At 37.9% G+C, this 507,222-nt stretch overlaps 7 protein-coding genes across 21 annotated transcripts; 3 read left to right on the forward strand and 4 right to left on the reverse strand.

Moving 5' to 3' along the window:
- Window positions 1-11,575: 11,575 nt before the first annotated feature.
- On the reverse strand, window positions 11,576-142,207 carry PMS1 (PMS1 homolog 1, mismatch repair system component). 7 transcript variants are annotated; one of them, XM_064286896.1, is made up of 15 exons: window positions 141,959-142,061; window positions 128,917-128,981; window positions 126,680-126,748; window positions 123,006-123,157; window positions 119,318-119,500; window positions 103,602-103,719; window positions 89,156-89,319; window positions 73,170-73,286; window positions 46,959-47,081; window positions 46,260-46,403; window positions 45,197-46,074; window positions 28,697-29,182; window positions 25,635-25,765; window positions 20,845-21,005; window positions 11,580-18,452 (listed from the first exon to the last, which is right to left on the reverse strand). In XM_064286896.1, the coding sequence occupies exons 4-15, from the start codon at window positions 123,135-123,137 to the stop codon at window positions 18,288-18,290; spliced, it is 2,802 nt and encodes a 933-aa protein (XP_064142966.1). In that variant the 5' UTR covers window positions 123,138-123,157; window positions 126,680-126,748; window positions 128,917-128,981; window positions 141,959-142,061; the 3' UTR covers window positions 11,580-18,287. The 7 variants fall into 7 exon arrangements, with proteins under 7 accessions (XP_064142964.1, XP_064142965.1, XP_064142966.1 ...); XM_023542752.2 differs by lacking the exon at window positions 126,680-126,748; XM_023542761.2 differs by lacking the exons at window positions 126,680-126,748; window positions 128,917-128,981 and having other exon boundaries at window positions 11,581-18,452; window positions 141,959-142,207.
- ORMDL1 (ORMDL sphingolipid biosynthesis regulator 1) lies at window positions 142,181-154,013 on the forward strand. 4 transcript variants are annotated; one of them, XM_064286900.1, is made up of 5 exons: window positions 142,181-142,288; window positions 144,052-144,232; window positions 147,776-147,927; window positions 148,691-148,786; window positions 152,698-154,013. In XM_064286900.1, exons 2-5 carry the CDS (start codon window positions 144,059-144,061, stop codon window positions 152,831-152,833), a joined length of 558 nt encoding a protein of 185 aa, XP_064142970.1. In that variant the 5' UTR covers window positions 142,181-142,288; window positions 144,052-144,058; the 3' UTR covers window positions 152,834-154,013. The 4 variants fall into 4 exon arrangements, 3 of the variants coding, with proteins under 3 accessions (XP_064142970.1, XP_064142969.1, XP_003406217.1); XR_010322269.1 differs by lacking the exon at window positions 148,691-148,786 and adding an exon at window positions 150,626-150,753 and having other exon boundaries at window positions 142,191-142,296; window positions 152,698-152,809; XM_064286899.1 differs by having other exon boundaries at window positions 142,191-142,296.
- Window positions 154,014-156,177: 2,164 nt separating this feature from the next.
- OSGEPL1 (O-sialoglycoprotein endopeptidase like 1) lies at window positions 156,178-197,079 on the forward strand. 5 transcript variants are annotated; one of them, XM_010602751.3, is made up of 9 exons: window positions 156,178-157,010; window positions 158,433-158,673; window positions 169,069-169,456; window positions 170,252-170,456; window positions 170,533-170,681; window positions 172,135-172,265; window positions 172,385-172,456; window positions 173,865-173,971; window positions 194,533-197,079. In XM_010602751.3, exons 2-8 carry the CDS (start codon window positions 158,453-158,455, stop codon window positions 173,941-173,943), a joined length of 1,245 nt encoding a protein of 414 aa, XP_010601053.2. In that variant the 5' UTR covers window positions 156,178-157,010; window positions 158,433-158,452; the 3' UTR covers window positions 173,944-173,971; window positions 194,533-197,079. The 5 variants fall into 5 exon arrangements, 4 of the variants coding, with proteins under 4 accessions (XP_010601053.2, XP_023398541.2, XP_023398537.2 ...); XM_023542773.2 differs by lacking the exon at window positions 156,178-157,010 and adding an exon at window positions 158,788-158,999 and having other exon boundaries at window positions 158,560-158,673; XR_002784561.2 differs by lacking the exon at window positions 172,385-172,456.
- ANKAR (ankyrin and armadillo repeat containing) lies at window positions 178,455-286,613 on the reverse strand. Its single transcript, XM_064286901.1, has 23 exons — window positions 286,516-286,613; window positions 284,743-285,378; window positions 280,610-281,047; window positions 266,581-266,744; window positions 265,864-265,967; window positions 261,308-261,488; window positions 259,948-260,167; window positions 253,581-253,782; window positions 247,966-248,174; window positions 245,759-245,863; window positions 236,179-236,420; window positions 226,853-227,021; window positions 215,704-215,945; window positions 215,372-215,525; window positions 215,127-215,288; window positions 212,785-212,891; window positions 210,947-211,069; window positions 199,999-200,157; window positions 199,200-199,317; window positions 197,072-197,181; window positions 195,060-195,256; window positions 181,438-181,484; window positions 178,455-180,172 (listed from the first exon to the last, which is right to left on the reverse strand). The coding sequence occupies exons 2-23, from the start codon at window positions 285,341-285,343 to the stop codon at window positions 179,922-179,924; spliced, it is 4,305 nt and encodes a 1,434-aa protein (XP_064142971.1). The 5' UTR covers window positions 285,344-285,378; window positions 286,516-286,613; the 3' UTR covers window positions 178,455-179,921.
- A 2,260-nt stretch (window positions 286,614-288,873) lies between these two features.
- Window positions 288,874-294,978, reverse strand: ASNSD1 (asparagine synthetase domain containing 1). The gene is made up of 3 exons (XM_064286902.1): window positions 293,512-294,978; window positions 293,038-293,219; window positions 288,874-290,265 (listed from the first exon to the last, which is right to left on the reverse strand). The coding sequence occupies exons 1-3, from the start codon at window positions 294,976-294,978 to the stop codon at window positions 289,980-289,982; spliced, it is 1,935 nt and encodes a 644-aa protein (XP_064142972.1). The 3' UTR covers window positions 288,874-289,979.
- ASDURF (ASNSD1 upstream open reading frame) lies at window positions 294,957-299,158 on the reverse strand. Its single transcript, XM_023542786.2, has 4 exons — window positions 298,975-299,158; window positions 297,078-297,131; window positions 295,784-295,859; window positions 294,957-295,070 (listed from the first exon to the last, which is right to left on the reverse strand). The coding sequence occupies exons 1-4, from the start codon at window positions 299,068-299,070 to the stop codon at window positions 295,000-295,002; spliced, it is 297 nt and encodes a 98-aa protein (XP_023398554.1). The 5' UTR covers window positions 299,071-299,158; the 3' UTR covers window positions 294,957-294,999.
- Window positions 299,159-390,036: 90,878 nt separating this feature from the next.
- Window positions 390,037-416,781, forward strand: SLC40A1 (solute carrier family 40 member 1). 2 transcript variants are annotated; one of them, XM_003406172.4, is made up of 8 exons: window positions 390,038-390,381; window positions 390,873-390,940; window positions 397,657-397,816; window positions 400,285-400,400; window positions 401,540-401,666; window positions 412,040-412,285; window positions 413,146-413,802; window positions 415,152-416,781. In XM_003406172.4, exons 1-8 carry the CDS (start codon window positions 390,339-390,341, stop codon window positions 415,463-415,465), a joined length of 1,731 nt encoding a protein of 576 aa, XP_003406220.1. In that variant the 5' UTR covers window positions 390,038-390,338; the 3' UTR covers window positions 415,466-416,781. The 2 variants fall into 2 exon arrangements, with proteins under 2 accessions (XP_064142974.1, XP_003406220.1); XM_064286904.1 differs by lacking the exon at window positions 397,657-397,816 and having other exon boundaries at window positions 390,037-390,381.
- The last annotated feature ends 90,441 nt before the right edge of the window (window positions 416,782-507,222 follow it).

A 507,222-nucleotide genomic window follows, 5' to 3' on the forward strand; every position in this document is an offset into this window, starting at 1 on the left:
ACTTCTTAACTCTCATATTAAGCCTCTGAAAATGTAAGAATAAATAAAATATTTTACGTATTTTAGAAACCAATACTGGAAGCAAAAATAATAACAAGCAAAAAAAACCAAGCATAAAAAAAAAAAATTTTTTTTCCATACTTAGTAATAATTTATCTCAGAAAAAAAACCAACAGAGAAGATGTTTAAGGACAATATGTAGGATAATATATAAAGCCTCAGGTATCTATATAACCACGTAGAGTATAAACAATAAATAAATAAAGATATGTGAAACAGATGGAGATAAACCTCCTAGGCTTCATAAAGACAAAACATAAAGATGGAAAATTTGTCCCACCAGATATTAAAACAGAGATATAATCATAAAAAGTGTGGTTCTGATAATGGAATAGACACTCATCAATGATTATAATAATAAGAATAACTCAGTTACTACATATATATTATGTCCTAAACATTGTGTTAAATTCTTGACATACTTTCTTTATTCATATTTATATTTTGTTTAATGGCCATATTCAATACTTTAAACAACTTTATGAGATCAGAATTATCTCCATTTTACAGATGAGGAAAGAAAAGCATGGAGATAAGGAACTTAGTCAAGAGCACACAGCTAATATTCCTTGGTGTCCACAATAACTTAGCCTCTAATACAAGTGGCATTTCAAGTAAGTGTGATTTATTTATTAAGTGGTGAGAGATAAGTGGCTAATGTCTTAGAAAAAAATTAAGGTAGATATATATGTCACTTCTTATACTGAATTAATTTCCACAAAAGTTAAAGACATACATAAAAATGAAAAAATACCAGAAGAAAACATAAATACAAACTTACATATCTCATTCCATCAATGACTCCCTCTACTAGACCTTCACCTATTCTTCTCTATGCCTCTTTGCTAGTATATAAGCATCCAAGTTGTTTTTTTTTTAAACAAAAACTCTCACTTGGCTTCATCCCACTTAACACACTATCGTTATCACATCACACTTCATGCACACACTATTCTCTCTTTTCTCATAAACTTCTAACTCACTATAATCAGATACCTGCTCATTTTAACACACTGAAAGTGCTCCTGTTAATGTCACCACTGACCTCTAAATTACCAAAACTAAAGGATATTCTGCAATCTTTGTCTTAATATCTCCTAAGCACTTGAGACTGACTTGTCTCTCCTTATTTAAATTATCATTTCCCTTAGCTTCTGAAATTATTGTTTCTTTTTCTCCCTACCTCAGCAACACTTCATTTCTTTAGCTGCCTCTTCTCAGTAATCTTTATAAAACCCACTGCCATCGAGTCGATTCCGACTCATAGCAACCCTATGGGACAGAGTAGAATCTTTATAGATTCCTCTTATTCCTTAAAATATTCCTGTTGGCTAGCATTTATAGCCTTCTGCTTTTTTCCCTCTCAATATGCTTTTTGAATAACCTAACTACACCTAAGGCTTCACCTACACAGCTGTTATTTCTGAATCCATATTTTTGGCTCTGTCTGCTATTTTAAGCCACAGATGTGTTATAGAGTAAAACTTCTCCATTGGGTTTTCTTGGCTGCAATCTTTACGATGAGATCGCTAAGTGTTTCTTGGTGCTGCTGGGTGGGTCTGAACTACCAATCTTTACGTTAGTAGTCCAGCACAAACCCTTTGTGCCACCCAGGGACTTCCTAAGCCACAGATACATATGGCCTGCTAAACATCTAAATGTGAATGATACCTAGGCACCCTGGGGGTGGGGCAAAACAAATAGAGAGTAACTTTCAAGTAGTAGAGGACCGCCCCCCACCAAAAAGAAAAAAATCTCTCATTGGAATAAGGGAAAGAAACCAAAAACTTCAATCCATAAGAAGGCAAAAAAAGAAAAAGGAGAGAAAAAGAAAGAGAAAAAAAGTAGAATAAATAGAAAGTACAAAAATAAGAGCAGAGAAATAAGACTATATAAACCAAAGCATATCAATATTTACTACAAATATTAATGGGCAAAACTTAAAATTAGATTATCAGACTTAACAACAACAAAACCTGGCTGTATACCTAAAACATGAGGATACAAAAATGGTTGAAAAGATTAAAAAGTCCACAAACATTAACAAAATCACAAAGAAAACTCTTACATTAATATCAAACAAAACAGATGTAAAAGCAAAATTCATTTCTAGAGGTAAAGAGTGTCATTAAATAAGACATTCAATTAATCAGGAAGATATAAAAACTCTAAACTTGTATGTCTCTAATAACAAACTCTCAAAATACTGCAAAAATTGACAGAAAATTGACAAGAAGCAAGAAACAAATCTACAATCATAGTGGAAAGTCTTAACTACCTCAGTACTCAGTAACTAGTAGAATAAAGAAGCAAAAAATTCAAGCATGTTTGGCTTAACAACCATGATTTAAGGGAGGGGTGTGTGTGTGTGTGTGTGTGTGTGTGTGTGTAGAACTCTGGATCCAACTATTGAGAAGTCTTTTCAAGCACAGTTAGAACAGACTTACTTTATCAAGTTATAATAGTTAAAAACTATATATTAACTCTGGGCTAGAAAAACTGTGTGGATCTTAACAGATTCTGGATAACATTACAAAGAATGGGAATTCCAGAACACAATTGTGTTCAAACAAAAGGAACCTGAACATGGATCAAGAGGCAGTCATTTGAACAGAACAAGGGGATACTGTGAGGTTTAAAACTGGAAAACGTGTGGGACAGGGTTATGTCCTTTTCCCTTACTTATTCAATATGTATGCTGAACAAATAACCCAAGAAGCTAGACTAGATGGAGAATGAGGCATCAGGATTAAAGGAACACTTATTAACATCTTTGATACGTAGATGACACAACCTTCACAGCCAAAAATGAAGATGGCTTGAAGCACTTACTGATTAAGGTCAAAGACTACAGTCTTCAGTATGGATTATGCCTGAATGTGGAGAAAACAAAAATCCTCACAACTAAACCAATAAGCGATATCATGAAAAATGGAGAAAATATTGAAGTTGTCAATGATTTCATTCCATTTGGATCAACACTCATACATGGGAGAAGCAGGCAAGAAATCAAACAATTTGGGAAAATCTGCTGCAAAAGACCTCTTTAAAGTTTTAAAAAGCAGAGATATCACTTTGAGGGCTAAGGTGTTTCCTGACCTAAACCCTGGTATGTTCAGTTGCCTCATATGCATGTGAAAGCTGGACAACAAAAAAGGAATATAGAAGAAAGATTCATATATTTGATGTAGTGTTGGCAAAGAATATTGACGGTAACGTGGACTGCCAGAAGAATGAACAAATCAGTCATAGAAGAAATACAACCAGAATGCTCCTTAGAAGCGAGGATGGTGAGATTTTGATTCACTTTCTTTAGACGTGTCATCAAGACCAATGGCTAGAAAAGGACATCATGTTTAGTAAAGCAGAGGGTCAGCAAAAATGAAGGAAATCCTCAACGAGATGGATTGATACAGTAGTCACAACAATGGATACAAATACACCAACGATCATGAAGACAGCACAGAACTGCGTAATGTTTCGTTCTGTTATACATAAGGTTGCCAGGAGTCAGAGCCAACTGTACAGCAACTAACAACAACAGACAAACAGATCAATGAAATAGAATAAAAAATCCAGAAATTGTGGAGGGAGGATGGACATCGAAATAATATTAGGATAACTGAAAACTGACTATCCATATAAAAAAAGAGAAATATTCGATCATACAAGAGATACAAAAATAAATTCTAGATGGATTATGGATTCAATTCTTAAATGTTGACAATGTTGCATTTTATGAGTCCTGTGTTCTCTGAAAGCAGCGAGTGGAGAAATCCCTTCACTCTTTTGAGTTCCCAGAACTGACTGACCACAAAAGACCACTCTGCCATGACCTACCTCCACCCCCTTCCTCAATGACTAAAAACTACTTTAGTTTACTCACTTTTACAAAACTCCAGCCTCTTTCCTTTTCACTGAGATGCTCCTCACTAGTTGCAATAGTGAGAATTATCTCCTTATTGTCTAGTGCATTTGGTCTTTGATGTGAAAATTGTTTTTTTTTTAAAGAAAATCTTCATAACATTGGATTAAGTGAGGGTTTTGCGAATAAGATACCAAAAACACAGATAAACCTTAAAAACAATGAATGAAAAAAGTTGCAGAAAACACCCATACTTACATAAAATTTAAAACCAGCGTGATGTATGTGTGTATGTGTATTTACAGGAATACAAATCTATGTGACAAAAATATAAAAATATGGACAGGAAAGATGCATATCAACTTTAGGATAGCCATTTCCTCAGGGGAGAAACAAACATACAAACAAAAAAACGAACCCATTGCCGTGGATCTGATTTCCACTCTTAGCAACAACAACGGAAGCAGACTGCTCTTTCTTCCACAGACCTTTCGGTTAGCAGCAAGAGGGCTCCCTCCCCTTCAGGAGAGGGAGAGAATAGGATGGTGGAGAGAGAGAATAAGCTGTAACATAACCTTTTCTGTCTTTAAAAAGAAATTTACAGCAAAGCTTCAAATAGCCCGGGGATTTTGTTAAAATACCAATTCCGATTCGATAGAATTGGTGGGGGGAGAGGGAGGAGTTAGGGTGGGGCTCCATGATTTACCATGGGGTTCCTACCACTCTGTCCTAAGTCTGTCTGTTCTGATGTATGCTAAATACCTTTTTTTTTTTTAGTTTTCATTATTATTGCCTTTTATTATCAGTATCTTTATAAATCCGGCAGTGTCTTAAACAGTAAATCATAAAATTTAACATCTGTGAGTGAATATCTGAGAATGATAACATCAGTAAATTCTGTGCTGCAACATAAGATGTACCAAAAAAAAAAAAAAACCCAAAACATGGTCATCCTAACTCGAATACATTCTATGTCGGGGACCACACTTCATGCCCATGCATCTAAAGAAAATACTGCTAAGTTTATAATAGCTGGGCGGTGACTATAAAAATGTCTATTATTTTCTGTATGTTTGAAATACTTTATAATTAAAAATAAATTTCAGGAGAATTTCCAGCAGCTTCCAGAAGGCACTATCAGCCAGTAGTAAATAGTGCTTTCTCTTATTGTATGTACAATGGAGAAAGTGCTTAATGCTGTTCTCACTTTGTGACACATAAAATAATATTTAGAAGTACAAGTAAGTAAAAATAAAAATAAGAAAGATATTTGGCACCTTAAGAAAAATTTCATGACAGTAGACTAAATTCTTACAAAATTGTTTTATAGTGAATTATTAATAAAATTTTTACTTTTTTGTCACTTAATCCCTAAAAACTGACAATTTCTTATTTTAATCCTCACCTCTTTATCTGTCATTGATGAGATACTCCTGAGGTATACTTTTTGAGGCATTCATACACTACAAAAAATGGAATATAGTAGTATTAATTCACATTAAAATTTAAAATGTAATAATATTGATTCAGACTAACAGTGAAAGTATTGTTGTTGTTAGGTGCCATTGAGTCAGTTCCAACTCATAGTGACCCTATGTCCAACAGAACGAAACACTGCCTGGTTCTGCACCATCCTCAAAACCGTTGTTATGTTTGAGCCCATTGTTGTAGCCACGGTGTCAATCCATGACATTGAGGGTCTTCTTTTTTTTTTTTTGTTGACCATCTACTTTATTAAGCATGTTCTTTTACAGGGACTGGTCCCTCCTAATAACATGTCCAAAGTATATGAGACGAAGTCTTGCCATCGATTCTAAGGAGCAATCTGGCTGTATTTTGTATTTCTTCCAAGCGGACTTGTTCACTGTTCTGGTGGTCCATGGGATATTCAATATTCTTTGCCAACACCTTAATTCAAAGGCATCACTTTTTCTTTGGTCTTCCTTATTCATTGTCCAGTTTTTGCGTGCACATGAGGCGATTGAAAATATCATGGCTTGGGTCAGGTATACCTTTGTCCTCAAAGTTATGTTCAGAGTACACATAAACAAATGACTTCACAGAAAAAAGACCAAACTCAGCTTCATAAATGGATATTTTCTGAAGAAGTGAGTTTAGGAAATTTATATTAACATAATCACTAAGAATAAAATGTAAAGTCTGTGAAGGCGAGAACTTTTATGCTTTGTTCTTTCTCAAGCATCTAGAACTGCTCTTGGCACATAGTAAGCCCTGTCAAAATATCTGTCAAATGAATAACTAAATAAGTAAAGTTTCATTTAGTAACTCTAGGGATATGAAGAAAAAAATCAATAGATTGTCTTGACCTTCATGGTCTCAAAATCTAATAGAGAAGATGGAGACATAGAGTTAATTTATGCCCTATACAATATTATTAATAAGTAATATTTACACATTTAGAAATCTTTTATTTATTTTTATATAATAGAAAAGTGTGTGGTCATGTAGAAAAGAGGGAAAATGTATATTTAGAGAGAGGAACTATATATATGGGAGTATATAACGTGTAACTAAATGAAGAGGTGGTTATGCATGGTAAATCTGCATAGGATGCTATGGAAACACACTAAGGAGAGGGTGCACGATTCACTTAGGGAGATCAAGAAAGAATTCTCAGAAAAATTAACATTAATACCAAGTCTTGTAGGATGAGTAAAAGTTTGCTGGGTGGTCCAGGACTGAGGTAGGGTAGAGCAGGAGGGATTGGGTGGGGGGAAATTGGAGAGATATAAAGAAAGGATATGTATAGAAGCAGGAAAGCACAAGGCTTATTTTGGAGAACTTCAAGCAATTCAGCATGTCAAGATTTAAGGGTACAAGAGGAGACATTCTTGAAAATAGGCTGAAAAAGTATAGAGGCCAGATTATGAAGGGCCTGATGTAGCATACTAAGAAATCTAACTATAACAATTAAGGATTATAAGTAAGAAGGGGACCTGATTAGATCTGCATTTGAGAAAGTCTTTTATATCAATTAGAAATATGGATATGAAGTAAGCAGGACTGGAGATAAAGAGGCTAGTTAGAAACTTTTAAAATAGTTGAGGCGAGAAATGATTAGAGTTTGACTAGGCAGTTGCAGTGGAGAGTGAGAATAGGAAAGACACTCAAGAAATTTCTAGGAAGTAGAACTGACGAGATGTGGAAGGAAAGGGAGATGTTACAATGATTCCTATGTTCCCGACATGGGGTATGGAGTAGTTTGTGTAATGGTGATTACCTATATACATGTGTATGCAAAGTATACACACACACACACACACACAGACACACACACTCTGAGAGAAGATATGAGAGCCATGTGGGCATAGAAAAAAATAAGGCTATACTTATTATAAAATTTATATTTATTATATACACTTCAGGAGCCTTGGTGGTGCAGTGGTTAAAGCACTTGGCTGCTAACCGAAAGGTTGGCGATTCAAACCTACCAGCCGTTACATGGGAGAAAGATGTGACAGTTCTACTGTGTCCTACAGGGTCATTATGAGTCAGAATCGACCCAACAACGAGTTTGGTTTTCTGTTATATACACTTTATTTTATATAAAGTTTATATAATTGTATATGAGAGAAAAGATTAAAGTAGATATGAAAATATGTTTGTAGGGATGCCCCTTTTGTTTTGCTTTGGTTTTTTTGGCTGTCATCGTTTTCATTTACGGTCACCTATAAAAAAAAAAAAAATTTTTTTTTTTTTTTTTTAATAAACTGTATTTACAATTTAGGCAATGTCTACCTCTCTCAATGAGTTAATACATCTAACGTGCTTAGGCAAAGATGTCATCTTGAGGACTGTCTAGGTTATCTAGTGCTGCTATAACAGAAATATCATAAGCAGGCGGCATTAACGAAGAGAAATTTATTTTCTCACAATCTAATAGGCTAGAAGTCTGAATTCAGGGTATCAGCTCCAGGGGAAGGCTTTCTCTCTTTGACTATAGAGGAAGGTCATTCTCATCAATCTTCCCCTGGACTAGGAGCTTCTCTGTGCAGGAACCCCAGGTCCAAAGGATGTGCTCTGCTCCCAATGCTGCTTTTTTTGTGGTATGAGGTTCCCCTGTTTCTCTGCTCACCTCTCTTTTATATCTCAAAAGAGATTGCCTCAACCCTGGATAAGTAAAGCACTATTGAAGAAAAAGAATAAAGTAGAACTTGGACTACCTGACCTCAGAACCTACTATACAGCTATGGTAGTCAAAATAGCCTGGTACTGGTACGACGACAGATACATTGACCAATGTGACAGAATTGAGAACCCAGATGTAAATCCATCCACCCATGGTCACCTGATCTTCGACAAGGGCCCAAAGTCCAACAAATGGGGAAAAGTCAGTCTTTTTAACAAATGATGGTGGCAAAACTGGATTTCCATTTGCAAAAAAATGAAACAGGACTCATACCTCACACAATATACAAAAACTAATTCAAAAGAGAAAGACCTAAAAATAAAAACAAAAACTATAAAGATCAGAGAAGAAAAAATAGGATCAATTCTAGAGGCCCTAATACACGGGCATTCACAGGATACAAACCATACCTGACAACACACAAAGTCCAGAGGATAAGCTAGATAACTGAGATCTTCTAAAAATTAACACTGATGCTCATCAAAAGACTTCATCAAAACAGTAGAAAGAACCTACAGACTGGGGAAAACTTTTCAGCTATGACAAATTCCACAAAGGTCTAATCTCTAAAATCTACAGGAAAATTCAACACCTTTATGACAAAAAATCCAGTTAAAAAATGGGGAAAGGAAATGAACAGACACTTCACCAAAGAAGACATTCAAATGGCTAACAGACACATGAGGAAATGCTTGTGATCACAAGCCATTAGAGAAATGCAAATAAAAACTACAATGAGATACCATCTCACCCCAGCATTACTGGCATAAAAAAATAAAAATAAATAAAACAGAAAATAACAAATGTTGGAGAGGCTGCAGAGAGACTGGAAGTCTTATGCACTGCTGGTGGGAATGCAAAATGGTATAATCATTTTGGAAAATGATATGGCACTTACTTAGAAAGTGAGAAATAGAAATACCATACGCTCCAGCAATCCCACTGCTAAGAATATATCCTAGAGAAATAAGAGCCATCACACGAATAGACATATACGCACATCCATGTTCACTGCAGCATTGTTCACTATAGCAAAAAGATGGAAGCAACCTAGATGCCCATCAATAGATGAATGGATAAACAAAGTGTGGTACATATACACAATGGAGTACCACACAATGATAAAGAACAATGATGAATCTGCAAAGCATCTCACAACATAGATGAATCTCAGGGCATTATGCTGAGTGAAATAAGTCAATCACAAAAGGACAAATATCGTATGAGACCACTACTATAAAAACTCATGAAAAGGTTTACTTACAAAAAGAAACAATCTTTGATGATTACAAGGCAGGGGACGGGTGGGGATGGAAAAACACTAAATAGACAATAGATAAGTGGTAACTTTGGTGAAGGGTAAGACAGCATACGATACTGGGGAAGGCAGCACAACTCGTACAAGGAAAAGTCATGGAAGCTCCACAGACACATCCAAACTCCCTGAGGTACCAAATTGCTGGGCTGAGGGCTGTGGACCGTAGACCATTGTCTTGGGGGATATCTAGCTTAACTGGTATAGCACAGTTTATAAAGAAAATGTTCTACATTCTGCTTTGGTGAGTAGGGCCTGGGGTCTTAAAAGCTTGTGAGTGGCCATCTAAGATACTCCACGGACTCACCCCATCGGGAGCAAGGGAGAATGAAAAAAACTAAAGGCACAAAGAAATATTAGTCCAAAGGACTAATAGACCACATCTACCAGGCCTCCACCAGGCTGAACCCAGTACAAATAGATGGTGCCTGGATACCACCACCAACTGCTCTGAAAGGTATCACAATAGGGGGTCCTGGACAGAGCTGGAGAAAAATGTAGAACAAAATTCTAACTCACAAAAAAAGACCACATTTATTGGCCTGACAGAGACTGGAGAAACCCCGAGTATGGCCTGCACATCGTTTTAGCTCAGGAATGAGGTCACTCCTGAGGTTCACCCTTCAGCCAAAGATTAGACAGGCCCATGAAACAAAACGTGACTAAAGGGACACACCAGCCCAGGGGAAAGGATGAGAAGGCACGAGGGGACAGGAAAGCTGGTAATAGGGAACCCAAGGCTAAGAAGGGAGAGTGTTGACATGTCATGGGGTTGGTAGCCAATGTCACAAAACAGTATGTGTACTGCTTAATGAGAAGCTACTTTGTTCTGTAAATCTTCATCTAAAGTACAAAAAAAAAACTGCCTCAAGACACAAATCCAATCTTGTAGACTGAGTCCTGCCTCACTAGCACAACTGCTGCCTATCTCACCTCATTAACATCACAGAGACAGGATTTACAACACACATGAAAATAACACCGGATGACAAAATGGTGGAGAATCATACAAGACTGGGTGGGAATCATGGCCTAGCCAAATTAATACACATATTTTTGGGGACACGATTCAATCCATGACAAGGACTAAGGTATGCCTGATCCAAGCCATGGTATTTTCAATCGCCTCATATGCATGTGAAAGCTAGATGATGAATAAGGGAGATTGAAGAAGAATGGATGCATCTGAATTATGGTGTTGGCAAAGAATACTGAATATACCATGGACTGCCAGAAGAACAAACAAGGCTATCTTGGAAGAAGTATAGCCAGAATGCTCCTTAGAAGCAAAGATAGTGAGATTTCAGCTCACGTACTTTGAACATGTTATCAGGAAGTTACAGTCCTTGGAGAAGGACACCATGCTTGGTAGAGGGTCATCGAAAAAGAGGAAAACCCTCAAGGAGATGAAATGCCACAGTGGCTGCAACAATGGGCTCAAACATATCAACGATTGTGAGGATGGTACAGGACCAGGCAGTGTTTTGTTCTGTTATACACAGGGTAGCTATGAGTCAGAAACGACTTGACAGTACCCAACAACAAAATTAGTTGCTTATTTGCCCCAGGAAATATATATAACTTATCCACCCTATGCAGATATTAAAGTGACAGCAATGTCAGATCTGCCTTAGAAAAGATACTTCGTGTCATCGAGAGTTGATGCAATCTGTTTCCAAAATGGAATGTAAGAATTTAAGGATAGAAAATTTCAATAAATTTCCAGAGTTGCCTCAGTTGGACTTCCAAAACATTCTGTTATTATTTTAAGAATTGTAAATAACCAGGCCAAAAAAATCACACTTATTACCGTCTAGTCAATTCCGACTCATAGCGACCCTAGAGGTCAGAGTAGAACAGCCCTATAGGGTTTCTAAGAAGCTCCTGGTGGATTCAAAATGCCACCTTTTTGGTTAGCAGCCATAACTTTTAACCACCATGCCAGAAGGGTTTCTAAGTACAATGAATGTATATCATTTTGGGTGATTCATCATGACAGTATCTTTGAATTAGATACCACCTTTATGATTAGATGCTGATTATTTTGATACTATAAATTGAGTTAACTTTCTATTCAGCTGAGAGTCCCTATTAGTTCAAAAATTATATTTCTTTGAAGTCTGTTTTATAATATGGATATCTTTTGTCTAAGATATAGGTATACAGAGACAGACTAAGGCATTTTTAAAATGTTTTATAAAAATTCCCTTAAGATACAAGTGAAGTTTTACAAAAATTCCTTTAAGATACAGGTGAAGAGATAAGGCATTTTAAAAATGTTTTACAAAAATTCCTTTAAGATACAGGTGAAGACATAAGGGATACAAACTAATATTCACTGAGTATCTACTATGATCTAGGCTTTACATTTCCTCTCACTAAATCTTGCAAACTCTGTTTATCACCTAATATAGTGCCTCAACCCAGAAGGCGATAACTACTACTTTATTTGAATGATAATGACATTTTATTTACCTCTCCTTACCTTCAATTCCAACTCTTCAGGTATTAACACACCAATACTGGCCTTACTCCCAAGGTTGGAGGGTCATGAGAAATAAGATGCAGATTTCATTTGGGACCAAATCTTGAGGGACCTGGAATATCTGGCTAATGATTTTGAACTCTGGTAAAAGTAGCTAAAAGTTTTTCATCAGGAAAATAACACAATCAGCTGTATACTAGAATATTAATTTAAAACCATATTTAAAAGGAACTGGAATGGGTAAAGAGTAGAGGTGGGAGGTCAGCTGAAAAAACTATAATGCTTAAATTCCATTCATGTTACGTTTAAATGTCTTAGTATCTCATGTTCATTCAGTACAGAAGTTTCTTTAGAAGAACTCAGGAAGTTTTTGACATTCTTAAGGTATGAAAATATATTAGTTCTTCTTATAACTTAGCCCTGGAAGTCATACAGCTATAGTCTAATGGTCAAAATAATCATGTGCTAGCCTTAGCCTAGTCGGAATCGACTCAACAGCAGTGGGTTTGGGTTTGGGTCAGCCTAAATTCAAAGAGATGGCATAAAATAGACTCATAAATCTAATTATGTGGTTTTCTGTATATGTTTGCATTAAAAAAAAAAAAAAAAACTATCTCTACACTCTTGTTAACCCAAATGTGGTCCCTGAACCAGTGGCATTAGCATTACCTAGGAACTTGCCAGAAATGGAGATTAGGCCCTATCCCAACCCTGCTGAATCAGAACACGTATTCAGAAGATTGAATGCTAGGAGATTGATAAGCATGTTAAAATTTGAGAAGTGCTAAATTAGACCATACTCATATCACTTCTCAAATTTTGACATGCTTATCAGTCTCCTGGCATTCAATTAGACCATACTCATATACTAGTGGAAACCCTGGTGGTGTAGTGGTTAAGAGCTATAGCTGCTAATCAAAAGGTGGGCAGTCGAATCCACCAGGCACTCCTTGGAAACCATATGGGGCAGTTCTACCCTGTCCTATAGGGTCACTATGAGTTGGAATCAACTTGATGGCGGCGGTTTGGTTTTTTTTTTTCATTTACTAGTATACACAAGAGTATCCTCAAACTTGTCATCTGAAGAAACCTAGAAAACATGAAATACTCTTCTTTCAACTGTGGGGCAGGAAAGGATTGTACTTTTTTTTTTTTTTTAATGGGCCAAATAGTCAAAACCTTCTTGCTTCTATAAAATCTTTGATGATTTAAAAACTGCATGTGTGGGTGGGAAATCTTGTTTTTATCTGGGGCATCAAGGATCATGAGTATATATGCGGGAAAGCATTTATTTTAAAACAGCCTTTTCTATGACTAAGGAAACAAGAGTAAAGACAAAAAAGTGCAAAGAACTTAGAGTATATACTTTACATACATTTGCAGTTCACATACAGAGACAAATTTTTTTTCACTATTATGATTAACAGATTACTTAAAATTATTATTAGCAGGATTACAACAGTCTTGAAAGTTAACCTGCTGTCATTTACAAACGTCTCTAGATAAAGTGAAAGCAAAATTAAAAAAAAGTCCTTTTAAAAGAAATAGTAAACTAACTTGTGAAAATGTACCATTTTCTTCCAAAAATATGTTCAATCCATTAACAATTTGCCTTTCTTCTTGTCACTCATTTCTATGATCTAAATTATAAAACATAATTAAAATACCTGAGAAAACTCTTAAAAATCAAGTTCAACATTAACAATAATTTTGTTGCCAGCCATTACTTTATTAAGCATCTAGATATGTTACTTTCAAAATATATCTTAATATTTAAGTTCTTTACAAAAATTGTTTTTCATTTAAAGGAACAATTACAAACTTCAGACTGGTTTCTAAAAGGCCCCAGATACAAGCCTAGATTAAAATTTAAATACCTGATATAATAATAATACAAAGATGTTGTATGGTATTCGTATTCTATATGAAACTCAAAAGGATTAGTTGAAATCATACTGACTCCAGTGTAGAAAGGAAAGGCAAATGAGACTCTATTCTATCAGCCATCATGTTGTAAGTTAGCCAAAATGGGAGAGAGCTCTTTTGCACTTCAGTTCTACCATGGCACCATTCCAGAGAATCTAAACAGAAAACCCTGCAAAGCCATGAGGGCCTCAGTAACTACCAAACTAATTTTCTCTATTTGTTACCATAGAGCTTTTCTCTCTTTTTGCTTAAATCATTTAAATTGTTTGAATCTTCAAGTAGCTTGATAACTTGCTCTATGTGCTTTCATAACTTGGCTAAAGTGTTCTAAACCTTATTGATCAGTTCCCTGCTTGGAAATTTTAATCGCTTCCTACTGTCCTTGAGATAAAAATCCCAAATCAGTAAAGATCTATGAGATCAAGGTACTGCCTATCATTCCAATCTCCATTTACTCAAGGTCCAGTAATGCAGAACTCCTTGCAATCACAAACGCGTTGACATATGCTGTTTCCCCTGCCTGACTTTTCTTTCTTCTCCTGGATAACTACATATCAACTTTAGATTCAGCTCACTGGTCCTTCCATAGGTTTCCCTAAGCTGGGAATGGATGTCTCCTTTATGCTTCCCTAGTACATACTACATATCCTTATAACACTCACTGTAATAGTTCATCTCCTCTTAGAAACTCTAGAGAGTAAGGAGAGTCTTCACTTTGTATTTAGCACTGAGTGTGGCACTCAATAATTCATCAAATAAAGAAATGAATACACAACTGAAATGGAGATCAGGGAGTGTGGCGCAGTGATTTCGAGTCCAACTTGAGTAGGGTGGAAAAAGATCTTTTTCTCTGATAGTTCAAAGACTTTTTTGAAAAAGTGGACTAGTTCAGAGGCATTTAAATGTAGTCATTAGTAATGCAAAATTAACTGAAAAGAGGGCGTACCAGCTCATGCTATGGAATATTTAAGACAAAATAGGCAGAAACAAAATAACGGGATTTTACAAATGATTGGGCCCTTGGAGATCAATTCGGCATCTTCATTTCAGATATGAAGAAATGGAGGTTTTAATAGCACAGCCAGTATGAAGTCTTCTAAGTCCTAGTTTTGTGTTTTTTGTTTACTGACATGGTAGATTTTAATAAGAATCAGTAAGAAAAAATATCGGTTAGAAAAAATGGACTTGAGATTGTCACTCTGATATAGGACAGGCAATTGTTCTCCAGCTGTGGTTCCCAGCCAGTAGCATCAACATCACCTAAGAACTTAGAAACAGAAATGCAAATTTTGGGTTCCTATCCCAGATCTATTCAATTAGTAACTCTGGGCACAGCACCTGGCAATCTGTTTTAACAAACCTTCCAGGTGATTCTGATGCCTACTCAAATTTGATAATCACTGGGATATGGTTTTAAAACCTAGAGCAAGGATCTTTACGTTAATCTGTATTGCTTTAAGGAGGAAGAAAAGTGTGGTCAAATATCAAGTAAGCAGAGATGACAACTCAAGGGAGTGGTGGTAAAATTCAAATAGTGTGTTGCTAGTATTACAGGAAACAATGAAAAACACATTGAAGAGTAAAGTGTTAAAGTTTAGCTGAGATCAACCAAGAGATCTAGAATAAGGTAACAGTTAACTTTTGATTATTCATGCTTATGTAGTTTAACATAAGCTTAAGTAGTTGACAATTTCAAGTCATTTAAAAAAATTTTAACTTTACTACTTAGTAATCTTTTTTTTTTCAGTACTTGGTTTTATTTATAGTAATATCAATATTTGAAGTGGAATTAGTATGAGTACTAGATTAGCTCTGTGCACTCAGCCAAATCACTCAATCGCTATGAGCTTCTAATTCTCATCTGTTAATTAGAACCTTCGAAGATTCTAGCAATTATGAATCCATGAATATTGGTTTGTCCGATCAATCCAGAATGCTCCAAGAACAAGTCAAGTTCATTTAAATACTTAATTTTTATTATGGAAATTTTAGTTGCTCGACAACTTTGGCTTTTAAGTTAGTGTGTCAACATTTGGGCACTCCAGCCATACATATTACTTCCAAGACGTGCTGTGGAAGAGTTAACGCATCTTTTATTTTCAACTTAGACCCTAATCCAAGTTTACTTAGCAGCTCCTGTCCCCCTTCCAAAAAAGACTTAAGAAGCTTGCAAAAAGAAAAATAAATAAATAAAAGAGATAAGTCATATGGTTGGAGAGGGAAAAATGGGTCAGATTTTTATCTTAGTTATAAAATGCAGGCCACGATGGGATGGATTGCAATCCCTCCAACTCAAAAAAATCCCTCCAACGAGAGCCACAAAATCGGGATGAAAACAGAGAGTCAGATGCCCAAGGAAAACAACAACAGATACTTATCCATCTGATTTCAGACCCAACATTTTCCAGTACGTTAAATTTCTGAAACCTCACAGGCACTGCTGCCAAGCATGGCTACCATTCCACAAGAGTTCAGTTTGAGATGGGGCTGCAGGCCTCACTCTGCATGGCTTTGGGACTCCCCTGAAGTATAGACAAGGCTGAAATCCTAGGCAAACACCCTTGGGTCTCAAGGGCCCTTTGGGGCTTCCCACCTTTAAGTGGGCCTCTAATACACCCAGCCCAGTGTGGAGCAACCCTACTTAGCTAAAAATGAGCGTTTCCAGGTCGGGCTTTCCTTTCCCTCAGATGTCCCTGCCTTGCCCTCCCAGCCTGCGGCAGCCTTTACCTCCATCCTGTCACTGACGCCTACTACGGTCATTTTGTCCTCCGGCGCTGCTGCTGCAAGGGTGACTGCTTTTGTGTGTGGACAGGGGTGTGGCTAAGGAGGCTGTGGAGGAGGGGAGGGGGTCCTCACCAGCAGGAAGCAGAGCCCAGGAGAGGCTTGAGGCCCCCTCCTGTGCCAAAGGCCCCAGGAGGAAAAGCAATTAATCCACCCACCTCCAAGACTCCAGACTCCTTTTGAAAAATTTTGCAGCCCAAGGTTAAAGAAACCTGCTGTTCAAGTGGCATCACGGAGTTTTATACTTTTCTTTTTCCCCGAAACACATATACTTTATTGACCCAAATGACTCATACGACTATATTTCGCTACAGGCTATATATAACGGTGCTTGCGTACATGAACTCTGGGATTAGTCTAAGTAGTATTTACGATCCTAAATTTGTTGTGAAGACTAGGTGAGAGTATTCAGGGTTGAGTGCTTGCTATCTAGCAAATCCATGGTAAATACTTCTGTCATCACCACTAACCTAATTTGATAGAATTCAGGACTAAAAAGAAAATGAGAACAAAATGAAAAAAAGTTGCTATCTCATCAACTCTACCTCATGGCGACCCCACGTGCATCAGAGTAGAACTGTGCTCCATAGGGTTTTTCGTCAAAGGCCTTTTTTCAAAGACAACTCTGCGTGTTCGAACCTTTCAGTTAGTAGCTGAGCTCCTTGACCATTTGCACCACCCAACACACTATATCAGCTAGAAAATGAGTCTAAAATTTTGCTTAGGGCTGGTGCAAATTTCATCATCTTCTGTCTCCCTATGAGTTTCTCTTCTCTCAATTTACCCAGCTAATTAAAAGGATTTCTCCCAGAAAGGGGCCCTGAATTTATAAAAGCAGTAATGGGGGAAAAAACAGTATTTGGGTCACAAGAAACGGCACTATTGACAGGAGAAAAGGCCAGGCTACAAGTAGAGTTCCAGATATCATAATTTGTAACTCATAACACAAAGATCTTAAGAATTTAAATATTCTCCTTGAGGATTAAGGGAGGGTGGTATGAGTGTGGCGGAGACAGCAGTATCCAGTATAACATACTTTACACAACAAACATATCATTAAAACTCCTGTTTCAACTTTTTGTAAATTAAGCATCCTGTGACTATGGGACTTGTTTTGAAAGGCCTCATGTGTGATGAACAATCATAACCTAAATTTCCTGTTAAAAACCTAGATCTTCCCATGTTCTCTAACAAATTTTGACCTCAAAGCACATTAATTATACTGAGACAACAACAACATATAAGCTGTTACTCCCAAGATGGAGATGGCAAGATTGCTGAAGCGATATTCTCTTATTCCTCTAAACTTAATTTTTTCCCTTTCTCCTACTTCTTTATTCTACTTTAAACAAGATTGACAATTTCTGCTAGATATGCCTGTTGAGTCTGTTGGTGTGATGTGTGATTTCTCCTGAACCAAGCTGACCTAGTAAATCAACCACACAAGAATACTATATATTTTCCAATTTGGAGTCTGCAACTGATAATTATTACAAGGCTGGTTTGTGAGAATCAACTGAATTAATAGTCTATACTAGTTTATTTAATTTTTCTACAATTTTTGAAAAAAAATTTTCATTACACCAACAAGCCAGTGAACCTTCATTTATAAAATAAACTTTAACACATGATGATACAAAAGATGGTTTAAATGACAAAAATGTCTTATGACTGAAGCAATTTCAACTAATTTTCTTCAACATAGTTAATCAGTTTCTGGAAGATGAGTTAAATGATGAAAAAACGGGCGACCATGAACACACCCTTTAATTTCACTTCCAAGTTGGTGCTTTATTCTGTGGACAATGTCTAGGATGTCCTCTTTCGATAAGTACATGGGTAGCTGTCTAGACAGACGCACTGCTTCTCCCTGTGAAGAGAAAGCCACACATTTTACAGTGATATACCCTGAAGCAGAAAACATGCTATCTTGGCAAAGAGGAAAATGGAAAATTGATTATACTCATTCTCTCAGCAAATATTTAAGGAGCGTCAATTATCTGTTAGTCACTATTGTAGGTACCAGGAATACAGTAGAGAATAGGACAAAAAAGATCTCTGCTCTTGTGAAATTACATCCTAGTACAGAGAAAGAGAAAACAAAGAAAACATCAGTGAGTAATAATGCAGAAAATGATACTGACTGCATAGTTGGGAAAGGTTTCCTTGAGGAGGTGACATTTAAATTTCAACTTAAATAAGAAACTGTCATACAAAGATTATGGGAGAAGAAAAGTATTTCAGGTAGAGAAAGAGAAAGAATAGAATGTCCAGTGTGAGTGTAGCATAGTTGTTAAAGGGAAAAAAAGAAGCAAGATAAGGGATTAGGTAGAAGCCAGATCAAATAGGTCCCTCCAGGACTGGATGAGCAATTTGGATTTTAATCTGAACGCAGAGCAAGTAACCAGAGGGTTTTTAAGCAAAGGTCTGACATTCAGTCTGGTGGCTGTCTGAATAATGGTTTGAGGCAGGGCAAAAAGAGAAGCAGGGAATTTGCAGGCAGTCACTGCAGTCCTGGTGAGAGGCTTTGACTAGAGTGATAGTAGAGATGGAGGGAGGTAGAAAGATTCCTGATAGAAGCTGGAGGTAAAATCAGAAAGGCTTGCTGATAGACTGGTTATGAGGCATGCAGAATCAAGGATAATGCCTTTATTTTTGGTACACTAACACAGTTTTCTGAGGTAATAAAGATTAAGGGAAGATCAGATTTGGAGGTAAAATAGTATTTATTAGCAATGTTGGCTTCTTTTAAGATTTGTTTTTTTAAAAACATTTTACTTGAAAGATCTTGAATCCTAACATTTTTCTCTCTAACCACACCCCTCTCCCATTATCATTCTAAACATCCTACTCCTTTATTTTAACTAAATCTGTTCTTTTTCTTCATTTGACCTTTAATCTCTTCAACCCCTCCTTATTCTCCTGGCCCACCAGTACCCTTCTGTCATTTTTCCCTTCCTAGGCTCTGAAGTGAGACATTTCAAAGATAGTATCTTTAGCATGGGCATTTCTTTTGGATTACTAGATTCAAAATACAAAACACTACACTCAACTCCCTCAACCTTTTCCTTTGAAGTCTCCAGAAACTTTCAGTGTTAAATTGCCCCACAATATGCTGGGAATGTCCACAAGACAAAGCTTCTAAAGGACTTAAAAAAATTACTGAACACATTTTTCAGAAAAGGCAAAAAGTGGACTCTCCTGTTGAGGAAGTCTGACCCTAGCAATGCAACAGGCACACCATGATTATATTCTAAACAAAAATGGCTCATTTAAAAAAAGAAAAATTAAATTCTATTAAAGCTCTGGTTTGATCTTAAAATGACAGCAATGGTGACTGCTTCTAAAAATATATTATAGTTTCTGGAAACAATCACTATTGTTTTCCCTCTACTATCCTATACTTGGAAATCCTGGTGGCATAGTGGTTAAGAGCTATGGTTGTTAACCAAAAGGTTGGCAGTTATAATCTACCAGGTGTTACCTGGAAACTCATTGGGGCAGTTCTATTCTGTCCTATAGGGTTGCTAATGAGTTGGAAGTGACTCTACGGCAACGTGTATGGGTTTGTTTGTTTTTTTTGGGGTATCCTATACTTTGACATTTTAAGTCTACAATCTTCCTCCATTGCTATTATTTAATTTAGAATTCGTTTTGAAAAAATCCATTCCTGCAGCTCTCATTTGTGACAGATATTGTTAGAAAATTAAAATCTCCACTTATTCAGTAGTGTAGATCTATTGAGAGATCAATGCTTAGAATTATATTACTATTATTTTTAGACAAGTGTATGGTATTAAGATTATGCAATTCTGAATCCTTTCTATGGGGGCTTATTATGGAAATTAAACACACACACACACACAAAACTACAAAATGTCTCATTCATAAGGTTCTTCCTCAATATGCACCCAAGAAATAATGCTATGGTAAGGATCTGTGATATAGTAGTATATCATAATCAGTCTAGATGTAAAGCTTTTCATGGAGTTTTCTTTTTTTAAACAGTACCACCTGTGTACAAAAAAAAACTTACAGAAATTGTTTAATATTTTGAAATTGCTTACGATAAAAAAAAAAAAGAACCAACCAAACTCACTGCCATCAAGTCAATTCCGACTCACAGTGGTCCTTTAGGACAGAGTAGAACTGCCCCATAGGGTTTCCAAGGAGCTATTGGTGGATTTGAACCACAGCCCTTTTTGTTAGCATCCAAGCTCTTAACCACTGCGCCGTCAGGGTTCCAATCTAATAATACATACCTCTAGATAACTTATCACTTTTCGAGGTCTACATTCGTAAACTTCCTTTGCATTTTTGTTTAATATAGCATTCAGAATTTCTTTTAAATCCATTACTCCATAGAATGGAAGACAATTAGCCATTCCTTCTATTTCTAAGTAGTTTTCAGCAATGGAAACTCCTGAAAGAATAAAAATATACATACAGTCACTATAGTTTAAACTATATTCCAGAACATGTCCATTAAAAACAATATCAATGTTAAAACATTTAGCTAATCTTCATTAGAATTCAAGATAGTCAGGACAAAGTTTTACTTCCTTACTTGGAGAATTATCATCTCCCACAAGATTTCAAATTCATATTAAGTCATAAATGCTCATTGACACCACAGGTGCTTTATGTAATTTAATTTAATCTCAGTTCTGTTGCTTACATTTGTTTAGAACATTTCTTTCTTTGGAGAGAAAATAAAGTCCCAGGATATTTATTAAAATAAAACTGGTTTAAGTGTTTTAACAACTGCTGCTGTTCAAATTCTATCCTATTGGTTTAATATCTAACTTAAAGGCCTCAGTGCTTCTGTGATTATTTTAAGAAATTATAAAATTGTTTTTATAATTAAAAAATTATAGCAATACTTAAACAGTAACTTAATAACATATAAGTAATTTGAAGACACAAAATATTAATGTTTGTTGAAAATATTTTACTAGGCAAAGCTTAAAAATGATATGTTATCCATTATTTTTATTGTTATGCTGTTAGGTGCTGTTGGGTCAATTCTGACTCATAGCGACCCTGTGTACAACAGAACGAAACATGGCATGGTCCTGTAACATCCTCACAATTGCTGCTATTTTGAGCCCATCGTTGTAGCCACCGTGTCAATCCATCTCATCGAGGGTCTTCCTCTTTTTCGCTGACCTTCCACTTTACCAAGTATGATGTTCTTCTCCAGGGGCTGGTCCCTCCTGGCAACATGTTCAAAGTATATGAGACAAAGTCTCGCCATCATCACTTCCAAGGAGCAATCTGCCTGTTTTTCAAGACAGATTTAGTTTGTTCTTCTGGCAGCCCACGTTGCATTCAATATTCTTTGCCAATAGCATAATTCAAAGGTGTTGAGTTCTTCATTGTTCAACTCCTGCATACATTTTTTAGGTGACTGAAAATACCATGGCTTGGGTCTGGCGCACCTTAGCCCTCAAGGTGACACCTTTGCCTTTTAAACTATTATTTAGACTACTTTGAAAAATTTAGTAATTAAAATATAACTAAAAACTTGCTACATTCTTGGATGTATAATTGAGGAGATTATCTCTTAACAGCACACATTCCAAAGCATCAAATTTAGCCTTAATATGCATTTTATGATTTTGGAAAACAGTAGAGATTTGTCTTCTCTGGCTATATCTATGTAATAAAAAAAAAAAAATAGTGATTCTTAAAATTCAAGTCTGCACAGTGCCACTTAGAAGCAAGAAAAAAGGAATAGTTTAATCTGAGGTAAGCAGTAGTTATTATATTAATAAAAGAAGAGGCGAGATGTAAACTGAAGATCTTCAGACCCTGGAAACTTCAATAATCTTATCTCTAACCTGTTCCCAGTTACAGATGTGTTCATGGATGGCAGTTAAGGTGGGAGCAGACTGAACAGAGCACACATGCTGGTATTCTCAGGAAATAACTAGGGAATAATGTAAGAATATACAGTCAAGCATTAAGGTGCAGAGTTCAGTGAAGGGAGGCACAATGAGAGTTTGAATAATCAGGGGACCTTAAATGGGATTTGAAACAGGGATTAGACAAAGAGGAAGTAGAGGAATGTTCTAGCTCACATTTCTTTTTGCATATATATAAAGAAAATCTTGAAAAGTATCACTGTCTTTTTACTACTGCTGGTTCTAAACCTTTTATAGTATGATTAGATTGAAAAGTCTTATACTGACTATATGTGCCCTAGAAAAATACACATTGCACAGAACTACCTGTAGATATGGGCAAAAGGATTTGGCAAGGGATGAGGAAACTGGGCAATATTTTAACCTTTGTGTTTGCAAAATCAGATATGGAAATCTTAAAGAGACATTTGGGACTGCAACAGCTACCTTTCAAGAAGTTTCTATAAAATTCTGTGAAATGCTTCCCAATTTTCAGGGAAAATACTTCAAATGAAAAAGTGGTTTGACAAGTTTCACTTGCTAAAATATGGAATTCATATTGATGCAGAACAGAAAAGTTTTCCTATTAATAAGCAAAGTTGTTAAGGTTACACTCAGAATCTTTCTCTTCAAAGCCAGATGTATTTATTCTTTTCTTTCAAATTCTTTATCCATTGTGACAACCAGCAAACTGTTAATTCATAGTACAATAGTCTCAATAAAAGACAGAGAAATGGTCCTTAAAAAATCTGACTTAAGAAAAACAATGCAGAAAAAAGACTAAAACAAATAAGAAAAAAAAAAATCAATGCATTTAACTTAGTCTGTTAGTAAGAGGAATAGTTCTGATGATAACCTAATTTAAGTCCAATCAAATTAAATTGGTTTGCAGCTGATGGTCTTATTCAGCGTTGCATCTTCAGTGCCAAGCAAAGTACCTGTCATTCGATAGGCTTAAAAAACATTATCTACATGCTAAGAGCTGAAGGCATCTGTCAGGCAGCAAGTTACTGGGTAGTTAAAAAATGAACGTACTCATAAAATAGACAGGACAATTATCCTGACTGCTAAAACCAACTTCTATGATGAGAAAAACTGACATTTAATCTTTCGTTAAAATGGTACCTGCCACCAATGCCACGTAGCTAATTAGAAAATTAGATTAAGTCTAGAATAAAGTATCTTGCTATACACACAAATAACAAAAAACAAAAAACAAAACAAACTTGCCATACTTTAGATAAATTAAAAAGATGTCAGGGACCCCGAAGAAAAAGATTTCTAGGAGCAAAAGAATATCTACAAGTCAGTTCACGCCAGAAACGGGGGTGGGAAGTGAGGAGAAAAGGAAATATTTGAATCTCTACCACTGTCAAGTACTATGTTAAACTGGTATAAGTAAGTTATCTCATTATATCCTCACAACTACTTTATAAAATATATATCCCAATGTTAATACGGAGGCAGTGTAACAAATTAAGAGCTAGGCTCAAAAGGCAGATTGCCTGGGTTCAGATTGTGGTTGTACAAATAACTTGTATACCCTTAAGCGAATTTCTCTGTGCCTTGATTTTTCCATCTGTAAAATGAAGGCATTAAGAGTACCTACTTCATAGGGCTATTAGGAAGATTAAATGAAGACATTTAATACTTAGCTAGTGCCCTGAACATAATTCTTCAATAAATATTAGTTGTTGGTATTGATGAGGAAATAGCAAGGCTAAACTGACTTTTTTAAGGACATATTGCTTTTAAATTGCAGATTTGGACTACTTCTCTCCACCCCAAGTCTCAATATCTTTGGTTACCATTACCCCACCTAGGGTTGAGGTGGGAGGTAAGAAATTTAGGGTAGGTATCCTAAAACTGGAGCTCTCGTGGTGCAGTGGTTAAAAGCTCAGCTGCTAACCAAAAGTCTGAATCCACCAACCACTCCTTGGAAACCCTATGGGGCAATTCTACTCTGTCCTATATGGTTGCTGTGAGTTGGAACAGACTGGACGGCAACGGGTTTGGTTTTTGTCCTAAAACTGCACTAGTAAAGTTAGTTTAAATTTAGAACAGCAAAGCATTTCCTGTATATACATAATTTCATGGTTTCGTATATTGTTTTTGTTTTCTTTTCATGTCCCAGGAAAACATTCCTTTAAAAATCTTCAACACCGTTTTGGTTAAATTTTGTTTTTCTACACTTTGGTCATGACAAGTGTAGGCGTAGAAGGGGGAACAAGGGATTCAGTCCTTTGGTGCCACTGTGCCCCTTAATACCAGAGAAGAGAAAGTAATAGGACAAAACCAGTGTACAAAGCTACGGCAGAAGGCAGTTAAGTGTGGAAACTATGAAAAAATAGAGAAAGGGCCAGCCAGGAAAGTTAAAATCCCCTAGCCAGAAAGCTTTTCGTTTTGTCTCTCTACCTGATGAATTTTCATCAGCCTTGGTAGTGCAGTGGTTAAAATGCTTGGCTGCTAACCGAAAGATTGGCAGTTCAAACCCACCATCCACTCCATGGGAGAAAGGTGTGGCAGTCTGCTTTCGTAAAGATTTACAGCCTTGGAATCCCTTTGGGGCAGTTCTACTCTGTCCTATAGGGTTGTTATGAGTCAAAATCAACTTGACAGCAATGGGTTTGGTTTTTTATTTTTATTTTTTTGATGAATTTTCATATTAAACAAAGAAGGTCACATTACAGTCTTTTGGTGAAGCCATGGAATCAAACCATCTATTCTCCAAATAGCAAGACTGATGATGCTAAAAGTAAACGGTTTAAAAAAAAAAGAAAAGAGATTCCATTTTTGTTAGGCTATTCCAGTATCCTAAATATTGATTTCAGTTTCATCATCTAAAGGGATATTTTAATAATTTTGTTCAACAAAGCAGGCAGTCTGAAGGACAGCAACAATTATGATAAAGCTAGCTGATTAGCTATGAAAATGAAAATGTAAGGCGACTGACTGAAACAGACACCAAACTTGCTTGTCTCATGCAGAGGTGGCCTTTGTAACGTTAGACTGTTTCTTCACAGCTGATGTTTTACCTTTGGTACAGCAAAAATATGCTATGATATCTGTAAATTAAAGAAAATCTAAATGTAACTCTCAGAACAAGATTTATCTAAGTCAGAAGATGTTAAACCACATCATCATACCTGGTATTAATTTTATCTTGAAACCATTTGCTGTAAGACGAGGATCAGACAGGTAGGTTGATCCACTGTATCCTTGGTCATCTGTTGTCATTTTACATAAAACCTCTAAATAATGAGATCCACCAAAAAGACTGAAAAAGAAATTATGGCTCTTTAACTTATTAAATATGTAAAATGAAACAACAGGATTTTGGGGAATGTAATCCAAGGGGTCTTTACAAAGTGTTATTTTACTATCAAAATACAAAGGTATAAGTAGCCCTATGAGAATGTCTTATTTTTTACACTTCTATTTATATTTTATATACAACCTACTGCATATAGTTCACAGAAAAGAGAAGAGGTAAAGATAATAGGCAGTCTCTATCTTTTAGAATATTACAAACTAAATGTGAAATCAAGAAATGTGCTCTAATACAAATGAAAACTTTATAAATAATGCCATTTTATACCTTAAAAACAGACACAATAATATACTGTCGAGTTACCCAAGTCATCCACTCTGACTAATTTTCAATTGCTAGCCAAGGTTACTCAAATAAAATGGTAAGAATATTATCCTTTTGGCTAAAAACTTATAAATTTAACAATTCGGAACTGAGGAGGGCTTCCTTCAGTCTATTGCAGGCATAGCACGTTTGTCAAACTTGACATATGATACGATTTTCAGTGATCTGGGCCCTAAACAAAATTTTGAGGCAACCAAAGATTATCTCTGGCACAAATCGACCTTTCACATTGGTTCCATGCTTGGTTATGCTGCCTCATACTATAAGTCATTGCAAGAAGTTGTGTGTTATGGTTGACATGTGGGTGGTTTCTATTTTCCCATTCATTCAATGAATATTCGAGTGCCTACCAAGTGCTATGCTCTGTCCTAGGTACAAGAAGCAATGTTCCAGTGAAGGATGATGAGGGGCTATTTCTTCATTATAACTCGCTACTCTTTGAAAGAGTGAGTGGATAGATGATATCTTTGCTTACACTCTTAAAGGTTGAGGGCCATCCCCCAGCTGTGAGAAGAGAACTTTGGCTATGTATATGACAAATATACACTGCTGGTCTAACCAATGCTCAGAAAATCAACCTGAAAGCTGCTGGTGGTGGTGATGATGATATAATACAGCAATAAATGGTGTAGGCTCTGGAGTTAGACTGTCTAAATTGGAATCATGGCTCTCTCACTTATTTACTGGCTGTGTAGGCTGAGGTAAGTTACTTAACCATTCTGTTTATGTTTCTTCATCTATAAGATGTGGATTGTAATACCTACCTCATAAGATTGTTATGAAGATAAGATCATGAAAACAAAGTTCCTATCACATAGTAAGTGCTCAATAAATACTAGCCATTGCTACTGTTAATATTTTTAGGCTCTTTTATTTTGTAAATTTCTAAATTACCCCATTCAGAGGTAGTTTTACACAAACTGGGATTAGAACCCTGGTGAGAAAACTGAATCCAACTCATATTAACCCGCCAACACTGTGAGACAATCAGTCTATAACTCAGTTTTGAAAAACTTAACAAATGCAATAGGGATGTCATTATTTCAGAATAAGAGGGGAAAACAATTTTGGATCGAGCTTTGTTGCTGTCCATGTTCAATGAAGAAAGATTTATTTTCAGGCTAGGCTGGGCCCAAAATAATAGTTTACTGTATTTGTTTTTGAATAACAGTATATCACATAGAAAAATATTTTTAAAAACCTAAAATTTAGACAAGCACAAAAAGATTTTTTAGATCTAAATGAACGTTTACAAATACCATTTAGAAAAGGAATCAAGTTTAAAAACTCAGTTGCCTCTTTTTTGAGGGGAGAAAGTAAAAGGTGCTATCAGATTTTTGAACTGTGTATTTTATTCTTCCTTTGACAGTTTCCTAAGCCAATATGCTGGATATTTAGTTAAGTTCACTGAACTTATTAAAGTTAGGGTTACTGTTGCCCTTATTTAAAAAGGCAGCTTTAACAAATCCTTTTCTGTGTCTGGCCATATCTGAAACAGGGTAATCTAATGACGTGTCCTAGGGAACAAATTCTTTTTAATTTCAGGGTTTCCTATCTCCTTTGTCATACATACGTTCTCTTCTACCTGTGTCAGAGTGAAAAAGAAATAAGTATAAAAAGAGAAATGTTAATATGTTACTCATTCTTATAAGCAGTAATAAGCTCATATAGGATATAAAAAGGAAATACCCCATTTTGTAGCTTGTAATAAAATAATTCTGGCAAAAATCATCAATGAATGAAACCACAGATGAAAAGACTGACGGGAAACTTTCAGGTGAAAGAATCAGGCTGTCATCAGCTGAATGCACTGAAAAATGCCTTCTGGACAAGAGGAAATACGAAGCACATAGCATCACCTACTAAGCAATCTTCCAGAAAGTACAATCTATTTAAGCCTTCTGAGCTAAAAAGAGATTTAAGAGACATAAAAACCAGATGTAATGTGCGGACCTTGTTGAGATACCAACTAAATTAAAACATTTTAAAACTATAAGGAAGGACATTTTTGAGACGATGGAGAATAATTCCAAGGAATTATTATTGTGTAAGTTATGAAAAAAGTCATTTTTGACAGATGCACACTGAAAGATGTGGGAATTGCTCTAAAATACTTTTAACAAAGGAAAATAGATAGATAGAGGTAGATATGACAGATGAAGCAAATGCAGCAAAATCTGGATAAGTGTTGATAAACGTGCTTCCTGTATAATTTATCTATTTTGGTATATGTTTGAAAATATTGAAACAAATAGCACACATGAGGAGCACCATGGCAACATAACTTCACCATTACCCTAGAGAAGTCACTAATATATAGGAGAGACTTGAGCTTGATATTTATTAATTACAGAAGTGAGCTATCTAGAATATTCTAAAATTACCCACTTAAAAGCAATTAATTCCACTAGGCTTAGAAATCAAGTTAAATAAAAATCATTTTCTCCTACAAGAAAACACTTTCAACTTTTTACCTTCAATTTCTAAGCTAGTATGGATTAATACATGTTTCTAGATTTAAAAAAATAGAGAATTTACATTACTTCACCATACCTCTCTGTTAGTATAATTGGATTTTCCAGTGGCTCTGCAGGAAGTTTATGATTCTCAAGAAGTCTTTTAAACAGCAGGGCTTCTTCCATTCTATATGGATTTAATAACATTACCTCTTTTTTGGATGCAATTAGCCAGGCATCAGGAAACTTAAGATTGTGGATCAAGCAAAGTTCATCCTTCTCTTCTAAGTCAAACTTCTTATGCTTCTCAAAATTAATTTTCAAGTTTTTCATAGAAAAGGGAACCTGTACTACTTTAATACTTTGGGTCTTTTTTTTTTCAATTTGGGACTGAAAGAGCACATCAAGTTTTGGCTGATGAGATAATGAAGTTTTCAACTTGTCCTTCTGGGCCAAATGCCACACACTGATGGGTTTTGTCTTTTTCCCGCCATCTTTTAATGATATTTGTGACTCCTGTTCAGTGGCTCTCTTCATTTGCCTATTGTATCGCTCCAAGTCCTTAGCAGCCTTCTCTTCGTATCTAAGAATAAAGATAAAATGGAACTAATGAGGTCATAATCAGAAATATATTATCCATCTGAAATTAAAAAAAAAAAAAAGAGCTGATATTATAGTTCCAGTAATGATGGATTAGCTTGTATTGGACTAAGCATTCCACATACAACCATGGTGATAAGCTCTGAACAAAATATAAAATCGACTATTTAAAATAGGTACTGGGGAGCAGCCAAAAGCAGGAGGAAATTGAAAGGAATTCAACCCTTGAAAAAAGAGACATTTATATAGCTTTTACTGAGAAGGCACTCCCCAGCATGAAGTGGGTTGGCCAGAACTGAAGCAGAAAGCTGAAATCTAATTAGCCTGAGTCATCAGAACACAAAGTTTCCTGCTGCCATAAGTGGTAACTGAGGAGAAATCCCATGTGTGAGAGCCAAGAGGAAAACAACAGCTAGAAGGCTGAAAGAGCTGAACAGAGATTTCAGGTGCTGCCAGGTGCTGCCCATTGAGGGAGACAGTTTGGAGTCTGAATTCTACAAAGTTAGTGGCTTGGTAAACACCTGGGGCTTTCCATTAAAACTTGAGAAGGAATTTTACCCACATCATTGGGGTAAAAACTATGCCTAGAACTAAGAAGGATGCTACAGGACTAAGGAAAAAGCTGAAACAATCCCTCCCTAAAAAAGTATAAACAAAGCTTCCACAAGTTCAAGGTGATCCATCGGTAATTCAATGCCTGGCAAAATAAAAATCAACACTTTTCAGAGGAAGAAAACAGAATCTAAAGTCTGCAACATACCACCCACAATGTCCATTATATGATCAAAATTTCAATCAAGCAATAAAGCAGGAGAATGCAATTCATGATCAAGAGAAAAAGTGGGCAATAGAAACCAAAGTCATGATGACCTAAATATTGTAATGAGCAAGAAAGCACTTAAAAATAGCTTTTATAAATGCTTAAGTACTTAAAGGAAAAGATCATAATGAGAGGACAGAATAGGAAATCTCCAGAGAAATGGAAATGGAAAAAATACAATATCTAAAATAAAAATTAACAGGATAGGCTTAAAAGCAGATCAGAGCTGGCAAAACACTGGGTCAATAGAAATTACCCAATCTGAAAAACAGAGAGAAAAAAAGACTGACATTTAGTCAACTTGGAGAAATATAACTACTTACAGATGCAAAAAGTGCAGTAAACTGTAAGGAGGATAAACGCAAAAAAATCCAACCAAAAACCAAACCCACTGCCGTTGACTGGGTTCTGACTCATAGTAACCTCACAGGGTTTCCAAGGCTGTAAATCTCTAGGAAAGCAGACTGCCACATCTTTCTCCCACAGAGCCACTGGTGGTTTCAAACCATTGACCTTTCAGTTAGCAATCAATTGCTTTAACTACTGTACCACCAGGGCTCCTTGTAAAGAAATTCACACACTGGTATATTAGAATCAAACAGCTGAAAACCAAAGGTAACAGAAAATCCTGAAATCAGAGAGAGAGAGAGAAAAAAAAAAAAATTACAAAAAAGGACCACCACCACAAATGATAAATGTTAACTTCTCAGCAAAGCAACATAGAGCCAGATGACAACAAATGACAAAAAATTTATATGAATGACATCTTTTAAGTACCAAAGGAACCCAGAATTCTATATCCAGAAAAATAGCCTAAAAAAATGCAGAAGAAATAGACATTCTCTGATAAAAGAAAGCTGAGAATTTGTTGCCAAGATATTTGCACTATAAGAATTGTTGAAGGGAAATGATACCAGATAGAAACTGGGATCTCCAGGAAGGGATGATAAGCACCAAAAATGGTAATATGTAGGACAACAGAAATAAAAGAATGATCTTCCAAAAAATTCTCTTAAAAAATTTCTTTGAAAGACAGCTGTTTAAAAAAAAAAAAAATCCAGGATTTTAAGGTGGTATTTATATTGTATGTAGATATAAAATATATGACAACAGTTGTACAAACAGCAGGAGTGGTAAATGTATTTATATTTGCAAAGTTTTTACATTTTACATGAAATGGTACACTATTAACTCTAAGTGGATTATAATAAATTAAGGATGCATAATATTTTGTTTTTAATATAATCCTCAAAGCAACCACTAAAAATAATGCAAAATAAAAAGCAAAGCCACAGAAGAATTAAAATTCAATACTAAAATATATCTTGTTAACCCCAAAGAAGGCAAAAACAATAACAAAAAAGGGGAACAGAGGAACAAAACACACATAGAGGAAATGGAAAACAAATAGCAAAATGGTAGACCTAAATCCACACTTATCAATTATTACATTAAATGAATTAAATATTCCCAATAAGAGAAGGAACTTACAAAAAGCAACAATTATATGTATCTACAACAGACATTTTAAATATAAGACACAAATAGCTTGAAAGTAAAAGGAAACAGACACACCATGCAAAGTGTAAGTATAAGAAAGTCGGAATTGCTATAGTAATAAAAGATGAATTTGAAGAAAACAAGTTTTACCAGAGATAGAGTGACACTTAATAATAACCAAAGGAGCTATTAAAAGATATAATAATCAAAAATGTGCATGTATCTAATAATGAAGCTTCAAATTAAATGAATCAAAAACTTACAAATCTAAAGGGAGAAATACAGAATCATAATTGGAGATTTTAATGCCCCTTAAAAATTACAAAAAACTAGAGAAAAAAATAATAAAAATCAGTAAAACTATATTTAAATAATACTATCAACCACCTTAATCGACATCTTTAGAACACTACACCTAACAACTGCAAAATATAGATTCCTTTTAAGTACATATGGAACATTCACCAAGACAGACCATATGCTGGGCGTAATTCACAACAAATTCCAATACATTGAAACCTTACGTAGTATTTTTTCTGGGCACCACAAAATTTAATTAGAAATCAATAATACTAAGACACCTAGGAAAGTCCCAAGTATTTGGAAAATAACACAGTTTTATTCATAGTATCCCCAAATTGAAAACAACTCAAATATTCATCAACTGGAGACTGAACAAACAAATTGTGGTATATTCATACAGTTGAATGCTGCTGTTGTTGTGTGCTATGGTGACAATTCCAACTCACAGCGACCCACTGTGACAGAGCAGAACTGCCCCAGAGGGCATCCTAGGCTGTAATCTTCACAGGAGCAGATCACCACATCTTTTCTCCCACGGAGTGGTTGGTAGTTTCAAACCACTAACCTTTCGGTGAGCAGTGGCGTGCTTAACCACTGCACCACCATACAATTTAATACTGCTCAGCACTTAAAAAGAATGAACTACTGATACATTCAACAACATGCAGGAAACATAAAAATACTTTGTTGAGTGAAAGAAACCAGACATAAAGGCGTACATATCATACGACTTTATATATACGAATTTCAAGTACCAGAAAAACCAACCTAGGGTGCTGCAAATCTGAATGGTAGCTGCTTGTGAGGGTTATCTATGAAAATTGACTGGTAGGTGGCATAAGGGAAACTTTTCGGGATGGAAAAGTTCTCTATTTTGTTTGGGGGGGGTGGTTACATGGCTGTACACATTGATGAAAACACACTGAACTATATAGTTAAGATTTTTGCATTTCACAGTAAGTAAACTTTACTCAGCTTTAAAAATCATTTTAAAAAGTGTTGGGGCACAGTTAAGTAAAAAAAAAAAGAATAAAGAAATAACTATTTAAAAAGAGTTACTTCCAGACCTGAAGAGTTACTTAAACATTTGCTGTGACATCATGAAATATGTGAAGAATTCCTTAAAGAGTAGAAATGACAAATTTACATGCATCAATGAATATTCTATTTAGTTATCATATTACTAGTAATATTACAAAGTTACTATGATAACACGATAAGCAAAAATTATATGATGAAATTTACCATGGTTTCATAGTTAAATGCTAAGTTTTTCAGCTGCTATTTAATTCTCATTTTAAGGTCATCAATGAAAAATAAATTCAAATAAACAGAACAAAGTCAAACCATCCACTTCAATTTCAAAGATACAATAGATGTTTCATAATTATACTGGGTAAAATGTTAAGAGGCCTTTTCTTCAAAAATAACAAGAATAAAAGGAAACTTCTAGAATCAGAGACAGTCTGTACAGTGGTTATGTCAACCTTTTTCTAAAATACTGAGATGCCTGGGTTCCACCCTCAGTTTCTAATTTTCCAGACCTAGGTTAAGGCTGGGAAGTTGTTTTTATAAAGCTCCACAAAACCCGTTACCGTCGAGCGATTTTGACTCATAGTGTCCTATAGACAGAGTAGAACTGCCCCATAGGGTTTCCAAGGAGCTGCTGGTGGATTCAAACTGATGACCTTTTGGTTAGCAGTCGATCTCTTAATCACTGTGCTGCCAGGGCTCCACCGGTAACTACAATGCAATCAGGTTGAAAACTACTGCTATGTTTCAGTAAAGTATAACGGTTAAGAGACACAAAGGTTAAGGCCTGGCCTGGTTATGTCACTTAGTAGCTCTGTAAGCTCTGTACACCTACACAAATTACTCTATTTGTCTGTTGCTCAGTATGCTCATTTGTAATATGCAGATAAGTCATAGCTTTGTTGTGAGGTATAAAATGAGTTACAATGTGTAGAACAGTGCTTTTACATAGTAAATGGTCATAAATGTTTGCTATCATTTTTCCATCAAGAAACATATATAACGAATGGGGCACAAGACTGACTAACAAGTAGCTGGTAATCATTTAAGTAATCTTGCTAAAATAAAAAAAAAAGTTTTAAATTTGAAACTAGAGAATTAATGTTATTTCCAGTACTGAACTCTTAAGAAACTGGCTAAATTTTATTATGTGATATTCATATCACATTTTTAAGGAGAAATCTGAATAGCTATGTAAAAAAAAAAAAAATGACAGTACTGAGAGAATTGTATTAAATGTTGAAAGTGAGACTAGGAGACAAGAGACCACAGCACACATGCTGCTTGTACTCAATACGTGTTTAATGGATAAATGTTAGCCAGGTGAGAATGTATAAAAGACCATATTTCATTGTAACGTAGATGAAAAATGCCTCCTTGGGTTACTTACTATGCCATATTTACAATTTTTAAAGTTATTTTCTCCCATTTCTACTTAGTATCTGAAGTTCTGGTTTAGCTATACAGCACATATGGTTTTCAACACAGTGTATTTTCAACAGGTACTGGCAGTATTTTTAAGCTCTTGGACATTCAAATTCAGGATTTTTCCTGAATGGTGGGAAATAAATGACGGCAAAGGTCACCATTTGTAATTAATTACAATGTGCAAATTTTTCACATATGGTCCTAATCTTTCATTTACTCAAAAATCAATTTAACTAGTTCCTTAGGAAATACATCGAGTTATGTCCAAAATGATATTAAGTAATGTTAAGTAAAAACAGCTGCTACCTTTGTACTTAATACCATTAAGGGATTTAGTAACTTGAATGGGAAATATTAATCCTGAACAATATTGTGGTTTGATTTGACCAGTACATAGCTAATTCAAATAATGTTCTTGTGACTAAAGATTTCATCTAATCATCCAGTTTACTGTCACTTTCATTTTCAAAAATACCCCAACTGTAATACTATTTTTAGTAGAAATGTTTCTAGCTACCGCAAAGGAAGGCTCAAATTACCATTGATTGACTGAGACCTGAGTGACAAGGAGAATCCAGGGTGCACGGCCTAAACTGGGAATTGAATCCACTAGAGAAAAGGAGAGCAAAGCAAGAGGGGAAAAAAAATCCAGAAAGAACCAAAAAATGAATGTACCTCTTACCCAAAACTCTGTCCTACGCTCTCAGCACAGTTGTAACAACTGAACAACCCCGATCCTAGTCCTTATTCAAACTCTATGACACGGCTTAAAGGACCCTGCATGATCTGGCCCATGCTTTCCCCATCTTTCTTTACCACACTCTACTATATTCTATTCCAGTCATATCTTTTAGTTCCTGAACACCATCATGTTCCTTCTAGCTTCTGGGCCTTCTCATATGCAGTTCCTTCTACCTAAAAATTCCCTACACCTTTCTGGTTAATTGCTATTCAGGGAAGCATCTCCTGTCCCACAGAGGAGAGATTAAGCCCAACAGCTATGTGTTTTCTTAATTCTCTATATTTCCTTTATTTTAATACTCATCGCACCTATGATTATTACTTGTTCAACTGTCTTCCTCACTAAACTGTACCATTTATAAGTAGAGAAGAACATATGTTTTATGACTGTATCTTACGGGTCGCTGACTTGAAATTGACTCTAGGCAACAAGTTTGTCTGGTTTGGTTTAGTTTTTGCTGCCTTTAAGGGCCCCAATTTATCTTCTGCAGTATCCCCCTCTACCAAAATTACCAAAATTCATAATTAAGGAATAAATGTTTACATTTCCAGCATTCTATCTTAAAGGGTGAAGGCCAAATTTGAGTTTGCCTCCATCCCCAATTTACTTGCTCTAATTCTTAAAATGTACTTTTGCATAAAACATCCCAGGGCTCGAGTGTTGACTTAATTTGTTCTGAGTTGCTGACAAATGTAACCTCAGGAGCCCACTTCTGGTATAAGCTATTGTATTATTTTCCTAGGGCTGCTGTAACAAATACCACCGACTGGTAACTTAAAACAACAGAAATTTATTCTCACAGTTCTGGAGTCCAAAAGTCTGAAATCAAGGTGTAGGCAGGGTTGGTACCTTCTGAAGGCTCTGAGGGAGAATCTGTCACACCTCTTTGCCAGCTTCTGGTAGTTGTTTCTTTGCTTGTAGATGCATCACTCTATTTCTACCTTCGTGGTCACATGACATTCTCCCTGTGTCTTCTTGTCCCTGTGCCTTCATATGGCCTTTTTTTTTTTTTTTATCAGTAAAAAACCCTCTCCCTCCCTCCCTCCCTCCCTCCCCGTAACCACAAAAGTATGTGTTCTTCTCAGTTTATACTATTTCTCAAGATCTTATAATAGTGGTCTTATACAATATTTGTCCCTTTGCCTCTGACTGATTTCGCTCAGCATAATGCCTTCCAGGTTCCTCCATGTTATGAAATGTTTCACAGATTCGTCACTGTTCTTTATCGATGCGTAGTATTCCATTGTGTGAATATACCACAATTTATTTACCCATTCATCCGTAGATGGACACCTTGGTTGCTTCCAGCTTTTTGCCATTGTAAACAGAGCTGCAATAAACATGGGTGTGCATATATCTGTTTGTGTGAAGGCTCTTATTTCTCTAGGGTATATTCCAAGGAGTGGGATTTCTGGGTTGTATGGTAGTTCTATTTCTAACTGTTTAAGATAACGCCAGATAGATTTCCAAAGTGGTTGTACCATTTTACATTCCCACCAGCAGTGTATAAGAGTTCCAATCTCTCCGCAGCCTCTCCAACATTTATTATTTTGTGTTTTTTGGATTAATGCCAGCCTTGTTGGAGTGAGATGGAATCTCATCGTAGTTTAAATCTGCATTTCTCTAATGGCTAATGATCGAGAGCATTTTCTCATGTATCTGTTAGCTGCCTGAATATCTTCTTTAGTGAAGTGTGTGTTCATATCCTTTGCCCACTTCTTGATTGGGTTGTCTTTTTGTGGTTGAGTTTTGACAGAATCATGTAGATTTTAGAGATCAGGCGCTGGTCGGAGATGTCATAGCTGAAAATTCTTTCCCAGTCTGTAGGTGGTCTTTTTACTCTTTTGGTGAAGTCTTTAGATGAGCACAGGTGTTTGATTTTTAGGAGCTCCCAGTTATCTGGTTTCTCTTCGTCATTTTTGGTAATGTTTTGTATTCTGTTTATGCCTTGTATTAGGGCTCCTAGGGTTGTCCCTATTTTTTCTTCCACGATTTTTATCGTTTTAGTCTTTATGTTTAGGTCTTTGATCCACTTGGAGTTAGTTTTTGTGCATGGTGTGAGGTATGGGTCCTGTTTCATTTTTTTGCAAATGGATATCCAGTTATGCCAGCACCATTTGTTAAAAAGACTACCATTTCCCCAATTAACTGACACTGGGCCTTTGTCAAATATCAGCTGCTCATATGTGGATGGATTTATATCTGGGTTCTCAATTCTGTTCCATTGGTCTATGGGCCTGTTGTTGTACCAGTACCAGGCTGTTTTGACTACTGTGGCTGTATAATAGGTTCTGAAATCAGGTAGAATGAGGCCTCCCACTTTCTTCTTCTTTTTCAGTAATGCTTTGCTTATCCGAGGCTTCTTTCCCTTCCATATGAAATTAGTGATTTGTTTCTCTATCACCTTAAAAAAAGACATTGGAATTTGGATCGGAAGTGCATTGTATGTATAGATGGCTTTTGGTAGAATAGACATTTTTACTATGTTAAGTCTTCCTATCCATGAGCAAGGTATGTTTTTCCACTTAAGTATGTCCTTTTGAATTTCTTGTAGTAGAGCTTTGTAGTTTTCTTTGTATAGGTCTTTTACATCTTTGGTAAGATTTATTCCTAAGTATTTTATCTTCTTGGGGGCTACTGTGAATGGTATTGATTTGGTGATTTCCTCTTCGATGTTCTTTTTGTTGATGTAGAGGAATCCAAGTGATTTTTGTATGTTTATCTTATAACCTGAGACTCTGCCAAACTCTTCTATTAGTTTCAGTAGTTTTCTGGAGGATTCCTTAGGGTTTTCTGTGTATAAGATCATGTCATCTGCAAATAGAGATAATTTTACTTCCTCCTTGCCAATCCAGATGCCCTTTATTTCTTTGTCTAGCCTAATTGCCCTGGCTAGGACTTCTAGCACGATGTTGAATAAGAGCGGTGATAAAGGGCATCCTTGTCTGGTTCCCGTTCTCAAGGGAAATGCTTTCAGGTTCTCTCCATTTAGAGTGATGTTGGCTGTTGGCTTTGCATAAAAAAAAAAATGCCTTTTATTATGTCGAGGAATTTTCCTTCAATTCCTATTTTGGTGAAAGTTTTTATCATAAATGGGTGTTGGACTTTGTCAAATGCCTTTTCTGCATCAATTGATAAGATCATGTGGTTTTTGTCTTTTGGTTTATTTATGTGGTGGATTACATTAATGGTTTTTCTGGTATTAAACCAGCCTTGCATACCTGGTATAAATCCCACTTGATCGTGGTGAATTATTTTTTTGATATGTTGTTGAATTCTATTGGCTAGAATTTTGTTGAGGATTTTTGCATCTATGTTCATGAGGGATATAGGTGTGTAATTTTCTTTTTTTGTAATGTCTTTACCTGGTTTTGGTATCAGGGACATGGTGGCTTCATAGAATGAGTTGGGCAGTATTTCGTCATTTTCTATGCTTTGAAATACCTTTAGTAGTAGTGGTGATAACTCTTCTCTGAAAGTTTGGTAGAACTCTGCAGTGAAGCCGTCCGGGCCAGGGCTTTTTTTTGTTGGGAGTTTTTGGGTTACCGTTTCAATCTCTTTTTTTGTTATGGGTCTATTTAGTTGTTCTACTTCTGAATGTGTTAGTTTAGGTAGGTAGTGTTTTTCCAGGAATTCATCCATTTCTTCTAGGTTTGCAAATTTGTTAGAGTACAATTTTTCGTAATAATCTGATATGATTCTTTTAATTTCAGTTGGGTCTGTTGTGATGTGGCCCTTCTCGTTTCTTATTCAGGTTATTTGTTTCCTTTCCTGTATTTCTTTAGTTAGTCTAGCCAGTGGTTTATCAATTTTGTTAATTTTTTCAAAGAACCAGCTTTTGGCTTTGTTAATTCTTTCAATTGTTTTTCTGTTCTCTAATTCATTTAGTTCAGCTCTAATTTTTATTATTTGTTTTCTTCTGGTGCCTGATGGATTCTTTTGTTGCTCCCTTTCTATTTGTTCAAGTTGTAGGGACAGTTCTCTGATTTTGGCTCTTTCTTCTTTTTGTATGTGTGTATTTATCGATATAAATTGGCCTCTGAGCACTGCTTTTGCTGGTTTTGATAGGAAGTATTTTCATTCTCGTTGCATTCTATGAATTTCCTTATTCCCTCCTTGATGTCTTCTATAACCCAGTCTTTTTTCAGGAGGGTATTGTTCAGTTTCCAAGTATTTGATTTCTTTTCCCTAGTTTTTCTGTTATTGATTTCTAGTTTTATTGCCTTGTGGTCTGAAAAGATGCTTCGTAGTATTTCGATGTTTTGGATTCTGCAAAGGTTTGTTTTACGACCTAGTATGTGGTCTATTCTAGAGAATGTTCCATGTGCGCTAGAAAAAAAAGTATACTTTGCAGCAGTTGGGTGGAGAGTTCTGTATAAGTCAATGAGGTCAAGTTGGTTGATTGTTGTAATTAGGTCTTCCGTGTCTCTATTGAGCTTCTTACTGGATGTCCTGTCCTTCTCTGAAAGTGGTGTGTTGAAGTCTCCTACCATAATTGTGGAGGTGTCTATCTCACTTTTAAATTCTGTTAAAATTTGATTTATGTATCTTGCAGCCCTGTCACTGGGTGCATAAATATTTAATATGGTTATGTCTTCCTGATCAATTGTCCCTTTTATCATTATGTAGTGTCCTTCTTTATCCTTTGTGGTGGATTTAAGTCTAAAGTCTATTTTGTCAGAAATTAATATTGCTACTCCTCTTCTTTTTTGCTTATTGTTTGCTTGATATACTTTTTTCCATCCTTTGAGTTTTAGTTTGTTTGTGTCTCTAAGTCTAAGGTGTGTCTCTTGTAGGCAGCATATAGACGGATCCTGTTTCTTTATCCAGTCCGAGACTCTCTGTCTCTTTATTGGTGCATTTAGTCCATTTACATTCAGCGTAATTATAGATAAGTGTTTAGTGTTGTCATTTTGATGCCTTTTTATGTGTGTTGTTGACAATTTCATTTTTCCACATACTTTTTTGTGCTGAGACGTTTTTCTTAGTAAATTGTGAGATCCTCATTTTCGTAGTGTTTGACTTTATGTTTGTTGAGTCGTTACGTTTTTCTTGGTTTTTATCTTGAGTTATGGAGTTGTTATACCTCTTTGTGGTTACCTTAATATTTACCCCTATTTTTCTAAGTAAAAACCTAACTTGTTCTATATCGCCTTGTATCACTCTCCATATGGCAGTTCTATGCCACCTGTATTTAGTGCCTCTTTTTGATTATTGTGATCTTTTACATATTGACTTCAGTGATTCCCTGTTATGAGCATTTTTTTTTTTAAATTAATCTTAATTTGTTTTTGTGATTTCCCTATTTGAGTTGTTATCAGGATGTTCTGTTTTGTGACCTTGTGTTGTGCTGGTATCTGATATTATTGGTTTTCTGACCAAACAATTTAGTATTTCTTGTAGCTTTGGTTTGGTTTTTGCAAATTCTCTAAACTTGTGTTTATCTGTAAATATCTTAATTTCGCCTTCATATTTCAGAGAGAGTTTTGCTGGATATATGATCCTTGGCTGGCAGTTTTTCTCCTTCAGTGCTCTGTATATGTCATCCCATTCCCTTCTTGCCTGCATGGTTTCTGCTGAGTAGTCTGAACTTATTCTTATTGATTCTCCCTTGAAGGAAACCTTTCTTTTCTCCCTGGCTGCTTTTAAAATTTTCTCTTTATCTTTGGTTTTGGCAAGTTTGATGATAATATGTCTTGGTGTTTTTCTTTTTGGATCAGTCTTAAATGGGGTTCGATGAGCATCTTGGATAGATATCCTTTCGTCTTTCATGATGTTAGGGAAGTTTTCTGTCAGGAGATCTTCAACTATTTTCTCTGTGTTTTCTGTCCTCCCTCCCTGTTCTGGGACTCCAATCACACGCAAGTTATCCTTCTTGATAGAGTCCCACATGATTCTTAGGGTTTCTTCATTTTTTTAAATTCTTTTATCTGATTTTTTTTCAGCTATGTTGGTGTTAATTCCCTGGTCCTCCAGAGTTCCCAGTCTGCATTCTAATTGCTCGAGTCTGCTCCTCTGACTTCCTATTGCATTGTCTAATTCTGTAATTTTATTGTTAATCTTTTGGATTTCTACATGCTCTCTATGGATTCTTGCAACTTATTAATTTTTCTACTATGTTCTTGAATAATCTTTTTGAGTTCTTCAACTGTTTTATCAGTGTGTTCCTTGTTTTTTTCTGCAGTTAGCTTTATTTCATTTCTGATGTCTTGAAGCATTCCGTAAATTAGTTTTTTATACTCTGTATCTGATAATTCCAGGATTGTATCTTCATTTGGGAAAGATTTTGATTCTTTTGTTTCGGGGGTTGGAGAAGCTGTCATGGTCTGCTTCTTTATGTGGTTTGATATGGACTGCTGTCTCCGAGCCATCACTGGGAAACTTGTTTTTCCAGAAAATCCGCTGACTGGGACGCTGGCTCCAGGCTCCGAAAACAGTTGCTGCTTCCCTGTATTTGTTCGTTTTCCGTCTCTAAATCTGTGTTTGTTGTTCAGGGTTCGTAGATTGTTATGTATGTGATCGATTCACTTGTTTTTCCGAGTCTTTGTTGCAAGAGGGATCCGAGGTAGCGTCTACCTAGTCCACCATCTTGGCCCCGCCTCATCATATGGCCTTCTTAATGACACCAGTCATTGGTTTTAGGGCCTACCCTAATCCAATATGATATCATCTTAATTTGATTATATATGCAAAGACCCTATTTTCAAATAAGTTGACATTCACAGGTACCGGGGGTTAAGACTTTAACATATCCTTTTACGGGGACACAATTCAACCCACAACATTCTTCAAGCAATCAGTATTAAATAATTTTAGCAATTTATGCTCTCATCTCTTCAAAACAATTACAGTGTTGCTGGAATGACCAGTTCATTGCAAATAAATTTTAACCTTATCCAGAAAAAACACTCCATTGTCCCCAAATTACCCTCCTTAACATGTTTTATATGTTGCTGCAGGATCCTACTCCTGCTGACCTCTCTAGCTTCGTTTCTCACTAATTCAGCCAGATTAACCTTCTTTTAGGTTGCAGAGAACACTATAGTCTTCCTCACACTATCAGGCCCCATCTCTAGCACCATTTATGCAACAACCCACTCATCCACCACCTCCTTTACACACACACACACTGAGTCTATCTGGCTAACTGCTACTTTTCCTTCAGATTTCAGTTTAGATAGCACTTCTGATTCCTTACTCCCACCAAATGCTCACTCTACTACCCTGTGCTCTCCACTAGATAGGAAACTCCATGAAGATTGGGAACCAGTCCTGTTCATCAACCATTACAGCATCTAGCACGAAAATTCTGAATGAATTAAGATTCTAAGAAATAAAATAACATGTCCAAGGTCACACAGATTGGTTTTCATTTCCGTTCTGTTTACATCATACATGCAATTGCTTGTTTCCCACAAAGAATCTGAGATGGCTATTTCTGTTTATGATTATAGAAAAAAAAATTTCTTTTTAAGTTTAAGAGAACCAAAACTTGTATCTAGTTGATAGTATAATCACATAGCAAGTGGCTTAAAACACCATAATTTGATTATAGATCCCTAGACAACAACAAAGAATTAGGAAAACAAAAAATAGCAATGACAACAACAAAAAACCCTAAGCTGCTTTAAATAATGATAGTGTTGGTGGTAGTGTTGTTATTGTTATTCTGAGACACTGTGTATGTATTATGGATTAAAAAAACGAGTCACTGCATGGTTTTCTAATAGTCATTCCTGGTGTCACTGAAAACTGGATTTTCAGCATGGGAGAAAGGAGCTATAAATAGAAGACCAAGGAGGGTAAGTACAAGCTTTACAGTTCTGAATTTGAAATGAAAGTATCAGTATGAACTAATGATATAAATTTAGAAATTTCTAGTTCTGTCAATGAAAAGGCCAAGAGGCAATGACTATTTTGGCAGAAATAAATACTCCTGGCTCTTAGACTATGTTCCCTAAATACCACTTCCCACTAAAAGGGATAAGATTTCTGGGAAAAATGGTTAATCTAGGTATGGTGTAAGAGTTGTATAAGATGAGCAGGGAAGATCTCAGACCAAGAAGCAAGTAAGCTAGCAAAGTCTGCTAAGGTCGTATCAGAAGGATTCAGGAGCCAACTTGAAAAGGCTTCCACTGGCCAAAGGTAGGACGATTTGAGCATCAACAAGGATAAAAACTGAAATAGACCGAAACTTGTCAAATATATTTAAATCCATGAATTTATAATGACAGTAAAAAAAGAAAAGCCAATTTTTCATTTTTAGAAGGTACTAGTGAACCAAGTCTAACGATTATATTAAAAAAAATAGAAGAAGAAAAAAAAATCAAACCTTTAACCTGCCTTTTCTAAAGAAACCTTGTCACCAGGTAACTATGTATTAGATAGAAGGAAGGTTCTCTTTATAGAAGTATTTTAGCAAATAAATAAAAAAAAGAATGATAAACCATTTTGCTACCTTGAATGAACTAATGAATCTAGGCAGACAGAATCTAGAGAAAGAAAGAGACATAACCAGACAAGATGTGACTTGTGATGGAAAAAAAATACCACATATGAACACTTCTTGCCAAAATAAATAATTAAGTACAATATAAAGAATTCAAATTTGAATCTGATCAAGTCTCTAGCTCCAACTACCACTGGTTTACAGGAAATAGAAGAACAAGTTAGATGGCACTGGACATAAGGAAACTCAAGGGTGTGGAAACTCTACAAAACAAAAAATCCAGTTTCTTCCATAAATAAATTCAAAGAAAAACAAAAAAGGAAAAATAAATATTAAAAAAGGCTTAAGAGACACAGCAGCCAAAACAGTATGTGGATCTATTTGGGTCCTGATTCAAATAAATAAATAAATAATGTAACATTTATGAAACAACTAGAAATGTGAACACTGGGTATTTGATGATATTAAGAGCTTAGTGTGATTTTTTTTTTAAGTTATGACAATGGTATTATAGTTATGTTTAAAGTATAAGCATACCTTTTAAAGGTATACATCAAAATATTTATAAAACAGATGATATTAAGCCTAGGATTTGCTTCAGAATAATAAAGGAGGAGGGGAAGTGAGTTGGAGTATAGATAAAGCAGGACTGATCATGAGATGATGGCTGGTGAAAACAGGTGATGGGTTCACAGTACCGTTTTTTCCTACTTTTGTGTATATTTGAAAAAGAACAAAATACAACCATCACCCTCCCACCACCAAAAACAAGGTGAGGATTTCAGAAAAGTTAATTTATGGAGACTTTCTATATGGATGTTAACAGTAGTCTTTATTACATTGACACTGTCATTATAAGACTAAATTAGCTAGTGAAAAAGTTTTAAAAAATTGGTCAAGTGATGGATTATATTTAAAACTTTCTCTAGGTGTTTGACATTCTATTGAGATGCCTTGAATAACAATACATGACTGACATGACTGTAGGTATGGTTTCACTCTTTGATTTTCTGGTGAGCCAGAAACTCAAAACATAACATTTTGTGTTTATATGAACTTCCCTACGTCAATTGGAAACACCTATCATATTTGGAACATTTATTCAAATTACCTGATCTATATGTGACAAGCAATTTTATAGTTATTTTAATCAAATATAGATCAAATTACATATTTACCTACCAAAAAAACTTCAATATAGTTTAGAAGTTGCCAATGCATAATCAAATTTTAGAAGAAGCCCTGATTTATACTGAATAGGGTCAATATTAACACCACTAAATTGAATCTGCACCAATGGTACAATTTTAGTATTGTGCTATGTGTTTTCTGGATCAGTTTAAGGAAGATAATTGTTAAGGTATTTCTTTAAAACACCTCTATTGTAATTGCTCTAATGCAAAAACTTAAAAAAAAAAAAAAAAATGCCCTGGCAGAGAAAAGTTCTTTAATATAAAATAAAAAATAGGAGGAAATCGTAGTTTTAAATTGAGAAGAATGGTAAACCTTTAACAACAAACTTTACAAATTAGAAAGTGGTTAAGGCTTGTAACAACAACAACAACAAAAAAACATTTCAAAATTAACAAAAAAAGGTACTCTATCTAAGCCAAAAGGCATTTTCCATTAAATAAGAAGTTTTAAATTTTTTTTTAAACCTAGTGAGTCATATAGAATGGAAATAGCTGAGCCTTCGGGTCACATGCAAGCTCTGGAAACTTACTTCAGTTTTTCCTGTTCACTCAATGTCTTCCACAGTTCTTCAATTTGTACTGCTGCATCCTTCAAATTAGTCTTAGAATTTTCTGTGAGAAACCGAGCACGATAATCTTGAATAAAAAGAGCACTTGCTGACATGGGTTTCTTGATTACACGATTGCTAATTAAATCATAAGCTGTAAGCTGTCCAGATTTGTTATCAACCACATTTGACTTTTTGTTACAGGTACCTTCACTGAGATTCTTTGATTCAGGGCTGGGATTATTACTACATGCTAAACTTTCCTGTGGCACTAAAATTTTCACAGGTTCAATGTTTGTTCCCATTGAATTTTTAAGTACATTTCCCTTGCTCCAGTCATCTGCACAAATTTCTAAAGATGTCTCAAGGACTGCTGCTTCCTTGTTTTCCCCACTCTCATTTCTATGGCCTTTATCGCCATTTTCCGATTGGATATGCTTAATAGAACCTACAAAACAAGTTTCATGACATTCATTTTGGGCATCTTCACATGATAAACTATTCACTGGGATCTCTGGAAATGTATTTCTACTGTCCTTATCAATACTAGAATTTTCACTGCTGAAATGACGATCACAATGATCACCAACACATAACTGATGATTTAAACAATTACTAGTGTTTTTTTCAGATTGATCATTCTGTACTTCATTTTGGGAAGGAATGGCTGAAGTATCAACATTTGGATAATTATTTCCAGATGATTCTGTTTCATTAAAAAGTGCATCTGCTTGTGCTGTTCTATTAACAACCGTGCCAGCTGAGGAAACATCTGTTTTGTTATTTTCACAAGAATTTGTACTAAGCAGTGGTCCATAACAAGCCGTCATCAGGTTTTCAAGAGCAATCAAAACAGATTCCTAAAAATACAAATTAACAAATGTTAGGGGAAATTATGAAAATTATAAATAGACAATAAGATTCAAAAACAAAGATAAAAAATAAAAATACAAACAAGTCTTTTTTCATATGAAAATGGTTAGAATTGCATAAGTTTGTAAATAGCAGAAATTAATAGAGAAAAAAATGGTCTGAAAAAAGGTACCTTATTCTGTAGCAATACTTGACTTTTATCTGGTGTTAAATTTACATCGACATCAGCTGTAGGCACATCAATTTTTAGAAAAAAAATGGGATACAAACGAGTGGATTCCTTTAGGCACTTCAGATTGTAATAATGCCGAATTAACTAGAAACATACATAATGAACAAAAGACAAAAATGTCATGTAAATGAAGACAGTATTGCCAAACTTAAACACCACCACAAGGAGCAGATACAGTTGAGAAATGAGTGGAGGTAAATGTGTATTAGGAAAAGCCACATCTAACTAGTAATGCTCATTTAGAGGCCTTGAACCTACATGAAGCATGAGTATTCGTAAGCATAAATATTGAATGCAAGTGGCTTCATGGGTAAAAGATAAAAGAGTGCTGTGGATGCTTGGAAGGCATAGGGTTCAAATCCAAACTCTGCTAACTTCCTGCTATGCAACCTAAGAAAGTCATTTAATATCTTAGTTTCCTCACTACATATGGGGATAATAATGCATAATAAAGACTAAATGAGAAATTACATGTAAAGGTCCTGGCACAATGCTTAATAAATGTTATTCTATCTCCTTTTTTTCTTCTTTTCCTTATTTTAGAGCAGATTGTTGGAAGTAGGTCTTTTAACAATTTGACAAACAACAGCTGGTTTTTACTTCTGATTCAAGTGATACATATTTTTTCTATAAGATTACCTTTAATATGTCTTTTTGATGTACTGGTCGATTATTTATAAAGATGAAACTCCTTTCTGGAGTTGAAAGACTGGTGAGAGAGTGGTCTGCATCATGCTTTGGAAGAAATCCACTGAGATAAATCTATAAAGGCAATACAGAAGAATTAGCTCAATATGCGATGTCACTAATAAATGTGATTCTGTGGGTCTGGCTACACATAATATGTTAAAAGATATAAAAAACTAACAAAGGGATTTTCATCCTAAGGTGTCAAGAGCCATACGCTTAAGCATTAAACCTAAAGAAAATCCTGAAGCATGTTAAAATGATGTCCTTTGCTCTTAATGTTCTCTTTTTGGAACTCCACTTTAAGGAAAAATCAACATTCATAAAATTTTCATGAATAGTCATACTTTCAAATTTTAACTGTCATAGGACATAGAGCATAGATACCAATCTCTGTTCAACTATCTTCTGCCTTTTTAAAGTTTCTTCCTCAAATTATTACTTTTTCCTAGCTGTCTTTTTCTAACTACCTTTTCCTATGAAGATGTGGCTGTTTGTATTTCTAAACAAAGGGATGGGGTTTTTATTTCTCAAAGATTAAAAACAAAACAAAACAAAAAAAACTTTAATTTCCTTAAGGCTAAACACTGGCAACACTGCTGTAGTTTATATTCATTTTTGTTACAGAAACTTTTCCACAAAAATTTTGCTGATTACGTACATTCTATCTTTCTGTATTTTACAGATGTATGAAGAGGAAGAAAATGAAGGAAGATCCTAGAAGACAAGCCCAGAGAGAAGAGAGAGATACAAAAGGACTAGAAGGCAGAAGGAATATTCCTACCTTCTCCTCTAAAGAGAAGACTTGGCACAGGGGTTAAGTGTTTGGCTGCTAACTGAAGGGTCAGCAGTTCGAACCCACTAGCCGCTCGGCAGGAGAGAGATGTGGCAGTCTGCTTCCATAAAGATTTACAGCCTTGGAAACCCCGTGGGGCAGTACTACTCTGTCCTACACAGTTGCTATGAGTCAGGATCAACTCAGTGGCAACGGGTTTTTAAAGGCAATGTAGAGATTTATTAAGAATACAGTGTAAGAGGCAGGGCCAAGGCAGAGTAGTCAGACACTTCCCATGGTCCCTCTCACAACAAAGACCTGAAAAAATAAGTGAGTCAATCATATATGACAATCGAGTAGCCCTGAACATCAAAGACAAGGTTGAGTTGTTGAACTGAGCAGCAGGGGGAGGGACAGACAGTTCAGAAGCAGCGAGGATTTGCCAGACCTGAGCTGGCCGGCACCCTGCAGGCTGGACTGGCTGGCCTCGCAGGCTGAGGCCAGCAGTAGCACTCAGGACACGTTTTCCACACCAGGAGAAATCGAGTGGCAGAGTCTACTCAAGCCCCCAGAACTAAGGAGAAGTGACGCTTAATCAGTGAAAGATAAGTCCGAGTGTCTCACCTACTGTGGGAATTTAAACAAAAAAAAGCATCCCGCCTATGGGAAGTACCTATCTCCCATTTTCCTGCCCCCATTCCGCTCTGCTCCTTCCAGTCTGGCTTCAGCGACTGCTATAGCAGAAGTAGGGCCCTTTGTGCATCCTCCGGACTTTGGAAAGGGAACAAATTAACAAACAAGAAAAAATAATCTGCCAGCTTCCTTAAGTCGGGGCCTCAGGGCAGGCACAGCATCTCTGCCTAGGTGCAGGCATAAGGGGTCCACGGACTTTGACCGCCTTTCACCCCTGCATATAGACCTGTGTGGGCTCAGTTCAACAGTGTAGGTAGGCCCTCATTAGTACAGTACAACAGGGTATACACTTGACGCCTATTTTCAACTGCAACAGCTATAAGAGGGAATGGCAGATTCGTGACATTTGACACTGCCCTGGCCATTAAACAGGGTCTTCACATACCTGTATCAGGGGCCTGAGGACTGGTGGTTGTACCCACGCCACCTAGCCACCCACGACATGAGTACAAGAACAAGTGGTGCCTCCCAGGCCTTACAGCCACCAGCACTGGGTGCCCAAAGTCCGGCTACAAAACCTACCCACCTATGCATTCTAGGGAACAGGGTCACGCTTTCCACCTGGATAGTCAGTGGCAGCTGCCAGCCCCCTGCCTTGCTCAGCACATAGCCCCCCTACTGCAGCCAGATACCTGTACTGACTTCAACCACCCCTGCCCATCTAGGACTGTGGTGAGAGCCTGTACCACACATTCGGTGACCGACGACCTGGACACCTGAGCTGACTCCACACAAGAAAAGTAAACAGACTTCTGTGCTCTCATACCTAGTAACAGCTCAAACCACCCAGTGACAGGATGTGAGAGAGACACAAACACCAATGATCAAACTAGCTCATGTGGGCAAAACAAAACAAAACAAGAAGCTAGGACACAGTAAGCAAACATAAAATAAATAAATAAATATAATAACTTATTGATGCCTCACAGACAGCGGTCAATATCAAATCACATAAGGGGCAGACCATGATGGCCTTAGCAAGCGACCAAAAGAAAAAACCTAGAAACCTCTCGGAGGAAGAGAATTTGTAATTACTAGAGGCAGAATTCAAAACATTAACATACAGAGTGCTTTAAGAGATCAGGAAGAAGATCAGGCAAAACGCAGACCAAGGCAATGAACACAAAGTAACAGAGGAACTTAAGAAGGTTACACAAGAGCATAATGACAAATTCTACAGGCTACAAGAATCCACAGAAAGACAGCAAACAGAAATCCAGAAGACTAAAAATAAAATTTCAGAACTAGACAACTGAATATAAAGTCACAGGCACAGAACTGGGGCAACGGAAGTCAGAATTAGTGGGATGGAATATAAAGCACTTGATGCCAAATTATTTGGGGAAAACTCAGATAAAAGAACTAAAAAAAATGAAGAAACCGTAAGAATTACGTGGGACTCTTATCAAGAGGAATAACCTATGAGTGACTGGAGGACCAGAACAGGGTGGGGTGGGGTAACAGAAAATACAGACAGAATTGTTTAAGATTTGTTGGCAGAAAATGTCCCATGAAAGATGAGAAGATACCTGTCCAAGAAGCTCACTGAACTCTACACAGGGTAGATCCCAAAGGAAAGTCACCAAGACATATTATAATCAAACTTGCCAAAACCAAAGATAAAGACAAAATTTAAGAGTAGCAAGAGATAAATGAAAATTCATCTACAAAAATTAATCATCATATATGATGATATGTCATCTACAAAGGAGGGTCAATAAGACTAAGCTCTGACTATGCTGAATAAACCATGCAGGCAAGAAGGCAATGGGATGACATATATAAAGCCTTGGAGGAAAAAAAACTGCCACCCAAGAATTATATACCCAGTAATACTGTCTCTCAAGCATGATGGCAAAATTAGGGCATTTTCAGATAAAGAAAAGTTAAGTGAATTTGTAAAAACCAAACCAAAATTATAAGAAATATTAAAGCGAGTCCTCTGGTTAGAAAATTGATAACATTTGATAATATCCCAAGCCTAGAAGACAAGATAGTACAACCAGGTATCAACCCAGATAGGGAAGTCACAAAAATAAATCAAAGCTAGAATACTTTTTTAGAACACTGAAAATAGGGAAACAGAGACATCAATACATAAAAGATGACAACATTAAATAAAAAAAGAGGGACTAAATAATGTAGTCATAGAGCTTTCATATGGAGAGGAAGTCAAGGCTGTATTAAGAAATAAAAGATCTGTCTAAATTTAGAAAAGTAGGGGTAAATATTAAGGTAACCACAAAGGAAACTAACAATGAAAAATTGCACGCCAACAAATTTGAAAACCTAGAAAAAATGGACAAATTTCTAGAAACACACTACCTACCTAAACTAACACAAACAGAGGTAGAACAACTAAATTAACCTTTAACAAAAAAAGAGACTGAAGTGATAATTAAAAAAACTCCCAACAATAAAAAAAACCCCGGCCCTGACAACTTCACTGGAGAATTCTACCAAAATTTCAGAGAAGAGTTAACACCAGTATTACTAAAGGTATTTCAGAACACAGAAAAGGATGGAATACTCCTGAATTCGTTTTACGAAGCCAACATAACCCTGATACCAAAACTAGGTGACCAAAAAAAGCAATCCAAACCTGTTGCCGTCAAGTCAAAATTCTAGGCAAGACAATTCAACAACATATCAAAAAAATAATTCATCATGACCAAGCGGGATTCATACCAGGTATGCAGGGATGGTTTAACACTGGAAAAACAATTAATGTAATACATCATAAAAATAAAACAAAAGAACCACATGATTTTATCAATTGATGCAGAAAAGGCATTTGACAAAGTTCAACACCCATTCATGATAAAAACTCTCATGAAAATGGGAATAGAAGGGAAATTCCTCAACATAATAAAGGGCATTTACATAAGGCCAACAGCCAACATTATCCTAAATGGAGACAATCTGAAAGCATTCCCCTTCAGAATGGGAACCAGACAAGGGTGCCCTTTATCACTATTCTTATTCAACATTGTGCTGGAGGTCCTAGCCAGAGCAATTAGGCTAGAAAAAGAAATAAAGGGCATCCAAATTGGTAAGGAAGAAGTAAAAATATTCCTAATTGCAGATGATATGATCTTATACACAGAAAACCCTGAAGAATCCATATGAAAACTGCTGGAACTAATAGAAGATTTCAGCAAAGTATCAGGATACAAGATAAACATACACGATTCAGTTGGATTCCTCTACACCAACAAAGAAAACTTCAAAGAGGCAATCACCAAATTAATAACATTTACAATGGCCCCCAAGAAGATAAAATACTTAGGAATAAATCCAACAAGAGATGTAAAAGACCTATACACGGAAAACTACTACGAGAAACCAAAAGAGACCTTTATCAATAGAAAAACATACCTTACTCATGGATAGAAAGGCTCAACACTGTGAAAATGTCTATTCTACCCAAAGAGATCTACAGATACAATGCAATCCCCATCCAAATTCCAATGACATTTTTTAATGAGATGGAGAAACAAATCATCAACTTCACACGGAAACGGAAGAGGCCTGGGATAAGAAAAGCATTACTGAAGAAGAACAACAAAGTGGGAGGCCTCACACCACCTGATTTTAGAACCTATTATACCGCCATGGTAGTCAAAACAGCCTGGTACTGGTACAACAACAGATACATAGACCGATGAAACAGAATTGAGAATCCAGGCATAAATTGATCTACCTATGAGCAGATGATATTTGACAAAGGCCCAAAGTCCGTTAAATAGGGAAAAATAAGTCTCTTTAACAAATTGTGCTGGCATAAGTGTATATCCATCTGCAAAAATATGACACAAGACCCATACCTCATGCCATGCAAAAAACTAACTCAAAATGGATCAAAGACCTAAATATAAAATCTAAAATGATAAAGATCACGGAAGAAAAAACGGGGACAATGCTAGGAGACCTAATATATGGCATAAACAGAACATAAAACATAACTAACAATGCACAACACGAGAAGAGAAACTAGATAACTGGGAGCTCCTAAAAAATCAAACACTTATGCTCATCCAAAGACTTCACCAAAAGAGTAAAAAGACAACATGCAGACTGGGAAAAAAATTTTGGCTACCGCATATTTGATCAGGGTCTAATCTCTAAAATCTGTAATATAGTGCAAAATCTCAAAAACAAAAAGACAAATAACCCAATTAAAAAATGGACAAAGGTTAAGAACAGGCACTTCACCAGAGAAAACATTCAGGCACCAAACAGATACATTAGGAAGTCCTCACGATCGTTAGCCATTAGAGAAATGCAAATCAAAACCACAATGACATACCACCTCACTCCAACAAGGCTAACATTAATCCAAAACACACAAAATAATAAATGTTGGAGAGGTTGTGGAGAGACTGGAACACTTATACGCTGCTGGTGGGAATGTAAAATGGGACAACCACTTTGGAAACGGATTTGGTGCTTCCTTAAAAAGCTAGAAACAGAAGTATCATATATGATCTAGCAACCCCATTCCTTGGAATATATCTTAGAGAAATAAGAGCCGTCATATGAATAGATATATGAAAACCCATGTTCATTGCAGCACTGTTCACAACAGCAAAAAGATGGAAACAACCTAGGTGCCCATCAACAGATAAATGGATAAACAAATTATGGTATATTCACACAATGGAATACGACACAATGATAAAGAACAACGATGAATCTGCAAAACATTTCATAACATGGATGAAGCTGCAAGGCATTATGCTGAGTGAAATAAGTTAGCTGCAAAAGGACAAATATATAAGACCACTATTACAAGAACTCAAGAAGAGGTTTAAACACGGAAGAAAACATTTACTGATGGTTAAGAGGGTGGAGAGATGAATTAACTAGATAGTAGACAAGAATTATCTCAGGTGAAGGGAAGGACAACATACATGACAGGGAAAGTCAGCACAACTAGACTAAACCAAAAGAAGTTTCCTGAACACGACCAAACACTTCGAGGGACAGAGTGGCAAGGGTGGGGAGGGGTTTGGGGACCATGGTTTCAGGGGACATCTAGTCAACTCTGCAACAAAATTTATTAATAAAATGTTCTGCATCCCACTTTGGTGAGTGGTGTCTGGCGTCTTAAAAGCTAGCGAGCAGCCATGTAAGATGCATCAATTGGTCCCAATGCACCTGGAACAAAGAAGAAGGAAAAACACCAAAGATACAAGGAAAATATTAGCCTAAGAGACAAAAAGGGCCACAAACCAGAGACTCCATCAGCCTGAGACCAGAAGAACTAGATGGTGCCCAGCTACCACCAATGACCACCCTGACAGGGAACACAACAGAGAGTACCTGATGGAAAGGAGAAAAGTGGGGTGCAGAACTCAAATTTACATAAAAAGACCACACTTAAGGGTCTGACTGAGACTGGAGGAACCCTGGAAGACATGGCCCCCAGACTCTCTGTTAACCCAGAACTAAAACCATTCCTGGAGCCAACTCTTCAGACAAAGATCAGACTGGACTATAAGACATAAAATGATACTTATGAAGAGTGTGCTTCTTAGTTCAAGTAGATACAGGAGACTAAATGGGCAGCTCCTGTCCAGAGGCGAGACGAGAAGGTAGAAGGGTATAGGTGCTGGTTGAATGGACATGGGAAATCCAGGGTGGAAAGGCGGAGTGTGCTGTCACATTACAGGGATAGCAGCTAGGGTCACATAACAATGTGTGTTGTATGAGAAACTAACTTGAGCTGTAAACTTTCACCTAAAGTACAGAAAAAAAAAAAAGAATACAGTATAAAAAGCCAGACTGACTTGGTTTGAATCCCAGCTCCACTACTTACTAGCTCAAGTTATTTAAAATGCAGACCTATAATCTCTTGTCTGAAACAACTGGAACGAGATCCGTTATTGTTAAGAAACACTAACAGTAAAAGTTCAGCCTCAGCTAATAAGAAAAGCCACCAAGCAGTCAGGGTGCTATTTTTAGTTAAGAAGAAACCATGAGGCTCCGTACCCACATAACCAGTAGGCTGTCACCTATGTTTATGGTTATCCCTGCCCTTGGAAATAGTGTTTAAGGGGATGCATTACCAATTTTAGAACACTAAGTGCATTATTGTCACAGTGCCAAATTGTGCCAATTTGTAAAAATAAATTAATAAATCCTGATAATCCATTACAAAATGATACTACTTAATTAACTACAAAACTTCCCAGTGGTTATCAACGGTTGTATAATTCACCAGGTAATGTGAGACCCTCTTAAAGCACCTGCTGAGCAGCAGGGAGAGTCTTTGAAATCTCTGCAAGACTTACTGGTTTTGTGGATAAAAAAAATTTAACCTGAATAAATATGAAGAATAAAAGAAAGAAAAATTATATACTATTGCCAGTGCCTTCCTTTTACACCATCTTGATTGGCCACTGAATAATTATTACTACTTCCAAATACTGAACTTTACATATGGCTTAGCATAACCTTAAGAACTAATGAATGATATTCAAGTTATATGGAAAAATAAAGACAGAATCTTATGAGATGCTAATAAAAAGTAAAAATTAACTTGTTGTTAGTTGCCATAGAGTTGATTCAACTCACGGTGACCTCATGTGTGTCAAAATAGAGCTGTGCTCCATGGGATTTTTCAGTGGCTGATTTTTTGAGGTATATAGCCAGGACTTTCTTCTGATGCCCTATGGGCGAACTCAAACCTCCAACTTTTCTGTTAGCAGCTAAGTGTGTTAACCATTTGCACAACTATAAATGATGATGATCCCCTATCATCAAGCTCCTTTTTTCCTGCTTTCTATGTACTCTCCCAGAGTAATTTGATCTGTATCTATAGTCTCAACAACTACATACACACCTGTGATGCTATGATATAGATCTATAGTCTCTATTTCTTTCTGGACTTGTATCCCCAAGTGTTTACTACAGTCAACAGGCTGTCACTAAAAATATCAATTTCACCACGTTCAAAACTTGATATATTATTTTATCCCACTTTTACCTTGCTGTACAATTGCTCCTCCTTGTATATTCCTTTAAAGAGCCCTGGTGGCACAATGGTGAAGTGCTTGGCTGTAACTGAAAAGATCGGTGGTTGGAATCCACCAGCTGCTCCATGGGAGAAAGATATGGTAATCTGTTTCTGTAAAGGTTACAGCCTTGGAAACCCTATGGGGCAGTTCTACTGTGTTTTATAGGGTTGTATTGAGTCAGAATCGACTTGGCTGCAATGGGTATGGTTTTTGTATATTCTTTTACCATGATAAAGACCAATGCCATTAACCCAGGCCCATCCCTCCTCTACTCCAATGCTACTGAAGTAACGCTGACTAGTTTCTAATGTGTCTTTATCTTTCAGTAAACCTTCCTAACACTGGAGTTACGTTCTAAAGTAAACATTTAAGTTCCTCTGGTCAGGATAGTAGAGTAAGCTCATGCAGAAATTTCCTTCTTCCTCATCCCAACAACAAATACTCAGCAGTGACAGATTAAAATAAATTTTAAAAGCATTTCAAAAGACCTAATCACATAAAAATAAGAAAACATTTTTATGGATGTAAACCATATAATGAGGACTGATAGCTGAAGTCAAAATTCCCATGTGCTACAGGATCAGAAACAAGCTGGGAACAGTTGGAAATTAAAACCCAGTATAGGAATAAGAACAGAAACACCCATACAAGGCAGGGGACTGAAATCAGTCTTTCCACTTGAAATACGGGGCTGGGATGAGTCCTTCCCAAAAAACAAAAAGATGCTTAAAAATACTGTGACCACTGTGTGGGCTGCTTGCCAGGGTCCTAAGAAAGAGCAGACACAACTCCTAAGCCACAGTTAGGGCCAAGCCAAAGTAGCTAGGGAATGGAGTCTGTAAAATTCTTGGCAGGATGAGAAGCATGACCTACTAATACAACACCTGGTTTTGAGCTGGGGCTAAGGAGGAAACTGCCAAACTATTATGGGGGAGGGGAAGTGGAGAAAGAAAACACAAAACAAAAAGCACAACCCCCATTCAGGATGACTTTGCAAATTAAAATTTCAAAGTATTTAAAATAGCGGAGAAGGAGAAAATTTTCTCTCAGGAAAATCGAGACGATAAAGCAGTATGAAAAGGACTTTGAAATTAGTATGTGCAACATGCTAAAAAAAGAGAAAACAGCAACCATTAAAAACAAAAACAGAACAAAACCCAGAAAGTAATCAAAACTGGTAGCTCTCAAGTTTAGAAAAGAATTTGAAAACAATTAAATTCTGATCCTGGAAATACACAGTTTTAGGAATGAAAACCAGGTAGCATTGAGGGATTCATCCAGAACTAAGCAGGGAATAAAAAAAAACAAACGAACAAAAAACCCGCTGCCAACAAGTCCATTCTGACTCATATCAACCCCATAGGACAGAGCAGAACTGCCACATAGGGCTTTCAAGGCTGTAATATTTACACCTGGATCACCGGATGGGTTTGAACCACAGGCCTCTCGGTTAGCACCTGAGAGCTTAACCAATGTGCCACCAGGGTTCCTAGCGGGGAAAAATACAGCGATAAAAATATCAAAGATAAAAAAAACTCGAAAAGAAGTTCTTCTGTTGTTGAGATCTGAAAAAAGATGTGAATTCTCAGGTAAAAAGTACACACTGAGAGTTGATGTCATATAAATAAATATAAATCTACACATGTACACATCATAGTGAAACTATACAGTATCAAGCATAAACATAAAATCTTAAAAGCTATTAGAAAAAGACTTCTTACATAAGAATTACATCACTGAAAGACCTCACCAGTAACAAGAGCTAGCAGCAAATAACAGGGTATTTGCTTTAAAATCCTGAGAAAATAACTACCGTCACAGCATTCTACACATAGCTCAACTGCATTTCAAGAATTAGGGAGAAATAAAGACATTTTTGCTAAGAGTTTTAAATGCACACCCTGGCTGAAAGGACCACCAAAAGACATATTCCAACAAGAAAAAAGACGAAATTAAAGGAAAAAATTAGATAGAGTAGCAGTGAGGAAAGATATAAACAAAATAATAAATGTAGTGTTTTGAGTTTAAAAATAAACTTCTAGATAATAGCATAAAAAAAGGAGATGGAAAAAGAAATTCAGAGGGGTATGGAATTATGATAAAATCCTAATCTTTATTAGCAGGAAGCCAGAGATAACAAATGATTATAGAATCGACACAATCTACGTATATTACAAAAAAAAATTAAAGGGTGCCCATTAGAAGAATGTAAGTGGAACCAATAATTTTTAAACTAGTAGAGAAAAAAAAGAGAATAAAGGTAACTTTATCAACGCAACAGAAGAAAAGGAAGCAAATAAAAAATAACATGGTAGAAATAAGTCTAAATATGTAGTAATAAAATAAATGGAATGGATTAAACACATTGTTCCAGTTATTAATTTGTTGCTTTTAACTCCAAATTCAACCTTTACTGCCTAATCTGCAAAAACGGATCTGTGCATTTTGTAAATTTTTCCTTTTCCATCTGACATGGTGTTAGAATTAGGAGCTGGAGAGCCTTTAGAGGGGAAAGGCTTTTGCTTCCTTGTTCCAGGGCTCACTTGGCAGTGCAGACAACTTCCCCAGCTTCTTGCTCCTGCTGCGTACAGGAGTCTTTGCAGCACCCAGATGCTACAGTGTGCACTGCTCTTCTACTACCAGCTTCCTACAGTTCAGGCAGGTTCCCCAGCACCACACTCCTGCAGCACACACATGAAGCTCCTCCAGCACCCACCTTCTGCGGTGCTTGATGGCCACCGGCACATACTGGCCAGCAGCTTGCCCCCAGTACTCCCCTTGAATGGTTTTATCACAGAGTGCACCTGTTATGACACCCCATGAACAGCTTTCCCCAGCACTCTGAGTGTGCGCTTCCAGCAAGTTCTGCCTATATGGCACCACAGCAAATCTCTCTGTCATTTAGTAAGCTAGAGCCAACACTACTGAGTCTCCTACAAGCCTGGATCTCAGCCCTGCATCAGGGAGGGAGGAAGAGCTGGAGGGGAGTGTGCTCTTGCTGGAGTGCTGTCTCTCAGCCCCAGAGGTGTTACACATTTCTGTCAAGAAGATTCTAAATCATGGCAACACCACCTGTTTCAGAGTAGAATTGTGCTCCATGGGGCTTTCAACAGGTGTAATCTTCTGGAAGGAGTCCCTGGATCACGCAAATACTTAAATGATGGGCTGCCAACAGAAAGGCTGGAGGTTTGAGTCCATGCAGAGATGCCTAAGAAAAAAAGTCCTGGCAATCTACTTCCGAAAAATCCCAGCCACTAGTTTGGGTTAATCTCATGGGAGGAGATCACCAGGCTTTTCTTGTACATCAATGCTGGGTAGATACAAATCACCAATCTTTTTGTTTTTTAATTAATGTAAAATTTATAGACAATAAAATTCTCCTTTTCAGTGGATAGTTGTCAGTTTTAACAAATGTATCTAATTCTATATCCATGATCACAATCAAGATATAGAAGAGTTCTATCACCCCCCAAAATTCTCCTATGCCCTTTTATTAACCTCTCCCTGAGACCCCAGGCAGCCACTGATCTATTTTGTCCCCACAGTTTTACCTTTTCCAGAATATCACATAAATACAGGCAGTCTCTAGATTACAAACGAGTTCCTAAGTCTGTCTTTAAGTCAAATTTGTACGTTAACTCTGGACAGTTAGGTATGGTTGGTATCTAATGTCAGTTAGTCAAATGTTTGTCTTAGTACATAGTGTACCTTTCCATGCATAAAAACCATTAAAGAAACATATCCAGATACACTAAAACATCTTTAACATAATAATACAGTAATAATAATAATAATATTTTGATGGCTGCCAAGTATATCATATATACTTCAAATTTTTAATATAATATGCTTCACGGGGGCTGGTTCATAACTACTGGCTATACGTAAGCCAGATGTTTGTAACCCAGGGACTGCTTGCAGAACTAATGGTGTGCTATACTTTTCTATACTTATTTTTTTTCTTTGTATAAAAATAAACAAAATTTAGTCTTCCCACTCCCTCTGCTTGAAAACTTTTGATGTTCCTGACTTACCACCAAATGAGTCATTTGGCTCAGAATTACATTTCCAGTCTCATCACTTAGCATGTGTATCTTCCTTCCTCCAACTCCATGCACCTTATATTCCTCTTATATGAGTGCACATGTGTACTCATACACCCTCCATCCCAACTCTTTGTGACTTCCTTGCTCACCCACATACTGTTCTCTTTGCCTGGAATGCCTTTTGCCAACTTTATTCATAGAAAACAGGACTGAAAGTAAACACACTAAAGGATTTTCCTAAGAAATGGATTGAGGGGGGCAGTAGGAACTTTCACTTCACTTCATGCCCTCATAACCTCTCATGACAGGAACTTCTTGTTCATGGAAAACAACTGTAATTCCCTTCCCCATCACAAATGAGCATGTTAGCACAGGGGTGGTTGGCACATGCTAAGCAATTTGGCAGGCATGCAGTCTTTGGTTACTAAAAATACTGCAGGTTTGCTACTGCTCAATTTTGGAAGGCTGAATTACCTGTTACCTTGAATATTACTTGTCAGTCTTTACAGTCTGTTAGGAGATATCCTATAACTAGTTAGTATGACAGAATCATTAGCAGAATTAGACAAATCATTTCACCAACTAAGAAGGGCCAAATACAATCACCCACAGAAATGAAAAGGTTATTTATCTTATCCATTCATGTTCAAAACAGATGTGGTGTTTCATACCAAATCATTTTTAAGCCATCAAGTTCTTACTCGTAGTACCCTTTAGTCAATTCCTTTTAATTTCAGCTTTGCAACAAAACTCTTCAGAGAAGTGACAGGCTTTCATTTCCCAGGTGCTATCCCCAGAGGTCACGGGAATCACTACCACAAAGCCAAGTGGCATTATTTCTGATCATCTTTAAACCTCCAACTTATTATCTTTTTACCGTACTTTAACGGGAAGTTTACAATTCAAGTCAGTTTCTCAAACAAAAACTTATACATTGTTATGTGACCCCAGATGCTCTCCCTAAAATGTGACGACAGCACACTCCTTCTCTCTACCCTGTATTCCCCGTGTCCATTCAACCAGCTCCTGTCCCCCTCTGCCTTCTCATCTTGCCTTCAGACAGAAGCTGCCCACATAGTCTTATGTGTTTACTTGAGCTAAGAATCCCACTCCCCACCACAATTATTTTATGTCTTATACTCCAGTCTAATCTTTGTCTGAAGAGTTGGCTTCAAAAATGCTTTTAGTTTTGGGCTAACAGAGAGTCTGGGGGCCATGACCTCTGGGGTCCCTCCAGTCTTACTCAGACCATTAAGTCTGGTCTTTTAATTAGAATTTGAGGTCTGCATCCCACTTTTCTCCTGCTCCATCAGGGATTCTCTGTTGTGTTCCCTGTCAGGGCAGTCATTGGTAGTGCGCAGGCACAATCTACTTCTGGTCTCAGATCGACGGAGTCTCTGGTTTATGTGGCCCTTTCTTTCCCTTGGGCTCGTATTTTCCTGGTGTCTTCGGTGTTCATTCTCCTTTGCTTCAGGTGGGCTGAGATCAACTGATGCATCTTAGATGGCCACTTGGTAGCACTTAAGACCCCAGATGCCACTCACCAAAGTGGGATGCAGAACGTTTTCTTAATACACATTGTTATACCAATTGACCGAGATGTTCCCTGAAACCATGGTCCCCAGACCCCCGTCCCTGCTACTCTGTCCCTCGAAGTGTTTGGTTGTATTCAGGCAACTTCTTAGCTTTTGGATTAGTCCAGTTGTATTTACTTCCCCTGTATTGTATACTGTCCCTCCCTTCATCTAAAATAACTCATCTATTACCTAATTAGTGAATACCTCTCTCCCTCCCTCCCCGCCCTCATAAGCATCAAAGAATGTTTTCTTCTGTGTTTAAACCTTGAGTTCTTATAATAATGGTCTCATTCAGTATTTGTCCTTTTGTGACGAACTTCACTCACCATAATGACTTCCAGATTCGTCCATGTCATGAGATGTTTCACAGATTCATTGTTGTTCTTTATTGTTGCATAATACTCCATTGTGTGAATATACCATAATTTGTTTATCCATTCATCTGTCGATGGGCACCTTGGTTGTTTCCATCTTTTTGCTATTGTAAAAAGCGCTGCAGTGAACATGGGTGTGCATATATCTATTCATGTGAGGGCTCTCACTTCTCTAGGATATATTCCAAAGAGTGGGATTGCTGGATCATATGGTAGTTCCATTTTCAGCTTTTCAAGGTAGTGCCAAAATGACTTCAAAATGGTTGTACCATTTTACTTCCCCATCAGCAATGTATAAGTGCTCCAGTCTCACCACAACCTCTCCAACATTTATTAGTGTTTTTTGGATTAATGCTAGCCTTCTTGGGGTGAGATGGTATCTCATTGCAGTTTTGATTTGCATTCCTCTAATGGCTCATGATTGTGAGCATTTCCTCACGTATCTGTTAGGCACCTGAATGTCTTTGATGAAGTCCCCGTTCACATCCTTTGCCCATTTTTTAACTGGGTTATTTGTCTTTTGTTGTTGAGGTGTTGCGGCATCTTACAGATGTTAGAGATAAGATGCTGATCACATTTGTCCTGGCCAATTTTTTTTTCCCAGTCTGTATGCTGTCTTTTTATTCTTTTGGTGAAGTCTTTGGATGAGTGTGTTTGATTTTTAGGAGCTCCCAGTTATCTAGTTTCTCTTCTGGTGTTTGTGCATTGTTTGTAATGGTTTCTATACTGTTTATGCCATGTATTAGGGCTCCTAGCATTGTCCCTGTTTTTTCTTCCATGATCTTTACCATTTTAGATTTTATATATCTGTCTTTGATCCATCTTGAATTAGTTTTTGTGCATGGTGTGAGGTATGGGTCTTGTTTCATATTTTTGCAGATAGATATCCACAGTTATGCCAGCACCATTTGTTAGAGACTTATCTTTTCCCTATTTAATGGACTTTGAGCCTTTGTCAAATATCAGCTGCTCATGGGGAGATGAATTTATGTCTGAATTCTCAATTGTTTCACTGGTCTATGTATCTGTTGTTGTACCAGTACCAAGCTGTTTTGACTAATGTGGCAGTATAACAGGTTCTAAAATCAGGTAGTGTGAGGCCTCCCACTTTGTTCTTCTTTTTCAGCAATGCTTTACTTATCTGGGGCTTCTTCCCTTTCCATATGAAGTTGGTAATTTGTTTCTCCATCTCATTAAAAAATACCTTTGGAATTTGGATCGGGATTATAGATCGCTTTGGGTAGAACAGAAATTTTCACAATGTTGAGTCTTCCTATCCATGAGCAAGTATGTTTTTCCAGTGATGTAGGTCTCTTGGTTTCTTGCAGTAGTGTCTTGTAGTTTTCTCTGTCTAGGTCTTTTATGTCTCCGGTTAGATTTATTCCTAAGTATTTTATTTTCTTGGGGGCTACTGAAATGGTATTGATTCAGAGACTTCCGCTGTGACGTTCTCTTTGTTGGTGTACAGGAATCCAGTTGATTTTTGTATGTTTATCTTGTATCCTGACACTTTGCTGAAATCTTCTATTAGTTCCAGGGGTTTTCTTGTGGATTCTTTTGGGTTTCCTATGTATGAATCATATCTTCTGCAAACAGGGATACTTTTGCTTCTTACCAATTTGAATGCTCCTTCTTTCTTTTTCTAGCCTAAATGCTCTGGCTAGGACCTCCAGCACAATGTTGAATAAAAGTGGTGATAAAGGGCATCCTTGCTGGTTCCCGTTCTCAAGAGGAATGATTTCAGACTCCATTTAGGATGATGTTTGCTGTTGGCTTTGTATAAAGGCCATTTATTACACCGAGAAATTTCCTTCTATTCCTATTTTGCTGAGAGTTTTTGTCATGAATAGGTGTTGGACTTTGTCAAATGCCTTTTCTGCATTAATTGATAAGATCATGTGGTTCCTGTCTTTTTGTTTTATTTGTGTGATGGATTACATTGATTGCTTTTCTAATGTTAAACCATCCCTGCATACCTAGTATGAATCCCACTTGGTCATGAAGAATTACTTTTTGATATGTTGCTGTATTCTACTTACTAGAACTTTGTTGAGGATTTTTGCATCTATGTTCATCAGGGATATTGGTCTATAATTTTCTTTTTTTCTGGTGTCTTTACCTGGTTTTGGTATCAGGGTTACGCTGGGTTCATAGAATGAGTTTGGGAGTATTCTCTCCTTTCCTATGCTTTGAAATATCTTTAGTAGTAGTGGTGTTAACTCTTCTCTGAAAGTTTGGTAGAATTCCCCAGTGAAGCCATCAGGGCTAAGGCTTTTTTTTGTTGGGAGTTTTTAAATTACCTTTTCAATCTCTTCTTTTGTTATATGTTTATTTAGTCTTCTACCTCTGTTTGTGTTAGTTTAATTAGGTAGTGTGTTTCTAGAAATTTGTCCATTTCCTTTAGGTTTTCAAATTTGTTAGAGTACAAGTTTTCATAGTATTCTGTTATGATTCTTTTAATTTCAGTTGGGTCTGTTGTGATATCTCCTATTTCATTTCTCATTGGTTTATCTGCTTCCTCTCCTGTTTTTCTTTTGTCAGTTTGGCCAGTGGTTTACCGATTTTGCTGATCTTTTCAAAGAGCTAGCTTTTGGTCTTTCAAACTCTCCCAATCGTTTTTCTGTTCTCTATTTCATTTAATTCTGTTCTAATTTTTATTATTTGCTTTTTCTGGTATCCATTGGCTTCCTTTGCTGCTCTCTTTCTATTTGTTCGAGTTGTAGGTATAATTCTTTGATTTTGGCCCTTTCTCCTTTTTGGACATGTACATTTATTGCTGTAAAATCGACCTCTGGGCACTGCTTTTGCTGTGTCCCAAATGTACTGCTAGGAAGTGTTTTCATTCTCGTTTGATTCTATAAAATTCTTTATTCCGTCTTTAATTTCTTCTATAACCCAACTGTTTTTCAGCAAGGTGTTGTTCAGTTTCCAAGTGTTAATTTTTTTTTCCTTGCTTTTTCTGTTATTGATTTCTACTTTTATGGCTTTATAGTCAGAAAAGATGATTTGTAATATTTCAATGTTTTGGATTCTGTTAAGGCTTGCTTTATGAATACGTGGTCTATTCTGGAGAATGTTCCATGTACGCTGGAAACAAAGTATACTTGGCTGCTGTTGGGTGGAATGTTCTGTGTATGTCTATGAGGTCAAGTTGGTTGATTTTGGCATTTAGATCTTCCGTGTCTTTATTAAGCTTCTTTCTGGATGTTCTGTCCTTCACCGAAAGTGGTGTGTTGAAGTCTCCTACTATTGTTAGGGAGCTGTCTATCTCTCTTTTCAATGCTGTTAGAGTTTGTTTTATCTATTTTGGAGGACTGTTGCTGGGTGGGTAAATATTTATTATGGTTATATCCCCGTGGTATATCGAGCCTTTAATCATTACACATTCCTTAACCTTTGTGGCAGAATTTAAAGTCTATTTTGTCAGCAATTAACATTGTCACTCTGCTCTTTTTTGATTGTTTGCTTGATATATTTTTTTCAATCCTTTGAGTTTCATTTTGTGTCTTTAAGTCTAAAGTGTGTCTCTCATAGGCAGGAAACAGACGGATCGTGTTTTGTTTTTTTTTTAACCATTCTGTCACTGTTTGCCTCTTTATTGGTACATTTAATCCATTTACATTCAGCGTAATTACTGATAGGTATGAGTCTAGTGCTTTCATTTTGATGTCTTTTTTTTTCTGTTGCTGACAGTTCTTTTGTTCCACTTCATCTTCTGTGCTCAGTCATTTTTCCTTATATGATTTCCTTTTCTTCTTTTTCATTGCTGTTGCTTTTGTATTTACAGAGTCTTTACGTTTTTCTTGTTTTATATTTTGATGTGTAGGATTGTTAGTTTCCTTTGCGGTTGCCTTAATATTTACCCCTATTTTTCTAAGTTTAAGCCAATCTTTTATTTCTTGATATCACCTTGACTTCCTCTCCATAAGAAAGATCTATGACTACATTTTTAGTCCCTCTTTTTGTTTTAATGTTGTCATCTTTTACAGGTTGACATCTCATTTCCCTGTTTTGAGCATTTTAGCTTTAATTTATTTTTGTGATCTCCCTACCTGGGTTGGTATCTGGTTGTTTTGTCCTGTGTTCTAGTCTTGGACTGTTATCTGATGTTACTGATTTTCTAACTGGAGGGCTCCTTTTAGTATTTCTTGTAATTATGGTTTGGTTTTTGCAGATTCCCTAAACTCCTGTTTATCTGGAAATGTCCTAATTTCACCTTTATATTTGAGACAGTTTTGTTGGATATATAATTCTTGGTTGGCAATTGTTTTCCTTCGAGGCTTTATATATGTCATCCCATTGCCTTGTTGCCTGTATGGTTTCTGCTGAGTAGTCTGAGCTGTCTTATTGACCCTCCTTTGTAGGTGACTTTTCGTTTATCCCTAGCTGCTCTTAAAATACTCTCTTCAGCTTTGACTTTGTGAAGTTTGATTATAATATGTCTTGGTGACTTTCTTTTGGGATCTACCTTGTATGGGGTTTGATGAGCATCTTGGATAGATACCTGTTCATCTTTCTCGATACCAGGGAAGTTTTCTGCCAACACATCTTCAATAATTCTTTCTGTATTTTCTGTAATTCTCCCCTGTTCTAGTACTCCAGTCACTCATAGGTTATTCCTCTTGATAGCGTCCCACACAATTCTTGAGGTTTATTTTTTAAAATTCTTTTGTCTGATTTTTCTCAAATGTTGGTGTCAAGTACTTTATCTTCAATCTCACTAATTCTGACTTCCATTGCCTCAATTCTGCTCTCATGACTTTCTATTGCGTTTTCTAATTTTGAAATTTTATTGTTAATCTTTTGGATTTCTGTTTGCTGTCTCTCTATGGATCTTTACAGCCTATTAAATTTGTCATTATGCTCTTCTCTAATTTTTTTAAGTTCCTCTAATGCTTTGTCTGCGTGTTCCTTGGCTTGTTCTGCATTTTGCCTGATCAACTTCTTGATCTCTTGAAGAGTTCTGTATATTAATCTTTTGTATTTTACCTCTGATAATTCCAGGAAGTTCTCTTCATCCAGAAGATTTCTTGATTCTTTGTTTTGGGAGCCTGCTGAAGCCATCATGGTCTGCCTCTTTATGTGATTTGATATTGACTTTTGTCTGTGAGCCATCAATAAGTTATTATATGTATTTATTTTATGTTTGCTTACTGTGTCCTAGCTTCTTGTTTTGTTTTAATATGCCTGAATAGGCTGCTTGAGTGAGCTAGTTTGATTATTGGCACCTTTGAAGCTCTAATGTCTCGTAATCAGGTGGTTAGAGCTGTTACTAGGTATATGAGCCCAGGAGTGTGTTCACTTTTCTTGTATGGATTCAGCTCAGGTGTCCAGGTAGTTGGTCATCAAGGGTGTGGTGTAGGCTCTCATGTATAGTCTTAGATGAGCAGGGGTGATTGGCATAGGCACAAGTATCTGTCTGCAGTAGGGGTCACATGCTGAGCAAGGCAGGGGGCTGACAACCTCCCCTGGCTGTCTGTGGGGAAAGCATGTCCCTGTTCCCTAAAGCACGTAGGTGGGTAGGTTTTACAGCTGGACCATGGGCAGTGTCATGGATTGAATTAAGTCCTCCCAAAAATATATACATTAACTTGGTCCTCTATTTTGTGACTGTAATTTTATGTTAAAGAGGATTAGCGTGGGATTGTAACACCCTTACCAGGTCACATCCCTGATTCAACGTAAAGAGAGTTTCTCTGGGGTGTGGCCTGCACTACCTTTTCTCTCTCAAGAGATAAAAGGAAAGGGAAGCTAGCAGAGGGGGGGACCTCATACCACGAAGAAAGCAGTGCTGGAGCAGAGCATGTTCTCTGGACCTGCGGTCCCTGTGTGAAGAAGTTCTTAGTCTGGGCGGAAGATTAATGAGAAGGCTGACAGACAGGGAAGGCCTTCCCCTGGTGCTGATGCCCTGAATTTGGGCTTTTAGCCTGGTTCACACTGAAGAAATAGATTTCTCTTTGTTAAAGCCATCCACTTGTGGTATTTTTGTTATAGCAGTACTAGGTGACTAAGACATGTACCCAATGCTATTGGTTGCAAGGACTGAGAGGCACGCCTTATCCTTGGACCCCTGTCACAGGTGGCTAGGTGGCATGGGTGGAGCGACCAATTCTAGGGCCCCTGATGTGGGTAGGTGAGCACCCTTCTTAATAGGCAGAGCAGTGTCAAACATCATGGACCTGTCTCTCTACCAAGTAGCTAAAACAGTTGAAGTTAGACTTCAGGTATATACCCTGTTGTACTGTTCTAATGAGGGCCTATGCTGTTGAAATGGGCCCACACAGGTCTATGCAGGGGTGAAAGGCATTCAAAATCCACAGACCCCTTACGCCTGTGCCTAGACAAAGGAGCTGTTTCTGCCCTGAGTTCCCAGCTTAGTGGAGCCGGCAGATTATTTTTTCCATTTGTTGATTTGTTCCTACTCCAAGGCCAGGAGTATGGCTCAGGGCACACGACAGGTCCTTCTTCTGGCCTGGGGAAAGCAGCTATCACTGAAGCCGGCTTGGGGCTCAGGGCAGAGTGGGGAGGTGTCAGGTAAATGGAAGAGAGTTTTTTTCCCAAAGGAGCGTTTTTTTACCTACGCAGTAGATTAGATGCATGTGCTTATGTTTTTCCGATTGAGCTCCGGCTTTCACTGACTTTGGAGGCATGAGCGGACTGTCCGCCACTTGGTCTCTCCCAATGTGAAAAACGTATCCAGAACACCACTGCTTTCCTCACCGTGCTTGGGCCAGTTGACCTGACCTGGGGGGGCACTGGTTCCCACCAGGTAAGGTCTGGCAACTCCTTGCTGCTTCTGAACCATATCTCCCTACCTATGCCGCTCAGTCTGACTCCTCAACTTTGCCCTTGATGTTCAGGGCTCCCAGATTGTCATATATGGTCGATTTGCTTGTTTTTTTTTTTGGTCTTTGTTTTAAGAGTGACCACAGGACTCATTTAACCACTCCACCATCTTGGCCCTGCCTCCTAGAACTGGGTTCTGAACAAAATATTCCAACTTGAAATATCCAAGAAACTCAGATTTGCTTTAAAGAGCAGGGCAAGGACTAAGATCCAACAATGACCTCTTAAACTACAGTAATCAGAACTTTAAAAATACATTCAGGTTAGTACTCCCTTGGTTACTGGCTTTACAAAAGTTGTTGTTAGGTGCTGTCAAATCAGTTCTGACTCTTAGTGACCCTATGTACAAGAGAATGAAATACTGCCTGGTCCTGGACCATCCTCACAATCATTGCTATGTTTGAGCCTATTCTTGCAGCCAGTGTGTCAACCCATCTTGCTGAGGGTCTTCCTCTTTTTTGCTGACCCTCTACTTTACCAAACATGATATCCTTTTCCAGGGACTGTTCCCTCCTGATAACATGTCCAAAGTATGTGAGACATAGTCTCAGCATCCTTGCTTCTAAGGCTGTACTTCTTCCAAGACAGACTTGTTCATTCTTCTGGTAGTCCATGGTATATTCAACATTCTTCGCTAACACCATCATTCAAAGGTGGTAGTTTGCGTGTTGCTGTGATGCTAGAAGCTATGCCACTGGTATTTCAAATACCAGCAGGGTCACCCATGGTAGACAGATTTCAGTGAAGCTTCCAGACTAAGACAGACTAGGAAGAAGGGCCTGGCGATCTATTTCTAAAAAAAATTGGCCAGTGAAAACCTTATGAATCTTCTAAAAGCGCCTCCTTAAAAGATTTAAAGTATATCCATTCCAACTACAGGAACTCAAAAGAGGTCATCCTATTACATTTGATTATTTCCTTCTTTGGTTGAGAGTGAGATATTTACGTGCCTTTTCCAGCCTTCCTTGGATGCTGTAGCTGTCTCTCAGATTCTCACTGTGGAATCAAGCTATAATTCCCTATACCTTTGACTACCATGGAAGTAAAGCATGAAAGCTCAAGATCAGCAGGAGGTTAAATAGAGTAGTGATTTTCAAGTTTTTTGATAGCAACTCACAGTAAGAAATTAATTTTATATCATGCCTCATTATGTACATATATATGTGAATATGTACATATATTAAACAATTTAAAGAGTTTCAGAAAACCTTACCCTTACTATATGTTTTACAGTGCTATTTCCTCCTCCTTTCCATTCTAAACCATTTTTTAAAAAATACTGGTTGCAATTCATTAAACTGATTTCATCACCCACTAGTGGGTCTTGACTGATCTAGAGCTGGGGTCAAGAAACTAAGGCTCACGGAGCAAATTCAGCTACCACCTGTTTTTTGTTAGTAAAATTTTACTGGAACAGAGTCATGCCCATTCATTTATATACTGTCTTTCAGGCTACAACAGCAGAGCTGAGAATTGTGACAGAGATCCAATAGCCTGTAAAGCCTAAAATATTTATTATCTGACACTTTACAGAAAAAGTTTGCCAACCCCTGATCTAGAGCCATCAGGTAACTCCTTTTTCAGCAGGGACCAGATGTACTGTTTGGGATCTAGTAAACCTAAAAATGTACACACCTCTGGAGGGATCTAGACCTTCTTGTTTTCTAAAATTACGTTAGTCACGCAAATGAGAAAACAAATCAAATGCGCTCATTAAATGAGCTATTTGCAATCCCACTGTATGACCCAGTACCCCAACTGTTATAGGCTTAATCTAATATTATGATTAGAATCAACCTGCACAAGAGGGATGGTATAAGAAACTAAGATAAGGAAAAAAGACAGGGTGGCTTAGCAGGGAGGACAAAGGAAGGCTCTGGACTGTTGGAAAAAAGAGTAACATTATGTGCAGAACTCTCTGGGAGCTGCCAATCTCACACTAATCTTGGCTCAGCTAATCTGAAGCCAGAGTCAATCACAGCACCAAAACCCACTAACAAAGACACGCTGGGAAACTCCTAGCAAAAGCCGCCACGGCAGTGGTGCAGCAAGGACCACCATCTATTTTTTATGAGATCTTTCCCACGTGAGGTCCTTGTAGATAACAAAGAGACCTTTAACATTTGGGAAGAGGTATATAAAGATTCTCCATACCCAAGGTTCCCAAGGGCCTATGTATTTGTCTTTCCAATCCAGAAAAAGGGCCTCAGTGGCCAAGCTTTACAACCTGAAGGTACATAATGAAGAAAAAACTGGTGTGAGGGGGGTAATCACTAGCAGTTGGCAAACAACTTAAGGTTGCTTTTGGCCAGGAATGGGAAAGGGTTCAAAGAAACTCTGATGAAGGACAACTCTCCATCTTCAACCAAACAAACCCAGAAAACATGGTGTGGTGACAGACAGCTGGTGATAGATAGCAACAGAAATACATGCAGACACACAGTGCAGGAACAGAGAGGAATTCAGTTAAATAATCACTTTCACCAGAGTGACACTCAAAAGTTTATCATTTTGGCAGCCCACGGAACTGGAATCACTCATCAACACAAGCTTTCCAAATTTCCCCATTCTTCATGCAAGAACAGCCATATGAAAGTGCAGCAAAAACACAGGTTATCTATGATAGACTATCAGTAGCCCTTACATGATTCTATCTTGAGAAAATAAAAAAATCAACGGGCAAGTATAAATCTGGCAATACATCTCAATACAGATCAGAGGTAAAAAATTCCCAAATGTAGGACTACTTCATGTGACAGTACCATCCACACATGGAACCACAGCTTACCAAGGTCTAGATCAGTACTTGGGATCTTGTTTAAAGGCAGATTTTGATTGAGTAGGACTGAGATTGGGCTTGACATTCTTTATTTCTAACAAGCATCCTGGTGCTGCTAGTCTTCAGACCAAACCCTGACAACTAGCATCTCTAGGGCATGCTTCCAGAGATACCATGTCTGGATGTCCTGTCGTAAGCTGCCCAGGTTACCAGTACAGGTAGTAAAGTCCCACAAAGCTACAGGGGACCAAGCCACAGCAGGAATTTAGACAATACCCTTGCTATTCTAAGTTTTAGCCAGCATGACCAGTCTAAGGTGGCATTGGGGTGTGTCAAAACTATTAAACAAGTATTAAGGGAGCTCTGAACAACAGGACCCATGTGAGATCATGGCCACTTTCTAAGCACTGTAGCTGTCCATCAAGGCTGGCCTGACTTGTTCCTCAGGCAGAGAGTGCGCTAGGACTAGGTGTTAATTGAGCACAGGCTCTCATCCAAAACTCTAATAAAATGATAATAATTAAGAACTCAATACTGCAGAGACATTAGGAGGGGAACCAGAAGCAGAAGAAAGATTTCAATACATTATAGAAGAGAGGAAGAGTAGAAAAGAAAATCTGCCTAGCAGAACTCCAGAGAACCTTCAGGCTAAAAGTTAGGAGATGACAACAAAATTCTTCTATAAAGAAACTGAATAAGGACAATGTGTTATAAACCAAAATTGCAATTAATCTAATGTTGTACTAGAAAGAAAAATGAGAGTGAAAGAAAGAGAATGGGAGGAAATGGAGAAGAGGAAAGGGGTAGAATGAATTTCCTGAGAAGAACTAGGGTAAGGAATATGGATGCCAGTGCACAGGGTAAGTTCCCACCTACCCCATATGGAATTTGTGATTCCTCCAGTCTCTGGGCCAGGATCATCAATCCTTAAGTACAGCTTGACAGTTACCAAGTCCAGCCATAAACCCAGAGTTCCAAACAGACTTCCTATTCATGGGAGAAACCTCAAGAAGATGAGAAGCTTAGAGAAAAAAGATCTGATAAGAAAAATAACTGACCTCCTAAGAAACAGAGAGAAGTCAAAGAATAAATGAATTAAAAACCACAATTTAGTATCTTAAGAGATTCGAGATTTTGTACACATAAAACAGTAAGAAGTTATGAAAAAGCAATAAGAACTAAAAAACAAAACAAAAACCTGCTCTTAGAAATTAAATAAAACTTTCAAAATAAAAAAAAAAGCACTCAGTAGGAGGGCTGAAAGATAAAGTCAAAAAAAAAGAGAGGGAAATTTGGACACAGAGACACGGAGAAGACACACAGAAGGAAGATATCTTGTGAAGATGGAGGCAGAAATTAGAAGAACGCAATTATAAGCCAAAGAATGCCAAGGATTGTCATTAATCACCAGAAGCTAGGATGTCAGTAAGAAGGATTCTTCTCTAGAGCCTTCAGGGGGACTATGGCTATGCTGACGTGATGTTTGGACTTTTAACTTCCAATACTATGACAGAATACATTTCTGTTGTTTTAAGCTACAGTTTGTGGTAATTTGTTACAGCAGCTGTAAGAAACTAATACAGATTGATAACATGAAAGTACAGCTGGCAAGACTGAAAGAGGAAAGAACAAATAAAGGGAAGAGCAGAGGTGTTAACCTCACCCAGTTCTAAATCAAGAAGTACTGTGTAAAGCTGACAGATCAAGTCAAGGAAGTTATATTTAGCATGGGAAAGTGAGGAAAAGAGGAAGCAAACTCAATTCTCTTCCTTTCATAGTGAAAAGTAAATAGATAAGATTCTAAATTAAAAATTAATTAAAAAAAAATCAATGTCAGCACAATACTTAAAAACCAAAAAGGTAAAAACAGAAGGAAGGCTCAGGGAGGAAGGATTAATATAAACACTACATGTACTTTCTTTTCAACCTTGTATACACATTTAATGAAAATGTTAAAAGAAAAAACTTATCACCTCAAACCCCAAAAAGGGAAATATCTTAACAGCTTCATTAAAAAATCAGAATAATTAAAAGACATTTTTGTTGTATACCTCAGACTCTTCAGAGTGGTGCTGAAAGGATTCCATATTGCCCATAATGGCAGTTCCCAGAACAGACATAAGAGCCATCTTGTGATCTGATACTCTGGTTTTCTGCCAAATAACTGCCTAGGGACAAAATGACACAGACAACTTTTAACACAACTTAGGTTTACTAAATTCAACTTTTAATAGTATTCATTTAGCATTCATCCCTAGCATATATTTTTAATATCATTTAGAAAAGATTTATGAGCTATAAAGTCTGACAGAACAAACCGTGGTTCTGAATTTTGGTAGTTGTATATGTTACAATGCACAATTTACTTAACTTCCCTGAGTCTCAGCGTTCTCCTTTCTACAAAGTGACTAAGACTATTTCTTTCCTAGAGTTGTTGGAAGATTAAGACATATGTAGGCCAGCACTCAGGCCAGTGCCTGGAATAAAGTTTCTTTAAATATCCTCTCCTCTCCTGAATCCCAAACACCCTCCTCAGAGTATATTTAAATTAAATCTTTACTCCAAATAAGATTTTTTTTGAGGATGGACAGCTATGCTATAGGACTTACGTAAATATTAGTCAAACAGGGAAAAATGTTGTTTAAAATTATCTTTGTAATTCCCTTTTATATACAGAGAATTCACAAAAAGCTAACTGAACTTCAGAGACATTAAAGTTGAATATGAGCTTGGATTCTTTTCATTGCAGGTACACAGTAGTGTAGTTTAAGAGAATCATGATCAGATTTGATATAATATAATTTCTTCAGTTAACAAGCTCCAACTATACTCAGATTCCTCAAGAAATTATCAATGCAGATACAACCAATTCATTCATTCAACAAATATTAACTTAGCACTTCTTAAAAAAAAACCATTGCCGTCGAGTCAATTCCGACTCATAGTGACCCTATAGGACACAGTAGAACTGCCACATAGGGTTTCCAAGGAGTGCCTGGTGGATTTGAACTGCTGATCTTTTGGTTAGCAGCCATAGCTCTAAACCGTTATGCCACCGGGGTTTCCAAGCACTTCTTGGGTAGAGAAAAAAATGTGTGAAGGGCAAAGAAGAGGACATTAAAGATCATCAACATTCAAGGGGCAGGCAGAGGAAGAAGAGGAGACTGAAAAGGAGTCACTAGAGGCAGGAAGAACAGCAGGGGAGTGTGGTGAACAGGACAAGAAAGTATTATAAGAAGAAAAAAGCCATCCTATGTGTCCAACATTGAGAGATCAAAGTAAGAACAGAGATGTGACCACTGAGACCACACACGTGAGAGTAGTTTTAGGAGAAGTGAACAAAGTCAGATTTCAGTGACTTGAATAGTGACTATAAAACCCAGTGCCATCGATAGGAAGGACATTAAAAAGTAAACCTAGACAGCTGTCTTTGAGAAAGTGTGGCATGAAGTACAAGCAGAGATAGAGCAGTAACTGCTGGCAGGTATGGATCACGGGGGAGTCTAAATATGACAGGTTTGAACAGGAGGCAATGAGGTTCAGATGCAAATAGGTTTGTAGATTCAGTGGTTGGAGGCTGAGAAAGTTCCTCTTCATTCTCTTCTATTTTTTGTGAGTATAATGAAAAAGAGAGGTCATTTGTTGAGAGTGAAAAAGACAATGGTTCAGAGATTTAAGAACTGTGGAGAAAGACTGAAATAGCCTTTGTGGGATACTAACAAAAGATAAAGAATTGCCATGTAATACTAAAAGCCCCCTTGAGATGGACTATCTTTAATATTGCTTAGAAGACTCTAGAAAGACACTACCCACATCAAAAAAGTAGTTTTCAATGAACCAAATCTGTAAAAACTGAGGAAAAAGATTCTGCTTCCCTTCCTACACTGTGTATGGTTGCATCGTTTAACCACCTTGACGACCAATGAAATTGGCACACTCTTGGATAGGGGCCCAGGAGATTCTATAGTCATGTTTTAAAGCTTAAAAAAGGCAGAAGTCTATGACTCAGAGAGAGACTGGATCAAAGGATTCTGGCCAAAGGAAGTCCTTAACAATGACCAGGAATAAATGTAGGTAAGTAGTGATGATAACGATATATACTAAAATGAAAGATAAAGTAAATCAACTTATGTTGTTCTCTACTAAATGGCATGTTTTATGGATTAAATTGACTCCCTCTCCCTGCAAAGTAAGTGCTGGAATCCTAACCCCCTATAAGTATGGATGTAATTCTGTTTGCAAGTAGGATTTTCTTTATGTTAATTAGATTATACCCGACTAGGGTGGGTTCTAAATCCAATTACTTCTAAGGTTTAAAAAGAGCAGATCAGACACAGAGGCAGATACATGGGGGAAGACAGATGCCATCTGAGGATCTTCTACAAGCCATGGAACTGTAAGAAAGCAGGGAATGCTCCAGGGCTATCAACAAAGAAGGAATTGACACAGCCAAGACCTTGATTTGAACTTTTAGCCAGCAGAACTATGAGAAAATAAATTTCTGTTCTTTAACGGCACCCACTTGTGGTATTTGTTACAACAGCAGTAGCTAACTAAGATGGCATGTCAGGGGATAGTAGTGAAGCTAACATTTACAGGAATTATTTCTCTGATTTTTTAAGGTAAACCATTTACAAACTTTGGTGCTTTAGCCAAGTACTGTAGCCAAGAATTGCTGGCCTAGAGAATAGAATCAGCACACTGGTAAGAGGGAAACAGAAGATGGGAATAGATTAAGAGATAAAAAATAGACTTGATGTAACTTGGTGACTAACTGCACGTGGAAAGAAAAGGAGAAGAATCACAAATGACTCCTCAGTCTCTGACTTGGGAAAACAGAATGTTATTAGTATTAATTTAAGAAACCCAGAAGAAGAATAGGTTTGGTGGCAGGAGGGAGATGAGTCCAATTTTTTCACTGTTCAATTCCTGGCACAGAGAACAGGGCCAGGTACCCAGTAGTGCTCAATAAACACTTATTTGTTGAAGGTGCGAATGAGCGGATATTTTCCTAGGGAAAAGTAACCTCAGTGGAGCTGAAAACTAGCTCTTTGTTTTTAAAGATTAAGACTGCTGATTGTCACACCACTATACCTGTTAGAATTATAGTCTTTGTCTACTACTTTACTTTATGAAATCTAAAGCAATCTTCGCCTCTTTTTCTTTTCTTCCTTTCCTTTTCTCTTTCACAGTTACATGGACATACAATAATTCCGAAACCATACAATCCACTCAAAGTGTACAATTCAATGGTTTTTAGTATATTTACAGAGCTGTGCAACCACCATCACAATCTAATTTTAGAATAATTTCATCACTCTAAAAAGACCCTCTCCCCAACCCTGTTGTTGTTGTTATTAGGTGCTGTCCAGTCAGTTCTGACTTACAGCAACCCTCTGTACAACAGAACGAAACACTGTCTGGTCCTGCACCATCCTCACAATTGTTATGCTTGAGCCCATTGTTGCAGTCACTGTGTCAGTCCAGCTCACTGAAGGTCCTCCTCTCTTTTGCTGACCCTCAACTTTACCAAGCCTCATGTCCTTCTCCAGGTCCCGGCCCCTCCTAATAACATGTCCAAAATATGTGAGACAAAGTCTCACCATCCTTGCCTCTAAGGGGCATTCCAGCTGCACTTCCTACAAGGCAGATTTGTTTGTTCTTTTGGCAGTCCATGTCCATTCAATATTCTTCGCCAGCACCGTAATTCAAAGGTGTCAATTCTTCTTCAGTCTTTCTTATTCACTGTCCAGCTTTCACATGCATCTGAGGTGACTGAAAACACCAGGGCTTGGGTCAGGCGCACCTTAGTCTTTAAAGTGTCATCTTTGCTTTTTAACACTTTAAAGAGGTCTTTTGCAGCAGATTTTCTCAATGCAATTCATCATTTGATTTCTTGACTGCTGCCTCCAAGGGTGTTGACTGTGGATCCAAGTAAAATTAAATCCTAAAATTTCATCTCTTCTCTGTTTATCATGATGTTGCTTATTGGTCCAATTGTGAGGATTTTTGTTTTCTTTATATTGAGGTGTAATCCATATTGAAGGCTGTAGTCTTTGATCTTCATCAGTGAGTGCTAAAAGTCCTCTTCACTTTCAGCAAGCAAGGTTAGGTTATATCATTTGCATATTTCAGGTTGCTAATGAGTCTTCCCCCAATGCTGATGCCCCGTTCTTCTTTATATAGCCTAACTTCTCGGATTATTTGCTCAGCACACAGATTGAATAAGTACGGCAAAAGAACACAACCCTGACACACATCTTTCCTGACTTTAAACCACGTTGTATCCCCGTGTTCTGTTCGAATGACTGCCACTTGATCCATGTACAGGTTCCACATGAGCACAATTAAGCGTTCTGGAATTCCCATTCTTCACAGTGTTATCCATAATTTGTTATGATCCACAGACTATGCCTTTGCATAGTCAATGAAACACAGGTAAACCCTAACCCCAACCCCCAACCCTAGGCAGTCACTAATCTGCTTTATCTCTAAGAATTTACTGTTTCTATAAATTCACCTATTTTGGGCATTTCATATCAGTGGAATCATACAATATATGGTCTTTGTAACTAGCTCCTTTTACTTAGCATAATGCTTTCAATGTGTATGCATGTTGTAGCACGTATCAGCACTGCATTCCTTCATATGGCTGAATAAATTGCATTGTATGGATCCTTTCATCAGCTGACGGACATCTGAGTTTCTACTTTTTGGCTATTATGAATGATGCTGCTATGAACATTTTTATACAAGTTTTTGTGTGGACATATGTTTTCATTTCTCCTGGGTATATATCTAGGAATAGAACTGTGGGGATAAATGGCAGCTCTATGTTTAATCTTTTAAGGAACTGCCAAACTGTAAGCTTTCCTTGTATGTGTTTCTGTATGTATGTGTACGTGTTTATGTCTCTAAAAAGAGAAAGTGAGGGTTTCTGCCATTATGTCTTTTGTTTTAAGCCAGCTAGTACCTAATGATTTAAGGGGAAATATTAAAAATGACAGAAACTATGAGAGTCTGAATAACCTGCAACTGTATGGGACTGAAATGCTCTCTGCTTCATATGTTACACATCACAAATTACTTGTAACAAGAGTTGAGCAGCAAAAACTTTTCACAAAGTTTATCTCTTTAAGACTATGCCAGCTCTTTGACATTGGAATACTTGTTTAAAATAAAGAAATCAAGAAAATATTTCAAGAAAAGTAAAGCTTGTGATGTTACTAATGTAAACATTATGCTGTTTATTTTAGTTTATATTAGAGTGACGCCTCAGGTACAGATATAAATCTTAGCTGCTGATTAATACAAGGATGCTATTTCACTGCCTGACCTGCTGAATAGCTAGTATACAGGACTGTAAAAAGATCACTTCAGGAAACAGGTCTGGAAAAGTTGTAACATATGAGAATTATTAAATGTGAATTTCAAAAAAAAAGTGAATACTGCTAGCAGTTCGGGAATATTATTTCATAGTAGTCAATTATTGCATCAGGTCAACGGGGCTAATTTAGGAGCATTTTCTAAACTAGTTACAGTTGGGCTAGCAACAGATAATAAAGAGATCAGCCAACAAGTTAAATCTTCAGTATGAGGCAATTTAGATGGATTTTCAAAACAGAATCCATTATTAAACAACCAAACAATAAAATATGATAATTAAAAATTCAGGGATCTAGAAGGAATTAAATTTTTTTAAATACTACATTTTCTATAGTAAATTGTTTTTACTTTGCTTTTTTTATCATTTCCTCAATCGTATATTCTTTTCAAAAATAGAGTTTTCTTTTCATTTCCTGAATTTTTTTTTCACATATTTTACCCTTAGGCTGAAAGCTAAACATGTGCTAAGAATACACACACATCCCCCATATGTTTTCTATCTAGGTCACACAAAGTTGGAGCATCTGAACGTGCCAAGTAAGAATTTGACTCTACTCACTACGATGACAGTGCAAAAACACCTCAATCAAAAATATATTATTACATGCACACCATCTTAGGTTTGATGAAGTTAGTCAAATATATCTTACCCCTGGTTCCTACCTTCACTGACATACACGTTTGAAGGAAATTAAGTTAAATGTAAATAGTATTTAATTAGTAAACCTCAATCGTAAATGCAATTTGTGGCAAATGGGAAAACACAAGTAGATAATGCACAATTAACTAAAAATGTAATGCTAAGACTGTCTAAGCAAAGGTGGTAACTTCTAGAATATGAAATAGAATATACATTTTTGGCATACAGTGCAACCAAATTTTCATGCACAGATTGACATTTGTGTTTCCTGAAAACCAGAAGTTAACCACTTCCAGGGTCTTACAGAGTTAATACAGTTAGATCCATATCTGCTGTTACCTACTCCTAAATACCTCTTTGTACTGACTGTACAGAAAAAGAAGAGGGATGCAAGCACAGTATAAGCAAAAGGCAGTTTTTCCACACTGGCAGTATGACAACAATGTGAGCTGTAACAACTTATCACTATGACATTGCCAAATGTTTTCAATTAAGTATAAAATTATGAATTATCCCATCATAATATCTTCTGTTAAAGAACAATATCTTGTTAATAAAAATATTAACATCATCTGATTCTTGTAAGTAGCCTCAAACTTTCAAAAAGGATTCTTTCTTTGAAGAATTTATTCAGCATATTTCTGAATTTAAAATCTGTCTTTTTTTTACCCTGCTTAAATGTTTCCTTTTTTATTTTATATTCTTTTTTTGGAGGAATAAAACATGCATAATTTTTTTCCCTGAAGGTTACCAAGAAATTAGTAACAATGAAAGACAAAGGTGAGAGAAATGTTTTCATTCTACCTTTTCATACTTCTAGTTTTTGAACCACGTATGATCTATTAAAAAATCTAAATGATAAAATTAAAAAATATAAAATTCTTCTTTGTGTACCTTTTAAAGGAAGATTATAGATACTTCTAACTTTCTGTCTTGAAAAACAAGACAAGATTATTTCCAAATTGTAACCAAATCCCATCCTAGCTATATCAAAAATCTTTTTCTTCTCCAGGTCCTCTTCTCCACACCCTGTGCAACTGCCTGGACAACTGAATAACTTCCTCAACTATACAAAGACTAAACATATTTTGGTCTATCCTCTAAATGACAAAAGAATTATTTTGATAATCTCCTACTGAAACTCCCTATTTGGCTCCCTTTCAGCCACCTGGCAAAAGGAAATCCACATTCCCATATATGGTACACAAGGTCCTTTAGAATCTGAACCCCAGCAACCTCTCCAGCCTCATCGCCTACTTTAAATATGTATTTCACATGGAACTGTAAGGGGCACTGAATAACCCAATCTTGAAAAGGAACAACAAAGTTGGATTCCCGATTTCAAAACTTACTACAAAGCTACAGTTAAAACAGTGTAGTACTGGCATAAGGATACATAATGGAATAGAACTGAGAGTCCAGAAATAAACCTGTACATGTATGGTCAACTGGTTTTCATCAAAGGTGCCAAAATCTTTCAATGGGGGCAAGAACAGTCTCTTCTACAAACGGGGCTGGGACAACTGGATCTCTATGTGCAAAAGAATGTAATTGGCCCCCTATCTGATCCCACACACAAAAATAAACTCCAAAATGGATCAACAACCTAAACACAAGAGCTAAAACTATAAAACTGTTAAAAGAAAACACAGCGGTAAATCTTCAAGATTGGGGATTTGGCAATGGATTCTTAGCTATAACACTAAAAGCACAAGCAACAAAAGAAAAAATAAATTGGGCTAGATCAATATTAACAACTTTTGTGTACCATGTAACATTAAGAAAGTAAAAAGACAGCCTACAGAATGGGAGAAAATATCTGTATTTTTATATAACTGATAAGGCTCTACTATCCAGAATATATCAAGAACTCCTACAACAACAACAACAACAAAAAAAACCAACACAATTAAAAAATGGGCAAAGGACTTGAATAGACATGTTTTCAAAGAAGATACACAAATGACCAAGAAGCACATGAAAAGATGTTCAAAATCATTAGTCATTAAACCCATTGCCATCGAGTCAATTCCGACTCACAGCGACCCTTTAAGACTGAGTAGTCATTAAAAAAAAAAAGTCATTAGGGGAATGCAAATCAAAACCACAATGAAATACCACTTCACACCCACTAGGCGCCTTGATGGCATAGGGGTTAAGAGTTACAGCTGCTAACCAAAAGGTCAGCAGTTTGAATCCACCAAGCTGCTCCTTGGAAACCCTATGGGGCAGTTATACTCTGTCCTACAGGGTTGCTACGAGTTGGAACTGATTTGACAGCAACGGGTTTCAGGATGACTATAATCTAAAAAACAGAAAATAAATGTTGGCGAAGATGTGGGGCAACTGAAACCTGTGTATATTGTTGGTGAGAATGTAAAGTGGTGTAGCTGCTGTAAAAAGCAATTTGGTGGGTCCTTAAACATAGAATTACCATATTACCCAGCAACTTCACTCCTAGGTATATACCCAACAGAACTGAAAACAGGTGCTTCAACAGATCCTTGTGCATGAACAGCAACACTATTACCAACAGCCAAAAGGTAGAAAGAACTCAAAAGTCCACCAGCAGATGAATGAATAAAATGTGATATATACACACTATGGAATGTTATTGAGCCATAAAAAGGAATGAAATACTGATACCGATACATGCTACGTGGATAAACCTTGAAAACATTACGCTAAGTCAAAGAAGCCACACACAAAAGGTCACATACTGCATGATTTCATTTATATGAAATAACCAGGAGAGGAGAATCCAGACAGACAGAGAGCAAATTGGTGGTTTCCAGGAGATGGAGGGAGACGGCAATGGAAACTATCTGCTTAATGGGTATGGGGTTTTCTTTTGAGGAAATGAAAATTTTTTGGAATTACAGGTGACCATTGCACAACACTGGAAATGTAATAATGTCACTGAACTGCATGCTTTAAAATGGTTAATTTTATATTATGTAAATTTTACCTCAATTTAAAAAACAGGTTATTTCCCAATCAATCTATTGCTTCATAAGAATATTTGTATTTAGCCTTTCCTCTTTATTTTTGGTGACCAGAACACCTTATCTATTATATTTTGTTTTTCATGAGACTTTTCTTCTCCAGCCTTGTTCTTACCACTGGATAACTCATTCTAAAGGAAGTTACCCCAACCACCTCTTCTGGCGAGTGGGATTTTGTGAGCAGGAAGAGGTGGAATGGTTTGGAAGTAGCAATGAGGCACTGTGATATGAGGAATAGGAGAGAGAAAATACCTATCACTTGAAACAGTACTGGTTTCCAAGAGAGCAAGAAGGTAACTGGAGTGATCAAAGAAAAGATTAAGGACATGGGAGATTTTACTTATGACTGACCATGAGTCCCACAGCACACGATGGTACACTTCAGGAGATGGGGAAGGGTGAGAGAAAGAGTTGGAAAAATCTAATAAGCCATTAGGAAATCTAAAAAAATGAGCTCCCCAAAAAGGATTCATTGGATGAATAAAATTTTAGAGGAAGATTCGAGAAAGTCCAGTGTTAAAATTTGCACTTTACACATTTATATTTTTTTACTTTGGGATTACTTACTTCATCTAATTCACGCAATGGGTTATGCACTGACTATTACAGAGAATATAGATAAGTAAGGTACAGCCCTCCATCCCACAAAAGACTGTGAGCAGGGGAGACAGGATACAAATAATCCCAACAAAGCAAAAATGACATAATAGATAAATGTAGAAAATCCTACGGGAACTGTTAAGGAGTGTAACTAAGTCTTGCTGGGGATAGAGAAAGACTTCAGGGACTTCTCTAACAGTGTGGTGAAACATCAAAATTAGAAATCAACTGTACTATAAAAGCTGATCTCTATATGTCTTTCCTCTTTTCTACATACTATTTCACAGAACTTAGGTGAAAAGTAAAAGAAATTTAATATAATAAAGAAGAGAATACAAGGACTTTAAAAAAAAATCTATTGCTGTTGTTAGGTGCTGTCGAGTTGGTTCCGACTTATAGCAACCCCATGTACAAGAGAACGAAATACTGCCCAGTCCTGTACCACCCTCACAATCATAACTATGTTTGAGCCCATTGTTGCAGCCACTGTGTCAATCCATCTTGTCAAGGGTCTTCCTCTTTTTCTCTGGCCCTCTACCATCAGACAATGTTCGGCTGCTATTCATAAGGTTTTCACTGGCCAAGCTTTTTAGAAGTAGACTGCCAGGTCCTTCTTCCTAGTCTGTAAGCTTCGCTGAAACCTGCCTACCATGGGTGACCCTGCCAATATCTGAGATACTGGTGGCACAGCTTCCAGCACCACAGCAACAAACTGACAGATGCGTGGTGGTTAAAAAGATTTGGTTATTAATTTACAAGTTTGTTGTTGCTGTGTGTCATCAAGTCGATTCTGACTCATAGCGACCTTATATGACAGGGTTGAACTGCCCCATAGGATTTCCGAGGCTGTGATCTTTACAGGAGCAGAATGCCAGGTCTTTTCTCCCACGGAGCTGCTGTTGGGCTTGAACCACTGACTTTTTGGTTAGCAGCCAAGTGCTTAACCAACATACCGCCAAGACTCTTTGAACTTACAAGTAAAAACAGGAAAAAAAAACTATGATTGAAAATCAGCCCCAAACTAGTGGAGGACTCAAATTCTAGTAAAAAGACCAGACTTAATGGTCTGACTGAGACTGGAGGAACCCCTGAAGACATGGCCCTCGGACTCTCTGTTAACCCACAACTAAAACCATTCCCAAAGCCAACTCTTCAAAGATTAAACTGGACTATAAGACAGGATACTCTTGAAGAGTGCGCTTCTTAATTCAAGAAGATACATGAGACTAAATGGCCAGCTCCTGTCCAGAGGTGAGATTAGAAGGCAGAAAGGGATAGGAGCTGGTTGGATGGACACAGGAAATCTGGGGTGGAAAGGAGGAGTGTGCTGTCACATTATAGGGATAGCACCTAGGGTCACATAACAATGTGTATAAATTTTTGTATGAGAAACTAACTTGAGCTGTAAATTTTCACCTAAAGCACAATAAAAAAAAAAGAGAGAATCAGCCTCGAACTAACTTTAAAATATATCTGCAAGGACTTCCACCTTTTTTAATTAAAAACAAAAATAAAAAACCCAAATTTTCCAGGTTGACACTAGAAGAATAATTTCTTCATAAAGAAGGGACACTTGAGCCAAAGTCCTGAATTGGAATTGTTCTTTGATTACACTGCCTCTGCAACTGTGCCTGAGATTACAGCTGAAGCAGAGGTGACCCTTTAGCACTGGTCCAATTGTGGGCAAAAGATCTTTCCCTGGATTTCCCCATAGCACAGCTGAAACAAGGCTGGACCATTCAAAAATACATGAATAAAGGCTAGAAGGTGTCAAGAAGAATAAAATGAACAAAGAGAACATTACAAATGTAGGGCATTTAGATTTAAGCTATTGCTTATCTTCAGTTTATAATGTAATCAAAGGGTCTCTTCTTCCTCATTCTTGGTTTTCCACCTGCATCTTCAACTACGACCAAAAGGAGTACTCTCCTAGAGACCCTGAAAACTAAGAAGGAACCACACACTCACTGCCAAATCTCCATGACCAGTCTTCTGGGTTTCTGGAGTTAAGGCATTCACTGCCTCTTCTGAGGGACTGAAATTAGAAATATTCAACCTTTCAGAGCTGTATCATCATTCTTCCAGACCTCAAAAACAATAAACTTATCTTAAGAAGCCTTAACATTCATGTGATATGGGGATAGGAGTAGGAGGGAAGATATTCCTTAAACTACTACTACTTCTTTTGTAACTGTCAAGGACTTTGTTTCAATAATATCCAATTCAGCTTTTGTAATACCAGTGGGCCTCTAATTACCAAGACAAAATTCAGTTTGAGACTCTTTTAAAAATCACAAGATAATCACAAAAATCAACAATTATAAAGTATAGAGCTTTTAAATCACACATTTATCATTATATCCTGGAACAGTGATCTATGACATTATTCATGTTTATATGAAATACCTAAGAATACTAAATTGGTTTCAGATACGATAATGAGAAAAACTTCTAATTCTGGGAAATAACTGCCTTATAGAATAAAAATATACACAGCAGGACCTCACAGGAGTTCAGTTAATGCAACCAAAACTGAAAATTGCAATGGTCATCTAAGAAATGGCTCTAGCAAGTCTCAAAAAAAAAACAAAAAACAAAAAAACAAAAACCTACTTTAAATAAACTCACTGAATCTACTTGTAAATTATTTCCCTTTAGCTGTGTCATTATTCAATACGCTTTCAAGGAACATGGTGATGAAAGAAGAAAAATACCTCTTTCTAACATACCCATACTGGCAAGAACATCAACATTATCAGTATTCAAAGAATGTCTTGGCAGGTTAAACCTTCATAAAGAGAAGGAACACTATCTAACCCACGTTGTCAAAATAGCAATAGTACTTCTCATATTATGTGCAATATCATTGTTTGTTTCTTATGCAGAAAAAAAATTTTTCAAAAAAAGAAAAGACACCAGTATTGGTGTCATGTTCAAATTTTAAAAAGAAAAAAATCCTTGAGAAAAGCACATAAAGAATGATGAATGTAAGTACATTTAAAAGAAAAAAGGTTAAGAACAGAGTAGGACCCAACGTTCAAAGAGATTTATGGTAACATGTCAATGGTATGTGGAAGGTTTAATTATATATTTTAACATTTTTGAGGTACAACAGTACTATCAAGAAATGCAAAGTGTAATAATCATCTGTACTAAGAGAAAAAAAAGCTTGAAACTTTCCTAAAAGCTTGTTTGAATTCATTCCATGACTTTCTTATGTAATAATAGCTAGTATTTAATTTTACTATTTAAGATTTTTGATAATCTTATATTACTTTCATGGTATGACACTCTCAGCATACTCTTTATGGTTTGAGCTGCACCTGAAGTTATTGAAGGCCACAGAGAAATCTGTGTTTACTCAGTATAAGTTCAGATAGGGTGTCCTTCAAAAATAGTAAAATGCTGTATGTTATAAAATACTGCTTCCCATTTTCAAAGGAAAATGCCTGGATTCATAATCTTCTAATTGGTTGGGAAAATGATATATTATTTGTTGCTGGTGGTGGTGTGTGCCGTTAAATCAATTCTGACTCACAGCGATGAATGGTTAGAAGATATATATTTAGCTTCATATGAATGAATGAGAACTCATCAAATACTTCTAAAATACTCCTTTTCATTACACGAGGCAATAATCCTTTCTTCTTCTATTATATCTTTTCTTACTCTAAATTGTTCTCTTTAGTTGTATAATCAACCCTCTGTATGGACAGTTTCCTCATCCGTAGATTCAACCAACCATGGATTGATAATACTCAAGAAGGAAAAAAAAAAAGGTTCCAAAAAGCAAAACGTGAATTTTCTGAGCACTGAGCACTAATGTGAATCCACACAAATGAACTGATGTGTAGGCATACCCTGCTGTTTCACAGATCTCCAGTCTCTCTCCAGAACTCATTGTTTGAGCATTGTTTGCCTCGTGCATCTCATTCACTCACTATTTGTGTTATGCGCACACTTAGTTTCTGTGAAAAAATGGCCCCTAAAAAGAATGGAAGCGGTCAAAGAAATCCTTCAAAGTCTAAGTGTGAGGGGATTGAGGAGAGCGAGAGGAGGGAGTTTAAGGCTACTAAGGGACCGTTGGCTAGCTCTGTAAAGCACGACAGCCTCAAGAACTTCATGATCATGGGAGAATAGGCATTGGCTGATGTCCAGGCAGCATCAGTGTTCCCAGAAGAGCTCAAAAAACTCAGAGAAAGACTACCTTCCAGAGCAAGTCTTCAATTGTGATGAATCAACTACTTACATGGCATTTACATTATGTTAGGTATTATGAGTAATCCAGAGATGATTCAAAAAATACAGGAGGATATATGCAAATACTATGCCATTTTATATAAGGGACTTGAGCATCCATGGATTATATGGTATACACAGGGGTCCTGGAACCAGTCCTCCATGGATGCTGAGGATGACTGTATTTTCTTTTACAAACAGGTAATTCTTATTTCTCTTCATACTACTGTTTCTTCTGTTTTTCCCTTCCTGATCATTATGTTTCATTTGTCCTTGAAATCTTCTTAGCTTGGGGACATTCAACTTTTAATTACTAAATATCTTTTGGATCAAGAGGTCATAAGGTTATTTATACTAGCAGGATGAGTCTCTATCCATCAGTATCCCGAGGAATCACAACATGGTAGAGGCTGAAGGGATCTCATGGTATCACTTGGTTGAGCCCTATGCCAGCTTGAATAGGTGGCTGACTATTCTTTTTTTTCTTTTTTTAAGATGACCAAAGATTGTGATGATGAATACTCCACCATGGCTTGGTTTCATAAGTAATATTCTTGATAACAAGAAAACATGGAGTACAGAGAAAAGAGGACCAAAAAAAATCTAAGATCTGGTTTCTGGCTTCACCATTATTACTTACTGTACAATATAAAACAATTACTCTAATTTTCAAGTTCCCCAAATAAGTAGAGATAATGCTGTCTACCTCATGAAGTTATGCAGTTATTACGAGAGCAAAGAAAATTATGAAAATGTTCTGAAACTTGGAAAAGAACTTCATAAATGTAGCATTAAAATGGAAAGACAACATAGTACAGTTTAAAAAACCTGTGCTCCATAGGCTTCAAATCCCATCTCAACAATCTACTAGCTGTGCAACACTAAGCAAAGTATTAAACCTCACTGAATTCAGTTTGGAGGGAGAAACTGATATAATGTCTACTTCATTAGTTTTGCTGTGAGAATTACAGGGGGTTAATGTGTCTAGCATAGGTCCTGGCATTGTGTAGGTCCTCAATAAATGTTAACCCCCTACTCCTGACCAGGCTTCCCTGCTTCAACTGTGTATTTCTGCTCTTCTGTCATTAAATATTTTAAGGTGCCAATGCAGAATTTTACAAAGAACAGAATAATCAGAAAATAAGTGGCTTAGTTATCTAGTGCTGTTATAACAGAAATACCACAAACGAATGGCTTTAACAAACAGAAATTTATTCTCTCACACTCTAGGAAGGTCGAAGTCCAAATTCAGAAGGCAGCTCTAAGGTAATGCTTTCTCTCTTCGTCGCTTCTGGGGGAAGGTCCTTGTCATCAACCTTCCTCTGGTCTAAGAGCTTCTCAGCGCAGGAACCCTGAGTTCAAAGAATGTGCTCTGCTCCCGGCGCTGCTTTCTTGGTGGTATGAGGTCCCCCTGTCTTTCTGCTTGACTCTCGTATATATCTCAAAAGAGACTGACTCAAGATACAACCTAATCTTATAGACTGAGTCCTGCCTCATTAACATAACTGCCTCTAATCCTACCTTATTAACATCCTAGAGGTAGGATTTACAACACATAGGAAAATCACATCAGATGACAAAATGGTAGACACAATACTGGGAATCATGGACTAGCCAAGTTGACACACATTTTTGGGGGATACAACTCAACCCATTAACAATAAGTAAACCTTTAGTCCGCCTAAGATTCATCAAGCAATAAGAGAATTCCTTTTCATGTCAGCCTTGACTTGAAAAATAGCAAGAAGTGAGAAAATTTCTTTTAAAAAAGAAACAACTCTCTCAAGGAAGAAACAGTTTAGAAGAGATGACAAAAGAAATGTCACAAAATCGTGAACTCCTTTAAAGAAAAGAACAAGTCTTACTAATCTTCATATTTTCAGAAGCTATCATAGTACCTGGCAAAAGGAAGCACTCAAACATTTCTTGGGTGAAAAAGTCTGTCGGGAGAATCATTGATCTCAGAAATTAAGAAATAAAAGATGGAATGAGACCTATATATATTTTAGATGACAAATTAAAGATGTTATTTATATAATAAAACCAAATGAATACGAACCAGATTTTTCCCCAAAGACATTTTACATACCTAACTGATTTAGACAAAATATACTGTCTCTTTATTGTATCATGAACAAAAGAAAAAAAATCTTACAATAATGCTTACCTTGTTATGTATAAAAATAATCCTTAAGTCAGGTTTAAGAATACCATAGCTTATGAGGAGATCTTGGACTTTTTTTATTTCATCTTTACATTTTTTAGCAGTTGAATAAAATTGCTTTCTTACAGGTAGGTTCTTAAATAATCTTAAAGCAGTAACAGTTGTACCTGTTGGCAGATAAGATGAAAGCATAGTTAGATTTGGAAGGATGTTCAAATCTATATGTATTTCAGTCACTAACCTCTTCTATCACTGAAGGTCAGTCTTCCTCCAACTCTGGGAACTCAACCCATTGCTGTTGAGTTGATTCCGACTCATGGCAATCTTACTCCCAAAGAGTTCCCAAGGCTGTAATCTCTATGGAAGCAGACTGCCACATCTTTCTCCCAGAGAGTGGCTAGTTGGTTTGAACAACTGACTTTTTGGTTAGTAGCCAAGTGCTTAACCACAGCGCCACCAGACTCCTTGGGAATTCAAAAAGGCTCAACTCTGTAAGCTATTCTGAGCCCCTGCTAGACACTTCTATTTGTAACAAGACTGAACTATTAAATATGATCTCTTCTATATGATTTGAATAAGGCTAATCTTATTTCTACTACTGCAGAGAAACATGGGCTAATCTGTATGCAAGTATTTTAAGAAATCTGTTACATTAAAGCAGCCTGGAGATGATCTTTATTCTGCACTTTAAAATACAATCTATAAGTTGAACAAGGCTACACAGCATATATGATGACCTGAATTATTCCACTAAAAATTTACATATGAAATAATATCTAATAACCTGGTTCACTGTACCTTATCTTTAAAAAAATTTTTTTATTATGCTTTAGGTCAAAGTTTACATCTCAAGTTAGTTTCTCATTCCAAAACTTATACACATATTGTTTTGTGACATTGGTTTAATCCCCACAATGGCACAACACTCTCCCCCTTTCCATCCTGGATTCCTGTGTCCATTCATTCATTTCCTGCCCCTTCCATTCTTCTCTTCTTGCTTTGGGGCAGCAGCTACCCATTTGGTCTCATATATTTGACTGAACTAAGAAGCACATTCCTCATGTGTTATTGTTTGTTTCATAGGCCTGTCTATAAAGTTGACTGTTCTCTACTATGTAGTTAGTGATTTCCCCACCACTCCTCCCCACCCTTGTAACCATCAAAGAGTGTTTTCTGTGTGCAAATCTTTTTTTGAGTTCTTACAATCGTTGTTTCATACAATATTTGTCCTTTTGTGATTAATTTATTTCACTCGGGATAATATCCTCCAGATTCATCCATGTTGTGAGATGTTTCAAGGATTCTTCACTGTTCTTTATCGTTACATAGTATTCCATTGTGTGTATGAACCATAATTTATCAATTCATCTGTTGATGGGGGCTAAGGTTGCTTCCATTATTCTCCAACTGTGACTAGTGCTTCAGTGAACATGGGTGTGCATATGTCTATTCGTGTGACAGCTCTTATTTCTCTAGGACATATTCCTGGGAGTGGGATTGCTGGATCTTAAGGTATTTTCTATTTCTAGCTTTTTAATAAGGTGCCATATTGTTTTCCATAGTGGTTGTACCATTATGCATTCCCACCAGCAGTGTATAAGAGTTCCAACCTCCCTGCAATCTCTCCAACACTTGTTATTTTCTGTTTTTTGATTAGGGCCAGTATTATCGGGGTGAGATGGTATCTCAATGTAGTTCTGATTTGCATTTCTCTAATGGCTAGTGATCGAGAGCATTTCCTCATGTGTCTTTTAGCTACCTGAATGTCTTCTTTGCTGAAGTGTCTGTTAGTATCTATTGCCCATTTTTTAACTGGATTGTGTTTTTGTTGTTGGGGTGTTGAAGTATTTTGCAGATTTTAGAGATTAGACTCTTGTCATATATGTTGTTGTTGTTACGTGCCGTCCAGTCAGTTCTGACTCATAGCAACCCTATGCACAACAGAACGAAACACTGCCCAGTCCTGAGTCATCCTTACAATCGTTGCTATGCTTGAGCTCATTGTTGCAACCACCGTGTCAATCCACCTCGTCGAGGGTCTTCCTCTTTTCCGCTGACCCTGTACTCTGCCAAGCATGATGTCCTTCTCCAGGGACTCATCCCTCCTGACAACATGTCCAAAGTATGTCAGAAGCAGTCTCATCATCCTTGCCTCTAAGGAGCATTCGGGGTGTACTTTTTCTAAGACAGATTTGTTCGTTCTTTTGGCAGTCCATGGTATGTTCGATATTCTTCACCAACACCACAATTCAAAGGTGTCAATTCTTCTGCGGTCTTCCCTACTCATTGTCCAGCTTTCACATGCATATGATGTGATCGAAAATACCATGGCTTGGGTCAGACGCACCTTAGTCTTCAAGGTGACATCTTTGCTCTTCAACACTTTAAAGAGGTCCTTTGCAGCAGATTTACCCAATGCAAAGCGTCTTTTGATTTCTTGACTGCTGCTTCCATGGCTGCTGATTGTGGATCCAAGTAAAATGAAATCCTTGACAACTTCAATGTTTTCTCTGTTTATCATGATGTTGCCCATTGGTCCAGTTGTGAGGATTTTTGTTTTCTTTATGTTGAGGTCCAATCCATACTGAAGGCTGTGGTCTTTGATCTTCATGTCACAGCCAAATTTTTTTTCCCAATCTATAGGTTTTCTTTTTAGTCTTTTGGTAAAGTCTTTTTTTTTTTTTTAATAATTTTTATTGAGCTTTAAGCGAACGTTTACAAGTTTTTTGATGAGCATAAGTGCTTAATTTTTAGGATCTCCCAGTTATCTAGTTTCTCTTCTAGTATTTGCGCATTATTAATTATGGTTTGTATTCCATTTATGCATGTATTAGTGCCCTTATCTCATCTTTTGAATAACAAACATTCAAAAGACAGGATAATGCAACAAAAGGATTTTTTTTTTTTTACTTATGAATTTAACTGAAAAGTTGAATAAAGGTATAAAAATTATACCATTTAACAAACAGTTCTGTTGGGGGAGAAAAAAACTCACATGAAGTTAACCACTGCCATTGAACGGATTCTAACCACAGCAACCCTATAGAACAGAGAAGAACTGCCCCATAGGGTTTCTAGGGTTGTAAATCTTTATGGAAGCAGCCATCCACCTCTTTCTTCCATGGAGCAGCTAGTAGGTTTGAACCACTGATCTTTTGGCAGATTTAACAACTTTGCCACCAGGCTCCTCACCGCACCACTAGGACTCCAAACATGAAATTAGGACTGGATATGCTGTCATGGCCGTATACTACAGGTCAGTGTTATTTATACACTAGGGATCTTTTAAAAGTACCAGTCGCTAGCTAATCCCAGACTTACTAAATCAATCTTGCCATGTGATTCTACAGCCAGAGTTGAGAACCACTGTACAGAGGGGTCATGAAATCAATTTAGAAAAGGGTTTCTCAATTTTGGACCTATTGACATTTTGATAAAGATAATTCTTTGTTGTGGGGAGCTGTCCTGTGTATTGTAGGATGTTTAGCAGCATCCCCTGCCCCTACCCCAGCTGTGCCAATCAAGAATATTTCCAGACATTGCGAGATGTCCCTGGGGAGTAAAATCTTCCCTGGTTGAGAACCACTGATATAATGTATCAAAACTAGAAACTAATTTTTTTTTTTTTTAATAAAATAAAGTAAGACTAGAATGGACTGGAGCCCTGATGACACAGTGGTTAAGAGCTCAGCTGCTAACCAAAAGGGTGACAGTTCCAATTCACTAGCTGCTCCTTACAAACTCTATGGGGCAGTTCTACACTGTCCCATAGGGTGGCTATGAGTTGGAATCGACTCAACAGCAATGGGTTTGGTTTTCTTGTTTGGAATAGACTAAACTAAAATGGAATACCAGAGTACATCCACATAGTAGGGGTATATATTGTTTCATGGATTTTTTGTTTTGATTCAATTTGTGTGAACTGGGTTGTTACATGGAAACCCTGGTGGCGTAGTGGTTAAGTGCTATGGCTGCTAACCAAGAGGTCGGCAGTTCAAATCCACCTGGCGCTCCTTGGAAACTCTATGGGGCAGTTCTACTCTGTCCTATCGGGTCGCTATGAGTCAGAATCGACTCAACGGCAGTGGGTTGGGGTTGGGGTTGTTACATAAAATATATTTTTTACTGTATTTCTCACTGAATCAGTCAAAAAGGCTGAAAGTCACTGCAATAGTCAATCTTTGTCCAATTGCTTATAACAAAAGGGTAGTAATATAAAGAGACAATACTCATGAGGGAAATAAGACTGAGAAACCCTAACACAAAACCAGGAGATACAGTAGAAAAAAAAGATACAAATGGAGATGAAATACATACATGCAGAAAGACAGACACTATGTTCAGTAGAAATCATAAATTCTAAGACAGGTAAAATATTTTTACAAACTTTCAGGCAAAAAGAATAAGTTCCTTACAAGTAAAGGCTAGTGTCAGGCTTCTCATCTGTAACACTAGGAAACAGAATAAAATCTACAAACCATTAAGGTAAAAATGATTGTGAATTAAAAAACTTATGCCCAGCCAAGATATGTATAAGGGCAAAATGAAGACATTTTTGGACTAGCAAGGATTCAGAAGTGTATCATCAAGTATGACAAAAATAATGGAGGGTGAACTCTAACCAAATGACAATTACATCAAAACAGAGATTTCAAGGCAAGAGAAGATGAGAAAATAAACTTGGTGAGCAGAGTCTTAAAAGCTAAATGTAAACAGATTACGGTAATGTGGCTGGAATTTGCAATATAACTTGTAAGGATTCTTGAAATGAAAGAAATACATACTAAGGGAAAGCCTAATAATAGCTTCAAACTCAATATTTCAAACTACTATTATTAACCCTGATTAACTGGAGAAAACGGGTTGGAATAAAGAGGGAAAAAGTGTACAGAGCCCTAGATAACCTGGTTCCTGGCTATTTCCTCTTCTATAACAGTTATTCCTTTTGTCCCTCCAACACATCAGACTTATTTCTACTTCAGGGCCTTTGCACCTGTTTTGTCTGCCTGGCACTCTTCCCCTGACCCTTTGCATGGCTAGTAAGTACCCTTTATCAACCTTCAGATCTCAGCCTGAACATCACCTCTTTAGAGAGTCCACCCGTGAATGCCCTATCGAAAGTTGCTCCTCCCATACACGTTGTTGTTAGCTGCCATCTAGTTGGCCCTCCGACTGATGATGACCCCATACACAATGGGATTGGATTGTTGTGATCCACAGGGTTTTCACTGGCTGATTTTTTGGAAATAGATCACCAGGTCTTTCTTCCTAGTCTGTCCTAGTCTGAAGCTCCACTGAAACATGTTCACCAGCATCATGGTAACACACAAGCCTCCACTGACAGACAGGTAGTAGCTAAACTCCAGGTGTACTGGCCCAGAATAAAACCTGGATCTTCCACCTGGAAGGCAAGACATGTACCACTGAAGCAGCATTGCCCGCTCTTCCAAACATAAAACCACGTTTTTTTTTTCCTTCTTCTAACTTACCACTACCTGAAATTCTTATTTAAAAACATTTTGTCTGCCTCCCCTCTTAGAACGCAAGAAGCATGAGAAAAGAGATTGTCTATCATGCTTGCCAGTATATTTCCCCAGCACCTCAAACGATGACTGGTACCCCATGGGCATTAAATAAAAAACCGGATGAATGAATGAACAAATTGAAGAAAGAAAATAAGAGAAATGAGTTTATAAAAATAGAGGCTTACTGAAAATCACCACCTGGATTTCCCCAGACACCTCAAACCAACCACATCCAGACTGAACTCATTACCTTCCTCCTTGAGTCTGATACTATACTAACTTCCTTTTCTCAGTTAACACTGCCACCCAACAGTTTCCAAAAGCAGAAACTCTAGATTTAATTGATACTTTCCTCTACTTCTTGCTGTCATTATTGCATAAGACGTCTAGGTCTTTCTATTCCACACCAAAAAATCACTTTCAAATCTACGTCAAGTCCCTTGCCTCCCCTCAAACCTTAGTTCAAGGTAATGTCTCTTACGATAAGACATAACTTACGTTAAGAGTTGTATCAGCCTACCAGTTAATTCTGTACATAACATGGTATCGGTCCTCTGCCTAGAAGTTTCAATGGTTCATCACTAGCTGGAAGACAAGGTAAAAAATCCTGAGCATGATATAAATGGACCTGCATGACCTAACACTTGAGCTACCATTCTCTAATGTAATCCTCCTGCTTCCACAATCCTCAAAACCTCACTGAGGTCTGCTGCGTCATTCTTAGTATTCCACTGTATTTGCATTTTTGGCTTGTAAGTATGCTTCTTTTATTGTTTTTAGTGGTTACTCCAAAGATTATAATATGAATTATCACATTCCATCTTGATTTCTTTGAAGTTAATTATACTTCACAATGTAAAAACCTTTCAGCAGTGTAATTCCATTTACTCTCTTATCCTTTATGACATTTTCACCCTGCATTTTACTTCTACATGTTATAAATTGCACAATATCGTTTTTCATACAGGCATACCTCGTTTTATTGCACTTCACTTTATTTTGCTTCGCAGATACTGAATTTTTCACAAACTCAAGGTTTGTGGCAACCCTACATCAAGCAAGTCTATCACTGCCATTTTTCCAATAGCATGTGCTCATTTGTGTCTCTATGTCACATTCTAGTAATTCTCACAATATTTCAAACTTTTTCATTATTATTATACCTGTTATGGTGATCTGTGGTCAGTGATTTTTGATGTTACTATTATGATCATTTTGGGGTGCCACAAACCACGTCCATGTAAGATGGCAAATTTAATCAATAAACGTGTGTATTCTGACTGCTCCACCTACTGGCCATTCTCCCATCTCTCTCCCTGTTATCCCTATAACTTGAGACATGACAATATTGACCAAAAAGCCAAACCAAACCCATTGCAGTCAAGTTGATTTCAACTCATAGCAACACTATGGGATACAGCAGAACTGCCCCATAGAGTTTCCAAGGAGTGCCTGGTGGATTTGAACTGCCAGTCTTTTGGTTAGCAGCCGTAGCACTTAACCACTAGGGTTTCCATTGAAATTAGGCCAGTTAATAACCCTATAATGGCCTCTAAGCGTTCAAGGGAAAGGAAGAGTCCAGTGTCTCTCATTTTAAATCAAAAGCTAGAAATGATTAAGCTTAACGAGGAAGGCATAACGATAGCCGAGATAGGCTGAAAGCTAGGCCTCTTGCACCAGTTAGTCAAGCTGTGAATGCAAAGGAAAAGTTCTTGAAGGAAATTAAAAGTGCTACTCCAGTGAACACACGAATGGTAAGAAAGCAAAACAGTCTTACTGCTGATATGGAGAAAGTTTTAGTGGTCTGGATAGAAGATCAAACCAGATGCAACATTACCTTAAGCCTACTCCAGAGCAAGGCCCTAATTCTCCCCAGTTCTATGAAGGCTGGGAGAGGCGAGGAAGCTGCAGAACAAAAGTGTGAAGCTAGCAGAGGTTGGTTCATGAGGTTTCAGGAAAGAAGCTATCCCCATAACATAAAAGTGCAAGGTGAAGCAGCAAGTGCTCACGCAGAGGCTGTGAGAAGTTATTCAGAAGATATAGTTAAGATAACTGATGAAGGTGGCTACACTAAACAACAGATTTTCAATGTGGACAAAACAGTCTTATGTTGGAAGACGACGCTATCTAGGACTGTCACAGCTAGAGAGGAGAAGTCAACGCCTGGCTTCAAAGGACAGGCTGACTCTCTTGGCAGGGGCTAATGCAACTGGTGACTTTAAGTTGAAGCCAATGCTCACTTACCATTCTGAAAATCCTAAGGCCCTCAAGAATTACACTAAATCAACTCTGCCTCTGCTCTGTAAATGGAACAACAAAGCCTGGATGACAGCACATCTGTTTACAACATGGTTTACTGAATATTTTAAGCCCACTGTGGAGACCTACTGCTCAGAAAAAAAGGTTCCTTTCAAAATATTACTGCTCACTGACAATGCATCTGGTCACCCAAAAACTCTGACAGCAATGTGCAAGGAGGTTAATGTTTTCATGCCTGCTAACACAACATCCATTCTGCAGCCCATGGATCAATGGGTAATTTCAACTTATTTAAGAAATAATTTCATAAGGCTACAGCTGCCATAGATAGTGATTCTTCTGATGGATTTAGGCAAAGTAAACTGAAAACCTTCCGGAAAGGATTCACCATTCTAGATGCTATTAAGAACATTCGTGATTCATGGGAGGAGGTCAAAATATCAACATTAACAGGAGTTTGGAAGAAGTTGATTCCAACCCTCATGGATGACTTTGAGGGGTTCAAGACTTCAGTGGAGGAAGTAACAATAGATGTGGTGGAAAGAGCAAGAGAACAAGAATTAGTTGTGAAGCCTGAAGATGTGACTGAATTGTTGCAATCTCATTATAAAACTTTAACAGATGAGGAGTTGCTTCTTATGGACAAGCAAAGAAAACGGTTTCTTGAGATGGAATCTACTCCTGGTGATGATGCTGAGAATACTGTTGAAAGGACAACAAAGGATTTAGAATATTACATAAACCTAGTTGATTAAGCAGCGGCAGGGTTTGAGAGAACTGACTCCAATTTTGAAAGAAGATCTACTGTTGGTAAGATACTATCAAACAGCATTGCATGCAACAGAGAAATCTTTTGTGAAAGCAAGAGTCAACTGATGTGGCAAACTTCACTGTTGTCTTAGTTTAAAAAATTGCCACAGCTACCCCAGCCTTCAGCAACCACCACCCTGATTGGTCAGCAGCCATGAACACAGAGGCAAGACTCTTCACCAGCAAAAAGATTTCAGCTTGCTGAAGGCTCAGATGATGGTTAGCATTTTTTAGTGATAAAGTATTTTTTAAATAAGGTACGAACACTGTGTTTTTTAGACATATTGCTATTACACACTTAATACACTACAGTGTACTATAAACATAATTTTCATATGCACTGGAAAACCAAAAAATTTGTGTGATTTGCTTCACTGCAATTTTCACTTCATTGCAGTGGTCTGGAACCAAACCTACAATATCTCTGAGGTATGCCTGTATTTGTTTTTTATAAAATAAATATTTAAAAAATTTAGTTTTTTAATTTTTCTACACAATCAACCTTTCCAGTGATGTTCTTTCCTTCCTGCAATTCAAATTGCCATGTGGCATTACATTCCTTCAGCTTAAACAAGTTCCTTTAGTATTTATTTCCAGGAGTACATATCTGCCAGTGACGAATTCTCTTAGTTTTTTATTTGTATTTAAGTGCCTTTATTTTGTCCTCATTTTCTAAAGAGCATTTTTGCCGGCTATAGAATTCTTTTTTTTTTTTTTATAGAATTCTAGTTAACAATTTTTTAAAAACATTTAAAAAGATATTCCACTTTCTTTGGGCTTCCACATATCTATGAGAAGTCAGCTATCATTCTTTTTGTTTTTCCCCTGAATATAATCTATTTTTTCCTCTAGCTGCTTTAAAATTTTCTCTAGTTTTCGGCAGTTTGATTATGATGTGCTTAGCTGAGGTTCTCTATTTATTCCATTTGGAGTTCACTGAGTTTCTTGGATCTGTGGTTTGATGTCTTTCAGCGATTTTGGAAAATTCTGTCACTATCATTACAGATTTTACTTTTGCCCCATTTTCTCTCTCTTCCTTCCTTCCTTCAGTCACATGTGCATTAGACCATTTAATGCTGTCCCACAGATATTTTATGGTCTGTTCTCTTTTTTCACTCTATTTTCTGTTTTTTAGTTTACATAATTTCTACTGACCCGTCTTCAAGTTTACAAATCTTTTCTTCTGCTATATCCAGTCTGCTTTTAATCCCCATCCAGTGAATTTTTCAGACATAGTAATTTAGTTTCAGAATTTCCACTTGGTTCTTTTAACGTTTCCACCTCTGCTGAAATCCCCTATCTTCTTATTGGTTTTCACCATCTTTCTCTCTAAATTCTTTAACGTAACAGTTGTTTTTAAAATTCTTGTCTGTTAGTGCCAATATCTAGGTCATCTGTGAGTTTGCTTACATTGACTATTTTTTTGTCTTGATTATGGATCCCATTCTCCTTTCTTCAGGTTTATTTGCTGGACACTGTACATATAAGAACAACAGATTCTAAAGTAAGTAATATTTTCACCCAGAGAAAGAGCTTCCTTTTTTCTGTAAAGCAGCTAGAGCGAAAAGCAGATCTCTTTGATTTAAGGAGGAGTTTATCTAGGTTAGGGCAGACTTGCCTCTTTACTTTTAGTTCACTTCAAGTTTCAAATGTCTTCAGAATAAAATCAGGCCTCTTCCTCTAAGCAGGACTTTGGGATCTAAGCACTGCAAGACTTTAATATCTTTCTTCCCAGCTTAGTCCCAATGTTCTTCATCACTGCTCATAAAGCCAATGGCTTGATGAGAAAATTTGGCATGTAGGGTAGACTAGCTGTTTCAGGATCCCATGTCAGCTGACATGTGGCTATAAAACATTCAGCTGGTTTCCACTAGTGCCATAAAAAGCTTCCCTGACCACAACGAGCTCACTTCTTTGCACAGATATGCCTCTTAGACATAGTCAATGCTTCTAGGTATGCAAGTGGCCACCAGTCCCTTCTCATATAGGAGGGGGTTGGTCTTTTTCTTAAGTTTAGATGAAAACTTATTTATGACACAGCTTGTGAATAATTTTAAAGAAAAATACAATTTTAAAAAATTATTTGGATTTCTTTTCTCATTGCTACATAGGGAGCAATGGTCACTTGAAATCTATATCCATCATTCTCTTACCTACCATCTTCAAACTCAAATGAAGGAAAAAAAAACCTTTAATAGGCAGTTGGAGACTCCATTTTACTGTCATTTTTATTTACTCGTGTGTTCTCCACAAGTCTGTGAGTTCCTAAATGACAAATACAATGGCATCTACTGTAGCTATGGACAGATGGAAGGAAGGCAGGCAGACAGAAATCAACAGGACAAAATATAAATGTGTTTAAGAAAGGAGAAGATATTTGTTGATTTTTAAATCATGTTATGTATCAAATGCCACACTATACCTAATCTATATGTTACTAAAAATTAATGCTTCAGCAGCTAAAACACTCTCCCAGAGCAAATTGAAAATTACCAATAAGGTGAGACATATATATTTGAATAAAATTTACTGATAGAGCAGACTTTTCTGATAACAAATGAAATGTGTATCCTTAACAAAAAAAGGATCAAGTGTTATTGGCCAATAGGGAGGAGGCCCCTGTATACTATCATATTTTACAAGAGAACTGATCAGCTCTCTAACTTTAGCACATTCTACAAACACCAGAATTAAAACTGCGGTCTTGTAATACGCTCCCTGTTAAATTTTTACATGACCCTAAGCTATGTCATTTTACAAGGCAGCTATTCATATTCCTAATGTAAAGAGGTATAGATGCTTGAATACATCGAAAGTTTTCATAAATTACTGAATAAATAAAAGTTCCATTCTTAAATCAAGATGAAAAGATCTTTCAATACATGCACAATCACACATAGCAGGGATTTAGAAAACACACAACGCTAAACTCTAACAACATAGGGAGTAGGGAAAGGAAATACCTTGATTGATGTACTTTAAATATACTACTTTTGATATCTGAGAAATTCCTAAGGCAGAAGTACTAGGAGATGTTAAAAGAATTTGTGCAGAAGGGTAAATCAATTTAGAAAGCTTGGTACTGATTACCTAGGTAAAGGCAATAGAAGTAATGGAAGAAAAGAGGATGACCAAAACAATAATTTAGTCAGAGTTCTTGGTAAAAGAATGTAAAAGCTGGAGACATTTTTATGTCTTGTCAGTTTTAAAGTATTTTAAAATAAAAATGAACTGAAGGTAAGGACAATTTAAAACGACATACTGTTAACACATAAATAGTTAAATTAATCCATAAAACAAATACCTACACTCAGAAAAAATAGAACTGGAATTCCCAGTAAGCTATTTTTAACATTTTAAAATGTGTCTTCTAAAGCAGTAACAATTTTCCAATGATTAATAAGATTCTGTGGTAAGTTATCCCTGTACCTACAGTTGGCTGTCTACAGGTGTCCTATGAGATGGTTTAAAGAGTAACTGCTAAGCAAGGATGTTCTCACACTACAGTAAAAATGAATCCACAAGAACCCTAAATGCACAGGTATAAATTAGGATGGTTAATATGTAGTTTTATCTTACACAGAAAATATTTAAATGGAAGCTGAATGACAGCTGGTGAAATGTGAGTCTGTGATTCAATCACTCAAAAAATATCAGCACTAAGGCAATATAAATGTTTAAGTCTATTGAAAGTGTTTTGGATTTCTATAATATGTCTACGTAGAGCAATCTGAAATTAAGAGTTTGGCATTTTGTTGTCTTCCTAGTCAGTTAACTATAAAAAAAAAGAAATTTTTTCTTTTTTTATAGTTAACTGACTAGGAGAAAATAAGTTATGAAAGGCAACTATGGTTTTGTAACAACTAACCTCACAAGCATGTTCATTCTTAAGATAAAAGGAATGCACTAAACAAAATAATGTTCATCTACTGACTAAAGAGATTCTCTAGTATGCATACCTGGTCTTATTTACTAAAGGTAGAAGAACGAGGTCAGCAGGAAAAGAAAAATCAACCAGTAAACAGGCAAAGATCAGACGGATTCCTTATTGAAGGATTGTTATTTAATAGTTCTCAAGGAGATGAATACAGAGAAGCACGAGAAGTATGAGTGATGGAGAGCCACTGGCCATCCAGATTAGTCTGGCTACTACTAAGATAAAAATAAATACATTTAAGTTTTATAAGGTAACTAGATTACTTCAAAGTACTTTACTGGATAGCCCCTCAAATACCTCCTAATCGTTTCCTAATGTGAACTTCTAAGTGCTGGGGTCAGAGCATTTCTGGAGAGGGACCATATTAAAAAATGTGTTCTCTTTGTCCTAACCTTCACTATATAGTAAAACAACCACAATCTATAATTTAAAAATGAAAAGTATAAAGTATTACTGCACATCGAATTAAATAGCTATTAAAATTGAGCTCATTTTCATTAACTAAATGAGAAAAAAAAAATTAGTGTGTTTCTTTTCTGAGGAGTTCCTATTAACTTTTTCCCCTATGTGGATAAAATGTGGATACAAAATATTAATTCCTAATGGGCAAAAGTAATCAGTAACCAAGCTGAAGATTTTTAAGAGAAAGAGTGAGAGAATTTGATATCGGTACTAAGACATCCCCTCAAAAAAAAAAAAAAAATCAATGAAGAAAGACAAGAAGCCACGTGAATAAAATAAATCCAATAATTTAACATTAAAACTGAAGGTAAGAAACCACATAAAAAATATAGTATTTTGATAAATTATGAGGGACAAAAAAAATTAAACATGAATTTACAATACAAATTAGAGAAGGGTTAAAAAAAAAAAAAACCAAAAAACAAGGCCCTTTTCAGATCTAACAATGCTTTTGAATATGACTCTGAAGTAGTCATACCTTTAATATTCTCAACATTAATCAACCCATTACCAGAAATTAGCAATATGAAGAAGATTAAAGGAGTTATGTGAAACTCAAGTCTAAAGACATTTTTTTTTTCCTTAGAAGTGGTTGTTGGAAGAATTTAAAAATACAAGATATCAATTAAAATGTAATAAAAATTACATGTAAGTGTATAAACCACTAAAGGTCTATATTAGAGGAAGTAACAATAATTAAGATATTTATTTGCTTCAAAATAATACAGAAAGGAAGAAAGTGGGTGACAGTATTAGATGAAACAACATTAGCAATGAGTTGATAACATGAAATTGAGTGATGCGTACACTACTCTAGCTACTTGTGCTATGTTTAAAGTTTTCCATATGTAAATAAACGTATTTTAAATTACTTAATTCATAACATTTTGATGGTATGGTTTATCACCATGACTACCAAATCAGTAATGTCTGATGTTTCAACAAAATATTATCCTTCATATACAAAGGAGACATTTGTTACTTGCCGTCAAGTCAATTCCGACTCGTGGTGACTCCATGTGTGCAGAGCAGAACTGCTCCATAAGGTTTTCAAGGCTGTGACCCTTAAGAAGCAGATAATCAGGCCTGTTCGCCAAGGCACCTCTGGGTGGGTTTGAACTGTCAAACATTTGGCTAATAGTCTGGCGCTTAACTATTTATACCATCCACGGACTCCAAGTGATCCAATAATAGTAAAATAAGTGCTCTTACAGGTTTTACAGATAGTAACTAATCCATGGAGTTGTTCACAGACTTTCATACAGTTCCCCTTAAGAGCCACTCTAAGTATTTAAGAGATTAATGGCTTGATTAAAGGCTCAATGTTCACTTGGAAATTAACTAGTCTTTATCAGGAAAAAGACGCTAAGCAATACATTTGGATTCAAGCAGTACCAATTCTTTAAACAAATAATTAAGACACAAAAGGTTTACAAGTTACAAGTTACTTTCTTACCTTGACCAAGATGTGAGGGTTTTTGAGAAATTATGTGGCCACTGCCATCTAAAACATACTGGGTGCTAAAATTATCAGCAGCTGTCCTTGTTGTAATTAAAACCTGGAGGGAAAAAAACTAATAAAATTATGGTTTTAGATATGCAAGAGGCTCAAATCAAATTTAAAATAATTATAATTTAACACATTTACTTAAGATTGAAAGTTTTACTTGACAAATTCTTACGATCATCCCTCTTGTAATATTTCTTAGAGTTACACTACTAAGTAACAGGCCAGTTTATATTTTTTATACTGCAAATAACTGATTTTTGAGTACTTTATTTTAAAACACTCATACAAAAACTGGTATTTTCAGGTATCATATATGTTATCTGCCTTACATCTATAAAAATCAAATACTGTATTTTTACATGAATAACAAGTGTAATATGTTTTTGCAAGCTGCGCAATCGCCCGTGCTTACTTTCATAAGTGCATTACACCAACATTTTTTACATGTTGCTGAATTCAATTTCATTTTTTTTTCCCTGTCCAACAGATTTAATGTTACTGGAATAAAACTGATCTCATGGAAACTTCCCTTAAGGTAGGTTTATTCTTCCTAAACCAAGAGCAACCTATAGTGAACTGAACAGGCTCATGATGGAAATGGGCCTCGTGTTGAAACCACAGTCTGAATGTACGAAGAGCTGGAAAACAGTAAGAAATGATTCTAGGCCTAAAACTACAAGACGTTGTTTGTATTTTATTGCTTTCATAAATCTTAAACTGAAACATAATTTTTGGTAATCAAAAGCTTTGAAGTTAATAGGTCACCAGAAGAAAATGTGTTTTCATCTTAAAAGACCATTTTAGTTAATTCGCTCATTATCGTCATCAGTGGTTCTCATTCTCATGGAAAGGCCATTCCTTTTCACGAATTTAGAAATCCAGGTGAAACCCGCCTTGAAATCTGGGATTCTTCTTTCACTGGCCAGCTTTGCTTTGATCTGAATTGTGACAGTAGAGACAGGTTGATTTTGTTTCCTTTGAGAACTAATCCACTCTTTCAAAGTTTTCTCCAACTCAGGCCATTTGTTTTAGGCCCACAATGTGCACGGTTTTTCAGATTCATTTTCTCCAGCTCCTTTTTCTCCTCTCTCCATTTGAAAATGGACAACTCTCCAACCTCAAACTCTCTTGCTGCTGCTCTGTTGCTTGTTTCCTCTACCCCTGCAATGACTTTCATTTGAGGTCAGTAGTATAAGGCTTGCATTTAATTTCTGCGAAGATCCTAAAGGATTCTAAGATTTAGGTTTATAAACTGAAAAAATGTACACAATATAATCTATAACTGGCTGGTTCTAGTAAAGAGACTGCAAATTCAAATGTGAGGTATACAAGAAGCAAGGGTCTTTTTATATGCTCGGAAGTATGACTAAGGTGACTTATGATCATAGATCAAAGGCACTTGCACTAATAAGACATAATTAGATTATGAAATATGCAGACCTAGCATAGCTTAATGGTTTCACTTAAGATCATCTTATAATGTTTTTGAATTAAACTGTTAAGCCAAGAGCAACTGTGTATCCGTTCTGATTACTTCTCCAATTAAAAGCCAGAGTTGGAAGATGACTGCAATAATTATGTCAAAGCAGGCTGAATCGAGATTCCTACTGATAGCTACTGGATGCCATTTATGCCAGCACAGGCTTCCCTTTGTTTACATTTCTAATTAATGGCACGTGATTTGTGGACAGACTTTGGTAGGTTCAAGGTAACAAGTGATGACTCAAAAGCAACAGGGACATAATTATTAAATTAATAGAAACAAATGCAGTTTCAATTATTTATTTTCCAATTACCAGGGTACCACCAAACTTGAACGATGACTTCTCGACCATGACTTATACCTTTATTACAGAAATATGAACAAAAGTAACATTTTTAGACTACTGAATGAGGCTGAAATTCACTTCTGGAGATGTCACAAGACATGCGTGGTATATGCATGGACGCACTATGCCAGACTTTTTTTTACATAACTTTGTCATTTTGGCATGTTATATGTGTGTGCACATTATTTACATGGGTGCACTACTGGTGAAAATATAGTACTTCGACTGCATTACAGAAATTTGTTTTTCAACAGACTATTCCCATAAAAGCGTTGGTAACATGAATAATCCTTTTGTAAGGTGATTACCCCCTCCCCTTTTATATTCCGCATAAAGCTCCACTTCTGTATTTCAAGTTTATGGTTTAAAAGAATAAAAATAAATCATATACATACCTATTTACGGACAATTTTTTCTTAAACTCAAACTTTAAACTTATTGTTTAAATGTAAATATACATTTAGCTTTGGCATAAAAATGAAAGACTCTCATTTAGCATAAAAATATTTTCTAAAATGTTAGTCACAGAAATATAAACTCAAGCAGATCTGTACTCTTTTGAGCCACTCTCACCCTCAGCTTTCTACAGCCACGTCATGGATAAGTAGGAGAATATAACAATGGAAGACATATTACTCATGTTGTGAGACTAGTAAGAGAATATCGCTGTCAGAAAATACCAGAGGTGGAGGTGAGGGTGTTGGCATGGAAAGCAGAGTGGACTGGGAAGAAAACAGCCTCCTCACACTTCTAATGAGCAATGATGACCCAAAATTTCGAGCAATCTTTCTTGGTTATCCTTGAACTCAGCAGAGCTGCACATCTTAAAATAAATTTATATAGTAGTTTAGGAAGAAGCCACAAAGATCCAGCTCCACTGCTGGAACTCATCTGGGTCCACATTTGGTGGTTTGTCACCCTGTTCTAGCGAGGCCCTAATTTATTGTAGGCCATATGGTTCTGTGGAACATTTGGGTACAAATGCGGGGAATACCAGAGTCACCACAAATAAATATGGCTTCTCTAGCTCACAGTACTAGTAGAGTCTATTAGATTCTCTCTGTGAGTGAAGTCCATAAAACCTTTACTAGGAGCACTGCCTCAAACTGCTATTTCCACAACAGACTGTTGTTGTTAGGTCTGTCAAGTCAGTTCTGACTCCTAGCAAATCAATAGGACAGAGTAGAACTGCCCCAAAGGGTTTCCAAGGAGCAGCTGGTAGATTTGAGCTGTCACCTTTTAGTTAGCAGCTGAGCTCTTAACCACTATGCTACCAGGGCTCCAAACTATAAGCCCCAAAGGAGGCATCTAAAACAGATGAAGTTGTAAACCTCTGTGTACTCTTGGGTGACTGTTCTACTTCCTCCAAAAATACATCTCATGGTTCAAAAGATATATAATTTTACATAAAGATTTCTCCAGATAACTACCTTAATATTCCATTTATATTCCAACTCTATTGTGTCCAATAGTGATTTCCTCTAGTAAAGTTTGTTCAAAACAGGACAGAAATTGCTAGAGGTTTTCTTTTTTCCTGCATCTAATGTAATTACTCCATGATTGTCCCTTTAAAAACAATTCTATGTTTAAACAACTGCTTTTCCAAAATGCCAAGGTCAACTGAATTCTATTTCTATTCTCTAAAGAGCTAGCCACCTGGCCTAAAGTTGGTGTCACTGAGAAAAGGCAGCCTTGGAGCTCTGAGTTGTAGTACTAATTCTGCCAATGGCTTGCTAGATGGTCCTGAAAAAATGATTACGCTATCATCTTTAAGGGGAGGATGATGATAAGATGAAGGTGATGCTAATACTTCATAAGATTACGTGGGGTTTTTGTTTTAAGCACTTCAAAGCATTTTACTGATATTAGCTTTTTCATTCCTTAAACAATAATGAATAATAAGTATATTCCAGCCTAAATCAATAAATTAAAGTGCTAAAAGCAAATTGAACCCCAGTGGTCATAATGTAACATTTATATTAAAATAAAAAATAGAACACAATATTGTTTCCAATATCAAATATTTAAAAACTTAGAATTAGTAGAGTACTATGAAAATTTACTTAGATAGGAAATGCTCTATGATTCACTGCTGAAGACAGGGGAGGATAACATGCATAAGCATGTTTCACAAATTCATGGAATACAGTGTGTTCTTCAGAGGAAGGAATAGTATTTCAGGAGTTCATTTCATCATATGACCCTGTGTCCTGGGCAGGAAAACTTTTTTTGGACCAGGCACAGGTTCAGAACACATTAGTTGTCCAGCAGCTAGCATGTGAACCTCCAACAACTCCACCACCAGGGACGTCTCTAACATTACAAACTATTACTGGTGTTTTTTACTACGGACATTGAGGAATTGTGGCAGTGAGTGAATCCAGAGGCGACAAGAGAAGAAGTAAAGAAAATGTATACTTTAAATGTAGAAGTTATGTTAGTTATCAGTTATTAAAAACTGACTCTTCAGTCCAGTTACAAAGTTACAAGAAATTACAAAATTATACAAAGTGAAATTACATAAAAACATTTAAACTTAGATAAGCATAGCTCTTCTCAATGTTTTAGATAAAAAGTAAATTAAAAAATTAGTATAAAAAAATACACACTAGTAATTCAAGCAAAAATTCTCTGCTGACAAAAATTCATTTATGGTCATTATGGTAAAGTCTTTTTTTGTGGCTGACTAATGGATCAAGTATTTTGGCACAGAAACGTGAGTCTGAAAACTAAGGTAAATTGTCCTTATGATTCAAGTGAAATACGGAAATATGAATTTTTGCCTGAATAGCTGAAATGTCTTTTTCTTTCTATGTGTAAGTATGCCTACCCCATGCAGAGTCGAACACCAACACAGGCACTTTGGTTCAGAATCTGTTCCTAGATACTCTACTATGCGGACACCAGAAAAGAAAGATCCTGGCCCTGGCATTTTCTTCAACAGAGCTCTACTGCTTACAAGGAAGCTGCATTTAGGATATTACAACTGCTTCAAAAATTCCTGTGCCTCGATGGAATACTACGCATCGATAAAGAACAGTGACGAATCTGTGAAACACTTCATAACCTGGAGGAACCTGGAAGGCATTATGCTGAGTGAAATTAGTCAGAGGCAAAAGGACAAATATTGTATAAGACCACTATTATAAGATCTTGAGAAATAGTATAAACTGAGAAGAACACATACTTTTGTGGTTATGAGGGGGGAGGGAGGGAAGGGGGAGAGGGTTATTTACTGATTAGTTAGTAGATAAGAACTACTTTAGGTGAAGGGAAGGACAATACTTAATACACGGAAGGTCAGCTCAACTGGACTGGACCAAAAGCAAAGAAGTTTCCGGGATAAACTGAATGCTTCAAAGGTCAGGGGAGCACGGGCAGGGGTTTGGGGACTATGGCTTAAGGGGACTCCTAAGTCGATTGGCAAAATAATTCTATTATGAAAACATTCTGCATCCCACTTTGAAATGTGGCGTCTGGGGTCTTTAATGCTAACAAGCGGCCCTCTAAGATGCATCAATTGGTCTCAACCCACCTGGATCAAAGGAGAATGAAGAACACCAAGGTCACAAGATAACTATGAGCCCAAGAGACAGAAAGGGCCACGTGAACCAGAGACTCACATCATCCTGAGACCAGAAGAACCAGATGGTGCCCAGCCACAACCGATGACTGCCCTGACAGGGAGCACAACAGAGAACCCCTGAGGGAGCAGGAGATCAGAGGGATGCAGACCCCAAATTCTCATAAAAATACCAGACTTAATGGTCTGACTGAGACTAGAGGAATCCCGGCGGTCATGGTCCCCAATCCTTCTGTTGGCCCAGGACAGGAACCATTCCCGAAGACAACTCATCAGGCATGGAAGGGACTGGACAATGGGTAGGAGAAAGATGCTGATGAAGAGTGAGCTACTTGTATCAGGTGGACACTTGAGACTGTGTTGGCATCTCCTGTCTGGAGGGGAGATAGAAGGGTAGAAAGGGTTAGAAACTGGCAAAATTGTCACAAAAGGAGAGACTGGAAGGGCTGACTCATTAGGGGGAGAGTAAGTGGGAGTATGGAGTAAGGTGTATATAAGTTTATATGTGACAGACTGACTTGATTTGTAAACGTTCACTTAAAGCTCAATAAAAATTATTAAAACAAACAAAAAAAATTACCGTGCCTACTCTTAACTAAGTACTACTGCCATGGCTCTAAAGGCCGTACACAGTGGAACAGGATCTAGGAATCACTTGTTTGGCTTAGAACCACAAAAATGATAACACTAGGATGTTCCTCTTGCTGTTTTACAATTCTGTGCGTTCATAAATAAGGGAGCCCCAACTTCCATCTTCAAAACACAATGACTTAGCTTCTCAATTGCTACCGCTGCATCCTACTACTCACATTCAAGTCCAAAGTTGAAATAACTTTCATTTGTGTGGCACATGACAATATTTAAGATGTATGAATACACAGTATTTCATTTGACCATCAAATCATTATTCTCACTTTATAGATGGAAAAAAACAATGACCCTCAGAAAGGTTAACCTGTTTTATGCATCTATCCAAGTCTCTTGTTTAACACTTGGGATGTAGAATTATACTTCTCACTCCTAGTTCAGACTTTGTTCTGATTTTAAGGAAACAAAACAGAACTGTTCTGCATTCTTTCCAAAATTGAGATGCCATTTGGCCTCCATTAAAAATCCAGTTCAAAAATTTAAATGAGTTTCTTAAATATTTCTTTGCAGGGAAAAAAGATGATTTTTAAAGTAAGATTATATAAAACACCAGCCTAAAAAACAATAAATCTTTTATTGTTAGGTTATATTATGTGAAAAAAAGTATACATACAAGTAATCTTCAAAAAAATTCATGAACCAGTCAAAATAGGATTTTCAGTATCTAGCTAATTCTAGTCAGTATGCTTAGCAATTTAACATTGAGAAATGACAAATACAGCAAAATTATTGCTCCACAAAAAAACTATGAATTTCAAGAGAAATTATACTTGCTGGTATGATTTTAAAGAAAACTCTATCAGCCAATTTGTATCAGTCCCTCATATCCTTGCGTTTACGAAAGACTAAGCAAAGGCATTCGACTGTGTGGATCATAACAAGTTACGGGTAACACTCTGAAGAATGGGAATTCCAGAACACTTAACTGTGCTCATGAGGAACCGTACATAGATCAAAAGGCAGTCCTTCAAACAGTACAAGAGGGTACTTCGTGATTTAAAGTCAGGAAAGGTATGTGTCAGGTTTCTATCCTTTTACCATACTTATTCAATCTGTATGCTGAGCAAATAATCCAAGAAGCTGGATTATATGATGAAGAATGGGACACCAGAATTGGAGGAAGACTCATAAACAACCTGTGCTATGCAGATGACACAATCTTGCTTGCTCAAAGTGAAGAAGACTTTTAGCGCTTACTGATAAAGATCAAAGACTACGGCCCTCAGTACCGATTATACGTCAACGTAAAGAAAACAAGAATCTTCACAACTGGATCAATAAGAAACATGATAAATGGAGAAAAGACTGAAGTTGTCAAGGATTTCATTTTCCTTGGATCCACAATCAACACCCATGGAAACAGTAGTCAAGCAATGAAAAGATGCATTGCATGGGGCAAATCTGCCACAAAAGACCTCTTTTAAGTGTTAAGAAGCAAAGATGTAACCTTGATGACTAAGGTGCGCCTGACCCAAGCCATGGGGTCTTCAATCGCCTCATAGGCATGTGAATGCCGGACAATGAATAAGGAAGACAAGAAAAATTTATGCCTTTGAACTATGGAGTTGGTGAAGAGTATTGAACTTACCATAGACTGCCAAAAGAACGAACAAATCTAACCTGCAAGAGGTACAGCCAGAATGCTCCTTAGAAGCAAGGATGGTGATACTATGTCTCACATACATTGGACATGTTATCAGGAGGGCTCAGTCCCTGGAGAAGGACATCATGCTTAGTGAAGCAGGAGGTCAACAAAAAGGAGCAGGACTCTCAATGAGATGGACTGACACAGTTGCAGCAACAATAGGCTGAAGCATAACAAGGATTGTGAGGACAGCACAGGACTGGGCAGTGTTTCGTTCTGTTGTAAACAGGGTCGCTATGAGCCAGAACTGACTCAATGGCACCTAACAACAACAACAACGGAAGTAGTAATTCTATCTTTAAATACCAATAGTTTATTTTCTAGACTTAAAAAGAATGTTTCCTTCTTTGGAATGTTTAATTTTAAGGTTAGAAGTAATTTTATAATTGAAAAAATAGAAAAACTTCTCTTTGTTTTGAAGTGTATAAATAAAGAATACATAATTAGATGTACTAAACTGAAAAAAAATTTCAAGCCTCAAGATGCAATAGTGAAGGATTCAAAGGGGAAAATATTAAACAACACAGGAAGCATCAAAAGAAGATGGAACGAATATAATACACAGAGTCATTATACCAAAAAGAATTGGTCGACGTTCAACCATTTCAAGAGGCAGCATATGGTGCTGAAGGAAGAAGTTCAAGCTGCACTGAAGGCACTGGCAAAAAACAATCCTCCAGGAACTGACGGAATATCAACTGAGATGATTCAACAAATGGATGCAGTGCTGGAAATGCTCACTAGTGTATGCCAAGAAATTCAGAAGACAGCTACCCGCCCAACTGACTGGAAGAGATCCATATTTATGCCTATTCCCAGGAAAGGTGATCCACCAAAGACATCACCAAAACAGTAAAAAAGACAACCTACAGGCTAGGAAAAAATTTTGGGCTACAAGTCCTATCAGTATCTAATCTCTAAAATCTATGAGGTATTGCAAATCCTCAATAATAGCCTAATTAAAAAATGGGTGAAGCATCTGAACAGGCACTTCACCAAAGGAGACATTCAGGCGCCTAACAGATACATGAAGAAACGCTCACAATCATTAACCATTAGAGGAATGAAAATCAAAACTACAATAAGATACCATCTTACTCCAACAAAGCCAGCATTAATCCAAAAAAACACAAAATAAAACATGTTGGAGGGGTTGTGGAGAGGCTGGACCACTTATACACTGCTGGTGGGAATGTAAAATGGTACATTTTACATTTCCACTTTGGAAATCGATTTGGTGCTTTCTTAAAAAGCTAGAAATAGAAGTACCACGATCCAGCAATCCCACTTCTTGGAACATATCCTACAGAAATAAGAGCCCTCAAACGAATAGATACATGCACACCCATTTTCATTGCAGCACTGTTCACAATACCAAAAAGATGGAAACAATTAAAATGCCCATCAATGGATGAATGGATTAACAAATTATGGTATATTCACGCAATGGAATACGATAAAGAACAACGATCAATCTGTGAAACATCTCATAACATCGATGAATCTGGAAGGTATTATGCCCAATGAAATTAGCCACAAAAGGACAAATATTGTATGAGACCACTGTTATAAGAATTCAAGAAAGGATTTAAACACAAAAGAAAATATTCTTTGATGGTTATGAAGGTGGAGAGGGAGAGGGAGTATTTAATAACTAGATAGTAGACATGAATTACCTTAGGTGATGGGAAGGACAACACACAATACAGGGGAAGTCAGCACAACTGGACTAAACCAAAAGCTAAGAAGTTTCCTGAATACAACCAAACACTTCGAGGGACAGAGTAGCAGGGGTGGGGTCTGGTTATAGGCCAACTGGCATAACGAAGTTCATTAAGAAAATGTTCTGAGTGGAGTCTGGGGTCTTAAAAGCTAGCAAGTAGCCACCTAAGATACATCAATTGGTCCCAACCCACCTGGAGCAGAACACCAAAGATACAAGGAAAGAGACAGAAAGGGCTACATAAACCAGAGACTCCATCAACCTGAGACCAGAAGAACTACATGGTGCCCAGCTACCACCAATGACTGCCCTGACGGGGAACACAACAAAGAGGCCTTGACGGAGCAGGAGAAAACTAGGATGCAGAACTCAAGTTCTAGTAAAAAGACCAGACTTAATGGTCTGACTGAGACTAAAGGGACCCCAGAAGACATGGCCCCTAGACCCTCTGTTAGCCCAAAACTAAAACCATTTCTGAAGCCAACTTTTCAGACAAAGATTAGACTGGACTGAAAGACATAAAATGATACTTGTAAAGAGTATGCTTCTGAGCTCAAGTGGATACATGAGACTAAATGGGCAGATCCTCTCCAGAGGTAAGAGAAGAAGACAGAAAGGGACAGGAGCTGAATGGACACAAGAAGTACAGGGTGGAAAGGAGGAGTGCACTGTCACATTACAGGGACAGCAACTAGGGTCACATAACAATGTATAAATTTTTGTATGAGAAACTAATGTGAACTGTAAACTTTCACTTAAAGCACAATTTAAAAAAATAAAAAGAGAAGGAAAAAAAAGAAAGGTGACCCAACTGAACATGGAAATTACAAAACAACACCATTAATATCACATGCAAGCAACATTTTGCTGAAGATATTCAAAAATGGCTGCAGCAGCATATCGACAGGGAACTGCTGGAAATTCAGGCCGGATTCAGAAGAGGATGTAAAACCAGGGCGTCACTGCTGATGTCAGATGGATCCTGGCTGAAAGCAGAGAATACCAGAAGGATGTTTACCTGTGTTTTATTGGCTATCAAAGACATTCGACTGTGTGGATCATAACAAACTACGGATACCACTGCAAAGAATGGGAATTCCATAACACTTAATTGTGCTTATGAGGAAGGTGTACATAGATCAAGAGACAGTTGTTTGGATAGAACAAGGGGATACTGCATGGTTTAAAGTCAGGGAAGGTGTGAGTCAAGGATGTATCCATTCACCACACCTATTCAATGCGTATGCTGAGCAAATAATCCAAGAGAGACCCAATCCAAGAAGCTGGACTATATGAAGAAGAACGGGGCATCAGGATTGGAGGAAGACCCATTATCAACCTGTGTTATGCAGATGACAGAACCCCGCTTGCTGAAAGTGAAGAGGACCTGAAGCACTTACTGAAAAAGATCAAAGACCTCAGCCTCAACATAAAGAAAACAAAAATCCTCACAACTGGACCAACAAGCAACATCATGACAAATGGAGAAAAGACTGAAGTTGTCAAGGATTTCATTTTACTTGGATCCACAATCAACACCCATGGAAGCAGCAGTTAAGAAATCAAAAGACGCACTGCATTGGGCAAATCTGATGCAAAGGATCTCTTTTAAGTGTTGAAAAGCAAAGAGGTCACCTTGAAGACTAAGGTGAGCCTGACCCAAGTTGTGGTATTTTCAATAACATCATATGCATGTGAAAGCTGGACAATGAATAAGGGAGACTGAAGAAGAATTGATGCCTTTAAACTGTGGTGCTGGTGAATAATATTGAATACACCCTGGACTGCCAAAACCAAAACCAAAAACCCAGTGCTATCGAGTCAATTCGGACTCATAGGGACACTATAGGACAGAGCAGAACTGCCCCATAGAGTTTCCAAGGAGTGCCTGTCGGATTTGAACTGCCGACCCTTTGGTTAGCAGCCATAGCACTTAACCACTATGCCACCAGGGTTTCCTGGACTGCCAAATGAACGAATAAATCTGCCTTGGAAGAAATACAACCAGAATGCTCCTTAGAAGCAAGGATGGGGAGGCTGTGTCTTACATACTTTGCACATGTTGTCAGGAGGGATGTCTCTGGAGAATGACATCATCCTTGGTAAAGTACAGGATTGGAGGAAAAGAGGAAGACCCTCAACTAGATGGACGACCCAGTGGCTACAACAATGGTCTCAAGCATAACGATGTGAGCATGGCACAGGACCAGGCAGTGTTTCCTTCTGTGGTACACAGGGTCACTATGAGTCAGAACCAACTCGACAGCACCTAACCACCACCACCACTAGATGTATTTTAAATTTGTCCAGCCAATTTTGCTGAAAGTCTAATTAATGTTCTCTTATAACTAAAATTATTAACATCTTTAAAATAATCTAGCAAAAAATAACTTCAACAATTAGATTTTTGGATGGTTGTTTTAATAGTGTGACAAAACTATACCCCAAATACATATTATCATCTACTAAGTCTGAGATGGTTTACATCTGTATGACTTTAAAATTATATTCATCAGTTTGGTAGATAAAATAACCAAATCATTAATTATAATTCCATAACTGCAATCCCCATTAAAAATTTTCAAAATAAAATATACAATTTCTATTCATAAAACCTCATCCTTTTTGTATTGTTAGGAATATTCATTAAGTTTGAAAAAGTGAACCTTTTCCCAAAAAAGCACTCATTAAGTTTTCCTGAAAATTTATTTTTAAATGAACTGACATTAAACATACACTGATTTCTGTATTTTTCATGTATTATGCAAAGTCCTTCCATATAAAGGTTTCAACTTGGCTACTCCTGATAACCTACTCATTGGGTTTACCACTGCAGGACTGGGTATATTTATTATTTTAATATGGAGGTATTTTTAAGCTTAAAAATACCTCTCTAACCATGCTGGTAAGAAGGCAGCATTACCTACTGTGGAGCATGAAATTGGCACTGAATTCTTGGCTTTTCTATGGACACACTATGTGTCTCTGAATTGGTTACAATGTTCATATTCCATTTATTTCAGTATCCACAGTTTCTCTGAAGTAAACTACCTAGCATGGCACTCTGCAGAGTAGACAATGAAAAATCTGTTTACTGATTATTACAGACTGTGTTTGAAGTTGGGGTGACAAGACCTGACATTTGACTTCACAGGACTTCAGTGTCATCATCAGTAATAGGAGACTGAACTAGAGAAGACACAAGTTGTAGGTTGGCTTCCCTAGGAATCCTACTCCAATACAGAAATAGCGAGGAGGAAATTTGTTGGGGAGGGATTTCCAGATGATCACATGTGGAAGCAGTAAAGAAAGCAGGGCAGAAGTAGAAGTGGAGCTGTGCCACCATTACAACAAAGGCCTCCGCTGACCCCATCAGGGCGCTCTGAAGCTGAGATGGCTCTACAGAGCTGTTCTAAATTGGGACACAGCCTTTAAACCCTACATTAACCAGTTACTGGATGTGGACTGTCCCCAGAAAGGAAGGATGACCTTGGTAAGGTAGCTCTCTTTCTTCAGCCAAGGTGAGGGCAATCTTCAGAGGAAGACTCAGATGTAAGCACTCAGTCATGAATACTCCTGGCAGCTGGGGCAATGAGTGCTTCAGTCCTGAAGGGGGTTATCTGGGCAGTGTGCCAGTGTTCACTACTCACTACTGAATAACAAGGCTCATTCCAGTTCTATGGTATTTCCTTTAGTTTTAAGACACAATCAAGCCTAAACTATCATCGTAAGAGCTGTCCTTGATAAAGTAAAACATACTGTAAGATTCCACCTATATCAAGTTCAAGAACAGGTAGAACTAATCTATACTGATAGAGGTCAGAACAGTGGCTTAATATAGTTACCTCTGAGGGATACTAACTGGGAGGGGGCAGGAGAGAACCCTCGAGATGCTAATAATATTCTTTAAATTGGTCTGGAATGCATGTATATATGTAAAAATTCACTGTGCTGTGTGTGTATGTATCTATTTACATAAACACATATACCTGTGTATGGTTTTCTCAAAGATTTCCCAAAAAAAGGAGATTCCATATAAGTTCTATTAATATTTTCTAAGATAGTCTCAACACTGCAATGTACAAACCAAATGTAATTTTTTTAAAATTTATAGTTTTCTATTATTATTATACTTTAACAATTCCTTTACTATTTTTATAATTTTGATGTGCAAAATTATTTTAAATATTTATAGTCAAGGCATTTGAAAGCCTCAAAAATGAAACAAACAGTAAGAAACCAGGATTTAAGTAATTAAATAAACAAATAGAGAGTGACCACTGCACAAGGACTTGCAAAACTGCCATCTTAAATCAGAAATGCAGTGAAGATCTGGATAAACTGGATGCGAACTGAAAAATGAGCAGTTTGAATCTACTAGCTGCTCCACAGGAGAAAAATGTGGTAGTCTGCTTCTGTGAAGATTACAGCCTTGGATGCTCTGTGGGGCAGTTCTACTCTCTCCTATAGGGTAGCTATGAGTCGGCATCATCTCGACGACGCAAAGGGTCTTGTACATACAACATATTTAAAAAGACCAGGTATAGTGCTGCCATCTAGCAGACAAAGCTGATAATGACCGATTCAACTCTGAAAGGTTATATACATCTTGTAAAAAATAGAGAAACGCAAAATTCTATCTTTTCTAACAATACCCTACCACAATAAAGCTTTAAGGCTACCTGGTATGTTGGACGAGAGTTAAATGTTCAAATACTTATGTTCTCGAAGAAAAATATGAGTTTTAAAGTAGCCACTAAGAACTCAAACAACAGTACTAGTAGAAAGGGCTTCAAAGGTTCCCTGGTGCAAACCCCATCCCGTTTTAAAACAAACTCTTTCCAAAAGGTCCCAGAGCTATAGGCTCCTATATACAGTTTCTGGGGAGAAAGATATGCAATGTTCAGTTGGTCTTCCCAAAATCTATTTGGAGACTCAGTGAACTTTAAATAAATCAAGTGCTGAGAAAGACAGAGAAGCTGGATTTTGGATAAAGGTTTTAAACAGACTGTACTTAAGAAATAACAAGGTCTTTCCTCCTTTACTGATGTCTGAACATCTGGATTCTAATAGGTAAGTGCCCTAGTCTTCTGTGTTCCAAAAGCAAGACCTTTCATCTTAATTCTCACCCACTAAATAAACACATGCACACACACCCCCCTTCCCCAACTTTTGGCCTGCTTGGGCATCATCTTATAGAGCCCTAATGTCAACGAGTAAGAGAATATCCAGCCGGGGTCCTAGTCACGAAAAAATGGAGAAAATCTACATTTGCCAGCACTCCAAGGGCAGGAGAGGAAGACCACAATGAGAATGGTGACTATAACACTGCTGGAGACGCTGAGCTACTAAGTAGATGTCCAGAGACCAGACAAGGAGACAGCAACAACATCTCATGTCCACGCCACTTTTCCCAGACATCAGGTATAAAATCCTATCATTTTACTGCTCCTGAACACTCATATAGGAAGGCTCTAACAGCCTAATCACAAGCGAGGGGTATACTGTTACTGGGAAAACTTAGATAGCTAAAGAGATCCTCAAAATCACCATGGCACTCACTGCCATACAGGTACTGTCACACTGTAACACAGAGCCCAGCACCCACAAAGTAACAATATGGCACAGAGAAACTTGTACAGAGTCATGGAATCAAACATAATGAGATACATGAAAATGAGAAGATCAAAGTTCTAGATGGGCTTAGCAGCAAACTAGTTACGTAATCTTGGCAGAGATAGTGTACTATAATTAGTACTGAGCATGCCAGGCACTGAACTCAGGGGTTTATAGATACTAAAAGTACCTAACCAGCAGAGTAAAATTCTAGTATCCAATCTGGCCCTAGTTTCTAGGATTTTAGGACAAGTCAATCTCATCTGTACTAACTACAGAGGCACTCATAGTATGTGTTTCACAGAACAAGTAACAGTGATACACTTCTCAGTAAAAGGGTTTCATAGTCAAGTAGGTGTAGTGAAATGTAGCCACTATAAACCACCATTAGAGAGTCACAAAGCACTTTAGTATAGAAAAGGTGGCTCCAAGAAATGCTATAGTAAAGTATCAATTAAAATTTATTTTTTCCAAACCACAGGCCACTAAACCACTTTCTCCTCTAACAAATGGTGACATTGCAAAACACAAGTTTGCTAAATAGTGGGTTAGTTTCCTCTTAATTCTAATACTCTGTGATTATAAAATCACTAATAAAGTCAATATAAATGACCTTACCTCTGCTACACAACAAATTGACCCCAAGGCTTCTCCACGAAAACCATAAGTTGTCAAATTTTCAAGATCTTCATGACTATTTATTTTTGAGGTATAGTACTTCATTGCCATTACAGGTGCATCAACGGCCTTGACACCCTCACCATTGTCTCGCACCTCAATTTTATCAAATCCATAGTTCTCCTACAAAAAGTTAAAAAATACTTAGTATATATAAAAACATTAGATTATTATCACATTTAGAAACAGAAAGAAACACAAATGAAAGAATTATGGGATTTATTTCCATTTTATGGAAGGTTAATATTATAGAAGAGTTAAAGTTCTTTAGCTTTATTAATTCCTAATTATTCTACATGGGTAAGTCTTGTTTTCTGTGGACTCAGATTCTGTACAATAAGGGGGTGAGTATGATCTTTGAAGATTACTTTGGATAGTTTCAGTATCACAAGTATTTAACATATATGTTTAAACTAGACTAAAAAAAAAATCTCTGTGAATGACATATGCCTACTGTATATATAATCCCCCCAATAAAACAGATCACCAAAAATAAAAACACTTTGCTCTACTCACAAAAAGTCTAGCAATTATTATATCTCAACCTTATTTTTAATACTTTCTCTCTTGAACTACTGATTGCTTTCATAAGAAACTTATATATTTACATTGTAACTTCCTAAATTTCTTTCTCCAAATAGTTACCAAACAGAAGCTGCTAGAAAATACACCTAATTTGGCAACCTCAATGAATTTTAAATTTGAAAATCAAGAAAATAAAAAAGGATCTCAATTCGTAGCTTAGTTTTTGTATTTTAATACTAAAAATATGCATCCACAACAAAATCAAAATATAAATTTCTATAATGATCACACTTTCTATGAATAACAAGTTGTCTTATCAATCTGGTAGCCAATGTTTACCACAACCTTAACTCCACAAGTTTTATGTGTATGGTCATAGATGCAAGTTATTTAAAAAAAAGTTTCCTACAATCATAGCTCTGGTATTTAAAATAATACATCTTTTAAAAAATCTAAAATTATGTAATACTGCATGTATCAGTACTTTTTAGATACATCGGGTCTGCAAGGAGGGAGAAGTAAGAGATAACTCATATCTCTCCACCTAAAATTAAGTTGACATTTTGGGAATAATTTATCTGCTTCATTTTATAGGAAAATCATTAACTACGGAAATGCAGATCTCCTAACATAAATAAGGACTTCAGGCATCTGAATAAAATTAGAAAAAACAAATAGACAAAGGTCTATTTAAATGTTTAAAATAATATCAAAGTATTTAATTTACTAATTATGAAAATGTTCATATATAGGACAGCTATTATTATATGAAACCATAATGAAACAGGTTTTATTATACAGAACAATACAGCTAAAGTGTTTAGTTTCAAATTCTGTCAAGTAGATACTCCATGTCAGGAGATTAAAATATACAGCCACATAAAACTGTTTAATTTACTTTTACAGGAGAACGTCTATTGTCTTTGTAACACTATTTTAAAAAACAATATTTTTCTTCCAGAGACCTTTAAGAACAAGATATATATTTGCCTGCCTAGTATTCTTAAGTGAAACCTGTATGGAAGTCAAGTTTTAAAGGATAAGGAGTTAACTGTCTAAGCCTATTAACTACTATCAATTGTACTCTGATGAGACTGAACCAACTATAAGAAATGACTAAGAAAAACAATTTTTCTTTGGGTTTAATTTTATAAACTTATTTTCATGTTTACAAAGCCCATAGTATATTATTAAAAAACACAACGCAGGTTTGATATGGTATATAGAACAGTAGTTCTCAAAGTGTGTTCCCTGGACTAGCATCAGTCTCCATTAGGAACTTGATAGAAATGCAAATTCTCAGGCCCGGTCCAGAATCTGAAATTCTAGGAGTGAGATATGGTTATGTTTTAACAAGTCCTCTAAATGATTAATGATTCTATGCACCCAAATGTTTAAGAAGCATTGGTATAAGGAAAAGATCTTGAATGAGTTTGGAGTCAGAGATACCAGGGTTCTAATCTCGACTCCATCATTTCCTAATTATGTGTCTTTGGGCAAGTTTCCAGTACCTTACTTATCTGTAAAATGGGTATACCAAACCAAGAAACCCACTGCCATCGAGTTAATCCCAACTCATAGCAATCCTGTAAGACAGAGGTGAGGTTGCTATGAGTTGGAATTGACTTGACGGTGGTAGGTTTGTTTGTTTGTTTTTTAAAGGGTTTCCAAGGCTATAAATTTTTACGGAAGCACACTGCTGCATCTTTCTCCCATGGAGCAACTGGTGGGTTCAAACTGCCAACCTTTAGGTTAGCAGCCAAGCACTTTAGGCACTGCACCACCAAAAGCCAAAACCAAACCCAGTGCCGTGGAGTTGATTCCGACTCATGGCGACCCTACAGCACAAAGTAGAACTGCCCCATAGTTTTGAAGCAGTGCCTGGCAGATTTGAACTGCCGACCCTTTGGTTTGCAGCCGTAGCACTTAACCACTATGCCACCAGGGTTTCCTAAGAATTTTACCACTGAGCCACTAATGCTCCCTGGCACCACTAGAGCTCCTTAAAACGGATATTTAAAAAAAGAAACAAACCAAACCTGCTGCAGTTGAGTCGATTCCGACTCATAGCGACCCTACAGGACAGAGTAGAACTGCCCCTAGAGTTTCCAAGGAGCACCTGGTAGATCTGAACTGCGGGCCTTTTGGTTAGCAGCTACTTAACGACTACACCACCAGGGTTTCCAAAATGGAAATAGCAGAAGCTAATCCACAGTTTTTGAAGGAGTAACTGATATATAAAATACACAGCACAGAATCTGGTAAATGACAGACATTAAGAAATGTCTGTCCTTTTCCTACAAAGATATCTGTATCAGTATTATTTCTAATGCCATAACAACAAATTACATAAATGTCTGATAGCTAGGAGATATTTTTAAAATTATGTATTCTTACATTCACTCAAACAAAAAGAATTTTTTATCCACCTTCCTAGTATGCCTAGTGTTTCTAGTACTGGTCAGGTATGGAGAACCTTACCTTTATAAGCTACGATTTAAAATAAAGGAGACAGACATGCAAACTAATAGCAAAAAATCGTAACAGAGCAGATGCTGTCCAGTCAATTCCGAATCACAGCAACCCCATGTGTGTCAGAGTACAACTGTGCTCCATATGGTTTTCAACGGCTGATTTTTCAGAAGTAGATCACCAGGCCATGAGTGTTACAAGTCACTACTAACTCAAGTAATTTAATACAACACACTTATGTTTAAAACTGTGAAAACTGTAAAGCAACATAGAAAATGGTTTTGAAATAAGGTAGAAAAAATAAAATGTAATGGGGAGTACGTACTAAACAAGTAAATATAAATAACCAAGGTTAAATATTAGTAAAAAGTAAGACAAATTAAACTGATGTTTCAGATGATGGAGTCCTAAAAAATGTCTTCTTTCATAACCTCCTTCAGTGTTAATACGATGCTGATTTACATTAAAAGTTATTTTTTAAGAATTTACTCTTAAACAAAAGGGTTAAATGTCCTAAGAGTAATTTACTGATACAAAAAAAAAATGGAAAAAATGTAACAGTTGTAGGATGAAAACATCTGCTCAGCCCTTTTTTTGCTTTAAAATCATTTGGCTTCTCAAGGAAACTTACCAGTTTAACATCTATGCTTGTAGCACCAGCATCCAAGGAGTTTTCAATGAGCTCTTTTACAACACTGACCACTGAAGTGATTATCTGAGAACTTGAAAGGAGGCGCACTGTAGCTGCAGGCAACTGTTTCATTCTAGCTTTTAGCAGAGTAGCTAGAAAATAAAAATCTCAGTTATAAAAACAAGATTTGTTGAACATTCCTAACAGAATAAACAAATATAATAACAATAATAATGATAATAATAGCAGATCACATTTATTGAGTGCTTACTGCATGCCAGGCTCTACTGAAAGCACACAGTTTTAAGTAATTTATTTCTCATAAATACCGTTTGAAATAGGTGCCTTTATTATCCCCATTTTATACATGAGAAAAGTAAAGCAGAGAAGTTAAGAAGCTTGTCCAAGGTCCATCCAGTCAGTCAGAGACAGAGCTAATCCTTAATTATAGGCTGTTATGCAATACTTCCTCTGTTGATACATAATCTAATTACTTCTTATTCAAAATAACAGTCACAAACAGGTCCCGAAAATCGAAAATAACACAGGAGTGAGAAAATTACCTTTTTTCTAATTTCTCTCAGGGCTTTTGTGTGACTTTAATTGCTGACTCTTCTCTTAAACTCCAATTACTACCTAAAATTAAACATGTAACAACAGCCAGCTTCCCCCACCCATGATGTTCCTAGCAGAATTAAGTTTACTCATCAGGCACAAATCTAATCAATCCCTAGGTCCCATCAACTATTTTTTCAGTATCTCTCACATCTAGTTTCTCCTTTTCATCCTCCCACCATTACAATAGTTCACGCTCTCAGCATTATATAATTTCCTAATAAATCTCAGTCCTCTTAACCCTCGGTCATCCAGTTTATACTACCCATTAATAATATCGATGATTACAAGAACAGGAACTGTAATTTACTAAATAGCTAGTATGCTAGGCACTGTCCTAAACACTCTGTATATGGGATTGCATTTAATCCTCCAAACAGCCGTGAAAAATAGGTACAAGGTATAAATATTATTACTGTTTATGATGTAAAAAATAAACTGGGAGATTAAATTTACTAGCCTAGGTACTTCTCATGTTAAGAATTTTTTTTCTTCAAATGTACTTCCCTAAACGTCTGTCTCAAGTATATGCCTAGTAGATAATTTATCAAGGCATGTAAACAATGGAATCATCCAAACAAGAGTATACTAAAAAAAAATTTTTTTTAACATTCAGCTTGTAAATCACACTATGGTAATAACTGAAGAACAATAAGAACAGTTGTGCTATGAGTATAATGTAAGATCTGCCTCACTGGGAAATCACCAGTTGGAACTGTCACCTTGAGATGAGGATAATGATGTTCAGGCATGTGTCTTACCACCAGACTCATTTAACCATCATCAGTTATCCATGCATTTTGGTAACAATGTCTTCTTCAATCACGAGCTCCTTTGGATATCTAAACTCTAGAAACATTGTTAATCTGAACTGGTCAGGGAATCTTCCTCCACATTACTATCTATAAAACATCATTCTATAGGAGGAGGATATGGACTGTGTACCTAATTGCCTCCATGAGCAACTGTCTCCTTTGCCATGAGGCTGGGTAGGGCCCAGCTACCATCACTGAACATTATGATCTAAGAATCTCTACAAGAATCCTGATCAAAAGGGGAAAAATGCAGAACAGAATTTCACATTCTCATGGACTCCAGACTTTCTGGAGTCATGGAGGTTGGATGAACTCCTACAACTACTGCCCTGAGATAATCTTTATACCTCAAACCAAAAATATTCCCTGAAGTCTTCTTAAAACCAAACAATAGTTTAGCTTAACTAGTAAAGAATATCTGCCTTGAGCACCGTACTCTTTCAAGATCCATCTAGATGAGATCAAATTGACAAAGGCAACTGAAAAGATTAGATAGGAATCTTAGAGGGCAGTGAGTTTAAGTTAATGAGGGAAGAACAACTCAGAAAAAGAGAGTGATAATGGTTGTACAACTTGAAGAATTAAATCAATGTCACTGAATTGTACAGGTAGAAACTGTTGAACTGTATATGTTTTGCTGTGTATATTCTCAGTAACAACAAAATAAATAAAATTGAAAAAACAAAAACAAAACAATTCTAATCATGTGTCAATTAAGATAAAGCTCAATTTGGTGAAGTGTTAAGACAGTATACAATACTGGGAAAGCCAGCACAATTTGTCCAAGGCAAGGTCATAGAAGCTCCACAGACACATCCAAACTCCTGAGGGACTGAATCGCTGGGCTGAGGGCTGTGGAGACCATGGTCTCCCCCAACATCTAGCTCAACTGGCATTAACACAGTTCATAAAGAAAATGTTCTATATTCTACTTTCGCAAGTAGCACCTGGATTCTTAAAAGCTTGTGAGCAGCCATCCAGGATAACTCCACTGGTCTCACCTCTTTGGGAGCAAGGAAGAATGAAGAAAACTAAAGACATAGGGAAGGATTAGCCCAAAGACTCCACCAGACTGAATCCAGTAAAACTAGACGGTGCCTGGCTACCACCACTGACTGCTCCGACAGGGATCACAATAGAGAGTCCTGGACAGAGCTGGAGAAAAATGTAGAACAAAATTCTAACTCAAAAAGAAAGTCCAGACTTGCTGGCCTGACAGAGACTAGAGCAACCCTGAGAGTATGGCTCCTGGGCACCCTTTCAGCTCAATAATGAAGTCACTCCTGAGGTTCACCCTTCAGCCAAAGATTGGACAAGCCCATAAAACAAAACGAAACTAAAGGGGCACACCAGCCCAGAGGCAGGGACTAGGAGGCATAAGAGAACAGGAAGCTGGTAATACAGAACCCAAGGCTGAGAAGGGACAGTGTTGACACATCATGAGGTTGTTAACAATGTCACTGAACAATGTGTGTACTGTTTAATAAGAAAGTAGTTTGTTTTGTAACCTTCACATAAAGTACAATAAAAAAAAAAAAAAAGACCAGACTTACTGGACTGACAGATACTAGATAAACCCTGAGAGTATGGCCCCAGGATACCCTTTTAGCTCAGCAATGAAGTCACTCCTGAGGTTTACCCTTCAGCCAAAGATTGGGCAGGGCCATAAAACAAAATGAGACTAAAGGGGCACACCAGCCCAGGGGCAAGGACTAGAAGGCTGGAGGGGATAGGAAAGCTAGTAATATGCAACCCAAGGTCAATAAGAGAGAGTGCTAACGTGGTGGGGTTGGTAACCAATGTCACAAAACAATACGTGTACTAATTGTTTAATGAGAAGCTAGTTTGTTCTGTAAATCTTCATCTACAGTACAATAATTAAAAAAAAAAAAAAAGACAAAGCTCAAATCTCTGCACTGACATTCAAGGTCCTGTGCACGCTGTTAGGGATTGAATTCTATGGTTGTCCTCCATTTTGTGATCTGATGGAATTATTCTATGTGTTATAAATTCTAACCTCTATGATGTTAATGAGGCAGGAATTGAGGCAGTGATATTAATGAGGCAGGTCACCATCTACAGGATTAGGTTATATTTTGCCATGTAAAACAAACGTGCACAAGAGGGGAAGGATCTTATTACCACCAAGCAAGAAGAGCCTGGGGCAGAGCACATCCTTTGGACTCAGGGTCCCTGTGCTGAGAAGCTCCTAGACAAGGGGAAGAGTGATGATAAGGACCTTACCCCAGAGGCAACAGAGAAAGCCTTCTCCTGGAGCTGGAGCCCTGAAATTTGGACTTCTAGCCTCCTAAACTGTGAGAGAATAAATTTGTTTGTTAAAACCATCCACTTGTAGTATTTCTGTTACAGCAGCACTAGATAACCAAGATACAGGCTCATGCACCCTGTTCATCCAAAATCTCTATGTTAGTTGTTTTAGCTATGAAACCCTTGGTTTAAACAAAAATCCCATATGGAAATCAGATGCAGGAATGAGAGGTTTTCATTTGCCTTAATGCCTAATTTCAGGAAAAGAAAAAAGCACTACCTTGACAGCATGCAATTCTTCTACAGTCAAGATTTTCTTGTACAAAAAAGCAAAAACACAACACATAAAAAATCTAGGTACTTCCTTAATTTGCCATGAGTAGTTATATGCTTACATGATGAATTGATCCTATAGAACCTAGGTTCAAAGAAAACAGCAGTACCACAAACAAAACAAAACAAAAAGGGGGTTGTCAATTTCGGATTCTTTCTGAGGCAACATAGGACATAAGGCAAGCAAAGTCATATAAAGTAAGACTCAGTAACTGAGCAAGAATGGAACGTAGGTGACAATTACACAGGATTTGAAGGGATGCATTTCTGGGAAGAGGTCAACATACTGAGTTCTGAGTGGTGTTAACTGGACACAATTCATAAATATAGCTGTATTTTGCTTTACTCAAGCTGATTTGCACAGTGGAAAAAACATACCAGAGTCTAAAAACAGGTTTTGAGGTTCGTCTTTACAACACAGAAACTTAACTAAATCATCTATATTCCTCTGTAAAATCGCTTTGTTATCTGTAAAAATGGTGATTAACACCTCACGGGCTCGTTGGGAAGATCAAGTAAGAAAGCATCTGTAAACAATAAGGCCTATAAAATGTTCAGTATTATAATAAGGGAAACCCTGGTGGAGTAGAGGTTAAGTGCTATGGCTTCTAACCAAAGGGTCGGCAGTTGAATCCACCAGGCGCTCCTTGGAAACTCTATGGGGCAGTTCTACTCTGTCCTATAGGGTCACTATGAGTCGGAATTGACTCGTCGGCACTGGGTTTGGTTTTTTGGGTTTTTTATTATAATGAGAGATTATTACATAAAGGAACGCTGGACATTCTTTTCTAGTACTAACAACTACTCTCTAATTACCTAATCCACATATTTAATTTTGGGGGTATCCACTTTTAAGAACAGCAGCTGCAAACAACTACCTCTCAATGGCTATTTGTGGCTCTTGAGGACTGAGAGGTATTCCTAATCAGGGCAGCAGCAGACAGGCCACTCCACTGTAAAATTCATACAAATTAGTGCTGTCACAAACACGAGGCATCCTCAATATTCTCCTCAACTGGCCTCAGATCTAAGGGTAAAGAGCTGTGCTGTCCAATGTGGTACCCACTACCCACATGGGGGTATTGTGCACTGGGAACGTTGCTAGTCCAAATTGAGATGTGCCAATGTACACAAGGTCTCAAAGACTTAGTAGGAAAAAAACGTAAAATCTCATTAATGTTTTATATTGGTTGCATGCTACAATGATACTTTGGATATATCCAATTACTTAAAATATATTATTAAAATTGGAGCCCTGGTAGTCCAGGGGTTAAGTATTAGGCTGCTAACCAAAAGGTCAGCAGTTCTAATCCACTAGCTGCTCCTTGGAAAGCCTATGGGGCAGTTCTACTCTGTCCTCTAGGGTCACTGAGTCAGAATTAACTCGACAACAATGTGTATAATGGGTATTATTAAAATTAATTTCATTTCTTAATCTTTTTTAATGTGACTATTACAAAAATATAAAATAATATATGTGGCTCACATTATAGTTCTATTGGACATCACTGGATACTGCTGTGATTAAAAGAGAAGGCTCTGAAATCACACTACTCTGGTTCTATACAAGCTCCTACACTTAGTAACTATTTAACTCTGGGAAAATTAACTTCTCTAAGCCTTAGTTACCTAGTCTATAAAATGTGGATAATAATGAGATCATGTGGTTGTGGTGAGAAGTAAATAAGATAATGCAAATAAAGAACTTAGAGTGACTGGTACATAAATGCTAAAAGATCCCCAGGTACTTAGACTAAATTGAGTTATTGAGTACCTCTACGAGTCGGAATCAAATTGATGGCAATGTGTTTCGTTTTTTTTTTTAAACTCTAAAATGAACAACTCCCCCATCCAACCCCCACCTCCAGGGGCTAACTTACGGCTGGACATCAGAGTAGGCTTGGGTCCAGGCAGTGTTCCACCTTAGTTTGAAAACCACAAGGATCTAAACAAAAACAGTGATCAATCAAGCTTTGGGGTTTAAGCCTAGCCTCAACTTAATCTTCACTGCTTCTGAGCAATCTTCTTATCAATCTTTTCATTTTTATCTAATTCTTTACAATCCCTTTTCCAAATTTTCTTTTTTCCCCCACATATCCCTAACTCCACCCCCAACTTCCTCATTCTTCTAGTTATCAAGATCAAGGCAATCCATAGCATGAACTCTATCTACACACACACTCTCTCACACACACACGCACGCGCGCGCGCGCACACACACACACACAACTTCCCCCACCCCACTCTGCCCTCCAGTTTCCTAAAATGTCTGCATGTCTACCCATAGTCTTCTCCTTCCCTCCAGTCTCAGGTCAACATCTTTTCTCCTAAGCTAACACTCTCACCTAGCGTCTTGAGCCACTCCCCCAACAGGCATCTGGTCTTGAAAGCATAAAAAATAAACCTTTCCCTCAACCCTACCACCCTAGTGATAATCTTTTTACTCCTTTCTTTAGGAGATCAAACTTAGAAAAGTTTTCTATATTCAGCATTATCAATTTCCTATCAACAACTCACCTTTAAAGCCCTTGCAAAATGGCTTATACCACAACCAATGTCAGGATTCTGTTCACGTAAAGTTTTGCTATAACCTCTTAAATCACAAATCCTTTTCTCAGTACCCATGTTCCTTGATCTCCCTGAAACAGGACCGATGATATTCTCTAATTCTTTATCTTTCCATCTATACTTCTTTGACCTCTTTGTGCCTTCTTCACTCACTTCCCAGAAATGTACCCAGCCTCTCTCCCCTCTTCTTAGATACCTTATCTACTCTCAAAGCTTCAGTTACAGAATAACACTTAAATCTATATCCTTGAGCCTGATCACTCTCTTCCCAAATTAAGACAGGCATTTCTAATAATCGGTGTTACTGATACCTCGAAATAAATATTTGTAAAACAGAACTTATCTTCCTGATCCTCCCCTCATGCCTTCCACTTGATTTTGCTACTTCTCTGAATAATACACTGTTCTCAAACACCAAGGTCAAAATCCTCAATACTCCTTTGCCAGCAATCTGCCCCGTTTGCACTTCTAAAAAACAAAACAATTTACTTCATCCTAATGCAATCGTACTTATCATTCTAGACCCAATTCCATTTGCATTATTCTTTCTGATCACTGAATCCAGGAATGATCCCTCCTCTCCCTACATTCCTAAAGCACTTGGCTTGGGTTACTCACAGGATGCTTATCACACTGTCCTAAATTGTACAACTTTTGAAGGCAGGAGATTATATATTATGGATCTCTGGATGCCACAAAGAACAATCATAGTACTTCATTCCTGGCAAGCACTTATTGAATATTTAATTAATGAATGACCACCAAAAATAATTTTATCAGTACTTTCCTTGTGCTCATGTAAACACTAGGAAAAGTGTCCCCTTCCCAGTAAGTCACCATTGCTGTAAAACTCTTTCCCTTTATTTTACTCTATTTGAAGGCCAAGCTATTGACCACTTTCCATCTAGTCACCCACGACAAAATCAGAAATCTTTTAGTCATCCCAGAAATTCTTTCTCCTTACTCTCTGCATCCTTCCACCTCGAACTGTCTATCCTACTATCCACTCATTTCTCAAACTAGTCATCTTCTCTCTAGACCTACAGTTAATGCCTGTTCAGCCTCCCTTTCTCCCCTGAACTACTGAAATAACCCACTAATTGATATTTGTCTCTAATCTTAACCACCTTTAAGGGTGCTATGCGGTTCTTTCTGAAATTTAAATTTCATCATGTTGCTATCCCACTTAAAATTTTATAAAGATTGCCATCTGCTAACCAAAGTCCAAACTCCCTAACAATTTCTGATCTCATCTCACTATTCCCCACATGCACGCTAGGCCAATCATGCTATATACCTGTCTCTCTTCCTGTGATGGAACTCACTCCTTCCTCAGTTCACACAGTTCTACCTCTCTACAGTGACTTCTAACCATTCCTTCGGATTCAGTTCAAGTATAACCTCTTCCCCCAAGCTTCTTTTCCCTTCTCCAACAGCACCTTTTCCCTATTTCTAACTCATTAAAGGGTATGTTAATTATTTGTTCATCTGTCCCTTCCTCCTGATACTAAGTTCTTTGAGGACAAGGATTTGATATTAATCACCTCTCTCTAGCACAGCCTCTGGCGTATGTTAAAAATTGAACTGTTATGTGTACCAAATGACCTCTTGTGGAGGGAGGATGGATTGATGTCAAGTTTACATGTCACAGCATAGAATGAGGATGTTAGGGTAGTCAGTCTTCCGTATCTGCTGAGAGGGAAACGAACACTCTGGAAACAATGCTCATGACCAGTATGTAAGTCAGTTAAGGATGACAGGTGTACCGAAAAAAGAAGCAGGTATCAAAGAACTCATAGACTTTAGAGAGAACACAAAGAAATCATTTAAAGAAAATAATAACGCCACCCAACTGTACTCATAGAACCAACAGAAGGCAAGATACATGTATATAGATGGCTAACATTTTAAGTTATTTTCTAAATGTTGCTGAAAGTTATTACAGCAATACAAATTTCAGACTTTTTTGTATACTTCCAAAGTAAAAGAAATTCAGTTTCAAAGATGGCTCCAAATAATCTAATCAAGATTTTTCCTCTTCATTTCCAAGTAAGAAGGGCAATTACTGGTATCTACATGGCGAAATGGTGAAGGCTAGCCTGTTAACAAGATCAGTGGTTTGAACTCACCAGCCACTCTGCAGGAGAAAAGACCTAGTGTTCTGCTCCTATAAGATTACCCCATCGCTGCTGAGTTGATACTGACTCACAGCAACTCTGTAAGACACAGTAGGACTGCCCCACAGGGATTCCAAAGCTGTAATCTTTATGGAAGCAGACTGCCACATCTTTATCCCAGAGTGGCTAGTGGGTTAGGAAACCCTATGGGGCAGTTCTACTCTGTCCTATAGGGTCTCTATGAGTCAGAATCCACTCCATGGCACACAACAAAATTTCCTCAGAATGTAATACAGGTACCTGTCTTCAGCTTATGATAAACCCAGAATAACAACAGCAAAAGTTGTGGTTAACTGAGAGCAGTTTACTTGAACACAGGGACAGATTACCCAATAAGCAAGGTAAGCACATGCTTAGGGTATCAATAAAACAGGAGCACCATCTGTCCAAAGCAAAGACCCACAGATGCCAAGCAGGCAGGACACAAGGAAAAGCAAATGCTGCAGTGAAAGGGAACTGGCAGGGCACTAAATGTAATGGATACCAGCTCCAGTGTGTAAAAGTGCTGGCCAGAAATAAAGTTCTCGCAAGGTCACAAAGGTGCCCAGGTGCAAGGTCGTTTAATCTGAGCCCCTACTGCTTCAACGCCTTTGTTGACATCTGTCTCCTACACTCCCCTCCCATGCAACTGGAACTTCTCATCTCGGCTAGTATGCTATTTCTTTCTGATAAACATGAGGTAGGGGTAGGTTGTCAAGTCTTAACTCTTGGTGCATTCATTCACCCAATATGCAACTGTATTCAACATAAGTGGTTACTGGGCAAGGATGGATTACATTAATAGATAACAGGTCTCTGATCCATTTTGAGAGAACAGGCTTGTACATCCACGTCTGCTGATCCAGCAACCCCAGCCAGGAGGGCCAGCAATATTCTTTGCCATGATACAAACACAAGGGTATGCTCTTGCACATGTCCTGGTAAACAACAAATAGGAACTCCAGTTCCAGATGATGCACAAAAGCAAGGGAACTAGAATAAGTCAACCACTGCAATGAATTCAATCAAGTTACTAAGACAGACTAGGAAGAAGGACCTGGCAGTCTACTTCTGAAAAGCATTAGCCAGTGAAAACCTTATGAATAGCAGCAGAACATTGATATAGTGCTGGAAGATGAGCCCCCCAGGTTGGAAGGCACTCAAAAGATAACTGGGGAAGAGCTGCCTCCTCAAAGTAGAGTCGACCTTAATGATATGGATGGAGTAAAGCTTTCGGGACCTTCATTTGCTGATGTGGCACAACTCAAAATGAGAAGAAACAGCTGCAAACATCCATTAATAATTGGAACCTGGAATGTACGAAATATGAATCTAGGAAAATTGGAAATCGTCAAAAATGAAATGGAACGCATAAACATCGATATCCTAGGCATTAGTGAGCTGAAATGGACTGGTATTGGCCATTCTGAATCAGACAACCATATAGTCTACTATGCTGAGAATGACACCTCGAAGAGGAATGGTGTTGCATTCATCGTCAAAAAGAACACTTCAAGATCTATCCTGAAGTACAACGCTGTCAGTGATAGGATAATATCCATACGCCTACAAAGAAGACCAGTTAATACGACTATTATTTAAATTTATGCACCAACCACTAGGGCCAAAGAGGAAGAAATAGAAGATTTTTATCAGCTGCTGCAGCCTGAAATTGATCAAACGTGCAATCAAAATGCATTGATAATTACTGGCGACTGGAATGCGAAAGTGGGAAACAAAGAAGGACCAGTAGTTGGAAAAGATGGCCTTGGTAACAGAAACAATGCTGGTGATCGAATGATAGAATTTTGCAAGACCAACGACTTCTTCATTGCAAATACCTTCTTTCACCAACATAAACGGCGACTATACACATGGTCCTCACCAGATGGAACACACAGAAATCAAACTGATTACATCTGTGGAAAGAGACAATGGAAAAGCTCAATATCATCAGTCAGAACAAGGCCAGGGGCCAACTGTGGAACAGACCATCAATTGCTCATATGCAAGTTCAAGCTGAAACTGAAGAAAATCAGAGCAAGTCCACGAGAACCAAAATATGACTTTGAGTATATCCCACCTGAATTTAGAGACCATCTCAAGAATAGATTTGATGCATTGAACACTAGTGACTGAAGACCAGACGAGTTGTAGAATGACATCAAGGACATCATCCATGAAGAAAGCAAGAGGTCAATGAAAAGACTGGAAAGAAAGAAAAGACCAAGATGGATGTTAGAGTAGACTCTGAAACTTGCTCTTGAGCATCAAGCAGCTAAAGCAAAAGGAAAAATCGATGAAGTAGAAGAACTGGAGATTTCAAAGGGCCTCTAGGGAAGACAAAGTAAAGTATTATAATGACATGTGCAAAGAGCTGGAGATGGAAAACCAAAAGGGAAGAACACGCTCGGCGTTTCTCAAGCTGAAAGAACGGAAGAAAAAATTCAAGCCTCGAGTTGCAATAGTGAAGGATTCCATGGGGAAAATATTAAACGACGCAGGAAGCATCAAAAGAAGATGGAAGGAACACACAGAGTCATTATACCAAAAAGAACTAGTCGATATTCAACCATTTCAAGAGATGGCATATGATCAGGAACCAATGGTACTGAAGGAAGAAGTCCAAGGTGCTCTGAAGGCATTGGTGAAAAACAAGACTCCAGGAATTGATGGAATATCAATTGAGATGTTTCAACAAACAGATGCAGCGCTGGAGGTGCTCACTCGTCTATGCCAAGAAATATGGAAGACAGCTTCCTGGCCAACTGACTGGAAGAGATCCATATTTATGTCTATTCCCAAGAAAGGTGATCCAACTGAATGTGGAAATTATAGAACAATTGCATTAATATCACACACAAGCAAAATTTTGCTGAAGATCATTCAAAAACGGCTGCAGCAGTATATCGCCAGGAACTGCCAGAAATTCAGGCCCGTTTCAGAAGAGGGTGTGGAACCAGGGATATCAATGCTGATATCAGATGGATCCTGGCTGAAAGCAAAGAATACCAGAAGGATGTTTACCTGTTGTTTCATTGACTATGCAAAGGCATTCGACTGTGTGGATCATAACAAACTATGGATAACGTTGCGAAGAATGGGAATTCCAGCACTTAATTGTGCTCATGAGGAACCTTTATATAGATCAAGAGGCAGTTGTTCAGACAGAACAAGGGGATACTGACTGGTTTAAAGTCAGGAGAGGCGTGCGTCAGGGTTATATTCTTTCACCATACCTATTCAATCCGTATGCTGAGATAATACGAGAAGCTGGACTATATGAAGAAGAATGGGGCATCAGGATTGGAGGAAGACTCATTAACAATCTGTGTTATGCAGATGACATAACTTTGCTTGCTGAAAGTGAAGAGGACTTGAAGCACTTACTAATGAAGATCAAAGACCACAGCCTTCAGTATGGATTACACCTCAACATAAAGAAAACAAAAATCCTCACAACTGGACCAATGAGCAACATCATGATAAACGAAGAAAAGACTGAAGTTGTCAAGGACTTCATTTTACTTGGATCCACAATCAACAGCCATGGAAGCAGCAGTCAAGAAATCAAAAGATGCATTGCGTTGGGTAAATCTGCTGCAAAGGACCTCTTCCAAGTGTTGAAGAGCAAAGGTGTCACCTTGAAGACTAAGGTGCGCCTGACCGAAGGCACAGTATTTTCATTCACCTCATATGCATGCGAAAGCTGGACAATGAATAAGGAAGACCGAAGAAGAGTAGACACCTTTGAATTGTGGTGTTGGTGAAGAATATTGAATATACCATGGACTGCCAAAACAACGAACAAATCTGTCTTGGAAGAAGTGTGGCCAGAATGCTCCTTAGAGGCAAGGATGGTGAGACTGGGTCTCACATACTTTGGACACGTTGTCAGGAGGGATCAGTCCCTGGAGAAGGACATCATGCTTGGCAGAGTACAGGGTCAGCAGCAAAGAGGAAGACCCTCAATGAGGTGGACTGACACAGTGGCTGCAACAATGAGCTCAAGCATAATAACTACTATAAGGATGGCTCAGGACTGGGCAGTGTTTCGTTCTACTGTGCAAAGGGTCTCTATGAGTCGGAACCGACTCAATGGCACCCAACAACAACAACAACTTTTTAACTGTACAGCATTTAGGTACAGCGTTACGTCCTAAGTTTTGTAAACAATAATATTTATAACTTTAAAATATGTTTTGTATACACATGGACACAATGCAGCATACATTCAATACAGTACTAACATAGTAAACATTCAAAAAATACTGAAAATATTAATATCTAACACAAAAAATTTGAATTTACATATCAAGTTTTGTTTTATATTGTATTGTGCTTGATATTACTCTACATGCTAATAAACGAGGTATTAGGCATACTAAAGGATGAAAAATTCAGTATTTATTTATTATGCAAAATGTTTCTGTTTTGCAACATAAGTGTGTTTCCAAATTCATCTTCCAAGAAAGGCAACAAAGGGCGTTTATCAGAACATTACATTTATTTTGTTATTTATGTATTGCCATGTAAGGAAACCGAACAATTCAAGGAAATAAATGAATACTTATATAACCAAAATTATGTAAATGTATTATATTTTCTATTTCTCTTCAGACTGACTTTAAGAAACTGACTGACACTGTTATGACTCACAAAACAAACCTGCTCGTTGAGAAGTGGTGCTATTGTTACATCAATTATGTACTTATCTCCAAATATGAGAGTTGAACAATTCCAAAAAGAAATAAAATGCATATTTTATAAATTTGGTATACAATAACAATTATATTTTCCTTTTCATTTCGAACCAATTAGGTATAACCTCACATTCAGTTCTCTCTTGTCAACCTCGTAAGAACATATCAGTGACACTATAGCTACGTGACTCGTGATGTATCTGGTCCTGTCCTGTGCAAAGCAAACCAAAACATGTCTTTAAATTAAAAATACCCTCGTATTTATACCATGCTCTTTGCGATTGCTCTCACACCAACGGGTATTAGCTGTAGTCCAATGAACTGTGAAGAAGCATCAAAGGACAAAAAGTGGGTGCTCAGTTTTTAAGTAATATTTCAAGATGAAAAACACTCCTGGAGATCTGAGAAGGGCCCACCGACAAGCATCGTACAACAAACAAATGAAATTATTTCCGAATTTCCTGTAAGTACTATTTCTTTTTGCCCTTCTCAGACATGAAGAACGAAATTACATGGTCCAAATAAATTTTTTTAATTCCTAATTTTGAAATTTAAATTTTTGTATTAACACCCAAATTTGCATGTAATTTTTTTCTAAATATTACTTGTTTTATAAATTCTACTTATTTTCAACTATTCAAATTTATTTAGTACAGTGAACCAAATTTAAGAAGTGACATAATTTTATATCCCGGTAAAATGAAACAGCAACAACTAAATGGAGTACAAAAATAAAAGCTCAAAAAACATAAAAAAAAAAAAAGGATTCATGAATCCCTAAAGACAATTTCAAAATAAATTTCCGTTTTAAAACGTAATGAATCAGAAGAGACTTCTTCCGTTGAATGCTCGAGTTTAATGGGTGCAAATCATCATACTAGTACTACTAGTGCTGAGATTACTAACAGCAATACGAATATAACAGAATCTGCTCCAAATTCTGTGTCCATTCCTTCCCTGGCGGTATAGTGGTTAAGTGCTACGGCTGCTAACCAAAGGATCAGCAGTTTGAATCTGCCAGGCACTCCTTGGAAATCCTATGGGGCAGTTCTACCGTCCTATAGGGTCACTATAGGGTCGCTAAGAGTCGGAATCAACTTGACAGCACTGGGTTTGGTTTGGTTTTTCCTTGTTCTAGGAAAAAATTTAATAATAGTGTAGAAAGTGAACTACTTTAGAGATTGAAACTGCTGAATCTGCAGACCCCATAAATAACAGAAATACAGATCCTGCTTTGTGGAATAATTTTTCTTCTAATGATGTAAATTATTAGATTGAAACACGGCCAAGTGATTGTCAACATCAGAGTGCACCGTTTGAAAATTTGTGTCGGAAATTTCTGGATGGTAAACAAACAAGGGTCTGTAGCTAGAATATTTTTCTAGGGTGCAAAATGGTGAAATTATAATAAGGAGTGGCTAGTGCATTATCCATCAGTTGGCTCTGTACATTGTTTTGTATACTGCAAACCATTCAGTTCTAAATCACTTAACTCCCAATTTGATATGGATGGATTTTGTAATTGGCACAACTTGAATATGATCGATAAACAAGAGAACAGTTAAATTCACAGAGACTGTATGCTGCCATATTTAAACCAAAAGACATGGTTCTGGTTTAACTCATGAACTGGAAACATAAATTAATGACCAATGTCAACACTGGAAAGCTGTTTTGCAATGCACTGTTGCTGTCCTTATAACAATGGCTGAATGTGGACTATCTTTTCGAGGAAAAAATTAAGTGTCTGAGTCCCCAAAAAATGGAAATTTTTGAGGTTACTTGAACTTGTTGCTCAGTTTGATCTATTTTTAGCATGTAAAATCTCAAAATATGGTAACACAGGAAAGAGCAACCTATCATGTATACCTAAAACAATGTGTGAATAAACTTAATAAGTGATAAACTTCAGTCAACTATTTTCAGTGAAATAAGTACAACTCGATATTTCAGGCTGTCTGCAGATTCCACTCATTACCTTTCTCAGACAGATCAGCTAAATATTGTTTTAAGATATGTATCTCCAACAGATGGAAAACGTGTCAAGCAATTTAACACACTTACTAGCTTAAGAAGCCACATCAGTTAAGAAATTGCAGCTCGAGTACTTCACTATTTGTGAAGTTCCCAAGATAAGATTTTTCTAAAGTGCGGAGGCCAGCTCTACGACAATGCTGCCAATGCTAGGGCATCATAAAGGCATGCAACAGAAATTTTTAGGACGTAATGAATATTCCATTTTCATACCGTGTGCTGCGCATTCACTTAGTCTTGGTAAGACACAGGGCAGTAGACTACTTACTGCCTGAAAGCATTTTTTTTGCTGCCTCTACTCACTGATGACCCAAACCTACTGCCGTCAAGTCGATTCCGACTCACGGCAACCCTACACGACAGTGCAGAAATGCCCCGTAGGGTTTCCAAGGAGCACCTGGCAGATCCGAACTGCCAACTCTTTGGTTAGCAGCCTGAAATCTTTACTGTGCTTCCAGGGCTCCCTACTCACCAATGGGCAATTCTTAAAACATATTTAGGCAATGATCAACTCTTAAATGTCTTTGTAATACATACTGGGAAGTGCATGTTATAGTAACGACTGCAATCCTGGAATTATACATTCAGACTCTAGATGTCCTAGAAAATATTACTGAATACCAAAAGAGAAGCTGAAAACATTGCCAATAAAATGCAAACACTAGAGTATGTATTTATGTTGGTTATGTGGAATAATCACCACTTGTCTGTCAGTTTGTTGTACTGTGGTTGCTTGCACGTTGCTGTGATGCTGGAAGCTATGCCACTGGTATTTCAAATACCAGCAAGGTCAGCCATGGTGGACAGGTTTCAGCAGAAATTCCAAACCAAGACAGACTAAGAAGAAGGACCAGAGACCTACTTCCAAAAAACTGGACTGTGCAAACCTTACAAATAGTCAGTCTTCCTTTATAGGTTTTCCATCTGTTGGAGATACATTACCTTAAAACAATACTTAGCTGATCTGTATAGAAAGATAAGAAGTCTACAGACACACTGAATATTGAGCTATACTTATTTCACTGAAAATAGTTGATCTAACTTTTACCACTTACTAAGATTAATTCTACTAAGTTTTAGACACATATGATAGGTTGCCCTTTTCTGTGTTACCAGGAATAACATATTGCAGGATTTTCATCAGACGGGTCAAGCTCTCTAACATTCAGAAGTAAATTTAAAGATATGCACAGATCTCTACCAGTCATTAAAATTTACATAATTTAAGAGATGATTTTGAAAAATTTGAAAACACAACAGAATATTGCCAAATACTGATTATCATGCAGTTCACTGTCACAGAAGCATTAGAAAGAAACACGTAAATGATGGAAGTACTCCAGAAGTATCCTTCAATGCCAGAGATCAATTTCACATAAACACATACTGACACACTTTTCATTTAATCATTTATAAGTATAGCATTTATTACGAAACTAGCGTCAAAATTGCAGTATGAGCTGTTTAAAGCAAAACTGGTGAAAGTCAGTTTTTTTGTTGTGGAACATCAACAGAATTTAACACTGATTACTGAAATAACAGTTCACTGACTCACTTCCTTCATTGCAGAATATGTGCAATATTCTTTTTTGTAGAAAATGTGGTATATAGTAAAAAATCTTAATACTCTGCATTCGCTAAAAATTTTATAACCCAATTCCTCTCATTCCGCTAAAGTGGCATACACCACTATCGCATTCAATCACTGACAGTCACTCAGGTGCGATGGATTGCTTTTGTGTGACTGGGCATGACTGATTGATAGGGTAACTGTGGCCCAATCAACTGAATGGCTGTGTTTTTTTTTTTGTTTTAAAAGGATTGGTCAGTTTTGCCATCCCACTAGGCTTGAAATGAGTCACCCCAGAGGTGGAAAAGAGAGGATCTCTCCATCACCAAGGAAGAACAGCTAGAAGCCAGCACGTCCTTCGGACCAGTGATCCCTGTGCTGAGAAGCTCCTGGAACCAAGAGACAGAGAGAGAGCTGTAACATTGAAGGCAGCGAGAAGCAGCAGCAGATGCCTGGCAGGAGACAGCATGGTGGGCTTCCTGGCCCATGGAGTGAGAAAGCTGAGTGCCTTTGGGCAGAGGTGCGGGCCAGGGAGAGGCTTTCCTGTGAGCACAGCTGGGAAGAAGCTGTCCTATTGGAAGAACTGTATCCTGAGCCTGAATTGTAACCTGTTACTTCCCTAATAAATCCCATAATCATGAGTATTATCTGTCAGTTCTGTGTGGCCATTGCAATGAATTATCAAACCCTGGAGAAAAGTACAGTGTGCCATGGGAGGGGCAATTAGTGTCAGAATTGATAAAGATGGCTGAGAGAGGAGGCATGTCTGACCTCTGCCTCACAGGAATTCTTGGGCTGTTGCTCTTGATTTTCCTTCCCCCTTGTGAAGTTAATGGAGGTCAGACACCACCCCCAAGTCATTGTTACAGCCGCATTCAAAAAGAAGTTACATCACGGGAAACTAAGACACATACATATATATGTACTCGTTTATACATCGGAGCCCTGGTGGCACAAGGCTTGGCTGTTAACCAAAAGGGCGGCAGTTTAAATCCACCAGCCGCTCCTTGGAAGCCCTATAGAGCAGTTCCATGAGCCGGAACCCACTGGACAGCAACGGGTTTGGTTTCGTATGTATATATGGAGCCCTGGTGACACAGTAGTTGAGAATTTGGCTGCACCCAGTCCGCAGTTCGAATCCACCAGCAGCTCCTCGGAAACCTCATGAGGCAGTTCTACTGTCTTATAGGGTCACTGTGAGGTGGAATCCACTAAACAGTAACGGGTTTGATACACGTATGTATATGTTGTTGTGTGGGGTCCAGTCGGTTCCATCTCATAGCGACCCTGTAGGACAGAGTGGAACGGTCCCATAGGATTTCCAGGGAGCGGCTGGTGTATACGAACTGCCGACTTTTTGGTTAGTGGCCAAGCTCTTAACCACTGCGTCACCTGGACTCCATAGTAAAGGTTTATGTGCACATAACTCACACATCCCGTTGGAATTCGTGAACTGAGGAGAGAGCACCACAGATTACAATTGTTTAGGGCCCTCGCGTGCCTTGGTCGGCCTTGCATACGGTACAGTTAATATAAAACACCACATTCACGCGATGAGTTATGGTGGTCATACGTTAAAATTTAAAACTTCTGCCTGGTAAATAAGAACTTTAACTCTTGAAGCCAGAAGGATCTGGGGAATCGAATGCAGCAAAGGCCTAATACATAATTTAGTCATGAAAGGCCAAAATAGATCATGAAGGAGATCGGACCCGCTCAGAGAACGCGCTCCACGTGTGCGCACCCGCCAGCCCAGCTGGTCTCCTTCCCGCCTCATCGTAAGGCGCCCACAGCGTCCCGCGGCGCTCGCGCTCCAAGCAGAACAAATTAAAGGAAAAGGGCCCTGGAGTCTACGAGAACGTAATAACGCCCGTCAACCACACAACACTACCTTCGCGCTCGCGCGAGTTGCGCAATATCCATCCACTCGCGGCGACAAACCAGCGTCCCGCCCGCAGCCCCGCTGAGCTCAGCGTCGCCCGACCCTGACTCACTAGCAACGCGCGCGCGCGGCGGGGCGGGCACCGGACGCGCGGCATCTAGTCCCGCCTTCTCCGAAGGGACGTCGGATTGGCGCTGCCCGCAGCCAATCCCCTGTCAGCGCGTTTTGTTCGGGAGGCTTCCGCAAGCTGTACTGAGAAGTGGCATTCGGTCTGTGAGGAGACGCCGGCGCCGCTGGGCTATTCCTCCTACATCCCGGCCGCAGGGAGTGGCGCGGCGGGTGAGTAGGTACGAACTCGCGCAAGGGCTGTGGTACTGCTTTGCTCTGGCAGGGAGCTGCTGGCTGGCCCAGGTCGGCCTAAGGGGGAAAAGTGGGCTGTGTCCGCGGCGCCCTGTCTAGCTGGTCTGTGGCAGTGGCGGCCAAGTGGTCCCCTAGGCTCACCATCAGCCCCCCTGTCGTCGTGCCACGGCACTGATGGGCTGTGCAGCTCCGAGGAGAAGGGTGGAGGAGGTGCTGCGGCGGTAGCAACAGCGGTTTTTGCTGAGCTTTCACTGGCCCTGGAGCTCCGACTGCAAAGGGAGTCGCCCTGGGGCTGTCCCGTAGGCGGGGAGCTCCCCAGAGGGGGTCGCTGCTGGAGATTTTTCACTAAAGTCTTTGTTTGCCGGTCCTGAAGTGGCGGGCTGCCTTCTCAAACCAGCACGCAGCGCGGTAGACCTGCTGGGAAAGGTTCTCTGAATTAGGGGAGGAGGGTCCGTATCACACTAGCGTTGAATTCAGGCAGAGATGGGTAGTAGTTAAGTGGTACGGCTGCTACCCAAGAGGTCGGCAGTTCGAATCCGCCAGGTGCTCCTTGGAAACTCTACAGGGCAGTTCTGTTCTGTCCTGTAGGGTCGCTGTGAGTCGGAATCGACTCGACGGCAGTGGGAACACTGTTGAGTGGTGACATGCTCTAAATATATCTTCAAAAAATAATGTGTGATAACAGTAAAATAATGTTTGGTAAATGATGGATGTTTATAAGAAAATATTTACACTTGTAAATTTGAGGCTTTTGTTTCGTTTCAGTGTAACTTTGATTCGTGTTCTTCATGGATTTTTAGAGGAGGGCATTGTACTTAGGAAACACTTGCTGGATGAGGTTATGAGAAATGTCTCTTTGCCAGTTCTGCAATAGAAAGGGTTTATATATTTTAATGCTGGAGCTACCCCAAATATAATATGGCCTGTTTTCCCCCTTTAATCTCACTGGTCAGTTTATACTGGGATGGTAAGTATTCTTCAGGACAGTTTAAAGGGATTCTTAGACCCAACCATCATCATTGAAATAACTGAGATATCAGTTCTTTTTAAGTGTCCATATTGAACTTAAAAAGGGAAGGAAAAAAAAAGTTAAAAAGAATAACTTTAGGGGCATTCAGAAGAAACACTGATTGCTTTGAATACCTAATTGCGTCGCAGAATTGAGAGAAAAGCATTATCTCTTGGCCTTATAAAATTCCCACGGCATTATGTTAACATCATGTCCCTCCTTGGAGATTTAGGTTTTAAAAAAGAATTATTTGAATTCTGACCATTTTATGGACCCAAGATTACATTATAAGAATATGGCTGCTCAGAACAGACTGGCTGGATCTCTTTGCTTTTTTATATTCTGTTGATGGTAAAATTAGCTCCTGGCTTTTCATTATCATGATATAAGAAAATGTAGGTTTTCTCTTACAGTTGGGGTCTTCGTGCCCATTATTTCATTTAGTAAAACCAATGTGCTAGAAGACAAGCTTTAGAAAAGGGATTTTAAGTATTTTTTCAAAGAGAGCTATAAAAAAAGCCTTGTTTGTCTTCTGATCAAAGTCAGATGTTAAGGATTCTTTACTACCTTCATCAGCATCTGCAAGTAGCATATTTTGGAGGGTATGTGTGTTGCATTTCAGAACAACTAGGAAAAAAAAATCCTAGTAACACAATTATTTTTTCAAGTCAGAATTGGGGTATCTAGGTTTGCAGTTATATCAGTGTTGATTTATTTCATTGATTCCCTACAGAGCAAACATGAATGTTGGAGTTGCCCACAGCGAAGTGAATCCAAATACCCGTGTAATGAACAGCCGTGGTATGTGGCTGACGTATGCACTGGGAGTTGGCTTGCTTCATATTGTCTTACTTAGCATTCCTTTCTTCAGTGTTCCTGTTGCTTGGACCTTAACAAATATTATACATAACCTGGTAAGAATTTCATCTTATACTGAACATGTAAAAGCTTAAGATTTTCTTTTGAGAAAGACAAACACCTGACTTAGTTGTTTTTTATTTTTTTTTTTTTTAATTTATTAAGGTACAGGTCACGTACCATAAATTTGCCGACTTAAAGTATACGATTCAGTGGGTTTTAGTGTATATGACTTAATTTTGAAGAATTGTAATCCGAGATAGAATTTTATTTTTTCTATCACTATTCAACACTGGGTCCTTTTTCTGAGTAAAGCATTTTTCTCTCCTCTTCGTTTTATAGAATCCAGAAATAGGAGGTCATTTTAGCAAAAATTAAAGACACTGTAATTCAGGCTACTATAATACATTAGTTAACCAGAATGCTTCAGAAGTGGTAATAAAGTGTTCTGGTTAACTGGAGTTTAATGAAAACCTTTAGTTTCAATCCTTGTTAAGTCTTTCTAAATTGTTTAAGTATGCTTTCCTGTTTCAAAATAGAAAAGTTGAGCTTAATCATATCTTACGTGACCCAGGATATTATAGTACCTTAGCTTTTTGATGCTGAGTATCATTCTCTTGTACTATGTGGTAACTGCAAAATATCAGAGGTTGGATTAACTCTACTGACCTGATTATGCAGCCCTGGAAATTGCCTGTTTTTTTTTTTTTTTTTTTTAATTCCTGGTGGTGCTTTTTCTTGTTATTAACAGCCTATTAAAGTAGAACGAAAGGGGAGAAATTCAGTTAATCAGGAATTTTAATTGAATCTAGATTAATTGTATATTTCTTTAAAGGTATCCAAAGAATGAAGAACTTAATAAAGAAGGAAAATGTAATAGAAGTAGAATTTTTAAAAATTAGTGTTACTTATAGAGAGTATTTGAAGTTGACTGGAAGAGGATAAGGATGGTGTGACGGTGGGAATGATAAGTGAATGTCCATTTAGTCTTCTTTATGTGATAGGCTTTGGTAGAGCAAATACTATTTGTTTTCATATACTGATTTTTCCAAAATATTTGATACTAATTATGTCCCTTTTATTGAAACTTTTCTTTGGCTTTCATGGCATCACTTTCTCCTAGAGATTTCTGATCTTCTCTATTTGCTTTTGCAGGCTCTTCTTTATCTTTTCCTCTCTGAAATGTTGCTGTTCACAAGGTTCTTTTCTTCCTCTCTTCTCATGCTATATATTCTACCGAGATTACTTCTGCCATCCGTATTTTCCATTTCTAGCTTTAGAATTATGATGCCCATGTTTGTATTGCCAGATCACCCTGCGCCCTAAACCAAACGAATACAAATTGAACTCATCTTATTCCTGGTCTGTCTCTTACCAACTCCAGTCTGTTCCTCTGACTTTGTTCCTAATTTTGTCTAAAGGCACCACTGTCAGCCCAGTTAGCCAAGCCAGATAGCTGAATGTTGAGTATAAAGTTACAATGTAATATGTCATCCAAACTAAGACTTTTAAGAGAAAAGGGAGCTCTACTATTAATAAGTATGCAGAGAATAGGTGTAAATCAGAACTGTCCCAGCCAAACTGGGACATATGGCCACTCTAAGGATAACTCCTTCCCTCCTGTATGTTCCATATTCATTTAGTCAAAACCCTGACTTTTATTGATTTACTATCTCAGCTTGATCCCCACTGGCATTGCTATAGTTCATACCCTCATTTTCTTCTCAAGTGGATTACTCCAATAGATCAAATGGTCTCCTTGCTACTCTACCCTCTCCATTCCAACTTGATAGAGTAGTATTTTAAAAATGCATGTCTGTTGAAATCATGCTCTAAGTCCTACAACAACTTCCCATTGCGTATGTGGTAAAATCCAAAGTTTGTGTGGCATACAAAACCAGTTAGTAATATTGTAGAGGCAGAAAAGGAATCAATTATATCTCTACCATCTCCAAACACATACTCTACTTTAACAGTAATGAAAATTAATTTCCTTTCAAACTTTTTGTTTTGGCTTAGCCTTCTTCCACTATTTTAATACCCCTCCCTCCTTTCTGTACTACCTGGCTGATTTCTACTTGTCCAGCAAAGCTATACTCAGCTATTACCTCCTCCAGGAAACCACTAAACTGCTAGGCAACATCTTTTTATCATGTGATTGTCATAGTTCTATAATTAGCAGTTTATCCCCTTTTTATTTTCTTTTTTTTTTTATGTCTAAATACCTATTTAAGTGTTTACTAAATAAATTATTGTTGCCCACTTTCCCCTTTTCCAGTGGCACATGTGGCATTTTAGAAGCCATTCTACTAACCTCCCCTCATGTTTTCAAGCTGATTTACCAGGATTGAGTCACAGTATATGGCCATGAACCAAGGGTAGATAATTGACACCATGTGGGCAAACTTCTGACTTATTTGCCACACTAAAACCTAACTAACCAACTGTAGATGTAGCAATTACATGACTACGGATTAAGTTTCTTGTAAAGATAACCTAAGTTAAACTAATTGAAACCAAAAATGCATGCTGAATGTTTTTAAATATGGGAAAATGTACCTAGTTGTTACCCGTGGTTTGAAAAACTACTGCATGTTTCTGAACCATACAGTAGAAGCCTATAGTAATTTTTTTTATTCAGTGCTACAGTTGGAGGTATTAATGCTTTACAAAATTCTTAGACCAGCTTTTAAAATAAATAAGAATTTTCCTCACTATGAGTAAATATTAAAGGTTAATCATGAGCTGGAGTCCCTGGGTGGTGCAAACAGTTAATGCACTCACTGCTAACCAAAAGGTTGGCTGCTCAAGTCTACCCAAAGGTAGAGCACAGTTCTGCTGTGACATACATGGGGTCACCATGAGTCAGAATTGACTCAACAACTGGTAGTGGTAACCATGAGCTACATACTTTTTTTTTTTCTAATTGTTTTGATGTGGCCAGAAATCATCGCTTTAAAAAAGAAATTTTTTGAACATTTTATTGTGCTTTAGCTGAAAGTTTACATAGTTAATTAGTTTTCCAATCAATGATTCTTACACAAATTGTTTTGTGACGTTGGTTGCAATCCCCACAATGTGTCAACACTCTCCCCATTCCCTCCCTGGATTCCCTGTTTCCGTTATTCCACTTTCCTTGTCCTTCCCTGTCTTCTCCTCTTTGATTTTGGGCAAGTGTTGCCCTTTAGTCTGTATGGTTGATTATTCTAAGGAGCCCATTCTTCATGGGTGTTACTGTTTATTTTATAACCTGAACTATTATTTGGCTGAAAGGTGGCCTCTGGGAGTGTCTTCAGTTTCGAGTTAGAAGGTTGTCTTAGGGCAGTAGTTTCAGGGTGGGGTGGGGGGTTCCTCCAGTCTCTTTCAGATCAGTAAGTCTACTCTTATTATTATTATTTAAATTTTGCTCTAGGGTTTTTTGTTTTTTACCCATTCTGACTAGGGCCTTCTGCTGTGATCCCAGTCAGAGTGGTTGGTAGTGGTTGCTGGGCACCATCTAATTCCCCTCATCTCAGGTTAGAGGAGGCTGTGGTTCATGTGGGCCATAAGTCCTTTGGACTATTTGACATTGATTATATGCCCCCATGCTTGTTTTCCAGGGAATGTATGTATTTTTGCATGCAGTGAAAGGAACACCTTTTGAAACTCCTGACCAGGGTAAAGCAAGACTCCTGACTCATTGGGAACAACTCGACTATGGAGTACAGTTTACATCTTCACGGAAGTTTTTCACAATTTCTCCAATAATTTTGTAAGTGGTATAAGCTTTAGGTGTGAGGAGGATTGGCTGAAAGGAAGACATCTTTTTTATTGATTGAATTTGAATTAGAAACAGTATTTTATTGTAAAACTTCTATCAGTGAGTAGCTACTTCAGAGTGAAAAATACAGGCAAAATTTTCAGTAAGTTGGTAATAAACTAATTTTCGTGCTGATACATACAGAGACATTACGTGCTAGATATTTTGGGATATACAGGTAAAATGTATTCTAGTTCCTGTCCTTAACTTGCTTACAAAAAAACTAAACACGTAATCATGTTCTGTATCCCACTATCAAATTACCCATTGCTATCAAGTCGATTCTGACTCATAGCAACCCTACAGCACAGAGAAGAACTGTCTCATAGAGTTTCCAGGGAGCGCCTGGTGGACTCAAACTGCCAACCTTTTCATTAGCAGCTATAGCTCTTAACCACTATGTCACCAGGGTTTCCACTACCAGGTTAATTTTACTAAATAGGAGAATTTTATTGACCACCCACCCCCTATTGAATGTTCAAAGTCCTTGTGAGAGACAAAAGCTAGCTTGGTTTGTTCCTATATAAAAATTGAGCTGATGATACCTAAGTCAATGCTGATGCTTTGAGAAATAAATGAGTCTCCTGAATAAACTGAACACTTCAAAGGCCAGTGTAGCAGTGGCGGGGGCTAGGGGACCATGATTTCAGGGGACATCTAAGTCAATTGACGTAATAAAATCTAATAAGATAACATTCTGCATCCCACTTTGGAGGGTGGCATCTGGGGTCTTAAACAGTAGCAAGCGGCCATCTACGATGCATCAATTGGTCCTGGAGCAAAGGAGAATGAAGAACACCAAAGACACAAGGTAATTATGAGCCTAAGAGACAGAAAGGGCCATATAAACCAGAGACTACATCAGCCTGAGACCAGAAAAACTAATGGTGCCCAGCTACAACCGATGACTGCTCTGACAGGGAACACAACAGAGAACCCCTGATGGAGCAGGAGAAAAGTGGGATGCAGACCTCAAATTTTCATAAAAAGACCAGTCTTAATGGTCTGACTGAGACTAGAAGGACCCTGGAGGTCATGGTCCCCAGACCTTCTGTTACCCAAGATGGGAACCATTCCCAAAGCCAACTCTTCAGACAGGGATTGAATTGGACAATGGGATAGAAAATGATACTGGTAAAGAGTGGGCTTCTTGGATCAAGTAGACACATGAGACTACGTTGGCATCTCCTGTCTGGAGGGAAGATAGGAGGGCGGACGGGGTCAGCAGCTGGCTGAATGGACACAAGGAAAGAAAGTGGAGGGAAGGACTGTGCTGTCTTATTAGGGGGAGAGCAATTAGGAGTATATACCAAGGTGTGTTTAAATTTTTTGTGAGAGACTGACTTGACTTGTAAATTTTCACTTCAAGCATAATAAAAATGAAAAAAAAGAAAGAAATGAGGTAATACCCATCTGAACGTGCTCGGCTACTAACTGGAATGTTGGTGGTTTGAGTCCACCCAGAGGTATCTTGGGAGAAAGGCCTGGCAATCTACTTTGGAACAATAAGCCATTGAAAACCCTATGGAACACAATTTTGACACACGTGGGGTTGCAATAAGTCAGAATTAACTTGATGGTCACTGGTGGAAAGCATCTAACCTTTTATCTGGCATATTATTTCTTCCTCTTACCTGGTATTCAGGGCCCTCCACAAGATGGTTTCTACCTCATTTTTACTTTATCTGAATATTTTATCTTCACCTGACTCCCACCTGGTCAAGGTCTTCTAAGTAGCATTTCTTGAATACTTCATGTGTAGTACTTTTTCTATACCTTTGTTCATATAATTTCCTCTATCTGAAATGCGTGTCTATTTCTGAATATATTTGTGTTCTACTATTCTTTCAAGATGTAAATAATTCTTTCTCAGTGAGTTCTTTTCCTTAGCACCTATCCTACCCTGCTTTGAACTCTCTTTGTCATTGTTTTATGTACCTCATTTATGCCAGTTTGTATTATTTCTCTATTATTATAAATGTTTCATTTTATCTGTTCAAAGAGTTTATAAGTGCTTAGATTGCTTTGAATCTCACACTCAGTACAGTGAGTGGGATGTAGTAGATGTGTTTCACGTATGTCTTAAACACTCTCTACCACATAGCTTACATGTAATGATATCTCCGTGATAGAATCAGAGCAGTCTAGAGTAGCTAGAAAGGTATCTTGGAAGTGTTAGAATCCTTTAAACAAGGACTTAAGGTGTAGGTTTTAAATAGATGTTGAAGTAATGCATTTTCAAATGGAAGGAAGAAATTAATCATAAAGTAGTAGGCTTTTTCCTTATATTTATAGCACTGTATCACTTTGAGAAAAAATTTAATTTTAAGTTGGTTGGCCCCATGTAAAATTAACTTCAAAGGAAAAATGATCTGTATGGTCTAACAAAGATATATATGGCAACAAGAATAATAGTTATTCAGGCAGCCATAGGTAAGGATTTTGGCTGTACCGCTTTCTAGCTCTATGACTTTTGGCTATTTTCTTGAAAGCCTTAGTTTCCTCATTTATAAAATGTAGAGGATTATATTTAATACATATAAAGCCTGGCATATAGTAAATTTTCAATAAGAGCTAGCACAAAAAAAGTAAACTAAGGTGTACCTGTGTACAACCTTCATATTTCTAAAAATATGTTTTTGACCCACAGGTATGATTTCAAACATTCTGTGATTATATTGCTTACATAACTGAAGAAACAGCATTTAAATCCATCTATATAGCATTGATATTTTTCAGAGTGCTTTCACATTTTCTTATTTGATCATCATTTGTGAGGTAGGTGGGACATGCAATGCTTTCCAGGTTTTTAGATAAACAGACCTAAATGCATGGCCTTGCTCAAGACCTCACAGCTAATTGGAGACAAGAGCCCAGATTAAACCCTAGACTCCTGGCTTCTAATACAGGTGTCTTTATAGTAATTGATATGAAACTGTTTCCCAGTTTGAGTTTTGCATCCTTTCAGAGGGCTCTCTAGGTTTTTGTAAAAGTCAAGTAATTTTCATATGATATGTATACACAATTAGTTTTCGTTAAAAGACAAAAAGAGGACATGTGTTACAGTACTGTAAAGTAAAGCCATTCCAGGAAGATATGTTATTTCCAACTTAAACCAAATTATAAATTAAGCTAGTATTAATGCTAAGAAATCAAATGAGATTACTAAATGGTATAATTTGTTCAGTGAAGGAAGTATAAAAACAGCCTTCAAGTATTTGAAAGCAGGAAAAGAGATTTAAAGTGAAGATTGCGGAATATGGTCTATTCTCAATTTTATGACTCTATAGTTTGTCTAATAGGTAGAAAATTGTTATCTTCTCTTATGAGGAACTAATGATGGTAGTTAGAGGAAAGACTCAGAATACTTACTTTGTTTACTTTCGCTAAAAGTAATTAGACAAACACTCATATGGTAACTAACTTCTTAGTTATGATCAAGTAAGGTATAATATTTTATTCTTTACATCTTGTCTGTTGTCATGGATTGAATTATGTCCCCCAAAAATGTGTATCAACTTGGCTAGTCCATGATTCCCAGTATTGTGTGATTGTCCATCATTTTGTCACCTGATGTGATTTCCCTTTGTGTTGTAAATCTTACCTCAATGACGATGAGGTAGGATTAGTGGCAGTTAGGTTAATGAGGCAGTACTCAATCTATAAGATTAGGTTGTGTCTTAAATCAATCTCTTTTGAGGTATAAAAGAGAAAATCGAGCAGAGAGACATGGGGACCTCATACTACCAAGAAAGTAGTGGCAGGAACAGAGTGTGTCCTTTGGACCTGGGGTCCCTGCATTTAGAAGCTCCTAGACCAGGGGAAGATCGATGATAGGGACCTTCCTCCAGAGCCAACAGAGAGAGAGCTTTCCTCTGAAGCTGGCACCTTGAATTTGGACATCTGTGAGAGAATAAGCTTCTCTTTGTTAAAGCCATCCACTTGTGGTGTTTCTGTAATAGCAGCACTAGATGACTGAGACATCTATATATTAGGAGACTGTTTAGTAGCCAGACGTTGTGTCTGCACTCTGATATATCCTTAAGTAAGACTAGACCAGACATTTTGACTCAGTGATTTGTAGCCTTAAAGGTGGCTTAGGCTTGTTAAAACAAATTCTCAGATGTTGGATGTCTTTAAATATGTTCATGCATTCAGCTATAACAAAACAGCTGGAATTTTACAAGTGTCTTTCAAGTTTCCAATTAAACTGGTTAAGGACCTGTTCAACTACAATACTGAAATGAGACCATCATATGTATTTATTTTCTTTCAAAGATACTGAATTGTAGTAATACACACTAGTGTATTCAAAGTGGTTCTTAAACTTTTTGGTGGATCACAGAACCCTTGAGAATATGATGAATGTTTTGAATCCAGACTGTCCTTTAGAAATATAAATACAGAACTACACTGGAAATTTCAGGGGGCATATGAATCCTAGTTTGAAAGCCTCCTGCTTTAAGAGATCCTAAGTGCATTTAACATAAATGCAGAAATGCAAAATGTGTACATATACCTTCATTAAACAAATTTTAAAATCTCAAATCAAATTAACTTAGACCCAGACTAAAATATTTCCTCTTGTTTTAGTGCTCAAAAACAATTCCGAATTGAGGTATTTATGTGTCAGTGGCCTTTTTTCTACCTTTTGATTTTCTTTGAAACTAAGTAATTTCACATTTGGATGTTACACGTATTCTTAACTTTTTATTTTTACAGATACTTTCTGGCAAGTTTCTATACGAAGTATGATCCAACTCACTTCATCCTAAATACAGCTTCTCTCCTGAGTGTGCTAATTCCCAAAATGCCACAACTGCATGGTGTTCGGATCTTTGGAATTAATAAGTATTGAAATGTTTTGAAACTGAACAAAAATTTTTACAGCTACTCAGTTTCCTGTAAGGAAGGAGTAGTTAGTATACTGCACTGTTTCTGTGATAATGTGAAATGAGAGGTATTTACATTGAAGGGTCGATTGCTGGTTCTTCATATGCCATTTTGAAGTGCAGGTTTTTACTAGAAGATGCCTCTGTTTAATGCATCTGGTATATTTCTGAAGAGAGGCTTTACAGGCAGGCTGGGCAGGCCCAGCTCCTAATTTAAATGGCTATATAGTGCGGGTGTAGTAGATAAATCCAAGGTAAAAAGAGATCTGTGAGAGACTAGCTTAGTTTATAATGAATGGGAATTATGTTAGAAGAAAATTTCCAATCATTCAGTCATGGTCATTATAAGCAGACTTAGGCGTGAACCATAATCATCTCTTTAAAAGTTTATTATAGATTTTTTTTCTTACCATACATACTCCTACCGTCTTGTTTTATACCGATTTCTACCTTATGAGTATATTTTTGTGGTTTTGTTGGCTCAAAATTTTGCGTTGATGGGCAAGGTCATTTTTACATTTATTAAGTTACTGAGCTCAAGAAGGTCACTCTTCATGAGTGATTGGTGATAGAAGATAGCCCGGTGTCTTACAAACAGCCTCTGAGTCAGACTTCTAATTTTGGAACAAACTAAGTTTCGTTGCCTTTCTAGGCATGAGGCTGCTAAATCAGTTAAGAAAATAATTTATTTCAAACATTTAAAGTATATAGTAATTCAAAGTTCTCTGCTTTTTTGGTCGAGCAACTTAATTGTTAAAATCTACCATTCTTTAGAAAAGAAAATACAAAATGAACAGCTGTGTAGCCAACCTGTGGTCTGGCAGAATCTGCTTCTCTAGCATTAGTACCGGAGTAAGTAATGAAGCCTTTTATAGCTGGTCTGCAGTAGAGATGACATCATTTTTTCTAAGTCTCCCTACTTTCAACCCCCATATTTTGCCCATTAATATTTTTGCTTTTCAATAACATGGATCTTAGTATAGATAACCCCAAATAAATAATTTCCAAAGCAGCAACCATACTGAAATTCTTGTGACTTGGGCAAGCTTTCTATAATTGTTGGCTTTAATGGAAAGAAATGATTATATACTACTTTGAGAAGTGAATGTGTCAAAAAAAAAAAGTTATGGGATAAAACTGGAAAACTCAGTAATATTGATAAATAAAATGGAGTACAAAGAGTTCTAGAACAACTTAAAAATCAGCTCATTTCAATAAAATGACTTTTGGGGGGTAATGATCATTGTTTTGTATTTCAGAAGTATTGAGTTTAGAAATCAGTTGTATGATACTGCTTTTTTATGTTTGTCTTTACCCATGTATTTTTAAATAACTGGTAATCTGTACTTTAATAAAAATTTTCCTTGGTGTAACATTATTTCAAAAGCTTTCCAAATTCAGTTATTAAAATTACAGTTACTATTTTCAAGCTATTTTTAAGCAAACGAACTTGTAAAATTAAGGTAAGTAAAAATGTTCCTTCGTTTTTCTTCATTTTAAAGCTTAAATATCTCAGAAGGCATACGTTTTTTGTACCAACTTCAGAGATAGAAATCTTCTCTGATTCCGGCTTCTTTCTCCTATTTTCCCTGCTTTTACCCCTCAGTGTTTTAAAAATATTTAATCAGTAGATACTTGAGGGCCTACACTTTGCTCATGCTGACTCCATATGCGTGTAGTAGAAGTGCTGCATAGGGTTTTCAAGGCTGTGACCTTTCAGAACCAAATCACCAAGCCTTATTTTCGAGGTGCCTCTGGGTAGGTTTGAACTACCAACCTTTTGGTTACTGGTCCAATGCTTAATCATTTGTGCTACCTAGGGAGTCGGAATCAACTCAATGGCAACTAGTAACTGTGCTAAGTATTCTTCTAGGTGTTGTGGATACAGTGTGTAAACTAGACAGACCAAGTCACTCCTCTTATGTTCTTACATTCTAGTTTGGCAACAGATAATGAGTAAGCAAATACATGTTCCACATAGTGATAAATGCTATGGGGAAAAGAATAAGCAGGTGAAAGATAGAGGAACTATTTTAGAAAGGTCTTCCCTGAAGATCCTACCTGAGAAGGTGACATATGAATGTAGACCTTAATGATAAAGGAGCAAGCAGTGCAAAGATCTGGGGAAAGTGCATTCCCAGTAGAGAGAATGACAGATATTAAGTCTCTAAAGCAGGAATGGTGTGTTTGAGAGGGAGAACAAAACCAGCCACTGAGGTTAAAAAGAAGTAAGCAAAGAGGAGGAAAGTGGTAGCAAATGAGGTCAGAGACATAGGCAGGGGCAAGATCATATAGGCCTTTGTAGACAAAGGTAAAGAGGGATTTTGTTCTAAGCATGACAGCCATTGAAGAGTTTATACAGGTAATTAAAGGGTTTTGTTTTTGTTTTTTTGAGCCCTGGTGGTACAGTGGTTAAGCGTTAGCTGCCACCCAGAAGTTTGGCCGTTCAAGTCCACCAGCCACTCCTTGGAAAGGAGTGTATAGGGTCACTGAGTTAGAAATCAACTTCAGGGCACTGGGTTTGGTATCTGTTTTTTTTTTAAGGTCACTGGTTACTGTTGAGAATAAGCTGTAAGGGATTAGGAAGTAGGGAGAATAGGAAACTACTGCAGGGAAGAAATGGTAGTTGGGATTAGGAAAGTAGTGAAGTGGTGGAGAGATGGTCGGATTTGGGATATTTTCCAAGTACGGTCCACAAGATGGTGGCTTGTAAACCACCCAAAGTGATTCAGTTTCTTAATCCATAAAATGAGGACAGTACCTATCTCATAGAGCAATTTATGGTAAGGATAAAATTTACAACAGTGCCTGGACTCATAGTAAGAGCCATTTTATTGTTAGTTGTTAACTGTTACACATAGAATTTTTGAAAAACTAGGTTCCAAAAAAAAAAATCTCTAACAGCATTTTGGTAATTATGAATTTAAAATAGCTTTATCTACCACTATACTATAACTGTGACTTCCGGAGTTGTTATTTACTCATCTTTTATACACAAAGCTTCACACAGTGCAAGGCACTGATGTACATTGATAGCGGAGTCCAACCGTGCATCCCATGGTGCCTGTTTGCTAAAACAGCCTAGCACAGAAGAAAGACTCGGGTTAAATCCATTCAAACAAATGGGAACAAGTTCACATATTAATAAAACCAAAAAAAAAAAAACTAAAGGAGGTGCAGGAATATGAGTACATACTATACTGAAGAGGAGCCCTGGTGGCGCGGTCGTTTAAATAGTTTCTGCGGCTAATCAAAAGGTCAGGAGTTCTTAGTCTTCCAGTCGATCTTTGGAAACCCAATGAAGCAGTTCTACTCTGTCCTGTGGGGCTACTATGAGTCAGAATCTACTCAACGGCAACGAGTTTGTTCTTTACGCTGAAGATTGCACATGTACTTAGTAAGCAAGGACCATATACTGCATTACAAATTATATGTGTGTGTGTGTGTATATATACGTGTGTATATAGAGAGAGAGGTTAAGTGAATTTTTGCCTCTCCGCCCCCCTTTTTTTTCCATTACAAAAAGAAGCCAGCCCCAGACTTTATTCCCAGTGAAGAAGAGGGAGTAACGGTTTAGAGTCTCCCACATGAAGCACTTCCGTTCTTTTGAAACCCGGTATAAGCTCTTGGAGGAGTCCCGCGTTTCCATCCAATTTCTTCGAAAAATATTAGGCATCTCAGGCCACAATTTTTAGATTTGGTTACAATCCCCCTAAAATGGTAAAAACAAATAATTTACCCTATCCTTTCCTCACAGTGGCACCCAAAGTCCAGCCAAAGGGGAGAAAATTTAGTGGAGTGTTTTGAACTTAATGTAGTCAGATAAATCTGTGTTCGGCCTCTGCTGACCACTCACTAGCTGTAGAAGTCTCGTTAACTAAGAATCTGGGAGAAACGCACCAGCGCATGCACGGAGTCTGTGACAATGGAAGCCTCCTCTTTTTATTTACCCTGAGTTAGAGTGCCACCCCCCTCCCCCGCAGGGCAAAAGCAGCCTGTCCCGGCATCCGGGACCCTGGCACCGCGTCGATGACATCACTTCCGGAGCGCCAGGTTCGGGCCTTCCTGGGCACTAGAAAAGTCAGTGAGCAGTGTTCGCTCGGGAGGGAAGGTGAAAACTCGCTTCTGTCGCTTACTAAGAAGGTGGGTGAAATTGCTCATCCCCACCTGACTGATGCTTTCGCACGCTTAGAAAAGCAGTTTCAGTCCGAGCCCATTGCCTTCTTAGAGGGGCAGAGACGTTAGCTGGTCAAATTCTCTGAGTTCGCTCAGGAGATATCTTAGGCCCGAAAGAAAAGTGCTTAGCACAAACCCCTTAAGCCCGCCTAGCTAGTAGTCTTGCTCAGATTTGGTAATGCATATCTAATTCCTCTAGGAAGTGTGTCTGGGCAGCACTCGCCTCGGCTGCCTCTGCAAATAGGTCCCTCGGCTGTAATCCCTGTATGCTTTCTGTCCCCCCGGCTGAAGAATGAAAGGTCCAATTTTATTCATTCTTTTTTCAACCCCCAATGTTTTTCACAGGGTTTCCCGTTGGACCCCCTGCTGAGAAATTGCATTTCTGACAAGTTCCCTGATGAGAATTTGTATTTTTAAGGAGGTACCGGGACCCCAGGTGATGCTCATGTATCACTCCATGTGAATTTATTAGAAATGCAAATTCTCAGCACGGGGTCGAACTGGAATGAACCGGCTTGAAGCCTTGATTTTTCTTTTTTATTGTAGGGGAAAAGACCTATTGAAACATCCAGGCAAGTTCTAAGGGGTGATTTTGAGGGCATGAAATTAGTTATTTAGTAACCTGCAAACATTAGGGTACTTGTGTGATGGGCTGCGTTTAATTACTTTGGAAAAAATGCTTTGGAAAAATCCTTGTGATAAGCTGTAGTAAAAATTGAGATTTAATTGGAAAGATTGTAATTAATGGATAAAAGTCATTAGGTTGCAGTCGTTTTAGTTGACATGTGTTTCTTTAAGACACGTTTTATGAGAATACTTGTTTCTAAACTGCATGACTACATGTTTTGTGTTTTATGTGAACACTCTTGTGTTTGAATCAAATGATTAAATTTTATTTCTAAAGATGTTTCCAGGAAATAGGATGCATTTGTTTCTGCCTGTTCCATTTTGCCTTTATTGTTTGATTTTTTTAAACGCCACAGTTATTATTAATTTTAGCTGTCAAAAAATAAACATTTTTTAGAGGATCGTCCATGCAACAATTATACTATAATAGTAACTTTTATAAGTATAATGAGTAGTATGATAAGAACTGCATGAAAATAACAGTAATAAAAAACTAAAACCTACTTCCCTCTTTGCCTCTGTAAAGAGCATTATATTTACTCATACTGTTAATTATATTTACAGGCATGCTACTTTGAAAAATTTTGCTAATTATGCAAACTTTCTTATAATTTTATAAAACTACATAAACTAAAGATTAAAAAATAAACTAACCTTTCAGAATTTTGCTTACCTGAACGGCTGGCTTGTTGTAAACAGAGTAGTTGTTAGTGTTTATTGTCACTTCCAAATAATAAGTTTGTTTCTGTAATTCTTTTTCAGGAATTATCTGTAAAGTAAATATGCTGATATTGAATAAGACAGTGAGAGTTTTTTCTAAACCATCAAAAAGGAAAATTTATGAATTTTTAGGAAGTTTTACTTTCCATCCTGGAAAACCATTTCTTCATAAACTAGTACTGGGAATTGAAACTAGTTGTGATGATACAGCAGCTGCAGTGGTGGATGAAACTGGAAATGTGTTGGGAGAAGCAATACATTCCCAAACTGAAGTTCATTTAAAGTAGGTATACATTATCATGGTAGTTTCTACTCTTTGGAAAAGTAAAATGAAATCATTATTTTGTATTTGTCTTATATGAAAATTAAAATTTAGAACCATATTTCTCTCATGCAGAGTTTTCTAATAACTGCTATAGAACAACCTGAAACCTCTAAGCCTGACTTTTAAGACCGTCTATAATAAGGTCCCTGTCTGGGTTATCTAGTGCTGCTGTAACAGAAATACCACAGGCGAATGGCATTAACAAACAAAAGTTTATTCTCTCGTACTTCAGGAAGCTGGAAGTCCAAATTCACAGTGCAAGCTCCAGGGAAGGTGCTCTGGGGGTAGGTCCTTGTCATCAGTCTTCCCTGTCCTAGGCTTTGGTGGTACCATCTGCACAGCTCAGCATTTACTGAATACCTACAGTCAGCAGGCAATATTTGAGGCACTGTGGGTACAAAGATGTGTAAGATGTATGATCTTTGCTTCTGAGCAGCTCACTGAATAGAGTGGTTAAGGGTGTAGGTTTATATCCTGGTTCTGCCACTTACTAGCTTTGAGACCTTGAACTTTTTTTTTTTTGGTGCCTCAGTTTCTCATCTATAAAATGGGAATAATGCAACTAGCTCAATATTATTGTTGTGAAGATTAAATGTGAATCCTTTTTAAAGCATTTAGTGCAGTGCTTGACAAATAGCAGGGGATCAATAAAAGCCAGCTATTGTTATAACTTTAGTACTTCTGTTACTGCTACAAATAAGTGAAGAAGGCAGACAGGTAAACAGATATTGTAAAATAGTGTGAAAAGTGCAGTAATAAAGGAGTGCTGTGGGAGAGAGATCCTTCTTCCAAGTGAGAAACCTGAAGGACATCTTTGATTTCCCCCTCTACTTCATATCCAAATTAGTCATCCATTCCTAGTAAATTTATCTCGCAAATATTTCTTGAAACTCTCTTTTTCCTCTCCACTAATTTAGTTCCAAGTTCTTATTATCTCTTGCCCTGGCTTATTGCTACAGCTTTGAGGCTAAATGGCTTCCCCGCCTCTTTATTAGCTTTGCTCTCTAATTATCCACCCTTATAAGTTGTAGTAAGACAAGACTAGATGCTTCAAGAATAAGGCTATGGTCTTAGTCATGTGTTTCATCCCTAGTGCTTAGCATAATCCCTAGAAGAAAAAAGATAAAGAGGCACCATAAGGAAGGGAGGTAGACAAGAGGGAAAAGGAAAAAATAAGTGGGAGGGAAAGAAATTGGACTTAAAAGTTTCCTAAATTTCAAGAAAGTAAGATTTTTGAACAGGAGAGTAATAGGGCCAGCACTGTGCTTAAGGATATTCTCTGGCAATGCAATACAGGGTGGACTCCCAGCATCAGGGATTATAGCTAGGGAAGTACAACTAGAAGGCTATTGAACAGGCTGAGATAGTGAGGGCTCTTTGAATTTGGTGGTGGCAATGGCGATGAATTTAATTAAATGCGAAGAGCGAGGGAAAGACAGGAGGTAAAGATGAACCTTGAAACCCAAGTGATTAGGAGGTTGTTGATGCTATTAATAGATACAGAATATAAGAGAAAAAATAGCTTTGAAGATTTAATGAAAATGGCATTTCAGTATGGATGTGTCAAAGTAAGATATTTTTTATATCTTCCTCATTGCCTGACAAAATATGTATTTTAACTATTAAATATTCAGTGAATGTTCCTGCTGGGGATTATCATTTCTGTGTATAGAACTAGCATATCTTGCAACATCAAATATATGAAGATTCTTTGAGACTAGGGATGCATTTTGTAGACCTTGTATTCTGTTACTCTGCTTGTCAGATAATAAATCAGTCACATGCTGTTGCTAACAAATTTGCCTCTTAATTCCTTACTCTTGACGTTTGGAATGGTCATTCACTGTCCAACATGGACCAAAAATCCAAATCACTGACTCTGAGTACTGTATTCCTAAACTTTATTTCAGGGTTGCAAGCTGTCTACTGTCCTGTGACCTCAAGTGCAGTGTGTTTAAAAATGAACTTCTTTACCATAAAACTGTCTTCATGAGTCACTGTTAGTATTTTTTTTTCCCAGTGTCTTCACCTCAATGTCTGAATCATCTTTGATACCTTTGATCCCTCCTCCCTTTATATGCAGTTATTTCAACTTTCAAAGCTGTGTCCCTTTCTTTTCATTCCCTACCATCACCAAGTTTAAGAAGTCATCACCTTACACAAATGTTTTTACAATAACCTCTTTAAAATCCTCCCTGTCTGCAGGGAGATTAATTTCCCTAAAATATGATTTTACCCTTTCTTTCCCTTTTTCAAGGTGGTAGACCAATTAAAAAAGCCCTTCATTCCCATCCATCATATGGAGGCTCATGCACTTACTCTTAGGTTAACCAGAAATGTAGAATTTCCTTTTTTAGTTCTTTTGAACTAAAATACAATTTTATCCTTTCCCTTTTTTGAGACATTTTTTCCCAGAATACTTTGCAATATTATTTGGTGCTTTCATTCATAAACAAAAAAATCCATAAGAATTTGTTGTGTACAAGTTAGAAAAGTCTGAGAAGACACTGGAGAGACATTATACCCTTAACTGCTACATATTGAATTCTTACTGTATGGGCATTATAAGCCACATGTATTTGAAAATAATATATATATATTTGTGTTTTTTAGGTGAAAGTTTACAGCTCAAGTTAGTTTCTCATACAAAAATTTATACACACATTGTTATGTGACCCTAGTTGCTATCCCTATAAAGTGACAGCACATTCCTCCTTTCCATCTGGGATTTCCCATGTCTTTTGAAGCAGCTTCTATGCCTGTCTGCCTTCTCATCTTGCCTCTACTTAGTCTCATGTATCTACTTGAACTTAGAACCACAGTCTTAACAAGTGTCATGTTATGCCTTATAGTTCAGTCTAATCTTTGTCTGAAGACTTGGCTTCGGGAAGGGTTTTAGTTCAGGGTTAACAGAGAGTCTAGGGGCCATGTCTCCTGCGGTTCCTCCAGTTTCAGTCAGAGCATTAAGTCTGTTCTTTTTATTAGACTTTGGATTCTGTAATCCATTTTTCTCCTGCTCCATCACGGACTCTTTGTTGTGTTTCCTGTCAGGGTAGTCATTGGTGGTAACTGGGCACCATATAGTTCTTCTGATCTCAGGTTGATAAAGTCTCTGGTTTATGTGGCCCTTTTTTGTCTCTTGGGCTAATATTTTCCTTGTGTCATTGGTGTTCTTCATTCTCCTTTGCTCTAGGTGTGTTGGGGCCAATTGATGCATCTTAGATGGCTGCTCCCTAGCTTTTAAGACCCTAGACGCCACTCACCAAAGTGGGATGCAGAACAGTTTCTTAATAAGCTTTGTTATGCCACTTGACCTAGATGTCCCCTGAAACCATGGTCCACATACTACTGCCCCTGTTACTCTGTCCCTCGAAGTGTTTGGTTGTGTTCAGGAAATTTCTTAGCTTTTGGTTTAGTCCATTTGTGCTGACTTCCCCTCTATGGTGTGTTGTCCTTCCCTTCACCTAAGGATAATTCTTGTCTACTATCTAGAGTCGCTATGAATCGGAATCGACTCGACGGCAGTGGGTTTGGTTTTTTTTTTTAATCTAGTAAGTGAATTCCCCTCTCTTTCCTTCCCCACCCTTGTAACCATCGAAGGATGTTTTCTTCTGTGTTTAAACCTTCCCTTGAGTTTTTATAATAGTGGTCTCATATAATATTTGTCCTTTGGTGACTGATTAGTTTCACTCAGCATAATGCCTTCCAGATTCATTCATGTTATGAGATTTATCATTGTTCTGTATCGTTCATAGTATTCCATTGTATGAATATACCATAATTTGTTTATCTATCGTTCTTTGATGGGCACCTAGGTTGTTTCCATCGTTCAGCTATTGTGAACAGCGCTGCAGTGAACATGGCTGTGCATATATCTATTCGTGTGACAGCTCTTATTTCTCTAGGGTAAATTCCAAGGAATGGGCTTGCTGGATCCTATGGTACTTCTATTTCTAGCTTTTTAAGAAAGTGCCAAATTGATTTTCAAAGTGGTTGTACCATTTTACATTCCACCAGCAGTGTGTAAGTGTTCCAGTCTCTCCACAACCTCTCCAACATGTATTATTTTGTGTTTAGATTAATGCTAGCCTTGTTGGGGTGAGATGTTACCTCATTGTAGTTTTGATTTGTGTTTCTCTGATGGCTAATGATTGTGAACATTTCCTTATGTATCCGTTAGCCACCTGAATGTGTTCTTCGGTGAAGTGCCTGTTCATATCCTTTGACATGTTTTAATTGGATTATTTGTCTTTTTGTTGTTGAAGTTTTACAGTATTTTATAGATTTTAGAGATTAGGCCCTTACTAGATACGTCATAGCCCCAATTTTTTTCCCAGTCTGTATGTTTTTTTTACTTTTTTGGCGAAGTCTTTTGATGAGCATAGGTGTTTGATATTTAGGAGCTCCCAGTTACCTAGTTTCTCTTCTGGTGTTTTTGCATTGTTATGTTTTATATTCTGTTTATGCCATGTTCAAGGGCTCTTAGCATTGTCCCTATTTTTTCTTCCATGATTTTTATCATTTTAGATTTTCTATTTAGGTCTTTGATCAGTTTTGAGTTAGTTCTTGTGCATGGTGTTCTTTATCATCTTTATGGGTCTTGTTTCAGTTTTTTGCAGATGGATATCCAGTTATGCCAGTAACGTTTGTTAAAGAGACTGTCTTTTCCTCATTTAATGGACTTTGGGCCTTTGTCAAATGTTAGCTGCTCATAGGTGGATGAATTTGCATCTGGATTCTCAATTCTGTTCCATTGGTCTATGCATCTGTCGTTACTGATACCAGAGTGTTTCGACTACCATGGCAGAATAATAGGTTCTAAAATCAGGCAGTGTGAGGCCTCCCACTTTGTTCTTCTTTTTCAGTAATGCTTTTGTATCCTGGACCTCTTACCTTTCCATAGGAAGTTGGTGATTTATTTCTCCATCTCATTAAAAAATGTCCTTGGAATTTGGATGGGGATTATATTGTATCCGTAGATCGCTTTGGGTAGAATAGACATTTTCACAGTGTTGAGTCTTCCTATCCATGAGAAAGGTATGTGTTTCCAATTACGTAGGTCTCTTCTAGATTCTTACAGTAGCATCTTGTAGTTTTCTTTGTATAGGTCTTTTATGTCTCTGGTTAGATTTATTCCTAAGTATTTTATCTTCTTGGGGGCTATTGTAAATAGTATTGATTTGGTGATTTCCTCTTTGAAGTCCTCTTTGTTGGTGTAGAGGAATCCAGCTGATGTTTGTATGTTTATCTTGTATCCTGATACTTTGCTGAAATCTTCTATTAATTCCAGTAGTTTTCTTGTGGATTCTTTAGGGCTTTTTGCATATGAGATCATATCATTTGCAAATAGGAATACTTCTTTGTTACCAATTTGGATGCCCTTTATTTCTTTTTCTAGCTTAATTGCTCTGACTAGGACCTCCAGCACGATGTTGAATAAGAGTGGTGATAAAGGGCATTCTTGTCTGGTTCCTGTTCTGCATTTAGGATGATGTTGGCTGTTGGCTTTGTATACATGCCCTTTATTAGTTTGAGGAATTTCCCTTCTATTCCTATTTTGCTAGGAGTTTTTGTCATCAATGGGTGTTGAACTTTGTCAAATGCCTTTTCTGCATCAATTGATAATATCATGTGGTTCTTGTCTTTTGTTTTATTTATGTGATGAATTACATTGATTGTTTTTCCAATGTTGTACTATCCCTGCATACCTGGTATGAATCCCACTTGGTCATGAGGAATTATTTTTTTTGATATGTTGTTGAATTCTATTGGCCAGAATTTCGTTAAGGATTTTTGCATCTAAGTTCATGAGGGATATTGGTCTGTTATTTTCTTTTTTGTGGTATTTTTACCTGGTTTTGGCATCAGGGTTATGCTGGCTTCATAGAATGAGTTCGAGAGTATTCCATCCTTTTCTATGGTCTGAAATACCTTCAGTAGTAGTGATGTTAACTCTTCTCTGAAAGTTTAGTAGAATTCTCCAATGAAGCCATCAGGGCCAGGGCTTTTTTTTGGGAGGGGGAGGTTTAATTACCTTCCCAATCTCTTGTTATAGGTTTATTTAGTTGTTCCACCTCTGTTTGTGTTAGTTTAGGTAAGTAGTGTGCTTCTAGAAATTTTTCCATTTGTTCTAGGCTTTCAAGTTTGTTAGAATATAGTTTTTCATAGTATTCTGTTATGATTCTTTTAATTTCAGTTGGGTCTGTTGTGATATCGCCCATCTCATTTCTTATTCAGGTTATTTGCCTCCTCTCCTGTTTTTCTTTTGTTAGTGTGGCCAGTAGTTTATCAATTTTGTTGATCTTTTTAAAGAATCAGCTTTTGGTCTTGTTAACTGAGTTGTTTTTCTATTCTCTATTTCATTTAATTCTGCTCTAATTTTTATCATTTCCTTTCTTCTGGTGCCCGAGGGCTTCTTTCTCTGCTCTCTTTCTATTTCTTTGAGGTATCGAGTTAATATTTTGATTTTGTGCCTTCTTTTTGGATGTGTGCATTTATTGCTATAAATTGACCTCTGAGCACTGCTTTTGCTGTGTCTCAAAGGTTCTAGTGGGGTGTGTTTTCATTCTATGAATTTCTTTATTCCTTCCTTAATTTCATCTGTAACCCAGTAGTTTTTGAATAAGGTGTTGTTCAGTTTCTGTGTATTTGATTTTTTTTTCCCTTGCTTTTTCTGTTACGGATTTCTACTTTTTTGGTGAGAAAATGTGGTTTGTAATATTTTGATGTTTGAATTCTGTTAAGGCTTGCTTTGTGGCCTATCCTAGAGAATGTTCCATGTGTATTGGAAAAGAAAGTATACTTGGATGCTATTGGGTGGAATGTTCTGTATGTGTCTATGAAATCAGGTTGGTTGATTGTGGCAGTTAGATCTTGCGTGTCTTTATTGAGCTTCTTTCTGGATGTTCTGTCCTTCATCTAAAGTGGTGTGTCGAAGTCTCCTGCTATTATTGTGGAGCTGTCTGTTTCTCTTTTCAATGCTATTAGAGTTTGTTTTATATATTTTGGAACCCTGTCGTTGGGTGCATAAATATTTATCCTCCTGGTTATATCCTCCTGGTGTATTGACCCTTTAATTGTTGTATAGTGTCCTCCTTTATCCTTTGTGGTGGATTTTGTTTTAAGTCTACTTTGTCATGAGTTTAATACAGCCACTCCTGCTCTTTTTTGATTGTTGTTTGCTTGATATATTTTTTTCCATCATTTGAGTTTTAGTTTGTTTGTGTTTTTCAGTTTAAGGTGTGTCTCTTGTAGGCAACATATAGATAGATCGTGTTTTTTAAAATCCATTCTTCCACTCTCTACCTCTTTATTGGTGCATTTAGCCGTTAACATTCGGTATAATTATTGTTAGGTATGAGTTCAGTGCCATCATTTTGATGTCTGTTTTTGTGTGTGTTATTGACAGTTTCTTTGTTCCACTTAATTTTCTGTGCTGCATCATTTTTCTGTAGGTTTTTTCTTTTCATCTTTTTCATTGTTGTTGATTTTGTATTTGCTGAGTCTTTAAGTTTTTCTTTTTTTTTATTTTGATGTGTAGGATTATTAGTTTCCTTTGTGGTTGCCTTATTATTTACCTCTATTTTTTTAAGTTTAAACCAAACTTTTATTTCTTGGTATCGCCTTGACTTCCTCTCCATATGAAAAATCTATGACTACATTGTTTAGTCCCTCTTTTTTGTTTTAATGTTCTCGTGTTTTAGGTATTGATGTCTCCGTCTCCCTGTTTTCAGTGTTTTAGCTTTGATTTATTTTTGTGACTTCCTTTGGTTGATATCTGGTTGCTCTGTCCTGTGTTCTAGTCTTGGGTTGTTATCTGATGTTACTGATTTTCTAACTGGAGGACTCCCTTTACTATTTTTTGTAATTTTGGTTTGGTTTTTACAGATCCCCTAAACTTCTGTTTATCTGGAAATGCCCTAATTTCGCCATCATACTTGAGAGACAGTTTTGCTGAATATGTAATTCTTGGCTGGCAATTTTTTTCCTTCAAGGTTTTGTGTATGTCATCCCATTGCCTTGTTGCCTGCATGATTTCTGCTGAGTAGTCTGAGCTTAATCTTGTTGACTGTCATTTGTAGATGTCTTTTTGTTTATTCTTAGCTGCTTTTAAAATTCTGTCTTTATGTTTGGTTTTGGCAAGTTTGATTATAATACGTCTTGGTGACTTCTTTTTGGGATCTACCTTGTGTGGTGTTCGAGGAGTTTCTTAGATAGATATCTTCTAGTTTTTTACCATATCCCGAAAGTTTTCTGCCAACAAATCTTTAACAATTCTCTCTGTATTTTCTGTTGTCCCCTTCTGTTCTGGTACTCCAATCACTTTTGGGGTATTCCTCTTGATAGCATCCTACATAATTCTTAGAGTTTCTTCATTTTTTTAAATTCTTTTATCTGATTTTTCCTCAAACAAGTTTATGTCAAGTGCTTTATCTTCAGTCTCTCTAATTCTGATTTCCATTGCCTCATTTCTGCTCCTATGACTTTCTATTGAGTTGTCTAATTCTGAAATTTTATTGTTCATCTTCTGGATTTCTGTTTGCTATCTCTTTATGGATTCTTGCAGCCTGTTTAATTTGTCATCATGCTTTTGTATAACCTTCCTAAGTTCCTCTGTTGCCTAGTTTGTGTGTTCTTTGGGTTGTTCAGCATTTTGCCTGATCTCCTTCCTGATCTGTGGAAGAGCTCTGTGTATTAATATTTTGAATTCTACCTCTGGTAACTCCAAGAATTTATATTTCTCCGGAAGGTTTCTTGGTTCTTTTTTTTTTTTTTTGGAGGCTTGCTGCAGCCATGATGGTCTGAGTCTTTATGTGATTTGAGATTGACTGTTGTCTCTGAGCCATCAGTAAGTTATTATATTTATTTATTTTGTCTGTGCTTACTGTATCCTAGCTTCTTATTTTGTTTTGATGTGCTCAAATAGGCTAGTCATGTGAGTTACTTTGACTATTGGCATCTTTGAAGCTCTCACTTCTGTCACCAGGTAGTTAGAGCTGTTACTATGTATGTGAGCCCAGGAGTCTGTTACTTTTCTTGTGTGAATTCAGCTCAGTTGTCCATGTCATCGGTCACTGAGTGTGTGGTTCAGGCTTTCACCCACAATTCTAGGTGGGCAGGGGTGATTGGAGTAGGCACAGGTATCTGGCTGTATTAAGGGATCATATACAGAGCAAGGCAGGGGTATGACTGCTGCCCCTGAGTGTCTGGGAGGAACGCATGTCTCTGTTCCCCAGATCACATAGGTGGGTGGGTTTTGCAGCCGGATTATAGGTACCCAGTGCTGTTGACTGTAAGGACTGGGAGTCACCACTTATTCTTGGACACCTGTGGCAGGTAGCTAGGTGAAGTGGATGAAGCCACCAGTTCTCAAGCCCCTGATGTGGGTAGGTGAGAACTCTGCTTAACTGACAGGGCATTGTCAAATGTCACAGATGTGTCACTTCCCCTTATAGCTGATGCAATTGAAAATGGGCTTCAGGTATATAGCTCGTTGTACTGTGTTAATGAGGGCCTACGTTGTTGAAATGGGCCCACACAGGTCTATGTGCAGGAGTGATAGGCATTCAAAGTCTGTGGACCCCTTATGCCTGTGCCTAGACATAGGGGCTGTGCCTGCCTTAAGCTCCTGGCTTAGGGGAGCTGGCAGATTATTTTTTCCTGTTTGTTAATTTTTTCCCTTTCCAAAGCTGGGAGAATGGCTCAGGGTGTGCGACGGGCCCTACATCTGGCATAGGGGGCTCAGCAATCACTGAAACCGGACTAGGACCCAGAGCGGAGCAGAGAGGGGGCAGGTAAATGGGAGAGAGGTACTTTCCGTGGCAGGGGGGAGGTTCAATCTGTGTGGTAAATTAGTTGCTTGTACTTACCTTTCGCCGATTGCGTGCCACTTCTTGCATGTTCTGAAGGCTTGAGCAGACTCTCTACCACTCGGTCTCTCCCGATGTGGAAAACGGGTCCTGAGCACCACTGCTTGCCTCACCCTGCACGCACCAGCCAATCCAGCCTGCAGGGTGCCAGTGCCAGCTAGGTCAGTCTGGCAACTCCTCGCTACTTCTGAACCATCTCTCCCTTCCCTTGCCATTCAGTCTATTTCCTTGACTTGGCCTTTGATGTTCAGGTCTCCTAGATTGTCATATGTAACCAATTCATTTGTTCTTTTGAGCTTTTGTTGTAAAAGGGACCATAGGAAGTATCTGACTACTCTGCCATCTGGGCCCCACCACCTTGAAATGTATTTTTAGCACATAATGATTAGTTTGCAAATATGCCTTCAGCTATAGTATGTATTTTTTTTTTCCTCTATTTTTACAATCTCGAAATTATAAAACAGTTTCTTTTTCTTTCTTTCAGAACAGGTGGGATTATTCCTCCAGTAGCACAACGGCTTCACAGAGAAAATATTCAACAAATAGTGCAGGAAGCTCTTTGTGCCAGCAGAGTCTCTCCGAGTGAACTCTCAGCAATTGCAACTACCATAAAACCAGGACTTGCTTTAAGCTTGGGAGTAGGTTTATCATATAGCTTACAGCTGGTAGACCAATTAAAAAAGCCCTTCATTCCCATCCATCATATGGAGGCCCATGCACTTACTATTAGGTTAACCAATAATGTAGAATTTCCTTTTTTAGTCCTTTTGATCTCTGGAGGTCACTGTCTCTTGGCATTAGTTCAAGGAGTTTCAGATTTTTTGCTCCTTGGAAAGTCTTTGGACATTGCACCAGGTGACATGTTTGACAAGGTAATATATATTTAAGGATTGATTTCTCTATACTTTTGTGTTATGGTGTGTGTTTTAATTGAATAGGGATAGATAAAAATGCTATTATTCATCTACATCTTACTGAATATTTAATTAGACTGAAAAATTTATGCTCAGAAAGAAAAAAAAGTCATAATTTTGTAAAAATATACTCTTACCCATTCCTAATGAAATGGTAGAAAGTTTGCATCAATACACAGAAAAACTCAAGTAGTTTGCAAATATAGGTATGGGATTAGTCAGATAATATACAAGAAAGTGCTTTGTAAACTGTAAAGTGCAAATGTTAAATAAGAGGATATGTGTAAAGATTAACATAGGTGTGGAAAGTTCTGTGATTAAATCACACAGTTCTCGTGATACTGCACACGGATTCCTTCTCCCTTTATTTTAGAATAACACAGCTTGCTGTCGTATATAAAAAACACTGCTGCCAACAGCAAAAACCATTGGATGAAAGAATAGGGCAGGTTCACGTTTTTCAAGTTCATCTTTAAGTAATGACTGCCAACTTCAGACCTCTTTTCCAACTCCCTAAGAAGATCAAAAGTAGATTAGGGAGGCAGCGAAATTGGATACTTTTGCTTAGGTTGTCAGAAGGAACAGCATTGTGTGTACTACCACCAGCTGTAGTCTGTATTGTAAAAGTCTAACATGTTTTGTTCACCTTGGTTTTTTTTTTTAGTAATATTTCATTTCCTTTGCATCTTTTGTTTTCAAAATGTGCAATTTTATGACTCATTAGAGAAATGTATGTTTCTGTTTTATATATAGGTAGCAAGAAGACTTTGTTTAAGAAAACATCCAGAGTGCTCCACCATGAGTGGTGGGAAGGCTATAGAACATTTGGCTAAACAAGGAAATAAATTGCACTTTGATCTCAAACCTCCCATGCAACATGCTAGAAATTGTGATTTTTCTTTTTCTGGACTTCAAAATGTTGCTGACAAAATAATAAAGCAGAAGGAAAAAGAGGAAGGTATATTTCTAATTAGCAAAGCTGGACAGATAAATAACCCTAGATTGTGCCTAAACATACCTGCTGATTTTTGCAGGCACTGAGACGGGACAAATCCTGTCTTCAGCTGCAGACATTGCTGCTGCAGTACAGCACACAACGGCGTGCCACATTGCGAGAAGAACACATCGTGCTGTCCTGTTTTGCCAGCAGAGAGGCTTGTTACCTCAGACTAATGCAGTACTGGTAAGTATTTGTCATCTCCTCTTACAGTAGTAATAACAATTTTATAGCATATTACTTTTATTCCTAGAGCTTGGTTGACCTTGTGCATAGGATGAACAGATCTTTATGACAGTATGAAATTATGCAGAATAGAGAAGACCCACTAACAGCCATTTCTTGTACAGGGATGGCAGCTTAGTGGCACCGCTGTACAGCCTATTTGGCAAAAAAAGCCCAAGGCTGTATCTTTGCATTGAATTTAAAAGAGGGTTTACAGTAAAGAAAGCAAATATAGTAACTCTGTCACTGTTTTTAAACACAAGTTTATTTATGTTTCTTTGATGAAATCCCTTTAAATGTGCCTTGATAAACTTTCTATATAGCTGTATCTGAAACCTTACCTTATGAAAATTATAAACTAAAGTAGGAAAATGTTTAAATGATGGTAGGCTTACAAAGGTGAAAAATTGCATGAATGTTAAACATTAGTTTTTTTTAATTATGTAGTAAAATAAAAAATGCTTATTTTTTTTTATAAGTAAAAGATGCAGAGTCTAAGTTATGGTCATACTATATTTGCAATGATGTTGCTTGCAGTGATGTTGCTTAGCAACATCATGATAAACAGAGAAAGGACTGAAGTCATCAAGGATTTCATTTTACTTGGATCCACGATCAACACCCTTGGAAGCAACAGTCAAGAAATCAAATGATGCATTGCATTGGGCAAATCTGCTGCAAAAGACTACGTTAAAGTGCTAAAAAGCAAAGATGTTACTTTAAGGACCAAGGTATGCCTGACTCAAGCCATGGTGTTTTCAGTCTCCTCATGTGCATGCAGAAGATGGAATAAGGAAGACCGAAGAATTGACACCTTTGAATTGCAGTGCTGGTGAAGAATACTGAACATACCATGGACTACCAGAAGAATGATCAGATCTGTCTTGGAAAAAGTACAACCAGAATGCTCCTTAGAAGCAAGGATGTTGAGACTGTATCTCACATACTTTGGACATGTTATCAGGAGGGACCAGTCCCTAGAGAAGGACATCATGCTTGGTAAAGTACAGGATCAGGGGAAAAGAGGAAGATCCACAACGAGATGGATTGACACAGTGGCTGCAAGAATGGGCTCAAGCATAACAATGATGGTGAGGATGGCACAGGACCTGGCAACATTTCATTCTGTTGTCTATAGGGTCACTGTCAGTGGGAACCGACTCTATTGCAATTATGTTAAAGAAATATTTAGATAAAGATTAGAAGAAAATGTACAGAAATGTTAATGGTGATTGTGGGTTGATATTGGAATTCTTTTCTTCTCCAAATTTATGTCCCTTGCCCATTACTCACCTATCAAAATGTCTTGTTTTCTTATTGCGTAGTGCTGATATTTTCACCCCAGTTATAGCTAACAGTTTGGTTCATATCAGTGTGTGATAGTTGTTAATTGTGGTCTTCTGAAATCCTTCAGGTTGCGTCTGGAGGCGTTGCAAGTAACCTATATATCCGAAAAGCTCTGGAAATTGTAACCAGTGTAACTCAGTGCACTTTGTTATGCCCTCCTCCGAGACTGTGCACTGACAATGGTGTCATGATTGCATGGTAAGCCATGGGATGTATGTGTTTTACTCATAATTATGTAAAAATGTATTGCCATTTCATCATGCTAAATCTCCTTCCTTTAAATCTTGGAGCTATTTATTTTAATAACTTTTATTTAGGAACGGCATTGAAAGATTACGTGCTGGCTTGGGAGTTTTACACAATACAGAAGGCATCCGCTATGAACCAAAGTACGTGATACCATTCATAATCTGTGCAAGTTGCATCATAGAAGTCAAAGCCTGTCATTTGCTTTAACATATGAAAATTTATTTGACATTCTGGTAGTACTCGAAGAAAAGTCAGATGAATTTCTTTCATGAAAATCATATTAATTTCTTTCAAGACAAAAATAAGATTTGTTACCCTTATAAGAAATATATTTACTACAGTATCAAATTATAAAAGTTCTAACAAATCATAAATTAAAAACAGGCTGTGGATATTGGTGATGAATTCTGTCACTTGTGCCCAGAATGGAAACCATGTCCACGGACTTTTCCAACATCAAGAAGCTCTCAGGACCAGCTGGTATGCTGGATAACTTAAGGAAAATGTGCAAAAAGCATTCAGGTGTGAAACTGGGTTGTGATTATGCTTCTCCACCAGCAGCTGAGAAGCAGCCAAAAAAAAAAAATTAGCTATTTTCTGCAAGTTTTTTTTCCACTCTCCAAGTTCCAAAAAATAGCACATTTTTTTCAATTTACTATTAAATTCTAGTCTAACAATTAATTCTGGATTAATGAACAAAGATTATGTTTTGTAATCTAACATAGTTTTATTTTGAACATTGTTTCATCTGATGTTTTAAAACATGGAAGCATTATAGTCCATAACTAGACAGATGTGCTACATGAACCACAGAATATTAAGCCTGGTCATAAATGAACTTGGTAGTGTCAGGTGGAATCCCTTATGTTGACAGCCTAGCCTCATATAGAGTATGTCATCTGATCCAGTTGTGTCCTCCTGGCCAGGGTTGAAGCTAGATATGGTTTTTTCTTGTTTGGAGCCCACTTAAGGCCTTATCTTGGGCAACATTATAGAAAAGCAGAAATCTGAGGCTGAAATTATTTACTAAGATAGAACAGAATAGGGCAGGAGCTAAGACCTCTCTTGCCAGTAGTGTCAAAGGAAGGTACAAAAAAGGGTAAGCCAACTTTCGAAAGCTCAGAGCAGAATTGATAGAAACCTGGAGAATTTCTAAAATATGAATGGCTACAGGTTTGCTTTTGGCTATATAGTAAGATCTTTTGACCCTTTTAACTTTGTTGACAATTATAAGACTTTTATAGTTTTTTTTTTCATTTTGTCTTTAGTATACTTGTTTATAATATTTGAAAGCAATAGAACTATTTCTTTCAAAAAATCTCAATATTTAGATTTCTTCTGAATGAGACTGGCCTTACTTAGCTCATTATCCTGACTTGAGGTTCCACTGTATTTGTATGCGTTCAAGAACCATCACCACATACGGTGAATCATACATTAGATGCTTACACTGTTTGTCAGAATTCTAAGCAAATATAGTCTGCATAACTGGTGACTGAACATGAAGCAAATATTTGAAATAATGTAATTTGTCTGATTATGATGCAGATGTCCTCTTGGAGTAGACATATCAAAAGAAGTTGGAGAAGCTGCCATAAAAGTACCACGATTAAAAATGAAGATTTGATATTTGCTTTACCAAAAAATCTCTAAAGGTAGTATTTTGGCATTAAAATTAAGTCTCCATTTTTTTGTATATGAAATTGTAGAAGATACGTGATTCATCAGGACTTTCTTTTATTATTCCTTTTATGTCTGGTGCTTAACTTGTTCTTCTGAGAGACTATATATATAAATATGTTACAGTCTTATAAAAGTGTATACTTTTTTATTATCCATAAATCAAAGTAGAATATTTTGTAGATAAATGTATTATGTTGGCAGGTAGAAAGAAAACCTTGGAAGAAATACAGTGGTACTGCTAAATCCTGCCTCTATATTATCTAGGCCTAGACCTTTTCTTCCTTTCTCAAAATCAGGATAGTAGAAGCTATTTTTTGACTCCTACTGGAATATGAGCCTGACTTCTATAATGACTTCTGTAATGAGTGAGCAATTTTAGAAAGGTAGTCAGATCAAGGTCATGTCAAATGAGAGAGTTGAAAATCAAGACAAAAGATAATTTCTCTAATAGAATAAAAAAAAAAATTATGTTATTAATTTAAAAATATATTTCTAATTGTCATCTCTGGAGCAAAAGGTATAGTATGTCTATATGTTTCTTAAAATCCTTTTGATTTGAGATTCTAAAAAATTTGACATGCAAGTAATGCTTCAAGTGTATATTGTACTCTTTTTAGTTGACCACATACATTCACATTAATTTTTTTAAAAATTGTGTTTAATCAGATGAAAATAAATGCGTAAAAAGGTGTTCTTTAAAAATAATTTTCTTTGAATCCAAAACTTTGACCTGTTGATATTAATAATTTATCACATTTTTTCTGCTTAGATTAAAACAAAGGAATGTTCTGTAAGGGTGATGTTACTGACTGTTTAATGTCCTTTGAGAGGTTTATATTGTTATCTGCACTGAATCAAGTTGTTACCCTTCTAATCAGTGACTTGCTTTACTAATAAGCTAGGGATTAAGGATGAAAATCTAGAATGAGATTTCTTATTTTAATCATGTGTAAGATGATCTCCCTTTTGGAAAATTCCATCAGTATTCCCTTTTTAGCATTGTGATCACAGAGAATTGCTTTATGATCATCCATTTCATCCTAGAAATAGAAAATACAATTGTATATGAAGGAACATATAGAGATAGCCAAAATTTATAAAGCTTTGCATTCTTTTACATTTTAACAAGTTGCAGTATAGATGTGATAGAATTAGTTTGTGAATGTCATTTAAAAGAAACTATTAGTTTGTGAACTCACATTTTACATTTGTATTTGCATTCTGTATCATGTGAGTCTAAATTCACAGAGAACTATATTTCCTGTGGCTATTACAATCAGAGTCCATATAAATTAAGAAAGAAAATTTATCAAAATTTCCTCCCACTATCACAAATCTGCGGAGCCCTGGTACAGCAGTGGTTAAAAGCTACAGCTGCTAACCAAAAGGTCAGCATTTCAAATCCACCAGCCACTCCCGGAAACCCTATGGGGCAGTTCTACTCTGTCCTGTAGGGTCATTTTGAGTCAGAATCTACTCGACGGCAATGGGTTTATCACAAATATTATAAAATAAGGATATCTATAATCTAAGTTTTAAAATTTCAAAATATAAAAATTTTACCAGTACTGCAATCACAGATGTCAAAACTGAGTTCAAGATACAAGTAAAGAAAACTACAGATTAAGGAAATGGACAAATTCTGCAAGCCTTCCATATCTTTAGACCTTTCAGTACTTGGCCATGAGGAAAGGAAGAAAGAAAGAAGGAAAGGCAAGGAAGAGAGAAAAAAGGAAAGGGAAAGGGAAGAAAAAATACCGAACTTTATATTGGCAATCATATGTGCCAAAATGAGCTTATGGTCCCACTAAGGCAGGCAAATTGCAGAAACCCTCTATAACTTGGGGCCTTTCTCATCTAACACGTGATTTAAAAAAAAAAAAAGTAATAAATGAAACCCTGTGGCTTAGTAGTTAAGTTCTACAGCTTCTAACCAAAAGGTCAGCAGTTTGAATCCACTAGGCACTCCTTGAAAACTCTATGGGGGCAATTCTACTCTGCCCCATAGGGTCACCGTGAGTCGGAATTGACTCATTAGCTTATGGTGCCACTATGGCAGGCAAAGTACTGAAACCCTTTATAACTTGAGGCCTTTCTCGTCTAACACATAATTTTAAAACAAAAAAGGAAACACAGAGTAATACAAAATAATTATTATGGTGAGGAGGAGTGGCTGTACTCGAACTTCAGGAGATATACTAAAAGTTTTAGGAGCAGTAGGATAGTTCTGGCTGTGCCAAGATGCTCAGTTAATGTCTGTTATTGAATGCAAAGAAACCTTGATCCCCATCACTGGATACAGTTTTAAAATACAGTCTTTAGCCCACCTGAAGCCAGATTCAGTTTCAAAGATTGCTATCTAAAGGTTTTTTTTATTTTTTTACATCTGCCATTTTTTTTTTTTTTATTAGGTGCTGTTGAGTAGTTTCTGACTCATAGCAACCCTATGTAAAACAGAACAAAACAATACTTGGTCCTGTGCCATCCTCATGATGATTCTTATGATAGAGCCCCTTGTTGCAGCTGCTGTGTCAGTCCATCTCATTGAGGGTCTTCCATTTTTCACTGACTACTTTACCAAGTATGATGTCTTCCTCCAGGGACCAATTCCTCCTGATAACATATCCAAAGTATGTGAGACGAAGTTTCACCATCCTTGCTTCTAAGGGGGATTATGACTGTACTTCTTGCAAGACAAATTTGTTCATTCTTTTGGTGGTCCGTGCCATATTCAATATTCCTTGCCAACACCATAATTTAAAGACATCAACTCTTCTTCGGTCTTCTTCATTCATTGCCCAGCTTCCGCATGCCTGTGAGGTGATTGAAAACACTTTGGCTTGAGTCAGGCACACCTTAGTCTGTAAAGTGACAACTTTGCTTTTTAACACTTTAAAGAGGTCTTTTGCAGCAGATTTGCCCAGTGCAGTATGTTGTTTGATTTCTTGACTGGTGCTTCCATGGGAGTTTGATTTCTTGACTGGCTGATTGTGCATCCAAGTAAAATGAAATCCTTGACAACTTCAATTTTTTCTCGCTTTATCATAATGTTGCTTATTGCTCCAGTTCTGGGGATTTTTTTCTTTATGTTGAGGTGTAATCCATAGTAAAGGCTGTGGTCTTTGATCTTGATCAGTAAGTACTTCATGTCTTCTTCACTTTCAGCAAGCAAGATTGTATCATCTGTATAACGCTGGTTGTTAATGAGCCATTAAGATAATTTAGAATTAAATGTGAAGAGTAAGGATTTTTCTGCCATTGAGCAGTGGTTAAGAGCACAGGCTTTTGGGTCTAGCACATAAAAAACCTTAAGTACATGCAGCTACCATTGCCATCATCGTTACTGTCAAGGCATGCTAATTAGTGTATCTGTTCAGTGCTTCCTGCAGCCCAGTTAGAGAGTGGTTTATGTAGCCAGACCCTCAGGCTGTGTGGAGATAACTGAGCAAAGTAGACAGAGAAAAAGGGGGGTGACTTTAAAGGACACACTGAAGCCCAGCTTGATTTTTGTATTATATCCATCTGCTCCTGTAAAATGTGAGCAGCAGAGATCACTAAAACTTGTACTTATTGGAAATAGAATACTCTTTGGGCAAAAATATCAAGAATACTGTGTTTCTAAGCCCTAAAGAGTATTACCCAAAACCAAAAACACTGTAAGTATGGAGATAGATAAACAATGGTATCCATATTTCTAGCCATACTTGTGTACTTGATGGTCAATGAATTCAGATATTATTTTTAAATAAAATGCCTTAAAAATATACATTTCAGGTTTTAGACGCCCATGCATTTGTACTATTTCTCTTTAAATATCTCTAGGAATCGTGTGGATCATAACAAATTATGGATAACACTGCAAAGAATAGGAATTCTAGAACACTTGTGCTCAAAAGAAGCCTGTACATAGACTAAGAGGCAGTCATTTGAACAGAACAAAGGGATACTGCATGGGTTAAAGTCAGGAAAGGTGTGCATCAAGTTTGTATCCATATACCACACTTATTCAATCTGTATGCTGAGAAAATAATGCCAGAAGCTGGACTATATGAAGAAGAACATGGCATCAGGATTGAAGGAAGATTCATTAATAATCTGTGATACACAGACGACACAATCTTGCTTGCTGAAAGTGAAGAGAACTTGAAACACTCACTAATGAAGATCAGAGACTACAGCTTTCAGTCTGGATTACACCTCAACATAAAACAATAATTCTCACAACTGGTCCAATAAGCAACATCATGATAAATGAAGAAAATCTTGAAGTTGTCAAGGATTTCATCTTACTTGGATCCACAATCACTGCCCATGGAAGCAGCAGTCAAGGAATCATATGACATATTGCACTTGGCAAATCTGCTGCAGAAGACCTCTTTAAAGTGTTAAAAATCAAAGATGTTACCTTGAGGACTGAGGTGGGCCTGAGCCAAGCCATGGTATTTTCAGTTACCTCATATGCATGCAAAAGCTGGACAAAGAGTAAGGAAGACCGTAGAATTGACTGACGCCTTTGAACTATGGTGTTGCTGAAGAATATTGAATATACCATGGACTGCCAGAAGAATGAACAAATCTTTCTTGAAAGAAGTACTGCCAGAATGCTCCTTAGAAGCAAGGATAGCAAGACTTTGTTTCTTGTACTTTGGACATGTAATCAGGAGCGATCAGTCCCTGGAGAAGGACATTATGCTTGGTAAGATAGAGGGTCAGAGGAAAAATGAGATGGATTGACACAGTGCCCATAACAGTGACCTCAAGCATGACAATTGTGAGGATGGCGCAGGATCAGGCAGTGTTTCATTCTGTTGTACACAGAGTTGCTATAAGTAGGAACTGACTCAATGGCACCTAACAATAACAACAGGCATTACAGTGAGTGTTAAAGTGAATCAGACCTCTTTAGCGCAGCATACCAATTTTAAAGTTTTACTAACACTTGAGGCTCACACACACACACACGTATATTGTTTAATTACTTTCGCGTGTGGCCTTTCTAGCCATGGCCTTGTAATTCTCACGCAGGTGATTGGGTGGGACTATATGATAGGGTAATTGTGGCCTACCAGGAGGACTGGTCAGTATTGCCTTAAGAGAGAGCCAATTCCAGAGGAGGAACAGCCAAGAATGGAGAGTGCATCCTTTGGACCTAGGATCCCTGCACTGGGAAGCGCCTAGAAACAAGAGACCCAGAGAGAAAGAAAGAGAGAAAGCAAGCAAGATGCAACTCTGAAGATGGTGAGAAGTGGTGGCAGGAGAGACCCAGCAGCGAGAGATGGCACAGTAGGCTTCCTGGCCCACGGAGAGAGAAAGCCGAGTGTCTTGGGGCCAAGCAAAGGGCCAGGGAGTGACGTGCCTGTGCACACAGCAGAGGAGAGGCTGTCATGATGGAAGAACTGTATCCTGAGTGTTTCTAAGTCTGAATAGTAACTGATATTTCCCTAGTAAACCCCATAATTGTAAACATGGTCTGAGTTCTGTGTGACTGTTGCAATGAATCATCAAACCCAGTAGAGAGTGCTGTGGGAGGGATGGTTGGTGTCAGACTTAGTAAAGATGGTGGAGAGAGGAGGCTTGTCTGGCCTTCACCTCATAGGAATCAGCCTTGGGTTGTTGATCCTGGTTCTCCTTCCCCCTTGTGGGCTTGGAGGAGGTCAGATACCACTCTCAGACCATTTTTACATATATATTTTAGGAGCCCTGGTGGCACAGTGGTTTAGTTATACCACCCATGTCAGTTAATAAATTTTAGAAGATTTAAGTGTAGTCATTCTATTATAGAAAATTCTACTTAGTTTTTGAAACCATAATCCTGACCAATGTTAAATTCCAGTAGACATGCTAAGGAAAATCTGTTTAGTATCAATATCAAGAGCTTCCATTTAAAAAGACTGCTCAGGAATCCTTTCATATGAAATGCTTTTATAAGCCTTCTGGAGGCTCCGAGTTTCCCTTCTGTACATGTTTCCCAAGTTGGCTCAAAACCACTATTCTTGGTCTTGAAACTTTTATAATATCTGATGATGACGAAGATGAAAAATAAAAAATATTATGAGAAGCAATGGTCTTTTCTGTTGTTCTGAAGAGTCCCATGAAGTTAGTTACAGGTGGTATTAAAGTCAAAGAATCTTTTGGTTGAATTTTAGGTTTTGATTTTCTTTGGTGTTCTTTTCCTAAAAATAAAACAGCCACAATTAAGTTTCTATCTTAAGCTTGAAGACCCTAGCTGTAGTCGCATTACTTATAGTTCTATGTTGTTCCGTTTTCTTTACATTGTTAAAACATACTAAGAGAACAGGTCAGCAGATTTCAGACTTTTAGTTTTCAGAAACTAAAAATTTGTGAGGACCATTATATGGGTGCCAACTTTTTATTATGCCAAATTGGCACAAATAAAAGAACAAATACTAACTACTTTAAACTTCAGTTTGTAAAGAAAGGATACCTAACACCAAAAGAAACTGAAAAAGGCATCATCCCAAAATGATGGACTTTACCAAGTGAAATTAATTTTATCAGAAGCTTGGTATGTTGTCTTTTATTTTTTACAAACCGGTGAAAACTTCATCAGACCATTACTGGTTGTTGTTTAGAAACCAGTATTAAAGTGAAAAAAAAGCAGACTGACTTTGTGTGTGTGTGTGTGTGTGTAAATTACTGTTACACTGAAGAAGCTGTATAAACGGACATTCTCCTACCCATGATACTGAGAAATACAGCCTGCCACACATACCTAGCGTCCCTCGGTTACCCCCTGAGTAAATGAAGTTCTTTCCTTTTACTATTTTCTTACTCCCTCCCTTTCCATTTGTGACTCCAGCAAATTGATTGTTATCTGAGTGATTCTATCCTTTGACTACAGGACAGTATACCAACTGAAACTGATTTTGTTCCTACACTGTGCACACATGAATAAACACTAAGCATATACTTGAAATCAATAAGCAATTTATTTTCCCTCTTTCATGTCTAATAGGAAGGGATGAGTGGTATTATTACATCTAGATACTGATCTTTGCAGGCCTAGATTACTGAGCAGTCATATACAAACTATGTACCAAAGTATACAGGGTATCAGTGGAAAAAATGGGTTCTGCCCAAAGAAGTTTGTAAGATAAGTTGTACGTGAAACACTACAATAGCTAGACCACAATCGCAAGAGCATACATGTTGTTTAAATAATGACTTATTTCTATGCATGGCCTGTGAGAAAAAGTGAAGAAAGGGATCTCTGTCAATGTTAATAGGGAAGGCCTTAAAAGAAATGATTAACATAGGTTTGTAAATGGGAGGTTATTCTAGAGAGAGAGATACAAAAGCAAAAGTTCACAGATTTTTTTTTGGTAGCTTCTATATTTTGAATTTTTAGAAATGGCGTATAGAATGTTAAAATATTAGAACTAGAATGGACCCCAGAAATTAAAGAATGATCAATTACCTTTTTTAAAGACAGGAATTATAGATGGTCCTCCATTTTTCTCCAGACTAAAAGGAAGATATTTTTATCACAAAAACTTGTAACATGTAAAGTCTTATTAGTATCACGTTCATTGCTTAAAGGTCTAATTCATACATATTACCTGTTCAGCATACCCAGCGTAGCCCAATTTTGCCATTACTAAGTTGTGTGATTATACGTTAGAAATCTTCATTTATCTGGCATTCTGTTGACCATATATTTTGATTAACTGAATCACACATTTACTAGTTTTATAGTAATTGATATTCAAATGATGATCAAAGATCATCCTAAAAGGTCTTCTGAACAACCAGAGAATCACATTCTGTCATAAAGAACTGGAATTTTAATTTTTAGTATTCAGCTTATTATAGAAATATTGCTGGTTTTTTTCTAAATAACCACACGTTGTAAAACAGTGGAACTCATAATTAGAGAAATATAAATTAAAGCCCCTGAGATACAATTTGTCACATATCAAACTGGCAAAATGCAAAATCTTGATGACACTGTTGGTGAGGTTGTGGAGTACTCATACATTGCTGCCAGGAGTGCAAAATGTTGCAGCTGCTATGGAGAAGAATTTGGCAATATCTCATGAAACTACATATGCATTTACCCTTTGACTTAGTGATTCAACTTCTGGGAATTTAATCTGAAGATAATACCAGCACACGTGAAACAACATGTATAAAGTTACACATTGTCTCACTTTGTAATAGCAAAATACTAGAAAGGAGGTTAATATACTTCCATAGGAAACTGGCTGAGTAAGATATATTCACAAAATGATTTGCTATCTAGCTATAAAAATGAATGAAGAAGATCTCTATGAACTGACAAAGAGTAATGTTCATAAGTGAAAAAAATTTTCTAACCCTTGCTCTAGGCCTTACAATATGCATCTTTAACTTATCACAGTCTACCCTCAAATATATTATACCACTTTGTGTATAACGTAAGAGCCTTACAACAATATACTTCCTTTGCCTCTCCTTTGTGCTATTGGAGTTACACATTTTACTTCTATATACATAAACCAAACCCATTGCCATCAAGTCTGTTCTGACTCATAGCAACCCTGTAGGACAGAGTAGAACTGCCCCGTAGAGTTTTCAAGGAGCGGCTGGTGGATTCAAACTGCTGACATTTTAGTTAGCAGCCGAGCTCTTAACCATTGCACCACCAGGTCTGCATCCATAGTATATTATTATTTTTGTTTTAAATAATCAACTAGCTTTTAGAGAAATTTTAAAATGAAAAATATTTTTATTTACTCACATATTTAGTATACTAGCATTTTCACTCCCCTGTACAGTTCCCAGTTTTTATTTACTATCATTTTCCATTCACCTGAAAAAATATCCTGTACCATTTCGTATAGTGCAGCTCTGCTCTCAACAAGTTCTCTCTTTGGTTTGTGGGAGAAGTTATGTATGTCACCTTAATTTTTAAAAGATAATTTCACTGGGTATAGAATTCTTAGCTGACACCTTTAAATTTGTCATTCCATTGTTTTCTGGTTTTTGATGAGAAGTCTGTGGACATTCTTTTCTTTGTTCCTCTTTACCTAATATGTCTTCTTTAACCGCTTTTAGGACTTTTGTCTTTATCACTTACAATTTGACTTTGATGTGGTTTTCTTTGTGTTTATCCTGTTTGAGATCCACTGAGCCTCTTGAATCTGTGGTTTTCTACTTTTCATCAAATTTGGAAGTTTTTTCAGCCTTTTTTTTCATCAAATACTTTTTCAGTACCCCATCTCTTCTTTTTCTGTGACTTCTGTTACTTGTATACTACACTGATCAATATTGCCTCAGAGGTCATTGAGAGTGTTCATTTTATTCACTTTTTTCTTTCCATGCTTCATTTTAGATAATGTGTTAGTTTATTCTGTGTCTCCACTTGATTAGGCTGTGGTACCCATTTCTTTTGGTCAAACACTAGTCTAGATGTTGCCATGAAGGTACTTATATGTGATTAACATTTAAATCAGTTTACTTTAGATAAAGCAAGTTAACACTCCATATTATGGGTGGGCCTTATCCAATCGGTAAAAGTCCTTAAAAACAAAAAAACTGAGGTTTTTCAAGGTAGAAAATTTTTGCCTCAAGACTATAAGTAGACATCCTGCTGGAATTCCTCATCTCACTACCTAACTTAGTGATTTTGGGACACAAGACTAGAATTTCCAGCCTGTTGCCTGACCTATGGATTTTGAACTTGCCAGCCCCTACAATCACACTTACTTTAATACCTCTCTCTGTATGTCTGTCTGTCTGTCATCTATGTCTGTCTGTCTATCTATCATCTGTCTATCTAATCTCTCTCTCTCATCTTGTTGGTTCTTTTCCTCTGGAGAACCATAAGACAGATAGTTTCTATTCTTCAAGTTTACAGATCTTCAGTGTTCAATCTGCTGCTAATTCCATCCAATGAAATAAAGGTTTCAGATCTATTTTTTTCTTTTCTAGAAGTTGAATCTATTTTATATCTTTGATTTATATTCTCATTATATTAATCTTTTCCTTTAAATCAAGCATATAAGCAAAAATAAACCCAAAACACTGCTGTGGAGTCATAGTGACCCTGAAGGACAGAGTAGAACCACCCCATAGGGTTTCCAAGGCTGTAATCTTTATGGAAGCAGACTGCCACATCTTTGTCCCATGGAATAGCTGGTGGGTTTTAACTGCTGGCCTTTCAGTTAGTCAAGTATTTCAACCACTGTGCCACCAGGGCTTCTGAAAACAGAATATGAGACATTGCAAATGTCTCCTGGGTGACAAAACCCTCTTCTCTGGTTCCTCTCCCCTTGAGAATCATTGTTTTACATGATCCATAATCTGTCACCCATTATCTCTCCAATCTAGTCTATTCCCACTCCTCCAGCTCTGCCCCAGCCCTGCTAAATTACTTGCTAAGCTCTCTATATCACTTGCTAAACTCTCTTCAGACTTTCTGAAAGTCCTTCTTTATTAATTCCATACTATCATTCCTGGGTCTGTTTTTATGGACTGATTTTTGCCCTGCTTATAAGTCGCATTTCCCTGCTTTTTGGATGCTGGACATTGTGATTATACACTTGAGTGCTAGATTTTGATGTATTTTGCTAAAAATTGTTGGATTTTATTCTGGCAGTGAATTATTTATAGATCAGCATGATCATTTCATGGCTTGCTTTTAACATTTTTAAAGAGGCGGGGAGGTCTAGAGGATTCTTTATGGCTAGTTTAGCTCCATTATTAAGACATTCCTTGATCCTTATGGACAACGCTCCTGAATGGCCTGTGTGCCTGGTGAGGTTTCTCCATTCTGGATGGTAGGAAATTAAATGATTCCCAGTCCTGTGTGAACTCTGGAAATTGAGGGTTTACATATCTTTGGTAATTGTTTTTTTTCCTGTGATTGTTTTTCAAGTTGTTTCTTCTCCAGCCTGGTTGAGGTTCACTTTGCACATGTCCAGATTGGTATTCATTCATAAATTCAAGGGAACCTCTATCTAGATTTCTAAAGCTCCTCTGTTTTTTTCTTCCCTCCTCTCTGATACTCTGCCTTACAAATTCGAAAACTGATCCCTCGAAAACTCTTGTCCCTTGAAAACTCTGATCTTTGTCTCCTCAACTTAGTGAGACCTCAAGGCTCAATATTTGGGTTCTCCCTTCCTCTACCATGGTCCAGAAATACTTCCAAGTAGAAAACTGGAAAAATTATAGGGCTCACCGCATTTGTTGTGTTCCTTCTCTCAGGAGTCCAGTCCTCTACTGTCTGTTGTCCAATGCCTGAAAAACTCTTGCCTAGTTTTCTGTGTGTTTACAGTAGGAGGACAAGTCCCTTAGCAATTACTCCATCATTAATAGACATGAAAGTCCTACAAATCTCACATTTTTAACCATTTATGATTGATAAACTCTTAACACTAAGTTCTACCTGTTCTGTTTTCCTAATACCTCAGATCTGTGTACTTCCCTCTGTGTACACTGTCCCTACTATATCCTCAGGCCACTACTATCTTCTTACTTAGCTACATATTCCTAATTCATCTCTCCAGTCTTACTGTGTTTTAATCCCATTACCAGCCAGAATGAGTATTTAAAAACCTAATCCAGTTATGTTACTTAAAAACTTTCAGTGACTCTTCCTTTGCGTTAGGTTAATTAATCTCAGCGCTACTAACATTTTGGACCAGATGATTCTTTGTCGTGGGAGGCTGTCCTATGCATTGTAGGATGTTTAACAGCATCTCCCTGCCCACTGCCCACTAGGTGCCAGTAGAACTCCTCCAGTTGGGACAACCAAAAAATGTCTCCAGACATTGCAAATGTCTCTTGGGGAACAAAACCTTCATTTCTGGTTTCTTCCCCCTAGAGAATCATTGTTTTACATGATCCATCACCTGTTCCCATCATCTCTCAAGTCCAGTCTATTTCCACTCCTCCAGCTTTCTCTTGACTCCAGCCCTACTGAATTACGTGCTGTCTTCAAGCTTTTGTTACATATTGTTGCCTCTTCTTGAAAAGCTTCCTCTGGCCTTTCTCCACTCCTACTCCTCTGTTAGAACTCAGCTTAGATATGGATTTCTCCAGGAAGCCTCTGAACCTCCAAGATTGATTGGTTAGCTCTCCTGTGTGCCTCTTGAGGATTCCAGGTTTGTTTGTCTTCCTCTGTTGCACTTGCTGGTTTTATTGCTTGTATCCTCTACTAGGCTATGAGATTCCTGAGGGGCAGAGACTGGATCTTGTTTACCATAGTATACCCAGTATCTGCTATTGTATTTATTATATGATTCAATACCCCTATTTCTTTATTCGACACGTTTTTATTGGGTACTTCCATGTCACATACTGTGATATATATACTGGGAATACAGCAGTTAAAAGATAAGAGAAGATTCATTCCCTCATCCTATGAGAGAAATAGGAAATAAATTTTAAATAAATAAACAAGGTAATTACAAATTTCAGTAAATGCTATGAAGAACATAAATATTTTGTTAGAAGCTGTTTTGTTTTGTCAGGTAGCAGGAACTGACTGCTGAAAGTGGCTGAGATAATTTCTGGCACAACTTTAAGCTTCATTGTCAACAAGACCACAAAGTTAAGACAGAGGAAGGATGCCTCGAACTATGAGGATTCATGTATAACAGAGTTTGCTGCCAGCCTCCAAAAGGAACATAAAACCCAGTGATTAATAAAATGCATCCAGTTCATACAGTGGCATTGAGAAGAATGTCAGAAAACAGAAACAGAAAAATTATTATAGATTGGATATTCTACCCCAAAACTTCTGAGAACTATGCACGTTACCTGTAGGTATTTTATATTCATTTACGTATTCACTGAAAAGTTGCTGAGCATTAAATATGCTTGAAGTGATCCAGGAAAGCATGAAAGAAGAGACAACTTTTTATGGGTTTTGAAGAAAATAGGCTTTTAAAATGTTGAGATGGGGAGAGGGTATTTCAGGGAAAGGAAATAGGATATGAAAAATTACAGTACTGTGAAACTGTGGCATGTTCAGAGGACACTAAGTAGTCTGAAATGTTTGAAATACAAGACATCTGAAGACATGATGGGAGGTAAGGTCAGGCAATTTTATATATTAATAATACTAGAAAATTTAAACTTTATTTCCAAATCAATGAGATACGAGTGAAGTGATTCAAGCCAAAGAACATCTAGGTAGAGCTAAGTTAGAACAGTTTGTGTGGAGAGGGAGCTTTAAAAATTAAGATTTTAATCAATCCTGTATATAACATAAATGTACTATTACAAAATTTTTCTGGTAATAAAATGCAAGACTTGATTAAAGTCAGTATATTAAAGGTGGTTATTATAAATTTATTCCTGGCAGTTAGGTAAGGAACATTTTGCAGTTATCAACCTTAATGAAGCACAGGCCTCAATTTACCACCTGTGAGAAGTTTTATAATGAATGTGCAAAGACCTGGAGTTAGAAAACCAAAAGGGAAGAGCACGCTCAGCATTTCGCAAGCTGAAAGAACTGAAGAAGAAATTCAAGCCTCCATTTGCAATTTTGAAGGATTCTATGGGCAAAATGGAAACCCTGCCAAAAGGCCAGCAGTTTGAATTAACCAGGTGTTCGCTGAAAACCCCATGGAGGCAGTTCTACTCTGTCCCATAGGGTTGCTCTGAGTCAGAATCAACTTGTCCGCAACGGATTTTTTTTTTTAAGTGGGGAAAATATTGAATGATACAGGAAGCTTCAAAAGCAGATAAAAGGAGTACACAGAATCATTGTACCAAGAAGAACTGTTCAACCCTTTCAGAAGGTAGCATATGATCACAAACCAATGGCACTGAAGGAAGAAGTCCAAGCTGCACTGGAGGCATTGGCGGAAGCCAACTGAGATGTTTCAACAAACAGGTGCAGCGCTGGAGGTACTCACTCGTTTTAGGTCAAGAAATTTGGAAGACAGCCTCCTGGCCAGCCAACTGGAAGAGATCCATATTACAACCATTCCAGAGAAAGGTGACCCAACAGAATGCAGAAATCAAACAATATCATTAATATCACATATAAGTAAAATTTTGCTAAAGATCATTTAAAAGCGGTTGCAGCAGTACATCGACTGGGAGCTGCCAGAAATTCAAGCGGGATTCAAAATAGGATGTGAAATGAAGGATATTACTACTAATATCAGATGGATCCTGGCTGAAAGCAGAGAATACCTGAAAGATGTTTATCTGTGTTTTTTTGACTATCCAAAGGCGTTCGACTGTGCGGATCATAACAAATCATGAATAACATTGTGAAGAACGGGAATTTTCCTTGCTGAAAGAGAAGAAGACTTGAAGCACTTACTGATGAAGATCAAGCTACATCTTTCAGTACAGATTACACCTCAACCTAAAACAAAAATCCTCACAACTGGTCCAATATGCAACATGATGATAAATGGAAAAAATATTGACGTTGTCAAGGATTTCATTTTTCTTGGATCCACAATCAGTGCCCACAGAATTAGTACTCAAGAGATCAAATGACCTATTGCATTCGGCGAGTCTGCTGCAAAACATCTCTTTAAGTATTAAAAAGTAAAGATGTTACCTTGACTAAGGTGCACCTGAGCCAAGCCATGGTATTTTCAATCACCTTATATGCATATGAAAGCTGGACAGTGAATTAGGAAGACCGAAGAAGAATTGATGCCTTTGAATTATGGTGTTGACGAAGAATATTGAATACACCATGGACTACCAGAAGAACAAACAAATCTGTCTTGGCAGGAGTACCACCAGAATAATGCTCCTTAAAAGTAAGAATGACAAGACTTTGTCTTATGTACTTTGGCATGTTATCAGGAGGGATCAGTCCCTGGAGAAGGACATCATGCTCGGTAAAGCAGAGGGTCAGTGAAAGAGAAGAAGACCCTCAATGAGATGGATTGACACAGTGGCTGCAACGATGGTCTCAAGCATGGCAACGATTATGAGGATGACGCAGGACCAGGCAGTGTCCTGTTCTTTTGTACACGGGGTCACTGTGAGTTGGAACCGACTCGACAGCACCTAACAACAAGATTGCGTACCCTCAATCTGTTCATCCGCCAGTGTCATGGCTGGACAGTAACGTTAAACTAGTAGGTGTTAGGCTTAGATTGTCTTCATGAAGGATAACTTACCACTGGTAAAATTCTGCCTCTTAATATACTTCAAAATTTATACATCTAAAGAAACTTCACTAGCCTGCCATTCTTGGGGTGGGATAGGGCATGGGGGTAGAGAAGCGATGTATATTAAAAAAAAATGCTATCATGATCCCAGCCACATTCTACTTTCTGTTTCCAGTAGTGATAACAAGGAATATTTTGTAGGAGGATATGGTTATCCATCATAAAGACCCAAGCCTTTGCCTGATGGTCTTTTCCATTATTTTGTTTAAACCAAACTCCCTCATAGGATTGTTATGAAGATTACAGAAAATCGTCCATATAAATGCTCTAAGGAAACTGTATAGCACTGTTACTTATAGTAGTAATTTTTTTCTTACCAGTTAAACCTCACTTAGTGACAGTTTGTACAAGTCTACTAACTACTGGGCATTGCTTGTAATTCTGCAAGTTGAATGTTCACTACTCCAGGGATTGCCATTCACCTCAGGTAGTTACTACGACCATTTCCAGCAGATGGCAGTAAAGTGTGCTAAAGAAGGGTCACCTTTTTCTAATTCCCTTAGAGTTGCTTTCTGGGTTAGCCGTGGAAGTGATTGTATAAAATACTACCTCCATTATTTGTCCTAAAATGATTTTTTTCCAAAATGTAAGGAAAGATTATAGCCCATTTTCTAAAAATTTCACTTATGTAACACTTTAAAGTGTGTGCATGTGTATTTTCCTTTTTTTAATTGTAGTAAAATATACATATAAAATTTACCATTTTAACCATTTGAAAGTATACAGTTCAGCAGCATTAATTATATTTACAATGTTGCATAACCATCACCACTATTTATTTTTAAAACTTTGTCATCACCCAAAAAGAAACTCTGTACCCCTTAAGCAATAACTCCTCAATCCCCCTCAAATCTACTTTCTGCCTCTACCCATTTGTCTATTGTAGATACTTCATGTAAGTGGGATTATACAATGGTCGTCCTTTGTATCTGACTTATTTCACTTAGCATAATATTTTCAAGGTTCATCCGTGTTGCAGAATGTAGCAGAACTTCATTTCCCTTCATGGCTGGATAATTCCATTGCATGGATGTACCACATTGTGTTTATCCATTTGTCTTTTCATGAAGATTTTTTGGGTTATTTCCACCTTTTGACTATTCTGAATAATGCTGCAGAGAACATTGATGTATAAGTATGTCTGAGCCCCTGCTTTCAGTTCTTTTGGGTGTATATCTCGGAGTGGAATTGCTGGGTCATATGGCTGAAAAGCATTAGCCAGTGAAAACCTTATGAATAGCAACGGAACATTGTTTGATATAGTGCTGGAAGATGAGCCCCCCAGATTGGAAGGCACTCAAAAGAAGACTGGGGAAGAGCTGCCTCCTCAAAGTAGAGTCGACCTTAATGATGTTGATGGAGTAAAGCTTTCAGGACCTTCATTTGCTGATGTGGCATGACTCAAAATGAGAAGAAACAGCTGCAAATGTCCGTTAATAATGGGAACTTGGAATGTACGAAGTATGAATCTAGGAAAATTGGAAATCGTCAAAAATGAAATCAATTCATAAACATCGATATCCTGAGCATTAGTGAGCTGAAATGGACTGGTATTGGCCATTTTGAATCAGACAATCATATAGTCTATAATGCTGGGAATGATATCTTGAAGAGGAATGGTGTTGCATTCATCATCAAAAAGAACATTTCAAGATCTATCCTGAAGTACAACACTGTCAGTGTTAGGATAATATGCATACGCCTACAAGGAAGACCAGTTAATACGACTATTACTCAAATTAATGCACCAACCACTAGGGCCAAAGAGGAAGAAATAGAAGATTTTTATTTTTGCTGCAGTCTGAAATTGATCGAACCTGCAATCAAAATGCATTGATAATTACTGGTGATTGGAATGTGAAAGTTGGAAACAAAGAAGAAGGATCAGTAGTTGGAAAATATGGCCTTGGTGATAGAAACAATGCCAGAGATTGAATGATAGAATTTTGCAAGACCAACGACTTCTTAATTGCAAATACCTTCTTTCGCCAACATAAATGGCGACTATACACATGAACCTCGCCAGATAGAACACGCAGAAATCAAATTGACTACATCTGTGGAAAGAGATGATGGAAAAGCTCAATATCAGCAGTCAAAACAGGGCCAGGGTCTGACTGTGGAACAGACCATCCATTGTTCATATGCAAGTTCAAGCTGAAACTGAAGAAAATCAGAGCAAGTCCACAAGAGCCAAAATATGACCTTGAGTACATCCCACCTGACTTTAGAGACCATCTGAAGAATAGATTTGACGCGCTGAACGCTAGTGACCGAAGACCAAACGAGTTGTGGAATGAGAAAGCAAGAGGTCATTGAAAAGACAGGAAAGAAAGAAAAGACCAGGATGGATGTCAGAGGAGACTCAGAATCTTGCTCTCGAACATTGAGCAGCTAAAGCAAAAGGAAGAATTGATGAAGTAAAAGAACTGAACAGAAGATTTCAAAGAGCAGCTCGAGAAGACAAAATAAAGTATCATAATGACGTGCAAAGAGCTGGAGATGGAAAATCAAAGGGGAAGAACACGCTTGGCGTTTCTCAAGCTGAAAGAACGGAAGAAAAAATTCAAGCCTCGAGTTGCAATAGTGAAGGATTTTATGGGGAAAATATTAAACGATGCAGGAAGCATCAGAAGAAGATGGAATACACAGAACATTATACCAAAAAGAATTAGTCGATGTTTAACCATTTCAAGAGGTAGCATATGATCAGGAACCGATGGTACTGAAGGAAGAAGTACAAGCTGCTCTGAAGGCATTGGCACTGGAGGTGCTCACTCGTCTATGCCAAGAAATATGGAAGACAGCTTCCTGGCCAACTGACTGGAAGAGATCCATATTTGTGCCTATTCCCAAGAAAGGTGATCCAGCTGAATGTGGAAATTATAGAACAATATCATTAATATCACACACAAGCAAAATTTTGCTGAAGATCATTCAAAAACGGCTCTAGCAGTATATCGACAGGAACTGCCAGAAATTCAGTCCGGTTTCAGAAGAGGACATGGGACAATGGATATCATTGCTGATGTCAGATGGATCCTGGCTGAAAGCAGAGAATACCAGAAGGATGTTTACCTGTGTTTCTTCGACTATGCAAAGGCGCTTGACTGTGTGGATCATAACTAATTATGGATAACATTGCAAAGAATGGGAATTCCAGAACACCTAATTGTGCTCATGGGGAACCTTTGCATAGATCAAGAGGCAGTTGTTCAGACAGAACAAGGGGATACTGATTGGTTTAAAGTCAGGAAAGGTGTGTGTCAGGGTTGTATTCTTTCACCATACCTATTCAATCTGTATGCTGAGCAAATAGTCCAAGAAGCTGAACTATATAAAGAAAAACAGGGCATCAGGATTGGAGGAAGACTCCTTAACGACCTGCGTTATGCAGATGACACAACCTTGCTTGCTGAAAGTGAAAAGGACTTACTAATGAAGATCGAAGACCACAGCCTTCAGTATGGATTGCATCTCACCATAAAGAAAACAAAAATCCTCACAACTGGACCAATGAGCAACATCATGATAAATGGAGAAAAGATTGAAGTTGTCAAGGATTTCATTTTACTTGGATCCACAATTAACAGCCATGGAGCAGCAGTCAAGAAATCAAAGGACGCATTGCATTGGGTAAATCTGCTGCAAAGGACCTCTTCAAAGTGTTGAAGAGCAAAGGTGTCACCTTGAAGACTAAGGTGCGCCTGACCCAAGGCATGGTATTTTCAATCGTATCATACGTGTGTGAAAGCTGGACAATAAATAAGACTGAAGAATTGACGCCTTTGAATTGTGGTGTTGGTGAAGAATATTGAATATACCACAGACTGCCAAAAGAACGAATAAATCAGTCTTAGAAGTACAATCAGAATGCTCCTTAGAAGCGAGGATGGCGAGACTGCATCTTACATACTTTGGACATGTTATCAGGAGGGATCAGTCCCAGGAAAGGACATCACACTTGGCAAAGTCAGGGTAAGTGGAAAAGAGGAAGACCTTCAACGAGGAGGTGGATTGACATAGTGGCCGCAACAATGAGCTCAAGCATAGCAATGATTGTGAGGATGGCGCAGGACTGGGCAGTGTTTTGTAGTGTTGTGCATAGGGTCGCTATGAGTTGGAGCCAACTTGATGGCACCTAACAATGACATGGCAGTTTTGGACCCCAGGTGGCACAGTGAATTAAGAGTTACAGCTGGTAACCAAAAGGTTGGCAGTTTGAATCCACCAGCCACTGCTTAGAAACCCTATGGAGAAGTTCTACTCTGTCCTATAGCGTCATTATGAGTTGGAATCAACTTGACGTCAGCGGGTTTGGTTTGGTTTTTGGCTATGGTAGTTCTGTGTTTAACTTTTCGAGGAACTGTCAAACTGTTTTTTCACAGTGGCTATACGTTTTACATTCCTACTAGCAATGAGCAAGTGTTGCAGTTTCTCTGCATCCTTGCAAACACTGGTTATATTCCCTTTTGTTAAGTTAAAAAAAAAAGTATATATATATATATATATAAAATCGCCATCCTAGTGTGAAGAAGTAGTATCCCATTATTGTTTTGATTTGCATTTCCCTAATGACTTTTTTTTTTTTTTTTACTAATGATATTACCATGTTTTCATGTGCTTATCAACCATTTGTGTAGTTTGGTGAAATATCTGTTCACATCCTTTGCCTGCTTTTTTAAAACTGGGTTGTCTTTTTGTTGTTGAGTTGTAGGAGTTCTTTATATATTCTGGGTATTAACCCCTAATCATATATATTATTTACAAATATTTTCTCCCATTCTGGGTTTTTTTTTTTTTTATATATAGTCCTTTGATGTACAGAAGTTGAAAATTTTAATGAAATCCAGTTTACTTTTTCTTTTGTTGCTGGTGCTTTTAGTATCGTATCAGAGATTCCGTTGCCAAATACAAGGTCCTAAAGATTTACCCCTAAGTTTTCTTATAAACTTTTATGGTTTATCTCTTAAATTTAGGTCATCAATCCTTTTCGAACCAATGATTTTTTTTTTTAACATTGTCAGTTATAGCAATTATAATTTAGATTCACTGGTTTATTATGTAAAATTAGGTAATCAGTTTTGATTTTTCAGTTTTTCGGAGAATTAAAATTAAAGTGACTGAAGATGTACTTGTCTTTATGCTTAAAATTGATTTATATTATCATGATACACTATTGGATTCTATTCTCTCCTATTATCATAGCATTAGTAATACGTCTTGAGTATATAGTGAAACGCTTGCCTCGTTGTATTTCCTATTTATGACTATCGCTACTTGCAGGAAGACTTGCTGTATGTAATTCAGTTACATCTACAGAAGAAGAGAAAATATGCCCATTGTAAGGAAATTCTTCTCTGCCCCCTTTTTTTCAGAGATTTAAGTTCAGGATGAAAGTACAACACTGAGGCAAAATACTCTGATAAAATGCCTGGGAAATTTCATCAAATTCCAGCCACTTGGTATGACTCGGCCCTGTTTCCACCCTGGAAGTCTGGCTTAGCTTTGGATCAATTCCAGAGAAACTTTCTGATACCAAGGTCACGGTAGCACTTCTAGTTCGTTCAGAATTCTCAAATGTGCCACAGTCCACTGAAAAAATGGATTCCTGCATCAAAGTTAGAGGCAGCTAGTCTCCCAAAAACTTTTATGAAATGTGAATGATCATGGCCAGATAGGATCCCCCTGATCTAGTTGTATTCTTGTCTGTACCCATAATTCTGATACTGAGTTGGAATAAAAACAGGTTTTGGTAGGGACATTTAGAATGAAGTTTATCCTCTGGTATGCAGGGCATATATTCATATCAAGGATAGTTCCCCTGTTTGATCTTACTTAAAAAATGTAAAAGCTCCTCTGACAGTCACTAGTTTCACTACAACATCAAATATAGGCACAATACCTTAAGGAAGGAAGTCCCACTTTCTGTTGCATCTCAAATTCCTTTAAAAATGCAGGGTTAATACTTGCATCTCTGCTGATGTTATTTCTTATACGAATGAACTGATTAGGCTTGTTCCTGCATTCCTTTAATAGGATTCGGAAAGCATTTGCGTTGTAAGTTAAGTAGCCAAGAGCACAGGAGCAAGCTGAACGAACCTAAAGGAAGAAGAAACAGTTCTTTCTTAACCATTGGGCTTTGTTCTTAAAATGTCCAACCCAACACTCTCAATAGATACTTCATTGGAAAGTCTCTATAGATAAGTAGATACGACAGTTATGTATACCAGCCAATGCCAGTCTACTATAGATGAAAGCATAAGAGCCATTATATAGAATTATATAGAGAGGACTGTTAAGTGCCATTGATTTTTAGTAGTTTTCAACCTTGTCTGCATTTTAAAATCAACTGGAGAGTTTAATTAAAAAAAAAAAAAAAGGTGCCCAGACTCCACCCAACTAAATCAGAATCTCTCAAAGTAGAACCTGGGCATCTGTTTTTTTTTTTTAAAGTGCCACAGATGATTCTAATATGCAGCCAGAGTAAGAACCATTGAGTTACGTGAAACTAGGACTTCAAACCAGCTCATTCTGGTTTGAACCCCTGCTGAGAATTTGCACTTTGTAACAAGTTCCAGGAAGTTGTACCTTAGAATCACCTGGGGATCTTGTTAAACTGTAGATTCTAATTCAACGTATCTGGGTCAAAATGTAAATTCTCAGCAGGGGGTTGAACCTGAACAGACTGGCTCAAAGCCCTGTATGAAACTAAGGCAGTGTATCTCAATCATGGTGGTACATTAGAATCATCTAAATAGCTTTGAAAATTACATATGCCTGGGCCCCATCCCTAGAAATTCTGACTTAATTATTCTATGGTACGTCCTGGGCGTGGGAATTTTTCAAAACTGCCCGGGCAATGGTAATAGGAAACCATGGTTGCAAACTATTGGACTAAGGGAACAGACTATAGAATAAAACTGATTGAAAATGAGGAGAGCAACTCACATTTCCACTGGCAAAAACAAAGCTCAAGTATCAGGCCACAGGATTCAAGAAAGAGTGCTTTTAATCTTTGAAGGCAGTACCCTATGCGTGGGGCCCTGAAGTAGTTAAGTTGTTCATAGGAAGTTCTTAGGTAACTTGATAGTTGGTGGCATAAAACAGTCCATAGAATGCACATAAATCAGGTCTATGGCAGGGTGCCAGAGAGTTGACATATTGGTCTTTACACTGGCATCTAGCTGTTGTATATGGTTCTAAGTGTGTGGTCCCTGGACCAGCAGCTTCAGCATCACCTGGGAACTTGTTAGAAATGCAAAGTCTAGGGCCCACCTCAGGTGTCCTGGATCAAAAATTCTGGGAATGATGCCCAGCTATCTGTATCTTAACAGGCCCTCCAAGTGATTCTGATGTCCCCAAAAGTTTCAGAAACACTGTCTTAGATTTTGGGGAAAACTCAGAGGCAAACCACTGTTATGTCAGCATAGCCTCCTTCTCACGCGCTCACCTGTATCCCTGCATGACAGATTAAGAAAAACTGTGCTATGAATTCTACTTTGATTCAGACCAAAATTTGTATAACCCATGTACTTATTTGTAAATTGAATTTAATTTCAGCATTATAAATGACTGTATTTGGTAGAGTTTTTTCTTTTTTAATTTGGAGACTATTTGAATAGGCATTTCATTTTGAAAACTTTAATTATTGTTGTATTACACTGCTTTTTTAATTAAATCCTAATTTTAACTCGAAGATAAAACAAGTACTTTTTGTGGGAGCCAGAATTATGAATGGCAGACATAACTAATAAAAAAAAAAAAAAATAGTACTAGAAAAATCATGTAATTTTAAGTCAGTGTAACATGAACTATATAATACAACAAACCGGTGAAGAAATTAGCCCACAGAAGTGAGGGGCAAATTATATTTTTAGCATATTCAATTTTAGAATGAGCTTTCTTTGTTTTTACCTCTTCTTTTTCAGAGTACAAATGATAGCACAGCCGTTGGATTGTCCCTAATGTGGTAAATGCTTCTGGAATACCAGCTCTAGAATGAGCCAGGCTGGCTATTAAATTCCCTATAAAGTAAACAGCAAGAAAACAATGCTTGTGTTATTAAATTGATATAAACTGATACACTGTGCTTTATTTGTACATTTTATTAAAAATTTTTATTACAAGCCATCTCTGTTAATGAAGTGCTGAGAAAGCCTGTATGTATTAAATAGAGAATAAACTTTCCCCAAGATTATGGTTTCATCTTCTATTGTAAACAGTAAAAATTAAATAGGTTTATAACTAGAAACGAAACCCAGTGCCGTCGAGTCAATTCTGACTCATAGCGACCCCTAGACAGAGTAGAACTGCCGCATAGGGTTTCCAAGGAGTGCCTGGCGGATTCGAACTGCCAACCCTTTGGTTAGCAGCCATAGCACTTAACCACTATGCCACCAGGGTTTCCAAATAGGTTTATATGGGAGTGAAAAGTCAGAGATTTTCTTCGTCCCACAGATTCAGGAGGTAATTTGTTTTGAGGTTTTGAGGTTTTTTTTCCCAACTCTGAACATAATGATTGAACTGCTATAAGAAAAATTAATATGTCCTTTCTGCAGTTCAAATGGCTTGATTTAAAAATCAAACAGTATATTGCTTATTGAATTTTAAGATCATTGAAGTTCTCATAAGAAGAAATGTTTTGTGATGAAGAATAATAAGGTGACCTAGCTGGGGATGGGGAAAAAGGAGTCTGAGACTAAGAATCTAAGACAAAGGAGTAGACAGTGGTTTATAGTTCTTAAAGGAGTATTTGGAGCCGCTTCTGGGAACCATGTCGACTTGAACAATGAACACATCAGTTATTTCACAGTATACCTTAGGCCTAAATGTCCCACTTTGCCTGAAATACCCCAGACATGCATATGATGCTGGAGATATATATGACTCTGGAGGTGGGGGGGAAAAGAAATCCCTAATAATTTTTGAGATTTAATTCCCCACAGCTTGGGAAAATTAATATTTGAAAACTAGTAGAATATTGTATTTGTCACATAAGAGTTAATGGAGTAAAATTTAAACCCACTACAATTATATGTATTGTAGGATATAGTTTAGAGGGAAATATGTTTAATAATTTTTTTTAACATAAGTTTTTTTCCTAGCTCATGTCCACCAGAAGTTTTTATTTGATTGATTTTTTCTTTCATGTCAAGTAAATATACTTCATGAAAATGTAATTCTATGGCAGTAAGGAGCTTCCTTTGTTGGCTCCAGTGATGCATTTCAGTTGAAAAACAAACTAGCACACATACCTTATTTTTTGGCAGTAGTAGTATGGCTGTGGTTCTGACATTATTTTATGCTTCTTAGTGATAAATCAAGTCAGTTAACAACTATTATTGATTACCTGTGGAAACCCTGGTAGCATAGTAGTTAAGAGCTACAGCTGCTAACCAAAAGGTCGACAGTTCGAATCCACCAGGTGCTCCTCGAAAACTCTATGGGGCAGTTCTACTCTGTCCTATAGGGTTGCTGTGAGTCGGAATTGACTTGACGGCAATGGGTTTTTTTGGTTTTTTTATTATGTGCTAGCTAGCTAGAGGGTTAGGTCTGGAGTTCATGTACTTACACAATTAACATTGTCAACAACTCTGCTGGACAATTTTGCTTTGTTATGTTCCGTAGCAACATGGAGAACTCTAGCTTTTAGCAAAATGTGTACAATTGGTCAAAGGGAAGCCAGACAGAGTAAGTATAAATCCGCCACCACTACTGAATGAATAAATCAGTGTGCTAATTCTATTGTTGGTAGTTCAGAGATGAATCATCATTTTATATACTAGAAAAATAGGTGTTCAAAAAAGTAGTTAGGAAAGCAAAAAGGCTATGTTCAAAGTTACTCTGCTGCTATTCAGGGTACAGAGTAGAATCCCATTGTTCCATAAGACTTACTGTGGAAATGCTTACATGAGTTCATTCTCCAAACTGCATGATAGAGTACAGGCTTATAGTTTTATTGCTTAGATTACAAAAAAAAAAAAAAAAATTCTTTTTTAAAAAATAGTTTTATGTGGATACAATTAGCTTTGCTATTCCTTACCTGTCAAGACAGTAGTACTGGCCTGATCTGAATATAGACTATCAACTAAAATATTAACACCTCTTGCAGACAAAGCAATGTGGTCCACATCTATAATGACTTTAGCTAATACAATAATCTGAAAAAAAAAAAAAAAAAAAAGCATAGAATCATTGAGTATCTTCTGCTCAGCTTCTCCAATTAAGCTTTTGTAATTTTTTTTTTTGGTTATACTTCTCTGGAGGGTATTTGGTGGGATTCAGTAAAAGTCAGTGACTAGGAATGGTGCTTAGAGTACTTGTCCCTATCTGGTCATTGCAATGGCCATAGTAGGCCGTATTCTTCCTATAATGTATGCAACTTTTGCAACCTTGAAGTATTGGGTACATAGGACATAGATAGAAAAAGAAGAGAAAGATGATACAACTAAGAAGAACTCAGAACGTGTATTTGTTACAGGGTTGAAGAATCAGTGTACTTAACTAAAATTTTGCAGTTAGAAAACCTGTCTTAAATACTAAAATATTCTTCTACCTATTTCCTTGTAATATGGGGGTGATGAAAATTAACTACCTGCCTGTTGTAAGCATCAAATGAGATATAAAGGTAAAAGTGCCTTGTAACTTGTAAAATTGTGTGTAAATGAAGAAATCCTTATCACTAATGGAGTTTTTATGAGGTAGAACGAGGGTGTGAAAAATACATGTGAATTTTGCAAATCAGTAAACATGTTTCTTGACCCCCAAATTTTTGTAATTTTTAAGTTTTCACTAAAAAAAAAAATTTATAAATTTTGAAGTTTTAACATCTGATTTTATACCTGAAATGCTGCCATTGCCTTCTCAGTTTCAATTGTTGATTCAAGAAAAGGTTCAAAAATAGATATTGTCATTGTTCCACTTTCCAGTATTAAGTATTGTTGAAAACGATTATTGAAGGCAAAAAGGGTTAACGCATAGCCTGCTCTTAAACAAATGTCCTAGAAATAGGAGAAACATGCATTATCTTTAGTTTGCTTAGCTTATCATGTTGCCTAAGGTCATAGATTTTGAATTCTTATCCATTAAGATACATTTTTATTTCTGGGACTAAAACTTCACATTGTTGAGGAAAACACATAAGAGAATTACCCCAGAATGTTATTGAACAGATGAAATAGAGAATTAGGTTGTAATGGCAGGGAGAAGAAAAAAGCATTTTAACTCTCATTGGGAATGTTTGATTACTGCTTATGCAAACGAATACCTAAATGTTAACAGGAAACTCCATAAAGTCAACCCTCAATAAATTTGTTTCAACGTATTTTTATTTGCGCTTCAACATTTAAAAGTACAGTTGATAAAATCTCTGAAGCTTCCCTTGAATATCATGTTGTATGTGGAATTTCATACATGTGAGATGATCTGTACTGTTTATTAAAATAAGTTCATTTGTAGAATTCTATTGTACTGTAAAAAAATTTTTTTTATTGTACTGTACTCTAAGAAGGACTAAAAGAAGATAATTTGTTTTCTAAATTCAAATTTTAACATTTTGGGACTGGGCAAACAGGAAAAGCCAATTCTCCCTCAGAGTCTGACAGGGATCACAATAGAGGGTCCCCGACAGCTTTCCAAAGCTGTACGAATACAGTAGATTTTCCAGAAAGACCCAAAATATAAAATCTTATTTTTAACATTTTATTTGAACAGTGTAGTAAAGAGAGAGTGAGAAAGAGAACCATTAAACTTAGTGAGTTTTCTTCTGCAACTATTAATCAGTACATTAAAATGCCATATGTACATATTGAAATATTTAAAGGTGAAATGATATGGTGCCTGAGATTTGCTTCAAAAATAATATAGGGGGTGTGAGGGAATATATAGATGAAATAAGATTGGCCATGAGGAATTGATAATTGTTGAAGTTGGGTGATGGGAATATTTTATTACGCTACTCTCTCTAATTCCATATATGTTTGAAATTTTTTTATAATAAAAATTACACACATACAGGCGTGTGTGTGTGTGTGCATGTTTGTAAATGGCATTTCAATAAAGGGTATACTTTTTGCCCCCACTCAGATTTAGTAGTAAAGTTGTAAATTTTACTCAGGTGCTTTCTTCATATATCCACAGACAAATGTTTTCATTGAGAATAGACTGTTCAGGTGGAATTCTTAGAACCCTGCCCCCCCATCTCAGAAACTCAAAGAAAGAAAATGGAAGTCTTACCCATCTATGTCTCCTAAGACAAAGTGTTTCTGTGTGGCATTTTAAGAAGTTTCAGAGTGACGAAGGCACATTTTCACAGTAGTTAATAATTAGAGAACAGTTACATCCTAAACTGACTACTGGGTAGGAACCTAAAACTAAGTGAAACTGGCTACAGTGTAAGGACCAAAGAGGAGATGAAGTGAGTCAAAAGAGTGTTTTAGGAAGTGCTGGGGTCAAAGTTGAATTGGACCTGAAGACCAGGTAGATTGTTTAGTTGTAATACCATCATAATACAGAGCCAGAAAAATCATGCTACTCGCCCTCAGAGGATCTTTATGTTGTATACAGGTCTGTGTACTTCTGTGCACCACTATCCATCCACTCCCCAGTGGGTACTCAGAGTCCAAGTATTTCTAAGTCTCTGGGCCCCTTACCTTCTCTAATCCTTAACTTTAACACTTATTATACAAAGCAGCCACCTGGCCATGTGGAAGAAAAAAAATATTAGGCACAAAGGGAGAGGGAATCAGGTCTCAGTCATGGAAAAGGGTGAGTTGACTGATAGCAAAATAGAGCCTTGACCCAAGTAAGAAAGAATAGTAAATGGAAATGGACCAAAGGAAGACACCTTGTGTGTCAAGGTGAAGTAGAGAGAAATGGGAGAGGTATGCTAGGACTCTCTGACCCATTTCTGCTTGTTTTCCATGTAAGTTTTGCTCCTGCATTATTGCCATGGACATCTATAATAAATAAGTTAGTTTGTAAAGTGGCTGGTTCTGTTCCAAAATGAATCCCGCAGCTTGAATATACCTACCAGCTAGTATCAAATATAGGACTAGAACCAGATCTGCTTACCCTCAGTCCAGAGGGCTAAAAATTAATCCTTGAGGAAGGGCATATTTTTCCATCCATTTTTCCCTAAATGTCAACTGCCTACTTCATACATCCATCCATTTACTCACCTGCCAAGGTGGTTATACCTACTGGTTGCTTATTTTCCCTTTAAACCCACTATGATTTATGAATGGGAGAAGAGTGCACATTATTTGTGCTTACTAAAAACTCTTTAGAAGTGTATTTATAATTAATTAGGTTATAGATCTAAAATAAGAGTAGAATAACAGTGATTTTGAAATAGTAAGACTAATTTTATCTGGCTTGTGAAAATGATACTACTCTATTTTACATAATTCATTCTAGTCTTATAGTATGATAATTATAATTTTTAAAAGCGTATAACCGGCCTACATGATGCTGTAGACAGAGGCACCTCCCTTCCTTACCCTTCTCCTGAACACTTGGCACTATGTGCCATCTCTGCTCCTTCTGGACGGGCTGTGCAGCACCACTCAGATTGGGACACACTTCCGGTGGGCTCCCTTGGGGCATTTTTTTTCTTTTTTTCTCTTTCCCCTTTTTTCTTTCCTCAGTTTCTTGTCTCTCTCTAACTTCCTTTCTTTCCTTCTTCTCAACCAGCTGGCATCCTTTTTTTTCCCTCTCAGTCTCTTGTCTCTACATTCCTTCCATTCTTTCTCCTGACCATGTAGCTGTGTGTGCCTTTCTCCTTTTTTTAAATCTAGTTTCAAGGATTAATCCAAACTAAAAGATTTACAACAGGGAACTAGAGAAGTTAATCTGTAAATGACAACAACTTCAGAACAGTAAAAGGGGGAATAAATGGTGTAGGTATAGAACTTCCTAATGGAGAGGAAGGCAAGGTGGTAACAAGTAATTAAAGAGTGGTTCAAACTTAGGAAGATAAGTGTCTTAGGCTGGGTTCTCTGGAGAAGCAAAACCAGTAAAGCATATAAATGTATACAGATTTATATCAAGGAAACAGCTCATAAGATTATAGAGGCTGGAATGTTCCAAGTCCGGAGATCAGGATAGAGGCTTCTCCTGATTCACATAGCCACAGGGGCTGGCAAACCCAAGACTGGGAGTTCAAAGAGCAGGACTCTTGCTCACAGGCTGTGATGATCGACAAATCCCAAGATTGTCAGGGAAGCTGCTAGCTCAAGTCCTAAGAATTGGAGGTCAGATGCACAGGAGGCAACTGCAAGATCCAGAGCAGGCAAAAGCCAGAACGTACACTTATATTTGGATGCAGGCCACACGCCCAAGGAAACCTAACTTTCAACTGATTGGCTATTCACAGCAGATCCCATCGTAGGGGTGATCACATATAAACACTGAGAATCGTGGCCCAGCCAAGTTGACACACAATCTTAACCATCCCAATAAGGATAAATTTCAAGGTAAGCACAAAGTTAACAAACCTGCTCATCAAAGTAAAGAAGAAAAACATAAAGTCTCAGTAAACACAAAACCTACAAAAACAAAAGAAATGGAAAAATAAAATCCACAAACAAGGAATTCAGCACAGGAGAGTAAGAGGAATAAAGAAAATGTCAGTGCCACAAAAAAAAAAAAAAAACTAAAAAATTACAGCAATAAACTCACACCTGTCAATATTTGCACTGAACACAAATGGCCTAAATGCACCCATAAAGAGACAGAGAGTAACAAAATGGATTTAAAAAAACAGGACCCGTCAATATGCTGTCTATAAGAGACACACCTTAGAAGCAAAGAAATAAATTTATTAAAAATCAAGGGATGGAAAAAAATATATCAAGCATATAGCTACCAAAAAAGGGCAGGAGTGGCAATACTAATCTCAGATAAAATAGACTTTAAAAGAAAATCCCATAAAAGACAAAGAAGGGCATTATATAATGATTAAAGGGACAATCCACCATGAAGACATAACCATAATAAATAGCTATGTACTCAATGACAGGGCTCCAAAATACATAAAACAAACTCTAACAGCACTGAAAAGAGAAATTGACAGTTCCAAGATAATAAGAGGAGAGTTCAACACAGCACTCTCAGTAAAGGACGAACATCTAGAAAGAAAACAACGATACAGAGGATCTAAAGGCCACAATAAACCAACTTGACCTCATAGACATATATAGGACACTCCACCCAACAGCTGAAAAGTACACATTCTTTTCGAATACACGTGGAACATTCTCCAGAATAGAGCACATCTAAGGCCACAAAGCAACCTTCTACAAAACCCAAAACATTGAGATAATACAAAGCATTTTTTCTCATCACAGTGCCATCAAAGTAGAAATTAACAACAGAAAGAGCAAGGAAAAAAAAAATCAGTTACACAGAAACTGAATAATAATACCTTGCTTAAAAACCACTGGGTAGCAGAAGAAATGAAAGATGGAATCAAAAAATTTCTAGAATCAAGAATGAAAACACATCATACCAAAACCTTTGGGACACAGTAAAGGCAGTGCCCAGAGGTCAGTTTATAGCAACAGATGCACACATCAAAAAAGAAAGAGACAAAATTGAAACATTAACTATACAACTTGAACAAATAGAGAACAGACAGCAAAAGAAGCCCACAGCCACCAGAAGAAAGGAAATAATAAAGATCAGAGCAGAAATAGAGAATAGAAAAACAATAGAAAGAATCAACAAAACCAAAAGTTGGTTTTTTGAAAAGATCAGCAAAATCAACAAACCACTGGCCAAATTGGCAAAAGAAAAACAGGAAAGGATACAAATAACGCAAATGAGAAATGAAATGGGGGGCATTACAACAGACCCAACTGAAATAAAAAGGATTATAACAGAGTATTATGAAAAACTATACTCCAACAAATTTGAAAACCCAGAGGAAATGGACAAATTTCTAGAAAGACACTGTGTAACAGAACTAACACAGAATGATGTTGAAAATCTGAACAGACCCCTAGAAGGTTAAAAAAAAAAACTCCCAAAGAGGACATCAGCAAAAAAGCTCTGGCCCAGATGGCTTCACTGGAGAATTCTACCAAACATTCAGAGAAGAGCTTAGACCAGTATTATTTCAGAACATAGAAAAGGAAGGGATACTTCCAGATTCATTCTATGAAGCCAACATAATCCTGATACCAAGGCCAGGCAAAAACACCATAAAAAAAGAAAACTATAGAACAATATCTGTCATGAATATAGATTAAAAACTTCTTAACAAAATTCTAGCCAGTAGAATTCAGCATCATATCAAAAAAACTAATACACCATGACCAAGGAGGATTCATACCAGGTATGCAAGGATGGTTCAACATTAGAAAATCAATCAACATAACCTACCATGTAAATAAAAGAATCACATAATCATCTCAATCAATGCAGAAAAGGCTTTCAACAAAGTCCAACACCCATTCCTGATAAAAACTCTTAATAGGCATTTAAGGGAAATTTGTCAACATAATAAAGGACACCTAACAAACCCAACAGCCAACATCATTCTTAATGAAGAGAGGGTGAAAACATTCCCCTTGAAAACAGGAACAAGACAAGGATGCCCTTTATCACCACTCCTGTTTAACATTGCCCTGGAAGTCCTAGCTAGAGCAATAAGGCAAGAAACAGAAAGGGCATCCAAATTGGTAATGAAGAAGTTAAACTCTCCCTATTTGCAGATGATATGATAGTGTACATTGAAAACCCAAAAGACTCCATGAGAAAACTACTGGAACTAATAGAAAGCTTCAGCAGATTTGCAGGATACAAGAGAAACATACAAAAATCAGTTGGATTCCTATACACCAATAAAGAGAATGATGAAAAGGAAATCAGGAAAACAATACCATTTATAATAGCCCCTAAAAAATGTAATACTTAGGAATAAATCTAACCAGGGATGTGTAAGACATATACAAAGAAAACTACAAAACACTACTGCAGGAAACCAAAAGAGATGCACATAAATGGAAAAACATACCATGCTCATGGATAGGTAGACTCAACATTGTGAAAATGACAATTCTTCCCAAAGCAATCTACAAATACAATGCAATCCCTATCCAAATACCAACAATATTCTTTAAAGAGATGGAAAAACTCATCAATAACTTTATATGGAAAGGGAAGAGGCCCCGGATAAGTAAAACTGTATTGAAGAAGAATAAAGTAGAAGAATTCATGCTACCTGACCTCAGAACCTACCATACAGCTACAGTAGTGAGAACAGCCTGGTACTGGTACAACAACATACATTCAGCAATGGAACAGAATTGAGAGCCCAGATGTAAATCTTTCCACCTATGGTCACCTGATTTTCCACAAGCACCCAAAGTCCATCAAATGGAGAAAAGTTAGTCTTTTTACAAATGGTGTTGGCAAAACTCAATATTCATCTGCAAAAAAATGAAACAGGACCCATACCTCACACCATACACAAAAACTAATTCAAAATGGATCAAATATCTAAATATAAAACCAAAAACTATAAAGATCGTAGATGAAAAAATAGGATAATCCTAGAGGCCCTAATACACAGCGTTAACAGGATACGAACCATAACTAAGAACACACAGATGCCAGAAGATAAGCTAGATAACTGGGATCTTCTAAAAATTAAACACTTAAGCTCATCAAAAGACTTCACCAAAACAATAAAAAAAGAACCTCCAGACTGGGGAAAAAATTTTGGCTATGGCAAGTCCAACAAAGGTCTAATTTCTAAAATCTACAAGAAAATCCAACACCTCTGTGACAAAAAGACAAATCATCCAATTAAAAAATGGGCAAAGGAAATGAACAGACACTTCACCAAAGAAGACATTCATGTGGCTAACAGACACATGAAGAAATGCTTGTGATCACTAGCCATTAAAACCAAAAAAACCAAACCTGTTGCCGTCGAGTCAATGGTGACTCATAGCGACCCTATGGAGAAATGCAAATCAAAACCACATTGAGATACCATCTCACCTCAGTATTACTGGCACAATCAGAAAAACAGAAAATAACAAATGTTGGAGAAGCTGCAGGGAGATTGGAACTCTTATGCACTGCTGGTGGGAATGCAAAATGTTACAGCCATTTTGGAAAACAATATGGCTTTTCCTTAGAAAGCTAGAAATAGAAATACCATATGATCCAGCAATCCCACTCCTAGGAATATAACCTAGAGAAATAAGAGTCATCACATAAATAGACATATGCACACCCATGTTCATTGCAACAATAGCACAAAGATGGAAACAACCTAGATACCCATCAACAGACGAATGGATAAACAAAGTATGGTACATACACACAGTGGAGTACTATGCAATGATAAAGAACAATGATGAATCTGCGAAGCATCTCACAACATGGATGGATCTGGAGGGCACCATGCTGAGTGAAATAAGTCAATCACAAAAGGAATAATATTGTATGAGACCACTGCTATAAAAACCCATGAGGTTCACACACAAAAAGAAACAATCTTTGGTGGTTATGAGGGAGGGGAGGGGTGGGGATGGAAAAACATTAAATAGACAGTGGACAAGTGGTAACTTTGATGAAAGGTAAGACAGTACACAATACTGGGGAAGCCAGCACAACTTGTACAAGGCAAGGTCATAGAAGCTCCACAGACACATCCAAACTCCCTGAGAGACCAAATTACTGGGCTTAGGGCTGGGGCGACTGCGGTCTTGGGCGTAGGGAGCAAGGGAGAATGAAGAAAACAAAAGATAGAAGGGAAAGACCACAACTACCACAGCCTCCACCAAACTGAGTCCAGCACAATGGGTGGTGCTCGGCCATCACCATCAACTGCTCTGACAGGGTTCACAAAAGAGGGTCCCCGACAGGGCTGGAGAAAAATGTAGAACAAAATTCTATCACACACAAAAAGACCAGACTTACTGGCTTGGCAGAGACTGGAGAAATCCCAAGAGCATAGCCCCCCAGATACCCTTTTAGCTCAGTATTGAAGTCACTCCTGATGTTCACCCTTCAGCCAAAGATTAGGCAGGCACATAAAACAAAATGAGAATAAAGGGGCACACCAGCCCAGGGGCAAGGACTGGAAACGGCAGGAGGGGACAAGAAAGCTGGTAATAGGGAACCCAAGGTCAAGAAGGGAGAGTGTTGACATGTCCTGGAGGTGATAACCAATGTCACAACACAATATGTGTACTAGTTTAATGAGAAGCTAGTTTGTTCTGTAAACCTTCATCTCAAGTACGATGAAAAAAAGTAACATCCTTTTTTAGACAAGATCCAGTGTGGCTAGGAGTTTCAGAAATCTGGATTAATTTACTTAATTTTTATCCTATTCCTGTCATTCATAAGATAGCTATTCACTCAATGACATATTTAATTGCTGAACATCCCTTCCCACCCCTCTAATTTCTGAAACAGGTCAGTGTTTTCTGAAGTCTCCCACTATAGATTTAATTAAGGACCACAGTAGACTCAGTTCTTCCTCTACAGTCTGAAGGGACAAGCTAGCTTGGGATGAACTTGATGCAGTTATAGGAAATTCTAGAAGATTTTTAACTCAAGTTTCATCATTTTGATAATTCTTAGATTTGAAAATTTTGACCAAGACCAGATAAACCCTTTGGTTCATCCTTAAGGCTTCTAGTTCTCTAAGGCTCCCTACATCTGTAGAACTGATTCACAAGAATGTATGAGCCAAACGTAGGGCCCTGAGAGTAAAGCAGGGTGTAACAGACTAGGAGGGAAGGGAGAATGGTTGAGAGGGGAAGGATGTGTGGTAGAAGAAAAGAAACAGAGTAAAATGTGTAAGAAACAGAGTAGAGGAAAAAAGGTGGCTTAGAGAGCTAATGAGTTAAGAGTTCAGCCTTCTCGCCACATTATTTCTTTTACTATTACAGCAACATTTCTCAATCTCTTTGTGTACCACATTAAAGTAAAATCCTGTATTAAAAAAATTAAATAATGACTTTATTTCTCACCACGACAACCCTTGTTTCTCACTCTAAAATCTCCCAAAACTTGAAGAGAAAGAGCTGACAATTTTGTTTGCTAAAAAAAAAAAAAAAAAATTTTTTTTTTTTTTAAATGCACTGAAGACAACAAAGGCTCCTGAGTTGCTTTAGAGTAGTGCTATTCTAAGTGTGGCACACGGAGCAGTAGCAGTCCACAAAATGACCCAGGACAGGATAATAGAAACTGAGAAATAAGCATTTAAAAGGACAGCACTTCAATACAGTTTAATACCAATTAATAAATGTAGAAGAAAGAAAATTTAAAAATCACCATTAGACAAGACCACCACAGTGATAATTGTTACAGGCATCAATGGATGCTGAAATTGGTGGGCAAGGGTATGATGCATAACAGAATATTTGCATAGTTTAAAAGTGTCTCCTCTCAAGATACTTGTTAACTACAAAGGGAAAAGTGATACCTTTATAGTGGAGAAATATGATGGACACCACCTTAACCAAGTAATCAAAGTTAACATTACTAGTACTGAGACACATCAACATTATGGATCCCCTGATATAATGCAGTGGGAAGGGTAAAACATCATTTCTGCCAAAAATACATAACCTCAATTTAATCATGAGAAAATATCAAAAACTCAAACTGAGGGACTTTCAACAAAATAACTGGCCTTGACTTGTTGAACATGTCAAAATCATGAAAGACAAGGACTGAACTTCACAGAGTGAAGGAGACTGAGGAGACATGACAACTAAATGTAATGTGGGATTCTGAGAAAACCGGTGAATTTTAAATAAGTTCTGTAGATAGTTAAAAGTATTGTATCAATGTTAATTTCCAGGTTGATATTTAGAAAGCTGGATAAATGGTACACCAGAGCTGTGCATTATTTTTGCAAATTTTTGGAAAGTCTAAAATTATTTCAAAGTAAAAAAAAGTGCTTTTTGTTTTCTGTTAACTGGTATCTCTCCATAACAAATTGGGAGGGGAAAAAAACAAACTATTCCTTCATCAGAAATAGTTTGAGAAGCATCACTGTAGGATGTAGGGTGAAAAGTGAAGAGTGGATGGTTGAGGATTGAAAGGGCATAAAATTAGGTTAAAGATTTTATGCATCCAGTACAGAAGAGATTTGCTTTATGGCTCTTTAACAGGTATTAAAGTTGTTGCATTTCACAGATGAACTGGAACAACCATGAAAAATATACCAGTTGCCATTGGGTTGATTTCGACTCATGGCGACCCCGTGTGTGTCAGACTGGAACTGTGCTCCATAGAGTTTTCAGTAGCTGATTTTGCAGTAGGTCACCAGGGCTTTCTTCCAAGATGCCTGTGGGTGAACTTGAACTGCCATCCTTTCAGTTAGCAACTGAGCATGTTAACTGTTTGCACCACCCAGGGACTCCATGAAAAATATGGAGCAGTATCATTGTGTCAATGGAACCTTGGTGGAGCAGTGGTTAAGTGCTTGGCTGCTAACCACAAGGTTGCTGGTTTGAACCGGCTAGCTGTTCTGTGGAAGAAAGATGTGGCAGTCTGGTGGCAGTCTGATTCCTTGAAGATTTACAGCCTCAGAAACCCTATCAGGCAGGTCTACTGTGTCATAGAGGACCACTATGAATCAGAATTAACTCAATGGCAGGGGGTTATTATTGCATCATTTCAGACTAATGACCTACAATAAGATGTTTTACATTTCTTAAGACATTTAAATATCACCATGAAGAAGATTTGATGGTAATTTGAGGGTGTGGTCTAAAAACCGTTTTCTTCTATATTTACATTTTATAAAGGTGTTACCTTATCAGGTGAGTGAAGAAGATAAAGAACATCATCGTACTTAAAACCTTCAGTTTCTTGTAATTCATTCTGTAACAGATCATTTCTTAGGACAATGCATGCCAAGGAAAATGCCACTTCAACCTAAATTTGTGGTTTTGAGAAATTAGTTTATTTTTCGCATATGCTTTATCAAATGGCATATTTAATTGTACATTTATTTTGGATACATTGTGGAAAGATACTATAAAACCTGCTAAAATATAAGCCATTGATTACAATTCTCTGACTAGTATTTAAAGAGTGGCTTTATAACTTTTGAAGGAATATCCCTTATAATTTTTAACAGCTAGGGGAATATCCTTCCTCTTGTGTGCAGGTACAAATACAGAGCTACATTTGAGGGCATGGGAGAAGGCAACCAGGGTCAGAAGGACAAGTAAAGAGGTGTTATCCTAAGTATATAGTTATATCCCTTCCATATGTAAATTTTTTTTTTTTGGCATGGGTTAAAAGGCCGTTTTGAGCTGGTTGTTAGCTACTGATCATTGAGATAATACGAGGCTTTAATGGAATGTCTATCAGTTTGTTCAGAGCACTGCGGGGTAGTATTGAAGAATAGTTTTGTTGTTTTTGGTTTTTTTTTTCCTAGTTCTGGAGCCATTTAATGCACATTCTGATGTCCTTTAGGAAGATGTAAATGGACAGTGGTTATTACAGGGATTCAATAGAAGTTTCTCAAAGTACTAAGCATTTCTATGAAAACTTGGAAATTTTAAAAGCATGATTATTGAATTATTACAAAAATACTTTTTTACAGAATCTAAGTTTGACAGAAAATACTGAAATGTATTTATGCTCTGTTTTAACAAATTTTAGAACTCATTGAAAATATATACTGAAGTATATATTGATGCAATTGAAGCAGGCTGTTTTCTTTGAAGCTGCATGTTTTAAAAATAAAAATATATCTTTATGTGGCATTTCCCATAGTCTTATGGAATTTACTACTGCTTTGAAAGTCAGTGTAGTTTTTACTTACAACCCAAGCCAGAAGATTGCATATGCTTCTTCCTTTTGTTTCCCTAAGCAACCCATGTAATAAAATAATCTTTGATAACCAAAAGGCTAAATAATTTACAACATTTTTCTGACAACAAATACATTTCGTTAAAAGAAACAATGATGCATTTACTTACATGTTTCTCCCCTATGTTATTTTTATTTCCTCCTCTCCACCAGAGCCCATACCACATTTTGAGAAAATGTTGTTATAACTTCCTTCCTGGACAACTATGGATATCCTGAATTTAGCAAACCCTCAGTAAAAAGCTTTGCTCAGATGTGAATGTCATTTTATTAAAGATATTTTACCACACATAAGTAGAAAAGTGAATGACTCTTCAATGACTCATACTAATCCTTCACAATGCCAGCCAACACAGGATGCTTTGTGGAAGGTAGGGCTCCTTTGATGGTGTAGCATGGACATGATTCAGTTATATTTGAGAAATATTGCTACATAAGCCACACACCCCCATTTACCCCCTGGTTTTAGTAATCAATATCTGAGGAAAGAAAGGAAGAAATTCTGTGAATAAACAATCAAATATCTGAGGAATAAAACTTCTTTGATAAGTAAGGACCTGAGACTTTCTTGTCATCTTTGAAGAAATCACATTTTGATAAAATTTACTACCATCTTATAGTTTGTAGCAACTTCTTTTGTCTAAAAAGTCTGGGATTTTAAGAGATTAAATATTTTTATGATGCTTGTAAACTTGTATAAAGATACTAATTCTTGAAAATATTTCCATTAATTTTTACTATATCAAAAAAATTTGAACTTTTATACATACCTTAATGTTGGCTGAAGGGTGATTTCTGAGTAGTTGAATAAGTACTGGAAAGGCATTTTCCTCTACAACATAATGTTGACTAATGGGATTGCTTGTGTGGGCGACACCTGTAGAAGCCCACATGACAATGATTTAATCTTTTCTCCATCTTGTAAATGGTAAAGTCAAACATAGCTTGATATTTTTGGTTAATAAAGTTTCCTAAAGTATGGTTAGTAAATTATAAGAAGAAATGCTATATGGGCACTATTTTAATAGTCATGAATTTTTCATAAAGGTAAAGACGAATAAACATGAAAATTAGAAGTGTGATTTCAGACTTCTAGCCTCTACAACTGTGAGACAAAAATTAATATTCTTATAAGCCACCCGATTTCACTGCAGTAAGTGCTTTAATAGGGGTATATAAAAGTACACTTGAAGCACAGAAGAGGGATTGTTCACCTCAGAGGGAGTGGTTGAGGGGCATATCAGGGAGATTTTAAAGGGTGAAGATGGTATGGGTGGGTCTTTAAAAAATGAATATTATTAATGATGATTCATCTGCACATGTGTGGGGTAAAATTCCATGAGGGTGGGAAAAGAACTACTACAAGCAGCAAGCTGAACAATTCTCAGAGTTCACAGAAGGCTAAAGATGGTTTGTGCTCCAAGTAGCAAGAGTGCAGAGATCGCATAATACAAGGGGCATTGGATAGAGACGGCAGAAAGATATCAATCACCCTTAGTAGTGGGGTTAAGTTAGTTACAGAATAAAGGCTGCTCTAAACTTGCTATTTAAAAAAGAAAAAAAAAAAACCTGTTGCTGTCAAGTCGATTCTGACTCATAGTGACCCTATAGGGCAGAGTAGAACTGCCCCAACGGGTTTCCAAGCAGCGGCTGGTAGATTCGAACTGCTGATCTCTTGGTTAGCAGTCCAGCTCTTAAACCACTGCACCACCAGGACTCCAAACTTGCTATTTCAAAGCTTAAAAGCTAGCTGCAAAAGGCTCAAACTGATCCCAGGAGACATAATTGCATGCCACAGCAGAGTCTAACTCTCTTTAAAAGAAAACAAAATCTACACCCATCAATATAAAACTTACAATGTCCACATTCAATCAAAACTTTATATGCATGATTTAAAAATTTGAAATACATAGGGTAAATTTGACAAAAGATGTGCAAAAAATGTACACTGGAAGCTATAAAACATTGGTGGGGAGAAATTAAAGATCTAAATAACCTGTGGAGAGATATGCCATGTTCATAGCGACTTGGTATTGTTAGGATTTCAGTTCTCTCCTAGATATATTTAAAGATTCAATGCAATCAAAATACCAGAAGGCCTTTTTGTAGAAACTGGTAAACTTATTAAAAAATTTATATTGAAATGCAAAGGACCTACAATAGCAAGAACGACTTTGAAAAAGAATAACAAAGTTGAAGGACTTAAGTACAAGCCTTGGCTTCAGATTTATTATAAACTTATAATCAAGACAGTGAATATGGCATAAAGATAGATATATAGGTAAATGGAACAGAATAGAGAGTCCAGAAATAAATCTACATATATCTAGTCAATCGATTTTTGACAAAGGTGCCTAGGTAATTCAGTTTTTTTCAACAAATGGTGCTGGAGCTATTGGATAGCCATATCCAAAAAAAAAAAAAAAATCTTGATGCTATACAAAATTTTATTCAAAATGGGTCATAGACCTAAGTGTAAGAACTAAAACTGTACAACTTCTAGAGGAAAACAACTAGGCCCAGTGGCTACTTTATGAATCGTAGAAGAACCATTACAAAAAGAGACTGAAATTGGAAAATACACTGCAGCATTAGAAAGTCTGTCTTCTACATCTTGAGAAATATGTAGTTCTTGAGATTTAAAAGAAAAAACATTTTCTTCTTAAGCTTAGAAAAATGAGATGCTTTAAGTCAAAATAGGCAAGGCTCATTGCCCTCATTTCCCTTTCTAACCAGAGTTCAAGAGCAAAACCGACAAAAAATTCTTAATTATATCACTTTTACTCTCCAAAGTCTTGGGGAAACAAAAAATTATAATAGCCCATTCTAGATTGGAGCTCTGGTGGCACCGTGGTTAAGAGCTATGGCTGCTAACCAGAAGGTGGGCAGCTCAAATCCACCAGCCCCTCCTTGGAAACCCTATGGGGCAGTTCTACTTTATCCTATAGGATTGCTATGAATCAGTATTGACTCTACAGCAACGGGTTTATTCTAGACTGAATATTCTTTAGGGCTCTGACAGTGGGATAGAGAGGAAGAGATCAATTTCCACCTCTCTAAGTACTTTCTTTTTCTTATTGATATTTAGAAAATTGAGAATGAGCGTACAAACCAATACAAATGGATCCCACTGCTCTGATGACACTCAGAAGTGTGCCTTCAGCTATCTTAGTAATTCTTAGTAAGCGAACCAAAGGTGCAATTCCATTCCCTTCACATATTTGATTTTGATGCATTCTGCTGTCCTTACTTAGAGCTATGACTGCTTCACCTCCTGGTAAAGAAAAGAAAAAGGCATGCCTGATAATCTGATTCCCTGTTTACACTGTCCAGATTTATGTATAGAAAATAACTTACCAACATACTGCATTTTAGCTGATGGTGACAATAGCATGTTTATTATAAAGTTGTATCCAATCTGTTCTGCCATATACTTTTGTTGTTTCAGTGTTTGTCCTGCCAAGGCCCAAAGTGCTACAGCTCCTTGTTCCTTAACATCTATTTTAAATGCCTATTTAAAAAAAAAAAAAAAAATTCCATGAATTCAATGAGCATTTATTGAACACTTTAGGTATGTATGTTTCATAAAATGTTTATCCCAGAACTGGTTTTAATTTTCTGTTCATTTAACAAAATCGAAAATAGAATACTTTGTCTACAAAAATGAAAATTAATTATAAAATTCCTACCTTCAGGAGTTTTAAAAGATATTTAGTTAATGACTTTTCCAGAAATGCTTTCTGTATAGCAGGGTTGTGACTTGCCAGTGACTCCACAGCCATTGCACCCTTCACTTGGACACTCAGCTGCTTCCCTTTAAATAGAGCCACCAGAGGAGGAATTACTCCTTCCATAGCGAGGGCATCCTGCACCCCTGTGTTGTCACGTGCAACTTCAGCAATTGTAGCAGAAGATACAGCCTTCAACACATCTTCAAATGAATTCAAGAACCAGTTTTAAAATTTTTAAAAAAGTGAGAGGTAATACAATTCAGCATACCTTTAGTTTATAAAACCAAACTTACAGAAAGTTTATAGAAAATTAGGAAAAAGAAACAGAGCTGTCCAGATTCTCACCACCCAAACACAGTCAAGCATTTGGTTTAATCTCACCCACTATTTTTCATGAACATAGATATAGATATATCTAACATAGTTTTTTTTGTGTGTGTGTGTATTTTTTTTTTAATAACTTTTATTAAGCTTCAAGTGAACGTTTACAAATCCAATCAGTCTGTCACATATAAGTTTACATACATCTCACTCCCTACTCCCACTTGCTCTCCCCCTCTTGAGTCAGCCCTTTCAGTCTCTCCTTTCTTGACAATTTTGCCGGCTTCCCTCTCTCTCTATCCTCCCATCCCCCCTCCAGACAAGAGTTGCCAACACAATCTCAAGTGTCCACCTGATATAATTAGCTCACTCTTCATCAGCGTCTCTCTCCCACCCGCTGACCAGTCCCTTTCATTTCTGATGAGTTGTCTTCGGGGATGGTTCCTGTCCTGTGTCAACAGAAGGTCTGGAGAGCCTGGCCGCCGGGATTCCTCCAGTCTCAGTCAGACCATTAAGTTTGGTCTTTTTATGAGAATTTGGGGTCTGCATCCCACTGATCTCCTGCTCCCTCAGGGGTCCTCTGCTGTGCTCCCTGTCAGGACAGTCATCGATTGTGGCCGGGCACCAACTCGTTCTTCTGGTCTCAGGATGATGTAGGTCTCTGGTTCATGTGGCCCTTTCTGTCTCTTGGGCTCTTAGTTGTCGTGTGGCCTTGGTGTTCTTCATTTTCCTTTGCTCCAGGTGGGTTGAGACCAATTGCTGCATCTTAGATGGCCGCTTGTTAGCATTTAAGACCCCAGACGCCATATTTCAAAGTGGGATGCAGAATGATTTCATAATAGAATTATTTTGCCTATTGACTTAGAAGTCCCCGCAAACCATGTTCCCCAGACCCCCGCACTTGCTCCGCTGACCTTTGAAGCATTCATTTTATCCCGGAAACTGCTTTTGGTCCAGTCCAATTGAGCTGACCTTCCATGTATTGAGTGTTGTCATTCCCTTCACCTAAAGCAGTTCTTATCTACTGATTAATCAATAAAAAAACCCTCTCCCACCCTCCCTCCCTCCCCCCCTCGTAACCACAAAAGTATGTGTTCTTCTCAGGTTTACTATTTTTCAAGGTCTTATAATAGTGGTCTTATACAATATTTGTCCTTTTGCCTCTGACTAATTTCACTCAGCATAATGCCTTCCAGGTTCCTCCATGTTATGAAATGTTTCAGAGATTCGTCATTGTTCTTTATCAATGCGTAGTATTCCATTGTGTGAATATACCACAATTTATTTACCCATTCATCCATTGATAGACACCTTGGTTGCTTCCAGCTTTTTGCTATTGTAAACAGAGCTGCAATAAACATGAGTGAGCATATATCTGTTTGTATGAAGGCTCTTGTATCTCTAGGGTATATTCCTAGGAGTGGGATTTCTGGGTTGTATGGTAGTTCTATTTCTAACTGTTTAAGATAACGCCAGATAGATTTCCAAAGTGGTTGTACCATTTTACATTCCCACCAGCAGTGTATGAGAGTTCCAATCTCTCCGCAGCCTCTCCAACATTTATTATTTTGTGTTTTTTGGATTAATGCCAGCCTTGCTGGTGTGAGATGGAATCTCATTGTAGTTTTAATTTGCATTTCTCTAATGGCTAATGATCGAGAGCATTTTCTCATGTATCTGTTGGCTGCCTGAATATCTTCTTTAGTGAAATGTGTGTTCATATCCTTTGCCCACTTCTTGATTGGGTTGTTTGTCTTTTTGTGGTTGAGTTTTGACAGAATCATGTAGATTTTAGAGATCAGGCGCTGGTCGGAGATGTCATAGCTGAAAATTCTTTCCCAGTCTGTAGGTGGTCTTTTTACTCTTTTGGAGAAGTCTCTAGATGAGCGTAGGTGTTTGATTTTTAGGAGCTCCCAGTTATCTGGTTTCTCTTCATCATTTTTGGTAATGTTTTGTATTCTGTTTATACCTTGTATTAGGGCTCCTAGGGTTGTCCCAATTTTTTCTTCCATGATCTTTATCGTTTTAGTCTTTATGTTTAGGTCTTTGATCCACTTGGAGTTAGTTTTTGTGCATGGTGTGAGGTATGGGTCCTGTTTCTTTTTTTTGCAAATGGATATCCAGTTATGCCAGCACCATTTGTTAAAAAGGCTATCTTTTCCCCAATTAATTGACACTGGTCCTTTGTCAAATATCAGCTGCTCATACGTGGATGATCTATGTCTGGGTTCTCAATTCTGTTCCATTGGTCTATGTGTCTGTTGTTGTACCAATACCAGGCTGTTTTGACTACTGTGGCTGTATAATAGGTTCTGAAGTCAGGTAAGGTGAGGCCTCCCACTTTCTTCTTCTTTTTCAGTAGTGCTTTGCTTATCCGGGGCTTCTTTCCCTTCCATATGAAATTGGTGATTTGTTTCTCTATCCCCTTAAAATATGACATTGGAATTTGGATCGGAAGTGTGTTAAATGTATAGATGGCTTTTGGTAGAATAGACATTTTTACTATGTTAAGTCTTCCTATCCATGAGCAGGGTATGTTTTTCCACTTAAGTATGTCCTTTTGAATTTCTTGTAGTAGAGCTTTGTAGTTTTCTTTGTATAGGTCTTTTACATCCTTGGTAAGATTTATTCCTAAGTATCTTATCTTCTTGGGGGCTACTGTGAATGGTATTGATTTGGTTATTTCCTCTTCGGTGTTCTTTTTGTTGATGTAGAGGAATCCAAGTGATTTTTGTATGTTTATTTTATAACCTGAGACTCTGCCAAACTCTTCTTTTAGTTTCAGTAGTTTTCTGGAGGATTCCTTAGGGTTTTCTGTGTATATAATCATGTCATCTGCAAATAGTGATAACTTTACTTCTTCCTTGCCAATCCGGATACCTTTTATTTCTTTGTCTAGCCTAATTGCCCTGGCTAAGACTTCCAACACGATGTTGAATAAGAGCGGTGATAAAGGGCATCCTTGTCTGGTTCCCATTCTCAAGGGAAATGCTTTCAGGTTCTCTCCATTTAGAGTGGTATTGGCTCTTGGCTTTGCATAGATGCCCTTTATTATGTTGAGGAATTTTCCTTCAATTCCTATTTTGGTAAGAGTTTTTATCATGAATGGGTGTTGGACTTTGTCAAATGCCTTTTCTGCATCAATTGATAAGATCATGTGTTTTTTGTCTTTTGTTTTATTTATGTGATGGATTACATTAATGGTTTTTCTGATATTAAACCAGCCTTGCATACCTGGTATAAATCCCACTTGATCAGGGTGAGTTATTTTTTTGATGTGTTGTTGGATTCTATTGGCTAGAATTTTCTTGAGGATTTTTGCATCTATGTTCATGAGGGATATAGGTCTGTAATTTTCTTTTTTTGTAATGTCTTTACCTGGTTTTGGTATCAGGGAGATGGTGGCTTCATAGAATGAGTTGGGTAGTATTCCGTCATTTTCTATGCTTTGGAATACCTTTAGTAGTAGTGGTGTTAACTCTTCTCTGAAAGTTTGGTAGAACTCTGCAGTGAAGCCGTCAGGACCAGGGCTTTTTTTTGTTGGGAGTTTTTTGATTACCGTTTCAATCTCTTTTTTTGTTATGGGTCTATTTAGTTGTTCTACTTCTGAATGTGCTAGTTTAGGTAGGTAGTGTTTTTCCAGGAATTCATCCATTTCTTCTAGGTTTTCAAATTTGTTAGAGTACAATTTTTCATAATAATCTGAAATGATTCTTTTAATTTCATTTGGTTCTGTTGTGATGTGGTCCTTCTCATTTCTTATTCGGGTTATTTGTTTCCTTTCCTGTATTTCTTTAGTCAGTCTAGCCAATGGTTTATCAATTTTGTTAATTTTTTCAAAGAACCAGCTTTTGGCTTTGTTAATTCTTTCAATTGTTTTTCTGTTCTCTAATTCATTTAGTTCAGCTCTAATTTTTATTATTTGTTTTCTTCTGGTGCCTGATGGATTCTTTTGTTGCTCAGTTTCTATTTGTTCAAGTTGTCGGGACCGTTTTCTGATTTTGGCTCTTTCTTCTTTTTGTATGTGTGCATTTATTGATATAAATTGGCCTCTGAGCACTGCTTTTGCTGTGTCCCAGAGGTTTTGATAGGAAGTATTTTCATTCTCGTTGCTTTCTATGAATTTCCTTATTCCCTCCTTGATGTCTTCTATAACCCAGTCTTTTTTCAGGAGGGTATTGTTCATTTTCCAAGTATTTGATTTCTTTTCCCTAGTTTTTCTGTTATTGATCTCTAGTTTTATTGCCTTGTGGTCTGAGAAGATGCTTTGTAATATTTCGATGTTTTGGACTCTGCAAAGGTTTGTTTTATGACCTAATATGTGGTCTATTCTAGAGAATGTTCCATGTGCGCTAGAAAAAAAAGTATATTTTGCAGCAGTTGGGTGGAGAGTTCTGTATAAGTCTATGAGGTCAAGTTGGTTGATTGTTGTAATTAGATCTTCCGTGTCTCTTTTGAGCTTCTTACTGGATGTCCTGTCCTTCTCCGAAAGTGGTGTGTTGAAGTCTCCTACTATAATTGTGGAGGTATCTATCTCGCTTTTCAATTCTGTTAAAATTTGATTTATGTATCTTGCAGCCCTGTCATTGGGTGCATAAATATTTAATATGGTTATGTCTTCCTGATCAATTGTCCCTTTTATCATTATATAGTGTCCTTCTTTATCCTTTGTGGTAGATTTAAGTCTAAAGTCTATTTTGTCAGAAATTAATATTGCTACTCCTCTTCTCTTTTGCTTATTGTTTGCTTGATATACTTTTTTCCATCCTTTGAGTTTTAGTTTGTTTGTGTCTCTAAGTCTAAGGTGTGTCTCTTGTAGGCAGCATATAGATGGATCGTGTTTCTTTATCCAGTCTGTGACTCTCTGTCTCTTTATTGGTGCATTTAGTCCGTTTACATTCAGGGTAATTATAGATAAATAAGTTTTTAGTGCTGTCATTTTGATGCCTTTTTATGTGTGTTGTTGACAATTTCATTTTTCCACATACTTTTTTGTGCTGAGGCGTTTTTCTTAGTAAATTGTGAGATCCTCATTTTCATAGTGCTTGACTTTATGTTAGTTGAGTCGTTACATTTTTCTTGGTTTTTATCTTGAGTTATAGAGTTGTTATACCTTTTTGTGGTTACCTTATTATTTACCCCTATTTTTCTAAGTAAAAACCTAACTTGTATTGTTCTATATCGCCTTGTATCACTCTCCATATGGCAGTTCAATGCCTCCTGTATTTAGTCCCTCTTTTTGATTATTGTGATCTTTTACCTATTGACTTCCATGATTCCCTGTTATGTGTATTTTTTTTTTAATTAATCTTAATTTGTTTGTTTTTGTGATTTCCCTATTTGAGTTGATATCAGGACGTTCTGTTTTGTGACCTTGTGTTGTGCTGATATCTGATATTATTGGTTCTCTGACCAAACAATATCCTTTAGTATTTCTTGTAGCTTTGGTTTTTGCAAATTCTCTAAACTTGTGTTTGTCTGTAAATATCTTAATTTCGCCTTCATATTTCAGAGAGAGTTTTGCTGGATATATGATCCTTGGCTGGCAGTTTTTCTCCTTCAGTGTTCTGTATATGTCATCCCATTCCCTTCTTGCCTGCATGGTTTCTGCTGAGTAGTCAGAACATATTCTTATTGATTCTCCCTTGAAGGAAACCTTTCTTTTCTCCCTGGCTGCTTTTAAAATTTTCTGTTTATCTTCGGTTTTGGTGAGTTTGATGATAATATGTCTTGGTGTTTTTCTTTTTGGATCAATCTTAAATGGGGTTCGATGAGCATCTTGGATAGATATCCTTTCGTCTTTCATGATGTCAGGGAAGTTTTCTGTCAGGAGTTCTTCAACTATTTTCTCTGTGTTTTCTGTCCCCCCTCCCTGTTCTGGGACTCCAATCACCCGCAGGTTATCCTTCTTGATAGAGTCCCACATAATTCTTAGGGTTTCTTCATTTTTTTTAATTCTTTTATCTGATTTTTTTTCAGCTATGTTGGTGTTGATTCCCTGGTCCTCCAGATGTCCCAGTCTGCATTCTAATTGCTAGAGTCTGCTCCTCTGACTTCCTAGTGTGTTGTCTAATTCTGTTATTTTATTGTTAATTTTTTGGATTTCTACATGTTGTCTCTCTATGGATTCTTGCAACTTATTAATTTTTCCAGTATGTTCTTGAATAATCTTTTTGAGTTCTTCAACAGTTTTATCAGTGTGTTCCTTGGCTTTTTCTGCAGTTATCCTAATTCCATTTGTGATATCATTAAGCATTCTGTAAATTAGTTTTTTATATTCTGTATCTGATAATTCCAAGATTGTATCTTCATTTGGGAAAGATTTTGATTCTTTTGTTTGGGGGGTTGGAGAAGCTGTCATGGTCTGCTTCTTTAAGTGGTTTGATATGGATTGTTGTCTCCGAGCCATCACTGGGAAACTAGTTTTACCAGAAAATCCGCTAAAAAAAACTGCAGTCAGATCCCTATCAGAGTTCTCCCTCTGGCGCAGGCTATTCAGATGTTAATGAAGCCGCCTGGGGAGGGTGGGGGAGGGAACAGAGAGATAGGAGAGTAGCACCTCAGAATATAGCCAGAGTTGCTTGTCTTGCTTGGAATGACTATTATATCTGAGATTCCCGCGGGGCGCGTCGCCTATGTGTGCTGGCTGTGTGGAGATTGCCCCCGGGGGGTCTGGCCCGCTGGAGTCATGGTCAGATCCTCCGCTTCCAGCCCCACGCCCAGCTTCAAGGCTCCCCTACTGGGACGGTGCACTCTCGACTCCAAAATCAGTCGCTGCCTCCCGGGGACTTCTCGTCCCTCCAGCTGTGTGGCTGTGCCGCACCCGAGAGCCAGTTGGGCCTCCTCCCGGGGTTAGTTCACATGGGTGGAGCAGCTCCCCGTGGTTGTGCCGTGACCGAGTGTCCCAGCTGGGACACTGTTCTCCCCACTCCAATTCCAGTCGCTGCCTCCCGGGGACTTCTCCTACCGGCTGCGTCCCACGCCGCCCGCGTGACCCGGCTGGTCCCCTTCCCGGGGTTAGTTCAGGGGGGTGGAGCAACTCTCCGTGTTTATGCCGTACCTGCATCCAGTCCAAATCCCTGCGGGACGGTTCCCCGACTCGGATGCTGCTCTTTCTGCTCCAAGACCAGTCACTGCCTCCCGGGGACTTCTCCTACCGGCTGCGTCCCACGCTGCCCGCGGAACCGGCTGGTCTCCCTCCCGGGGTTAGTTCAGGGGGGTGGAGCAGTTCTCTGTGCTTGTGCCGTACCTGACTAGTACGCTGGCTCCAGGCTCTGGAAACAATCGCTGCTTCCCCGTATTAGTTCATTCTCCATCTCTAAATCTGTGTTTGTTGTTCAGGGTTCGTAGATTGTTATGTATGTGATCGATTCACTTGTTTTTCCGTGTCTTTGTTGTAAGAGGGATCCGAGGTAGCGTCTGCCTAGTCCGCCATCTTGGCTCCGCCCCTCTTTTAACATAGTTTTAATACAAAAGTAATATCCTGCATTTTCATTTAGCATTAAAACATTTTTTTCATTCTTCATGAACATCAGTGTCTTCCTAGTATTCTATTAAAGAAGTGTATCACATTTCATTAGCCATTCAGATGTTTTTGAAAATATATAGTTTCCAAAATTCTATTCTTTTAAACGATGCTTAAGAGACATCTTCTTTGTACAGAACGCATTCCCTTCCTATCTGTATTCCTTCCCTCCCCCCCCCACCACCTTTGGATAGAGTCCTAGGAATTTTTGGAATAACTCAATACATCCCATTAAAGTGCTTTTCAAAAATAATAAATAGCATTCTACCCTTATATAATCAGAGTTTGAGAGTATCAATGTTACTGTATCTTCCTGAATATAGATATTGTCATTAAAAATAAGTACATAAATAAACTTTGCTAAGTTGATTTAAAAAAAGTTGATAGGTGGAAAAAAATAGCATCTCATTTTATTTTGTATTTTTGGTTACTGGGGAAGCTAAACATTTCCCTATATGTTTATTAACCGGTTGCATTTTTTCTTTTTAAAAACTTTTAGAAAATTTGCAAGAATAAGTCAAGAGAACTCCAGTAAACTCTTTACTTGTTTAATAATTATATTCCACCACCACTGACTGCCGTGGAGTTGATTCTTACTCATAGTGACCCCACAGGGTTTCCGAGGCTGTAAATCTCTATGGAAGCAGATTGTCACATCTTTCTTCCACGGAGCCACTGATGGTTTAGGATTATTGGTTCTTTGGATGGTGGGGCACAACACAAAGACACTCAGATAGCTGACAGGCAGAATTTAGAGCTACAAATGAGAGAAGGCTGCCAAGCAGGGCCAAGATGGAACCACAGCAGGTGGCTTAAGTATGGCAAGAGAAGTAGGGTTAACTAGAATTCACAAGCTCCCTTTAGACTGACTGATGTTAATTCTTTCACAGACTCCAGAGCACAGGTGTAGGGGCTGTCCCTAGTTGTTTGATACCTGAACCCAGGGCATACTGGCCCTGGAGTGTGAGAGCCCAGTAAGGGAAGTGGTTGAGATATAAAATTAATCAACTTCTTAAGAAGAGGAACTGATTGGCTTCTAGCTGAGCCTCAAAACTGGGTCAAGACACCACTTAAAAATAACTGTATTACATGGATTTACTGATCTTTAACATTTTGTCATATTGATTTTTATCTGTTTATGTATCTATAAGGTGCCCTGGTGGCACGGTGGTTAAAACACTTGGCTGTGAACCAAAAGGTCGGCGATTCGAACCCACCAGTCGTTCTATGTGAGAAGGATGTGGCAGTCTGCTTCCATAAAGATTTACAGCGTTGTAAACCCTATGGGGCAGTTATACTCTGTCCTATAGCATCACTATGAGTTGGAATTGACTCGACGGCGATGGGTTTGACCTGTTTATAAATTTTATTTTTCTAAATTTGAGATTAGGCTGCATACATACAACATAGCCCTTTATCTTCTTAATACTTCAGTGTGTATTTTCTAAGAGGATATTTTCTTTTTTTTTTTTTTTCCTTCTAGTTTTCTGATCTTGCCTTGTACAAGCTGTGCTGGATTCCCCAGTTCTGTGTACTGTCTTACCCTTCACCAAAGGATATAAGATATTTTTTACATAACTACAGTTATGCAAAAGCAGATGCAATACTTTTATCTAATGAAATTGCATTAATTCTCCTAATAAAGTCCTTTATCAAATTTATTTTCCTCTCACACAGAATCCAGACCAGGATCATACCGCATTTTATTATCATATCTCTTTAGTCTTCTATGATCTGAAACAGTTCTTCAGTCTTTGTCTTTTATTACTTAGACATTTTTAATGAACACAGGCTAGTTACTTTAGCCTCAATTTGGGTTTGTTTGATGTGGTTCAGAAAGTTTAAGAGGATATTGGAATTAATTAAATTCTTTTCTGATCCCCATACAACTTAACAATCCACCTAACATCCATCAGAATTATTTGTTAAAGCACTTAAATTATAAATGGAGCTTGAATAGAGAAGAAAAATAATTAAAATTTATTTCAAAATTAAGTTTTTTATCTTCCTTTTAGTGAGGAGATAATATAGATTACAGTATAGGAAAAGTTACTCTTATTTAAGTTTCAGACAAGGCAAGAGACTGAAAAATATGTCCAATAATGTAGCTTTTTTTCCACTGAACTCATTTTTCATTTATTTATTCAAATTGCCCCTACTCATTGTGTGCATTGTTCTGGCATTTGGGGTTAGGAGGTATAAAAAGGAAGGGGAAAACTTAATCCTTATCTTTAAATTTTAAATAGGAGATAAAACACACACAAAACAAAACAAAACAAACAAAAACTGTAAACACACAAAAATGATATGGTAACGATATGCATAAAAGCTAACCTCTAATGATATTCTTAAATGATAAAATACAGCATAATTTAGGGATGGAAGGATACTTGGAACAGATGACTTTAAGGAATTTTTAATGAAGGGAGGGAGCTTTCAAATCATTTCACTACGTTATAGAGAATATGACATTTGCTTAAATTTGAAATAAAAAAAGTCAAGCTATCCGTAACATTTCCCTATCCCCAACCTTTTCTTACATTTTAAACAAAATATTTATTCCATGTTTTTTCCTGCTGAACTAGAACAGAAAGAAAGATGATAAAACTGAGTAAGAAGGAAAAGGGATGAGATTTTCCTCAATTTTTTCTCCCCCAAATTTGAGGAAAACCCTAGATTTGACACTTACACTGTTAGGTACGTTTACTGGGATGACGTAATTCCTACAGAACCTAAGAGTCCATTTGCAGTAGCTGCAGAAACTACATCAAACTTCCGGTGTTCTTGGTGCTATGATGCATGGTGCTTTGCGTGCTGTAGAACCTGATAATTGGCTTACGGCCTGATGACCTCAAATTCTGATATCAAATATCTAACAGCAAATCTGAAATTCTAGTTGTATTGCAAAATAGCTTCTAATAATCCATGTGTGTATTATTTATACAAAGTGACATCTAGTCCTCTGGGCATATCATCTGTATTATTTTCATCATTCCTGACAATATTTCTCTTTATAAACATGCCTAATTGAGCATTAAAAAAAAAAACAAAAAACTCAACAACTATGCCTTTCGGCATTGAATCTGTTTCACAAACCCAACAGTTTAAGTGTTCCGGATACTTAGGTGGTAGTACATATTTACTTATAGATCCATTCTAAAATAATCCAAGACATTTGTTCATGTGAGACAAGTTCAGTCTTTTGTTTGCCTCACTTAATATATCTGGCCGCTTTAGAATAATACAGAAATAAAAGCTCACCTGAATCCGAACTCAGAAATGTGATAAGATATTTGATTCCTTTATGATCTCTCACTGCTCTTTGATTGTCTTCATTTCTTATACATAATACCCGTATACAGTTCATTACATTTACTAGCACACATTCTATGTTTAACTGCAAGAGATTTATCAGAGCTGGAATTCCATTCTAAAAATTAAGAAACAAAAAATATAATTACAATTGAATTTATTTAAGATACATACAATCTCTATATATTATAAACTCAAGTCTATAATTTTTCTTGCTGTAGAGATCTGCTTAGTCAGGAGAGAACAATTGTTCATAAACAAATGTGTCTATACTGATATTGCACACTAAATGACAACACCTCTTTGAGCAAATTTCAGGGCAAGTGTTCTATAAATATATTTGAAAATAGCCTCTTTTATACAAAAAGGCTGCAAGTTCACTGTAATGTTTAACAAGGATCTAAAAAATGAAGCAACTCAGTAAGATCAATTGAATAGAGTGCTCTATGTGGATGTATTTGCCATGGTGGTTATTGGATTTGTAGTTGATAATCGCATTTGTGCAACACAAAATAATACTTTTATTTATTTTGTTAATTGATGCAGGTTTACAGAACAAACTAGCTTCTCATTAAACAATTAGTGCACATATTGTTTTGTGACATTGGTTACCAATGCAAGGACATGTCAACAGTCTCCCTTCTCCACATTGGGTTCCCAATCTCCAGCTTTCTTGTCCCCTCCTGCCTTCTAGTCCTTGCCCCTGGGCTGTGTGCCCCTTTATTCTCTTTTTGTTTTATGGGCCTGTCTAATCTTTGGTGAAGGGTGAACATCAGGAGTGACTTCATTACTGAGCTAAACGGGTGTCCAGGGCCATACTCTCAAGGTTTCTCCAGTCCCTGTCAGGCCATTAAGTCTGGGCTTTTTTTGTGAGTTAGAATTTTGTTCTACGTTTTTCTCCAGCTCTGTCGGGGACCCTCTATTATGATCCCTGTCAGAGCAGTCAGTGGTGGTAGCTGGGCACGATCTAGTTGTGCTGGACTCAGTCTGGTGGAGGCTGTGGTAGTTGTGGCCCATTAGTCCTTTGGACTAATTTTTCCCTTCTATCTTTCGTTTTCTTCATTCTCCCTTGCTTCCAATGCAGTGAGACCAGTGGAGTATCTTAGATGGCCACTCACAGGCTTTTAAGACCCCTGACACTACTCACCAAAGTAGAATGTAGAACATATTCTTTATAAACTATGTTTTGCCACTTGAGCTAGATGTTCCCCAAGACCATGATCCCCATAGCCCTCAGCACAGTAATTCTGTCCCTCAAGGAGTTTGGAAGTGTCTATGGAGCTTACATGGCCTTGCCTTGGACAAGTTGTGCTGGCTCCCCAGTATTGTGTACTGTCTTACCCCTCACCAAAGTTACCACTTACCTCTTGTCTATTTAGTGTTTGTTTTTCTATCCCCACCCCTTCCCTCCCTTGTAACCATCAAAGATTGTTTCTTTTTGTGTGTAAGCCTTTCCATGAGTTTTTACAGTAGTGGTCTCATACAATATTTATCCTTTTGTGATTGACATTTCACTCATCGTAATGCTCTCCAGATTCATCCATGTTGTGAGATTCATCATTTTCTTTATCATTGTTCTTTATCGTTGGATAGTACTCCATTGTGTGTATGTATTATAGTTTATCTGTCCATCTGTTGATGAACACCTAAGTTGTTTCCACCTTTGTGCTACTGTGAACAATGCTGCAGTGAATATGGGTGTGCATATGTCTATTCGTGTGATGAGTCTTACTGATTGCTAGATCGTATGATATTTCCATTTCTAGCTTTCTAAGGAAGTGCCATATCGTTTTCCAGGATGGTTGTACCATTTCGCATTCCCACCAGCAGTACATAAAAATTCCAATCTCCCTGCAGCCTCTCCAACATTTGTTATTTCCTGTTTTATTTATTCGTGCCAGTAATGCTGGGGTGAGATGGTATCTCACTGTGATTTTGATTTGCATTTCTGAAATGCCCAGTGATCACAAGCATTTTCTCATGTGTTTGTTAGCCACTTGAATGTCTTCTTTAGTGAGGTGTCTGTTCATTTCCTTTGCCCATTTTTTAATTGGATTTTTTGTCTTTTTGTTGTAGAGATGTTGAATTTTCCTGTAGATTTTAGAGATTAGACTTTGTTGGATTTGTCATAGCCAAAGATTTTTTCCTAGTCTGCAGGTTCTCTATTGGTGAAGTCTTTTGATGAGCAAGTGTTTAATTTTTAGAAAATCCCAGTTATCTAGCTTATCTTCTGGAGTTTGTGTGTTGTTAATTGTGGTTTGTATCCTGTTAATGCTGTGTATTAGGGCCTCTAGTGTTGATCCTATTTTTTCTTCTATGATCTTTATAGTTTTTGGTTTTATATTTAGGTCTTTGATCCATTTTGAATTAATTTTTGTGTATAGTGTGAGGTATGGGTGTTTTTTTTTTTTTGCAGATGGACATCCAGTTTTGCCAGCACCATTTGTTAAAAAGACTGTCTTTTCCCCATTTAATGGACTCTGGGCCCTTGTCAGAGATCAGGTGACTGTAGGTGGATAGATTTACCTGAGGGTTCTCAATTCTGTTCTGTTGGTCAATGTATCTGTCGTTGTACCAGTACGAGGCTATTTTGACTACTGTTGCTGTATAATAGGTTCTGAGGACAGGTAGTACGAGTGCTCCTGCTGTATACTTCTTCAGTGATGCTTTACTTATATCCAGGGCCTCTTCCCTTTCCATATGAAGTTAATGATAAGTTTTTCCATCTCTTTAAAGAATGCTGTTGGTATTTGGGTAGGGATTGCATTGTATTTGTAGATTGCTTTGGGAAGAATGGACATTTTCACGATGCTGAGTCTACCTGTCCATGAGCATGGTATATTTTCCCATTTATGTAGATCTCTTTTAGTTTCTTGCAGTGGTGTTTTGTAGTTTTCTTTGTTTAGGTCTTTTATATCACTGGTAAGATTTATTCCTAAGTACTTTTTTTTAGGGGCTGTGTCTGAATCGACTCAACGACAGTGGGTTTGGTTTTGGTTTATTATAAATGGTATTGTTTTCCTGATTTCGTTTTCATCATTCTGTTTATTGGTGTATAGGAATCCAACTGATTTTTGTATGTTTCTCTTGTATCCTGCAAATCTGCTGAAGCTTTCTATTAGTTCCAGTAGTTTTCTCATGGAGTCTTTTGGGTTTTCTATGTATAGTATCATATCATCTGCAAATAGGGAGAGTTTAACTTCTTCATTACCAATTTGGATGCCCTTTATTTCTGTTTCTTGCCTTATTGCTCTAGCTAGGACTTCCAGCACAATGTTAAACAGGAGTGGTGATAAAGGGCATCCTTGTCTTGTTCCTGTTTTCAAGGGGAATGTTTTCACCCTCTCTTCATTAAGAATGATGTTGGCTGTTGGGTTTGTATAGGTGTCCTTTATTATGTTGACGAATTTCCCTTAAATGCCTATTTTATTAAGAGTTTTTATCAGGAATGGGTGTTGGACTTTGTCCAATGCCTTTTCTGCATTGATTGAGATGATCATGTGATTCTTTTCTTTCTTTTTATTTATGTGGTGGATTACATTGATTGATTTTCTAATGTTGAACCAATCCTTAGATACCTGGTATGAATCCCACTTGGTCATGGTGTATTATTTTTTTGATATGATGCTGAATTCTATTGGCTAGAATTTTGAGAACTTTTGTATCTATATTCATGAGAGCTATTGGTTAGTAATTTTCTTTTTTTATGTTGTCTTTGCCTGGTTTTGGTATCAGGGTTATGCTGGCTTCATAGAGTGAATTTGGAAGTATCCCTTCCTTTTCTGTGTTCTGAAATAGTTTGAGTAGTACTGGTGTAAGCTCTTCTCTGAGAGTCTGGTGGAATTCTGCAGTGAAGCCATCTGGGTCAGAGCTTTTTTGTTGTTGTTGGGAGTTTGTTTTTTTTTTTTTTAACCTTTTCAATCTCTTCTCTTATATGGGTCTGTTCAGATTTTCAACATCATTTTGTGTTAGTTGTGGTAGATAGTGTCTTTCTAGAAATTTGTCCATTTCCTCTAGGTTTTAAAATTTGTTGGAGTATAGTTTTTCGTAATACTCTGTTATGATCCTTTTTCTTTCAGTTGGGTCTGTTGTGATGTCTCCCATTTGATTTCTTATTTGGGTTATTTGCATCTTCTCCTGTTTTTCTTTTGTCAATTTGGCCAATAGTTTGTCAATTTTGTTCATTCTTTCAGAAAACCAATGACTCGACGGCACTGGGTTTTTGGGTTTTCAGAAAACCAACTTTTGGTTTTGTTGATCTTTCTATTGTTCTTCTATTCTCTATTTCATTTATATATCTGCTCTGATCTTTATTATTTCCTGTCTTCTGGTGGCTGTGCGCTTCTTTTGCTGTTCTATTTGCTCGAGTTGTATAGGGAATGTTTTGATTTTGTCCCTTTCTTCTTTTTTGATGTTTGCATTTATTGCTATAAATTGACCTCTGAGAAATACCTTTGCTGTGTCCCAAAGGTTTTGGTATGATGTGTTTTCATTCTCGTTTGATTCTAGGAATTTTTTTATTCCATTTTTCATTTCTTCTATTATCCAGTGGTGTTACTCAGTTTCCATGTAATTTTTTTTTTTCCTTACTCTTCCTGTTGTTAATTTCTACTTTGATGGCATTGTGATCAGAGAAGATACTTTGTATTATCTCAGTGTTTTGGATTTTGTTGAGGGTTGCTGTGTGGCCTAAGATGCACTCTGTTCTGGAGAACACTCTACATGCGTTGGAAAAGAATGTGTACTTTTCAGTTGTTGAGTATAACAAAAAAAAACAAACCAAACCCAGTGCCGTCGAATCAATTCCGACTCATAGCGACCCTATAGGATGGAGTAGAACTGCCCCACAGAGTTTCCAAGGAGCGCCTGTCAGATTTGAACTGCTGACCCTTTGGTTAGCAGCCATAGCACTTAACCACTATGCCACCAGGGTTTCCTGTTGGGTATAGTGTTCTATATATGTCTATAAGGTCAAGTTGGCTGATTGTGGCCTTATATCTTCTGTATCTTTTTCAAGTTTCTTTCTAGATGTTCTGTCCTTTACCAAGAGTGGTGTGTTGGAGTCTCTGTCATGGATTGAATTATGTCCCCCCCCCCCCATGAAATACATGTATCAAATTGGTTAGGCCATGATTCCCAGTATTGTGTGGTTTTTCTCCATTTTGTGATTGTAATTTTATGTTGAGAGGATTAAGGTGGGATTGTAACGCCACCCGTACCCTGATCCAAGGTAAGGAGAGTTTCCCTGGGGTGTGGCCCGCACAACCTTTTATCTCTCAAGAGATAAAAGGAAAGGGAAGCAAGCGGAAAGTTGGGGACCTCATACCACCAAGAAAGCAGCACCAGAAACAGAGCACGTCCCTTTGACATGGGGTCCCTGTGCCTGAGAAGCTCTTCAACAATGGGAAGTTTGAGGACAAGGACCTTCTTCCAGAGCCAACTGAGAGAGAAAGCCTTCCCCTGGAGCTGACGCCTTGAATTTGGACATTTAGCCTACTTTACTGTGAGGAAATAAATTTCTCTTTGTTAATTCCATCCACTTGTGGTATTTTCTGTTATAGCAGCACTAGATAACTAAGATGGTCTCCTACTATTATTGTGGAACTCTCAATTTCTCTTTTCAGTGCTTTTAGAGTTTGTTTTGTGGATTTTGGAACCCTGTCATTGACTGTGTAGATATTTATTATGGTTAAGTCTTCACGATGGAGTGTCCCTTTAATCATTATGTAATATCCTTCTTTGTCTTTTATGGTGGATTTTGTTTTAACATCTATTTCATCTGATATTAGTATTGCCACTCCTGTTCTTTTTTGGTAGTTGTTTGCTTGATATATTTTTTTCCATTCTTTGATTTTTAAGAAATTTATGTCATTATTTCTAGGATGTGTCTTTTGTAGATAGCATATTGATGGATCCTGTTTTTTTAATCTAGTCTGTCGCTCTCTGTCTCTTCATGGGTGCACTTAGGCCATTTACATTCAGTGTAACTATTGATAGGTGTGAGTTCATTGCTGTCATTTTATACTGCTTTTTTTTGGCGGTGCTGACATTTTCTTTGTTCCTTTTACTCTCCTGTGCTGAATTCCTTTTGTTTGTGGATTTTGTTTTTCATTTCTTTTGTTTTTGTGTTTACCGAGACTTTGTTTTTCTTCTTTATTTTGATGAGTAGGTTTGTTGACTTTCCTTGTGTTTACCTTGAAATTTACACTTATATTCCTAAGTTTGAACCAGTTTTTTATTACTTAGTATGGTGTTACCTTCCTCTTCATTTGAAAGGTCTATACCTACACCTTTTATTCTCTTTTTTTATCATTCTGACATTGAAATTTCTCTGGTTCCCTGTTGTAATTCTTTTAGTTTTGATTAATTCTTGAGAGTTCATTACCTAGGTTGGTATTTGGGTAATGTGGTCTTGCATCCTAGAGTCAGGCTGTCGTCTGATGTTGTTTGTTCATGATCCAAAGGACTCCCTTTAATAATTCTTGTAGGTTTGGTTTGGTTTTTACATATTCCTTTAATTTCTGTTTTTCTGGAAATGTCCTAATTTCACCATCATATTTGAGTGAGAGTTTTGCAGGATATATTATTCTTGGTTGGCAATTTTTTTCTTTCAAGGTTTTATATATGTTATCCCATTGCCTTCTTGCCTGCATGGTTTCTGCTGATCAATTAGAGCTTAGTCTTTTTGTTTCCCTTCTGTATATGAGTTTTTGTTTTTCTCAAGCTGCTCTCAGGATTCTTTCTTTGTCTTTGTTTTTAGCGAGTGTGATTATGATATGCCTTGGTGATTTTCTTTTGGGATCTATCCTGTATGGGGTTCACTGTGCTTCTTGGATTGTTAGCTTTTCCTCTTTCATGATAGTAGGGAAGTTTTCTGTCAACAATTCTTCAATGATCTTCTCTATGTTTCTGTTTTCCCCCTTCTTCTGGAACTCTGATCACTCAGAAATTTTTGGCTTAGATTGTATCCCACATCATTCTCAGAATTTCTTCATTTTTCCTCAAAAAAGTGGAATTCATGTATTTTTCTTCAGTTTCACTGATCTTGTCTTCCATTGTTTGAAACCTACTTCTTAGACCTTTTCTGACACTGTGCATTTCTGAAATCTGGTTTATCTTTTGGATTCCTAATCGCTATTTCTGTATGATTTCTAGTTGTGAATTTATTTTATCATTTTGTTCCTGTATTATTGTCCTGAATCCTTCCATTGTTTTTTTTTTTTGTGACTTTTCCATGATTTTGTCTATTTTTTCCTCAATTTTGTCTGCTTTTTCCTTCAACTCTTGGATAGCTCTGCATATTAAAGATTTGAATTCCCTATCAGGGAGTTGCAGTGCCTTTTCTTCTGCTGAAAGGTCATCTTATGTTTTATGTTGGACACCTACTGGAACCCTCTGTCCTGTTTTTTTTTATGTTTTGATATTGTCTGCTGTCTTTGGTTCATTTAATAGTTATTTTCTTCTTCTATTGATTGTAGATTTGTTCATTTCATCATGATTTTTTTGTTTTATTTGGTTATGTCCGAGCAGATGGGCTGGGCATTCTTTGTTTTTTGCTTGTCTGTGCATACGATACTTCTCACCATCTTGTTCAGTGGGCAGGGTCAGTTGCTCAGCTATGGGTCCAGCAGGGCAGGTCCAACAGAAGTGGAGCGGCCAGGTGTTCAGGAGAATGGTAAGGAAGTAAGGTAGAGGGAAACAAGAAATCAAGAAAGAAAGAGAGAAAGAAAAGAAAAGAAAAAAAAAAACTTGATGCCCTGATGGAGCCCACTGGTGTGGTGCCGCAGATTGGGGAAGTGGGTTCTCAGCCACTCAGCACTGCACAGCCTCTCTAGAAGGAGCAGAGGTTGACATGTTCCCAGGTGTTCAGGAGAAAAGAAGGGAAAAATGGTAGAGAGAGACTAGAAATCAAGAAAAGAAAAAAAATCCCCAAGGGAGGCCACTGGCTTGGTGGCTCGGTCTGGGAAAGTGACTCCCACGCTGCTAGGTACTGCACAGCCTGTCTAGATGGGGTGGAGATGGCACACAGTGCCAGGTGTTCAAGATACAGGAAAAGAAGAAAAGTAGAGAGATGAGAAACTGGAATGGAGAAAAACAAAAGGAAGAAAGAAAAATAATAATAATAATAAAGAAATGCCCCCAGGGATCCCATTGGTCTGGTGGAGCAGACTGGGCAAGGGGCTCCCAAGCCAAGTGGCACAGTCCATCTAGAAAGTGCAGAGATGGCACACAGTGCCAGGTGTTCGGGAGACAGGAAAAGAAGGAAAATAGAAGAGAAACCAAGAAATGAAGAAAAAAAGAGTACTAAGAGAAGAAAGAAAAAATGTTCCCCCAGGGATGCCACCAGCTTGGTCATGTGCCCTGGGGAAGTAGTTCCCCAGCTGAGTGGTGCTTCACAGCCAGTCAAAAATAAGTAGAGATGGCACACAGAGCCAGGCATTCAAGAGAAAGGAAAGGAAAAAGGTGAGAGGGAGAGAAGAAACCAAAAGAAGCCAAGAAAAAGCAACATCAGCATCGAAAAAATAACACTAAAGGAAGTGGCTGGTGTGGTGGGGTGAATCCAAGCAGCACGGAGCTGATGTTTCCCAGGCCAAGTGACTGCAGCCCGCTGGGAAGCCACAGAAACCGAGCGGGAGGAGAAAGATGGGGGGTGGGAAAGCATGTATCACTGGTTACTGGGTGCTCTGTTGCCTGCTGTGAGCTCCATGAAGCTGCCTTCTTGTACTCCCTGTCTGCCATTGTCGGCGGTGAGGAGTCCAAGATGGCGAATCTGAGCTGCATTAGTTGATAGGGACCTCAGCTCTGTATCTCTCCTTGCTCTCTGTTCTCTATCAGTTTCTTTTCCCATTCAATGCTTGGTTGAGTTCTTTACCTCTTCATTCGACACTTAGGGTTCCCGGATTGGTGTTTGCTTCTGTTTTACTTAGCTTTTCAGGCCTTTGCTGTGGAGCAACAGCATGGTGCTTCTGTCTATAGTGCCACGTTGTCTCCTCCCTCCAAAATGCTACTTTTAAATGTAAATAATGGCCAACTACGCTGCCACTCACACTGTTTGCTATGCTGTGAGTAATAAACTGTTTAGCTCTGGTCCATTAAATCTTATTGTTTACTTTTGGCAGTCACGGAGTTGTGGAAAATTTACTCCTTGCCATCCTCATTGAGGTTGGTATTCTTTCCTGAGAGTTTTGCCACTGTATAACACAGGTCTTTATCTTTCTAGCTACTCTATGAGGGAATTACTGTCAGTGGAATGATGCTGTATGAAAAGAACTTACATATTTGGCAATAACATCCTTGTTTCCAAGTTGAGCAATATCATATAGAATGACAGCACAGCGAGAGTGTAGTTCAGGTTCTTCAGAAACCAGTAGGTTGATCAGAGCTGGAATGCCTTCTGCTTCTACCAAAGCATGAACTACAGGTACATGGGTTGAGATATTACTCAATAACCCAACTGCTTTGCACTGTAATTTTATTTTGGGGCATTTTAATAGGTTGATTAAGGCAGGAATGGTGCCTATAATGAAGAGATAAAGACAAAATATGACTTATTTATGATATGATTTAAGTAATGTTTATGGGCATGACAATGTAAATAATTATATAAAATGTAAAATTATTGTTATACTTTGAAACTATAAAAATGCATTTTTCTGTATTTACAGTATAGGCAACCCTCATTGCTTATACATTTGATTTTCACACAACACTCACAATCACACGTTTTTTATCGGTAACACTAAGCCACCTCTGAAACACTGAATTTTGGCTTAAAGCCATTGATAAATACTTTGCAGTACCATATGGTAGACTTGTTTTGATTGTTGTATCAACTTTGTGTGGCAGTGCTTGTGAAATTTTTTGAAATTTTTATTATATTTTAACCTTATTTTATGCAAGCAAGTAGAAAACAGAAAAATAAAGTCCTGGATCTAATAGAAGACAGCATTAGCCCCAGTGGCTCAAAGATGGAAATCACTGGGCATGGTGAAAATAGAAAATCTGGCTTCACTTGGATGCTTGTTGTACTTAAATCGATTCAGTGTGAAAGGAAAGAGCACACATTAAATGGTGGGAAATATAATGTGAGTAATTAAGGCTTTATTTACTTATTTAGCTACTAAAAATGAAACCTCCATCATGACCTGTAAGCCTGTGCTCTATTTTTTAACATAAATCTTTTGTACATGTTTTTAGGAACACATTAGGGAACAACCATAATCAAATAATTTTTTAATTAATTCATTCTTTCAAAAAATATTTAAGGTGCTCAATAACCACAAGTGGGTAATGACTACCATACTGAATAGTGCAGACAGAACATTTCCACCATTGCAGAAAGCTGTATTAGACAGTGCTGCTCTTCCAACAACCCTGTATGAACCATTTTATTAATGACAAAACTAGGCTTAGAAGATTAAGTGATTAGCCTAAATTGTAAACTCAGAGCTAGTTACATACCCAGGCCTGACTCTAAATCTCCTATTTTGAAAAAAATATTAATTGTGCAAATACCAAATAAGGGTGCTGGCCAATATGGTGCCATAGACAGAAGCACCATGCCATCCCTCCACAGCAAAGACCCGAAAAACTAAGTAAAACAGACACAAACATCATTCCTGGAACTCAGAGTGTCAAATGAAGAGATAAAGAACTCAGCCAAACACCGAATGGAATAAGAAACTGACAGAGGACTGAGAGCGAGAAGAGATACGTCCCGAGTTACCTTATCAGCTAAGGCAGCACAGATTTGCCATCACGGACTCCTGTCAGAGATTGGCTGACAGGAAGCATGGTAAAGTAGCTTCACAGACCTCCCAGCAGGAGACGGAGCACCTGGTAACCAGCGATACATGCTTTCCAACCCCCTCCCCCGTCCTCTCCCCGCTGCTCTACCTCTGAACTTCCTGGCTGGCTGCAGTGGCTCGGCCAGCCAGGAAGTGCAGCCTACATGCCACTTGGATTCACCCCACCCGCATCGCAGATCTGCAGACAGGGAGTACAGGAAATCGGCTTCACGAAGTTCCTAGCAAGAGACAGAGCACCCGGTAACAAGAGCTATATGTGTTCCTAACCCCCACCTTTTTTCCCCTACCCCTCTGGCTTCCTCTGTTTCCTGCAAGCCACAGTCTCTTGGACAGGAGGCAGCTGCTTCTGCCCCAGGCCGCTTGGATTTGCCCCGTCCACACTGGCCAAGTCCCTGAGCTGGTGTTTCTTCTTTCCATCTCTTTTGGTTTCTTCCATGCCTCCCACCACCTCCTCCTCCTTTCTCTCGCACACCTGGCTGCGTGTGCCGTCTTTGCTTCTTGAAAGGCTGTGAAGCCACGCTCGACTGGGGATCCACTTCCCTGGCCCACGACACCACACTGGTGGGATCCCTAGGTTTTTTGTTTTTGGCTAGTTTTGTTTTGCTTCTATTTTGTTTTGATTGTTTGTTTTCTTTCTCTTTTCGCACTTCGGAGACCCTTCTGGCCAGACTACACTGCAGAGCCTAGGAGACACTCTTCCAATCTCCATAGCCTTGTAAGCAGGATCCCTGGGGGCATTGCTTTTCCTTTTTTCTTCTCTCTTTTTCCCTTTCTGTCTTTCTGTATTTCTCAGTTCTCATCTGTCTATACTTACCTTCTTTTACTGTCTCCTGAATACCCGGCACTATGTGACATCTATCCCCGCTCTAGCCAGGCTATAGTGCAACCTGGGAGACTTCCCTGGTCTTCGTGACCACATTGGGGGCCCCCCGGGGGCTTTTCTATTACTCTTTTTCTTTTCTTTTCCAAATTGTCTAGTTATTTTTTTTTTCTTTTTCCCTTTTTTATTCTCCTTTTTGCTTCTCTCCATTTCTCAGGATCTCATCTCTCCACTCCAATAAGCTCCCTTTGCTCTGCCTTTTGTTTGTTTGTTTTTCCTTTGTTCCTTTTTGGCTCCTGTTTCTCTCTCCTCTTTCCCATACCCATACTAGCTCCATACATCACAACCTCCCCCCTCTTTCCTGCTTACCTGCACCATGTACTGAACATCACACCTCTGAGAACCACACACATGGCCTACCAGAACCTGCTTAGCACTGATTCTTGGCCTGACCTGTCAGCCCTAGTATGTGCCACAAACAACCCATCCCAACCACTCCCCTTCAGCTGGACCTGCCCTGTTGCACCATAGCTGAGTGACTGGCCCCACCCATTGGACAAGGAGGTGAAAAGTATCACGACTACAGACGAGCAAACAACAGAGAACACAGCCTGCCTGGTCAGACATAACCAAATAAAACAAAAAAGCAGGACAAAACAAACAAATCTACAATCGAGAAATGAAGAAAATAACTACTGAATGTTCCCAAGACAGCAGACGATATCAAAACATATTAAAAAACAGGACAGGATGGTTCCAGTAGGCATCCAAAATAAAACACCAGATGACTTTCCAGTAGAAGAAAAGACATTAGAACTACCTGACAGGGAATTCAAGTCTCTAATATTCAGAGCTATCCAACAATTGAAGCAAAAAGCAGTCAAAATGAGGAAAAAATAGAGAAATTTATGGAAAAGGAAGACAAATTCATGGAAAATACAGACCAAAAAAAATGGAAGAATTCAGGAAAATAACATAGGAACAAAATGCCAAAATAAATTCACAACTAGAAATCATTAAAAAAAAAAAAATTAGAAATCCAAAAGATAAATATCAATATTTCAGAAATGGACAGGTCAAAGAAGGGCTGAGGAGCAGGTTTGAAATGATGGAAGACAGGATCAGTAAAATTGAAGACAAACACTTGGATACAACTCTGTTTGAGGAAAAATCAGAAAAAGAACGAAGAAAAATGAAGAAACCCTGAGAATTACATGGAATACAATCAAAAGCAAAAATCTGTGAGTGATCGGAGTTCCAGAACAGGGAGAGAAAATGGAAAGCACAGAGAGGATCACTGAAGAACTGCTGACAGAACACTTCCCTAACATCATGAATGATGAAAACCTGACCATCCTAGAAGCTCAATGAACCCCATACGGGTTAGACCCCAAAAGAAAAACACCAAGGCATATCATGATCACACTCGCTAAAGACAAAGACAAAGAACAAGTCCTGTGAGCAGGTCCAGGAAAACAACAAGTCATCTACAGAGGAGAAACAATTAAGACTAAACTCTGATTATTTGGCAGAAACCATGCAGGCAAGAAGGCAATGGTATGATATATATATAAAACCTTGAAAGAAAAACATTGCCAACCAAGAATAATATATCCTGCAAAACTGTCTTTCAAATTTGATTGTGAAATTAGGACATTTCCAGATAAACAGAAATTAAGGGAATATGTAAAAACCAAACCAAATGTACAAGAATTATTAAAGGGAGTCCTTTGGTCTGAGAACAAGCAATATCAGACCACAGCCTGAATCTAGGATGCAAGATTGTACCAGCCAGATACCAGCATAGGAAATGAACTCTCAAGGACTATCCAAAACCAAAAGAATTGCAACAGAAAACCACAGAGGTTAATCTGTAAACAACAACGTCAGAACAATAAAAAGGGAATAAATGGCGTAGGTATAGAACTTTCTGATGTAGAGGAAGGCAAGGCGATACCAAGTAATAATAGACTGGATCAAACCTAGGAAGATAAGGGTAAATTTCAAGGTAACCAAAAAGAAAGTTACAAACCTACTCATCAAAATAAAGAAGAAAAACATAACATCTCCGTAAAAACAAAAGAAATGAAAAGCAAATCCACAAACAAAAGGAACTCAGCACCGGAGAGTAAGAGGAACAGACAAAACATTAGCACCACAAAAAAAAAGTGGTACATAATGGCAGCAATAAACTCACACTTATCAATAATTGTGCTGAATGTAAATGGCCTAAATGCACCCCTAAAGAGACACAGGGTGATAAAATGGATTAAAAAAAAACAGGATCCATCAATATGCTGTCTACAAGAGACATACTTTAGAAACAAAGAAATAAATTTATTAAAAATCAAAGGATGGAAAAAATATATCGATCAACAACTACCAAAAAAGAGCAGGAGTGGCAGTACTAATCTCAGATAAAATAGACTTTAAAACAAAATCCACCATAAAAGACACAGAAGGGCACTATATAATGATTAAAGGGATACTCCATCATGAAGACTTAACCATAATAAACATCTATGCACCTAATGACAGGGCTCCAAAATATGTAAAACAAACTCTAACAGCACTGAAAAGAGAAAGAGACAGTTCCACAATAATAGTAAGAGACTTCAACATACCACTCTTGGTAAAGAACAGAACATCTAGAAAGAAACTCAGCAAAGATACAGAACAGCTAAAGAGCACAGCCAGCCAACTTGAACTAATAGACATATATAGAACACTCCACCCAACAGCTACAAAGTACACATTCTTTTCCAATGCACATGGAATGTTCTCTAGAATAGACCACATCACAGGCCACAGAGCAACCCGCAACAAGATCCAAAACATTGAGATAATACAAAGTATCTTCTCTGATCACAATGCCATCAAAGTAGAAATTAACAATAGGAAGAATAAGGGGAGAAAAAAATGAATTACAAGGAAACTGAGTAACACCCTGCTTAAAACCCGCTGGATAATACAAGAAATCAGAGATGGAATAAAAAAAATCCTAGAATCAAAAGAGAATGAAAACACATCATACTAAAACCTTTGGGACACAGAAAAGGCATTCCTCAGAGGTCAGTTTATAGCAATAGATGCACACATCAAAAAAGAAGAACGGGACAAAATCAAAACACTAAGCCACCAGAAGAAAGGAAATAATAAAGATTAGAGCAGAAATAAATGAAATAGAGAATAGAAAAACAATAGAAAGAATCAGCAAAACCAAAAGTTGGTTTTTTGAAAGGATGAACAAAATAGACAAACCAGTGGCCAAATTGACAAAAGAAAAACCGGAGAGGACGCAAATAACCCAAATAAGAAATGAAATGGGAGACAGTATAAAAGATCCAACTGAAATTAAAAGGATCATTATAGAGTATTATGAAAAACTATACTCCAACAATTTTGAAAACCTAGAGGAAATGAACAAATTTCTAGAAACACACTACCTACCCAAACTAACACAAAATGATGTTCAAAAGCTAAACAGACCCATAACGAGAGAAGAGATTGAAAAGGTAACTTAAAACAAAACAAAACTCCAGACAACAAAAAGTCCTGGCCCAGATGGCTTTACTGGAGAATTCTACCAAACATTCAGAGAAGAGCTTACACCAGTACTACTCAAACTATTTCAGAATGTAGACAGGGAAGCAATACTTCTGAATTCATTCTATGAAGCCTGCATAATCTTGATACTAAAACCAGGCAAGACACCACAAAAAAAGAAAATTACAGACCAATAACTCTCTTGAATATAGATGCAAAAATTCTCAACAAAATTCTAGCCAACAGAATACACCATCATATCAAAAAAAAATAGTACACCGCAACCAAGTAGGATTTATACCAGGTGTGCAGGGATGGTTCAACATTAGAAAATCAATCAATGTAATCCACCACATAAAAAAAAGAATCACAGGATCACCTCAATTGATGCAGAAGAGGCATTCAACAAAGTCCAACATCCATTCCTGATAAAAAGTCTCAATAATATAGCTATAAAAGGAAAATTTCTCAACATAATAAAGAGCATATATGCAAAACCAATGGCCAATATCATTCTTAATGGAGAGAGGCTGAAAACATTCTTCTTGAGAATGGGAACAAGACAAGGATGCCCTTTATCACCACTCCTGTTTAACATTGCCCTGGAAGTCCTAGCTAGAGCAATAAGTCAAAAAACAGAAATAAAGGGCATCCAAATTGGTAATGAAAAAGTTAAACTCTCCCTATTTGTGGATGATATGATACTATGCATAGAAAACCCAAAAGACTCCACAAGAAAACTACTGGAACTAATAGAAAGCTTCAGCAGATTTGCAGGATGCAAGAGAAACATACAAAAATCAGTTGGATTCCTATACACCAATAAAGAGTATGATGAAAAGGAAATCGGGAAAACAATATCACTTATAATAACCCCTAAAAAAATAGAATACTTTGGAATAAATCTAACCAGGGATATAAAAGACCTATACAAAGAAAACTACAAAACACTACTGCAGGAAATCAAAAGAGATGCACATAAATGGAAAAACATACCATGCTCATGGATAGGTAGACTCAACATTGTGAAAATGACAATTCTACCCAAAATGATTTACAAATACAATGCAATCCCGATCCAAATACCAACAACATTTTTTAAAGAGATGGAAAAACTTATCTTTAACTTTATATGGAAAGGGAAGGAGCCCCAGATAAGTAAAACACTATTGAAGAAGAATAAAGTAGGAGGACTCACACTACCTGACTTCAGAACCTACTGCACAGCTATGGTAGTCAAAACAGCCTGGTACTGGTACAATGACAGATACATTGACCAATGAAACAGAATTGAGAACCCAGATGTAAATCCATCCACCTATGGTCACCTGATCTTCGACAAGGGCCCAAAGTCCATCAAATGGGGAAAAGACAGTCATTTTAACCAATGGTGCTGGCAAAACTGGATGTCCATCTGCAAGAAAATGAAACAGGACCCATACCTTACACCATATACAAAAACTAACTCAGAATGTTTCAAAGGCCTAAATATAAAGCCAAAAACTGTGCAGTTCATAGAAGAAAAAATAAGATCAACGCTAGATGCCCTAATACATGGCATTAACAAGATACAAACCAGAACCAACAACACACAACACCCAGAGGATAAGCTGGATAAATGGGATCTTCTAAAAATTAAACACTTATGCTCATCAAAAGAGTTCATCAAAAGAGTAAAAAGAGAAACTACAGACTGGGAAAAAAATTTTGCTTATTACAAATCAGACAAAGGTCTCATCTCTAAAATCTACAAGAAAATCCAACACCTCTGCAACAAAAAACAATCCAATTAAAAAATGGGCAAAGGATATGAACAGACACTTCACCAAAGAAGACATTCAAGCGGCGAAAAGACACATGAGGAAATGCTTGTGATCTCCAGCCATTAAAAAAGAGAAGTGAAAATCAAAACCACAATGAGATACCATCTCACCCCAGCATTACTGGCACGAAGAATCAATAAAACAGGAAGTAACAAATGTTGGAGAGGCTGCAGGGAGATTCTAACTCTTATGCACTGCTGGTGGGAATGCAAAATGATACAACCATTTTTGGAAAATGATATGGCACTTCCTTAGAAAGCTAGAAATAGAAATACCATATGATCCAGCAATTTCACTCCTAGGAATATATCCTAGAGAAGTAAGAGTCGTCACATGAATAGACATATGCACACCCATGTTCACTGCAGCATTGTTCACAATAGTAAAAAGATGGAAACAACCTAGATGCCCATCAACAGATGAAAGGATAAACAGTCTGTGGTACATACACACAATGGAGTATTAAGCAACGATAAAGAAAGGATGAATCTGTGACGCATCTCCTAACATGGATGAATCTGGAGGGCATTATGCTGAGTGAAATAAGTCAATCACAAAAGGAAAAATATTGTATGAGACCACTACTGTAAAAACTCATGAAAAGATTTGCATACAGAAAGGCACAATCTTTGATGGCTACAGGGGAGGGGAAGGGTGGGGATGGAAAAACACTAAATAGACAATAGATAACTGGAAACTTTGGAGAAGGGTAAGAGAGTACCCAATACAGGGGAAGCCAGCACAACGTGTACAAGGCAAGGTCATGGTAGCTCCATAGACATACCCAGACTCCCTGAGGGACCGAGTTGCTGGGCTGAGGGCTATGGGACTATGGTCTCAGGGAACATCTAGCTCAAGTGGCATAACATAGTTTATAAAGAATATGTTCTACATTCTACCTTGGTGAGTAGCGCCTGGGGTCTTAAAAGTCTGTGAGCGGCCATCTAAGATACTCCACTGGTCTCACCCCTTCGGGAACAAGGAAGAATGAAGAAAACTAAAGATACAAGGGAAGGATTACTCCAAAGACTAAAGGATCACATCTACCACGGCCTCCACCAGACTGAGTCCAGTACAACTAGATGATGCCCGGCTGCCACCAGTGACTGCTCTGACAGGGATCACAATAGGTGGTCCTAGACAGAGCTGGAGAAAAATGTAGAATAAAATTCCAACTCAAAAAGAAAGACCAGACTTGCTGGCCTGACAGAGACTGGAGAAACCCTGAGAGTATGGCCCCCAGACACCTTTCAGCTCAGTAATGAGGCCACTCCTGAGGTTCACCCTTCAGCCAAATATTGAACAGGCCACTGGAACAAAACAAGACTAAAGGGGAGCACCAGCCCTGCAGCAGGGGACTGGAAGCCAGGAGGTAACAGGAAAGCTGGTAATAGGGAACCCAGGGTTGAGAAGGGAGAGTGTCAACATGTCGTGTGGTTGTTAAACAATGTCATAGGACAATGTGTGTACTAAATGTTTGATAAGAAACTAGTATGTTCTATAAACCATCTAAAGTACAATAAAAAAAATCAGGGCAATTTGGTTAGATAATTATTTATATGAAAAAGAACTAGAGCCTTCTAAATGAAAGTAAATATGAGACAGTATGTAATTTAATATCTTTTTAAGTTTGCAAACTTTTAGAGAAATGGAATTAATATAATTTTTTTATACTGTCCAGCTTCCAAGTAGAAAAGGCTGACACATCATGGAAGTAATCTTGGGAAGAAAAAGAAACTTAAAATCAACTAAAATTTTTCCTCTAAAATGAAAAATATATTTTAGTGATTGATCTGAGTGTAATATAGCTATACATAAACTAGCATAAACAAAAGACAGTGAATAGATACTGTATTACCTGCATCCAAAATACATTTCCAGTATTGATCATTTGCTAAGCAAATTACTTCTAAGGACATTACAGCCATCATCCTTCGTTTATAGCTTTCACACTGCAACATTTCTGGTAAGTATTCAACAAAAAAATACAAGCTGTAATTTTACAAGTGGCAATAGAATGATTGATTCTACATCTGTACAGGCCAAAAAAGCCAAGTGTTAAGATCACCATCACCACCCATATGCATTAATTAAATTCCCTAGTGCTCATGGCCCTCTCTAAGGTGCTGAATAGATTATATAGACTCATGATCTTTGAGGTTTGTAGTCTACATAATAAGTGAAGAATATCCTGAAATTTCTTATCTTTGGTCTCAATGACTCAGATTAGCTGGCTACATTGTTCAAATTCACTTGAAAAATAGTACATCTCCCTTACCTGAAATCAGTTGTTGAATTCATTTTCAAGGCTGCCAAAGTAAACTACATTACCATCAGCAACAGTTTAATATCCACTCTATGTATGAGGCTTTATACATTTCATGAGTATAAAGAAGATATATATTTTTAAATCTGCAATGAATTTATACTCCAAAGAGGAAGATAATGCAAATATATATACTCCTAATATGTGTTCATGGTGCAGGAAAAATACACAGAAGTTTTTTCCTTGTCTCTTTTTCCAGCCCTTCCAATACCAAACGTGGTCCTGACTCCTACCTTGGCTGGATCATTCTATGACAATTTAAAGTTTAGCTTCCACTCCAAGAACTAATCTTAGAGACCTCTAATAAACTTTGACTAATTCTTTTTTTTTTACCCATAGTGAAAATAGGCAGTATGAAGAGGGAGAGCTCTAGGGCACAAAGCAAAGAAGCAGTGGCCAGATGCTCACTGCTTATTGTTCTGTTTGTGTCATTATCTGGACTTTCCAGCAGTAACTGTGGGAAGCAGTGGTTGTCAGTGGTTTCCTGTGTCCCTAGGCTATTCCTGTTAGGGGCCAGAGCTTCCTATTATGGAGGTGGGTATCTGCAATAGTTTTTGTCTGTTAGAAGTAACAGGATAATTCTCTCAGGTTCTTCTAAAAAAGCTGAGCTATAATGATAAATACACAAATAAACATTGAAAATACTTTCCAATACAAATATGCACAGTTGAGCATTGTAGTGCACCACAGTAGTGTCTCCTTTCTTACTTTTTGTTTTTTCTGGAGGTAATAATTTCCTTATTTATTATTCATCTGCTTAGCTTTCTTTATACCTATTGGTAATTTCTCCCACACTTTTTCTCTGGCCTGGGTGTACGGACTTGGGGAGTTCCCTTTGTTGTCATCGTTGGAAGTCCTTTTCCTTTTCTCTTGGGTTGGACTCCCAGTGTCCTGGATCTCTTGCCCATCTGTTTTTTTTGGGAGGATCCCAGTGTCAGTATCTTTAGGTCTTTCTTAGGCTCTGTAGAAAAAAAATCCTGCCTGTCACTGCCAGTTCCTGAGCCTTTTGAAGGTTTTATGATGTGAGTTGGGAAGGTTCTCAGCTTATCCACTTGTGGCTTTATTTTCTCTGGTCTGCTTAGTCCTGAGACTTGCCTATCTGTTTCCGTTTTTTTGTTGTTATGTCCTTTCCTGTTTTCCATTGCATGCTTATCTGCTGCTGTTTTTGTTATTATTTAATCTCCATGCAGTTTTAGTAGGGTCTTAGAAGGGACTAAAATTGGATGTGCATGTTCAGTTGGCCTATTAACTCTTGCTCATAATATTTCTGGCTAGGTTGAATAAAAATTTGGGGGTAAATATCTCAAATAGAACTTTTCACAGGACATTTATCAAAATATGGGACAGATATTTCTGAATTTGTCTCTAAAATTAGGAGGAAGAAATAAATTGGAGAGAAGTTTTTGCATTCATACTGCAATATCCTCCCTCCTTAACTTTCCACTGTTTTAAACTCACTTTTTTGATGGAGAAGAGGACTGTTGGCTTTTTGTAAAAGGTTGGAAAATTTTTTTAAATGTGTAAAACATAGTCTGTTTGAATCACATATCTTTTAATTTAGAAGAAAACGTTTTGCACACATAAAAATATAGTTCATTATCCGTATTTCTGGGTTAAGTCGTAATTTTTAATGTCTAAAATGATTCATGTATTATTTTGTTTCAAAGTCAGAATCAACAGTTAAACTGAATAAAAATCAGAATATTTGTTTGAGAAGAGATTATGTATTATATACTTACCTACCAAAGTTTTCCAAACTGGGAGTTCAGGAATATTTAACTCTATTATATGCTTAAGAACCTCTGTGTGAAAGGTTAGCACTGATAAGTGAATTATATTATTTCCTTTAATATCTGTTTTTCTCCAGTTAGCACCAAGAGAAAATAAGTACTGGATAGTGTCCAATGCTCCTGAAGTGGCAGCAAGTAACAGTGGAGTACACTGATTCCTAAAAATCAAGGAACATATAATAATAATTAAGCACACATATTCATCAGGTTTTCACTGGCCAGTCTTTTCAGAAGTAGACTGCCAAGTCCTTCTTCCTAGACTGTCTTAGTCTGGAAGCTCTACTGAAACCTGTCCAACAAGAGTGACCCTGCTGGTATTTGAAATACCGGTGGCAAAGCTTCCAGTATCACAGCAATAAGCAAGCCACTACATTATGACAAACTGACAGATGCATGATGAGGAAATTGAAGATTTTTACCAATTTCTGCAGTCTGAAATTGATCAAACATGCAGTCAAGATGCATTGATAATTACTGGTGATTGGAAAGTGAAAGTTGAAAACAAGGATTCGTAGTTGGAAAATATGGCATTGGCGATAGAAATGACACTGGAGATTGTGTGATAGAATTTTGCAAGACCAATAACTTATTCATTGCAGATACCTTTTTTCAACAACATAAATGGAGATGATACACATGGACCTCACTGGATGGGAAACACAGGAATCAAATCGACTACATTTGTGGGAAGATATGACGGAAATACTCAATATCATCAGAACAAGGCCAGAGGCTGACTGTGGAACAGACCATCAATTGCTCATATGCAAGTTCAAGTTGAAGCTGAAGAAAATTAAAAAAAAAGCCCACAGGAGAGCCAGAATACAACCTTGAGTATCCCACCTAAATTTGGAGACCATACCAAGAGTAGATTTGATGCATTGGACACTGACAACCAAAGACCAGATGAGTTGTGGAAAGACATCAAGGACATCATACATGAAAAAAGCAAAAGGTCATTAAAAAGACAGAGAAGAAAGAAAAAATCAAAATGAATGTCAGAAGAGACTCTGAAACTTGCTCTTGAACGTAGAGAAGCTAAAGCAGATGAAAGAAATGATGAAGTAAAAGAGCTATACAGAAGATTTTGAAGGGCAGCTAGAGAAGACAAAGTAAAGTATTATAATGAAATGTGCAAAGGCTTAGAGCTAGAAAACCAAAAGGGAAGAAGATACTTGACATTTCTGAAGCTGGAAGAACTGAAGAAAAAATTCAAGCCTCAAGTTGCAATAGTGAAGGATGTTATGGGCAAAATACGGAATATTGCAAGAAGCATCAAGAGAAGATGAAAGGAATACACAGAGTCACTGTACCAAAAAGAATTGGTTGACGTTCAGTCATTTCAAGAGGTAGCATATAACCATAAACCAGTACCGAAGGCACTGGCAAAAAACAAGTCTCCAGGAATTGACAGAATACCGATTGAGATGTTTCAACAAACGGATGCAGTGCTAGAAGTGTTCACTCATCTATGCCAAGAAATTTGGAAGACAGCTACCTGGCAAACTGACTGGAAGAGATCCATGTTAGTGCCCATTCCAAAAAAAGGTGATCCAATAGAATGCAGAAATTGTCAAACAATATCATTAATATCACACACAAGTAAAATTTTGCTGAAGATCACTCAAAAGCAGTTGCAGCAGTACATCAAAAGGGAACTGCCAGAAATTCAAGCTGAATTCAGAAGAGGATGTGGAATGAGGGAGATCATTGCTGACGTCAGATGGATCTTGGCTGAAAGCAGAGAATATGAGAAAGATGTTTACCTGTGTTATATTCACTATGCAAAGGCATTCGACTGTTTGGATCATAACAAATTATGAATAACATTGCAAAGAATGAGAATTCCAGAACACTTAATTTTGCTCATGTGGAACCTGTACATAGACCAAGAGTCAGTTGTTCGAACACAGCAAGGGGATATTGCATGGTTTAAAATCAAGAAAGGTGTGCATCAGGGCTGTATCCTTTCACCATACTTATTCAATCTGTATGCTGAGCAAATAATCCTAGATGTTGGGCTATATGAAGAAGAATGCATCATCTGGATTGGTGGAAGACTCATTAACAACCTGCGATATGCAGATGACACAACCTTGGTTGCTAAAAGCAAAGAAGACTTGAAGCATTTATTGATGAGTATCAAAGACTATAGCCTTCAGTATGGATTACACCTCAATATAAAGAAAACAAAAATCCTCACAACTGGACCAATAAGCAACATTGTGATAAATGGAGAAAAGATTGAAGTTGTCAAGGATTTCATTTTACTTGGATCCGGAATCAATGCCCATGCAAGCACCAGTCAGGAATTCAAACAACGTATCTCGTTGGGCAAATCTGCTGCCAAAGACTTCTTTGAAGTGTTAAAAAGCAAAGATGTTACTTTGAGGACTAAGGTGCACCTGACCTAAACCATGGTACTTTCAGTCACCTCATATGCATGTGAAAGCTGGACAATGAATAAGGGTGACCAAAGAAGAATTGATGCCTTTGAATTATGGCGTTGGCAAAGAAAATTGAACATACCTTTGACTGCCAGAAGAAAAAACAAGTCTGTCTTGGAAGAAATACAGCCAGAGTGCTCCTTGGAATTGAGGATGGGGAGACTTTGTCTCACGTATTTTGTACATGTTATCAGGCGGGGCTAGTCCCTGGAGGAGGACATCATGCTCGGTAAAGGAGAGTCAGTGGAAAAGAGGAAGACCCTTAAGGAGATGGATTGATGCAGGGCTGCAATAATGGGCTCAGGCATAACAGTGGTTGTGAGGATGGCCCAGAACCGGGCAGTATTTCATTTTGTTACAACCAAAAAAACCAAACCCACTGCCATTGAGTTGATTCTGACTCATAGCAACCCTATAGGACAGAGTAGAACTGCCCTATAGAGTTTCCAAGGAGCACCTGGTGGATTTGAACTGCCGACCTCTTGGTTAGCAGCCGTAGCGCTTAACCACTACACCACCAGGGTTTCCCATTTTGTTATACATAGGATCATTATGAGTCAAAGCCAACTTAAGGACATCTAAGAACAACAACAAGCACACATACAGTGTCAAATATACTTTTCGTAAAACTATTCAAGTTGCTGTTGGTGGAATTCTGATTTATATCCTTACCTTCTCTTCCTAATGCATTCTTGTCCTCTATTTTCCACATGTAAACAGATTTGCCTCCCTAATACTCTTGTCTTGGCTTTCTTTAGCATTTGTTCCTGCGCTGCCTCCCAGCTTAATCGTTGTTGTTATTTGTTAGATGCCATGGAGTTAGTTCCAACTCATGGCATCCCTATGAGCTTAATTATCACACCTTATAATTTGTCCAGAAGCTGGTAATGGACAAAGTTCATAGTATACATAGTATACACTATCCTATCTAATCATTATAACAACTCTATTTTTTTTTTTTATGAGTGAATCAAAAAGTAAGGCAAATATTATCAGCCCATTTTAAAAATGATGAAACTGAGGCTCAAAACTATTTCTTCAGGCTTCATGTCTAGCTCTTAAATCCCAGCTTTCTCATTGTGGCAGAAACTAACAATTTTTCTCAAAAATTCATTCTCTGCTTCTTAGTAAAGATGTTTTAGTTGAACACATGGCTATCCAGCCAAATGTTGCATTTCTCAGGTTCCCTTATAGTGATGTGACCAAGTTTGGCCAATAGGATATTAGGGCAGTTCCCTAGAGAGAAAAGGAATATGTCATTACTTCTCATGGCTAGAATGCACACATGATAATGGAAGCAGGAGTTACTATTTTGTACCATGATATAGAAACCACATATTAAGGAGGAACAAAATGGGTCCTTGATACTGTTAGGCCATTACGCCTGCCCTCGTCCACCAATTCAGACTTTTAATGAGGGAGAACTACATGTTCATCTTGTTTAAACCACTGTATTTTTTAGTTTCTTTGTTAAAGCAGCTTAAGCTGTTTCTTAACTAATCTTAGCTAACAATGTGACCTTAAGCAAATCAGGTTACTTTCTTCATTTGTTATTTAAAAAAACAAAACACAAAAAACACCTGGCAGTGTTGGTGTAAGGGTTAAATTAGGAGTCTAGCACAGTTTTGCCTAGCAGAGTCTTGATATATAGTTTCCCCTTTCACTATATCATGTTGCCTCAATCATGATTTCCTTCCTCCTTATACTCCATGCCTTCCTCTTAGCTAAAACCCTTCCTCTTGATGCCTGCCTCTGAACTCTCGCCTCCATTCAGCTGTCCCCAACCTCTCCCCATCCCCTTTTCCTGGACCCTGGAGAACCTCTTCTCCTTTATGGATAAACATATTTTCACTTCTTCACTTTCCTATTTTAACAAGACTGTTTTCCTATTGCTTTCTTCCAGTCAGTGTAGGAATAAAGATTACTTCTACCTCTAACACCATCACTCTGATTTTCCTCATTTTAAAAATATGCTATCAAATTATATTACCCTTTCCACCAACGTATTTCCATTGTTCCTGCCCAGCTGGGCCCTCTTACACCATTCTAGCTCATGGGTTGCCTCGCTAACATGTCTCCTCTTATAGTCAGTGAATTCAACACCCGTGTTAATTACCATTTGCGTTCAGATCTCTCAGTTCCTTGTCATCTTTCATTTGGCTCCATATTCATACACACCAGAATGATCACACTCCTTATTTGTTCCACAGAGATCTCGAACTTGCTAACTCCACTCTCTAAAAATCCTTTGCTTTTATTTTACACAGATAGTTTATTACCTCTACCTCTGAATTTTTTTTTTTTTCTGATGTTCAACTGTTTGATCTTTTAAAATTCACCCAGTCTTTTAGCCACCTTTTACTCAAAGTCACATTGCCAGGAGGTGACAGAACTAGAAACTGACTCAGGTCTCCACATTCCATGGCTTTTCTAAAATATATTATTCAAAGAATCTATTAGAGGTTCTGGAGTCTTCTAGAGGGAGGATTCATTTCTTCATTGAAAAGATGGAATAATAATCTCTCCTGTGAAAACCTGATATGTTTGTAGACCCAGATGAACCTGAATGAAACTATACCTGAATCATGTTCACAGATTTAAAATAATAACCTGGTCTTTAAATTCTTATCCAAGAATGTACCCTATTTCAAAGATTTTTTTTTTTTTTTCTTTTTTAGTATATTTCATTTCTGGATACTCTCGGTATCTCTCCTCTCCAAGGCCTACTCACTTTGGTCTGGAGCCCTAGGACCGTCTTCTGGTTGTGTAGAGTCTAATTTAGGGCAACTTTCTTTTGCCTAATCTCAGGCTTCTTCCAGGGCATTAAGAAGTTAACCTAATAAACTAATAGGTGGTTCACCATACTACTGGGACAAGCTTAGGAAAAACTTCCTAGAACTTAACTCGTATGCTTTCAGAAAGCCTGGACAGGTTAATAGAAGCTGCAGTCTATAAATTCTAATGGTAAGAGGTAGGAGAAGATACCAGGAAGGAGAGCAAGTAAGCTTATGTAGCCTTTCAAATCATATCGATTTTGCACTCGCCTTTTAGTGTCAACGTGTGGGGTAAGCCATGTAAAGAAGAAATTTACATGCATACAAATGCTTAATAACTTACTCAGCTGTTGCTTCAGCTTCTAGCAAACTAGGATCCTTCCTGCAGAGAGCAATGATGATGCAGATATTGTCATAGAAAGCTGCAAAGTGAATCGGCATCCAGCCTCTTTTTTCAGAGAGTGTATAATCTGCCTTGAAACAGAGTAGACAGATAGTTGCTTCTAGTGAGCAAGCCTGTGCAGCCAGGTGTAAAGGTGTTGGACCTAGAATGGATGGACAGTGTCTTCAGTGGTTAAAGGTCTAATGTTTCTAAAAAGTATGCCTCATTTGAAAAATATGGCAACCACAGAAGTAAAATGGATTTGTTTATATAAAACATTTTTTACAAATAGCACTCAGTTTTTTCCTTGAATATTAATACCAAAACTCAAATGACTGGTATTTTAAACTAAGTGGAATAACATCTTTTCAACATTTCCTATAAACCAAATTACCAATTAACATATTGTAGTCGAATCCCATTAGAACTTGGTATTGTAGGTTTTAGGATATAAAAACCCTCAAATTAACACTAAAAAGATTACTCTAGGAAATCCAATATTTCTTATTCAGCTTTGGAAGCCTGGCTATTAATATCAATAATTCTTTATAAGAAGACTAACGTCAAGAATGTTAAATTTTTTTAAATTTAAGTTAATGTGTAAAGTAGTCTTTTGATAAAATAATTGTTGTTTAAATTATTTTTCATTTTATTCAAATGTTTTGTAGTAGGAGATAAGATCTTTGAAGTTGAAAAAATTAATGTTTTTTATTTTTTAGCAACTATGTCACTAAATCCAATGGGAGTTTTCCAGTTTTCTTCTGACCTCTCAACATTACTTGACACTGTTGACCACTTTCTTTTTTTAAAAAATATTCTCCTCCCTTGGCTTTTATGATACCACACCCTCCTGTTTTTCCACCTATCTCTCCTACTACTCCCTTTGCAGTCTCCTTTGGGAACTTCTCATTGTCCTGACGTCTAAATGAGCTTTGGGGCTCTATCTTGAACTTTTTTTTTTTCCTTCTTCTCAATGGCTTCATTTACCACATACAAATGGATGACTCCCAGGATTATGTCTCTAAATTTGATTTCCTCTATGAGCTCTCGATCTATATATCAGCATCTCACTGTGCATCTCCACACATCACCTCGAATTTAAAATAAAAAAACCAAGGGAAAAAAAAATCCCCAAAACTTAAGAGGAATATCAATAAATAACCATGGGTAGAAAAAATTTATACTTCAAAATATATACAAAATATCATTGTGATCCTCATGTGACAGGTCGTTTTGTAGATTATACACTATAAACGGAAAACCTGGTGGCATAGTGGTTGAGTGCTACACCTGCTAACCAAAAGGTCGGCAGTTCAAATCCACCAGGCACTCCTTGGAAACTCTATGGGGCAGTTCTACTCTGTCCTATAGGGTTCTATGAGTCGGAATCAACTCGACAGCAACAGGTTTTTTTTTTTTTTAATAATATAAACAATGTTTTAACATATTTAATAATCTTTTAAAATGCACTAAATATTTCACTTATGTCTTACCATTTCTTTCTTTTTTCATGTCCATTTTAGATGATTCTGTTTTTAAAAAGAGAATACATGTAAAATTATGATTACTAATATATAGCAGTTTCCTAATTTTTCAAAATGGACTCTTATGAATAAGAACAAAATGACTATATTTAGGTACAGATGGCAAGATTACATCAGTCTTGATGTAACTTTTGGTAAAGCCATCCAGGCATGGTGCATATACCTGACAGTGAGATCAGAGCAGGCCAGGAACTTCTGCCTCTCAATGACTGGTCAAAACTCACAGATGGAACAATTTTATGTTGGTTAAATAAGAATACATAGACATTGCCACTAGAGTTATACATTTTACACACTTCAAAATATACTCATTTTTCAGCAAATGGGAATCCAGGTAGTCAAAGAATGAATGAGAGACTTTAACTTACCAACGATATTTTTTCAAACCAAAAAAGGCTTAAAATAATAGGCTACCAATTGCAATTAAATTTGATTGAATCCGTGCTTTATTTTATCTAAGTCCATTCTGTAATGAATACTGATCTAAGGAATGGATGTTCTACTGGGACCCGAAAACCATATTTATCTCCCTCTTCTCTGAATTTCTATATTACCTCACTGTATGTTAATTATAGTGCTAGGATGCCATGGTAAGCAAAATAGACTAAATCCTTGCCCTTTATGGATCTTATATTCAAGTGATGGAGATGTGATCAATATATAACTATATAAGGTAGCCTTAAGCAATCTTAGATAATTAAAAAGAGCCTTTCTTCGCAGATAGATGACAACAAAAACCTCGACTTTGCTCTAAGGGAAGCCCCAAGGTTTCCAAGATTCAAGTGTAGAGAGAAAAAAGCTTTTATTGTCTGATTGTTCTTTAGCATTGAGTTATCACAAATTAGCATTTTAATAAATTACCCTGACAAATTATTCATTAAATCCCTGTTCTAAACAAGATGTCTGCTCTCACCACTTCTATTCAACATTTTACTGGAGGTCCTAGTCAGAGCAGTTAGGCAAGAGAAAGAAATAAAAGACATCCAGATTGGAAAGGAAGAAGTAAAACTATCTCTATTCACAGATGGCATGATCTTGTATATAGAAAATCTTCTGGAATCCACAAAAACAAGTGGAACTAATAAATGAGTTTGGCAAGGTTGCAGGAAGGAAAGGCTTTCTCTCTGTGTTAGCTCTGAGGGAAGGTCCTTTTCCTCAGTCTTCCCTGGTCTAGGAGCTTCTCAACACAGAGACCCTGGCTCCAAAGGACACACTCCATTCCTGGCTCTTCTTGCTTCGTGGTAATGAGGTCCTTCATTTCTCTGCTCACTTCTCTTTTATATCTCAAAATAGATTGACTCAAGATACAACCTAATCCTATAGATTGGCTCCTGCCTCAGTAACATAGCTACCTCTAATCCCACCTCATTAACATCATAAACCCCAACCAAACCCATTACCGTGGAGTTGATTTTGATTCATAAAAACCCTATAGGATAGAGTCGAACTGCCCCATAGGGTTCCCAAGGAGTGGCTGGTGGATTCGAACTGCTGACCTTCAGGTTGGCAACCGAGCTCTTAACCAGTGCGCAACCAAATCTCCCATTAACAGAGGTTAAGATTTACAACACGTAGAATAATCACATCAGATCACAAATTAGTGGAAAACCACACAATCCTGGAAACCAAGTTGACACACATTTTGGGGGGAAACAATTCAATCTACAACAGACCCCTACTTCACACCATATACAAAAATTAATTCAAAATGGATCACAAACCTGAAACTTTTAGAAGAAAACAGAAGAGTAAATCTTTATGCCCTTGGAAGCGGCAATGGTTTTTTAGACTTGACAAAAAGCATAGGAAACAAAACAAAAACCAGATAAGTTGGACTTCATCAAAATTAAAAACTTTTGTGCTTAAAAGGACACCATCAAGAAAGTGAAAAAAGAACTCATAGAATGGGAGAAAATATTTGTAAATCATATATCTGTTACAGCACTTGTATCCAGAATATATAAAGAACTCTTACAACTCAACAATAAAAAGATAATTTAATAAGCAAAGGATTTGAATAGACATTTCTCCAAAGAAGATATAGAAATGGCCAATAAGCGCATGAAAATATACTCAACATCTTTAGTCATTAGAGAAATGCAAATTAAAGCCACAATGAGATGCCACTTCACACATACTACTTGGCTAAAATCTGGAAGCTAGGCAATAAACAGTGTTTGTGAAAATGTGGAGAAATTGGAACCCTCATAGATGGCTAATGAAGTAGTAAAATGATGCCATTGTGGGAAACTAACCTGTTGCTGTCAATTCCGACTTATAATGACCCTTTACGACAGAGTGGAATTGCCCCACAGAGTTTCCAAGGAGCAGCTAGTGGATTCAAACTGCCGACCTTTTCGTTAGCAGCCATAGGACTTAACCACTGCACCACCAGGGCTCTGAGTTACCATATGACTCAGCAATTCTGCTGCTGAATTTTGTATATATCCATACAAAAATATGTACATGAATATTCATAGCAGCATAATTCATAGTAGTTAAAGAGTGGAAACAGCCTAAATGCCCATCAACTGAGGAATGGATTAAAAAAAAAAAAGTGGTATATCCATACGATGGAATATTATTCAGCAATAAAATGAAATGAAGTACTGATAGGTGCTACAACATGGATGAACCATGAAAGAAGCCAGACACAAAAGGACAAATGTTATATGATCCCACTGATATGAAATATTCAGAATAGGCAAATCCAGGGAAACACAAAGTAGATTAGTTGCCAGAAAGTTGGGGGAGGAAAGAATGGAAAGTAACTGCTAATGGGTATGTGTGTGTTTGTTTTAAGAGGGGGATGATGAAAATATTCTGGGATTATATAGTAATGATGGTTGTACAACTTTGTAAATATATTAAAACCCACTTTACACTGTATATTTTAAAAAGGGTGAATTTTATCATATGTGGATTATATCTCAATAAATTTATTATAAAAAATTCCCATTTCCAAATTCCCATTCCTCCTCCTTCACCTTCTTTCCAGGGGATCCTGTCAAGGATACTGGCTGAAAAATTGACAAAAGAAAAACAGGAGAGGACATAAATAACCCAAATAAGAAATGAAATGGCAGACATTACAATAGACCCGACTGAAATAAAAAGGAGCATAACAGACTACTGTGAAAAACTATACTCCAACAAGTTTGAAAACCTAGAGGAAATGGACAAATTTCTAGAAACACACTACCTACCCAAACTAACACAAACTGAAGTTGAAAATCTGAAGAGACCCATAACATGAGAAGAGACAGAAAAGGTAATAACAAAAACTCTCAGCAAAAAAAAAGCCCTGGCCTAGATGGCTTCACTGGAGAATTCTACCAATCTGTCAGAGAAGAGCTTACACCAGTACTACTCAAACTATATCAGAACATAGAAATGGAAGGAATACTTCTGAATTCATTCTTTGAAGCCAGCATAACCCTGAAACCAAAATCAGGCAAAGACACCACACACACACAAAAAAAATTACAGACCAATACCTCTCATGAATATAAAAATTCTCAACAAAATTCTAGCCAATAGAATGCACCATCATATCAAAACATAATACATCATGACCAAGTGCGATTCATACCAGGTATGCAGGGATGGTTCAACATTAGAAAATCAATCAATGTAATACACCACATATATAATCACATGACCATCTCAATCGACCCAGAAAAGGTATTTGACAAAGCCCAACACCCATTTCTGATAAAAACTCTCAATTTAATAGGTATAGAAGGTAAATATAAAACCAACAGCCAACATGATTCTTAATGGAAAGAGGCTGAAAATCTTCCCGTTGAGAACAGGAGTAGGACAAGGATGCCCTATATCACCACTCCTATTTAACATTGTGCTAGAAGTCCTAGCTACAGCAATATGGCAAGAAAAAGAAATAAAGGGCATCCAGATTGGTAATGAAGAAGTAAAACTGTCCCTATTTGCAGATAATACGATACTATACAGAAACCCTGGTGGCATAGTGGTTAAGGGACAGCAGTTTGAATCCTCCAGGCACTCCTTGGAAACTCTGTGGGGCAGCTCTACTCTGTCCTATAGGGTCTCTATGAGTCAGAATCGATACAACGGCACTGGGTTTGGTTTTTTTTTTGTTTTTATGATACTATACATAGAAAACTCAATGGACTCCATGAGAAAACTACTGGAACTAACCAAAAGATTCAGCAGAGTAGCAGGATACAAGATAAATATGCAAAAATCAGGTGAATTCCTATACACCAATAAAGAGAACTACAATAAGGAAATCAGGAAAACAATACCATTTATAATAGCCCCTAAAAAAATAAAATACCTAGGAATAAATCTTACCAGTGATGTAAAACAACAACACAAAGAAAATTACAAAATACTACTGCAAGAAACCAAAAGAGACCTACCTAAGTGGAAAAACACACCTTGCTCATGGAAGGGTAGACTTAACATTGTGAAAATGTCAATTCTACCCAAAAACCCAAAGCAATCTACAAATACAATGCAATCCTGATGCAAATACTAACAGGATTCCTTAAAGAGGTGGAAAAACTAACCATTAACTTTATATGGAAAGCACTGATGAAGAAGAAGAATAAAGTCGGAGGGCTCACACTACCTGACCTCAGAACTTACAGCTACAGTAGTCAAAACAGCCCAGAAGCATTGTTAGGGCTAATTCAAGTCAACAGATACCAGCAACAAGTTTTAATCTTGCTCTAAAATCAACATGCATAATTCTTAATGTTGAATAAAGGGTAAAAGAAAATGATTTTAGGTTATGGTACCTTGGGTGAACATAATAAAGCGTCTCTGGTTGACATTAAAGTTAGCATTGCAGAGTTGACATATAATAGCAACTCTGTTGTGTAGAGCAGCATGATGGAAAATAGCATAACCTCCTTCATCTGAAACATTGATCGTCGAACTTGAAGTTTTACGGCTAAATGTGTGGAAAACAGCAGCTAACCCTCTTTCAACAGCAGACTTCATACCAAATGGAATACTCTAAAATTATTAAAAAGGCCAGAATTAGTTTTTTTCAAAATACACCTAAATCTTGGTCTAAGGAAAAAAAAAAAAAAAGACATGCCAATTATGTAATTAATATAATAATTACATAATTGGCACTCAGTTGCAAAAGAATTTTCACAAAACCCATGTGGAAGGTGTCTCACTGGATAATGATTAAATTTGTTAAATCTATAAAGAAACATCAAGAACTTTAAAAAATATTTTTGAAAAGTTACCCCCCCCCTTTTTTTTTAAGGAGAAGTTGGAGGTCCTTCTTTGGAGACCTTTTAAAACAGGGTATTGTTTTAAAACATATCTCTGAAATACTTTAAAAGCAAATCATTGGTTCCTTCTCTGATTTAAAAAAATCTAATTTAGAAATCTAAAAACTTGAAATATCTAGCTGTTGAAACAGTTTGTCTTCTTTTGCTCTAGGCCTCAAAATGGGGAGGTAAAAAAGTCACCCTGTTCATTTAGACATTCTGACTACTTAATATTTTAAAATTAGACTAACAGGTTATTAAAAGTTTTAATTTACAAATATATTAAAACAAATAAATGGGAAATAAATGCCAGCATGATCTTTGAAACTGCCAAACTCACCCCTATATTTACCAGTTCCAGAAATGCTAAGTCAAGGCTTATTGAAGAAAACGCAGAGATTTGGTTCAGTTGTTAGGTTTGCTCTGAGGTTTAGTTGCCAGGACAGAAGTGTGGGACTGCCTTTTAACAGCTGTGTGATTTAGGCAAGATCCTTAACTCTTTTGTGCCACAAATTTCTCAGTCATAAAATAGGGATAATGATATTACAAGTACTTTATCTTATTGTTAAATGGATTTATTATAGTGTTTTTTTTTCTGGCATACAAAGGAAGCAATCGATGTTAGCCATTATTAAGATTAACCATAGTCCAGTTCACTAAATGGTTGTTTTATATCCTGCTGGAAATTAATAACTCAGAATTATGTAGCCTTTTGATTGTATTGAAGACTATTTAGCCTATAAGTCGGAATTGACTCGACGGCAACGGGTTTGGTTTTTGGTTTTGGTATGTATGTGTGTATATATATATATATATATATATGTATACACATAACTAGTTATACTAAATTATGTGGTAATCACTGAAATACCTTGCATTTCATAGCTTTTTTGAAACCAAATTTTTTCTTAAATTGTTCATGTAATTGAGCATCAGTCAGTGGAAGTCTTTTTGGTCTCAGATTGTTCACAATTTCATTTATGGCTCCCCACCACTGTGTCTTATATAGTTGCTGATAGAAAGTTTCAAGTTCAAAACAGATCACATAGTAGCTATAAAAATAAAGAAAAAAGATAAGTTTTTCTAACTTCGAAGTGATTTGCTACTTTTCTTTCTATACTGGCATAGAAAAAACTTGAAGTTCTGTAACAATTAAATGCAAAAATTTTGAATTGTACTCTATTGTAAGTATTTTAATAGCATTGTTACCAATTATTATCAAGTCTTTATATTGCAAATATCTTCTCCAGATTGGCTCTTCAAATTAGCTGTCCTTCCCATACCGTTGAGCAGGGGCACTGCTTAAAAATCACTGAAAGCTCTAAACCCTGGTTGAAGGAGTCTAGGTTTACCATCCAACCATTTGCTTATCTTCCTCTTATGACATTATATATTAACTCTTTTAATCTAGTCATGTCCATATTTGTTTTCTCAAGGCTTTACCTTGAGTCTAACCTGGGAAATTCCATGGATGCTGCTTTGGATAAAGGCTCCTTGGCTTTTACTCACTGCCACAGTAAGCTAAAAAAAAACCCCAGCCCACCAATGCCCAACTCAGGTCCCTGGGACATAGATGGGAACTGCAAAAGCCCCGGGTGCCTGTCACTCTGGAATGAAAAAGTGACACAATTCCAAATTACTCTGTTCCTCGGTGTCATTTCTCATCACCAGAGAAAGGAAAATGTTGACCTTCTTCCATTACTGTCTATTAATGTTCCTTTCCCCATTCCCAGATTTCAGCAGTGAGCACTTTAGCTGCTGACCCTCCTTGTGCCAGCTGGAGGCCTTTAAAGGCTACCTGGATTCTACTCTAATGTAACTGTTCATTGCTGCAAATACAATATTCTTGACAGGAATCACCTTTTCTTATGTCTCATCATTCTGTTGCTTGGGGACTATAAACTCTACTAAGGGTGCTGAGAGATGTGTTCCACTGTACGAATTTCCAGGGAAGTGGGTCAGAGACTCTATGCCAAGGAAACTCCCTGGCTAGAAGCTCAGGGGAAAATCACTAGGCCCCATAGGTTAGTTACAGGAAGGTCTCAGGAAAATACCCTGTGATGAACTGATCAGAGGCTAATACCTTCTCTTCCTTGATCCTGACTCCAATCCCAACTTTCTCAATATAATGGAACTCAGTGCATGGATGGAGGCATGTTTGAAAACCTGTTCACGTTCACTTGTGGCCACCACTCTTCCTATCTAAAACCCTCTCACCCCAGGAGGAAACCAGACCACAGGAATATAACTGTCATCATCTACACCTAGTCAGTGCAGTGTCAGGCCAGGTTGTGGGGCTCATCACTTTGTCCATGGATCCCAACTTGTGGAGGTGCCACTTTCATCAACAAGGGCTTGCCTAGCTTACTATACTTCAGCCTCCAAAATTGAGGAGCTGGTATTATTCTGAATCCTAGGTAGATAACTGGCTTTGGATGGCCTTCAAATCACAGTGGCGGTAAACTCTAGAGCCTTATGCAGCTATAGGGATCATACCTAGTCCAACAAGTCCACCTCTACACACTGATATGACTGGACACCACAAACATGTATCCCAAATCCCACAAGACTGCCTCCATACAGGTAGGCATAGGGGAGCACACTAAGAATGTCCTTTTGTCTTTGACCTGGTCCAGGTCTATATCATACTGCTCCAAGAGAATCCCTGTGCCAGCAACATCTGCCTTTTCATGTACTTCTCTAGATGTTGGCTGCAGTAAAATACTATGGGACAGGAGCTGCTGGCCACCTTTGGGGCACAGATGGAACCTGATATTCAGTGATGTAGTCTTAGACCACAATTCACACAATGAGACAGATTCAGCCAACACCTAGGGAAGATGGGCTGCTTGCTTCTAGAAATTCACCCTAGTTATCCAGTATAAATCAAGCATCTAGAACACGCTGAGAGCTGTCCTAACTTAGAAACTAGGTGGTGGAGGTCGCTGCTCCCTGAGAGAGTCTCTGACAGGAGAATTTTGCGACTCCTGTGGTTGAACTCTATAGGCCAAGCATTAAGAGTGGTAGGAATGATTACTGGAAGCCCAGAAAGTTCAAATGGCCAACGTTATGAGGTGAATGACTGTATATTTCAGCCAAGGACCCCACATCCAAGTACTGCATAGTGACATACCACTTCCCTTATTCAAAACTTTAAGTGTGGTCATCTGCAGGGACTTTGGGGGAGCCTCACTTTTAAAATAATTCCCTCCGTATTCTTCTGCCTGGAAACCTGCACCAGGTTAGGGACTGTGGTGGAGAGCATCTAGCACCACATTTCTCTGACATGCCACTGTCACATGAAGTTGGTTTCTGACCTACCTCCCAATATCCACAATACCATCATGATCCTAGTATCCTGTCCCCAAAATAGAGCATTTTAGTACCTGTATCATTTTACCTATTATTGGCCTTCAGTAATTGCTGTCTTGATCATTTATGAGTTCTTCTTCTTTCATGGACTGCCAAATCACAGGGTTTCAGATTGTGGCACCTATTTTTTGTGAGAGGTCCCAACCTGAGCCTAAAATGAGTGTAAGGTTTAGACGTTTCTGGGCATGCCTGGAGGGCTAGTGGAACAGACCCTATTTTCATAAGGGACCAGTAGCCTCCTGGTAAATAAATCACTCTTGAGGAACAGACAACAATGGCATTCATGTTGAGTTGCCTGTATGGGAATTGGTGGATGATCCCAGGGAGCATGGGCAGGAAAGAAGGAAAGTGCAAGTACCTCATAGCTGAGAGTGGTGATCCATGAGCATATGAGATACCCCTGGAATTCTCAGGAATAATTAAGTGGGGTGGGTTTTATAGAGAACTAAAGTCTCTCTATTAATTGTTCAAAGATCCAGGAAAATACTGATTCTTACTCTACTTGTGGTTTTTACTTTTCCTCTATGCTAGCTGGGTCTGGGCAACAAGCTTATGCTAGCTTTGAAAGCCTACAAATTCAGATCCATATACCTGCCATTCACTAACACAGATGGCCAAATGCTGTGCATTAGTCAGAAACTAGACAAATAATTCCACTATGACATCCCATTGCAACAACGTGACTGGATCACTTACAATGCTGTGACAGGGTGCTTAACCAACCATATTCTTCCACCCACAACAATCTCTCACCAAGCACAGTGTTCGTCCCAGCTACTTCCCTGCGTTCCCGGCATCATTGGAACCCCACCAGCCTGCCAGAACCTTGGAGAGTAAAGCTTTATTCACCATTTAGCTTGGCAAGGGTTATATCCCTGAGTGAGAGAGTCCTCCTCCAGGGGTATGTATACCACCTGTACATTCTAGAGATTGATATCTGCTGCTTGGTTTCCTTCAAAATCATGGAGGTCATTAGCCACATGGTTTTCCAACTTTAGCTCAAGCACTATATATGTACCCAAGGAGAATTCAGTGGAAAGATCCAACTTTTATCTTTTATCTTCTCTCTTTGCCTTATTTCTCTTATTCTTCTCACTGTCATGCATCTTTAAAGAAACATAATCCTTGGCTTTCCTTCTTTACTTCCTATTTATTCTCCCCAAATTTACAACCCACTGTAAATAGCCTTCCATAATCACTATCCAACTGAAATTCTCTTCCCAAGTCATTTCCAAATTTAGAGCACTCTTTTCAGGCTTAATTTCACTTGGCCTTTTTCTCTATAGCATTTGATGCCTTTAATTATTTGCATGTATTAAAATTCCCTCCATTTTTTAGTTTCATGATATTGTCCTCTCTTGGTTTCCTTCTATCTCTATTATTCCTTCTCAGTCTCCTTTGCTGAATTTCTCTTCCTCTGCCACCCACCCCTTAAAAGCTACTATTGTCTAGAGTTCCAGACTTGGCCCTATCCTTTCAACTACTTCCATGGCTTAAAGCAAAACAAAACAAAAAACTGTCTAAATGCTTTTAAATCTCAAACTTTCGCTTCCAACCCAAGATATTGCTAAACCCATATTTTCAAGTCACAGTGCCCAGGATGTGAAAATCCAAGAAGACAACACAGAAAAGATTTGTAATACTAGGAGATATATATCCACTCCAAAAGATGACAGGTATAACAAGAACCAGTTGAAGAAGAGATTTAAGTCAGATTTCTTATGGAAATGAATGGTATGGGCTGAATCCTCTGCTTTTCAGTTGACCCACAGAATTTGATCCCACCTCCACCCCTATTTAACCGTTGTGTTCATTATAAAAACTATTAAAAAGCTTTAGAGATTATTACACCAGATGTATCAAAGTGCATGAAGTAATAAATATAATATTTAGCACTTGACTCAGTATGTCATTTATGGGGATTATTGTTCTAGGATCTCTATCCCTAGGTTTTAATTCAGCTTTTGCATTTTGACACTATCCTTGTTCTCTGCTACAGAGTCTCTAACTTTCAACAAGTTGTAGCAATATAAATAAATTCTGAAAGTTCCTTACCTTTTTCCATGAAATTCCATGACTGGTATTGAGTAATATCCTTTGTATCCTGAATCTTCTACAAAAGTATTAGCAGCACAATCCCGTATTTTTTCTAAATTGTTCTAAAATATGAGTTATTAAAATATTTTAAACAAATCTAAAAAATAGTAAAACTTCTTTTAGATGAAATTTTGTACACGTAAATGACAAATTTATAATGTAGTATCCCACAAGGCCCTGATAGTATCTGCAAGCATCCAGTCCCTACATTGGGAATGAGGGAAAAAAAATTAAAGATATATAATATAGAGAAGAGAAAATAGAAAAGCAATGACAATTGAAATGTATAATGTTTATACTAAATTTCAGATGAAGAGTACTGTTCCCAAACTCTAGAGGACTCTAATACTAATCTTTGAGGCAAATGGAAGAATATGTACTGAGCGTTCCAGGATTTTTTCTGCACTCTGATGAGCTATTCTAGGGCACATAGGAAGTCTATAGGTTCTGTGAGGATGATGGCTGTACCTGTGATATGTGTGACATCTAACACAGTACCTAATATATAGTTAACACTTAACACGTGTGTTAAATAGTATAAGAATAAACTTGTGAGTTGTGAAGCTATTTATTTGGAGAGCTGCCTAGTTGCGTGAACCGACATTCTTTCTAGATGAAGAATAGAATAAGACGTGTGAAGTGACAAACCATTTCAAGAATGATAATAATTTAAACCTGAAAATCTTCCAAAGCATTCTCAATTGGCGGGGTGCTGATATCAAATTCAATTCCTCCGTGAACATGGAAATATTGATTCTCGTTGTAGTGGAAATTCTGGCATTTAAAATCTCGTCCAAAAATAAATGGGGGCAATTCTCGCTCTGTCTTGACCTTGTCATCTCCAAAAATGAAGAAAATTTTTATTAAAAAAATGAACAGCACATAAACAATTATATTTTGGAAGTCTAAAGTCTCATTCATGTAAACAAAGTTAAAAAATTCCACATGGCATTAAAATTTTGACAATTAAAGATTATTAAATTATTTATACTTACTATACATAAATATTTTAAGAATTGAAATATATTTGTATCATACATTTTGGGCACTTTCTGTAGTTTCATTGCACAGGTATTTCAAAAGTATAGTCAAAAAACTATTCTACTTACTGTTTTCTGTTTAAGACTAATATCTTACCTCCATCACCAGAAAGATATCACATGGTAATTGAAACTCTATGTCTTAGAAAACTTTTGGTTAAATAAGTAAAAACCTGAGCTAGCTTAGGTAAAAAGAGACAGTATAAAGAAATAAGTAAGTATTTCTCACATGACAAAAATAACAAGCTGATTTTTTGGGAAAGTAATGCAACCATACATATAACCTTTATTTAAAAATAATTTTCTTAAATCCTAGCAGATTAGGTTTGTTCATTACTTGCAGTTGTTAGCAGAATATGGCTTCATCAATATAAGGTATATAATGTATTTTGAGAACTTTAAAATATACAGAAAAGTACAAAGTACTAATCTTAACACCTGGAATTAACTATTAACATTTAATCATATTTGCTTGTAGTAATTTAAGAAAACATTACAGATATAGTTAATGTCCTCTGTTTTAGTCTTTTGTGTGTGTGTGCTTTAAGTGAAAGTTTACAGTTCAATTCAGTTTCTTATGCAAAAATTTATACACACATTGTTGTGATCCTAGCTGCTCTCCCTACAATGTGACCGTACACTACTTCTCTATACCCTGTATTTCCTGTGTCCGTTCATTCAGCTCCTGTCCCCCTCTGCCTTCTCATCTCGCCTTCAGACAGGAGCTGCCCACATAATCTCATGTGTCTACTTGAGCTAAGAAGCATGATCTTGCCAGAATGTCTTATAGGCTAGTCTAATCTTTGTCTGAAGAGTTGGCTCTGGGAATGGTTTTAGTTTTGGGCTAACAGAGAGTCCGGGGGCCGTGACCTCTGGGGTCCCTCCAGTCTCAGTCAGACCATTGAGTCTGGTCTTGTTACTAGAATTTGAGGTCTGCACCCCACTTTTCTCCTGCTCCATCAGGGATTCTCTGTTGTGTATCTTGTCAGGGCAGTCATTGGTGGTATCCAGGCATCATCTAGTTCTTCCAGTCTCAGGCTGATGGAGTCTCTGGTTTATGTGGCCCATTCTTTCTCTTGGGCTCATATTTTCGTAGTGTCCTTGGTGTTCTTCATTCTGTTTTGTTCCAGGTGGGTTGAGACCAATTGATGCATCTTAGATGGCCACTCGCTAGCTTTTAAGACCCCAGATGCCATTCACCAAAGTGGGATGCAGAATGTTTTCTTAATACATTTTGTTATGCCGGTTGACCTAGATGTCCCCTGAAACCATGGTTCCCATACCCCCACCCTGCTACTCTGTCCCTCCAAGTGTTTGGTTGTATTCAGGAAACTTGTTAGCTTTTGGATTAGTCCAGTTGTGCTGACTTCACCTGTATTGTGTGTTGTCCTTCCCTTCACCTAAAATAACTCATCTATTACCTAATTAGTGAGTACCCCTCTCCCTCCCTCCCCACCCTCATAACCATCAAAAAATGTTTTCTTCTGTGTTTAAACCTTTTCTTGAGTTCTTATAATAGTGTTCTCATACAATATTTGTCATTTTGCGACTGACTAATTTCACTGAGCATAATGCCTTCAGATTCCTCCATGTTATGTTTCACAGATTCATCATTGTTTTTTATCATTGTGTAATATTCCATTGTGTGAATATACTATCATTTGTTTATCCATTCATCTGTTGATGGACACCTTAGTTGTTTCCATCTTTTTGCTATTGTAAACAGTGTTGCAATGAACATGGGTGTGCATATATCTATTCTTTTGAGAGCTCTTATTTCTCTAGGATATATTCCCAGGAGTGGGATTGCTGGATCGTATGGTAGTTCTATTTCTCGCTTTTTAAGGAAGCGCCAAATCGATTTCCAAAGTGGTTATACAATTTTACATCCCCACCAGCAGTGTATAAGTGTTCCAGTCTCTCCACAACCTTTCCAACATTTATTATCTTGTGTTTTTTAGATTAATACCAGCCTCGTTTGGGTGAGATGGTATCTCATTGTAGTTTTGATTTGCATTTCTCTAATGGCTAATGATTGTGAACATTTCCTCATGTATCTGTTAGCCTCCTGAATGTCTTCTTTGGTGAAGTGCCTACCCATATACTTCACCCATTTTTTAGTTGGGTTATTTGTCTTTTTGTGGTTGATGTTTTGCAGTATCTTGTAGATTTTAGAGATTAGATTCTGATCACATTTGTCATAGTCAAAAATTTTTTCCTAGTCTGTAGGTTGTCTTTTTACTCTTTAAGTGAAGTCTTTGGATGAGCATAAGTGTTTGATTTTTAGGAGCTCCCAATTATCTAGTTCTCTTCTGGTGTTTGTGCATTGCTAGTTATGTTTTGTATACTGTTTATGCCATGTACTAGGGCTCCTAGCATTGTCCCTATTTTTTCTTCCATGATCTTTATTGTTTTAGATTTTCTATTTAGATCTTTGATCCATTTTGAGTTAGTTTTTGTGCATGGTGTGAAGTATGAGTCCTGTTTCATTTTTCTGCAGATGGATATCCACAGTTATGCCAGCACCATTTGTTAAAGAGACTGTCTTTCCCCTTTCCCCCATTTAACGGAATTTGGGCCTTTGTCAAATATCAGCTGCTCTTAGATGGATGAATTTATGTCTGGATTCTCAATTCTATTACATTGGTCTATGTATCTGTTGTACCAGTACCAGGCTACTTTGACTACTATGGCATTATAATAGGTGCTAAAATCAGGTAGAGTGAGGCCTCTCATTTTGCTCTTCTTTTTCAGTAATGCTTTTCTTATCTGGGGCCTCTTCCCTTTCCATATGAAGTTGGTAATTTGTTTCTCCAACTCATTAAAAAATGGTTTGGAATTTGGATCGGGATTGCATTGTATCTGTAGATTGCTTTGGGTAGAATAGACATTTTCACAATGTTGAATCTTCCTATCCATGAGCAAGGTATGTTTTTCCACTTATGTAGGTTTCTTTTGGTTTCTTGCAGTAGTACCTTGTAGTTTTCTTTGTATAGGTCTTTTACATCTTTGGTAAGATTTATTCCTAAATGTTTTATCTTCTTGGGGGCTACTGTGAATGGTATTGATTTGGTGATTTCCTCTTCGATGTTCTCTTTGTTGGTGTAGAGGAATCCAGCTGATTTTTGTATGTTTATCTTGTATCCTGATACTTTGATGCAATCTTCTACTAGTTTTAGTAGTTTTCTTGTGGATCCTTTAGGGTTTTCTGTGTATAACATAATATCATCTGCAACTAGAGATACTTTTACTTCTTCCTAACCAATTTGGTTGCCCTTTAATTCTTTTTCTAGCCTAATTGCTCTGGCTAGGACCTCCAGGACAATGTTGAATAAAAGTGGTGATAAAGGGCATCCTTGTCTGGTTCCCATTTTCAAGGGGAATGCTTTCGAATTCTCTCCATTTAGGAAGATGTAGGCTGTTGGCTTTGTATAAATGTCCTTTATTATGTAGAGGAATTTTCCTTCTATTTCTGTTTTCCTGAAGAGTTTTTATCATGAATGGGTATTGGACTTTGTCAAATGCCTTTTCTGCATCAATTGATAATATCATGTGGTTCTTGTCTTTTGTTTTATTTATACTGGGTTACACTGGTTGTTTTTCTAATGTTGAACCATCACTGCATACCTGCTATGAATCCCACTTGGTCATGGTGAATTATTATTATTTTTGTTGTTGTTATGTTGTTGAATTCTATTGGGAAGAATTTTGTTGAGGATTTTTGGGTCTAAATTATTGGTCTGTAATTTTTTTTGTGGTGTCTTTACCTGGTTTTGGTATCAGGGTTATGCTAGCTTCAAAGAATGAATTTGGGAGTATTCAATTTTTTTCTATGCTCTGAAATACCTTTAGTAGTAGTGGTGTTAACTCTTTTCTGAAAGTTTGGTAGAATTCTCCATTGAACCCATCAAGGCCAGCATTTTTTTTTACCTTGGGATTTTAATTACCTTTACAATCTCTTGTTATACGTTTATTTAGTTGTTCCACCTTTGTTTGTATTAGTTTAAATAGGCAGTGTGTTTCTAGAAATTTGTCCATTTCTTCTAGGTTTTCAAATTTGTTAGAGTACAATCGTTCATTGTAATCTGATATGATTCTTTTAAATTCAGTTGGGTCTGTTGTGATATTGCCCATCTCATTTCTTATTTGGGTTATTTTCTTCGTCTTCTGTTTTTCTTTTGTCAGTTAGGCCAATGTTTTATCAATTTTGTTAATCTTGTCAAAGAACTAGCTTTTGGTCTTAACTCTTTCATTTGTTTTTCTGTTCTCTATTTCATTTAATTCTGCTCTAAGTTTTATTATTTGCTTTCTTCTGGTGCCTGAGGGTTTCTTTTTTTCCTCTCTTACTATTTGTTCAAGTTGTAGGGATAATTCTTTGGTTATGGCCCTTTCTTCTTTTTGGATGTATGCATTTATTGTTAAATTTGTCATTATGCTCTTCTATAATCTTTTTAAAGTTTCTCTGTTGCTTTGTCTGTGTGCTCCTTGGCTTGTTCTGGGTTTTGCCTGACCTCTTGAAGAATTATTTATATTAATCTTTTGTATTCTACCTCTGGTAATTCCAAGAAATTCTCTTCATCTGGAAGATTTTTTAATTCTTTGTTTTGGGAGCTTGCTGAAGCCATCATGTTCTGCCTCTTTATGTGATTGATATTGACTGTTGTCTCTGAGCCATCAATAGGTTACTATATTTATTTATGTGTGCTTTCTATGTCCTAGCTTTTTGTTTTGTTCTGTTTTGATATGCCCAAATAGGCTGCTTAAGTGAGCTAGTTTGATTATTGGTGCCTTTGAAGCTCTAACATCCTGTCACCAGGTAGTTACAGCTGTTACTAGGTATGTGAGCCTAGGGGTCCATTCACTTTTCTTTTATGGATTCAGCTCAGGCATCCAGGTAGTCAGGCACCAAGTGTGTGGTGCAGGTTCTCACCTACAGTCCTAGATGAACATGGGTGATTGGTGTCAGCACAGGTATCTGGCTGCAGTAGGGGGTCATGGGCTGAGTAAGGCAGGGGACTGACAGCTGTCCCAGCGTATCTGTAAGGAAAGTGTGTCCCTGTTTCCTGGAGTGTGTAGGCGGGTGGGTTTTGCAGCCGGACTATGGGCACCCAATGCTGTTGGCTGTAAGGATTGGGAGGCATCACTTTTTCTTGGACCCCTGTTGTGGGTGGCTAGGTGTCATGGGTGAAGCCGCCAGGCCTCAGGCCCCTGATATGGGTGGGTGAGGACCCTGCTTAATAGGAAGATCAGTGTCAAATGTCACAAACCTGCCTCTCCACCACATAGCTAAAACAGTTGAAGTTAGACTTCAGATATATACCCTGTTGTACTGTGCTAATGAGGACCTATGCTGTTGACAAGGGCCCCACACTATGCAGGGGTGAAAGGCATTCAAAGTCTGTGCACACCTTATGCCTGTGCCTAGGCAAAGATGGTATTTCTGCCCTGAGTTCCCGGCTTAGGGGAGTCAGCAGGTTGTTTTTTCCCTGCTTGTTAATCTGCTCCCTTTCCAAGGCATGGAGAATGACTCAGGGTGAGTGTAGAGTCCTTCTTCTAGCCCAGGGGATGCAGCCAGCTGGGACCCAGCTGCAGAGTGGGAAGGAATCACGTAAATGGGAGAGAGTTTTTTCCTGAAGGGGTATTTTGGATCTGTGTGGTAGTTAAATGCAGGTACTTATCTGGTGCTGATTGAGGGCTGCTTCTCGCTTTTTCTGGAGGGTTGAGCAGACTCTCCACTGCTTGTTCTCTCCCAGTGTGGAAATGTGTCCTGAATATGACTGCTTGCTTCACCACACATGAGCCAGCGGATTGGCCCGCGGGGTGCCAGTTCCTGCTGGGTCAGGTCTGGCAACTCCTTGCTGCTTCTGAACCGTTTCTCCCTCCCCCTGCCACTCAGCCCGATTCCTCAACTTTGCCTTCAATGTTCAGGGCTCCTAGCTTGTCATATATAATTGATTTACTTGTTTTTTCAGGTCTTTGTTGTAAAAAGGACCACAGGAAGCATCTGACCACTCCACCGTCTTGGCCCCACCTCCTAATGTCCTTTTAAAGCAAGGCCCTTCCATTTCCATGCACCTCCTCCCAAGGACAAACAGTGTCACAGTTCTGTTTTTAAATAATTCACACAAATGGGTAATCTTCGCTATCTGGATTCTCACTATCCCAATTTTCACTGGGCTATTTGCAAAAATTTATACTGAAAATTTGCCATCTGAACAGAAATCACACCATAATAAGCCTACGTGCTTGGATGCCACTGAAAATGTTTAAATTGTGTGCTAATCTGGGAGGAAGGAATAGTTTTCACATATTTATGTTTAAATATCTTTTGCATTATTATCATCTTTCCACATTAAGTAAATTCTTCTAAGAAAAAAGACAAGTTTGCAAAGAAATTAGGTGAGCCTACTTTAACATCACATAGTGAAGAACCTTTTATGGAGGAACTTGTTCAACCTGATGTTATTGTTGGTTGGAGAAAGAAGAAGAACAGGATCCACAAGTTCAAAGCCAAATCTCTAAAAAAAAAAAAATTTTAATCTTGCAGACAAATGGTTATTGTTGCAAGTGAGAATGATCATGACATCATCACACTCTCAAATGCAATTACAAGCACATATTCTTAGAAACTACATAATCATAAGCAAAGGGAACATGGACATCCATTCTGAGTTATCATTTTTGTTTTGGCTTTCTCCTATTACTTCATGTGTAGTTTTGGGCAATGGTTGGTAGCCTCTACTTCTGCAGTCTTGCGTCCACTACCACTTCCTTGGATTTAGATGTTTACCAGCTTCAGGGATTTATCATTTCTCTCATTCTCTCACCAGCTTGCAGTTGCTCATCTTTACCCACCACAATACAGCAACAGTGATGAAACGCTTCACCTCTCCTTTCTTATCACCAAATTCACCAGGCATCTCAATTATTTTTCTGTTGGCTCCCAGCCCACATTTGTCCTTCAACGTCTTATCTGAAGGCCCACAGGCTACAATTTTCATATTCCTTTACTGCTGGCTTCCAGTTCAGTTCTGCCATTGGGAGGTACTGACAGGAGATTGGACGGTGAGGAGAAGGAAGAAGCTATTTCTGCCTTGCTTCCAGCTCTGACAGACAGCATGGTTGTGGCAGCAGTACCAGGATTCCCACCTATCGGTGAGAGTGAGAGCTTCTCGGCCCTGTGCTCAGGTGCAGTGGCAGTTCTGGCAGCAGCCTCTGCAGTGTAGTGTTTCTGTGTCCTGAGTAATTCCGCTTTCCCCTTTGCTTCCCCAACCCTAGGAGTGGTAGCAGCTTCTTGTAGTTACTGATGTATGTTTGAATAACATCAACTTCCCCTTTTTATTGCTCCAGCTCTGACCAAACTTTAGTAATAAATTCCCTGCATTAAATCTCATTTGTTTAAATGATCTTATTCATCTTATTTTGCCATATATTATTTTCATTTATTATATATCTTTAGTGTATTATTTATATTATAATACATGTTCATTGCAGTGTAGAAAACAAGTAATTCAAATCCAATACTTCAGCATCATTGGGTACTGCATACAATGGGTCATTAAGTTAAATAACTAGGTAATTGGTGCTTATTTTCTTTATATTATGCAGAAATTGCTGGTGGATTGTTATATAGGTTATTTAAAAGAATTTTAGAGTTATTTGGGGAAATTGATTAGTGATTTTGGATAAGCTAAGAACTCATTATTATTTTTACATTTAAATAATGGAATATAAACTCCTGCTATGAAAAATTTGCTCTCCAAACATGATTTCAGGAGCAGATTAGATTAAGATGATGAAGGGTGCCTGTATATGCACATTAATAAGTTATACATATTTCTTTTGGTTTCTTTTTCATTTATGTTGTAAACAATATCAGAGTATTTATTCTTTCCAAACCTTACTTTTTTAAACTTAAAGTTATGTTTCTGAGATACATTTGATTGCTGTCTTTCTTGCTATATATATACACACACACACACACACACATGCATACATACAGTTGTTTTTGAGATATAGTTAATTGCCATATAGATTCATGTGAACACACACATACGCACACACAGTATTAGTTATCTAGGGCTGCCAAAACAAAATACTACAAATTGGGTGGCCTATAAAACCAAAACCAAACCAAACCCACTGCCGTCAAGTCGATTCCAACTCATAGCGACCCTATAGGACAGAGTAGAACTGCCCCATAGAGTTTCCAAGGAGTGCCTGGTGGATTTGAACTGCCAACCTTCTGGTCAGCAGCCGTTGCACTTAACCACTGTGCCACCAGGGTTTCCATGGCCTATAAGAACAGAAATTTATTGTTTCACAGTTCTGGAGGCTAGAAGTCCAAATCAGGCTGAGGAAAGAATCTCAGCTTGAATATATGTCAGTAGAAACCAAACTGAAATCCAAAGTGGGTGGGGGGGGGGAGGAGATAAAGAATAAGAAAAACAGAACAGAATATCCAAGAACTGTGGGACAGTAATAAAAAGTATAACATACAGAAAAAGTATCTGGAGTAGTAACAGCTTAGAATTTTCCAAAACTAACAATATACTCAAACCACAGATTCAGGAAATGAAGAAAACATCAATCAGAATAGATACTAAAGAATTCATACCTAGGCATATAGTATTCAAACTGCAGAAAACCAAAGACAATTTTGAAAGGAGCCAAAGGCGGAAGGAAGGAAGCCTTACCTATAAAAAAAATAGAGGAACAAAAATAAGAATTACATCAAACTTCTAATCAGAAACCAAGCAAGCAAGAAAGGAGGAGGATGAAATATTTAAAATAATGAAAGAAATGAACCAACAACCTAGAATTCTGTATCCAGTGAAATTATCCTCTCTGATAAAACTGAGGGAATTTTTTGCCTATAGGTCTGTCTTGCAAAAAATGTTAAAGGAAGTTCTTCAGAGAGAAGAGAAATGAAATAGGTCAGAAATTCAGATATACATAAAGGAAGGAAGAGTGGCAGAGAAGGAATAAGTGAAGGTAAAATAGAATCTATTTTTCTTATTCTTAATTGATCTAATAAATCATTGTTCAAAGTAATTACAGTAACAATGTATTGGGCAATTATAGCATATGGGTAAGTGAAATAAATGTAATCAATGGGGCAGAAGCGATGCAATAGAAATACTCTAAGGTAACAGTACTACCCGTGAAGTGGTATAGTGTTATTTGAAAGTAGACTTAGATTAGTTGTGAATGTATATTGGAAACTCTAGGGGAACCACTAATGTTTTTTTTTAAAGAAGTATAGTTGGTATCTTAAGAGAGGAGAGAAAATGGAATCATATAAAATATTCAATTAAAATCAGAGGAGATAGAAAAAGAGATGAAAAAGAAACAGAAAAGCACAAGGAGTAGAAAGCAGTTACAAACATGGTAGGTATTGTTCCTACTATATCAACAATCACTTTAACTATGAATGATCTAAATATACCAATTGAAAGACAGAGATTGTCAGTTGGATTAAATAAAAAGACCCAAACATATGTTATCTACAAAAAACTCACTTTAAATATAAAGACACAAATAGATCAAAAGTAAAGGAATGGAGAGAGATATACTAACACAAGTTAAAAGGAAGCCAGAGTAGTTTGTATTCTGTTACACCCATATAATGGAATATTATTCAGTGATAAAAAGACTGAGCTGTCAAGCCACAAAAAGACACAGAAGAATCTTAAATGCATATTGCTATGTGAAAGGAACCAGTTTGAACAGGCTACATTATATATTATGTACATTATATAATATATACATAATGTACATTATATAATTCCAACTATATGACATTCTAGAAAAGGTAACACTGTAGACACAGTAAAAAGATCAATGGCTGCTAGGAATTCAAGGGGAAGAGGGGAGGATGAATAGGTGAAGCACCAAAGATTTTTAGGGTAAGACTATCCTGTATAATACTATAATGGTGGATATATAAAAACAGAGTGTTTGTCAAATAAGCATGTCTCATTTTTACGAAAACAAAATCTTTATACTAAAAATGTACAACACAAAGAGAGAATATAAATAATGGACTTCAGTTAATAGTAATTAAATGTATCAATTAATAAAAATTTCAATATTGGCCCATTAATTGTAACAAAAGTTTGACATTAATGCAAAATGTTAATAATAGCGGAAGTGGTATACTAGGGAGAAGGACATATGAGAACTTTGTACAATCAGCTCGATTTTTCTATAAACCTAAAACTGCTTTAAAAGATAAAGTCTATAATTTACAAAAAGGTTAAGGCTCTGATGAATTGTAAATAAATAAAAACCCATGGGTTCATAATGATAATTTAAATCAAATCATTGGTAACGATTAGGGATTGCTAGAACAACTACGCAATATTCTAAAAACTGGTTGAGGGGGGAGGGAGGGAGAAAAAGAAAGAATGAAAATTAAGTTTTTTTTTTTTCTATCTTGTTTGAATTCTTATTCAGGAGAACCAAATAGTTGATGAGGGACAAGTCCAACTAATAAATGCAAAAGGAATGATATGATCAGAAGATCACAATTATGCAATTCCTAATGAAATAAAGAATCTAGGCAATAATCAGCAATTTATTTTATAAAACAAAACCTTAATATCCAAAATGTATAAGAACAGCACAAAAAAGAATAATTACAGACCAATCATAGATATGAATGATATGAACATAAATACAAAACTAAATCAAATACTAGCAAACTGAATCCAGTGGTGTATTTTTCTTAACATTTTAACATGGAAATTTCCTAACACACGGAAATGGAGAATAGCATAATGAGCTTCCACATACACATCACCCAGTTTCAACAACTATTGACATTTTGCCTACTTTGTTTCATCTAATCTCTTCTTCCTCCTCTTACCTCCCCACTAGAGTATTTTAAGGCAAATATTAGTTTATCTCTATATACTTCAGTATGTATCTCCAGCAGATGTTGTTGGGTGCCGTCCAGTCAATTCTGACTCATAGCAACCCTATGTGATGGAGTAGGACTGCCCCATAAGGCATCTTCAATAGATAAGGACTTTAAAAAAAAAAAAAAAATCAACCTACTGTGGTAGCAACCATTCTGTGACCATGAGGAAAAACCAAGAAAACACCACAAAGGGGGCTCAGTGCCCTGGTATTGCTACCCAGAAAAAACCCAGTGCTAGGCTTCTGAATTAAGCAAGTCTGGAAGTACCAGTGTCAAGACTCCTTGTTACGTGAGATAATAAAACATCATCATTTAAGACACTTTCCCCAAAGTATTTGCACAGTGTGGGAAGGTGTTTACAAAATGTCTTTTGAAACAGTTGTATTTGTTTAAAGTTGTTTTGTTTATTTTGTAGAAAAGTAATACATACACGTAGTCAGTATTCAAAAGATACAAAAACTTACTCAGGGAAAACTAAATCTCCCTGTTACTTGTGTCTTCTGGACATTCAGTTCCTCTTCCCAAAGCAATTGCTATTATCAGTCCATGCATCCTTCTTTTCAAACACAAGATAAACATACTTTCTCTCCTTCCAGTTTCCACTCATATCTTAGATATTATCCCATTTCAGCACATACGAATCTGCGTAATTCTTTTTATTGATTGCATAGTATTAATTGTGTGAATATATTTTATTTAACCAGTTCTCTATTGATGGACATTTAGGTTGTTTCTAATTTTTGGCTAGCGCTCAATTGAGAGACAGCAGAGCACAACTGTTATGGATTGAATTGTGTCTCCCCAAAATATATGTTATGAATCCTAACCCCTATTTGTAGATGTAATTCCATTTAGAAATAAGGCTTTCTTTGTTATGTTAATAAGACCATATCAGTATAGGATATGTTTTAAGCCAATGACTTGAGATATGAAAAGAGCAGATGAGGCACAGAAGAAAGGAAACACAGATGGGGGAAGATCAATGCCATGCCACATGAAGATCGCCAAAGAAATGAGGAACAGAGGTTGAGAAGAAACAAGGACCTTCCCCCAGAGCCAACAGAGAGAGAGAGCCTTCCCCTAGAGCTGGTGTCCTAAATTCAGACTTCTGGCCTCCTAAACTGACAGAAAATAAATTTCTCTTTGTTAAAGCTGGAAACCCTGGTGGCGTAGTGATTAAGAGCTATGGCTACTAACCAAAAGGTTGGCAGTTTGAATCCACCAGGCACTCCTTGGAAACTCTATGGGGCAGTTCTACTCTGTCCTATAGGGTTGCTATGAGTTGGAATTGACTCGATGGCAGAGGGTTTGGTTTCGTTGTTGTTGTTGTTAAAGCCGTTCATTTGTAGTATTTTTGTTTTAGCACCATTAAGAGACGAAGACAACAGTGTTTAACAGCATGGAGCCCAGATACTTATATTCAAATCCTGGCTCTGCCACTTGTTAACTTTTGTGACCTCAGTTAGCCTCATTCTACCTATAAAAAAACCCAGAAAACATCCTCTTAAATGAGATAGAGATAATAATATCACCTACCTCATAGAGGATTGTTGTGAAGAATAAATAAATTATAACTTGGAAAACACTTAGAACATTCTGGCCATAAAGTACTCAATAAATTGTAGCAACAAATCATGCAATGGTTGTCCTTATACAATTCATTTTGTACATGTTCAGGCAGAAATGATGATTATTTCTGAGTGGTACGACTGGGTGAATTTTTTTTTTACTACCTTTGTACTATTCTGTATTGTTCAGAGTGTTTCTCAAATAAGTATGCCATTAAAAAAAAAAAAGAAAGCAATAAGATCTTTATACTAAAAATGTAAAAACACAACAGAAGGTTTTTTTCCCCTTATTATGTTGCTATAACTTTGGCATATGTTTTCAATAGAGAGGCATAACAGCTGACTAATGTATGTTCTATTTGGAAGATCATTAAAGCTTGATTCCAACCCACTTATTCTAAATTAGTTTGAGCCAAATCCCTTTGGCACAGTTAATTTAAAAATTTGGAGCCATGTTTCCCTTATTTCTCTTTGGATTCTACTTTTGGCTGAAAGGTACTCCCTTCATCTACTTCTGGCTAAAAATTGTCTTGGAGTTTATCCCATATCATCCCTGCTGATTTCTCCTTGCCTTCTCTTCCTCCCCAGCCCCCACCTATTCTCCACCTCCTTTTCACCTTTCTTTCTTTTTACCATTTCCATCCATTTTTAACCAAAGACTTTAAATAGGGCTGAATGCTCAAGATCTGACTCGTCTCTACTGTAAAATGCCGTAGAAGACTGTTTTCCCACTTTTCAACATCAGGTCTTTATCTTTCTGTTAGAAAGAAAGGACAGGTCAAAGAAGCCCAATCAACAGCATAGATAAATCATTTTGCCCAGGTTTTACTCAAGTTGAGGCTCTCTTAATATTTTCCTCATCACTTAGAAGCAACTCAGTACTGCAGTGAGTAAAGCAAAAAAACATGCAATAGTTTTAATCATTTCTGAGTAATATGTATCAATTATATTAATTAACATCAATATTAACCAATATAATAATAACTTATATCACATAGGCCAAATATTATGTATGTATACTAAGTATTTTTAATTATTTTGGATATATTAAATTCTGTTTTCTCTTATGTCTTTCCTTCTAACAGTTTTTATGTTAACAAGCTACAACTAGGTTACATGCCTGGGCCCACGTATACCTACATTTTATGTTTGGGTTTTGATGATACTCTTACCTGAAAAAGGTTGAAGCAGAGAATTTAAATATGGAACTTTCATCTTCTTTTTTAAGCTCAGTAGAAAGGGGGTCAGAAAACATATTAACTTTAGGTATCCCATCCCTCTTCTAATATCCTGTTTCTTCTCTAAGTGTTTTTGAATAACTTTTTTTTGAAGATATAATCTTTGCTGTAGTCTCTGGTAGGTACAGATATCAAGATAATCCTGATTATATTTTATAGCATTAGTAAGCCAATAGGCTGTTTCAAATATAAAGACATTTTCATACTGTTGAACTTGTGTGGTACTAAACGTCAACTTTAGCAGAATGTTTTCAGCATATTTCATAAATACAGCTTTTTCTTCAGGGCTATTTGGATTATACGTTGGGTCTTCATTCATGTCTTCATCATATATTCCTTCAAAGTCTGGATCCTTTGTAATATCAATCAAACCTTCACAGTGAAAAAGAAAAATTTCAGACAATGAAAACTTCATATTTGGCTTCTGGATAAACATAACAAATTGAACACAGATATATCTTGAAATCCTACTAATATGACAATAAAGAAATCATGAGATGCCAATCAAGTTGTGTAAGGTGAAAAGCAGTGGATGGGTAGGTAACTAAGCAGAGTGAAGATTGGAGTTTATGAGATTAAAAAGAATAGATTCCCATTCTATTTGGAGGAAGGAAAAACAATACCATGGAAACACAGTAATATAAGTCCCATCTTTAAGCAAGGAATATATGAAAGGATAACAATAAAATGTTATCTCTTTTTAAGTGAGGGAATTAGCTTCTCACTTGGGCTAAAAGTATAATTTGCTTGTTCAGAACCAATATTATACATTTTTTCTTTTTGTAGATGAGACCTAAACATACACAGTAAACAATGAACCTGCCTGCTAACTAATCATGTTGAAATAAATAAGAATTAAAACTTGATTTTACTCTATTATAAATGATAAGAAAATGTCGATGGTGTAGTGGTTAAGAGCTATGGCTGCTAACCAAAAGGTTGGCTGTTGGAATCCACCAGGTGTTCCTCGGAAACCCTATGGGGCAGTTCTACTCTGTCCTACAGGGTTGCTATGAGTCGGAATTGACTCGACGGCAATGAGTTTGGTTTTTTGGTTTATACGTGATAAATTTTCTGTTACATTTTCTTGCCATTTATTATCAAATTAAACTTGTTAAATTGTGTTTTTAAGAATGTCACATTTACAATGTAAGCTTTAGTCTAGGCTTGAGAACATTGCTTTGAGTCATAAAATATGACTTTGTAGAAAATGCAGAGTTAGTTCTCAACATATGTGCCTTAAGGTATAAATGATACATCAGCGTGTCTCCTCCCCCTTCCCTTTGGTTCTTCATCAAATGTATAAAAAGCCAGAATATTCTTGGGTTTTTTTAATGGCCACTATTATTCATCATCTCCCTTTTTCAAAAGGGTTAGTAAGATAAATTATACAGAGATTATAAAGAAATTAAAGTGTTTCTGTCAGTTTAAAAATAAAAAATCTACATATAAACCAGAGCATTGTTGATAACCTCTATAAACCTTGTGGCTTTAGGATAGGTAGGAGTTAACATTCAGGAAGTCAACTCTCACCACAGAACCCCAGAAAGGCTTAGAAATTGGAAGCACGTCAACTTATGAAGGATAGAATATAAGAATATAAAAGGAGAATTGATTCAAAGTCTGATTAAGGTGCAGTTGGATCCCAAGACCCCTTCTCCAAGTAGCACAACCAGGCAAATTCCCCTCCCCCACCATGGCAAAAGGCAGACTTACTCTGTAGAGATTGGTCCAAAAAGGCTCTAGACTGGGAGATGAGAAGCAGAGCTGAAGGTAGGGAGAGCAGCTGTGCTGGAAACAGACTTTAAGTGAGAGTTTGTGTGATGAATAAAGAGATCCACAGCCCCTTCTCCTCTTGTGGCCCCAGACCCATTGATGTCAGACCTCCAGCCAGAAGATTGGAAGCAAGGGACCAACCAAAGAGAAAACACCTACAGTTCTGACATTTGAAGGAGAGGGTCCCCAGGAACCCTCCTGATCATCCTAAAGGGAGGTCCACCAGCCAACAAACCTTATTCCTGCCTCCTAAGTGCGAACAAAGAGCAACAATTACCAGACATGTGAGGAAATCCTCCCTCATCAAAGGCAAGGTCTGGAATAAGAAGAGGCGAAGGACAATGGATTTCAGAGAGCAGTAAATAATGGTGCAACACACCTAGAGGGCAGTCAGACAAGTAGGAGGATGAAGGTGTCTAAAGAGACATCGCTAAAGAAAAAAAAAAAGCTGAATAACTGAAAATATTATATTTTTTAATATCAACCCCTTAATGTGTAGCCAATTTACATGCAATACACAAATCAACAGATATGTTCACAGGATAGTTGAGAAAGAAGCCATCTTGGTGACATTTTATTCCTGGAGGATGGACTGGCATTCCTTTTTTAGTTTCAGACCATAAAATCTATAAAATAATATTGCTATGCTTGCCTCTCCAATCAAGTGAAATCTACGTACAATTTTAACAAATTTGGGAGTGATTTTTAAGCCTGTGTCCAGAAACTTTGGAAATCTATTCAAAAAGAGATTAGATATAGTTATAGAATGAAAGCAGTTGATAGAAGTGTCTAAGCAATGCATTTCCCATTCCACCTGGCCTGCTACAAAGGAACCATGGAAAAAAATTTTTTAAAGCTTCTATAAAAATTTACATATGCTAAAGGAGATGTGTCAGGTTTTAATGTCATCTGTTATTTATATATAGGCCTTAGAGAAGTGTAGAGAATTCCAAGAAAGGAATTTAAAAATTTGGTGAACCAACAATAGTGGTGAAGCCAGCACAACTTATAAAAAGTGGGGTCATGGAAGCTCCACAAAAAAAAAAAAAAGAAAAAAAAATTTTTTTTGACGCATCTAAAATCCCTGAGGGACTGAATGACTGGGCTGAGGGATATGGGGACCATGGTCTCAGGGAACATCTAGCTCAACCAGCATAACATGGTTTATAAAGAAAATTTTCTACATTCTACTTCGATGAGTAGCATCTGCGGTCTTAAAAGTTGTGAGCAGCCTTCTAATATACACCACTCACCCCGTCAGGAGCAAGGGAGAATGAAGAAAACGAAAGACACAAGGGAAAGATTAGTCTAAAGGACTAATGGACCACAAGTACTGCAGCTTCCACCAGACTAGATGGTGCCCAGCTAACGCCACTGACTGCTCTGACAGGGATCACAACAGAAGGTCCCAGACAGAGCTGGAGAAAAATGTAGCACAAAATTCTAACTCACAAAAAAACAAGACCATCCTTTTTGCTCAGTAACGAAGCCACTCCTCAGGTTCATCCTTCAGCCAAAGATTAGACAGGCCCATAAAACAAAATGAGACTAAAGGGACACGCCAGCCCAGGGGCAAGGACTAGAAGGCAGGAGAGGACAGGAAAGCTGGTAATAGGAAACCCAAGGTCAAGAAGGGAGAGTGTTGACATGTTGTGGGGTTGATAACCAATGTCACAGAACAATATGCTTACTAACTGTTTAATGAAAAGCTGGTTTGTTCTGTAAACCTTCATCTAAAGTAAAAAAATAAAAATAAAAAAATTGGTGAACCAACAATAAGTATTCATGAAACCTAATGCTACTAAAGTACTACAACCAAGATTGCTGACGCACATTTACTCTTCAATTATTATTATATTATTCATTCTGAGGTTTATGAAATGGCAATAAAGAAGGCTAAGCAATCTGGCAAAATCATCTTGTTTTCAACTTTGTAGATTTTTCTAATTGCACTCCAATTTTACTCTTTTCTTGACTCTGCTACTGATCTTCCTGCTTAGGACCTCTAAGACAAAATGTATAAATGGAAAACTCTCCAACACGTAGTTTGGAATCTGATCCATTCTGCAGAAACTGGGAATTAAGATGAAAGAGGAAAGATGTTCAATTTAAAACATAATTTTGGTGGCATTTAAAAATATTAATGTTTCTTAAAAAGAGCTTTTGGAGTTTTAAAAACCTTCATTAAGAAGTGATAGCTAAATACATAGAACTGAGCCACGGATAAATTACTTTTAAATAAACAAAATGGATTTTAATAAAAATAATTTACAACTGTTAAATTGTCTTACCTGCTGAACTAAATTCTGCAAAAATGCTCTTATTGGTTTGAGGCTTCCCATCTGGGTCAATGTCCAGGATGGTACGCCACAATTCAGAGAATCTGGCTCGTTTTTCTTTGGGCATGTAAATTCCATGCCATAGTGCTTTTAGCATGTAGTCAATATTGATCAAAATTTGCCCAATTCTGGTATCAAAATAAGCTGGAGGTAATTGACAAGAAGAACTCTGATCATAATTAGCTTCTAAACTAATTGAAGGAATTTGATTTAAGCAATAAATTCCAATAGACAACTCCCTTATGATCTGATGGACTTCTCTGTAGTCTAAGAGAGCAGTAGGGTCCATGGGAGTCAGTAGGATTGCAGTAGAGAAGCCTACATTATTTATTTGACTCATAATTCCACATGGAATGTCTATTTGAGATCGAACATCCTCTTTGGTAGACAACCAGCTAACTAGTGCAGTAGTAAGCAACTCCTGTACTTCACTCCGATCATATTTTTCAAAAAAAGCAGATGCATTTCTTTGTACTGCTAAATTTTCCAGGTAGGTTTCTTCATCTTGAACTTGATCCAATCTATTTAATCCTTTCTTGGGCAATCTTAGCATTTCTAATGAAGTCTAATGTGTCCTTTTTGAAGTTTCTGTAATGAATAAAAATGAAAAGCCAATCATTAAAATTTGTTATGGCAATGAAGCTGGATCTCTCAAGAAATAAATCTGTACTTTTCATCTTTGTAAGGTTAATCTTCTGTAGTCAATCATTACATTTCTCAACTTTAAACTAAATGCAGCATAAGCAAGCAAATGACATTTGAATTAAAATAGTTAAAAATCATAAAAAACCATTAATCCGGATCATTTTCCGCTTTGCAAAAAAAGTCAAAAGATACTAATTATGTCAAAAAGAAATGTAAGTTTATATATGAGAAATCACTATTACATACTTTTTTTTGCATATGCATGTTTATTTTGTTTTCAAATTTTTTAAGCAAAAAAATAAGGACCCACTTAAGGAAAAGGAAAGAAAGGAAGGTGGGAGGGAAGGAAAAAAAGAAAACAAGTGCCTGCCTAGCTTTCTATTTCTATGTAACTAAATGTTCCTCAGTTCCTGCAATAATAATAACCATAACCATTATTTATTGAGCATCTACTATGTGCCAGGTTTTTTATATACAACATTTTATCTGTTTCGTTTAAAAAAAAACACAAAAAACCTTTGTGGTGGAGTCTATTCTGACTCATAAAGACCCTATAGGACAGATTAGAACTGCCCCATAGGGTTTCCAAGGAGTGGCTGGTGGATTCAAACTACCCCATCTTTTGGTTAGCAGCCAAGCTCTTAACCACTGCACCGCCAGGGCTCCATTTATTTCGTTTGATTGTCTCCAATTACATAATGGTTTGCAAACTTTAGCCTGCATCAGAATCACTTGGGGTTTGTTAAAACAGATTGCTGGACTCCATTCAAGAGTTTTTGATTCAGTTTTTTGGGATGGGGCCAGAGAATTTCCATTTCTGAAAAGTTCCAGGTGATGCTGATGCGTTTAGTCTCGGGACCACACTTTGACAACCCTGCTCAGAGAAATAGGCCTTCTTATTCCCAATTTATAGACGTAGAAATGGAGGCTAGATGGGTACAGGACTCATCTGAGGCTTCATACTTTTCAGGATCAGAACCTAGGTCTGTCCATACTAAAGTTCAAGACCTATGCCCACAACCAGCTCACATCTGCCACAGACACATGAAGGGGAAAGAACAAGGAGAGGAAGAAACCTACATTGAAATAGTTTTATTGTCCAGGTGAGGGAAGCTAGGTCCACGTTGATCCCTGGAGTATTCTCTGGATCCAGTTTTCCGGCTCAAACGATTTCTCTCTGGGCTGGGTCCGCGGTGAGGCTCCACCCCCCGCCCCCCCCCGCCCCCACCACCGTGGGCGACAGCCGGGGAGGAGAGGCTCCGGGGAGTATCCCAGAGGTACTTTCCTGGGGCGAGAACCAGGAAAGCCTGTTTTGCCACTGTTTGTGGCCTCCAGGCCCTTCTGGGCTCCCCTGCCGCCACTGCCGCTGGGCGCGGGTCGAAACCGTTGGGCCTGGGGCTGGCTGGCCCGCGGCTGACGGGACGGGAAACCCGGTGGACAGATGTGTGCCCAGGCGTCAATGACTTCCGCCACTCAGCCCAGTTTCAATGCCCTAGGCACTGTACTTGTCTATTATTTCCTTACTCTCATTTACTTGTCTCTGCTAAAACAGAAAAACAGAGTGGCAGAGGTGAAAGAACCCGACTTTGAGGTACCCCTGAGTTGGAATCCCTCCTGATATCATTCATTCATTCAACAATCATTTGTGGAACACCTGCTATGAGCCAAGCACTCTGCTAGTTGCTGAAGACTCTGAAAAACAGAGCAGACACAAAAACCTCAAGGAGCTTACAGCTCAACGGATAACTATACAGATACATTTAACAATGTGATAAATACAAGATGTAATAATGACAGCACGTGAAGAAAAGTAGCCTAGATCTGAGGTTGGAACAGACTGCTCTGAGGAAGTGACGTTTTGAGGTAAGCCTGAAAGACGAAAAAAGCTATGCAAGCAAACAGTTGAAGGAATGGTGTTCCAGGGATAGAGAACAGCTTATGAGAAATAATTAAGAATGTTGAAATTTGGGGGAAACTGAACAAAACCTTGTGCTGAGAACAAGGGAAACAGTGGCACAGACTGAGGCTGTAGAGGAAGCAAGGGCCAGATCACGCAGGCCACTGACTTAAAGATTCTTAACGTTATCCTAAAAGCTGAGGCTACGTTTGTGGCAATGGAGGCTAAGCTCATGGCAATGGAAGCTAGGTGCAGGCCAGGGTGGTGGCAGTGGAGATGGAGAGCAGTGGGTGGGTTTGAGAAATACTGAGGAGCAGACAGGTAACACATTGACTGGGAAGGTGTTAAAGAAGAAGGCGGAGCAAAGGTGACACTGTCAATTTTGACGGAAGCATTAAAGGATCAGGGCAAGATTAAGGGTTCAGTTGTGGGCCTACTGATCTTGTAGTGCCTGTGAAAGAACCAAGCAGAAATGTCAGATATGCCTTAGACAGACAGATCTAGGCTAAGAATGGCAACTTGGGTTAGATGTGTACATTTGGGCATGTTTATGATAACTGAAGCCATGAGAATGGTTGAAATCACCAAGGGAGAGAATGCAGAATGAGAAGGGATGACAGCCTAGGAGAGACCGGAGAAATTTAACATTTATAGGTCAGATAGAGAGAGGCAGCAAAGACAAACAGCAAACACCAAGGCAGAAGGAAAACCACGATTAATTACAGAAGTGTTTCAAGAGTAAGGGAGTGGCCAACGTCATTGGCTGCTGCTGCTAGGTCACCAGAAGTAAGAACTGAAACTCTCCCACTGAATTTAGCAACATGGAGGTTATTGGTGACTGTTTGGGGACAGAATTTCTCCTGTACCCACTGTTATCATGTTTTAGCTATGATGGGAGTAGTCAATATTAATACATTTATGATTGCTATTTCAGGGTAAGGGATGTCAAAAAGGACATCTTCTTTTAAAAGGTTTGCATGTTTGCACACAGACATCAATTCCGTAAGTTTTTTTGTTCATGGACCCAGATGGTTCTACTTGTCTCCAATCTGAGGAAAGGTTGTCCATTCAGGGCTTAACACAAAACTTCATCACAGGCACAATACTTTGCTGAGAAGTGGTTCCCTAGTTGATGCTATAGTGCCTGGGATTCTGAGACTCAGGTACCTTAAGCTGTCAGGTAGTGGCAACGGTTGCGATTCTATGTTCAGGAAAGGCAAACACATACTCAGACATGTATCTGTGTCCAATAGTCCTTGAAATGCCTGGACATTTCCTTTCTCCAAGGTAATCACCTAAGTAAATAGCCATACTTACTTAAGAGAAGGACCAGGTAAATCATCCAGCATATACTTGCCACCATGTTGAGGGTCCTTCCTCCTAGGACCTAGCCACCTTTTTAGTCAGTGGGTTCTGGATCTAAAAATCGGTTCAGGTCTGAGAACTAAGGGATCATGACTTTGCATTGGGGCAACCACCTTCAGCCTCCTGTTCCCCCATTCTTGTCTTTTTTAAAAAAATTATTGTAAAGTTGTGCCCTTGTTAGCTGCCTATTTTGCTCACAGTGATCCTATGCTCTATTAACTATCTCTATAATTCCTTATGGGTCAAGCCCCCTTGGCCGCCCCTCCAACTTTGTGAACTGTCAGGGCAATTGGGAGGGGGGCCAGCATCTGCACATTAACAAGCCCAGCTGAGACTGCCTTTCCAACCTGGCCCTCAGAGGAGAGCCCCCACTGAACTTCCTAGTGATGCTGGTGCCCGTCTCACCAGTACAGTCCTACTTACCTTGATAAATGGTCTGTTCTCTGGCCCTTCGGCAGAATGTAATTCTCTGGTGGGTTTTTTGGTCTCACATATATCCATTCCAGCATGCCCACTTCCCTCAGCCTCTTTATTCATTCCTCTACCACATCAGGGCAACTTCCCTCAGCACTGGCCATCATTTTCTCCATGCCTCTTAAGGATCACCCTAACAGAATTTGCCCTCGTGTCCATGTCAGGGTATTAAATTCTATCTTCCAAAAAAGTTCTCCCAAAGCAATGAATTCTTGCTTATCCAATCTTATATTCTGGCTCCTGGATTAAACACCCTCAAAATCCAAACCCAGGAGTACTCTGGCCCCTGCCAGTATGTGAGCTTATTTTCACAGGTCCTTTGATGTTATTGTCTTTTCTTATCAGGTCCAGCACTTCCCAAGTTCAGTTATGCTCAGACAGACTTAACCCTAGTTATTGGCCCTGGCAGTCGGGAAAAGAGTGGAAGCCGCTCCTGAGGGAGGTACCTATTGCCTTGTCAGGGAGGGGCCTTTGCAGTTATCCTCCAGTATAGGGGAAGTGCTAGATCGTACTAGGGAATTCTGGCCACCTCTGCCAAATCTGAGGGTTAAGAGGAGTCTGCAGAACCAAAACCCTCAGGGATATCCCTTTGGATGTCCCCATTGCATGTTCCAGGGTCCCAGGTTTTCTCCACCAGGGCCCCAGACAACAGCAACAACAACAAATTCAGTTATTTCTAGATGTAGCTAAGAAAAGTTACATAATTGCTACATTTTATAAACCATTAAATTATATAATAACAAAGCAGCAGAATATTTTATTTTTACAAAACTATCCTTCAGCAGATGTTGTTACACTGTGAAACCATTTACATTTTGATCTCCTTTTCGATACAAAGATTTTCTAAGGAAATGACTTGGAGCCTTCCACATTTGTCAGATGCTTTTTCATTATTCTTTTCCATTTTTGCAATTCTGGATCCAAATTGCATGGCCCGTTTTGGCAGAAGAGCAGAGCATGTAAGACCAAGTTCCACTGCTGCAAGACGCAAAAGTAGTTTATCACCAATTCCACGGGGTAAAGTCAAGTTTACCTTTTCCCAAATTGGTAAGGAATTTAGAAAGGAAACAACATTTTCATCCAGGAAAGGAAATCTAAAATAAATAGATAAATACAACATCACTATAAAAATCAACATGTTATGATTATTTCTTAATGCATTTTATTCAGTATGTTAGGATTTAATCTGAGAAGTCACTGAAACCAAAAACCAAACTTGCTGCCATCGAGTCAATATCAACTTCATGGCGACCCCATGTGTTACAGAGTAGAACTGCTTCTATAGGGTTCTCTTGGCTATAAGCTTTACAGAAACAGATTGTCAGACCTTTCTTCTGTGGTGTCACTGGGTGGGTTCAAACCACCAACCTTTATGTTAGTAGTACTGAGCAAACCGTTTGCATCACCCAAGTACTCCTTAAAAACCCGAAATCAAACCTGTTGCTGTCAGAGTTGATTCTGACTCACAGCAAACCTATAGGACGGAGTAGAACTGCCCCATATGGTTTCCAAGGAGTGGATGTGAATTCGAACTGTCGACCTTTTAGTTAGCAGCCAAGCTCTTAACCACTGTGTCACCTCAGAGGGTACTATCTTCTCAAATAAAAACGTTCTAGTTGTTTACATAATTTTACAGCTAGAATTTAACCACATTAAAAATTAAATGTTTCATAATGTGAATAATTTTAATATATATGCTACAAAACAGTCTAAACCTCAATAAGTAAGTCAGGTCTACGGTGATGTCTTGAAAACAAGCATAATCTTAGTCAACTATTCAATTTTTATCTATTCTTTATCTTGTCTAAAGAAATTGAACTTTAGGGACATGAGACCAACATAGACAAACTACACATTGCTGCATTTATGAAACACTTATGGTATCAAAATTGTTTAATTAACATTTTAAGTGTTTAAATGGCAACAAATTGGTGCAATACAAGGTACTGAATTAAAAAAGTAACTTTCTGACCCTCTGGCTTCTCTAATTTCCTATAAAAGTCTGCCCTTCTTACTGTTTAAAATACTTTAACCACCAGCCCCAAACCCGCAAAGTACCACACATTTATGACAGTGTTTCCATTCCTTTACATTTTATTCCAGCTAAAGTAGAGACTGGAGCCCTGGTGCTGCAGTGGTTAAGCAATCGGCTACTAACCAAAAGGTCAGCAGTTCAAATCCACGAGCCATTCCTTGGAAACCCTATGAAGCAGTTCTACTCTGTCCTACAGGGTCACTATGAGTCAGAACTGATTCGACTGCAACAAGTTTAGAGTGGAAATTGGGATGGATAAAGGCATTTGTTATATGGGACATTTTATAAAAATGAATTGTAAAAGCAAATTTAAATAGAAGACAGTAATTAATAGACTATTGTTAATACATATGCCAAGACGCATAATAAATTGGTTATTTAGATTTTGCCATTATAATAGCACTTGTTAAATCACAATTCTGTATAAGCTGTTTTAAACATTTTTAAACATATGCATTTTTGCCTGCGGGTATCATAAGACTTTCATGTGGAGCCTTTAAAATTTACTGCTTTAATCCCCTTCTAATTTAACTGAATTTCTCTCTCTGTCACACACATACACAGTAAACAGAAAACAGTTTACAGACTTTGTATTGTGGCATTTGTTATAATGAAATTTTTGAAAATTATGACAGAATAATGACACAGTAGTCAATGTTTTATATGCCTCACATTGGCAACCTAAGAATGGCAACTGTGTAAAGGTAACCAAGGTTCAGTGGAGAGAGGAAAAGACAGAAGTAGAGAGGAAAAAAAATCAAGCCTCAGAGAGAGTAGGTGTATTATGACATTCCATTTCCCATGAGCCTTACTTGGGCTCCCTATTTGTGCATGTTTGTATCCTTGTAATATCATCATTTAATAAATTAAACCACTTAGACAAATTTCTGCTCTTTAAACCAAATAAACACATCTTCCTTTATCCTTAATGCCTAAAAAAATTGTATTCAAGAACTTGTTTACTACCATCAGAAATATAGTCTATGCACAAATGTGTGATTAAACAAGAACACCGTATTTTTAGGCAAATGTAATGTGCATCTTCTGCATCTGTTTGCCAGCCACACCCCCACTCCCCCACTCTCCCAGGTATTTTCCTAAGTACGCTATGCTAATTTTTTTTTAGCAGCAACATGTGGAAGAGGATTGGCATGGTGGTGTTTGTGAGGGTGCCTCCAGGGGGAAAGGCACAGGCAGCAAACAAATGCAGAGGGTGTTATTTGCATAAAAATGTGGTATACATATGAAAGTGTGCTGGTTTCTTTGAAAGTTTTAGGTAATCTGCAACATATGACTAAACTGTGTTCCAAAACCATATAGAGGAATACAGTACTGGAACCACCATTCAAATCAGTATAGACCTAATAATATGTACAGAAATGTCCACAGAGGCAGAGCCAGGTTTTGTAAAATTGGATGACAGAGCTTGGGAGTGGGGCTTATACCCTTACTGGGAGAAAAAAAAAAAATGAGAAAAGCACCCCCTTAAAACAACTCTTTAAACATTTTCTCTCGACATTTCACTATCTCAGTTTTACGTTCACAGACTTTTCCATTATAGTCTAAAAACAACTGTGTCATGGTATCACCTTTGAAAATTGTTGAAAAGGTATTTCTTGGACGAGTTCTGGCAAACAGCTTCTACCCTAGCCTCTCTCCAGCTTTGCTTCTGACTGTCTCCATTTGTAACATAAGACTAAGATATTATTGCTACTGCTGTTACTCATTTGAACAGTCTCCACAGCAAAAAGGAACCTAAAGGAACCTCTTTTCACAGTCCACTGTTCCTACAAAAACACCCTACAATGCTCCAATAGATAATTAGAATTACCTTCCTTCTTTTCCATGATCACCAATAACTCTGTCATCACGACCAAGATTTCTAGAAGAAATTCGACCTAGTTCCATTTCTATTTCCTTGTTCAATCCTTCTAACCCATGTGTCTGAAAGCGGGCACGATGACGAGAATAACCTGCAAGTTGTTCATCTGCACCAATTCCAGTAAGAACGACCTATGAGGGTTTAAAGAAATCCACGTTAAAAATTCTACCTACTATATAGTAAGGAAAATAACCAAGATAATATGAAACCCTAAAAAAATTATAACCCCCAAAATAACATTTTCAAAAAAAAAACACAAGAAAAAGGCATAAAATAGTAAAATATGCTCAATTTTTAAAAGAGGCACTGTGTTGTAGTTTAAATGCAATTAAATATGCTATATTCTTGCACCCTAAATGCAATAGCTTTAAGGACCAAATCCACATCTCAGACACTCTTATGAGCAGAAATATTGTACCACACCTTTGCGTTGCTCTGATAGGATTTCACTTCATCCTGTGTTGCTACGCAACCAATTCCTCTAGAAGCAAACCAGACTGCACAGCCAATACTATCATCCAGGACCGTATCCAAGGGCTGAATTAATTGGCATATTCGGGTTCTTCTTAATTTTTGCAGTTCTTCCACAGAAACATTAATTTCAACAAAATTCCAAATTCGGGAAGGGTTGATGGCTTGTAGTTCCTTTAGCCCAGCTCTTCCTGTGATTCTATCTGGTACATTGAATTCTTTATTAGGATTATCAACAACTGTGGCAGCAGGATTTTTAGATGATTCTTCAGAAGGTATTTCACAATGATTTTTCTGCTTACTCTTATTTTGGTTAAAACTGGTTGGTACAGTCTTTTCTTTACTCATGAAAGCCACATTAAGGAGATCAATTGGTTCACCTACAGGAATATGACGGTCAGCAAGGGTTGCAATAACCATGGAATCAATGCCTCCAGAAAACAGAATTGCAACATTTGCTCTCTTATCACAAGTTTTCAAAGCATCATTTGGTGTCAAGCTTTCATCTCTAGGTAAATATAAGACACGTGTCTTGACCGCGGTACTCAGGACATCAATAAACTGCTGAACCACTTCCTTCATGTGGCTGTCAGTGAGACAGACTTGAAGTGTCTCTTTTGTAGCTGGGACTCTGGAAATGTCAGTGTAATGAGCCTCAAATGAAGCTGGTGGCAACTTCATATTTAAAGGAACAATAGGTTCTTCAAGATATAGTTTGGCTTCATTTGCTTCCACTGATACGATCTTAGGCAAGTCTGCTGAAATTTTAGTCAGGCTATTAACACATTCTTTGGTAACATTCTCCCGAGAAATGTACTTCCAAGGATATAATTTTAAAACCACACATTTGGAAACGGCAGTAGACGATTTGAGATCAATCCTGAAAATTCCAGATGCTGGAACTTCTTGCCACTGATTGGCTACTCCAGATGTTTGGTTGCCAACTGAAGAGAGGCAGAAACTCTTACCCAAATTATTAAAATGCCAAAGCAAGCTACGGCGACCAAAAAAGTCTCTACCAAACCATAAATAATGCGTAGATGCTTGATAATATATAAAAGACCAAGGACCCTGGACTTCCGAGAAGACTGACAAAATATCAGATTCATTTTTACAAGATGAAAGATAATCGAACATAATTTGAGTATCATTCTCTTTAGTTTCAACCTTTATTCCATTAAAGACTTCTCCATTCCACAAGAACACATTGCCTCTTTCATCTTCCACAGGCTGGGGAGTCAAAATACCTCTCAAGTGAAGGACATGTCCAGAAAATAAACACTGGTAGTTAACACCAGACTTTAACAACTGTTTACTACTACTGGGTCCACGCTGTTTAAGATTATACAGTAAATCTTCTTTCAAATCTTTGCTGAAATGCTCTTCAGAAAAGTTTACAGAACAACAAATGCCACACATTGTTATGTGAAATTAAGTTGACTACTTCTTGATTTTGGTCTTCTCTAAGTTTTCTATTTCTTGGTATTCTTTCTTCAGTTCATCCAGTATATCTGTGATGAGAGGAGGAGAGGAAGAAATATTAAGTAAAATGTCTTGGACTTTTACCTTATAACAGGGCATCACAGATTATGTAACAAGGTCAAATCATCTGAGTATATGTACTATTGCTAGTGCCAATAATAATTCACAACAGGCTATCAATAAAGAATGTTTGTTTTAGAAAAATAGTTTCTATCTACTGAGTGCTTATTTTGGCCCATGCAGTGGGCCAAACACTTCAGATAAATCATTTAATTCTCACAAGAGCTTGGAGCCTCAGAGTAATTCATTCAAAGTCACATGAAGTGGTCGAACAGTTGTTCATACTTAGACTGTTGGAAACTCTAAAACATATGTTGATAACTGTTGCTTTCTAACACATCTTATGTATTTTTTACTTGCTGTTGTGTGCCACCAATTAGATTTTGACTCACAGTGACCCCATGTGACAGAGCAGAACTGCCCATAGGGTCTTCTACGCTGTAGTCTTTAGGAGAGCAGATTGCCAGGTCTTTCTCTATAGACTTATTTTTGGAAAGCTAACGTGAAGAAAATCAAATCATTGTATTAATTTTACTAACAGGTTAATTAAAGACTTTTCTATCCTAATCTTTAGATACATGTATTTAAACAATCAGATCTAGACAGTATAACTTAGGCACCACCATGCATTTCTACAAAAGACTTTCTGCAGATTTCTACAGAAGATACTGGAAAAACTTACTTTTGCTTTCAGAAAGCATTTCTGTTCGGTCTGCAAGAAAGAATATGTTGCTGTTTTGTTGCTGCTTATATACTTTCTGCAAAACATAATTTAAGCTAATATCAAGATCTGATCCAAACAGCTCTCAAAACTTCGAACTCAAATATTACTTGTTCTTGAACTTCAATAACATATGCTCAGAGTAGTATTTTAGAAACATAAACAAGTAAGTCACCCATCTTCCTATTACCCAGAAATTGCTTCCGTTAACACTGAGGCGAAACTTTTTTTTTACTCTGCACATACCATAATACTGTTTTTCTTTTAACTAAAAAGGCTCTTACTATGCCTACGTTTTTATAATTTGCTTTTATCAGTAAATACTACATTGTGAACACCTTTTCTTATGTTAATAAGTATTCTTTTACAGTATTACTGTATGGATATAAAATACTAGTTTTATTTGCTCAGTTCCCAAATCTTAAGACATTTGTGATGTTACCAACTTTTCACTATTATAAAATCAATGTTGTGATGAAATATCCTTGTAACTAAATCTTTGTGCACACCCGTGATTCTTTTCTAAGCATCAATTCCTAGAAATGATATTACTGGGTCAAGCTGTTACAGTTTTAAGACTTTGATATGCTCTGCCAATCTGTCATCTAGAAAGTTCGTTTCAATTGCGCCTTAACTTCTAATATTCCACAAAAGGCAATATTAGAAATGTCTAACCTGTTATAAAATAATATTTTAAATCCTTTAAGGAGCTAAAATAATTTCCTCCTGAATTTTAAAATGTAATTTTTGGTAACTTCGGCAGCTTGCTCATGAATACATTTAAAAATCGTGTTAAGCACTTCAAAGATTGAGGTTATTATTATTGTTTTTTGGGGGGTGGCAATTTTATCATTTTTTTTTGTTGTTCAACAATTATCCATATTCATTTATAGAAAGTTTCCTCTCTTTTCCATATATTTAAAGTTAATTTATTACAAAAGAAAATATCAAATTCAAGTATAAAATAAATACTATTACTGATTACAGCAGTAAACTACAGTACCCTTAGTATCATTTGGTCCAAAAGTAATGTGGATAGCACCCACCCAACCCACTGCCGTCAAGTTGATTCCGACCCTACCACATGATGGGGGAAAACCATTTTCAACATTACACACACATTAAAAAAAACTTTTTCACTTTTGCAATTTGTTAACTAAAAAGATGTTGAAATCCTAAACATTTTAATGTTAGATTTATATAAACCATATATGTAATTTTTAATAAAATATAACCAATTACTCTAATAACTCACCCTGTTTTTCTTCAGGTTAGAAAGTTCATCTACAACAATTTTTTGTTCTTTAATCTATAGAAATAAAGGAAAAAAAAATCCTTAAATCAGGAGTTCTCAAGGTATGTTCAAAGATGGTCCTTTAATTGTTTCAGAATCAGAAATGGAATATGGGACTATTATGTAGTGATTTTCAAAATGGGCAGTCTGTGAATATACAGATTCTTTTCGCAAAGTCTGTGTGGGATGGAGGTGGGGGAAAGTTGAAGGGGGAAGCAGTGATTAGACTTGCCAAGGGTTGCTGGTAGCCAGAATACACACCAAGTGGTACGGTAACCAAACAAGGTTTATATCTTCTATTAAAAGCATATGGTATGCACCAAAAGTATTAACAGTTTTTCAATTAATTCTCACAAGCTGTGTTATATTTTTTATTTAATTCTGAATGGGATAAGGGGTGGGCTACTTTTTTCAATTATTAGTGGTTTTTATGATTATGAACTAAATGGTGTAGCTAGACATCTGAAACAAGCAAGTAATGCTAAATGCCCTACTTGTGGCAGTAAGACCTATCACTTCCCATTGTTGCTTTATTCATTTCTGTATTTCAAAGACTAGCACAGTCCTGGCACTACTGAAAGAGGCTTCGCTTTATACTAGCATGGGAGCACTCAGCTAAGTGAAAACTAAGCAAATAACTAGTTATTTTGACAACCTGACAGTTTCGCTACCCAAACGCTAGTGGCTCTAAAATTATTGTTCACGGTCTTTTTTTCTACCTCACACACCTGGAGAATATCATATATTAATTTAAGGGACTTGCTATGGTAGTAACAGGAACATGCTGTGTAGTTTAAAAAACTACCCCCGATGTGTGTGCACCTTTGTGTCTCCCTAGCTGATAGTCAAGGTTCTAGTAATTGACTGGATCAGGTTGAATACCAAGGTTGAATTCATATGACCTCCCTGGGATGAAAGTAGTAATAACAATAGGTTATGTCTGAACAGTACTTTTCCTATTCATTTTAGGAAAGCAGGTATAAATTTCACTTACATACTTCAAACAAGGAAAATATGATGGAGAGAGATTAAAGAGACCTGCCCAAGATGTCACTGTTAGTTTGGGACAGAAGCAAAGGATACCTAATATCTGAAAAGCTGTAACTGCTCTCTCCCCATATTTTTAAAGCTTTTGTCTATTGCACGAAATTTTTATATTGCCTCCCCTCCCCCCCTTTTTTTAAAAATAGAGTGACAATCAGATACATGTTTTAGGATTATTACTCTGGCTGCTAAATGGTGAATAGATTAGAAAAAAGTAATGGTGGATGGGGAGACACCAGTTGGGAAGGATTTGAGAGAGTCCCAATGAGAGACGATAGTGGCTGGTCTGGGTTGATAACAGGGCAGACGGTGGTTAAGAGTCCAGGGGCTTCGGAGGTAGAAGTGACAGGACGTTGTGATGGAAGTCAAGGATGGCTCCCCTGTTACTTGCATAGCCAACTGGACGGACGGTGGTGGCGTTTTCTGAGATGGAGAATACGGGCAATAGAACATCTAGGAGAGGAGGGCGGTCTTTCTAAAAGTTTTAAAAGGTAAAGTGAAAAATTTTAAAAACCTCCGTCCCACTGCTACCTAAGTCTAACCTTGGAGCAACTTTCAGTGTCTCCCTTACTGCAACTGTTTAAAAGAAGGCAGCTGCAAAGTGCTATAGAGCTGCACATAGTGCCATGAGTAAAAAGTGCACACCAGCTGGGCAAAGCCGAGGCCCGACGAGTCACGCACTGACACTGACCCACCGGGTACCAGGGACCGAGGATGGCCAAGCACGCGGGGAGCGAAGGAGCCGCGGCGGACCATCTTTGGGGCCAGTGGCGCCCCATCCGGGGCCCGTGAGCCTTCCCGCGTCCACACTCGCCTTGCTGTTAAGTTCCTCTTTGTGCGGGGTCGAGTTGTCGGAAGGGACCAGCTCAGCGCTGTCCTCCGGATGCGCCCGGGAGCTGGGCATCTCCATGGAACGCAGGAGGCGAGGAGCACAGAACACCTCAGGCGCCCCAGCAGGAGGCAGCCGCCGACCTCTGCGCGTGCGCGCCCTCAGCGGCTCCACCCCCTCCCTTTCCGCTTCCCGTGAGTCCTGCTGACAGCGTCTGCGCACTAACCCGAACGCCTGCGCAGTCTGGGTCTGGCCTGGGCGTAGTTCGGCGGTTTCGCTCAACCTTTTCCGGCGCGCGCCAACAGAGCCTGGTTGTGAAATCTGAGAGCTTCTTCAAGTCTACCTTGGGGGATGGGTTGTAGAAGCGGCTTTTGAGGACTCTTCACTCTTTCTCCCCTAGTAGACTGCGGCGTTTCTCCCCTGTCGTGGAGAGTCGCTATGAGTTGGAATTGACTCCATACCAGTGGGTTTACTGCGGGTTGTAAGCGTCACCCAGTGGTAAATATAAAGAATAGGAATACCGCTAAATTTTTATTATCTACGGGGGGTAGCACGTGAGGCACAGATGTAAGAGCTGTAAGGTTGACAGCGGAACTGTACAAACTCGGTAAAATTTTTGTTAACTCGTTAGCAGGGTTACAAGGTAAAATACAGGAAAAAAAAGAAGAGGCACAGTTAAATTTGACTTTCAGATAAGACAGTAATTTTTATTATATATATATGTCCCATGCAATATTTCTAATATTTCACTCCTGTGAGAAAAATTATCAAAAATTTGGAAATGGGCAAAAGAGATTACTGAGTGTTCTTTCAGTGCTGTTTTGTCCTTTTTATTGACCGTATTATTGTACAATTCTGTAGGGGCAGACTTTAACTTGTGGAGTTTTGTCAGGTATCTGTTGGACCAGGTTACTCCAGAGGTTATGATTTATTGTTTAGTTAGACATTAATCGGTTTTGTATCTAATTCTATGATCGTATTCTAACATAATTTTAGTAATACATCCCCAGCATCCCAAATGCTCTTTGAATTGGTTTTAACGTCTTCCCAATTCTCTATATAATTAATGAATTGAATAAAACTTTGACATGTGTTCATTTTATATTTTCATGAGGGTCATGGTGTTATACTTTTGAAAATTACACTTTACCATTGGAAACTTGAGATTCCATGGAGATACCCAAGTGGGACCACCTGTGGAGCCAAATAAATTGTGTCACTGAAGAAGTGCACCTCATGGGTTAAGCCCAGTCATGTTTTTATTAGCTTTTAAAGTAAATCCCAACTGGTTATAGACCTAACTTTACTCTCTAATTTTTTTTTTCCCACTCTTCCTATTTAAACTTGTGTGTGTGTTTCTTACTTGTGCCTGGCTGATAAGTCATTTAACACTAGTAGCGGTAATGTTTTGGGAGTTTGGTTTTATGATTTCACCATTTAGTGATACGTCAGGTGATGGGAGGTATATTTTCTATTGGAAGAGACATTACAGGTTATTTTGTTGTTGTCTTCTTGTGAGCTCAAATTAACAGTTTTGTGTTCAGTGGGAAGGAGAACAGCTGTGGTGGTTGATTAGCTTTTGTGTTTCTGTGTTTATTTTCCACTGGGGATTGAGGATACACAACTGAAGCTGTAAGCTTTTCATGTGTCTGTGGGTCTATAGTTTAAAAAAGCCTTTATATCTCATTGTGTAAATGTAAAATGTTTTCCTACTTCTGGATGATGTTAATACTTATAAGGGCTTTTAAAGGAGTCAGTTCTGACTGGTTTGTAGTGATACATAAATTTATAATCCCAAAATTCACAAAAAATAAATAATAAAAAGACACTGAATTTCTAATACTTTGTGCTAGACTTTTAAAAAACATGTCCTTGATATAAAAGCTGCTAGGTCGGAAACTTTTTAAGAATCCAAGTTCACATAATTAAGGTGAGTTTTTGGACAAATTAGACTGGTTTACTAATTTTTGTTTAAGAAAGGACTGGTCTGTACATTTATTATGCCTGATTGGTCAACATCTGCCCATCTGTAGCCCATCACACAACTAGGTAGGCTGTTCTTTTTTCATGCATCTTTCACTTAAGACCATTGCTGTCATGTATCGTTCTTAATAGGATAATTTCATGGTTTTTTTAATGATACTTGTACTGCTCCCCTGATGCTATGTTCTCAATATATTTTAACTGATTCGTATTAGCCTGGCTTCCAAGTTTCTGAATTAATAGTCTCCCTCGCCCCCCATTCTTCCTTGCTTTCTCATTGTACTCCAACACAGAGATTCCTTTCTAGCCACATAAGTCGTTGTCTTGTCTCTTCTAAATGGCATGTGGTATAGTCCTGTGGTTCTCAAATACTAGTCAGTAGGTGGGTGCAGTGACATCACTAAGGAGGTGGGGCGGGGTGTGGTCTGTACCAGAAGACACTGTCAGAGGGAGTGACACCAAAATAACTATCTCTAAAATTTTTGTGCAGTGTTTCACTAGAAATTTATTTTTTTATAAAAATATTCCTGTAGTTATAACAACAAAACTTTTTTTCTTAGACTCAGCTTCATGTATCAGTATACCTACAAGACTAATATTCTATGCTGATTTACTTTTTGAATCTTCTAATGTGCTCCAGTTAGAACTGTCATTATTACCTAATTATAATGATGCTTCGAATCACATGGTTTCATCATGTGCTACAATATTGTGGTAATTAGTATGGAGGGTGACACCAACCCTAGTGATGCTACTGGGTGGATGCCTTTCTCACTATATGAAATAACTTGAAAGTTTTGTTCAAATACATACAAATTTCACTGTGTTTTTCCCAGATTTGTAGACTCAGATCTTTGGGGATGGGATCTGGATGTCTGCTGCATAGAGCAGTGCTTACCATATACCTCACACCCAAAATGCCTGCATTTCAATCTTAGCTTCTGCATGTAATCTGTAGAATGGGGGCCTACCTCATAGGGTTGCTATGAGAATTAAATGAGCTAATATTTGTAGTGTGTTTATAATAATTTAAGAGTAAGCACTATATAATTGTGTGTTAAATAAGTAAATCAGAAGTTTCCCCAGATGATTTTGACAGAAGGTTTATGAACCAACGGGATGGAAAGAGCAAGACTCTGAGATAGTTGGCCCATTTCTTGTTGAAGGTACGTCCTCTCTTTTCCCTCTGTGATTCTCAACTGGAGAAGTGCTGTCCCCAGCTGATGCTTTGGAAAAAACATGGAAGTGCTTTTGGTTGTTACAATGATTGGATGGTTCTGTTAACTCTGATGGGGTAGGACTAACTGGGAACTATTTGAAGGGGAACAGACCGAGCCACAGGCTCTTAAGAAACCTAGACTAACAGGCCAAAGGGCAGCCTCAGCAAGCGGACAGCACTGGGAACTGTGTGGGGTGGGCCCTCGGACCAAATAATGAGATGAACCAAGGGTGATGTTGCAATCTAAGTAGGTGATTTCTCTCAGGAATTGTGTCAGAAGATAACAGGGCCTGAGATACTGGAGTGGTGTTTACCATCAGGGCTCTAGTACTGTGAGTAGGACTAGCCCTTTGCCATCGAGTCAGTTCTGTTTCATAATGACCCTATAGGACCGAGTAGAACTGTTCCATAGGGTTTCCAAGTAGTGGCTGGTGGATTCAAACTGCTGATCTTTTGGTTAGCAGCACACACAACCACGGCTTCTAGCGACCCTATTGAACAGAGTACAACTGCCCCATACAGTTACCAAGGCTGTAAATCTTTAGAGAGGCACACTGCTACGTCTTTCTCCTGCAGAGTGGCTGGGAGTTTGAACCACCAATCTTGTGGTTAATAGCCAAGCACTTAACCACTGTAATACCACAACTCTGGAGGAGGACTGCTGGGTATTATCACACAGACTTTGGGGAGAGGAGGCAGGATTTTAGTGATAGTAATAGAGCAGATTAAGCTGGTCTGCTCCTCAAGAGGAATTGCTGAGTCTTCGGGTACTGGGCTAGAGATGAGCAAATCCTTTCTACCGGAGGTAACCCAAACAAACCCAGTAAACTACCGGAGGTAAGAATGTGGAAATCACGCACCCCTGGCCTCTGCAGCAAACACCACGTGTGCAGGGCAAGGACTAGCATCCTGAAAGTTGCATGTTTCGTTAAATTTTGCACCCTAGGTGCTTCACACACCACACCTTAGTCTGGGATCTGCTCTCGTGCCAGCTGAATTTGAAGAGTTTATTATTGGTGGTTTTACCTTACAGTTTACTGGTCACTGTGGCTTGTGAATGACACCAATGAAAGATGCTTTATATGTTGTCAACGTCTGGTGTATCCTCACATGTCTTACAGCTATAAAGATGTTTGAACAAAATTACCTAGCTTCTTCTAGGACTTCTTCCATATGATTACCACAGTCCACCTACCTTCCCAAAGACTAAAGACATGTTCGAAAATTATGGTCTATGTAATTGAAGAAACAGAATTAAACGTAATCACCTCTGTGAGTTAGCATCACAGTGCATAACTGAGTCAGTTAAATAAAATAGTTATGAAATGTTTAATATCAGAAAAGTTACAAATAGTGATTAAATGTTTACTAATACCAAATTTGCAGTAAGATGCTTTAAAAACACGAAAATATATTCACCTGAGTAAACGGAAAATGATATGTAAATGATATATCAGTAATAATTATTTACATATTCAGATAATGTTTTTCTTTATAGAATGCCCTCATAATTCAGAACTCTTCATAGCTGGGGTATTTATGTCAGTTTATATTGTTAGCAATACTAAAGTTTTACAAAACTGTTAATTAAAATCTGTTTATGACTACCTTGGGGTTGTAAAAACTTTTTTTTTTGGCTTTGTGAAACAACTTGCAGGAAAATACTATTTGTGTTGTCACAGTATAAGCAAGCAAGTTAGTTCAGGTCACCTGTGTTTACTTTTAGATTCTGTTGTTTGGTTTTAAAAGCATTGCTGTGCTATGTCTATTGACTTCTCTTTAGCAAAACAAAACAAAACATCACATGGATATGTGTCTATAATTCCCAGTGATTTTGTAATGGAAGTTGGGCATTCAAGGCTGAGATTAAATCCTGGGTGACCAAAGCCATGTTTGTTTTTTGTTGAATGTCATCATCATAGGTGTGGCTGTTGCTGTGGCTGAGCCTGTGTGGTTGAGGCTTCTTGAAAAAATGGCACAGGTTGGTTTTTGTAGAAGAAGGAATGTAGATGGGAGAGTAGGAGAACAGGAAGGAGGTGAATGGTATGGGGAAGTTGGGCAGTTAGAACTTGGAAAATTATTTTGTTAAAAGGACCAGAAATTATAATTTTACTGCTAGTACTAATATTTGAACTAGTTGTGGTTTTAGAGTCAAATTAAGATAAAACTAGGTAGAGTTTCTGTAATCTGGAAGTAGCAGCTTCAGAACTTGCCTAGATTTCTTAGGGATAACAATCAGGATCAGTCCAAAGCCGATGAGCAGAAGGTCAGACCTGTCTCTACTCTTCAACCTTTTTACCAATTCTGACACCAGCCGTCCTCCCTATGGCACTCTCTACTTCTCTACTGGGCTGAATAATTTGTTGCAATGGCCACACAGAACTTCCAGAGCATACTTACGGTTAAGTGGTTTATTAAGCAAGTAACGGTACCACTGAAGATCAGGATCAACAGGCAACAACTAGGGATCAGAATTAGGCTCAGGAAGCACATAGGTGAAGCCTGGTGGACTCCCCTGAAGTGGAGGGCACATCCCTCCCTTCTTCAGTGCATGAAGCTCTCTCAGTTCCTCTCGGCCATGCAAGCAAGCAGGCCCTTTTCTCTGCCATGCACACCCCTCTCAGTAGCGCAGGCCTCTTCTCAGTACATGGGTCCTCTTGGCCTCCTCAGGACATTCTATTGCAGTGCTGTTGGCCACTCTACTGCTAACTAATCCAGCTCGTAGCCAGTGTAGCAGCTTTGTTAGCTGTCTTAGCTGCATTCCTAGCAGCAGGTTTCTACTGTCACTACTAATTCTGCCGCAGGGCCCCTTCTGGGCCTCTTGCTGTCTTCAGTGTTACAGCCCTTAACCTGTGTTACAGCTCTTTTAGGAGGTTCCTCTCTTCCTCTCTCTGCTTCTTCTTCTGTCTTATTGCCTCTCTTGCTTTTTCTTCTTTCTTCCTTCTGAAACCTCTGTAGAGTTGGCAGCGTATATAGTCATGTACCACATAACATCCATTCAGGCAGCGTCAGACCACATGTGTGTCCGTGGTGCTGTAAGGTTATGTGCTTTACTTTATTCCCTGCAAAGCAATGAATAAGAGGTCTGGGATTCTAACCTTTGTTCTGTCATGAGTATGTTGTGTGACAGAGGACCTCTGTGGGTCCCTTTCATCTGCACAAGGAATGTTTTGGGCTTCACTATTGCAGACATTCTTTAAGGCTCCAAACTCAGAACCAAAGCTCATGCATGACTGAGGGACTGCTTGCTCCAGGTTGGTGGGCCCCCTGGTATGGTTTTGGTTCATGATGCGAAGGCAGCGGGGCCATCGGCAGACTAACCCCTAGTACTCGCTGCCTGGATCACTGCCCCTCAGCCTGTGTGCACCCTTCCCATCCTCCCCAAAGTGCTCTGACGGGGGGCTTCCCGGAGTGGAGGGGTGGTTGCCACTACCTGTATGTGGTCGTGGGCAAGGCTCAGGGCACAGGAATCCAGGGCTTTGGCACTGAGAGGGGGATCCACAGCCTCAAGAGTGCTGTTGTTTACACAACATCCAAATCACATAACGTCCTATTTCACAGAACATACTGTGGATGTTAAGTAACACATGACTGTGAAGGAAACTTCTGGTCAATTTCAAGGTATGGCCCTCCCAGCAGGGCCAGTAACTGACCGATTCACTCACTGTACCATAGTTACTTCATTTGTGTAATCTGTAGTATATTGACCAATTCCTGCAAGATGCGTAAAATGGACCAATCACTAGCGAGGCTGTAGCCCAGGGCCAGGCAAAAAGTATCAACCCATAAAGTCATTTACAGTTTACCCAGTAAATGTCAATCAACCTGGACAAAAGTATCAAACCCTCTGGGGTAGAAAACTAGAGCAAAGTAGGTAACTCCTCAGGCAAGGGTGGATTAACCAGTAAGCAAGATATGTACCGTCTTCTTGTGGACTATAGTGAGTAACCATAAGTAAGCCCGTACTTACCTTGCTTACTGGTTAATCCATCCCTGTGACCTCAGGATGTAGGGGGAAAATCTCTCAAGTTGTTTTCCAAAGAACCAACGCAAAAGGCCACATAAAGGAACTCATTTCATCACAGTTCCCTATGAACAAAAATCAAGGGTTTTGTTCTACAAAGTCATGGTTTAATTAAAATGGTTGTCAATTATTTAAAGAAAGTTTTACCTAGGCATAAAAATTTCTGTTCTCACAAGATTCACAAAACCCTGAACTAATTTTTCATTTATTCTGCTCAAGTACATTTTTATTAATAAATTTTATTTTCCTTGATTAATTCAAAGGAGTAAGGCACCCGCAACTACTACTGCCTCCATCAGACTGAGTCCAGAACAACTAGGTGGTGCCTGACTACCACCACTGACTGCTCTGACAGCAATCACAATACAGGGTCCTGAACAGAGCTGGAGAAAAATGTAGAACAAAATTCTAACTCACAAAGACCAGACTTACTGGCTGGACAGAGACTGGAGAAACCCTGAGAGTATGGCTCTGGACACACTTTTAGCTCAGTAATGAAGTCTTTCCTGAGGTTCACCCTTCAGCCAAAGATTATACAGGCCCATGAAACAAAACGAGACTAAAGGGGCACACGAGCCCAGGGGTAAGGACAAGAAGGCAGGAGGGGACGAGAAACCTGGTAATAGGGAACCCAAGTTTGAGAAGGAAGAGTATTGACATGTTGTGGGGTTGGTAACCAATGTCACAAAACAATACGTGTACTGTTTAATGAGAAGCTAGTTCTGTAAACCGTCATCTAAAGTACAATAAAAATAAAAAAAATGAATTTTATTTTCCTAAGAATATAAAATATTTCACGAATTTCCTAAACATAAAAAAAAGCAACTCGTTAGTGATGTCCCTTGCAATACACGAGGAAGTTTATATATTTTAAGGGTAGAGACAGAAAGGAGCTAATGGAAAAGATGTGTCTTTGATGGGAACTAAATTCAAGTGAAACCAGATATATGAAGCTGATACAGTATTTCATAACCTTTTATTAGTGTGAGTTCTGAAATCTACAGTATTCAATTTTTTCTTTATTCTTTATGTTAGCTATGGATAAAACAAAATTTGTTTATAAAATTATAATTGCTGATGAAAGGGTCTCATCATGAAAGTTAACCTAATCCCTATGGATAAAACAAAATTTAACAACAAAAATCCTATAATATCCTATTGTTTCTTCTTTCAAGTAGATAGGAAATTACCCCATACCCCAGGAGAAGTAAATTCTGCTTTACAATGTGGAGTCCTAATTGCTAAATCTGGCATAGTTCTAGCTCACTGTGTAACTTTGAGCAGGTTTCAAGAGCTCTGTGTCTCAGTTTTCCCACCTGTAAAGTAGGGATAACAGTAAGTACCTGCATTATAAGAATGTCATGAAACTCCTTAAGGAATTACTAAAACATAGGTAGGATTAAAGGAAGAAAGGTAAACTAATATTGTAACTTCCTTGAATACAGAATATTTAGACAGAAATTGCTACTAAATTTTACAGGAATAAGAGTTTTAAAAGCTTGTCTACAATTGAAGACCCAGTTGCTCTCTAAGAACATAGTCTTATACAAGGCCTAGAAAGATCGTTTTTTCCGAAGTGCTTTAGCTCCAAAGCAATGGTTCTAAAAATTCAGTGTTCAGTATATATTCTCAGTTATATTTTTAAGTTCCCTCGATCCCCAGAGTTTCTAATTTTGCAAAACACCTGCATTTTTTAATGAGGCTTGCAAGTGATTGTGATGATGCAAGTGGTCCTTGAACCACATTTTGAGAAACATTGCTCCTGTTTTCTCCCAAGCTTTAGTTTTTTTTTTTTTTTTTTAGTGGACATTTGGTACCTCTTTTTAAAAAACTTATTATCGAAACTTTCAAACATATAAAAAAAACCAGATAGGGTATACGAACCTCTCTGTTCTCATTATCCAGCTTTATAATTATCAACTCATGGACTCACCCAATCACATTCTTCCCATTATCTTGAAGCAAATCTCAGACTTAATATGATTTTTTTGCATGAATAATTCCCTATGTACTCTTTTAAAACACATAGCTGAGTTACCATTATTACATCTAAAGAAAAAACAGTAATTCTTTAATACCATTGAATATCCAGATAGCGTTTCATATTTCTCTAATTGTCTCATAAATGCTTTTCTTTTCTTTTATATAGTTCAAATTAAGATCTAAATAAGGTCCATACATTACAGTTGATATGTCTCTCAGTTCTTTAAATTTATGGGTCTCTCTCCCTCCCCGTCCTCTCTCCTCACTATTTATTGAAGACATCGGTTATTTGTCCTGTAGAATTTGGTATGAAATTATTTAACAATGTTCTCTGTATTTATTGCAAGTTAAATCTGGATACTTGATCAGATTCAGATTTGTTTGTTTTGGCTAGAATACTTCCTAAGTGATATTGTCATCTTCCTTCGTGGTGTTGTCTTCTTCCTTCAGGAGACACATATGTTCTTTTTCTTTTTGTGTTGTCACCAGCCATATGACATAAAATAATATCAATAAATATCAAAATCTGGCCTTTTTAGGAAAGAATATAAACCTTTTTATATTCAAAAGGTATACTGTTGAAGATGGCTGACTAGGTAGAAGCTTCTGCTTATCCCTCTTGAAACAAAGACTAGAAAAACAAGTGAACCAATTACATACAGGACAATCTATGAACCCTGACCATCAGACACAGAACTAAGGAGTTGATCTGAGTGACAGGGGAGCGAAAAGCCACACGCTGAAGCAGCGACCACTTCCAGAGCCAGTGTGCCATGCCACAGCCTTGAGCCCTTGTGGTTCCCTGGTGCCAGAGTGGTGGGGCTGATTGTGGCTTACTGAGACAGGCCAAGCATGGACACAGGCCTAGCCCTCAGGAACAACCTCAGAGGGAGCCCAGCCAGCACACACAAGCTGCACACCGACGCGGCTGACAGGCAAACAAAAAACCACGGGAAAGCAGCAACTGGTTTTGAAGCCTTGAGCGCAGCATCCCAGACAGGAAACCTTGGTGCTGGGCTTTGGACTAAGCGTGGAGGAGCTGATTGCAGCTTCCTGAGACAGCGCAAGCACAGGATGCAGCCCTAAACCTCTGGGGCAGTCTCAACGGGGAACCAGCCAGTGCACACAAGCTACACGCCCTTCTGGAATCTCAGAAAAAACAGTCCTCACCAAACAAGATAAGTAACTTTGTCTATCTTGCCATGCTACTCTCTACTAACTATCTGATCCCTCCCCTTCCTGGCCCAGCCGGCTTCATTAACATTGGAATTCCCTGGGCCAGAGAGTGAAGTGCACTACCAGCTTTTTTTTTTTTTTTCCTTCTTCTTTCTTTTCTAACCCATTCTCCTGGCCTGAGAAAAGCAGCATTTAACAATCAAAGGAAAAATCCTTCCCTGACTTCCCTAAACTGGAATAATAATACAGAACCAGCTCCATCCAGGCATAAGAGACCCACAGTCTTTGGCTTTCATCCCTACAGGTAACCAGGTGGCTATTATAATGCAAAGGCAATTCTGATAGAGATCTGACTGTAAGTGTTTTATCTGAGGAGTGGAAAGGCAAGTTTTGGAGGTTAGATACCTCTCTACCTATTAAACAGAGCCTTCACTGATCCACACCAGGGAACTGAAGGCTGAGGCTCCACCCACACCACCTAGCCACCTGCTAAAGGGGACTGAGGATAGTGACGCCTACCAAACTATAGAGGTACAAGCACTGGGTGCCTAAGGTACAGCTGCAGAGTCCACCCACCAGAGCGCTCTAGAGAATAGAACCACCCCTACCTCACTGACACTTGGGGGAAGGCTGTCAGCATTCTGCCCTCCTCAGAGTGTGAACCCCCTGCCGCTACTAGAAACTGGTACATACAATCATCACCACTACTCCTCTAAGTTAATAGGTCAGAGCCTATATCACACACTAGGTGACCCTGAGGACTAGGACACCTGAGCTGATTCTATTCAAGAATAGTGAATGGACTCATAGGCTTATATACCTGGTAACAGACCAGACCAGCTGGTAACAGGACATAAGTGATTCAAAAGCTACAGCAATCAAGATAGTGCAATCTAGTAGCCCATCTGGGTGTATCATAACAAAAGAAGAAGATAAGACTCAGTGAGCAAATATAAAAGAAAACATTACAATATCTTATAGATGGCTTGGAGACAGCAGTCGATATCAAATAACATAAAGAAGCAGACCCTGATTGCTTCTAAAAAAAAAAAACCCAAATCAAAGAATCAAAATCATTCCCAGATGTAGATACATTACTGGAATTTCCAGATGTAGAATATAAAAAACTAATATACAGAATGCTTCAAGACATCAGGGATGACCTCAGAAATGAAATAAGACAATCTACAGAAAAAAAGCCAAGAAACATACCAATAAAACAGTTGAAGAAATCAAAAAGATTATTTAAGAACATAGTGAAAAAATTAATAAGCTGCAAGAGTCCATAGAGAGACAGCATTCAGAAATCCAAAAGATTAACAATAAAATTACAGAATTAGACAACTCAATAGGAAGAGGAGCAGAATCAAGGAATTGGAATGCAGAGTGGAGGAGTTGGAGGATAAGGCAATTGACACCAATATAGTTGAAGAAAAATCAGACAAAAGAACTAAAAAAAAATGAAGAAACCCTAAGAATCATGTGGGACTCTATCAAGAAGAATACCTTGTGTGTGATTGGAGTTCCAGAACAGGGAGGGATAACAGAAAATACAGAGATAATAGTTGAAGATCTGTTGGCAGAAAACTTCCCTGGCACCGTGAAAAATGAAAAGATATCTACCCAAGATGCTCTTCAAACCCCATACAAGATAGATCCCAAAAGAAAATCACCAAGACATATTATCATCAAAATTGCCAACACCAAAGATAAAGAGAAAATTTTTAACAGCAGCCAAGGATAAATGAAAAGTCACCTACAAAGGAGAATCAATAAGAGTAAGTTCAGACTACTGGGCAGAAACCATGCAGGCAAGAAGGCAATGGGATAACATATATAGACAACTGAAAGAGAAAAACTGTCAGCCAAGAATCATATATCCAGCAAAACTCTCTCTCAAATATGAAGGTGAAATTAAGACATTTACAGATAAACACTAAACACAAGCTTAGAGAATTTGCAAAAACCAAACCAAAACTGCAAGAATTTCTAAAGGAAATTCTTTGGTCAGAAAATCAATATCAGATAACAACACAACACAAAGTCACAGAACAAAACATCCTGATATCAACTCAGATAGGGAAATCACAAAAACAAAATAAGATTAATTAAAAAAAAAAATGGTCAAAACAGGGAATCATTGATGTCATTTTGTAAAAGACTACAATAGTCAAAAAAGAAGGACTAAATACAGGAGGCATAGATCTTATATATGGAGAGGAAACCAAGGCAATATAGGGCAATACAAGTTAGGTTTTTACTTAGTCAAATACAGGTAAATATTAATGTAACCACAAAGAGGTCTAACAATTCCATACTTCAAAATAAAAACCAAGATAAACATAACGACTGAGCAAAAACAAATTCAACTACTATAAAAAGGAGGAACACACATCCTACAAAGAAAAACTTCTCAGCACAAAAAAATAAGTGGAAAAATGAAATTGTCAACAACACGCAAAAAAACGCATCAAAATGACAGCACTAAACTCATACTTATCTATAATCACGCTGAATGTAAATGGATTAAATGCACCCATAAAGAGACAGAGAGTTGCAGACTGGATAAAAAAGCACGATCCATCTATATGCTGCCTACAAGAGACACACTTTAGACTTAGAGACAGAAATAAACTAAAACTCAAAGGATGTAAAAAAATATACCAAGCAAACAACAATCAAAAAAGAGCAGGAGTGGCAATATTAATTTCTGACAAAATAGACTTTAAAGTTAAATCCACCACAAAGGATAAAGGACACTACATAATGATTAAAGGACAATTTACCAGGAAGATATAGCCATATTAAATATTTATGCACCCAATGATAGGGCTTCAAGTTTCAAAAAAACAAACTTTAACAGAATTGAAAAGTGAGATAAACACCTCCACAATTATAGTAGGAGACTTCAACACACCACTTTCGGTGAAGGATAGGACGTCCAGTAAGAAGCTCAATAGAGACACGGAAGATCTAATTGCTACAATCAACTAACTTGACCTCAGACTTATACAGAACACTCCACCCAACAGCTGCAAAGTATGCTTTGTTTTCTAGTGCACATGGAACATTCTCTAGAATAGATCACATATTAGGTCATAAAGCAAGCCTTTGCAGAATCTAAAACATCAAAATATTACAAGGCATCTTCTCAGACCATAAGGACATAAAAGTAGAAATCAACAACAGAAAAACCAGGGAAAAGAAAGAGCAGAATTAAATAAATTAGAGAACAGAAAAACACTTGAAAGACTTCACAAGGCCAAAAGCTGGTTCTTTGAAAAAATTAACAAAATTGATAAACCATTGTCCAGACTAGCTAAAGAAATACAGGAAAAGAAACAAATAGTCCAAATAAAAAATGAGATGGGCCATATTACAACAGACCCAACTGAAATTAAAAGAATCAGATCAGATTACTATGAAAAATTGTACTCTGACAAATTTGGTGAAAACCTAGAAGAAATGGATGAATTCCTAGAAACACACTATCTTCCTAAACTAACAAACAGAAGTAAAACAAATAAATAGACCCATAACAAAAAAAGAGATTGAAAAGGTAATGAAAAAACTCCCAACAAAAAAAAGCCCTGGCCCTGACATCTTCACTGCAGAGTTCTACCAAACTTTCAGAGAAGAGTTAACACCACTACTACTGAAGGTATTTCAAAGCACAGAAAAGGACAGAATACTACCTAACTCATTCTTTGAAGCCAGCATAACCCCAATACCAAAACCAGCTAAAGACAATACAAAAAAAGAAAATTACAGACCTATATTCCTCATGAACATAGATGCAAAAATCCTCAACAAAATTCTAGCCAATAGAATTCAACAACATATCAAAAATATAATTCACCATAACCAAGTAGGATTTATACCATGAAAGGATGGTTCAACATTAGAAAAACAATGTAATCCACCACATAAATAAAACAAAAGACAAGAACCACATGATTTTATCCACTGACGCAGAAAAGGCATTTGACAAAGTCCAACACCTGTTCATGATAAAACTTGTCAGCAAAATAGGAATAGAAGGAAAATTCCTCAACATAATAAAGGGTGTTTATACAAAGCCAACAGCCAACATCACCCTAAATGGAGAGAGCCTGAAAGCATGTCCCTTGAGAAAGGGAACCAGACAAGAATGCCCTTTATTGCCCCTCTTATTCAACATTGTGCTGGAGGTCCTAGCCAGAGCAATTAGGCTAGTCAAAGAAATAAAGGGCATCCAGATTGGCAAGGAAGAAGTAAAATTATCTCTATTTACAGATGACATGATCTTATACACAGAAAACCCTAAGGAATCCTCAAGAAAACTACTGAAACTAATAGTTCAGCAGATTATCAGGTTACAAGATAAACATACAAAAATCACTTGGATTCCTCTACATCAACAAAAAGAACATCGAAGAGGAAATCACCAAATCAATACCATTCACGGTAGCCCCCAAGAAGATAAAGAAGATAAAATACTTAGGAATAAATCTTACCAAAGATGTAAAAGACCTATACAAAGGTACTACTGCAAAAAACCAAAAGGGACCTACATAAGTAGAAAAACATACCTTGCTCATGGATAGGAAGACTTAACATTGTGAAAATATTTGTTCTACCAAAAGCCATCTATGTATACAATACACTTCTGATCCAAATTCCGACATTTTTTACTGTGTTGGAGAAACAAATCACCGACTTCCTATGGAAGGGAAAGAAGCCCCGGATAAGAAAAGCACTACTAAAAAAGAAGAACAAAGTGGGAGGACTCACTCTACCTGTTTTTAGAACCTATTATACCGCCACAGTAGTCAAAACAGCCTGGCACTGGTACAACAGCAGACACATAGACCAATGGAACAGAATTGAGAATCCAGATATAAATCCGTCTACATATGAGCAGCTGATATTTGACAAAGGCCCAGTGTCAGTTAATTGGGGAAAAGATAGTCTTTTTAACAAATGGTGCTGGCGTAACTGGATATCCATCTGCAAAAAAATGAAACAGGACCCATACCTCACACCATGCACAAAAACTAACTCCAAATGGATCAAAGACCTAAATATAAAATCTAAAACAAAGATCATGGAAGAAAAAATAGGGACAATGTTAGGAGCCCTAATACATGGCATAAACAGAAAACAAAACATTACTAAAAATGCCAAAGAGAATCCAGATAACTGGGAGCTCCTAAAAATCAAACACCTACGCTCATCTAAAGACTTCACCAAAACAGTAAAAAGACCACCTACAGACTGGGAAAAAATTTTCAGCTATGACATCTCCGACCAGCGCCTGATCTCTAAAATCTACATGACTCTGCTAAAACTCAGCCACAAAAAGACACAACCCAATTAAAAAATGGGCAAAGGATATGAACAGGCACTTCACTAAAGAAGACATTCAGGCGGCTAACAGATACATGAGGAAATGCTCTCCATCATTAGTCATTAGAGAAATGGAAATCAAAACTACAATTGGATTCCGTCTCACTCCAACAAGGCTGGCACTAATCCAACAAACACAAAATAATAAATGTTGGAGAGCCTGTGGAGAGATTGGAACACTTATACGCTGCTGGTGGGAATGTAAAATGGTACAACCACTTTGGAAATCGATTTGGGGCTTCCTTAAAAAACTAGAAATAGAACTTCTATACAACCCAGCAATCCCACTCCTTGGAATATATCCTAGAGGAATAAGAGCCTTTACACGAATGGATATATGCACACCCATGTTTATTGCAGCACTGTTTACAATACCAAAAAGATGGAACCAACCAAGGTACCCATCAACAGATGAATGGAGAAATAAATTATGGTATATTCACACAATGGAATACTACGCATGGATAGAGAACAGTGAGGAATCTGTGAAACATTTCATAACATGGAGGAACCTGGAAGGCACTGCGCTGAGTGAAATTAGATGCAAAAGGACAAATATTGTATAAGACCACTATTATACTATCTTGAGAAATAGTTTAAACTGAGAAGAACACATTCTTTTGTGGTTACGGGTGGGAAAGGAGTATTTACTAAATAGATAGTAGACAAGAACCACTTTGGGTGAAGGGAAGGACAACACTCAATAAAGTGGAGGTCAGCACAACCAGACTAAACCAAAGCAAAGCAGTTTCCTGAATAAACTGAATGCTTTGAAGGTCAGTGAAGCACGGCCAGGGGTTTGGGGACCATGGTTTCAGGGGACATCTAAGTCAATTGGCATAATAAAATCTGTTAAGAAAACATTCTGCATCCCACCTTGAAGAGAGGCATCTGGGGTCTTAAATGCTAGCAAGTGGCCATCTAAGATGCATCAATGATTCTCAACCCACCTGGATCAAAGGAGGATGAAGAACACCAAGAACACGAGATAATAACAAGCCCAAGAGACAGAAAGGGCTACATGAACCAGAGACTACATCATCCTGAGCCCAGAAGAACGAGATGGTGCCCAGCCACAACTGATGACTTCCCTGACAGGGAACACAACAGACAACCCCTGAGGGAGCAGCAGAACAGTGGGATGCAGACCCCAAATTCTCGTAAGACCAGTCTTAATGGTCTGACTGAGACTGGAAGGACCCTGGTGATCATGGCCTCCAGACCTTCTGTTGGCCCACTACAAGAATCATCCCTGAAGCCAGCTCATCAGACACGGATTTGACTGGACAGTGGGTTGGAGAGGGATGCTGGTGAGTCGTGAGCTACTTGGTTCGGGTGGACACTTGAGACAATGTTGGCATCTCCTGCCTGGAGGGGAGATGAGAGGGTAGAGGGTCTTAGAAGCTGGCAAAATGGGCACAAAGAGAGTAGAAGGAGGGCTGTCTCATGGGGGGGGTAGTAATTGGAAGTATGTAGCAAGTTGCGTATGGGTTTTTTGTGTGAGAGACTGACTTGTAAACTTTCACTTAAAGCACAATAAAAATTATTTAAAAAATGATATAATATTTTGGGAACATTTTTTGATAATGGCTTTAATGTATATTTCTTAAAGTCAACATTAAAAGTATTTTTTAATTAACATATAGTTACATTTTAGGGAGCTTTTAATTGCTTATTTTTTACATTGATCAAAATATTCAGTTTAGAAACCCTAAATTTGAAACTTCAGAAAATATTCTTATAGTAATGTAGTCATATTTAAGTTACCAATATGAGAAAAGTGTGATGAAAATAATTTTGTTTTCATTTCGAACTCAAGGGAAGTTCCCCAGACGTTAAACCCTCCAATTACCACTGCCTAGCACAATTCCTACTAAGAATTCAAATGTTTGTTGACTTCAACTGAGATCAGTTTTGGAGCCATTGGAAAATCATTTCACAATTTTGTTCATTGAACTGTCCTATGATAGAAGGTCAATGAGCAAATAGATCTGGGTTCTGGTACGGTCTCTGCGCTAATAAGCTATGCGACTTTGGGAAATTCACTAAATTCTCTGGCCTTGATGAGGTATTACCAGTTAATTCTCAGTATGGGCCCTCTAGGACATGTGATCACCTTTCTTTGTATTGTCAATGAACTTCTTTCCCTATCAATGTTGGATGAGCTTAGGAGCTTAAATTATAAAGGTTTAGAAATGTTAGCTCACCAACAAAAACAGTTCTGTTCAGTAGCAATTTTATTCAAGCCACAAATGTGAGCCACATATATAATAAAAAATTTTCTGGTGCATTTAAAAAAGTAAAAACAAAAAAGTAAAATTAATAATTTTAGTAATATGTTTTATTTTACTCAATATATAAATATATAGAAAACATTATTTCAACTTATAATAATATAAAGTTATTAATGAGATATTTTACATTCTTTTTTTATAGTCTTCAAAATCCATTGTGTATTTGACAGTTATAACCTATCTCTAAATTCCGACTTGCCACATTTCAAGGACTTAATTACCACATGTGCCTAGTGGCTCCTATATTGGTCAGGGCTGTTGTAGAAGAATTGCTGACTTAAAAAAATACAAGTCTCTGCTATTACTGTGTGAGGCCTAGCATGATGGCCAAATAAACCTTGAGATGATTTTCAAGAACATTGGTGGAACAAGTTTCTCTTTCTCAGTTTGTAAAATGGGTGAGTTGGGTACGAATCCAGTTTGGATGTTAATGTTGTGCTTTTGTTGAAGTGCCTTGCTCAGAGGAGTCATTTGACATTACTGTGTGTACGTGGTGTGTAGGTTACATATGTATGCCTTATTTCAGTCCATAAAAGCATCGAGGCAGAAACTATTTGTGGAAAGAAAGACAAACGGAAGGAGAAAAAGGGAAGATAAAAGGAAGATGAGAAAGAGAGAAAGGAGGAGAGAAGGGTTGAAGGAAGGAAAAAGTATAATAGGAGAAGGGTCAAATCTCAGAAATGTCAATCTCCATTAGGTTTATTGGTGATTATTTATGGTATCAAGTGAACTTTCAAACAGAAACCTTAGCTGTTGGGCGCAGTGCTCTTTTAAACTACAAAGTACATTTTAAAAACAGATCATGTCCCAACAACCCCTTAGACTGTGGACTTATTTACATGTGGCACAAACCTAACAGACCTTGGTCATAGCGCTGTGAACTGTAAAGTTCACATCATCATGAGAATGACCAAGCACAAAATCTGCAAGTTGCTCCCTGGATTTTCTTGTTCAATAATATTTTAAAATGTATGACGTCAATATAAATATATTTCAACTTGCAAATTTTATTTTTAAGGTTTACTTAAGTGGTTTAAGAGGCAGTCTCTTCTGAAGCCCACTTTATTAAAGCAAAGTGCTGGCTAGTCTACTTTTAGGTGTATTTCTAGTTTTTGGTTTAATCTGGAAATAAACTTTCAGAGGGGAGAACAGGGAAAAGGCATATCTTCTGTAATTGATAAAAGGGATTTTCAGTGTCATTTTCTTGGCAGTTAAACTAAAATTCAGGCCTTGGTCATACATGTTGCATTTGTTGGACTATAAACCACTTGAATGCAGCAAATCTATAGCCCCACATCTACCATAGATCCACCCTGGTGACTTCCATTATCAATCTATGTGCTGACTACTCTCAATCTGTAATTTCACTCCAGGCCTCGATTTTGAGTTCCAGACCCATGTATACTCAAGACCTCCTCTTGGTTGATTCACAGGCATTTCAACTCAATATAACCCAGATTGAACTCAGTTTCTTTCCCACTGAACCTGCTCCTCCTCCAGGGTTCCTTATCTAAATAAGTGGCATGGCCATCCACCCAATTATTCAAGTCTGAAACTTTGACTCATTCTGCGTCTCTAACTTCCACAGCCCACCAATCACCAAGTCCTTCTCAGCTGCCTTGGATGGATATCTTGAACCTATTCACCTTTTTCCGTCTCTGGTCTTTCTCCAGTTTAGTTTATCATATTTCCACTGATTACTGGAACAGCCTGTTTTTCCTGTACTCACTGAAGCATCTCTATACTCCAAGCCTTGTGGGGATTTTTAAATAGGTAAATCAGATCATTTTAGCCTCTGACTTAATGTATTCATCGGTTCCCCAATGCTCTTAGAATAAATTCTAAATTCTTTTACTTGGGCCTAAATGATTTTCTCTTCTGCTTGTGCCACTCTCTCCTTCTCTGACAAGATCCAGCCTCTTTGGTCTTTTTGATCCTTGTGTACTCCAAGCTCTTTTCTATTTCAGACCCTTCCAACATGCTATTCACTGTCCCTGGAATACTCACCTTGCCCCAACACACACCTAATTCCAATTTATCCGGTTTCACTCTAATATCACCTCCTCCCACGAGACTTTCCTGAACAGAGTAGGTTAAGTGCCCCCATACGTGTTCTTGTAGCTTTATGTATTCTTTTGTGGTCCTTATCTCATTTGTAACATTGACTCAATGTTTATCTTTCTACTCGGACCTGGATCATGTTTCTCATATATTTCTATATTCCCAGTACCTAACACGGAGCTGAAATATAGTTGGCACTCAGCAATAAATATTAGTTGAAATAGTGAAGGAATGGATACGTATACCCTTATCTTTAATTTGCAGCTGGGTTGTTGCTATTCACACATCTTTGGGCCTACTAATTTTAAAAGACTTTATTATACTCCTGAATATTTTTGCATGGTAGTAATAATTCAAAAGAATATTTTAGAATTGCCCAACCTCTTTCCTATGTGAACATCAAATTTATAACAAAAATGTTATTTAAAAAAGTAAAACAAAAGAAGAGAATATATGTTTTTACATATGGCATAAAATAAGCATCTGCAGTTAACAAAAGAACTAAAAAAATGGTAGAGTTAATACATCAAACCTGTTGCTGTTGAGTTGATTCTGACTCATAGTGACCCTATAGGACAGAGTAGAACTGTTCCATGTGGTTTCCAACGAGTGAATGGCAGATTAGCATCCTGAACTCTTAACCATTATGCTCCCCCCACCCCACAAAAAAGGGGACAAACACACTTGGATTTCTCAAGCTGAAAGAACTTAAGAAAAAATTCAAGCCTTGAGTTGCAATAGTGAAGGATTCTACAGAGAAAATATTAAAGAATGCAGGAAGCATCAAGAGAAGATGGAAGGAATACATGGAGTCACTATACCAAAAAGAATTGGTCGATGTACAACCATTTCAGGAGGTAGCAGATGACCAAGAACCTATGGTACTGAGGGAAGAAGTCCAAGCTTCACTGAAGGCTTTGGCAAAAAACAAGGCTCCAGGAATTGATGGAATACCAATTGAGATATTTCAACAAATGGATGCAGTGTTGGAAGTGTTCACTCATCTATGCCAAGAAATTTGGGAGACAGCTACTTGGCCAACCAACTGGAAGAGGTTCATATTTGTACCCATTCCAAAGGTGATGCTACAGAATGTGGAAATTATTGAACAATATCATTAATGTCACACACAAGTAAAATTTTGCTGAAGGTCATTCAAAAGCAATTGCAGCAGTACATCAACAGGATACTGCCAGAAATTCAAGCTGGATTGAGAGGAGGATGTGGAACAAGGGACATCATCGCTGATGTCAGATAGATCTTGACTGAAAGCAGAGAATACCAGAAAGATGTTTACTTGTGTTTTATTGATTATGCAAAGGCATTCAACTGTGTGGATTTTAACAAATTTTGGATAATATCGTGAAGAATGAGAATTCCAGAACACTTAATTGTACTCATGAGAAACCTGTACATAGACCGCAAGGCAGTTGTTCAAACAGACAAGGGCATACTGCTTGGTTTAAAATCAAGAAAGGTGTGGGTCTGCGTTGTATCCTTTTGCTGTACTTGTTCAATCTGTATGCTGAGCAAATAATCTGAGAAGCTGGACTGTATGAAGAAGAATGGGGTTATCAGGATTGGAGGAAGTCTAATTAACAACCTGTGTTATGCAGATGACACAACCTCGCTTGCTGAAAGTGAAGAGGACTTGAAGCACTTACTCATGAAGATCAAAGACTATATACAGCATTCAGTATGGATTATACCTCAACATAAAACAAAAATCCTCACAACTGGACCAATAAGCAACATCATGGTAAATGGAGGAAAGGTTGAAGTCATCAAAGATTTCATTTTACCTAGATCCACTATCAACGCCCGTGGAAGCAGCAGTCAAGAAACCAAATGACACACTGCATTGGGCAAATTTGATGCAAAAGACCTCTTGAAAGTGTTAAAAAGCAAAGATGCCACCTTGAAGACTAAGATGAGCCTGACCTAGGCCATGATGTTTTCAATTGCCTTGTATGCATGTGAAAGACTGAAGAATTGATGCCTTTCAATTATATTGTTGGCGAAGAATGTTGAATATACCATGGACTGCCAGAAGAATGAATGAATATGTCTTAGAAGAAGTACAACCAGCATGCTCCTTAGAAGCAAGGATAGCAAGACTTCATCTTGCATATTTTGGCCTTGTCAGGAGGGGCTAGTCCCTAGAGAAGGACATCATGCTTGGTAAAGTAGAGGGTCAGAGAAAAAGAGGAAGACCCTCAACGAGATGAATTGACACAGTGGCTGCAACAATGGGCTTAGGCATAACAATGATTGTGAGGATGGTACAGGACTGGGCAGTGTTTCATTCTGTTGTGTGTAGGGTCACTGTGAATCGGAACCAACTTGACGGCGCCTAACAAAATAACAACAACACATCTTAAAAATCACCCAGTTCACTTTATCGTAACCTCAGTTACACAACAAATGACCTATATCAATTAAATTTTAAAAAGCTTCTGAAATGATTCATATGTACATCCATGAAAGAAAATTGCTGATCTGGTTCAATTTTCCTTTTCTATAAGTGAGGAAGTTTGAAATTCAGAGTACTTAAGTGACTTGTTCGAGGTTACACAGGCAGTTTCTATATTAGTGGTCCGCTTAGAAGAACATACTTATATTAACAGCTGAAAAAATGGAAATTGATAGGGAGGAATGCTTAATTTCTGCATGCCTGATTTTTTATTGGCAATTAAACCTGAGAATCTCATCAGACCAGCTTGTGGGTATTATCCAGTAGCTTAGATCAGTGTATCTTCAACTTATCTAATTATAAGGATCACTTGTTAGGCATTTCAGTTCCTAGGCTCTATCCTGGATATTCTGCAGCAGTAGGTCTGGGGTAGGGCCCGAGAATCAGAATGTTTAACAAACATTTGAGTGATTCTTATCCTCGGGCATGTTTGGGAATCATTGACTTATATGATGTCATAATTTCCATTTCAGAGACGCCAGTAAAGAGGCTATAAAGAGCCAACTTTAGTGGTGATTTAGAGTTACTCCCAAGAAAGAAGGTTGATGCAGAAGTAAGCCAAGGTGTGCTGATAAGGAAAGGAGATCAGGAGTCTTGAAAGCTAAAGACCAACAGAGAGCCCAAGCTGGAAATGAGTTAGCAAAAAGCAGGCATGTTTTTGACGGTGTCTCTCCAAGTAGCAGTAAACCAAGAAGCATGTGAGCTCATAAGGGGTGGGGCCCCGACATAAAGATAAGATCAGAGGTGTGCATTTCTTTGAAGTACTCCTTCTATTCCTATAGCAGCAGAAGGCTCCTATGGAGTCATTTAGTAAGGACTCACTGAGGACCTTCTCTGCGCACAGCCTATATATGGTACAAAATTATAATCAATTTGGGAAAACATGGAACTAAAGCATATACTAAAGAGTTAGAATTATGATGCTAGTTGGTATGGGATAGAATGTCAGGGTTGTAAATATCTTAAATAGGAAGGTCTTGATGAGGCTTCAATACTCAGGCTCACCTGAGCTGGGCCTAAAAGAGTTGCTGGGATTTTGACAGAGGCACAGAGAAGAAAAGGTATTTCTGAGCAAGAAAGGCACAGGGTGAGGGTACAGAGAGGCTGGGTTCCCTTCTGCACATGGGTAAGATAGCAAAGAGTTTGCTGGGGGAGGAGAGACAACACTATAAGGGTTAGAGAGAGATAGCATTTGAAGGACATTTGTTGTCAATTAGTGAAATTTAAACTTGATGCTTCAGAAAATAAGAATTGACTAGTGCTTTTGGAGTGGGGCATTAATATGGTGAAATTAATAACTACAGAATATTGATCTGGTAGCAGGATACTGAACGAACTAGAGTATGGCACAGGGAAGGCAGTGCAGCATTCTGGGCTTGTGCTCTAGTGAGGACGAGGGATAATGTGGAGTCAGTAGAAACTGAAAGAGAGAAGTTGAGCGGAAAACATCCATATTACTTGATGATGGACTTGACAAGGAAGTTGAGGGAGAGGGAGGAAGTAAAGACAAAAGTCTTATACATTTTTAGTTCCTGAGTGTGTTTTTAGGATAATGCCACTTTTACGTGTTTACTCACTCCAGGTGGGATTTGCCAAAACTTGGTTGCTCTGCCTAGAAATACCTCAGCTCAAGCGTTATGGGCATAAGATAGGGATTCCTGAGATCACCTCATAACTCTGTAAAAGTGAGGTGTGGTTTTCTGTGTCCTCTGCCTATGGGTCATGCCTTTGTGGGTGAGAAGCCAAGGGAGAGGCATGAAGACAAATATTACCCGTGTTAGGGAGGTGGGAATGCACAGTCCAGGCTATGGAGTCAGCTGAACCTGGGCAGGATGGGTCACCTTGGGCAAGTTGGTAATATCTCTGAGCCTCCATTTCCTAATCTGTAAAATAAAGATAATAATACCTACCATACCATACTCAGTTAGGGGCAATTTTCCTCCCTAGTCATGGTTGTCATAACTAGGGTGGTGCTGCTGGCATCTGGTGGGTCGAGGCCAGGGACGCTGCTAAACATCCTATAATTCGCAATACAGCCCCCTACAACAACAAGAAAATCTGACTCAAAATATCAATAGTGCCAAGGTTGAGAAACTTGGCGCGATGTATGTTGTTTGAATGTTGTGTGCCATCAAGTCGATTCTGACTCATAGCAACCCTGTAGAACAGAATAGAACTGCCCAAAAGGGTTTCCAAGGCTGAAATCTTTATAGACCCAGATTGCCACATTTTTCTCCTATGGAGCCACTGGTGGTTTTGAATCATTGACCTTTTGGTTAGAACTCAAGCACTTAACCACTGCACTCCTTACTGTTTGGATAACAACAACAACAAAAAAATCAAACTCGTTGCCCTCAAGTCAATCATTTGAATAGGCACTCAGAAACAGCTATGATTTTTAGAACACACGGTATATATGTAAGACTATGCTAAGTGTGTGACATTTGTTTTCTACTTTAATCTTCTCAAAACTCTTGTGGGGAGTAGTTACTCTTATTAGACCCATGTTGCAGGTGAAGAAACAGAGTAAGGGTCTGAAAAGTTAAGAAATTCTCCCAAGGGCAAGCACCTAGTATGTGGATTCAGGTATTCTGACTCCATAGTGCTGGTTTTTAACTACCACGTTATACTGTTGATTCAGTAAATGGCGTATGTTATTGTTATTATTACTGTTGTGTAAAGGGAATATAAATTTCTGAACCTATTCGTTAATTCAGCAAATTGAGTGCCTATGTACCAGGTTCTGTTTTAGGTACACAAGACAAATAGTGAACCACAATGAGCAAGACCGTTAAGAGTTGATATTAAGCATCTAGTCTTTGCCTCTTTACTCAATGTGGCTAAGCCAAACTAAAGACCTGTGATACTGAATTGTTACAGCTATCATTTCAAGGTTCCTGAATAGTAGCCACCGTGGTGATAGTAGTACTGGGTGGAACAAGGTACTAATCTCTATTCTCACTGAGATTCTTGCCCAAATGCTACTGTGCAAATAGTAAAAACTGTCCACTACTGCTAACTTCCAAGCTAGGTTGCGATTTCTCAGTGGCATATGGAATTGAAAGTGTTGAGAGCTTTTATGCCCCCAAACTGGCTGGTATTTTGGGAAGACTGGGTTTGGTTTCTTTGCCCTTTTATTTGGCATTAACCAATAAAGCTTATAGATTTTACTATTTTCCAAACCAAAAGCAAAACCAAACCCATTGCCATCGGGTGGATTCCCACTCATAGCCACCCTATAGGACAGAGTAGAACTGCCCCATAGGGTTTCCAAGGAGCACCTGGTGAACTTGAACTGCCAAGCTTTTGGTTAGCTGCCATAGCACTTAACCACTACACCCCCAGGTTTCCTTACTATTTTCACGATCTTTAAATTTATCCTGGCCTGATTAACTGTTAGGACATGTTGGGAATCTTTGACTTGATTTTTGTATTTATAATAATACCTAGAATTAGGTATTCACCTAAATTTATTTTATACATATATCTATAGTAAAGGGTTTTCACATAAGTAATTAAAAGATTAATCTCAAAGCACTACATATCCATGGGTGTTAGATACTTTTGAGGAAAGAATAACAAAACTCTTAAAAAACTTAACCTAGATGAAGAGACAAAATATAAAAAGATAAGCTACCTGAGAATAACTGCAAAGCAATTCACTACCATATGCAGAGTAAAATAAAGGCGACTAACCTCTTATACGCAAAAGTGAGACAGAAAGAGAAATGAGTTTTGCACATGCAAAAGTGAGACAGAAAGAGAAATGAGTTTTGCACATAGTATCTAGATATGTCAAGGGTACCCCATGGTAAGGATATAGGACCCACCAAGTCCTAGATAATAACAGGCTGAAAGATGGGAAGCACAACACAGTGATTAGAGGCTCAGTGGAGCCACACTGACTGGAACCAGATTCTGGCTTCAATGCTTACTAGATGTGTGGCCTTGGGCAAGTGACTTCCACCCTCTGCACCTCAGTTTTCTCACTTGTAAAATGAAGGGTAATCATAGTACCTGCCTCATATGGTTGTTAGGAGGATTAAATGAGTATATGTGCTTCAAATTGTGCCTGGAACAGAGTTGGTACCACATAGATATTAAGTAAAAAAAGAGGAATGGAAGGGTGTAGAAAATGGTTAAGGAAATGTCATGAATTTTAGACTGCAGAAATGTGAATTTAGTATTATGGAGAAAAGAGTGACAACTTCTGAAGAGAGGTGGCAATATTAAAAATGTACTGTTTCTTATCCTCACAATACTCTAATGAGATAGAATAACAATTATTTCTCTTTAACAGACAAGGAAAGTGGGCACAGAGAGGTTAAATAAATTGTTCATGGTGACATGGCTCTTGAGTGCTGGAGTTGAAATTCAAACCCAGGCAGTCTGACTCTAAAGCCTGAGCTACAAAAGCCTAGAAATACTAGCAGTCATTAGCATTTTTGTTGTGGTGGTTGTTATTACATTATCAAGTGAGATCGAGTGGATCAGGGAGACAGTAAAGATTGGAGACCACCTAAGATTGTCACAGAAATCTAGGCACAAATAATAAAGACCTTCATTAACGTAGTGTTTAAAGTGGAAGTAAAAAGTGGAAGGTAATAAATGGAGGCAAAGGAACAAATCCAAAAGGCAACACATGATACAAATCCAGAAGGCAGTTGGATTTTGGGGCTGAAGTAGAGAGTCACATGAAGGATAACAAGATGTGAGCCCAGATGATCAGATGTTGGGCAACGTCATTGAAAATAATTCAGGAGTTCCCATTTTATTATGGGAAAATGATAAGCTCAGCTTTTGAAATGTTACTTTCGTATGTCAAAGGGAAATCTAAGTGAAGATGACTTGTAGACCATCAAAATACCCTCAGTAAGAAGCCCAAGATGGAAGAAGAGCTTTGCTTTGTACCGCATTGCTATTGTGTGTCAATGGAATAAAGTTGGTAGGTTTGGAGTATTGCTACCTTTATCAGATTTGTGATTTATTATGGGGGATCTGGTTGACTAGTTAAACTTAAATGTCATCACTTAGAGTGCTTTCACATTTTCTGATTCTACTTGGATGTATTTCCTGATTTTTAAGTGTCCCTAGTCTTATATGCAGTGCTAAAATGTTACAAAGGTTGATAATCTTGTTGCTAAGCAGGCAAGTGATTCTTTCCAAAGTCGTTATCCATTTTATCAGCAATAATGCTTTAATTAATGTTTTTTAATAATTCATCTAAGTGTTTCTGAGATTAAGCATAATGTTTATTATCATGTAATTGTTTTAGTTAGAGTTCAAATTGCTAGTGATCAAATGTGGACCATGAAAACCTAGCCCTTCCCTTTTCCTGTGACTGCCGCTTCCCTTAGTTCAGAGTACAGCGTTTTACAGTTCTTTTTAGAAGTTGTACATTCCTAGCAGTTGACTAGTGAAGCAGTCATATCTACTTAAGAGCCCATCGTAGCTTTCAATGTCATTGCGAACTCGTAAACATAAAAATCATAGTTTCTTGATGTGAAAAAGTTAGGTCAGCCTTGGCACTATTGACATTTTGGGCTGGATAATTGTTTGTTTAGCAGCATCCCTGGCCTCTGCCCACTAGAGGTGCCGGTAGCACCCTCTTCCACCAAATTGTGACAGTCAGAAATGGCTCCAGACATTGCTACATGTCCCTGAGGTGGCAAAATAATCTCTGGTAAAAACCACTTGATAAGGTCTTCCACTCATTCATCTTATTAATTTTGAATGTATTTTGAGTATTTAATGGCTTATGAAATAGATCATACTATACACACATTCAACTGCTGAATTCAGAAATTGTTTCTTGGGAAAATGATGTGTCTGCTTAGATTTGTGTGCTTTTGCAACATGAGCCACATTACCCAATAAGCACTATAATATACAGGAAAAAGTACATCAGAGACTTGTTTTCTCGCCTTCTCTCTGACAATTTCTCACTGACTGGTCCTATGCAAACATTTAAAATCTATTTAACATTCACTCAATTGAGACTTGGCAAGTAACTACTATGTGCCTGGCACTGTTGCTACCCACTGAGTGTACAACAATGACTAAAATGTTTTCTACCCTCCTGAAACTCTCAGTCTAGTCAAGGAGCCAGACAGGAGCCAGACCAGGAAATGGTTACACCATAATTTGATAACTACTGTAACTGAGGAATGAAAAAGGCCATATGGGAGCTCAGAAGGAGTAGCTAACTCTACCTGAGGAAATCAGGGAACTGTGCTCCAGAGGTTTTTCGCAGCTTTTTTTTTTTTTTAAGCAGATCACCAGGCCTGTCTTTCAAGGAACCCTTGGGTAGACTTGAACCATCAACCTTTTGGTTAACGGTGAGCCAATTAACCGTTTGTACCACTCAGGGAGTCTGCTTACATCCTAGAAAAGGTATAAAAGGACAAAGCCTGGGTGATACCACCACGAAGGCCTGTTCACTAGGACAAGAAATTACTCTTACCTTAGGAATAGCTAGCTACCCTTCATGTTTTTGTTTTTATAAAATAAATACCTCTTGCAATCTAAAAGTGTAGACTACTTGAATAAATTTAAAGGGTCTTTACAAAAATATAAGTTTTTTTTATATTGAGGACTTCTCTCACCACCACCATCTTTGTTTTTTTATCTTCCCCCTCTAGAATGTAAGCCCTCTATGGCAGATATTTGGACCTATTTTGTTTATTGCTGTATCTCCAGTACCTATTAGAGTGCCTGGGATATTAGTAGATTTCAATAAATGTTTGTTGAATAAATGAAAAAGATTTTTATGTAATGAACATGTTAGATTACCTAGAATTAGTTAAGTCTACCATAGCATTACCTAATAATGGATTTTTATGTTACAGCCAAAATGATCCTTAGAAGCGAGGATGATGAGACTTCATCTCATGTACTTTGAACATGTTATAAGGAGGGACTAGTCTCTGGAGAAGGACATCATGATTGGTAAAGTAAAGGGTCAGCAAAAATAGGAAGAACCTCAATGAGATGGATTGACACAGTGGCTGCAACAATGAGCTCAAGCATGACAATTGTGAGGATGGCAGTGTTTCGTTCTGTTGTACACAGGGTCATTATGAGTTGAAACTGACTTGACAGCACCTAACAACAACAACATATTTACAAGAGTTGTTAAATATTCTTGGAAATCTTTATTGCCTTCAGTTTATTACATATTTTCTAAAGGAAGTGAGATTATTTAATTTTTCTGCCCAGATTCACATCTAAAATCAAAATTTAATTTTATAATGACTGACTGATGTAGGAAAAATTTTTTATTGATGTACTTGTTTTCAGTGTCTAAATATCCAGTAACAGGATTTGACTTTCAATAGCTCAAAATGTATTGAATTACTTTGTTTGGGAACACGTCCACTGTTAATGTGTATTTGTTTCAACTCCATGGAAATTGTCTGGGTTTTTTTTTTGTTTGCTTTTTTGCTGTATTGCAATGGAATCATGTTTCTGTGCTGATGATTCAAGGGGCAGAAATGTATTCTAGCAACAAAGGAGGATCTATTAGGACCAGATTATCTTCAGAGTCTGTATCTTTAAAAAAAAAAATTTTTTTTTTTCTTATTGTGTATTAGGTGAAAGTTTGGAAAACCTGGTGGTGTAGTAGTTAAGTGCCATGGCTGCTAACCAAAAGGTCAGCGGTTTGAATCCACCAGTCACTCCTTGGAAATGGTATGGAGCACTTCTACTCTGTCCTATAGGGTCGTTATGAGTCGGAATCAACTCCACGGCAACAGGTTTGGTTTTTCGTTTTTTTTTTTTTTTTTGTAGGTGAGGGTTTACAGAGCAAATAAATTTCCCATTTGATAGTTCATGCAAAAAGTGCTGCCTAACATTGTTTTCATTCCCCGCAATATGTCAGCACTCTCCCCATTCCTGCCCTAGGTTCCCTTCCCTGTTTCCTTTCATCTTTATTTTCTACTCTTCCTGCCTTCTTATCTTTGCTTTTGGGCAAATGTTGTCCTGATCTTGTATAATTGATGGTTAAAAGGAACACATTCCTCTCAGGTGTTATTGATTATTTTATGGGCCTGTCTGTAGTTTGGCTGAAAAGTCGTCTCCGGGCATTACTTCAGTTCCTGTTCAGAAGAGTACTAGGGCCATAGTCTTGGGGGTTCCTACAGTCTCTATCAGACCAGTAAGTCTGGCATGTTTTGTGAATTTGATTTTTTGTTCTACAATTTTTTCCCTGTCTGCCTGGGACCCTCTGTTGTGATCACAGTCAGAACAGACCATAGTGGTAGCCAGGCACCATCTAGTTCTTCTGGTCCAGGGATTGTGTAGACTGTGGTTCATGTGCTCCATTAGGCTTTTGGACTAATTGCTCCCTTGAGTCTTTGGTTTTCTTCAATTTCATTTGCTCCAGTCAGGAAGAGACCAATTGATGTATCTTAGATGGCCGCTAGGAAGCTTTTAAGACTCCAGATGCTACTCACCAAAGTAGGATGCAGAACTTTGTCTTATGAACTATGTTGTGCCAATTGACACAGATGTTCCCTGAGTCTATGGCCATTTGTTTTCGAGCCTAGGAACTTCATCCCACGAGGTATTTGGTTATGTCTAAGAAGTTGCCCTGACTGTGGCCCTTGTGTGCTGTATTGTTTATATTAATATCTAAACTGCACCTACAGTTATGTATGTAAAAATAGCCACCACCAAACCTATATCTGCAGGTAGGTGTGTTCCCTTACACCGTCTCACACCTCTTGGCATACCTATCTACCTATGTATCCGTTCATAAATTATTGTTTGTTGATACTGTTGTTGCAGCATTATCTATGCTATAGTAATTACTGTTGTTGCCCTTTGTTCTTATGTTCCTTTCAGTGTGCTCCCTTTCCTTGGTCATGTTTTTCTGACTTCCCCCTTATTGTGTATTACCTTTCCCTTCACCAGTATTAACAGGTGTCTTCTATTTGGTAATTTTTCCTCCCTCCTCCTCCCATCTGTTTTAACCATCAAAGAATGTCTTTTTGTCTTTTTCTTTTTTTTCTGTATGTAAACCTTTTCTTGTTTCTTTATAATAGTGGTCTCATACAGTATTTGTCCTTTTGTGATTCACTTATTTCACTCTATATAATGCCCTCCAAATTCATCCATGTTGTGGGATGTTTTGTGGATTTGTCATTATTCTTTATTGTTGCATAGTATTCATTGCATGTTAGTTTGTTAGTCCATCTGTTGATAAGCACTTAGGCTGTTTCCATCATTTTGCTATTGTGAATAATGCTGGAATGAACATGGGTGTGCATATGCCTATTTGTGTCAAAGCTCTTATTTCTTTAGGATATATACCAAGGAGTGGGATCGATGGGTCATATTTCTATTTCTACGTTTTTAAGGAAGTGCCTTACCATTTCCATAGTGGCTGTATGATTTTACGTTCCCACCAGCAGTGTATAGGAGTTCCAATCTCCACACAACCTCTTCAACATTTGCCATTTTCTGTTTTTTTGATTAGTGCTAATAATGTCAGGTGAGATGGCATCTCATTGTAGTTTTGATTTACATCTCTTTAATGGCTAACTGTCATGAGCGTTTATTCATGTGTTTATTAGCTGTCCGAATGTCTTTCTTTGGTGAAGTGTCTATTCATATCCTTTGCCCATTTAAAAAAAATTGGATCAGAGTCTGCCGCTTGATTCAAATTGAGAGAATATATTTGATTGATATAGCGTGGAAGAGGTTTTGGCCCTCATTCAATCAGCTGTGAACAGGGAAGGAACATTATATGGTCCCCTAGATTCATCCTTCCTACAGGGCTGTGGTGGTAGCAGGTATGGGTGGAGGGTGGGCAGAGGGAAAGTAGCAGGAGTTAGCTCTACAGAGACTCTAAAGTGCCTACTACACCTTGAATAGAGAGAGACCATGTTTTTTATTTTTTGAGCATTAAAAGCATTTTAAAAAGTCATTCACAAAAATATCAGTTGTTTTTCTATATACCAGTGATGAATAATCAGAAAGGAAATTAAGAAAATAATTCCATTTACAGTAGCATCTAAAAGAATAAAATACCTAGGAATAAATTTAATCATGGAGGTAAAAAATTTTTGTGCTGAGAACTATAAAACATTGCTGGAAGAAATTAAAGAAGACCCAAATAAATGAAAGATATCCTGTGTTCATGGATTGGAGGGCTTAATATAGTTAAGATGTCAGTACTGTTCAAAAGGATCTACAGATTTGTTACAATCCCTATAAAAATTTCAACAACCTTTTTGCAGACATGGAAGAGCAATCATCAAATTCATATGGAGTTGCAAGGGACCCCGAGTAGCCAAAACAACCTTAAAAAAGAAGAACAAAGTAGTAGAACTCACATTTCCAATATCAAAATATACTATAAAGCTATAGTAATTGAAACAGTATGGTACTGGTATAAGGAAAAACATATAGACTAATGAAATAGAATTGAGAGGCCGGAAATAAACTTTTACATGTATAGTTAATTGGCTTTCAACAAGAGTGCTAAGTCCATATGGTGGAGAAAGAAGAGTCTTTTAATAAGTGGTGCTGGGAAAACTAGATTTCCACATGCAAATCAATGAAGCAGGATCCATACATCACGCCATATACAAAAACTAGTTTAGAATGGTCAAGGACCTAAACATGAGAACTAAAACCATAAAACTCTAAGAAGATAGCATAGAGGTAAATCTTCAGGACCTAGTATTTGATAACAGATTCTTAGATATGGCACCAAAAGGATAAGCAACAAAAGAAAAAAAGAGATAAATTGACTTTCATTAAAATTAAGAAGTTTTGCACATCAAAGGACATTGTCAAGAAAGTAAAGAGACAACCTACAGAATGGGAGAAAATATTTGGTAACCATATATTTGATATGGGGTTAATATCCAGAAATACATAAAGAACTCCTACAATTCAACAACAAAAAGAAAAACAGCCTAATTAAAAAAAGCACAAAGGATTGAATAGACATGTCTCCAAAGAATGACCAAAAAGCACACAAAAAGATGCTCAATGTCATGTCATTAGGGAAATGCTAATCAAAACCACAGTGAGATACCAATTCATACCCACTAGGATGGCTGCTATCAGAAAAAATGAAAAATAACAAGGATTGGCGAGGATGTGGAGAAATTGAAACCCTCATCCATTGCTCTGCTACATGTTTATCAGTTTGTCATACTTGCATGTTGCTTTGATGCTGGAAGCTATGCCACCAGTGTTTAAACTCCTGCAGGGTCACCCATGGCAGACATGTTTCACCTGAGCTTCTAGACGAAGACAGACTAGGAAGAAGGACCCAGTGGTCTACTTCTGAAAAGAATTAGCCAGTGAAAACCTTATGAATAGCAGCGGAACATTGTCCTATACAGTGCCAGCAGATGAGCCCCTCAGGTTGGAAGGTACTCAAAATACGACTGGTGAAGAGCTGCCACCTCAAAGTAAAGTCAATGTTAATAACATGGATGGAGTCAAGCTTTCAGGACCTTCATTTGCTGATGTGATGCAACTCAAAATGAGAAGAAACAGCTGCAAACATTTGTTAATAATTGCAACATGGAATGTACGAAGTATGATCCAGGAAAATTAGGAAACTGTCAAAAATGAAATGGAACACATAAACATCAATATCCTATGCATTAGTGACCTGAAATGGACTGATATTGGCCATTTTGAATCTGACAATCATATGGTCCACTATGCCAGAATAACAACTTGAAGAGGAATGGAGTTGCATTCGTTGTCAAAAAGAATATTTCAAGATCTATCCTAAAGTGCAATGCTGTCAGTGATAAGCCTACAAGGACAACCAGTTAATACAACTATTATTCATTTATGTACCAACCACTAAGGTCAAAGATAAAGAAACTGAAGATTTTTACCAACTTCTGCAGTCAGAATTTGATCGAACATTTACTTTGTCTTCTTGAGCTGATTGGAATGTGATTGGAATGTGAAAGTTGGAAACAAAGAAGAAGGATTGGCAGTTGAAAAATATGAGCTTGGTGATAGAAACAATGCCAGAGATTGCATGATAGAATTTTGCAAGACCAATGACTTCTTCATTGCAAATACCTTTTTCACCAACATAAATGGTGACTATACACGTGGACCTCACCAGATAGAATACAAAGTAATCAAATTGACTACATCTGTAGAAAGAGAGAATGGAAAAGCTCAATATCATCAGTCAGAGCAAGGCCAGGGGTCGACTGCAAAACAGACCATCAGTTTCTCATGTGTAATTTCAAGCTGAAACAAGAAAATTAGAACAAGTCCATGAGAACCAGAGTACATTCAACCTTGAGTATATCCCTCCTGAATTTAGAGACCATCTCAAGAATAGATTTGACAGATCGAATATCAGTGACCCAAAGACCAGAGAAGTTGTGGAATGAGGTCAAGGACATCATACATGAAGAAAGTAAGAGATCATTAAAAAGACAGGAAAGAAAGAAAAGACGAAAATGGATGTCAGAAGAGACTCTAAAACTTGCACTTGAGCATCGAGTACTTAAAGCAAAAGGAAGAAATGATGAGGTAAAAGAGCTGAACGAAAGATTTTAAAGGGCAGCTAGAGAAGACAAAGTAAAGTCTTTGACATGTGCAAAGACCTGGAGATGGAAAACCAAAAGGGAAGAACACGGTCAGCATTTCTCAAGCTGAAAGAACTGAAGACAAGATTCAAGCCTCAAGTTGCAATAGTGAAGGGTTCTACGGGTGAAATATTTAACGATGCACGAAGCATCAAAAGAAGGTGGAAGAAATACACACAGACACTATACCAAAAAGAATTGGTTGATGTACAACCATTTCAGGAGGTAGCATATGATCAGGAACTGATAGTACGGAAGGAAGAAGCCCAAGCTGCACTGAAATCATTGGTGAAAAACAAGCCTCCAGAAATTGACAGAATACCGGTTAAGATGTTTCAACAAAGGGATGCAGTGCTGGAAGTGCTTACTCATCTGTGCCAAGAAATTTGAGAGACAGCTACCTGGCCAACTGACTGGAAGAGATTCGTATTTATGCCTTTTCCCAAGGAAGGTGATCTTACTGAATGTGGAAATTATCAAACAGTATCATTAATATCACATGCAAGTAAAATTTTGCTGAAGATCATTCAAAAACAGTTGCAGCAGTACATTCACAGAGAACTACCAGAAATTCAAGTGGGATTCAGAAGAGTAAGTGGAATGGGGGATGTCATTGCTGATGTCAGATGGATCTTGGCTGAAAGCAGAGAATACCAAAAAGATGTTTACCTGTGTTTTGTTGACTATGCAAAGGCATTTGACTGTGTAGATCATAACAAATTATGGACAACATTGAGAACAATAGGAATTCCAGAGCACTTAATTGTGCTCAGGAGGAACCTGTACATAGATCAAGAGGCATTCATTTGAACAGAATAAGGGGATACTACATGGTTTAAAATCAGGAAGGTTGTACGTCAGGGTTGCAACCTTTTGCCAATCCTATTCAATCTGTATGCCGAGTAAATAATCCAAGAAGCTGGAGTATATGAAGAAGAACAGGGCATCAGGATTGGAGGAAGATTCATTAACAACCTGAGATATGCAGATGACACAACCTTGTTTGCTAAAAGTGAAGAGGAGTTGAAGCACTTACTGATGAAGATCAAATACCACAGCCTTCAGTATGGATTACACCTCAACATAAAACAAAAATCCTCACAACTGGACCAATAAGCAACATCATGGTAAAGGGGAAAAAGATTGAAGTTGTCAAGGATTTCATTTTACCTGGATCCACGATCGACACCTCTGCAAGCAGCAGTCGAGAAATTAAAAGACTCATTGCATTGGGCAAATCTGCTACAAAAGACCTCATTAAAGTGATGAAAAGCAAAGATGTCACTTTGAAGACTAAGGTGTGTCTGACCCAAGCCACGGTGTTTTCAGTCACCTCATATACATGCAAAAGCTGGACAATGAATTAGGAAGATGGAAGAAGAATTGATGTCTTTGAATTGTGGTGTTGTAGAAGAATATCGAATATACCATGGACTGCCAGAGAACAAACAAATCTGCCTTGGAAGAAGTACAATTAGGATGCTCCTTAGAAGACTGAAAAAAAAAATTTTTTTTTTTTGTCTTTAGAAGACTGGATGGCAAAATTATGGCATACATACTTCATGTTATCAGGAGGGATCAGTCACTGGAGAAGGACATTATGCTTGGTAGAGGGTCAGCAAAAAAGTGGAAAACCCTCAGTGAGATGAATTGACACAGTGGCTGCAATGATTGGCTCAAGCATAAAACGATTATGAAGATGGCACAGGCCTGGGCAGTGTTTTGTTCTGTTGTACTTACAGTCACTATGAGTTGGACTCGCCTCGAGAGCACCCAACAACATCCATTGCTGGTGGGAATGTAAAATGGTGCAGCCACTGTGGAAAACAGTATGGAGGTTCCTCAAAAGTTAAAATTACCATATGATCCAGCAATTTTACTCCTAGGGATATACCCCAAAGACTTGTAAGCAGGGACTCAAACACATTCTTGTATATGAATGTTCATGGCAGCATTATTTGCAATAGCCAAAAGGTGGAAACTACCCAAATGCCCACAAACAGGTGAATGGATAAAGAAAATGTGGTATATCTATACAACTGAATATTATTAACTATGAAGAGAGATATGATGCATGCTTTGATATGGATGAACCTTGAAAACATGTTGTGTGAAATAAGTCAGGCACAAAAGAATAAATATTGTACGATCCCACTTATGTGAATTATCTAGAATCGGCAAATAAATGTATAGAGACAAAAGTTCATTAGTGATTGCCAGGGACTTGGGGAGGGGGAAATAAGGAGTTATTGCTTAAGGGGTACTGAGTTTCTACTTAGGGTGATAAGAAACATTTGAAAACAGATTATGTTGATGGTGGCACAACATGAATGTAATTAATGTCATTGAATTGTACACTTAAAAGGCTAAAATGGCAAAGGTTTTATCATGTATATTTTATGACAATAAAAGAATTTTTTTAAGTCAATCACAACTTTTCTTTATTTCTGAAGGTGGTGGTGTGATCATCCAATCTTTTCACTGCTTCTCAGTATTTCTTTAGCCAATGTAGTATAATTGTAGTCATGAAAACTAAATTTCAGAATTTTTTTTTCCATTTCTTTATTTTGGCTAAGCTCCCTGCTGAAGAAAAAGAAAGATAATATTTTGTTTTTCTCTTGACATTTATGAAAAAGATCAGATTAAAATAAAAGCTGTTTTTATTTTTTTTCTCATGAAGATCAACAGACTTGTCAAATGTTCTGCATCATGAGAACCAGAGTTAGATAGCTCCCTGTTGTCCTAGAATAAGATTGTGTTTTGAATAAGATGCTGTTTTATTCAGTTTATTTTCACTGTTGTTTTTCTACTTCCATCCTTCCTCCCTATCCCTGCTCCTTGATGTTGTTTATCAGCTTGTGTTCCAAGTTAGCATTTTGATTCCTTTTCAAGTTCCAATTAAAAAAAGCAAAATAGGAGTAACGTAAGTAATTCTCTGGAATGATAATTGTGAGCTCCCCAGCTAAGAAGAAAAGAGACTTAAATGGCCATATGTTTGTTTATGTAGCTCTCAGATTTCTGTTTGACCTAGTCTGTGTCACTGCCCATCTGGAAGGCATTTCTTGGCCAGTGTGGAAGACAGCTTTTAATCCAGCATGCCTTCTGATTATCTGTGGAAGAATGCAAATGTGAAACACATGTAGTACTTCCTACAGAGCATACACACATTATTCATTCATTTCACAAATGAATGTTAGTGTCCACTTTATGTTAGGCTAGGTGCTGGGATTGCTATAGGATCACTATGAGTAGGAATCGACTTGACAGCACACAATAACAACAACAGGTGCTGGGAATACAACTGTGAACAAGACCAACAGAATCTCTGCCTCAAGTCACTTGTGATGCAGAGAGGCAGAGAAGTAAATAGACAATTATCTTCTGAAGTGATTAATTCTATGGCAAGGAAAGAGCAGTGTGCTGTGGGAGGAGTAAGAAAAGCATCAAACCAGATTGGGGGTAGGGATAAAGAAGACAGGGAGAGGTCACAGAAAGCTTAAGGGGCGTGTTTAAGATGAGATTGGAAGGAGTACAAATTAGCTAGGCAAAAGGTGAAAGAATGGGTATGAAAGGAGGGAAGACAAAGGTATTTATTCATAATCATCATAAATAGACTTCAGTGCAATTTCTGTTTCTGGAGATACTAGCTGATGAGCTACTTTTATGTTATACTACCTGCTAGCCCAAGCATCAAGGTTGACTGAACAGTAAGTACTTCTTCACCAAAATGGACATCCTGAGGCATAGGCAAAACTGACCTGGGAAAATCATATCCTCTACCACTCAGTCATTTGAAGTTCCTTTCAGAGCTTCGATATACTTTGCAGGAATCCCCAAATGTAGCATGACTGTGCCCACCCTTCCATCCAAGTCGGTAGCACTTTCATTAGAACTCTGGGAACACATGAAAGCCAGCTTAGTCATTTATTTGAAGAAGTGATATCTGTTTATTTAAAAAAAAAAAAAAAGTGGGGAAAAAAAAGGTGGAAATATGGACAAACAAAAGAAATTAAAATTTGATCACTATCCCACTTCACCAAAATAAATTCTATTAACTCCTTGGTTTATTTATAGTTCTTGTTTCCTATGTGCATTAGTTTTTATTTTTTCATTAGAAATTTGTAATGCCTATTTTTTAAAATGTACAAAATACAGAATGATAGAAAATAAATTTATTGAGAGTTCCACCACCCAAAGACAACCCAATTTTGATATTTTCCTTTTTCATCTTTATTCTCAGTATAGGCAAGGCTTCTTTTCCTCTTTTTTTTTTTTCTTTCTTCCTTTCTTTCTTTGTTGAAACATTATTTACTTGCACAATTTGTATCTAAAGAGGAAAAATTTTAAAGAGGATTTGTCTGAGGTCCTTAGTGCTGCTGTAATAGAAATACCACAAGTAATTAAAAAAAAACCAGAAATTTATTTTCTCACAATTCAGGTAGCTAGAAGTAAGAAATCAGGGCACCAGCTCTACAGGAAGGCTCTCTTTCTTTGTCGGCTCTGGAGGAAAATCTTTGTCTCAGCTTTTCTGGTGTTCTCAGTGTTCTTTGGAGATCTCCACATGGCATCTATCTTCCTTCTATTAAAGCTGGCCTCTGTGCCTAATTTGCTCCTCTTATATCTCAAAAGTAAGTAGGTTTAAGACACACCCTACACTGATATGACCTCATTAGCATAACAAAACTTTATTTCTAGATGGGATTACATGGGTATAGGGGTTAGGATTTCCTCACACATTTTTGAGGGCCACAGTTCAATCCATAACAATTATTCTAAAATTGGTAGATAAGATGTTAAAATATAATAGCTCTATTTGGAGCCTCATCCAGATGCTTCCATCTTCTTGCAAGTTCCTAAGTAAAAGAATGGAAAACTTACAAACTTTCATAAAAAGTTGAAGTTTTTATGAAACTCCAACCCCTCAAAATGAGTAAACCAGTGCCACTCTATCTCCAAGCTGCCAGCCCATTCACGAATTTTAGTTGACTATTTTTTTTTTTTTTTATGTATTAGGTGTGGGTGTAGGGTTTGGTGTCTTTTATTCCAGAGAAACCCTTTCACTTTGTATGCCTGTAGCACCTCTTGGAGTACAACTCTGTGCAAAGCGAACAATGACGCCTGGAACAGTACACAAAACATTTTTTCAAACTGAGAAATAGCTCCTAATCTCTTCCACCAATATTCAGCTAATGAGTTTTGCCTTCCTGCTTTCTCATATGGCTGGATTCTGAAAAAGGAGAAACAGTACTAGAGCAGAATAAGAGTAGAACATTCCTCCTGAATTGTGCCCTTCCCCCCCTTATTTTTGACAGGTCATTTACTAGTTCCTTGTATTTTCAAATCCTACCTGATTGCCTCATCTCCTGTTTGTGTGTGTGTCTGTAGCTATTGTTAGGTGCCATGAAGTCAGTTCTAACTCATAGCAACCATATGTACAACAAAATGAAACACTGACCAATCCTGTACAATCCTCACAATCGTTGCTATGTTTGAGCTCATCGTTGCAGCCATTGTGTCAACCCATCTCACTGGGCCTTCCTCTTTTTTGCTGATCCTCTACTTTACTCACTGCTCCTTGAAGCCCTATGGGCAACTCGACTCTGTCCGGTAGGGTCCTTATGAGTTGGAATCGACTTGACCACAGTGGGCGCTACTTGACCAAGCATGATGTTCTTCTGCAGGGACTGGTCCCTCCTGGTAGCACGTCCAAAGTATGAGATGAAGTTTTACTATCCTCACTTCTAAGGAGCATTCTGGCCGTACTTCTTCCAACACAGATTTGTTTGTCTCCATTTTCTTGCAAGTTCATAAGTAAAAGAATGGAAAAGTTATAACATTAAAACTCTAGCCCCCCAAAATGTATAAGCCAGTGCCACTCTAGAGACAGATTTGTCTCTAGAAGGGAGCAGAAATCTGGGGGCCAAGAATGACTTCTGATGTGTACCCAGATGAGTCATTTGTTAGATGTCGTTGGTTCATGGGTTAATGACAAATATCCCCAGAGTGGTAGTCACATCTGCTGAGTTCTCTAGTTCTGAATTTATTTACTAATTGCATGATTCAGCCTCTCTGAACTTCAAGTTATGAGAATCAACTAAAATGAGGGGTGATAACATTATTTGATATATAGTTAACAGTTAAAATTAATCTTGCCAGCCTGCAGGCTTTGCTTCTTCTATAATAAGCCTGACCCTCTCAGAGAACATAAAGGTTGCTCTTTGAGGCCCATAAACTGAAAGCTTGGGTAGAGTGAAGAGACTGGGACAGAGACAGGATAAGCCACATTGCTCCAACTTCTACTCACCCCAGGCCTGAAATTTGGTGATGAAACATCAGGTTGCTCAAGGGCTCCTTTCACTACACTTTCTCTGGTGTCCTACATGTGACCTTTGCCTCCTTCTTGGTAACTTATAAAAAAAAAAGGCAATGGGAAGATAAAGATAATTCAAAAAACTTCTGAGGGATGGGTAATAGTAACACCATTTTACAGGTGATCAAACTGAGATTCAGAAAGCTTAATCAACTTGCTCAAACGCAAACAATAAGTGGCTGAGCTGAAATTGAAGCCCCATCAGACTTCAAAATTAGTCCAACTGTTTTCACTAAACTATACTAGATTGTCATATAAGGGCAATTTTTGAAGTCAACCAAACAATAATTGAAAATACTCTGTTTTACTTTAACTCATGATACTGCATTTAAAGTGAGGCCTCACTTTTTCCTTTATTCTCGATTTACTATATGTATTAGAAAAGCAACTATTATTTGATGCTGTGGATCCCATAATTTATGAAAATCTTTGACAAGTAATTCAAGGAAATATTTTTTCAGACACTCCCTAATTTTGCTTGAAAACTATCAAATTTGAAATTTATGTAGAATTATTTAGTTATACCATGTGTGACATTTTGTGCCATGCTATGGTCTTATATAGTTGAAACTGGCTCATATGAAGCTATTTATTATACTTTGAAGAATATCTGAATATGGGAAAGCAGACCTAAGGTAGACAGGGTTATCCCGGCACTAACATGCTTTCACTAAGTTATGGTTTATGGTAAGAAAAGAGAGTTCTTGATTAAATTATCAGAGTTTAGTAATGATCTATTTTTAAATACCTATACATTTCTGTCTCTTGAAGATGTCAAACCCTTTCCCTTCTTGGGCCTTTTCACTTGCTCTTTCTGGTTCATGAAACCAACCCTGCCTCACTGACTAGTCATATGGCTAGCTCCTTCAAGTTTCAGTTTAAATGTCACCTTCTAATAGAGGCACCTGTTGTTTTGCACACATCACTCACCCTTCTTTTGGCAAAAGAGTAACTCAATTTTCCTCTAAATTTCTACTCTTCCCCAACTTGAGCCATAAGCATATTCCATTACAGTGATTGGCTCAGGGATGGGCCTATAACCCCAATCAGAGCCAAGAAGATATTTACCAGGGTTTCTAAAAAAGAGAAGTTCCTATTTATTCATTGGGAGTTTTTGGAAGATACCTTCCTCTTTCCCCAAATTGTCGATGTCTTAGGCTGGGTTCTCTAGAGACGCACAACCAGTAAAGCATATATATAAAGAGAGAGATTTATATCAAGGAAATGGCTCACATGGTTGTAGAGGCTAGAACATCTCAAGTCTGTGGGTCAGGACAAAGGCTTCTGATTCACATAGCCGCGGGGGCTGATGAACCCAAGATTGGCAGGTCAGAGAGTAGGGTTCTCGCTAACAGGCTTTGAAGATCAATGAATCCCAAGATCGGCAGGTGAGACCACAGGTAAGCTGCTAGCTCAAGTCCTAAGACTGGAGGTCAGATGAACAGAAGCCAGCTGCTGGATTCAGCAAGAGCAAAACACCCCCAAGCCTTGCCAGAATGTCCTCTTATATTTGACGCAGGCCACACACCCAAGGAAACTCCCTTTCAACTGATTGGTTACTCACAGCAGATCCCATCATGGGGGTGATCACATATCGAATCTCCACAGGGAAGTGATCACATTACATGACTGTCAAAACACTGGGAATCATGGCCCTGCCAAGCTGATACGCAATCTTAACCATTACAGTTGGATAGTAGTTTTACCCAAGAGTGGGTGTTTGTGTTTGTACGGGGCTAGGGATAGTGTGTGGAGCCTAAGGATGATGTCACCAGTGAAGAAAGTGGAGATGTGAGGTGGACTGTGGGATGTCTTTTGGGACTACTTCAAGCCCTTAAACTAAACTCTGCTGGAAATTAGGCCTTTTGCCATACATTCTTTTAATTGTGTGTTTGTTAGTTATTTTGTTTGTTAGTTATTTATTACGTAGAGTTATAAGGGACATGCCTCTTCAGAGAGTATTTTCTGACAACCTCATCTAAAGTGGCACTTACAACAATCTGTAACTGTCTTCCCAATTTACTTGTTTACTTCTTTACTGTCTGTCTCCCCTACTAGGCCGTAAAGTCCTTGGTACTGAGAACTCATCTATCCAGTTCACTAATTATCCCCAGCAGCCAGAACAGTGTCTGACAAGATGCCTATAGTGTTTGTTGGATGAATGGATTAGGAATTTTTCTGTAGACCCTCAAATACATTTCCTCCATTTCCCTGCTCTAAGCTTCTTCACAAAATCAAGAACAGAGGTTAGAGTTACATTGCATAAACCCGTCAGTATGTATCCTGATGGTCCTTTTCCAAACAAAATGGAATAATTTTCCTTGAAGTCAGCTTTTAACATGATATTTTGTTATTTTACTTAGCCACAATAGACTTCTAAAAGTTTTATAGTTTGGTCTCAGAAAAAGAACTTTTCCACCATCTGCTTTTAATTTTGGAAGGGTCTCCTTTCTCTCCAAAAGACACACATTTGAAAACATTGAAATAGAATTTAGATACTTTTAAAACATGAGCAAAACCTAAAGGTTTAGAAATTAATTATTCAGCAATTTTTGATAACAAAAACAACAAAACAAAACAAGACCTCATCATTTTGTTGCATATGACTAGAAGAAAATGAAATATAATATAATAAAAAGTAATTTAAATGTCTAAAGATGATGAAGAAACATCTTGGTGGAGAACACCATAAGCCTCTGATAGGGACTGAATTGTGTCCCCCCAAAATATGTGCTGTAAATAAATACTGACTTCTATGCCTGTTATGGATCCCTGGTGGCACAGTGGTGAAGAGCTATAACTGCTAACCAAAAGGTCGGTGGTTCAAATCCACCAGCCACTCCCTGGAAACCGTATGGAGCAGTTCTACTCTGTCCTATAGGGTTGCTATGCAATCGGTTTGGTTTTTATGCCTGTTATAATCCCATTTAGGAATGGGTTCTCTTTGTTATATTAATGAGACAGAATTAGTGTAGGGTGTGTCTTAAATCAATCTCTTTTGGGATACAAAAGAGATTAAACAAGCAAGCCAGAGAGGCAGAGATGGGGGAAGAGAGATGCCAAAACACATGAAGATTGCCCAGGAGCAGAAGATCAGAAATTCAGGGACCTTTCTCCAGAGCCTACAGAGAAAGCCTTCCTGAGTTTGCATATTGAGTTCAGACTTCTAGCTTCCTAAACTGTGAGAAAACAAACTTCAGCTTGTTAAAGCTATCCACTTGTGGTACTTCTATTACTATAGCAGCACTATATAACTAAGACAGCCTCTAATTCTTTCAAAATGTTTGAGTGTTTTTTTAAACACATGATAACAAAGCATCCTGTTTTCTTTGAGTTTTTTCTTTCGTATTTTAAAATATAAACTGTTACTAGATGGGGAAGATAATTTTTAATGTGTTTTATTGTTATTTTCACAGTATAGTTTTCAATCTTTGATACACTAACATGACAAATTTACTAATTTTTCTAATCAATTTCTACCCCCAGGTATTCAACTTCTCTAACAATACTCATTAAATCAATCAAACAATATTTATTGAGCAACTGCTACACTCTAAGCACCATGTTAGACGCATAAGATGGTGGGATTTAAGCTGCCTACAATTTAGTTAGCAGAGTATGATACTATCAAAATTCTTAAGAATGAGCCAGCACTATTTATTTTTTTAAAATAATTTTTATTGTGCTTTAAGTGAAAGTTTACAAATCAAGTCAGTCTCTCACACAAAAATCTATACACAACTTGCTACATACTCCCAATTACTTCCCCCGCCCACCATGACACAGCCCACTCCCTCCTTCCACTCTCTCTTTTCGTGACCATTTTGCCAGCTTCTAAGACCCTCTACCCTCTCATCTCCCCTCCAGGCAGGAGATGCCAACATCGTCTCAAGTGTCCGCCCGAACTAAGTAGCTCACGCCTCACCAGTCCCTCTCCAACCCGTTGTCCAGTCCAATCCATGTCTGATGAGCTGGCTTCAGGGATGGTTCCTGTAGTGGGCCAACAGAAGGTCTGGGGGCCATGATCACCGGGGTCGTTCCAGTCTCAGTCAGACCATCAAGTCTGGTCTTTTTGTGAGAATTTGGGGTCTGCATCCCACTGTTCTGCTGCTCCCTCAGGGGTTTTCTGTTGTGTTCCCTGTCAGGGCAGTCATCGGTTGTGGCCAGGCACCATCTCATTCTTCTGGTCTCAGGATGATGTAGTCTCTGGTTCATGTAGCCCTTTCTGTTTCTTGGGCTCGTTATTATCTTGTGTTCTCAGTGTTCTTCATTCTCCTTTGATCCAGGTGGGTTGAGAATCATTGATGCATCTTAGATGGCCACTTGCTAGCATTTAAGACCCCAGACGCCACTCTTCAAGGTGGAATGCAGAATGTTTTCTTAATAGGTTTTATTATGCCAACTGACTTAGATGTCCCCTGAAACCATGGTCCCCAAACCCCTGCCCCTGCTTCACTGACCTTCGAAGAATTCAGTTTATTCAGGAAACTTCTTTGCTTTGGTTTAGTCCAGTTGTGCTGACCTCCACTGTGTTGAGTGTTGTCCTTCCCTTCACCCAAAGTAGTTCTTGTCTACTATCCATTTAGTAAATATTCCTCTCTCACTCTCCCTCCCTCCCCCTTCTCGTAACCACAAAAGAATGTGTTCTTCTCAGTTTAAACTATTTCTCAAGATCTTATAATAGTGGTCTTATACAATATTTGTCCTTTTGCAAGTGACTAATTTCACTCAGCATAATGCCTTCCAGGTTTCTCCATGTTATGAAATGTTTCACAGATTCCTCACTGTTTTTTATGGCTGCGTAGTATTCCATTGTGTGAATATACCATAATTTACTTATCCATTCATCCGTAAATGGGCACCTTGGTCGGTTCCATCTTTTTGGTATTGTAAGCGGTGCTGCAATAAACATGGGCGTGCATATATCTGTTCATGTGAAGGTTCTTATTTCTCTAGGATATATTCCAAGGAGTGGGATTGCTGGGTTTTTTAGGAAGCGCCAAATCGATTTCCAAAGTGGCTATACCCTTTTACATTCCCACCAGCAGTGTATAAGTGTTCCAATCTCTCCATAGCCTCTCCAACATTTATTATTTTGTGTTTTTTGGATTAGTGCCAGCCTTGGAGTGAGATGAAATCTCATTGTAGTTTTGATTTGCATTTCTCTAATGGCTAATGATGGAGAGCATTTCCTCATGTATCTGTTGGCTGCCTGAATGTCTTCTTTAGTGAAGTGCCTGTTCATATCCTTTGCCCATTTTTTAATTGGGTTGTGTGTCTTTTTGTGGCTGAGTTTTAGCAGAGTCATGTAGATTTTAGAGATCAGGCGCTGGTCGGAGATGTCGTAGCTGAAAATTTTTTCCCAGTCTGTAGGTGGTCTTTTTACTGTTTTGGTGAAGTCTTTAGATGAGCGTAGGTGTTTGATTTTTAGGAGCTCCCAGTTATCTGGTTTCTCTTTGGCATTTTTAGTAATGTTTTGTATTCTGTTTATACCATGTATTAGGGCTCCTATCATTTCCCGTATTTTTTCTTCCATGATCTTTATCGTTTTAGATTTTATGTTTCAGTCTTTGATCCATCCGGAGTTAGTTTTTGCAGCACTATTTACTTTTATTGTACAGCATATTTTATATTTTAAATGAGCTGATGACAAGAAGAAGAGCCCTGGTAGTGCAGTGGTTAAAGTGCTCCACTGCTAACTGAAAGGTCGGCAGTTGGAGTCCACAAACCACTCCTAGGGAGAAAGAGATGGCAGTCTGTTTCGGTAAAAATTTTTTGTTGTTAGATGCCGTTTACTCACTTCTGACTCATAGTGGTCCTACGTACAACAGAACAAAACACTGCCCTCCCCTGAGCCATCCTCACCATTTTTGCTATGCTCGAGCCCATTGTTACAGCCACTGTATCAATCCATCTCATTGAGGGTCTTTCCCTTTTTTGCTGACCCTCTATTTTACCAAGCATGACATCTTTCTCCAGGGACTGATCCTTCCTGATAACATGTACAAAGTGTGTAAGACTAGTCTTGCCATCCTTGCTTCTAAGGAACATTCTGGTTGTCTTTCTTCCAAAACAGGTGTGTTCATTGTTCTGGCAGTCCATAGTATTTTCAATATTCTTTGCCAGCACCACAATTTGAAGGCATCAATTCTTCTTCCATCTTCCTTATTCATCGTCCAGCTTTTGCATGCATATGAGGCGATTGAAAACACCATGGCTTGGGTCAGGTACACCTTAGTCTTCAAGGTGACTTCTTTGCTTTTCAACACTTTAAAGAGGTCTTTTGCAGCTGATTTGCCCAGTACAAAGTGTCTGTTGATTTCTCAACTGCTGCTTCCATGGCTGTTGATTGTGGAGCCAAGTAAAATGAAATCCTTGACAAACTCAATCTTTTCTCTGTTTAGGTGAGTGTTTCTTATTGGTCCACTAGTGAGGATTTTTGTTTTATGTTGAAGTATAATCCATACTGAAGGCTGTGGCCTTTGATCTTCATCAGTAAGTGCTTCAAATCCTCTTCCCTTTCAGCAAGCAACATTGTATCATCTGCATAACACAGTTTGTTAATGAGTCTCTCTCCAATTCTGATGCCTCGTTCTTCTTCATATACTCCAGCTTCTCGGATTATTTGCTCAGCATACAGATGGAATAGGTATGGTGAAAGGAAACAACTCGGTGCTCATGAGGTATCTGTAAACATTTACAGCATTGAAAACCCTATGGGACAGTTGTACTCTGCCCTATGGGGTTGCTATGAGTCAGAATTGACTAGATGGCAGTGGGTTTTTGGTTTGGTTTGGTGAAAAGAAATTTAAAAGACAAATTGCTAAAATTTTCTATAATGTGTAATTTTAATTATCTGTCTTTGAAATGTGTGATATGACTCTGGGGTTTACATTAAATTTACCCAAGGTAACTTGGTCTTTGTCCTTGGGTCCTAAGAGATAACTTTAAACCCTAGAACTTTCTGAGTAATGGAGATGCCTTTGTTATCTATGAGCCTCCAGACCGCAACTGAGAGTTTATGCTAATGAAGTGACTCAGGTGGGGACTGGCCAGGCCTGAAAGACCTGGCTGACCTCAGGAGAGATGGGCTGATTGAATCAATCATGACTACATAATGAAGCCCCAATAAAAGCTCCAGATACAGAAGCTCCATGGGCTCTCTAGTTGATGAGAGACAGAAGCATGTGGAAGAGTAGCATGTCCCTTTTTGGGACATGGAAGATCTGCAATGGGAATGCTCCTGTACCTCGCCTATGCATCTCTTCATTTGTATCTTTTTTTTTTTTATCTATAATAAAACTGTAATCATAAGTTTAGTACTTTCCATGAGTTCTGTGAGTCATTCCACCAAGTTATCAAACCTAAGGTAGTAGTGGGAGCCAGCAGGCCAGAAACAAGGTGGTCTGGTGACCCCCAAGCTTATAGCTGATATCCTGAGGGGTAAAGGGAACTCTCAGTTTATAGCCGGCAGATTAGAAGTGAGGGGAGCTTTGGGAACCCCTAAACTTGCAGCTGATGTCTTGAAAGGGTAGTTCGGAAACTTTGAATTTGAGGCTAGCAAGTCAAGTGAGGGTGTCATGTAGACTCCCAAGCTTACAGCTGATGTCTGAGGTCTTCAGCTGACTTGGCAGTCAGGAGGACTGTGCCTTTTGTCTTGTGAGATCTGACCTAGCTCCACGCTAGGGTCAGAGGAAGAAGTTCTGCATGTGTAGCTGTTGTCAGAACAGAGTGACAAAGAAGTGAAAAGTGGAAATTTGATATATCCTTACCATTTGGGAAATCTGTTGTTAGCTGCTGTTGGGTCAGCCCCTGACTCATGGTGACCCCATGCACAAAAGCTATATAGTCCTGGGCCAATTCCATCATTGCTTGTGGATCAGACTGCTGTGATTCATGTAGTTTTTATTGGCTGCTTTTTAGAAGTAGATTGCCAGGCCTCTTATTCTTTGTCTTAGTCTGGAAGCTCCACTGAAACCTATTCAGTATCATAGCAACATGAGAGTCTCCATTGACAGATGGATGACAGCTGTGCCTAAGGTGCATTGGCTAGCAATTGAACCCTGGTCACCTACATTAAAGGCAAGAATTATGCCACAGAACCACTAATGCCCTTTTTGGGAAATCTAGTTAATATTTAATCCTGGTACCACAAGAATGTAAAAGACTATGAGAGGCAGGCCATCTACTCCAATTTCTGCATCAGATAGTAACAGAAGAAAACAATCCTAGAAAATAAAAATCCATTCCATTTCAATGTCCTAAGAAATATGGCTTCCTAAAAATGGAAATACTTTCATTCTAGAATTATAAAGTTATGATGGCACTATTTGAACAGACATCATTGGAAATCTGTTGATTTGTCCTAGAATTACAGGACTTAAAAAGACAAAACATTAGATTTTTGTAGGAATTTCAAAAACTAAAGAACTAAGAAAAATGATTTCTACTTTAGGAAAGGAACAAAGACCTAAACAATATTGATTAGTTAATTAATAAGCAGTAAAATTTGTGTGGCATTAGGCACACAAGGGTAATCAAATATTTTTTTTTCTAAAATATCTTTTGTTTACAGACTTTTTTTTTTAAATTGTGGCTTTATATATATATACATGCATATGACAAAATTTGCCATTTTAACCATTTTTAAGTGTACGATTCAGTGGCATTAATTATATTCACAATGTTGTACAACTATTGCTACCATTTATTTTCAAAACTTTTTCTTCACGCCACACAGAAACTCTGTACCCAATATTTGCAAACTTCTTTTTTCTTTTGTGCTTTATGTGAAAGTTTACAGCTCAATTTCTCATACAAAAATCTATACACATAATGTTACGTGACATTAGTTGCAATCCCTGTAATGTGACAACATGCTCCTCCTTTCTACACCAGGTTTCTTGTGTTCGTTCAATCGGTTCCTTTCCCTTCTTGCCTTCTCATCATGTCTCTGGACAGGAGCCACCCATTTGGTCTTGTGTGCCTGCTTGAACTAAGAAGCACACTCTGCACGAGTATTATTATACGTTTTATGGTTCAGGCTAGTCTTTGTCTGAAGCATGGGCTTCGGGAATGGTCTTAGTTCTATGTTAAAGCCATGGCTTTGGGGGGTCCTTGAGTCTCAGTCAGATCATTAAGTCTCGTCTTTTTACTTGAATTTGAGTTCTGCTCTGCACTTTTCTCCCACTCCGTCAGGGACTCTCCGTTGTGTTCTCCATCAGGGCAGTCATTGATGGTAGCCAGGCACCATCTAGTTCTTCTGGTCTCAGGCTGATGGAGTCTCAGGTTTATGTGGCCCTTTTGTCTCATGGACTAATATTTTCCTTGTGCCTTTGGTATTCCTTGTTTTCCTTTACTCCAAGCAGATTGGGACCAATCGATGCACCTTATATGGCCGCTCACAAGCTTTTAAGACCCCAGACACCACTCACCGAAGTGGGATGTAGAACGTTTTCTTAATAAACTTTGTTTTGCCAGTTGACCTAGATGTTCCCTGAAACCTTGATCCCCAGATCCCAGCCCCAGCTACTCTGTCCCTCAAAGTATTTGGTTGTATTCGGGAAACTTCTTAGCTTTTGGTTTAGCCCTGTTGTGCTGACTTCCCCTGTATTGTGTGTAAGGCGATTCTTATCCACTATCTGGTTAGTGAATTCTCCTCTCTCCCTCCCCACCATCCTAACCATTAAAGAATGTTTTCTTCTGTTTAAACCTTTTCTTGAGTTCTTATAATAGAGGTCTAGGACAATATTTGTCCTTTTGTGACTGACTAATTTCACTCAGTGTAATGCCCTCCGGATTCATCCTTGTTGTTAGATGTTTCATGGATTCATCGTTGTTCTTTATCGTTGTGTAGTGTTCCATTGTGTGTATATACCATAATTTGTTTATCCATTCATCTGTCGATAGGCACTTAGGTTGTTTCCGTATTTTTGCTATTGTGAACAGTGCCACAGTGAACATGGGTGTGCATATATCTATTTGTGTGAGGGCTTTTATTTCTCTAGGACATATTCCAAAGAATGGGATTGCTGGATCACATAGAACTTCTATTTCTAGCTTTTTAAGGAAGCACCAAATTGATTTCCGAAGTGGTTTTATCACTTTACATTCCCACCAGCAACACATAAATGTTCCAGTCTCTCTACAACCTCTCCAACATTTATTATTTTGTGTTTTTTGGATTAATGCCAGGTTTGTTGGGGTGAGATGGTATCTCATTGCAGTTTTGATTTGCATTTCTCTAAAGGCTAATGATCCTGAGCATTTCCTCATATGTCTGTAAGCCACCTGAATGTCTTCTGTGGTGAAGAGTCTGTTCATATCCTTTGCCCTTTTTTAAACTGGATTATTTATCTTTTAGTTGTTGAGATGTTGCAGTATCTCATAGATTTTAGAGATTAGACCCGTACTGGATATGTTATAGCTAATTTTTTTTCTCCAGTCTGTAGGTTCTCTTTTTACTATTTTGGCGAAGTCTTTTGATGAGCATAGATGTTTGATTTTTAGGAGCTCCCAGTTATTTAGTTTCTCTTCTGGTGTTTGTGCATTGTTAGTTATGTTTTATATTCTGTTTATGCCATGTATTAGGGCTCTTAGCATTGTGCCTATTTTTTCTTCCATGATCTTTATTGTTTTAGATTTTCTATTTAGGTCTTTGATCCATTTTGAGTTAGTTTTTGTGCATGGTATGAGGTATGGATCTGTTTCATTTTTTTGCAGAGGGATATCCAGTTATGCCAGCTCTATTTGTTAAAGATACTGTCTTTTCCCCATTTAATGGACTTTGGGCCTTTATCAAATATGAGCTGCCTGTAGGTGGATGAATTTATGTCTCAGTTCTCAATTCTGTTCCATTGGTCTATGTATCTGTTGTTGTACCAGTACCAGGCTGTTTTGACTACCATGGTGGTATAGTAGGTTCTAAAATCAGATAGTGTGAGGCCTCCCACTTTGTGCTTCTTCTTTATTGATGCTTTACTTATTCGGGGCCTTTTCCCTTTCCATATGAAGTTGGTGATTTGTTTCTCCATCTTGGTAAAAAATGTCGTTGGAGTTTGGATCGGGATTGCATTGTATCTGTAGATTGCTTCGTGTAGAATTGACATTTTCACAATGTTGAGTCTTCCTACCCATGAACATGGTATGTTTTTCCACTTATATAGTTCTCTTTTGGTTTCTGGCAGTAGCGTCTTGTAGTTTTCTTTGTATAGGTCTTTTACATCTCTGGTTAGGTTGATTTCTAAGCATTTTATCTTCTTGGGGGCCAACCAAACATTTTTAATAAACCCAATTATTCTAGTATATAATACAAACAAACCTTTTGTGCCTTCTTTATTCATGAAGCATCCACTGTGATTTGCCATCATTGCAAATATTAATTATCCTTTCTCACTCAAGATCACCTGACACAAGAAAATCCTTGTATAAGGGAAGTCTTCATCCCTTCCCCCCTTGCTGATGGACAGAGACCTCTCCTCCCTGCGATAGATACCCTTGCAGCCAGAGGCCTCCCTTGCCACTGTTGCCTTCTTTAACTGTGTCCTTGCTCCCTGCTGACATCTCCTTGTTAAGAAAAAAAATTTTACGTACATATATGCAGAGCTTGGAAATAAGGCCAATAGAATGCACCATGTCCCCTCCTTTTCAAACAGAGGCAGTGTTTTAACAAGCCCTCATCTCTCTACTATCACCAAGGATGATTCAATTATCCTAGGGAAATGGACTTTTGTCTGACTCTCTACTTCGTACTGATTAAAACCCGGGACTTTGAGAAGCTACATTTCAACTTGTAGATTTATGTCCAGTGGAAATGCAAATTATTTCTGTCTAGAAGAGATGATAATCCCAAAGATTATGGTGATTATGGTTTTATTTTCTGTAAGACACTCACCAATTTTATATCTAACCTAGTAATCTTATTCTAATATTCTTTTCTTAGAATGCTTATAAATACTCAGTTCCTCAGAATTCTCTGTACCAGTCTCACCATTTTCCTGGTTCTTTCATTAATTAATGGGCTGAATAAAACCTTTGGCATATGCTCATTCTTTATTTGTATGAGTCATGCTTTTAACTTTTGAAAAAGCCAGAGAAGTCAGTTATTCCATAAACCTAGAGAGCCACAATGGAGGGCTGAAATCCCTCCTTGAAGTATTCAGAAAATACAAATGCGCTTCTTCATGCCAAGGTTTTAACAAAAATATAAATTTGAGCCAGTTGTTGGATTTTATTAGAGGTGAAATAAAAAATTATTCTGAGAATAAAAGAACATCAATAGCGAAAAATCACTGGCAAGGTGGCTTTCTCCAATTAACAGGAGGTCTTCAGTTCCAAAGGGGAATTTAAGAAAGAGTAAGGAATTTGGTGCTAGGCTGCCTGGATTCAAATCCCAGCACCATGACTTAATACTGTATAAACTTGATCAAGTTACTTTACCTCTCTGATCCTCAATTTCTTTATTATGCCTTAGGGATGTTGTGAGGATTAAATGGGTTAACCCAGGTAAATCACTTAGATCAGTGGCTGGAAACTTAGCAAATGTTATTTACAGCATTTACTATTAACATCCAATTTTAAAAAGCAACAACAACAACAACAAAAAGAAATTTTCATGAGATACATATAATTGTCAAATGAATTAAGGTTCTTCAGGTACAAACATGATAAAAATCTACCCTGGCTAACCTAAAGAAAAAAAAAAACTTTGGCTGGAAGTCATGGGATGACTCACAGAATAGAAGGAAAAGTCGAAGAACCAGCTCTCAATAAGGACAGGATTCAGGAAACTATGGGGTTTAGATGTCAGGAGCAAGTGGATCATCTGTTCAGGGCCCTGTACACAGGATGAATAAGCCATAGTCATTATTTCAGAAGTTGTGTCATTTGTTTAAGATTCAAATTCTAGAGCACCTTTTGCCCTCGTTTGGGTATCATGCCCACTCCTTGCCTAGGAGATAATGGGACATTTTGATTGAAATTTCCACTAGGACTCCAAAGTAAAATCAGAATACCGTCACCAGTAGGCAGAAGAAGGCATGCAGGCAGGTGAAAACAGCTGGCCATCATCTTACTAATGGTTATGTTCAAGATGTCTTTTGTACGCTGATCTGTTGGAATTTGGTTACATTTTCCCACAGAAGTTAAGATACATGAAATAGGGTCCTCTGGCTATGTATCTCCAAAAGGAAGCTGATTTAACTTGCAATATACTAGAAACAATACTAATGATATCTTTTAGCCCAAGCTCACCCAAGAGTTTTAAACCTGCCCTTAATTCTTAAATCTTAGTCTTTTTTTGCTTGCAAAAAATTCAATTCCCTTTTGGATTTTATTTTATTTTTTTGAGAATTCATTGGAATCTTGCCAGTCCTGTTGTCATTTGTTATTTTTTATTGAATTATCCTCTCAGTTCCTGATTGTCCCTGGCCATCTGATCGCAGATCTTCATGCTGATCCCTTCTCCCTCCTTGTCACAGGCCCCAAACGAGGACACAGACCCTTCGTGACCTAAGGTAATATTAATACTGGCAGATACTAAATTACAGTGGTTCGTAAAGAACTGAGGGAATTGAAAGCTGCCTGTTAAAAAGTTCTGTCTCTAAATTCCTCTCCATTCTCTATCAGGAGGCGTTTCTAGTTGGTTTTCCTTCTCCTTCCATATCAGCTGCCAGGCTGCTGCTGGGCTCAGCTTCCTTTCAGATTTGATACACTTTTCCCTGTCTTCTTTTCCCCAAATATCTAAGCCTCAGTCTCCCCTTGGTCTATGCAAAATGCTCATAGTGCTCAAACCAGATGAATAAACCCATATAAAGACTGTTCTAGTGTTTTATCTGTACAGCTTTAAAGCTGAAACATCCCCCAATTAAATACCAATTACAAAAATGTGGATCTTAATCCTGTTAATGTTATTAGCAGACAGCTCTTTTTATTATTAGGTGCTGTCCAGTCGATTCTGACTCATAGCAACCCTATGTACAACCAAACGAAACACTGCCTGGTCCTGTGCCATCCTCACAATCCTTGTTATGCTTGAGTCCATTGTTGCAGCCACTGTGTCAATTTATCTCGTTGAGGGTCTTCCTCTATCTCACTGACCCACTACGTTACCAAGCATGATGTCCTTCTCCAGGGACATCAGATCTTAGCACTAATCATTTCTACACCACAATTTCATTGTTTGGGTGGGTTCTATTGGCAGGGATGGAGATGGGAGCTGGTAAAGAGACAGGTATATGTGTGCAGGAATAAAATGATCTCCCGGGTTACTTCAAATTCAGTTTCTATTCTATTTTAATTTCTATAAGTCTAAAATAATTTTTTAGTATTAAAATATCACACATTATAATTAAATTATATTTATGTAAATTTAATAATGAAATTACTAAAACTTAATTATGGCCAGTATAATTTGTTTTCTAATTTTATATGACACAGAGTAACAAAATTAATCATATTGAGTTTCTACTGTAGGAGATAGTTTTTTCTGTGTGAATTTTAATCTTTTGAAAAAATTGGGAGGAGGGTAAAGGAGAGGTAGTATATATGGTATTATAATAAGTACATGCACTTAAGTAGCAGAGAGCCCTGATGGTGCAATTGTTAAGCACTCGGCTGCTAACCGAAAGGTTGGCAGTTCAAACCCACCCAGTGGCTCAGTGGTAGAAAAGATCTGGCAATAATCTTCCATAAAGATTATAGCGTAGGAAACCCTATGGGGCAGTTCTACTTTGTCACACAGGATCACTATGAGTTGCAATCAACTCCAGGCACACAGCAATAAGCAGAGAACCTGCCTGATTATATATATATATATATATAAAATTATGTTTATATAAAAACAGCTTATTTGATTTTTAATACATTAGTGATGAATTGATTTTAAATTCGATTCCCATGAGGTCATTGTATCTCTCCATCAAAAAAAAAAAAGTCAAGCCAGGTTGCCTTTTCCTTTCACTTGGGTATGTGGTTAATAATAATTTCCCTGGAATTGATTACATGAAAAGCTTTTAAACCAAAAGGAATGATCTGAAATAAAAGACCTGGGCCATAATTCTGAGTCACCCTATACACACACGCAGTGGGCCTTTGCACATTTAAGTTAGGAAGGAGAATTTTGGGGGCGGGGAGGGGCGGATAAGGCCTCACTTCACACGCTAGGTAGGTCAAGAAGGTACCCAAAACACCAATATTTCCTTTCCCTAGCTTCAAGTTGTGTGGTTCCTCAGACTCGATAGACACACTCTCTGGGGTTGGGGTTGGGGTATACTCCCCTTCTGCAGTACTATAGAGTATGCAGAGTATGTGGGATGATAAGGATGAAAAGGAAAGGCTGTATTGCCTCAAATTTACTAATGGTTGATTTTGTTTGGATTGATTTGTAAGTCTGATGATTGCTTATGCGGATGTGGTTACACAAAAGGAGCCCTGGTGACGGCGTTTAGGCATTTCGCTGCTAATCAAAAGACAGCGGTTCAAATCCATCAGCTGCTCTTTAGAAGAAAGATGTGGCAATCTGCTCCTATAAAGATTTATAGCCTTGGAAACCCTATGGGCAGTTCTACTGTGTCCCATAGGGTTGCTATAAGTCAGAATCTACTTGATGGCAGCACTTACATGGACAAGTTTATTTGAAAAAATCTCGCTTATTACTGTTTATAGGCAAATGTGGAGCCCTGGTGGCACAGTGGGGAGCTATAGCTGCTAACCAAAAGGTTGGCAGTTCAAATCCACCAGACACTCCTTGGAAACCTTATGGGCCAGTTCTGCTCTGTCTTATTGGGTTGCTATGAGTCAGAATTGACTCAATGACAATGGCTTTGGTTTGGTTTTTGGTATAGGCAAACATCAGTTAATATTACATATATATATATGGTCTTAATTATCTAAAAAAAAAAAGAGAAATACTACAAGTGGATGGGTTTAACAAGTAGAAATTTATTCTCTCACAGTTTAGGTGGCTAGAAGTCTGAATTCAGGGTGCCAGCTCCAGGGAAAGGCTTTCTCTTTCTGTTGGCTCTGGGGGAAGGTCTTTGTCTCCTTTCAATATCTGTGGGCCTGGCATTCCTTGGAGATCTCCATGTGCCTTGGCATCAGTCTTCCCCTGGGTCTAGGAGGTTCTCAGTGCAGGGACCCTGAGTCAAAAGAACATGCTCTGTTCCCGGTTCTTCTTTGTTGGTGGTACTGAAGTCCCTCCCATCTCCGCTTGCTTCTCTCTCCTTTTATCTCTTGTAAGAAAAAAAAGATGTGACTCAAGCAAGAGAGTGACTTGAGTAAGGGTGTGACTTAAGTTAGAGTGTGACTTCGGTAAAAGTGTGGCTTAAGAAAGAATACGACAAGAGGGTGTGACTCAAGATATACTCCACACTGATCCTGCCTCATTGACATATGGAGGTTAGGATTTACAACACATCCAAAATGGAGAATAATTATATCAGATGACAAAATGGAGGACAACCACACAACACTGGGAATCATGGCCTAGTAAAATTGACACATATTTTGGGGGGACACAATTCAATCTGTATCATATATACATGTATTTATACACACACACTTGAAGCATATAAACATACCAGGCTATAGAAACAAGACACATCAAAGCATCTCCTTAAATCCTCCTTATTGTCCCTTGACCTGCCTCTGAATGTTGCTGATTCTAATCTCTTTTAAACTCAATTATTTAGAAAGAATTTAAAGAAAATTCTTCAGCAGGTCCCTCAGGCCTGCTGACTTGCCTGTGCAGCCCTGAAGATGAGTCATGAATATTTCTCCTTAGTTACCTAGTGATGTATTTTAGTTCTTTTCTTTTTAACTACCAAGCCCAATTTCTTATGGTTGCTAAAGTTGCTGTATCTGGGTAGAACTATTGTGTAAATAAAGAAGCATCTGTATTTCAGTTAATGTTAATATGCCGCGTTCATTTCTTGTTAACAGTGGTAAAAACAGAAATTAGGCACTAAAGGCACTAAAGGAGGACTAAATACATATATTCAAGACTAGCCCTGTGGTAACATTGCTTTCACTCTCTTGCATTCCTATTTGCTTTTTTGAGTGGGAGGAAAGGAGTGGAGTTGCTGCCTACAACTCTAAGGACTGTGAGGTACATGTCAATACCATGTTTCTTGTGCTTCAAGGTGGAAAAATGCTTAAGAACCATGACTCTAAAACAGTGGATTTTGAACTTTTAAAGCAACAGAATGTTGTTTTCAAAAGAAATTTTACATGGTACTGAAATACAAAAAATAGGTAAAAGCAATAGTTATGGGGAGTGGCAATAGGAAAGATACAGACCCCCAACCAGTGGGCTTCTTTTTTGGTTTTCTTCACTCCTGAGACAGACCTGAGGTACCTCTACAGAACACTCAGGCACCTCTAAAGAACCCCAGGGCTAAGAACACAGTTTGGAAAACATTGCTTTGTGGCTGGTGCTGTTGCAAATGATTATTGTACCACCAAAGAGGGTGCAAATACACATAGAATATTAGAGCTGGCCTGCAGGAATGGCTAAGAGATCGAAATTATCCTCAAACTCTGTGGTGGTTCAGTGGTCATCAAGGACAGGGAGGAGCCCAGTGGGTGGGGCCCTGTCCCCTGTCACCCCAACACTTTTAAATCCCACCAATAGTTACCCCTGCATCTGTTTACCCTATTGGGCTTCAGACATTCTTTTTTTTTTTAAGATGCAGCTTATAGAAAGTAAAAAAACAAAAAAAAAACACTCAAGCTACTTTTCTGATTTTATAAGTGAGGAGCCTGAGTACTGGAGAATTTGTGGTTCTTGCCTAAGTTGATTCAGTTAGTAAATGGGAGCGTCAAGACTACAGCCAGTGTCAACTGAACAATTCACCCCACAAGCACTGTCCTAGGCAGGAGCAAGTTATAATTCCCAGTCTTGCTCTGATACCAACTTTCTTTCTTTCCGCATTTTGACTCCACAGTGGCTACTAAGTGTCTTCCGGAATGAAAGAGGTATAAAAATGATTCTCCCAATCAGCATGAATACAGGGGGCTTTTCACTGGTTGCTCAACAGTTGCTTGGTCCACATCAGGATTTCAGACCCAAAGTGTAGAGCACTGGATTGGTTCAGTGCCTACTTACATGTAGCAAGGTTTTAAATGCATTACAACATAAAGGAAATACATGTGTTTCTAGTTTAATAGAATTTAGATAACACCAGTTCTTTTGAGAAAAGGGAAGGCAGGGGTAGTGCAGTGAGGAGAAAGATTGGAAGCCAACATTTCTAGTTCAATGTATGATACGAGATTGAGGGGCTGGAGTAAGGGCCAAGCAGATCCTATTCTATACCATCCTTTTCCAGTATTCCTCAATATTGCTTTTACTCCACTATGACCTCATGCTAACTTAACTGATAACATTTTTAAATACCCTACTTCCAAAGAAGGCCTTGCTCACAGGTACCAGGGATCAGGAATTGCATATCAGTTTTTCACTAAAGATGGAAATGTCTAATTTTAAGAGTTTCTAATGAGGAAGAGGTGTTTCCTATATATGGATATGTGTATATAGCCTTTCCATTTCTTGGCATCACTGTCTCCTATGCATTTTGCTCTAAAACATATGAGTCCTTTTTCAGTCCACCACTCAAAATATCTGTACCCTGAGCACTCACCAGAGATTTGGTCTTAGAGCAGTGGCTGCCTCAGCAGAAACAATTGCTACTTGAGTTGATAAAATAAGGTAGCGGTCTCCAAAATGCCAGGCATGAATGTGTGGCAAATCAAAACTGTCACCGGCCTATGGCAAATTGCAGAAAATTAGGGTAATATAGTAAAATTTATAGAAAGCCAAATTTATTCAACTTTTTTTTTTAAAAATTTGAGTTTGTATTTTCTACTTTTTCTTTATTCAATAAATATTTATTGACTGCATTTATGACACCAGGCACTGTTGGAGATATAGTGATCAGTCATCAAGGACATTGCATTTCATTGGAGGATACAAATATTGAACAATAAAACAATTATTTAGTATATTGCTAAGTTCTGTACAGAAAATAAATTAGAATAACAGGACAGAGAGTGTCTGGAAGAGGCAGGAGGTAGCTAACTCAGGGAAAGTGATTAGAGAAGATCTCTGAGGAGGTGTCATTTGAACAGAGAATGGATGATGAGAAAGAATTGACAGGTAAAGATCTGAGGGAAAAACATTTCTGTGAGTAGAAAGTTAATTGCTAGATGTTGTCGAGTCAGTTCCAACTCATAGAAACCCTATGTACAACTGAAAGAAACACTGCTTGGCCCTGTGCCATCCTCACAATCATTGTTATGCTTGAGCCCATTGTTGTAGTCACTGTGTGAATCCATCTTGTCTCCCTCTTTTTCACTGATTCTACAAAGCATGATGTCCTTCTCAGGGACTGGTCCCTCCTAATAACATGTCCAAAGTACATGAGACGAAGCCTTGCCATCCTCCCTTCCAAGGAGCTTTCTGGTTATACTTCTTCCAGGACAGATTTGTTTGTTCTTCTGGCAGTCCATGGTATATTCAATATTCTTCACAAACACCATAATTCAAAGGCATCAATTGTTCAGTCTTCCCTATTTGCTGTCCAGATTTTACATGTATATGAGGTGATTAAAAACACCATGGCTTGAGTCAGGCGTACTTGAATCCTTAAAGTGACATCCTTGCTTTTTAATACTTTAAAGAGGTCTTTTGCAGCAGATTTGCCCAATGCAATAAATACTTCTTTTGATTTCTTGCTGCTGCTTCCATGGGCGTTGATTGTGGGTCCAAGTAAGAAGCAATCCTTAACAACTTCAATCTTTTCTCCATTTATTGTCATGTTGCTTATTGGTCCAGTTGTGAGGATTTTTCTCCATGTTGAGGTACAATGCATACTGAAGGCTGTGAGAAGGAAGAGTATGTGGAAAGCCTCTGAGGTAAGAATGAGCTCAGTGGTAACTGGTGCAGACTGAGAAAAAGGAAAAGTAGTGGGAGGCAAGATCAGCAAAATGGGCATGAGTCAGGTCATGTAGGTAAACATTTCGATTTTATTTCCATTTATGTAAGAGGAAATCACTTGGAAGGTTTTAAGCTAATAGAGCAAGAGTAGACAGAAGACTAGATAAGAGGTTATTGTAGTATTATAAATGTGAAAAGTGTTGACTTGGACTAGGCACAAGTATAACGAACAGTCTTTAAGGTGGCTCCCATGATCACTGTCTCCTGGTGCTGATGCCCTGGTATAATCCCCCACCTTGAACATGGGCAGGACCTGTAACTTGCTTCTACACAACAGAATATGGCATCTACACAATGGAATATGGCCAAGATGATGGGGTATCACTTTTGTGATTATATTACATAAGGTTGTCTTGTTAGCAGTCTTGTTCTGTTTCTTCCTTTCTGGCTTTGAAAAAACAAGCTGCCATGTTATGAAAGGACCTATGGAGAACCATGTGGCAAGGAACTGTGAGTGGTCTCTAGGAGCTGGGAGTGGCCTCCAGCTGACATCCAGTAAGAAACCAGGGCCTTTAATCCTACAGCCACAGGGAGCCAAATGCCACCAACAACCTTATGAGCTTTGAAGTAGATCTACCACCAGTTAAGCTTCTGGACAAGAACCAAACCATGGACAACACCTTGACTGCAGCCTTGCAGAGGCTGGCGAGGCTGACTCCCGACCCATGGAAATTGTGAGATAAGAAATGTGTGTTGTTTTAGGACACAAAGGTTGTGGTAATTCGTTATACAGCATTAGAAATGTAATACACATAGGATATTTAATTTAACTATTCTAGTCTTTTTTTTTTAGTCTTAGTATCATAAAACTTATATCAAACAGTTAGGATGCCATGATCCCCAAATACAGCCCACGAATGTAGAAACAGAGCCATAGAGAGTGGGCAACCTGTCTGAGGCCACGCAGCTCATTAGCAATTAGAATCCACCCCTTTTGCTGCTCTTCCTGCTGCACTATGCTGCCTGCCAAGTATTAGACATGTCAAATCTTTCTTTTCCTTTGTGAAGCACATCCTACTACTCTATTCAGGCTATTAAAATACAAGAGTTTTCTTCTTTTTAATCCATGAAAGTGTGAGTTTGAGTCTGTACCTTAGGTCAGTCTTTCTTTACTCTCATCTAGAGGCATCTACCCTATCTGCGATTCATCTGAATCTTACCTACAGTATGAAAGATTAACTCCATCATGAAACTGAACTGGCATGGGGCTAGGGAGGACTCCCAAACATGGCTCATTTAAAAACTTTCAGCCCAGTCCAGACAAGTCCCTTCTTTCCTCATAAGTCCTGTGGAGCCTCAGGAAACCCTTGCCTCTGTTTGTGTGGCTTCTCCTGGGAAACACAACCACAGTAGGGGTCACTGAAGGGTCACTGGATTGAGGCGATAGAAAGCAAGAAAACAAAATATTTTCAAAATAGGAAAGAAAAAAAAGAAAAGAACATAGCCTATATTACAACACTGTAACAACAACAACAAAAAAAGCCAGCATCCACCTGTGCTCATGATCAAAACAAAACCAGGAACCTTGAACAGCCTTAGGTTACAGACATATCTTTAGCTGCACAACTGCTGTAAAATGGAGTGAATACAATTTATATTGTTTCCTATGTCCACTGTTAGAATCAGGATAGATGAGAACTGGGCTGTTGGCTAATGTTGCTTTGAAAGTTACTCTTTCTTTACGCAGTTCCTGAAGTACAGTACTGGAAAGATTTGACAAAGAGCCTCACCATATGGGGAAACTTTAATGCTTATTTTCATGGTAATAATGTTCCTAGTTCTCACTTATTTTCCTGGCTTTTGTCTCACATCATTTCCCTTGCTTAGCCTAGTACAAAGTAATTATTTTCATTCTCTTAATAGTAGGATTGGAAACCCTGGTAGCAGTGGTTAAGTGCTACAGCTGTTAACCAAGAGGTCGGCAGTTCAAATCCTCCAGGCGCTTCTTGGAAACTCTATGGGGCAGTTCTACTCTGTCCTATAGGGTCGCTATGAGTTGGAATTGACTCAATGGCACTGGGTGGTTTTTTTTTTTTTTTTTTGGTTAGTTAATAGTAGGATAAGAAAATTGAATTCTTCTCTTTTTCGTGTGAGCCAATGCTTACCCTGTGTCAGGGCTGATGGGGTGAAACAGGCAACAAGGGTGGTGTGAAAGACGACGGACAAATACCTGTGTGCAGTGGACAACTAAATGTCTTTGTATGGGTTACAGTAAATTGGGGTGAGTCAGGATGAAATGAGTTTGGTAAGTAACTGTGGTTTAAGTTATCAAGCCATAACTGGACTCCTAGTCAGCTACTTGATATAAGCATTACCAGACTTCAAATTTTATGTGGGAATGTTTCACCTGACCTAAGTAAATATGAATATTTATAATAATCCTGAAAACAATTTGATGTTGCTAAGGTTCTCCTATCCCTTTTGCTGAAAAGAAGTCCCTAAACCCTACCATCCTGCAAAAATACTTTCTTCATTTGCCAGGATTCTTAAATTAGAAAATTAAATCTTTTATTCTTTGCATATTAGTTTGCTTAGCTAAAATTTAAATAACTCAGTAATGGAAACAAATGAAGCTTTGTCAGCTATGAAACTCAAATGAAAGTGAGTCCATCTGATCCTTCCCTGGAGCAGGTTTTGTGAGGGGTGGGGAGACTTGTTTGGTAGTGGAAGAAGTGTGTGTGTATGGGAGCGTGGGAGGGCATATGTTGGGGACACACCAAGGGAAGGTCCATCAAAGGGAAGGGCGAACTGGAAGACAAACTGAGCCCGCTTTACAGTCAGCCCAGCCAGGCAGCAGCCTTCAATGGTCTCAGTCTCAACCTGTGTCCTCTCCTGAGTGATGACAGGTGTCTGAACAGGCTGGAAAACCTAGAAAACCTAAATAACAATTATGACGTGACTCTCAAGAGCCACACCTTGTTACTCACTGTTCTGTAGCATAAATATTATTCTGTACAGTTCCATGTATTCAAAGTTTTCAAAAGTACACTGTACTCTCAGGTTACTTAAAATTAAATATGTTCTATGGTATGAACTTGTTCGATGAGGGTGTATTACCAATGATATGAATATTTTTCTGTGCATAGGCATTTTCTGAATTTTTGTCTTCTTGGGCAAATTTAATTTTCAGTCTGGATACTTTATACTTTAATTCACAATACTATCATGATAAGTTAGTTCAATCAAGCAAATGATTAACATGGTAAAAAAACAATTTCAACTGGTTATTTTTGTTGAGTGGCTTATAAAGAAATATAAGCAAAACTAACCAAAACAAAAACTCCCAAACAAATCCCGAGCCTGCTAATTAACTCTGTCAAAAAGTCGAACGTTTGAAAACAGGTTATTGGTGATGATAATGAGTTTTGTGTAACTATCAAGGAACTTGATTAGTATTCAACTTGACTCTAAAAATTCGTTTGTTAAATACATATTTAAAAATTTTTCCTTCTCTAATGGAAAATCTGACATCAGCCATGAAGTCCCTCATTCCACGTCCTCTTCTAAATCCAGCTGGAATTTCTGACAGTTCCCCATTGCTGTACTACTACAACCACTTTTGAATGATCTTCAGCAAAATTTTACTTGCATGTGATAAGAATGATATCGTTTGATAATTTCTTCATTCTTTTGGATCACCTTTCTTTGGAATGGGCATAAATATGGATCTCTTCCAGTCAGTTGGCCAGGTAGCTGCCTTCCAAATTTTTTGGCATAGACAAGTAATCTGTTTGTTGAAACATCTCAATTGGTATTCTGACAATTCCTACAGCCTCGTTTTTCACAGGTGCCTTCAGCACACTTGCACATCTTTGCACATGTCATTATAATACTTAACTTGGTCTTCTTAAGCCACCCTTTGAAATCTTCTATTCAGTTCTTTATGTCATCAATTTTTCCATTTGCTTTAGCTACTCTACCTTCAAGAACAAGTTTCAAAGTCTCTTCTGGCATCCATTTTCGTCTTTTCTTTCTTTCCTGTCTTTTTCGCAATCTTTTGCTTTCTTCCTTTATGATGCGCTTTCTTCATGTATGATTCCATAACTTGTCTGGTCTTTGGTCATCAGTGTTTAGTGAGTCAAACTATTCTTGAGATGATCTCTAAATTCAGGTGGGATATACTGAAGGTCGTATTTTGTATTTTGGCTCTCATGACTCGTTCTGATTTTCTTCAGCTTCAATTTGAACTTGCATTTGAGTAATTGATGATCTATTCTGCAGTTGGCCCCTAGCCTTGTTCAGACTGATGGTATTGAGCGTCTCCATTGTCTCTTGCCACAGATGCAGTCGATTCGGTTCTTGTGTTTCCCATCTAGTGAAGTCCATGTGTACAGTCACTGTTGATGTTGTTGAAAAATATATTTGCAATGAATAACTCACTGGTCTTCAGAAATTCTATTATGCTATCTCCAGCATTGTTTCTATCACCAAGGCCATATCTTCCAACTACTGATCCACCTTCTTTGTTTCCCCCTTTCACATTCCAATCACCAGTAGTGATCAATGTGTCTTGACAGTGTGTTTGATCAATTTCAGACTGCAGAATTTGGTAAAAGTCTTCATTTTTCTCATCTTTGGTATTAGTGACTGGTGTGTAAATATGAATAATAGTCATATTAACTGGTCTTCCTTGTAGGCATATGGATATTATCTTATCACTGAGAGCATTGTACTTCAGGATAGATTGTGAAATGTTCTTTTTGACAATGAACATGGTGCCATTCCTCTTCAATTTCTCATTCCTGGCATAGTAGACCATATGGATTGTCTTACTTAAGTTGGCCAATACCAGTCCTTTTCAACTCATCAATGCCTAGGATATGGATTTTTATGCAGTCCATCTCGTTTTTGATGATTTCCAGTTTTCCTAGATTCATACTTTGTTCATTTCACTTTGCTATTATTAATGGATTCAGAAGAGGACGTGGAACTAGGGATATCATTGCTGATGTCAGATGGATCTTGACTGAAACCAGAGAATACCAGAAAGTTGTTTACCTGTATTTTATTGACTATGCAAAGATTCTCAGTTGTGTGGATCATAACAAATTACGGATAATATTTCAAACAATTGGAATTCTAGAACACTTAATTGTGCTCATGAGGAGCCTGTACACACACCAAGAGGCAGTCATTTGAATAGAATGAGGGGATAGTGCGCTGCTTAAAATCAGGAAAGGTGTTCATCAGGGTTGTATTCTTTCATCGTACTTATTAAATGTGTATGCTGAGCAAATAATCTGAGAAGCTAGACTATATGAAAAAGAATGCAGCATCAGGATTGGAGAAAAACTAACAACCTGCAATGTGCAGATGACACAACTTTGCTTGCTGAAAGCAAAGAGGATTTGAAGCACTTACTGATGAAGATCAAAGACTACAGCCTTCAATATGGATTGCACTTCAACATAAAGAAAACAAAAATCTTCACAATTGGACTAATAAACAGAGAAAACATTGTCAAGGATTTCATTTTATCTGAATCCACAATCAGCAACTATGGACGGAACAGTCAAGAAATCAAAATATGTATCTCATCGGGCAAATTTGCTCCAAAACACTTTAAAGTGTTAAAAACAAAGATGTTACCTTTGGGGCTAAGGTGCCACTGAGCCAAGCCATGGTGTTTTCAATCACCTTGTATGCATACTAAACCTGGACAATGAATAAGGAAGACTGAAGAAGAATTGATGCCTTTGAATTGTGGTGTTGGCGATAAGAATATTGAATACCATGGACTGCCAGAAGAACAAACAAATCTGTCGTGGAAGAAGTATGGCCAAAATGCTTCTTGGAAGCAAGGATGGCTTGACTTCGTCTCACACACTTTGGACATGTTATCAGGAGGGGCCAGTCCCTGGAGAAGGACATCATGCTTGGTAAAGTAGAGGGTCAGTGAAAAAGAGGAAGAGTCTCAATGAGATAGATTCACACGGTGGCTACCACAATGGGCTCAAGCATAGCAAAGATTCTGAGGATGGCGCAGGACCGGGCAGTGTTTCATTATGTTGTACAGAGGGTTGCTCTGAGTAGGAACTGACATGGTGGCACCTAACAAGAATAACAACAATGGAAAATAGCTTTTCAGTTGTTGGAGTTAAAAGGTGATAGTGTATGGAAGATTAGCACAGCATATCTGTTTATTAAGTTAGTAACTAAGATGAAAGAAATTAAATAGAAAAGAAATGATTGCAATCGGTAAGAAAAACTTAGAAAGTTTTGGACAAACTCTTGAGATATCAAATTTGAATTCAGTGATTTAGTATGTTTTCTCTCATTTGTACTAAAATCAATTTACTTCCTACATTGAATCACTAAAGGCAGATAGCCACTAAATGTCACCCTGGGTGGTGGTGTGGGAGGTGGGGAGAGAGAGGAAAGGAAGGTGTGTGTGTGTGTGTGTGTATGCATGTGCTCATGAGCACAAGTGTGCATGCATACATACACATACTCATTTTGAATCCCACTTTTGACTAACTGTGCCTGGCTGCTCCCATACTTGTCAACCAGGCCTGGATAGAAGATTTGTTGCTTCTATTCTGGGGATAAAAGATACTCTCTCTGTCACTGACTGCCTTGTTGAGAGACTTGCCATCTTCACAGTATTGGTCATTTGTTTTTGTTTGCCAAGAAATTTTGAAAAAAAAATTATATGATTCCTCGATTCTCTGAGCTCTGAGGCTGATGTGACCGCCCAGGACAGTCCTCTGCTCTCAGGTTGTGCAATACTTGCTCAATAGGATTTTATATGTAATTGAAACAAGAAAATACAGACAGTTATCAGAAGGTTAAAGATCTTTTAGGAGTAAAATAAATTGTTTGTTAGTTAGTGATTGACCTTAGAATGCTATTCTGGAGTACTCAGTAGCTCTAGATCCCAAGAATAATGTATTTTAGCCATAAATAAACCAGTTGTCTAGAGCTATGAGGAGTCAATAAAACCAACACATACATAAATATCTACCTACATGAATAGCAAAGTCCCATGTTTTAGGCATTTAAAGTAAATATTTATTTAAATGAGAAAATCAAACACAAAACATTTTTTATTTAGTTTTTTAAAAATTTATTGTGATAAAATGTATAACAAAGCACTTGCCATTTTAACCTTTTTAAGTATATAATTCAGTGACATTAATTACATTCTCCATGTTGTGCAACTATCAACACTATACATTTCGAAATGCTTTTCATCATCTTTAACAGAAGTTTACTGCCACTTAGGCAATAACTCCCTATTTCCCACTCCCCCAGCCACTGGTTGCCAGTAATAAACTTTTATCTCCATGCATTTGCCTATTCTAGATATTTCATGTAAGAGGGATCATACAATATTTGTCCTTTGATAACTGACGTATTTCACTCAGCATAATTTTTTAAAATTGTGCTTTAAGTGAAAGTTTATAGTTCAAATTAGTTTCTCATACAAAGATTTATACACACACTGCTATGTGACCCTAGTTGCTCTCCCTATAATGTGACAGCACACTCCTCCTTTCCACCCCAAATTTCCTGTGTCCATGCAACCAGCTTCTGTCCCTTTTTGCCTTCTCATCTTGCCTCTGGACAGGAGCTGCCCATTTAGTCTTTTTTTATCTACTTGAGCTAAGAAGTACTCCCTTCGGGGTCATCATTTTATGTCTTATAGTCCAGTCTAATCTTTGAAGAGTTGGCTTCGGGAATGTTTTCAGTTCTGGGCTAACAGAAGAGTCCAGAGGCCATGTCTTCCAAGGTCCCTCCAGTCATACTCAGCATAATGTTTTCAAGGTTCATCCATGTTGTAGCAAGTATCAGAATTTCATTTCTCTTTATGGCTTGATAATATTCCATCATATGTATATAGCATATTTTTTTATTCTGTCACTACCTTTTGGCTATCCGACTAATGCTGCAATGAGAACTGGTGTACAAGTATCTGTTTGGTCCCTGTTTTCAAGTTTTTTTGAGTATATACCTAGGCGTGGAATTACTGGGTCCTTTTTTTTATGGTAATTTTAGGGAAACCCTAGTGGCGTGGTGGTTAAGAGCTACAACTGCTAACCAATAGATCAGCAGTTTGAATCCACCAGGCGCTCCTTGGAAACCGTATGCGGTAGTTCTACTGAGTCCTATAGGGTTGCTATGAGTCGGAATTGACTCGACGGCAGCAGGTTTAGTTTTTTAATGGTAATTTTATATTTAACTTTTTGAGGAACTGTCAAAGTGCTTTTCACAGGGGCTATACCATTTTACATTCCCATCAGTAAAGAAAGAATGTTCCAATTTCTCCATACCCTTGCTAACACTTGTTATTTTCTGTTTTTTTTTTTTTGTAGTAGTCATATTAGTGAGTGTGAAGTGGTATCTCATTGTGGTTTTGATTAGCATTTCCCTAGTGACAAATGATATTGAGCATCTTTTAATGTACTTATTGGCCATTTGTATATCTTCTTTAGAGGAATGTCTATTCACATTCTTTGCTCATTTTTTTAATTGGGTTGTTTGCCTTTTTATTGATGAGTTATAAGAGGACTTTATATATTCTAGACATTAAACCCTTATCAGATATTTGGTTACTGTTTACTTTTGGTAGCTTTAGATTTCTATCAGCTAGCTTAGTAAAGTTAGGCATCTTTCCAGAAAATACCCTTTTAGAAACATAATTTTATTTATTAAAAAAATTTCATAACTCATTTTATAGCTTTAGTCTACAGAGCCCCACGTATCTATTGGTTTGTTGTACTGTGGTTACCTGCGTGTTGCTCTGTTGCTGGAAGTATGAATCTAGGAAAATTGGAAGTCATCAAAAATGAAATGGGCTGCATAAAGATCAATATCCTAGGCGTCAGTGAGCTGAAATGGACTGGCATTGGCCATTTGAATTGGGCAATCATATGGTCTACCATGGAATGATAGCTTGAAGAGGAATAGAGTCACATTCATTGTCAAAAAGAGCATTACAAGATCTATCCTGAAGTACAGCGCTGTCAGTGATAGGATAATATCCATATTCCTAAAAGGAAGACCAGTTAACCTGACTATTATTCAAATTTATGACACTAATGTCAAAGGTGAAGAAATTGAAAATTTTTACTGACTTCTGCAGTAAATTGATCAAACATGCAACCAAGGCACATTGAGAATTACTGGTGATTGGAATGTGAAAGTTGGAAACAAAGAAGAAGGATTAGTAGTTGGAAAATACGGCCTCAGTGAAAGAAACAATGCCAGAAGTCACTTGATAGAATTTTGCAAGACCAATGACTTATTCATTGCAAATACTATTTTTCAACAACATAACGGCAACTATACACATGAATCACAACAGATGAAATACACAGGAATCAAATTTACTGCTTCTGTGGAAAGAGACAATGGAAGCACTCAATATCATCAGTCAGAACACGGCCAGAGGCTGACTTCAGAACAGGCCATCAATTGCTCATCTGCAAGTTCAAGTTGAAGCTGGAGAAAATTAGAACAAGTCCACAAGAACCAATATATGACTTTGAGTATGTCCCATCTGAATTTAGAGACCATCTTGAGAATAGTTTGACACATTGAGCACTAATGACTGAAGACCAGACGAGTTGAGGAATGACATCAAGGATATCATACATGAAGAAAGCAAAAGGTCATTAAAAAGACAGGAAAGAAAGGAAAGTCCAAAATGGATGTCAGAAGAGACTCTGAAACTTGTTCTTGAATGTAGAGTTGCTAAAGCAAAATGAAGCAATGATGAAGTAAAAGAGCTAAACAGAAGATTTCAAAGGGCAGCTTAAGAATAAAAAGTAAAGTGTTATAATGACATGTGCAAAGACATGAAATTAGAAAACTAAAAGGGAAGAACATACTTCGCATTTCCCAAGCTGAAAGAACTGAAGAAAAAGTTAAAGCCTCGAGTTGCAATATTGAAGGATTATACAGGGAAAATATTGACTGATGCAGGAAGCATCAAAAGAAGATAGAAGGAATACGCAGAGTCACTGTGCCAAAAAGAATTGGTCCACATTCACCAATTTCAGGAGGTAGCATATGATCAAGAACCTACGGTACTGAAGGAAGAAGTTCAAGCTGCACTGAAGGCATTGGTGAAAAATGAGGCTCCAGGAATTGACAGAATACCAATTGAGATGTTTCAACAAACAGATGCAACACTGGAAGTGCTCACTCATCTATGCCAAGAAATTTGGAAAGCAGCTTCCTGGCTGACCAACATGAAGAGATCCATATTCGTACCCATTACAAAGAAAGATGATCCAACAGAATGCAAAAATTATTGAAGAGTATCGTTAATATCACACACAAGGAAAATTTGCTGAAGATCATTCAAAAGCGGTTGTAGCAGTACATTGACAGGAAACTGCCAGAAGTTCAAGCTGGATTCAGAAGAGGACCGGGAACAAGTGATATCATTGCTGGTGTCAGATGGATCTTGGCTGAAAGCAGAGAGTACCAGAAAGATGTTTACCTGTGTTTTTCATTGACTATGCAAAGGCATTCAACTCTGTGGATCATAACAAATTATGGAAAACATTGCGAACAATGGGAATTCCAGGACACTTAAATGTACTCATGAGGAACCTGTACACAGATCAAGAGGCAGTAATTTGAATAGAACAAGGGGATACTGCACAGTTTAAAATAAAAAAGTGTGTATCAGGGTTGTATCCTATCACTATATTTATTCAATCTGTATGCTGAGCAAATAATCTGAGAAGCTGGATTACGTGAAGAAGAATGGGGCATAAGGTTTGTAGAAAGATGCGTAACAACCTGTGATACGCAGATGACACAACCTTGCTTGTTGAAAGTGAAGAGAACTTAAAGCACTTACTGAGAATGATCAAAGACTGCAGGCTTCGATGTGAACTGCATCTCAAAGAAAAAAAAAATCCTCACAACTGCACCAATAAGCAATATCATGATAAATGGAGAAAAGATTGAAGTTGTCAAGGGTTTCATTTTACTTGGATCCACAATCAACATCAATGGGAGCATTGGTCAGGAAATAAAGAACATGTTGCATTGGGCAAACCTGCTGCAAAAGCCTCCTCAAAGTGTTGAAAAGCAAAGATGTCACTCTGAGGGCTAAGGTGTGCCTGAGCCAAGCCATGGTATTTTCATTGCCTCTTATGCATGTGAAAGCTGGACAATGAACAAGGGAGATCAAAGAAGAATTGATGTCTTTGAATTATGGTGTTGTCAAAGAACATTGAATATACCATGAACTGCCAGAAGAACGAACAAATCTGTCTCAGAAAAAGTACAGCCAGAAAATTGATATCACGTACTTTGGTCATGTCATCAGGAGGGACCAGTTCCTGAAGAAGGACATTATGCTTGGTAGAGGGTGAGTGAAAAAGAGGAAGACTCAACAAGATAAATTGACACAATGGCTGCAACATTGGGCTCAGCATAATAACTGTAAGACCAGGAAGTGTTTTGTTCTGTTGTACCCAGGGTCACTATGAGTTAGAATTGACTCAAGGGCACCTGATTACAAAAGTCTGCAGAGGGAACATGTTAACAGGGTTAATCTGTCATCTTTATTTTGAACTATTCAGATATCAAAATATATAGCTACGTTAGAGGTCATTATGTATCAGCCTTTTTTATGTAACTCATCTTAATATTAACTGAATACTAAAATAAGTTATAAAATTATTTCATTTGCTTGGGAAAACAGACACTGGACACACTTTTTGTCTTGATACCTTGGTGTGGAGTATTCATAATTATTACTATTGCAGAATTAAGCATACCTTCAGAGATCTGACAATGTACGGTTGGGACAAATACCAAAACTATCTATGTTGAGATTGTTTCAGAGACCAGAAATCAATCTTCCCTCTAAAACTGATTTTCCAGTGTTCTTATACTCCAAATAAATAAACTGACCATTCCCATCCTTGAATTACATTTAGGGACTCTCATTTTCACAAGGAAATTTGACTTTTCATTAGCACTTTTAATGAATTTGCCCATGCTGAGCAAAGGTATTTGAATCTGGTAAGCAATTAGTCAAAATGCATTCCCCTGCACTGGGATAGTGTTTTCATTGTTGTTATTTAGTTTTGTTTTTAATCAGAAGTTTTGTCCTGGGTTTAGTTGTGATCGGAGTTCTGAGCTACTTGCTTGGACTCTAAGCCTGCACAGTTCTTTAATTATGATGCTCATATCTATGTAGAAGCAAGGAGCTCATTATTGTATTTATTTTTATTTTACATGTATAATAATCAGGTTTGAGAAAAGAACAATGAATTACTGGCTACTGACAGCTTCATTTTTTAATAAACAATAATTTATCATAATTAAATTGGATTAGAATTTTTTTAAAAACTGGTTATCTGTTTCTGAAAGGTCACAGCCTTGGAAATCCTATGGAGCAGTTCTGCACTGCACACGGGTCGCTCTGAGTCAGAATCAACTCGACAGCAACTAACAACAGCAACGTTGTTGTTGCTGTGTGCCGTTGAATTGATTTTGACTTATAGCGACCCCTTGTGACAGAGTAGAATTGCCCCATTGAGTTTTCTAGGTTGTAATCTTTGTGGGAGCTAATCGTCAGGTCTTTCTCCTGCGGAGCCGCCAGGTCATTGATTATGTTGTTGACAAAAAATTTTCTGGTGAATAAGTCTTTGGTCTTGCAAAATGGTATCACATGATCTCTGGCATCATTCCTATCACCAAGGCCGTATTTTCCAACTACCGATACTTCTCTGTTTCTAACTTTCACATTTCAATGACCAGTAATTATCAATGCATCCTGACTGCATGTTTGATCATGCAATTGTATTGCAGCAGTTTGTAAAAATCTTCAATTTCTTCATCTTTGGCATTCATGATTGGTGTGTAAACTTGAAAAATAGTCATATCAACTGGTCTTCCTTGTTGAGTGTAAGGATATTAACCTGTCACTGACAGCATTGTACTTCAGGATAGATCTTGAAATATTCTTTTTGATGATGAATTCAGCACCATTCCTCTTCAATTTGTTGTTCCCAGAGTAGTAGACCATGTGACTGTAGGATTCAAAATGGCCAATACTAATCCATTTCAGCCCACTAATGACTTATAAACATTTCATTAATTCCCAAAAAAAGTAAGAGACCAGGAAAAAGCTTGGAAGTTACAATCACAATGAAGCGATCTGGGCCTGGATAAAAATAATAATTACAAATGAGAGCTAGAAATTTTAGTTCTTAAAATGTGTTTTAAAAAAGTCTTAGGAGTACTTTGCCATGATTGAAATGCTTTTAGGTATATGGATGAAAGTCACCTTGGCAAATAAAAAGAATGAGTTCTTCAATTAATATGACACTTTTATATGAAAACTTCAATGCACATTATACGCATTAAACACCCCAACATGCCCTGTGAGGTCGCTTCTTTCCTAGATGACCAAGTGGACAGGAACTGACTCATAAAAATTCACAGAACAAGTTACCAACATAATTTGAATTTTAATCTGTGACTTATCCCAGCCTGGGTAGCTACCTGTGGTTATACACCTATGAAGTGTAGATTCTTTAATCAACATTTATTGAGTACTGACTATTGAGTATTGTACCAAGCACTATAGTAGGAGCTGGGTTTCCAAAGATGAATAAAACTCAGTGTTTTTCTGCCTTCAAGAGGTTCGCAGCCTTTCTAATAATCCTACAACTGCCCACACGGTTATTCTGGAAAGGGCAGTAGCCCCTTGAGTTTTACCCTGGTTCCAGCCTAGGAATTTGTCAAGAAGCAAGCCTGATCTGCTGCAAAATACCTCCTTAAAGTGTTAAAAAGCAAAGATGTCACTTTGAGGACTAAGGTGTGCCTGAGCCAAGCCATGGCATTTTCAATCTCCTTATGTGCATGCGAAAGCTTGACAATGAATAAGGAAGACTGAAGAAGAATTGATGCCTTTGAATTATGGTACTGGTGATGAATACGAATATACCATGGACTGCCAGAAGAACGAACAAATCTTTCTTGGAAGAAGTACAGCCAGAATGCTCCTTGGAAGCGAGGATGGCTAGACTTCATCTCACGTACTTTGGACACGTTACCAGGAGGGACCAGTCTCTGGAGAAGGACATCATGTTTGGCTAAGTAAAGGGTCAGCAACAATGGGCTCAAATATAGCAATGATTGTGAGGATGGTACAGGATGGGGTAGTGTTTCATTCTGTTGTACATAGGGTCACTATGAGTCAGAGCCAACTCAATGGCACCTAATAACAACAACAACAACATGCCTGATTAACATGTGTTAGAACTGGATTTGCTTAGGTGGATCTGTGTGCCACATACTATGAATATAAATGTACATGAATGTTCTGCTGTGAATTTGTAGAAAGGCCCTTTTGGAAATTTTCACATATCAAATGATTAATAAATCAAATATGTTATCACCCCCCTTTTTAATTTTTTTTCTTCTTTTTATTGAGATAACAAATGTTTCTCTGCTCTTGAGCCAGCTGGTTCTTGTCACCTGGTATGCTCCTCAGATTGACTTCCTCTCATAAATTTATTTTATGTTCATTTCTGACTTTGAAGATCAAAGGTTCTTAGAAATCCTCTTCCTCTTTCTGTGAGATAAGTAATCCAGCAATCTTCCTATTAATTTCCTTGTATCCCAGACACATATCCTTTAGTATTAGACTGGAAGGGACTTTAGAAATGGATACTTCTCCCCTCTCATATTCCTTCAGACCCTAATTTATTACTTGTAGTTTAGGTGCTGTAGAGTTTTATTTGTTACTAGGAATGCCTTATGTCTCTTCAGTTTCTATCAATGCTGGGAATAAACTGCTCAGAAGAATGAGAGAAATAGCAATCAATAGCAGTCACAGGTAATAATCTTTATCGCTCATCAAATTTTAGTATCCTATGTTGATTTTTTTTTTTTTTATGTTGATAGGAAACCCTAGTGGTGTAGTGGTTAAGTGCTACGGCTGCTACCCAAAAGGTAAGCGGTTTGTATCTGCCAGGCGTTCCTTGGAAACTCTATTGGGCAGTTCTACTCCGTCCTATAGGGTCACTATGAGTCGGAATCGACTCGATGGCAGTGGGTTTTTTTTTTTTTATGTTGATACTAGACTATATCCATAGTCCAGTTAAGATGATTTTAAAAAAAGATATTGGAGTTTTTCTTTGTCACAGTTCCCTATTAGCAGAGCTAATTAAAACATGATTATATGTTTACATGGGTCTCTGGAATGTGTTTTGGACTTACATTTTAATCTGAGTGTGTCATTCTGGCAATTTGCAATAATTCTGATGGAATAAAAAGTTTTACCATGAAGTTCAGACTCATAAAAGACAGAAGCTGCCCATTTTACATGTCCTAGGCTTCTGCTTATCTCCCTACTCTGTACCCCATGTTCAGGATGACCAGTTTCTTCATTCCTTCTAGACAGGCATCAGCCTAAAGCAGAGATGATTTCTTCCATTTGTACCCAGATGAGTTGCTTTTGGTTTTACCCTTCCATGTGTGCTGGAATTGGTTAATTAAAATTTTTACCCTAAGTAGAGGTACTTATACACCCTTTCCTTCAGTTTTTGTTAGGCTCTAATTAGACTGTTGAGGGAGCAGCTAAAGTAGAAAGACAATGTCATGAGTATGTAGAAAAAAAGAAGTTTATACTAAAAATAACAAGAGCAGTTAACATGCATAGTCTTCTCTAGCTAATCAAAAATTGATGCTGTATTTGGATGGTGTTCATGTTTGACAGTTAGAGAATTATGCAATTACGTTTATTCCTCCATGCTGAATTTACTCCAATGCAATTATCGAGCCCATCAACGAACCTCTCTCTACATTGCGTCTGTCTAGATATAGCTTACTTATTCCATTTAGAAGACAAATCCACTGGACAATTTCTTCTGTTTTCACTAAGCTAACTAAACTCTTTACTGTTACTTTTGTTCCTCAGAGCAAGTCCTTTTGAATATAGAAAGGAGAATAATCCTCATCGTTTATTTGTGGGGTTCTCAACCAACAACCATGGTTTACCAATCTCATTTTGAAGATGAGGTCAGACAGCCACCTCTTGAATCTATATAGTGACAATACGTTGCTGTTTGGGTGAAGGTTCTCTTGTGACTTCATGCTTTTTGTTTATGAAGAACTTCTCATGGATGTAAGAAACTGGAGTGCTTGCCTAAAATAGCCCCACGTCCTATCTTAAATTCTCTAAGCATTTTCTTTTTCCAGCAATATCCAGATATTATTCCCTCTACTGAAGAGGGAACAAAGGCAAACACTTCTCTCTAGTGTCGAAAAACTTTATGTTCATTTTCAGGAGCTTTAAAATTTAATATTTATTATTCATTCATTTATTGAATACCTTCTTTGTGTCCAAATTTCCCTATTTGAAGATTCCCAGTATTTTTACAATTGTTCTTTACATAGACTACTGATGGTAGCTCATATTATAGTTTTATCTCTTTAGAATAAGACTTCTTGACTTCATGAAGAAAGAAAGAATATTCCTGAAATCATTGTTCTTCAACTACTTTCATTTTTTTTTATTATTAAAGATACATCATGCCTTTTAAAATCTTATCGGGTGTAGGGGGTTTAATGTTATTTCTGCATGCAAAATGGCTCAGCATTCTAGTTGTAATGCTGAAATTTGTTTTAATTATTAGATGCTGTAATTTTTCCCTTGATTATGGCTTATAATCAATATCAACGTCAATGTTTTTTCTTCAACATATGGTATTCATACTAAGCATGCATAACTGATAACCAAGATTTAATTAGTGTCCAAAAAATTTGTTATAATGTATTAACTGTAAGGAGAGTGGTAGAAATGAACTGAGTTGCTTGCTGTAGCAGTCACAACTACTTTATGTTTGATCCTGAAAAAAATCAGTGCTTGGGAGAAGTCAAATGTTATTTCTTTCTGATCAAAGAAACTTAATTATGATTAATACAATCCTCAGATTTAATTTTTAAGCACTCAAAGAGCAATGGGGCTTGTCCCTTGGGGTTGTGTCTTTCCTAAAAAAGAAAGAAAGAAAAAAAGCACCAACCAAAAATAAATGGACCAACCAGCCAACCCACTGCCGGTCATGGATTTAAATACTCAGTTGATGAGCTGATTTTGTCACACTTTACTTCAAAATTACACCCAGAAATTACATTCTCTTTACACAGATCCCAAGGATCTAATACCCAATAAATTGTGTGTGTGTATGGGAAGTGGGGGAGAGTTCAAAAAACAGAAAGGAAGAACAAGTAAAAGAGAAAAAAGTCAAATACACAAAACTTCAGATTTTATATAATTTACTAACTAGGAAACTGTAAGAGTGCCGCCCATCCTGTATTCTGTGGAATTGTTCTAATTTTACCAGGAAAATCTTACATCCTGTAAACTTCACTTTCATATCTGAATAAATGCTTAATATTTATTAGAGTAGTAAAACAAGTTGTTTTATGATGAGGACCTGTTATATTACCACCTTGTTTTTTTGCCTGGCACATACTCTAAAAAATGTGGAAAATCCACTCATGGATAACTTTATTAAGATGTTTTTAGTGGTTGTCTTTTACAGCATAAAAAATACAACATTAAAAAGTAAATGGCCTATAAATTGCATTGATTAAGGGTAGGGCTGCACAGGTGATTATTGTAGCTGTTGTCAGTAAGTTGTATACCTGTATAAAATTGAATTGGCAAAAGTTGTATGATAGATACATTTACAACCACGACCAAAAAAAAAAAAAAAAAAAAAAAAGAGTAGCTGCTGAGGCTGCTTATGTACAGCCAAACATCTCATGGGATTTTTTTCCTTGGTTTGGAGGTTTAGGGTCATGGTTTCATGGGACATCCCAGTTAATTGGCCTAATAACATGTTTAGCGCTTCTGTTCCACTGCCTAGTTCGTTGTGTAGTGCCTGAGGTCTTGAAAGCTTGCAAGTAGCTATTCAAGGCACAACAATTGGTCTCCATTCACCTGGAGCAACAGAGAAGAAGGGCAGTCAGGAATAGGAGGAGGATATGGAATGTGTGGCTAATTGCCTCCATGAACAACTGCATCTTTTGCCATGAGACCAGAGCAGCTGAATGATGCCTGGTTACTATTACTGAACATTTTCATCTAAGACTTTACAGAAGAATCCGGATGAAAAGGGGAAAAATGCAGAACAGAATTTCAAATTCTCATGGACTCCAGACTTCCTGGAGCCGTGGCGGGTGGATGAGCCCCTGAAACTATGAAGAATGTAATCAGTGTCACTAAATTGTACACGTAGAAACTGTTCAAAAAATAAAAACGAGAATGTTGACAGATTGTGATAAATGTAACTAATGTCACTGAAAAATTTGTGTGAAAATTGTCAAATAGGAACCTAAGTTGCTGTGTAAATGTTCACCAAAAACTCAATATTATTTTTTTTTTAAAAAGTAAATGACCCTTAATTTTAATGTATTTGTAATTTTTTAAAAGGTGGAAATAAGATGAGCCATATTTGTTCTGTATGTGTTTATCTTAAAAAAATGTAAATATATATATTTACTGGAAGCTCTGTGGTAGAAAAGACCTGGTTTTCTGCTCCCATAAAGATTACAGTCTAGGAAACCCTATGGGGCAGTTCTACCCTGTCTTATAGGGTTGCTATGAGTTATAATTGACTTAACAGCACGCACTAAAAACAACATGTATTTGGAAACACAGTTAGCATGGTGTCTTAGTCATCTAGTTCTGCTATAACAGAAATACCACACGTGGATGGTTTTATCCAAGAGAAGTTTATTCTCTCACAGTTCAGTAGGCTACAAGTCTGAATTCAGGGTGCTGGCTCCAGGGAAAGGCTTTGTCTCTCAGCTATGGAGGAGGGTCCTCGTCATCATTCTTCCTTTGGTCTGGGAGCATCTCAGCGCAGGAACCTCAGGTCCAAAAGATATGCTTTGCTCCCAGCACTGCTTTCTTGGTAGTATGCGGTCCCCCTCTCTGCTTGCTTCCTGTTCTTTTAATCTCTTGGGAGATAAAAGGTGGTGCAGGCCACACCCCAGGGAAACTCCCTTTACATTGGATCAGGGATGTGACCTGGGTAAGGGTGGTGTTACAATCCCACCCTAATCCTCTTTAACATAAAATTACAATCACAAAATGGAGAACAACTACAGAATACTGGGAATCATGGCTTAACCAAGTTAATACTCACATTTTTGGGGGAGACATAATTCAATCCATGACAAACCGTATGGGGCAATTCTACTCTATCCTGTAGTGTCGCTATGAGTCAGAATCAATTCGACGGCAGTGGAATTTATGATACTACAAGGAGCTCTGGTGGTGCAGTTTGGGTGAACCAATCCCAGTTATCCATCTCAATGGCTAATTATTCATCTCAATGGCCCTCACCTCCTTATTCTTACCTCAACTTTTAGGATAGTTGGTCTACATGCATTTATCACTCCTTTTCTTGTTTGTGAAATCATTCAGGGGCTTGGCCAGTCAGTACCACTACCCCCTTAACAGATTAGAAGGAAGAGAGACTCATAATTTTTCAAAGACTGTCAACTTCCAAATTCAAACTTTAATTTGTAAGCATAAAGATTTAAAAAGGAATGGTAGAAGTCAATGAAATTATAAAGAATGGAGATAGAGTGAACATGAATTTAACTTCTGGGCAGTCTAAATAGTATTTTTCTCTGAAAGTTTGAAAAATAAAGGTAAATACGTAGAATTGTTTTTTCAGATGAGAGGTGATAATGGGTTCAGACTATAAAAAGCACAGATTTAGAAAATCTAAAGACCACTGAGTAGACAGTCTCTACCAATTTTTTAAGATGTCTGCCCCTAAGTTCTGATGATGAAGTAATAAACATTTGAGAACTTACCCTGTACTAAGCACTATATTTGAGGCATCTCATTTACCCTGTATTAACTATGCAAAAAAAAAAGTTACTATTTCCATTTTACAGAGAAGGAAACTGAGGTTCAGAGGTAACATCGTCACATAATTAATAAGTGGTGAACTCTTAATCAAATTGAAGTTTGTCTGGAGTCAAACAGCTTATCCCTGTACTACGTTATGCCACCTCCTTAATGACAGGGAGGCAAACCACTATGATCTTCTAGAAATTACCCTTTGGTTCCAAAGTCAGAGTCTGAATCTTAGCTTGATGGACTGTCAGGTTAACTTCGTCTGGCATTTATAGTTTTGTTCTCGGGAATAGTATAAAAACAGTATCAACTTAGCAGCAGATCCAGCAAATAATATTTAATTTCAAAGAGCCTAGACTAATATCAGAAGGACCTTCTTCCCTCATCTAATTTCAAGACAAATGGATTCCAGTAGAGAAGTTTCCTTTCCCTCAGGAGGGTGACAGAGTTATTCAGGGACAAGATGAATAATATTTATACCCAGAGTTAACCTGGGCAGACATATGTAGATAAATTTATCAGAGATACTTTGACCAGTAGTCCTTTTAGACATACCCCAGAAATGGTTACTACTCCCTTGCTGGTTGAAGTGATGGTTTATACCTATGGCTGGACATTACATTTAATTATGTGGCTGAGCTGTTTTTCTACAGACACATTTGGCAGAGAACTGAAAGTGTTAGTTATTTTGATCTTGCTCCTACATGAAGACAATAGCTAGTTAATTTGACCAAAAGGCACAGTTAGGGCATTTATGGGACATTTGTACCATGACACCTTTATATACTGTTATGGTTTGCAAAACAGTTTGAGACAAATGGCATTGATGAGTTAAACAGTTTTTGAAGTACGCAAACAAGAGAAATCATAAAGTTGCCATATACTTGTACTTTAAAAAATGTGAACAGTTTGAAAAGAGGACAGGTACCAGATATTTCCTGGGGCAAGATAGCACAATCAATTAAAGATAGAGTGATACCAATTTAATGTAATTCATGAAATTTTAGTGAGGGATTATTTCCTAAATATCTAATCACCAGCTCCGTATAAGTTTACAATAGATAGACGAATGCATTTAATTTGCTATGATTACAGTCTTGTTTGAGCTGGCCAGCTGCTTATAAAAGGAGACTTAAAAATAATAATACAGAAGAGACTCTTGTGACATAAACATGAACCCTCCCTAAACCATTTTATCCTTTAGCCTAGAGGACCCAGTCTATGAAGGGTTGATATGAAATTAATCATTATTCTACATTGGTCCACATTTCCCTTAATTGCACATAAAAAGGAAAAACAAATTGGACATGTCTACAAGTACTTGGTACTAAGAGAAATAACTAAACTCATTTAATGATACCCTACATCCTCATAAATAGATAATTGTAGTCTAGGTATTTTTCATTTGCAGTTTTAAATTAGGCAAAACATTAATGTTTTCTAATGTGACTCTCTAAACCAAACTCAAAAACCAAACTCAGCACCATCAAGTCGATTCCAACTCATAACGACCCCATAGGACAGCGTAGAACTGCCCCATACTGTTTCCAAGGAGCGCCTAGCAGATTAAAACTGCCAACCCTTTGGTTAGCAGCCATAGCACTTAAACACTACACCACCAGGGCTTCCTGTGACTTCCTAAGATTGCACTATTGTTTTTTCAAAGGATAGATCCAATCTTAAGGTTGAGAAGAACACAAAGTAGAGTACACAAAAAGCATACACCTCATGACCACAAGAAATGGGATTCTAAGCTTGTCACAGCACAGTAACTGGCCATTACTGCCTATCTGAAGGGAAGGAGTCGGGGATAGAAGAGGGGAAACTCAGGGTTGGTGTCGATGGCGGATCAGGTAAACCTAAGGAAACAATTCTTGAAGAAGCTGGAGCCAGTCTGAGCTGGCCTTCTGAAGCCCAGCTCGAACCTAAAAGTTCAAGAACACTTTCGCTGACATTAAAAAACCTGCTGCCGTTGAGGTCAAGTAGATTCCAACTAATAGCGACCCTATAGGACAGAGTGGAACTGCCCCATAGGGTTTCCAAGGAGCGCCTGGTGGATTCGAACTGCCCATCTTTTGGTTAGCAGCCATAGCACTTAACCACTACCCCATCAGGGTTTCCTCGCTGGCATTGGTAACCTCAAAAATAATTTTGCCCATCAATTCTAGCAACATATTTTTGGAAAGTCTGTAAGTGCATATAGAAAAATAGTAAATGCAATGGTCTTCAGGAAACAAAACTTTAAGCATCCATTGTTATATTTCAGACAACAGATGGACTACAAAAAAAAACCCAGTGCCGTCAAGTCGATTGGACTAAACAATTTAAAAAGCTTTTAATTTAAGTGCAGAAGCTCCAAAGTACTTACCAAACCATAGTCCCTTATCTGGTGATATTTTTTTCCGGGTTATGAATATTTGGATCCAATATATAAATAAAGTACTCTGAAAATAAGCAAGGATCATATGTTGCTTTAATGAGTACCTCAAAATTCCCCAGTGATATAGTAACGGAATCAATTTAAGAGCAAAATCAAGTATAGAAAACCATCACCCATTATTCTCTCCAGTGAACTAATACCCATATATATATGTGGTAGAAAGATATATTGTGATATCTTTCAATAGTATTATTGCAGCTCAGTCTTTAAAAGCTTAAGTTAATTAGCATTTGAAGAAAATTTGAGTTTGAAAATTCAAAGTTTGAGGTGGCATAAACTGATACGAGAAAGCTTTCTTGTGATTGGAAGAATTAAAATCAGAGAAAGTTTAAAGCAATCTTTTTTTGTTTCTGGATATATATGTAACACATGCTAATTATAAAAGTTTGGAATATATAGAAAATTGTTAAGGAAATAAAAATAACAAAAGCTAACTACTCTCATAGAATCACAGACAGTTTTGATGAATTTGATGTCAGAGGGCAACTAATGTCTTCATGTTACAGTAAGGAAACAGAACTTAGAGGTAAAATTAGTTGCCCAAGGAAACACAGCCACTTAGCAGCAGAGAGAGAACTCTGTCTCCTGAGTCCTAATCCAAAACTTGATTCTCTGAACCCTGCTCTTTTTTTCATTGTACCTTCAGTGCCTTAAGTTCTTCTTAACCCAGTCTCCTTTCCAAACCTATTTTACCCTCTATCCCTCATTCCCCATTACTCAAAACCTTTCCTTCCTCCAGAAAGGGGACACATACAGAGGAAATTGGGCATAGGCAATGGACATCTAGGACTGATTTGATGTACGATGTCCACTATCACAGACCTTGTACAGAAGATTAAGCAGAAAACATGAAAGCATTCCGCAAACTGAAAAGAACTCTGAAAATAAAAAAGGGTCAGATGTTGCCTTAATAAATATTTCAAAATTCCCCATATACAGATATTATTTTTTTTTTTGGTGGAACATTTTCTAAATATCAAAGATTATTCTCAAAAATACGTTCCTTCTAATACACCAATGTTAATTTCAACATTATTCACTGCAGCCAAAAGTAGAAACAACTCAAATGTCTAACAACTGATGAATGAATAAACAAAAGGTGGTGTATTTATATACCTGTATCTATATATCCATATCTATCTAGATATAAATCTATATCTATCAGGAAACCCTGGTAGCATAGTGGTTAAGTGCTACGGCTGCTAACCAAGAGGTCGGCAGTTCAAATCCGCCAGGTGCTCCTTGGAAACTCTATGGGGCAGTTCTACTCTGTCCTATGCGGTCGCTATTTTATATCTGTCTGTCTGTCTATCTCTATCTATCATCTATCTATCTATACAATGAAGTATTATTTAGCCCTAAAAAGAAATGAAATTCTAATATGTGCTACAGCATGGTTGAACCTTGAAAACATTATGCTACATGTAATAAGCCAGACATAAGAGGACAAATATTGTATGATCTCTCTTATGAAATATCTAGAATTGGCACAGAGACAGAAAGTAGATTTGTGGTTTACCACAAGCTAGGGGGTGATGGCAATGGGGAGGTAATGCTTAAGGGGTACAGAGTTTCTGTTTGGGGTAACTCGGATGAAAAGTTTTGGAAACAAACAGTGGTGAGTGTTGCACAACATTATGGATATAATCAATGTCACTGTGTTGTACACTTAAAAGTGGTTAGAGTGGCAAATTTTAGGTTATATATATTTCACCACAATTAAAAAAAAATGTATTTTTTTCTGGTATCGTAGAAAAACTCAGCCTCTTATGCCTAATACTAAATCTGTAGCTAATTTCCCTTTATAGATAGTTCAAAAAAACAACCTCATAAATCTTGTAAAATCTGCACTGATCATGTTCTCCCTTACAATTCTGTCTCTTATTTCTCTCTGCAGTGCCAAGAAATTCCTTTTGACTATGAAATAACAAAACATTTTTATAAAGTCCAACTTCTACATTTTTACACTGATTACAAAATTCAGCAGTAATTGGTCTAAAAAAAAAAACCCAATCTAAAAACTGCCAAAATATTTTCTTTTGACTCAGTTTTCCCTTTTTATATCTAAAAATATAAAATAGAGCTTTTTACCAACCCACCTAACATTATTTTATCCATCTTATAGCCAAGCAGTACTCTGAAAAGGGGCTGGACTATCCAACATTGGGCAACAGGCACCATATTGAAGTTGGTCAACACGTAGTTGGAATTAAATGGTTCCTCTCTAATCTTCCTGCCCTACACTCCAGTTTTATGCTGGGTTCAACCAACAACACTAAGTTAGTTCCAAAATTCTATGAACACCTGAATCATCACCATATTTAAGGGAGTCAACAGCGAGATAGGCCATATTTATGCTCATTAGCATCAAAATTGTTGTCCCCAAGCTTATTAGGACGGTGAGAAGCAGAGTAACAAAGGAGAAAGAACAAGGTATTTGCAGTCAGACAAGTCTAGGCTTGAATCTTAGCTCTGTTCCTCTCTAACTGAGTGACCTTGGGTCAATTATTTAACCTCTCTCAGTCTAAGCTTCTTTATGTGTACAATGAGGATAATAATAGTAATTACTTCACAAGAGTATTATGAAGAAAAAATGAGGTAATATCTGATAAGCACCTTGCATAATATCTAACACTTATATAGTGCTCAAATATATGATGTCTTTTGTTATCCATGTGACTCTATGCAGATAACAAACACAGCAGGGAAACATTTCTAGCAGTCATCCTTGGGAGTGACCTTCTTACTGTATTTTTAACTCTTATTAAATTCTGAAATAACTCATTCTAGTCAATATTTTCTAATTGTATCAGAGAGGAAGATTTTGTGCCGGACACATGATAAGAATCTTCTTTATAATGCTAGGGTCTTTCTTTTTGCACTATGTCTGGTATGAGAACAAATTCAAGGACTCAGGACAAGAGATCTCTTCTAATCAGGGTATATGGCAGTTAGACACCAGTATCTTTTATTATGATACTCTCATAATGAATATGCTATTGCCAGTGGGCATTTTATGAGACTCAGTAAGGAAAAATTCAGCAGTGTGAAAGCAGTATTTACTGGCATGACAAAAAACAAACAGGGGCTCTTGCACTGGGCACATGGACTATGTCCTAAACCAAACATTAAGGAACTCTGAAATTTTTATTGACAGCCCAGAAAGTAGACTTCATGAACAAGTGTATGGCCAGCTTAGTAGGAATCAGCTTCCAGGTGTTGCTTAGAAGCAGGTATGCAGTGTAGAGTGTGTAAGGCAGAAGACTGAGGATATGAGAACTTGTAAACAGGAGCCCTTTGCTTAGATGGGTGAGGCCGCATGCGCTCTCTTCAGTGAGGATCTTGCAAGCAAATGGTGCAATTGAAAAGGGTTCCAAGAAGATCAATTAAAATGATTAAATGCCTGAGAAATAGACCTTGAAAGAAAAGTCTAAATCATCCATCCCTGATTATATAAAGCCTGAGGAAAGCAGGGCTAGCAAAGTCTTGAGAATGTGAAGGGGATATTGTTGTGGCTAATGTCTGTCTTCTGTGTTACTAAAGACAGAATAAAAGAGGATGGGCTTTAAATTGTGACATGAGAGAGTTAGATTAGACAGTAAAGAAACGTCCTATGGCAAAAACTGACCGAAACAGAGACATTTATTAATGGAATTTGTATGTATTTTCTGGTTGTAAATCGTGAAAACTGTAAACAGTTAATTTATTTCCATGTTTTAGCTTACAGTCAGTGTGATGGACAATATGACCTTTTTCCTCTTTTCACGTTCTGTTTCTCTTTGTTTGTGATGTCACATGACCACACTGGGCCTACATTTATCGCAATTAATGCTATTACTGAAAAATGATAAGCTTTCCTTCTAGGAATATATTTCTTTTTTTTAAAATCAAGGTAAAATTCAATTCACATAAAATCTACCATTTAAACCATTTTAAAGTATATAATTCATTGCTTTTAGTACATTCACAATGTTGCACAACCATCAGCACTGCCTAGTTCCAGAACATTTCACCATCCTAAAAGGAAACCCCTATCCATTAAGTGAGTTCTCATTCCCCCCTCCTCCAGGTCGCTGGCAACCACTGATCAGTGTTCTATTTCTGTAGGTTTGCCTTGGGAATATCTTTCTTTTGGAACCTTTTGAATTCTGCATTTAATTTTCCAACTAGAAATTGTAGACTACTGAGTGTACTTGTGTATGCCTGTGCGTGCCTGTGCGTGTGTGTGAAAGAGAAAATGAGAAGAGATTGAGAAATAGACTTAAAATTCATGAGCAACTTTGCATCTATTTGAAATGTTCAAACAAAATGAAGATCTGGGAAGATACTAATCTGTCAGATGTCTGTTACTTAAAGTAGGTGTCTGAACTTAATTTGTTAAGAGTCCAGTAGGTCATAGCTTAAAAAAATGTCAAATATTTCTTGAAATAAACCCTCGTTGTGAAAGGCTTCTAAATGGAAATATGGCTTTATAGCTCCTAGATTAGGCTAATAAGTTTCACATTCAACAAAAGCTCTGTCCTAGATCTGAGCTCTTCCGGTCATAACTGGTGATAACCCTATTACTTTTCTTTGGAGCAGTGTAATGGTGACCATTCTGTAATCAATGTTTATCCCAGTGAGCACATCAGATGGCAGAGGAAACTTAGGAAGCATGGTGTGTAAGAAAAGAAGCCATTTAAAAATAAGATAAAATAATAAAATCTCTTATTTCTCAACCATAAGTACTTGCTACCAATTTTAAATTTTATATATATATATACACACATATATATATACATCTATATCTAGCTATATCTTATTCTGGCTGAAATTCTTAAATGGCTAACCTATTCAAGAATTTTTTAAGTTGAAAATGAGTTGGAAAATGGTCTTTAGGGTATCTTTTTTTTTGTAAACTGATTTAAAACTGGCATGGCTTTCTTAGTTAAGATTACACTGACTGGAAAGTTGTGTTTTTTGAGTTCTGGAAAAAATATATATGACTATTGAAAGAATTCTTATTTTTCAACTAGTCAAATGTTTCCTCAGAAAGAAGAATAATCAGTAGGATCTTGTGCTGTAAGTGGTGCTTCGTAATTTAAAATGTCAAGGCCAGGAGATTTCTGTCATTTTGGACATATTTTGAGGATTTTTATTCAGTTTCCATTTTTAATTTTCTTTTCCATTTCATGAGCTCCATCTTGACCCTCCTCATTAATTAGGATTTAGAATTCCCCTGCTAAAGCTTAAACACCTCACTGGCTTTGATCTTATGGATCTTGCTTATTTTCTTTCCAAATCATCTTCCCCATTTCCTTCACTGCAGTCTCATCTGTTCGTTTCACCATTCCCTTAGATTTGGCTCCTGGGAATTCCCTGGTAAAAAGATTCTGTATCACATTTTGAGATATACTCTGACTTAGGTATATACTGTCTTATTCCCACAAGCACTTCTCAGTCAGCATTGAGCCTTATCTGGAAGTAAAATTTTTTAAGCTACTGAACCTCCTTTTACCCATGTAAATTGACGACAGCACAACATCTTTTCTTGTAGCATGTAGTAATTAACGTAAAACATTTTCAGGTCTTTGTTGCTGAGAGACGCTGTGGCAAATGTGCAAAGTATCATTATCTTTTGTGCCCCACCTGAGGAGCTATCAAAATTCATCTCTAATAACATATCTCCATAATGTGGAGAGGTATAATTTGCCAGTTCCCTCCTTTGGTAGACGCCTCATTTTCATGTGCTTTTAGTTTACTTCTTAAAGACATACAGACACATGACCCTATTCTCCAACCTTGAAAAACAACCCAAAATCTCTGCCTGAACGAAGAGAAAGGACTTGGGAAAGTTAGGTGAAAAAACGGAAAAAAAGAGTTCTTGAAAAGGAAAAAAGCAGTTAACAGCAGTAGCTAAACTGTAAATCCCCTATCTCTAACCTCCAGACCACATCCCAACCGAATCCGTAGCACCCCGCCCATCTGTAGACCTATGGGGCTCCTGATTGAGAGCCCAGATACAGGGCATATATTTAGGCGTGTTTCCCTTCACTACTGGTTGTCGGTCTGGCCTGGTGCTCAGGGTGTGGGATCTGGATGGATTTTCAATGTGTAGGATCTACTCCTGGGATTTTGGCGAGATTGAGAAGGGTAAGGTAACGGGATAGCAATAGAGGCTGGCACAGTAGGAGGAAAATAGAAAAGTAATGGGAAGTCTAAGTCTAATGTTCTTTAGAGTCATTCACCTGCCCCTCTAGGTCACCGAATGACTTTATCTGGAGAGGGACAGACCCAGGGACACAACTGGGACAACCGGTATTCCTGGTAACTGCTTGTCAGACACTGGGACATTTGGTGGTTAGGTGGGGAGAAGATGCCCGGAGGGAGGGAGAGAGGGTGACAGGGTGCAGAGGAAGAAGAGAAGAGAGGATGGTGAAAGGAAATGCTTGGGATGCTTCCTCCTCCCTGCATCTCCAGGAAAGATTTGGTGATCTGAGTTTTGACCAGGGGATGGGTCATTAACTCGCTGAGGGACTTCACCTTTCCAAGCCTTCGTTTACTCTTGTGTAGATATTTTTTCTTTGAAGGAAGCCCTGCTATCCAGTCCTGGGAATGACAGGCTGCAGGTGGGGCAGAATTGAAAGGACAAGAAAATGGCCTCTGTGAAATAGATTGTATTTGTATACATATTTAAAAATTTTTTTTTATCTAAAGAAAAAAAGGAGCTCCCAAGCCTGGGCTGGAGCCTCTTTGCACAGTGACCTCCAGAGGCCTTCCTCTCCCTCGAACGCCCAGGCTGTGGATGCGAAGCGCTTCCCTCAAGCACCCGCGCTTCGCTTTGCGCAAAAGCTCTTCACCAAGGTCCCGTGGGGTCCAAGCACCCTCCTCCCCTTCCCCGCTCCGGGCCTCCCCAGCCCGGCTCCGGCGGCTTCTCGGCGGGCCGGAAAACCCGGCGAGTGGAGTCGGCCAAGGCGAAGGCCCCCGCAGGCCGCGCAGGTTGTTTGTGGCCAGTCGGACGCTTGCGCAAGGAGTCTTCTTGGCAAGGGCGTGGAAAGCGGCGCAGCTCGCCGGGTCGGCTGGAGCCGGACAGTGCACCGCGGAGACGCACGGGTGTCCCCAAGGAGAGGGGGTGGCCCCGAGTCGGGCCAGAGGAGCTCCGCCTCCTGCCCAGTATAAGTGCTGGGCTGGGCTCGCTGCAGCCGCGGCGTTGGCGGCGCGGGCGGCAGTGCTCCGGGCCTTTCTCGGGCGGCTGTTAGCACCCAACCCGCTTCCATAAGGCTTTTCCTTTCCAACTTCAGCTACAGTGTTGGCTAAGTTTGGAAAGAAGACACAAAGAAGACCCCCGGGCCGTTTTTCTTTTATTTGTCATAATAGTCGTAGGAATCTTTTTGCACAAGGTAGTTGTGTTTTTAGCGGTGCTGTCTTCTGTTCCTTGCACTCCTGTTAACAACAAGCACCTCGGAAGAGCAGCAGCAGCAACAGTAGCAACAGAAGAGCAAGCCGGGGGCGCCTGGTGTCATGACCAGGACAAGGCATCAAAACCGTCAGGGAGGATGCTGTGGTGAGTTGTGTTGACCAAATGCATGTGCTGGAAACACAGCTTGGGCTTTGGAGACAAGCAGATCCTCCACGCAAGTTTTGGGGTAATGTGACTCAGCTGTTAACCAAAGTGCTTTGTAGCTCTTTTAACTGATTTCGCAAGAGTTGAGGAAGAAAGGCTTGGGAAAAGGCGTTTGCACACAGGCAAGGATGGAGTGGGTTGGGCAGTTTGGTTGTCTTGTGTTAAAAAAAAAAAAAGTTAAAGAATGTTGAAACAAGAGCTTTCTTCACTTTATGTGAAGTTGGGCAGTTATTGACCAACAGGCAGTGCTGAATTTAAGTGAGTAGTAAAGTAAATGCAATGCATCCATTCCTAGGTGACTTGGTAAAATGTACATGACTTACCCCACAACGTAGTTTTTAATGTTCATGTTTTAATAAAAACAAATGGTAAAGCAGCTCACTCAAGTGACTAAATATGCTTACTACCTTTCCGCCTGTATGTGCTTGCAGGATCCTTAGAAAACTACCTGACTTCTGCAAAATTCCTTCTCTACCTTGGCCATTTTCTATCTACCTGGGTAAGTGAGAATGTACAGTAATTTTTACAACATATGTTGCACAATTTCGTGTTTGCTTTCATTTGGGCCCATTGCATTAAGCCAACTTCCAGTTTTGTCATGCAGTTAAAGAGAGAAATTATCCAATGAAATAACAAAGAAGTTATTTTCATCAAAGCTATGTTCCCAGCGGTGTTAGTAAAGAAAACTTCATAGATATTGACAAATATCCACAGACGGGATTAACAAGGGCAAGGATAGTTACATTGTTTACAAATTGTATGTTGCGTTATGAGGCTTAGTAAATGGTAATATCTACAACTAAGAATAGATGGATGTCTCATACCTTCTATGCTTTCACATTTTGAGATATTGGTCCATTTTCTCCTTTTGTTCAAATTTAATACTAGCATGCTGCACTGAGAAAATACAGTAGAATGCTGGAGTGACTTATGGTTATAGGCTAATAATAAAAAAATAGTACTTGAAAATTAATTTAAATATAAATGACCCCAAGAGCAAATATCTGGGTGACAAAATTCTTAGTCTTTAAAAATTCTATCTGCTATTAGCTATGTGTGGGGCATCTCAGGCTATCTTGAAAACTATCATCCAATGAACTAAGTTGTTTTAAAATCAGCAACTGACTCGTAGCTCTCCCTCTGACTTCTGTGTGGTCTTGGAAAAGTCTCACCATTTTGGTGGGCCTAGGTTCCTTCATCAACCAAAAAACAACAAAAGAGTAATTTCAGAAGGATGCTGGATGTGTATTTAATTATGATGATTAAAAAAATTAAACAATTGCTCTTATCGTTTAAAAATAATAAATGTGGATATATTCATGCCTCATATGTAAATATTGGGCCATAAATAAGGGCCATAAATAAGGAGAAAGAATTTTGAGAGAACATATTTTGAATGCTATTTAAAAAAAAAAAAATTGGAAACTTTTATTGAGTTGTCCCTAAGATATGAATTTAACCTATTGTTTGAGGAAACCTGTACTCATGCCCTTGGAAAATTATTAAGCTAGGTTATCAGCTGTCTAAGGAATAGCAGTTCATAGATAGCTGTTTAGAAATGTAAGCTCCTATCTTCCCTGAGGCTTAGACAGGGATGACTCTGCAAATATACGTGAGCAAAGTGGAACTGGTATGAGTTTGCTTCTATTCCAAATAGCCAATGATTCTAAGTAGAAATCTAGTTAAACTGCATTTAATAAATCTAAACCAAGTTTGTTCTTCCCAATTTAACTTACTAAGTGTTAAGTATTAAGAAGAGTTCCTGGGTAGCACAGTTGAATACTTGGCTAATAGCCAAAAGGTTAGCATTTTGAACCCATCCCAACGCGCTTTGGCAGAAAGGCCTGGCAGTATGCTTCCGAAAGGTCACAGCCATGAAAACCCTATGGAGTGCAGTTTTACTCTGAAAACACATGGGGTCGCTATGAGTCGGAATTGACTCGACAGCAACTTGTTGGTGACTAATGGTTAAGTATTAAGAAGATCAATAACAAGAGGTTGGAGTAGTATCCGAAATTCTCATCTTGTGGTCAGGACCCAGCTCTTAGAGGAAGAAGGCACCCCACTTCCAAATACTGATTTAGTTTAAGGTTTGGTTAATGGGCTGGAAGGTCAGATTTGCCAAAAATGTGTGCAACTATAAGAGATATTTTTAACATGTTAATTAAAAGTCCCACAAGAAAAGTGACAGATACTTTTCCAATCTTAGAGTAAGTTACACTCTTAAGAAAGCAAAGGGAGTTCCTGTGGGAAAGCTGAATTAAAGGAAAAAAAAAAAAAAAAAGGAACTATATATGGTTTAGTGAACTTTTATTTCTCACTGCAAAGGGGAGCAAAAGGAGCAACACTTTCCAACTCCAGGTAGTTCCATCTTTGGGTTTTGTCTCTTGTTTAGCATTTTGCCTGATTTTATAACAACACAATATGTATGTTAATATATTTAAGTATATACATATATCTGTATATCCCCCTGGTGCCCCTGCTAAATCATGATTTCCTACACAATGACCATAGGGATGTCAGAATGGATGGTTATCTCAGGTTAGGATTGTGTGGGATTGAATGACTTTTATTTCTGACTTTATTTCTATCTGCCAACGGATCAATACATTTTTACTGTGTGCTAACAGAATGTGAAAAGGGGGTGGTGTAAGTGGTTAAGAGTTTGGATGCTAACCAAAAGGTCGGCAGTTCAAATCCACCAGGTGTTCCTTGGAAACCCTATGGAGCAGCTCCGCTGTGTCCTATTGGGTTGCTATGAGTTGGAATCAATTCGACAGCAATGGGTTTGGGTTTTTTTTTGTTTATTAGAATGTAGTTTAAGAAGTGGATTTTATCATCAAGGAGCTTATCATATGATTTTATGTTTTTTTTTTTAGAAAAATATATCTAAGCATGAAAAGATTCTTATGTCATTATTCTGTGGACTGTCTCCATTTATATTGCGGATGTTTGCACAGCTCCAGCCCTCACTTCCCTCATGTCTTTGCTTATAGAGGCCTTCTGTAATCGTCTCCCCATTCCTCCTGACTTTATTTTTCCTCATAACACTTACTACCATTTAAATGTAGACTCGACGGCAACGGGGGAACGGGGAACCTGTTAAATAAGGTGTAATGGTATTACCTGATGGTGTAATGGTTAAGAGCTTGGATGCTAACTGAAAGGTGGGAAGTTCAAACCCACCAGCCACTCTGCAGGAGAAAGATGTGGCAGTCTGCTTCCATAAAGATTACAGGCTTGAAAACCGTACGGGGAGAGGAGTGTGCTTCTTAGTTTAGTCAGATACATGAGACCAAATGGGCAGCTCCTGTTTGAAGGCAAGATGAGAAGGCAGGAAGGGACAGGAACTGGTCAAATGGACACAGGGAACCCAGTGTGGAAAGGGGGAGTGTGCTGTCACATTGTGGGGATTGCAACTAATGTCGCAAAACAATATGTGTACAAATTTTTGTATAAGAAAGTAACTTGAGCTGCAAACTTTCACCTAAAGCCCAATTAAAAAAAAAAAAATTCCAGCGACACTGCTTGCTAGGAATGTCATCGTGCCTCAGTCTGCTAATCTGTAGGATGGAAATAATAGTAACACCACCTCACAGAGTTGTTGAGAGAGTTATATGAGAAAATGAGTAAACACTAAATAAATGTTAGCTATTTTTTTTTATAGTAATATTAGTTGCAGTATAGGAGCCCTGGTGGCACAAGGGTTGGGTGTTCTGCTGCTAGCTGAAGGTTTGGTGGTTTGAACCTTACTGGTGGCTGTGAAGGAAAAGGAGCCTAGCAGTCTGCCCCCATAGAGACTGTAGCCAAGAAGGCCCTATGGGGTAGTTCTACTCTGTCCCATGAAGTAGCTGTGAATCCCAGTGGACTCGAAGGCACCTAACAACAATAATAACAACAGGGGGTGTAATTAATTACACTTCTCTGCATTCATCCCCTCCCCAAACCTATACTACAAATCAGTTGAGAGATCAACACACGAGTCAAACTGATGGCCATCTGTACATAATCCTAACGGATGATTAAACTGTATGAGGGAGGTGGCTAAACTTGTGGTCACAAGTCTACTTTTTCTTCAGAATTCACCACCACACCCGGTCCCCCACAGTTGTAGGCCTGGCCTCTACAGCGCCAAGAATGTACCTGAGTAAGTGAGAAAAGAAAAACTCTATGGGGCAGCTCTACCCTGTCCTATAGGGTCTTTGTGAGTCAGAATCTACTTGATGGCACACGACAGCACAACCACCTGTTACAGATTTGTTTTTGGTTTTGCTCACTTCATTGTGAGCTACATGAAGAAATGGATGTTGATTTTTGTTCACTGCTGAAACTCTAGTGCCTGCAACAGTATTGGGTACATAGTAACCTCTCCATGGATATTAAGTGGATTAATGACCCTGATCATTCTTTCACAGATATTAAGTAGGCATTCTGCTGTCAGTCGAGTGAGCAAGTGAGCATAGACAGACATGTAAGCAGATTATCAGGAAGGCAGGAAACGGAAATAAGGAAGTAATGGGTGGGCTTGAGATTGCACTCGTTCAACATTTAGATTCTACCTGATTCTTGGGCTCTTTGCGAGCTTAGAATCTGTTGTGTCTTTAGTTACCCACATTGGAAATTGGGGTAATGAGTACAATTTCATCTCTTTCCCTCAAGGAGGTGGTAGGCTATACAGGGATAAACAAGAGAGAAAACTTCCATTTAATAATACTTATTTTGATGGTCTGCTCTAGAGGAATCTAGAACAAATTCTTTTGGAAAAAAAGATAGGAGTAAGCAAAAAAGAAAGAAGCAACTGTATTAGAATGCTAATCTCTTACTCTTTATGCTAAGAAAGAAGAAATTCCCTCACTGAGGCTTTTTATTATTTTCAGTATTTATGTGTTTCTGTCTTTTTTTTTGGAGCTGTTCAGAGGACTGGAGATTTGGATAAATTACCTTCTCTCTCCCTATCCTGTTCTATTCTAAACAAATCTAAATTTGTTTTTATGTTAAAGACTGAGAAGGGAGCTTAGTTTGCTGTTTTTATTGGCATCTCTATTAACTTACCTTTTTATTGGTACCTTCAGACAATAGTATGTGTGTGGTACCATTTAGTACAATGGTATTTGAATCTTAGCCAATTCCTACTTAAAATTTAATTGCAAAAACTTCCTATCATTTGTTTATCAAAGCAAATTTAAAAAATAAGCTGTCTCAGAGGTATTAATCTTGGTAATTAATGATTTATCCTCATACCTCTTGAATATTCATGGAATAACTCTAATACACCAGAACAATATAGTTGATAAATCAGTTTAGGTTTTTGCAGCTCTTCTATATTCACTTTATTCCACAACAGGGATGCACTGGACATCCACTCCTTTGTTGATTCCACAAATATTTGTTGTGCACCTACTCTGGTCATGTTAAAAGTGCTGTGCGGAGGGTTGAGGGTATAGCAAGTTCTAGAGCCCACTTCCCAGGCTATCAAGTGAGTACCAGTCTTTCAAACATGGTGCTAAGGGCCTCCAGTGTTTTTTGCTTATTTATTTATTTTAATGTTTACATGACTATATCCACCTCATCCTCCAAAGTCCGACTCTTATGTTAATTTTAAATTGTGATTCAAAATTATGCTTCTAATCCCCTAAAACATGGTTTCTTGACCTTGGAGCTATTGACATTTTGGGCTGGATAATTTTTTGTTGTAGGGGAGTGTCCTGTACATTTTAGGATGTTCATCAGCATCCCTGACCTCTATCCACTAGATGCCAATAGCACTCCCACCCAGTTGTGACAACCTGAAATGTCTCCATGGGCCACATGATCCCAGGGGGGTAAAATCACTCCTGGGTGAGAACTACTGGTCTGCACTAAGCTTATTTTACCTGATCGCTATTGTCGTTCTAGGCCATTGACTCGATTCCATCTCATAGCGACCCTGTATGACAGAGTAGAACTGCCCCATAGAGTTGCCTAGGCTATGATCTTTATGGGAGCAGATCTCCAGGTCTTTACTCCTGCAGAGCCACTGGTGAGTTTGAACTGCTGACCTTTCAGTTAGCAACTGAGCGCTTAACCATTACACTACCAGGGCTCCTTACATGATTGCTAGCATGCATCAATATAAATTTTGAGTACATAAGATTGTTGTCTTGGCTTTAACTTTTTTAAATCGTTTGACATACCAAGATAATACTTTACTTGTCATGTATTAAATTTATCAAGAAGATGTTAACAGGTTTTAGAAAGAACTAGGACCATTAAGAATAGGGTCAAATCTATACAGAACCCAGTCTGGGAATTTAGTCTCCGGTAGTGATAACCAGAGATAAATTGCTAAAGAACTTTATTGTTCTTCTTGATGTTAACCTCAGAGGCCAGGGATGGACCCTAAAGTCTCTTAATAAGGTCCATTATTGATTTCTTATGTATTCATTTACCTGACTCATTTAAAAGCTTTGTTAAACTTATACTAGATTTTGTAGTAATGAATTCCAAAACCCCCTACATACTGAGTCTATGTGAAGAAATGTCTTTTTTTTTCTTTCAAAACCCATCTAAATTAAAACATTTAAATTAAATATTACATTTAAATTTATTTCTGATATCTGGGTTCACGATGTGCTAGAATTTGCCGTTTTTAAGTTCATCTTTCTGGTCACCCTGCTGTTGGGTGGCTTTGAAATTTATTCATGAAATAGAATGTTACAGGTAAATGAAACTCTAGAGATCATATAGTCTATGCCTATTTCTTTATACATTGAGCAACTGATTTTTTTTTGACATTAAAGGCATGCTAGTATTTGTAAACTATACTGTCATTTATTCTGGTTTAATAGAAAATAATTTTATGCCTCTCACATCAGGATGGGCAAATTCCAGCCCCATGTAGAAACCTGGCACACAGGAAACAAGCTTTGTCTCAAAAAACATTCTTGGGTCAAGAAACTATATATTTTTTTTTTCCTGGAATGATAACAAGTTTGCGTGTTTCATTAATATCATGGCTTTCAGAGTTTACTTAGTATTTGGGCAAGAATATTTTCTACAGTGCCAGGATGAACTATTTTAATACCTGCCCCATGTTCAATGCATACAAGAATCGTTGACTTTGAAAGTCTGATGATGCAGGTGGGAAGTACCCTTTTGATAAGGAAGCAACTTCCTGAGTACCATTGACTAGAAGGTAAAAATATCTTATCAAAGCCTCTTCTTTTCTTATTCAAGGGAGATCGAATGTGGCACTTTGCAGTGTCTGTGTTTCTGGTAGAGCTCTATGGAAACAGCCTCCTCTTGACTGCAGTCTACGGGCTGGTGGTGGCAGGATCTGTTTTGTTCCTGGGAGCCATCATTGGTGATTGGGTGGATAAGAACGCCAGACTTAAAGGTGAGTGTTCTTATAACTAAGCCCTTGTTTCTAAAAAGACCAGTGCCTGAGCTACTTCTGTAATAGAAGAAAAAACAAACCAAGATCAAGCACTGTGATTAACTCGGTGTTATATATGCCCCACCTCAAGGGATTGGGTGCTTGGTGGCAGGACCCCCACATTGAGGGTCCTGTGACTCCTACAAAATGTTGGGTTGCCAGGACACCTGAGGTGTAATAACTTTTTTTTTTTGTATCTTTGTTCATAAATTCCAGACGTTAATGATTAACATCCTGGCACTTTTCTGGGAACCATGTCAAACATTAAAAGTTTGCTTAATTCTAGGTGCCTTTGTCAGCATGAGTTCCTCTAGTATGATGTTCCTAGGATGGTTTTAATATCTGTCCTCTGGGTTACTGTGTTTCATATAGTGGTGTCTGTGTATGTGGCAGGAGAAAAATTGAAAAGTAAATATAGATTCAAAGGAGAATATCTGAGCCTGGATCACAAAGAGCTGAATTATTTCTTTTTAGGGAAAAAGAAGAAATAATAATATAGTAACATTTTTTCCAGAGCATTAATACTGAGATCATTCTGTTTATACAGGAAAGGGAGAAAATGATTGAGCAATTTAATTATCCAGGGTATAGGGCAGTGTGGATAATTATAGAGAGCAGCATTCTCCTGAATTCTCAGTGGGTCATGCCAAGACCTGGCATACCTGCCTTAGACATTGGGGAAAGACTGAGATAGTGTCAGTTTCTTGCAATGACTACTTCTGGATATGGAGCAACCTGGATTATCAAATTCTAGAACTTGATGCTATTAGTAAAATGGTCAAGACAAATATTTTTTTCAGTTTTGAGAATGGGTAGACCAGAATGCATATAGAAAAATGTTATGTATTCCAGAAAAAAAAAAAAAAAACTCCTAGTTATTTAGATAATCATTAAAAAAAAAAAAAAAAACCAAACCCTTGCCATCAAGTTGATTCTGACTCATAGTGACCCTATAGATCATCATACATAGGAATATTATACTTAGGAACCTTTAGTCTTGTGATTGTTGAGTACTATGATTGTAGGTGGAGCTCTGGTGGTGTAGTAGTTAAGATCTTGACTGCTGAGCAAAAAGTCGGCAGTTCCAATCCACCAGCTGCTCTTTGGAAACCCTATGGAGCAGTTCTACTTTGTCCTGTAGGGTTGCTATGAGTTGAAATTAACTTAGGGGCAATGGGTTTTGGGTTTTATGATTGTAGTTTAGGGAAAAATGCTGAGTTGGATGAAGAGAGTGATTCTGTATAATCAGCTTATGTGTCACCCTCCATGAGAAACTTTCCTTGATGCCTGTAGGCTGAGTTAACCACTCCTTCCTCTCTGAGCTCACAAAGCTTTGTTAATACCTCTCTACTGCCCTTACACTGTTATAACTCTGTTCACATACCTGTCTTCCGCTCCTGGAAGCTAAGAACCTCGTTCAGTTAATATTTAATTCTAGCACAATGAATGAATGCATGAAAGTATGAATGAATTATGTGTTAGGATTTTATTTCAAACCACTTTCAGAAAGCAGTTTGATTTATCTTGAAGCTTTGATATCATCTTTCAAGCCAGTATGAGCTTTATTATCCTTGAAGACAAGACCTGTAATTATACTTTACATATCCAATCGTTTGTATTTTTCAAAATGCTTTCGTAAGTATTTTATTTGAGCATTATAATGACCCTATAAAATAAGAAAGGCAGGTATTACCATCCTCACCTTACCGTCACAGGCACTAAAGCACAGAAATGTTAGGTATCTTTCCCTAGATCATCTACCTAGTGACAGAGAAAAGACTGCCAGGTGTCCTTACCTGTTCTTATTCCAGTGCTTTATCCATATGGCTACCTCATGATCAGAAAGCTCTCATTTCCTGTGAGGAAAGGTATAGCTTAGAATTTCTTACAGATGGCATTAATATGCCAAAAGAAACATACTGCTGCTTTATTCTTGACAAATTTTGTCTTTCCTATTTTTTTTTTTTATTTACCCATTCCATCATATCTTACCAGATTCAGCTGGCTATGTAGGAGGTTATGGATTCAATAATCTCTTCCTTAACCTTCTCCATAACTACCTACATATTCTTGTTTTAGCTAGGCACATGCTTAAGCAAAAAACGGATGAAAAATGGATCTTCTCTATGTAGTAATTCTGTTTATGTTAGTAAACTTTCAAGAGAATAAATGAAAATTTAGTAGTTATGAATGACTCCAACTGATAGAGAAAAAGTTGTGGGTACTTCATCATTCTTTCTGCAAGTTTTACTGGCCTGGTGTGATCTCCTGGCTCATAGTGGGAATAGTTGAGGTAGTTGAGGCAGGATTTACTCCAGGAAAACCTTTTCTCTTGTAAGAATTATGCATGTAGAACAGTGATGTGTGGATAAAAACAGCCCTACTGAGAAGTTTGGTATAGTGAACACTTTGTTTTTCCCTCTTTGTAGTGGCCCAGACTTCCCTGGTGGTACAGAATGTATCGGTCATCCTGTGTGGAATCATCCTGATGATAGTTTTCTTACATAAAGACGAGCTTCTGACCATGTACCATGGATGGGCTCTTGTAAGTTCTCAATGAGATACTTGATTTCAAAAAATGGAACACCTGGTAGTGGTAAAAGATGAAAACCCTTGGAGGATAGGAGGTGTCTTTTTGCAAATGTGCCCTTTAATATTGATATCTATGTCTAATATCCCCAACAGTTTTTTTTTGGGGGGGGGGTGGTTTATGTCTAATATCCCTTACAGTTTTTTTTCCCATAACAGACAGGTACTCAGTAAGTATTGTTTAAATTTAAATTTTGTCCTTTTGGTTTTTAATGACATTTCCATAAATTTATTGTAATTTAACTGTTAGTTTTAAGCTCATTAGCATTAATCTGTAATTGGTTCACACTGTGTAAAAAATGTTACGTATATGTCATGATTGTGTTCCTCCAGTAGTAATTGGTATTTCTGTCTGAGGATGTGGCTTGAAGTAGAAGAGGAGAGGGATATGGTAGGATGGAAAACACTGGGTTTGATGTCCATGTTGAAACTTTTATGTAGATTTGGATTGATATTATGGAATTTCAAAGCTAGAGAGGACATTAGAAATCTTCTAGTCTAGTCCTTCATTTTGTTGATTAAAAAAACTAAGGCAAAGTAAGGTTAGTTAATTGCCGGGTGTCATGCAACTAGAAAGTATCAGCTCCGATTTATTTTTATTGATTTATTTTATCATGTTTTAGGTGAAAGTTTGCAGCTCAAGTTAATTTCTCATACAAAAATTTATACACATATTGTTAATGTGACATTAGTTGCAATCCCTATAATCAGAGCTCCGATTTAAATACAGATCTTCTCATTTCCTCTTTAGTGTTCTTCCCAGAGGAGATATTTGTACGAAAAATGTTAGAAACAAGCAATGTGTTAACATTTTACGATAAGCTATATCACCTAAATGTATACAGGCTATTAGAATTTTTATAGTGTGTGTACTAAAAATGATTCGGAATAGGAAGATATATATCCTTTCACTTGACCTCTGGTATTTATTGTTTCACGTGTGCAAAGTAAAATGATTTCTTATAAGTGAAATTAAAACCAGAATTTTATTATTGTATTACCAAAGGCCATTTTAAAGTACCTTGCATGGATAGGTGGGTCCAGTGTGATAATATAACTGACATTTTAACTCAACTTTTTCTTGCAACTCCTTAGACTTCCTGCTATATTTTGATCATCAGTATTGCAAATATTGCAAATTTGGCTAGTACCGCTACTGCGATCACAATCCAGAGGGACTGGATTGTTGTTGTTGCAGGAGAAGACAGAAGCAAATTAGCAGGTAATTTGTTTTTCTCTTTCAACTGAATGGGTTATATTAGGATTTACTTTAAATCAATAGAAGCAAGTGAGACTGTGACTTTTTTATAGTTCCAGATATTTTTTGAGAATAATGGGTTGAAAGTATTTTTCTTTTCCTTTACTACATTGTCAATCTCAGTGTGAAGATTTATTTTACTGTTATAAAATTAATTTTTAGGACAGGTAATTTCTCTTTCATTTTATGAAAACCCAGAAAGAGAACACTCTCATTTAAACTCTCTTTTTTATTCTGTCAAGTGTTTCTAAATGTTTGCTTAATACTTAGAACATGAAAATCTGACATGGGTAAATACTGAATCAATCATACAATGGATATTATTTTTCTCCAAACCAAATGGAACAAACAATTCTAGGAGAGACTCTAGAATTTAATTTCTTCTACTTTAAAGTTGTAATTTATAATTTTTATTACATTATATATGAGTAATAGAATAGGTGCTGTTACAAATCCTAAAGAAATAGAAAACAGAGTACAATTTTTAAGATGCTTACAGTCTTAGTTATCCATTGGAAACATATACAAGTGGCCAAAGAAAGACCGAACTGTGCTTACAAAGAAACATGTCCTATTATGTCAATATTACCTGGGCTCAGAATAACTTACCTCATTTTATATATTCTCCCTGCTCACCGTGAAACACACAGGCACACATTGGATTGATAATTACATAGGGTGAAGGAGAAAGGGTACACCTACCTACTGGTCAGACCAGCTGAATCAACCCTGCTGGTCATTGAGATAATGGATATATTGCCCAGCCATCCTGACAGACAGTAAATACCCTGATGACTTAAATGGCTTATCCTAGGACAAAGAGGCAAGATTATGTACTGAGGTTATCAAGCAACTTTGCTTGACTAGACCACGTGATTTTTTAAAAAAAATAAGGAAGAAGAAGGAAAAAAAGATGAAAGGAGTGAGGAGAGAAAGGGAGCAAAGTTTGTGGAAGATCTAAAACAAAAAGAATTTGCGTGAGTCATTGCTTTCTGATAGCAGTGTTGTAATTGACATAGAAATACACAGTGATTACAGTAGTTAAGCATTAGGCTGCTCACCAAAAGGATGACAGTTCAAATCCACCAGCTGGTCCTTGAAAACTCTATCGGGCAGTTCTACTCAGTCCTGCAGGGTCACTGTGTGTTGGAATCGACTCAACAGCAGTGGGTTTTTTTGGTTTTAGGATAAATTTAGCACATGTGAGTCTGGACTGTAGGAGATTCTTTATGGAGGTCAAGTAGTGATTTTCCTTGACTTTTCTTCCTTTGATCATTTACTGAAAAGGAAGAATTCCTTATCTCTTTTGTCTTTCTGAATTATAAAAAAAGGCTTTGTCCTTTATTTGTTTACTTTCTCTTTTTAACATTACTATTTTAAGTATGTAATACATGTCCATGTTTTAAAATTCAAAAGGTAAAAAGGCATGTTGTTATTGTCAGGTGCCATCAAGTCAGTTCCAACTCATAGTGACCCTATCTACAACACAATAAAATACTGCCCAGCCCTGCACCATCCTCACAATCGTTGCTATATTTGAGACCATTGTTGCAGCCGCTGTGTCAATCCATCTCATGGAGAGTTGTCTTCTTTTTTTGCTGACCCTCCACTTTACCAAGCATGATATCCTTCTCCAGGGACTGGTCCCTCCTGATAACATGTCCAAATTACATGAGAGGAAGTCTTGCCATCCTTGTTTTTAAGGAGCATTCTGTTTATACTTCTTCCAAGACAGATTTGTTCACTCTTCTGGCAGTCCATGGTATATTCAATATCCTTTGTTAACACCATAATTCAAATGCATCAATTTTTCTTCGGTCTTCCTTATTCATTTTCCAGCTTTTGCATCCATACGAGGCCATTGAAAATACCATGGCTTGGGTCAGGCATACCTTAGTCCTCAACGTAACATCTTTGCTTTCTAATACTTAAAGTCTTTTGCAGCAGATTTGCCCAGTGCGTATGTCATTTGATTTCTTGACTGCTGCTTCCATGGTTGTTGATTTTGGATCCATATAAAACGAAATCCTTGATGACTTCGGTCTTTTCTCCATTATCATAATGTTGCTTATTGGCCCAGTCTTAGGACCAATACTGGACCCATGCAAAGAGCTGGAGATGGAAAACCAAAAGGGAAGAACACGCTTGGGGTTTCTCAAGCTGAAAGAACTGAAGAAAAAATTCAAGCCTCGAGTTGCAATAGTGAAGGATTCCATGGGGAAAATATTAAACGACGCAGGAAGCATCAAAAGAAGATGGAAGGAATACACAGAGTCATTATACCAAAAAGAATTAGTCGATATTCAACCATTTCAAGAGGTGGCATATGATCAGGAACCAATGGTACTGAAGGAAGAAGTCCAAGGCGCTCTGAAGGCATTGGCGAAAAACAAGGCTCCAGGAATTGATGGAATATCAATTGAGATGTTTCAACAAACACATGCAGCGCTGGAGGTGCTCACTTGTCTATGCCAAGAAGTATGGAAGACAGCTTCCTGGCCAGCTGACTGGAAGAGATCCATATTTATGCCTATTCCCAAGAAAGGTGGTCCAACCAAATGTGGAAATTATAGTACAATATCATTAATATCACATGCAAGCAAAATTTTGCTGAAGATCATTCAAAAACGGCTGCAAGAGTATATCAGTAGGGAACTGCCAGAAATTCAGGCCGGTTTCAGAAGAGGACGTGGAACCAGGGATATCATTGCTGATGTCAGATGGATCCTGGCTGAAAGCAGAGAGTACCAGAAGGATGTTTACCTGTGTTTTATTGACTATGCAAAGGCATTCGACTGTGGATCATAACAAACTATGGATAACATCACGAAGGATCGAAATTCCAGAACACTTAATTGTGCTCATGAGGAACCATTACATAGATCAAGAGGCAGTTGTTCGGATAGAACAAGGGGATACTGATTGGTTTAAAGTCAGGAAAGGTGTGTGTCAGGGTTGTATTCTTTCACCGTACGTATTTAATCTGTATGCTGAACAAATAATCTGAGAAGCTGGACTATATGAAGAAGAACGGGGCATCAGGATTGGAGGGAGACTCATTAACAACCTGCATTATGCAGATGATACAAACTTGCTTGCTGAAAATGAAGAGGACTTGAAGCACTTACTAATGAAGATCAAAGACTACAGCCTTCAGTATGGACTGCACCTCAACATGAAAAAAAAAATCCTTACAACTGGACCAATGAGCAACATCATGATAAACAGAGAAAAGATTAAAGTTGTGAAGGATTTCATTTTACTTGGATCCACAATCAACGGCCACGGAAGCAGCAGCCAGGAAATCAAAAGACGCATTGCATTGGGCAAATCTGCTTCAAAGGACTTCTTCAAAGTGTTGAAGAGCAAAGATGTCACCCTGAAGACTAAGGTGCGCCTGACCCAAGCCATGGTATTTTCAATAGCATCATATGCATGTGAGAGCTGGACAATGAATAAGGAAGACCGAAGAAGAGTTGACGCCTTTGAATTGTGGTGTTGGAGAAGAATATTTAATATACCATGGACTGCCAAAAGAACGAACAAATCTGTCCTGGACGAAGTGCGGCCAGAATGCTCCTTAGAAGCAAGGATGGCGAGACTGTGTCTTACATACTTTGGACATGTTGTCAGGAGGGATCAGTCCCTGGAGAAGGACATCATGCTTGGCAGAGTACAGGGTCAGCGGAAAAGCAGAAGACCCTCGACGAGGTGGATTGACACAGTGGCTGCAACAATGAGCTGAAGCATAACAATGATTGTAAGGATGGCGCAGGACCGGGTGGTGTTTTATTCTGTTGTCCATAGGGTCGCTATGAGTCGAAACCGACTCAATGGCACCTAACAACAACAACAACAATATTGGTCCAGTTGTGAAAATTTTTGTTTTATGTTGACATATAATCCATGCTGTAGTCTTTGATCTTCATCAGTAAGTGCCTCAAGTCCTCTTCACTTTCAGCAAGGAAGGTTGTGTCATCTGCATATGGCAGGTTGTTAATAAGGCTTCCTCCAATCCTGATGCCACATTTTTCGTATAGTCCAGCCTCTCGGATTATTTGTTCAGCATAGAGATTGAATAAGTATGGTGTCAGAATACAACCTTGACACATTTCAAAAGCATAGATTTTGAAAATAGGTTACATGTGTTTGTTGGAATATATTTTGGAAAAAATGTTGGCTTTTTAAAATGATTTCCTCTCATTTATCTAAACTTCTTAACTGAACTCATTTTGGCTCTTCTAGTTTTTCAAAATGTATCTATCTTGATATATTTTGAAGAATAGCTCTGTAAAGAGAAAGTTATTCAGAATTTTTAGCTTATTCTCAATGGATAGGTAGATAAATCCCATATAACTTTGTAATGTCCCAGGAGAAGAACAACAAAAAAACGTGACTGGCCATCTCTCAGCTGGTCCTCTGTATATGATTATTATTACAGCTTGGAAGAATCTAGGCCAACCAGTTGATTTTCTAATGTTCTGGAATTTCTCAAGCTTAAGTCTTTCAATTCTTGTCCACTCTAAGTTAGTTTTTGGCATGTGGTATTCTTTCACATCCAGGCAGGAGTGCGAGTTAGTATGTGAATAAAGGAAAACCTACATGCTGTCTTTTCTGAAGTTTAACCTCGGAATTTGTGTTGTTCAGAGCAAGATACAGAAACTTCTTTAATTTAGGGGTTCAGCAAGGGTCTAACTATGAATTTTTTGTGCCATAAAGCGGAGTAAAAGTTGAGCCAAGAAAAAGATGGAAATAAAGGAAAAATCGAAGAAAGAAGGGAAAAAGTACACCTGGAAGTGACTGCAGCTGGTGCCCTGAGCACCTCTGACGTTGTGTCTTTGTACGGAGATATACATAGTCAGGAATAATTTAGGTTTATGCAGGCCAGTTTTTCAGGGTTGCTGGCAGAGACTGTTAGAAACCCCAAGCCGGGTACTAGGTGTGGAAGGCTGAATCTGTGTGCGTTCTGAGTGTCATGTGTATGTGTGTGTAGCTGAAGGAGAAGAGGTGTATACTTAAAGAATAAAGGCTGTGAGCTGGATGCTAACTATTTCCACTTCCTTTTAATATCCCAGTGTTTCTTGATTTCGAGGCAGGTTTAAAATTGGAAGCTGTATCACTGAGGGGAAAGAACAGGAGAAATTTCCCTAGCAAGGTTAAAAATTTTTAGAATTTCAGCGGCATCAGGCCAAAATATAGCTGCCACCATCCAATTTAGATAACCTCAGAAAGGATAGTGTTTTTCATATAAAGAGATACTGGTAATTAATCTGTTAGCCAATTTTTTTAGGTACTTTAGTGGTTTTTATTTTTCAAACATATTCTTGTATCATAACCCTTAGCCTCTCCAACCTGTTTAAACTCACTTCCTTTTCCCGGCCTTTTAACTCCATCTGCTGCTTCACTTCCTTCCTTATTGCCTTTGTGAGTCACTGTTAATAGCTTCTGAGGTTTTTCTTGCCCACAATTCTAAAGGAAAATCTGCTACTAAACTTGACCAATTATGGCAGATAAATTTCATGTTTGAACTCAATTGATAAAAATTTTTTTCTTTTTGGGTTAAACAAGCCTGCTAGGTGCTAGTTTCTCAGCAAATATCTTTTTTAAATTGTTCCAGTATTAAGATATGATATCCTCTTTATAAGTGCAAGGAGCCCTGGTGGTGCAGTGTTAAAGCCTTGGCTGCTAATCGAAAGGTCTGTGGTTCCATACCACCAGCTGCCCCATGGGGGAAAGATGCAGCATTCAGCTCCCGTGAAGATTATAGCCTTGGAAACCCTATGGGACAATTTCTGCTCTGTCCTATACTAGGGTCACTATGAGTCAGAATTGACCTGATGGCAATGGATTTATAATGGCAAGTAGTTACTTAATGCCATATTCTGGTCCACAACTATAGCTGAAAACAGTTAAATTGCAATTATATGAGCACAGATTTGTGTTTTTTAATAAGAATTAATATAAATTTGTAGTATAAATTTAGAAGAATGATTCTTCTCTATCCTGTTACCAGTAAAATTATTAGGTAGTTCTTTTTATTTAACCCATTCTGCTTTGGAGGAAAAAAAAGCTTTTTTGCTGAAACTACATTTCTGCTGACACCTAAATATTAACTGCCAAAGTATAATGTTAAAGATAGAAATTCATGGCTTTGAGAAACTCCATATGCATTTGAAAACTCGGGTAGAGAAATAGTACAGTAACAAATAATTTTTACTAAATAACTTTTTTTTTGGTTATTGTTCTGGACTTTAAGATTCAAGTGTTTCCTTAATTTATTTTGTGCATTCAAATTATCCAGTTATTTGGGTCACTTCTATACTTCTTTGTTAGCATTAGGTTGGAACCTTATTAATGGGAGGCAGATGGAAGTTAGTGAAGCCCCTGCAAAACCAGTCATGTGTAAAATCAATGAAAACTGCCTTTGCCTCTCAAGTGAAAGGTGAAATCTGTCAAAGTTCTCCTGTTATCAAGTAAGCATTATGTACTCAAGGACTAAGTGGAAGGTAATTGAGGACCAGAAAGAATTAGAGAAAGAACAAAGGCAATTTTCTGTTAGTGTACTTATTAGTCACGTACTGCTTTTCACCTAAGGAATCCCTTAAAGACTTGCCTTATTTTCACTCTACCTTATGAAACAGAGAATGAGAAAGTAGATCATTTTCTTGACTTCCACTTCCTCTCCTTCATTGTTCTCTACCCTGACTCAGTTGTAGTTATACCCCGGACTTTGTCATCACCAATAAATCCTCTCTTTCCATAATTTCAATCTTAGGCACCCATCTCTTGAACTAACATCTCCTATTTTTCCAGCTCAATTCTTCTGGTACCCCAACTCCAACAATCCTCCCACCTCATTGACATCTTTAAGTCCTTGATTCCAGTACCTTTTCCCTGTTCATGACCCCTCTTTTGTCTCACTTCCTTATCCTGCTTCAATCCCAAGGTCAATCATTACAATCATCTGCTAGCATGTACCCTGAACACACTTGCCTCCTCTTATTTTGGTATGTAAGAACTTGGTTAAATCCAGTGCTCCACAGTTGAGCATGGGCGGAGAAAAGCATACATGCTTGCTTACTACTCTAAAGTTCACGATCGCTGGGTTCAAGTTGGCCCTTTCATGTTGCTGGATGATCATACCATTTTCCCTGGTCCCTTCCTTCTCCCACTTTCCTAGATGACTGTCTCGATGTTTTCTTCTCTCTCCTCATACATTCTTTACCTCCTCCCCCATCCTCACTTTTCTGATGACCTTGCTTTCTATTTTTTGAGAATATGGAAGAAATGAGAAGAGAACCTGCATGTGCTCCTACCGTCATGTCTCTCTTCCTACCTGTACCTAAAGCCATGTATATTCTCCATATTCATGTTACTATTGCCGTATTGTTTGTGTTTCTGTCAAAGGACAACCACTCTACTTGTGTAGTAGATTCAGATTTCATCTTTCTCATATATTTTATCATTCCCATCAGCATATAAACATCTATAATTTTGCCCTTTCTAAAAATACCCATCTTTACCACACTTCCTGCCTTACCACCCCACTTCTTTGTTCTCCTTTTTAGCAAAACTTATAAAAAAGAATTGTTTATGCTCACTCTTTTCAATTCTTTTCTGTGGCTAGAACATCACTTTTCATAAACCCAGGAGGAAACATTCGCATAGTGCTCTGGGGGGAGGGGGGTGCCACCGACTTAAAATAGGATATAAATGGTGTCCCATGGAGTTGTGTACTTAGTATCTTAAACCAGCTTCAATCAGGCATTTGCTCTGCCACTCTACCAAAACCCCTGGAGGTCCCTGATAGCCACCACGTGACCGCATCTGGTGCTTCTCTCAGTGCTTATCTATCTTGACCTATCAGGAACACATGACATAGTTGATTACTCCCTCCTGTCTGAAGTACTGTCTCCACTTGGCTACTAGGACACCACACCCTCCTGGGTTTCCTTGTCTTTTGCTAGTTCCACCCCACCTTTCTGACCTCTGAACTTTGTTGCATTTTGAACTCATTCCTTAGACCTCCTGTCTTCTTGATCTACATTCACTTTCTTGGTGATCCACTCCAGTTTCATTATATTTAAAAATCAACAATGCCTACACTTTGCAAATCTGGTCCATGCTTCTTCCCTGAATTCCAGGCGTATGTACTCAACTGCCTATTTTCATGACTTCTCAATTGTCAGTTGTTGTCGTTGTTAGGTGCCATTGAGCTACCCTATCTACAACGGAACAAAACATTGCCCTGTCCTGTGCTATCCTCACAATTGTTTAAGCCCATCACTGTAGCCACTGTGTCAGCCCATCTTGTCGAGGGTCTTCCTCTTTTTTGCTGACCCTCTACTTTACCAATCATGATGTCCTTCTCTAGGCACTGGTTCCTCCTGATAACATGTCCAAAGAACGTGAGACCAAGTCTTCCCTTCCTTGTTTCTAAGGAGCTTTCTGGCTGTACTTCTTCCAAGACAGATTTATTTGTTCTTCTGGAAGTCCATGGTGTATTCAATACCATAATTAAAAGGCGTCAATTCTTCCTCAGTCTTCCTTTTTCATTGTCCAGCTTTTGCATGCATATGATGCATGTGAGGCAATTGAAAATACCGTGGCTTGAGTCAGGCACACCTTAGTCCTCAAAGTGACATCGATTATCAGTAGGCCATTCAAAATCACATCTCCGAAATCAAATGCTTAATTCTTCTGAAGTTTTCCCTTTTTTTTAGTTAATGGCAACTCTGTACTTCCAGTTGCTCAGGCCAAAAACTTGAGAGTCATCCTTGATTCCTTTCTTTCTCTCACATTCCATACCTAATCTGTTAGCAAATCCTCCTCATTCTACCTTTCGAGTATATCTTGACCTGTTTCTCCCCATTTCTATTGTTAAAAACCCTTTGCTGTAACTCCGACTCATAGCAACCCTATAGGACAGAGTAGAATTGCCCCATGGGGTTTCCAAGGAGTGACTGGTAGATTGAAACTACTGATTTTTTTGGTTAGCAGCCTAACTCTTAACCACTGCACCACCAGGGCTCCATTGCTATTGTTACTACTATTCATTTCCCACCTAGCTCCTTGCCTCCACCTCTGCCTACTGTTCCACTTCCCTTTATCCCACAATCTTTTCTCAACAGAATGAAACTTTTAAATTATGAATCAGACTGTACTACCTCTCTGTTCAAAACCTTCCAATGGTTTCCTGTCCACAGATCCAATATAATTGCGCCATCTTCCCCTATTCTCTGACTTCATCTTTTCCTGTCCCTCCCTCACTCATTTCTAACCCTACTGACTCCTTGCTGTTCCTCTAACACGCCAGGCATGCTTCTGTTGCCCTAGGACTTTACACTTCCCTTGGTCTGAAATTCTGTTTTGTTGATATCCACATGGCTCACTTTTTTGCCTCTTTCCACTTAAGGTTTTGCTCTGATGCCCCCCTTTTCCAGTGACTCCTCCCCTACCCCTTAAAACAAAAATCCTCCTTTTCATCTGAGCCCTTGCTATTCTTTTCTGCTTAATTTTTTTTGCCATAGCATTTAATGAACATCTGACATACGATGTGTATTTATATGCATGATGATTTATTATCTTTCTCTTCGTACTAGAATGTAAATGAAGAGAAAGATAATAAAGGGTATTCTTTTCTTAGTGCCTAGAATGTTGCCAGCTTTTAATAAGCATTCAATAAATATTTATTGAATACCCCCGGACACCCTTTTAACTCAGTAATGAAGTCACTTGTGAGGTTCACCCTTCAGCCAAAGATTAGACAGACCCATAAAACAAACAATAATACACATAGCTTAACCATTTATACAAGACTAAATGGGCACACCAGCTCAGGGGCAAGGACAAGAGGGCAGGAGGGGACAGGAAAGCTGGACTAATAGAAATGGGAAACCCAAGGTCGAGAAGAGGAGAGTGTTGACACGTCAGGGGGTAGGCAACCAGTGTCACAAAACAACATGAGTATTGTTTAATGAGAAACTAATTTGCTCTGTAAACCTTCATCTAAAGCACACACACACAAAAGAGTGAGGTTATATAATAAAAAAATAAATTTGTTGAAAAAATGAATATAGAGTGACTTGCATTCATTTTAAAAGTTGGTGTTAGACTAATTTATAAAACGCCAAGAAAACTGGTTTTTAAGGCATGCTTAGTGTGACTTGATCAAAACAATAAATGTTTTTCTAACAAAATGGTTTATCCACAGAGTGCTTTTTAGAAATTTATGTAGTAGGAATCTATGCTCTTAGTTTATATCCCTATGTTTTGTAAGTATAACAGTCTCTCTTTGATAGGTTATACTTACCTGTCTCTTTTACCTGGCTCTGTAGATATGAATGCTACAATACGAAGGATTGACCAGTTAACCAATATCTTGGCCCCCATGGCTGTTGGCCAGATTATGACATTTGGCTCCCCAGTCATCGGCTGTGGTTTCATTTCGGGCTGGAATTTGGTGTCCATGTGTGTGGAGTACTTTCTGCTCTGGAAAGTTTACCAGAAAACCCCTGCTCTAGCTGTGAAAGCTGCTCTTAAAGTAGAGGAAACCGAATTGAAACAGCTGAATGTACACAAAGGTAAACTCAACAGGATGATGAGTCCTTTTATCCTGATGTTCAGACCTTAAATGCTGGTGAAGACCAAAACTATTTTGAGTTTGCGTCAGGTTTTATTACCACTAAAGGCCTCTGTTAGGCTAAATATATCACTTTGGTGAATGAGGCAAAGCCCAGGCTTTAGAGGATATGGGGAACAGCTCTGGGTTGAATCTGAAGGGCCTGGAATGGGACCCTGAACCTTTTCCTTAACGCTTGCTGTAAACACAGAGGGGTGACTAGTTGAGGGATAGCAGGAAAAAGTTGAGCCGCAAGAATGGGAAGAACAATAGAAAAAGAGAACAAGAGAATTCCTAGGACTCTACAAAGGAGCAATTAAATTACATGGCCATATGTTGGCTGTTTGTAAAACAGTGAAAGGGAGTGAGGACATGAGGTGGACATTTTCCAAGAAGAAAAGAGGAAGTTGGGCTTCTAGGCAAATGGAACTTAACAAGGCCCCAGAAAATATGACGCTGTGTTTTCCTAGACTTAGTAATTTTTTTATTTTATCTGATGAGTTTTCCTGCTAGTTACTTTTAGTGGCAGTATAATTTCTGAAAGAAAGAGAGGGAGAGAAATAAAAGAAGAAGGGGAGAGAGGGGAGGAAGAGAGAGAGAATATTAATCACTTGTATTTTACTTATTTAACATAAATGTTACTTGGAGATCGTACCTTGGCTGGAATTCTCAGATTATTAGTAAAAAAAAAGAGAGAATGTAGTGACCAAGGGTACACGTGGGAAAAGGGGAAGGGGAGAAGAAAAAAATGCCAGTAAGATGATTGGCTTATTTTTTAATGCCCCCCAGACTCCCAAAATGACGATGATTCTTTATTAACAGACACTGAGCCAAAACCCCTGGAGGAAACTCGTCTAATGGGTGAGAAGGACCCTAACATCCTTGAGCTTGAACACAAGCAAGAGCCTAGCTGTGCCTCCCAGATGGCTGAGCCCTTCCGCACTTTCCGAGATGGATGGGTCTCCTATTACAACCAGCCAATATTTCTGGCCGGCATGGGTCTTGCTTTCCTCTACATGACTGTCCTGGGCTTCGACTGCATCACCACAGGGTACGCCTATACTCAGGGGCTGAGCGGTTCCATCCTCAGTATTTTGATGGGAGCTTCAGCCATAACTGGAATCATGGGAACTGTGGCTTTTACTTGGCTCCGCCGAAAATGTGGCCTGGTTCGGACTGGTCTGATCTCAGGAGTTGCACAGCTTTCCTGTTTGATCTTGTGCGTGATCTCTGTATTCATGCCTGGAAGTCCCTTGGACTTGTCTGTTTCTCCTTTTGAGGATATCCGTTCTAGGTTCATTCAAGTCGAGCCACCGCCCATACCTACAACTACAAAAATACCTGACCCCACCTTTTCAACTGAAACGCACACGTCAAATGGGTCTGGTCCTGTTATTACTGCCACAGAGATGAGTCCTCAATCTGTGCCCATAATCTCTGTCAGTCTGCTCTTTGCAGGTGTCATTGCTGCTAGAATTGGTAAGAAATCTCTTTTTGTATATTAATTAACTGAAGTGTCATGTTACCATGTGGGGACAGAAAATTCAGTAATCAGCGATCTGAAATATTCCCTTGAATGTTAATTTAAGCAAAAATCCATTTATACTTATGTACAGTCTAGTTTTTTATTATGAAAATTTTATTTTACCTTTAAAATAACTATGTGTGTGTGTTTATATACATATACTTTCTTAAAACATGTTTAGGTCTTGAAAATATTTTCTAAATGAACATCTTAGGTATTTACCCTTATAATTTAATTCATTGGTTAAAAAAAGATATTAGCTATGATAATTTTACTGTCATTTAGCAATTTAGAGCCTACATTGCTATAACTCTACCAGAAGAACTGTAATTTAGAGACTATGTCTATGGGATGAGGTGAAAAAGATAGTGTTTTTGGTTTTCAAAAAATGGCATAGTAGATAGGAAAAAAAAAATCAGAGGTCCTCTATAGCTGATGTGTGTTATATACCTTGCCACACAAATGGATTTTATAGCTCTGGAAAGAAACTTAATGTGAAGACTTCTTACAAAGCAAAATTTAAGTAATCATTAATAGAGTACTGATGAATAACCCCTGGCCAAATTCTTTTTTAAAATGAAACCATGTTTATCTTGTGATTCAGAGCATGTTCATTAGTTTATCAAAGACATTAATATTGAAGCAAGACGGCTTTATTGTAGGGGCTTTAGAGCCGAAGCAGTAAATGCACTAATGGCTTGAAGTTTGCTTGTGGCTACGTTATGGTTACACTTTAACCATAACAATCTATTAGTTCCATTTAGTTTAAGCTTTCAAAATGCTAGTACTTGCAATAGGATTTATTATGTTTCTGACTTTAGAGTTTTTCTTTTGTAATATAAATAATCATAGGAAAACAGAAATTTAAATGTTTGGAGATTAGGGAAGTAAAAAATCACTTTGTGAATGCATTAATAACCTGGGATTCATTAATCAAAAGTAATTCTCTAAGACAAGGCTATGGTTAAAAATATGTAAGTGACTTTAAGGCAGCACAGGAGCCCTGGTGGCGCAATGGTTAAAGTGCTCAGCTGCGAACCAAAAGGTCAGTGGTTTGAAACCACCAGTGGCTCTGCGGGAGGAAGATGTGGTAGTCTGCTTCTGTAAAGGTTTACAGCCTCGGAAACCCAGTGAAGTCGCCGTGAGTCAGAATTGACTGGATGGCAGTTTTTTTTTTTTTGGCTAAAGCAGCAGGGCCAAAATGTATATTTTGCATATGTCAACAAATTTATACCTATAAATCTGAAATGTACGGGTTATAAGTTAACATTCAGTCTTCTAAAAAAATATCTTTTTTTAATAGGTCTTTGGTCTTTTGATTTAACTGTGACACAGCTGCTGCAAGAAAATGTAATCGAATCTGAAAGAGGCATTATTAATGGTGTCCAGAACTCTATGAACTATCTCCTTGATCTTCTGCATTTCATCATGGTCATCCTGGCTCCGAATCCTGAAGCTTTTGGCTTGCTCGTATTGATTTCAGTCTCCTTTGTGGCCATGGGCCACATTATGTATTTTCGATTTGCCCAAAAAACTCTGGGCTACCGGCTTTTTGCTTGTGGTCCTGATCAAAATGAAGTCACGAATGGAAATCAAAGTAATACATCTGTTGTGTGAGACAGTTTAACTGTTGCTATACCTGTTACTAGATTATATAGAGCACATGTGCTTATTTTAGACTTTAAAGTTCCTATAAATCATTGGGTGTTTCTCTCTAGTTTTCTCACAGCTGTGCTTTGAGGGCTAAAGGCTATTCACTAAGAAGCCTAAGTCAGCTGAAATGAGGTGGTTAATTTCCCTTCCATTTAGAGATAGACAAATAATAGGAAAAAGAAAAACTCAGTTTACATATGGGAAAGAAACTGGTAACACCAAGTTTCCCTGTTTCTCATGAGCAGATAAAATTTTACATAAAGGAGTGATGTGGATCAAATTATTCCTTGGCAGATATTTATTATCTGTACTAGAATTCAGATATGTCACTTTTCCCTAAAACTCATTCTTGTTCAAGTAAGTTTACTTTTTTGGTATCTTATTCTCATTTGTACTATAAAAACAAATAAATTCTACTCTAAGTATGAAGGCTAAAGTTTGATAACCAGTATTATCCTTACTGATTCTATTGATCTTAAGGGATTTGCATGTATGTGGAGAAACTAAATACTTAACTAGAATTCTCCAATAGGGCTTATGGCTTAACTTGAGGGAGCACTTTCATATTTTTATCAGCATATAGGGCAAAATATTTTAATAAGCATATGTATAGTACTTCATAAAATGGCTACCCATAAGGTGCAGGTAGAAGCAAAGCTGTAGATTTATAACGCAGTGGGTATATAAGAACTTCAAATATGCCAGTAGTTTTCAAATATAACATGCTAAGAGTTTGACCATAGAAGCTAGAAGTCATACAGAAGAGTGAGATCCAAATTTAATTCATGCCGCCATCATTAATGACCTCCTCTAGCTTGGAAAAGTAGGCTAAGTCTTACGCCTGGAAAGTTAAATGTAGAAGGAAACCCCGCACTAAGAAAGGTTTTATTTTATAAATCATTTGATTTACTTTTAACACAGAGCATTTTTGCTTTTACTGTTTTGTACTCAGGAATTATTTTTACATAGTTGTAGAGCAAGAATGTTCATAAATGTATTCCTTTCAAATGTCTTTGAGAAGAATGGAGGAAAAAAAAGAACCTTTTGTATGTATTTTTAAAAACTGTTTTACAAGCCATTTTGCAACATGCCAGTACCAGTGTGGTACTTTGCCTTAACTGTTTATGCACTTTCACTGAGACTACAATACGTTGCCATGAGCACTTTCTTTGTCCTTGAGGTTTAATCTTTTTCTTCATTCTGCAGTATGACATAATGATTTGCTACATTGTAAAATCTTTGTAAAATATTTCTATATAAAAATATTTTTAAAATCTTGATTTCTTTTTTCCTGAATTGTATTTCCCCTTATTTAATGTTGCTTTAGTTTTTTTTTTTTTTTTTTTTTTTAGTTACAGAACATCTGTTTTAGGTAATGTGTGTTTTTTTTGTTTTTTTTTTTAAGCTATAGTTTCATAATAATTCAGAATTTTTGGTGTCATCTCTATACTCATATTTCTAGTTTTTAGTGGCCTGGATAAAAGTGTAGTGTATATGAGGCCCATCACTCCTTCTTTGACCTCAAACAAGTCACTTAAACTATCTGTGTTCTATTTTGCCTTCTGTAAATTGGAGCTGATACTATAAAAGCAACCCTATCTATCTCACCACTATCCTGATTGTATCAAAAAAGATAAAACATGTGGAAGTATTTTGTGAACTACAAGACTACGAGGTGTTATCACTAGGGATTGGATCTAGGTAATGAGTCCTCTCAGCAGGCAGAGGCTTACTGATACTCAACAGAGAGTACAGGCACATTTACTAAAGACCTGATCTATGACCCCACTATGATCGGTCCCAGGGAAGCAGATAGGACTTAGACATAGTTGATTAAAGGCTCATTTCCCCCCCAAATTGGGAGCTTGTGAACTTTTGGCATCTGTCTGTAGCTACTAATCTGCTCGTGACTTTCAAGCAGACGGGAGATGCCTCTGTGATGTTTGACTACAGTCTTGAATGGGTCATCTGCTTCCTCCCACAGGGGTCACTTGGAGCTAGAGATCTGCTCTGAGTGTTTACAGCTGTAACTGAAGGCCTCCGGTCTAGTAAAATGAATAGTATCATATACTCAGTTCCTAATATAGGCCTTTTGCCAGACTGTGGGCCCAGAGAGAGAAAGAACAGCCCTGTGAAAAAGGAAGGAGCTGGAATTGGAAAGTTGATAGGAATTTTTATAGTTGCTGCTTTTAGCTTTGCAGACTGCTCAGAGCAGAAAGTGAGAGAAGTGGAAGGTGAATCACTGCTGGTCTAGACACCCTTTGCTGTTTACTGCCCCAGGGCACAGGACGGGGTAAGAGACTTGCGTGTGTTTGGGTATGTTTCTAAATAAACCCAAAAACACGTTGCCATCAAGTTGACTCCAACTCATAGCAACCCCACCTAACAGAGCAGAACTGCCTTTTGTTGGTTAACCCTTGTAGAAGCAGACTGCTATGTCTTTCACAGAGCAGCTGGTGGATCCAAACTGCCAGCCTTTTGTTTGGTAGCTGAGCACTTTAGCCGCTGCACCACCAGGGCTCCTTCCGTGTGCCTTAAGTAGGAGGCACAAATTCAAATACCTATTTTTTTTTTTTATGAGGTAATAGCTACAGATATTACAAATGAATGAAGTGGATTAGATATAAGAAAATATTCTTTTATTTAATAAGTAATTGCATTTTAAGAAAGTATCATTTACTTTGTTAAAACCAAGTTCATTACATTGTTTCATGCTTTTTTCACTTCCACGCAGGCTTCTTATTGTGGTTATCAAGTTGGTTCTTTCAGCATAGACACTCTGCATGTTAAACACAGGAAAGTAGTTTTCATTTTCACAAAGAAATACCCCTACTCCATTTTTCTTGAAACACATGGCTTGTTTGACTTACCTTTCACTGTCCCTCCTTTTCTTTGAAAAAATTAGAGGTAAGGGTATAATAAGAAATTACTTTCCTGTTTACCATAAGACAAAAGTCGTGCAAGAGTTGTGCTGAGTGGCACATGGCATTGGAAGTCCTGTTGCGGAGGCAGTAGGGTGTGGTTGGGGCTCTGGTGAGCTAGCGAGCGCACACCCAGGAGAAAGGGGTAGCTTAGGCAATTCCAGTTGCCATGTAGGAATGTGGACCCTGTGTTGTCAGATCTTTTTTCAAGAGAAATTGGACATCCAGAATTTTGTGTGCAATCTTCAAATTCTTAAATGCTGGCAACTAGTTTGAAAATGTTAAAAACATTTTGCTGGCCAAAGTACATCCATGGGCTGCCAATGAGCCACCTAAATGGGCTGCCATTTTTTCAACTTTTTACTAAAGGGTTGATTTGTAAGCAGGAGAATGGTATTGAATAAAGCTAGCAGATATAGGAGAAGAGGAGGTGTATGTGGAAAAATAATAGAATCAAGAGAACAAGAACTGGGCAAAAAAACTTTTGTGGTAAAAAATGTTAAGCTGTTACCCACTGCCACCGAGTCGATTCTGACTCACAGTGATCCTATAGAACAGAGTAGAACTGCCCCATAGAGTTTTCAAGGAACCCCTGGTGGATTCAAACTGCTGACCTCTTGGTTAGCAGCCGTATCACTTAACCACTACACCACCAGGGTTTCTATTGGAGATCATTTAAAATCAAATAACCTGTGCATTTAGTACCTACCATGTAATGTCAATGAGAATTCTGCCACATAATTTCTTTATTCCACGTGTGGTTTACACTGTTGGGTTGTAGTATAAGGATGATTAAAAAAAAACTTTTAAAGTTTGAATTATAAGGATAATGCACTCCTATTTAAAAGAGTCAAAATCCCCTCTTTTCACCTCCTACAATCCTCAAAAGTATCCACTATGAACACTCTGGGAATGTATCTTTATAGACGATTGCTTTTTAATGATTTTTTTAAAAATTCATATTTATATAATCGGTTTGATCACTAAGATTATATCGATTCCTATCTGTATCTGTCTTCTGTCTGCCTATCTACCTATCTATAGATATTTAATTTTCCCCCCAATTCTGAGGAGGATTAAAATAAAAGCCGTGTTTGCATTAAAATTGTGATATAGAAAAAAAAAATTAAACCATAGGGCAGAGGGAAGTCAGTATACAAATCACCTAGTTTAAATTAGTGTATTTTTGTGACTTACTGAGAATTTGTTCAGCCAAGGCTGAGTTTTACCTTTTTCCTTCCAAATGACAATTCAAACTCTTTATAACTGAAGTTAAACATTACTCCTTCCTTCTTTTATAATGCCTCCTTTCTTTCCTTTTGATCTACTCTTCAGAATAATCTTTGCTGTCAGGATATTTTTTATTTCACAAGACAGCTATTTAAAAATAACCTCATGACAGCACATATACATTTTTCACAAACAAGTCTGAACCGGCTACATTTAGTCACACTTTAAAAGTTAAGTGATTTTTTTCCCCTTATATGGAGACTTGTTTACATTTTCCAAGTCCAAAAGGGAGCAAGCATTTTATCTAAAGAATGGACACATGGGAGATCAAGGTATAAGTAAGTGCTTTTTTGCACCGCGTTCTTCACCCTGGACTCTATGTGAGTTAGTATATACTTTTCTATTTGAACATTTTCCATATTGCATTTTACTAGGAGAAAAGTACACCACAAAGTGCCTGAAGTAATTATGTTCAAAATTGTCCTGGGGGCGGTTGTCCTTAAGTCACATATGCCATTGTTGTGATAATAATAGCTGAGGTTTCTTTTGTGCACATTATAAATAACTTTTATGAAAAGAAAGAAGAATTCTCATCACTGTTTTTAATTCTGATAGCATTTCCTAGACCTCTAGGCCCTTAACTGGAACAGAAAGGAAGGGAGGGAGAGCAGACGGAGAAAAGGAGGGAAGAAGGAAGGCAGAGTAGAAGAGGAAGGAATTTACAGCCCCAGATTTTAGTTAAGAATGGTCAATGGTGTACATATGTTTATCAACCTTTTTTCCTCAAATCCCACTGAAATCACAGGAAAAGAGTTCTAAAAAACTTCAGTCTGTTCTTATGAAAACAGGGTAGGGTGGGATCATCAGCAGATCAAAGACCAATTTCTGACTTAAAGAAAGCAGGAGAGACATACGGACACATAAGCCCTAGCACCAAAGGCTGTAGCATAGGCGTAGCCACCCTTCCTGGAGTAGCTCAGTTGACAGGTACAGAGAGCCAGGGAAGGAAGTGGGCAGAAGGATTGTATACAAAACAGCTGCTCTTTCCCACCCATGCAGAGCATGTGTGGAGTGCAACTGATAGAGGTGACATGCACGGCTAAAGAAATCAAACAATTATTCTGGAGAGGGCTAATGCTCCTAGTGAGGGGGGGCACCTCAGGACAAAGCCCTTCTGTTCTGACAAAGCGAGTAGAACTCTGATTGCCTCTGTGCTCTCTACCTACATATCTTAAAGAAGCCTACCTATTGACAGGACTTGTCCACTTACATGGAAGTTTTTCCAGTTAGAGTAATTATTGAGAAAAAACAACCTACTCAACAGCAGAGGAAATCCACACGTGCTACTTGAATTCATTAACATTGCCTTTCATAAATACGAGGAGATGACCAATAATAACCAGATGTTTGGGGAAGCCCCAATAGCATCAACTAGTAAGGTAAAATGAATAATAAGAATAAAACTGATGGGTTAAAGAAACCAGGTAATTTAGAGAATATTTTTTTTTTTTCTTTTGAAAATTTTAGTTAATAGCTCAGGGAGATTTTAAGAAGGAATGGTACCTATAAAGACATGGTTTTATGCAAAAAGAGAACAAGAGGGAGATGAAAATATGATTGTCTAAAAAAGTCCAATAAGTAGGCTGGACTTTAAAGCAAAAAGGTAAAAATAGAGAAACTATGAGAGAAAAATAAGTGATCTTAGAGTTAAATCTAGGATGTCAAATATCCTCCTACTGAGAAATCAAATAAAAGCGGAAAAATGGAAGAGATGAATTGGGGGAAGAGAACGAGGAGGAAGTAAAGAATGATGAGGTAGCAAAGGAAAAAGTGGGAGATGAGGAGAAGGAGGAGGAGGAGAAGAAAATTTCTCTGAACTGAAGAAATTTAGTACTGTGTTCAGACACAAAAAGCTCTCTGAAACTGGCTTGCATGTTGCTGTGATTCTAGAAACTATGCCCAGTATTTCAAACACAGCAGGGCCACTCATAGTGGACAGGTTTCAGTGGAGCTTCCAGACTAAGACAGACTAGGAAGAAGGACCTGGCAGTCTACTTCTGAAAAAATGGCCAGTGAAAACCTTATGAATAGCAGCAGAACACTATCTGATATAGTGCCAGAAGATGAGCGCTTCAGGTTGGAAGGCACTCAAAATACGATTGGGGAAGAGTTACTTCCTCAAATTAGAGTCAACATTAATGCTGTGGATGGAGTCAAACTTTTGGGATCTTCATTTGCTGTTGTGGCGCGGCTCAAAATGAGAAGACACAGTTGCGAACATCCATTAATAATCAGAACTCAGAATGTGTGAAGTGTGAAACTAGGAAAATTGGAAGTCATCAAAAATGAAATGGAATACATAAAGACTGATATCCTAGGCATTACTGACCTGAAATGGATTGGTATTGGCCATTTTGAATCAGACAATCATAATATGGTCTACTACACCAGGAATGACAGAGGAATGGTGTCACGTTCATCATCAAAAAGATCATTTGAGATCCGTCCTGAAGTACAATGCTGTCAGTGATAGGATAATATTCATACACCTACAAGGAAGATCAGTCAATATGGCTATTAATCAAATTTACTCACCAACCACTAATACCAAAGATAAGGAAATTGAAGATTTTCACCAGGTTCTGCAGTCTGAAATGGATCAAATATGCAGTCAAGATGCATTAATAATAACTGGTGATTGGAATGCAAGAGTTGGAAACAAAGAAGAAGGATTTGTAGCTGGAAAACATGGCCTTGGTGATAGAAACAATGCTGGAGATTGCAAGATAGAATTTTGCAAGACCAACAGCTTCTTCATTGCAAATACCTTTTGTCATAAACGGCAGCTATACATATGGGCCTCAATGGATAGAAAATACAGTAATCAAATTGACTACATCTGTGGAAAGAGATGATGGAAAAGTTCAATATCATCAGTCAGAACAAGGCCAGGGGCCAACTGGGGAACAGACCATCAATTGCTCATATGCTAGTTCAAGTTGAAGCTGAAGAAAATAGAACAAGTCTGTGAGAGTTAAAATACAAGCTTGAGTATATCCCACCTGAATTTAGAGACCATCTCAAGAATAGATTTGCCTTATTGAACACTAAAGAGCAAAGACCGGATGAGTTGTGAGATGACATCAAAAAAAAATAATAATAATAAATAAATGAAGAAAGCAAAAGGTCATTAAAAAGACAGGAAAGAAAAGACCAAAATGGATGTCAGAAGGGTCTCTGAAACTTTCGATTGGACATAGATAAGTTAAGCGAATGGAAGAAATGTTGAAGTAAAAGAACTGAACAGAAAATTTCAAAGAGGAACTTGAGAAGACAAAGTAAATTGTTACAACGAAATGTGCAAAGACCTGTGGAGCACTGGTGGCATAGTGGTTAAGAGGTAAGCCTGCTAACCCAAAAATAAAAATGTTGGTGGTTCAAATACACCAGCTGCTCCTTGGAAACCCTATGGGGCAGTTCTGCCCTGTCCTATAGAGTCACTATGAATTGAAATTACTCGATGGAAACAGAAGCTGTTGGTCTTGCAAAATTCTATCTTGCAAACTCTTTTTTGGTGCAAAGACCTGGAGTTAGAAAACCAAAAAGGAAGAATACAGTCGGCATTTCTCAAGCTGAAAGAACTGAAGAAAAAAAATTCAAGCCTCGAGTTTCAATTTTGAAGGATTCTATGGGCAAAATATTGAACGATGCAGGAAGCATCAAAAGAAGATGGAAGGAATACACACAGTCACTGTATCAAAAAGAATTGGTTGACTTTCACCCATTTCAGGAGATAGCATATGATCAAGAACCAATGATACTGAAGGAAGAAGTCCAAGCTGTACTGAAGGCATTGGTGAAAAACAAGACTCCAGGAACTGATGGAATACCAATTGAAATGTTTCAACTAATGGATGCAGCACTGGAGGTGCTCACTCATCTGTGCCAAGAAATTTGGAAGACAGCTACCTGACCAATCGACTGGAAGAGATCCCTATTTATGCCCATTTCAAAGAAAGTTGATACAACTGAATGTGGAAGTTATTGAACAATATCATTCATATCACAGGCAAGTAAAATTTTGCTGAAGATAATTAAAAAATGATTGCAGCAGTACATCGACAGGAATCTGCCAGAAATTCAAGCCAGATTCAGGAAAGGATGTGAAAGGGGCGATATCATTGTTGATGTCAGATGGATCTTGGCTGAAAGCAAAGAATATCAAAAAAGATGTTTACATGTGTTTTATTGACTGTGCAAAGGCATTCGACTGTGTGGATCATAAGAATTTATGGATAATATTGCAAAGAATGGGAACTCCAGAACACTTAATTGTGCTCATGAGGAAACTGTACATAGATGAAGAGACAGCCATTCAAACAGAACAAGGCGATACTGTATGGTTTAAAACCAGAAAAGATGTGTGTCAGGGTTGTATTCTTTCAGCATACTCATTCAATCTGTACGATGAGCAAATAATCTGAGAAGCTGGATTATATGAAGAAGAATGGAGCATCAGGATTGGAAGAAGACTCATTAACAACCTTGATATGCAGATTACACAACCTTCCTCAGTCAAAATGAAGAGGACTTGAATCACTTACTGGTGAAGATCAAAGACCACAGCCTTCAGTATGAGTTATACCTCAATAAGCAACATTATGATAAGCGGAGAAGAGATTGACGCTGTCAAGGATTCCGTTTTACTTGGATCCACAATCAATGCCCATGGAAGCAGCAGAAGCAGCAGACAGGAAATCAAACAACATGTTGCACTGAGCAAATCCATTACAAAATAACCTCTTTAAAGTGTTGAAACGCAAAGATGTCACTTTTTGGCCCTGACTCAAACCACGGTGTACCTGACCCAAGCCATGATATTTTCAGTCACCTCATATGCATGCTAAAGCTGGACAATGAATAAGGAAGACCAAAGGAGAATTGATGCCTTTGAATTATGGTGCTGGCGAAGAATATTGAATATAGCATGGACTGCTAGAAGAACGAACAAGTCTGTCTTGGAAGAAGAACAGCAAGAATGCTCCTTGAAACCCAGGATGGTGAGATTTTGTCTCATGTGCTTTGGACCTGTTATAAGGAGGGACCAGTCTCTGGAGAAGGACATCATGCTTGGTAGAGAGTCAGTGAAAAAGAGGAAGACTCTCAACGAGATGGATTGATACAGTGGCTGCAACAATGGGCTCAAGCATAGCAACGATTGTGAGGATGGTGCAGGACCAGGAAGTGTTTTGTTCTGTTGTACATAGGGTTGCTATGGATTGGAACCAACTTGATGGCACCTAACAACAACATACTTGTGGATGTAATCTTGTTTGGAAATACTGTTTTTTTTGTCTTGTTAATTAGATCATAGCTGAGTAGAGTGGGTTCTAAATCTAACCACTTTTGAGTTTAAAAAGAGTAGTTTAGATACAGGGGGTGAAGGAGGAGGAGGGAGGCAGATGCCATGAGAAGCCTGTCTATAGGTCCAGGAACCAAGGAATGCCGAGGACTACATACAAGGAAAGGAAGTGACATGGCCAAAATCCTGATAAAGACTTTTATCCTCCAGAATTGTGAGAAAGTAAATTTTTGTTCCTGAAATCCACCCACTTGTGAAGTTTCTGTTACAGCAGCACTGGAAGACGTAGACAAAAGGTAACCAATAAAAGAACTAAAAAGTATGGAATAATCAATGAAACTTTGAAGAAGGCTTTTGTTGGAGGGAGAAAGCAGGAAGAAATATGAGATGAATTACATGTCTTTCATAGCGAGTCATTGAAAGATACTGTCTGAGGTTGCTAAGTCAAGAAGAGAGATGTATTAGTAGTGCTGAGAATTAGATAGAGCTGATTTAATATTGGCCACTCTAGCAGCTTCTAATAGTTACCTAAGTTTTTATCTATACATTGATTAACAAGCTAATTATTCTCAAATGCAATTCTTAATGAACCCATCAATTGCATTATTGAGAGAAAAACTTATACTGTTCATTTGGAAACATATGTTCAGGAAGGAATAGCTAGACTTTTTCAAAAGTTTATTATTGTGATGTGTTAATGTAAGTAACAGATAGCCTTTTTTTGAAAATGAATATTTGTGTAGCATGGTTGGAAGCAATTGTGTGAACTTAGAACTGTATCCAAGTAAATTTCAGTGTTTATAATATAAACATATGCCATACTGTGTTATAATATGCTGCTTTCCATCATATGCAACTTTGTGTGGACTCTAACTTGTAGGTTATTTGCATCTGGTACTTCTTTTTCACTCTTCTCATTTCTAATCATTCCTTCTTTCTTTAATGTTCTCCCTCTTTTTTTTTTTTTTTTTTTCCTGGCAGTGTTTCATTCACATTCCCCAATGCTTTATGTTTTTTAAAACTCTGGACCTTTGATTTTAAGTAATAAGTCCTCAGTAATGCATACAAGCCTTAAAAACAGTTGTATGCAATATGTTAAGTTCAAAATGGTAATACGTGCTTAATGTAATACGTAGTAGAAATTCTAAGTTTTATTTCCAAAAGATTAGGTAAATAAACCTCAGAAAGACACGAACTGACCTGTCAGTGTCAACATTTAAAAGTCACAGCTTTCATGCAATTATTAAAAGCTGGTGTTTTCATTGGCTGGAGGAGTACATGAATATCACATTCACCAAAACACAGGGAGATTAGCCTAATTTAGATGAGGTTGCTACTTGAAGAACTAAGAATATAAATAATGCAAAGTGATTATCTCCAGTTGGTATAACTAGGGGTAAAAGCTGTTACTTTTCATTTAATACTGCTCTGTTCAGTATTTTTTAAGCAGCAATAGCACCATCAACACCACAAAATTAACACCATCCCCTAAAATATGTTTATGATTACATTAACATTCTGGCTGTGGAGTGTAAGTCTTTCAGCTTTTAACACAGAGGGCTCTTTTTCACTGTTGGGGTACCTGATGTGTTAGCTAGTTCCTTTTTCATGTGTTTTATGTTTCATATTGATATCTAATTATAGATCCTAAGTAGAGACCATTTCTATCTGTAATTCATATTTGTTACTGTAGTTCAAAAGTACTAACCCCAGGATATAATTGGGATCTGACTAAAGGAAAAGCTCACATGGTGAAGTTAACAAACTGTTAAGAGGAGCTTATTGTGAAACACACTTGAATGTGGCTCAGTGCCGAAAAACCTTGTTTTTCCTTGTCAAAACAGAGACAGAGTTCAGTGGAAAATCTGGAGTTGAAATGAGGCATGCCTAAAGCAGAGCCCTCGAGCAAACACTCAGCTATTCCTCACAACTACAGTCACTGGAGGTAGACAGCTGTTGCTGGGCAAATTATTATCATTTCTAGTTTGCAAATGCAGAAAAGGAGAGTTCTAGGAAAGCAGGTGTGTTCCCAGTATCAAATCATTGTCAGTCAATGTTGAGACCAGACATAAACAGCAGCATTCACATGAAGGATCGTGAATCATCTTAGTTAATTGACTGAGACTCTACATCTTATTTGAAGGTACACAAATCCATAAGAGGTTGATACTTTGCATTTTCCCCACAATTTATTTATTCCATTAAAACCATTAGAAAAACACATCTTAATCTCATAAAGCTCAAACATTTTGTTCATTACAATGTCTCACCTTTTAGAAGTTTAGTTTAAATTGTAAAATAGTTTGAGTCACTGAGTGCCTGCTATGTGCCAGTCACTGACCTTGGCACAGGGAAAACAAAATAAATAGGAGGCCAGGGATAGTCAAGACCCGACCATTTAGTGGGGAAGGGAAACATATACTAATAAAAAAAATATATCTGTATATTGTGATGTGTGGTCAAGATGTACACAGGGTGCTATGGGAGGTCAGAGAACAACCTGGGGTTAGGGGAGGCTTCCCAGAGGAGATGGTGCTTCAATGTGTCTGGTCTGTTCCTTTTTTTTAGTGGTATTTACTCATTATAAAATTCAAAATAATGCACAAAAATATAAATCAGAGAGTAAAAAGCAACCCAGTCTCCTTACCCAAAGTAAATTAAGGTTGGCACTTCAGTGAATACCCTTTCAGGCATGTATGTGTGTACATAATTTTATATAAATGTGGCCATACTCTACATGCTGTTCAGTATTGTCTAGCAGCTTTCCTACATGGGCAAAATCAGTGAAGCATATATATAAATATATATAAAGCCAAACCTGTTGCTGTCGAGTTGATTCTGACTTATAGTGACCCTATAGGACAGAGTAGAACTGCCCAGTAGAGTTTCCGAGGTGTGGCTGGTGGATTCAAACAGCTGACCTTTTGGTTAGCAGCCGAGCTCTCAACCACTGTGCCACCAGGGCTCCTAATACCTGGTTCACAAAATTGTGGGGGCTGGCAAGTCTAAAATCAGGGGGTCAGGCAACAGGCTATAACAATGGCAGAGCATTTTGGCTGTGCTTCTTCCAAGACAGATTTGTTCTTTCTTTAGGCAGTCCGTGGTATGTTTACTGTTCTTCGCCAACGTCATAACTCAAAGGTGTCAATTATTCTTCAGTCTTCCTTATTCATTGTCCAGCTTTCACATGCATATGAGGTGATTGAAAATACCATGGCTTGGGTCATAAAGTGATGTCTTTGCTTTTTAACAGTTTAAAGAGGTCTTTTGCAGCAAATTTGCCCAATGCAATGCTTCATTTGATTTCTTGACTGGTGCTTCCATGGGTGTTGATTGTGGATTCAAGTAAAGTGAAATCCTTGACAACTTCAAATTCAAATGTATATGTGGGACTATTTCTGGACTCTATTCTGTTGCACTTACTGGAATCTAGAAATTCATGGGTCAATACCAAGAAAGCTAATTATTATAGCTTTATTATATATATGTGGACAAATTCTTAGTTTTTCTTTTTCAAAATTTTTCTGATTCTTCTAACATATTTACATGAAATTCAGAGTCATATTGTCAGTTCCGAACAAGATTGAGATTTTGATAGTCTTTGTAGGGAATATACCCTTTTAGAAAGAACTGATTTCTTTAAAATTTTGAATTTTCTTTTCCATTAACTAGGTTTGTCTTTCCATTTACTCAAGTCTTTCTTTGTGTTACTTAATAAAGGTTTAGAATTTTCTTCATATAGGTCCCTCTCATTTCTTGATGCTAATTATCTGAGCTAAGTCTTGAAGTATGTCTAGTTTACAGAAAGTAAGCTAGACAAGGGGGAAAAATTGTCTAGTAGTGTCTCTTTAGCTACCAGAAGTCATTGTTACGCTTGGATCACTCTTAGTTCTAGAAATAATGTCCTTCAGTTAACCTACATGAGATTCAAGTAGCGAAATAAACTGGAAAAAAAAAAAAAGTGGTCTTTTGTGCAAAGAAGTAGAACAGGGCAGGCAGCCAGCATAAGAAATATTTATGCAGCTGTTGCCTGAGCAAGCCCAAGAAAACTTCTAGGGACTGTTAATAATATAAATGTTCAGTTTGCTATGGACCTATTGACTTATTTAAGAAAAATCCAACATCCAATATGTTTTCAATCTGTGTGCATGAACCAAGGAATTTGACTATGGATAGATGTGTGTTTGAGGGTGTTTTGAACGAAGCTGAACCTAGGCAAGTTTGTGAAGTAGTTCCAGTTTTCCTTCATTTGCTATTTGATCTTGTTTCAGCCCATCCTACCTTAATTCAGAACTGTGGACTTGGAATACCATTGCTGGGATTTAACCTCTTGCCTAGATACTTGCATTCAGTGCTCTGTTTGAAATAACACTAAACAGAGCCCTCTCTCAAATGCCTAGTCATGAATAGATGGTCTTAGTCAATCTGTGCTTAACTAAGTAATGGAATAAAAAAAATACCTCCCCCCAACACACAGACTGTACCTCAAAGCACTTTTATTCAGAATTGCCCTTCAGATGTCAGAATTTTAAAGTGATTTATAATCCCCTACTCCATTAAAAAAAAAAAAAAATTTTTTTTTTTTTTTTTTTACTCCATAGCTTTTTTACTGCAATTCTCTACATCACCTGGAAGTGTATAGGTTTGTATCCTACCCTCCTCCACCCCCAGTCCTTAAAGAATATTATTTATGTTTGGGCAAGGGGATTCATTTTGTTCTCAGGGCACACCTACAACCCAACGGCTGAAAAAATAATAACTAGGCTGTTGCTTTTCTCTGTCCAAGCAGCCTGATTAATCTTAGATCTCCTATGAGACAACCAGAAAGACAAATCTCCAGTATTGTCCTGAAAAAAAATAATAACTAGGCTGTTGCTTTTCTCTGTCCAAGCAGCCTGATTAATCTTAGATCTCCTATGAGACAACCAGAAAGACAAATCTCCAGTATTGTCCTGGCAGCTCCATTAATAAAGTAGTTTCTTCTATTATTCATCATGGCTTTGCAGAAAATTCTAAAATGGACAATTAAACAGAATAAAAGAATTTCTAGAAAAAGTCTCATTAACTTATGGAAAAAAACTACAGAACAAAATGTTTTAAATTAGATGGTGGTGATGGTTGCACAACTCTGTGGATATACTAAAAACCATTAAATTGTACAATTTAAATGGATGAAGTGTGTGGTATATAAATTATATCTCAATAAATAAACCTGTTTTTATAAAGCCATCCAGATATCTTAGTGTCAAAAAAAATAAGCAACATAGTTATTGGTTAGCTGAATTTGACAGAGTAATTGATTGCTATGAATAATAATAGCTAAAGTAGATTGAGTAACTTCCTTGGGTCAGGCAGTTCATGTACAGTTTCATTTAATGTTCACAGTAAACTTTTGAGGAGAAGGCAGAATAAATAAGTCTTTGGCTTTAAAGAATACAGAGTTTGGAAAAATTCGTTTCTGGTGAAGGAAACCATGTTAGAAAAAAGATGAGGGTGTGAAGAGCATGATGCTTAAAAAAAAAAAAAAAGCAAGAAGTCTACTTTGGCTAAAGACGGGAATACTGTACAGCTGTGGCAGGAGATAAGAGGAGCCCGAGGGGCACGTCCATAGTACAGAGATCACAAATACTGGTTAGAGATTTTGTGTCTCAGTGAAAAATTTACAGACAACAGGGGAAATATTATATTTTTTCAGCTGAGCATCTGGAAGGTTAAAGTGGAAAAAGTAGGTATAGTTTAGAATGGAGCACAGAGAAGCTGAGATAACAGGAAAGGATGTAACCCACCCAGGTGAAAAGTAATGAGGGCTTTGGACTAGGACTACAAGATGGAGAAAGACAATTTATGTATCAGGGGTAGAGACAACAAGATTACTAGAAAGACTGGGTATAAGAGAACAAGGGAGATGATACGTATGATGACCACAAGGTTCTGAACATGGTTGAGGACAAGAATAACAACAGATGCAATGTAATGGACAGGAGAAGATGGCACAGAGAGGAGGATGATATGATGCATTCAGATTTAGTTTTGTTGAGTTTCAGGTGCAGGCAACCAGAAGTTTTAGTCTGTAGCTAGATAGAGAGGTCAAGGCTAGAAATATCAAAGTAGTAATCAGCTGCATAAAAGTAATGATTGGCAACAAGGAGTAAATACAGTTGCATTTGTCATATATAGTCACAAAGGAGAGAAAGAAAAAGGACAGAATTAGAGTATAATTTAGGGAAAAGCCTACATTTAGTGGCTGGAAAGAGAAGTGTGATATATTGAAGATGGCAGAGTGAGAATAAGGCAGGAGGGGAACGAGAAATGAAGAAGCAATTATAAGAGTCAAGGAGTTTGAAGGAGGAATGCCAAAAATGGCAAAGGTCATTTGAGTTGTTGTACCAAAAACCTACCCCCAAGCAAAGTTTTCTCCATTCTAAGAAATAGCCTTAACTGTCTTATCTAAAATTTCAGCTCTCATTCTTTTGAGTTCATAAAAGAAAGCCTAAGAATTGTGACTGTTCATCTCCAGTTCTTAGAAATTAGTCTCTAGTAAAATCTGAATTACAATGTTTGAATATTGAGGAAAATTTTCTATAGCTTTTACCCTGATAAAGGCCTATCATTTATAAATATGTGACTGTGATGGTTAAGATTGTGTGTCAACTTATCTGGGCCATGATTCTCAGTGTTTTGGCAGTCGTATAATGCAGTGATCGCTTCCCTGTTGAGATTTGATATGCGATCACCCCCATAATGAGATCTGCTGTGAGTAGCCAGTCAGTTGAAAGGAAATTTCCTTGGGCGTGTTCCCTGCATCTGAATATAAGTGCATGTGCTGGCTTTTGCCTAGTCTGGATATTGCAGCTGGCTCCTGTTCTTCTGACCTCCTGTTCTAGTTCTTGAGCTAGCAGATTACCTGTGGTCTTGCCTCCTAATCTTGGAATTCATCGATCTTCACAGACTATGAGCAAGAGCCCTGCTCTCCAACCTGCTGATCTTGGGTTTGCCAGCCCCTGTGGCTACATGAGTCAGGAGAAGCCTCTATCTTGATTCACAGACTTGGGATGTCCCAGCCTCTACAAACTCATAAGCCATTTCCTTGATAAAAATTTCTATATATATTTATATGCTCTACTGGTTTTGCTTCTCTAGAGAACCCAGCCTTAGACGGTGGCCTCTCTCCAAAGGCCAGGAACAGAAAGGATGACATATGTACTATAAAAAAGAGAAAAGTAAGAGAAAATTATTAGTTTACAACTTCTCTCTTTTTCTCTTTTTACTTTACCCTGATTTTCTAGAAGATGAAAAATTGGTACCAAATATGAGTTTGGTCAGGAATCCCTGAGTGGTACAAACGGTTAAGCACTAAACTATTGGCTGAAAAGTTGGAGGTTTGAACCCACCCAGAGGCACCTTAGGAGATAGGCCTGGCAGTCTGCTTCTGAAAGGTCACAGTCTTGAAAACCTTATGGAGCAGTTCTACTTTGCACACAGGGGATTGCCATGAGTTGGAATGGACTCAAGGGCAACTAACAACAACATAACTTCGGTCAAAAAAACAAAGGAGGCCAACAATGTGTTTCCCCAGGTGCTGCCACACTGAAGTCTCTTGTACCACACAGAGAACAAAAGCAGCTTAGTTTACTCTTTGAAAACTGTCTTCACGTAAGCAGTTAAAAACGGCTTCATTTTCCAAATCTGCTTTATTTTCCAAATCCAGTTCATTTCACAGAAACAGCAGTTCTTTGACTGGAGTTTACATTGAGAGAGAACAGCAAGTTGTGGATAATAAATCTCAGCCACTGCTAAGGACTCCTTACTCTTCTAAACCAATCTAATAATAGACCTGGCCTGTCCACAATGATTGGCAGTTGCTCAGTTGAGCCATCAGAGGTGTTATAAAAATAAAGCCAGGTGAAGTTGCCCGTTGACAAGTGAAAGCTCTGAATAGGTGTTTTTAACAGAGGAAGTGATTATGGTTTCTGGAAATGTAGTGCTGGTGCTGCCTTTTCATATACAGTGTTATTGGAAAAACCATACCAACTGACATTTTATAAAGTGGTCTTTTGTACAACTGTAGGCATTTACAGCTCATCATGGTTGTGCTTGGCTTGGCAAAATACTTTCCCTATACAGTGGAAACATTTTTTAGTAGTCAAGTGACTGAGGGGGTGACTTCCATGGCAGAGATACTTTGTTTTGGGTACTCTTCAAGTACATTCAGCATTATATATTTCTTTTTACAAGTCAAGTTCTTTAGAAATTGTACTGTGGATAAAGCTTTTTTTCTCCAGACAGAACAACCCAGATTCTGGATAGCATCCGCAGGGTTTAAAAGTATGATTTTATAAAACATCATATAACGTCATCACTGGCAAAACATGGCTAAAATCTAACTTAGGCTCCTCTTTTTGAAATTAAAAAAGTCAGAACTTTGAAGTGATCATAATCTATGAAATATTTATGTACATGATTAATACAAGTAACCTATGAAATAATACTGTCAAAGAAACCCGTCTGAACCCAGAATATGGTGCCTCATTGATGACACTTACCACGGTGATCTTGTCCCTCCTTCCAACTTGCCTGAGGACATACTTATATCTTTTCTCAGGTTCATTCCAATTCTCTGTCTAAAGATTTTCAGAGATGAGGATAAAAGTAGTAGTCCTACCTGGACAGATTTTTAAACTTTGAATGGCTGTCCAATTAGGCAACTGTACAAGTCAGTAAACAGGCAGGGGAAGGATGGCGTGACCACCTGTGATGATTAAGTATCGAGAGAAGCAGGTCAGCCGTAAATAACAACAGCCAATTTGAAGATAATCCACACTTGGCTTTTTGGGAATAAGAGGGACAGTAGAGATGGTAGAGAAGACCACATTCTCCTTCTAAAAGTGGCAGCTGCTACTCTGCCAATTTCTTCCATGGAAAGGAGGCCAAGCCTAGACAGACCTCCTGATTGTCCAAAAGAAGCCGGAGATTTTTTTGCACATTGAATCTTCTGATATTTGAATGCTAGAAACTGTATATTTTCTGATATATGAATGCTAGAAACCTTTTTTTTAGAAACTGTATTAGCTCCCTGTTGCTGCTGTAACAAATTACCACAGATTGTGTGGTTTAAATAACACAAATTTATAATCACAGCTTTGCAGGTCGGAAGTTTGAAATGAGTTTCATTAGACTGGAACCAAGGTGTCAGTGAGACCATGATCCTTCAGAGGTTCTAAGGGAGAGCCTTTTCCTTGCCTTTTCCATATTCTACAAGACTCCTGAATTTCTTCGTTTGTGGTCCCTTGCTGTATCTTTAAAGCCAGCAGCATAGCATCTGAAATCTCTCTTTGATGAGAACAGGACGAAAATATGAAATGCTACAGATAGAAACAGGCATGTTTGGAAAGACTGGTTGAAGAACTCTTTCTCTAACATATGTTGAAATTCTAACCCCTGCAGCTGTGAATGTAACCCTGTTTGGAAATAAGAGTTTTTCTTTTGTTATATTAATGAGGTCATATGGAGGTAGGGTGGGTCCTAAACCTAGTCCCTTCTGAGTGGTGTCTTAATAAAAGGGAAAACAGACATGGAGAGGACAGACCATGTGGGGAACCATCTACAAGCCAAAGAACACTCGTGGCTGCCCACAAGGAAGGGCGTTCTCCTAGGGACAATGTCCTAATTTGGCTTCCTAGCCCCCAAAACTAAGAGACAATAAATTTCTCTTCTTTAAGGTAAAAAAAAGAAAAAGAAAGTCTTTCTCTGACTCTTACCTCTTGCTTTTGTCATCACATCTCCTCTTACTCCTACTCTCCTGCCTCCCTCTTTCCTTTATTAAGATTCTTGTGATTACCTTGGTTTTACCTGGATAATCCAGGATAATTCACCATCTCAAAATCCTTAACATAATCACATCTGCAAAGTTCTTTTTGCCTTATAAGGTAATATATTCACAGATTCCGGGGGTTAGGATGTGGACATCGTTGGGGGGCTGCTTTTCTGTCTACCACAGAAGCTGATTCAATTTTTTAAAAATTTCAGGCCCAGATAAAACATGTTAGTAGGCCATCAGTTTGTGATTTTTTGTTAAACTCTAGTTATATCATCTCTGAGAGTAAATGTCCTCCAGAGATGTACATATCTGGCTCAACAGTTGTTCTCTGGATATCTGAAGAAAGAGGAACATCAGCCGCTCACATTCATGGGAAGCTGTCAGAGGGGACTGGGACATAATGCAGCCACATCCACTCTGGATGCCTTTGCATGATGGAAAATTCCACAAGCCACCCCAGAATGTTCAGTGGAACACCGCAGGGATTTATTCTAGATGAAATGACTTGGGGATGATGAACAGTGAGGGAAGGGCAATCACTGTGATAAAAAATGGAATTTCCCAAAGTTGGACACTCACATGCCAGAGATTACAGGAAGGTACAGACCTGAGGATGGGCAACAGCGTAAGAAGTTTGGGTGAGTCCATTTGGAATTGCTGCAAGAGCTTATAATTGTTGGATGCTTTGCCCCTGGACTATTTATCTTGAACTAAATTATTCCCTTCTTTGCCCAGTGTTTTCAGCCAGCTCAGCAATTTGGTAGACTATATACCCATGCAACTTTGTGGGGTGACACTATAGAAAACAAATGGGTGGAGCAGAGAAGAGAAGAATGACCCCCTGTCTCTTCCACTGAACCCATGAGAAGGAGTGGCAGCTTCTGTCAAAGAGGACTATGATTGCAAGTTCTAGATGATTTCCAGCTGCAAAGTTAGCCATGCTGGATGCCAGAGCTTAAAGAAACAGGGAGAACAACTCTTGGGTGTATAGGTCAGGAAAGATGTAGGATATCCCAGAGGCAGGTGTCTCAGTCCCGGGAGGTGAGCAGGTGGAGGAGGTGAAAGGGTGGGGCTGACACAGGTTATAATCACTTGTACCATTTTACGTGTCTGCTGAGGTAACTCTACTAATCAGAGATCTGCCTTTGCCTCTGACTAACATTTTTGGTAAGAAAATCCTGGTGATCTACCAATTGTGCATGGGGTATCCATGAGTCAGGGGCTGATTCGACATACCAAATGACAACAGTTTTACATATTGGCTTTCCGATAATATTTCAGTGGAATTTAGGGGACACCAGAGTGAATACTAGTACATGTCGTTCTACTCCATTTCAAATATCAACAGAATAACTTTTCATTCACATCTAACAAAGCTGTTGTTTTCTGTGGCCTCTTTTAGATCATGGTTTCCTCTTTAGTTCTTGCAACTTGAAGAGTTGCTGAACCCTTCCCTAGAGAGAAGCTTGGGCCTGGATGCAATCTGGCACAATGAATGTGATATTTTGTGTCCTCTTAACAACAACCTGATAAATCAGGTTGCTTTTCAGCTTTGTTGGCAACTTGTATGGATCTGGCAAGGGCAGAATTATGATATAAAGACTGAGCAATCTTTTCACCATGATTTGTGATGTGCCCAGGTCAAAGCTGAAACAGATTGAGTAGATTGAATTAGAATCACGCCTGCTTGGAGCTTTTCTTATCTACTGGCAAGAAGACTTCTTTCCAGCTTGTTCCAAAGTATTAGACTTTTTACTAAGAATGTGCATACATGCCACAAAAGCAGTGTGAGGAAAGACACTGTTGTAACCCCAACACCTTGCTCAGTACAGACACTGGGTATGCCCTGAGTGAAGGAATAATGTATAAGTGGAGTTGAGTTCAGCCCTGGTTATGTCATGTAGCATCTGTGTCACCTTGGGCAAGTTACTCAATCTGCTAAATAAGAGAATAACATCTATCTCATGAGAGCCTTATGAGGACTAAATGAAGTAATAATGTAAAGGTATTCAAATTCTGAAGTGTTACATAAATGTAATAGTTTATAACTATGTGTGATTTAAATTAAATTTTACCTTTTTGTATGGTGTTTTCTGTAGGGGAAAATGCTAATAAGCTCATTGATTAACTGTCTAGGTGCTTTCTAAATGATTGTAATACTTATCTAAGGGCACCTTAGCTAACTAAGCTGGGTACGGTCCAGATGCTATTAGTTAAAATTAAAAAAAAGTTTTTGAACTTTTATTCTTGAAAAATGTCAGAACCAAGTCCACATCCATATCAAATATAATATCTGACACAAAGCAGGAAAAACTCATAAATATCCCCTAGAGTCTCAGTCAGAGGAAGAGATGAAGGGGATGAAAGGATTGCTCTAATTAACCCTGTTAAAGATATTATGGGCAAAGTTCCTCTTACTAAAACAGATTTAATTGGCTTGAAGGAAACATGCTGATGAGATATTTTGGAGTGAGAAGCGGATTTGATCATCGACCAAATATTGCCCACACACAAAGGCATTGGTTCACTAGTTGCTGAATACAACCCCAACAATTCAAGTTTCACCTGTTTATGAACTAGAACAATGGAGTTGTATAACACTCCTCTGACTTGTTACAAAGTCGGTGAAATGCAGGCTGCCTGAGTAACTGACTGAGTTTGGTGGACCTTAAGCCAGCAACTTCAGAAGTATACGACTCGTAATTTTTTTAAAAAGTATTCATTTCCTAACTCAATTTTGGTTTGCTAGTGAGTTTTTTACAATTAATTCACATTCTTTTTAAGTCACACATATCTACCTGTTATTATATTGGTAACTCAACTAATTTGATTTAGTGCTTTGTGTTTTCTCATCTCACCCTGTTGGTATCAGGAAGGAGCTAGGTTTGTATCTTCTGGGCAAAGAAGAGATAATCCTCCTTGGTGCCGGGCTGACCTTGGGGGATCCCCACACTGCATGGAGCATAGTCTGCTGCTGTACCCAACCTTATGCAACCTCAGGTATGGTGGTAACAACAGTGAAGTGCTTGGCTGAGGTTCTGTCCATAGTGTTAGGGTAGAAGCTAAGTAGAAGAGCTAAGGAAGAACAGATTTTAGAGTTCAGAAATAATGATCTTGAATTCCAGCTTGCCCTTTTTTCCTGAGTGAACATTACCACGTCATTTAATCTCTTCATTCTAATTGTTGTTAGGTGCCATCAAGTCAACTTAGACTTATAGCAACCCTATGCACTGCCCCATAGGGTTTCCTAGACTGTAATCTTTATGGGAGCAGACCACCAGGTCTTTCTACCCTGGAGCTGCTGGATGAGTTGAACCGCCAGCCCTTTGGTTAGCAGCCAAGTGCTTAACCATTTCACCACCATGGCTCTTTATTAAAACTGTTGTTGTTAGGTGCTGTTGAGTTGGCTCCAACTCATAGTGACCCTATGCACAACAGAATGAAACACTGCCCGCTCGTGTGCCATCCTCACAATTGTTGTTATGCTTAAACCCACTGTTGTACCCACTGTGTTAGTCCATCTCGTTGAGGGTCTTCCTCTTTTTCTGTGACCCTCTACCAAGTATGATGTCCTTCTCCAGGGACTGATCTCTCCTGATAACATGTCTAAAGTATGTGCCATCTTTGCTTCTAAGGAGCACTCTGGTTGTACTTCTTCCAAGACATATTTGTTCTTTTGGCAGTCCATGGTATATTCGATATTCTTCGACAACACCACAATTCAAAGGCATCAATTCTTCTTCCTTCTTCCTTATTCATTGTCCAGCTTTCACATGCATATGATACGATTGAAAACACCATGCCTTGGATCAGGCACACCTTAGCCTTCAAGGTGACATCCTTGCTTTTCAACATTTTAAAGAGGTCTTTTGCAGCTGATTTGTCTAATGCAATGCTTCTTTTGACTTCTTGACTGGTGCTTCCATGGGTGTTGATTGTGATCCAAGTAAAATGAAATCCTTGACAACCTCAATCTCCTCTCCATTTATCCTGATGTTGTTTATTGGTCCAGTTGTGAGGATTTTTGTTTTCTTTATGTTGAGGTGTAATCCATACTGAGGCTGTGGTCTTAGACCTTCGTCAGTAAGTGCTTCAAGTCCTCTTCCTTTTCAGCAAGCAAGGTTGTGTCATCTGCATAATGCAGGTTGTTAATGAGTCTTCCTCCAATCCTGATGCCCTGTTCTTCTTCATACAGTCCAGTTTCTTGGATTATTTGCTCAGCATACAGATTTCATAGGTATGGTGAAAGGATACAACTCCGACACACACCTTTTCTGACGTTAAACCACTCAGTATCCCCTTGTTCTGTTCAAACGACTGCCTCTTGATCTATGTACAGATTCCTCATGAACACAATTAAGTATCCTGGAATTCCCATTCCCTACAATGTTATCCATAATTTGTTATCATGCACACAGTCTAATGCCTTAGCATAGTCAATAAAACACAGATAAACATCCTTCTGGTATTCTCTGCTTTCAGCCAGGATCCATCTGACATCAGCAATGATATCTCTGGTTCCATGCCCTCTTCTGAATCTGGCTTGAATTTCCAGTAGTTCCCTGTTGATATACAGCTGCAGCCAGTTTTGAATGATATTCAGCAAAATTTTGCTTGCTTGTGATATTAATGATATTGTTTGGTAATTTCTGCATTTGGTTAGATCATCTTTCTTGGGAATAGACATAAATATGGATCTTTTCCAGTAGGTTGGCCGGGTAGCTATCTTCCAAATTTTTTGGCATAGACAAATGAGCACTTCCAATGCTGCATCCGTTGTTGAAACATCTCACTTGGTATGCCATCAATTCCCGGAGCCTTGTTTTTCGCCAATACCTTCAGTGTAGCTTGAACTTCTTCCTTCAGTACCATCGGTTACTGATCATGTTACCACTTGAAATGGTTGAACATTGACCAGTTCTCTTTGGTGTAGTGACTGTGTATTCCTTCCATCTTCTTTTGATGCTTCCTGTGTCATTTAATATTTTCCCAGTAGAATCTTTCAGTACTGCAACTCGAGGCTTGAATTTTTTCTTTAGTTTTTTCAGCTTAAGAAACGCAGAGTGTGTTCTTCACCCTTTGGTTTTCCATCTCCAGGTTTTTGCACATGTCATTATAATACTTTATTTTGACTTCTTGAGCTGCTCTCTGAAATCTTCTGTTCGACCGTCTTACTTCATCATGTTTTTCCTTTTGCTACTGTATGTAAAGAGCAAGTTTCAGAGTCTCTTCTGACAGCCGTTTAGGTCTTTTCTCTCTCTCCTGTCTTTTTAATGACCTTTGCTTTCTTCATTTATGATGTCCTTGATGTCATTCCATAACTCCTCTGGCTCTCAACAAGTTGTTTTAATTTTCTTCAGTTTCAACTTTAACTTGCATATAAATAATTGATAGTCTGATCCACAGGCAGCCCCTTGCCTTGTTCTGACCCATGATGTTATTCTTTTCCATTGTCTCTTTCCACAGATGTAGTTGATTTGATCCTGTGTAATAAAAAAAAAAAAAAAAAATTTTTTTTTTTTTATTCCACCTAGTGAGGTCCATGTTTATGTTGGTGAAAAAAGGTATTTGCAGTGAAGAAGTTGTTGGTCTTGTAAAACTCAGTTATGAGATCTCTGGCATTGTTTCTATCACCAAGTTTATGTTTTCCAACTACTGATCCTTGTTTTTTGGCCTTTGCATTCCAATCACCAGTAATTATCAGTGCATCCTGATTTTATGTTTGATCAATTTCAGACTGCAGAAGTTGGTAAAAATCTTCAATTTCTTCATCTTTGGCCTTCGTGGTTGGTGCATAAATTTGTATAATAGTCGTGTTAACTGGTCTTCCTTGGAGACGTAGATATTATCCTATCACTGACAGTGTTATACTTCAGCATCGATCTTGAAATGTTCTTTTTGATGATGAATGCAATGCCATTCTTCTTCAAATTGTCCTTCCAGGCGTGGTAGACCATATGATAGTCCAATTCAAAATGACCAATACCAGTCCATTTCAGCTCACTAATGGCTAGAATATCAATGCTTATGCATTCTATTTCATTTTTTATTATTTCCAATTTTCCTAGGTTCATACTTCATACATTCCGTGTTCCAATTATTAATGGATGTTTGCAGCTGTTTCTTCTCATTTTGAGTCATGTCACGTCAGTGAATGAAGATCCGTATTAGCTTGACTCCATCCACATTATTAAGGTCGACTCTACTTTGAGGAGGTAGCTCTTCCCCAGTTGTATTTTGAGTGCCTTCCAACCTGAGGGGCTCATCTTTTGGCACTGTATCAGACAATGTTCCACTGCTATTCATTAGGTTTTTCTGGCTAATTCTTCTCAGAGGTAGAATGCCAGGTCCTTCTTTCTAGTCTGTCTTAGTCTGGAAGCTCAGCTGAAACCTGTCTGCCATGGGTGACCCTGATGATATTTGAATACCAGTGTCATAGCTTCCACCATCACAGCAACACACAAGCCCCCACAATAGAACAAACTGACAGATGCGTGGGGGTTCCCTTCATTATAATAAAACCCACACCCAAATACTCAAGGAATAATCTTGAGACATGGAAATCCTTAAATGTAAGAATACTACCAGAGCACCTCTGGAGAGCTACAGAAGATAGGAGGGGTGAGAACAGCAAACTCGAATTGAAATAGAAAAGCTTGACAGCAGTCCTGCCTCACTCACTAGTTAATGACTTGCTCCATTACCTCAGCCTCCAAGTGGGCATAAGCTTCAAATGAATGCTTTAGAAAAATTACATGTCCTGTATTTCTGAAGTTGCTGGCAAGTAACCAAAACTACCAATATTAAATCTTCAAATGACTAGAGTCTACTGTAATACCTACTTCATAGATCTGTTGTGACTATGAAAAAATATGACATAGCTGAAAGATTTAGAACATGGTATAATCAGTAAATGTGACTGAGGCTCTTTCCTTCCTAATGTTTGTTGAATGAGTGAATGAATATTGGTAAGAGTTTGCCTCTGGGGTCTGGGATTTATGATAAGTGAAGAAGGATAGGAGTGTTATTTTTGCTTTTCATCATAAGTCCTATTTGCTTTTTTACTATGTGCTTATATTGATTCATACGTATATACATATATGTATATAAAGTGACTTTTAAGAACAATTACAAAGAATGAGATACATTTTTCATCTACCAAGTGTCATGAGGTTAGACACAAAATCATTAAAAATAGATTTTCCTTTCTGAATCCTTTAGTAAGTACTTTAAAATAGGTACCATTTCAGTGTTTTCTCCTAACTGCAATTAATAAATAGTGGGGACAAAATGAATAGGTTTGTGAAGGTAAGGGCTGGAAATGAAAGATAGCAAGAAGTTTGTAGAATACATTTTTGGAAAAGCTTGGGTGTAGATCATTTGAACAAAATATGTTTTATTTCCAATTTTTACCTGTGCTTAGCCAGCAGTGTTTAGGAAAGTGAGCTAACATTTATTGAGTGCTTATTTTGTTTTTTTTAAAATTTATTTTGTAGAAAACATTTTGCGTATGGTAACTCACTTAACCAGTTAGCAGCCTTATGAAGTTGGTATTCATTTTTGTATTTGATAGATAAGGAAGCTAAAGATTAGACACATGAGGATGCTTGCTAAAGACAACCTAGTTTATAAAGGAAGAGCTAGATTTCCAACTTAGATCTGTCTGACTACAAAAGCTGTGCTCTTTCTTCCATACCTCTTGGTTTTCTAAATGCAATGCTTTCTTAGGAAAAGACCAGATTTCAGTAAAATTTCATTAGAAAGTTCCTGTCTATATTTTCTATTGATATAAATTGCAGTAAGTGCCTAATTTTTCTAGGTGCCTAAAACATTTTTTTTTATTTTAACCTGGTAAATACTTCAGCATCAATTTGGTAACAAAGGTATACGTGTATTAGTTTACTAACACCTGAGCAACGACAAAAGTCTTTGTAAGGTTTTATTATATTCACTCTCAACTAATAATATTTGCCTTGGGACGTACTTAAACATGATCTTCAAATGCAGTTTATCTTTGCAAAACTCTTTTGGTCTATCTTATGACCAATTCTTCACACACAGGATTAGTTGCATTGCTATTAGTTGCTTGAAATCCAACAGCTCTCCCTTGTACCTGTAAAAAGAGATACACCCTGTGTAGCAAGTTTGATGCACATTGATTTTGGTAAAATGGTAGTAATAATGGAAATAAAAAAATAAACTACCTCTTTTTTGGTGCACTTATTAAGTACCAGATGCATATATTATCTCATTTAATCCTCATTTTTTTTTTATAGATTTAAGGGGAAGATATTATAACTAGTTTTTTACAAATGGAAACTATAACCCAGAAAGTCTAAGCAACTTGCCCAAGATCACAGAGCAAGGAAGTGATAGAACTGGGATATGAACACTAGGTTTAAGGGTACATTTGTCATGTTTCTGAAATTGTCTAACTTATAAATAATTTAACAAGTTCTCTCTCGTGCTACCCTTGGGAGACAAAATGGACTGTAGAATAGTACCATTGGATGGACTTGTAACTGTTGCTATTACTACCCTGAAGTGGATTTGCTTGTATCAATGCTACCCTGGGGAGAGATTCCCAGTGGGTGACCAGTGACAACATTCTCCACTTTGGTTCCATATTGTTATTAATGAATTAGTTGGAGACATCAATTCCATGCTAATCATTTTTTAGTTGATACAAAACTGGAAGAAAAACAAATGAGAATTCTAAAACAAAACAAAGCAAAAATACGTAGGTGACGATAGTCATCTGACACTCTAACAAGATGAAATTAAAGAAGAATAAAACTATAATCATGCATTTTTGTCTGCAAAGTTATCTTCACAAATACAGAAGGAGAAAGATGTGGCTTAGCAGGAATGTATGCCAAAATCTGGCCATCTCGTCCATCTCAAGGCGTCATTACCAGCTTTACATGGTATCTCTTAAATCTGTGTCTCCAGCCCAGTCCTCAACCCATTCTTCTCAAATGTTTCAAATGCACCTTAGACTCAGCATGTCCAAGATTGAGCCCCTAACCATTCTCTTCAAACCTGGTCCTCTTCAGTTATGTCCCGTGCTAGGGAATATTACCACCATCTCTTCTGTTAGTAAATAAGTTAGAAATTTAGAAGTTGTTGTTGGTACCTCTTTCTCCTGTCCCCATCTCTGATTCCTCTCCATACCCTGTCAATTTTAACTTCTAGAATCTCAGAATTTGTCACTTTTTCATCTCCACTATGATCTCATTAGTCCATGAGACAATTATTTCTCACCTATACTATGCTGTAGTCTAACTTGCCCTATTCCTTTTACTTTTTTTTTTTTTCAAATCGAGCTTTAGGCAAGAGTTTACAGAGCAAATTAGTTTCTCACCCAACAATTAATACACAAATTGTCTTATGACACTGGTTGCAATCCCTGCAATGTGTCAACACTCTCCCATTCTCTACCCCAGGAATCTCTTTTGATTTGTCCCTTTTTCCTATCCCTTCCTGGCCTCTCGTCTTTGCTTTTGTGCAGGTGTTCCCATTTGGCCTTATGTACATGATTGAACTAAGAAACACATTCCTCACATGTGTTATTATTTGTTTTATAGGCCTGTCTAATCTTTGGATGAAGAATGAACTTCTGGAGTGACTTCAGTTCTGAGTGAAAAGGGTGTCTGGGGGCCATAGTCAGGATTCCTCCAGTTTCTGTCAGGCCAGTAAGTCGGGTCTTTTTTTATGAATTTGAATTTCATTCTATATTTTTCCCCTGCTCTGTCCAGGACCCTGTCAGAGCTGTAGGTGGTGGTAACCAGGCCCCATCTAGTTGTTTTAGGCTCAGGCTGGTGGAGGCTGTGGTAGTTGTGGTCCATTAGTGCTATGGACCAATATTTCCCTTCGTCTTTGGTTTTCTTCTTTCTCCTTTGAGGATGAGATGGGACCCGTAGATGTCTTCAATTGCTGCTTCAAGCTTTTAAGACCCCAGATGCTACTCACCAAAGCAGGATGTAGAACAATTTTTTAATGAAGTGTATTATGTCAATTGACCTAGATGTCCCCCCTAAGACAATGGTCCCTAGCCCTTAGCCCAGTAACTCAATCCCTCAGAGAATTTGGATTTGTCTATGAAGCTTCTATGATTTTGCCTTGGTCAAGTTGTGCTGATTTCCCCTATATTGTGTACTGTTTTTCCTTTCACCTAAGTTACCACTTATCCACTATCTAGTTAGTGATTTCCCCCTCCTACCACTCCCTTCCCTCATAACCGTCAAAGATTGTTTCTTTCTGTGTGGAAACCTTTTCCTGAGTTTTTAAAATAGTTGCCTCATGCAGTATTTGTCCTTTCACAATTACAATTGACTCATTTCACTCAGCATAATGCCCTCCAGATTCATCCATGTTGTGAGATGTTTCACGGATTCATGATTGTTCTTTATCGTTGTATAGTATTCCATTGTGTATATGTCCCATAATTTGTTTATCCATTCATCTGTTGATGGACACTTAGGTTGTTTCCATCTTTTTGCTGTGTAAGTTAATGGTGCAATGAATATGCATGTACTTGTGTCTATTTGTGCAACAGCTCTTATTTCTCTAGGATATGTTTCTAGCATTGCTGAATCGTATGGTATTTCTATTTCTAGCTTTTTAAGGAAGTGCCATATCATTTTCCAAAGTGGTTGTAGCATTTTGCATTCCCACCAGCAGGGTATAAGAGTGCCAACCTCCCTGCAACCTCTCTAACATTTGTTATTTTCTGTTTTTTTTTTTTTTTGATTTGTGCCAGTAATCTTGGCTTGAGATGGTATCTCATTGTAGTTTTGATTCGTATTTCTCTAATGGCTAACGATAGCAAGCATTTCCTCATGTATCTGTTAGCCACCAGTGTGTCTTCTTTGCTGAAATATCTGTTCATATCCTTTGCCTATTTTTTAATTGGATTATTCATCTTTTTGTTGTTCTATTCCTTTTACTTTGGCCTTCTTCAAAGTATTAGACACAACAGCTGAGTGATATTTTCAAAACACAAATATGATCAGGTCACATATATCTCCACCCCCATTCCCACTGTAAATGCCTCTAATGCCTTCTTGATCCTCTTACATGTAAATCAAAATCATGTCTTGTTTATCTCTCCAGCCTTGTCTGTTAGCCATCACCCACTTACTTTCTGTACTCTAGTCATGTGAGCTTCCTTTTGGTTCCTTGAACAAATTGTGACATCTTCCACTACAGAGCCTGTGCATATGTTGTTCCTTCTGTCGGAAATGTTCTTTCCTCTTCTTCATCTGGTTAACTCCTACTTACCCTTCAGATCTCTACTCAAGTGACATTTCCGTCAGTAACTCTCCAGACTGTTATATGCTCTTCTAGAACCCTATTCCTTCCCTTTGGAACTCTTATTTCAATTTATAGTCCATTCATTGGTTTACATAACAAATATTTATTGAATATTTATTACTGGCCAGATTCTCTCCTAAGTGTTGGGGGAAATAATGGTAAATAAAATGGTAAGAGCTCCTTCTAAGGAGCTTTATGTATAGATAGAAAGGATAGACAATAAACAAGTAAACAAAATATATTTTGTGTCAGTTGGTTGTAAGTACTATGGAGAAAAATACATCACAGAAAGAAGATAGGAAGTACCTGTGTGTGTGTGTGTGTGTGTGCACAAGTGCATGCTATCTTAAGAAGTCAGGGAAGAACTGATGAGCTAACACTTCAGCCAGATGAGAGGATGAATTTTGTAGATACCTGAAGGAAGATTGCTCCAGGTAAAGAGAGTGCTCGAATGTCTCTCAGGCTCCTCAGACTCAGTATGTCCAAGAATAAGCAGTTGTGTCTGCTTTTGATCACCTTGGTATCCCCAGTGCCTTGAACAATGTGTGGCGCATAAAAGGAACTCAATAAGTGTATGTCCAATGAATGAATAATCAATGAAAGACTGGAGTATTTTAGTGGACAGAAAGGTCAATATAAACAGCAGTGATGAGTCTGCCAGTAAAAGAGGATAATATTCAGAGTGGTTATGTTGTTGTTGCTAGGTGCCATTTAACCGGTACGACCCTATGTATGACAGAACAAAACACTACCCAGTCCTGCACAATCTTCACAATCACTGCTATACTCGAGCCCATTGTTGCAGCCACTGTGTCAATCCATCTTGTTGAGTGTCTTCCTTTTTTCGCTAACCCTCCACTTTACCAAGCATGATGTCCTTCTCCAGCCACTGGTCCCTCCTGATAATATGTCCAAGTACATGAGACAAAGTCTCAACATCCTTGCTTCCAAGGAGCATTCTGGCTGTGCTTTTTCCAAGGCAGACTTGTTCGTTCTTTTGGGAGTCCATGGTATATTTAATATTCTTTACTAGCAGCATAATTCAAAGGCATCAATTCTCATTTTGTCCTCCTTATCCATTGTCCAATTTTAGCATGCATATGAGGCGATTGAAAATACCATTGCTTGGGTCAGGAGTGCCTTAGTCCTCAAAGCAACATCTTTGCTTTTTAACACCTTAAAGAGGTCTTTTGTTGCAAACCCTCGTGGTGTAGTGGATAAGAGCTGTGGCTGCCAACTGAAAGGTCAGCAGTTTGAATCCAGCAGGCATTCCTTGGAAACTCTATGGGGCAGTTCTACTCTGTCCTATAGGGTCACTATGGGTTGGAATCAACCGGAAGGCAATGGTTTTTTTTTTTTTTTTTCCCTGCTCAATGCAATGTGCCATTTGATTTCTTGACTGCTGCTTCCGCAGGCATTGATTGCAAATCCAAGTAAAAATGAAATCCTTGACAACTTCTATTTTCTTTGTTTATCATGATATTGTTTATTGGTCCAGTTGTGAGGATTTTTGTCTTCTTTATGTTGAGGTGCAATCCATTCTGAAGGCTATAGTCTTTGATCTTCATCGGTAAATGCTTCAAGTCCTCTTTGCTCTCAGCAAGCAAGATTGTGTCACTCTGCATTTCACAGGTTGTATACATGTTAACAGTTCCTTTTTACTGAAAGCCCACTTTCAGAGTGGAGGAGATGATAATCTTTGCTCCTCATTGGTCAGTACATACCTATAGGATTTCATTCAGTTCTGGCTACTACACTGTAAGAGGGCTGTTGATAATGGCTGTAATTCAGAGGACAGCATCCAAGATTAATCAGGTATCTTTGGATATTTAGAGATGACAATGTTGGAAGAGCAGGGTGGGAGCAGTGGGAGTAGGAAGACGGGCATATGAGAATTGTCTGTAATGACTTCAGACTTATATGGATATGTTTTGTGTGTTCCTAGAGGGAGGTAGGTTTAAGTTCAATAAATAAGAACTTCCTAAAACTCTAGCTATGAAAAATAAGATGGTAGTAGTGGGTCTCCTATTACTGCAAATATTCAAGCCAGGCTTGCAGGTTCACATCTTAGAAATATTGGATAGATGTTTGGGGAAATTTTGTCTGCCAGAAAAAGATAGTAGTGTTATCTCCGGTTACCTAAGTACTGCGGGATTTATCGTAAAGGTATTTGTAGAAGTAAGGCAATAGAAATTTCAGGGAAACAGAAGAATAACTGTATTTGGGCCACACAGAAGATGGAACACACACTGAGAACTGAGGTATTTTGTGGCTCCCTGAGTATTAGAGGTTTGAGAGTCAATTCACTATCTTAATGGTGACTCAGCTCCTTTCTGTCTCTTCTTGTCACTACCTATCAACTATATTACCCCTTAGCCTAGATATCTTACTTCTACCTAAAACTTGTCCATAGTTTCTGCTTACTCATTGTTTATGCTTAGTCACCAAGTAATGTTTTGAGTATCCTAGGCTGACCTTCCTCATCTTCCTCCCCCCATGTCTATTCAGATTTTCTATAGCCACTTTCACACCTCTCCCAGTATTTAAAGATACCCAACTGATTTTATGTCTCTATTTGTGGCTTTGCAGAGATGCATCTGAATAGTTTTTTGTGTCCTGGCTTACTTTCAAAGAGCTGTTTTTCTGCCTTCCCTGGTCTTGTCTCTTCTATTCCATGAGATTTTGTTGTCCTAAGGTCACATTTCTGACTTGGTAGCAACTGACACGTCTTCCCCTTTTCTAAAACTCTCTGGAAGAGCAGTTGGACCTGGGGGCATCTTTTCCCTCTCATATCTATCCTGGACTTCAAGATCTCATTTTAATCTCCCAAGCTATCCATTAATATCTCAGTCTTTCTCCTTAAGAAATATTTCTCTCTTTCCCTCCAGACTAATAACCCTGTCTTTCTCAGTTTTGTTTCCAATCTTCTGTTTCCCTTCTGATAATAAGATGGAAGTATAGTTTCCAAACCACTATAGCTTATGCTTGATTTTCTAAACAAATCAGACTTCTAGAGGCAGAGAATGTTATGCACAAATTTTTGGTTGCCTTCTTAGCTTTGTGTTGTATTAATTTTGTTCAATTATTCCTCTATCTTAGCATAAGATCCATGTGTATTTTTTAAATCTGATAGCACCAGTGTCCTATAAGTGGTTCAAACTAATCTTCCCCTCTAACTTCCTTCCGTGTTTCTATTTCAGCTAATACCTCTACCCACCTAGGAGCGGCTGAAGCCCCAAATCTGGTATCTGTCTTCTATTTACCCTCACTAATCACATTAATTGCCCAATCCTAAATATTTACAAAATATGCCACTTCTCCATTCCTATTGCCATTCCTCCAGTTTATGTTCCTGCCACTAGTCACATGAACTAATACAATGACCTCCTTATTAGAAATACTGCTTTTACTCTCCACCTCTGATAAATCTCCACATTGCTGAGGAGCGTGGAGAACTCTCTAAAGTACAAATCTAGTTATTCATTCCCTGACTTAAAATGTTTAAGTGGATACCTATTATCTTCAGGATAAAGTTAAAACTCCTTATTATGACCTATAAAACCATTCATAATCTAGCCTCTTCCCCTTTCTCTGGCCTCATCTCCCCAATCTTACCCCATTTCTTCAATAACAAACCACTAGCAGATATACACATTTTTTTTCTTGTGATAGAATATATATACGACATAAAATTTGTCATTTAAACCGTTTTTAAGTGAACAAGTCAGTGGCATTAATTATATTCACAGTGTTATGCAACCATCACCACTATTTGTTTTTAAAATTTTTCATCGTTCCAAATAGAAACTCTGTACCTGTTAATTAAGTTTGCATTTTCCCCTTCCCCCAGCCCATGGTAAACTACTGATCTACTTTCTGCCTCTGTACATTTGCCTATTCTAGATATTTCATGTATGTGAGATCGTACAATATTTATTTTTTTTGTACTTGGCTTATCTCCCTTGGCACAATGTTTTCAAGGTTCATTCATGTGGTGGCATGTTTTAGAACTTCATTCCAGTTTACGATTGAATTCCATTGTTGTACATACCACATTTTGCTTATTCATTCGTCTGTTGATAGACATTTGAGTTGTTTCCACCTTTTGGCTATTGTGAATAATGTTGCAAGGAACATTGGTGTGCAAGTATCCCTTTGAGTGCCTGCTTTCAATTTTTGGGGTATATATCCAGGAATGGAATTGCTGGGTCATATGTTTAACTTTTTGAGAAACCACCAAACTTTTTTCCACAGTGGCTGCACCATTTTACATTCCCACCAGCAATGGACGAGGGTTCCAATTTTTCTGACTCCTCACCAATATTATTTTCAGATTTTCTGAAAATAGCCACCCTAGTGGGTGTGAAGTGAAGTGGTTATCTTATTGCGGTTTTGAGTTGCATTTCCGTAATGATCAATGAAGTTGAATATCTTTTCATGTGCTTATTGGCTATTTGTATACCTTCTTTGGAAAAATGTCTATTCATGAACTTTGCCCACTTTTTGATTGGGTTGTTTGCCTTTTTGTTGTTGAGTTGCAGGGGTTCTTTATATATTCTGGATATTAAGCCCTTATCAGATATATTTCTAAATATTTTCTCCCATTCTGTAGGTTGTCTTTTCACTTTTTTGAAAGTGTCCTTTGATACACAAAAGCTTTAACCTTTGATGCAGTTCGATTTTGTAGCTTGTGCTTTGGTGCTGTGGCCAATATCCAAATTTGCCAAGTTTCTTTTTACTTCCCTGTGTTTGCCATCTGCCATTATGATCTTTCTCTGTGGTTAATTGGCGAAGTCCTGTTCTCCCATCTTAACGCAACTTAAGACAACCTTCAGCCATTAAGGTTTTTTTGATCTGCCTTTAGGTGGAATAAGCTGTTTTTATTCCTGTGTTTACCTCTTTTATAGCACTTGTCACACTGCAATGCAATGACTGGTTTTCATATCTGTCTCCCTATTAGACTGAGAGCCCTCTGAGAGCAGGATCTATGTCTTGTTATCTTTGTGTGTCATGTGTCTAGCAGAGCACCTGACCCATTGTAAGTACTAAATAAATGTTTGGAAAATGAATGAAACTCACCTATATTTCCAAATTTATTCTTATCAGATTTTCTTTAAAAAGTAGAGGGAGATTATAGAAAGATTCATTTTTGCTCTTGCTTGGTCTGTGATATGAGGGGTTAGGAGATTATGAAATGGAAAAGGTGAAGAGAGATGGTATGATTTTGGTAAATAAAAATATTTTTGAGGGTCAAGATTAAAGGGACATAGATAGCTTTTACTGCCTATATTTTTGCCTCACTCATTTAACAGGAGTTATGTATGTTGCTGAATGCCCATAACAAAGAAGTTAGTAAGTTTCAGGGAAGAAAAAAAGCAGCAATAAAATGTGGTTTCAAATCCTCATGTACACCCTGGCCTTGGCTTGTTCTGTCAAAACCCCTACTTTCTTCATCAGAGAGTTGAGGTGCACTATGTCATGTGAAGATTACATAACTAGTTCCATGCATACTTCAAGCAAATCTTTATACTTTCTTCCTTAAAGATTGTGGAGTTTTTTTTTTTAAAGTGCTTACTCTTCTTGTCTTACTATTCACTTTGCAAAGAGCTCAAAATAACTTTCAGAGGACAGCTGTTAATAATTACAGAGAAAGCACTTTATGGCTGCCTAGCCAGCAAAGCAGAATATTTTTTGTGTTTGAGGTGATATGGATGACACATTGGTTGGCAGCTTCTTTCCCTACTTTACCTCAGTTTTAATTTGTTTCTTTTTACCTTAAATTACATTCATTTTTATGACAGACACCACACCTGGCTCACTGACCTAAAGGTCATTGCACATATCTTTCTTGTTAGCTAAAGGCTCCACTTAGTCCATTTCAGACTCTGAACTTTGATCTTTGAACTGTTGACTAGTCAGACGTGAGCTCTCCAAGACTTAGCAGGTTTGTCTAGACTCTTAAAGATAGAAAATAGTCTATAAAATAGTCTATTGTCTACTTCCAGATTCTCTGGGCTATCTTGAGCATAAGTTGTCTAGGCAGGTGTTATTAAACATGCTCAAATTGTGTCTGTAGTTGTCTACACTGTATTCAAGTTAGAAGGAATAAAGAAAACAAATATTTTAGGGTTTCTTATGCACCAAATAATAAGTTAGGCACGTTCATACATGCTAACTTGTTCAAACTTCATAAAAGTCAGTAAGGCATTATTTTCAGATTTTACTGATAAAGAAACTGAGGCTCCAATGATTAAAACAGTTGACTCAAGTCACACAACTGGTAAATTGCAGAACAGGGATATGAATCTACCCAGACTGCTGCTAAAACCCATGTCTTCTGCAGTATATGTGTCAGGCTGCGAGCTCATGCATGGTTGGCACCAGAAGGGAGATATATCCAGAGATGCAGCTCCTACTCCTTATCTCTGCTTTTATTCTCAACCTTCAGTTTGTGGCTCATCATCAGAAAATGGCGACTTTACTGGCCCTTTGACACCTGACAGCCTGTCTTCTGCCTGCATTTTCATCCTTTGTGGTTTCAGCCTTTGTTTTTTTTTTTTTTTTCAAACTCTTGGTAGAAAGAAATCTTCAATAGTGTTATGGTATCAGATAACAGAACTCATATTTGATCTAGGCAAATCTTTAAACATGAACTTGAATAAGTTATCAGTCTCCTTGGGACTAGGTTTCTTTATATGTAGAATAAGTAGATTGAATGAGATGAACTAAGACTGCTTACTATTCTGATAATAATTTTTAACCCTAATCCAGCGTTCAATAATTCTCATGTTATAGTGTAGGGATTGTTTAAACTCTCATTCGGGGTTGAGGAAATTGAGGCTCAGAGAGTTTAAGTAACTCACCCAAAGTCACACAGCTAACAGGTGGCTGACCTGCGATTTGAAACCAGACAGTTATTAGAGTGTTAAGTCGAATCTTCCTAACATGGCATACAAACTCTCCATGGGCTTGGCTTTTCTAGCTTTCCAGACTTTGCTCTTATGATTCCAACTTTATGTTTTAGTAGTTGATAGTTTGTAGATCCCCTGAACAAATCACGGGCAACATGTACACAAAGAATTTAATTGTGTTTCATGTCCCTGGGCTGTTGCATATGTTCATAAGTTCCCTCTGTGATGTATATTTATTTACTCTCACACCTGGCTAATTCCCATTCATTCCTTCACAACTTACTTCATGTGCCTTCTTCTCCCAAAAGTTACTCAAACCTCCTGGTTTGGGTAACTATTCCTCTTCTCTGCTTCCACAGCACACCAAGCATATTTAATCTGGAAATTTACCACATTTTCTTAAATTTATATGTTTATTCTGGCCCTTCCATTAAATCATAAGCTCTTGGCAGGAAAGTACCTTTTCTAATTCATCTTTGTGGCCCAGGATCTAGCACGTGCTCGATAAATCTTGGTTGAACTTCGCAGAATGGAATTATGCCAAACACAGGGCTTTACCCTTGTATTTCTCAAGCTATTTTGTGAATATGGTTATATTCACATCCTTATTTCGCGAATGGAGAAATGCAGGCTACATAACCTAAGTTGGAACCTCAAGATTCTGTTCATGATCAGGCTTTTGGAAAGAGTTATTCATGCATACTTTCCCAATACCCTCACCCTTCCGTTCACAGCTAAGTTCTCTCCAATCCACCATGCCACTGAAACTATGCTGGCCAAGATCTTAATAGTGGCCACATTGCAAAATCCAGCATACACCCTCAGTCATCCCCTTATTTGACCTCCCTGGGTAATCACTTTCTCCATTTGAAATTCTCTCTTTCCATGGCTTTTGTAACACATAACCTGTGTAACACAGAACCTAGTGTTCTTGCTACTCCATCTGGCCAATCCTTCTTATTCCCCTGCATGAATGTCTCCTTCTGTACTTAGCAATTGGAGTTCAAGGATTATCTTGGACCCTTTTCTTTTTCTCACCCCACGTACTTTTCTTATGATGTTTTATCCACTCCCATGGTTTATAAAAAATACTATGTACACACCAATGGCTCCAAGATTTGTTTCTTTAGCTCAGAGCTCCCTTCTGAGCTCCAAAGTCATAAATACATTAACTTGCTGTTATGGATTGAGTTGTCCACCAAAAATGTGTGTCAACTTGGCTAGACCATGATTATGTACCATTTTGTCATCTAATGTGATTTTCCTATTTGTTGTAAATCCTACCTCTGTGCTATTAATGAAGCAGGATTAGAGGCAGTTATGTTAATGAGGCAGGACTCAATCTACAAGATTAGGTTGCATCTTGAGTGAACCTTTTTTGAGATATAAAAAAGAGAAGAGAGCAGAGAGATGGGGGACCTCCTACCACCAAGAATGAAGAACCAGGAGGAGAGTGAGTTTTTTGCACCCGGGGTCCCTGGGCTGAGAAGCTCCTAGATCAGGTGAAGATTAACGACAAAGACCTTCCCCCAGAATGCAGAGAGAGAGAAAGCCTTCCCCTGGAGCTGGCACCCTGAATTTGGACTTCTAGCCTCCTAGACTGTGAGAGAATAAATTTCTTTTTCTTAAAGCCATCCACTTGTATTTCTGTTATAGCAATACCGAATAACTAAGACACTTGCCATCTGCTTTTGGATGCCTTTCATGCATCTCAATTTTAACACGTCTGAATCCAAACTCATTTTCTTCTCCCTCAAGCCTACTCTCTTTCTAGTATTCTCAGTCTCGCTATCCCCCAGCCTCCCAATTGTTCATGATAAACCCAGTGCCGTCGAGTTGATTCCGACTCATAGCAACCCAATAGGACAGAGTAGGACTGCCCCGTAGAGTTTCCAAGGAGCGCCTGGCGGATTTGAACTGCTAACCTTTTGGTTAGCAGCCGTAGCACTTAACCACTACTCCACCAGGGTTTCCTTGCTCATGATAGAAATGCTAACGTCACCCTTGATGCTTGTCTCTTTTTCTAGCACCTGTCAATGCCAACTTGTAGATGAATCTTGAGTCTGTCCATCTCTCTATACAGCCACTGCCACTCTTATTGGCTCAACCACCACCAACTCTTGACTGAACTAGAGCATCAGCCTCCCAACAGGACCTTTAGTCTCACTCATCCCGACATATTTTCTTTTCCCTGTCTCCTCCAGTCCTTTCTGAATCCCACAGCATACCAAGCATACTTCCATCTTGAAATTTGCCACATTTCCTTAAATATATGTTTTATTCCATCTCTCCCATTAAGTCATAAACTCTTGGCAAGAAGGCACCTTGTCTAATTCATCTTTGTGTCCAAAGATCTAGCATGTGCTTACGTGACCACTAGAGTGGTCTTTTAAAAATGAAATTTTAACGATGTCACATCCCTGCTTTAAATTTTAAAATATTTCACATTTTTCTTAGAATAAAAGAGAAAATCCCTAACATGGTTTACAAAGCCCTGCATAATCTGGCTCTCACCTTTCCAGTCTCATTCTGTGCTACTTGTTGTGTTCCAGACACACTGACAATTTTGCAATTTCTCAAATTCTTCAAACTCTTTTCATTTTAGCACTGATCACAATCATAATTACATTATTTCTCTCTCTTTCATTTTCTCTTTCTCTCACCCTCTCTCTATTGTCTTCCCCACTAGAATGTAAATTCCATGAGATTAACGCCTGGGTCTGTCCTGTTAATCACTGAGTCACAGGAGCATAGCACAATGCCTGGCACACAAAAAATAGTCAATTAATATCTGTTGATCAAATGAATGAATCAATTAATAAATCATACTTTCTTTTTGATGCACAATAAATAGAGGATCATTTAGGGCTCTACCTCTGAGCAATTCTCCCAATTCAAGTAGCCTTAAAGAGTCTTATTTTTAAGAACTAAAACTAATCACACTGTACCCATCCCAAATTATTCACTTTTCTTTCTGTCACTTGTATTTATGCATCAAACCCAACTATGTACCAAGCACATGAGTCACAGAGGTAAAAGTACTGCATGGTATAGTGGACAAAAAAAGAGCATAAATGCAACTGGTTTTTAACCCTTTAGAACAAATATTTACTATGTGAGTACCGGTGTGCTGGGATGTCTTCTGAGATTTGGAAGAGTATTGCTGTGGCTATTGTTGTGAGGGAGGTAGATCTGCCCAATCTCCTTCTGTGGTTCTGCTATGTGTTCCAGGATATATGGGCTACAATGTCTTTTCAGTCCACAAATATCCTAGGTAGCATCGATGGCTGTGCTGAATGGAAGTCCATTTTCATTGTGATGAACTCAAAGAATAAATCCAACCCTCTTGGGATAACCAAGCATTGTCATGTTTGTTATTATCATCAACTTGGATATCTTGGCTATCTCTTACAGACTTGTTTTTTAATGCTGTAAGCACTGGTATAACATTGCAAGGAACCTGACATGAATTTTTGCTTGGTCAATTGTTTCCTCATGCCAGAAGCAATGTAGTCTTGTAGACTATTATTAGTAAATTTTTGTGGCCAGCATTAGTAGTGGACTAAATTCCGCATTAGTTATGATCTACCTAATTATCATTGAGCTTTCCTCTTTAGGTAATCTCTTTAGGTAACTCATGCAGGAGATTGTATGAATATCATTGTGATTCTGCATTTTCAATGAGCATGTAACATTGCAATATTGAAAGTGAATGAGTGGCCAGAGTGGTGATGAAGGCTAGAGGAAAATTGAAGTGTGCATTTAACTAGAACTTTTTTTTTTTAATAAAAAATATTAGAACTGTCAGGAATTCACAGAAGCGAGATCCCAGCACACCGGTGCCCAAATTAGTACTGAGGATTTAGCAAATGACTGATGTGAATAAAATATTTTGGGCCACTTACTTACTCGTAATTTAATTACTAAATCTTTTTTACCAAGAACTCAGTAGAATTTGTTCCTGAATTACTGAAAATTTGTAATTTTAACACAACATTAATATTTTGTTGTACTAAGAATATTTAGGGAGAACTTGTATCTCTTGGGCTATCATAAACATTGTGTTATTTATTTTTTTCTTGGTAGGCCGAACAAAATACATAGCATGAAAGTACATACAAGTAAAATTTTGCTGAATATCATTCAAAAGTAGTTGCAGCAATACATCGACAAGGAACTGCCAGAAATTCGAGCCAAATTCAGAAGAGGACATGGAATGAGGGAGAAAGGAATAGATCTTGGCTGAAAGCAGCCAATACCAGAAAGATGTTTGTCTGTGTTTTATTGACTATGCAAAGGCATTTGACTATGTGGATCATAACAAATTATGAATAACATTGTGAAGAATGGGAATTCTAGAACATTTAATTGTGCTCATGAGAAAACTGAACATAGACCAAGAGGCAATTGTTTGAATAGAACAAGGGGATATTGCATGGTTTAAAATCAAGAAAGGTGTGCATCAGCGGTGTACCTTTTCACCATATTTATTCAATCTATGGTGAGCAAATAATCTGAGAAATTGGACAATATGAAGAAGAACGTGGCATAAGGACTGGAGGAAGACTCATTAATAACCTGTGATATGCAGATGACACAATCTTGCTTGCAGAAAGTGAAGAGGACTTGAAGCATTTACTGGGAAAGATCAAAGACTACAGCCTTCAGTATGGATTGCACCTCAACATAAAAAAAAAAAAATCCTCACAACTGGACCAATATGCAACATCATGGTAAATGGAGAAAGGATTGAAGTTGTCAAGGATTTCATTTTACTTGGATCCACTACCAATGCCCATGGAAGGAGTAGTCAAGAAATCGAACAATGTATTTCATTGGGTAAATCTGTTAAAAAGACCTCTTAAAGTGTTGAAAAGCAAAGATGTTTTGAGGATTAAGGTATGCCCAAGCCAAGCCATGGTATTTTCCATCATTTCATATGCACACTGAAGGAAGACAATGAATAAAGAAGATGAAGAAGAATTGATGCCTTTAAATTATGGTATTGGCAAAGAATATTGAGGACTTCCAGAAGAATGAACAAATTTGTCTTGGAAGAAGTACAGCCAGAATGCTCCTTGGAAACAAGGATGTGAGACTTCATCTCATGTATTTGGACATGTTATCAGGACAGACCAGCCCCTGGTGAAGGACATCATGCTTGGTAAAGTGAAGGGTCATCAAAAAAGTGGAAGACTTCCAATGAGATGGATTGACACAGTGGCTGCAACAATGGGCTCAAGCATAGCAAAGATTGTGAGGATGGTGTAGGACTGGCTAGTGTTTTGTTCTGTTGTACATAGGGTCACTATGAGTTGGAGCCAATTCAATGGCACCTGTCATGGGTTGAATTGTGTCCCCCTCCAAAATGTGTGTATCAACTTGGTTGGGCCATGATTCCCAGCATTGTGCGGTTGTCCTCCATTTTGTGACTGTAATTTTATGTTGAGATGATTAGGGTGGGATTGTAACACCGCCCTCACTCAGGTCACCTCCCTCATCCAAGGTAAAAGGAGTTTCCCTGGGGTGTGGCCTACAACATCTTTTACCTCTCAAGAGATAAAAGGAAAGGGAAGCAAGTGGAGAGTTGGGGACCTCATACCACGAAGAAAGCAGCACCAGGAGCAGAACGCATCCTCTGGATACGGTCCCTGTGCCTGAGAAGCTCCTCAACCAGGGAATATTGAAGACAAGAACCTTCCTCCAGAGCCAGCAGAGAGAGAAAGCTTTCCCCTGGAGCCAACACCTTGAGCTGGAATGTAATCTACTAGACTGTGAGAAAATAAATTTCTCTTTGTTAAAGCCATCTACTTGTGGTATTTCTGTTATGCCAGCACTAAATGACTAAGGCAGCACCTAACAACAACAGCAGCAAAGTGCTGCAAATTCCTACACTGAAATTTAAGGCAAAGTTCAAATCCCTACCTCTTTTTTTCTTGGCAGACTCTGTGTATTTCTATTCAACTGCAAAGCTAATCCTGCTCAGTGTTCTTGTTTTAATGCTTCTTTATTCAAATCGTTTTTCAAATCTGAGTTGAACTGTTAGAAGCTATTGTGGAAGGATAATTAAGAGAATATAGAATTAAGATGCGTTTTAAACATTTTCCAGAATCACAATTTAGCATTCACTAATCCAGAAAAACCATGATAACTAAAATACTGGGAGACTGAGATAGTCTACTGAATTATATATTCTTGATAGACTGCTAAGTATTGTAGTTCTTTGAGTTTAAGCCTGCATTATTGAAATCTTTGTGAAGTATAGATTTCCCTTTTCTTGTACTAGTTGGGTAGTTTAGCATGAATGCAGTTGAATCTTTATTTCATGAAATCAGTCCTGATTACAATTTCTGATTTGAATTTTATGGTTATGTACATGTGTGTAAATGGAGACCTTGGATGACACACACGGTCAAACTACACTTTCTGCTTAGCTGAGGTTGACTTTAGCACTCCAGGTGCACTAAAACCACATATCGTGGAAGAAAAACTATGGTGCTTTTTTTTTTTTTTTAAATATTTCCTAATGTCTATTTTGGCAACTTCTCCTAAAGTGGAGGAAATCCTTGGACACTCCCAAGGTTGGCAGAGGAACAATTACCACAAATCTTCCCTCTCTTTCGCCATTTCCTTCTGGGGCACTTGTGCCAAAACAGCTGAAGATGAAAGGGATTTTGAATACTTGCTGTATATTTTCCTTTTGGTTAAAGGAATGGAAACTTAGGGGAGAAAAACCACTAAATGAGCCTCAAGAAGTGTGAGTATGCTCAAAGGAGTAAGGAAGGGGGCTGAGGAGAAGGAGAATAGAGGGCAACTGAAATGAGAGGGCAAAGCTGGGAAGGAGACAGGGAAGGGAGATCTGACCATTGGCAGGGAAGAAGGCAGGGTGCCAAAGTGAAAGGTGAGGTTCTCAGCACTCCAAGGTTGAAGAAAATAAGGAGAAATGGTACAGGGAAAGAACGTTTATACAGTGAGGAAATAACTAAAAGCTTTACCTGATGCCCTGTGTCTTCTTTGGGAAGATATTTTCTGTGGAAAGCATATTACCAGCTATAGGAAGACCGCCAAGGAGAGTGCAAGGAACCACTAAAACTCAAACTTTGAGTGTTGATGGAGAAGGAGTGTTCAAAGACAAGGAGGAAAGATATTAATGGTCTTGCAGTGGTTAGCAGGACACTATGACATGGATCCATATTCTATCTTTAAGAAAAAGAATACAAAATTATCAATACAGAGTATGTACAAAAGTAAATATGCATGGAGTACAAAAGGAAATCAAAACAAACTATAATAATTTACTTTTGCTAATTGACAAAAACGTATGACCATGGGAAGGCATTGCCGGGGCTCATCTCAGGGCTTTGAAAGAGCAGCCCTGACACACAAAGTGTGGTCATTGTTGTTAGTTGCCGTCAAGTCGATTCTGACTCACAGCAACCCCACGTGTGTAGAGTGGAACTGTGCTTCATAGGATTTCCAAAGCTATGACCTTTCAGAAGCAGATGAACAGGTCTGTCTTCTGAGGTGCCTCTGGGTGGGTTCGAACTGCTTAACCATTTGTACCACCCAAGGACTCCATATAAATAAATCCAAATCGGGTCATAAGGGTATAAATACCACTAGAGCAAAGGTCTGGCCAGCACAGTATTATGTTTTAGACAGTGTCTCAAAGGAGTTTTGTGGAAGAAGACAATGGCTGACTTTATGACACGGGCCTCAAAATGCTCAGAATACACTCTGAACAGCTCTAACTTTTGATTTTTCACAAAGCTTCCATACAAACACACATATGATAGCACTTTGAAAACTTGTAAATTTATCCCCAAATGTTAGGTATTTTCCCTTACTTTCTACAAAATCCGTTAAATCTGTCATTTACCAAATTTATCTAGTCTTCAACGAACTTGTTTAATCTTATTCTGCATAAGCTCCTTAGAATTTTAAGTTCCATAATTGCCATGTGGTGTTACCTTTTATTTTTCTAGAGCGTTCTTTCAGCTTCTACGTTCTGTGTTCATATATATACTCTTCTATATTATATTCCACGTGTTATTGAAAAAAAAAATGATTCACCCTCAGCCTTATTTTTCTAAAGTTCTAATCTTTTGGTAATACCTTAGTGCTCTCATTTTTTTTGTCTTTTTTAGATTGATTCTTGTGTTTCTTAAGGTACATGGCCAGATGTTCGATGTAGCCAATGTTCTGTGGAAGAATGTGTCATGTTAGTTTTATAAATCATTCTATTGCATGTGTGTTTGTTTTCCAATTTCCTTGTTATATATGTCTAGCATTTGGTTGATTGTTCACTTAAGCACCTTGCTGGCAGTAATTGGCAGATTTTTTTTTTTCACCTTTGTATCTCTTTTAGATTTCCTTTAATAGTAATTTGGGAAACCCTGGTGGTGTAGTGGTTAAGAGCTATATGGCTGCTAACCAAAAGGTTGGCAGTTCGAATCCACCCAATTCTCCTTGGAAACTATGGGGCAGTTCCACTCTGTCCTGTAGGGTCACTGTGAGTTGGAATCCACTGAGTGGGTGGATTTAAATAGTAACTGGTTAAGATTATAGGACAAATTTGTTCAGGATAATCTTGGATACAGAGGAAGTTTAGAACAGTGAACAAAAGCATTCAAAGTACTGGGGAGAGTCAATGAATAAAGCAGACAGACATTGGTAGAAAGAAGTGGAGCTGTAATCTGAAAGAAGCATTTAAGAGGCCACAAAAGGGCAAGTAAGGTCACAGAGCAGGGGTAATGAAGCATTGGTTAATTGACATGATAAGAGGTTATGGTTCTAGAGAAAAATCAGGAAGTTAGGACACCATGTGGATATAATGGAGGTGGAGATGTACCTTGTAAAAAGGTCCAAGAGTTTTTCATTTGATGAGTGGCCAGTGCAAGATTGAATTAGGAGGTCAGGATGATCACCTAGAAAGAACTTGCCAGGTGCGAATTAGGGGAGTAGTTCTCAGCCCTGGTTGCAAATTACAATCACCTGTAGAGTTTTAAAACCCATCAATGTTTGGGTCCCATGGGCCAATTAAATCAGAATTTAGAGGTAGCCTAGGAAACCCTGGTGGCATAGTGGTTAAGTGCTGTGGCTGCCAATCTAAAGTTTGGCAGCTCGAATCTGCCAGGCGCTCCTTGGAAACTCTATGGGGCAGTTCTACTCTGTCCTATAGGGTCGCTATGAGTCGGAATTGACTCGATGGCAACTTTTTTTTTTTTTTTCTGGTAGGCATTGATAAGGAGCCCTAGTGGTGCTGTGGTTAAAGCGCTCAGCTGACAACGAAAAAGTCTGCAGTTCCAAACCCACCAGCTGCTCTGTGGGAGAAAATTGTGGCAGCCTGCTTCCACAAAGATTTACAGCCTTGAAAACCCTGTGGGGAAATTCAGCTCTGTCTTACAGGGTCGCTATGATTCGGAATCAACGTGATAGCAGCGGGTTGGGTAGGTAGGCATTGATAGATTTTGAAAAATCACCAGGTGATTCTTATATGCAACCAGACTTGAGAACTATAGGTTAGCATAGTGGCTCTAACCTGAAGAAACAAAAAACAAAAACAAAACAAAAAAACAGCCATTGCGATTGAGTCGCTTCCAACTCATAGCACCTGGAGAGATTTTTTAAAATCATGCTGGTCTTTCTAGCCTCACCCCTTACTAATTAAATCAGAACCTCTTGGGAGGAGACATAGGCATCAATATTTTTTAAAACTCCCCGCCTATTTGGACATACCCAGTGCCTTCAATTCCGACTCATAGCGACCCTACAGGACAGAGTAGAACTGCCCCATAGAGTTTCCAAGGAGCGCCTGGCGGATTCGAACTGCCAACCCTTTGGTTCGCAGCCGTAGGGCTTAACCACTACGCCACCAAGGTTTCCTCTAATTTCCGACATGCTACCAAGTTTAAGAACCACTGGGTTAGAGAGATTGTTCTTGTAATCTATTATGCATCACTAATAGAATGAAACTATGTTGTATTATAGCTCTTGCATATTAAAATAATATTCTAAGCCTTAAAGTTTAGGGCACAGAAATGAAACCAGATGCTGCTGTTTTTCTTTGTTCAAATGCTTTGGTACACTTTTCTAATTTAATAAAATTAGAACAATAGAATTTTGAAAACTAAAAGAAACCTTAGTGATGAGGTAACGCAGCTCCCTTCTACACATGAGAATTAAGAGGCCCAGAATGGATAGTTGAAAGTCTAACGTCACTTGGGTAATTAATAACAGAGTGGGCTATTCTGACTCATATCTCTTTAAATCTTCTTTCCACTACACAACATTGGGTTCATTAAAAGCATTAGTTCTGAAACGACAAGCACTGGAAGGGATATGATTTAAGCTTATAAAATCTACAAAGTACATACTAAAACCCATTGCTGTCAAGTCAACTCCAACTTGCAGTGACCCTATAGGACAGAGGGAAACCCTGGAGGGGTAGTAGTTAAGTGCTATGGCTGCTGAGCAAAAGGTTGGCAGTTCGAATCCATCAGGCGCTCCTTGGAAACTCTATGGGGCAGTTCTACTCTGTCTTATAGGATCCCTATGAGTTGGAATCAACTCAATGGCAGTGAGATTTTTTTTTTTTATAAGACAGAATAGAGTTTCCAACTGTAATCTTTATAGAAAGCAGCCATGGTTGCTAAGTGGTTATTGCTCAGCTGCTAACCAAAATGTCGGCAGCTGGAACCCACAATTCACTCCATGCAGGAAAGATGTGGCAGTCTGCTTCTGTAAAGATTACAGGCTTGGAAACCCTATGAGAGTTTAACTCAATGGCAATGGATAATTGGAATCTTTATGGAAGCAGATTGCCATATAGGACAGAGTAGAATTGCCTCATAGAGTTTCCAAAGTGCGCCTGGTGGATTTGAACTGCCAACATTTTGGTTAGCAGCCATAGCACTTAACCACTACTCCACCAGAGTTTCCATTTATCAGCACATTATCTTAATTTGGGAGCAATGTTTTAGCTTAGGTTTTGGAGTCATCAGCAACCCAAAACTTTTGATTCAGAATATCTGGGACGTGTGTTTTTATATGTGTAGATTTCAAGAGTCTCACAGTTATTTCTGACTTGACCCCTAGCTAGAGCTGGGATTCCTGGATCTACAGAGAACCTCTGCCTTTCAAGTTATCAGAGCCTTGGACACCTCCTATCAGATGACTGACTCTCCTCTGTTGGAATGATTTTGTAATAGGAAGTGCCCTGCCAATTGGCTAGGGAGGGCTCTTCATGTTTTATAATCTATTTTAAGTTTTATTTTTGTCTTAAAATGAGGCCATGCATATATTTATTTAATGTGTAAGAATGAATAAATTCTTAATAATTGATGAAGTCTCGTATTAAGGGCAATAGGATTGTCCTTTTAAATTTAGCTTCAAATGCTAAATTAGAAGCATGTGCAAACAATATAAAGCACACTTCAACAAAGTCTCATTGGTTTGGACTCCATAAACTTTGAACTTTGTGATAATTGACTAGACTGCTGTGTGTATTCACAAAGTAAGTCATCTTCTTTATAACATAAATTACTAGCATAGTCAAACACTTAAGAAGATTAAAAGAGCTACTTTTAAGCACTTTTAAGTACTTTATAAACAACCACCTAAGTGCCAATTATAAATTACTCTTATGTATTCATCACATTTATTCTTGAGAGGAATCAGAGACTTAAGAAATTGACAGAGCTAACCTTCAAATCTGGATTCTTGGCATTCTTTGAAAAGAATGATTTTATCAGGCACTTATCTTTTGCCCAGGTTTCTGTTTTGTTTTGTTTTCCTCCACCTGCTATGTCCTGCTTGGCTACTACTTTAATTTATTAATCGTGCAAAGTATTTGAGAGTTAGTCTACACTGATTTGAGATGTCACATTTTCCTCAGGCAGCTCAACTCCTGGGGTGCCTGGGAAATGTGCTTTCTATTTGTCCTGTTGGGTTAAAGGTAAAATAATCAGGAATTAGCTAGTCTTTCCTACAACTTCCCTTCATTACTGGGAATCCTATCTGGGACAGCCCTCCAAAATCACTCCATTCTGCTGCTATATAAGAAATAACTCACAGCCTTGAACTCCACCTCTTTCCTGCTAAACCCACAACATCACTGAACCTGTGCTTCCTCTGCTGTATATAATATTCCTGCTCAAAGAGCTTCACAGTTTAAAATTTTGCTTTTGGCCAATTTTTTCCCAATGTTGAAGAACCATTAAGAGACTAGTTCTCATCTTGCATTCAAGAACAGAGGGACAGTAACTTCAAACTCTTAGACATAAACTTTTTTCAATGTTTAAGCAATTTGAGTTTAGGATTAAAGCCCGATCTTCAGATAAACTATCAAATCATGAAGAATGAGCCCCTCTCCTTCTCTTTTGTGCCTGATAATCTAGTTCTCAATGTATCAAATCGTGGTGAGCACTAATGACTGAAGACCAGATGAGTTGTGGGATGACATCAAGGACGTCATACATGAAGAAAGTAAGAGGTCATTCAAAAGACAAGAGAAGAAATAAAAGATCATAATGGATGTCAGGAGAGACTCTGAAACTTGCTCTTGAGCATAGAGTAGCTAAAGCAAAAGGAAGAAATGATGAAGCAAAAGAGCTGAACAGAAGATTTCAAAGTGTGGCTCCAGAAGACAAATTAAAGTAGTATGATGACATGTGTAAAGACCTGGAGTTAGCAAAGTATAAGGGAAGAACACCGTTGGCATTTCTCAAGCTGGGATAACTAAAGAAAAAATTCAAGCCTCAAGTTGCAATACTGAAGGATTCTACAAGAAAAATATTAAACTATGCAGGAAGCATCAAAAGAAGATGGAAGGAATATGCAGAGCCACTATACCAAAAAAAATTGCTCAAAGTTCAACCATTTTAGGAGGTAGCATATGATTAGGACCGGTGGTACTGAAGGAAGAGGTCCAAGCTGCACTGAAGGCATTGACAAAAAACAAGGCTCCAGGAATTGATGGAATACCAATCAAGATGTTTCAATGAACACAAACAACACTGGAGGTGCTCACTTGTCTATGCCAAGAAATTTGGAAGGCAGTTACCTGTCCAACAGACTGGAAGAGATCCATATTTATACCTATTCCAAAGAAAGGTGTTCCAACAGAATTTGTAAATTATCAAACAATATCATTAATATTGCATGCAAGTAAAATTTTGCAGAAGATCATTCAAAAGTGACTGCCTCAACAGGAAACTGCCAGAAATTCAAGCCAGATTCAGAAGAGGATGTGGAACCAGGGATGTCATTGCTGACGTCAGACGGATCCTGGCTGAAAGCAAACAATACCAGAAAGATGTTTACCTGTGTTTTATTGACTATGCAAAGGCATTCAACTGTGTGGACCATAACAAAAATTATGGATAACATTACGGAGAATGAGAATTCTGGAACATTTAATTGTGTTCATGAGGAAACTGTACATAGATCAAGAGGCAGTTGTTAGAACAGAATAAGGGGTTACTGCATGGTTTAATGCCAGGAAAAGTGTGTATCAGGGTTGTATCCTTTCACCGTACTTATTCAATCTGTATGCTGAGCAAATAATCTGAGAAACTGGACTATATGAAGAAGAACAGGGCATCAGGATTGGAGGAAGACTCATTAACAACCTGCATTAGGCAGATGACACAACCTTACTTCCTGAAAGTGAAGAGGACTTGAAGGACTTACTGATAAAGATCAAAGACTACGGCCTTCAGTATGGATTACACCTCAACATAAAATAAAAATCTTCACAACTGGACCAATAAGCAACATCATGATAAATGGAGGAAAGATTGACATTGTCAAGGATTTCATTTTACTTGGATCCACAATCAACACGCATGAAGCAACAGTCAAGAAATCAAAAGACACATTGCATTGGGCAAATCTGCTACAAAAGACCTCTTTAAAGTGTTGAAAAGCAAAGATGTCACTTTGAAGACTAAGGTGCGCCTGACCCAAGCCATAGTGTTTTCCATTGCGTCATATGCATACGAAAGCTGAACTATGAATAAGGAAGACTGAAGAAGAATTGACACCTTTGAATTATGGTGTTGGTGAGGAATATTGAATATACCATGGACTGCCAAAAGAACAAACAAATCTGTCTTGGAAGAAATACAGCCAGAATGCTCCTTTGAAGCAAGGGTGGCGAGACTACTTCTCATGTACTTTGGGCATGTTATCAGGAGAGATCAGTCCCTGGAGAAGAGTATCAGAAAACAAAAAAAAACAAACCAATTGCCATTGAGTGGATTCCGACTCATAGTGACCCTATAGGACAGAGTAGAACTGTCCCATTGAGTTTCCAAGGAGCACCTGGTGAATTTGAACTGCTGACCTTTTGGTTAGTGCCAGTAGCTCTTAACCACTACACCACCAGGGTATAAGTAGAGGGTTAGCAAAAAAGAGGAAGACCCTGAACATGATGGATTGACATAGTGGCTGCAACAATGGGCTCAAGCATAACAGCGATAGTGAGGATGGTGCAGGACCGGGCAGTGTTTCCTTCTGTTGTACATAGCATCGCTATGACTCGAAACCGACCCGACGGCACCTAACAACAACAACAATCTACCTCTATTAACTCTGCAACTGTTCCCCAAAACATTGTTAAACCCACACTGGAAGCCCTTTTCCTCCACATGTGAGGGATCATCAAGGTCTTTCCCTTTAAGTGTCAGCTCAAGTGTCACTTCCCTGCAAAACAGTCCTGTAAACTGCCCCCACCAAGCTTCGGTAGGTGCTCCCCTCACCAATCTGTACTTTGTTATTCTTCTTATAATGTTATCTTGCTAAATGTGGAATCTGCTTTTCTGGTTGGGCCCTTCTCAGAATGTAAGCAGAGTGTGTTTCTGGGTCATCTGCTGTACCTAGCACAGTAGATATAACAAGTCCTCAATGTAAATTTGTAGCACAAGTGAGAAAACTGTGAGCATCAGGCCATTCTATAAAAGATCAATGGAATTAGTGCAGATTCCAAAATCATACGCTTAGGTCATTCTTAGGCAATTACTCTGAAATAGAGATAGGGGAAAATTAAGGTTATTTCAAACAAGGTAAACATGTAGTAAACTTCCATTAAACAATTACATATGTCAATAGATAATTTAACAGATACCAGTCAGAATTAATACAAAATGCAAATAATGAAATTATTGTTTTTAATGCAGTTTCATACTTTTAGAAAGACCAGGCTATGAAAATACTGCCTGGTGGAGGTTTTTCTTCATTTTAACTCATCTAGGTGGCAGAAATTGAAACAAAAGAAAAGCATTATACTACTCTGACACTGGTGGAATAAATTTTTATTTTCAGGAATTTAATAGGAATAAAATTAATTTGTACTTCAAAAGATAAAAGGAAAATAAACATAAAATTATAATAAAACATGAAGCAAGTAATTATGACCAAGACTGATTGGAATTGGTGAACTACTTGAATTGATAAAATATTTAAATGGGAGTGCAAATAGAGATAGTATCTGGATCTAGGTTAGCATGCATCCTACTGGAGTATTGCTTTAAGGAATATGTAAGAATGATCATCAACCCAGTGAGTTAGGCCCTGTGACACTGATTCTGACTCACCACTGAAATGTTTCCAGAGGCCCTACCCACAAAAAAAAAATTGTCATGGAGTGATTGTGACTTACAGCAACCCTATAGGACAGAGTAGAACCATTTCTAGGATTTCCAAGGCTGTAATCTCTATGGAAGCAGACTACCACATCTTTTTCCCCCTGCAGAGCACCTAGTGTCCTTGAATCCACTGACCTTTTAGTTAGCGCCCTAGCGCTTAACTATTGTGCACCAGGGCTCCTTCCATAAAAAAAAAAAACAAACATAGGCCCATACAAAACAAAACAAAAACCCATTACTGTCCAGTCGATTTCAACTCATAGTGATCCTATAGGACAGAGTAGAACTGCCCCATAGGGTTTTCAAGGAGTGGCTCGTGGCTTCCAACAGTCGATCTTTTGATTAGCAGTCTGAGCTCTTAATCATTGTGCCACCAGGACTCCCCATAGGCCCATAGTTACCCTAAACTTTAATGCAGTTTATTCTTTCAGGTATAAATTACCCTTGAAATTGTGTTTACTCTTTTAATTTGCTTCTTCAAAGATGTGCAAAATGTCAGATTAAAATTAGCCCATGTTTGAGTTATTCCAGATTTTCAATTAGAGAAAAGATTGAATTAATAAGAAATTGGTAAGTTTAAAATTTGCCCGGGTGGGTGGAGGTGATGTTATTACTTGAATATATAGTTTCCTGCTTCATTAATAAATGCAAGTTGATTTAAAATGATTTTTAATTTGTAAGTATAGAGATGGGAGTGCTAGGATATGGACTTTTAATTCCAAAATAATTTTTTCAAAATTGCAAGTTCAGATTAGCAACACAGAAAATCATGAAGTGCTTCTTCCACGTTGTCAGCATTTCTGCGACAGAATTCTTTGCTTTGCATTTCTGAAGAAAGGTTGCTGAGACTTGTGACTGGTTGAAAAGTCTAGCGCATTGACCTGAGACAACATAAAATGAAAATGAGATATTCTCCAATCATGTGATGTCTGAATTCAAAAACAACATTGGCACATACACATTTTTCAGCTGCGATTTTTATGAACAGGCACAAATTGGTTAGGGTTTGAGAAAAATATGTGAGGGAAAGAAAAGGAAATTGGAGGATAATATTCTCAGGGAAGAAGGGTAGTAGATGAAGGGTAGAAAGGACAAAGACAAAGGCAGGAGTTTACTTTGTCTCAGAACTTAAGTACTGTATCTAATTTTAAAGCTCCTACAATGTCTTGAACGCAGCTGATTTCATAGAGTGGAACCTCCCAATCTGGTCAATCTGTCTTCCCATCTTTAACATTCTCTTTCTAGAAAGAATGTTTGATTGTAATGGCCATAGTCGGCAGGGAAATTGCCAACCCTTAGCTTCACTGGGAAAATTGGGGAACTTAAAGTGATTCTTACCCTCCTTGGACACTTAATACTTCTAGATAATCCTTTGTTTGTTTTTAGTTTCTTTTCTTTTTCCCTCACTCAGATAGTCCCAAGGATTTTCCAGTTTCCTATAACTCTTTATTCTGCTCATCTCATTCTAAGTATGAGTTTACCTCTTAAGTCACTGATTTAAAAAAAAAAAATCCCATTTATTTCACTTTCCTGGAGTCCCTTGGGTGGTGCAAGCAGTCAACTCTCTTGGCTGCCAACCAAAAGGTTGGAAGTTCAAATCCAACCACAAGCACCTCAGAAGAAAGGCCTGGTAATCTACTTCTGAAAAATCAGCTGTTGAAAATTCTGTGGAGCAGAGTTCTATTCTGACACACATGGAGTCACCAAAAGTAGGAATTGACTCAACAGCAAGTGGTTTGATTTGGTTTTATTTCCCTTCTCTCTACTTCTTCCAGCATTTATAATTTCACCCACGACTCCCTCCTCTTATCCTGTCTCCCTAGGAAATCCTTCCCTTTCCCCTTCAGGACTTTGCTCAGTTATCCATGTTTTCATATTCTACACTTTGTTTCCTCTATCTTAAAAAAAAAAAAAAAGGCAAAATCTTGTCTTGATTCTGCCTCCACCTCGAATTGCTGCTTTATATCATGTCTTCCTTTTAGCACCAGAATTCTTCAAAGATTTGTCTGTATTTGCTCTCCTAATTTCATGATCTCTTTTTGCAAATTGATTTCTGTCTCCACAACTCCTTAGAAAATGCCCTGGTTAGGATTACTAGTAACTTTATAACCGACAAATCCAGAACATTTTCTTCAGTCCTCATCTTCGTTGGCATCTTTGTAATGTCAACAGTGTTGATCTTTTCCTGATTTCTGCAATATCCCTTCTCTTAGTTCTTGCCCTACCCTTTTTACTGCTCTTTCTCAGTCTCCCTCATTCTTTCTGCTTCATCGTCCTGACCCTTAAATATTTTTCTTCATCCAGGATTTACTTGGTATTCTTTATTCTTATTCAACGTTCTCTCCTTGAGTTAGTTATTTCATTCATTCCCATCGTGTCAACAATTACCAATGTGCTCGCAATTACCAAATCTATTTCTCCTGCATCGATCTCTCTTTTGAGTTCTATTTGTGTATTAGTGACAGCAGCTTTGACATCTGCTCTGGATATTAATGTGTCCCTGTCTTGGTCACTGGCATCACAAGTCTTCAATCTACAAATCTTGGAGTTATCTTGGTCAAATCCAATCATTTACCAAGTTCTGTGATTTTACCTCCAAAATTCCTCTTCAAATGGATCCCTCGTATCAACCCCTTTGTTATACCTTGATTCAGATTCTATTCGCAATAGACTTCTAACTGGTATGTTTTGCAAGTCTTTCCTACCTCCAGTCCACAATTTTCTTGCCTTTAGCATTGTATTTTCTTGCCTTTAGCATTGTTTTTTCTAAATCTTCCACCTGGTCATTATGCAGGGTCATTGAATTGCTTAACTCCAGAGGGAACTATTCACATAAAGTATGGTATAAATGATGCCCCTAGGAATTGACTCGACGGCACTGGGTAGAGTTAGCTAATGTGGTGGCCCATTGATCATTTGTTTTCCTCTGCTTAAAATTCTCTGATGATTCCCTAATATCTGTAACACAAAGTCAAAATCCTTAGCTTGGTCTTTAACTCAAATTTCCATCTTTGCTTCTTTCTCCTCCCCTGTGATTTCTCTCCTTAGACTCATGAAACAACTTACCTTTATACAGGAATACTTTTTGCTCTTTGTAAAGTTATTTCCCTATCTACACATAGAGTTCTGTGTTACCTGTCAGGCAGAGTTAGTCCCTCTGTTTTGCTCATGCAAACCCCTGTTACAGTACTTGAATTAAAATTATTTTTAAGTCTTTCATTAGACAGCCATTTATCAGATATTTACCCCACTCCTTATTCCCAAACCACCACCACAGAGCAATTAGAAATTACAGTACAAATATTAATAGTTTAGGCTCTGGATTCACTAGTTTTGAGTCTGCACCCTGACTTTACCTCTTACTAACTATACGACTATGGACAATTTATATACGTTTTCTAATCTTCAGGATTTTTTTTAGTTTGTAAAATATTGTTATAAAATTAAATAATCCAACATTTCTTGTCATGTGCTAGAAATAATAAAGGCCAATGAATGTTTGTTATTATTAAGCGTTTTGTTGAACAGTGAAGGTACGAATCAGCTTTAGTGAACATGGGGGTGGCTGTGGGGGAGTCTGGAATAGAAGATTGTCAAAGAGGAAAAGCATCACATTTTGCTTAGAGGCGAACTAATGCTGTGGAATAAATACGGAGCGTGACTGTGCCAGTGACAAACATCAAGATTAACAAGGATGAAAAAGCACAATTAATGCCAAACTGAGCAGTTTAAAATGCTGAGTCTTGTTCCATTTAAATAGCAGTACACTCCAAATAAGAAGACATTGTTTTATATTTTCTGTTTGTGAATTAGCGTTTTCCTTATATTTGTGATTTAGAAGAATGTCAAGCAGCATTGTATACTGTCTATAATCTAAACAGTACAGACTAAACAACTCCAAAGCTATAATTTTCTCTGTGATTTGTTACATTGACCTTCTAGTATTATAAAAACTCATTTCTTCATTTATTTAAGAAAAATTTTTTTGTGTATTACTCTGTGCCAAACAGTCTCCTGGTGGTGTTATTTTAAGACACAGATCCAAGCCTCAAGTCCCTGACAAAAGACATTTATATAACTAGATACTACAACATATCAAGCTCAAAGGTAGACATGTGTAACAGTTCAGAAACTAGCCTGCTTAGAGCAATAAGCAGAAGGGCCCAAGCTAATGGCTTGCCCTCCTTGGCCAAATTGTTCTAGCAACTTAGGGTTGAGGTTGTTTGTCTCAGACATCTCTTCCTGGGTCAGTGTCCTAAAATAATCTCAACTGAAGACTAGAATCTGCCACATTTATTTCCTTTTCACCATTAGCATTTTTCCTTTCTATATCTTGTTCTCATGGGGCTGGACTTGCTCCTTGAACAAACCAATCCTCACCCTCCCGTTTCCCATAGTGGCTCTTGAGTTAGACATGTTTCAGGATCTTAGAATTGATATGAAAATTTTAGGATCTCAGGTCTCAGGATAATTTTTGAAGATTTGAAGATGTTAACAAGATTAATGTATTTATTTAGACAGTCCCTGGATTAACAGTAAAACTGTTTGAGACGTAATTTGAATTTTTGAAGTTAGAGGTTAAAATGATTATTATTTCTATTATTACTAAAAGACTTAATTAAGGATGAAATGGTACATCTTCAGAGGTTTGATTAACTGAGTATGTTAATTAAATATAATGAACTCAAGATAAGACTTGGAGAAAGAATTAGTATTCCACTCCTCATCAAGTATTGAACCTTCTGGAGTAGTTGGAACCTGTTCTGATACAGAAATCAGATAGAGAAACCAGTGCTTCCTGTATTTTGATCAGGACTAACTGCGGTGCCAGTTCCCATGAACGAACATCCTCTTGTGAAGGGGGGAGGGGAGGACAATGTTTCCATCCTTTCTGAGGGAGCTGGCTACAGTGACTGTTTCTATTTTGGTAAGATATATAAACAAATTTCAATGGGAGCAAAAAGCAGAGCAAAGCATGGTTGGTGATTCAGCAAAAATGAGGATGGCTTTGGCTGGAGAAAAACAACTTAAATCTTCTTGTTAGTGCCTTGTCCACTGACTCTCAAAAACATTTCTTTCAAAGTGACCTAAGAAGAAAAATTGGACTGTTTATGAAAATCCCCTCAATTTCAAGCTTAGGGTGGCATCATAGCAAAAGTGACTGATAGGGAGGACTTTTCCTGGGAACGAGATAATAATTCAGTATCCAGCCAGACCTTGCCTTCCAGATAACATTCTCTACCAACTTTGAGGTTTCCGTGTTTTAGACTGCAAACTGTCAAAATCAACATCTTCATACATAAAAATAAAGAATGGAATGGCTTTTCAAGTACCTTTCAGCTGAAGCCTGCATGCTTATATCTGTGGACATGGTGGTGTATTAACTGTCTGAATTTTTTTCTAATTTCAGGAGATTAATTTACTTCAAAAGCAAGGCAAACCCTTTTTACCTCTCACTGTCAAGATGGGTAAAACCCAGCTTTTTGACTGATCTAGGGAGATGGGGTCAGGCAATGCCAGTAGGTAGGATTTCCATGTTCACAAAGAATGTCAATGTACTCATAGTGTAACCAATCTAAGTAAAAGTGAGACACTTCATTGGGAGATTTATTGGAAAATTATAGTTTTGAGTATTCATTCATTCAAGAAATACGTATTGACCATTCACTATGTTGACACAATGCTGACCTCATAGAGCTTGCAGCCTAATGGGGGAGGTCATCAAATAAACAGGTGTAACCAGGATAACACTTTGAAAATGCTAAATAGATGTATTTTTAATTCCCATTACATCATGATACCCTGAAGCTGCCCATAGAAGAACCACACAATCTAAACTTGGGCTAATGAAGTGTTGTTACAGTAACTAGGACCTAAAGGATAAACAGAGCTGGGGCTCAATAATGTTAAGCAAAAGCAAAAACAAGTGTGAGAACCTAAATCCAGTGACAGCGTTCGAGGAACTGAAAGAAGTTCAGTACAGATGGTGCAAGAACAGAAGTGGTAAAAGATGAGGATGGAGAACAGAGCTGAAGCCAGATCATGTAACACCCAGTAAGTAAGCCATATTACTGGGTTTGAATTTTAACCTAGGAGCAATAGATAGCCTTTGAAGGATTTTAACAGGAAAGTGTCAAGATCAGACTACCATGTAAGAATGTCTTGGAGAGAGAAAGATGAAATCAGAAAAGGCTTTGACAGTATTCCACATGGTGTTTACCATGCTTGGAAAATGGAAGTGGAGATGAAGAGATGTGACTATATATACAGAAGATAGGATTTCCAGACTTGGTGACTGATTAGATCTGAGGAGAGATGGGTACCAACAGTGGTGTGCAGGGGTGTCTAGCTGAAAGGGTGAATATTCCATTGCCATCAAGTTGATTCTGACTCATTGTGACCCTAAAGAACAGAGTAGAACTGCCCCATAGGGTTCCTAAGGCTGTAATCTTTATGAAAGCAGATGACCATATCTCTCTTGAAGGGGCGAATAGGCCCTGAAACCTAGTCTGTCTTCTGCTGCTAAACTATGTGCTCAGTGTAGGGCTGTGTCCATAGAAGGAAGGGGGGCTTTTTCTGCACACAAAGGTGTCACCTGCATATCAAATACGTACCCACAAGGCTGCATCCACCCACAGGGAGCACTTACGTTATAAATGATACAAAGGTGGGATGTAGGCCAATCTCAGCCTGGTAGAGAGGGAGAGGAATGGAGTCAAGGATGACTCAAGTTTTTAGATGATCAGCTGTTAGATAGTGGTATCATTTACTGAGATAGGAAGAGGCCAAGGGAAGATCCTGAGGAAGATGATTGATAATTTTAGGTTTTGAAATGCTAAGTTTTGGGAAAACATCCTAATGAAGTTGTTAATGAGGCAGTTGGGTTCAGGAGAGAAATCTGGGCTAGAAATAGGGAATTGGGGAATGATCAGCCTTTAGATGTAATTGAAGCTATTTTTAAATTGAATAAAAATGTTTGGAGCTACCGCCTACAGAGCCCTCATCAAGGAAAACCAGGGTAAACCAGAGAAGTTACAGAGATCCACCATCAGGAACTATTGACGTTGGGAATTACTGCCAAGAGAAGCTAAAGGAAAAACACAACTGAGAACCCTAAGACAAGAATGCCCAAGAAGAGCAGACAGAAGGCAAGGCTGGGAGAGCACATGGCTCGTCTCTGTTCATCTTTTCTGCACTTCCAATGGGTCACTTTTGATATAAGAGAATAGAGATGGAGGTGACTGGGAACTAGAAACTCTTGGAGTGCGTTTGGGCCAGTTAGGACAGAATTATGACCTATCCATAGACTCCTGGTGAAGGGAAAGAGAAAAGACTGGTACATTAAACTAAAAAATATGTAATGTCCTTTGTCACTGCTGTTTGGCTTGCAAACTGGCAGATCAGAAAAGAGATTCCTTCAGTTGTGACCTGATGGACTTTTGCACTGTAGTCATTTCGTTTTTGCTTAATACATATCTTTTTTAGTGAACATAAGTTCATTTATTTATACAAGAGTCATTTATTTTATTTGGGGCAGAAAGTATGTTGGGGAATCTCTGACAGGGTGGAATTTTTTTCTTATTTTTTATATCTAGTACATGAGTTATACTTGGCTATTTAAGTTCAGGTCCAGGGAGTCAATTTGTCTGAAATCAAGAAAAATCTATGCTATTGTTAAAATAGGGAACTAAATAGCCCTGAGTCTTAGGTTTTAAAGTGAGTGGAAACACAAACATATTAAGTAATTCCGCACATGCCTTTTTGCTAGGCCTATTTCCTTCTAATGTATTGTTCATCTTTGTAAAAAGAATTAAAATAAATAATGCTTTAAGTAGTGTCATGAAAATAATTTTTATTATCTGTCAGAATTAAATGAACCAAAAGTTTTTTTTTTTTTACTTTTGTCAGAATTAAATGAACTTAAGTTGGCTAAAATAAAAATCTTAGATAAAACAAAAAATGCAAAACCTTTAAGAAATTATAATGAAGTAAATAGGATAGGAGGAGGAAGAAAATAGCTGTAAGCTAGGCTAAAAGTAGTACATGAACATAAAACTGAGTTCTGAGCTTCTTGGAAGTTAAACAAAAATAAATTCATGTTAGATAATACATTTTTCATTATCTAATCTAAGGAATTATACTTTTGTATGAAAAGGAACATTTTGTTTTTCCCAGTACTCTAAGAGAAAAATAGAAACTTATTGCAAAAATCTTCATATTAAAGACATTGAATAATATGATGTACAACATATTAACAGTTTAAGGAAATGCAGAAATAGTCTCCATATGATGACTTCTTGTAACAGCCCTTTCTAAATGATAAGGTAACATATTAAGTCAAATTTGTGAAAGTGTGTCTGTGTTAGAAGAGTAAATTAGTAATGAGGTGTTGATTTTTACATGATCTGAGTGTTGCAGTGATTAATTGTCAATAACCTGGGGCAATGAGTTTTCCTTTCATGATTCAGAGGGGTTTGTGACAAGAGGAGAGAAGATGGGCCTGCATTTGAAATTCCTGGATTCTGGGTTATAGATGGAAAGGAGTTTCTCACATAGCTACTACTTGCAGAGGAAGCAAAAATATGTCAAAAAACAAAGTTAGGGAAAAATTAATGGTTATGGTTTCGTATAGTAATTTGGCTACTAGTATATTAACGATATAAAAAGAATATATTCATTGACTATCTGACTGAAAAACTACTTATTTCCAGCTCATGTGGTTGGATACCCTATTGACACAGCTTGTCTTTACCTACGTGTGGCAAAGTATTTGCTTACTAATGAGCATTCCACATCACCATTTTGCTTAGAGAAATATCTTGTAAAGAAAAGTAATCCACGGTGGTAAAGAATGTGGTTTTAAAAAAATTGCTTATAAAGCTAAGAAGTTTCCTGGGCAAATCCAAACACTTTGAGAGACAGAGTAGCTGGGGCTGGGGCCTGGGGACCATAGTTGTGGGGGACATCTAGGTCAATCGGCGTAACAACGTTTATTAAGAAAATGTTCTACATCCCACTTTGGTGAGCGGCGTCTGGGAACTTAAATGCTTGCAAGTGGCCATCTAAGATACACCAATTGGTGCCATCCCACTTGGAGCAAAGGAGAATGAAGAAAACCAAAGACACATGGAAAATATTAACCCAAAGTAGCACATGAAGTACAGACTCCACCAACCTGAGACCAGAAATACTGGATGGCGCCTGGCTACTGCCAATGACCCTTCTGACAAGGAACACAACAGAGAGTCCTGGGCAGAGCAGGAGAAAAATGTAGAACAGAACTCAAATTCAAATAAAAAGACCAGGCTTAATGGTCTGACGGAGACTGGAGGAACCCCCGAAACTACGGCCCCCGGACTCACTGTTAACCCAGAATTGAAACCATCCCTGAAGCCCATTCTTCAGACAAAGATTAGACAGGACTATAAAACAAAAACTAATACACGTGAGGAATGTGCTTCTTAGTTCAATCAGATATACGAGACCAAATGGGCAGCTCCTGTCCAAAAGCAGGATGAGAAGGCAGGAAAGGACAGGAACTGGTTGAATGGACACAAGGAACCCAGGATGGAAAGGGAGAGTGTGCTGTCACATTGTGGAGATTGCAACTAATGTCATAAAACAATATGTAAAAGTAGAAACAAATAACTTTTTTTTTTTTACTGGAAATTTGTATTGAAGTAATTGTATATGTACATGCAGTTATAAGAAATAATGCAGGGAAATTCCATGTGTACTTTACCCAGTTTCCTTCAATGACAACATTTGCAAAATTATAGTATAATATCACAATCAGGATATTGACATTGGTACTACCCACTCATCTTATTTAGATTTCCCCAGTTTCTTGTACTCATAACCTTTTATAACTACACCTACCTCCCTCCCACTCTCTATGTCCCACCCCCCTCTTTAACCCTTGGCAACCACTAAACTGTCCTTCATTTCTAATATTTTATCAATAGAATTATATAATATGTAACCTCTTGAGATCAGCTTTTTTTACTCAGCATAATTCCTTGTATCAATAGTTCATTCCTTTTTATTGTCAAATAGTATTCCATGGTATGTATATATATATACTGCAGTTGATTTAACCATTTACCTGTTGAAGAACACCTGGAATGTTTACAATTTGGGACTATTACAAATAAAGCTGCTATGAATATTCATGTGTAAGTTTTGGTGTATGTTTTCATTTCTCTGGGATAAATACCCAAAAGTATAATTGACGGGTCATTAGTAATTGCAAAGATAGGGAGAAAGATGTGGCAATCTGCTTCCATAAAGATCTACAGCCTTGGAAACCTTAGGAGGCTGTTCCACTCTGTCCTACAGGGTTGCTATGAGTAAGAATCAACTTGATGGCAGCAGGGATTTTTCTGTTGGGGGGAGGTTGGTGATGGTAATTGCATGGTTAGTTGTATAAGAAACCAACCAACTCTTTTCCAGAGTGGCTGTACCTGTTCACATTCTCACCAGCACCGTGTCAGTGATCCAGCTTCTGTGCATCTTCACCAGCATTTGGTGTTGTTACTATTTTTATTTTAACTATTCTGATAGGTATGTACTGATATTTTATTGTGGTTGCAATTTTCTCTCTCGTGGCTAATGATGTTGAATATCTTTTCACGTACTTTTTTTACCATCTGTACATGCTCTTTGGTGGAATATTTGTGGTGGATGTTTTTAAACTGGAAAATGCATTGTATCATGTACGAGTTACTTGTCATTGTTTTATTTCAAAGACAGAAGCCAACACATTTCCCACAGATAGAACCCTTATATTTATACTACAGGTTCACTTGGGAGCTCAGCAACCACGAAACAAGGAAATGGCTTCCAGGAGACTCATTAAAAAAAAAAAATCTTATAGTATTTGGCATTTTTAGAGATCATAATTGTTTCACTTAATGAGCCAATAAATTAGGTCAGTTTAACAGAAAATAAATTTCGTTTTTAAAATACATCTGAGATGTGGGATATACCACGCTCCTCACCAACAGATAAGTCCAGCTAAAGGAAGACTTCTAGGAAGAGCAGCAGGTTCTATAAGAAAATTTTGAACCTGTGTGGGGAGTTGGGCTTATCAGGGCCTGCAATACAAGAAACAATTGCTAACCCCTGACATGTGGTTTATTGTCAGTGAACAACTGAAGAACTGACAGAATGGCAAGAGGGGCTGGAATCTCATCTCGGTTAGCCACAGCACAGACCAGCATAACAACAATGGTGGGATGCTTGAAGGAAGTCTCCCTACAGTGAGAGAAGGAGGGGCAAGTAATAGCGGCTGGGATAGAGAAAGTAGTGGTGCCCCCAAGGGATCATACCTGTTTAGAGCCCAATATAGAGGGTGAAGTTTCCAAGCAAGTGAATGTAGGCAGTAACAAGACATGATCCTGCTGAGTTGTTTGGGGGAAGAAATCTTTGAATGAAATGGAAGCCCCAGATGTAGGTGGAGAAATACTACCCTTTTTTTCTTCCAGGACCATATTATTAACAGTGATTTCAGAAACTCTAAACCCTGGTGTGGAGATTTTGGGGAGTGGGTAAATGGATGAATGAATAATCCATTCTTTTTTCATTTTTGAGTCTACATACATTAGTCCAATCTCCATCTTTCTCCCCAAATTCTCTCCAAGGATGTAGTGTAGACAGAACCAATAACACCCAAAATAATAAGAGAAAGATTTTCTAGACCAATGGATGGAAGGACCAACTCTCTGATGATTGGTGGGTTGAATAAAATTCCCCCAAATATTCCCTACTTATCTTCCCTTTTCAGCTACTGCTATCATTTACTTGCACTTTTCATAACCAAATTTCTTAAACAAATTGATCCCATTTCCCCATTCCCTCTCAGTCTTTGACCTGGTTTTTGTCATCTTTTTTCCAAAATACTTCTTGCTAATCACCTCCATGTCACTAAACCCAATGAGCATATTTTCAGTTCTTATTTTACTTGACCACTCAGCAACATTGTTTTCACTGTGACTCCATACTCATTCCTGTGATCATTAAGGTTGTTTGTCAACTTGGCTGGGCCATGGTCCTCAGTGGTTTGGCAGTTATGATGTACTTTGGCAATAGTATAATGATGTAATCACTTCCATGATGAGATTTGATATAATGTGATCATCTCCATGATGGGATCTGCTATGAGTAGCCAATCAGTTGAAAGAGATTTTCCTTGGGGACGTGACCTGCATCCAACATAGGGGAACTTTCTGGCAAGGCTCGTAGTCTCTTGCTTCCTCTGGATCTTGCAGCTGGCTCCTGTTCATCTGACCTCTGGTTCTTGGGACCTGAGATAGCAGCCTACCTGTGGTCTTGCCTGCTGATCTTGGGATTCGTCAGTCTTTGCAGCCTGTGAGCCTGAACCCTGCTGTCTGACATGCAATTTTGGCTTTGCCAGCCTCAGCAGCTACGTGCATCAGGAGAAGTCTCCATCCTGACCCATGGACTTCAGATTTTACAGCCTCCACAACTGCATGAGTAATTTCCTTGATATTAATCACTCTCTATATATATTATAAACTTATACCATGGACTGTCAAAAGAACGAACAAATCTGTCTTGGAAGAGGAAGTACAGCCAGAATGCTTCTTAGAAGGAAGGATGGCAAGACTTCATCTCACATACTTTGGACTTATTATCAGGGGGACCAGTCCCTGGAGAGGGACATCATGCTTGGTAAAGTGGAGGGTCAGTGAAAAAGAGGAAGACCCTCAATGAGATGGATTAACACAGTGGCTGCAACAATGGGCTTAAGCATAACAACGATCATGAGGATGGTGCAGGACCGGACAGTGTTTTGTTCTGTTGTATACAGGCTCACTATGAATTGGAACCAACTTGATGCGCCTAACAACAACACAACATATATATTTATATTTATATACTTTACTGGTTTTGCTTCTCTAGAGAACCCAGCCTAATATGTTTGGTACTTAGAGTGGTTCTAGACAAACAAAATTGTAAAGATGAGTTTTCTAAATTTGTTCTCAAATTTGGTTTGTCTTAAAGATGTCAATGACACTGCTTCTAGTAGTAAAGAGGGCATTGCTAATCCATGACATGAGGTGGCAATAGAAATACGCAAAATATCACCACCAATAAATCAAGTATTGGTAAGGCGAGATTCTGGGCGATCACATGTTTGGTACCTTTCTATAATTTTGTCATAATGAGAAGTATAAGGAACTGGTTGATTGGTCCTATTTTCACTAGACAAAAGTGGTGAAAGAAAGAAATGAGCTCAGGGCTTCAGAGTCAAACTAAAAAAAAAAAAAACAGCTCAAGCACCATGTAAATGACCTCAAAGATTTCACTTGTACCTTGAAAGAAAGCTTTACTTATTGTAGTAACAGAGTCGATATTGCCAGAAAAGCAAAAAACTCAGAGTCTTATAGTAAGAGTAGCTGAATTACAATGCCAACTCAATTTCCAACTTCAAGAGGTGTCTGAAGGTTAAGTGAGGGCACTGATTGGGAAGAAATGGGATCCTGAAACTTGGGATGGGGACATACAAGCAGATAATTAGGAAGTTGGGGACACTGAGTCCCTAAATTCTGTCGAATCACTCCTGCCAACAGAACCAGCCCTCTCACTTCCATCTGAAGAGATTACTTCATCTTCCTGTACTAAGCCACTCCCCGCAGTAAAACCATTAGCCCCTCCTCCTCCTCCACCTGACCAGATTAACTCAGACGTGTCTGAAGAACATTTGTCTGAGTCATTGCCTGGGGCATCACCTGAGGCAGATGCCTTATAAGACAATGCTGAATGTTCTGAAAACACATCCCCAGAACCCATTTTGGCTTCTAGACCTATAACTAGACTTAAGTCCCAGCAAACTCCAATAGGTGAAGTACAAAGTATGACCCAGGAGGAGGTACGCTACAATCCAAAAGGGCTGCTTGACTTTTCTAATATGTACAAACAGAAACCTGGGGAATATGTGTGGGAATGGCTATTAAGGGTGTGGGATAATGGTTCAAGGAACATAAAGATGAATCAGTCTGAGTTTATTGACACTTCATTCAATGTTTCAGCTTGAGAGGTTAGGAGAGCATCTAATGGTTTATTTTGTTGAGTCACTGCAGCATGGATTACAGGGTGGCCTACACTAAATCAAGCTGAAGTACCAGACCTGCCTTGGTATTCTTTTGAAGAAGGTATCCAAAGGCTTAGTGAAATTGGCATGTTAGAGTGGATTTATCAAGTTAGACCCACAGACCTACACATGGAGTGCCCAGAGGACACATCTTTTACCACGACAGAGAGGAACACATTTGTGAAAGGAGCTCCAGCATTCTTGAAGACTGCCATGATTACTATTTTACATAAGTCAGAGTTGGCAGTGGGAATTGCCTAGTTGAATTAAGACACCTAACTACAATGGGGTGGTTGGACCCCATGGTAGTAGGCCCCAAGTGGCAGCACTAAATGGACAGAGACAAGGTGGACATGGTTACTATAACGGACAGCAAAGTCAAAGCAGTAATCAAAATAATCTGACACGTGTGGGCTTATAGTGTTGGCTACTTAGTCATGGTGTCCCTAGGAGTGAAATTGGAAATCTACTGCCATGGATTGAATTATGTCTCCCCAAAATATGTGTATTAATTGGGCTGGGCCATGATTTCTTGTATTGTGTGATTTTCCTATATGTTGTAAATCCTGCCTCTATGATGTTATAAGGGAGGATGTGTGGCAGTTGTGTCAGTGAGGCAGGACTCAGCATTTTGTCTTGAAGCAATCTCTTGAGATACAAAGGAGAGAAGCAAACAGAGAGACAGGGGGACCTCATACCACCAAGAAAGCAGCACTGAAAATAGAGTGCTTCCTTTGGACCCATGGTCCCTGCGCCTGAGAAGCTCCCCGACGAGGGGAAGTTTGAGGACAAGGAATCTTCCTACAGAGCTGACAGAGAGGGAAAGCTATCCCCTGGAGCTGACACCCTGAATTTGGACTTTTAGCCTACTTGACTGTGAGGAAATAAATTTCTCTTTGTTAAAGCCATCCGCATGTGGTATTTCTATTATAGCAACACTAGATGACTAAGACTTGTATTAAATATTTACTTAATCTGTACAAATGTATGAATTCTAGGTCAGGTGAACAGCAGTCTAACTCAAACCTCCAGAATAGAGAGTCATGGTCCCTCAATCAATTCACAGACTTGAGCGAGTTTTTAGACCTACAAGCCCTTGAATGAAGGGGATGCCAGGTCCCCTTGAAGAAGGACTCCACCATACTGCAAAAAAGTATACTGTTCCTCTTTCTCCCAGCCTTCCCCGAAGCAATCTATAGCCTTTTACGAGTGGCTGTTCACTGGGAAAAAGGAAATGATCAGACTTTTGGGGAATTACTGGATACTGGCTCTGAACTGACACTAATTCCAGGAGACCCAAAATGTCACTGTGGCCTACCAGTCAGAGTGGCGGCATATAGAGATCAGGTTATTAATGGAGTCTTAGCTCATGTCCATCTCACAGTAGGTCCAGTGGGTCCCTGATACCATCCTGTAGTGATTTCCCCAGTTCCAGAATACATAATTGGAATAGATATACTCAGCAACTGGTAGAACCCCCACAATGGATCCTTGTCAAGTGAAGTAAGGGCTATTATGGTAGGAAAAGCCAAGCAGAAGCCATTAGAACTGTCCCTACCTAGGAAAATTGTAAACCAAAAGCAATACTGCATTCCTGGAGGGATTGCAGAGATTACCGCCACCATCAAGAACTTGAAGTATGCAGGGGCGGTGATTCCCACCACGTTCCCATTCAACTCGCCTATTTGGCCTGTGCAGAAAACAGATGGATCTTGGAGAATGACAGTGGATTTTTGAAAACTTAACCAGGTGGTGACTCCAATTTCAACTGCTGTTCCAGATGTAGTTTCATTGCTTGAGCAAATTAATACATCTCCTAGTACCTGGTATGCAGCTATTGATCTGGCTAATGCCTTTTCTCCATACCTTTTTGAAGGACCACCAAAAGCTGTTTGCCTTCAGCTGGCAAGTCCAGCAATATAACTTAGTGTCCTACCTCAGAGATATATCAACTCTCTGGACTTATGTCATAGTTAAGTCCACAGGGACCTTGATTGTCTTTCCTTCCACAAGGCGTCACACTGGTCCATTATGTTGATGACGTTATGTTGGTTGGACCTAGTAAGGAAGAAGTGTCAATGACTCTGGACTTATTGGTGAAACATTTATGTGGTAGAGGGGTAGAAATTAATCTGACAAAAATTCAGGCATTTTCCACTTCAGTGAAATTTCTACGGGTCCAGTGATGTGGGGCATGTCGAGACATTCCTTCTAAAGTGAAGGATAAGTTATTGCATCTGGCTCCTCCCACAACCAAAGAGGAGTCACAATGCCTGGAGGGCCACTTTGGATTTTGGAGGCAACATGTCCCTCATTTGGTTATGCTACTCCAGCCTATTTATCAAGTGACTTGAAAAACTCCTAGTTTTGAGTGGGGCCCAGAACAGGAGAAGGCTCTACAACAGGTTCGGTCTGCTATGCAAGCTGCTTTGCCACTTGGGCCACATGATCCAGCTGATAAAGTGGTGCTTGAAGTGTCAGTGGCAGATGGGGATGCTGTTTGGAGTCTTTGGAGGGCCTTTTTGGTGAATGACAGTACAGATCCTTAGGATTTTGGAGCAAAGTCTTGCCATCTTCTGCAGATAACTACCATCCTTTTGAGAAACAAGTTTTGGTTTGTTTCTAGGTCTTAGGAGAGACTGAATGCTCAACCATGGGCCACCAAGTCACCATGAAGCCTGAGCTGCCTATCATACTGGGTGTTTTCTGACCCACAGAGCCATAAAGTCAAATGTGCCCAGCAGCACTCCATCATTAAATGGAAGTGGTATATATATGAGATCCGGCCGAAGCAGGACCTGAAGACACAAGTAAATTGCATGAGGAAGTGGCCCAAATGTCCATTACTTTCCATATCCCAGTCTGCACCTATGGCCTCATGGAGAGTTCTTTAGATCATTCGACTGAGGAAGAGAAAACTCATGCCCAGTTTACAGATGGTTCTGTGCGATATGCAGGCACCACTCAAAAGTGGACAGTGACAGCACTATAGCTCCTTTCTGGGACCTCCCTGAAGGGCAGTGGTGAAGGGAAATCCTCCCAATGGGCAGAACTTTGAGCAGTGCACCAGGTTGTTCACTTTGCTTGGGAGAAGAAATCACCAGATGTGCAATTGTATACTGATTCATGGGCTGTGACCAATGGTTCGGCTGGATAGTGATTGGAAAATTGGAGGGAATATGATTGGAAAATTGATGGGATATGACTGCAAAATTGGAGACAAGTTATTTATGAAGAAGAGGTATGTGGATAGACCTCTCTGAAAAGGCCAAAGAAGTGAAGATATTTGTGTCTCATGTGAATGCTCACCAAAGGGTGACCTCAGCAATATATGATGCTGTTTCTCCCATAGACAGGATTTATGCATCTAGGAATCAAGGGGTGGAAATGGAGTGGCACTACTCACCTATTACCCCTAGTGACCCACATGCAAAATGTTTGCTTCCTGTCCCCACAACACTATGCTTTACAGGTATAGAGATCTTAGTTCCCAAGGGATGAATGCTTCCACCTGGAGACACAACATTGATTCCATTGAACTGGAAGTTATGGATGTGAAATGGCCACTTTGGGCTCCTTATGCCTCTGGATCAACAGGCAAAGAAGGGAGATACCATATTGGCTGGTGTGATTAATCCTGATAACCAAGAGGAAATTGGATTGATATTACATAATGGAAGCATAGAAAATTATGTCTGGAATGCAGGAGATCCCTTAGGGAGTCTCCTAGCACTACCATTCCTTGTGATTAAAGTCAATGAAAAACTACAGCAACACAATTCCGACATGATCACTAATGGCCCGGAACCTTCAAGAATGAAGGTTTGGTTCACCCCACCAGGGAAAGAACCACGACCAGCTGAAGTGCTTGCTCAGGGCAAAGGGAATACAGAAGGAGTAGTAGAAAAAGGTAGTTCTAAATACCAGTTACAACCACATGACCAGTTGCAGAAACAAGGATTGTAATTGTTATGAGTATTTTTTCTTGTAGTGTGCATCAAATATTTTTGTTTTCTTCACTTATAAGATGCAAACAGGACCAGTGTGTTTTCAGTTGTACACGTGTTAGTTATATCACGTTAGGTGCAAGTATGACTTTATAATTGTCTTTATTTAGAGGTTATGTATAGTTTAAGGAGATGTGTACAGGTGCCAGAAAGGGGTGTACTGTAATTGTTAAGGTTGACTGGGCTATGATTCTCAGTGGTTTGGCAGTTTTCATGTAGTTTGACAGTTGTATAATGATGTGATCACCTCCGTGATGGAATCTGGTGTGAGTAGCCAGTCAGTTGAAAGAGAATTTCCTTGGGCATGTGACCTGCATCCAGTATAAGTGGACTTCCTAGCAAGGCTCGTGGTCTTTTGCTTGTTCTTGATCCTGCAGCTGGTTTCTGTTTGTCTGACCTCTGGTTCTTCGGACTTGAGCTATCAGTTTATCTGCTATCTTGCCTGCCAATCTTGGGATTCATCGGTTTCCGCAGCCTGTGAGCTGAAGGCCTGATGTCTGACCTACTGATCTTGGGTTCATCAGCCCCTGCAGCTATGTGAGTCAGGAGAAGCCTCCACCCTGACCAACGGACTTGGGACTTTACAGCCTGTACAACTGGATGAGCCATTTCCTCGATATAAATCTCTCTCTCTATATATTTATATGATTTACTGGTTTTGCTTCTCTAGAGAACCAAGCCTAAGACAGTCCCTTTTACCCTCCTACCTCTTCTTTTCAGACTCATCCTTCTCTATCAAGACCTTAAAAGTTAGAGTCCCTAAAATTAGTTAGTAGATAAGAACTACTTTAGGTGAAGAGAAGGACAATACTCAATACACGGAAGGTCAGCTCAACTGGACTGGCCCAAAAGCAAAGAAGTTTCCGGGATAAAATGAATGCTTCAAAGGTCAGCAGAACAAGGGCGGGGGTTTGGGGACTATGGCTTAAGGCGACTTCTAAGTCAATTGGCAAAATAATTCTATTATGAAAACATTCTGCATTCCACTTTGAAATGTGGCATCTGGGGTCTTAAATGCTAACAAGTGGCCATCTAAGATGCATCAATTGGTCTCAACCCACCTGGATCAAAGGAGAATGAAGAACACCAAGGTCACACGATAACTATGAGCCCAAGAGACAGAAAGGGCCACATGAACCAGAGACTTACATCATCCTGAGACCAGAAGAACTAGATGGTGCCCAGCCACGACTGATGACTGCCCTGACAGGGAGCACAACAGAGAACCCCTGAGGGAGCCAGAGATCAGTGGGACGCAGACCCCAAATTCTCATAAAAAGACCAGACTTAATGGTCTGACTGAGACTAGAGGAATCCTGGCGGTCATGGTCCCCAAACCTTCTGTTGGCCCAGGACAGGAACCATTCCCGAAGACAACTCATCAGACATGGAAGGGACTGGACAATGGGTTGGAGAGAGATGCTGATGAAGGGTGAGCTACTTGTATCAGGTGGACACTTGAGACTGTGTTGGCATCTCCTGTCTGGAGGGGAGATAGGAGGGTAGAGAGGGTTAGAAACTGGCAAAATTGTCACGAAAGGAGAGACTGGTAGGGCTGACTCATTAGGGGGAGAATAAGTGGGAGTATGGAGTAAGGTGTATATAAGCTTATATGTGACAGACTGACTTGATTTGTAAATGTTCCCTCAAAGCTCAATAAAAATTATTTAAAAAAAAAAAAAAGTTAGAGTCCCTAAAAACTTAATCCTAACACTTTTCATCTACATTCATAGGTATGGGAAGTCACCCATACCTATCCTGAAGTTACTAAATTCTATCAGCTGAAACTTACCATGCTAATCAAACTTACTCTTTCCCCCCTTCATTTCATTATCCACAAGATATTTTTAAAAAGTAATCTTTTCACTTCTCTTTTTAAAATCCTATAATGAAGACCTATTGCTTTTAGAGTTGCCTCTATTTGCCACTCTTACTGCTCCCAGACTTGGGCTCCATCAACAATGGCCACCTTTAAGTTCCTTCCGTCTCAGGCTTTTGCTAACTGCCTTGAATATTTCTCCCATCCCCCCTGCCCCCATCTAGTTGTTGCCTAATCATCCATCATGTTTTAGGCCAAATGTTACTTCCTCAGGAAAACTTCCTGACAACACCAAAATAGATCAAGTCCATCGCTCACGTGCTTCAGAGCCCCCTGAACTCTCCTTCTAAAGGCTTTCCATTGTGGTTACGTATTTGCTTGACTATTGTGCATCTCTCGTACTAGACTCTCAGCTCCAATAGAGGATTAGATGCCTTGACTATTTTCCCTCTCCAGAACTAGTACAGAGAATGAGTGAAGAAACCAACTAGCCACAATTGTTCAAGAGTCTGGAAAATTTCCCCTTGACTTTTCTCCAGGTCTCCTTGGAGCAGGTCTTGCACAACCAGATGGCATGAAGAGCCTGGAGTAGGTACAGTAGCCTTGAAAGTGAGCACAAATTGTGAGTGTCTCATATTTAATTATGCCAAGTTCAATTTCTGTGGCTCTTCTGATGATTTCTATAATTTCTGAAAGCCCAGCTCAGCCTGGAAGGTGTCCCATGGTTTTATTTCTTAAGTATTTTTAAGTTGTAGCATTTGTTTACTTTTTATAATTTACGAAGTATATATATTTCCATTCTGTCACCTGAATCCCAAAACACCCTCTGACGCAACATTATTCTGAATTTACAGAGGTAGAAAATGAGGCTTAGAGGGATTAAGTGGCTAACCCAAGGTCTCTTAACTAGTAAGGGTCCGAGCAGGGCCTTCATCCCAGGTTTTGCAACACTACTTTCTGTCTTTTTCCACTACCAGATGATTGCTGATGGCTGCTCTTCATTTGGCCAAACCTGAATTTGGACTTTTATGAGAGCCCTGGTGGTGTAATAGTTAAGTGCTCAGCTGCTAACCAAAAGGTTAGCAATTAGAACCCACCCACTGACTCTGGGAGAAAAGACCTGGAGATCTGCTCCCATAAAGATTACAGCGTAGGAAACTCTATGGGGGCTGTTCTACTCTGTCACTTTGGGTTACCATGAGTTGATCGACTCCATCAGCACCTAATAACAACAACAAATACCACAATAATTATGCAGCTTTTATCAAACCCTTAAAATATACTTAACACCATATTTATTACATGGTGGTGACGCAAATACTATGCATATGTGTATATAGTATAATAATATATTTTTGGGTGTGTGTGCTACCAAGTTGATTCCAAGTCACAGTGACCCTATAAGACAGAGAGAACTGCCCCATAAGTTTTACTAGGCTGAAATCTTTACAGGAGAAGAATGCCAGGTCTTTTCTCCTGCAGAGTTGCTGGTGGGTTTGAACAGCCAGCCTTTTTGTTAGCAGCCGAGTACTTAACCGTTGTGACACCAGGGCTCCTTACATACTATAAATATACTACATGTATTATATATATTGGGATAATATATATATGTATGTACAGTATATATGGATGTATGTGTGTGTATACACACACACACACACATACATTATCCTAATTTGAGGGATGCCTCCATCACTATATAGAGTCTCTGAGTAGCACAAAGAGTTGAGTGCTTGGCTATGAACCAAAAGGTGGGCAGTTCAAATTTACCCAGTGTCACCTTGGAAGAAAGGCCTGGCAAACTACTTCAGAAAGATCACAGCCACTGAAAACCCAATGGAGGTTTTCAACTCTGAAACACATGGGATTGTCATGCATTAGAGTTGACTTAATAGCAACTTTTTTTTTTTCTGCATCAGTATTTTTTTTTTTTTAATCAGTCTTTCTTAAACTGTTGTTGTTGTTGTTGGGTGCAATCTAGTTGGTTCCAACTCATAACAACCCTATGTGCAACAGAACAAAACACTGCCCAATCCTGCATACCCTCACAATCATTGTTATACTCGAGCCCCTCATTGCAGACTCTCCGTCAATCCATCTCGTCGAGGGTCTTCCTTTCTTTCGCTGACCCTCTACTTTATCAAGCATCATGCCCTTCTGCAGGGACTAGTCCCTCCTGATAAAATGGCCAAAGTATGTGAGATGAAGTCCTGCCATCATCACTTCTAAGGAGCATTCTGGTTATACTTCTTTCAAGACAGATTTGTTCATTCTTCTTGCAGTCCCTGGAATATTCAGTATCCTTCGACACCATAATTAAAAGGCATCAATTCTTCTTCAGTCTTCCTTATTCATTGTCCAGATTTCCCATGCATATGAGACAATTGAAAATACCATGGCTTGGGTCAGGCATACCCTTAGTCCTCAAAGTGGCATCTTTGCTTTTTTATGCTTTAAAGAGGTCTTTTGCAGCAGATTTGCCTAATGCAATACATTGTTTGATTTCTGGACTGTTGCTTCCATGGGCATTGATTGTGAATCCAAGTAAAATGAAATCCTTGACAACTTCAATATTTTCTCCATTTATCATGATGTTGCTTATTGGTCCAGTTGTGAGGATTTTTGTTTTCTTTGTTTGAGGCTGAATCCATACTGAAGGCTGTGGTCATTCAGGGGAAACTAGTGGTGGTACTTCAGATGGAGGTGACACGCTGTACCGAGTGCCACCGAATCTCTCAGAAAGAAGAAAGGGTTAATAAAAACAATCTCATTGAAAAGAAAACAACACTGTTTTAAATACAAGTACATTAATTTTAAAACATTTCTGTTTCAGAAAAGTTAAAATGTGAAAAAAGTACATCTTAGAACAGAGGACACCTGATAGCTAATTCTGTGGGGGCCAATTATTTTCTAGTTTACATTGGTTAGACTGAATCTTTGGAAGAAGACACATCAAAGAGATTTTGTTTGTTCCAATAGTTGAGGGAACTTCAGGCCTTTGAGCTTCAAAACTTCTTGCCAAACACCTCATGATAATGTGAAGCTACACTGATTTTAAAAGATGGAGCTTTACATCAATGATGGGTAATTACTGGCAACTAGATACTTTGGGAAAAAAAAAATCTCAAACATTTTAGATTCTTGCTTAAATTTGGCTGAATTAGAGGAAGAATCAAGAAAGATCTTTGTTTTTTGAGGATGATTTTTTGTTCTTAACTTTGAAACATTTACTTTGGTGCACTAATATAAATAATAACACATTTCTTAAATGTTTGTATTAAATAATGCAATTTCAGACCATGGGCTTAAAAATAAACTCAGAAATGTAAGATATAGGCTAATTCATTTGTCTTAGATTGAAACATATAATATCTGTACAAACCTGGAACCAAACCTTTTGCTGCTGAGTTGATTCTGACTCACAACAACCCTATAAGGGACACAGTAGGACTGCCCCATAGGGTTTTCAAGGAGTGGCTGGTGGATTCGAACTGCCGGTCTTTTGGTTAGCAGCCAAGCTCTTACAACAAATATATGGATTTGACTTGCTAGGCTGAAAAGCCTTCATATACTGTTTTATGACCTGATTTCAGTGGAGTGCGTTATTAAAAAGTTAACTCATAGAAGCCATTCTAAGGACTCCTTCAGATGTTGGTGGAGCCAATGCAGATTACATGATTGGTCCCTGGTGGCGTAGTGGTTAAGTGCTATGGCTGCTAACCAAAGGGTCAGCAGTTTGAATCCTCCAGGCGCTCCTTGGAAACTCTGTGGGGCAGTTCTACTCTGTCCTATAGGGTCGCTATGAGTCGGAATCGACTCGACTGCACTGGGTTTGGTTTTTTTGGTTTACATGATTGGTATTACTTCGTATAAAAACTGTTTGAAAGTGTGATAAAAGTTCTTCTCTAGTCTAATTGTAGATTAAAGTATTCTATTACTAAAAAATGCCAATAGTCTAAAGTTTAGAAAGCTTTTATAAATAGCTGCGGTAGGGAAAAAATTATAAGAAGAAAATCATGCCATTTTAATTCAGAATCGTCATATAAAAAGCAGTAGTCTTTGTTTTCTGTAAGTTCCTTCTAAATTATCTCTCTCCTAAAATCATCTCACCCTATAACTAGTGGTTTAGAGAAATCATACATTTTAATGGGACTTTGCTAAATATATTCCATTGTTTGGATGAGGGAATACAAACACAAAAGGAGAGTTTATGTTATAATGGATCAGTATTTTAAAGAACCCTGATATGTAATCTGGCGTGTGTGTGCACCAAATGGTCAAAGTAACAAATTAGATCTCTGTGATTTCTAATGAACTGCTAAAAAGTTAAACTTGTCCAAACAAATGTTTTATTGTTTTTGTAATTATTCCCCGGTAGAAAAAGGATCAAATGTTAGACAAATATCTTAAATGGTGCCAAACATAGTTGAACTATTTTTTTTAACCAACTGTACAATTGATACAGCTTGTCATTTTGGATTCATGTTTAGATCTCCAGAAATGAATTATTAGTAGCCTGAAGTTACGTGGTTGGATTGGAAGAGACTGTTAGGTTTCCAGGGAGATGGCGACTGTTTGGAGCTTTACATGGCATGCTGGATAGGAAGAATATAGTTAATTATGTGTGAAAATTGGTAATCTGAGGCCTTGCCTGGCAGAGAGATGTACACAGCATGCAGTAATATTTAAGAAGTACATAACATCTTTTATCTCAGAACAAGCCAGTGGGATCTAGGGTTGGGACATTCTTAAATGTTTCCATGAGAAGAAAAACTAAAGACCTTAACCTCTTTTTTCACCTCTTAAAATTTTCCAGCAAAGAACTCAAACTTAGTCCTTCTACAAATACATATTTGTTAGCTGCATTTCATGACACAATGTTTCCTGGATTCATCTAAGGAAAATTTCCTAGCACTCCTTCCCGCTGTCCCACACCTCAGTCTCTGCAGGGCTAACTTATTTTCTAGGGACATTTTCTTTCTTAGATGACCACAGCTGGTGATGGATTAATCCACTGACATGATCTGTGATAACGTTTTTTGAGAATTATGAGATATTCTGGCAGGTAGGTAATCAGAAAAGCCCTTGGGCTTCCCACAAATACAGGTGCAGACTTTGCCCCTTGAACTGTGTATCTTTTCAGTGAGTCACAGGAACTGTTAATTGCACTTAATCTTATGTAAACTAACAACCGGGAAACATTTGCTACTTATTCTTTTGTCCATTTTCTTTATTTCCCCATCACTCTCTGTATTCTGCCTGTATGGTAAAGCTCATCTAAGAGTGAAAACAGCCTGTGAGTGATAACACTGCCAGCAGCATTTACCTTCTGCTCAGCACGACAACACTTGTCTTTGTGCATAAATATGCCCATTTATCAGAAGACACGCTAGAACTTCTTTAAAAAAAAAAAAAGAATGATTGTTCACACAGTAAATACTATTGTCTTTTTCATAGAAATAGAATGTGATTAACTCATTGACACTGGACCACTTAGCTTTATTTTCCCATCTATGCTGGTGGATTTTCACAGATCCAGCCATACTTGCTTGACCTTATAAGCAATTTGAGAGGCAGCTGGCGGGGAGTTAGAAACCTGAGTCAGATCTGGAGTCTTTAAACTTGCCAAGATACGTTCTTTATGAGGTGATGTAAACTGGTAAAACAGCAAATACATCATTGCTATTTTTAGGAAACCTAGTATAATTATTTACAAAAGGATCCAGAACAAACCACACCTGCCCATGCTGCAGGAGCTGACCATACTCCCCATGGAGGGTTTCCAGATAACCTTTGCTATCTTCTACATCTTAAATTTCCCCTGACAGTTTTACTTTCACCTTAAGAATACTGTGGCAAGACTTAGGGAAGTCTTCAATGTTTCTTCTTTTTCTTTCCTTAATGGTCCTGGCATATCTGCTGCTACATTTAGACAAAAGAAAACAGCTGGGGTGGCTATGTTTTATAGAATGGTTTTCTTTGGCTCAGCTCCTTTAATTACTAAATACATTCTGGGCTAACTTGCCGTATTTTCATTCTTTTATTAGCTTAAAATTCACTATACTTTATTTGTAATAATAATAAATATTTACTGAACACAAAAGTACAAAACTGGCAGTATTTGGTTATTATAACCATTGCTAAAGCTTTGCTACATCCTATGACTTGCTGATATTAATCTGAATAGCTATATTTTTATTTCAATCTTAAAAGCAGTTACATCCTTGCAAGTCAATAGTTTCGTGGTAGATTCTGCTAATCTACTTCCAAATTATTTAGAAAAAATAGTTTGGCCTAGGTAATAAGGAAAGATGGCTTTTCCCCTTTCTTGGGAGTAATAGCATTCCAGCCTTTTCTATGCATTCTGGTTCAAGAAGGATGATATTGCAAAAATTGTTTATTATTGATTTGGTTTATTTTTTGTTTTGCATTTCATCACCCATTTCTATGTTTTGAGTGTTTGTTCTTCAGAAATCAATAAAATTTTTAATCTAGACTCTACTTTCCATAGTAAATATTCCCTATTTCTTTGTAAAGCAAGTTTTGTTCTTAATAAAAAAGGCTGCAGTTAAGAAATAGACTCTAACAAAGTGGGATTATAGTAGCCACTTCAATATGTATATTTGAATTGACTTTTTTCTTTAAGGCCTTGCTTGCATCTCCTTTGAAGGTTGTAAGACTTTGCATGTGTAATATGTCAATTAAAGTATTAACTGTTTCAGGATCACATTATGATAAAGCAAGAATAAGTAGAAGTGCATATGGTGATCTCCTACACATAAAAACATTGCATTGTAGTATATGAGGTACTCAAGTTACAAAGAATTTACAGAGAACCTGGACATGCAAAAGAGAAGCTAGGACTTTGAATCTAATTCTCCCCTAATAACTCGCTAATGGTCCTCTATTTATTCCTCCTTTAGAACACCTAAAGACAAGGGATGCCTTGCCTTGCACAAATACAGGGAGAGAACGTTGAGACTGATGCTCTGAAATCTTTGCTGGCCCTATAGCTCTTGGTTATACTTCCCACTGAAGTTTAGAGAAATTTTCATTCCTGCTGTCCCACATCAGAGCCCAGAATGCATTTTCCAATGGAAAGTTGTCCTACTCAGTAGGGTCTATTCAATGGGGTGGAGGTATAGTTGAAAGTGGAACCTTAAAGATCATGTTTCAGGTAAATTATAGATTAAATAGACTCTGGTGGCTTGGCTTGGAAGCCCAAACACCATTTTTAATCTGACCAGGAACACATTTTTCCACTGAAACAATCACTTTAACACCCAGTATTGAGCACATATGTTAAAGACTACCTGTATAGAGTCTTTACTTGAATTCTAATGCTTTAAATCAGAAACTAACAGGAACACACACCTGCACAACAGAAAGGCAAAGGAAGGACAGAGTAAACCCAATACATGAATAGACAGAGTTTATATTGTGAATAAGGATAAATTCATTTCAGGGGCTGGGAGTGTGGAAATGTATTTATGGGTTAGCAGAGTTGACCAGGATACACAGATTCTAGTAATCTATGGGATGACAATAATAAGGTGTATATTTTGAGAGAAGGTGACTGACATGGGAAGACTGGATGCCTAATACAGAAAGGATCACTTTCCAATGGTGCAGTGTCCAAAGGCCTAGCTTCAAACTTGAAATAAAATCACTTTTCTGCTCTTGAAATCATTTTCCTCATCTGTCAACTGATAGGGTTACATTAATCAGTAGTCTGGGATGATTAACCAAAATGCCACAAGCATTGATTTTATGGTCCCCTGTTGAGAACCATGAGCTTAGATGATCTTTACTGTCTCTGCCAGTTCTATAATTTGAGTTTCCTTTTAAAAGTTATTCTACTTACGCAGGTATGAAGATTTAGTAATTTCCTCTTGCTTTTCTAGCAGAAAGCTGCTTCAGGCAATGGGGTCTCAGTAAGCAAACTATTCATCCACCATCCTTTACTGGTGCAAAAACTGTTCTAGTCAGTTTTATTCTCAAATCTTTGCTACAGGAAGGAATATTCTAGGATTGCACCACAGTGCCCTCTAGCCTGTGTACCTGCACGGCCAGAGGCTGGACTTTCTAAAATTTGGTAGGAAAGCATTGGGCTTTGTTAGTTGGAGATTTTCTTCACGTAGTATATTTTCTTACGATTTGTTTATGTAATTTATAGACTTCAAAAGTGTTGCTCTCTCTTCGAGTTAAAGGAAACCGTTATTCATTTTAGGGAAATGAATAACACCCCACCCAAGGCCTCCTCTACTCCACTTATCTAACATTCCTTGGCAGTTTAATTTTTAAAACCGGCATTCAGATATTTTATCCCCACTAAAGAAAGAAGTTTGTAGCAAAACATCCTGATATATATGGCAGAGTCACTGAGTATATTATGTTCATAAGTTTGGAAAAGTAAATGGATGAGCATATAACATCAGATAAAAATACATGCAATTTCCTTAAATGGTTTTTGATCTACAAAAATGACCGTTTTGAATGCTTCATCCTAATATCAAAAAGAATAAACAAGGAACAAGGGAGAGGAGAGCTGAGAAAATGGGAGACAGATGAGAGGCAGACTTATTTTTCTCCAGTTATTCTCTGAAAATTTATAATCTTTTTATCATATGCATATATTACCTATCAAAGAAAAGAATACGAAACATTTTAAGAGGACAAAAAATTAAAATATGTGATCATAAGTTTCCTTAGTCTGATTTATTCTGTTTGCCCACATTTCTCCCTGAACTTTTTTCTGCCAGAGTTTTTTTTATTAAATTTACTGATAATCCATTATTTTTATACTTCTGGCAAATTATTTTTAGGAATTTATCCTAAGGAAATAAATTACCCAGGTATACAAATACTCATGTACAAGAGTTTTTATTGTGCCATAGTCTTACAATAGTGAAAAATTTAGACAACATTGATGGAGAATTATATGAATAAAATATGGTGCATTATTATATTGGAATACTATGGAGGTATTAAAAATTACAGTGCAACCTATATTTATTGACATGGAAATATGTTTATGAAATAAGAGAAAAGTTTATGATACGATTTAATTTTGACAATAAAATATTATGAGTAAATTTTTTTTAAACATGAATTCTCAGCTTTGTGTGTTTTTTTTTTTTTTGCATTGGAGGGACTCATTTGAAGGAGAAAACGTGATCTTTGCTCTGAGTTTATATTAGGACATTGAAGTTCTTCCTAATAAATACTAACGGATATTATGAGAGAAACTGAAGCGTATAGGGAAGAAGGGAAAAAGAGGAAGGAAGCCAGGGGGTGTAGAAAAGGAAGGTAAAATATGTGGAGAGTCTAGACACTGGGAGCTCCTACGTGGAAATAGTGGTTCAAGAGAGGCCCCCTCTGCCTTGGTGGTATCCGGCCATTGGACCTAAGGAAGGATTGCTGTGAAGTACCAAGAGGCCCACTGGATCAGAGACCTTTGCCAGTCAGGCAAATACCCAGCCTTGCTATAAAAGAGAATTTCACATGGCCTGCACCCCTATCATATGCATATTGTGTGTGTGAAATTTTTTTTTTTTTTGCCTAGCTTCTCTACGTGTTTGAAATGGGAGGGTGGGCTCCATCTATTAGCTCAGTCAGCCATCCTTACTGACAGCCCTCACCACAACATCAGAGCCAGGGAAGAGTGGCTACAGGCTGGGTCCCTCAACTGCAAGCCACAGATTCTGTTGTGTACCTGTCTCCACCCAGCCTGCACACACACTTTCTCTCTTTGGCTTCTGGTAACTACTCCTTTCAAGACCCTATTACTTTCTCCTTTAAAAATTTTTTTGATATATGCTGAATCAAGAAATCTTTCTGAATTTATGTTATGAAATATGGATTTGGATATATATTTTGTGGGGAAGACATGTCCCAAAAAGCCTGAAGAAATATGGCGCAATGATTTGTGGGGCAAAAATGTCCCAACAACAATTGTGCCTTCCATTTGATTACATTGAGCACTTGCAGTTTTCTAAAATATGATACACACACACACACACACACACACACACACACACACACACACAAGCCAAACTCACGAGGGCTCCCTAACTATCTCACAGGAAGCCCTAAATATGCTTACAAAGATTATCTAGCTGTATAAAAGCCAAAAGAGACAAAAGTTTGACCCAATCACAGTTCTTGGATGTTTTGCCTCATAAATAAGCCTCCTATATTAGTGAATTTTCACCAAAGAACATCTCTTTCGTTTCTTACCATTAACACAAGCCCCTGCTAGAAGGCAGCAAATACTTTTAGTGGTAAAAATAGTCTCCCAAGAAACCTGAGAGCCTGAAAATATTTGTGGGTGAACTGTGTCCCAGTGGGCATGAAAGGGCTACACTCTCTCCATCCCCATTCAGGCCCAAGAGTGGTAATCACCACCTTGCTCCCTCTAGTTCTGGGTTATTGAACTATCATTCCTCATGTCTTCTCATATCCTACTTTAGAGTTTGTAAATAGTTCCTGTATTAAACTCTATTCAAATTACCCAGCTTGAGTGTGCTTTCTGTTTCCTGAAAGGCCCTGAGTGAGATACTGAGTCGAGTCATTTTATCTTTTTATGCTTCTTTTCCTTATCTACACAAAAGGGATTAGATAATCTCAACGTCCTGTTTAACACTAATACTCCTAGAATTTGTAGGTCTGTAACAAGAGTCAAGAACTCATGGGAGCCAAAATGGCACTATAGACATAAGCAGCATGCCATTCCTCCACAGCAAAGACCTTAAAAACTAAGCAAAATAGAGACAAACATAAATCCTGGAAGACTAAGTGTCAAATGAAGAGATAAAGAATTCAACCAAGCAACAGATGGAATAGGAAACCGACAGAGACCAGAGCCAGGAGAGATACAAGCAGAAGTCCCGTATCAGCTAACACAGCCACGGATTCACCATCTTGGACTCCTGCCAGAGATCTGGACAGGGAGCACGGGAAAGCAGATTCACAGAGCTCCCAGCAGAAGACAGAGCACCTGGTACCCAGCAATATACGCTTTCCAATCCCCCACCCTTCCTCCCTCTGGTCGGCCTCCCTGCTTCCCAGCAGACCAGTCGGCCACTTCCCAGTGGGCCAAGCAACCTCAGCCTGCCTTGGAGGTCCTGGCTCCCTGCTGCGTGGATTTGCCCCACCCACACCCACCAGCTGCTTCAGTGCCACTTCTTTGTTGCTGGTGTTCCTTTTTTCAGCTTCTTTTGTTTTTTTTCCCTGCCTCTCGCCTCCTTACCCTCCTTTCTCTTGAACACCATCCCTGTATGCCATCTTTGGTTCTTCTTGACAGTCTGTGAAGCACCGCTAAGCTGGGGAACTGCTTCTCCGGTTCATGCTGCCATGCTAGTGGGATCCCTGGGGGCTTTTTTTTGTTTGTTTGTTTTCTCTTTCTTTTTATTTTTCTTCATTTCTGTTTCTCATCTCTTTCTACTTACCTTCTTTACCTGCCTCCTGAATACCTGGCCCAGTGTGCCATCTCCACGTCTTCTAGCCAGGCTGTACAGTGTGGCTTGGGAGCCACCACCCCAGTGTGCACAGCTGTGTCAGTGGGATCTCTGGGGAAATTTTGTTTTAAATTTGGTTTATTTTATTTTTACTTTTTTGTTTTTCTTCATTTCTTGGTTTCTCATCTCTCCACTTCAGTGGCAGGCTCCCTCAGCACTTTTTTTTTGTCCCCTGTTTCTCCCTTCTTTCCCATACCCAACCTAGCTCCACACTCCACAATCTCCCCCCTCACCCTCCCTCCTGTTTATCTGCACTGTGTGCTGAACATCACAGCCCCAAGCAGCACAGGCATGGCCTACCAGAACTTGCCCTGCACTGACCCCTGGCCCCAGTAAGCGCCACAAACAACCCACCCCAGCTTCTCCACTTCAGCTGTACATGCCTGCTACACCACAGCTAAGTGACTGAATCTGCCCGGACAAGGAGGTGAAAAATATTGTGGACACACATGAGCAAACAACAAAGAATGTACAGCACTCCTGCTCTGACATAACCAGATAAAACAAAAAAGAAGAATGAAACAAACAAATTTACAATCAATAAATGAAGAAAATAACTACCGAATGTCCCAAAGACAGCAGATAATATCAAAACATAAAAAAAAAGGACAGGATGGTTCAAGTAGGCGTCCAAATAAAGCACCAGATGACTTTCCAGTAGAAGAAAAGGCACTAGAACTACCTGATAGAGAATTCAAATCTCTAATATTCAGAGCTGTCCAAGAGAAGAAGAAAAAAGCAGACAAAAATGAGGACAAATTCATGGAAAGGGCAGATAAGTTCATGGAAAATACAGATCAAAAAAAAAAAAAAGGAATAATTCAGGAAAATAATACAGGAACAAAATGCCAAAATCAATTCAGAGCTAGAAATCACACACAAACAGCAATTAGAAATTCAAGACATAAACAACAAGATTTCAGAAATGACAATGACAGAGAAGGTCTGAGGAGCAGGTTTGAAACAATAGAAGACAGGATCAGTGAAATTGAAGACAAATACTTCGATACCACTTTGAGAAAAATCAGAAAAAAGAATGAAGAAAAATGAAGAAAGCCTGAGAATGATATGGGATACAATCAAAAGCAAAAATTCATGAGTGATTGGAGTCTCAAAACAGGGGGAGAAAATGGAAAACACAGAGAGGATCATTGAAGAATTGCTGACAGAAAACTTCCCTAATATCATGAAAGATGAAAACCTGACTATTCAAGAAACTCAACAAATGCCATGTAGGATAGACCCCAAAATAAAATCACCAAGGGATATCATAATCACACTCACTAAATAAAGAGAGTAGCTTGAGAAAAACAAAAAGTCTCATACAGAGAGGAAACAATAAGACTAAGCTCTGATTACTTGGGAGAAACTATGCAGGCAAGAAGGCAATGAGGCAACATATATAAAATCTTGAAAGAAAAAAATTGTCAACCAAGAATAACATATCCTGCAAAAGTCTTGTTCAGATATGATGGTGAAATTAGGACATTTCCAGATAAACAGAAATTAAGGGACTATGTAAAAGCCAAACCAAACTCTCAAGAATTATTAAAGGGAGTCCTTCAGTTTGAGAACAAACAACATCAGACGACAGCCTGAATCTAGGACACAAGATGGCACCAGCCAGATACCCACTTAGGAAATGAACTCTCAAGGACTATTCAAAACCAAAAGATTTACAACAGGGAACCAGAAAGGTTAATCCATAAATGACAACAAGGTCAGAACAATAAAAGAAGGAATAAACAGTGTGGGTATAGAACTTTCTAATGGCAAGGAAGGCAAGGTGATGTCAAGTAATGATAGACTGGTTCAAACCTAGGAAGATAAGGGTGAATTTCAAGGTAACCACAAAGAAAGTTAACAAACCTACTCATCAAAATAAAGAAGAAAAACATAATGTCTCAGTAAAAACAAAATCTACAAAAACAAAGAAATGAAAAAAAAAAAAAAACACGAACAAAAGGAATTCAGCACAGGAGAGTAAGAGGAAAAAAGAAAATGTCAGCATCACCAAAAAAAGCACTACAAAGTGACAATAAACTCACACCTATCAATAATTACACTGAATGTAAATGGCCTAAATGCACACAAAAAGAGACACAGAGTGACAGAATGGATTAAAAAAAACCCAAAAAACTGGATCCATCAATATGCTGTCTACAAGAGACACATTTTAGAAACAAAGACATAAACTTATTAAAAACCAAAGGATGGAAAAAAATATATCAAGCATACAGTTACCAAAAAAGAGCAGGAGTGGTAATACTAATCTCAGATAAAATAGACTTTAAAACAAAATCTACCATGAAAGCCAAAGAAGGGCACTGTATAATGATTAAAGGGATGATCGATCATGAAGACATAACCATAATAAATATCTACTCACCCAATGACAGGGCTCCAAAATAAGTAAAACAAACTCTAACAACGCTGAAAAGAGAGATTTGACAGTTCCGTAATAATAGTAGAAGGCTGCAACACACTGCTTTCAGTAAAGGACAGAACATCTGGAAAGAAGCTCAACAAAGGTACAGAAGATCTAAACTCCACAATCAACCAACTTGAACTAATAGACACATATAGAACACTCCACCAACAGCTGCAAAGTACACATTCTTTCCCAACGCACAAGGAACGTTCTCCAGAATAGACCACATCTTGGGTCACAAAGCAACCCTCAACAAAATCCAAAACATTGAGATGACAACACAATCCAAGTAGAAATTAACAATAGGAAGAGGGCAGAAAAAAAAAAAAAAAATCAATTACATGGAAACTGAATAACACCCTGCTTAAAAACCACTGGGTAATAGAAAAAATGGAAAAAAAAAAAATTCCTAGAATCAAACGAGAATGAAAACACATCATACCAAAACTTCTGGGACATAGCAAAGGCAATCCTCAAAGGTCAATTTGTAGCAATAGATGCACACATCAAAAAAGAAGAAAAGGACAAAATCAAAATATTAGCTACACAACTTGAACAAATAGAAAGAGAACAGCAAAAGAAGCCCACAGCCATCAGAAGAAAGAAAATAATAAAGATCAGAGCAGAAACAAATGAAATAGAGAATAGAAAAATAATAGAAAGACTCGACAAAACCAAAAGAAGGGTCTTTGAAAAGATCAACAAAATTGACAAACCAATGGCCAAACTGACGAAAGAAAAACAGGAAAGGACTCAAATAACTCAAATAAGGAATGAAATGGGGGACATTACAACAGACCCAACTGAAATAAAAAGGATCATAGAAGAGTATTATGAAAAACTATACTCCAAAAAAAATTGAAAACCTAGAGGAAATTTCTAGAAACACATTACCTACCCAAAGTAACATAAAATGAAGCTGAAAATCTGAATGGACCTGTAACAAGAGAAGAGATTGAGAAGGTAATAAAAAAAAAACTCCCAACAAAAAAAGCTCTGGCCCAGATGGCTTCATTGGAGAATTCTACCACACATTCAGAGAAGAGCTTATATTGGTACTTCTTGAACTATTTCAGAACGTAGAAAAGGAAGGGATACTTCCGAGTTCATTCTATGAAGCCAGAATAACCCTGATACCAAAACCAGGCAAAGACATGACAAAAAAAAGAAAATTACAGACTAATATCTCTTATGAATATAGATGAAAAACTCTGAGTAAAATTCTAGCCAATAGAATTCAGCATCATATTAAAAAAAATATATACCATGACCAATTAGGATTCATACCAAGCATGCAAGGATGGCTTAACATTAGAAAATCAATCAACGAAATCCACCACATAAATAAAAGAATCACATGATCATCTCAGTTGACACAGAAAAGGTGTTTGACAAAGTCCAGCACACATTCCTGATTTAAAAAAAAAAAAAAACTCTCAATAAAATAGGTATAGAATGGATAATCCTCAACATAATAAAGGGCCAACATCATTCTTAATGGAGAAAGCCTGAAAACATTCCCAATGAGAATAGGAAAAAGACAAGGATGCCCTTTATCACCCCTCCTATTTAACAATGTGCTGAAAGTCCTAGCTAGAGCAACAAGGGAAGAGAAAGAAATAAAGGACGTTCAAATTGGTAAGAAAGAAGTAGAACTGTCCATATTTGTGAATGATATGATACTATACACAGAAAACCAAAAAAAACTCCATAAGAAAACTTCTGGAACTAATAGATTCAGCAGAATAGCAGGATACAAGATAAACATACAAAAATCAGTTGGATTCCTATACCCCAATAAAGAGAATGATGAAAAGGAAACCAGGAAAACAATACCGTTTATAATAGCCCCTTAAAAAAAATAAAATACTTAGGAATAAATCTAACCAGGGATGTAAAAGACCAATACAAATAAAACTACAAAACACTAGTGCAAGAAACCAAAAGAGACTTACATAAATGGAAAAACATACCATGGTCATATATAGGTAGACTCAATATTGTGACAATGACAATTCTACCCAAAACAGTCTACAAATACACTGCAATCCCATTCCAAATACCAAAAATATTCTTTAAAGAGATGAAAAAACTAATAATTAAATTTATATGGAAAGGAAGAGGCCCCGAATAAGTAAAGCACTACTGAAGAAGAAAAATAAAGTAGGAGGACTACCTAATCTCAGAATTTACTATACAGCTATGGTAGTCAAAACAGCCTGGTACTGGTACAACAACAGATACATTGACCAAAGGAACAGAATTGAGAACCCAGATGTAAATCCATTTGCCTGTGGTCACCCGAACTTTGACAAGGGCCCAAAGTCCATCAAATGGGTACAAAAGAATCTTTTTTAACAAATGGTGCTTGCAACACTGGATGTCCACCTGCAAAAAAAATGAAACGGGGCCCATACCTCACATCATGCACAAAAACTAACTCAAAATGGATCAAAGACCTGAATATAAAACCCAGAACTGTAAAGATCATAGAAGAAAATATAGGATCAAAGCAAGAGGCCCTAATACACAGCATTGACAGGATACAAATCATAACTAACAATAGGCAAACTCCAGAAGATAAGCTAGATAACTGAGATCTTCTAAAAATTAAAAACTTATGCTTATCAAAAGACTTCACCAAAAGAGTAAAAAGGGAACCTACAGTCCAGAAAAAAATTTTGGCTATTACAAATCTGACAAGGTCTAATCTCTAAAATCTACAGGAAAACCCGACTCTGCAACAAAAAGACAAAAAATTCAGTTAAAAAATGGGCAAAGGAAATGAACAGACAGTTCACTCAAGAAGACATCCAAGGAGCTAAGAGACACACAAGAAAACTCCAGAAATGCCAGACACAGGGAACTGCCAGAAATTCAGGACGGATTCAGTAAAGGATGTGGAACAAGGGATATCATTGCTATGTCAGAGGGATCTTGGCTGAAAGCAGAGAATACCAGAAAGATGTTTATCTGTGTTTTATTGACTATGCAGAGGCATTTAACTGTGTGGATCATAACAAATTATGGACAGCATTGCAAAGAATGGAATTTCCAGAACACTTAATCGTGCTTATGAGGAACCTGTACATAGATCAAGAAGCAGTTGTTTGGACAGAACAAAAACATACTGAGTGGTTTAAAGTCAGGAAAGATGTGCATCAGGGTTGTATCTTTTCACCATACCTATTCAATCTGTAGGCTGAGCAAATAATCCTAGAAGCTGCACTATATGAAGAAAAATGGGGCATCAGGATTGGTGGAAGATTCATTAACAACCTGCGTTATGCAGATAACACGACCTTGCTTGCCGAAAGTGAAGAAGCCTTGAAGTACTTACTGATGAAGATCAAAGACCGCAGCCTTCAGTATGGATTACACCTCAACATAAAGAAAACAAAAATCCTTACAACTGGACTACTAAGCAACATCATGATAAATGGAGAAAATACTGAAGTTGTCAAGGATTTCATTTTTCATTTTACATGGATCCACAATCAACATCCACGGAAGCAGCAGTCAAGAAATCAAACAATGCATTGTATTGGGCAAATTTCCTGCAAAAGACCTCTTTAAAGTGTGGAAAAGGAAAGATGTCACCTTGAAGACTAAGGAGTGCCTGACCCAAGCCATGGTATTTTCAATGGCATCATATGTGTGTGAAAGCTGGACAATGAATAAGGAAGACAGAAGAAAAATTGACACTTTTGAATTGTGTTGTTGAAGAATATTGAATGTACCATGGACTGCCAAAAGAAAGAACAAATCTGTGTTGGAAGAAGTACAACCAGAATGCTCCTTAAAAACAGTGATGGTGAGACTATGTCTTACATATTGGACAGGTTGTCAGGAGAGATCAGTCCCTGGAGAAGGACATCAAGCTTGGTAAAGTACAGGGTCAACGAAAAAGAGGGAGACCCTCAACGAGATGGATTGACACAGTGGCTACAACAATGAGCTCAAGCATAAGAACTATTGTGGGCATGGCGCAGGCCCGGGCACTGTTTCATTCTGTTGTACATGGGGCTGCTATAAGTCAGAACAGACTCAACGGCGCCTAACAGCAACAACGTCAAGACAGTACACGATACTGGGGAAGCCAGCACAACTTGTACAAGGCAAGGTCATGGGAGCTCCATAGACACATCCAAACTGTTTGAGGGAATGAATTACTGGGATGGGAGCTGTTGGGACCATGGTCTCAGGGAAAGTCTAGCTGAATTGGCATAATACAGTTTATAAAGAAATATTCTACATTCTACTTTGGTGAGTAGAAGGGGTCTTAAAAGCTTGTGAGTGGCCATCTAAGACACTCCACTGACCTCACCCGTTTGAGAGCAAGGGAGAATGAAGAAAACTAAAGACACGAGAGAAAGATTAGTCCAAAGGACCACAACTACCACGGCCTTCACCAGTCTGAGTCCAGCACAACTAGGTGGTGCCTGGCTACCGCCACTGACTGCTCTGACAGGGCTCACAATAGATCAAAAGAGGGTCCCACGCAGAGCTACAGAAAAAGGTAGAAGAAAATTCTAACTCACAAAAAAAAAAGACGAGACTTTCTGGTCTGACAGAGACTGGATAAACCCCAAGAGTATGGCCCCTTTTAGCTCAGTAATGGAGTC

Source organism: Loxodonta africana, chromosome 6 (assembly GCF_030014295.1).
Source record: "Loxodonta africana isolate mLoxAfr1 chromosome 6, mLoxAfr1.hap2, whole genome shotgun sequence".
Taxonomy (NCBI): Eukaryota; Metazoa; Chordata; class Mammalia; order Proboscidea; family Elephantidae; genus Loxodonta; species Loxodonta africana.

Excerpts from the sequence above, each read along its gene's own strand:
- PMS1 (XM_023542761.2), bottom strand. The coding sequence starts at position 142,106 with ATGCCGCGCGTCCGGTGCCCGCCCCGCCGCGCGCGCGCGTTGCTAGTG. Across the intron at positions 47,082-73,169 it reads ACCACTCTGAAGAGTCTGAG|ATTTATCTCAGTGGATTTCT; the intron begins GTATACAACAAA and ends TTGCCTTTATAG. Across the intron at positions 46,075-46,259 it reads AAGTATTGCTACAGAATAAG|GAATCTGTTTTGATTGCTCT; the intron begins GTACCTTTTTTC and ends TTGTATTTTTAG.
- ORMDL1 (XM_064286900.1), top strand. The coding sequence starts at position 144,059 with ATGAATGTTGGAGTTGCCCACAGCGAAGTGAATCCAAATACCCGTGTA. Across the intron at positions 147,928-148,690 it reads ACAATTTCTCCAATAATTTT|GGTGGCATCTGGGGTCTTAA; the intron begins GTAAGTGGTATA and ends CCCACTTTGGAG. Across the intron at positions 148,787-152,697 it reads AAGAACACCAAAGACACAAG|ATACTTTCTGGCAAGTTTCT; the intron begins GTAATTATGAGC and ends TTATTTTTACAG.
- OSGEPL1 (XM_010602751.3), top strand. The coding sequence starts at position 158,453 with ATGCTGATATTGAATAAGACAGTGAGAGTTTTTTCTAAACCATCAAAA. Across the intron at positions 158,674-169,068 it reads CAAACTGAAGTTCATTTAAA|AACAGGTGGGATTATTCCTC; the intron begins GTAGGTATACAT and ends TCTTTCTTTCAG. Across the intron at positions 172,266-172,384 it reads AATGGTGTCATGATTGCATG|GAACGGCATTGAAAGATTAC; the intron begins GTAAGCCATGGG and ends ACTTTTATTTAG.
- ANKAR (XM_064286901.1), bottom strand. The coding sequence starts at position 285,343 with ATGCTAAGATTGCCCAAGAAAGGATTAAATAGATTGGATCAAGTTCAA. Across the intron at positions 281,048-284,742 it reads TGCAGAATTTAGTTCAGCAG|GTTTGATTGATATTACAAAG; the intron begins GTAAGACAATTT and ends TTCACTGTGAAG. Across the intron at positions 227,022-236,178 it reads AGGATGTTATTGCCAAATAT|AATGGAATTCCAGCTCTGAT; the intron begins GTAAGTTCTTTT and ends CTTAATTTTTAG.
- ASNSD1 (XM_064286902.1), bottom strand. The coding sequence starts at position 294,978 with ATGTGTGGCATTTGTTGTTCTGTAAACTTTTCTGAAGAGCATTTCAGC. Across the intron at positions 293,220-293,511 it reads CCTATCAGAGCAACGCAAAG|GTCGTTCTTACTGGAATTGG; the intron begins GTGTGGTACAAT and ends AAACCCTCATAG. Across the intron at positions 290,266-293,037 it reads GATCATGGAAAAGAAGGAAG|ATTTCCTTTCCTGGATGAAA; the intron begins GTAATTCTAATT and ends TATTTATTTTAG.
- ASDURF (XM_023542786.2), bottom strand. The coding sequence starts at position 299,070 with ATGGAGATGCCCAGCTCCCGGGCGCATCCGGAGGACAGCGCTGAGCTG. Across the intron at positions 295,860-297,077 it reads CTAACCTGAAGAAAAACAGG|AAAGTATATAAGCAGCAACA; the intron begins GTGAGTTATTAG and ends TATGTTTTGCAG. Across the intron at positions 295,071-295,783 it reads AATGCTTTCTGAAAGCAAAA|ATATACTGGATGAACTGAAG; the intron begins GTAAGTTTTTCC and ends CTCTCATCACAG.
- SLC40A1 (XM_003406172.4), top strand. The coding sequence starts at position 390,339 with ATGACCAGGACAAGGCATCAAAACCGTCAGGGAGGATGCTGTG. Across the intron at positions 390,382-390,872 it reads CCGTCAGGGAGGATGCTGTG|GATCCTTAGAAAACTACCTG; the intron begins GTGAGTTGTGTT and ends ATGTGCTTGCAG. Across the intron at positions 397,817-400,284 it reads TAAGAACGCCAGACTTAAAG|TGGCCCAGACTTCCCTGGTG; the intron begins GTGAGTGTTCTT and ends CCCTCTTTGTAG.